This window comes from Plecotus auritus (genome assembly GCF_963455305.1).
Source record: "Plecotus auritus genome assembly, chromosome: 5".
NCBI classification, from domain to species: domain Eukaryota; kingdom Metazoa; phylum Chordata; class Mammalia; order Chiroptera; family Vespertilionidae; genus Plecotus; species Plecotus auritus.
The window spans coordinates 179,368,926-179,856,512 of record NC_137776.1 but is presented as its reverse complement, the minus strand read 5'-3'; the positions used below and the strand labels follow the sequence as shown (position 1 = coordinate 179,856,512).

Below are 487,587 nucleotides of genomic sequence, written 5' to 3'. Positions count from 1 at the left end.
AGTGTGTTTCTGGCTTTTGCTTAACATCATGAATTCACCCCAACATATCTTTTCAGAATTGGATCCCATTACTCCCCCAAATCCTTTACTCCGGGAGACCGAGTTGGCTGCGCCTGCTTCTCCTCCTTTCTGTCTCTCTGCCTTCCCTGCTCTCCACGTGTTCAGGGATTTCTGAGCTGAATCTCCTAGTGTCCACTGTCCTCTAAAGTCTCCCCGATGCACCTCCCTCCCTGAGTGTCCACAGCATTGGCTCTGTCCTTCCTGCGGCCACTGCTCCTGTATGTCCTTTATGTTCTAATAACTCCCAACTGGGCCCGGGGCGCCCACGCCTCCTTCGTGTCTGTATCTGGCACAGCAGCTGTTTACTAAGTGAAATGCACGTGACTTTAATACATTGAGCAATATTCATTGGAAAACACATTTAATTTCAAAGTAAACAAAGATGTTTGTACATTAAAGTATTTAGTGAAACAATTATCAGTGTAACAAGCTGAAAAATACAGCAACGTGATACAAGACTGAGGTAACAAAATACTTCACCAAAAATCTAAAGAATCCTGGAGGGCTGATGTGCAGTGTTATTGCGGGTGAGACACTTCACGGGAACCAGAGAAGGTCCTTACACAACGGCATGCAGGGGGTGCTGGGAAGAGACAGCCCGGAGAGGGCAACAGATTCAACAAGAAACGAATTAAAATGTAGAAACGGGTTTTCAACGTACTTGGAAGAATACATAAGAAATCGATACTTAAAATACTCTCTACGCAACATTTTGAATGCTAAGTGAAAAACCATGCATTTTGGCACGAAATTTACTTAAAGATTATACCCTACTAATAAATTAATGTCTATCGTCTCATTACCGAATGGCCACAGTCGTTCAGAAACGGGGAAAGGGATCAGTGGTTACAGAACAGACAGATGCTCCATGGCGTCACTGCTGCAAGGGGACTTCCGGCTGCCTCGTGCAAGTTCTCAACACTCAAGAGATGCAGCTCTCCCTCACGCTGTACTCGCATTTAACATGAAACAAAACCAAAAAGCCTCTGAAGGAAATACTGTGGACATGCTGGCCCTGCTCGTGCCACCTCGGGGTCCTCCACGTGCCCAAGCACAGCTCTGTGGGGCCTGCTGTGCACCGACCTGCCTCTGGGCCCGCGACTCCATCCGGTCCTCATCACAACTGAGCTCTCAGGCCACGGGCCCTGCAGCCTGTCGGCCTCCTGAAGCATCTCGGGAGGGATCTGCAGGGGCGTGAACTCAGTGCTGGGGGACAGGCAGGGTCTTGCCAGAGGAGATGCAGCGTGAGGATTATTTGTTCCTTGAATGATCAGCTCCTCGAGGGCAGGGATCCGTCTGTCCTGTTCTCAGCCATTTATATCCGGGAGGGCCCGACACGCGGGAAGCACTCACGGGAGATGCGAACGAATGAACGGGTGGTTCTGCGCAGAGAATCTGTTCTCTCAAACGGACTCCTGTTTTGCGCACGTGTGTGTTTTCTTTTTTAAACAGGAAATCACCCAACATGTCAGTATGGTGTGGGGCTGGGTACAGTCACTTAGGAAGTCACTACAAATGAGTTAGGTTGTGTTTTGGCAGCGTTCACCTGGTTATACGCCTGGGACCTGGAAGCAGCGCCTGCTCACAGATGGCCTTCCATTTTCCACCTGGACAACAGCATCCTAGAGATCCACGTCTCAGGCTTCGGAGGTGGGAGAAAGATGAGGAGAGAAATACTGGCCATCTTGGCAAGAAAAGAAACGTTTCATAAATTCCGTTGGCAGGGTGGTGAACGGGCTTCGTCAGGAAGGAGAGGCCACGCTCTCTCACTGGGCACGCTCAGAACAGTACTCCTACTGCTGTCCATCAAATCAGTCCTCCAGGAAGTATGTCAGACGTCAGCACGCACTCAGCTGACCTTGGGGGCAAACCGTGTTCAACTGAAAAGCACTTCCTGGACGAGGCGATGAGCTGCTGGGCACGGCGATGACACCAGCTTCCTACTCCAGTGTGCAGACGGCATTCTACACTTTCCCGTTCGGGGTGGTATGATCTGTTTGCTTAAAAAACAGATGCAGCGTCTGCATGCAAGACATACCAACTGCAATGGTTTCACAAACATTTGTGCATGTGGACAAAGAGCAAACACCAGGGTGAGGACCCACCATGAACTTCCCCTCCTTGGGGCTTTGTGGCTGGCCCCCTTGTCCCAGCCTCAGGGCCTCCTCACCTGCGGCGTGAGGGGCAAAGCTGGGAAGAATCTGCACTTCACTCCCACTGGGAGAGCCCAGTGCCTCTCAGCCTTTTTCCTCAACTCTCTGGTAGTTCAAGGTTAGTACCAGGTCTACTGGGACATTGCCAATGAGGTCTAAACAGCTTCTTCAAGTATCCAACCTAAGAATATTTCTAGGAGGGGATGTGGGATCAGTCTCACTTCGTGGAAAGACTCAACACTTTGGAAAGAACTGCAATTGTGCTATTTCAAAATAGGCTCGGACTAAAACACGTGTGAAAGAGAAGAAACGTGTAAAGGGTAGGAAATAATCTGATTTAGTGGAGCCTGAAATCCCGAGGGCTTTGGACTGACATGTGTAATATTTCACGTGAGAAAACCCAGGACAACAGGAGAATGGAGAAATACAAGGAAAATAAGAAGCTGAGGTTCCAGTCTTACACATTCACCCAAACTTAAGACTCTAACAGACAAAATCAGACTGAATGCAGGTGGGAGCTAACACTGAATGGTCCTGGGTGAGAGGTGTTTGGAGTGATTGGTGTCTTCCCGCAGTCTCTGGATACTGATGGGAAGAGTCGTTGCTACAAATCAGGTGCGTGCCTCGGACCCGAGCTGCAGGTGGGCGTGCAAAGTGCCGACGCCAGGGTGTGGCGGCATCGCCTGGAGGTTCTCTAGCCAGGAAGGTGCTCTAGACTTCGCTCCAAAGGAGGGTCAGTGACTGAGCACAGCGAGGCTGGACCCCAAAATAAGATCCTGATGACAACACCTTTCTTCACCAATTCATTCCAATTTTCAGAAAAGCTGTCACCATTTGATCACCATACAGGGGTGGGTCCTGCAGTTGTTTTGAAATTGACCCAGGACAGTTTACTGGTTAAGATGTTTTAGAAGCATCTTGCCCAGAAACTGTTAGGTGTGGTTTGATGTCTGACCGGTGTGAGCTATGAAACCACAACAGCAGCAAGGCCTCAGAAATTCAGTTTCTGTCAGAAGGTCATTCAAGGGTTTCCGTCTCAGAATTAGGACACCCAGGTGAGAGAGAGAGGGAGCTACGGTGATAAAGCTATCACAAATAGTTCATTTTTATTAATTATTTTGAATAAAAATGTATTTGTGCAAAATAAAAGTCACTTAAAACTATGAGAGTGACAGAGAGGGATGTCCTTCACGTGAAGAGCTCGTAACGGAATGCGGAGCGTGGGCCGCTCACTCTCGGGGCTTTGCTCTCTTGTCACCATGGCCATCAACAACGGTGCCCTTGGACTTGGTGATGGAAAACTTGCTGGTGACGGGGTTGGGCGGCAATATTGGGGGAGCTTAAGGCCTCAGTGTCACTCAGCTCCCGGGGTGATCAGGGATCCCGTGGCCCACCTGGCAGTGGAGGCAGAGGGTGCGGTGGTGGGAGCAGAGGCTCGGGGGGAGAGGTCGTGCAGCCATTCGATGTGAGCGTGGTGCCCGAGCTGCTTCTGAGAAGCTGGGAGAAGTGGCACAATTCCCATTCTGGCATGTGGGGGGGCGGAGGGAGGGGAGGAGAAAGGCCTTCAGACCCTGCTGGAGGGGTGGGAGGAAGCAAGCAGGCCAGTCCACAGTCCGGCAGCCGGGGCCTGTCTCAGAAGAGCTGACACCACCGAGGCCTGGATGGGACCCGGGCCCAGGAAGCAGCTTCCAGATGAATAGCACCCATAGGAACAGAAAACAGGACACGGTTTAAGGCATTGTTTGTTTACAGTAAAAGAATGCAAGGGGCCCTTAACACAGGAGGGATCTGGGCTCCCACTCCGACCTTCCTTGGTGGACAAGGCTGTCACGTAAGGTTAAAGCAGGGCCTCGAAGCCAATGAAGTGTGTGATGTCACGCACCTTGTGCCAAAATGCATGTTTCTCAGAGAGTTCACGCTCGCTCGTGTGCACATGTACACGGCACGCACGCGCAGAGGACGCTTCGGGTTGTACAAAATCTGAGGGGACCCTGTGGGCGAGCAACCCCGTGCACTTGGGGTGTAAAAGCCAGTTCCACAGCCTGTGCCTGCTCTCTGGCCCCTCACGCAGTTAACACTGTCCACTCCTTTGTGCAGGAGAAAGCACTGGGCCCACTCGGCTGAATGCTCTGGTCGCAGCAGCAGCTGAGGGATGTACGAGCCCAGAGAGGGAGGACGACGGAGCTGCTGAATGAGGGTCAGGAGAGTCGCTGGGGTTGGCGCTGGGGGCGCCTCTGGGCTGGGAGGCCACAGGCGGCATTGCCTGGAGTCCAGCTGTGAGTCTCCCAGCGCCGGGCCAGTGGCCTGTGCCCGGGACCTGCACTCACCACAGTCCCGTCGGGGCTCCCAGAAGCCTCTGAAGCCACGCCTTGTGCAGAGACTTACTCAAATGACATGAGGTTTGCAGGTACCTGGAAGAGAAAGCTCAGCCTTTGCCAAATTCCCACCTCTCAGATGGGGACAAGATGCTTCAAAACCTAAGATGGGACCAGGCCTTGCCCAGGGTGTCTGGGGAGGAGCAGGTCAGGTGGGGAGAGGGCACACCATAGTGACACTATGACCACTGCCACTCGTTAAGTGACTGCTGGGTGCCAGGCGCTGTTCATACGCATCGTGTCCTCGAGTCCTCACAACGACCCCATGAGGCAGGCACTGGAAGGATCCCCATTATAAAGATGAGGAAGCTGAGGCTCAGAGAGGGGAAGTACACAGCCATAAGTGGCAGAGCTAAGACACCGGAGCCATGCTCTCAATCACTCCCCCAGGTCCAAACAAAACCGAGAGGACACAGATCCCGCAGGAATGGGGGCAGGGGCAGCAAGATTAGCAGGTGGAAGCACAAGGAGTAAGTTTGGGGAGATCAGGAACCCCAAGACCTTCCAAAAGCTGTGTCTCCACGACATGGTCCCAGCTCCCTTTACTTGGGGACCACCGGCCCCGAGGTCAGGGTGTTGCCCCCCCGTCCCCGGAAGTTGCTCACATGCCCCCAGCTCCAGGCCTCCCCGGCCCACAGTGCTAGGGGCAGGGCGGGTTCCAGGAGATCTGATGAGAAGCAATTTCATCAAAGACAAATCCCTCTTGGTGTCAAGGTGTCAGAGTGATGCGCTGGAGAAAGGGCACCTCCTTGCACCAGGGGGCAGGTACAGGAGGGTGATGGCAGCACTGCCCAGAACAGCAAAGAGCAGGAAGTCATTTCTGGGCTCACCACCAGAACTGATTTAAACACAGTACGAGTGAATGAATGAAAGCTACACACATCGACACCGATGATGCTGAGGACCACGCTGCCAGAGAAAAGCAGGTCACAGAAGAGAATACAGTAGGTCCTCGGGTTACATCTGAGATCTGTTCCTACGGCGTGACATAACGCGATTTTCGCCGTCAGTCGGAACCCACCTCCATAAGCACCTACGTCACTCCCGTGGAGCACATACACAGCAGTAATGAAGCGAAACAGTAAAAAAAACTTAAAAGAAAGATAACAATTCCTGACCTTTACTTGTGGCAAATAAATAATAAAAAACATAAAGCACATATGTACATACGTCGAAATGACAAAACTTTTTTTAAAATATAAATAAATGGGAGATGGCGATTTAACCACGAAACGACGTACGTCGAGTCCAACATAACCCGAGGACTGCCTGTATACAGGTTATGGTTCTATTTATAAAAGAAGTTTTTTAAAAAATGTACCCCAGCCAATACATTAAGGAATCAATACATGTGATAACATTTTATGGGAATGGTAAACAAACAAATCGGGGTTACGGGGTTGTGGGTTTAAATGTTAGAACAAACGATTGTAAGAAATGCGATTCCCCCTAAAGAAGACTGATCTTGGCCACTGGGCCTCCCCCGGGAGCAGATGCATTCCTGCCCCCTCCTTGCGCCTCCTTGTTGCCCCACACGGAAGGACGTGGCTTGAAATGACCCTCCGCTGTGGAAGGCTCAGTGTTGCCACGTTTTATTACTGTATACAGCAGAGAGCGGGAATATTGGGTTGAAAGTAAATTAGAAAGAAAAAGGGAAAAGAGCAGAAAAATAAAAGGTCCCCCTCCCCTAGGTCTAAAAATTGGACACTAATATTGAAAAGTAGCAAAATCTTGCCATGCGCCCCACACTTGCCACGCATGGAATTCAACCCACTCATCCTTCTGACCAAACACCTGCTCTGCCACCGGGTTTGACCCAGTTCCCTGCTACCTGCTGTGGCCCTGCTGCCAGGCTCGGCTGCCCGCCCAGAGAGCGGCCATCGGTGCTCCTGGCCGGTGCCCCACGTGCCTCCACAGGCAGACAGCAAGGCCCTGTTCTCTCCGCTGCACCCTATCTGGGTGGCCCCCCTCTGGCAGCCAGTCCCTGTCAGGCCCGGCGCCACCCAGCCTCCTGCTCAAGATCACTCTGAGCTAATGAGGGGTCCCAGCCACGCAGGTGTGACCGGCACGGAGGGCAGGACGTTCTTCCTCTCTGAATGTGACCTGAGGTGGCATCAAACTTGTTCAAGCCCTGATGCCTTGATCACTTGGCATCATCTTGAGGTGACTGGCCACCAAAACCCCAACCCCCTGGTCTCTCCATCGTGCAGACAGGCAATCGCATTGGTGTAACGCAGCGATTTCCCATCTCGTGGCACACATGAACTAATCACTAAAACTCTGCAGCACACCAAAAATATATTCTGTTTTCTGCCGATCTGACAAAAAAATAGGCATCATTTTGATTCATTCACACTGGATGGCTATTGTTGGCTGTTGTCATTTCTTTTTTTTTTTTTTTTTTTTTTTTTAGCAATCTAAGGGAAAAGAGGTCAGTGCTCCTAACTAAATGGTCAGGCAGTACATACTTTAAAAATTCTGTGGCACTCCGGTTGGAAATTGCTGGTTTAATGTGAAAAAAGATATGTAAGCACTCTAGAAACCAGAGTTATAGTTTCCTGTGTATCATTTAAGTATTTTATACGTACAAACATACAGATAATAAATATGCATGTGTATCTTAATACAAGCGAGACAGCCCTCACTGGAATCCTGGAACTGTCAGCCGACCACACCCAGATCTGCCTCCGTCTTCCTAACTGCTGTCGGGTGTTGCTCAGGGGACTGACCGAGGCTGCCGAGGCGTCCGGGTTTCCTCTCCTATCCAGGACAGCGCCGCAGTGCGCGCTCTGAACTGCACACCCTGCGTGCCTGTGACACACCCCTCGGACAAGATCCTGACAGGCAGGCAGGTGAGTCGACAGACTCGAATGCAATTTATTTTGTGCTTCCCTGTGGCATCTCAAGTTGATCCGTGTACGGGCCTTATCACCTATGATGGATCAGAGTGTCATCTATGTCCTCCCTATGTTTCAGAGGAAGGTCCGGAATAGGACCAAACCGAGCACAGAGCGAGCGGCATGCCTTGGAGGCCGCCCCGCCCCTTAGGAGACCGGCTTTGAGGGACCTGGAAGTCTGTGGCTACTGTGACCACAGCTGAGTCCCTCCCCTCCCAGACACACAGGCCTGGTGGGGGGTGAACTCCCCTTTGCTGAGGTCCCCTCAGACCTGGGGCTGCTGCCTCTCAGCTGCTCCTACTGGTCCTCAAAGCTGCCAGCATCTCCCACAAGCCCTGGTGCTCTTCCCAAGACTGAGGGGAACCCAGATCCCCAGCCCGCCCCCCGCCGCCCCCCGCTCTGGCTGATCCCTGGGGAACTCAGGGGGCTACCAACCCTGGCACCAGCAGCCACACTGCCTGCCCACCGACTCCCAGGGTCGGGAAACTCCGCCTGCCCGTCTGGTGCTGAGGGCTGGGGCGGCCACTCCTCTCACAGGCCAGAGACCCCAGGAGGTGAGGCAGGAGAGCTCGGGGCGGCAATCACAGACCCCGTTAGGCCCCACGGTTAGTGTCTGCCACTTTCTGAGCCTCAGAGTCCTCTGTGTAATGGAGATGGTGAGAGGGCTGACCCCACAGGGGTGGTGAGGCCTGGGCCGATTCCTGCAGGTGAAGCATCTCGAGTAATGCCCGGTCCTGGGTGGGGTGGATGTGGGGGATGGAGCCCAGCCTTGAGCCAGGCCCAGCAGACCAGAGCCCCTTCAGCAGCAGCCACGGTTGGCTCTCAGTACATTAGCTGTTATTATCATTATTATTCCTCAGGATTGTGGTGGCCAGGAAGCCTGTTAGTCAGTTTGGAGTATTCCCATGAATCAACCTTTGGGGGATGATCTAAATAGATGCTTCAGCCTGAACTTGGGGAGACACAGCATCTGCCTCCTACCAAGCTGTCCCTGATGGAGATTTCTGTGTGTTTCCTTCAGTGGGCAAGACACAGGGACTAGACTCAAGGGGAAGGAAGGACCCTGTTTTCTATGGACCATGAGCCTAAAGGGTGGGAGAGGGTATTTCGGGTGACAGGCAGGGTTTTGGTGACTTTACCTGAGGCCTGTTGCTTTTACATGCATCGTCCAAATGCTTGTGCCACAGTATTGCATGAAACCGGGAGCCAGTCTGGAACTTGTAAACATTGCCTGGCGGGTAGAGAAACCACCGGTTAAGAAGAGGGTGGACGTGGGTACCTAAACTGAGGAGGGTCAGGAGCAGCCCAAGGCAAGCTGGGGGCCTTGGGTCAGGACACCGCCCTTCTCATGGCACAGGGGTGTCCCTGAAATCTCCAAAGACCCGGCCTGCCCTCACCAGCATCATATTATTTATCCCAAGAGCCTGAGGCTGCAGCTCCAGGGGTGATGGGCCCAGTTGCCACAGATGAGGCCACAGGAAGGATTCCTGCAGCCACATGCCATGCGCACTGCTCCATGGACACAGTGGACTAGTGAGGGGACCCTGCGAACATCAGCACCTAAAGCAAAGGGGAAGCTGCAGCCTCAGAAGTGCCTGCTTTTAGCAGAAGAGGCTGGGGCGGGAGGGGCTGCGGGCACCAGCTCGGCGCCTACCTTTGTCAGGGTTGTTCAGCTGGAAGATGTCCGGGTGCTCGGGGTCATCTGGCAGCTGCACCATCCAGCCCACGATGGAGACCTTTTTGCCAGGCGTGGATTTGTACTGGAGAACAACGCACAGCCAGGAGCTCACACCCCCGCCTCCCCTCGGAGGGCTGAGCAGGCCACGCCAAGGTTCCTTCCCCCCGCCACCCACCCGCTCCCTGCAGTTCACACGGGATAAAGGCCCAGCCCGGGGAGGCCTTTCCTGGGACTTACGTGTTTTCTGTCTGTGCCCCGCAAGGACTTGGCTCCATAGTACAGGAGGGTGGATCCTGAGAGGATGACCCAGTACCTGGTCCAGGAGGACAGCTGCACAGGAAGGAGGCCGTGTGACAACCCGCGAGTGGTGGGGCGGAACCCGGGGCCTGATTACACACCCAGCCCAGGGTGGAAGGGGGCCCCCTCCTAACCAATCACTGGCCCCGACCCCTAATGCCTCCTCCCCCAGGACCTGGAGGAGCAGCCTGTCCTCCTGTCCTCCTCCTGCCTCTATGCTCCTCAGCCCTGCGCCCACCTCCCTCTCCTGCTACCCTCGGCGCCTCCTTTCCGCCTTGTCTAGGGCAGTGCCAGGCACAAGTCCTATGTGTGCAGATGACTGGGCCCACGAATGTCCTGGGAAAAACGTTTTAAAACCACAGACATGGTAAACCACAGGCTAGAAAGACCGTAATGTCTGCGATGGGGTGGGGGCGGGGGGGGGGGGGCTCGGCGGTGACCGGATGGAAGTGCTTTTGAAGAATTTGAGGCGGGAAGTGGGAAACCCACAGGCGGCTCTGCAGGCATGGCCCTGCTTCTCCAGGGAAGGCCGGCACTGGCGCTCAGGGCCCGCCCGTAGGTTGGGGGGAAATCAGTGTGATGGGCCTCTGGTTCTGCCAAGGCGAAGCGAATGCCCCATCTGGGGAGCGATGGCTCTGCATCTCAGCCTGCCAGACCTCTCTGAGGACGCCCACAGGTGTAAGTACCACACGTGCGTGTGTATGTCGAACACTTACCTTTACTCGGTGTAGGAAACTCCATTGTTTTCCATTCTATGCCACTAAAAATAATGGGTCACGACCTCCTGAATTGATTTCATCACTCCCTGTCACCACCCCACCCCACCCCATCACAGACATTATGGTCCCTCTAGGCTGTGGTTTACCATGTTTGTGGTTTTAACACTGCTTTTAAGATGCTGCCTTGCAAGCCTCAGAGTGACTGGGGCCAGCACTCCGTGTGAGAGGCAGGCAGGTCAGTGCAACAGGCCGATGGAGGACCCCATGTCACGGGATGCTTTGTGACACTTGGGTCCAAGGACAGTGTGGGGCCCGGCTGGGGTAAAGACTCCATCTCACTCAAGAATGCATGTGGCATTCTTGCCAAGTCCTTTAGGGCGCAGGCACTGTTTCATCGCAATTCGCAGATGTAGAAACAGCTCCCCCCCTCAGCGGCACACCCAGGGCTAGACTGGTTGCAGGGGTGGGCAAACTTTTTGACTCAAGGGTCACAATGGGTTCTTTAACTGGACCGGAGGGCCGGAACAAAAGCATGGATGGAGTGTTTGTGTGAACTAATATAAATTCAAAGTAAAGGAGCAGAGGGGAGAGCAAGAGAACCGGATAGAACAGCCGGATCCGGCCCGCGGGCCGTAGTTTGCCCAACGCTGGAGTGGGTCTCTGGAGCCCGGCCCTCACTGAGCCACACGCCGCCTCCGGACCAAGGTGTCTGACTTACTGTGGGCTTCCGTCCTTCCTTGAGCAGAGTCTTCCTTCTCAAAGGCCCCTCCATGGTGGGCACGGCCGCCGAGCTCCCCAGCGCACAGATGCAGGGGCCGGTGGGGCTGTGGGAGGCCATGGGTCAGACAGGTCTGAAGGAGCTGAGGTCAGACACCCTCTCACCGCCGGGGCCCCGATGCTGCCCAGGCAGAGGACTTACAGTGCTGGGCAAGGCCACAGGGAGCAGGAGGAAAGGCAGCTCTGGGCTCCCCACATCCGGAAACTCACCTCCCTCATCTACCTGAGTGCTGCAGAGCTCCACGTGTGGTGACTAAGCTCCTGGTAACCTGGGCACCTCACAGCCCCTGCACCCCATCCTGACCCGGGCCCCTCACAGGCCCTGCACCCCATCCTGACCCGGGCCCCTCACAGGCCCTGCACCCCATCCTGACCCGGGCCCCTCACAGGCCCTGCACCCCATCCTGACCCGGGCCCCTCACAGCCCCTACACCCCATCCTGACCCGGGCCCCTCACAGCCCCTACACCCCATCCTGACCCAGACCCCTCACAGCCCCTGTACCCCATGCTGACCCGGGCCCCTCATAGCCCCTGTACCCCATGCTGACCCGGGCCCCTCATAGCCCCTGTACCCCATGCTGACCTGGGCCTCTCACAGCCCCTGTACCCCATCCTGACCCGGGCCCCTCATAGCCCCTGTACCCCATGCTGACCCGGGCCCCTCATAGCCCCTGTACCCCATGCTGACCCGGGCCTCTCACAGCCCCTGTACCCCATGCTGACCTGGGCCTCTCACAGCCCCTACACCCCATCCTGACCCGGGCCTCTCACAGCCCCTGTACCCCATCCTGACCCACGCCCCTCACAGCCCCTGCACCCCATCCTGACCCAGACCCCTCACAGCCCCTGCACCCCATCCTGACCCGGGCCCCTCACAGCCCCTGCACCCCATCCTGACCCAGACCCCTCACAGCCCCTGCACCCCATCCTGACCCGGGCCCCTCACAGCCCCTGCACCCCATCCTGACCCAGACCCCTCACAGCCCCTGCACCCCATCCTGACCCAGACCCCTCACAGCACCTGTACCCCATCCTGACCCGGGCCCCTCACAGCCCCTGCACCCCATCCTGACCCGGGCCCCTCACAGCCCCTGCACCCCATCCTGACCACCGCTTCCTCTCCACTTGGGGATCACATAGCCCCTCCTTTTTGTGTTGGCAGAAGCCTGGAGGAGCATGGAGGAAGTACGAGAGGTGGGGTGAAGTGTGAAGGGGCACAGGGGACCCCCACATGGCCAAGCCCTGCATCTTTCTCAGGGTTCCTCTCTCACCCTTTCCATGGGGATTCAGGCGCCACCTATGGGTGAAGGCATCCAAGTGCAGCACCAGCCCAAACCTCCACCCAGCCCAATCTCAGACACACAGCTTCTGCTCACTGTCCCCCGCCCCGCCTCCTCCAGCCCCCCCAGGCCCCTCCGCAGCCCGCACCTTCCCGCAGGCAACACCACGCACCCAGCTGAGCCCGAACCTAGGGGTTTTCTTCTCTCACCCTCCACCCCTGCAACGCCTGCCTGTCCACCTCAGCCGTGCCACTCCCCGCAGCTTGGCAGAACTTGACCTGCCTGTGACCGATCGCCCACGCTCAACCCTGGCCTCACAGCATCGACTCCTGCCTTCCTTCCGCGTACTCCACGCACGGCCAGGATGGCCTGGTCACGCCACCTCCCCGCCCTTTCCCGCCCCCACACACTGTCTCCATTGCCTTTGGACCATCCTTCCCCTCCTACCCTCCACCCCCCCCCCCATTGGTTGTGGCTCCTCCCACCTTTCCAGCCTCATCTTCCACGCTCTCCCCTCCCATTTCCTTGGACCCTGACTTTCCCTTGCGTGGAATCTCCCGCTCTTCCTGCCTCAGGCCCCGGACTGTCCCTTTGCCGGGGGCACCCTTATAACCGCCCTGCCTCCCTCCCTTATTGCATCAGGTTAATTCCTACCTCTCTTCCTGTCTTTTCTCCAGGGAGCCCCTCCCTGCTCTCCCCTCCCAGAACATCCCACCCGCTTCTCTGGGACCCGGGCGCCTGGGATTTTCTGTTCGTTTTGGTCTCTTCTGTAGCAACCTCGTGGGCTGAGGCAGCGGCCGTGTCCATCCCGTCCACAGCCTCTAGCACAGAGCGTGGCACTCCGCACACGCACCCCGCACACGCCATCCAGCACGCACCCTATTGCTCTCTGTCGCATGGACAGACACACGAATAAATGGATACCTGTAGACGCAGCTCCGGGTCCTGGGAGAATTCCGAATTGGAACCCTCCAGTTGGGCCCCAGTGTGGCGTAGAGACGTCCCCTGCTTCGGAGGAAAAGGCTGAGCGTTAGGCACATGCTGGGGAGACAGGTACTCTGACAGGGCGGGAGCCTCTCAGACGGCGGGCGTCAGCTCAGGAAGCCCCGACCCCCACTCTCCCCCTCGGTCACGCTTCAAGCACATCTGGGGCCTCTGAGCTGCCAGTCAGTGAACAGACGCCCCGGGTCTCCAATGATTTTCTTGGGAGGGAGCAGGGCATGAGCGGCCGGGACGCAATACAGAACACAATGGATCTGCTGTAATTTCTGAAAAGCTGGGGCACTTCCTGACTGGCAACACTGCTGGGCACCTGGAAACGGGGTGTCACCCCCCATGTCACCCTGTGCGTGAGCTGCTCCGGGTTGCTCCCCCACAGCCACACCGGGGCTTCGTGAACGGGCAGGTCTGAGAGGGAACTTCGTGGTGCCGCCCCTGTGCGCAGGGGAGTCTGTCTCCTCGTTTGGTCCGAGTTCCCGCTGAGGCTGAGCCGAGGCTGGGGTGTGGAGCTGGAGCTGGGCCCTCCCTTCTCTGAGCTGGAAACTGGCCCCTTCTCTCACCCTTTCTTCTCAGGGGTCTCCTTTCCCCAGCGCCCCAGCAAAATGTGCAACCACAGTGGACTGTCCGCTGACACTAGGAGTTCCTCAGCCCGGCGATGTGGTGGGCGCTGCCACCTCGCCACCATTCCGTCCCGTTCTGAGACAGTCCATGGCTGCACGCTTAGCACACGCGTGGCAGGACTGACGTGCTGATGGAGAGCTTTAAGTCAGCACCTTCCAAGCAGTCCAGCCTTTGGAGCAGGCTTCCTGGGTGCTTCATACGGGAGCGGGTGCTCCCAAATGCCCAGGGCTGGTGGGGGGGTTGGGGGGGAGGAACACGGGGACGCCAGACCATGCACTCATTCTCTCCGGAGCTTTGTGAGAGCACCATGAGCCTCCCCAGAATGGGGAAACTGAGGCTTGGTGATGTGAGGACACTTGACAGGGCCGTGAGCTTAGCTCACCAGGATCTGGCCCAGGTCTGTCTGACTCTGTAGTCTAAGCTCCTCCCACACCTTTCAGGCTGGGCAGAGGCCGGAGTGTCCCATGGGTGGAGTCTGCCATGGGACCGGGCCCAGGTCTGGAGGCAGCGCTGTGCCAGCGGGTGGCTCCCTGCACGCTTCTCTGGGAGGCCCCAGTTCTTGAGTTTCTGTGCAGCGCACGCTGAATGGGCTTTGTCGGAATGTCTCTGACGGACATGGGGGCCCCACTCCAGAACCACAGCTGCCTTTCCTGGCTGGGAACACGTGGCTGAACAGAATGCACCCCAGGAGGGCCACTTTCCTGTCCCCCCTCGCCCCAATGATGGATCTTGGGGGTGGCAGGGAGGAGGGCTGCAGGAGACAATCCTGCTCATGGGAAGTCTGGTCTGGGGAATTGTGGGCTGGCAACCCAGCAGAACATCTCAGTCCCAAAGGGTGTGCAAGCTGGGGATAAGGATGGCGATAGGACGATGAGACGGGGAGAGGGGGGGGTCAGGGGGGATGGTGGGCACCATGGCGGATGGTGGGGGTGATGAGCGATGGTGAGGAAGGGATGATGGTGCCAGGTAATGTGCTCAGCAGTATTCATTCACTATTTTGTTTAATCACACAACTCTGGGAGGCAGGCACTATCCTTATGCCCACCTTTTAGATAAGCAATCTGAGGCTTGGAGAGGTGCAACTTGCCCAAGGTCACGGCACTAGGAAGGAAGAGTGGGTGGTGCTGTTGAGGAGGACGCAGCCGGGTCCTGCTTGGGCCAACGGCACCACGAGAAGTCAGGCTGGCCGGACAGGTCTGCAGGACACTTCCCCTGGACAGTTTTCTAGGTGCCACAGTAGCTGGCAGGTACCTTGGGGCTGAATTTCATAATTTAACCCGAGTCCCTATTACTGGTCTAGGAGGTTGGGGGCAGGGAGAAATCTTGGATAATAATCACCTTGAGGTCTCAGTAATCTTGCCTTAGCGGGAATAGGCCCCCCATGCTTCTATCTCAAGTGCACGGAGCCCCTGGTGGGAGTGCACCTGTGGAGGGCCCACCTGCACCAGCAAACCCTGGATGGGCACTTGACCCTGGCCACTTGCTGATGATTCGCCCTCAGCTGCAGGCAGGAAGCCGCTGCCCGAGTTCTGTGGGCCCTGGACGTCTCCCCAGCAGCACGTGTTACAGCACTTTTACTGCCTGTGAGTCGCTCTCTCTCCTCCGGGCAATGTCCCTGATCCGCTGAATGGGTCCCTAGGAGCTTCATTTGCACTTTAGTTTAGCTGAGCGGATAGGACACCTGACCCCAGCAAGTCCATCCGATATTCTCTCCTGGCAATTAGGAACGGATGTGAGACTGAAAGTCGGGCTCTGTGGCAGGGTGAAGCTGTGACACGTACACCTTCCCCTCTGTGAGCTGACAGGTCTAGAAGTCCGGGCTGCAGCGGGAGAGAGGGGAGCAGAGCGGATATCCACAGAGAAGGGTCCACACGAGGCCCACGTCCTAGGACCTGACTCTGGGGGCGGTGGGCATTGGCCAGGCAGGTGGCAGGTTTCTCGGTCCTTATGACGCTGCAGCAGCTTATGGGCAGGGCCCAGCCCTTGTCAGCTGGGGCCCAAGGGCAGGGTCAAGAGAAAGGCCCAGGCACCACTGCCCACTGTTCCCTCTCTCAGGGGCCTAAGCTCCTGGGTGGAGCCTCAGTTGTCAGACTTCAGAGTCTGCTGCTGAGAACAAGGCAAGGGACGGCATCTCTGAGGGAAACCGAAGTCAGAAGCTCAGCTCATCATCCCACTGGGCAGCCACCCAAGGCAGAGAAGCCGAACGGAGGGCCAGGGCGGGAAGGGCCTGCGGAAACTGGACTGAAGGGGGACAGGTGAGGGACACAGCCTGGGATTCCGGGCCCGCAGCCTCTGAGAATCACCCTGAAAACAGCCGCTCTCGTGGTTGCACTTCAGTTGAAATGGACCCTCACCTCCAGGATGGCCTCCAGAGCTTCACCTCCCTCTCCTAATCACTGCAGAGTTTGGGGCTCGAGAGGCACCTTGCACCCTGGCACACCGGGGCATCTGCCAGAGTCCTCTGATCTTCTCAAGGAAGGAAAAGTGTGTCTTTAAAAACAGATTTGAGGGGATCGGGCTTGGGGATCTGCTACCACCACTCTGCTTTCCTGGGGTCTCCCTAAGGGGCTGGGAGATCGTTCCTGCTAAGAACAAGCAAACCTCACACAGCACAGAAATTGCAACACCAACCTCCTCAACACCCTAGAGCACCCATGCGTTCGACTGCCGGCAGCCCTCTCTTAAAGGGCTCTTCCCCCGGTCAGTGCCCCCTGGAGGCCAGCCAGGGTGAGGACACTTCCTTCCCCATAGTCCATCCACTCCGTGATGACTGAGCGGCCATCTGGGAATTTTCTCTTCACCCCACCCAGCTTTAGATTCCTGACCACTTGCTTGCTGGCAAGAGGTACCTACTGAGTGAAATTCATAAACATCCCAAAGTAAGTTTCCCCAGTGGAACACTTCCACTTACGTGCTAAGTACTCCTGTGGGCACCCTCCCTGCAGAGCTGAGGGACCTGAGGCTCAGAGGTTGAGGGACAGGCCCAAGGTCGCTGAGGCAGCAGGCAGGCCTGACCGCAGGCCCCTCTGAACTACAGGCAGCGTCCAGAGCCAGACTGCGAGGTCTCACTGAGGTACACTAGAACTTGGGAGGCCAGGTACCCCCTGGCACCTGCTCTCCAGCGATGACTCTTGGAGACACCACGCACTCCCGGACCACCTCTCCCATCCTGGCACACTGCTCAGGCCCGGCGGCCTCCTCAGGTCCACTGAGGTCCTCCACCAAACGTCCCTGGGCTGCTGCTTAACCCTCCCCTCTGCAGGGGCACAAAGAAGCACCTGCTGCCTCTACTGACGGCCTGACTGGAGTATTCCCTCCTCCTTTAATTTCTGAGGAGCCCGAGGTTTGCTGAGGTCAGCCTGGTGCAACGCCCGCAGCCCTACTTCCATGGAGTCCATGGGACGATGGAAAGGCAGCCTCCCTCCCCTCCCGAGAGCGTGACCCTCAGGGGGTGTCTGACAGGGAGCAGCTGCTTAATAAATGGGTATTAAATAAATGAATGAGTGAACGAATGAGGGAAGGAAGAAAAGAAGGAAGGAAGGAAGGAAGGAAGGAAGGAAGGAAGGAAGGAAGGGAGGGAGGAAGGAAGGAAGGAAGGGAGGGAGGGAGGAAGGGAGGAAGGAAGGAAGGAAGGAAGGAAGGAAGGAAGGGAGGAAGGAAGGAAGGGAGGAAGGGAGGAAGGAAGGAAGGAAGGGAGGGAGGAAGGAAGGAGCCAATGGTTAGGTCCAGGTCTGGATGATGTTCAGGATCTTGGCACCATGCCTGTTTCCCACTCGATGTCCCCTCGTTGCCTGTGGCCCGGGGAGATTCAGGTGTGCCCAGCAGACCTGCAGTCCGCCCTGGTGCCTGCCTGGTTCCCATCCCAGTGCTGGGGGCCCAGAGCCAGGGCAGTGGCCCGCCTGCCTGAGAGAATGAGAGCGGAGCAACCCCCTCCAGGAGCCCCAGAGCAGCGACAGAGGGAAGGGCCTTGCTGCCCCCACTTCCTGCCCTCCGTCAGGGGTTCACAAGGACAGACAGACAGACAGACTGACCAACATGGGGCCAGTGCCTGCAGCTGTCACATGGCCCTGGATGAGGCGTGAAAGGTGGTGGAGAGGTGGGCTCAGTGGTCAGGAAGACGTGGATTTGGGCAGCTCTGCCCCGGCAGAGTGTGAGCAAGCGGGGTCACTTCACCTCTCTGAGCCCCGCTGTCCACGTGCATAAATGGGGGCCCCTGGATAACCGCTGTGTAGCAGCGTGTGAAGACTCGGTGAGACCGGAACAGTGGCTGGCACACAGCGACTGCTCCACAAAGATCACTCATCACCTCACACCCTCTGTCTGCCCTGTGAGGACCTGCTGGGTGGGACCCACCTCCTCTCTGGCCATTTTCTGATTATGGGGACTGAGGAGCCAGGAGGCTCAGCACCAGAGGATGTGTGTGTGTGTGTGTGCATGTGTGAGGTGTGTATCTGTGTGAGGTATGCATGTGCATGCATGCGTGTGAATGTACGTGTGTGGGTATGTGCACCCACATGTATAAGAGGGTGTGAGTGTGTGTGAGAGTGTGCATAACTGTGAGTGTGTGCCTGTGTGTGCAGGCCACTGAAGGATGGTGGGAACCTGCTTCTCGTAACCTTCCTGTCACTGGGTTTCTCGCTGCCTACCTTACAGTCACTACGATGCCCTTCACTTTGTGGCCCCACGGCTGTGGGAGCCCCCCAGTCAGAGCCCTGTCTTCCCAGGGCCCATGTGTGCCGGGCACAGAGAAAGCACACCGTGTGGAGCAGGTGCCGAGGGCGAGTTCCTGAGCTGGAGCCGAACCCTGAGCTGAGGGATCCACTTTGCTGTCACCAGTGCCCAGCAGGTAGTTGTCAGCCTAGGGCCTGAGGTCATGTGTGTGCAACACTCTCAGACCCCACTAGGCGGAGCCACATGCCCGCCTGCAGGCTGGGCCCATTCTCAGACTTCTGGCTGCAAGAACCCACATTTCAGACCAGTCTCCCCAGCAGCTCGGCCTGAGGGAGAGGCACTGGCCTTGGCCCTGGGCTAGCTCGGGACCAGGTGATGAGGGGCTGCTCAGAACATGGGGCTGGTCCCCCACCTCTCCTCCCTCGGTGGGTCCTGCCCCTGGGCTGAGCTGTCCTGAGGAGCCACAGAGCAGCCTCCCCGGGTGGGCCCATGGGGTGAGGTTGGGGAGGGTCCCTGCCTGGAGCTGTCTCCAGCTCCCTGGGCCCTGGGCACCTCCTGGGAGGGAGGCCATGCTGAGGCCACACTCACCTTTCCAGCCCTGAAGACATTTCTTCACTAAACTCTGAGCTCTCACTACTGCCTGGAAAGGAACACAGATCAGTGAGCAAGGCGGCCTCACCCGAGAGGAGCCCATCTGGAGGTGCCTCTTCTGGCTCCCTGGGCCCAGCCCCCGAGCGCCAGAGAAGCGCCAGAGCGATGGCCTCCTGACCCTGGGTCATTGACAAGGCTCCTGCTGCTTCTATTTCTGCCTCTCCGCCCGGGGAGGGTGCAGAGCACCACCCGTCCTACTGTTCCCCGGTGGGGCTTCTGCTCCCTTCCCACGGCCCCGGAAGACTGCACTGCCTACCCCAGGACATGGGAGTCTGGGTCCTTGGGCCTCTGCTGGGCCTGGCCTGTTCCCACTGCCTCCCTCTGGCCTAAGGAAAACCGGGGCTAGAACGGGTCTCACCCGGTGAGGACAGAGGCCAAATAGCACTTCCTCTCTGAGGCTCAGGGCTTGCCTAGACACTGGTCAGAGCCGCTGCCCAGCACCGGAAGCCTCGAGGGGTCCCTTAGACCTCTGGCCAGCACACACAGACACACACCCACAGACACAGACACACACACACACACACACACACACACACACACACAGGGGTTAAGAGCCACCCCCCCTGCCCCCCGCCTGCTTCTCAGGGGCTCTCCAAGGCTACCTCCAGCACAAGGACACATTTTCTTCTGTCACTTCACTGATGCCACGCACCTTTGTACTGACCCTCAGACCTTGAGGTGCCCCGGGTCAGGGATCTTTGCCTGGGCTACCTGCTGGCACCGAGGCTGGGCAGTGGGAAAGGGGAAGAAGGGGGTCCCAGGCCCGCTGGGAGTTACAGGACAGAGAGGACCTGTCCAGCTCCAAATGGCACATGCATGCGGCCACCTGCTCCGGGCTTTCGACTCCAGGCAGAAAAAACCTCGAGTTTCCAAACACAGGAGCCGAGGGCCACAGCGCTGGTGAGGTGGCACTGTGTCTGACTCAGCTTTCTGTCCAGGAATAGCAGGGCCTGGGCCCAGGCACAGCTCATGCCACCCTCGGCTCCTGCCCTTGCCCCATCCTGGCCTCAGCAGCTCAGTGCCTTCCACTGACATGGCATTTCCCAGCTGGTTCAAAACCTATCCCAAGGACACGCCAAGAAAAGGGTCCCAGGGCCACATCCTGAGGGAACTGTGACTCTGTGCCCTGGCGACCACAATGCCCCAGCATTTCAGAGTCTGAGAGGAGACCTGCTCACCCCTCAGCCAGCCTTTCCCCACATGCTGCCCGGCTCCCCTCCCAGGTGCACCCTCTGAACACACCGTGCATACTCCTGACTAGGTCCCACCAGGAGGTAGACATGGACCTGGCCTAGCACAGGTTTTCTGTCCTGGGAGACGGCTGTCCCCCGGAGTGACACTGCCTCAGACAGGGGCCGCATTTCACAGGGGCGGGGGACATTTTTCCTGTCCACACACACCCTCCTCGCATGGGCCCTCCACTCTGCAGGCCTCACCAGATCAAACCCCTGCCTGGCAACTGCCTAAACCACCACCAGCACCAGGAGGGCTCCCTGTTAAGGAAAGCAGACGGACACACGGACACAGACCACGGAAGCACAAGTATGCTGAAAGGGCACGGCCAGCAGACAGGACACGTGTCTAATGGCAGTGGACGGGTGACCTGGGCACTGTGGGAGGACTCCGCCCGCGCCCATCCGGCCTCAGCAGCGCAGGCCTTCTGCTGACGTGAGCACGTGTCCGGCTGAGGCTCAGGCGTGCAATCGCACCCTTGAAGATCACCTTCTCAGCCTCCCTGACTAACTTTACGGAGTGAAGACAAGGCCGCGCGTGAGAACCCGGTGGCCCTCAGCGCTGTCCTGGGGCTGGGGCCTGTGGCTCTCCCGGGACAGAGCCCTGCAGGGCAGCGGCCAGGCTCTGCCAGCTGCCAGCCAGGGACGGCGGGTCTCGGGTGTGTGTCTGGCTGCTTCTTCCACCTGTTTGTGCTCAGGGCCACCGGCAGGACGAGGACAAACCCAGGCATTCTGTGACACCCAGAGGCCAGGAAGCAGAGCCCCTGGCAGGGTGACTCCTGAGGGAGCCCTCTCTGCGGGGTGGGGCCACCGGGCGCGGCACAGTGACAGACAGACACGAGCACACGCCGACTGTGCCATGCTGCCGTGCGCAGCCAGAGACGCTTACCTAGCGAGAGTCCATTGGTGACGGCGGAGGAGGAGGTGAGGGCGGGGCCCCTGCGAGGGCTGCGGGACTCTAGGACACTGTCGTCCAGCAGGTGCCTCGCTTTCTCCGATGGGAATGTCGCACTTTTACTCTCAACTACACTCAACTGACACATCATACTGGAAACGGAAAGGAAGAGAGAGGCAGAGCTCCTTACCTATAGTCACAGGGTTCCACCTGCCTGGGCTCCTGGGCAGAGGGCGCACCTGCAGGCAAAGACCTCCACCCAGAACCAGGGAGCACGTTCAGGCTCTGCCCTATCTCACGGCGTGACCTTGGGCAAGTCCCATCCTTTGTCTGGGCCTCAGTTTCCCCATCTGTCCGGTGGGGACTAACCGTACTTGCCCTTCCTATCTCCCAGGATGATTATGAGGCGTGAGTGAGTGGGTGGTACTGGTGAGCGATGGGGCGCACAGGTGAAGGGGGAGTGTGACCCTGCGGCATCATGTCTGGTTCTGGAGTCGCACACACGTGGTTCAAGTCCTTGCTCCCACCTTACAACTGGCAGGTACTTCGCCCCATTGAACCTCACTGGCTCATGCATATAACAGCACCTACCTCTCGGGCCTGCAGGGCTCAGTGAGATAATGCGTGGCAGGACAAGCAGAGAAAGAGCAACCCCTTTCTCCTCTAGCCCAGGAGCGACTCCAGGGCCAGCCTGGCTGGCTGAGGCTTGTGTCTTGGTGGAAGGAAGGAAGGAAGGAAGGAAGGAAGGAAGGAAGGAAGGAAGGAAGATGGAAGAGGCAGGCAGGAACAGAGGGAGGAAGGGAGGGACCCAGCTGTACGGAGCCTGTGCCCAGTACCCTGGGGACACGGGCATGGCTGTCCTGGCCATGCTGAGGCCCACCCATGTCTCCCAGCTGTCAGCCCCACAGGCTGGGGAACCGGGGCAGATGCCCTGATCTGCAGACTCACTCCAGCAATGGGCAAGCAAAGACTCTGAGCCCTGAGACTGGCAGGCACAGTGCCCACTGGACTCTGGGTTTACACAGGGAGGCACTGAGCTTGGGCACACTTATGGGGGGAGTCCCACACTGCTTCCCTGCCCTTGCCTGCACGCTTCCTCCACCGGCTACTGAGTAGTGATACCTGTCGCCAGGACCACCCCAGCTCTTCTGACCCTGTGCCAGTCTGAGGAGAGGGCACCAGCCAGGGGTACCAACAGCATCGCCAGCCCTCCCAGATGGGTTGGGGAGAGCTCCAGCGGGCAAGCACACCTTAGCCCACCCCCATGCTCAGCCCGCCTAGAGCCCGAGTGGGGCTCGCTCAGTTACCCACTTGTTGCCCAGGCTGTGGCTCTTCCTGTGTCTTGGGACCGGGGGTGTGGGGAGGCTGCCAGCCACAGATGCGTCAGGACAGGTAGGCCGCCGGCTGAACCTTGCGGAACTGGAGCTGGTGGAGGGGCCTGTGAACAGAGCAGAGCGCGTCCTGTGACGGGGGCTGTGGAGGCTCGAGGGGTGGGGCCTGGGTTGTGGGTAAGGCACTGGGCCAGCTGTCACAGGCGGAGCAGGTTCAGCAGGCCCCGTGGCTCCCTACTCATGCGACACGGACCCCTCACGCCCAGCATTAACTAACTTCTGGGGTGACAGCAGTCAGGATGGCCAGTGGCCTGCTGTGCATGGTGCCCCTGCCTGGGTGTGACTTATCCAAGGCATCCAGCAGGTGGCAGAGACTTCACAGCCTGTCTTGTGAATCCGGGGCCGGTGCTGACACTGTGCCCTTCCCCAGCCACTTTCTCTTCTCCACCCACACATTCCGCAGAAGGGACGGAGCTGGGGAGGGCGGCAGGGGGAGGACTCACTGAGAGCGCAGCTAGGGAGGCAGGGCTCTGCCCCAGGCCTGCCAGGTACTGCCTGGGTGGCCTTGGACGGGTTACTTAACTTACTCCCTTGAGCCTCCGTTTCCTCATCTGAAAAGTGGGAATAACTCAACTCACCTCCCAGGTGGCTGGGAGGAGTCCTGAGGTGATGAAAGCAGTTTCACAGTCAGCACTCACACTTGTTTTCTATAATTAGTATCATGTTCTCCTCAGTCCCGGTCCTGGGGACAACAGGGGTCCTCAAGCCAGGAGGCTGGGCCACAAACCCACTGAGCAGCACGCGCAGGGGCCTGCATGCCGGCCAGCCCACAGCTGCTCGTATACGGAGGGGCCTGTTCTCCTCAGTGCTGTGCTCGTGGCTCTGGAAGGGAGGTGACCCAGGTGCTAAGCCTTAGCTACCTGGGACAGACAGGAAGTGGGCCAGGGCTTCTGCGCTTCCTGCGGAGCACACCGAACGGCAAACCAGGCAGCCGTGCGGGAGCCTCCCCAGAGGGCCTGGGCGGCCTGTGTCCATCAGGGCCCCACAGCCTCCCACAAGCTGCTGCAATCACAGTGGCCTCCAGTTTGCGTGGCTCATCACCTTTTAATGTCCCAGACACCACTGCGGGCGGTCTAGCTCCCTCTGGCACTTGGGAAGGTTCACGAGGCAGCTCGCATCTCCTCGAGCTCGGAGTTCCTGCTGTCTCACCCCACTCTGCACACCCCAATCTTCATTTCCCCAGGGCCCCCCACAATCCCTTTACGAGGCCTTGGCCAACTTTCTCCACTGTTCCTCTCAACAGTATCCCCAAATGCCACCTCTCTCCTAAGCCCCTGCACAGCGCAGAGACCCCTCACCTCACTTCAAACGATGGCACTCTGCTTCCGGGAGAACGCCGTGGTCAGGCTGCGTCTCTCACGCCAGCCCGGCAGTGGCCACGTGTGCCTCCACCCACAGCAGCCTTCCTGTCGGCCTGGGGAAGGGGCCTCCTCGTCCAAGGCCAATCTCCTCTCCACTCCTGTTGCCTCTGAGAACTCACGCCATCATTGCCCTTCCCTCTGGCCCCTTCCTCCAGCCCATAAACACTCTAGTCTCTCGTTTTCTGTAAAATAAGGCCCCTTGGCCCCAGGGCTGCATCCCTGTCAGTCACGTGTCCTCAAACAGAAGTCTGTACTCCACTACACTCGACGGGGCCACGTATGCACGGTCCATCATCGACAGAAACGTCATTACATGGCACACACTGTAACGAGCTCAGAGCGGCACGGCTTGGACCTCACCACCCCAGACAGGGTCCGTGAAGGCCTTGCGGCGTGTGGAGGCACTGAAACGGCGCCTTCGGCAATAGAGGTGCGTGTGCGCACTTTCCTGGCGAGGGTCCCACTGCCACTCAGCTTCTCTGAGGCTGGAATCCTTAGGGCATGCGCCAGGTTCTCAGGGGGAGGGTGGGAATGCAGTGTCTCGGGCCTGTCCCCCCAGGTTCTGATTTCATTGCTCAGGTGGGGCTGGGCCCCGTTCTCTCGGTGACTCTAGTACACCCCGGTGACCCCAGTGTACACCCGGTCACTCTAGTGCCCACCCCGTGAATCCAGTGTACACCCAGGTGAAGAACTTCTGCTCAAAGAGCTGCGGTGACAGCGAGCTCTGCCCTGGAGGAAGTCTCGTGCAGCTGCCCCAGAGAGGAAAGGGAGGATGGAAGCCACCCCGCTTTGTTTTTGTTTTGCACATGTTGCTCAATAAATGAGTCTGTGCAGAGGGTGAAATTCGCCTTGTTTATCAGCGGGATTACGGCCTCTCTGCCTGAGTCACTCTGGCTCCCACCCTGGGCTCAGAAAATATTTTGTAAAGGTCAGGTCGCATGGCTCCTCCCCGTGGTCTGAACTGGAACTGGACTCCCTGGTGTGTCGTAGCAATAAAAACGGTGATAATTACGGTTGGACATCCCGTGCCTGGCACCATACTGCGTGCACGGGCTGCAATCCAGGAGGTGGGTACTTAGTAGGGCCGTTTGACAGGTAGGGAAGCCACGGCTTATATATCCACGACATGCAGGACTGGACCCAGGGGTACAGTGTGGGCGGAGGAGCTCTGCAGTTCAAAGGTCAGGCATTAGCGAAAGCTGGAGGAGGAGGGAACAGTGGCGTGTTTGAGGTGATCTGGTAACTTCCTCCGGGAAACCGGGTGACTGTTTCCAGCTGCTATTTTTGAGAAAGGGACGGCGAAGGGGACTAACATGTGTTAGGCAACAACCGGGTGCCAGGCTTGTCTGAACACTCCCACATCCTACGTCATCGGGCTCTGTCAGTGGCTGCTTTGACTAGCGCCATTTTACAAGGGATGCTCGGAGCACAACTGGTCACGCAGGGAAGGGGTGCTGGGTTTGTTCCCCTACCCGGCTGTGGGTGCAGCAAGAGCCGGACACTCGAGGCTCCTCCGGTCACTTCCTGGGCCTCCTGCTCACTCCTGATGGGCGCCCTTCCCACCTGTGTCCCTGCTCCTGCTCTGACCCCCACCTCGGGCTCCCAAGCCTCCAATTAGCCCTCAGTTTCCTCTAGTCAGCAACTGACTCTCCCTCAGGGGGAGTGCGGGACGATCCTGGGTCCGCCCCCTCGTCGTGCTTTCTCGGTTGGCCATGGAGGCATGCTGGCCTCAGATGCCCCTGGACACAGCTGGGGGGAGGGAGGAGGCCAGGCTGAAGCAGCTGCGACCTCCCTGGTCCCAGTGTCACACGAACGCTGCTCCGGATGCCCTGGTCTCGGCCACGTCCATGCCCTGCATTGTGGGCCAGCAACAGCCTGCAACTGACGCTGAGGCAGAAGAATTCCCATTGAGCTGGAACCTAGGGATGGGGTGGCCTCTGCCAGTAAGTGACATTCTGCTAGTGAAAGGCCTCCCGCCCCGCCCCACTATGCCTGGGCCGGCCACCACGTGACAGCACAGGACACGTGTCTTCCGGCACAGCTTCTGATGTTGTTTTCTCCGTGTCCTGTAGGCAGGGGTGGGGTGGGGGCGGTGATAATGAGCCGGAGCTCTGGCCTCGCTTAGCAGAGTGTGGTCCCTGCTGCCGGCCGATATGGCACCAGCAGCTGGAAAAACTGACCGTGGGGCTTGACTATCTCAGAGGATTGCTCTATTTTTCCTCAGCATAATTTTTCCATGAATAATCTTTAAAGCTCTTTAAGTGGCTGTTTCTTTAACAGTTTTATTGGAATATATGAGAACTGACAGTCTGTGGGGAACGAGATATCATGTTGGAAAAAAAATCTGGTTTTCATTACATTTTTCTTAAGAAAGCACCACGCTGCCCAGGCCACTCACTGGTCGGCAGAGAAACCAGCACAGGCCTCGGGTGGACGGCAACAGCAGAGCCCAGGACCCCGAGGCAGCCGGGCCTGGGCTCCCACTGGCGCTGCCACCGCAGGCTGAGTGAACTTGGCCAAGACACCTGGCACCTCTGAGCTTGACTTCTACGGCTACAGAACAGGAGCAGTGATCTGAACTGGCAGACCCACGAGGAGGAGAGGGCTCACGTCCCTCTCCCCTTCTTGCAGCAAATGGTTCCAGACCCGGGAGGGGCAGTCAGCAGATAACCACACCCAGGGCGGACACAGGCTCTGGTAGTGATAAACCTGGCACTAACCACACTCACAGCGTAACTGTCATGGGATAGCGGTGGTGGTAATGGTACTGGCCGCCGTTCATCGAGCATCCACCAAGTGCCAGAACGTACCGAACGCTTGTTCGCAGGACCTCACTGAGGCCTCGGCATAACCCCGCCTCACAGGGACTGTTGGGAGCTCCTCACTGGGACGTGGGACTGAGGTCGATGTGGGACCTGAGGTCAGAAGGGCTAAGGAGCTTCCTGGGGGAGCCGTGGAGCCGGGAGCAGTGCATCTGAGAACCTGGGAAGGCCAGGGCAGACCTGGGGGGTCCGACATCCAGCTGGCGAAGGTCCTGGCAGAGGCAGCAGCTTGGGCAGAAGGAGCAGCACATGCAAAGACCCCAAAGTGAGAGACACAGAACCTACTAGAGAAAGCTCGGAGAGCCAGCCGGGCTGAGGAGCTGAAGGAGGGAATGTGGGGGGAGGGGGGGGAGCTGCGGGGTCACGCGAGGGGCCAAGAGTTCAGTGAGGGGAAGATGTGGAGATTTTAGGAGGGTCAGTAAGGTGCTCAGATTTGTACCCTAGAAAGCTCACTCTGGCTGGAAGTATGTGGATGTGGCCAAGAACACAGGCTGGGAGGGCGGGTGTGGCAGAGAGAGGTCTAGGAGATGGGCGAGGGGGGTGAGTGGGGGGCATTCGGGGTAACCCTCAGTGGAGCTGGTGTCATTCACTGAGGGAGCGGATGAGAGGTTCAGCTTGGGACCGATGTCGAGAGGCCATTGGGGAGATGTGTGAAGCCCAGGAGACAGACGGCAGCTGGGGACAGGGGTGCAGGCCATGCGGCACAGGAGGGAGCCCAGGAGGGGGTTGCAAGCTCAGTGAGAAGAGGGGAGGCCTGGGACAGAATGCAGGGAAACAGTGTTTGTGGGATGAGAAGAAGACAACGGCTGAAAGGACTTGTGTAAAGCCAGGGTCACGAGAGTAACTATTTGAGAAAAGTATCACTTTAGGTACATGAGTAAGTGACCTTCTTCCCTTGTCTCTACAGGAAGGCGCAGGGGCCGGCACCCCTCCTGACCAGCAGCCCCGAGGCAGCCTTGTGCGGGCAGCACCCACCTTTGGGGCCAGGACACACGGCAATGTCCCCTTTTCTCTGAGTGGGGTCTTTAGAGAGCAAACTGGAGGGGCCTCGTCTGCCACCTTTGGTCAGCTGGCCAGCGCCACGTGCGGACAGGCCTGGATGCCTCAGAAATGACCTCCTGTTCATCCTGGAAACTTCTCTCAGGAGAAGAGGGAGGAATGGAGGGAAGGGGCTGCCAACCTTCTCCCGCCTCAGGGCTTGAATCAGACAACAGTGCGGGCTGTCGCTGAGATCCTAGCCCAGCGCTTTATAGCGTCTGTCCCTGCGCACTCACAGAGGGCAGTGACCCTCCTCCTGGGCCACAGCCTCCTACCTCTTGCTCTCGGGTGCCCGCGCCCCACGTGCACAGCACCCGCTGTTGGTCACTAAGGAATTGTGTTGGCAGCCTCTTGGTTGCCCATCTCTCCCACCAGACTCCAGCTCTGAGTCAGGGGCTGTGCCCCGGTGCCCAGCGCAGGGCTGGAGCAAGGCCATGTGTGCTGAATGCTGGCGCGGTGCCCCTGGCTGCAGAGGCGGCGGCTCCGTAGAGGATGCGGGGCTGGGATGGGGAGTCCTGTTCCCACGGGTTTCCAGCGGCATCGAGCGGCCCTGCCCAGGCCAGCACTGCCGATTTCAGCAGTCTGGCAGCCCCACCGCGGCCTTTGGGGGTGCTTTCCAAGTCCTGCACATCGCACATGAATGGGAGGCAGCTGTGGCAGAGAAACTACTGAGCTTGGAGTCCCAGAATTTGCGTTCCAGTCCAGCCTCTGCCCAGGGCTGAGCTGGGAGCTCAGGGTCCGGTTTCCTCACTGGAGAAGGCGAATGACAAAGGCCGTGACCGGGGGCTCTCAGGCGCCACCCTGACCTTAAGCTGCACAGGATGCACTTCCATCCAGTCTCGGGGCTTGTCTCAGCGTTGCTCCTGCGCCTGCTAGAGCCTTCCCGGTCTGCCGGGGCCCTGCACACGCAGGACATGGGTCCCTGGGCACAGAGTCTGTTTGTGTTGAAATCTTTCTCTGGCCAGGTTTCATGGTAGAGCCTGGGAGCCGGTCCTTTTTACATTCACACACATTCTTTGTTTCTTATACATGCAGCTCTCACGGGTCCCTATTGTGAGCCAACATCGCCCTTCAGCTGTGGGGAGGCCCAGATGCCTTCTCCTTGGAGTCAGAAGGCCCAGTCTCCCAGGCACAAGGAGCAAGGAATGCCTGCTGCAGCGGTGCTGCGTGGAGCTGGTCCAGGCAGGGCAGCAGGGTCAGACAGAGCCAGGCCTGAGCCTGGCTCCTCTGCCTGACCTTGACACGTCAGCCTAGTAGCCGGGAGATGTCCAGAAGAGATGAGATGTGCCCTCACCTCGGGCTCCTCACCCACTATGAGACTATGAACGGGAGGAGAGAGGAGCATGTGGAAAGGGAGTCCCCACCCCTGGCCCACAGGGTGCTCTCTGCGTCCACTCAGCCACAGTGAGGCGTCTCCACAGACCACGCAGAGAGCTTGAAATCTGTGCCCAGCAGTTGGGAGACCCAGGGAACAGCCAGTGCCTCACTCAGGCCTGCGGACCCAATGCGGCCGCAGCCAGAGGACAGTGTGGCCACACCAGGCTTAGCTGCACTCGCAGATCCGCTGGCACAAGGAAGGTGTGGCCTCCCAGGGACCAAGGTGGCCCCTGTGAGGAACTGGCATGGAGGTGAGGGGATCCAAGCAGCGAGGAGCTGGAGGTGGCACGGACTCTCTGTCGGCCGCCTCACTGTCCCTCCATCAGGACACATCAGTGCTGATGCCGAGTGATAGGCATGCACCGGGCTCTGTGCTGGGGCTCTTCCCGCACGGCCTCAGCCCTGTGAAGTGAGGCAACGTGAAGTATTCATTTCTATTCCCACTTCACCATTAAGAAAACTGGGGCTCACAGGGACTAAGCCGATTGCCCAGGGTCCCACAACTGAGTGCCAGAGCCAGGCGGGCCTTCACCCAGCGGGCGGTGAAACAAGGAAGACCACCAGGTGTGCGGAGAGCAGTCCTGAGGTCCGAGTGCAGAAGCGTGGGGCGCAGGCCGCGGCTTCCCACGGGCTGGCTCCGCGGCCAAGGGCTCTTCAGAGAAAACCTGTCAGTCGGTTCGGCCACGTGGAGGCGGAGCTCACAGGATCTGGAAATGTCTTCACGGGCTCCAACGCACACACAAACATGGCTTGCCCTCTCTGAGGGTCAACATTCTTTATGATCTTTGCTCTCCAGGAAAATATTAGTTCATTTATATAAACGAAACAGTACATACGGGGGAAATTGAAAACGTGGCCCTTTTTTCTCCACGGACCGGAAACTGAGAAGGTTTCTCCATTTCCTTTCTCACAGTCTGTCTATCTACTTGTCGTGTGGATCTGCCAGCATGGCCACTCCCCGGGGTGCAGAGTGGGGACAGCTCTGGGGGTGGGGGGGGGGGGTGGGCCACTGCAGAGATAGAGGGACAGCCTCAGTGGGGACCACTCCGACATTAACCAAGGCCTCAGAGGGACCTGAGACTAGGGCTGCTCCCAACGCCAGAGTCTGCGTCCCCCGTGCCCCTGGCGGGCGAGCTGGTTAGAGGAGTGGGCGCAGCCACAGGGAGGGGTCCGGGAGCTCACACAGGCCTCCTTTTGGGTCCTCGATGCCACACCTGCTCTCTCGAGGCTGCTGCTGCGTGTCTCCCCCCGAAAGGTCAGTTCTAGGAGGGCAGCCTGTGCCTGGTTCCTGGTGCGTGGCCCACAGCGATGCCTGGCCCACAGCAGGCCCGGCCTGGAAGTCTTGAGTGAAGGAACGAATGAACACAGCGTGGGGCCTCTCCTTGGCAGGTGTGGGGTGCCTGCCTGCTGGAAAGAGATCCTGGAGCAGTAGCTTAACCCCCCTCCTGGGATCCGAGGAGGCTGCGTTCCTGCCATTCCTGGGACTGCGAGAGGCACATTCCTGTCCCCGGTCCGGTCGGGCTCCTGCCACGAAGCCCAGTCTAACTGCCAGACCAGGGAAGGCCTCTTGGGAGCTGTCCCTCTGGCCCTGCCCTCACGGGACCCCTGGCTGTCCCAGGGGTGCAGGCACCACCTCTGTCACCTGAGGCTGGGGGTGGGGGTGGGAAGCCAGGATGGAGGAGTGAGCCTGAAGCTTTCCAGACGCTCCACTGCCGCCTGGTGATCAATGAAAACCTTCACATCCTGCTTCCAGGGCTGCAGCCAGGGATTTGGAAAATTGGTGGAAAACGCCCCTGTGAGCCGGGCTCGCTGGCTGCGTGAAAACTGCTGGCATCAGCGCTCCTCCAGGGAGTGTGGAGTCAGCAGTCGGCGGCTCTGGAGCTGCTTCGAGAGCCAGGTGCCCACAGGGCCCAGCAAAGAGCTCAGAGGCCAGGGCTGAAGGGGTGAGGGCAGGCGATCCGTGTGCGGCTCTGCTAACCTTACCTGGGGGCAGTCTGAGGGGAGGCAGCCTGGGATAAAGGAGCAGAGAGCCGGGAGAGGCACAGAGAGCTGGAAGGAGCTGGAAGGAGCTGGAGGCGGGGGGGTCACGGGGCTGGCAGACTCCGTGAGAGGCCAGCTAGTGGATGTTTTAGGCTTTGTAGGCTAGGGCAGTGGTCGGCAAACTCTTTAGTCAACAGAGCCAAATATCCACAGCACAACGATTGACATTTCTTTGGAGAGCCGAAAACCGACTTCTGCGCATGGGCCACGAAGTTTCAATCGCACTGTACGTGTGCGCCCGCACGTGGTATTTTGTGGAAGAGCCACACTCAAGGGGCCAAAGAGCTGCATGAGGCTCGTGAGCCGCAGTTTGCCGACCACTGGGCTAGAGGGTCTTGGTCCCAACCACCAACCAGCTCTGCCACTGGAGTGTGCAAGCAGCCACAAACCACAGGTCAGTGATGGGTGCGGCTGTGCACCATTACAAACGGGGTGCTGGGCTTGGCCCTTGGTTTGCCTATCCCTGGTGTGATGGACCCTGGCCTGGCCCAGGAGGGGCGGGTCTGGGGGGGCGGGGCAGGGAAGGCTTCCCTAGGCAGTGAGGGCTTGCTAAACCCTGAAGGGTGACTCGGTGCAGAGGCGGAATCATAGTGCTGACGATAACATCATCCTAGCAACAGATGCTACACCTGCTGAGTGGGTTCCAAGTGTCAGGCTCAGCGCTCAGGGTTTTACATTGTGATCTCAGTAAATTCCCATAAGAACCCTGTGAGGGAGGTATCAGTGTGTCCACTTTACAGATGGAGAAATTGAGCCTCTGTGGGTGCTGGGTGTTCTGTTTGACCCCTCAGATGCCAAGTCTCTGAGACACTGGAGTTGGTAACACCTTTTCTTCCCCATGTCCTTCAGCTGGAGGCGCTGGGCACCACGCCGCTCTTTAACTCAGACGGTGGAGAGTGGCTTGATCAGGTCAGCAGGCTGGGGGTGCCACGCACCAGGAAGCAGCTTGCAAGAGCCATGCCCTCCCCAAATACTCACTCAGGTCAGACCACACTGAGTGCCTTCCAAGTATCATTTCCATCCTGACCTCCCCACGATCCTGGGGTGGAGACTTTATTACCCCCATTTTACAGGTGAGGAAACCGAGGCCCAGAGGGTGGACGTGCCGATCCAACACTGCAGTGGCCTAGAACCCAGGCTGGTGAGACTGGAGCTCAAACCAGGAGGAGGAAGCACCGTTGGCCCAGACCCCAATCTGTCCCACCCTGGGCAGCAGTGAGATCAGCCCCAGGCACAGAGAGCCGGCTGGACACGGAGGAACAGAAACCGCCATGGTGATACCGACGGAGCACTTTCACCACAAACGAGCCCGTGTGGGCAGAGCGCTCCATGGGTGTGAGCTTGCTCAGGCGCCACAGCAACCTGCAGGGCGAGTGCCACCGATGACCAGAGAGGGGAGATGGCAAAGCTGGGGCTGACTTCACAGCCTGCACCCTTCATCACCAGGGGACGCTCTGTGTGCCCCAAATATGTGGACAGAACGGAGGCTCCAGGGAGGCGAGCCATCTGTGCCTGGGGGCACCAAACACCGCGGCCTCCTGTGCACCCTCCCAGGCACGACAGCTCCAGGGCCGGGGCCTGACGAGAAGGGCCCTGGTGACCTGGAGAGGACCCCGTTCTCTGCCCTGCGCGTGCTCTCAGCCGGGGATTCTGATCTTGACTCTCTTGGGGGTTTTAGGTCCCAGGCTCTTGCAGGGAGCCCCAGCCCAGAGGTGGCCCCAGGGGTTCCGCGTGCCTGGGAGCCTCGGTTAGTGCAGGAGGGCTGTGAGCAGGGACAGCTGTGTCTGCCAACCTGCAAACAACTGCGCCCTTTGGCTCCACAGTCAGGACCAACCTGGCAGCATATGTGGGCTCTCCGTGGGTTTGCCCCACTTGATACGACACAGCTACAGTACCTGCAAGATCTTCCTTGGAAGAGACGAGTCTTGGAGAGCTGCTTCCTGGTTCAATTCTGAGCGACAGTCTGAAAACAAAGGTTTTTCACAGGATCAGACGGGCTCGGGTGCATCGGAGGGGTGCTGAGCATGTGTATGTTTGCAACCGGGAGACTGGACTGCGGTTAAGGAGGCTCATGGTCATGAAACCCAGGAATACTTCGAGGTCTGCTCCAGATCACAGCGACTTCCTTCCGAGCCCCCAGCGAGTTCCCGGGACCCAGCAATAATGATTAAGGACGACACAGCAAAGAGTGATCATGGCCCACCCTCTGCTGGCACCCATGGGCTCATTCTCCAGACAACCCTACGAGCTCGGTAGGCACGTCATCCCAGCCAGCCTCTAGATGAGGAGCTGAAGAGTAGTGAGCTGAGTAGCTCCCCAAATTCATAGACCAACAAGTGGGGAAGCAGGGGATCTGGTCCTAAGCCGGGATTTAACCCTCACATGGCACTTCCTCTCAGTTGCCCGCAGAGAGGCAGGAGGCAATGGCCACCTTAGGAGGATTGGCAGCTCAGTATTATTATTTTTCAAAAGCACCAATTAAGAACTGCTGGGTGAACATGACAGAGTGGAGCCCGATGCCAGACTCCCTCTCTCCCAACAAGACCAACACACACTTAGGAAAGCTTAGAAGTAACCAAACTCATCAGATGCTGCTCAACTACGTTAGGGGCGTGAACGGAAGCCACGACCTTCAGAAACTTGCAGCCGAGGAAGGAAAAGGAGGTGGTGAAGTCTGGCCGGGAGTTGCAACGCGGCCTGACTCCTGTCCTGCCCCCTGAGACTGCTCGGCGGGCTGAATGGGTCCTTACCTGTCCCTTCTCTGAGTGGCCCAGGTGCTGGGAGAAATGGGTGGGGTGGGTGGAGGGCCTGGTGGATACGCTGACCTGACAGAAAGGAAGCCTCCATAGGGGGATGCGGGTAGAATTTCACACTTGAGGGGATCCCTTTCTGGATTGGGATACAGCCTTCAACAGGGTGGAGGAAACCCTGAAATAGAGCCCCCATACCCAAAACAGACAGCTTGTTCCCTTCTTCACGGAGCCTGAGCCTGCGTTCCCCAGGCACCAGGAGGGAAAGAGTGAGAACTCCTGGCCGCAGGGGAACCAGCCAACTCACACACAAGTGCAGGGTCAGCTGTCCTCCCCTATCACAGCCACGGAAGAGTGAACCGGAGCCTCTCAACGGGAGCAAGATGCAAAGGAATGGCCTGGCCGCTGAGCAAACATCCTCTTACAGAAAAAGGGGAAAGGAAGAGAGCAGGTTGCGCAGCCCCGGGGCAGCCCCAGGCGAACGAGGAAACCCCAAGTGCTTCCATCAGTAGAACAAGGCACGCAGAGCCCGGCTGGAGAGCACAAGACCTGAACAATGAGACCATAACGCACGGGAGGGAGATGGAAAGGGGTCGGGGGCCTAGGGCACCGTCAAGGACTGAAGGAGGACCTAAGTAGAAGCATGACGGAGACAGCCATAAGGAAGAAGCTAACGGGCACAGAAGGCAGGCAGCACCAACGCGTGGATGCCTAGAATCGCCGAGAGAGAAAAGCCAAGGAATGACACGGGAGAAGGGTCAGATACAAACCAAAGAATTCCTCTGGAAGGAGGAAAGAGCACACCTTGTTCCAGGGACATTTGATACCAAGCACCCTCCACTCGGAGGCATTCTCCTGGTTGAGTTTTTGAAATTCAGGGAATTCTTCACCCCCCAGGCGGACCAAGCAAGACACTCAGCAAGAAGAAAAAAATCGGACGGGCTTGGGGTTTCTCTACAGCAGCGTACAAGGCAGGACGGCCAGGGAGTGGGGTCCACGCGTCCTGGGGGAGATGCAACCGCAGCCGAGCACGTCAGAAGCAGACACGTTCACTAAAGAAATCGGAGCACGCCCAACTCGTGAAAACCTACTGACATCACCTACATGAGGGACTGACTGAAATAAAACATTCCAGGAATGGAGACGCTGTGGAGAAACAGCAGGTGGTAAGAACAGAGTCCGTTTAAAAACACAGAACAGCAGGAACTGTGATTCCTGAACATGGCGTGTACGCTGTAAACTTGGACTAGGCAGGGATAATAATATAACCAACAACAAACTGGAAGATGTGAAGCGCAGGGGAGGGGTGGGGGGAGCACCAGCGTTCTCATCTTTCACAGCCCAGAGAACTGGCCCTGCTCACAGTGGGAATCCAATTAAAACAGAGCTGATGGGCTTAATCCCCTCTGTTTTCCTGACCTCTTCTGTTAATCTTAGAAGGCTCTGCTAGGAACTCTATCTCTTGTGGTGGGGAACTAGTTGTTTTAAGAGCAGTAATTCCGTATGTTTTATTTCAGTTCCTTTTCTCTGGTTAAATTAAAATAAAATTAAAGTCAATACTTTTAATTAAAAATAGCAAGGGTAGCATGATTCCATTTGAATAGACTCTTGCCTTGCACCCACTTTCTACGCAGAGAAAAACGTCCAGAATTATGCTCACTTAATGCTAATGGGAATGTGGGTTATTTTTCTTAAGTGAAATAAAAGAAACTAAAGGATGAGAAAAACAAAGCGCTGGGTGGGCCCCTTGGCACAATATCCCCAAAGCAGAGGGGGGCAGGGTGTGAGAAAGGCAGCCATCAGGTCTCAGCTCAGCGGCTGCACCCTTTGGGGTGGGAGGCAAGTCTCCAGCTGGGCTGTGGGGTGTGGGTTCCTCAAGGAGAATCACAAGCCCGGAATGTCTCTGCCACTCAGAGCCGGGGACAGGACCCCCCACCTGGGAAGGGACTCCTTCAATGTCTGGGCCTGGGGGCAAAAAAAGCGCCTTCTGCCCTGGTTGTCACTGCGACAACAACCGTGAGCCCCCGTGAAGTCCGGGCTGACGGGGGTTCAGCATTCAGTGCAGGGGTGCTCAGAGTCCTTCGGAAGGGATGGAGCGATTACTCACAACCTGCGCCTTGCCCAAGGATGATCTCACAGCCAGGAATATTTATAGGTCCTTTTTCTCCTTAAGGGATCTTAGCATGAATGAAAAGCTGCTGTCTCTTTAATTGTGCTACTGGCACAGGAATGGAAAATATTATCCCAGAACCTAAGTGGGAATAATTTCACACTCTGGACTACATTTTTAAGCACAGCAAATGCTTTGTAAGTAAAATGAGCTCAATTTGTGGCAAATATAACTTTAATGATAATCTCTGGCTTTCATCTAGTGTTGTTACTATTATGTAATAGATCAAAATTTCATATTATATTCTATTTTAACAAGGTATTATGCAATAACAATTAAAGATATTATGCCTTGTTCCCAAGGTTAAACCAATCATCAGAACCACCTACGGCATTTTGAAAAAGCACAAATGTTCAGGCCCCGCCCCAGCATCTGGATGGGTAGAAGCTCCCCAGGTGACTGACTCACAGCCGGCCGGACCACAGCTGCAGAGCTGGTAGACGTGCAGCTGTATGAACAGTCATTCCTGAGGTCCTGTGAGTGAAACCCGGGCGGGGGGGGGGGGGGGGGTGTCTCTAGTGACCACTGTTCTCTAGAGTTTTCAGGGACTTAGATGAACAGTAATCAAGCTGATCCCAAACTGGAAGAGATTAAAAAAATATATGGGCTAACAGGACTCAAAGGAATCATGGTATACCAGAGTAAGATGAGATTACAAGAACAGATGTAAAGTTGACAGAGGGTAAATGATAGATTACAAGATGGTGAGACTTGCCTTGATATATCAGGTTGCATGGAAATGTACTGAGGCTCCTGGTTGACCTCCAGCTCAAAATGAGCCAAGAGGATGTCCCATCAGAATGGCAGAGATGATACAAAAAACCCTCCATCTCCCTCTAAGTACATAGAAATGCTGGATAAATTCCCAGGGGCCACAAGTGAAGAAAGAGCCAAAAGCCAGGGCAGTGTGAGTGGAAGATGAGGCCAAAGGGCTCACCGGGATCTTTGTGGGAACTGAGTCTACACTGTAGGGATGCACGGGATGGGCATGGGTCTCCTCTGGGGCCAGTCAGTGAGTAGCCTACAGAGAGCTGGGGCCCCGGGAGCTGTCTCCTCCAGGAAACAGACTCTTGGAGAACTCCGTTTGCCAGCCTGGAGAGATGGCTAGAAGGCTGCCCTCCCCCAGCCCTGAGTCACCCGTGAGACCTGGAGCACCACACCTCACAGAGCCGCGGAATCCATGTTCACAGCACCCAGGTGATTTGAGAGAGCCAAGCTGAGAAGTTCACAAAACACCTTTCTCAGAACTATGGGGCAGACAGTGCCACCATGGGCTCGGGGGGGGTCAGAGGTCACGTTCTGTGCACCTGCTATGTGCTGGGCCCAGCGGAGAGAGTGGGCACTCACTTGTAGTTATCGTCTTCCACAAACTTCTGGAGCTCTTCGATGTAGCGCACAGACTTCAGGTACTTCTGCACGTGGGGCAGGGTTGTGAGGTGATCTGCAAAAGGTGGACAAAACCAGAGGCCTCAGTCTTTGCCCACCTCCAGGTCCCGCATGAGAATGTGGGCAGCACTGATTTTGGCACTGGATGCTCCTTGGGCATTGGGGCATATATTCAGCCTTTCCAGAGCTGCTGATGGTCCCTTGGGCCAGGCACTGTGCTGGGCTCTGGGCACAGAGGGGTCATCAGGCCTGGTTTCTGCCCTCGAGGAGTGCCCCCAGATGGCTGGGCCATAGACACCTCACCCCGAGGCACCACACATCTTTGGCGGGAAAGATGGGTCTTTGGGGGAGGTTGGTCTCCAGAACTGATCAGGCCAGGTGTCTGTGCCCCAGGTGTCTGTTACCTGGGCACTGGTATGCAAGCCTCCTATGCCTTCCCGCCCGTTTGACAAGAAGCAAGAATGACTGAAAAGCCCTCATCCAGCTGGTATGAAGCCCACCCAGGCCCTGGCGCAGAGGGAGAGTCTGCCCCTTGGGCTACAGCCACTGGGGAGACGGGTGGGCTTTGAGCGCCCGCTCTGTGCCAGGCTCTGTGCCAGGAGATTCCCAGGAGTCATCTGCTTTAACCTTCACACCGGCCTCTTTTGGGAGACGTAATATGTCCATTTCTCACAGAGGCCATGGCAACTTGCAAAGCTCAGGTCCCTGAGAAGTGGCAGAGCTTAGTTTTGATCCCAGGTAACCGGCTGCACTTCACTATCTATTTCCTGGAGTGACTGACGTCCATTGCTCTCAGCAGACCTTCACAGTCACTGAGGGGCCCCAAGCCCTCCAAGGTCCTCTACGCCAACTCACCCCACCCCACAAGGTGGGACAGAACAAGCTAGGGGACAGGTGGAGGTGGTGGAGGAGGTGGTGAAGAACAGCAGAAAGAGGTGGGGAAGGGCCCGGGCTTTCCAGGGAAGTGCGTCAGGCAATGCGAGGAGCACCTGCCCCTCACTGTGAGATTCTGAACAAGTCATTTTGTTTCTCTAGAGCAGTGGTTCTCAACCTTCCTAATGCCGCGACCCTTTAATTCAGTTCCTCATGTTGTGGTGACCCCCGACCATAAAATTATTTTCGTTGCTACTTCATAACTGTAATTTTGCTACTGTTAATGAATCGTAATGTAAATATCTGTGTTTTCCGATGGACTTAGGCGACCCTGCTAGTGGTTTTCAACCTGTGGGTCGCGACAGGTTGAGAACCGCTGCTGTAGAGCCTAAGACCATCGGAAAACACAGATATTTACATTACGATTCATTAACAGTAGCAAAATTACAGTTATGAAGTAGCAACGAAAATAATTTTATGGTCGGGGGTCACCACAACATGAGGGACTGTATTAAAGGGCCGCGGCCTTAGGAAGGTTGAGAACCACTGCTCTAGAGCCTCAGTGTTCTCGTTTCTGCAATGGGGTGACACCTGTTTCCCGAAGCTGATGGCAGGGAAGATGCAGGTGCAGGTAGCGGTACTAAGTGAACGTTTGCTGAGCACCAGTGAAATGTCGGGGTGTGCTCAGGGCTCCGCACACATCACATCCCCGTGTTTACTGATGAGAAAACCTCAGACTCAGAGATGAGAAAGTGACTTTTCAAGAGGCAGAGCTGAGATCTGAACCTTAGTCTGTCTGACCCCAAAGCCGTCTCTGTAATTGCTCTGCTGGCCAGCGGGACAGTGAGTGTCCATGTACCTGTCAGTGGAAAGGGCCTCAGCCGTGAGGACCGCACTGGGAACCCAGTCTCCTCACTGTTCCTCTGGTCAGAGGACAGCTGGTCTGGAAGTGCTGACACCTGACCCCACTCCTTTTTGGGGGGCTTATGAGCAGGCCGTTTGCTTCAGTGAGCCCACTAACAGGAGGCCCACCCTGGCTTCCCCGGGGGCCTTCCCAAGCGGAGATTGCTGGAGGTTTGCTCACGCCCTGTGTTCTGGAGATCATATCTTGTTTGCATTGTCTTTCAAGATCAAATACGTGTGTAAGTCTGGCTGGTATTGCTCAGTGATTGAGTGTCAACCTGTGAACCAGGAGGTCACGGTTAGATTCCCAGTCAGGGCACATGCTCAGATTGTGGGCTCGATCCTCAGTAGGGGGCATGCAGGAGGCAGCCAATCAATGAATCTCTATCATCACTGATGTTTCTCTCTCTCTCTCTCTCTGTCTCTCTCTCCCTCTCCCTCTCCCTTCCTTTCTGAAATCAATAAGATATATTTGTTTAAAAATCTAGCACATGTTCGGTGCTCAAGGAAGGGCTTTCTCACTGATAAGGGGCCGGACTCACATTTCAGTGATGTGACATTTCACCACTCCAACAATCAGCGGTACTAACCATAGCTGCAGGAGACTTGTAAATCTGCGATTATTCGGAGAATATTGTTCATCTGATTGGATCTTTGTTCGTTTTCCATAATGCTGCCTGAGGCAGGATATGCAGAATCAATATAGATTAAATCCAGAAGATAGATCCCTAAAAAAAAAAAAAAAAAGTCAGAAGATAGGTCCCTAAAAGTAAAGAAGATATTTAATGATGGTAAGTGTTCACTGTAAGTCAGACAAAAAAATAGAACAAAACAGCACTGCTCTGCTAGGAGATACAAAGGGCGACCTAGGGAAAACTGAGCTACGCTTTGGACTCAGTTCCAACCCCGACTCCTGATTTTTCACGTAGACCATTCAACTGCAAATCAAGCATCGAGTGACAACCAACGTGAATGCTGGCGAGATTTCAGCATTTCTGGGTCACACACTCTCCAGCAACAAGGATTTTTTTTTTTCTTGTAACCCAACTGGAAAATAACAGGACATAAAAGAGATGAATGAATACTTGTGTTTTTTACCAACCGATGAAGTTTAATAGGTCTAAGGTATGCTATCCAGGAGAACACCATTTGGATGGAATTCAGCTTTTCATTTATTCACTTAGCTGCATGTCTATGTGTCTATCCGTACACCGCCCTTCCCCCCCTCCCCAAATCATAAATTAACTACGGGATAAAAGAAGAAATAAAAGAAAGCAACCGTCCTTGGTAAAAAAAAAAAAAAAAAAAAAAAAAAAAAAAAAAAAAAGTTAAGGCAAGACAGAATTCTCCTGAGGGTGCTTAATAAAACATAACATGTGATATAAAATCAGGCCAGTGTTGGGCCTCGGCACGGCCTCATGGCATCACCCAGCGGGGATTTGGAACAAGCCACGTGGGCAGGGATGGGAGAGGGGGACTGGCAGTGCCGCGTGAGCACGACACAGCTCTCAGCTGACTGGCTGGCCACAGTGCCGCGCTTCAGGCTCTCCGGGGATGTGCACGGACAGTGAGTGGCCAGCAGCGCTCTATGAGTCCCACCGCTCTACACGTGATATTTGTGGGGTTGAGCAGGAGTAGCGATGGAAAGCAGAATTCAAGGCAGGAAACACTGAATAAGGCAAAGAGGCATCATTGATATTAATGAAAAGCGCTGTTGCTTGAGAAGATCTAATGATTACAAATGTCTATGCACGAAGCAACATTGCATCAAAATATACAAAGCAGAAAACTGCCAGAAATAAACAATGAATTCAACAAAGACATAACCATGCAGGGAGCCTTTGGCATGTCTCTTCCAGAATTTGTGTGTATGCACACAAATATACACATACAGACATACATATACAGATACATTACATATGTGTGTGTGCATATATAAATATAGTATTTGAGTAACAAAATTAACAAGTTGGTGTTATATAAATGAAAATATAATTATTTTCAGATACCCATGGAATGTTTACAAAATTGGATTATATACCAGACTGTAAAGAAAAGTTTAATATGCTTAAAAAAGTAAACGTCATATTATCCACATTCTTTGACCTTATATTACATGGAAGATTTAACAATAAATATAAAAAAAAGGCTAACCATTTGGAAAACACACACTTGCACACATATACACACTCACAAGCAACTTCCAGGTCAAAGAAAAAACAAATAATCTAAAACAAAAAATCTATTTAAAGAAAATGATAATAAGAATACAACTTGTCAAAATTTATAGGTTCAGACCAAAGTGATAATCAGAGGAAAATTTATAGCCTTAAAAGTTTACTATTAAACGACTAAGAATTATTACAAATGTAATGAATCAGGTATGTAAAAGTTTTGTCTGGATAAATGAACACTGTACTGACATACATTCATTGTGTTAGGTATTCTTACAGCAACCCATTTCACAAGGAGGAAAAGGAGAAGCAGAGGGGATGTGTAACTAGCTCCAGGTCACACAGCTGGTAAATGCTGGCGATGGGAGTCGAACTCAAGCCTGCCCCTGCAGAGCACACTCCTGCCATTGCAGTAGACTGCAGCTGCTGGATGCCATGAGTCAGTCATCTGCTTTTAAAATAGCTACACATTGTGACGGGAAACCGTTAAATCACAGAAACAGATGCTGGTACTTCTCATAGGAACCATTTCCACTTCCTTTCTAGTGGCATCATGTTTCCAAACTTTTAATAATTAGAAATCATTTCCCCTGTATAGAAGCTCCAAGTCGGTAGGTTGGAATCCACAGATTTAGTCTTCCCCTTGCCCTTGTTTTTCCTCTCTCCTCTTAACGGTGTAACTCAGTTGCCTCCCCAAGGCTTCAGCAGGGGCAGTCCTGAAAATCTCATCGCTGCCTCAAGCACAGCAGCAAGTCTCCTCTGTGCTGAGCAGGAGGTAACGGATAAGGGGCATGAGACAGCTTCGTTCCAGATGAGAACTTGGTGGAGACGTGAACCCAGCTGCCTCTGAGTGGCAGAGTGAACGCTCGCCCAGGAGCAGACACTGAGGACCAGGACAGGGGGGAGGGAGACTGATGCTTCCCAGGGGTTTACCATCCGATGGAAACTTATCCTCCTTCAACCTCCTGTGATCCTCCCATCGACCCCATGAGGGTTAAAGAGAAAACGAGAGCTTAGAGAAATAGGAAACCTGCCCGAGCCTCCCAGTGAGCGTGCAGGATTTGAGCCCAGGTCTGTTTGGCTCCAGCACCTGTGTTCCCACCCACTTACTGGCCATCAGAGACGCACGGGGAATCGCCTTTCCTCCAATAACACCAGCATGGAAGCCTTGCCCTTCTCCGCCCTGTGAGGATGGGTGCTGGCCCTTCTGCTTCCTCTCAGGTCCCTGGCTCTGTAGACAGAGGCTAGGAAGAGCTTGCCTTTGAAGGGGCCGGCAAACCTTTCCCACTGCCCCGCCCCTGCTTGCACCCTGTTGGCACGGGGAGCTCACTACTTATAAGAGCAAATTCTACTGTTGGAGTGTTCACCTCTACAAAATGTGCAGACGCCAGCACCTGTCCCCTCCCCAGGTCCAGAGAGCAGAGGCCACGGCCAGGACCTGGTGAGGACTGAGGGGACCTCCCAAAGGAGGTCTCCTGGCCCCGGTGACCTGGAGAGACCTCAACCCACCGCAATGCCTGGGAAGAGCCTCCATATAAAGTCTTTTACTCCCATAACAAGAAATCCAAAAGCAGCAAATCTCCCACAGTTAATACTGCACAAATCCAGGGAAATCTCTTCAGTATTATTAGCCCATAACTGGAAATATTTAAAAGTCTAAACCATAATGAAGTCATAAAAATAGCCACCTCCCACTTGCCCTGTGCCAGTGCTGTGCTAAGCCCGGTGCACAGCTCACACTCACCACAGCTGTAATTCTATACTCATTTGTATCATTCATGCATTTAATGTCTGATTCCCCATCAGCCCTAAAGCCCCTCCACTTAGGAAGGGTGTCTTGCTCCACAAACTCAATCCCTGCGGCTGGAACAGAGCACACAGGAGCTGCTTAGTAAACATGAGCTGAAAAAAAGAAAAGCATGAATGAAGCCACATTTTACTGAATCCATACAATAACCTTGTGAAGTACCCTCATTGCTACCTCATTTTGTAGCTGAAGAAAGTCACTTAGAGTTAGGTGAAGATAATAATAAAACTGAGCTGATAATTGACTCCTAACAACACCACTATTGTCTGGGAGGTTTTAGGTCTCCTTCGCAGAAAGAGAAACTGAAGCTGAGAGTCGCTTTGCTTATCTGAGGCCACACAGCTGGGAAGTGACAGAGGCAGGATTCCCATCCAGGTCTGTCCAGGCTGCCATACTTTAGTTCTTTCATGACCGCAGCCAGTCCTCGGGTGCCTGGCAGCTGGTGAGGCAAGCTGGACCCAGAGGTTTCCAGGATAAGGCCCTCCCTGCCTGCTTTCTCCTTTGGAGTCAACACTCTCCAAGAAGGCTCATGACTGTATTGTGGCCACATCCCCTCCTACATCGTCCACTTCCTCCCGCTGTCTCCCTGGCACCCATCATGGTGTATCTGTCCAGGTCCCACCGTCAGTGGGCCCACCCAGGCCTGGGGGCCCTGCCAGCTCTGCCACGTGATGGGCAGCTGTGGTATGAGTGGGAGAGAGTGGGGCTTGGAACAAGGAGATTTGGAAGCCTGATTCTGCCATGCTGGGTGGCCTCGGGCAAGCCTTTTTACCTCCCAGGGCCTCAGTTTCCTTGCCTGTGCCTGGGAATGATGACAGTGGTCGTGAGAGTCTGCTGGCCTGGGGCCTGAACCACTAAGATGCTCAAGAAGCTGAGCTGAGCTAACCTCGAGCCTGGCTCCGTGGCGAGGCCCCATGGGAGGGATGCACCAGCTGCATTTGCCATAACCAAGGATGGCGCCCAGATGCCGAGCACATGGTGGCCACCCACCTCAGACAGGCCAGTGTGGGAGCTTCCATCTGGGCTGGGACAGCTCAGCTGGGCCGTCTCAGCTCCCTTCCTATTTGTACAGTTACTACAGCAGATGACACTGTGTTGCTGGCCTTGGTAAGATGGACAGTAATTGGACCAGCCCCTGGCCCTGGCTGCCATGGGGCTGAGTGGTGCCAGGGACTGGGGCTGGACTGGGAGGTGCAGATGCGTTGGAGGAAACAACCATAGTAGTAACAGCCACTCTGAGCGGAAGGCGGGCCGTGCTTGTAGCACGGCATTGGGGTTCTCTCACGTCCCCATTCTCAGACTAGGAAGTAAGAGCGTAGAGAGGAAAGGTGACTTGTCCAGGATTACACAGCTTGCCAAGGGGAGAGTCAGGATTTGAATTCAGGCCTGTCTGACTCCAAAGATTTGGGGGAGAGAGCAATGCTGAGCGCTGGGGGCTGGGAGTCACTGGCTGGCACAGAAACAAGGTCCCAGCCACAGAGGTGGGGTTTGAGGACTCCTGCCGTGGCCTGCTTTCCCCAGTGACGCTGCTGGCAGCCAGCTTCTGCCTGTGCTGCCCGCCTGCAGACGGGGCCTCCTCTGAGATGGACAGCTACCCACACATGCTTCTGCTCTGCTCCCTCCTTCCACGTCCCACCAGGCTGGTGTCACCGCTGTGGCTGCAACAGAGGTGCCGTCAGACTGCCATGGTGGGCAGAGCTGGGCATGTGCCAAACCCTCTTCCTGACAGGGAGTCCAGGCCCCCCACCAGGGTTTGTCCACAAGGTACTCGGACCCCACGGAGGGAGGGCCAGGCTGACAAAGGAGGTCTCTCCTGAACAGACACCTTCTCTGAAGCTGCGGGACACCCTGCTCCATGGAGCAGAGCCCACTAGAGGCTGGGCGCCCCGCCTGCCAGGGCCAGTGCCCGGGGCTGGCACCGGGCGTCGCCACAAGCCCAGAACTCACTGCTCTCTTGTTTCGCCCACCGCCACCCGTCTCACTGCCATCCCGACTCTGGTTTTGGTTTTTCTCACACAGCTATCTATTTAATAAGGAGAATTCTGCTGTGCTGAGGGAAAAATCCCTTCACGGCATAAAACATGCCACATTTCCATCGTATGCTTTCCATTCTCTCTCTCTCTCTCTCTCTCTCTCTCTCTCTCTCTCTCTCTAAGTCTGAGATAAGAGACTTTTTCCCCATGTTTTCCTGTTCTGCCTTGAAAAGATCACTTTCAAACTTCAAAAGTGAGGAGTGCTGGTCCCCAGAACTATGCTTGTGTGGTTGGAGCCCAGAAACTGTCCTGACAAATTCCAAATGAAGTAACAGAGAAGCAGCTCATTCGGGTTTCTTTTTCCTTTTCTTTTTTTAAAAGAGAGCACAAAGCAATTCCACCCACTGCAGGAGGAGGTCCCAGCAGGCGGTGCAGGCTCCCTGTCATGATGCAGAAGACTGTATTCATTAGTGCCTGCTAATTAACACCCACCATGCGGACCACGGACTGCAGAAAAACCCTTGTTTAAAGAATATTCTGTATGAAAAGCGCTGAAGCTTACCAACACTGAGACACATGTTTCCAGGTCTGCAGAACGGGGGCGGGCCAGGCAGTCACATGTCGCGTGGTCAGAGACCATGTTTCTTGGACAAGCACGTGGACTCACTTCCTTCATGGTGTGGAGGCTCGTGAATCACAAAGGCACGTGGGCAAAGTCCCGCAGCAGGCAGCCTGCCCAGAATCTGGGGTCTGGGGGAGTCGAAGCTCCTCCTGGCTCCCAAGATGAAATGAGGACACAGCCACAGGTCCCCTCATGCCATGGGGATTACCTGGTCATCTACAGGTGCCATGGGGATTACCTGGTCATCTACAGGTGCCATGGGGATTACCTGGTCATCTACAGGTGCCATGGGGATTACCTGGTCATCTACAGGTGCCATGGGGATTACCTGGTCATCTACAGGTGCCATGGGGATTACCTGGTCATCTACAGGTGCAATGGGGTAATGTTCTCCTAGAGAGCTCCGGCTCAGACAGCACGTGCTGGCATTCTGACCAGCAGGAAGGAGGGGCATGAGGAGACGGCATTAACCTGGTCATTAGTATTCGGCTTGCTTTGTGCTGGACACTGTGCTAAGTACTATCTCATTTAATCCTTCAAAACTCTGCTGACTGCTGAGAAGAAACTGGTACTTTTGTCCGCTTAACATCCACTCCCAATTCTTCTGGAAACAGCCCTCGCTTATCCTTTGGGGAAAATTGTACCTCCCACACTCATAATCCATGTGGTTTTGGTAGATCTAGAGTAATTCCACTTCCTTTGCTGCCCCAGAGGTAAAAACAAATTTAAAAAATGAACCATTTGGGAAGGAAAAAAAAACTCCAAATAATTCAGAGATGAAAGAAGAAATTAAAGTTAAAATAACAAACTATATACATATAGGATACACTCAAACCCACATAACTACTCAAATGCTTACATTGATAATAAAGAAAAAAAAAAAGAGCCCTAACCGGTTTGGCTCAGTGGATAGAGCATTGGCCTGCGGACTGAGGGGTCCCAGGTTCGATTCCAGTCAAGGGCATGTACCTTGGTCAAGGGCATGTACCCAGTAGGGGGTGTGCAGGAGGCAGCTGATCGATGTTTCTAACTCTCTATCGCTCTCCCTTCCTCTCTGTAAAAAGTCAATAAAAAACGTATTTAAAAAAAAGAAAAATAAAAAAGAAATGAACTTAGTGTTCATTATAGAGAACTAGAACAAAAAAACAAAGCAAAAAAAGTACAAGAAAACAACTGAAATATAAAAGCGGAAATAATGAATTAAAAAAAGTACGTCTCATAGAGTGAAAAATAAAAGTTGGTTCTTTGAAAAGACAATAAAGTAGACAATTCCTTTGGTGTGTATGATGGAGAAAAAAGAAAGAAAACTCAGATGTACAATGTTAGGGGTGAGAGAGAGAGAGAGAGAGAGAGAGAATATGATCCCAAATACGGAGGAGGTGTGGACATGATGGTATGTGTAATTTTTATGCCAATGTATTTGAAAATCTAGCTGAATGGGTGCTTACTAAGGATATTTTCTCAAAATTGTCTCAAGAAGAGGCAAAAACCTTCAAGTTACTAATAAAGAGAAAAATATTAACAATATTGAGAAAGATACTCTAATTAAAAAGTACAATATCCAAATGGTTTTATGGAACCCAGTGTTTTAAAACAATATTAGCAAATTGAATTAGTAGTGTATTAAAGATTAATAAAGCAAAGAGGTTTATTATAGAAGTACAGTGATACTTCAACAGATGATCTTGAGAGATGCTAAAAAGTCATTGATAACTTTAATATCAATTCCTTATAAAACACTGAGCTTTCTTAATGTGATAAAGGATGCATGTCAGAAAAGTTAAAACAATGTTCTTAATATGAAATCCTACTCCTAGGAAGAAGTCAAGAATACCTGCCATATTGCTATCATTTAACACTATTCTGGAAACATAAGCCAATGAGATAAGACAAGACAAAGAAATGTATTTGATATACATAATGCTAAAGAAATACATAATGTTACTATTATTTTTAAGTGGTAGAATTAATTATCATATTAGTTACATAATTAAATAACTTAGGGTAGTCCACTGAAAAACTATCAGTAATAAATAACAGAGCTAAGTTTCAAAGTAAATACATAGGGTGTCCCAAAAAAATGTACACATACACTTTGAATAATTTTAAGTATTTATTAAAATATATTTCATTTTCAAAATTGAGCTATTAGCTGTTAAAGCATGTATACATTTCTTTTGGGAAACCTGTATACAAATCAATAGCATTCTTATACGTATACCAGCAATTATCAGCTGGAAAATGAAAATGATGCAGCTATTAAAAGACTAAAATACATTTCTAGGAACTGACATGAAAAGATATCCATGTGTTTTTAAGAAAAAAAAAATCAGGTATGATTTTATATGCAAGAGAGAGAGAGAGAGAGGAAAAAGATATTGCCTAATCTGTTAATGGTAATGAACTTTAAAGACCGAATTTTAGGGTTATTTTCTGCTTTATAAAATATTCTATTTTTCAGCCTTTAGCTATTACAATGTACTACTTTTAGAAATATAAACGAGCAAGATATTCCTTCCCTGCCTCCCTCCCTCCCTTTCCTTCCTTCCTTCTTACTAGTGAAGAAGGAAACACTTTTTGGGCAGGAAAAAGGGAGGTAGTATTTTATGCAAATGATTTTCCGAACATTCTTGGTTTTTGTTGAAGACCTGGTCTTTAGGTTTTGATTTAAAGGCCACAAACTTTTACCCACTGCCTGGGAGTCCACAGGCCACGGTTCACACCTCAGGGCCTCCTGACTCCTCTCCTTGTCTTTGGTCTCCACTTTCAATCCATCCTGCACCCTGTGTTCTTTCTAAAACCCCAACAGACTGTGTCCTTCCCCAACTTAAAACTTCCCGACGACCTTCTATCCCAGTGGGCAAGGGTTCCCGCCTTCTGGGCTCTGCCTATGCTGGCACCTCCAGCCTCTTCCCCACTTTCTTACAAGATACTCCGGGGTGTGGGCCCTTGTAGTTCCCTGGACGAGCCCTCCGCGCCCTGGAGCTGAGCCAGCAGAGGCATTTCCTCCCCCTGCCCACTCCACCTCACTATCCTCCGCTGTTAGCTGGTTCCTCCCGGGCACTTAGAGCAAGATGCCCCTTCCTCGATGGCAGCGTCTATCACCCACTCCTCAAGGACAAGGCTGTGTCTAACTCGAATCCATCTCTGCGTGGTCAAGGGGCGAAGCACCGAGCCCAGCACGCAGGAGGGGCTCAGACATGAATGTCTGGGGACGACTGCCCCGAGGGTGGAGCCTTTACTTGCACACACGTGACTCTCCTATCTGGGCTCTGAAATTCCACTGTTTGGTGGAAGAGAGTGCCTGTTGCTGCCAGGCACCTCACTCCCCCGCCCGATGGGGTCAGCCCTGGGCCCCGCTATCTCCAAGCTAAACACCCACATTTCTCCGAGGCCTATAAAGGGCTCCCGGAGTAGCTGATGTCACCAAAAGGAAATGCAAGATGATTCCCCCAGTGAAAGCTTCGGAAACCTGCCTCACATCGGGTAGAATCGAGGCTGCCCACGTGCCAAGGGAAACACTCTGAGCGTGTCTTTCCAAGCCTGGCTCACAGATTCGCTACTGTGCACAGAAAGGCTCCCTGGACGTCCGAGGCCGCCAGGATCCCGGCCAGAGAGTGAGCTCACGGCCGGCCGGCCGCTTCACTCACCAAAGGATTTTCCACTCCCATTAATGCGCTCATGCGTCTGTGACCACACTTCACCTAGTCTTTAAGTGTAACAAAAAGTAGTGGGGGCAAAGGCAAACTGTCAGATTTGGTCATTACTCAATGGAAACTGTGTAACAGAACACGACACCCTAACCTCAATCACCAAAGCCCGCATTCTCCGGGAAACAGGCAGCAGATTTTCGGAGGGCTCGCTAGATCCAAACGGATGTTCACTTTCTGAAAGCAAATTCTATTTGTGAATTTTGCTGAAATGCAATAGGGAAAGGCTCCTCGGCCCCTTGGGAAGAGGACGCCACCTCACTGGTAATTTGTCTGTGGCTTGCGGGTCAGGTGTTTTGATCTCTCCTGCCTCGCTCAGGAGAGGTGACAGGGTGCAGGACCTGCAGGACTGTCTTAGGAACCCCTCTTTCAGGGACCAGGGCTCCTCCTGCTCCCCAGTGGGGCCATGTCTGTGGGCTCTGCTCTTCTCCGGGGCACAGGGCACAGCTGGATCCAGCCCAGCCAGCCCCAGCAGGCCTGGGCCAGCCGCCCTTCTCCAGCCCTACTCCGAGGTCTGGGTGGGCTGGGGGCCCTCCCATCAAACCTGGGAACCACTCTCACCAGGGTGGGAGAGCACTCAGCCCCACCAGCAGGGGGCGCTTGCTGGTCTGGGACTGTGCCTGTGGGCAGGACGGAGAAGGAGGGAGAAGGACAGCCAGGTCACTGGCTGGGGTCCACTCACACCTACTCTTGTGCTGCCTCTCCCCGGCCCACTATCCTCAACTCTCCTGGGAAATGATTCGAGAAACTGGATGCCTGGACTCGGGGCTCCCGGTCACCTCCCTTCTACTCTGGTTGCGTGGCCAGCACAACGTTCCTCAGTCCTAGCTCCTCCCCTTCTCCACAGCTCGGTGCCCTTCCCGCAGGCTCACAGGCTAGGGGCCGGCACTTCCCGCATTAGGGCACCGCTGGCTTTACCATCCCGGGATGCTTTTCAGGGAAGAGAGAGGTCAAAGTGGCGGAGAGACATGTCTGCTGCCTCGGAAGCTGCCAGGAGCGCGGCAGAAGGTGGCTGGTGGCTGAGGGGAGAAGGGAGCTGCGAGGACCCAGGGCGCAGTGCTAGGGACCAACCCACTCGGCGCCAGCCGCATCACGGAAAGGACATCAGTGCCGAGAGCTGCCGCATGCCTCCATGTTCCAGGCGCAGGGGAGAGGGGAGAACCCGACCCCACGGGTGTCCGGGCTAGCAGAGGCCTTCCGAAGGAGCATTCATCACCCAAAACATTAAGGGCACAAAACTGCTAAGAAATAACACTCTAGCACATACTGTGGAGAACTATCCCCAGAGGAACCACTGGCACGTGAGACAGGACCCGGCAGGTCGGCAGGTCGCTGTCTGCGCTCCTGGCTCATTCGTACACGCTCTCCCTGCCGCAGCTACTCAGCGCTGGACGTTCAGTACCTGCCCGAGTCACTCGGAGCACACGTGGCACAGGCGGGATTTGAGCGCAGGCCATTTGGCTTTAGGGCCCACACTTCTCTCTCCTATGTTAGATGTGACACCTACAGCTCAATATACACGTAACAGGAATAACAGTAACACTCCAGACGTCTGTGTTCAAATTGGGCACTGTCACTGGTTTGTTCAGTGGGGGCGCGGGGGGTCCCTCCACTGCTTTCTTTGCCGTGAAGTGGAGACAGTGCCTGTAATGTCCTCACCGGGACGTGCACAGCATCTGGCTAAAGCGGGCACTCGATGGAGTTACTTGAGGAAAAGATGGGGTCCCTGTCTGTAGGCAGTCCCTCATAAAGCCTCCCCTGACTCATCACTACAATTGCTGTGGCTAGAAAATAAAAGCTGAAACACACCCCACCGTCTCCTGTAAGACTGAGGACGGCCTGATGGCTAGGATCTGGGAAGAAATGGAATGCACTACAGGCAGAAGCAGAGGGCAGGAACTGAGCAAATTGAGACCTGGTCTTCTGACATGAAAACATCGCGTCCCTCCCAGGCCTGTCCCCAGACTCAGGGACCCAGGGCTGCACAGGCTGGAGGCCTTGGGTCCATGACAGCAGCTGGTCCGAGGGGCTCGGGAATGCCCCCGCCTCCTCACACCACGTACAGACTGCTACTCCCAGGAAAGACCTGGAGTGTGTCCACAGGGAAACCCAAATGCTCAGCCTGTCATTAACCCCAACAAGGATGGATCTGACCTTGTTCAGGGGAACAATCAGAGGAAAGGAAATCCAACAGCGCACGTGGAGTGCTGCCGGAGAGTGGGGCCTGGCCCGCAGGTAGAAGGGGCTGAGCCGTGAGAACACATGCCCCGTCTATTCCAGGGCCCGGAAGAAAGTCTCAGACGCTTTGATCAGCACGGGAAGATGAGGCTGTGATAGGAGAGAGCTCTCAGAGGAGAAACTGCAAGAGGGGGAGATAGAACGAGATGCACGAGGTAAGGAAAGGATAAAAGGAAAGTAAAAACGTGGCAGAAGAGTAAAAACATGAACATCAGAGGCAGCAGTGGGGGAAATGGGTACCTTGGAGACTCACATCATGGGTGGCCGGGTCTCCCCCAACGCCAAGGAAAAGGGCAAGAGAAGAGCACAGGGAAGGGGGCGGGGCCTGAGAGGTGAGCTGACCCAGGGAAGGGCACCTCCCAAGATTGCATACCAGATCCCAGGAAAGAGATCCATCCTTAGTCGCATCCTGCATAAATGTATGAACTTAAAAAAAAATCTTGCAAAGACCCAGGCAAAAAGCAAAACCTCCCACAAAATTCAGAAGTGCCCACCTCTCCAAGTGAGCTGCAGGAGCCCCTGCCTCTGCTCTAATGGAACCGGACCCTCCACCAGACGGACAGCGTGGTGATGGCGACTGTACTGCCAGCAGCTTCCATGGGAGAAGGGGCCTCTCGGGGGCAGGAAGAACTGTCTACTCATGAAATGCTGGTGGACATCTGGTCATTTGTCAAGTGCTTTGATTTTTGTAAAAAGAAAAATACTGTCCCCTAGTAATTATGGTACTTAAGTATAAAGACCCCAAGAGACTTGGTATATGACTTTGGATGCCATGAAGTTTGGTCAATGCACATTTTTTCCATATAAATTTATGGGGTTGTTTCACCATCCCAGACCAAGGGCCGCAGAAGATGCCAACTCCTGGACACACTAGTAGGACATGTGCTGCAGCTGCTCTCCCGTCAGCAGTCTGTGAAGCCAGAACCCGCCCTGCAGACGCCGCCCCAACTTTCATGGCTCCTGAGGCCCACTCTCCATGTGCCAGGACAGGATGAGGCAGAGCAGAGCGGCTGGCCTTCCAGTTTCCTTCAGACGTTCCCCAACTGGGAGCGCTGTCCCTACCCGGAGACCTCTGCCTCGGTAATTACGGGACGCCTGGAAAGAAGGGGCTGCTTTTGATGGGGGCGCTTTCATCTCTGACTTAAATTATACATCGTGCACTAACGTTCTAACTCTGATGTCTTCTAGAATTCAAATGAGACATAAACATACGCCTAGACGCACAGAGCCTGCATTCAGTACGGGACCACCTTGGACAAATAAGAGGTGTCACCAAATCTATTTATACTTTAAACATCTTTCCACTGTCTTTCCTTTAAGATCTATTGAGGTGGTTCCCACACAAACAAGGAAGAATGTCCAGCCCCAACAACCACTCATTCATTTGGACTTCACTTTGGTGGGGGGGGGGGGGGGGGGGCGAGGAGGGGGGCAGAGAGCAGTGAAGTCAGGCATGGGGAGCGAATGGAGAATGAATATGGGGGCCCTGAGCAGAGAAATGGAGTGGACGGAGAAATGTAAATTAATAAATACAAGCTGCCATTTAAAATCCATTACATCATTAAATTTAAAATAAGACCAATGCTGAAAGCTAGCAAGGCTGTGGCGAAGGGGAAACCCATACATTGCTGGCAGCGGGATAAGTTGGTACAGCCTTTTTGGAAAGCGTTAGAGATTCCAAAGCCAGAAAACTACTGGTCCTTTGACTCAATAATCCCTCTCCTAGGAGCTTATTCTGAGGAAATAATTTTAAAAGAAGGGAAAACATTGTACACACAAAGATATTCACTGTGGGGAAATCTACAGTAGTTAACAACAAAAACTGGAAACATTCTAATGTCAAAAAACAGGAAATAGCTAAGGAAATTAAACTATATGGCAAAACTGCGGAAATAAAAATATGGAAACATTAAGTGCTGGACTGGTGGGATTTTAAGTGCTTTAAAAATTTATAGCAGTGTTACCTAGTTGTTTGTGCATTTTTAAAAAGAATGTATTAAACTTTATGTAAGATAAAATTTTATTCTAATAATTGATATTAACTATCAAATTTAAGTTTCTCACCAAAATAGCAACAAATATATATTTACATACTGTCATATATTATGCAAATATATGCATATTATGTAAATATATGCATGTATAAATATATATTCACACACACACATATATGTAAATACAAATAGCCCCCGAAAAAGAGTGGTTTCCTCCTCAAATACCAGGAAACCTCATGTCCCTCCTCTTCCCAGCTGTTTAATTGGTACCCACGTTGAAGGGCACGTGACATTCAGATGAGCCTGCAGTGACCCAGGGTCTGACTGACAGCCAGGGGAACGGAGCTTGCATCCCTCCCTGGAGTGAGTCGGCTTTGCTGACCTCAGCTGACCTGCCAGGATAGGATAGATGGTGCGCCTCTCCAGCTCTCCCCCCACTTCCCTCCAGACATGCCCACCTCTCCCATGGCCTCCAGAGTTCCTGCCCCATCGGCCTTAACACACAAAATGAGGTCGGACCACTCAGCCTGGCATCCCGGCCCCCGTGGTGCGGCCTGTCTTATACCCATTCGCAGTGTAGGTGCCGCACGCTCATCCTCGTCCATCAGACACTATTCCTACTCGCAGAGCCTGAGCCCAGGGCTTCTCTAACCTGCACGTGGGCGGGTCTGTAAGGACGGACGCCCTGGCCCTAAGGACCCTCTTGGATGGGTCCTCTGTTCCCTGGGAGGTAACCAGACCCCTGAGCCCTGGGCATTTGTCGCCGCTGGGCAGGAGAGCCTGCGGCCTTGGCTAGCCCGAAGCCTGGCCTGCCGCCTCGACTTTCTTCTCAGCACATGGGGAGAGGGCAGCAGAAGGGGCACGAGGCCTATCCTCCAGAATGTCCCTGAGGAGGCAGCTGGCATTTGGAGCGCTGCGCCCACTGTCATCGGCAGGCCTGTGCGAGGCGGGGTCTCACCAACACCTGTGAGAAACAGGTCCTAGACCGGGCTGTTGAACACATACTCCAGAAGGACAAATTCGTTACAAATAAGGTAAAAACATGCGATAAAATTTCATGGTGTAATTTTCTATATTCAAAACGTTGTAAATAAAGATTACATTTTTAAAAACTTTAAAAAACTGCATCAGCAAAAGGCTGCCAATTGGCCCTTACTTGGGAAAAATATCCTTTCTTCTGAGATGATGTTCGGCTACACAGCCGGTGTTAAAATGTCCCTTCTTCTAGGAAATAATGATGATGGTTTGTATTTCTTCATTCACCATTTTTAAAAAGTTGGCCGCCTGTGAGAGCCTCCAAACTTTATTTTTGAAGTTCCTTGCCTGTGAAATTGCCGTCTGGGACCCACGAGCCTGAGCCCACATGAGGTTCCCTGGCAGCGGTCAGGCGGTTGGTTGGTGTGGACCGTGCCAGGGCTGGAAACCCCCAAGGGTGGCTTCTGAGCGCAGAGAGGGAGCCGGCCAGGCAGGGAGCAGCTGTGTTGCTCCAGGCTGGAGGATCTCTCAAACTTACAAAATATCTGAAGGTTGAGTAAGTGGGGATTTCGGTTTGGCATTAAAATCTCAAGCTTGAGTTCACCTCTTCCTTTTTTTTCTGTCAGTTTCCGTATTACTGTGGGGTCGATCAGCTAGGCCCCAATCCCACTTGTACCCCCTCCCCTGGCACCTCTCACCTCTCATTGGCCGGGTGCAGCCATCAAAGCCCCATCTCTGCCTTGGGAGGTCCCTCCCAGCTCTGCACAGGCTGCCGAGCCACTCACCCAACGCTGCACGTCCCCAGGGTCCAGCCTCGGCAAGGCCCCAGCCACTCCTGGGTGTCTCCCCTATTCCCTTTGGTGGTTGGTTTTCCCCAACAGCCTGCCCATCACCCCACCCACAGCTGTTCCTCCCAGTGGGCACCCTACCTCCTAAATGAATGACCTCGGCTACCCGCTCTGCCCCCTCATCCATCTCCACCCGCCTTTCCCTCCTGGCCGCCACCCTCACCCCATCCCCTCCAGCACGGACTCCCTGGCCGACCCCCTGGGGATCTTTACTGTCTCCCTGTCTATACTACCTTATTATTATTATTTTTTAAGATTTAAAAGAACATCATCCTGGAAAAGAGATAAAAACATAATGAGAAAAACAACTGCCTGCAATCCCACAGCTGTGAAAAGCACTCTCAGGACTGAGGCGTGTCCTCCACATAAACACTCCACAAGTGCCCGCGTGTGCCCGCGGCTCTGGTGGACTGTCCCATCGGTGGAAGGTCTCATTCTTCAGTGAAAGTGGAAAGGGCCCCACCCAAGTGAGGTACTGAGCCTGGACACCCAGACACCGCCTGGGAAAGACCCAGGAAGTGGGCAGACACTGCCGCAGGCCCTTCCTGGCTGCACACAATCAAAGCTATCGCTTTACACAGGAGCCCAGATGGCTCCAGGATCTGGAGTGAACCAGCGAAGCCCACACATCTGACCCCGTCAGTCAGGCACGCAACTTCTGGGGCACCCCAAAGTCACCCCTAAAGGTGGGAAGAGAAGCAGGAAAAAGAAAAGGATGGCGGGTGGAGAGGGGCTGGCAGTGATAAGTAAGCCCGAGCTTTCCTCTTATCGACTCAGTGCCGTGATAATGGCAATAATTATAACAATAATACGCATAACACAAAAGCTGGCCCATGCTGGGAGCTCAGTGTGTCAAGTCCATGGGCTGCGGCTGTTCACCTCTGTTCCGCCAAGTAGGACACTCTTCACTGAGAGGTCGTGGCGGCCGGGAAATCTGTCTCTATTCTGGCATGCATCAGAAAAGCTCCGGCATGACAAACCCTTAATATCACAGATAGGAATACAACAGGGTTAAAGAGGAAGTGTGAAAGGTGGTGGGAGTAGTGAAGATGGTCACAGGGCCCAAGTTTGGGGAAACACTGTCTTGTCTCACTGGACCCTCTCAGCCCCTGCTCCGTGGAGGTGGGGTGGCACCTGGGGAGCGGTGCCTGGGCTTAGGACTCGTGCCTGCCTGACCCCAGAGACGGGCCCTCCTCGCCCTAGGCCCTGCTGAGGCAAGCTCTGCTTCGTCCCTCTGCTGACCCACCCACTGCTATCTGGCACCCATCTCCCCACAGGTCTCTATTTTTTGGTGGTGCTGCCCCAAAGGGCAAACAGGTTTATTGGGGCCGCAGCCAGGTAACCAACAGTGGGACTTAACATTTATTTGAAAAAACCACAGAGGCAGAGGAAGTAATTCATAGAAGAGACAGGCTTCGGAAACAAGCTATAGAGGTAAAGGAAAGACCCTTGGGACTTAGAAATAGGAAAGTAAAGGTGACATACGTGTGTGGGGGGGAATATGAGGGAGGAAGGGGGAAAGGCACAGGGTGTGTTCCTGGCGGGGAGAGGGACAGGTCCCCCTCCATCCTAAGGGTTTTAAGGGTTGAGATTTAAGGGGCTGTCCCAGGGGAAGATCTAAATAGAATATTCATCAGCTTCCCAAGTGCGTCCTTTCAAGGTCGGGGTCTCCACTGATTGGTTGGCACCAGGGCAGGGGGTCATTAGTCAATGCAGCTTGGTCCTGAGGTCATGGTGTTGCTTGTCACATTTTGCTGCTTTTCTGGGCCTGCAGCTAAAATACTACTGAGGCCTAGATGTCATCTCTAGGGAGGAAAGGTCACCCTGGGGACAACTGTCCTTTGCTAGGCACCCAGGGCTTTCTGCCCTGGTGACCTTCGTCTTCCTCCTGGATAGCAGAGGAGGTGGAGGAGCCCTTGGCCATGCTGATGAGCTCATCTCACTCGGTGATGGTCCTGATGCTCTGGAAGGCAGCCTCTCGGGCACCTGTGCATCGCAGCCAGACGGCCTGATTCACACAGCACAGCTGTTGCCTCACAGGCCGGCTCACCCATCGCAAGTTGCGTCCTCTCGGGGCCACTGTCAGTGATGGCATTCACCATGACCTGCAGGGGGAGGGGCGGGGGGTTCTCACCAGTGAGCAGATGGTTGACCTGGAGGCATGCCTGACCATGTGCATAGTCACGAGCTCCATGCCGTTGCTGCAGCTGTGCATCACCAGTGAGTTGGTGCGGCGCTCCACAGTGGGCATTGCGCCTGGCAGGAGTGTTTGGCCACATGGTGCCTGCACTATGGGGCAGGTACTAGGCACGCTTCTTCACTGCAAGCTGATCCTACACAGAAATGCCACTGATCTGTCCACCATCATTGCTCCACTTCCTGAAGAGCTTGACTTCAGGGTCTCTGCTCCTGCAGGTGCAGCCGCCTCCCACTGGGTCATCCTGAGAGTGCAGCTGGGGGGCGTCCCTGCCACTCTGCGGGGACCACATTCCACCCTGCCTGGGCCACGTGCCGCCCTGCCTGGGCTGCCCTGCCTCGACCACATTCCACCCTGCCTGGACCACGTTCCACCCTGCCTGGACCACGTGCCGCCCTGCCTGGACCACGTTCCACCCTGCCTGGACCACGTGCCGCCCTGCCTGGACCACGTGCCGCCCTGCCAGGACCACGTGCCGTCCTGCCTGGACCACGTGCTGCCCTGCCTGGACCATGTGCCGCCCTGCCTGGACCATGTGCCGCCCTGCCTGGACCACATGCCGCCCTGCCTGGACCACAGGCCGCTCTGCAGGGACCACGTGCCGCCCTGGAACAGACAGGAAAAGCCCCACGGTGTTACTGGTCCTGTCCTCTGAGGCATCTGTGCCAGCACAGCCAGCAGTGTGGTTGAGTTCAGGAGCATTTATGCAGCCACTAAGTTATGTGCCCTTCGTGGGGAGGAGAGCCTGGGTGGTGTGACGGGGTAACGTGGACAGGCAAGCCTGCCGTGGCAGTCGCGGCTTTCTGGGGCCTCCCTACAGTCACACTGACCCAGGAATGGCAGGTCTGGACATTTCTCCTGGCCACAGGCCACCCCGGCAGCCTCTTGGGGACAGGAGCAAGGGTGGCTCACCTTGCTTTGCCAGACCTGTTGCATGTTAGCACAGGACAGCGTGACCCACCTTCTGGCCAAACCCTCCTTGGAGGCAGGGCGAGCCCAGACAAGGCGCCGTGGCCCTGAGGCCGGGATGTGTCTCTCCGGGAAGGATCATCTTCCATCCCTTGTAAGGACAGAGAACGAGAAGCAGGCGCCAGGCCATGGGAGCAGGTGGCAGGGAGACAGAGCGGCCCTGGGGGATCTTGTGGGACGCAACTCGGGATCCTCAGCTCTGCCAGGACCAGAACAAGAACATGGAGAATTCAGGTCAGGTTTGAGCTGAAACTTCCGGTTAGTGGAAGTGCTGCCTGTCCACCAGTCACCGCGAGCCTAGCGTGTTAATGATCATCTAGTAAGTGCCATTACTGGCCACCCAGTAGCTGCCAGGCACTGGGCTTGATCGTCGGTGAGCTCCGTGGTCCTCACGCAGTGTCTGACAGAGCTACGGGTATTATGCCCACTTCACAGACATCCCCCCTCTGCACGTCTGGCTCACAGCATCCCTGCAGAGCCCTCTGGGCCCACCTTGGGCTTCTCCTCTGTAATAATCAGTCTGTAATTAAAGGGGTCTAATCCTAATGATACTAGTAGCCTCCATTCTCCAAGGACTGCCTGCTAGCCCCACATCACCTCTCCCTTAGGGGGCCCATTTACAGATAAGGTACCTAGGCTCAGACAAACTAAACTGTCCAAGGTCAGCTGGCCAGCAAGTGACAGAGTGGGTTCAAAGCCACGTTTGTCAGACTCTTTAACCTCTAGTTGATTATTCAACACCTGCCCACCGCCCCCCAGGCCAGGAGTCCCCAGGGTCAGGGACCACACCTACTCCGCTCACAGCCATCGCCCAGAGTCAGTACTGCTACACCACAGGCGCTCAGTAAATATTTCTCAGATGAAAGAAGGAGGGGGAAAGATGCTTAAGTCAGAACCCTTGTGGTTGCAAGTGACAGAAACTCACCTGAAACTAGCTTCCAAGTGGGGGAAGGATCGTGGAAGGGCTCACAAGACCAGGGGCTGCACCACAAAACCCAGGCAGCCTCAGGACGGCGCAGGGATGGTGGGGTGGGGGTGAGGGCTAGGTGGGAGGGGAATGCTGGGCGACAAAGAGAACAGCCATCCTGGCAGGTGACCTTATCAAACAGGAAGTGATCTCAGTTATCCAAGTGTGATTTCAGTTTTTTGTCCAACGTAATTACTGCTCATTACACAGGACAGTTAAAAATACAACCCTGCTGTGAACCGAATGTTTGTGTCCCCCTAAAATTCATATGTTGAAATCCTAACCCCAAGGTGATGGAGCTAGAAGGTGGGGCTTGTAGGGGTCATTCGATCATGAGGCTGGAGCCCTCAGGGGTGGGATCTGTGCTCTTATAAAAAAGACTCTGGCCGAAACCGGTTTGGCTCAGTGGATAGAGCGTCGGCCTGCGGACTGAAGGGTCCCGGGTTCGATTCCAGTCAAGGGCATGTACCTTGGTTGCGGGCACATCCCCAGTGGGGGGTGTGCAGGAGGCAGCTGGTCGATGTTTCTCTCTCATCGATGTTTCTCACTCTCTATCCCTCTCCCTTCCTCTCTGTAAAATATCAATAAAATATATATTAAAAAAAAAAAAGACTCTGGAGAGCTCCTCCCTCCTTCCACGGTGTTCAGACACCCCAAGAAGACAGTTGTCTATGAACCAGGAACAGGGCCCTCACCAGTGCCTTGATCTTGGACTTCCCAGCCTCTAAAACTTTGAGGAATAAATGTTTGCTGTTTATAAGGCACGCAGTTTATGGTACAGATGCTCCTCAACTTCTTATGGGGTTATGTCGCAATAAACCCATCTCGTATGTTGAAAATGCATTAAATACTACGCTGTAAAGTATCGGTCGTTCACCCTCGTGACTGGGTGCCCAGCTGAGAGCTGCGACTTGCTGCCGCGGCCCAGCACCACGAGAGAGTATCGGACTGCATGTTGCTAGCTGGGAAACGATCAACATTCAAAGTACAGTTTCTACTGAATATACATAACTGTAGTCCAGCGCTGAGTCGAAAAGTCCTACGTCGAATCATTGTGAGTCAGGACCAGCTGTACTTTGTCAAAGCGGCCCAAACGAAGACAAACCACTTCCAAGGCTGAGATAAAAATCACGGGGTCATTCCTGTGACCACCTGTCATCTCTATACCGTGGAGTCGACAGGTTTCAATTCTGAAGTCCCTACGTCCTTCCCTTCCTCCAGGAGGATGGCAAGAGTGTGGAGACCACCTGCTCCACAGGCCACTGGTTCCAGAGAGGACCAGGCCACCCCAGGCCCCTCCCTCCACTACAGATGACCCCCGCGTGAGCACACCCCGGAGTGTGGGTCCAGCGAGGTCTGCTAGGTGAGAGGCCAGTGGCAGTGCTGACATCCACTGGCTTCATTTGGCAAAGAGCTTGGATGTGGAGTAAAGCAACCTGACTCCCCACTGCCTACCCCAACTCCTGACCCTTGGCCACAAAGATAAAGGCATCTCACCCATGAGAATGGGACAAGCACACCTTCCTGCAGAGACGATGAAGGTGGCGGTGGTGAGAGCTCACGGCGTGCAGGCTTCTGGGGGGCTGGGACTAAGCGCAGCAGTTCACCTGCTTCTTCGCACCGTACCCTGAGGACAGCCCCATGTGAGCACACTGTTTGATCGCTGTTGCACAGGCGTATACTTCGCATGCAGTGAGCTGGGACTTGAACTCTAAGTTCTTCTGGACACTTGGGTTAGGACTCTTAAGCCCCCTGCACTTTGCTGCACCAGCGGTGAGAAGGAGGCCCATGCGAGGCCCTGGCAGAGGGCCTGGAAGAGGGCGGCTGCTCAGTCCTGCTCCTGCTCTTCTTCCTCCTCCTCCCGTTTCACCCCTTCACCCTCACTGGCACGGCGTCCCTGGCAGGCACCGTTGGCGGGTTGCAGCCAGCCACAGCTCGGGGCGGGGGCGTTCTGTCACACCTATCTCACTGAGGAGAGGCTCCGTGGGCAGCCTGGACCTTGGGGCATCTGGTGGCCAGACCAGTCACTCCCAACGTGGGGTTGCTGGATGACTGAGGTCGCTGCTACTTCACTGAGGAATCTGCCTCCTCTGGGAGCACAAATATGAAATGCTATATTCTCTCCAACACCCACTCCCCACCCTGCTGTGTAGACTCCCCTTTGCAGTTTTGGACAGCTGGTCCCTTGATAAAATCTGGGCCAGATTCTGTAACTTTGTGGTCACTTACCATTATTAGCATGGTCGCATGTCAAGATTTAAGACTTGTTTCTGTTTATTTGAAGACTTGATTCAAACTGAGTTTGAAGCTCATCTCCATTCTCCCTCCTTCGCTCCCCTCTCCCTGGGGCTTGGAGGAGGTGGATGGAGAGTGTTCTGCGCTTTACCAAGTCCCTGTCCCGTGTCTGTCTGAACTTCCTGCCTTAACCGCTGTCAGACTGTGGCAGCCCTCACTGGGCCCACTCTCTCGGGAGAAGTGAGATCTGCTCACGCAGGAGGCACCTGTCAGTGTGGGAGGGACCTGGTCTGGTCTGGTCCCCTCGGTGCGGGTGGTGACCTGGGTTTCCGAGGGACGTGTGCAGCTGTGCCCTGGCCCCTCCATCGCTGAAGAGCAGCCGGGCATCCCTTCTCCGCCACAAGGGGCACATGTCCCAACGGCCTCTCCAGGCTGGTGTACCACCTGGGCAGCCACAGCTCCTGCCCCGCTGTAGCCTCTGTCCTCTTCACATGGAGACCCAGCAGCATCTAGGGTAGTTTAGAATGGGAGGGGGGACGCCCTCTTCCCGACACCCAGATTTTTAAGTCCTGGAGGTTCCACAGAGTCCCATCTTCAGAAGTCTTTGTACCAGAAACAGGCACCAGTTTCTACGTTCAATATGACCCAAACTTCAGGGGCTAAATCAATCACCCTCTTCCTCTTCATCCCCAGAGAGGGAGGGGGGGTCTGAAAAGCACGTGGCCCCCCTACTCTCAGCTCCCGGGTCGGGGGGCTCTCCGAGGGTCTGCAGTTCATCACATGCCCAGTCTTTGAAAAGGGAGCCCCCAGAACCTCCTTGCTTAGCTTGGGGAGAAGCAGCCGTCTCAGCTCAAATCTACACTTGTTTTGAGTCCAGGACCCTCCTCTTTCTCACAGCGCCCATCCTGGATTTACAGGAGGGGGTGTGGGAGGGGGGAGGACAGAAAAATCATGGCACTGTATATTATACAGCTACTCTCAGCTATTGCAAAGCTCTGTTTGTTAACAATAAGGGGATAAGGCATTTACTTTTACTTAATACATGCAGCAGTTCAACGATAGAGAAACAAAGAGCTGGTCAGTTCTGGGGCCAGACCTCGCTCTGAGTGACCCTGGACAAGACTTCTGACTCTTCTATGCTCAGCTTCCTCATCTGCACCGTGCAAGTTAGTTATCGTATCCACAAGAAGCTGTGGGCTTCCACACTGTACCTGGCACAGTCACCATAAATTTCACAGCACACTCAGTGGCCATTATTACTTACTAGAGGCTCGGTGCACAAAATTCGTGCACTTGGAGGGGTCCCTCAGCCCAGCCTGTGCCCTCTCGCAGTCCGGGAGCCCTCAGGGGATGTCCAATTGACACGGAGGCAGGAGAGGCTCCTGCCACCGCTGCTGTGCTCGCCAGCCGTGAGCCCGGCTTCTGGCTGAGCGGTGCTCCCCCAGTGGGAGCGCACTGACCACCAGTGGGCAGCTCCTGCATTGAGCGTCTGCCCCCTGGTGGTCAGTGCATGTCATAGCGACTGGTCATTCCACTGTTCTGTCAATTTGCATATTAGCCTTTTTTATATAAGATGGGTGTCTTTAAAACCCAGAGTTAAGAAGAGGCACAAAAGGGGTCTTGGGTAGGAAGGGTCACAGGCCATGGCTGGGTGTCCTCATGGCTGCTCCAGCTCTGGCAGGGAGCCTAGCACGGTGCCAGGCACGTGCGTGCCTGCAACGCACGTTTTGTTGAATGAGTGGTGTTCTCTTAATTCCAGGAGACTATTAATCTGCTACTTATTAATGAGGTGTTCTGAACACAGATTTAGGCTGCATTTGGTCTAGCAACCAAAAGAGACTGTGGGTCTTAAAAAAAAAAAAAAGCACGGAGGAGAGACCCCTCTGTGTGTGGAGGGTGGGCGGCCCTCCCATCCCGGCCGGGCAGGAGCCGGCAGCTGTCTCCCGGCGCCTGCCGGAGCTGGATGGCAGCCGTGAATACTTTCTTTCTTAGTGAAGCTCTTCTCTGTGTGTGCTGAATCACAGCATTCACGGGGGGAGTGGGGACAAGAGCATTTACTAAGTGGATACCAGGCATCAGCTGGGGCAGGGGTGGGAGACCTGGCTGGGCCAAGGCTCAAGCAGGAAAGGAACGTGACACCGGCTCCTCCAACAGTGTCTCTACCACCCCCGTGGTGGGTGCTGGGGGGCCAGATGAACACTCAGACCACAGACCTCGGCGGGGGGTGGATGAAGAGACAGGCCAGAAATAGGCTGAGCGTCTGGGGCGTCAGCTGGGATTTGCCCCTTCCAGCAAGTCAGGGCTCAAGCATTCTGTTTACCAAATACTCTGCACACATAGAAACCAGGACGGTCTGGCTCTACGTGAAAGGGAAGGGGAGGGTCTCTCCAGGGTGGATTTCGAGGTGTTGGAAGCTTCTCTGCCTGGTGATTTCACCCCGGTCTCTTGCCAGGAGCCCTCATTATCTGCCCAGCCGATTCCTTGGGCCCCGGGAAAGACAAGCAAGGTCATCAGCTGCTCACTGTCCCTGGAGGGGCATCTCCTTAGGCATCTATAAGGGGCCGCTCACTGCCCCTGGACGGGCATATCCACAGGCGTCTGTATGGGGCCACTCACTGCCCCTGGACGGGCATCTCCACAGGCGTCTGTATGGGGCCACTCACTGCCCCTGGATGGGCATCTCCATAGGCATCTGTATGGGGCCACTCACTGCCCCTGGACAGGCATCTCCATAGGCGTCTGTATGGGGCCACTCACTGCCCCTGGACGGGCATCTCCATAGGCGTCTATAAGGGCCCGCTCACTGCCCCTGGACAGGCATCTCCATAGGTGTCTATAAGGGGCCGCTCACTGCCCCTGGACGGGCATCTCCATAGGCATCTGTATGGGGCCACTCACTGCTCCTGGACGGGCATCTCCATAGGCATCTGTATGGGGCCACTCACTGCCCCTGGATGGGCATCTCCATAGGCATCTGTATGGGGCCACTCACTGCCCCTGGACGGGCATCTCCATAGGCGTCTGTATGGGGCCACTCACTGCCCCTGGACGGGCATCTCCATAGGCATCTGTATGGGGCCACTCACTGCCCCTGGATGGGCATCTCCATAGGCATCTGTATGGGGCCACTCACTGCCCCTGGACGGGCATCTCCATAGGCGTCTGTATGGGGCCACTCACTGCCCCTGGACGGGCATCTCCATAGGCATCTGTATGGGGCCACTCACTGCCCCTGGACGGGCATCTCCATAGGCGTCTATAAGGGCCCGCTCACTGCCCCTGGACAGGCATCTCCATAGGTGTCTATAAGGGGCCGCTCACTGCCCCTGGACGGGCATCTCCATAGGCATCTGTATGGGGCCACTCACTGCCCCTGGACGGGCATCTCCATAGGCATCTGTATGGGGCCACTCACTGCCCCTGGATGGGCATCTCCATAGGCATCTGTATGGGGCCACTCACTGCCCCTGGACGGGCATCTCCATAGGCGTCTGGAAGGGGCCACTCACTGCTCCTGAATGGGCATCTCCATAGGCATCTATAAGGGGCCGCTCACTGCTCCTGGACGGGCATCTCCATAGGCGTCTATAAGGGGCCGCTCACTGCCCCTGGACAGGCATCTCCATAGGCGTCTGTATAGGGCCACTCACTGCTCCTGGACGGGCATCTCCATAGGTGTCTGTATGGGGCCGCTCACTGCCCCTGGACGGGCATCTCCATAGGCGTCTGGAAGGGGCCACTCACTGCCCCTGGACAGGCATCTCTGTAGGCGTCTGTAAGGGGCCGCTCACTGCCCCTGGACAGGCATCTCCATAGGCGTCTGTAAGGGGCCGCTCACTGCCCCTGGACGGGCATCTCCATAGGCGTCTATAAGGGGCCGCTCACTGCCCCTGGATGGGCATCTCCCTAGGCGTCTGTATGGGGCCGCTCACTGCCCCTGGATGGGCATCTCCATAGGCGTCTATAAGGGGCCGCTCACTGCCCCTGGACGGGCATCTCCATAGGCGTCTATAAGGGGCCGCTCACTGCCCCTGGACGGGCATCTCCATAGGCGTCTGTATGGGGCCACTCACTGCCCCTGGATGGGCATCTCCATAGGCGTCTGGAAGGGGCCACTCACTTCCCCTGGATGGGCATCTCCATAGGCATCTGTATGGGGCCACTCACTGCCCCTGGACGGGCATCTCCATAGGCGTCTGTAAAGGGCTGCTCACTGCCCGTGGACGGGCATCTCCATAGGCGTCTGTATGGGGCCACTCACTGCCCCTGGACGGGCATCTCCCTAGGCGTCTGTATGGGGCCACTCACTGCCCCTGGACGGGCATCTCCCTAGGCGTCTGTAAGGGGCCGCTCACTGCCCCTGGACGGGCATCTCTGCAGGCGTCTGTAAGGGGCTGGGATCCTCCCGCACTGACCATAAGGCTGCCTTCTGTCCCTCACCTCCCATTTGGTACAAAGGTCTTGTCTGACACAGACAATATTCCAGAAGCAACCATTTTTTAAAATTTTATATAGAATGGGGATGATTTAAAGCAGCTTTGGAAATTTCCTGTGAATATTTTATTATGAAGATACAAAGAAAACCAGCAAACTAAAATGAACTGTCCCCTGTCTCTATCCCAAGTCTGTCCTCCTGGGGATGGGCCCCGGCCTCAGCTGCACATGGGAGATCAGGGATAAGACCAAATGAACGTTCCTCCAAATACCGTAATGATGACAAAATGAAAACCAGGCAAATAAGTCTCAGCAAGTTGGCTTTGAGCAAATTGACCTGGAGCCCAACCTCTGGTGCTCAGATGGGGCTTAATAAATATTTGTTGACTGAATAGCAAATGTGTTTGACTGTTAGGTGATATCCAGACCCGAGGAGAAGCACTGCCCGGACTCTGTCCCCTGGCAGTGGGCTGAAGAGTCAGGAATGAAGCAGATCATCCACGAGCTAAAAACAGGCCCTCGAAGCTGCTTTGGAACGGAGCATGCGCCTTGTGCTGACATTTGTTTGGCTAGCGTGGAACAGACAGTGCCTTCAAAGGGCTTTCCACACGGCCTAGACACCTCTGTGACACTGGGCAGTCCAGGACAACCAGTAGCACTGCCTCAGAATCCTCCCGTAAGTGCACGTCTCCTAACTTCTCACCAGGGCAAGGGAGCACGTGGTTCCCACAAGTCACAGGATCTGACCACAATACCTCCAGGAGAGGAGAGGCCCAGCTGGCTCACTCCAGCTCCCAGGCAGCTGTTTTATTGCTAGTAAATCTGGATGGACAGAGGATTCTGGCAGTTCTGCAGGTTTCCCGATGCTCAGACCCTCCTCTAGACCTTTTCCAATCCCAGCTGACCAGGAGAGGAGGGGCCTTGCCTTCTTGGCCCTTAACTATGGGTCAACTTCACTGCAACCTTGATGACTAAAACCGCCAAACTTCCTCAAATCTGAGAAGCCATCCACTGATAAATGCCTCATGTGCCAGTAAAAAACAAAAGGTGCTGCCAATTACACCCTGACATGCTACTAACTTTAAGATGCATCCTGATTTCAGAGATCTCAAAACAAGAAAATGTGTGTTAGAATTGAAAAAGTGCAATGTGTTTTCAGAACAACTGTGTTCTTGCTGGCTTTGAGGTAGGTCTTAATCCCTTATTTCCTAGCTTATGGCCTGGTGCAAAGGACTTCATTTTGCTAAGGCTCTGTATTCTTGTTAGTAGGACAGAAGAGTAATGCTTCCCTCATAAATTCTGAGAGGAGATAAAAAAATAAAATGTTGAGCTTGGTATCTAGTACATCACAGGTAGCTACGTAAGGTGCTCTAACAAGGCTTGTGGGGACAACACATTTTGTTATCTGCTGGTGCCCAGGTGGTTCTGAGCTGAACCAATCTATGAATTATTGGGACTGAAGTTTCCCAAGAGACTATGACCAAGTAAGGGGATGGGGGGTGAGGGGGGAGGGGAGGAAGAGATATAAAATAAGACATGAATTGAGCTGGCTGGGTTTATGGTAGGTCAACAACAGCAGTGAGGAAGGAGGTTTGGGCGAGAAGACACATTCAGTTGGGATGTAGGGAGTTCCTGTTCCTAAAATGGAGGAGTGATTGAAGTAACTCTCTGGTCAATAGCAATGATAAGATCTGGACAATACACAAACACAAACTAATTGAAAGCACTTGAAACAACCTAAAGCAATGGAAATTGGAGAAGACACTAGAGCACTGCCCAGTTTATGGTGATACATGGGAGAACAGAACTAAAATGGAATGTAGCAGTATTATTGGCTGGGAAGACGGAAAACGATTAGACATTGAGGATGAAAACTGAAGAGAAAATGCCAGAAAGGAGAGAACCACAGAGGAAAAGCTCCAAAATTGCTATACAACCCCCCTCCAAATCCTTAGTTAACCCCTAAATTTTTTTATGTGTAGACAGAGACTCCAAGGAGCCCAAAAACTCCCCAAAGGAAGCACTAGCTGGGAGGCAGAGAATTCAACACTACCTGGAAGATAGAATCTGGAGTTCAAGTCGTGCCAAGTTAAAGGGGGTTAGCAAACACTTACGGCTTTTGATTTAATTCCAGAAAACCATGTCTGACAAATAAGTACAGGACTAAGGGTTATACCCTAGGGCTATGGGCAAAACCAAACCAAATCTATCTGAACAAAATCTAAAACCAACCTCTACAAGCTCAAGTGGATACACCAGTAATCTGACTGCCTGCTAGAACAAAACATAACATTCTTCAGAGGAAAACAATAAAATCGTCTTTTTAATGTATCATCCAAAACGTCCACTATAAAATTAAAAATACATAGACATGCAATCAAGAGAAGTAATAGTCAACAAAATCAGACCCATTGATGAACCATATGTTGGATTTAGTAAACAAGAACTTTAAAATGGTTATTATATGCACAGGATTTTCAGCAAATGAAAAATAGAATAAATAAATGGTTAGAGAATCTCAGAAGAGAAATGGGACCTATAAAAATAAACCTAGGTAATTTTTAGAAACAGCAGTAAATTCTAGAAATAAAGTACCTGACATAAAATATATTTTGGATGAAATCAATAGTAGATTAGTACTGCAGAAGAAAAGATCAGCAAACCTGAAGACAGGTAATAGAAATTGATCCAAACTGAAGAACAGAGTGAAAAAGGGGAAAAATAAATAAAAACACGGAGCTTCAGTGACCAGTGGGACAACAAGTAGTGTACAAATGGAATTCCAGGAGAGGGGAGAAAGAATTGGGCAGAGGAAATATTTGAAGGAATAATGACCAAAAATTACCCCCACATTCCCAAATTCAGTAAGAAACATCAGCCCATCGATCTAAGAAGCTCAGTGAAGGCTACATAGAATAAATACAAAGAAAACCACATCTAGTCACACCACCGCCAAACTACTAAAAGTCAAAGACAAAGAGAAATCTTAAAAGAAGTCAGAGAGAAAAAGACTATGTACACAGGAACAAGAATAAGGAAGAAAGCTGACTTCTGATCAGAAACAATGTAGGCCAGAAGGCATTTAAAAAGTCTAAGGGGGGAGGAGGTCAATTTGGGATATGTGCAGCTTGAAATGCTGGTGAGACTCTGAGGTTGCAAAGTACAACAAAGGTCTCCTCCCAAGCACTCCCTTATAACACACATTCTCCATGCACTCCCCCGACACACTCCCACCACACACACAGTGCCTCAGTTCAACATCTCAGCATTCCCAACAGAAAAAAGAATTATAGCTGTCAGGAAGGTGAAAATACATGAAATCACTTATACAAACTGTGAGACATAATTGAGATTCTTTGTATTGTGCCACCACGTAAACAATACATATTTTTTTTCATCCTGATAAAAACTCTAATAAGAAAAATGAAGATTTTCTCCTCCTTAAATGCTTTAGTCACATGACGCTTTGGTCCAACAGGCTGGCGGAAATGTGGGAATAGTGCTCCTGGAGGAGGTCAGGGGAATCCAAGATCCAGGAACCATCAAGGTAGAAACCTGGCAAAGAGGTTCTGGGTAAGCGTGGGAGGAGCTTGGAGCAGCAGCAGCACACGTTTCCTGAGCAACTGCTGAACGCTGAATGCCAGGCATTGTGCTAAGTGCTTCGGGTGCATTATCTTAATCCTCACCCCGCCCCTGAGTATTATCATTCCTTTTTTTAAAATGAAGAAACAAAGTTTGAAAGAGAATCAGAAAGTTGCCAGGTTAGTCACAGAGTTGGGAGTTGAGCCCAGGTCTGTTAGACTCTAAGCCACAGCTATTCACCCGCCCCCAGTCAGCCGTTCATGTGTTCATCCCACCGCACTGGGCTGGACAAAGGGAGAGCTCTACATGGCTACGCCCCCAGTGCTCAGGGAACCCATAGCCAAGGAGGCAATAAAAATGACTATAGCCAACATTTTATTGAGCACTTACTATGTACTAGCCATTGTGTGTTACACTTAATGTGTCACATCTTATTTAATTTTCACCACAGTCCTATGTGGCAAATCCTTGTATCATCTCCATTTTACAGGTGAGCAAAGCGAGGCTCAGGTTGGGCTAGAATTTGACTCCACAGCTCAGGCTCCTCAGCAGCATAGTCAACTGCCCAAGGCACCAAAGGGGCAGGGGCCATGCGCGGACGGACAGAGCCGGGTCACCCTGGCGCTCCTCCCCGAATTGATGAGATCCTAGGAATGCTGACTTGTGGAAGCAAGTTTGTTTTCCAGGGACTTAGGCTGCATCTGTTCCAGAGGGAGCGAATGTCCAGGGAATTCCCCCTCCTCCCCGACCTGGTGAGTACAACTGCTTCTCTTACCAGCGTGGCTGCAACCATCTCCCCAGCTCTGGAGGGCTTGTCTGACACTCCCATTAAGCCAGGCTGCACGCAACCATCACTGGGGCTTTTAAAAGTAACAGCAAGTCGGAACACTGCCATGCTTAAAGGCTTTCAGTGGCTTCCCAGCATCCCTGGGATAAAGCCCCACCTCTCTCCCGAGGCCTCGTGCTCTGACCTGCTCCCCTTCTCTCCTCAGCCAAAGGTACTTTTCAGCTTCTCCAAAGAACTCCCTGCGCTGCTCCTGCCTCAGGCTCTGCTCCAGTTACCACTGCTGAGTAACAAGCTGCCACCCAAAGGTATCAGCCTAAAGCTACCGTTTTCTCATCGTCATGGATTCTTTGGTCAGGACTTCAGATATGGAACAGTGGAATGCCTTATCTTTGCTGATGTCTGAGGCCTCAGCGGGAAGACTCTCTAGCCAGGGTGACTCGATGGGCAGGCGCTGAATCGCTGGGAGGCATCTTTCCTCACACGCCCGGGGTGGGTGCTGGCTGGACCGATGCTATGGAGGGCCTCTGCATGCCTGCTTCGGGGCAGCTGGGTTTCTCAGGCTTCAGCCTGGCTCGGGGCTCCAAAAGTGTCCCAGTGAACAAGGCAGAAGCTGCACTGCCTGTTCTCCCCCAGCCTTAAGTCCAGGAGGGTCACTTCCATTGCATTCTATTGGTTACAAGCAAGTCAGGAACCTCCCGATTCAAGGGGAGAGGGCAGAGCCCTGCCCCTCCAAGGTCTCATGTGGACCAGGAGATACATTGGGGCTCTCTCTCTGAAAAAGCAATCTACCGCATGGTCTTTACACACTATTGCCTTGCCCAGACCTCCACCCTCTCTCCAACCTCACCCCCTGCTAGTCCTCACCAGGGTCCAGGTTTCAGCTGAAGCACCTCTTCCTAAGGGAGCCTGCCTTGACTGCCCCACCTAGGCTTAATCAGGCCTCCGGCTTAGATACACCCTTAGCGCCCAGCACTTCTCATGTAGCCCAGTCAGTCTGTCCGTCTCCCCTCCTGACTGTGAGCTCTATGAGGACAGGGACTTTCGCTTCCTGGTGTTGGCTCAGAGCAGGTCCACACCCTGGAGAAGAGAGAGGAGGAGGAAGGGGGAAAGAAGGTTATATGCCAGCCTCCAGCTGTCAAGGCTGTAGCTCAGAAAGAAATCCACTGGGTGCTCCTGCTGACCTCGAGCCCCCGGCCTGCCACGGCCCTACCACCAGTGGCTTGACCACCACCCCACCGGGCCCCTCCAGGCCTTCTGGGGATCCACAGGATGGATGGGCATCTTCACCCCCAATCCAGCTGTCCGGCTGATGCTGTGGCCTATAACATACTGAGTTCTTTTGCAAAGACCCACCTTCTAAAGAGGGATGGACCGACAAAAGGAAAAAGGAGACTGCCCGAGCATGTGAAGGAGGCTGAGGCAGGAAGAAACATCTGCTCCCTGCAGGGTCGGAAGCTGGGTCCTGAGGGGAGGGTCATGATGGACCTGTTTGCCCAGGGACCAAGAACATGACACATTGTGCTTAGGAGTGGGGAGAACGCCATTAAAATTTCTCTCCCAATTTGTACCCAAACACCAGCACTATCACCATCTTCATCACCAATTTTTTTAAAGTACGGAAGAGTCACCCTGGGCTTCTTGCATGGCTGTTGTCCAGGCAGAGGGGCGCACTGTGCCGGGGGCCCCTTCCCTACCTCCCCGCTCCTGGAGAGCCGCTCACTTGTGGGCCCAGTGCGGTCTCCTTTCTTGCTCCGACTCCATAAGCATCACAAGCTGCACCTTGATGACGACTGTGCTGAGGACTCGATGGCCCCCCATTATTTCTTCTTTGAAAAGCCTGATTGGCGGGGGGGGGGGGGTCACAGTAACCCACCTGATGCCAGAGTCTGAGTTCAGTCCACTAGGGCGTCCTTGCCCTGTGCCAAGCCCTTCCCCGAGGGACCTCACAGAACCCTCGCCGCAGCCCTTGGAGGTGGATTACTAGTTTTCGCTCATTTGCTGATGCACGAATGGGACGCCCAGAGAGGTGACTACATCAAGGCCACTCAGGTGGGAAGTTACAGCGCTTCTCCAGCGCTGCCTCACCCCAGCTGTGGGGTTCCCATGGTCCTGGGCTCCTGCCTCCCTCCCGCTAACTTTCCGGGCTCAGATGCTACTGGCTGCTGTGCAGCCAGCCTTGGCTCCCTTCCCCAGGGTTTCAAGAGGGAACTGAAGTCCAGGAAGCCATCGGCAGGGCTGCCCTGCTGCCCCCCCTGGGGACAGGGCCTGCCGGGAGCACCCGCTCCCCTAGCGCGCACACCGTTGCCTGCACAGCTGGAGCAGCCCTCAGCCATTACCTGAGCTGGAGGGGAAGCTGTCTGCTCTGCAGAGCAACCCAGGAGCTGCCTGGGGTTTGGGGAGCGGGCGGGCCAGGGAGCAGAGCCGGGCCAGGCTGCCTGTGCCAAGGAAGGAGGGGGCTGCTGAAGCCGCCAAAGCGGGCTGGGGGAGGGGCCGGGCCAGCTGGGGCCGGAGCTAGTGTGACATCACCGGGCGCCCGCCTCTGTCTGGGGCTGAGGGGAGGCCCTGAGCCTTTCTGGGGCCTGGGGGATCCTCTTGCATTGGTGGGTGGAGAGAAGTGCCTGCAGCCAACCAGGGTCAGGCTGTGCTCACAGTTTCCTCCGGCGGCATGTAAAGGCTCCACAAAGGAGTTGGGAGTTCAAATGAGGCTGCAGCAGACGGCCTGAGCCTGAGGACGACTGAGCCCTGCGCTGTGCCTCCTGGGCTGGACCTGCAGAGCATGGCCCTGAGGCGGCCGCCGGCCCCCGCCACAAGCGAAGGCAGGTTGTGAGCAGCCCCGCAGGGTCCCTGGCCGCCCCGCCCGGCCGCCGAGCCGCTGCGCAGGGCTGTGCGGGCGGAGCAGAGCCAGCAGAGGCCAGTGAGGCAGGGCTGCTCGGTGGCCAGGCCAGCCTGCGGCGTGAGGACCCTCCTGGAGGCCATGGACAGGCTGCCTCGCTGACGGCCGAGGGGAAGCATGTGAGGAGCTGCCCCAGAACCACGCAGGAGGGAAGAGGTAAGGGGCCGGTTAGGTGGCACGGGGAACGGGGGCGAGAGGCAGCAGCTGGTCCCGTGTCTCGGGGCTCAAGACCCCTGACCCCCAGCTGGGGCTGTGTGCAGCTGGGTTCCAGAGGGGTCACTCCTGCTTTCACGTGGAGACAAACAAGACATGTGCCAGGGCAGGACCTGTGGGTGCTTGGGCAGAGGGTGGTGTTCTGGGGTGAGGTCATGGGCTGGGGCTCCAAGGCTTTACCAAGAACCTCTCTCCTCCTCAGACAAAGGCCCTCTGGGTGATGGCAGTGGCTCCTGAGCTGCTCGGAGCTGGGGTGTGTGCCCGAGTATGTGCCATGCGTAAGTGTGTGCCCGAGGGGCCAGCAGACAGCAGGGGCAGCGGAGCATTGGGGAAGCCGTTTTGAAGTTTGGGTTCCCCTGCCTGGCTAGGGATGACACCCAGGCAAAAACAAAAGCAAACCGGGAGCCTCGCTCAGGAAGTTCCCTGGAGCTGAGCAGCGGTGCCCACACCCTCGGCCGGGAGCAGAGGGGCAAAGGGCTCCAGCACCAGGAGGGACGTGCCAGCCAGAGTCTGTGCCACTGTGACAGGGCAGAGCGCTGCCCTGGCTTCCTCTGCATTTCCGAGGATGCCTGGTCCCTCCTCACACTGGACGGCGCCCAGGTACCTGGTCTCCCACCGGCTGGACGCGGCTGGAAAAGGGGATGACCGGCCCCAGCAGGGAGACAGCAGGCTCCACATTCCGAGTCCCTTGAAAGCACTCAGCGTTAGCTAACATTTCGAAACAAATTCTTCCCCGATCCCTCCCTGTGTTTCTGTGATATGTGTCACGGGTCAGCTGGTGCCTCTGCTGTGGGATTATGAGAGCTCCCGGGGCCAGTTCGGTTACTTAGAAAAGGATCCCCTTTGAGCGGGGCTCGGGGGAAGCTGAGAATGCCACTTCCGAAGCTGGCCCCACGCCCCCACACGGACTCCTCCAAGTTGAGGCAGAGTGAGGCAGTGCTTATGAGCGAGGTTTACACCCTAGCTCTTCCACATATGAGCCAAACTGACTGGCAGAACACGGAGCCTCTCCAAGCCTCAGTTCCCTTTTCTGTAAAATGGGATGACAACGGGGCCCACCTCTCAATAACAGCGGATACTTCTATTGCACTTACCCTGATCCAGGCACTTGCCAACTTGGGGAATCCTCACAGCCCCCTTATAACCTAAGTGCACCCCCATTTTACAGATAGGAAATTGAGGCAGAGAGGGTACTGATGTGCCAAGGCCACATGCTAGTAAGTGCCAGCCCCAGGACTTGAACCCAGCACTCTAAACCACATTCCCTGCTGTCTAGCATGCCCAGGAAGGCCTTAGCACAATGCTTGGTGTGCGGCAAACCCTCAGAAAATGTTAGTCACTGATTATTATGAACCATAACAGTCAGAATCGCAGAGAGGAAAGAGCAGAGACCCACATTCTCTTTCTGTCCCGTCACATCCTGCTAGGGCAGTGGTCGGCAAACTCATTAGTCAACAGAGCCAAATATCAACAGTACAACGATTGAAATTTCTTTTGAGAGCTAAATTTTTTAAACTTAAACTTCTTCTAACACCACTTCTCCAAAATAGACTCGCCCAGGCCGTGGTATTTTGTGGAAGAGCCACACTCAAGGGGCCAAAGAGCCGCATGTGGCTCGCGAGCCGCGGTTTGCCGACCACTGTGCTAGGGTGTCAGAAAACCCACAAGGCTCCCCACCCTGGGGGTCTTCCCAGGAGCCCGAGGGGGGCTTTATGTCTGAGGCGACCTGCAGCTCTCTGGGTCCTAGAAGTCCACACCAAGGAAGGGTGCAGACGCAATGACAAAACGAACTCAGTGTATCTGACCAACCCTGCAGGACGAGCACCCTCCGCCCACATAGGCTGCCTGTCTGTGTGCTGGTCTCCCCGCCACAACCATAGTGGGCGAGGAAAGAGAGAGAGCGCCGTGCTGCAGGAGGACCAGCGCCAGGCCTGTCCTGGGGCTGCAGGAGGAGAGGCACAGACCCCTACCTCGAACCCCACCCCTATCACCAGGTCTGCACATGGTGGCCAAGTCGGTGGATCTGACACCAGCCAACACTGGTGTAACCTCAGCCTGAGACAGTAGCTTCTCTCCTTTGGCCCAGGGGTCTTGGTGGGCTCCGGAAGTCCTGGAAGCGTTCTGAGAAGCTGACATTAAATATCTGTTTTTCTGGCACCAGGCCTCTGGGCTGCGAAAGCTCCAGCCTGGAGCCAAGGCGGCTCACTGGGCTCTCTGGGCAGCCCAGGCCAACAGAGGCTCTGACCGACTTCACGGGGCTGGCTAACAAAAGCAGGATTAATCATTACTCAGTAAAGGCAGTCGTGGTGGAACAAATAAAAATGTGTGAAGCACGCAGCCGGGAGCACAGGGCGGGCTGCACCGTATCACCACAAGCTCATGGGCAGAACTAAGCTGCTCCTCCGTCCACAATGATTTATTAAGTACCCACTGGGCTAAGAAAGGCACAGGCATTATCTCGTTTCATCCTCACCAGAAGCCTAAGAGGTAGGTTCCAGTTTTAGTATCCCATTTTACAGATGAGAAAACTAAGGCTCAGAGAGGGTAAGTAACTTGCCCAAGATCACACAGTTGATCCCTGCTCAGTCTGGCTCCAAAGTTCATACTTCTCCCCCGTCCACAGCCCTGTTAAAGGCGTCTTAACTTCTCTTTTCCTGCCCCTGCCCCTGGGTCCCTCCCTGCCCACGGCCCCAGCAGCCACATCTGTTTTGATTGCTGTCCTATAAAATGCTGCATCATCCCATCTGAAAGCCATGTGCTTCCCAGATTCGGATGCATCACTTGCTTGTCATAGAAGCCTACCTCTGAGACAGAACAGGCATTATTGCCACCCTATCAAAGACGAGCCTCCGCACAGCCACGCAGCGTGCCTGTGGTAGCGAGTCAGTGAGCCAGACCTGGATGCCGAGCCTGCTGAGACCCTGCACCTAATGCTCGGCGCTGCTGTGCCCACATCAGCACTTTGGCTCGGCACCAGCTCCGTGGGGCAGAGCCCTGTGTGTCCTGCACTCCTGCCTGGAGACTCCAGGGCTGCTGAAGCGCAGCACAGTCCTCAGGTCCACCCTGGGCCACACCTGAGCAATTCCTCAGCAGCCATCAGGGAGAGGCACTGGTAGCGACATTAGAACAAACGTAACAGACAGCAGCCCCGCCCAAGGCAGGTACACTCAGCTCTGGCCTCCCTCTCTCTCTCTCTCTCCTTTTTTTTAAATCCACTCCTGAGGACATTTTTCCATTGATTTTTTTAGAGAGAGTGGAAGGGAGAGGGAGAGACACAGAGAGAGAAACATCAATGTGAGACACATCAATTGGTTGCCTCCTGCGCGCACCCCAACCAGGGCCTGGAATTGAGCCTGCAACCGAAGTACATGCCCTCGACTGGAATCGAACCCAGAACCCTTCAGTCCATAGGCCAATGCTCTGTTCACTGAGCCAAACCGGCTAGGGCAGTTTGGGCCTCTCTTAATCATTTCCTCTGAAATGGTCTCAATTCATAGCACTCAGATGCCAGAGGGACTCTGTTTCTTGCATCCACAGCCCAGTGGGAGCAGGTGGAAGGTGAGGCTAACAATCCCCAACACAACAGCAGGAGACCTGTAAAGGGAAAGCATGTGACGCTGAGAGGGGCCCGCGAGTTGGGCGGTGCTGTCCCCACTTTACAGAAGAGGACACTGAGGCCCAGCGGGTGCAGCACCTCTCCTCAGGTTCCTCCACCAGTGGGCCCCAAGGCAGGGATTCAAGCCCAGATCTGGGCTCCTTCTACCCCAGCCCACTGCTGCTCTGGACAAGCACACTGTGGAAATCTCAAGAATGAATCAAGTCATTGAATAGCATTTCTTTTCTGTGAATTTATATAAAACACCCCAAATAGAAGGGTTATTCAGCCACTGGCAGCTTGGAGCTGATGGTGATAGGTCACATCAGAACCTCATTCTGACAGTAGTTTCTATGACAGAACTGTAATTCCCTCCCTCTGACTGTAAGCTATATGACTGATTTAATAACAGCTTTGGGGGGGAGGGGCATTGTAAACATCACATTGTAATGTTGTAAAACATTATAAAATTGTAAACATTGTAAAACAATACAATGTCCCATTACATGAATAGATCATTGCAAGACATTCTGATCACAGAAATGTTCACGTGTGTGTGTGTGTGGGGGGGGGGGGGGCGAGGAAGGGGGCAGGCAGGCCTCTTACAATCATGCTATTGTGTTAGGTCCATTCTCTGGTGAAGCCAGCCTGTATGGGGCCAGCAGCCCCAGAGTCTCGGCCTTCCCCTGCTGCCTAGTCCCTCTAGAAAGGCAGGCCCAAGGTCGCCTCGGAAAAGACCAGAATGAACTTGGTTCTTCTCTCCAAGAGATGTCTGAGGACCCACCCAGCTCTAGGAATGCCCCAGCTCCCGCTCGAGTTGGTCCCACTCCAACCTCCTTGAAGGAAAGACTGCATCTCTTAGTCACTACTGAGCCTCCAATCCCGACTCAATACCGACCCGGGGCCAAGAGAGAAAGGTATCTGTGGAGTAAGTGAATGAATGAATGAGTGAGTGAGTGAGTGAATGAAGCAAGCCTCAGACCCAGGCAAACAAGCCTCGCCAGCCCGGTGCCACACCATTCCCCTCTGGATGTCCAGGTCAAGTCTCTTTTGGGGTGCCTCCTCTCCCCCCTGTGCTCCCCCAACCGCCACCTGGCTGCATGAACTGCCACCACAGCCCCTGAGCTGCCCTCCCAGGGCCTGATCACTGCATTGCAGATGCCTGCGCTCTGTCTCACCTGCTATGTGGGCCCGTGGAGGCAGGGGCCTTCCTTGTTCTGGCTCTTTCTCCAGCCCCCAGTGCAGTGGCTGGCACAGGGGAAATGCTCAGGAAATATGTTCCATGAAGAAAATCCTTGAATTCCTATTTAGTAACCCAGGTGTCATCCGGGCTATTGGGTCGTCAGAGGGGGAATCGTCCTGACCTTGCTGGGTAGCCACCCAGATGAGTGCAGCTGTGTCCTGGGTGCTGCGATGGAGGAGCCACAGCTGCTCCTGGGGCTGGAGGAGGGCGGGCCCTCACTGCGAGCGGACTCGTGAGTCCACTTAGAAAGGAGGGCGGCAGGCGGAAGGCCGGGAAGTGCTGGGGCAAAAAGAACAGCGTGTGCGGAGCAGGAGCCGTGACCGCACTGGCTCCGTCTTCTTAAGTAGGACACTGACAAGTCCAGAGTTAAGTTTTAGAATGCGTCCTCCCGAAGGCGGGAGGCCAGTGGGGCTGTGGATAAGAAACCTGGCTCTGGAGGAAGCAAACGCGGTCCCGAGCCCACCTTCACCACGTGGTAGCTCTGTGGCCCCAGGCAAGTGGCTCCATCCATTACTTCTGTTTCCTCACCTGTGAAATGGGGACAAGCCTAGCCCCTGCCTCACAGAGCTGCTGGGCTCAGTGAGGTAGGCACCCACAGTGCTTGTCCCAGTGCTCAAAGGGTAAGCCCATGCCAACAGGCTGAGGCGGCCCTGGTGCCAACCACCCAGCCGGCCCAGAAGAGCAGCTCCAGGCGGGGTCCGGTTTCCCGGGAAGCCATTGGGGGCAGCACTGCCCAGCCGGTCCCAGGCCTCCCCCTCTCCTCGGAGGCTCCCCCAGCTCCAGGGCTCCAGAGGACACCAGGCCCCGCCGGAAATGTAGCGGCCAACTCAGAAGCCAGGCTCCGAAATGGCTTCTGCAGACTCTCCGCCTCTGCTCTGCTGGCCGAGGCTCCTGGCAGAGGGCTCCATGCGACGGCTTCGGGGGAATCTCAAAATGGTTCCCAAGTAATGTACCATGAAAAGTCGCAGCAGCATCCTTGTCCCCCTGGCAAAGGCAACCAGCTCCCCGCTGCCTAACCACATCCCCTCTTACCCTATGATCTCACAGTGTGACCACAGCCGCCTCCGCCATGAACTCAGCCCTTCCCTGGAGCCAGCGACTCCCCAGGGGCAGGAGCCCAGAGCCCGGGGCATCAGTCCGATTCCACCCCCAGAGCCCCTCTTCCAGGCAAACCTGCCTGACCCCGCACTACTGGCTTCTCTGGATCACACCTGTGTTCCCATCACCTGTGACAGGGCTGGGCCCCGGCTGAAGCCACACACAATGGCTGAGAAAGCTACAGGGCTGGGCAATGGAAGGCCGGGTGATGGACACACGATTTGTCGAAGGTCTGATGAGAGTTGAGCTGGCCAGATCTGGGGACTGGCTCCAGACTCCCTGGGTGCCCACATGGGCTGCTGGGGGGAATGATTCAGGGGCGCCAGGCTGTGAGGGGATGGCAGCGGAGAGCTGGCTGCTCCCTCCCTGGCCTCCAGGCTAGCGGTGAATCAGGACAGTGAGGCCCAGCCCCTCCTCCAGGTTTCCTAAGGGGAGGGTGCCACTGCTCATCCTAGATGCCCATGCTGGAGTCTCGCCACTCGAATGATCAGGAAGCTCTTTCTAATATCTAACAAAACTCACCCTTGTGCTGACCTAAAGCCATCGCCACTTACTCAGTCAACAGTGACAAAGAGGTGATCTGCAACCCGGCCATTAAACAAGCAGACACACTGGTTGGGGGACCATCTTGATCAAAGCGAGAGCACAAACCTCGCCCTCGACAGCTGAACCCCAGGTCTGATGTTTACTCCAAGTGACCGCAGGCAAGTTGACCTGGACTTTCTGGACCTGGGTTTCCTGTGCTGCAAAATGCAGATAACAATGCCTTTCTCCTGGTGAGGAGATCATACAATCTGTTACCCGGTCAGGGCACTTTTGAGAGTAATGCGGGGCTATTAGATAACTACATCACACAGCACACCTCAGCCGGGCCAACCAGGACGCGTGGCCCCATTCCTAGGGTGGTAAGCGCCAACGAGATAGAGTGCAGCTGGGCATACAGGACGTATACAACAAACAAGTGACTGCTGTTATCTGCACTACTGGTCAGCAGGGCCCTCTCTGGCCTTCTCTTTTGGAATTTTCCTTTGGATCCCTCTCACATCCTAGATTACCCATTGGTTTGGGGACCTGCTGGCTTACCAAACCTCTCAACCAGCTTTAATAGGAAAAACTGTCAACTTGGAAGCTTTGATTTTTCTCTTATCTATCCTGATGTTGGCTTAGCAATCTCGACTGGTGCTCAGGTCTGCCAGACGCACTCAAACACAGCTCAGGTTCCTGGCTGCCCAGAACCCAGACATCAGGGGCGAGCAGGGCACACTCGGGGCCAGGTGGCAGTTCCAGATTCCCTCAGAGCCCTGGCAGAGGCCCTACGACCAGGCCTCCTGCAGTGCCTCAGCCTGGGCCTGGACACATAATACCCGCCCTTCATCTGTGATCATAGGACGATGGGGCAGGGCGGGCTGCGGAGGGAGGGGCGGGTTCTGTGAGCCCCTCAGACTAGTGCTGACTCCATCCTGAGAGTGGGAGTTAATTCAGAGGTTTCTGGGGCGTCAGCGGAAGTCCTGTTCTCCCCCTGCCTCGGGAGGGGTCAGAGAACAATCCCTTTGAGTGGCCTGTCACTTCAGCACTTCTGCTGCTATATGTCCAGCATGGTATACTTGGGAGTTCTGTTACCCACTCTGCCATTTAGTAACACTTTGCTGGGTGACTGGGCAAAATGACTCATGGTCTTTGAATCTCAATAGTTTACTCACCTGCTGTTAGTCTTAAAAGCATTTTTGTGGGAATTAGAAGATTGCTGTAATATAAATATACAAAGCTACAAAGATGACAAAGTGTGAGTTGCGCTCTCTGGAGTTGCCTAATGCACAAGGTGGGCCACATGCACGCACCCTGAACTGGAAGGCCCCCCTCCCAGGCTGTGGGGAAGACTGGGATAGTGTCCGGGTGGCACAGGTAGGTTTACAGTTGTTAGGACATGGAACAGAGTTCATAAAGCTACTGTAATAATCATAACCCGAGTGTCTTTTTCCCTATGAACAACTGTGAACCTACTTTTGCCCGCCCCTGTATATAAAGCACTTGGGTGATAATTGGCTGTATACTACTATTTTTAGTACTGGAACTTTTCTCTTTCCTGACCTTTGGGGTGAGAACTCACCAGAGTGCCCCAGGCAAGCAGCTTCTGCCACAGCTCTGCCTTATGAAAACAACTCTTCCCACAAAGTGGCCCCTCACCTGGGCTGCGGTACTAGAGGGACGTGGGCACGCGACGTGTGGCCCCACCGCAGCAGGCACTTAGGGACGTGCACCGGAGGCTGGGTAGGACCAAGCCGGGGAGGCCAGCTCCCAGTGCGCAGAGGCCATCACGTGGCCCAGTCACACTTGCGGGGAGGGAAACCCGTGCATAATGGAAACTCCTCACAATACAATGTGGAAAAGCCATTTCAAGAATCGTTTTTATTTTCATATCGACGCCAAGGAAAATAGCTGGATTTGCTTTTCTTTGTTGGTCATAGGAAGAAACGGAGGAGCAAGGCTTTGATTGGAATTGAGCTCTTCCCCAGGTCTCAGATAGCTGGAATGCGTGGGGGGGGGTGGTTGTCTCTGGGGATGCAATTAGTTGAATAAATATGAAGAGAGCAAAAGTAAACAAACTCATTACTGCCCATTAACAACTGCCAAACTAGCAAAAAACTGAGGAGCGGGGTTGGAATCTTCAAGGAAAATAAATGACTCCAAGGCTGAGCACAGCCCTCCATGTTGGGCTGACCTGGGCTCTGGATGCCGCGTGCTCCTGGGAAAGTCACTCGGCCTGTCTGGGTGTCTGTGTCCCCATTTATAACCACCTCCCTGGACCCAGCACAGCCCCGTTCCTTCCCTTCCTTCTGGTAACCCAAGAGGCTCCAGGTCACTTCCGCCAAATCCAGACTCCATGGAAACATAACGGTACAAGAGCCAGCAGTTTCACGACTGGTCCCACCGCTCACAATGGGACCTTGAGCAAGACCACTCCGAGCGGCATCCTACCACTAACTGGCTCTGAGTGGTGTAATGATGAAATGAGATCATGAGTATGCAAAGGGCCTTGTGAACCTAAACACCTGTTCGAGTGCTAACTGTCCAGTTTGGCTCACTTTTTAATCGGACGATCTCAAGAAACGCTCTTTGCAGAAAGCACAGCCTCTGATGATGTTTGCATGCTTCTTCCTTCCCCACTCTGTGCCAGTGCTGTGTGACAGGCTAGGGACCCCAACACAGCCAGCACTCGGTCCAACCAGTGGACTGCTTCAGAGCTGGGAGGTGAGGCCACACAGACCTCCTGGCTTGTGAAGTGGGATAATTAATTCTGGTATCTCCTCAGGGTGGAGGGGGCGTTCAGGGAGATGGCAAAAGTGCTGGACACACTGCCTGCATGTGGCCAGCCGCCCCACCGTGAGCCGGCTTTGCTATCCCTGCTCTCATGCTGTGATCACATTATTCCACCTCTAGTTTCGGAAGCACTTCCATGTCCTAGTGCACAAGGTGAGTCGGATCACCCCATTTCACAGAAGAGGCTCAGCTCAGCCTTCAGGATTTCAAGTCCAGGGGCACAGAGCTTTGCCCAGGAAGCCTGAGAGCCCAGGCTTGCGGGGGAATGGAGCTCAGTGATAAACAGTGCACCCCTGCCTGGTCATGAGGCCTGCCTGGGGAGGTTTGGAAGTCAACCTTTTCCTGCAGTTTAGTTGCCTCCTGGGCCTCTGGCAGTTTCTTGGCCATGGCGGAGGCGCATGCTGGCATCACTCGGGCACAGAGAGGTATTTGTCACCAGCTGCGCAGGCAGGTGAGCGGCCCTGGGAGGCAGCGGCAGGCTCACCCTAGCGGGGAGGGCGGCTCCTCCCCATTGTTCTGGGCCTGGAGTGGCTGCCAGCACAGGAACTGCCAAAGCGTGTTGGAAACCAGGCAAACACTCACAAACTCAGCCTGGTTTCCACTGACGTCACTGCAGCCCTACCTCGTAGCCCAACCCAAACCAGGGGCTCCCGAACACCTTTCTCTCCCTGGCCCGCGAGGCCTGCGCTGGCCACTGGAACTGTGCTGGGGCCTGGTCATTCAAGTGGAGAACAGCTCGGCGCGGCCCTGGGAGCACAGGGTCTGTGTGCAATGCCCACGGTCTGCCACAGGCTGAGCCTGGACCTCGGCTGCTCATCGGAGAAGTCCCCAAAGGGACCCCAGTGAAGACAAAGCCTCCAGGTTCTGTGTTGTGGCTATTTTGGCGTAAATGAATGTGAAATCAGAAAGTAGTGATGCTAATATTTTTTTGCTACTAAAAACCAGATTGAGTACATGTCTGTGTAGTCACTAAGAGTTTGAAGGTTAATGAAAAAGGGGCCACCTGCTAAACCTGACCCGCTCAGGGGAGGCCTGCATGGCGGCCTTATCAACTCAGAGACCAAAAGTATTCACATCAAACAGTCTGAACACCAACATTCCTAACTAAAAGCCCCTGTGGGGGGAGGTATGACCTAGGCCTGTAGCTTCCTTGACAGAGGTCAACCTTTACCTTAAGTGAGCCTGTCCATTATCTTTTTGCATCTAAGATAACACCTTTGAAATGTAGAGTGATCTTCTTTTCCAGACCCCTCAGGGCACAACCCTGGGCATGGACCACAGAACCCCAGGTTATCTCATTCCCCACAGTGGAAACCAGCTCTATGTGCCCTGAATGTTTATTTACTATCATAGACCCACCAATGTAAAAGAAGTAGGCGTCTCTCTATTCTGCCTTTTTATCCAATCCAAGAAGTCCCCCTCTTTGCTTTCTCCATCCCCCTAATCTACCACCCATGGATTTCATGTAATTCTCTTTACATTTCCTCCTTTTATTCTAATGTATAAAATAAGCTGTAAAACTGCCGTTCTCCAGAGAGAGCATTTTCTCAATCTGTTGAGGTTTTGCTTCCCAGCAATTATCATCAGTTTGGCAACTTATAAAAATTATCTATGTCAACAGGTTTGAATACATCAAACCAAGGCTGAGTTCTGCCAGGACTGTGTGATCTCAGGCAGGTCCCTTAGCCTTTCTGAGTCTCAGCTTCCTCATCTGTAAAATGAATATAACAGTATCCACCTTAAAAAGAAATTCTGAGAATTCGATAAAGTAAAAAACACGTGCACAATGTGTCGGCAGGATCAGGTACCTAGTGGACACTCGGTAAATGACGTTATGAAAATCATGAATAAATATGGCAAATGGCCTCCTGCGCAGCTCCCTCCCCCACAGGCAGTCACTTCCCTGCTAAGTCCCTGCCACAGCACTCCTACTGCCTGCAGCTGTTGGTGGGCGTGTCTTTTCTTTCTGTCTACAAATACTTATTGAGCTCCCAGTATTCCAGGCCACCAGCGAGGCGCTGGGAATGGAGCAGTGACCAAAACAGACACTCCCCATCCTCATGGAGCTTACACTCATACAAGGCGAGCAGGAGACCCTGTATGTCTGATGGTGATGAGGACACCTGAGGGAAAAGGTGGTGAGATCGCAATTTTAATGTACACCATGCATCTATAGATGCGGTGGGGATGGTTTCTGTTTTGAACATGTGTTAACTGGTTAAGTAATCAGGGAGGGCCTCACTGGGAAGGTGATATTTCGGCAAAGACCTGGAGAAGCAGAGCAGCGAGCAACGAGGAAAGTGCTGAAGACAGGAGACAGCAGGTGCAAAGGCCCGGGTCATTAGGGTGCTTGATGAGCCTGGGGAACATCCAGGAGGACAGTGCAGCTGCGGTGCCGTGAGCGAGGGTGAGAGGAGTCAGAGATGAGGTGAGGGAGGAAGCGGGCCAGATTAAGAGGGCCTTAGAGACCGGTTGGCTTTTTCTGTAAGATGAGCAGCCTTTTGAGTAGAAGAGTGACCGGATCTGACCTTTTTAGAAGGACCACACTGGCTGCTGGGAAGAGGATGGGCTGCAGTGGGCAAGCGCAGGAGCAGCGAGGTCCAGGTGAGAGGTAGAGGTGGGCTGACCAGGGGCCGGAGAGGCGGAGCAGCAGTAGGATTCTGGGAAGAGTTCCAGGAATTGCTATTAGAATTTGGTGGTGAATTAGATGTGGGGTATGGAAGAAAGAAAGGATGACTTCAAGGTTGCTGGCCTGAGCAACTAGAAGAATGAAGTTGCCATTTACTAACCAAGGGAAAACTGGGGTGAACAGGCGGGGATGGAGTGATGGGGAATACCGGGAGTTCATTTCTGGGTAAGTTAGGGTGAGGTGCCTAGCAGAGAGTGGAGAGGAAGTGGCTCATTCGAAGATATGAGTCTAGAGCAGGGGTGGGCAATCTTTTTGACTTGAGGGCCACAATGGGTTCTTAAACTGGACCGGAGGGCCGGAACAAAAGCATGGATGGAGTGTTTGTGTGAACTAATACAAATTCAAAGTAAAGGAGCGGAAGGGAGAGCAAGAGAACCCTCCGCTCTTTCGGCTCCGCTGGCCGGATAGAACAGCTGAACGGGCCGGATCCGGCCCGCGGGCCGTAGTTTGCCCACGGCTGGTCTAGAGTCAAAGGGTGAGGTCTAGGCTGGAGAAATAAAGGTGGGAGTCGTCAATGCTTGAAGGTAATCAGAGCTGCAAGACTGGGCAAGATCACCAAAGTGGAGAGGTGGGCTGGGCTCTGGGCCCCCAGGACAGTAACAGGAGGAGGAGCCAGCAAAGAGGACAGAGAAAGGAACAGCCGTGAGATGGGAGGAGGGAGTGGTGTTGGGGAAAGAAGTCCAAGAAGAGAGAGGTCAGCCATGTCCCACAGTGCTGACAGGCAAAGTATTAACGAGGACCAAGAACTGGGCACTGGTCTGGCAAGCGAGGCCACTGGTGATCTGTCTAGAGCACTTGGAGTGGAGGGGAGAGGGCAGGCCTGACAGGAGTGAGTTCAGGAGAGAACGGCAAGAGAGGGCGTTCTGGAAAGACTGAGTACAGGAACTTCCGTGAAGGGTTTTGCTAAAAAGGGGAGCAGAGAAATGGAACAGTAGCTGGAGAGGGGATGTGAGGTCAAGAGAGGATAGTCTTTAAGTTGAGAGAAATAACAGCATGATTGTTGGGAAAATGTGGTCATACGGGAGAGGAGGGGGAGAATCGCTGGAGCCGTGTCCTTGAGTAGCGTGAGGAGGGATCTGCGCAAGGCTGTCCCCTCCCTCTTGGCCTCACTCCTAACTCATCCTTCAAGGGTCAGCGGATAGGTCACTTTCTCAGGGAAGCTTTCCTGACCCTCCGATAAGGTCAGTTCGCCGATACACTCTTCATAGCATATGCTTCTTCCCCTTCCGGCACTTAGAGAACGGGTGGTGATGGGTAAGCCCCGTGAGGGCAGGGGCAAGCTCTGGGCAGCCACACTCTGCCTGGCATACCACAGATGTTCGATCGGCATCTGGGAAGGTATGAATGACCCAAGAGTAGAACTGAAACAACTCCAGAGACACATGTCTGTTTTCTGCTCCCGCCTGGTTTAATCACATTGCCAGGATCGGGACTGTGCCGTGACTGGCTGTGGCAAATATTTGGATTTAAGGAGCTCGCTTGTTTGTTCCTGTTTGGGCTTTACAGCTTGGCTAACACACGAACAAAGCCACGGGGCCGGATACATCCTCCCATTCACATTGTCCGCTAGAAACTGAGCACCTCTCATACTATATCTAGCAATTCATTCATTTACCAAACATTTGCTGAACTTGGCTTAGTGCAGCGCCCTTGGGATGCAGGATTGAATCAGACACAGTGCCTGCCCGCATGGAACGCAGGGTCCAGCAGATGGAATCACAAAGGATTCTAATTCCTCAGATCTGTGATCGGTGTTACAAAAGGCAAGTCCAGGGGGTTCTGAATGCGTAGGATGGGGAGACTAATGGTCTGAGGGGTGTGGGACAGAGGAGAAGGCAGACAGGACAGCCCTGCCTCTGCCTCCCCTCCCAGCTCCCAGCTGCCCGCAGGAGGCTCTCGGGCCGTGGGCACTGGAGCTGGCTCCCGCCTTCCAATGCCTGGTCTCCCTCTCCCTTTCTATCTCTGCTGGGCCTGCCTGTCTCCTGCTGCTTCCAGAGGGCTGCCTCCTGGAGTGCGTTTTTGGAAAGATCTGCCTGGAGAAGGCTGAGCTCATTTATGGCACAGGCCACTGGCAGTGACAGGGCTGTTACTGAGTCTCCCCTTTTGTTTACTTGCAGGTTTTCATAGGCTCCATTTGCAAAGAAAAGCCACCATTCTGCAAGGACCATGAGGGCGCTGTGTGCGACGTGCTGGTGGCTGGGACTGCTGGCCGCCCTGGGAGCGGCTGCCGGCCAGAAGGAGGGTTTGGAGGGCACCGAGGAGGGCTCGCCAGGCGAGTTCATTTACCTGAACAGGTACAAGCGGGCCGGCGAGTCGCCGGACAAGTGCACCTACACCTTCATTGTGCCCCAGCAGCGGGTCACAGGCGCCATCTGCGTCAACTCTAAGGAGCCCGAGGTGCTCCTGGAGAACCGCGTGCACAAGCAGGAGCTGGAGCTGCTCAACAGCGAGCTGCTCAAGCAGAAGCGGCAGATCGAGGCGCTGCAGCAGCTGGTGGAGGTGGACGGCGGCATCGTGAGCGAGGTGAAGCTGTTGCGCAAGGAGAGCCGCAACATGAACTCGCGCGTCACGCAGCTCTACATGCAGCTCCTGCACGAGATCATCCGCAAGCGGGACAACGCGCTGGAGCTCTCGCAGCTGGAGAACCGGATCCTGAACCAGACGGCCGACATGCTGCAGCTGGCCAGCAAGTACAAGGACCTGGAGCACAAGTACCAGCACCTGGCCATGCTGGCCCACAACCAGTCCGAGATCATCGCGCAGCTCGAGGAGCTCTGCCAGCGGGTGCCCGCGGCCAGACCCGTGCCCCAGCCGCCCCCTGCCACCCCGCCCCAGGTCTACCAGCCGTCCCCCTATAACCGCATCATCAACCAGTTCTCCACCAATGAGATCCAGAGTGATCAGAACCTGAAGGTGCTGCCGCCGCCCCTGCCCACCATGCCCACCCTCACCAACCTCCCGTCCTCCACAGACAAGCCATCGGGTAAGTTCCTTCCCGGAGCCTGCTCCGTTGGGGCCTCAGAGCCGGGCACTAGGCTTCCCTTGGCTGAGGCCGAGAGTTGGGGAAGAGCCACAGTAAGTTGAAGCTGGGCCAGCGGACATATAAGCCCTTGGATCCAGCTGCTGGAACTGGTGGGGTGCAAGGGGGACCACGTTCTTTAGATGGATGCTGTGAGGTAGAACCAGGAAACTGGGGGAGTCTCAGAACAAAATAAGTGCTCTCTGGCTTCTGACAGGAGAACCCAAACCTGTTGTTTTCCGGGCTCTGCATTAGATGCTCTGTGTTGGCAGGTAGGATGTCTCCCCTGCAAGCTCTTGTACTGTGCCTGGCACAGAACTGGCATTGGTAAGTGCCCAGTGAAGAAGCGACAGGCCAGAGGAAAAGTGTGTTCACGTTAACAGTATGAGAAACATATTGCAGGGCTGGGGCACGGGAGTGATTACTGTTAAAGCCCACACATTTGCTGGAGTCTGGTGCTGTCTAGAATTTCCAGTGATGATTCCATAGACTCCCAAATGCATGTTTCATCACAAACGTAAAGTATAGTAATTCTCAGAATATCATTTTGGGGGGAGAATGGAGCTGCTAAGTTTTGAAGCTTGACCAATATACTGGCACCGGGCAATCTCGTGTGTATGATATCGTTAACTGCTACAGCTCCTTACGGAAGACAGATCAGGAGGATAAGTAACCTGCTCGTGGGCTAGGACCTTTCACTTTAAATCCAGGGCTGACTCCGTGCTCTGGGAATCCTCACTCGGGGAGAAGCCCAGCTCCCGAAGCTCAGCCTCTCCTTCACCCAGGACCCTGCAAACCTCCTGAATGGCTGTCACATGAGAATTAGATTCATCTTTGCAAAAACTAACCACAAGTCTGCTCAAAGTCAGTGATTTTGGTACCACTTCACTGTATAAGCGGGGAGATATTTTTACAGAAACTATCCTATTTTACACATATTTCACACTTCTGAAAATAACCACTACTACTGGGAAGAGCAGCTTCTTGCTAATTCCAGGGAGGGCTGAACCTGTGTCCGGGAGGGTGGCCTCTGCAAAGACAGGGCTACACTGTCTGCAGACCTGTGGGGCGGGGCAGAGCGCCTGTCCGCAGCCCCTCGAGGAAAGCCCTCCACTGGGTGTGCGGGTAGGCACACACGCTCTGGAGCAGACTGGCCTGGCTCCAACTCTGGCTCCCCCACGGATTAGCTCTGGGACAGTAAGCAAGTCCCTCCACCCTGCAGAGCCTCAGTTTCTCCATATGTCAATGGGGATAGACTGAAATCGTGCCTACTTAAGGATTAAATGATATAGTGCAAAAAGTGTGTTTAGCACAGTACTGGTCTCATGTAGTTTCAATACATGGTAGCTATGAGTCTCCTTTGGTCTTGGTCTCTTCATCTTAAAATAAGGAGATTGAAATAAACAGTCCCTTTTTATCTCTGGCATTCTACAGCTGATCTACAGTCTAGAGCAGGGGTGGGCAAACTTTTTGACTCGAGGGCCACAATGGGTTCTTAAACTGGACCGGAGGGCCAGAACAAAAGCATGGATGGAGTGTTTGTGTGAACTAATATAAATTCAAAGTAAAGGAGCGGAGGGGAGAGCAAGAGAACCCTCCGCTCTTTCAGCTCCGCGGGCCGGATAGAACAGCCGAACGGGCCTCACGGCTGGTCTAGAGTCACATGATCAACTGTACATGCATCTGTTTTAAATGAGGAGCTCCAAAGAGAGGGCAGGGCGTGTTGATACATCTTGATAGAATACCCCAGAGGGTAAAACATGCCCTTTGGGCACCAAATAAAGGCTTGTCTGAATGTTACTATAATCCTGACGGGAGTCAGGCCGACCTCAGTGGGTGAGAAATAGATATCCTGTCACCTAAGCATCTCTGGTTTCTGACTCGACAGTGCCAGGAGGACATTGCTGAGCTTCACCCGAGCTGATGGATACAGTGTAGGAATAAAGACCTAGGTCCGCATCCACCCCTTGTTAGCTGTTTGCTCATGAGAAAGTTACCTAACCCTGAGCCTCAATTTTCTCCTCTGTAAAGTGGGGACAAGAGTTACAATATCGCAGTTTGTTGTGGAAACTCCGTGCAGCCAGGCGTGCGCGATATTATGTCCCACGGGACAGCCAGCAATGGCAGAGCCCCTTCTCTGTGCTGGTCACAGAGCTGGACTAGGGGAGCAGGAACTCCATCTGGGGTAGGTGGCAGATGCATGACTGCACTGGGACCCACCAGTCTACCCTGTAAAGTCGGCACATCAGGTCTGACAAAGGATCTCTCCGAGAGAAAGCATCCATCAAGGTCAGAATTTCCAGAACGTTCTGAGAACTTCTGGGACCAACATAACAAAGTACCTGAAATCAGGGACACAGTGGAAATCATGGGCTGCACAGTCACGGTGGCAACACCCTGGTGTGCTCCGTGTCCCCTAGAGGGGCACGTGAGGGCTGCAGGACATGAGGCTGCACGGCTGAGTCTGCCTGGAGTAGAAGGGGAAGCTGCACAGAGGTGGGGACCTCAGTGCTGACCTTCAGGGATTTGTGTGGGCGTTTATCAGGTGGACTCGGGAGTCAGGAAACCGAGTTACTAGTGGGTCTCTGATGCAGTGAGTCCCTGCAAAGACCCAGGCCCCTGGCCCTACTCCTGGCACCTCACATGGTCCGGATCCCCTGCTGCTTCACATTCACAGTACAGCGCGGGCTTGTGCAGCCAAGGCTCTGCCCCACCCAACCCCTTCCGCTCCCACTGAGGAAAGCACACCTGCATGGGAGGGTATGGCAGTGATTTTATGGTGAAAACTTAAACGCACTTTTTTTTTTTTTTTTTTTTTTTTTTTTTTTTTTTAAGCAAGGCCCTCCCAAATGTTGGTACCGAATGTTAGTAACAGATTCCTTACGACCCACCTGACCACTGAGCTCCCACACAGCTGAGACTGAGCACCTGGCTGTGGATGCTGCAAAGGGCAGACAGAGCCATGAAGAGTGGGGCTGGGGCCCTTCCCTTTCCTGGTGCTGGACTAAGCAGGAGAGGAAAAGACAGATGGTCTCTCTCAGCCAATCAGCAGAGCGCACTTATCAGGCCTGTTCCAAGAGCCAGGGGCAGGTTCTGGTCCTGGAAAACAAAACCTCTTCTATGCTCTTGCCCAACAGATTCTTTGAGCCTGGGACATCACTCAGCCAGAAACACCTTTGCAATTAAACACCTTTGCACTCAAGCTTGGCAGCGTCTAAATCTTTCCTTCCGCAATCTCAGAGCCATCCACTCTGTCCTCATTGTCTAGGCTGCTCAGCCCACAGTGCCCTTCCCCAGGGGACCAGGGAGCCACCACTGCTTATCTGAGCTGCACTCTCCAGCCTGCTCCAGATGCACAGACTGGCCCCGGGCCAGGCCTAGGTGCTCAGAGCCTGAGGAGGGAGTCCGGCAGCCTCCAGCTTCCCTGGCATCTCACTTGGGTTTTGTCCTGTCTCTCTCAGGTCTGAGGAGTCCTGGGCATTTTGGTTAGGATGATGCTGATGATAAGGCCTGGTCCTGCTGCCCTTCCTGCCTCACTTCCTCTCCACTCTTTCTCATGCTCACACGTCCCCTGACCTCCTTCTCCAGCTGTGTGCCTTGGACACACACACATGCACACACATCAGTTGGAGAGAAAGGATGCATGAGACAAAGGAGAGGACAGGATGGAGCCTCAGCTCTGTCTGCCCTCAAGCGGGTTCTGGGAGGCCTGGGACACCCTTCCCCAGCTCAGCTCAGGCACAGCCAGGCACAAGTCAGCCCTCCGGCCCAGCACCCTCCTAAAAAGGAAAGGCACTGCTATCACCAGCTGCCGCCGAGAGGCCTTGTCTGAAACGAATCTTTGAAAACCAAGAGGAGTAGGCATTTCTAGCTGTTTTCTCTCCTGAGGCAGATAACATCATCAGCTCAGTTTGTTTCTCAATAATTGAGTCCAAAGGGGCCACAGCATCCTATCTAATAAAGAGGGAACATGCTAATTGACCATCACTCCGTCACAAAGATGGCTGCCCCCACTGCTGAGGCCAAGTTCCTATAAGGAGCCTTAACAAGCCATCAGCAGGGACCTGAGGCTACGCCCTCCCCCGCCCCTGTGGGGCTTGACAGGGGATCTCGGGCCGTGTCCCCCACCTGGCGGGGCTTGACGGGGGACCTCAAGGCACACCCCCCACCCCGGTCTGGGCTGGGGGACCTCAGGCCATGCCCCCCATCCTGGCAACAGGCCAGGTGACCTGAGGCTACGTCCCCTGCCCGGCGGAGCTTGACAAGGGTGGGACTGGCCGGGTCTGGATCTTGCCCAATGGGGGTGGGGGGCGGCTGGTTCTGGGTCTCACGTGGTTTTGAGGCACATGTGGGTGAGCGGGGACTTGACTCTGGGTCCCGTGGTGCGCCCCAGACTCTGACAGGAGGAAGGTTTTCATATACATGTTACTAATTTTCTTTCATCTCTGACACTTCTATTATAGAGAAAGGGCAAATAGGAATATTAAATTATTTCCTCTAATTAATCCCCTTTTAATGTGTACGAATTTCATGCACCGGGCCACTAGTCATAAAATATTAGAGCGTGTTAGGGCCTCTCTGCCTTCCCACCCCAGGGCCTGCCAGTGCAGAGCCAAGATTGGTTCTTGGACTTCCACCATCCAGGACAGCGATTTTCAACTGGTGGCCTCAAGAATTTTTAAAACATGCAATACCTGACTAGTCAGGGGCAGATTTCTTTTCCCTTAGACCAGCGGTCGGCAAACTCATTAGTCCACAGAGCCAAATATCAACAATACAACGATTGAAATTTCTTTTGAGAGCCAAATTTTTTAAACTTAAACGTCTTCTAATGCCACTTCTTCAAAATAGACTCGCCCAGGCCATGGTATTTTGTGGAAGAGCCACACCCAAGGGGCCAAAGAGCCGCATGTGGCTCGCGAGCCGCGGTTTGCCGACCACTGCCTTAGACTGTCAAATAAAAATATGGCAACAGCCAACACAAAGAGCCATCCAGTGGGAGTGAATCAAAATTATACCTTTTTTTTGTCAGATCGGCAAAAAATATATTTGTTGGTGTGCCACAGAATTTTAGTAATTAGTTTATGTGTGCCATGAGATGAAAAATGTTGAAATGGCTGATCTAGGATACTGAGGTTCAGAGGTTAAGTAACTTAGCCAAGATTACACAGCTATTAAATAGCTCAGCCAAGGCTCAAACCCAAATCTGTCTTAACCACTCTGGGATACTGCACATTTCCATGGAAAGGCTGGAGGGGAACCGGAGTGAAAATCACTCTATAAATGCCTGCCCCGGCCCAGGTGCCAGCTGCTGGGACCTGACCCTCTATCACTATTTCATGTACCAGGTTCCAAGCAGCTCCTTGTAAAAGGGCTCTGGGAACAGCATTGGCGAATTTACTATTAGAACTTACACCTTTCTAATAACAGGAGACATTGTTGCCGAGAACCCAGGGACACTATGTTGCCTGCCTCCTTGCTCAGGCCTAGGAGGAACCAATTGAACCAACTGTCTGTGGCCAGTTCACTATTCACAAAAAGGGGATTGTCGTGAATTTATGCCGCCAAAAAGCAAAAAAAGAGAGAGGGAGAGAGAGCAGAATTCAGTTAGCATCACAATACAGCATGTCTAAAACAATCGAGCTCTCCCACAGAAAACATACTGTGCACCTGACTTGTAGTAAATGGACCAACCGAAGCCGTAGATAAATCTGGACAAATTCTCTAGGGCTACTGCAACATATAGCTAAGTCTGAAGTCCTCATTTCTTTAAATAGGGTAACTCTAAATATATAAAACTCAGTAGCTCTGAACTGCTCCTAGGGCCACATGGGTGGCAACGGTGCAGGCCAAAAAGGACAGGCAACTCGAACAAGTGTTTTCCTAGATGGATTTTTTCCTTTTATTTTATGTACTGCTATGAGGTGGGGAGTATGTACATTAGGTTGTGGTTCCCTAGCACGGTGGCATGTTTTAAAATAGAGAATGAGATCTATCACACTGGGGCTTCCGTTCCTTCTGGAGGTCAAGCAATCTTCAATCCAGGTGAAACGCTATTGGTCGGGTGTTTGGCCAGCTCTAGCCAACCAGCTTCCAAGCCTGAAGCGCTGTGGGGGGCAGGAGAAGCACCTGGAAACTGAGGATGGCGAGGGGGACTCCAGCCACAGCTGACGGGGCCTTTCCATCACAGAAGCTGAGGGGAGCACAGCCCGGCCCGCAGGCCTCCAGAGCTTGTGCTGTGCACTGCACTGCGCTGTCCAGTTTCTAGTGTTATTGTTGAACAAAGTAAGATTTCCAAATTCATTACGAACTACGTAATCCAGTGATATTTCCAAGAGCATTCTTTGCTATCTTCCTGATAAACAAAAGCCACTCCAGTTAGAGCTGGGTCATCTGCCCTGTGGCTTTGCTTTCTCTTTTCCCCTCCTGGGTACCTCAGGGACCAGGTCACAGAGAGAGCCTTTGAGTGCGATGGTGAGCTCTTCCTCTATGATGCAGGCCTTTTCCAAGGAAAACATTTGGCTAAGTGCTTACGGCCCCGGGAGATAAACTATCAACTTGTTACAGTTAAAAGTGGTGATCTGGCATCCTGCGATGGGGAAATTGCAACAGTTTGGCACTAGGCGAACTGGAAGTTATCTAGAAAATCCTGGAGCTCAGGCATCTGGGGCCAGCTCACTAGTCAACAAAAGGATTGCTGTGGCGAATCTACGCGGGGGACTGTAACAAAACCCTGAGATGCTCCCCGGGACAGTGACAAGGAAAGGAGAATTGAGTTGGCACCCTCCTGCTGTGTCTAAGCGAAGCTGGTTAGGCTTGCTGAGTGCAGTGGGCAGGCCGCTGCTGTAAAAGGAACGCCGTGTACTTCCCAGTGGCCTCTGTCAGGGCCAGGAAGGACGCAGGCAGCAGGACAGTGCCTCCTACGCTCCCCGGGACAGAGGGGCCCCTGCCATGACTCTGGAAGCAAAGCATGTGACATAAGCCTGATGATCCTGGCCCTGTACCCCAAGATGAGCCAATGGAGCTACAGGACCCAGAGTGGCTTTGTCATTTTTTTAAAAATGGATAAATGATTGTCCCTTAATAGATTTTTTTGGATACAATAATTTAAGTTAAAATTAGTGCACATATAGAGAATAATTTTGCTAAAAATGTTTAGTTTAAGTGACAAATATAATAGTTTTCTTTATTACATTTCTAAATGTTGAATTAAGTGGAATGCTAGAGTCACATCCAAAAGAACAGACAATCCATCCCGTGCCGACTTTCTACTACCCGCTGCCCAGACTCCCCACAGCACAGGTTTCCTCCCCCACAGTTTGGTCTGCATCCTGATTAGCCCCTGCCCTGGGGTCCCTGTTCCAGATGGATTTATTATTATTGGTCCTCAGACTGAAAAGAACAGAATGAGGATGACAAAGGGATTGAGCTGATGGTGGTGAGGAAACAGGAGATGGAGGAATGCATGTGGGGCGCTAGGCTGGGAAGATCAACCCATAACCACGGCCCCTGAGAAGGTTCCTGCCCCGAAGGAGCCCACAGTCTGGTGGGGAGTGAAACCCCAACAATCCTAATACGGTGTGACAGCCATGGCACAGTGAGGCAGAAGGGACCAGGACCAAGAAGGCAGAGCTGAGTTCTAATCCCAGATCATCCACTTTCTGCTGAGCCTTAGTTTCTTCACTGCTGCAGGGACTCCTGAGGATGAGATGAAAGAGTGTGTAAGGGCTCTAAATGCACAGTAATCACCACTCCTATTATATTCCAGGAGAGATAAATAAGCAAGACATGGGAACCCCGAGGAGGATAAGCGGTCCTCTGGGGTTGGGGAAGCCTTCCTGGAGGAGGGGGTGAGGAGGGCTGAGGGCCTTGCAGTGAGTTCTCGGAACCACTGCCAGCATCACCAAGAAATCACGAGGACTGGGCTTAATGCTGAGCAAGTGTCTTGTTTGCAGAAAGAGAAAAAGGATGAAATACTAGAACTATATGCTAATTGGCTTGTGGTCAAGCCCCAGAAAAATTATGGGAAAGGTTATAAAGAGGGGTTTGTGAGCATTTAGAAAATTAAAAGGTGATCAATGAAAGCCAACATGGATTCTCTAAGAACAAGCCCCTAAGCTGATTCCCTTTCCTGGAAGTGGTGGAGGGGCTGGGAGCCTGCGGGTCCGCCACCTGTCCCTATCGTTGGTCTGATAGGCTCTTCCAAGAGGTGCCTGTAGACCAGCACCGACAGTCTCTGTGCACCCTCAGCACTGCACCCAGGCAGCCTCCGTGTGCTGCCCACCTCTGCAACCTCCCTCACCCATGCAGCCTCGGGCACCACTGACCCACGCACCGGAGCCCCAGGACTCCACTCCCGCTGGTCCTGGGGAGCCACAGGGAGCTGCTCACCTCTCACACCAGGAGCCCACCACCGCCCCTCCTGGTCTAACTTCTTCTTTCTAAAATTGCTTGCAAGTCCTTGTTTCTCCCCTGCCCAAGGTATTGATGGAAACCAAGGACTGAGCACTGTGTATCCTGAGGTCAAACTGGCAGGAGCAGGATCCCCACAAGCTCTTCATGGGCCTCGGAGTTCTGGTTTGGGAGGCCTCAGAGTGTACCAGAGGCATGGAAACACGCCCACCTCACACACCTCCTGTACTTTTTGCTGTAAGAATTCTAAAAGGATTTTAATAATTTTGCTTTTGAAATCATTTGGCCAAGAGTAACACCATTTATGGCTGGCTCTGATTTCTCGGCAAACATCAGGCATGTTCAGGAATTCTTGGGGAGTGAGAAAAATCTACCTACAAATTGTTTTCAAAAGTAATAACATTTTAATGAAGACTAAATTTAACAATTAATGAATTTGACAACTTGTTAAACTTTGCAGAAATTTAATTACCTGCTTATAAATTTTGATTTTGTAGTTCTCTTTTCATATTTTAGAGTGAACAGATTTTCTTAGGCCTTGAACACTTCTGTAAACTCCCGAGCAGCTCATTGGCCCTGTGCCCATCGTCGAGGGCAGGTTAAGTGGCCTGAACAGCAGGCATGAGCATTTGGACCCTCTCTCCCGAAGGACCAGAAACAACGTTCATGATGTCAACCCTGAGCCCTGCAGGAACTTGAACTTGAGTAGCCTGTGGGAACGCACCAGCTTCCTGGTGTTTAGGTTATTGTTTTGTACTCTGGTTCACTCAAAAGTGGTGACTGACATAGAATATATACATTCATAACTAAAATATCCCTTCCCCAAGCCGGCTGGATAGACAAGGCGTGAGTGAGCAGCACCTATAACCGACCCCCCCCCCCCCCCCCGCCAGGTGTCTGCTCGCCTGCCTGCAGGGGTGCCCAGGATCCTGTCCCTGGCTGGGCAGGACTCCACCTAAGCATTCCACACGCCCCGGCTCTCAGATAGGTTAATGTGGCTAGAAAAGTCCAGGTCCATTTTCAACAACTAGTCATTTCTTCTGTTAGAGAAACGTTTCAGGGAGTGGCGAAAAGACTTTTTGGAGAGAGACCATCAGTGGGAATAATTGAAACCAGCATACGGTTCTCACGCAAGAGCAGTGTGTCTCGGTGACATCACAGAAGCCTCCCCTGTGCCCATGTATGAACTAACACATCCCTAGAACATTCTCCACAGGCCACGGGGCCTCTGCACAGCCTCAGGTGGTCACGCCCAGAGCCTTGGGCATCATGGGTGAAGAGGCCTGTAAGGCTGCTGGCCAGCCACTCGGCCTCGTCCAGCTCATGGCCAGGCAGGACTCTGCCCTGCCCCCTCAACCCAGACAAGCCAGGGAAGAGAGGCATCACTCCTGCCCACACAGGCCCCACGGTCTACCCACGTCTTAGCTGCTGGCCTCAGGAGCTTCCAGTCAACCTGGGCAGACATTCATGAGGCCACGTTCCCAGCAGGAGGGTGACTGCACAGAGGTTTTGCAGTTCGTGAGCCTGTTTCTCTGCTGGGGCCTGGGTGGGCAAGTTAGGCTGCCCGGGATGCAGGGAAGGAACCGGGACTAGGAAGTCACACGCAGGTCTGGCCTGGCTGCAGGCTCCACTCTTTTACCAGAGAGGCCCTGCGCTGGGGACAGCAGGCCCTGGATCCGTCACCAGTACGCGGTGCCTGGCTTCTGGGTGGCTATGTTCCTTGGGTGCCTGCCCGCTCTTTTGTCAAGAACCCCAGCCAGGAGGAGGGAAGCAGGGAGGGGACTGTGGCGCCCAAACCTGATCACCTCCACACTTACCAAGTTTGGCGCTGAGGTTTGGGGGCCCAAGGCCTGTATGCCTGCGTTCCCGTTGCCACCTCCCTTCTCCGGAGGCCTCCCTGTGCCGCTTCCCTAAGGAAACTCGCAGACTTGGGGCGGCCATGGCTGCTGCACTTCCCTGCACGTGGAACATCCTGCAGCTGCAGCCCGCGAGTGTAAATACGGTCTTTATAGGGACAAGGTCGGGGCGCTCACTCCACTCAGAGCCCTGTGCAGCCGCGTCAGTGTTGGCCTGGCGCTCGGGGCACGGCTGCCCTGCAGAAGGGGAGCCAAGGGAAATACCGCCGGGCACTTGGACTGTTCCAAAGGGAGAGCTCTGCCCACGCACACCGAGAACGCAGCTTCATTGACAAAAAGCTTCCCATGCTTCACCTCACTGCATCTCCGTGGCCCTCTCCCCTGCAGCTCCGCTGTTAACATATGCCTTCACGGAAACGTCTCTCAGTAAATAACTTACACTTAGTCCTGGAAATTCAAAAGCAGAGACAATGACTTGTTGGTGTGGGATGGGGAAGGTGGGCAGGAGATGAACAACTTCAAAACCGTCAGCTCTCATCTATCAGAGGAAAGGAAGCGAGGACCCTCAGTGACACCTCCCTGGCTGCCTTGTGCTGGGTGCTCCTGTATTCACGAGACCCTCAGAAGAGCTAGGGTTTTTCCCCGTTTACAGAAAAAGAAACTGAGGCTCAAGGACCTGTCAAAGCCCCACCGTGAGGAGCGGAGGCCACGGAGACTTGAGCCGAGGGCTCCTGACTCCCAGTCTGGGGTCCTATCCCCAGCCCACACTTTCTCCGCGGAGTCCCCAGTAGTCAGATGCCTCGCCTGGCCCTCCCCAGCGATGCCTGTATATATAACATCAAAGGAGGATGTTCTGAACTGGCCATTTCAGTGGCGCCGCATGACAGTCTTACTGCTGCCATCTTCTGCTCTTCCATCCATTTGCCAACTTTTCAGTGCTAAGGGTTTTTCTGACTAATTTTCATCCATCATTTAATTTTCTGACCTTTGCCAAAGGCAGAGGAAGGTTTGAATGCAGGAGATCTGCTAGAGCTCTGCAGGGGTTTGAGGGAAAACTGTTTGGAAATGCGGTTACTGGTGGGAGCTAATGGGTCCTGGGCATCGTGGGAAATGCAGGGTGCGGGAGGCACGTGGAGTTTTGTTGTGTGTATGTTTTTGTAACAGTAGGAGATACTAAACACTTGCATACCATTTCATACCTATTCCATGATCTTAGAAAGCATACCATACCTACAAGCCTGAAAGGAAAGATTTCCCAGATTTGCCTTATAAATCTTAAAGGAGCCCTGGCCAGTGTGGCTCAGCTGGTTGAGCGGCATCCCAGGCACTGAAGGGTCTTGGTTGGGTCCCTGGTCAGGGCACGTGTGGGAGGCAACTGATTAATATTTCTCTTTCACATCGATGTTCTCTTTCTCTCTTTCCCTCTCCCTCCCTCTCTCAAATCAATTTTTAACAACCTTTAGAAAAAATATTAAAAGGGAAAATTTCTTCTACATCATAAAAGATACTAAGATAGTTGAAAAATGGGCAAAGGACACCAAAAGGTAAGCGCAGAAGAAAACCAAATCATCAGTAAAGATGTTTTTTGAAGGGTATAACACCTCGACAAAGAAGAAGCATAAATTTTTATATTTTTAACCTGGCTGACTAGCAAGGGTTAAAAACAGTCTTAGGGACACAGAGACAAGTCGCCTGGGCCTCCCTACCCGGGAGTTCACTGTGGTTGGAGAAAAAGAAGAGAGCTATAGTGGGTGGTCGCTGGACCATCCAGATGTGGGTTCAGATACTGGATATGCCCCTCACCAGCCATGTAACTTCAGGGGTGTCACCTGACACCCCACGGTGTACCTGGAGGACGGGATGTGTAAATACACGGATAGGGGGTATGGTAAACACTCCATGCTGGCTGGGAGGGGTGATTTATTGTTGCTACCACTCCAGTCAGGGCTCTCTTAGAGCTAGGGATTCATCACCTGGGGTCTGGAGGTCCGTTTACCTTCTGAAATTATAAGCAAAGTTGTGTGAGTCTGTGGATTTTTCTAAATACAGATCTAGAGCTTTCCCCCAATTTTTAAAGGCACCAGTGACCCCAAAACATTTTAAAGCGAGCTCTTTGTAGAAATGCCAAAGGTAAAGCTAAAACCATGATGGCACCCGCAAAAGTAGCTCAGGCTGGGAGCCACGAGGCTGGCCTGCCCCTCCCGTGACCTTTTCCAAAGCTGCCCTTCCTCCGAGAGCTGCACAGGAGCCCTGCAGGGAGAGCCTGGTGCTGGTCTCAGGGGGCGTATGCTGAGGCTCTGCTGGTCTCCGGGCACCAGCAACCCCATCTAATGGCCTCCCCTGTGCTTCGGACTCGGGAAGGAGCTGGAGCCTCCATGCCCACGGCAGCTCTGCTCCAGCTGTCGGGGACAGACTCCCATTCTCTGCCTTGGTCCCTGGGGCTGTGGGCTGAACACAACCAAAACCTTTTTCTCCTTCATGAATGCTCTTTCTGGGTCTGGCCTCCCCTCCCAGGACGGAAGAGGCACAAGGCAAAGAAGGGAGCAGCCACTTGTGCCACATCTGCTACGGGGCGGTGGCGGGGGGCGGAGGGGGGATACTGCCCACCCCTCGGAGGGGAGAGGGGGCTGGTGAACAGGTAAATGAGTGGGAAGCCTGTGCCTGAAGCATGACGGGAGGAGCCTCCTGGGTAACTGCTGGCCATAAGCACCCACACCAACCTTCCTTCTCGGTGCCGTTTGGGCACCGGGGACAGATGGGGCGAGCCAGCCCAGCCCCGCCTTCCCATCAGGCTCCAGGGAGGCTGCCCTAACACAGCAGCAAGGGCTCAGGAAAAGCCCACCTGAGAGGTGCAACGAAGACCAAAAAACCCAAAGTTTTTCCTATTTTGCCATCACGTGTAGACTCATCGAGCCCAACCACCATCCAGGAAGGAATTGGAGACATTTGATGTACACAGGCGAGCTGAGCCCCCAGCCCCCAGAGTCACCCCTCCCCCACACACAGAGGGGGAAGGACAGGATTCCCAGGAGCACAGGTCCAGAGAAGGCTGGTGAGGGCAGCGCCTCCCTTTCTGGGCCTCAGAGCAACCCCACCCTGGGCTCCTGCTGCCGGCAGGTACCCCCGGGCCTGGGACTCAGTAAACAGTTGTTGAGTAAACATACAAATTAACAGAAAGAACAAGATGGGACTTTCCTAGCATGTTCGATCTTGCGCATTTCGGATTGGGGAATATTTTGAAGAGAAGTGAAGCAAAGCATACGATTTTCTTTATTTTAAAATATGTAGCTAATAAGAGATGTAGCTCAATGGTTAGGTCCTGAAAACCTTCTCAAGGTTCCTCAGATGAATGAAGAAGAAGAAGGCAACCTATTTGGACCTTGGTGACTCAAATTTGTTGATGGGACCAACATCCAAACACAGGAAACGGCCAGGGGGATGGGAGGAGGAGGGGGAAAGACCTACAGTAGCTATTCGGACCCCAAGAAACACCCATTCCTTCTGACTCAAGCTCTGTGAAGTCACAGAGAATCACAGAGCACATCCAGTCTCAGCTTCAGAAGAGCCGTGGACGGGGTGCATCCCAGACACCATCCTTTAGGCCCATGGACCTGCCCAGAGAACTGCAACCTCAGAACATGAGAACTCCAAGCATCTGGCCCTCCGTGAGCTTCTCTTAGAAAATACACAGACTGAGCTAAAAGAGAACTTGGTCCCCCCCAAAGGATGTGTCTGAATCCCAGAAACATCCTGAAATCACTGGCTATGTGACCAGATTGGGGGCCCTGCTCGGGCCCCTGTGACTACACGGAACTCCATTTACGAAAAACTGTGGCAGCTGCCACCAAGCACCGTCCTGACAAGGTGGGTAGGAGTCAGAGCTGAGGCGCCAGCTGGCTCAGCCCCCAGGACTCAGGAAGAGCAGCAGCCGTCTCTCTAACGGGACGAGGCCGCCCGAGTTGCACAGTGCTGATGAATCTGCTGCATTTGGGGGGCACTCGTCTCTCTTTGCCAATACAACCAACTTTAAAAGAAAAATCACTCCAGGAACTACGCGCAAATGATCTCAGTAACCCTTACCACCTTAAATGAGGCAAAGATGATCTCCCTTCTACAAGCTGGGGAAACTGAGGGCGGGGAGAGGTAAGGCAGCTGGCCCAGATCACACGGCGGGGACGAGGGGGAAAGTGGGCCTGGGGTCCAGGCATCCTGCCCCCAGCCCCGAGCTCCTAACTGTATATCACATTACAGTGGTCCCCCCTTCTCCTTGGGGGATACGTTCCAGGGTCCCCAATGGATGCCTGAACCCACAGATGATACCAATACATAGGTATGTATGTTTTTTCCTATACATACCTATGATAAAGTTTAATTTGTAAATTAGACACAGTAAGAGCTCAACAATAGCTAAAAATAAAACAGTCATAACAACCTACTATAATAAAAGTTATATGAATGTGCTCTCTCTCAGCACACCAGCACACCTTTCTTTTTCCTTTTGCACAATTTCACAGACAGAACATTCATTCTTATCTCAGATCTTAGCAACTTCAGCATACAATTTTTTTTCTTTCCTTATTAAGTCGAGAACTTTCACCTTTTTGCTTCAAGGAAGCACTTTACAGCTTCTCTTTGGCATATCTGAATGGCCAGCAGCCCTGCTCCTGCACTTTGGGGCCATGGTTAAGTGAGATAAGGTGACTGGAACAATGGCACTGTGATGCAGCAGCAGTCGATCTGATAAGGGAGATGGCTGCTGAGTGACTAAGGGGCGGGGAGTGTGCACAGCGTGGATACACTGGACAAAGGGATGAAGGGCTGGACAAAGGGGTGAAGGGCTGGACAAAGGGATGAAGAGATGATTCACGTACCGGGCGGGATGGAGTGAAGGGTGTGAGATTTCATCACGCTACTTAGAATGGGGCACAATCGAAAACTTATGAATTATTTATTTTTGGAATTTCCCATTTAATATTTCAGACCATGGTTGACGGTGGGTAACTGAAACTGCAGAAAGTGAAACCGTGATGAGGGGGATACTGCCACAGAGGTAGTACCCGCGTAGGGTGCAGCGGGGTGTGTGAATGTGACTCAGTGGCCCGGCCACGGAGCAGCCTGTGACATGTGCGTGTCTGTGTCTCCAGGCCCGTGGAGAGACTGCCTGCAGGCCCTGGAGGATGGCCACGACACCAGCTCCATCTACCTGGTGAAGCCAGAGAACACCAACCGCCTCATGCAGGTGTGGTGCGACCAGCGGCACGACCCTGGGGGCTGGACCGTCATCCAGAGGCGCCTGGACGGCTCTGTCAACTTCTTCAGGAACTGGGAGACGTACAAGGTGAGACCACAGGGCCTGTCTGTGCTGCCCACCTCGAGAGGCCTGGCTAACCAGGAAAGGAGCCACTGGGAGTGAAGGTGCCCGCTGACCTGTCAGGGCCTGTGCAGCCCCAAACAGTAAACACCTGAGGCAAGAAGGACACTGACGGGGCCATCTCTGCAGACCCTCCAGGGCTGGTGAGGGCCAGCAGCCCCCTCCCGCAGGCGCTCGTCACTGCTGGGAGACAAGAGTCCCAAGTTCCGACCACAGGCTTGCTGGCGGAGGGAACCGCGTAATCCTCACTAACGCTCTCCTGTGTTTCCCCAGCAAGGGTTTGGGAACATCGACGGTGAGTACTGGCTGGGCCTGGAGAACATTTACTGGCTGACGAACCAAGGCAACTACAAACTGCTGGTGACCATGGAGGACTGGTCTGGCCGCAAGGTCTTTGCAGAGTATGCCAGCTTCCGCCTGGAGCCTGAGAGCGAGTATTATAAGCTGCGGCTGGGACGCTACCATGGCAACGCTGGCGACTCCTTCACCTGGCACAATGGCAAGCAATTCACCACCCTGGACAGAGACCACGATGTCTACACAGGTAGGACCGTGGAGTCAGACCCAGGTGGAGGACCGAGAACAGAGGTCAACCACAACCAGTCCCAGACACCAGGGCCTGAGAACAGGGAGATCCCTGGGTCCAGCTGCCTGCCCCTGTCCCTGCCCCTGAGGGCCCACTCCTCTGCCCACTGGCCACAGATCCCCTTTGCAAAGCTGGGTGAGAGTGGCATTTACAAAAAGGTAAAGGTAAAGTGTGTACAAATGACACACGTGATGGCCAATCCAGGTGCGCTCGCATAACCTCTCTGCCTGCGTGCTGAGTGTCAGCGCCCCACATTCCCATGGACTTCGGCCACACGTCGTGCTGGCCCCACCTCCTGCCAGCCAAGTGCCCCTGGGCCTCCTGCTGATCTCTCTGGGCCTCAGTCTCCACATGGACACGAGGACCATGCCCACCTTGCAGGGAGGTGAGATGTTAGAGAGGATGCACTGGGGTGCTTTGGCTGGGCTTGGCAACAGTCAGGCTCGATGCAGTGGTGCTTTGTGACCGTAGCTCTAGCACGCATCGTTCACCTGGCGCTGCAGGAGCCGGTGAGAGGAACCAGCTAGGAAAGAGGAAGTCCTTTGTCCAAGGTGACATGCCTCACACTCAGGCCTTCACTGAGAAGTCTTTATATTAAAACAAACAAATAAACAAGGGAGAAAACAGAAAATTATAAGCACAGACTCACACCCCCCAGGGCCCCACACTCCATTTCTTGAGATGAGCCCCCAGCTGGTTGGCAAGTCAGCAGGCCTACCTCTTCCCTAAGGGCTGGGAAAGCTGGGCTGGGCCCCAAGGGGCCTGGGGCTGAGTCTCCCTCACTTTCTGCCTCGGCCCAAAGCCTCAGCCGGAGCAGGGCCACCAGCCCCATGAGGCCCCCAACCCACAGACTTGACTGGGGCAGCCGTTCCCCCCAGTGGGGGTCTGCTTCCTAGGCCTGATTAGGAAACCAGGGACCCCTCTTTTAACTAAGAGCAGCCCAAGCACACGGGGCTCCTCCTCCCTGTGAAGCCGGTGCCCCTGCACGCTGCTTGTCCCTTGCCCACACTTTCCAAACAGCTTGTCCTTAGCAGAAAAATCCAGAATGTTATGACAGTGCCAAAAGTTTCATAAAACATCTTTCTTTTATAAAATAAAAGTATATATTTGGCTGGAATACATGCTGGGGAGGAATAGAGAAGAATTTTCTCTCAAGCACTTCCTTTGTCATTCTATAAAGACTCTTGACCCAACAGTTTCAACTCTTCAAAAAATTCCTAAGAAAACTCCTTTGCCCCTCCTCCGCCCACACAGGTCATTTCCGTTTTCTGTTCAAACCCCGGGTATGGGGTCCTCCCCAGCACGTCCTCTGCACCAAGCTCTGAGCTAAGTGCTTAAATATGTGCCCTCATTCAATCCCCACCGCAGCCCTGTGGGGAGGCAGCCCTGTGGGGAGGCAGTCCTGTGGGGAGGGAGCCCTGTGGGGAGGCAGTCCTGTGGGGAGGGAGCCCTGTGGGGAGGGAGCCCTGTGGAGAGGCAGCCCTGTGGGGAGGCAGTCCTGTGGGGAGGCAGCCCCGTGGTGAGGGAGCCCCGTGGGGAGGCAGCCCCGTGGGGAGGGAGCCCTGTGGGGAGGGAGCCCTGTGGAGAGGCAGCCCTGTGGGGAGGCAGTCCTGTGGGGAGGCAGCCCCGTGGTGAGGGAGCCCCGTGGGGAGGCAGCCCCGTGGGGAGGGAGCCCCGTGGGGAGGGAGCCCCGTGGGGAGGCAGACCTGTGGGGAGGGAGCCCCGTGGGGAGGCAGCCCTGTGGGGAGGGAGCCCTGTGGGGAGGCAGCCCCGTGGGGAGGGAGCCCTGTGGGGAGGGAGCCCTGTGGAGAGGCAGCCCTGTGGGGAGGCAGTCCTGTGGGGAGGCAGCCCCGTGGTGAGGGAGCCCCGTGGGGAGGCAGCCCCGTGGGGAGGGAGCCCCGTGGGGAGGGAGCCCCGTGGGGAGGCAGACCCGTGGGGAGGGAGCCCCGTGGGGAGGCAGCCCTGTGGGGAGGGAGCCCTGTGGGGAGGCAGCCCGGTGGGGAGGGAGCCCTGTGGGGAGGCAGCCCCGTGGTGAGGGAGCCCCGTGGGGAGGGAGCCCCGTGGGGAGGGAGCCCCGTGGGGAGGCAGCCCCGTGGGGAGGGAGCCCCGTGGGGAGGCAGCCCCGTGGGGAGGCAGCCCCGTGGGGAGGGAGCCCCGTGGGGAGGGAGCCCCGTGGGGAGGCAGCCCCGTGGTGAGGGAGCCCCGTGGGGAGGCAGCCCCGTGGGGAGGCAGCCCCGTGGGGAGGAAGCCCCGTGGGGAGGCAGCCCCGTGGGGAGGGAGCCCTGTGGGGAGGGAGCCCCGTGGGGAGGCAGCCCCGTGGGGAGGGAGCCCCGTGGGGAGGAGCCCCGTGGGGAGGCAGCCCCGTGGGGAGGGAGCCCCGTGGGGAGGGAGCCCCGTGGGGAGGGAGCCCCGTGGGGAGGGAGCCCTGTGGGGAGGCAGCCCTGTGGGGAGGCAGTCCTGTGGGGAGTCTTTGCTTATCCTCCTTTTACAATGAGAATTCGGTGACTCAGTGAGTTTAAGTCACTTGCCCAAGATCACACAGCTTGTCAGTCAGAAGGCCGAGCCTCAAAGACAGGTCTGAGCAGGCTTGAAGCCTGGTCCACCTCTCAGGCGTTCTTGCTCCAAAGGCGCCCCAGAGAGGGTCCTGCTAAAGTCCCCAAGCAAACAGCGGACACGGGTAAAACCAACTTTCTCCCCCGCCCCCCGCCCCCGAGATCTTCTCACTCTCTTCTCTCTGCAGGAAACTGTGCCCACTACCAGAAGGGAGGCTGGTGGTATAACGCCTGTGCCCACTCCAACCTCAACGGGGTTTGGTACCGCGGGGGCCATTACCGGAGCCGCTACCAGGACGGGGTCTACTGGGCTGAGTTCCGAGGAGGCTCCTACTCACTCAAGAAAGTGGTGATGATGATCCGGCCCAACCCCAACACCTTCCACTAAGCCAGCTCCCGCCGACCTCGCGGCCTGGCCTTCGCCAGGAGCCTGCCCCCGCCACGCAGGCCCAGCACACAAAGCAACTCCTCGCCAGTTCACCGGGGCCAGGAGGACTGGGACCTGGATTCTGTCCAGTCACTGCGGCAGATCACGGACCTGAACAGTACAGTATTCTCTGTCCCTACACTCCTTCACACCAGACAGCCCTCGCGATTCCAGACAGGACAGACTGCAGACCAGTCTTTCTTTAAATAAATGAAGGCCTACAATAAAAGCACAACTGCAAAATACCTTCATGATATACACGTGTATGAGCCGATCTTGCCCACCTAAGTGTATGCCACATGTATATGCATTTAGATATATGGCACATGTAATATATCTAGATACATACAGAGGTTTGCCTTACATACCTAAGTCCAGTCAACGCTTGCGTGCTGACGCTCTTACCAGCAGCGTTGCTCCTGGAGAAAGCCTTTCCTTGAGTCGTGGTGCTGGTGTCTAAGAGCAGACCAGACTGTGCAGCTCCCATCGAAGATCAGTCCTTGGCGTCCCCATGCTGAATCCTTCCAGGAATGTCTACAGCGCGATTCTCTCTCAGAGGGGTCTCCAACTTAAGAACCCCTATGGGCACCTAATCAAATTTCAAAACCCCCCTCCATCTCTGTTTCTATACTCCCCCCATTCTCAGGACTTTCGCCATCTGTCCATCCACTCCTCCACTTACTCTTTCGTTCAACAGCGTTCGGTAAGCCTCTAGTGTGGGTCACTCCTTGGCCACTTGCTCTACTTCCAGGCACCTTTCTGCTCTGCTCTTCTCCTTGCCTTTTCTGTCATACCCGCCTCTCCTTCTAGGAAAGATTCCTCACCCTCTGAGTAGGAGACAGTCAGGGCTCCAGGTTTCTGGCCAGGAAAGGAAAGGCCAGGCCCAAAGCTAACTTCCAGCCACACAGATAATGTACTCACAATTTTGTATTTCCCATTCACACTTTAGCCTACATGTCATTTTAACCTTCACAGAAATAATAGCCTACTGTGCCCAGGAGGTACTCAAGGAAAGAAAAGTCATCATCTGATCACTGGGACCCCAAATGGCTACAGACCAAAAGCCCCATGCTCTCAGGCTGACTAGAGTCCGCATCTTGTCCCCGAACTACACTTCCCGGAGAATGCAGGTGCCACAAAGATGAGAATTGGCCGTTTCTTGTTACTTACTGAATAACCAGGGGCCACCGGCCCCTTGTTCATTGCATTACAGCGAGGTGGCTCTCCCGGTCCTGTTGGCCATAGAGGGTCACACTCAGTACTACGGAACTATTGCCAAGCGGGAGCAGGAGAGGAGTCAAGGTGAGACCCTCCCAGTGGGTGAGTGGGTCGGGGCGTGCGAGCCGTTGGAACTTTGGTACTGTCCATGTCTGGGTGTGTGCCTATTACCTCAGCATTCTCGCAAAGTGTACCATGTAGCATGTTTGTGTATATAAAAGGGAGGGTGTTTTTTAATATATTCCCAGATTATCCTTGTAATGGCACAAATCTGCAATAAAGCCATCAGTGCTATTTGGATGTATCTGCACTGTGTGTCACTGTTTGTGAATGCCTTCCTGGGACCTCCGATATCAGAGCCTCTTTAAGTAAAACCAGGAAGAGATGCAGCAGGACAGACACACACCCGTCATTTAAATCCCGCTCTCCCTGCCTCTGGTTTCCACTCATGCTCCAGGAGTCCCTGATAGCACCTCGGACCAAGATGGTCCTCTGGTGCTCCACCCCCTTACACCCTGTCCTGTCCTGGACGTCCTGGAGACCCTCACAGGCGTGTGGTCACACCTACACACCTTCCTCCAGGTCTGGTCCCATTTCGCCAAATGGCACCATCTACTCAATTGCTCAGGTCAAAAACAAGGACGCCTCTCTCCCCCTCATCAAGGTCAACCCATCCCTCCACGCCAGCCCTCTCCTCTGCCTCAAGGTAGGTGCCCTTCTCCTCGCCCCGCCACTACTGCAACCCTCAACTCCTCCCCTCATTCCAACCCGACTTCTACACTAACTGCCAGAACCACCTGCCTATAAATCAAGTCCATGCGCCCGGAAGCGTCTCTAGAGCATGATGGGAAAACCCAAAACCATAAAGGAAAAGGTTAAGGGACATAACCAAAGAAAGCCCCACGTTTTCTGCACTCCGAAAAACCAAGCATGACTAAGATTGAAAGGCAAATAGGAAACTAGAGGAAAATACGGAATACTCATGCTACACCAACAACTCTTCCAAATTAAGAAGAAAGATACAAACACTGTGACAGAAAACCTGGAAGACTCACACATGGCCAGGACACAAGAAAAGACTCCAACTTCATTAATAACTGGAGTGGTGCACTGAATCAAGCCAAAGCCATCTCATTGTGCCTGTTGGATTGGCAAAGATGAAAAGAAGTCAACCTCCATGTAGACAAGGAAATGGACATATGTGCTCTATATACGCTGGGTGGAAGTACAAAGTGATTCAATATTTTTAAAGACAATTTGGCAATGTATGTATCAAAATTTTAAAGGCCCTTACACCTTTGGACCCAACAATCCTCTTCTCAGTGAACATATGGGAGCTTTTTCTGGCAAAGTTGTAGGTGGGGACTGGTGTTTACTGACCCCTCCTGTGCACCTGGAACTGCACTTCTCTTTTCTTATGTGACCTCATGGCAGCCTATGAAGGAGGTGTTCGCACTTCACGGAAGAGAAAGTGAGGCTCACCGTCAGACTGCTGGTAAAAACACCCAGCAGCAGTTAATCCAGAAGGCTCTCAGCTCCCTTCTCCCAAACCCCTAGTCAGTTTTGGGGGTCACCGTAGAATCCAGAAGCTATTTTGACCTTGGCCCAGACCACGGCCACCCCTCCCCACATACCTGGAGTGGAGTGTGTGAGATGGCAAGGTCAATGGTAAAGGAAAACAGGGTCCAACCTTCAGTCACTGGTCTGAGCTCTGACAGCTGGTGCCAGACAAGGTGGAGCCACCCTTTGCTAAGCTAGTGAGTTGGCCCCTAAACTAGAGCAGGCTGTGACACCAGCTGTTTCTCCCAGCCCCCATCCCAGCACCCAAATCTGAGCCTTGGTCAAATAATAGCCTGGCTATATGGAAGTAGGAAGGAATAGCCCACCAGAGAGGTGGAACCCACTCTCCTTAGAGCAAAATGGGGAGGGAGGGAGGGAGGGAGACAGCTTACCAAACCAGCTGCCTCAAAGGAGAGAGCAAGGAGACGGGAGGGAGCTGTGCTCAAGTGCACCGGCCTTAGTGCCCAGCGAGCTGCTCCCCCACCAGCAAACACGCCAGCCGGTCAGCACCCCTGCATCAACACTCCTCCTCCTCACCCATCCTTCCCAGTGACCTTTAGGGCCTCCAGTCATAGGAGTGCTCCTGGTACTCAGGTCTCCATGGTGAGTGCACCTCCAGACCCAGAAGGAAGTCAGCGAAACCTGGCCAAACCCCCATGTCCCAGTTTGGGCCAATACCTTGGTCACTGGAGGGCACCCACCTACTGGGCATGTGTGGGGAACGTGGCAGGAACACAGTGGTGTCCTCCAAGCCAGTGACACCCAACAGGACCCCTCCCCCAAACCGTGCCAATTTGAACAAGATTGAAAGAGAAACCTTCGAACTATGAAAACAATGTTTACAATGCTCATGACCCACAGAGGCTCTTTGGAAGCTCAGGGCCTCCCATGATCCCTTTCTCCCCAAGGCCACCTCCTCTGTTTGACGGTCATGTAAACACTCTTGGTTACCCTAAGAGAAAGCCAGACAACTGGATTAAACAAAAACGGGGACATTTTAAGTGTAACAGAATGATAAATGGGCACTCTTTCTGCCGTGGCACTTTCTGCCTCGGTTTTATCCAGACTCCTAAGGCTAGTTTAGCCCACATGCAAACCCATCCCTGCAGGGCATGGCCCAGACTGGTTCTACAGCACAAGCACACTGCCCACCTGCAGCCTGAGAGAGGAGTGCAGAAACATCCTGGGGGGAGAGGCGAGTTGTCCCCCATGGCAGGGACGGGGGGCGGGGGGTGGGGGTGCTCCCCTCACCCTAAACCAAGTGAGAGGGACACTGTAAGAGTTTGGCATGGGAAAGCATGCGCATGACCATCTGACTCGTGCCTCGAGTCCACAGGCCTGCGGCAGAGAGCAGTGAGAAGCTGGCCACACTGGGAGCAAACAGCAAGCCCACGATGGGGCAGGGGAGGCAAGGACAGCAAGGTCACAGATCTCCTAGGAACCAGAGGGCAGCCTGGCTGGGGCGTGGGGGTGGGGGCCGTGCCAGAGGCCCAGAAGCCAATCAAGGAGTCCTAAGTGATCAGCTGGAGGAGAAGCATTACCTCTCTCCGGGCAGCTGAGTCAGTGGTGCCCAGGAACGGCAAATCTGAAGCAGCAGCAGCCAAAAGGGAGAAAAGATAGCAAAGAGGGAAAAAGACAGAGTGAGTTCTGGATGCCACAGAAGATGGCCTCTTACCCCTCACTTCTCCCTCAGCCCCAAGTGCACACTGCCGCGAGGCAGGCAAGTGGGGGGAGCAGGCCTGGGGGCCAATGAAGGCTCTCTTGAGCCCCCCCCCCCCCCCCAGGCCTCCCAGTCTGGTCTGGCTCTAGGATCCAGCCTTCTGATTATGACTGGACTGTCTGGAATGATGTGACTGTTAGGATGTGACTGTTAATTTGCATCCTCCACACACACAGGAGGCAACAACGGGGCCTTTTCATGCCTAACAGCAGACAGATGAGTTTTCAGTGTCGACTGGGAATAAAACTAGTCCACAGAGTAGGCTGGGAAGGACACTGGGGGGAAAGTAGGTTTCTTCTTACACCTGACGGAGTCCAGCTCATTTAATAAGTTGGTTACGTAAAGCCACAAGGTATCCCCCGAGTCCATGAGCAGGGACACAGCTGGGCCTCACCAGGGCCAAGAACCAGGAACGGCCTGGAAGGCCTTCAAGGGGCAAAGCAGCAGCTTTCTCCTCCTCTCCCTCTCCCTCTCCTCTTCCTGGCCTGTGGGTCTCTTTCTGTTTCTCATTGTGCGTCCATCTGCTCTTCCCAGCCCGGAATTCCTGAGCTCACATGTCCTTCTGTTCCGAGTGCCAGCAGACATACAAGCACCCCTCCATCCCAATGCAAACTCTGGCCCAAGGGTCCGCCTGGCCCTTGGTGGGTGGTGGTGGGGGGGGGGGGTGTCCTCCTCGGCACAGAGTGGGCGAAATAAACAGGGCTCTGGAGTTCAATACTGCGGGAGAGGTGGGGGAGTTCCCAGGTCCCCAGAAAGGAGGGGTCATGGGCTGGGTCTATACCTAAAAAGTGTCTAGATTATATCCCAGCTCGTGTTGGTCCCCATCCCTTCCAGGAACTGTATTTTGCGAGATGAATTCCGTCCTACTGCTGGTTAGAGTGTGTCCTACTCCCCAGCCCTCCACACTGACCCCAGCCCTATCCCAGAAAGCACATCCAACCTTCTAGGCCCACCTGGGTCACTAAACATGACACCTGGCGGTGCACAGACAGGGCTCTTCCTGCCCCTCCTGGATACGCTGAGCTTCTCAATAGTCTCTGTGGAGTAGTCTCGGGTCCCCACTGTGGGGGGTCTTCCTGGCAGCATTCTGCTCTGGATAACACTCATGCCAGCTACCATCTATGGGGCACCACGCATGTCTCTTTAAACTCTCACCACAACCCAGTGAGGTGGGTTCTATAATTACCCTCCTTTTGACACAACAGATATTGAGGTTCAGAGAAGTAAGCGACTTGCCCAGGAACATGCTGCCTGGGACACTCAGGATTTGAGACCCTCTGTCACTCATCATCACCCCTTTGTATGGCTAAGAATCTTGGCAGCATGGAGCCTTCTGCCCCAGGAGCGGGTACATGAGATCGCTGGCCAGCCTGGCTGTGCAGAAGCAGTTGGATGGACAGTAGGGCCCCAGATGTCAGAAAGCCAGCTCAGGGCTATTTGCCCAACTTATTTCAGAGCAGCGGGCAGGGCACAGAATAACAGAGGGCAGTGATGGAGAATATCCCACAGCTTCTTGGGGCTCCCACCCCTTTGCCAGGACTAAAGCTATTGGGCCCTGCCTCTCTCCCTTCCTCTTGTGGGACAAGAGAGACACTTGTCCTACAACCTACAGCCACAGCCCCACCCTCTGGCACTCATACTGTCCCACTGTGGCTGGTCTGGCTGTCACCTCGTGCACCAGTTCTACCTGGTATAAGTCCCAGTCCACATGCTCTGGTAACTGGGTCCCTGATGTGGTGGCTCATCTTCCATCTCCATGCCTTCAGACCTGGGGCTTGCTCACCTCTCCAAACCCAGAGTCAGGCCTAAGCCAGACACAGCCTGGTAGCTGCCACTTATGGACACAATGCCTTAGTACCAACCATCGCAAAGACATCCAAATGTCCTGTCTCTCCTGACCTGGGGCATCCTGGGCCAGCTCAGCCTACACCTGGGACCCAGACAGAGATAACCCCTTCCATCTGTGCAGCCTTCCCCAAGCACTTCCACACACGGCACCGCTGGGTGGCGGCCCATCTGGCGGTCCCACACCCGGCTGGTTGATGGTCCTGCTACATCTGGCTCCAAGGGCTGTTTGAGGGGTGCTCTCTTCACCCCTGCTTCAGCACAGGAGCCCTCCTGAAACTGAGGGACAGCTCACAATAGAAGAGAGCTCCTTGGGCAAGGTGGACAGGCCACGTTTGCCCTGACCCTTAGGGGAGCTGGGAATGGCCCAGAGCCTGGAAGAGTAGCTAATGTAGAGGGGATGGGATGAGAATTCCCTTCTGGGGCTCTGTGATGACAGAGGCTGATGCCCTAGTCCAGTGGTCGGCAAACTCATTAGTCAAATATCAACAGTACGATTGAAATTTCTTTTGAGAGCCAAATTTTTTAAACTTAAACTTCTTCTAATGTCACTTCTTCAAAATAGACTCGCCCAGGCCGTGGTATTTTGTGGAAGAGCCACACTCAAGGGGCCAAAGAGCCGCATGTGGCTCGCGAACCAGTTTGCCGACCACTGCCCTAGTCACCTAGACTTGGGGGAAAATATAGAAGAAGCATGAAGCCTCCTTGGAGCCCAGAATGCTGACCAAGCCCCAGGCAAGTGTGCCCGGGGAGGGACTTCTATCGGCCTTCTCTCGGCGGAAACAACAGCCAGCATCCTTTCCTCACTGTCAGAGCAGCGCAGGGCTGTGCCGGGACACGGAGAGGGATTAAGGACAGATATTCAGGACACAGAAGCAAGAGCAGGGGGCGGCTGAGCAGCTGGGCGAGAGGCCTGCAGGCCTGGCTGCCTAACCCTGGGCCCCGAGAGCCCAGGGAACATGTGTTTGGAGTAGAAAAGTAGCTTCTCTTCCAAGAGCACAAAATTGGTGGGGAGAGAAATGTGTATGAAAAAAAGATGCTCTCTTCACCTATCATTTTATTTATTATTTATTTATTGTTGTTTGTTTGTTTTGGGGGGGGGCATGTCAATTTGTTGTTCCACTTATTATTTATTATTCATTGATTGCTTTTTGTATGTGCCCTGACTGGGGATCAAACCTGCAGCCTTGGTGTATCGGGAAGATACTCTAACCAACTGAGCTACCCAGCTGGTGTGGGTCAGGGGTTGAGTGTCAACCTATAAACCAGGAGGTCAGGGTTTGATTCCAGGTCAGGGCATGTGCCCGAGTTGTGGGCTCCATCCCCACAACTCAGGCATGCTGGAGGTAGCTGATCGATGATTCTCTCTCATCATTGATGTTTCTATCTCTCTCTGCCTCCCCCTTCCTCTTTGAAATGAATAAAAAATAAATATTTTAAAAAATGGTTGGTAACATCTAGAGTTGGAGAGAGTGGAGAACACAGGCTTGCCCACACTGTGCCACTGGACATGTCACTGCAGCCCTTGCCGAGGGCATCCCAGCAGCAGCTATCAGAACAACGGCCCGAGTCGCCTTTGTCGCAGCCATTCCACTCCTAGCATCCAATGTTTCAGAAATACTCTGACAGGCAAGTGAAGACACGTGTATAAGGATCTTCCCCACTACACAATCAGTCAAAGGGAGAAAGTAGAAACCACCTAGCCGTGTATCAGCGGGGGCACAGCTAAACAAATGAGCTCGCACCCAGGCACTACCCAGTCACCCACGCATCTGTGGGAGCCCGGGGCCATTGGCAAGAATGAAGTTCTGTATTTGCTGCCACTGAGCATGGAAGACACTGTAAGTGGAACAAAAAGATGCAACAAAACAATACGTATAAAATGCCCATCCCCATTTTGGTTAAAAAGCACAGTATTATTCTCACACCCCTGTGCACATGTATGTGTACAAGTAGATTAAGAGATCTGGAAAAATTCACGCCAACTGTTAATAGTGGTTGCCTGTGAGAAGCAGGAGCACAAGAAGGGATTTTCGCTTTTTAGTTTATAGACTTCTTTTTAGTGTGAATGAGTTTTACAACAATCGTGTCAAATTTAAAAAGTGTTTAAGAGAATGAGTGGGTGCCGAATCCGCCCCACAGCACAGCCTTTCCTGTGGCCACATTCCCCCTAGGCAGGCATTCCTGGGCCTCTGCAGGTCTGGACAGTGCACTCCAAAGGCCAATAGCCACGTGACTAGGGAACTGCAGCCTTTCTGGGAGTGACTTTCAGGCCCCTCTCAGGCACCTTTCTCCTTAGAGAGGTGCAAGAATCCATCACCTCTCCAAGTGCAACTGCACCCTCTGCCCTACAGGATTTCCGCCCTCACAATGAGCGCCTCAGAGGGACCCAGCACTTCCTGCTGCCCTGCAGGTCAATCTTTCGGTCTTTTATGTGTTGAGGTTTACAGCCGATGCTGTCCTAATGCAGATGGGGCAGCAGAGTAGTAAATGTGGGGTGGTGATAAAGATTGTACAATGTACTAGTTATCCAATGCTGTGTGACAGATTACCCCCAAACTGAGCAGCTTACAGTAATAAACACTGATTATCTTGCAGTTTCTGTGGGTCAGGAATTTGCATGGATCTTAGCTAGATGTCTTTGGCTCAAGGTGTCTCAAGTGATGCAGTGAATCTACTGGCTGGGACTGCGTCTCATCCAGTCTCCACTTAGGTAGAGTCTGCTTCTAAGCTCGTCACAAGGTGGGTGGTAGGTCTCAATACCTGCCACTGGGCCTCTTCACAGGACTGCCAAGTGCTTGGCAGCTGGACTCCCCCTGGTTGTGTGATTCATGAAAGAGTAAGAGAGAGCAGACATCTGACACAGAAGGCACAGTCTTTTTATAACCCAGTCTTAGAAGCGACGTCCCATTACTTCTGTCATTCTGTTTGTTGGAAGCAAGTCAGTATGTTCTGCCCATGCTCAAGGGAAAGGGTTTACACAAGGACACAAATACCAGGGGCAGGGACCATAGGGGGCCATCTTACAAGCCATCTACCACACAAAACCTTTCATATTTTCGGGGCTGTCTTAACTCTCCCTCTCCGAAAACTGTGCAAGGAGACGTCCCAATGGCCCCAGGTTGGACCTGAGGATGGAGAAACTCACTAGTCCTTCCTCTGCCTAACCCTTTTCTTCATTAGGACTGGCTGATGACTCTGGGAGGGCCCTTGGACACCCACCTCAACCCCCTGTTCTACTCAGGAGGGTCTCTGGAGATATTCCCCTTCTCACCCACTCTCCTGATCGCCCAGAGGGAACATCTGGCCTGGCCTAAGCTTAGTGGTTGAGCACTGGGGTCAGACCTGGGTTTGAGCACGGGTCTGGTTTAGATTCTGCAGCTGTGAAATAAGTTAAAAAATAGTAGTACCTCCCTCAGAGGAAGGAGGGTTGGGAGGACTAAATGAGATGATGAAACTAAAATGCTCATCTTTCACATGATGAAAAAAATAAACATGAGTTGTTGCATTATTGTTATTATTAACTTCTAATTAGAAACCCAGAGACTGAAGGTCAAAGAGAGCAGTCACTCTGATGAGTATACAGATTCCTTCTAGGAAAACACACTTCCTCTTGCACGAAATGGGCTTATGCTCTCACCTCCTTTTGGGGGATCAGACAAAACTTCCTGACCCACAGAAAAGCTGACTGCAAGCCCTCCCTGTGCCCCAGAAGGGACAAATGTGACACAGTGCTCAGCTCTGGGCAGCAAAGCAAGCAGGAAACATCCCTCCCCACCGTGCTTTCCTCCCACACTGTTTCTCTCCATGGAGATGGAGGGACGGAGATAGTAAATGAAGGATGCATACGTTGAGGCTGGGTGGGACCCCAGCCAGAGCATGAGGTCTTGAGTTAAACTTGGTATCCGCCTGGCATATGACATTGGGTAAGTCATAAGTCAAATCATGGGTTTTTTTCATTCATAAAATGGGGATGTTAATAACATTCACTGACTTTTTGTAAAAATTGAGCAAGACTATGAAGTCCCAGCCTCAGAAGCAAGACTGAGAAATGTAAATTTTAAGGGAACAAATCCCGAGATTACAAAAGTAAAGCCAAGTTCTCTCCTGGTAGGAGACGTGCAGGGAACCTGCAGCTGACTGCTCTACAGAAGCATGGAAAGGTTTCCTTCACATGGGGCACGGGTGTCTGTGATGGTTCTGCTGACTGGGAGGCATGTTTGAGATGAGTCAGAGGCAGTGCTTTCCTGCTTGCTGGGCCCCAGAGGGGAGGATGCCTCGTTTCGGAGAAGGGGAAACTTGATCACAGGTTCTCCTGGGCTAGGGGACCAGGGCAACAAGCCGGCCCCTGCAGCCCGTGGCCATCGGGCAGGAGGAGAACAGGCAAGGCCCGTGGGGTCCAGGGCAGGCATTCTGCAATGCGGGCTTCAGCTTGTCTTTGTGGCACCGACAGCCCTTTCTCCAGCCATGAGCTGTGCTCCCCCAGCTAAGGGAGGAGGAGCCTGGCTCCACATGGTTCAGCGGGAGAGATTTGTCAGGAAAGGCAGGGTTGGGGCCCGGCAGTGGCTGAGGCGCCATGCAGCCACCAGGATGGATCTGTGGAACAAATGAGCATTCCCTGGGGATCCTTGGAAACACGTGGAGTGGGGAGCTGGGGCGGGGTGGGGCGGCTGGATTTACTGCATGAGGAATGGAATTTTTTCGGTTGGGCATTAAAGGAAAGGATTATCCTTAATGCTGGCAAACTTGGGGACAGCTGGATAATACTGTGGTAACCCTGACTTGGGAGCCATCAAACTTGATCCTGGGGCACTGGTGGCCCCACCAAAGGGGCAACAGCCACTCTGATGCACATCTGGGAAGTGGACGTGCTGGCAGCATCTGCTGGAGGCAGATCAAGAGCACCTGTGCTTGCCTTTCATCTCCGCTTTCAGGGGCTCACCGCTCAAATGCACACACCGATGCTCAAAGCCAAAGTACAGGCAAGTGCCATGTGTCTCCGTCAGCCATAGGGACCTGCTCCCTGACAGCTGTTTTATGTCTTTCCAAAGCTTTGCTCTAAAATGGACTGTTTTTAAAGGGCTTTCCCTCCCCCTAGCCATTTCTGAAATACAGTGGCACACCACAGCCTTTTGCATGGTCCCCCACCCAGTCCTCCCTCCTCCAGCCTGACCTCCTCAAAGCCATTCACATGCTGTAGGCAAAGTGACTGGTGTTAAATGCAAATCCAATCTGGTCATGCCCTGCTTTGTGGTTCCCAACTGCTCCTGCGGGGGTCGGAGCCTGAGCTCCCCACCCCAGTGTGTAGGCCCAGGAGATCTCACCCTCTTTCCACTCCAGCTGCTTCTCATGACACTCTCCCCTTCATTCTCTCCCCCCGCAGCCAGTTTTTCCAACAAACATGTTTTCCCCACTTGAGGGTTCTTGCACAAGCCACTGTCTTTGTCTGGCATGCTCACCTCTCACCCTTCACCCCGTTTATTCATCCTCTAGAGTTTCTCTCCAGAAAGCCCTCCCTGGTCCCCGAGACTGGGTCGGCCCCCCTTTATTTACTCCTTTGCCTTTCCCTTCATAGTGCTCAACTCACTTTTTGGTTTTGTGTTCACTGCCTGTAATCAGACCTGGGATGGGAGCTGCACCAGAGCAGAAACAGAGTCCGGGGAGTGCATCGCCTGACAGAGGCCTGCTGATCAGCTGGGGCCAGCGTGGAGACACCCCCTCCTTGCAGAGGGCCTGCAGGAGCCCTTCACTCACCCCACTGTTCTGAGGGCTTCGGGGCCTCAGTGTAAACACTTCTTTGGGACCAATGACCACTTCTCTTTTCAAGTCCTTTTAGAAATCTAATAGTTTGGGTCTGTTTATTTTATATCAGAAATGACTTGCCTTTATTTTTAATTTCAAAGTTCAACTTTGAAAATAAAGGCGTACACTTTAAAAAAAAGAATAGCTTAGGTTCTAGATATTTACTTCACATATTAGAAGTCTGAGTAAATTTACCAAGAATGTTTAAATGTTCTCTTACTATTCAGAATTGTCAGAATGCCTGATTTTTGTTCCTTGAGAGATCATAATTTTCCACACTGCATATACTTTTAGAATCAGCTCTAAATCTTTGAAAATGCATTACATTCCTCATTTTATTTAGCTATTTCCTGGAAGGAATTATAGGTAGTGAAAACCACTCTCTAAGTCAATAAAGCTATTTAGAAATAAATGGTGTAACCATCCTTCAAAGCTCTGCCTGCTTTTGTCATTATTTCAATCTGAACTAGGCATTTACAAGTTGCTATCAGATAAAATTAAGCTGCAAATAACCCATATGACTATTTCCCACCAGTATTTTTATACTTTGAAGTAATTAAAAAGAAAGTTTTTGATACAAAGAGAGTCTTATTTTTTAAATGTAGTTTTTCTCTTGGTGTTTTTTAAATTATATTTCATGAGGAACTCAATGTACCAAAGCTTTCGGTGCCGGAGATTTGCATTGAAAGGACTTGGAACACACACCCACACGGTGAGGGCTACTAGTCCTGTGTGAGGGCATCTTTCCACAGAGCAAGAGCTACATGGTGAAGAGTCCCAGGAGACCAGTTAGCACAGAGCATCCACAGAAGTTCAGGAGAATCATCCCAGTAAAACCCATACCAGCTGCGAGAGGCAAATAGCTGCTTAGGCGGCATTCAAGGCCTCAAGCCGTGGAGCTAAGCAGCTGGAAATACCAGGGACGACCCAAAGTCACTCCCCAAGCATAACTCCCTCTCCCCGTGGGGAAGTCCTACAGGGAGGACTCTGCCGGGGGAAAAACTGTTTCAGACAATTTTCTCCTATATCGCACTTTCCAGGAATTATGTAATGATTCCTCTTCCAGTAAACAAACTCATCCCCGAAACAGGTTGGGTTTTCGAGAGGAATCCAGTACTGAAACCACGACCTGCACTTGGGCAGCATCTGTCCAAGGCAATCAGACGTGCAGGCAGGGCTCTGAGGGCCCCACTGAGACTCAGAATGGGATCCTGCTTCACTCTTTTCAATGAAGCTGCAGCAGCTAGGACTCCTGTATATGTCAGGAGTCTTCTGAGGGATGGGAAATGCAGTGCAATTGGCCTAAGGCAGTGGTCGGCAAACCGTGGCTCATAGATTGTGAGCCACATGCGGCTCGCGAGCCGCGGTTTGCCGCTCTGTTGACTAATGAGTTTGCCGACCCCTGGCCTAAGGGGAGAGGGAGATTATTGTAAGGCTGAAGGGACTGCAGGAGGCAGGGAAGCTGGCTGGCTTAGAGGCAGAAGCAGGAGGCCTTGCAGGAGAATGGGGCCTATTCGGAATCTCTTGGGAAGCACCTGCCATGAAGCAGCAGCTGAGATGAGGTGATGGAGAGGCCTCAGGGCCGCACGGGCCACCTGTCCACTGCAAGTCTAACGAGAGCTTTCATGGTGCCGCACAGGACGCCTCTGGCCAGTGGCCTGAGGACGGGACTCATCTGTAGTGGGGGGACCTGGGGCATATATGCTTGGTCAGATGACAAGGGACATGGGTCAGAAAGGGGAGATGGTATTGGTCCAGTTTGTCCGTGGCTGAGACCATGGACTAATGCCCTCAGGAACCCCAGGCAGCACCGCTTTGTGGCCCAAGAACAGAGAGTACCACAGTTCATCTCACTTCATACAGCACCCGATGGAAGCCATCCACAGTCATAAATGGCAGAGGACGTACAGGTGGCAGCCCCAGGGAGGAGAGGAAAATAATGACCCGGACAAGAGAGGTGGCGAGTCAGTAAAGGGCAGTGCTAAAAGCTCAGGGCTTCAAGCCAGACCATCTGGGCAGAGTCCTGGCTCTGCCACTCTCCAGTATTTGACCCCAGGCAACCTCTCCGCGCCTGCCTATTCACTAGGCTACTATGAGCATTCACTGCAATAATGCATTAAAAAGCTTAGCGAAGTGCCAGGCACAGAGAAAGCAGACAGTCCATGGTAGCTCTCGTGTTTTCTCATGAGAGAGAAGAGGCCATCCCTAATGACCCTGGAGCACCGGCTAATGGGACCAGTGGACTGTGCTTAGGCTGTCCCCATCCCAATACCATCAATCTCATCTTTCAATTGATTAGCCTCCAGCAAAGTGGGAGTGAGCTTAGAGCTATGCAATCAACATGCTCTCCATCTCTGGATGTGAGAGGGGATCTGCCAGTCACCACGTAGAAAAATATCACAGTTTACAGCCAGCCATGAGAGGAGATGAGGAAAGGATGAGAAAACATGAAAAAGAAAGCATAGAATGATATTCAACCCAATAACATGGCTAAGACTAAACAAATGTGGGACTTTTACTCCCCTATTAAAAGGCCAGGTCTCGCATACGGGGTCCAACAAATGCTGTTTTCTAGGATCACTCCTAAGACAAAGCAATTTAAAATATTAAAATCCAAAATATAGTTAAAGATTATAAAATGAATGCAAAGGAAAAATAAAACATTTCACAGACTTAAATATTTCAAAGAAGTAAAAGCAAATAATAAATGTAACCAAGATCACTTTGTAGGGGACACTTTGAAATAAATCTACAACTTTACAAACTTCTATTTATTCAATAATGCAGGGCAAGAGAATTCCAACATATATTCCTGTCCTGAGACCAAGTGGTCAAAATTATTCATTTGAATATTATAATTGAGTAACTATATAATAGCAATTTGAGAAATTACACCCTCTTTTCCAGCACCCAGGAAACATTTACAAAAACTGATCTTATATTAATCCACAAGACAAATCTCAAACATTTTTAAAAACCTAGAAAGCATATATTTTACATATTCTAAACTAATGTAAAAAAGTTAGAGGAAAGACTATGTTTTTACAAACCAAAGCTATTCATAGCAGTATTGTGCATAATAGCCAAGAAGTGAAACCACCCCTATGTCCATCAAATGGATAAATAAAATGAGGTGTATCCATACAATAGAATATTGTTTGGGAATAAGAAGGAATGCAGTATGACCATGCTCCCACGTGGATGAACCTTTAAAACATAATGCTAAGGGAATAAAGGCAGTCACAAAAGACCACAAACTGTAGATTCAAATGCTATGAACTGTCTAGAATAAGCAAATCTATGGAGACAGAAAGTACATTAGTGGTTGCCTAGGGCTGAGGATGGGTAAGTGAAGAGTAGGGTGGCTAGAAAAAAAAAGAGAGTGACTATAATGGATATGGGGTTTCTCTTTGGGGCGATAAAAATGTCCTAGATTGTACTCATGGCTGCACAACTCTGTGAAAATACTAAAAACCATTGAACTGTACACCCTACATAGATGATACATGAATTACATCTCAGTAAGGCCACTTGAAAAAACCACACTCTTGAAAATTTAAAGAACACTGCCTTAAGTAATTTTTGGATAAAAGAAAAATTGAAACCATAATTACAGAACATTTAAACAATATCAGTGAGAATACTATACATTAAAACATGTAGAATATAACAAAAGCAGCAATTAGAAGAAAATGTATACCCTTTACTGTTTTCCAAATTAAAGTGGAAAGAACAGTATATATACAAATGAACCAATAATTCAACTGAGGCAAGTAATAGAAGAAAATAATTTAAGGAACAGGAGCAATGAGTTAAAAAAGACAAAAGCAGAAATTCCATATTTCATCAAATTTAGAATGTCATGTATTATAAGGTGAACCATTATTTTATGTATAAGAAAAACTGCTGTCAATTAAGCAATGTCACATGCTCTGTTACCATCAATGGAAAGATGCATCCCAATTTCAGAGGATTAGAATGGGGAGAGAAAGCACCTCTAAGCTGACGGAACACAGTGAATCAGAAAGCAGGATAATGTGACTGACAAATAAATACAAAGTCTCAGTCTCAGGAAAGACAACAGACATACCCCTGGCAAAGCAAGTTAAAGAAATAGGAAAGGAAAATGCACACTATTAGGAATACAAAGCAAATATAACCACGCAGAGGTTAAATTTTTTAAGAGAATACCATATAAAACTCTATGGTCAAAAAAATTAAATGAGGAAAATAATTCTATGCTATTCATTTTTAGAACTTGGATCAAATGGACAATTTTCTACTAAAATTAAATTTTCCAAATTGGCTTTAAGAAAATTAGAAAATCTAAATTAACAATGCTCATGGAAGAAATTTTGAAGTTGTCAAAAACATATGTCCAACAAACTGCATTAGATCCCTGAAAATATTAGAGGTCACTTCTATAAAACCTATTTTCCCTTGTTTTTAGATCATAAAAAGATAGAAATATTTTTTTCATAAAATTAGAGTTAATCGGGTTGAATCACAGTATAAAAATATAGGTAATAATATTACATGTTCACAATAGTATAAACATATATTTTTTAAATGCACCCAAATAAACCAAACGATGTGAAGCAAAACAAGATTATCTGTAGGTGGGATAACAGATTATAGTAAATTTCTTCCTAATTTTTTACAATAAATGTGTATTATGTTCTAATCAGAAGAATCAATAACCATTATTTTAGTTTTGTTAGTACAAAGCCCTGGCTGGTGTGGCTAGATGGTTAGAGCGTCACCCCATGCACCGGAAGGCTGCCAGTTCAACTCCGGATCAGACCGCATACCTAGGTTGCTGGTTCAATCTCCTGTCGGGATGCATAGCGGAGGCAACCCATCGATGTTCCTCTCTCACATCAATGTTTCTCTCTCTCTTTCTCCCTTCCTCTCTCTCTAAAATCAATTAAAAAAAATAAAATCAATAACACATCCTCGGGTTAGGATTTATACACACACACACACACACACACACACACACACACACACACACACATTAATAATGTCCAGAGAACCAAAACAGAGGCGTTTGGGCCTGAGTTCCCTCAGTTTGGGAGGATGTGGATGAACCAGTAAGAGTCTTGTGACCTTTCTGGGCTGCAGGTTGGGGAGGCTTGGGATTCACAGGTCACTTGTGTGAGAAGCAGAATATCCCTTGTGTCAAGGCCTTCATCAAGGTTCCCATCCTTGGGAAGTATCATCAACCTATTTCGATCCAAGGAGCCAACCAATTAATTACCTCTTTATCCATGGCCCATGCTGCTTCCTGGAAAATTCTCAACTAGAAACTACAAAACATCTTATTTGGTACTGAGCAGGTTTCTTAATAAATAATAACTGATTGGGACTCCTACCTAGGTAGGGAATACTGGGAACCATCTTCAGGCTTCGGATGTATTCCCGAGTCCGCTTGTAATTATCTTCTTTAGACATCAGGTAGTCCAATTTCTCAAAGGTGGTCTTGTCTTTTCGATTCAAAAGCTGGAGTGAGAAGAACACATAGGTATGAGAAAGAAGAGAAATAAAGCGGAAGAAGCTAAAGAGAAAGAACAACTGTGGGCAAAGATTAAAAGGAAACATCCGAACGGCGTGTCTGTGCTGTGCTGAATCCTGAGCACAACTAAAGGGTTTAGAGGCAGCTTCGTGCCGAGATGGGACGTTCCATGGCCTCGGTCTATCATTTTTCGTAGACTCTCACACTTGGAAGACAGCCTCTGAAGCTACCTGGTCCACTGTTCTACATGATGCCAGAGCCCCTTGCACAGCACCTGCCTCCATGATGGACAGACCCTACAACAGCAAGGAGCCCAGAGTGTAAAGCAAATTGTTCCATGTCCCAGAGTAATGCACAGCTACTGGCTCTCTCCTCAACATCTCTGCCATTGCTGAAGGCCCCAGGAAATTTCACACGATTCACCTGTGTGTGCTGTGCCACAGCCAGGCCGTCTCTCCAGATCTCCTATAGTCTATGTCTGTGTCATATTTACACTGGTTATGGTATTTTAATTAAAAGAAGCCAAGCTTTTTATCCATATGCAGTCATCTAAGTGATGACTTAGTTGAGAAAATACAGGAGAAACAGGTATCCACAGCCCAGAGATTAGAGAAGCGAGATCCTTTATGACCGAGATCTCTGGTGTGTAAAGCTAGTCACCAGGGAAAGGGTGGTTCAATGTGCATAGGAGGCTTTTGGAACGAAAGCATGGAAACCTGGTCATCCTGCATGTCCCAGGTCAAGGACTAGTGCCAGGAAATGGCAATACGTCTACTTGAATAAAATGGCTTTGAGGAGAGGAGTCTGCACTGGGAAAACAGGCTTAAAAAGAGGATCTCAGTGAGGTCACTGGGAGAGGGCTGGCTTTGGCACAGCACATGGCTCACTCAGGTTTAGCTTCCAGGACCCTGTGCCTCTGGGATTTGCAATCAATGGCTGAGCCCAGGAGTATAATGGAAAGGGAACTTAGTCCTAGAGCGTCCTTGGTCAAGTTTGGTGTTGAGACCCCAATTATCTGTGCAAGGACCTGGACCAGCAGACCTGCCACATTCGTCAGACTGAGGTAGGCCAGTGGTCAATGCCTATCAAACAGCAGAGAGCAGTGGAACAGGACCAGGGGACACGCAGCACCAGGAAAAGCAGGCCTTTGGAACTGAAGCAATCCCTTTAGGTTTCTTCAGTACACGTGCAGGGCAGTTCCCAAGACCTAGGTCTGCAAATCCAAGACTCAGGCCATGTCTGGTACATCAGGGAGCCTGGGTTGCCATGGGCAGGCCCTACCCAATTTCCTGATCCTCAGCCTCTGGACCCACAGAGGACATAGCTGTGCGACGACCCAGCTGAGCCGTGACAGTGTAAGGACTTCAAGGAGGAGCAGTAAAAGAATAAGCTATAAAAGGAAGGTCCCGGTGCTGAACAAGTTAGAGAGTAAATAGCAAGTTGTTTTTTTCCTATTGAGAAATCCAGGACATGTCAGGGTGGGGATGCTACACAGATGCTAGGGACAGCGGCTGCTTAGCTGGCTTGCTAATTTGAGCCTGTAATTCATCACATTAACAAATGGACAGGAAATAACACCATCCCCCATTTGCTATTTGTAAAGCACCATAATATACAACTCATCTGGTCTTCACAAAGCCAAGTGACAAAGATGGGGCCAAGACTACAGCCTCTACTTCGGGTTCATAATCACGGTCTGAGTATCCTTGGGGAACTCAGTTCTCAGAGGAGAGAGATGCCTATTATAGCAACATGTTGAATAAATAGAGACCAAGAACCCAGACAAATAATAAGTAAATTATGGGTGAGAGAGAGGAGAGAGGCACTTGGAATAAACATTTAAGGATGAGAAATTCACTAAATGAACAATATACACCCAGATCAGAACGAGGCACTCTAGTTATGAACTGCCCCATTGTAAAGTTTGGCAGGCCCCTCATCCTCTTGATGAGGAGGTCATCTCTTTATTAATGCAACTTAGAACCCTCACTTCACTTCAGCTGACCCATGCTGATGCCCAATGCCCATACCACTGGCTCTCTGGACCCAGCTGGGAAATTGCCCATATCCCATTCCACATTTATCCGATCTGCCCAGCCTGTCGAGTACCTCTATGCATGGCACCACAGAGGTGAAAAGCATGGCATCTGTGTCCTGACATGGATATGACCAGGCCAATATGAGCTTAGAGCCCTGGAGGATGTCCCTGAAAATCGCTCTACAGGTTTCTCAAGTCAATAACTGGGGTTCTCTGGTAGGGTGGGACAACCAAGGCAGTCACATTTGCATACTTCCTAAATTGAAAGCCGAGTTCTTCCAGTGCACACCTCCCCCTGTGGATCTTGCCTCTATACACATACTCTCCACCACCTCCCACCCCCCACACTCACACTCACACTCACACTCACACACATTCAGAAGGGCTGGATCTGTTTAGCTTCACTCATCTGCTCTATCCTGTGCCCACAAATGAAAGTCAGGGTCGCATCAGACTTCTGAATAATAATGCATAGGATGATAGAAGACATGGAAAAGCTCAGAACATCTATTTCCCAATCATGTATTTGAAAACTACTTAAGAACTTCCTCTAGCAAAATAAAGGAATGAACCAACTACAGGAAGACACGGGATATAGGAAACAGTGGGTCCAATCCAGGAGCAGTAGAGGGATTTGCTGGGATGACAGATGAACGGCAGGCCTTAAGAATGACTGGTCCACATCTGGGAGATGTGTCCAGAGAAAGAGAAGGTGCCATAGAAACCTGATAGGCCCTGACTGGTTTGGCTCAGTAGATAGAGCCTCGGCCTGTGGACTGAAGGGTCCCGGGTTCAGTTCTTGTCAAGGGCATGTACCTTGGTTGCGGGCACATCCCCAGAAAGGGGGTATGCAGGAGGCAGCTGATCTATGTTTCTGACTCTCTCTCTCTCTCTCTCTCTCTCTGTAAAAAATCAGTAAAATATATTAAAAAAAACAAAACCTGATAGGACCACACATTTGTTGGAAAAAGATATATTTATTATATATCATAAAAATAAATTAAAAATTTTTAAACATATATTAAAATCTATTAAATACTATATAATATTTAAAATGTAATATTAAAATCTATAATTATAATATAATATATTATATATAAAATATTATATATACATACACAGTTGACCCTTGGACAATGCAGGCTTGAACTTCGCAGGTCAATTGAACCGGGTGGGTCAATTTTTTAAAATCTGCGTATACATGGCCTGTCCGATTCAAACCTGCATTGTTCAAGAGTCGTGTGTGTGTGTGTGTGTGTGTGTGTGTGTGTGTGTGTGTGTGTGTTATGTGTGTATTATATCCGGTAGATAGAAGGAAGCTAGGGTAAGAGGTTTTTTAAAGGGAGTTAGAATTCTAGGGAAACAAAGAAGTATTCCAGAAAGGACATGTCCTTAATAGTTTACTACTTGACTACAGAGAACCCTATCTACACATCCCTAATAATTAAAACACGAAATACTCACTTAACAAGTGATTTAACTGTCGTAACATGAGTGTGAAGGATGAGGGAAGATGAGGAAAACTAAACCAGCATCTATCATACAAAGAAGTCACCCAGTACTGTCAAAAGTAAATGGATCAAGAAACTACAGCAAAAGCACACTGTGAGGATGTGGCAGAAACTACCAGCAGAACCAGCTCTGGGGAATGAATGGAGTATGGAGAGATGGGTGTTCATTGTTTCACTAAGCCTCTCACTACTTAGTGGTTTTTAAAATTAATGTGCATGTATTATGCCAAAAAATTATTTTAAGATTTAATTTTTTAAATATAGTTTGTTCATCCAAAAATTAACAGCATTTACCTATACATGTTCTAAAGTTTTATTACAAGTACAGCCATAAACTAAAAACCCCATATGAATTGAGGGTCCTTTAGATTTTAGAATTTATAGGAAGCCCCTGGAAGAAACCATTAGGTATATGTGCAAGAAAATAAATTATTTGCCTACCTGAGTCAAAGAGGTACTAAAAGCATTCATGTTCAGGAAAAGAGGTAAGGAAATAAGCTTGAGGGGACGTTCACTAAATACAACAGGCCACCTCACTTGTAGTAAAGTTTAGAAGTCGTGGGGCGCCTCTGAGATGTTCTTCCATAATATTCATTGTGATTGCAATTAATTGCATGGCTCCATCTGTATCCAGCCCATGAGGCAGTGGCTGTGCATATTCCCTCTACTATTCCTGCAGCTGCTATGGTTCCCGACACAGAGGAAATGCTGCCTGAGTATTTGTTGAGTAAAAGGAGGAAACTAACAATGATAACTTAAAAATCCAATTCCTTGAAAAACACTCCAATAATTCTTGGGTAAAAGGGGAGAAAGCCATGATTATGGACTATTTAAAAACCACAAATAATGAAAACACTCTATGTTAAACTATGGGAAGAGCCCAAAACTATACTGAGAGAAAACACATCGTTTTAAACTTTTATAATTAAACAACTAAGACTATAAATCAACTAAACATTCAATTCAAGAAACTAGAAAGTGGGGGTAAGAAATTGATTAATAGATAAAATCAGAAATTGGTATGTAAAAAAACTAAATACCAAATCTATGGAAATGACAGCTAAACCCAAGAACTAATTTATATAAAATATCAATAGAACAGGTAAAACCTCTACAAATAAGGCAAAAAGCAGAAATAAAGAACATCAGAATTGAGAAAGGGGCTAGAACCACATATGCAAAGTGAACTAAAATTACAAGGTAAAAATCAACTCTTGCATATTAATTTTAAATAAATTTCATGGTGCTAAGTGTCAGCTGCAAGGGACTACAGGGACTCATAAACCACAGGAGTCGAAAGCCAGGAAGACCACAAACCTTGATCAAATACCTGAAGAAGTGTTGCTTTTGGAAATTTCCTCTACCAGACTCCGAGAGCCTGTATGTGGCACTTGTATTTGACTAATAATGAAAACCCCCCTCTTCTGGTAAATAGTTCAAATGTGGAAACTGTCTCCATGGAGGAACAAATAAAAGTCCCTCCAAATCCTCTTTATGAGGACTTTGGTATCTTGTCCCATTGCCTTGAGAGAATATTTCTTGATACGTGGAAATGTTTTTCAACGAAGAGCCTGCTGCTTCAAATATGTAAAACTGGCTCAACATCCTACTTTAATTCCAGTGTCTACTGTTGGTATGGAAAGAATTTTTAGTGCTGTGGCTAATCTATGGACCAATGGATTCCACAGACTGAGTGTGGAATAAATAAGGAATGAAACTAGGGCATTTTTAAAAGGCAATTTTCACCTCTTTAGATACAAATTATCAGTTTCTGAAAAATAAGCCACAAAGTCATATATCTAATATAAAATATTACATGCAATGGAGATTGCCATAAATAAGAAAAATTGTGGCTTTGACATTTAGTAGGCATCCCGGTCATCTGTCTGTATGTGTCTTTGACTAAGGCTATTTAAACTCTGTACAGATAAAAGTTAACTTGCCAGAAAATGTTCCACTGCAAGCAACTCCTGTCCACAGAAAGGCAAACTGTGTCATGGAATGCCTGGTTATCACCCTGGGAATACTAACAGTTTTGTGTCCATTTAAAAAAGTATTTCAACATTCCTTACCTAACTATAAGCACTCTGGGTTCTCCTTGATACAGTTGTAATATCTTACTAGTTCTCTCACTAATTAATGAGTTAAATCTTAGACGAGTATTCGTTTTGTATTTGTATAAGTGCTGATTTTACCTTTAAAAAAATACCCTGTAACAGTTTACATGTACACCCACATATACACACAAACATACATTCACATGCATATATATGCACAGAATGTATAATCTTGTATGACAATTAGGTGTTTCCAACAAAAATTGCTCATTTTTTAAAATTCCCCTCACGGCGACCCCAAGAGTAGAGCCAGGAGGTTGAGATTGGTCCCTGAAGAGAAGTTTGCCATTTAGAATGACTATGTGCCAGGTGTCATTCTAAACATGTTGTGTGTTGTTTTTTCATATGTTTACTCATTTAATCTTTACCATAAGAGGTAGGTCTAAGGCTGAGCCAAGATGTATGCTTCAAGAGTCCACACAGCCCCTCATTTCTTGACTTGGGGTCCCAAGACAATTCAGGGATTCGGGTCATGTGTCCTCAGAGCCCATAGACACCTGACATACAGGCCAGCATGAAAGCTTCTCCAAGGTGACTTTTTCCTTTCATGCTCCCTTGGGGACTTCCCAGATGAACAGATATTTTCTGACAGGTGACACGGATGGCTCTCTGATTCCTATGGGAGCTAAATTCCATGGAGGCTGCAGTCTGGCCTCTCCTCCCTGTGCAGGCATTAGACCTTGCACCCCCAGCAAGGGCCTTGGCCATTTCACATAACTGCTAACTGTGCCGACTCTGAGAGCATCTTTATTTCTAGCACATAATGACTTCCCTTCCTTAGCTCTGGCTCAGCATTGCTTCCTGGTTTTTATTTAGTTGTATTTTTCCCAGCGTGTGTTGTGTGTTTGGAACAGGCAATTGGGAGGCTGAAACTTATTCCTTATCAGCTCAGTCTGCCATATTGCCTCGAAGTCCAAAACAGTCTGCTTAAGAGAGGCTTCTGGCACCCACTGTCACTTCCTGGAAACCAAAGTTGGATTTCAGACATGCCAAGTTGTGAGCTGTCAAAGGAACATGTGAGCAGAGGGCTCTGTGAGGCAGGCGTGGGAATGCGGGCCCAGGGCTCCGGAGAGAGGCTGGGGAGAGGGAGGAGGCAGCCACCGCTGGGGCACAGAGGTGATGGTTGAAGCTCTCCAAGCCGGTGACATCCCCAAGGGATGGGAAATGGATTGGGGAGGGTGGGAACTGGGGTCAGAGCCTCCAGAACACTTACATCTAGGGGGAGGGAGGAACAAAAGCAGGCAGGGAGGAGCCCGCTGCCAGAAGGGCAGGAAGGAAACCAAGCCAAGCGAAGAGATTTTTCAAGAAGAGGGTGATGAACAGTGTCCAATGTTGTGACGATGTCAAGAGAGATGAGGGTGGCGAAGTCAGCAGAATCCATGGTTGGGAGCTCCTGAGAGGCAGTGCAGGCAGGGCCACTGAAGAATGTCTGGGAAAGGAGCAACTGGAGAGGGCAAGTGTCCTCTGCCTTCCATCTCCTCACCCCTCGCCATCTCACCTCCTAAGGCCTGGGAAAGCCTCACACAGGCAGCCCATGCCTGTCACCACCTTCTCAACATCAGAGCGGGGGCTACTGGGAAGCTTCCTGAATGAAAGACCCTAAAATCTGAAATACAAACACTCCTGCCTTCTTAGGATATTTGCAAAGTAGCCATTCCCAGAACTGCAGCTCCATGACCCTGCGCCCCCAGATGGCTGGGAGTGAGAGCCCCGTTCGCAGAAGTTCCCTTTCCAGGTCACCACCCTGCAGACCAGGCCTCCTGGCCCATCAGCGGAGATGTCCTACCAGCCAGAAACCTCAGTTTTCACTTTGCTGCTGCAGATGAGTAAAAATCTCTGGATCAATTCAGTAGGAAAGAGTGAATCATAATAGGAACGTGCACAGAGCAAGCTGTGTGTGTGTGTGTGCGTGTGTGTGCATGTGCGTGTGTGTGCGTGCGTGTGTATGTGTGTGATGCGTAGCACATGATCCTAATTACTATAAGGAGTGACTCACCCCTTCTCCAGGAATCCCATACCCCCAGGTCACTCATGAATAAGTCAGTCTCCTCTTGGGACCAAGTTTCACCATTTTCCCAGTTGCTCAAGTGCAAAACCTAGGAAGCATCCTTCATTCCTTTCTTTTCCTCATCTCCAACATCCCATCCATCACAAGTCTTGCCAACACTGTCTTCAGAATGCCTCCCCTATCAGTCTCCTGTTCTCCATGTCCACTGCCACTTCCTCCTCCCGGCCAGCATTGCCTCTCTCCTGGATTCTGCCCTAACCTCCTAAGGAGGCCCCATTCCCACTGTGGGCCCCTTCCAGAGTCCCCCACTCAATTTGTTTACCACACAGTAGCAACAGTAATTAAAAAACAAAAGCAACTGTGAACCAGATCATGTCGGTCTGTTTAAAACCCTTTTCTATACTTAGAATACAACCTAGCTCCTCTGCCGGGCCCGGGCCCTTCCTGACTGGTCCCGCTTCCCATCCACGGCATCCTGAGCAATCTCCTCCTGGCCCACTGTGCTCTTGCCCAGTGGCCTTTGCATTTCTTCCCGCTGTGGGCCTTTGCACTGGCTGAGCCTTCTGCCTAAAATGCGCGTGCCCTCATCTTGGCACCGCCGGCTCCTCTTGTTACTCAGGGGTCAGGCAGGCCTTCCCTGAACACCCGGTCGTTTCTATCACATCCTCCTGTTTCAGTCTTCTGATCATTTTGTTCCCATCTGACAGTTCTTTGCTCATTACTTCATGCATTCAACAAACATCGATCACTTCTTGTGCCAGGCAGACTAGGCATGTGTTTATTCTCCCTCAATAACATGTCTGTCTCCTCTGAATAACATTAAAAAAAAAAAAAAAAAGCTCATGAAGACAGGGGCCTTGAGCAGAGCCTTAGGGCCTGGCATGGAGGAGGCATTCAATAAATATTTGATATGCAGAATGAATAAGTACAAACTGTAATGTGTACTCAGGAAATATGAATTGGCTGATACAACTTCTAAGGTCTCATGGCTTTGAGGCAGCCAATATTCCAAAGTGGCCCTAGTACTGGGATAAATCAGACCCTGTCTGTATTTTTCCAGGCCAGCAAAGGTGATTCTTCCCTGTTTCTGCATCTAGTCAGCACTTATTAAGTGCCTACTATGTGCAGGCCTGTGCCTGGTGCCAATCTCAACCCTGTCCCACCTCACTCAGCTGTTGGCACTCAGCAGCCATTAGGGGCCAGCCAAAAGGTTACCCTGTCCTATAGCTAATAACCAACTGGTCCTCACTGGCGGTCACCCCTGGTGCAACCAGGTGGCAGGTCTCCCCCACACCTGTAGCTCACTTCTGCCTATTTCCCAGATACCCAGGGTTTCAGAGCAACGCCAGGGAGCCAGGCTGCCCTGTCCCCAGGGCAGGAAACCAGCCTCCCTTCTCCAGACCCATTTCCCAACAGCAAGAGGGCCTGTCTCTCCAGGCCCTGCGCTCACCCTGATTCCAACACCAGGTTCCGTCACTGCCAGCTCATCTGGCACGCTGGCCAAGAACATGGGCTAGGAGGCCCAGCAAGGCAAGGCTCTGCACCCGCTGGCTCTGTGATCTTGGACAGGTCACTGTGCCTCTTGGACCTCAGTTTCCTTTTCTGATAAATGAAGACTATAAAGACTTCAGCAGTGCCCTGGTGTCCCTGCTTCTCCCTGCTCTTGGGCCAGAGGTCTCACCAGGACCAGATCAAGGGGCATGTGGGGGAGGGCTATATTTCTATGGCTAATCTTATTATCAGAAATTAGGAGCAAGAGAAGAATTCAATTCAGCACAATGAACATATACAATTCAAACAACAAGTGCATACTCAGCCAGGCACCTGGGATACAGGGGAAAATCAGGTCTCATCATGAAGGCAGGCAGTCAGAGAAGAGGCAGGCCTGTGAACAAAACTACAGAGCAGATGTGCCACGTGCTGTGTAAGGACAGGCATGGAGAGTGTCAGGGGTACAATACAGTCTCGGTTCCTCTGGGCTGGGTGATCAGGATGAAGGGAAAAGGTGATGGGTTTGGCCTTCTCCATTTCCCAAATGATCTGTGCACACCAGTGTCCTTGGACTAGCAGGACAGGTGGGTGAGTGGTGGCTTGTGAGACTCCCGACAGCCTTCACAATCATAACTGAGAGCCACAATACCGCCGATGGTAATGTCTATGCACTGTGAGATTCATCGTTCACTCCTCTGAGTCCACACATAGCTCCCAGCAGTCCAAGAAACAATAACAGCATCTACATGGTGGAAAATTCATTTCAAAAAGACTCTCCAAGCAACTTTTGAAAAAAGCCTCAAGCTCAGATGGAGTTAGGGAATCACAGGGCTGACAGCTACTGCATAAACCAGCGGCTTCCAAACTTGCTTTCCACCTCCAAAGCCATTACTCTTCTGAAATTCACCCAGAAGCCGGTACACAAAACTGACACAAACAGAGCTGCTCTGCTAGAAATAGTGCCCCACTGTCTGCTTGGCACCCTCCCTCTTCTCCCCCAGCCCCTGGCACCCTCACCCCGGCAGCTCCAAGGAACCTCTGGGGCTCCAAAAGCAGTGATGGAAAACCGCTCACCTAGGCCAACCTCTCTGAGTAGATATGGGAAACGAGTCCCACAGGAGTCACGCTCTGCACTGCGCCTGAACACAAACCCGGGTTTCTGAGTCTGAGCTAACACTCCTCACCCGACTCTGCTAGAGCTAGACCTATGGAAAATTGCACTTTAAAGCAACAAGGCTCAAATCTGATCACCTACACATAATCCCTAAAAACCCTGGAACTAGCCAAGTGTGAAACAGAACCCAGCCCCACAGGCTGGCAGGGAGAAGGTCGGAAATGAGTTGCAGAAGCACAGCTGACAATTCCATAGCGTTTCCTTCAGTTCCGTGGGACATAAACAGGTCTTGAAAGGCTTGGGCTGCATGGCTGTGAGACCCTGGACCAGGCAGCCAGGAGGTGAATGCTAACGAGCTCTGAAAATAGCTATTACTTTCCCCGTGTCAGGCACCGTGCCAAGCTAAGGAGGATAAAGAGGTCTGAGATATTTTTATAGCAGAAAAACTTTCCTACAGACTCAATTATATAACTATCAGACTCCACCTCTGGGCTGAAATTATCCATGGCCTTCAGGAAAAAAAGCAGTTTTCCCTACAGGAGGGTCACAGGTTTCTCCAGAGAAACTCCTAGCTATATGGCCAGCAACCCACAGCAGCTGCAAACCATCAGCCCAGAGACCTAGCCAAGCGCCGTTTGGCGCCTGCCAGAGACGAATACCAGCCAAGCGGAGGGCAGGAGTTGTGCCGCTGACCTGGCCGTCACACTGGACATGGTAGGGTAGAGGAAGGTCTCCTCTATGGGGCCTCCAAACTCATCCACGTCGGTGTCCTCCCAACTTCCCGAGGCCCCTGAAGGAGAGAAGGTGCCCAGGGAGCAGTGCCTGAGCCCCCAGTCGTCCTCTGTTGTTGGCACAGGGCGCACAGGCAGGGAAAGCCTCTGGGGCTGAAGGAATGAAGAGCTTCAGCGCTGAAGTGACAGCCAAAATCAAAGGAACAGACTCAGGAAGATTCACTTACAGCCCAGGTCTTTGTCAGCCTGAAGATGGGTGCGCTTTGTAATGCCGACACCACAGACATGAGAGAGTGAAGGTTGTTGAGTTCTAGGAGTTTCTGGTGGAGGGGGGGGAAAAAGATATGGAATAGATTATTTTGCTGCTATAAACAACAGAACAAAAACACGCTCAAGTGTTACCAAATGTTGTCATATTTGTGAAATTCAATTGCACTTAAAAATATCTCATGTAGAAAATGTAGTTCTAGGAAGTTCATAGAAACCATATGCTCTTTTCCTTTCAAATTGCCACAAGGTGAGTTTGCAGCTACAACATTTGCAAAATTTCATAAGCTGACTAGTCTGGCTGCTGGACAGAAATGTGGCTTGGGAAAAGGTTTGATAATGCCCTTTATGTTCTTTTTTTTTTTAAGACAAATCTGAACAGTCCCAGCAGGCTTTTGGCTTTTGTGCACTGAAACCACAGCTGGCCAACAACGTCAGCGTGGGGGTCTTCGGTGACCACCTGGACACTGAATGGGGGGCTAAGGAAAGGCGCGATCAGTCTGCATAACCCCCCTCGGCCAGCAGGACGGAGCTCCAGCTTTCCGGCCACCTGACCATGCTCCTCTAAACCAGACCCCAAATTAGTGAGAACATTTGGATTCAATTCAGACTCAGACAAGTTCCTTGCCATGGAGGGCAACAGAAGGAGACACAGTCAAGAGTAAGTGCAGAAAAATGTAATGGCTCTGGTCCTGGTTTTAAGCGAGGGAAGCCTGCTAACAGGACTGGGGTCCCAGTCTCATTCTTGGGAGTCCATGAAGCCTAGGTTAGCAGCAGGCTCTCCGGAGCGCACCCCTCCGCCCCCCAGGCACCCACTCATTGTGTGTCCTTGGCACAGGTCACCACTGTGAGCATTACTCCTGAGCCTTGGCATCCACATAGTTAAAACGAGGAAGGAAGTCACGGCCCCTCTGCTACCTGGGACGGTGCATGGAAACTGCCTAGACCAGGGCCTGACGCCAGGGTCAGCACTCACGGTGATGTGGGTTGCTTATTCTTTGTCAGGAAGACTTGTCCCCCCATACCCACCGTCACTCATCTTGGGTACTTCCAAGCTCAGGTGCTACTGCCTCTCTTATGCCTTTCCTGATCATGTTCCCAAGTCTGGGGACGCCACCGTCTGACCTCCCAACAGTCTGTGCCTCTCCTTAGCACCCTGGACTGTGCTCCCTGAGGGCCGGGGCAAAGTCGTGCCTGCCATCACGTCCCCAGTACCTAGCTCAGCACCCAGTAGGGCCTAGTGAAATGGACAAATAAATGAAAAGCCCTCATGCCTAGTCGTCATGGCTTTGATCCTACTTGGAGATTTCTCCCTTACCACACTGTGCATACTTCGCTTCATACATCTTGTAACGTTCTCTAATTGTTTCCTGCTGTGGAATAACAGATTCGCTGTGCGAACAGAATTTCGTCGTATGTAACTGAATTACTATACATGTCACAGAATTTCTTTAGAGCTGAAGGTGCTCTGGGACAACAGTCGCCAAGCTTTTGGACCTCACAGACCACCAGTGGTCCGCAGACCACCGGTTGGTGACCGCTGCTCTGGGAGATGACCCAGTCCACCCCTTTCCTTGAATGGATGGGAAACTGAGGCCCAGAGGAGGAGGGGCCTGCACAAGCACATTCCCAAGGCACCATGCAGCGTGGCGGTCCACCATCAGGAGATGGCAGAGGTTAAAAGGGATCCCTTTAGGTCCCTTGGGTGGGAACCATAAACACATTTCCAAACGGAAAGCACCAGGTGGGCTGGAACATAATCGCACTTTCTCACGAGGCCCAGCACGAACTCGCTAACAGCAAGTATCACGAAGCCCAGCCTGGTCCAAGTACTTCAGACGCACAGGTCATAACAGTGCCCCTAACACACATAATTCATGGATGGATGCCCTTAACCTTCCGGAGGGAGGGCAGGAGAGCAGCTCCCCAGAAGGCATGCTCCACGGACTCGGTGGGCCTTGGGCATGGACACTCACCTCGCTAGCCTCCCCTTCATCCTCTGGGAATGGGATAGTAATCATGTGACATCGACTATGTTCATTTCCCTAAAGCTCCTGGTGTGGGACCTGGCTGCTGAGGAGCCTCGGTCAAGGTTAGCTGGCCTAAGGTGGAGTGGGGAGACGACAGGCGCACACGAAGCAAGGAGTGGACCAGGCAGAACAGTGTTCCGCCGGGTCAGGCAAGCTGGAGGCCGGGAGAAGTGTGTGGGGAGGAGGTGGCAGGGCTGTGTAAGTGATGCGAGTCGTTCAGAAAGGCCCCTGGGACCACAGCAGGGCTGAAAGAGATGAGGGAAGAGGAGGGGGGGTGGGAAAGGGGGATGCAGACATGAGCCGGTACCTAACTACTGACAAGGACAGAACCCGTCAGGCAGGAGTTGGGAGTGAGAGCAATAGGGTCATCCGGCCCAGGACTTAGCCAGGATGGGTGGGGGAGCTTTGCTGAATGGGGACAAAACCACAGGATGTGATGGCATCACAAAAATCAGTGCTGAGTAAACTCACCAACCCCGTCGCGGCTAAATCTGAAGGAGGAGGCGGGTGGACTCCAGGGGTGGTGTGAAAGGCCAGAGAGAATAGCTGGCTGCCAAAGTCACAGGGTGGAGGAGCATGCTGCCAACGTGGTGGGGGCAGGGGAGAGGCTGGGAGCCAAGTGGGCATCCAGGTCAGTCTCCCAGCTGCCTCTGTCTGGGGGTGTCAGGTCACAGCCCCCTATCTGAACCCTGCCCAGACAGACCCAGAGCACAGCTGCTGCCAAATAATTGAGGAAACATTTTTTTAATATTTTTTTATGGATTTCAGAGAGGAAGGGAGAGGAAGAGACAGACAGAAATATCAATGATGACAGAGAATCCTTGATCGGCTGCCTTCTGCACACCCCACACTGGGGATCGAGCCTGAAACCCGGGCATGTGTCCTGACTGGAAATCGAACCCTAACCTTCTGGTTCATAGGTCGATGCTCAACCACTGAGCCACACCATCTGGGCAGGGAAACACATTTTTGAGACAAAGAAAGAAAGGAAAGGAAAGGGGATTTAAAAAATAAATAAAATAAAAAAAACAGCTTACCTTGGCTATTTTCACAAAATGGCTCAGGATTTCTGCCCTTATTTTTAAAGTCTGTGCTGTAAGAATTTCTCGTACAACCCAAAAGCTGACCTGTAGAGTCAAATACACAAACAGACAGACAGACACACACACCAGAAAAGTTGTTAAATGCTGGGCCACCCATGTCACCCCTGCCCACCACTTTTATTGGGATGTCCAAGAGGTTGGGAAACTGGGAAACCATTGCCCAGGGTTGTGTGAAGTCTCGGGTCCCTTAATGTCACCCAACCTGGCAAATAAGTCCCCTAATCTGAGCACCACCTCTCCAACACACAGTGGTGCTGAGCGGTCATTCTGTCATCCTCCAGGGAGTTAGCTATTGCACCTCCATGACAGGAGTCTCTCGGCAAGCGCTGCAGGGAATTCTGAGATGGGTCAGACAGGATTCCTACTCAGAAGGATCCCAGATGTGGGAGGCCATGGATGGATGGATGGATGGATGGATGGATAGATGGATGGATGGATGGACAAGTGGCCAAAGGGATATGCATACTGTCAGTACCACCCACGAGAGCCATATCCTCAGCCAGACCTAAGACAAGAATAATTTACCAATATTCACACAATTGTAACAAGTTTAATTTTCTAGGGTAGGGTTACCCAAATACTAACAAAAATGACACAGAAATATCTTTCAAAGTTCCATGAAGCAATGCACGTTAAGGACATGTTTTTGTGGAGACAGCAGAGGCCAAAGAGCATCCTGGTACTTCTGGTTCAGAACATCACTCATGCTTGACCTCTCACATAAATCAACATCCTCACGCCCCTGAGTCCTTTGGTGGGACCAAAAACGCCATCTCCCCAGGTGTAGTTGACTCGCATGACACCTCTGAGAACACAGAGGGGCTTCATGCCGAGAGCTCTGGGAAGTGGCCAGCTTTCTGGCTGAGGTTTCTCTGCTGCCATGGCTCTTTGAGGAGCACAGAGGCCAAGAGGGCAATGAAGCTCTACAGAGAGGGGTGGGGAGTAGGGACAGCGTGTGGGGTTCAAAGGAAGGCGGGGCATTGAAAACCACTAAATTCTACTAAGCAAAAATTAGTTAAGAATATTCTAGAGTTAACAAAGCACGTTTACTGCTGCAACCAAATGTATCCTCTTTACTGAAGTACTGGCCCTTTCCAACGAGAAAACAAGGAAAGAATAACCAAGAATCAAAACTCTGCTTTTCACATTAAGCAGGAATATTATAGAAAAGTTTTCTCTGCATAATTATCTGTGGTTGGTTCCAGGACATGCCCTGGTTTCCATAGAATCATTTTTTCCCAAGGAATTGCCTAAAATTAAGTTCAGACTCAAATGTTTACTAGCCAGTTATGGAAGGAAGATATTCTGGATACCAAGTGATATACCCATAAACCTGATATTTTAATACATGCACATTTTTATGCCACATAATCTCGTGTGATCGTTTATGTGTCCTGTATAATTTGATAGATTCCTGCATGCCAAAAAATCACACATATTTATAGAGCATGAGAGTGGACTGTGATCTGTAGCAAATGGCATGTGGAGGCAACTCTAGGTCAATTCAATCCAACAGATTTTCATGAAGCCCTTACTGTGCACAGGCTCCAGGCACTGCAAGTCCAGACCCTATCAGTGCTTTCCCGGTATGGAGGTGACCAGAGGAGGAGGCAGCTGGTGATGGGGGCCTGACCTGGAGTATGGGGGAGGTGATGATAGAAGAAGGCTTCTTGCAGGAGGCAGGTCTTGAAAGGTGGGTAGACTTTTAACAGGTAAAGGTAGGACTGAGGTATGGTGTATACACCAGGAGAGCTGAGTAGATCAACACGACTGCTGTGGGGTGGAGATAATGAGGGAGATTGATGCTAACAAGGGAAGTGAAAGCCAAATTGTAGGGGTCTGGAGAAACAAAGTGATAAGAAGGACCTAAGACAATTAATTACACACAGGAGAGTCCCAGAGGCTTCTGAGCAGAAGAATAACAGGCTAGATCCCTTTATAGGAACACCCAACAGGAAATTGGTGCAATGGTTAAGTGAGAGGTGGGAGGCCTGAGCTAGGGCCATGCTGAGGCAGATGAAGAGAAGGGGCAGGTAAGGGAGATATTACAAAGGTAGAATCAGCAATTCTAAATATTTTTAAAATATATTTTTATTGATTTCAGAGATGAAGGGAGAGGGAGAGAGAGATAGAAACATCAATGATGACAGAATCATTGATTGGCTGCTTCCTGCCCGCCCCCTACTGGGGATGGAGCCCACAACCCAGGCATGTTGTGGGCCCTTGACCTGAATCGAACCTGGGACCCTTCAGTCTGCAGGCTGACACTCTATCCACTGAGCCAAACCAACTAGCCAAAAATTAAACATTTTTAATTCTCTTTACTAACTACAAAATTTAAGACAAGCTTAATGTACAAAACAAGGGAAACACAGATAAGCACAAAAGATGAATCACTTGCAACATACAGACCACCAAGATAACCACTATGGTATGTGTCTGTTGAGTATTTCTTTCCATACAAAAGAGTATACGTTGTATGTTAATCATATCACAAGAATTTCTATTTAAGTGAATAAATATTCTTCTACAACTTACTTTTTAGCGGCTGCTAAATATTTCATCTCAGGGATGTAGCATCATTAGGTGATCCCCTATTGTTGGGTACGTTATTTCTAATTCTTTTGTTGTGAAAAAGAATGTTGTGGTGCCCTGGCCAGTGCTGCTAAATGGTTAGAGTGTCGGCCCGCACACAGAAGGGTCTTGGGTTTGATTCCCGGTCAAGGGCACATACCTGGGTTGTAGGTTTGATCCCCAGCCCCAGTTGGGACTCGTTCGGGAGGCAACTGAGCAATGTATCTCTCTCACATCAATGTTTCTCTTTCTCTTGCCCTCTCCCTCCCGCCCTCCCTTCCCACTTTCTCTAAAAAAATCAATGGAAAAAATATCCTCCGGTGAGGATTAACACATAAAAAAATTTTGCAGTGGTGAGCATATATAGATATATATCTTTACATATTTTTAGTTAAGGTCTTGGGATAAAATTCCTGTAAGGTGAAATGAATAAAAGTATGTGTGCCTTTTTTCCAAAAGTAGATATAAAAAACTTGGCCTCTAAAAGGTCTATTTGTTTATCTATCAACAAGTTTGAGCAGATCCATGTTACCATACACAGGCACATGTACCAGTTATTTTTTTTCGTTACTAAACTAATGGACAAAATAATATCTCACTGTTTGTATTTTGCATTTCTTTCATGACTGCTCAGTCAACATTTTTTTGGCTTCTTTTCAGTTTTTTGTTACAAATATTTACAGGTCACTTGTACTATTTGCCTTGTGAATTACCTGCTCAGGTCCTTCACCCATCTTTCTATTGGGACATCTGTCCTCTTACTATTGGTTAGTAAATGGTCTTTGTATTAAAGAAAACACACTAACCCTTTGTGAGTCATACATTGTACCAAAAGTGTGGAGAAACTGGTACTTTTTGACACTGTTTTAGGGAATATACATTTATAGGACCATTTTGAAGAACAACTTGAATGTGTCTTTCAAGATGTTAAAGTTATATTCTCCCTAGAATATTTACCTTATGAATATAGAAATTTAGAGGGACATATGTACACAGGTTCACTGCTGCACTGTTTATAAAGCAAAAGAATAGAAAATGCCCATCAATAGGGAATTGGTTACATAAATAATACTTTCACCTCAAACTCATCCAGGAAGATGCTATAGAGGGAAGAGGGCAGCTGTGCTTGCTCCACCTTCTTGAGGGCAAATGATCTACAGTATTTGGAATTCTTCTGCATAGTAGGTTTGTCTTGTCTGCTCCCTTTATTTATCCAATCACTTATTTGTATCAGAACAGACTCACCTATGTTTATTTTATGCTTTGGGTCATGATCCAATACTGTGTTATTTATTTTGTTGCTCAGATCGTTCCAGCTTCGGCCACTGAGGCCTCTCTCAGTTGGTTCCTGCGACCCTTCCCTTTGACCCCCAGCATTGCTTTGATTTGTGGGCTTGTTTAAGCATTTCCTTATTTTCCAGCACTATAAGGTGCTACAGGCTCATCTTGGACATTTCTTGCCCCAGTCCTAAACCAGCCATTTTTCTCCAAAAAGCCGGGTTCCTTTTAGTAGACAATGAGATTAGAAACCAAATACCTAGCAGTACATAGCTGGATTGTGTCTGTACTATTTTGAATTCCCACCAGCAATGAACGAGAGTTTGTGTTGCTCTGGGTATTTGCTAGCAATTTGTATTTGTCAGGGTTGTTTTTTTTTTTTAGCTATTTTAATTGGTATGTAATATTTTGCATTTTCCCAATGACAAAATGATGTTGAGCATCTTTTCATGTTTATTTGCCGTCTGCACATCTTCTTGGGTGAGGTGTCTGCTCAGATCTTTTGCCCATTTTTTAATTGGGTTGTTTTCTTATTGTTGAATTTTCAGAGTATATTTTGGATACAAGTCTTTTATCAGATATGTGTTTTGTAAATATTTTTTCCAGTCTGTGCTTTTTTAAAAAAAAAATCTCTTAGCAATGTCTTTTGCAGAGTAGAAATTTTTAATTTTAATAAAGTCCCAACTTTTCAAGTTTTTCTTTCATGGATTGTACTTTTGGTGTCATATCTAATAAATAATCACTAAAGGTCATGCAGATTTTCTTCTATGTTTTTTCCTAAAAGTTTTATAGTTTTGACTTTTAGCTTCCACTTAAACTGCCGCTATTTTGGATAGTCTATCAAGTCTGACCTATAGTTTTGACTTTTACATTTAGGTCTATGATCCATTTTGAGTTAATTTTTATGAAAGATCTAAACTCTAGGTTCATTTTTTTATATATGCTGAAAAAATTCCAATTATTCCAGCATCATTTGTTGATGAAATTGCCCTTTCTCCACTGAATGTCCCTATGCATTTGTCAAAGACCAGTTGACTATGTTTGTATAGGTCTGCTTTTAGGCTCTCTATTCCAGCAGTCGCCAACCATTCGGACCTCACGGACCACCAGTCGTCCGCAGACCACAGGTTGGCGACTGCTACTCTATTCTGTTCCACTGTCTTAGATGTCTAGTCTTTAGTCAATATCATGCTGTCTTTATTACTGTAGCTTTTCTGTCAGTCTTGAAATCAGATAGAGTGAGTCCGCCAACTTTGTTCTTTTTCAGTATTATGTCTTTAGTCTTTCCATATAAGCTTTACAGTTTATTGATATTTATAAAATAGCTGAGATTTTGATTGGGCTTGAACTGAATCTATAGATCAACTGGGAAGAACTTAATAATGAATTTTCTAATCCATGAAAATAGAATATTTCTCTATTTCTATCTACTTTGCTTTTTTGCATCAGTGTTTTATAGTTTTCTACGAACAGAACTTGTACATAGTTGTCCGTTTTATACCTAAGTATATTTCTTCATGTGTTTGTGTACTATTGTAGATTTTTTAAATTTCAAATTCCAATTATTCATTGCTGGTATAGAAAATCTTTTGTATGTTGACCTTACACAAACTGCAACCCTGCTATACTCACTTATTAGTTCCAGGAAGTATTTTTTTTAAAATAGATTTGAGATTTTCTAAATAGACAATCATGTCATCTGTGAATAAAGACAGTTTTACTTCTCCATTTTCAATCTGTATATCTTTTCTTTTCTTGTTTTGTTGCAGTAGTCAGGACTTCCAGTATGAATGGAAGTGGTACGAGAGTGCATCCTTGCCTTGTTCCCGATCTTGTGGGGAGAGCACCAAGTGTCTCAGCATTCGGTGCGATGTTGGCTGCAGGACTATTGTAGATATCCTTTATCAAGTTGAAAAAGCTTCCTAATTTGCTGAGATTTCCTAAAAAGTCATGAATGGATGTTGAATTTTGTCAAATGCTTTTTTGAATCAATTAGTACAATAATATGATTTTTCTTCTTTAGCCTATGAATACACTGGATTACATTAGTTGATTTTCAACTGTTAAACCAGTCATGTATACCAGTCGTGGAATAAATGCCACTTGGTCATGGTGCTAATAAACTTTTAAATACAGACACTATTATTATCACCATTATTGTCCCAGTGGTATAATTAGCACTAGAGTTTAGCCACTGAAGACTAAGATATCCCCTGGGAAATATCTCAACAGTATTATAGATGAATAAAGCAAAATAGTTATGAACACAAAGAAGTTTATTTAATCAACCACAAATAAAACAATCAAAGCATAAAGTAAAGAAAAATTCGGGTTTAAAAATACTGTCTTTTCTTATGAGAAATCTACTTTGCCATAAATTTCTCATAAGCCCATTCACAGTTTTCTTACAAACCTGGAGTTAGAAGGGACTTCAAGGCCCCCTCTTTCCCTCAACCTCTGCCCCCTCCACCCCCAACCCCATGATGTTCTACAGTCACTGTGATAAAGCCCTGTCTGGTCTCTGCCTGGGCTTTCATAGGTAGGGAACTAACTACCTTGTATTAGGGTAAAGTACTGCCTCCCCACTCCCATCCCCTGGTTCCTATACTTACTGATTGGGCCCCATAGGTTATGCTCAATCAGCTTCCCCATAGGAACCCCTCAATTACTTGAAAAAACCTTGATTATCTCCTCTCTGAGTCTTCTCAATCCTAGATCCTTCACCTGGTCCTTACGTAACATGCTTTCTTTCCCCTCACCCTCTGGCCACTGTAATGTTGGCATGCCACTCCTGGATGACAGTCTCCCTGCTCTTCACGCGAGGCACCCAGGAGTGGCTGGATAAAGCAAAGGAAAGTGAAATCACCACACACCATTAGAATAGCTAAAATAAATAAATAAAAATTTAAAACCCTGACAATACTAATTGCTGGCAAGGATCTGAAGCAACACAAACTTACATTCATTGCTGGTGGGAATGAAAAATGGTACAGACACAATCCAGTGATTGTACTCCTAGGTATTTACCAAGCGTATTTGAAATTTTGTGACCACACACACACACACACACACACAGACACAAACATGCATTTGTTTATAGCAGTTTTGCTCATAATTATAGAAAACTGGAAGTAAATAAGATATCATTCAGTAGGTGAATGGGTAGACAAGCTGGTATGTCCATACTATTGAATTGTATTCATAAAAAAAAATTAAGACATCAAGCCATATAAAGACATGGATGAATCTTAAATACATATTGCTCAATGAAAGAGCCGGTCTGAAAGGGCTCTTTATATATGATCCCACCCACTTTGACATCTGAAAAGGGTAAAGCTATAGAAATGGTAAACAGATCAGGTTCTGGATCATTGTCTTCCTCTCCATACCAAACTCTGCCTTCTTCCTTGAGCAACTTCAATATCACTGTGCGTGACCATGGCCTTAAGGTCGCTTGGCCACTTCAGCAACTCTTACCCACCTACCACTTCAGTCACCTCTTCCTCATAATCACCCGGAACTGCTCTGCACCAGAAACTTGAAATTCCAGTCTTGGGCCACAACCTTTCCACCTTATCCCGGAGCCCCCACTGTGCCTGTCCTTCCTTTTCACCACACCCGCAGTCCCCGGCAGCCCGTGCCCCTGAGCAGACTGCTCCCCTATCATTTGTCACTTCAGCCCCTAGTCAGCACTTTAAGTTCCCTTCCCCTTGCTCCTTCAAAACTCTGCTTTGCTAACCCCGACCTGTGGATGGATCCCAGCATTTGCCCTCCTATGTCCCTACTCCCAGGCTGCAAAGTGCACCTTCAGAAAACCATCTCCCCTTGCGCACTGGGGCCACTTTAAAAGTCACAATCTCCGTTTCATCTGGGCCATCGTCTCTGCCCAAGAGTCTTTCTATATTTCCACAGTCAGCTCTCTCCTTTCCCCCGGAGTGGCTTTTTCATTTCACTTTCATAACAACTGTGCAAGGTGAGTACTGTTACTGTTCTCACTTACAGATAAGGAAACGGGCTCAGAAAGGTAAGTGACTGCTTTCCTTTGTCTGGAGTCCGATGGGGAAGCTCGTTCTCACATATGGAAGTCTGCTATGAAGGAATGCCAATCAGTTTATCTCAGGAAAAGCAGCCAGTGGCTGACCAGACCTGGCCGCCGGCCAGTTTCCAAACCGGAGCTACCAGAGTATGTCCAGGAGCTGCTGCTCTGAGGACCTGACAGGCCGCAGGAAGACCCTCTCTCAGGGCACCGCTTGGGAAAGTGTGGCTTTGCTCTGGTTCGCTGTATTGCTCTGATCTGGACACGATGCAGTTGTTCGCAGAACGAGCCACGTTGCCCTTGGCCAAGCTGACCTGGCCTCCTGTGCAAAGTAGATTACATCAGAGCCCCAGTGGCCTCCGGGAGCTCGGCAGCTGGTCGGAGGTGGGACGGAGCTGGCTCCGAGTCAGATAGTTTTGCTAGGAAACTATGAATCCCCTGATAGTGTGTGCACATCTGGTTTTTGGTGAGTTTTCTTAAAAGACTAAGCTCAGTTGAAAAGGAAAAGATTTTGAAAACAAAGAAAAAAGAAATGAAAGACTTTAGAACTTCCTTTTCAAAACAAACGGTGTGCACTCCCTACCGCAGACAGGCCCTCCTTAGTTCCCCTTGTCTCATAAAACAAGTCCTGCTAACGCAGCCTTGCTCTGAGCACTCGAGCTGGTGCCTCTCTGAGGCTCCTGCTATACTCGGGGTGGCAGCCCAGAATGGGGAGGCCCCGAGGGGGCTGGGTAATGTGATGCACAGGACCCGGCATTTCCGCGAGGGAACGCCCAGCTGGAGGAAGGCGCCAGAGGGAACCCAGGCCCATCACCCAGAGATCCAGTCATGCACACCATACAACCTCTAGGCCACTGACCTCATTTGAAACCAGTAAAACAAGCAGAAAATAACTGTCAACAGCACCGCTTGGGGGCTTGATCTATCCAAAGGGGGTCTTGCAGGGTGCTTCCTACTGATGACCATGTCCTGGGAGATCTGACTGAGCAATCAGAAGCCCACCCCTTCAGCAGGCCCAAGTCCCCACTATCATTTAGTAAGTAGGGACGCAGATCTTCATACATGGAACAAAGGTTCTGGCTGGACCTAGTCAGTTTGTAGTAAGATGTATGAGGCCAGTGAGCAGGCCATCAGGAATTCAAAGAAATTCACTTCAAGGAATGCTTCCTGAGCACCTCATGCACTCGTTCCCCATGTATTTACTGGGGGTCTATTCTATGCTGACCTTGGGCAAAAGGTGGGGGACGCAGTGCTGAACAAGGCAGACACAGTTCCTGCCCTCATGGAGCCGACAGACGGGGAAGGAACCTGGAGACTGGAGAGTCACACAAAATGAGGACAGGTGAGTGAGGGCCACATGGAGAAGCACAGGTGCAGTGAGGGAATGCATGACGGGGAGGCCTTATAGAGGCTGGGGTTCATGGAAGACTCCCCAGGAAGTGCCGTTCAGGCTGAGGAAGAATTCTGAGCTGAGAAGGCAGCATGCATGGAAGCCTGATGGGACAGAGGTATGATGCATTAGGAAAAGGAAGGAAGGCCAGAGTGGCTGAAGCCCGCAGATTAGGGGGAGGGGCAAGAGATGAGGCTGGCGGGCGGACAGAGCCAGACCCACCACGCAGGACCTTGCAGGGCAATTAATGTGCTTGAACCTTAGCTTATGTGGAATTGGAAGCCACTGAAGTGATTTAAACACAGGAAAGATGTGTTCAGTTCCACGTGCTGTGAGAAAAGAGGACTGTGATGGCCCAAGAATGAATGAAAATGGGGGGTTCAGGAAGAGGGGTCTGGACCTGGGGCCAAGTGTTTGGAATTGAACCCCAGCAGGGCTCCCAGGCTACAGGTAGCAACACTGCTATATGGACAGGCACATGCAAGGGGTTGCTTACCTGGTTAAACCTCCGGGTAAAGGCCACAACGTTTGGGGCGAGACTATGTTTCTCCTTCTTACTCCATCCACAGCTGGCTAGTTCCTAGGAAGCAAAGAGTCCATTTCAACAGTGGTTCTAATCGGGACGCAAACACAGCAGGGGCACCTGATTGGAACATGGGTATGGAGGTGGGGAAGAGCTGTCCTCACCGGAGTGGGAAGATCCTCTGTCTCTGGAGAGGAGGGCTGGGAGGAGGCGCTTCCTGGGACCCTAGAGAGGAGAAGGGGGATGCTTTCTCTACAGCCCCAGCCCCATTTCCCAGGACTTCTGTGCCAAAATACTCAACCTCACCACTGCCACTCCGCCAGCTTCTCTGGGACCAGAAATCCCTTCTTGACTCAAATTGTCTGAGAGAGGACATGACGTTTTAACTAGTGGGACTCATCCCCCCAAAGGCAAACTGGAAATTTAAATCTGGCTGGAGAATCTCAGGTTTCGTCAGCTACATGACATCCTCTAATCCTGGGGTCAGGGAAAGCCTGATCCAAGCCCACTGCAGCCAGGGAAGCTTCTGGGATTACCTCGATTCCTACCTGAAGCTGGACCCTCCCATCCATCATATAACCAAAAGGGGACAGCGGAGAGGTTCCCTTTAAGATCTCTTTCAGGGGCCGTGTCTCTTCTTTTTCAGCAGGTTTAGCATTATAGTTTGATCAAATTACCTAAAATTTACCTTTCCGTGAGGCTGGTTCTGATCCAAGGGAGATAACAGGAGCAATGTAACGGGGTTACTTGAGGGGTTGTATAAAAGGACCAAGGAAAGGCCCCTATTCAAATGCCTAGCATTCTCAGCTGGTGCCTGTGGAGCCCTGGCAGAGAATGGAGAAAGGGGCAGATTCTAAAGTTCTCCACCCCTAAGTGACAAGACCTCCTTTGAATTCACATCAGGCCTCGGTATTGTTAATAACATTATTTTACCACACACCTGGAACTTTTATAAGATCTTTAGTGAGAGCCAGCTGTCCACCAACTGGAATAGACACAGATCAGAGTCTGCCAGAAAGCCAGAGAGGGCAGCAGGAATGGATAAGACAAAACTTGCTGGCTGAGCAGTTATGCCTAAAGTGCCGCGCCCTTCCAATGCATCTCAGGACCCAACTCTAAGCCACAGCCTAGCTGAAGGCCATGGACAGCTCTGGACACCAGATGAATGACCTGGCCTTGAGAACGACTGAGAACCAGCCAGAAGCTAAAAACAGCTCCTCTTCCTGGCCACCTCATTTGTGTAAATGGCATCATCGCCCTCCCAGTCACCCACATGAGGAAACACAACCATCCCTGACCCTGCCAAGTCCTTCACACCCTAAATAACAGTAATGACAATGATATTAACCAAGAACCATTTATCAAGAACCACCCTACACACACGCCAGTACTGGAGAGGCACTTCCCGTGTTACCTAATTCTCAGCACAACCATTTTAACAAAAAGGAAAGGGCCTCAGTATCATTCGTCCTCTTGAAAAGATTATTTGACTCTACTTTTTTCAAAAGTGCACATGAGTGCCTTTGAGATGTAAAATTTCCCTGTGTAGCCTGGCTGGGTGGCTGTTAGTTGGAGCGTTATCTCTTACACCAAAAAGGTTGTGGGTTCGATCCCTGGCTGGGGCACCTATGGTAAGCAACTAATTGATGTTCCAGTCACATCAATGTCTCTCTCTCTCTCTCTCTCTCTCTCTCTTTCTCTCTCTCTCTCTCTCTCTCTCCCCTCTCTCTCTCTCATCAATAAACATATACCTTGGATGAGGATTAAAAATAATAATAAATTACCTGTGTACCATGATTCTCCTTGTTCTGAAACGTATATTTGGCCTGAGTTATATTTACTTCTTCCCCCTGATGCACCTTTTCACCTATTTTAATCATTTTGCAAATGTATATTATTGCCCTTTCAATGTTTAATTGTGAGGACAAGAGCCTTTCTCCCCTGTGAATCCCAAAGCCAGTCCCTGGAAGGTATGGGTTATAATCAGATAGAGAAGTGGATTCATAAAACTGATGTTCAAGGAATGAGGCATGATTATTGCCTAATTTCTGGCCAATAGTTGCTCCTTTTATTTATTTATTTTTACTTCTTTGATAAACAGTCAAAATTATATACGTGTGTGTGTGTGTGTGTGTGTGTGTGTGTGGACATCTAATTGAGTCCTCAATCTTATACCACGCCGTAAGTAACTTAGGAAGGCATCCTGAAAGGGAGCAGTGTGGATCTTCCCCTTAGAAAGACCAGGCTCAGCCCTAGCTGGTTTGGCTCAGCGGATAGAGTATCAGCCTGTGGACTGGGGTCCCAGGTTCGATTCCAGTTAAAGGCACATACCTTGGTTGCAGGCTCAACCCCGGGCCCTGGTCGGGGCATGTGCGGGAGGCAACCAATCGATGTTTCTCTCTCTATGCCTCTCCCTCTCCCTTCCACTGTCTCTAAAATTCAATGGGATGAGGGGGTCAGGAAAATAAGTAAATAAAAATAAAATTACTAAAAAAGAAAAAAGAAAGACCCGGATCAGATCCTACATGATGCTTATCTTCTCAGAACCTCAATTTTCTCATCTTAAAATGGGTATAGTACTCTATTTATCTGTTAAGTTCATCATGACAATTAGATGAGATTAACACACCCAGAGCACCCAGCACGTGATGTGTGATAAAGGTTATCTCCCACTTTTCCCCCGTCATGTGCCACCAGAATCAGCTCTAACCCCAAACACCCTCTGATTCTCCCACACCACACTCTTGTTGCTATCTTGAACTATTTAAAAAACTATTATTTCTCTTTCATTTTGCTGATGTCATGCAGGCAGGAACCAAAGCACGCAGTTAATACATCTGCCCTGAATTTATTTGATTTGAACATTTCTAAGACCGTGACTCAAAAACCGTATGTGTAGTTCTTGGGTTTTGACAATTCCCTAAGCAACCTTTTGCACTGGAAGGCCTGTAACATTTAGAATTAAAACCCCAACAGAGTAAAACATTGTCGAAGAGCTTCCTTGATAAAATAGAAGGATCAAAGGACTTAGAGCCAAGGACCTCACCCCAAATCCCAGCCCTGCCACATATTTCCTGGGCGACCGCAGGTAAGGTCACCTCTCTCGCATCAGTTTCTTGTCTGATGAAACAGGGATGGTGACACCACCTCCACAGACCAAGAGAAAGGCTGACAGAGAGGCGACATGCAGGGCAGGGCCGGGCTCACAGCAGATGCCAAGCTGCATTTGTTGAATGAATGCGTTCCTCAGTGCTGAAATCTCCCAAACGCAGCGCAGAAAGATTTATCAAGATGTCCAAAGAAATAAGGCCATTCTATCTACTAAAACAGGCCCTCAGCCCCACCTCCTTGGCTCTGCTCCTCTCCTGTGTTTGGCCTTATAGGATTACAAGATTCCATCTGTGTGAAGTGGGTTTGGAAAATGTGAGGCAATAGAACAATGCTCTTCCAGTCACAGATGCCTAAAAAAGGTCCATGCTATGGAACGGATTCGAGTGTAATTAAGTTCGAGTTGACCAGAGGAGACAGGGCTGCTTCTAGAAGGGGGAGAGGGTGTGGGCTGATGCTGGTAGGGTCCTAGTAGCCTCCTCCCTCCCTGAGGAGCCACTCAGCCGCCCTGGGCTATGGGGAGGGGAGTCTCGCCTGGCTGTCCTGACTCTGACTCTGCGTCCCCTGCTGAGGTCAGCTGGATGTGGAAGGAGAGGAAGAGCCTGCACAATCCTTCGCCAGCTTCTCTGGGGCCTCTCTGTGAGGTGGATGTTCCCCGGGTTCATCAGGGAGGAAAACGATGTTAGAAGAAAACTTTCTACCACTAAACGTACAAATGTACCCTCCTCAGGCTTCTGGGGAAGGGAGGCCCCCTGCCCGCAGGATCCACCCTCCTCCTGGGCTCTAGGTCCCGTCCCTGCCCCTCGCTCAGAAGACCTGATACCCTTTTTTGTTCTAGTATCTCCATCCTCTTTCTCCCCAGTTTCCTCTTCCCACTAGCACTTTAATGTGCATAAGCCTCTCCCATCCTATATAATAAAAGAGTAATATGCAAATTAACCATCACTCTGCTACATCCACAAGCCACGCCCACCAATCAGGAGCAAATATGCAAATAAACCCAACCAAGATGGCTACGGCCACAGAGAGCAGGAGGAAGGCTTGGGTTTCCCCGGCAATGGAGGAAGCCAAGCTTTCCACCTGCCCTTGCCAGCCTAGGCCTCCACTCAATGCTACAAAGTTTCAATGATAGAAGATACATAAAACCCAGATACCAGGGCCTCTGCTTGGGTCGTCGGGGGGCGTGGCCAGCCTGCAAACCACCACAGGCCCCTCGCCCAGGCCGCCTCACGCCCCAAGGGAACCCCACCCTGATCCGGGACACCCTTCAGGGCAAACCAGCTGCCCCCACCCGTGCACCAGGCCTCTATCCTATCTAATAAAAGTGTAATATGCAGATTGACCATCACTCCCACACACAAGATGGCTGCCCCCATGTGGTCAAAGATCCTGCCCCCATGTGGACACAAGATGGCCACCACAAGATGGCCAGCAAGGGAGGGCAGTTGGGAGGTACCAGGCCTGCAAGGGAGGGCAGTTGTGGGCAATCAGGCCAGCAGGGGAGGGCAGTTGGGAGGGACCAGGCCTGCAAGGGAGGGCAGTTGGGGGCGATCAAGCCTGCAGGGGAGGGCAGTTAGGGGTGACCAAGCCAGCAGAGGAGGGAAGTTGGGGGCGACCAGGCCTGCAGGGAAAGGCAGTTGGGAGGGACCCAGGCCTGCAGGGGAGAGCAATTGGGGGGGACCAGGCCTGCAGGGGAGGGCAGTTAGGGGTGACCAGGCCTGCAGGGGAGGGCAGTTGGGGGGGACCCAGGCCTGCAGGGGAGAGCAGTTGGGGGGGACCAGGCCTGCAGGGGAGAGCAGTTAGGGGGGACCAGGCCTGCAGGGGAGGGCAGTTGGGGGGGACCCAGGCCTGCAGGGGAGAGCAGTTGGGGGTGACCAGGCCTGCAGGGGAGGGCAGTTAGGGGTGACCAGGCCTGCAGGGGAGAGCAGTTGGGGGTGACCAGGCCTGCAGGGGAGGGCAGTTAGGGGCAAACAGGCTGGCAGGGGAGCAGTTAGGCATCAATCAGGCTGGCAGGGGAGTGGTTAGGGGGTGATCAGGCTGGCAGGCAGAAGCAGTTAGGGGCAATCAGGAAGGCAGGCAGGCGAGCAGTTGGGAGCCAGCAGTCCTAGATTGTAAGAGGGATGTCCGACTGCCCGTTTAAGCCGGTGGGATCGGGCTTAAACGGGCAGTCGGACATCCCTCGAGGGGTCCCAGATTGGAGAGGGTGCAGGCTGGGCTGAGGGACACCCCCCCCCCCCCCCGTGCACAAATTTCGTGCACCGGGCCTCTAGTTAATAATAATAATGGTGATGATGATTATGACAATGACATCTTTTCTAAACCTCCAGTCTCCTTCCGCTCCTGCTCTCTTTCTTCTCCTTGCAGGGAATGTCTTGGAAGGGCCGTCGGTTCTCACTGTTTCAACTGGCTTCCCTCTCCACCTTTCTCCACTGAAATGGCCCTTTTATTTTCTGTTTCTTTTTTTTTTTTTTTTTTTTCAGAGAGGAAGAGAGAGATAGAAACATCAATGACAAGAGAGAATCATTGATCAACTGTCTCCTGCACACCCCACACTGGAGATTGAGCACACAACCCAGGCATGTGCCCTGACCTGGAATCGAACTGTGACCTCCTGTTTCATAGGTCAATGCTCAACCACTGAGCCACACCGGCTGGGCTAAAACTGCCCTTTTCTCTCTCGGCGACAACGTCCTGGCTAGGCAACCCCTCTGCCATATTTATCACTCTGTCCTTGCCCTTCAGCCCTGCGTTCTTCTGGATGCCTTCTTGCCACTCAGGCCCGCCCCCCTCAGGCTTATTTTCTAGTTACTTTTTCCTTTTCTGACACATGTGCCCCACCCCACCAACATCTGTCCCAGGCTCATCGTCTACATCAGTGGTCGGCAAACTGCGGCTCGCGAGCCACGGTTTGCCGCTCTGTTGACTTAATGAGTTTGCCGACCACAGGTCTACATTCTCCTATGTCTGGGTTCTCTCCAGAAGATCTCATTTACCGCCATGGCCTCAGCCGCACGTCTGTTCAACCCAAGTTTCTCTCCTGAGCTCCAGCCCAGGATATTCAGCAACCTGCTGGCCACACCTTCCGTGGCTTCGCACAAACACCTCAAAGTCAGCAGGCCCAGACCAAAAGGGTGTGTGACCAGCTGCCCTCCATAAAAAGCACACAACAATGTGAGATTCATTTAGACGTCCATTCTGACATCAAGGAAACTATGGAAAAAACCCTAGCTGATGTAAAAACAACTTTGTCTCAGCGCCCTCATCGGCAAGCATTCCTTGGTGACAGCAAGAGTCAACACTGCTTTCAGCTCACTCCGCAAAACTCCCTGGCCACACTGCCAGGAGTGCCCTCTCAGGCTGCCAGCTTTGTTCTGAGGTGTCTGGAAGTCAGATGCCCTGAGGTGGCCTGAGAAAGGCCTGACGCTGACCATGCCTGGGGTCATGAGGAACGGCTCTGGAAGAAGAAACCTGGGGAGGGGACAAGTCCTCCCTGAAGACCCCCCCAAAGGATCTAGGCTGCCAGGCCATAGGAAGCTGGTGCCTACACACGGTGCTTCCATGCATGCGCTTACTTCTGACTGCAGTCTTCTCCAAATCACGTCCCTGCCACATGCCCACACAGAACAGGCACCACCTCGAGGAAAGGGACCACCACCAGGCTAGCAGCCAGCACCACATACCATTTTGCTCAGTGACAACCTTTCTCTTCCTCCCCCCTCTGTGTTCCTCCCCATTCCTTCCATCTATCCTGTGGGACATCTATCCTCTGGGACAACCTTCAGAATTGGTGGAATAATCCCACACTTAGCCAAAGGAGTTCTAAAAACACCCCAGGGAAGGGTGGCCCACTGAGGCAGAGGGGAAGACCGTGCCAGTTTTGGGATTGGTGTGAAGACCGACTAAGGAGTAAGGCGCTTCAGGATCTCAAATGTCACTGGTGGGTATGCAAAATGGTATAGCAATATGGGAAAGCAGTTTGGCAATTTCTCATAACATTAAACATACACATACCAAATGACCAGCAATCTCGCTAATGCAAACATTTGTCCACACACAAAAAACATATATGCATGTTTATGGCAGCTTCACTCTCAATTTCCCCAAACTAAAAGCAACCCAGATTTCCATCAGTCGGTGAAGGATATAAACAAACTGTGAGACAGCCATATAATTAAATTAGAGGCCCAGTGCACAAAATTCCTGCACGGGTAGGGTCCCTAGGCCTGGCTGGTGATCAGGGTCGATTGGGGCCTTCCGGCTGCTAGCTGCTGGCCGGGGCCTTCCTTCGTTCCGCGCCGCTCCCTGGTGGTCAGCGCACGTCTTAGCGAGTGATCGAACTCCCAGTCTCCCGGTTGAACTCCCGAGGGGATAATTTGCATATTAGCCTTTTATATATAAAGATATTACTCAGCAGTAAAGAAGGGACTAAGTGCATCAGCACAGATGAGTGTCAAGCTTTATGCTAACTGAAAGAAACCAGACACAAAAACATTATATGATTCCATGGATATGACATTCTGAGAAAAGTAAAATCTACAGTGGCAAAAATTGGGTCCCTGGTTGCCAGGGACTTGGGACAGGAGGCAAACTGACTACAATGGGGCACATGGTCATTTTAAAGAAATAGACGTTCTCTTTCTGGATTGTGATTGTTTATGTGAGAGTATACATCTATCAAAACTCAACAAACTGTTCACTAAAAAGGGTGAATTATACTGGATGAAAGTAAACCTCCATAAATATGACCTTAAAAAGAAAAGGAAAGGAAATAGTCCAAGCATATAGGACTGTGAAGGGAAATCCCATAATACAGCTGAGCAAAAAGACTAAGGAACAAAGGGCCCTGAAGGGGGGAAATTAATGAGATTAAAAAATTGATAGAAATAAAAATATAATACAAAGTTTGAAAAGATTTGAGGACATGACAAAGGCAAATGATAATAGAAAGAAAGCAATTATAATCTCTAAGAATAACAAAACCCAAGAATTCCTATTTGTATAAATTTAAATGTGATATATGTTTTTAAATTTATGTGCATTTAAATAGTACATATTTAATACATTTAAATATGTTTTAATAGTTGTATCTGTTTAAATATTATATATCTATGTACATTCTAATATCAGGCAGTTGGATTGAAAGGAAAGAGAATCTGTAGGTGCCTGATGTGAGGCACATTCTCCCTTGAATGACGAGGGTCATCAGAGAATGAAATGCAAGCCTGGCACACCAGAGTGGCACTGAACAGCATGTGCACGGCCGTGCCCTGGGTGATACTTACATAGCCGTAACAACAGTAAATGCTGCTTGTTGGTTTTCAGCTTTCAGGGTTAACCTGAGGGGAAGTGTGATGGACTTGGCTGTAGCTGCAGAATGTCCAAATGTTAATTTAACTAATCTGACAATGAGAAGGTACAGCTGATGGAGGTGGCAGGTGGAGGGGGGGAAGGAAGGCGTAGGAAGTGAGCAGTCGGGAAACACTGTTTAAAGCTGTTGAAACTAGAAATTAAGGTTTCCATGCACCAAATAAAGTTCCAAAAGTCACCAGTAGAAGAAAAAAACGGTTTAAAGAGTTCACCTTTAAGGAAAGGGGTGGGAGTAACGGACCAAGCCTTTTTTCACAAGATCTTCTGTACTATCTGATTATCATGTACAGGATAATTTTAAACAAATTTTAATAGATGACATAATTCAATATTACACACTGTAACCCTTCTAAAATTAAATCTTCACAGTCGAGTAATTATTCAGAAATATACAATTTTGTTATAAAGTCCTTACCAGCTTATAACCTGCCAGTGCCAACATTTATAAATAACGGACAGTTTTCACATGCCCACTAGAAGCTTCTGTACCTTTTGATGGAGTACTCCTGCGCAATCACGACCAGCTGGACCTTCAGGAAACAGGCCTGTCCTACAGGGAGATGTTAGGGCTTTAAGCAAGTGAAGCCCAAAGGAGGCAGCAGCTCACTGGGGAGCCGGGCAGCGTCCTGGAGGGCTCCTGGCGGGAGCTGCATAAACCCTCCCTGGAACAAAACCAGCCGTCATGAAAAATGGAAGGAGAAGAAACGGGAAGGAGAAGAAACAGGAAGGAGGCAAGGGAAGCGAGGAAGGATGTAAGAAAGGAAGGAAAGAATGAAGGGAGGGAGAGATTGAGGAAGAGGAGGAGGAAGGAGTGAGGGAAGGCAGGGCTAAGTGACAGCAATGTGCCAGGGCCTTGAGGGGCTCAGTGTCCATCTTATGGGGTAGACAGGCATAACGCAAGGCAGCAAAGACACCTACACGGCCCTGCTTTGTTCCCCAAGGCTGAGGTGTAAAAGACACTTCCAGGTCCAAGCCTTCTGAGTAGCTGTCTGTGGGCAGCGGTGTCCTTACCTCTTTCTTAGATGATGATAATAAGGAGGAGGGGAAGGAGGAGGAGGAGGAGGAGGAGGAGGAGGAGGGGAAAGGTGAGAAGAAAGGATAAAGAAGGATGAGAAAGAGAAAAGGAAGGGACAACAGTAAGCACGTCTGCATTCATTTCTTTATCAGAGTTAACGTATGTTTTAAGACAGCAGTCACCAACCTTTTGGACCTCACGGACCACCAGTGGTCCGCAGACCACCAGTTGGCGACCGCTGTCTTAGGAAATACAGCCAGGAACAACACAAACATGCTGTTGCTTTCATGGAGCCTGTGTCCTACAGGAAGGGGAAGAGATGAGAAACTTGTAATAAGTCAGATGACAAATCCTAGTAAAATATTAACAGGACGAAGGGATGGCATGTTTGGAGGGGATGCCAGGTGGCTGGCAGGTGGGCACTGGCGTGGAGACGAAGGAGGTGAGGCAGCTCTGCAAGGAAGTGCAGGGAGAGGCTTCCAGGCAGAAGGAAGGACAGGTGCACAGAGCCCGGGTGGCAACCATGGGATCTCTAACAACAAGGTGGCTGGTGTGGTTACAGCGGAATGAGCCTGGAGGACAGTGGGCGGGGAGGTGGTGGGAAAGGAAGGTGGTGGGGAGGCCTGACCTTGAGGGCAGGGAAGGGCTGGATTTTATTCTGAGAAGGATGGGAGGAGATTGAGAAGAGGTAGTTCCCAAAGCCTCGTGCTGTGTAAGTTTCCCTGCTCTGATAACGTGAGGCAGACAGACCGAAAAGCATGAAGTGCTCTTCTGCTGTGCCATGGCGCACCTGTACTAGAATCCCACACGTGGAGTATCATGGGAGATCCACACGCTTTAGTAATTTGAAATAAACACCTGCCCGGGGCTGTGTGTGTGGAGAAGGGAAGGAGGCAGGGCCCAGGGAGGCATGAAGACGAGGGCCTCCATCGGGCCTCAGCACCCCTGACTAGACAAACCACAAGAGGGGAGAGTCGCCAGGGACAAATGGCACCTTCTATGAAGTGAGGGTGTGTGACGAGGGGGAGATCACTGAATGAACAGAAGTAATTCATTTTTCTCAGCGTTGAGTCATAGTTTCTATAGAAAAGCAACTCGATTACAGCCACCACTACTTCATCAAATCCCCAAACTACTGTCTGCTCAGAAAACATGTAGACTTGGGATCATGAAGATGATGCAAATTTCCCAAAACATTCCCTTTCCAGCCCTAGTGCTGTGCAGCTCTGCGTAATTAAAACCAGCTGTCAGCACAGGGCAGCAGCCAAGGGCGCCCTGAGCACAGGCTCCCATCCGTCCGTGGGACAGAGAAAGGGCCCAGGAACAGAACAGGGAGCAGCCACCGGCAGATCAGCTTGCCCACTCGCAGGCCCGATAGGAGCCCCACAGGGCCACCCCTTCTTTTCCCACTCTCACACTGGGGATGAGACTTAATTCCCTTCCTCCAAATTCCTGGGGAAAGTTTTTTCCAAATAACATCATTCAGATGTTCTCTTTTTAGAAAAAACCACTAGTGGTTTTCTTATTAGGGACCAAGTATATGTTCATTACAGAAAACTTGAATAATGCAGAGCCCGTAGAAGAAAATTTAAGTCACCATTAGCCCAATACCCAGAGAAAATCAGAGTTTACATTTGGATCAATAGCAATGACAGCAACAACAACAGCAGCATTTACTGAGTGCTCACTAAATGCCAGGCACAAGGTCAACAGTTTTACATTCATTAATCTGTTGCTCACTGAATTCTCACAACACTGTCTGATAGGTACAATTATTGCCCCATATTACGGATGAAAAGACAACAGCTTACTTGGAAAAGTTACGTAATTTGCTCAAATCCTCAGATGTAGTCAGTTTGAGAACCAAGATTCACACTCAGGCAGGCCTGTTGGTGTCAGGAGCTGGGCCCTTAGCCAACGAGCACCTCTGTCCCCTGGACAGTGGCCACTCCCCAAGCCCAGTGCAAGGCACACACACATGTGCACACTCATTCTCAAAAATTGAGCTCATACTGTATGTGTGGTTTTATAACCTGCTGCTGTCCTTACTACGCTACCAACATCTTCTCACATCTGCCCCATCCCTCCTTTGGTAGAATTCCTATGATACACACATGACATCTCCTAGAAACAGTTCATCATGTTTGTCTCCTTTTGTTTCTCCTTGGAGTTCTAAGAGAACACTGTAGCTCATCTTTTAACTCTGGTTTTGTGCAATCTCTAACCTGCAGCTCACTGTTTCCACTGCAACTGACATTTGGCAATCACGTTTTTCAGCACAATTCAGTCCTTCTTAATCTTGGTCTTCACATACTGCAGGGTCACCCTGAACCCTGCCGGGAACACAACATGAAATTTCTGGAAGTACCTGCTTCATAGGAAGATGCAGGCAACGACCTAATCTTTTGTATTGTTTTCCAGTTTTTGGCCAAACAAACTTTCCTATGTCTGGTGAGTATGCTAAACACCATATCAGAAACTGGAAAAGTTAACTCAAAGGTTCCAGAACCATATGATTTTACCGGCGAGTCCTCTCAGACTTCTAAAGAATACCTAATTCTTATACTAAATAATTTATTCCAGAGCACAAAAAGTGACAAGAAAAAGTCCCAAACCCTAACACCTAACAAATTCAGAACAAGAAGGGAAAAGGATCATCCCACATGGATGAGTCCTTTTGTACAACCATACCGGATTCAACCCCTCTTTCAGCGCTACCCTACTTCCTTTGCTCAGTCACAGCTATCGATCACTCTCTGACAGATAAACTCCCTGCGTGCGCGCACACACACATACACACACACACACACACAGAATCATCCCACATTACCTAGCAGGTCTGTCAAAGAAATACAAAAATAAGCTAATGTTATGAAAATTTTAGCATAACAACAGCGCATCAATAAATCAAAGAAGATAAAGAGATATGATCCTCTCAGATACTTCAAGGTAATTAGCAAAATGAAACATCTGTTTAGATTTTAAAAAGGACTTAGAAGTTTAGTAACATCTATCTCAAACCAACAAAGAGAGACACTACAGGAATGCGAATTAAAATTAGAAACAACAGGTGGTGCAGCCTTTCTCCACTAGGTTCCCTGTCTGGACCACAGAACACAGAAAATGACGGGACTCTCTCTGTTCTCCAGAGAATGGGGCCTTTGTTACAACGGACCTTCGGGCATTAGGCTTAATTCTCTCATGGATTACCGGCTGAGAAAGCCTAGAAGCTACAACCCAGAAATATCATGCAAGGCACATATTTTACATTTTCTAATAGCCAGACTAAGGACATGCCCGGCCCCTCCCTGCAGTCAGGCCTGATTACAGTATGGAGCGAGGCAGGGCTGCAGGAGGGAGTCACAGGGGAAGTCTTTATTCATCAAATTAATAGTTTCATTCAACATCACCCTGAAAGAGTGTTCCCCCACTCCCAGGAACTTGGTTTTTTATTACAAGCAGCCTGAAGTCCCTGGACAGAGCAAGATTTCCGGATAAAAGCCAGACTTTTGATAAATTCCAGTAATGGCTACACAGCAGGACACAGCACAGGAGTGCTGGCTGTTTTGACATTCGAACTGCCTGGTGGTGACCACAGACAGCCGGTGCACAAGCCGATCGGGAGGAATGGCTCTTTCTAAAACTCTGTTTCCTCTCCTGAACGACTAAAAGGAAAAACCAACCTTTCCAATGTTTGATCTATATAGGGATACTTATTTAAATTAGAAGTGTGAGGAAACCTTTCAGACATGGAGCCACTAGCCTTTGATGGTGTGAAACCACCTTTTATAAGACAGGGAGTGAGACCATGGCTTCAAGCCCAACCTCAGGCCCAGCCAGCTCCTCAACTGTCTTGGCCCCATCTAATCAGCAATCGCCAGCCAGTCTTTGCAAAGTGCCTCCTCTGTGCCAGGCACTGTGCCAGGCTTGGGGGACAGAGCAGTGAACAGGGCATTTGCCTTCCAGTGGAGAAGACCTTGTTAATTATGACTGTGTTACTAAGTGCCTAAGGACGAGTTCAGAGTGTGAAGACAGAGTGCAACTCGGGGCTGGCTTAGCTGAGGAGCAGGGGGCTAGTGGTGAGCCAGATAACACAGAGGGAGTGGCACGGAGGGCAAGCACACCAGGCAGAGAACAGCAAGTGCACAGGCCTGGAAGCGGACCCAAGGCCCTGCAGGGAAGCTGGAGCAGGAGAAGCGAGTGGGGAGGGCCAGAAGAAGGGCTGATACGCCAGGTCTCGCAAGGCCTGCACACCCATCCTAAAGACATGGAACTGATCCTATGGGCACTGGGGAAGCCAGTGGAAATTCTGAAGCAGCTCAGTGACGTGGATAGAGATTTGAAAATTGCAGGGGGGAGGAGGGGCGGCAGAGTAGGATGAGGCAGAAGTGGGTGTAGGGATGCCTGTTGGCAGGTAAGCATATACTAGTACTGTGAGGAGGAGGTAAGAGGGCAGCCTGAGCTGGGAGGAGGCCCAGAGGAGTGGTAGACGGGGAGACAGGGTGCAAAGAGCAGAGAATGCAGGAGAGGGAGGAGTCGCTGATGACAAGTTTTTGTCCTGACTGGGTGGGCAGCTGTGCCATTACAGGGGTGGGAGACCACAGCAGGATTCTGGGAAAAGAATCACAGGTTTGGTTTGGAGCATGCTGTGGCGGGGGGGCCTGTAGGACTTGGGCTGCTGCTTGACCAGCTTCTTGAAGGAAGCACAGATCTGCCAGTGCCTATAGAACCAAGTTCCACGAGGCCTGGGCATAGCATTCTGGACCTCCGCTATGGGACCACTCTATCCTCTGGTCTAATTTTCCACAATACCCTTCACCTCTCTTTTGCTCTAGCCAAACTAATCTGCTCACTGGTCCCGGTACCAGGCCACTTTCTTCCCAACTGCCTTACCTGTTTTCAAGCTGCTCCCTCCCTCCACCTGGAATGCCCTTTCTTGTGTCCAAATCATACCAACCTCTCCAGGCCAGAAGCAAGCAGGAGCCCCAGGATGCTTCCCTCCCAAACAGCACTTAGTCTGCCCCCTTCAGTGTGGCCCTTATAATTATACATATGAATTTCTTACCTTTCTCATTGGACCAGGGATTTCTCACCCATTCTTGAGTCCCTGAAACACCAGGCAGGGAGCCTCACACATAGCCAACATGTGTGAGACGACTGAATAATGAGCATAAAAGCCACCATCCCAGCAGGCCCGGGAACGTCTAAGCAAGCCATATGAAGATCATTTGGAAGAATATCTCCTCTAATTACATTCACATCTATAACTCCACGCGGAGACCTCAGACATCTGGCCCCTTTGCACATCACCCTCCTCCAGATGTCACTCAGACTTCAAGGGCTGCCTGAACCTTGACTTCAGCACATACGCAGCCAAGACTGCTTGGCATGCTCGGCCCACCCCCCACATCAGAGGGCAGTGGCTTAGAACCACCGCAGTCTTACAATCACCTGGGGTCTGAGATGGACTATGGGGGATGCAGGCAGGGCTGGCCAGTCTGAACCCTGAGTGCTCCAGGACCAGGAGGAGGGCAGGGCGGCTGAGGAGGGGGGCTGTGCTCTGTAACATGGGCCAAGGCTGCAAGGGAAGTGTCTGGGCACAGCGTTCGGAGAGGCTTGCCCTCTCCAAAAAGTTTATGCACAATGCAGGGAAGGGGGGAATCACAACTGTGTTTATGAGTAGATTTTATCCAAGAATCTCATATTTTCCACTGAAGGAAAAGCTGATCTACATATAAAGATTCAAACTTTCAAGACCTACACTCAAGAGAACGAAACAATCTTCAGCCATATATTAAGAGTTTGCTCTAAACTCTCACTTCCCAAGAACCAGGGCTTCGGAGCGCTCCACACCCTGGTTGGGCCCTGCCTGTCTGCCAGTCTAGTTGGAAGGCAAACAACACAGGCTATTTGTAATGACAAGCAAACACTAATGAATTTCGGAGCACGTCTGGTGCTTGCATTTATGGATCATAAAATCATCTGGCTGCTTCTGCCCGTGCTGACATGCCAATGAGGCAACCCCAAGTATTTACAGGCAGGAAGGGGCTGCCAGGACCACTCTGTGAGGGAGGCCAGGGGTGGGGGGACTGCCTGTTGATCTTACTATTACATACAAACCCATTTTTATGCTCTGACATTCAGACTAAATCTTGGCATGCAAAATCCTATTAAACAGTATTTATTTTTTTAAATATCTTGGGGTGGGAAGGAGAGTCAACATAACTGTCTCAGTTGCATTCAGGTACAAACCTAGTCAAATGGCTTTTTAAGTATCAGCCAGATATAAATAAAGGATTTTAAATGCAGTTAGATTTTTTCCCCAGTTGGAGATATAATCTATCTAATACATCCAACTGAATATTAAGTGTCTAGAGGAAGGGAACTTCCACACACATCACCAGCCACCAGGGCAGCCCCCTCATTGCCCAGCAAGGCAGACCCCCTTCCTGCCACGCTGCCAAGGGAGGGAACCAAGGCGCTGAGACCCTTCCACCCCAAAGGGCTACAAGATCAAGCTGGCCACTGGCAGTCTGGGGTCCCCCAGAGGCCACAGGAAGAGTTACTAAAATGCAGACCTAGTGCCTGTATAAGGGGATCTTTCTTAATCCTAACTAAATATGTAAAACTTACTTTCTAATGGGCAAGTGTTCCCACCTCTGACCTAAGCCATATGCAAATAAAAGCTGTCTAAACATGGGCCATTCGTTTAGAGCAGTGGTTCTCAACCTTTCTAATGCCGCGACCCTTTAATACAGTCCCTCATGTTGTGGTGACCCCCGACCATAAAATTATTGTCGTTGCTACTTCATAACTGTAATTTTGCTACTGTTATGAATCGTAATGTAAATATCTGTGTTTTCTGATGGTCTTAGGCTCTACAGCAGCGGTTCTCAACCTGTCGCGACCCACAGGTTGAGAACCGCTAGCAGGGTTGCCTAAGACCATCGGAAAACACTGATATTTACATTATGATTCATTAACAGTAGCAAAATTACAGTTATGAAGTAGCAACGAAAATAATTTTATGGTCGGGGGTCACCACAACATGAGGGACTGTATTAAAGGGTCGCGGCATTAGAAAGGTTAAGAACCACTGGTTTAGAGGCATTAATTTTCAGGAGGCATCACTCATTCAACCAAGTCCTCTCTGCGCCCCTGCCCACCTTCGCAGGCTCTGTTCAGAAGCCTGCACAATATTATCATGAAAGGCACTGACTGGAGCAGATGGGGGTCTCAGAGCCAAGGTCCCCAAGAAGCAATTAACATATGAGGACAAGTGACACTCAAGGACACTGGTTCCCCAGCACATGCCCAGCTTTTGATCACTCCTGCTTCTCTGCGAACTGCACCTTGCTCTAAACCCCATCACAGGGTGGCAAGTCACCTTGAATGACATAAACTTGAGCCCCATCAGGCCATTAATGATCCTTGTGTGCAAATTTGAATGTAGATGGAGTGGGGAGAAAAGCAGCAGCCCCCAGGGCTCAGGAGCTGCATCCGGGGGCCTCCTTGCCTACCAGGAAGTCAGGGAGCCAGCGTGGAAGCCAGGAAGGAGACATGGGGCAGGTCAGAGGGGAAAGATGGAAGGAGAGTGCCTGGCCAGGGTTCCAGGCCCGGATCCCAGCCTCCATCCACTTCTAGCTGCCATGAGACACCCCCTTAGGCTTATAGCAAATTCCCCTTTTTGCTGGCAAAGTCCCCTTTTGTCAAGCTGGCTGGAAGCTGTTTTCTGTTACTTGAAAGTAAAAACATCCTGACTCACCTGGTTACCCACAATTTCATTCTCACAGCATGTCAGCCTGGGTGGCCTCAGTGGAGGAAGGGACGGAAGAGAAAGGGCGGGCTCGCCGCTATCAGGACACTCCTCCCCTCTCAGCATCACCCATCCGGCTGCTCTGGTTATCACTATGGCCACTTCTCTCAAGGCTGCCCCTTCAGGTGTATTTTTCCCCAGGTCCCACTAGTGTCCAAATACTTTGGCTACTAATGAGTCTCCAGTGGCAAATCAGCACCAAGATCCCTCCCCGAGGCCAATAGTCCTCCCATAGACAGATCAGCACTCCTAAGAACCTAGACTTCTGCCCAAGGGCATGCAGTAAGGCCCACAGAATCCAAGACAGACGTGTTCTATTTGCAGCCATGGCACTAGGCATCTCCAGGCAGGAATCTCACAGGCACCTCACATTCAACACGCACAAAACCAAATTCTCCAAGGGCCCCATCCCACCCTCCATCATCTGCTTTCCTCCACCAGCCACCCAGTTGCCCAGCCTCTTTGAGCGTGACCCAGCCAGGTGGAATATTTTGTTCACTCCTCTGTCCCACCTGTCCGCGCTCTCACTTAAGGCCTTGATGGTACTCCCTTTCCTAGAAATATTCCTTCTCCTCCCCTTCACTTGACCAAAGCCACTTCATTCCTCAGGGCTTGGCTAAAAACCAGACAAGGTTTCCTAACCCCCCACCACTCCCCAGACCACATGGATGCTCCTGTGTGCACGTGCAATCCTTTTACTATTCTTTTTTTAAAATAGATTTTTATTGATTTCAGAGAGGGAGCGGAAGAGGTTGAAACATCAATGATGAGAATCATTGAGTGGCTGCCTCCTGCACACCCTCTACTGGGGATAGAGCCCCCAACCACTGGTTCATAGGTCAATGCTCAACCACATAGGGAGCCACATCAGCTGGGCCCCCTCACTATTCTTTACTGCCGCGCTTGTTGAACTGTCTGTCTCCGCTCCCTCCCAAGACTATAGGATAGCACCTAAGAATCTAAGTTGTTTGCCTTTGTACACTAAGTACTTGGCTATAGCTGATGTTGAGTAACTAAATGCTGACTGAATGAGTGATATCCTGTATCAATGAGCAGGAGGTAACGTGATTTGAAAAAGTGAGTTTTCCAGATAGAAGTTCAGTTCTTGAAGCACAGTCACTTTTTATTCAGCGAGTCCATGAAAATTCTCTGAACAAATACTATGTGCCCAGGACCACACCAAGCACTGAGAGACAACACACTAGATGTGGTTCTGCCCTTGAGTTTCAGGTCCTTTGGAATCTAATGGAAGCTATGGGCTCCGTCCACAATAAAATATGTGTTAAAAATTATGTGAAATTTTATACATAATTTATCTTCACATTAAATCTAAATGAAAAAAATATTTTCAGAGACTATTTCTCTTTCCTATTTTTTCAAGCAAAAAAAAAGAATTAATACTAACTTCCTAAAAAGGATTAAAAAAAATCCAAACTTGTGCCAGTGAGAGCAAACATGAACTATAGCGCTGTAGTCTGGCACGAGAGACAGTTACCAGGGGCTGACATGTGGACCCTCAAGCCAGACCACCTGAGTTCGAATCTGAGCAGATCAATTAACCTCTCTGGCCTCAGTCTACTCATTTGAAAATAAGGATAATAAAAGTGCCTTCCTGACCCTAGCCAGGTGGCTCAGATGGTTAGAGCATATTCCCGATACACCAAGGTTATGGATTCAATCTCCGGTCAGGGCAATACAAGAAGCAACCAATAAATGCGTAAATAAGTCGAACAAATGGATGTTTCTCTCTCTCTTTCTCTCTCTCGATCTCTCTCTCCCGTCCTCCCTCCCTCTCTCAAATTAATTTTTAAAAGTGCCTTCCTTATATGACTATTATGACTATCCAATGGTTCAGTTTATGTAAAATTATTAGAATAGTGACTGACACAAAATAGTTATAATCACTATTATTGACTATAAAGTTGAACTTGTGAAACACTCCCTGACATCCAACACATGATGCTCCTTGACACATAATGCCTTGATATTCAGTCCACTTGACTTTCTTGTTTTCCAACAGATGCTGAAAGCCCTGACTGCAAACCCCACAGATTATCACTGCAAAGCCCACTTATGAGAGAGTCAGTGAGTGTCAGATGTCAAAGCCGGCAGTGAGCCCTGCTGGTGTGGCTCAGTGGTTGAGCATCGACCTATGAACTAGGAGGTCACGGTTTGATTCCTGGTCAGGGCACATGCCTGAGTTGTGGGCTCGATCCCCAGTGTGGGGCATGCAGGAGGCAGCCAATCAATGATTGTCTCTCACAGATGTTTCTATCTCTCTCTCCCGCTCCCTTCTTCTCTGAAATCAATATATATATATATTTTTTTTTTTAAGCCGGCAGCTATCTCCAAGAGTCTTCCAGTTGAATCAAGTCCACGTCATTGTCTTTTCTCTCGAGTCACCAAGGAAAGCAACGTAAAGGTCTCCATTGCTGATGGGCTGTACCCAAGGAAGGACTGTCAACCACACGCTCTGTGTGTGTTTTGTTGAGTGGAAGCAGCCTTCCAGAGAGAAGGGCAGGGCTTCTAGGTATCTCCAGATTCCTGCTGCTGAGACTCGGCATGACTCTGCCACTCCCGGCTGCACAAATATTTCCTCCAGCGACACAGAGTTTACCACCTTGTCCAGCCCAGGCTCCTCAGGGGCAGCAGGGCCAAAACCGCCCATTTTTCAGAACCATCTATAATGGTGAGTTGAAAGATTTACCTCATTCACATGGCCAAAAATAGCTGGTAAGTAAGCCAAGCCATGAATGAATTCCTCTTTCTCTGTTTTGTGTGTTTTGCTTTACTTTCAAAGAAAAAAAAAGTAGGACTTCAGTCTGAAGTTCAGGCAAGTACCTCAAGGCTTGTCCTTGGAGAGCCGGGAACTGGGCGTGGAAGCAGCGTGCTGTGCTGCTCCAGTTCATAGCAAAGCGTCCAGAGAAGGCGGCAGCTTGGGCCCAGCTCCGCCAGGACTGCAGGCTCTGGGAGCACAGCTGCCTTTGACAGCAATGCATGCGGCCACAGAAAGCCCCAGCCACGGGTAGGCAGGCCCTCCTGCTTCGTTAAAGCTTCCGATCCAGATGTGTTGCCAGACAAAGCAGAAGCTTCATCCACACAGACAGCCTTGACATTCCTTTCAGTCAGAAGTTAGCTTGGCAAGGAAACCGTTTGCCATTTGGAAGACCTGGAAGTTTCCCAAAGGGGTCTGCAATGAAAGAACTCTTCTTGAACACTGACAACATGCAGGTAACAGATGCCAGCAGGAGTTGGTGCACCGAGACCATTATGAGCAGTTGGTGCAATGAATTTCAAAAGAAATGGCACGGCTGCTGACTCGTTCCATGACCCACTTCAAAATACCAGAAGATGGGGTTAGTCTAGAAATGACATCATTTGACACAGGAACTGCTTTAACCTCCTTCCTCTGCTCACGCCATAACTCAGCCGGGTCAGGTCCCAGTTACGTGGCCTCACCGAGTTCTCTCCTGCAGAGTGGCTTCTTTCACGTGGCAGTGCACTAAGCAGCTCTGAGGGGATTTCAAAACTAGGTTTCTGTGCTGGGGTAAGGCCAAATCTGGGAAAAGTTCCAGCCTTTCTGAGGGAAGCCTTCTCCTCAGTACATTCTCTTCTCCCCTATGAGTCTTTGGGAGGTGGGTGCCCTTTCTCCTCTCGGGTGTCATGTGATCATTGACAAGAGTACTACCACTGGGCCAGGAAACCTATATAATTTTATTAACCAATGTCATCCCAATAAATTTAATTATTTTAAAATTTTTTATCCTTATTGTTGAAAGTATTACAGATGTCCCCCTTTTTCTCCCATTGACCCCCTCCACCCCTAATAAATTTAATTTTAAAAAAGAAGACGGATGGATATGAATGTGATAATTCAAAAAAAAACAAAAACAAAAGTAGTCTTGCACTCTTTTCATTTGTCATTTTCTGACTTCAGCTGGAATCAGTGTAGACACAAACAGGTGCACATGAGGGTAAAAGAAGTCAGGAGAAGAGGAAAAGAGGAACAAAGAAGAGAGTTAGATCCAACCAGGTCAATAATCACATTAAATATAAATCCCAATTAAAGGCAGAAATTGTTAGAGTGGATGAAAATGCAGGAGTCAATTTATATGCTGCCTGCCACAAACCCACTTTAAATACAAAGATACAAATAGTTGAAAGTAACAGGATGAAAAAGATATATCATGCTATCTTAGTTCATTCAAACTGCTGTAACAAAAATTCCATAAATGGTTTGTAAACAACAGAAATTTATTTCTCACAGTGCTGGAGGCTGGGAAGTCCAAGATCAAGATGCTTGTAGAATCAGTGTCTACTAAGGGCCCAATTCCTGGTTTGTAGACAGCGTCTTTTCACTGCGTCCTCATACGGTAAAAGAAATGAGCTGTTCTCTTTTATAAGGTCACTAATCCCAATTATGAGGGGTCTACCCAAAGGCAATATATCCTAACCACCCAAAGGTCCATGTCCTAATACCATCACCGTAGGAGTTAGGGTTTCCACATATGAATTTAGGACGCACACAATCATTCAGACCATAGCACATGCTAGCACTGATCAAAAGAAAGATGGCTATATTATCAAGCAAAGTCGATTTCACACAAAGAATATTACCAAGGATAAGGCAGTTCATTTCATAATGATAAATGCATTCAGAGATCATAATAATCTGGCCACTCAGTGTATATATGAACAGAAATCAATGGATTAGAAAACAGAAAAGCAATAGAAAAAATTAATGAAACCCAAAACTTTTTTTTGAGATCAATAACATCGATATACTTAGCCAGACTGATCAGGTAAAAAGAAAGAAAGAAGGCAGTTACTATTCACAGAGACATCACCATTTATGTAGAAAATCCTATAGAATCTAAAAAAAAAAAAAAAAAGTAGAATAAGTGAATTTAAGCAAAGTTGTAGGATACAAGGTCAATTAAAAAATAGGTCATATTTCTACAAACTAGTGATAAGGTGGAATTTAACTTAAATAACATTTATAACAGCAAAGAAAGTAAAATACTTAGGAATAAATCTGACAAAATATGTACACTATACACTGAAAACTATATAACATTACTGAAATAAATGAAAGAAGACCCAAATATATAAAGAAATACACTGTGTTCATGGTTGAAGTGACTCAGTATTCTCAAGATGCCAATTTCCCCCATATTGATCTACAGATCCAATGTAACCACAATCAGCAGCCTATCTGGCTTGTCATACAACTAACAAGCTGATTATAAAATTCATATGGAAATATGAAGAAAGAGCCAAAACAATTTTGAATAGAACATGATTTAAGGACCACCTGATTTCAAGACAGTGGAAGGAGCTGGAGAGGAGGGAGCACAAGGAGCGTGAGAATACGTTTTGAGTGATGGGTATGTTTACTATCGTGATTTGATGACAGCTTCACAGGTATGTACATACAGCCAAACTCATCAAATTGTTGTCTTTATTTATGTGTGGTTTATTACATGTCAATTACCTTAAAAAAAAAAAAAGACTTTAAAATATCTCATTCAGTCCTCATGTCCAATTCTTGGAGGCAGTCATATTATCACCTCCATTTTACATACATGGAAACTGAGACCTAGATCACACAGATACAAGCCTGGGTCCTTCTCACTCCAGAGCCCAAGCCCTTAAGCTTGAGGCCCTACAGAAAGAAATACTTTTCTATCTGCCTCTCATTCATTCAACAAGTATTGGCAAGTACCGGCAAGCATTGATCTTACAATGTGCCAGACTCTGTGGTTGGAGTAAGGGACACAGCAGTGACAGGGAAGGTCTTCCCCAGGGCCCTTCTACGCTTGACTTAAGAGCATTGCCCTTGCTTTCCCCCTCTTACATCCCTGACTTCTCTCAAAAGAGAAGAAATAACTTGTGAGTTTCTGGCATGGGCAGGCCGCCTCACCTGCCTGTGCAATCTCCTTTAACCATCACAGCACTAGGAGATGGCATCATTTCCATATCACAGGTAAAGAAATGCACGCACTGGGCGGTGAAGGAACCTGCCAGGATCCCACAGCTAGAGAGCAACAGAGCCAGGTTGCAAATGCAGACCTTTCTGCCTCTGAAGCCTGTGACCCTCCCATCACCCACTCCAAACTGCCTGGAATCCTGCTGTTGCTCCCGCCATCAGAGCCCAACGAACCCTGTTTTCCTTGCAGACAAAAATCACAACCAGGTGCCAAGTCCCCATGGATAAAAACAGCTGTTCACCAAAGGTTCTGTTTTGTGTTATTAATTCATTTAAAAGGAAATTTGGTTTCTAACCAGAACTAATGTCATATCCACACTCAAGAAGGGAGAAAAAAATGAGTCTGGAAGTTGGTTTCGTTGGATAAAACCTGCTGCTGGCCTATGTCTGCAGCCAGACCGACTCCTGCCCCAGCTCGCTCTCCCCACCCTCTTCGCAACCTCCATTTCCATCATGAGTGCAGCTGGGGGAAGCCCTTTTCCACTTTGCTTCCACTGTCACAAGAAGTTGTCACAATGAATACAGCAAGTACTAGGAAATGAGAGGCAAATAACAAATGCAAACCCAGAGCAGTAACAGATGAAAGAGACAGCTGCTCAGGCTTCCGGTGTCAACATCAGCACCTAATGACGAGCATTAGGCCAGGACACCCCACCCATGCCAGGCCCAACTGGAGGACAGCTGGGCCATGCCCCTACCACCTAATTCAGGTGTGTGTGTTTTTTTTTTGTTTGTTTGTTTTTTTAATATATTTTATTGATTTTTTTACAGAGAGGAAGGAAGAGGGATAGATAGTCAGAAACATCGATGAGAGAGAAACATTGATCAGTTGCCTCTTGCACACCTCCTACTGGGGATGTGCCCGCAACCAAGTCACATGCCCTTGACCGGAATCGAACCTGGGACCTTTCAGTCCGCAGGCTGACGCTCTATCCACTGAGCCAAACCGGTTTTGGCCAGGTGTGTGTGTTTTTTAATGGAGGGAGGCAGTACAGCATAGAAGTCAAGAGAATTCATTATTATTATTGTTACTATTCCTCCTACTACTACATCCTAAATGTACTGAACAAATATCAGGCACTGCACTGGGTCACAGGCTATGGGGTGAACGGTACTGCCATGATCCTCGTGTAGATGAAGTTTATAATCTAGTGGCGAGACAGACTTGACACAAGAATTATTCAAACTTTCCAGTGTCATGACATTTCAGCACAATGGTGAAAAGCTACTCATAAGAAGTCATGGGTGGTGAGGTGGGAGCAAACGGCAGGGAACCTGTGCTACCCTGGAGCTAAGCTGCTAATTTCTTCTCTTGAGGGGCAAGGAGTCCAGGAGTCTCTGTGAGAGGTGAGAAGAGCATTCCAGGCGAGGGCACAGCAGGTGGGAAGGTACTGAGATGGGAGGGAAGCGGGAAGGCTGCAGAGAGTGGGAATGTGATGTGTGCTGTGGCCCTGGAGGCCAGGAGGGCTGTTGCCGGCCACCCTGCAGGGCCTGGCCAATAGGTTTGCATCCTCGAAACAGTGGGGCGCCTCAGAGGGTGCTGGGCGGGACCCGGAAGCGGTAAGACTCTGACTCTAGAAAGATGTCTCTGCATGGGAGAGGAGGTTGGGGGCGGGACTGACTCTGGGGAGATGTAATTGAAGAGGTGGCAATAACTTAGGCCAGGCTGGGGCAGTGCAAGGAAATGGACTGAGAAAACTGCCCACATGTGACCTGAGAGAGGGTTTTAATGATGTCAGCGAAATCGATCTCCCTGCTGGCAAAGCTCTTCCCTTCTCCCAGGCCCAGCGCTGAGATTCCAGGGAGCAGCAAAGACACACAGGGTTTGTCCAGAGTCCAACACTGACCTCGGCCTTCTGGAATGCCCGCTTCTTCAGAGAGGCAAACAGCATCCAGACAAAAGGCCAGAGGGTCAGGTTCCTGAACCCAGAGGCAGTGTTTTCCTGAACTAATGTGTTATGCGGCCCAGGGGAAACTGTGTACTTCCCCAGGAGTTTTCATCCTGCAGGCCAGCCCTTGGGCCAACCAGCAGATGCGGGTCACGCTCTGGGGTCTCAAGCTCTGAGTGCCCCACAGCGACATGAGTTCTATCTGGATAATGTCTCAAAGCATTTAGGTTCTGCCTTTTCCTTTAATACCAGGTTCTCAGGGCCACAGTAAGGAGGAGGGCGAGGATAGCACACCCCAGACCACCTCTTGACTGCCTTCCACTAACACGGAGCACCCGGCCTGTACCTTAACTCAGGCGGCAGATAGTGGTGACACTCTGGTCCCTCATCTCATGAGGCTCCCAGTCCAGGCCCATAGTTTTCCTCTGGGGAAGCGCAAACTATTTCCTGGCACCTCCATCTCCCTCCACATTGCTGTCAGCTCTCAACCCTAGGATGTCCTTATGCCTTTAGCTCTGGGTCATCGTCTTCTCTTCTCCCATCTGCTGTCATCTCCAGGGACGGCTCCCAGCACCTCAACCTCCTCCCAGAAAGACCATCATCCACCAACACGGCACAGCCATCACCCCTTCGAGCAGTCACCAATACTCTGCCCCCAAGACCCTGACCTTGGAACTCCTGCCCCACCCCATGACCTCCCCGCCTCCCTCTCTGTCCCCTAATCCTAATCAAATCTTTGCTTTGCCCACTGCTTGACTTCCGGTTCCTCAGCCCTTTTTGCATCTTTCAGGCCATCAGCCCTCTCCCTCCCCCAGGTAAAACACTGCTGACCACCTGCTTAACTTCCAGGCTACTTCCCTGGGCCTCTCCTGTCCCTGGGCCACTTTCTCTACCTTCTTCTTGACCTCTGCTCTTCTTCCTGCTCCCCGAATGCACAGTCCACTGCTTTCACTCCTGTCTCCCCTGGTCTCGGCTCCACAGCAGCCTCATAACCAGTTTAGCACCAGGCCCTCCCCTCTCTCTGTTACTACAACCCTTGCCTCACACAGACTACTGCAAAGCTTGCTGACCAGTCTCCCTGTTTCCAGTTGGTTCTGCCTCATTCAGGTGGTTAGAATGAATTTCCTAAAATACCAATCTGTCATGTCACTCCCCTTTTGAAGTTCCTCAGTGAATCCCCAAGGCTAACAAAGTAAAGCTCTGCTTCCTGCCCATTCCTACTCCCCACACTCTCCTTGATGCCCTTGCAGGCCCCCAATACTTCTTGTCTCCTGTTTGTATCCATTCTGCCCCTCACTCTGGTTGGATTGTGCCAATGTCCCTTTCTGTGTGTCTGTGTCTCTCCAGCAGGTAGTACATCAGAGAATGAGATGAGTGAAGGAGAGCGTGAAGGGAAACCTGGCGGTGGGGATGGAGCAGTGCCGGCGGGGGCAGTGAGAAGATTGGAAAAAGCACGGGCCCACAGAGCAGCTTCCCACCTCACTGACTTTGGTACCCACTGCAGCTCGTTTGTATCACACTCAGACCCGCTAGATACCCATCCCCGGGCCTCTGCATGCCCCAGTGCCAGTGCCAGCTGGAAGAAATGACACACTGACTTCGGGCAAGCCCTGGGCATGCCAACACCCCAGGCAGCGATGCCCTTCAGGAACAGAGAACCAAGAGAATGGCAGGCTCAGCTTTTCTTCTTCCTAGACACCAGCACCAAAAGTCATGTTTAGTTTTGCTCAATAGATTATTGGCTTTTTCAAAGAGTTATTCATTCTGCCTGAAATGCCCTTTTCAGCTCGCATCCCGTTCTCCAAATCACCCACAAGATAAGATCGCTTGCAGCCTTCAAGGCTCCATGCCGATGTCCCGACTCCAAGGCGGAGCAAGGCTCCCTTCAATGTCCACAGGCCCTCCGTGCACCATGATGCACATCTTCATTGGACCCCAGCCTCCCTGCCATCCAGGGGCCCAGCCAGCGTGTGAACTCAGTTCTGAAGGGTTCCAAGTTCAATGCTCTTAACCTCTATGCTGCTGAAAGCATCACCTGTTCTGGGCCACAGCTCCCACATAGGCACCCCTGAAGGTTCTGCTGAGCACGACCTTGTCTCCTAATACACAGAGCCCATGCGAACTTGTGCTGCTGAGGACTGACAGCCACAGGTTCCTGGGTACACTGCATGTAGGCACTGACCTCAGCTCTTACATGCCCACTGTGAGGTAAAAACTATGGTTTTCCCCATCTTATACATGAGGAAATCGAAGCATAAAGAGAACGAGCAGAGTCTGAGCTGGAAAGGGTGAGGCCGGGAGCAAACCCAGCTTTGTCAGATCGCGTCCTTCTCTTAAGCACACTGCGCAGTGTGAGTGGGCCCGCAACGCGGCTTGGCCAGGACCCTGGGCTGAGCAGCGCACACACCATGCTCCTTTTCAGCACATTCTAAGAACAGCAGTTCCCCCTTGATGCTGCTCCACATGGAAACTAATGACAAAACCAGTTCTGACATTTAAACTGGCTTCTGAGAAACTGTTGGACCTTCAGTTCCGTATTCTGGGAGTTGGGCATGATGACAGGTTTATTTGGTAGAGAATGCTGGTGGGAACAAAATGCCACCGTGAAAATGTACCTTCTCGCAAGGCTGCTGCCACCCAGACCCCTTGGAAAGCCGTCCTTTACAATGAGCCCTCGCCCTGGCCCCCGCTCGCCAGGAACCCGCCCAGCCCCTGCAACCCAATCCACTACCGCGGTGATAGGGTTCCAGGCCGCGGCTTATAAGTTAAACACAGCTGTGAGCTATTATACTGCAAGTTGTATCTGCGTTAGTGCGCCAATCTTTGATAAAATTTTCACTTGTTAGAGTCACCAGGGAACAGGGCAGTTGTGGCTCCACATTTGCTAACTTCCATTTTCCCTGCTCCCTGCCAATCCTGAACTCACCGTCTGCCTGGCTTCCTCTAAGCCTGGGATGATGCTCTGCGGTCCCCCCTGCAGAAAGGAGCAGAAGCCACAGTTCTACTCAGTTCTCAACAGTATTTGGAAATTTGAATCTTCAAAGGCTGAGCTCACCAGGAGAAACCCTGGCTTTGGGGAAAGTGGCAACACCACAAAACAGGCACCCTGGTAAGAATGCTCCCTTAATTGGGACGCACCCCTTGGCAATGGGCCTCAGAGAGTGTTCTGCTGCAGCACTTCTCTCATCCAGTCCTTCAGCCACTCTCCACTCATTCAACAAATATTTGCTATCAGCCCTGTTCCAGGCGCCGGGATTACAACAGGGTCTCAGGCGGCAGATCTCCAGAACCAAGGGGGCATAGCCCTCCTTTCTGCCCTGGTGCTTCCAAAGGCCTCTGGGGGAAGTGAAGAGGGAGGCCCGCCTGGATGTGTCAGTGGTAGGCTTGGAGGAGAGAAGGTAAGAAGAGGAACTAAAGACAAATGGAATTGCAAAGAAGTGTTAAGCTTTAACAGTAGTCTGCTGGTTAATACTAACATTGATAGTTATTTTAAAACTATTTTTATATATGATACAAAAATGTAATTATTTAATGTTGTTAGGAACCAAAATTGTCAGTGTAAAAGACACCATATAAAAATCAAGGGAAGTGCCCGGCAGGCATGGCTCAGTGACTGAGCATCGACCTATGAACCAGAAGGTCACGGTTCAATTCCCAGTCAGGGCACATGTCTGTGTTATGGGCTCCATCCCCGGTGTGGGGTGTGCAAGAGGCAACCAATCAATGATTCTCTCTCAACACTAATGTATCAATTTATCTCTCCCCCTCCTGACCTCTCTCTGAAATCAATAAAAATATATTTTAAAAATCAAGGGAAGGAAGTTTACAACTCTGTAAGGTTAGATTGGAAGTGGAAAGATCAACATTGTACTGGTCATGTTTCTACAAGATAATGTGGTATAAACACAGAGCCCTCAAATCTCAGAGGCTTACAGCAACACTACTTATTTCATGCTCAAACGTCTGTAGAATGACTGCAACTCAACTGATTTCTGCTGGGTTCCCCTGGGCTGTGCCAGGCTGGGCTGGAATGCAGGCTTTGGGTTTGGGATTCGGCTAAATGAGCAATAGCTGACAGTACACCACGGAGAGTAGAAGGTCCAAGAGGACTGGTGGAAGCATGCCATGCCTCTGACCACTTCAGCTCACCCCTTGCATTACTTGTGCCTAAGTCACAGGGCCAAGCCCAAACTCTATACAATAGGGACATACACTGTACACACCCACAGAGGAGTTATGACAAGGATGAGGAGGGAAGAACTGTGGAAAAGTAACACCACCTGCCCTAATTACAATCTCATGATCTTTCCTTTCAAGAAATAAGTATTTCCTAGCCCTGTCCACCGAAAAGACTTAAAAGCAACAGCAACCCAGGAGCAATGAATATCCTCTCACCCAGACTGTGGTTTCTAATATTACTCTCCACTAAAGAAACCAGCACCCTGAGGAATGCCTGAATCTAGGTCTTCAGTGGGAAGTGTACAATATCACACTGGGATATCTCCTGGTGCCACAGAGCAAGGAAGTTAACAAAAATGAAGGGATCATGTTGACATAGGAGGTGACATGAAAGGGCTCCCATTGGTTAAAGACAGGACATCTTATGCATCAAAAAGCATAGTGACTGTCACTGATTGAAATTCAGATTCCTCACCCACTCCAACCCTATGGAATCAGAATCTCCAAGGATGGGGCCTGCCATCTGCATTTTTACAGAGCTCCCCAACGGATTCTCATGCGTGGCCAGGGTGGAGGCACCAGTCCAAGGTTCCTGACACTCGGGGAGTCCAGGTCACTCACAGTGCCCATCTTGCTCTCAGATGCTGGCCTTTGCTTCCTAGAAAGTCTTGCCTACATCAAACTTAACATTGTCCCCTATTCATGTCCTTCCAACTCTAAGGTGGTCCAGCCACAATGTGGCAGCCACCTTCAAGGGGAAAAATCCCAGTTTTCAGTCTGCTAACAAAAATTAAAACAGTAAAAGAGCTGGGCAGCTCCCAGGGCCTTGCTTTTAATTGTTGACAATGACAATGAGCAGCAAACCCTTCCATTTTTAGCTTACATCTCATAGATCCAAAACATTCAAGTTTGGGGTTTCTCCAGATACCCCAAAGCAATTTGTTCTTAATCCCCACTCTGTACCAGAACCTTGTGCAAAACAGGGCCGACTGGGTTCTGGAGCCTGACCCAGAGATTCAGGTTCAGTGGTCTAGGCCCATGGTCGGCAAACTGCGGCTCGCGAGCCACATGCGGCTCTTTGGCCCCTGGAGTGTGGCTCTTCCACAAAATACCACGGCCTGGGCGAGTCTATTTTGAAGAAGTGGCGTTAGAATAAGTTTAAGTTTAAAAAATTTGGCTCCTTAAGAAGTTTAAGTTTAAAAAATTTGGCTCCTTAAGAAGTTTAAGTTTAAAAAATTTGGCTCTCAAAAGAAATTTTAACCTTTGTACTGTTGATATTTGGCTCTGTTGACTAATGAGTTTGCCGACCACTGGTCTAGGTGAGTCTGGGCACCATGTTTCAGAGGCTGCCCAGATGACTCTGATGTGCAGCCACAATTGAAAACCACTGCTACAAGCTAAATCTTGAAAGCAAAACATCTCCACCTTAATGTCTTGTCATAACTTGAAATCAGATATGCCCTGGATGAGGTACTTTCCAAACTGCAGCCCTAGCCAGTTTGGCTCAGTGGATAGAGCGTCGGCCTGCGGACTGAAGGGTCCTGGGTTCGATTCCAGTCAAGGGCACATGCCTGGGTTGCAGGCTCGATCCCCAGGGGAGGGCGTGCAGGAGGCAGCCAATCAATGATTCTCTCTCATCAATGATGTTTCTCTCTCTCTCTTCTTCTCCCTTCCTCTCTGAAATCAATAAAAATATATTTAAAAACAAAACAAACAAACTGCAGTGCCCTGGGGAAAAGTCTGCCCCTGGTTGTGCCTCTGAAGAACTCCCGGCCCTTCCCTCTGGCTGTAACCAGCCAGAACAGCGACCCCAGCCTCCAGCACACGCAGTCTCAGAGTTCAGGGCTCACAGCAGGCGGGGCTGCCCTGCTCAGTGCTCAAGACAGAAAATAAAGATCCAAATGTCTAAGACACTCCAGACCAAAGCTAAGCAGAAATAGCTCCAGCTGAGAACTAAGGTGACCATTAAACAACTATTCCCCCAAAGGCTCCAAGAGGTAGCGAGTTGTTTCAGTTACATATATTTAATTAGAAAAAATAGATAACTCCATATTAGAAAAAAAAAAAAAAGAAGAAGAAGACTGGAAGTCAGCCAATTCAAAAAAACAAACATAGCTCAGCTCCCCAAACCTAATGAACACAATGGGTGCGCACACGCACACACATAAATGATATAGATCATTGCCAGGTCTTCACATAAATGCTGATCGCAGATAACATGCAAGTTTCCTCCTAATCTATAATAGGTTAGACACCAGCTCCCAGGAGGCCTGGATCTGTGGTCTGACTTTGCATTAAAATGCTGTTTTTCTCCGTCTTTACAGCTACCAGACTGTAAGAAGGGCACGGTAAGAGTGTTCTGGAATTCACAGAAGACACCTTTTGGTTGCGCAGACATCTTTTGACATATCTCTCCACCAATACTCCTCCTCTCTGAAATCTGCACCTCACTCACCAGGCTGGGTCCCCTCAGCTCAGCTGTGCTTGCAGGACTTGGGACTTGGCCCTGTATTCCTGACCTTGGTCACAGCACCCACACTAGACATGTGACTCAGCTGGGCTGGACTGAGAGCTGCTGGTCTCAGTGTGGAAGATGGCTTCAGGGGGGATCATGTAAACATGGGCCCTGTGGGGAGGCCGTGTTGGACCACATCAGCGGACAGGCGTGAAGGCAGAAGAGAGAAGCAGAGGGAAAAGCTGAGGCAAGAAGCAGAGTGGTCTGTGTCCTGGTTGGCTCTCCAGGCTGCCTGAACTCCATGCCCATTCTGTAAAATGCTCCTTCTATCCTTGTAATAAAGTCCTCTTCTGCCTATCACAGCTACTTTGACATGCATTTCTATTAGTTGTTAACAAAAAAAGAACCCTGACTAAAATAACTATAAAGCCTCACTGTCAACTACTAAGCATTTCCAGTAGTTTTTAAATCAACATTTTAAAGTCAATTTTTTTCTCTTTACTGACTATGCTGTTGCTACAAATGTACATTACAATTTAATGTAAACCGTGTTTTGCTGTAGCAACTGGTTTCAAAATCAGACACAAGGCAACCACCAGAATTTGGGATCAACAAAACAAAAGCTCTCTAGAAAAACATCCCCCACGCCCTATCCTGACGGCGACCCTTTCCCATAGGAGGTGCCTGGGAAAAGTCATTAGTGGGCCAAGACCTGACTCGGGCGTGGAGGCCGTGGGCACCCATGCTGCAGCCCGGCCAGAGTGGACCAGACATGGTAACATTCTCTGGAGAACCCAAACTCCTGTCTCAAAGAATGAGCACCATCGAGAATGCAAAGTTTCCGGACGCTCTCTTCAGCGGGGCTTAGACCATTCACATGCATTTAGACACTTCAAGAGAGAAAGGGAGAAACTGAGTCGCTCTAACGTGGCTGTTGGAACAGTAGGAAGGACAGGGTACAGACCTCCGGCTGGATGGCTTTAAACACAGGGATGTCCATTAATGTGATCTGGCTCTGCAACAAAAGAGAATGGGTGTTAGGAGACATAAAGTAACTGTCGTATGCCTTTGAACCTATACCGAGTAATAACACTCGTAAAGGTTATAATTTCCCCCTTGAATAAAAATCAAGACAGAGTAGAAAACAGACAAATTTTTAAAATGCCTTTCCCATCCCTTCCCTCGTCATAAATCTTGATCCACACCCTTCTTTCTTGAATGTGAGACAAATGTCAACTTCAGCATTGGTAATAGTAGTTTGGAGGTTGGGACTGAGAGAGAAGGAAACATTTTTTGGTTTGGATATTTTTGTATAATTTCAGTTTATTTTTTTCAAGCATGAATTGCTTTTGTAATTATAAAAAGTTGACAATATTAAAAATTAGAATGCTAAACAGAGACACTATTACTCTAAATTTAAATTTTTTTAAATACATTTTATTGATTTTTTACAGAGAGGAAGGGAGAAGGATAGTGAGTTAGAAACATCAATGAGAGAGAAACATCGATCAGCTGCCTCCTGCACACTCCCCACTGGGGATGTGCCCGCAACCAAGGTACATGCCCTTGACCGGAATCAAACCTGGGACCCTTCAGTCCGCAGGCCGACGCTCTATCCACTGAGCCAAACCGGTTAGGGCTAAATTTAAAATTTTTAAAAAACTGTGGCTTACAGAAATTTCTTCTGAAGTCTAAGCCTCCTCAAAATCATATGGTAGAGTGACACTCGAGATGTCTCCACAGGCCAGTGTGGACCACAAGCTGTTTATTCCACGGCCCACAGTATATGAGATAACTACAGAATTTAAGAGCAAGCACTGGGAAACTTTTATAGCAATTTGCCATGATGCTCTTATTATATTTTTTAAGTATTAGTCTTCTGTAGCTTGGAAATGAAAAAAATTGGTCCTTCACCACAACTAGCTTGAGAAGCACTAATGTTGTCAGCAAAGAAAACACAGGTCTGGTTAAAAGACTGTTCTCACTGAGCAACAGGAAGGGAGGCATCGCTGCTGACCATGCTGCAGGCCAGGCACAGCTGAGCTGACTGCACATGACCTACCTATCTCCCTGTGTCACATGGGCTGCAGGTGTCAGCTAACAGATGCCTCTATGACAGCCCAGGGAGAGGAGAGCTGGCGGCCTTTGGATGCCTCCTAGTGCAAGAGGACACCCTGTCCACCCAACACAGGTCATCTGGGAGGACGTGATGCCGTGGAATAAACATGGGCTCAGGGCTCAGCGGGGCTTGGGTATGTGTCTGGATACCACTGCTGAACAGCAATATTCTGTTTGACACCTGACAGTTCTCCCAGCCTCAGATGCTACATCTAGAAAACAGGAACAATAATCCCTATCTTGCAGATCTTTGTGAAAATTTAAGACAAAGATGCAGAATGCCTGGCACCTGACAGGTACTCTCTATATATGTATGTGGGGCGGGGGGAGAGGGAGAGGGAGAGGATATGGATGTGGGTGTGGGTGTGTATATATACAGAGAGAATCTATATGTATATTATACACACAGAGAGAACATTTCTGAGGAGAGGAAAATAAGCAGGTAGCTTTGATTAAGAGCCTCTTTGTCCGCCAAAAGGCTAGTGCCCTCCATGTGCACAGAAACACTGCCACTGATGGAAGCACGGCAGAAACAGTGGATGGCACAGTGGATGGGAATGAAGCACTCGGGAATCCACCCTCCTCCACCTCTCGGTCCACCACCAGGGGCAAGGAGGCATGGGACCCCAGCACGTGTGGATCTGGCACTCATAATCTGGGTGTCCAGTGACTACTAAGCCCTGGGGCCTATAGGCCTATGTGTCTGGCCTAGGCAGTGCAAACAGACTGGCATCTCTCCTGCCAGACCCACGGAGATTGTTGACCCAATGCTCCTGACATTGGATTAATTCTGCCATCCCAGGGAACAGAAAGGCCTTGTGAAACCAGATTTGAGCTGAGAGCTCAGAGGGCCTTGGAAATCTCTCCTGCCGTTCAACTAGTTAACTCCCTCTCCGGGAGAACCAGCAGGATGTTTGCAATGTCATTTAGAAAAAGAACCAAAAGTCTGCTAATGTGAAAATGAGAAAACTTCCTCTGCATCTTGCCATTAATTCTAGAGTTTGCTACTGAATTTCCATATGATTTATTAGAAGAGTGACTTTATGTTTCATATATTTTTTTGGATGGTCCAAGTTTCGAATATTCTGATTCCTGCTTAGGCTGTAAATCAGAAAATGTGTTCAAGTGTTTTATTCTAAACAAACCAGGTCAACAGAGGTCACCAGAATAGACTGGCTGGTCCCAAAAAAACAATCTGAGGGTTTTCAGGAGAATCTCTCCCTTTTCTATCCTCTCAACTCCAACCAAAAAAGATGCAGTGTCCAGAACAAGAGTATATCGATACATAGGTAAAATCGCCCAATTATATATTTTGTGTCATTTTACTCCAAGGCCAACCACCTGTGAAAAAAGTTGCTGGTGAGCAGCCCTTCCCCAGAAGTTTGAGCACCTCGAGGCAGGCAGTTTTACCAAAAAGGGAGGGTGTGGGTAAGGGTGGGAGCTCTCAGCCCTCCCTAGGGAGGGGCCCTGGCTTCCTGGAGAGAAAGGGCATCTCCTGGGGGTGTGGCACAGCCCCCGCAGAAACACAAGACAATGAGACTCAGTTCCAAGCAGCAAACCCGAGGTAGTGAGGACATTCTCATCCTGGACGGATGAGAACACTCCTGAACAGGCATCCTAATGGCTTCTCCTTACTTTGGGGAATAAAACCTCAACACAGGATGTCCAATTAAGCTAGTCACTTGGCAATGCCGTCTTTAATCCTAACCCCTTCTCCCATCTCCTCCTTCCTCCTAAAAATCCAGCCTTTTAGGGAAGTGGCCAATCTCCACGTATCTCAAAACATTCCGGTAGATATGAATCCTTCAGAATGGAGAGGCCTATATGGCCACTTTACAATGTGGCCCTAAAAAAAAGATGTTATGTGGATAAATGAAAGCTACCTAGCCAAAAAGAAAAGAAAAAAAGGTTTTGCATATGTTAAATGTAGTGTTTCTCCCCTCCAACAGTGGCTGACTGATTCCTCTCTTCCCAACTAGACCCCTAGTTTAAGGCGCTCCACCTCCAAATAAATGAACCCTAGAAAAGCCATTGGCAATCAGTGGTCTGTTTATAGAAGATCTCTTTAAATTTGCATTTAGATCGCTCTCTCAGTGCCTAAGTAGGAGGGCTCACAGAACAAAAAGTAATCCGCTCCAAAGACACATTCCGGCTTCTACTCCCAGAGCCACAGGAAGCACATATCTGGCAGTGTTAGAACTGGAGTCAAGGAAATGCAAATTAAACAGGAAGATACCATTTGTCATCCACCAGTGCCATCAGGACTGAGGGGCTATGAGCTACTCTGTTTGTTCTTTCTGGAAAGTAATCTGGCAGTAACTCATAAAGTTTTTAACCTTTTTTAAAAATGTCAAACTTACAAAAGAGTTTCCAGAATAATATGAACTCTATAACCTTTCACCTAGCTTAACTAATTATTAATATTTTGCCTCATTTGCTTCATCTCTATGTATGTAATTACACATGAATGTTTTTCTGAACCATTTGGGAGTAAAATGCAAATACTGTGACTTTTCACCCCTAAACCCTTCAGTGTGTTGTTTCCCAAGAACAAGATGACCCTCTTACATGTTTAACTTGTTACATTCAGGGAATTTATCATTAGTACAACATTACCTAATATACAGTCCACATTCAAAATTCGCTAATTATCTCAATACTGTTTGTTATAGCAATTTTGTCTTGATCCAGGAACATTCACTGCATTTAGATATTATCTCCTAAAAGGAGAAATAAGCATACTGTTGACACAAGAATCCCTAACCTACAGAAAAAAAAAAAAAGCACTAGTATATAAGGAAATTTTATAGAGAGATCTACATTTAGATACAGATATAAATATAGATGTTTATTGCACCACTATTTTTAGTAGCAAAAACTGGAAACAGTCTAAAAGGCCACCAAAAGGGACTTGTTGAAAAAAACATGGTATATCCAGACTCCGGAATATCATGCAGCTATTAAAAATAGAGAATTGGGGCCATACATGTTGACCTAGAAGGATGCCCATGACCAACTGATGATAAAGACAAGTCCCAGCAATGCTTTTTACTATGCTTTCATCCACTGGGGAGTGAAAGGACTGAGACCTACCTGTAGAGTGTCCCCAGTGAAAAATGAGGACCTTTTAAATAATTGTAACCCTTTTTATTATAAAGTAACACACATTTACAGAAAACTATATTACACAAATGTATGGTTTTATGACTTATCATAGATGAACAGCCTGTAATCACCACTCAGGTCAAGAAACAGCCACCCCAATCAATCGATGAATGGACAAAAAAATGCGATATATACACACGATGGAATCTTATTCAGCCTTAGAAAGAAAGGAAATTCTGACACCTGCCACAAGATGGATGAACCTCAAGGACATTATGCTAAGTGAAATAAGCCAGTCACAAAAAGACAAATATTATGTGATTCCACTTATATGAGGTCCCCAGAGTCATCAAATTCATGGAGACAGAAAGTAGAATGGTGTTGGGGGTAGCAGGGCATGGAGAGTTTTTTAATGGGTACAGAGTTCTGCAAGATGAGTACAGTTCTAGAGATTGGCTGCACAATATTGTGAATGTACTTAACAATACTGACGTATACACTTAAAATAGTTACGATGGTAAATTTTATGTTACATATAGTTCAACACAATTTTTTAAAAAGTCACCTCAGAGCTCCTCCATGTGCCTTGTCTCAATTACAAGTCCCGCCCTACTGTTGAAAGTAACCACTATCTGGCATCTCTCCTGCCAGACCCACAGAGATTGTTGGCCAAGCACTCCTGACATTGGATTAATTCTGCCATCCCAGGGAACAGAAAGGCCTTGTGAAAACAGATTTGAGCTGAGAGCTCAGAGGGCCTTGGAGATGTCTCCCACATATCAAGTTAACTCTATCAGGGAGAACCGGCAGGATGTTTTTTTATAATTTTATCACCCAAGTATGTATATACCAAGGCATCATGGTGTCTTTTTAAAACATTGATGCATTTTTTATATATTTTTAGTGATTTTTAGAGAGAGAGGAAGGGAGAAGGACAGAGAGATAGACATATCGATGAGAGAGGAGCATCATTGATCAGCTGCCTCCTGCACAGTCCCTACTGGGGATCGAGCCCACAACCCAGGCATGTGCCCTGACCTGGAATCAAACCAGTGACCTCTTGGTTTCTGGATCAAGGTTCAACCACTGAGCAACACTGGCAGGCTGATGCATATTTTTAAGTTCCTTTTAATCTACATGTATTCTCTCTACCTCTTTGTTCCATATAATATATCTGCTGAAGAATCCAGGCCATTTGACCTACACAGTTCCCCACTCACACAGTGCAGGCCAACATATACCTCTGTCTTTGGAATTTCCTGCAAGTGGCAGCACGAACTAGAGACTTGATCAGACACAGGTTGGATGCCATGGCTGGAAGTGGTGCTGTGTGGTTTCATCAGGAGGCACATAATTACTCTCCTTTTGTGATGTTAGGGGCTGTTGATGTTCAATTAATACATTGGGGTCATACAATGATGATATTCTAATTCTATCATTTCTCCCCCTTTATTAACTGAAATAATTTAATACAAAGAAATTTTCTCTCATCTACTATTTGGTTACCCAGTACAATTCAAAAGTAAAAGGCAGGACAAAGATTGGGCCCGGCCTGAGTGGCTCAGTGGTTGAGCATCGACCTATGAACCAGGAGGTCACAGTTCGATTCCCAGTCAGGGCATATGCCAGGGTTGTGGGCTGATCCCCAGTTTTGGGGCGTGCAGGAGGCAGCCAATCAATGATTCTCTCTCATCACTGATGTTTCTCTCTCTCTTTCCCTCTCCCTTCCTCTCTAAAATCAATAAAAAGTATATATTTTTTTAAAAGACTGCTTTTTATCCTTGTATTTCTCAGTTTCTAAGATAATAAATTGGTTGCCTATAATCATCCAAAGATGATCTATTGCTTGATGGGTTTCAATCAATTGCAATTATTATCCTATTGAAGCTCAAATTGTCCCATCATTGGACAGTGGGAGTTTCCCCTAGCTGGCTCCTGAGTCCTTTTGACATTACCCTAGTAGTGCTTGATAGCTTCCTCACTGGTATTGGAAAGATATAATAGGCTTATCTTGAACATTTCCTGTCCTAGACTTGGAATCAACCAGTTATCCAGGAAGCCCTGGAGTCTTTCAGTGATAATATTTCAATACCACAATCTAGAATTCATACTGATATTTCAAACTCAAATTCAGAACACTTTTTCCCCCTAACTTACTTCTTCTGTACTACTTCTGTATCTCTTTTCTTCCATATCAAAAATCCTGGTCCCAAGGACACAGGATATATAGGATTACAGTATCCCATAATTATTCATTTACTTTATCCTATATTATACACACAATGGTCTCGGAAAAACAACACTTATGGTACCACTATCAGTATAATTACTGAGAAGAGTTATGAAATTTTGTATGTGTTCTCTCCATTCTCCTCCATTTTTATAGTCTATATTATTATAATGGTCACACTATGTCTATTATGTGGGCATACAGCCATTATATACTATACCCTCTCCCTCTTAATCCTCATTTAGTCTTAACACTACTGTAAGTATTTACTGCTCTCCACCAGTCTTTAGAGCAATGTTTTTTTTAATCATTTTCATTGTTTGAGGCTTGTTCTCTAGTACAGTGGTCGGCAAACTGCGGCTCTGTTGACTAATGAGTTTGCCGACCACTGCTCTAGTATATTCCCCAAGAAGGGCTCACAGGAATAACATTCTCTGAGGCCTTTCATGTTCATAATAGTTTATCAGTGTCCTTTATTTTTTTTAAGAATAGTGTATTGATTTTTTTAGAGAGAGAAGAAGGGAGAGGGAGAGAAACATCAATGTGAGAGTGCAACACTGATCGGCTGCTTCCTGCACGCCCCTTACCAAGGATTGAGCCAGCAACCAGGGCATATGCCCTGACCGTGCATTGAACCGGCAACCTCCTGGTGCATGGGACAATGCCCAATCAACTCAGCCACACTGGCCTGGGCTATCGGTGTCCTTTATACTTGAAGGTTTTGCTGGATATAAAATCTTTGGCTCATATTTTTTCTTTCCTTGATTTATTTGTTATTTTATTTTCTTTTGGCAAAAAAGTGCTTCTGTCAAAAAGACTGATGGTAATCTAATCTTATTTTTCTTCTAAGCCATTTGGTGTTTTGTCTAGATGCCCAAAGGATTTTCTTTTCCTTTAATATCCAGCAGTTTACCAAGAACATGTCTATGGTATTGACCATTCTGGGTTAACATTGTCAGCTTCATTGTGTGCTCCTTCAATAAGTAATTTTGAATCTTACCTTTTTATTTTGTGAAAATTTTCTGACATTATAGTTTAAGTGTCTGTTCAGTTCTGTTGCCTTTTTATTTTTCCCCTTTCAGGGATTTCTATTATCTCTATGTTGGATCTTCTTTGCCTATCATCAATGTTTGTCACCTTTTCTCAGTCTTATTATCTCTTTCTTCATTTATTTTTATCTTAAAATTTCTCCTGCCTTAAGGTATTCTGTTGGGTTTATCTATTTTTGTGTTTCTTCTAGTTCAATTTCATTTCCAAAATCATTTTTTAATTTTCACTTCTTTCCTAAGTTCTGTCACCTCATTCGCCAATTTTTTCTATTTCAGATTTATGTTGTTTAAGGCTTACTGCATGATCTTAAGGTCGCTTAGCTCCTTTGAAAATAGAGAATTACAGTTTTCATTTGCTTTGTGGCACGTCTTTCTGGCATTCTTTCATTATCTATAAGAACTCTCTCCTTACTCCTTTATTTTCTTATAATAACTGAAAGATTTGACAGCAATCATTTCCTGATGCTTATTTTTATGTACAATTAGTTTCCCTGAACTTTTAAGAGGGAGACATGGTTCAGGGTAGCCTTCTAATTTCACATAGCTCTCCTTTTAGTTGCTTTCATGTTTGTTAAAAAAAATGCAGTTGCTTTTTGAGATTTCACACATACATACACACACACACACACACACACACACACACACACCTTTATTTATTTATTTTATTTCTTTTCCCTTAACCATAACTTCCCCTATCCTGATTATTTTGACTCTGCTCCCATACTAAATTTCTCTTTGGCAGTGAGAAATAAGCCCTGGAAGTGAGCCTTGCTGGGTTGGTTTCAAGAGATTATAGGGGCCAGTCCACAGATCTCTTCCACCCATCCATTATTTGAGGGCACAAAATCCTTCTCAATTTCAGTTGCTGTCCTCACATTAACCTGCCAAACTTTCCAGTGGATTCCTATTGAAAATTTTGGGGTTCTCCTCTTCTCAAGCCTGCCAAATGCCCCAATGCTTACTTCTGCTTTCTCCTGCACAGATGTTGATACTCTGCAGGTCTTAGTGATGGTGTATCCCCAGCCACTTGTGTTTTGGGATTGATAGAGATAATTTGTCACCTAATTTTATTATAAATATTGTTAATGGGTTTCTGAGTTTGCTATGTTATTATTACCATCTTCCAAAATCACTTAAATGATTTTTAATGGACTTTTGCATCTCGTTCTTTTCTTTCTTTCATACTAGACAGAAAACTAAAATACCGAGTAGTCTGGTTCAATTCCCATACCTGGCAACTCCAATGCTTCCCCAGAGACCAAAAACTCCAGGGGACCTGGCTTCACATCTAAGCTAAGAACACACTGGCTCTGGCAGGGGCAGCAAAGCTTTAACACTGCACCCTCAGAGCATCCACCACCCTTCCTCAGCCTCCCAGCCTCAGGAAATTAACCAGGGGCAGGCCCAGCAACATTCTAGGGCTGAGACTAGAAAATCAGGCCCGAATCTCACCACGGAGTTCTGCTGGGCAATGCTATTCTAGGTGTAGCCTAATCCTCTGCCATTCCTCACAGTGAACAACAATAAATGGATTTTAAACCTCATTATTGCTTCATTCCTTTCATGTAGCTAAAAAATACAACTAAAAAATTCAACAAGGGAGAGATTTGAAGATGGCAGCATAGGTAAACAACTATACTCACTGCCTCCCACAACCACATCAAAATTACAACTAAAATATAGAACAACTATCATCCAGAACCGCTGGAATGCTGGCTGAATGGAAGTCCCACAACTAGAGAAGTAAAGAAGAAAGCACACTAAGACTGATAGGAGGCACGGAGGCGCAGAACAGACTGGTCCAGCACCCACGTGTGCCACTTTTTTAAACAGGAGGGAGATCATCTCTGCAGAGGCCGCTGGGAGGAGCAAGGGGTCCCAGCTCCACACCCTTTTCCCAGGGTCCCAGAGCCGGGAAAAGAAGTCCCTATGGGCAGTAAGAACTATAGAATTATGGGCTGTAAAAACCAGTGTGGATTGGGGTTCAGTGATGCAGGGGCTGCTGGAGACCCAGCTGTTTCTCTTAAAAGGCCAGCACCATGAACTGAACTTACAAGGTCCTGCTTCCTCTGAGCTCCAGCCCCAGGGTGAGGCTCTGGGGAACACAGACACATAAAAGGAAGAACTGGATTGTCTGGCATCAGTGCAGGAACTCAGGGGTGGCTTTCTCCCAGACGGAGGTGCCCACAGGGATCATTGTTCATATGCTGGGACCTCCCCAGTCACAGGGCTGACTGGCAGCCATTTTGGTTTGCTCTGCCCTGGTGATTCCCTAAGACCCTGCCTCATACAATTTATAACCCCACCCAAGTTGTGTGCAGCAGCTTTTGCATATAAATGGCCTGTCCTTATTCAAGCTAAAAATCTCTCAAACAAGCTGCAGCTGGGTCAGGGAGTCCCAAAACTATCAATAAAAGGCCCAAGACCTGGTACCAGCATCAGCCTGCCTTGCTTCATAGCTGGGCCTCATCTGGGCACTTCCAAACCTGACACAAAGAGGAGGAATCTGAAGATTTCTCTGTAGCTCCTGCTGGGTGGCGCCAGGCAGTGATTGATTTTGCACCTCACTGCAGACCCAAGAGCCAGTGTACCCAGTGGTCAGTGTCAGACCATACTAGATTTTAACTCTACACATTCATAAGTGACACACTCAAGGGGCAGACTCAGTGAGCACCAAAGCTCCACGGAAGCAAGTCCTGCTCCATAGGTGTGTCTCCTGCACAGCAGCTCTCCCATTGTAGTTGCAGCTGGTCCTCATGGCCAAGTGGCCTGGAGGTCAATTCCTCCCAGGGACACCAACAGCAATCAAGTCTCAACTACAACAAGACTGTGCTCACAGCCCACAAAGGGGTGCACCTAGAGCTCCCAGCTCAGGTGTGGGGAGGCTGAGCCACTGGGCTCTATAGGACACTTACTACACAAGGCCATTCTATCAACTCAAGGAGACATAGCAGCTCTACCCAATACATAGAAACAAACACAGGGAAGCAGCCAAAATGCAGAGACAAAGAAACATATCAAATGAAAGAAATGGAAGAAAGCAAACTACTGGATATAGAGTTCAAAACCACAGTTACAAAGTTACTTAAGAATCTTCTAGAAACCTCCCAAAAAATAGAAAAGGACCAGTCAGAAATTAAGCATACACTGACTGAAATAAAGAATAATATACAGGGAGTCAACAGTCGAGTATAGGATTCTGAGAATCAAATCAACAATTTGAAATAAGAGGAAGCAAAAAACACCCAACAAAAGAACAGAAAGAAAAAAGAATCCAAAAATATGAAGATAGTGTAAGGAGCCTCTGGGACAACTTCAAGCGTACCAACATTCACATTATGGAGATGCCAAAAAGTAGAGAGAGAGCAAGATATTGAAAACTTATTTGAAGAAATAATGACAGAAAACTTCCTCTCCCTAGTGAAAGAAATAGACTTACAAGTCCAGGAAGCACAGAGAGTCCCAAACAAGAGGAACCCCAAGAGGCCCACACCAAGACACATCATAATTAAAATGCCAAGGGCTAAAGACAAAGAAAGAATCTTAAAAGTAGCAAGAGAAAGGCAGTTAGTTACCTACAAGGGAGCACCCATAAGACTGTCAGCTGATTTCTCAATAGAAACTGTGCAAGCCAGAAGGGAGTGACAAGAAATATTCAAAGTGATGAATAGTAAGGACCTACAACCAAGATTACCCAGCAAAGCTCTCATTTAGAAGATAAAGAGTTTTACAAAAAAAAAAAAAAAAAAAGCTAAAGGAGTACATCACCACCAAACCAGTATTATATGAAAAGTTGAAGGGTATATATATATATATATATATATATATATATATATATATATATGCCTAAGTGGCTGTTACAACTGAACTACCAGAACGACTGGAATGACCGGTCGGCCAGTCACTATGACACGTACTGACCAACAGGAGGGCAGACACTCAACACAGGAGCTGCCCCCTGGTGGTCAGTGCGCTTCCACAGCCAACCTCCCATGGCCCCTCCCTCCCCCCCCCCACCCTGGCTGGCCTCCTGTGGCCCCTCCCCCCTGCCAGCCGGCCGTGATAGGCCCCTATCGGGGGGCCAGCTGGCCAACCTCCCAGGGTCCCTCCCCCTGGCTGGCCATCCCCCCAATAGGCCTCAATCGCCAGCCAGGCCGAGGGACCCCTCCCATGCATGAATTTGTGCACCAGGCCTCTAGTTATTGAATAAAAAGAAGAGATAAAAATATGAACAATAAAATGGCAACAAATACATATCTAACAACAATTTTATTTAAAAATCAAAATAAACGAGGAAGAAATCCAATGAACAAAATAAACTGGTGAATTAAACAGAATCAGAGGTATGGAAACATGGAACAGACTGATGAATCTGAAAGGGAAGGGAGGAGGGAGTGTGGGAAGAGATTATCCAAAAATCTTACCTATGGACACAGACAGTAGAGTGGTGAAGGCTTGGGGTGGGGCAAGAACCAGGTGGAGGAGGGTAATGGGGGGGGAAGGGGACATCTATAATATTTTCAACAATAAAGATTTTAAAAATAAATAAGTTGTGAAGTAATAAAAAGCACATAGGGGAGTAGAATGCACAATGCAAGTATTGGCCATTCCTAGTGTCCATCTGTGTGCCTGAGACACAAGGCCAGCACCCGGGCCCAGAAACACCACAGCTAGTCTGCGCACGTGTGTGCTGGCCTTTCCCCTCGTTATTCCTGTTTTCCCTCTAGCCCAGTGGTCGGCAAACTCATTAGTCAACAGAGCCAAATATCAACAGTACAATGATTGAAATTTCTTTTGAGAGCCAAATTTTTTAAACTTAAACTTCTTCTAACGCCACTTCTTCAAAATAGACTCGCCCAGGCCATGGTATTTTATGGAAGAGCCACACTCAAGGGGCCAAAGAGCCGCATGTGGCTCGTGAGCTGCAGTTTGCCGACCACGGGTCTAGCCTCTTAGACTTCCCACAGGCCCCTTTGGGCAGTGGCCAGCACGGGGGACAGGTGATACCCAGGCAAAAACCAGTGCGGACCTGCTACTAGAAGCAAGTGTGCCCTGTGCACACCTATTTCTTCCGTAATGAGTGTCTGAACTGTGCCATGTGTGCTGAAAAATTCCACATGAATTGCATTTTTCACTCTCTCCCTTTCTTGAAAGTTCCCCCCCCCCCTTTTCCTAATTGTGAATGCCTCCCAAGGTAGTTCATTTCTAGATTGAAGGCACCCTGTCTAATGCTGTGTGGTATTTCATAAAGAATATTTTATTCAACAATCCTCTATTGTTGGGCATATGGGTTTTCTCCAACCAGAGCAAAAAGCCCTGAACAGTGACCCCTTCTAGCACCCAGCACACACATCAGTTTTGTTACTTACAGCAAACTCCTCGGGAGTCACTTTCAAGACGTCGAAGACAACGGCATCATAGCTCTTGCTGGCATAGTCGCAGCTCTGGCCCTCCAGAGAGTCTGAGCTGCTGCTGCCCTGTGGGGACCAGGAGAGACGTGCCACCTGAGCAGTCTGGCTGACTTGAGTCACTGCCTACTACACCTCAGAACTGAGGAGGCAAAGAGTGACAGACTGCATTATGATAAAAGCTTGTATTGTTTAGTGCTTCACTCTGTTCCAGGCACGGTGCTAAGCACTTCATATGCATCATGTTAATATCTCTGAGTATACACTATTACTATTCCCATTTTACAGCTAAGGAAGTAGAGGCAATGTTACTTCCCCAAGGTAGCTCAGCTAGGAAAGTGAAAGGCCAGAAGGAGAACCTGGTTGTGAATCTACCGGATCCCAGATCACTGCACCCCACCTGCTTCCAGCAGGCTGTGTGGTGGTGGAGTAAAAAATATAGCCCACTCTTCCTTCAGAGGGAACTGGCCTTCCCATTTTAGGAGGCCTGAGGAGATCACCTGTTTCATTACATCTTTCAAACATTACCTGGTTTTACCTTTTTATTTTTTTTCTACTTGAGTTCATTGCAGGAAATTGTTACACGAAATGCTGAACTGGCTCTTAAGGCTTATTTCATGTATGGGCCACTTGGAATTCAAGCCTGTGAGCTGATGAGGTGAGAGGTAACCGACTGGCATTGGAGACAGGCGTGAAAGTTATATTTAGTAGAGTCCCTTGTTGGGAAGAACACTGTGAGTCCTACAAGTCAAGTGTCTCCCATAAAAAAGCAAGTTAAAACTCCCCAATTGTGGCCGGTTGCATGAAAAACCCAACACTACAGGGATCCCAGAATGCTGAGCATACCTTCTCCTCAATTTTATTTCATTTCATCAAATCCTACGTTGGGGAACCAATCACACTTACCACCCAAAAACTGTGCCCTGTTCATAAATGGTTTTATTCGTCTCAATCCACGAAGAGGGATTTTGTGGTTTCCATTAACCTCAACATCTTGGACTGGGATTTAGAGAATATGCTTTTATTAATTCCTCTTTATTTCACTCTTTCCAAAATGGCTATATCTGGAAAAACTTTGCAATCTTACTGGAAACTAGAGTGTTTTTAGGCCAGTGAGGGAAACCAATAGTCAATAACTGAAAATGTGAGGTTAAAAGGAGAAGCAGAAACTAAACCTGCAGATTTCAAAGGCCTGTGCCATTTAAAGGCTTTACAAATGAGTCTACTATACCCAAAACTGCAACATGATCTTAAGAAGCAGGGTCCCATGGTGGTTAAAAGGCCAGCTCCACACCAGCTGCTGCCCAACCTCAGGTGAGTGCCTTCATCTTACCAAGTCCCAGGCATCTGTGAATGGCACTGTTGGAACCTACTGCCCAGAGCTGCAGTGAATTATAGAAAATGAAGCTCACAGAGCAACTGGCAGAATCCTCACCCCTCCTCTCCCCCCACCACCCCCGCCCCCCAGAGATGCTGGTTCTAGGGCTTTAGGCGTCTGGGTGGGCTCGGGGGTAGCTAATTTAAAAGTTGTATGGGTCATGGGACAGTCTCCCCTGAGGAAAACCTGTGTTACACTTTTGAAAAGTAACGAAGACTAACCGTCAATGCCCCTGGACGTGGCCCTCTATTCTGCCCTCAGTCCTGTACACTCCCTGAGCAGAGGAGGACCCATGCATCACAGCATGCCCACACCCATCTTCCAGGAAGTGGCACTGGCAGGTGACAGGGCAGGTTTTCTTCAGGACAGGTAGCGTCATCACAGTCAGGAGCACACCAGGTTGGGTTCCACAGGCCTGGCATTGAATGCCACCCACCGCTGACCAGCTATGCGACTCAAAGCCAGTTTATCCACCTCTCCCTGCCTTAGTTTCCTCATCTATAAATTAGGGGTAAAACAACAGTCCACACCTCATGGGGCTTTGTGAGGACTAAGTCAGATAATGTCTGTGAAGATGCCAAAAATGAGCCTGGTATATAGTAAGCACTAAACGTGGGTGTGGATATGAGTAAACATGTCATTCAGTCACCAAAAAGTATTGAGCACTTCAATTATACATGTATTCATTCATTCATTCAACAAATGTTTGAGTATTTACCATGTTCTGGAATGCACACATGTATCTGTATACACACATGTTGTGTGCATATATACAGTATACATGTATGCGTGTGTGCACACGAATGTGTATATACAGGGAGAGTAGAGAAGAAAGAAGTTTTACTGTAGATGGGGTGTAAATTGTAAATAGAAACAGAATTCTGATTCCTCTAGTTGCCAAACAGTCCATTCCTGGGCTTCAGGTTTTATAACTTTCCTGTAATGCCCATTGCATCGGCCCCAAATACGTGCTCAAACAAGGGTCCTTGTTTAATCAAAAATTGCCCCAAATACATTCATTGGTGGTGCTGGCAGTGATGATGCAGTAACGTTACTTAAACCTATATTGGCGCCATCAGAAAAATTTAAAAGGCACCCACAAGTCTGCTTTTCAGAACCAGAGATCAAAATAGGAAAACTTTCTAAAGGTTTATAAGAAATGAGCTAGTTCCTGTGAATTTCTAGCTGATTACACAGGATCGTTTCAAAAGCCCAGCTCCACTCTAAGGGCCCTGTGAGCTCAGGACACTGAGCACGGCCAGTTTGTCACAGGACCAGGTGTCAAGCACTGGATGTGGTGGCATCCCCAGGCCACAGATGACACCCACTCCCCTGCGTGCCTGTTACGTTACTGAACTTGGAAAGAAAACTCCCAACCCCCCGGGGAAAGGCCCAGCCCAGGACACTCTCAGACCACCAGTCCTCACAGCCATTTCCTCCTGAGGAAGGTAAATAAGAGCACAGGCCAGTTGGAATCAGTTCTGTCTGACTTCATTCCGGAATGTGTGACTTATTTATAATCAGTGGCGGCTTTTCTGGGGAAAGGTCTGATCTCTTCGTGCACCAACATGGAATGTGGCACTTGCTAACACTGGACCGAGCAGCTATTTGTTTTTCTTTGAAGAGAAAGACTTCAGAAAACATACTGGTCCTCAGGACTGACTGCCTCCCAAATCTCACGCCCAGCGTGGCCAGGGCCTCGGGAGTGCTAAGAATGGTGGTATTCATGGAGCCCTGCAGCTTTGCTGCTCATGACTCAGCTGGAGCCTGGCAGCTTTGCTGCCCCCACTGTCAGATCCTCGCAGGCTCCATACCTGTGGAGTGGCGGAGGTGACCAACACGCTAGCCATCAGACCATTCCTCTTGTACATAGTCTCCAAGCCACAGGGAGCTTCAGGGCAGCCTCTGTCGGTGACATAACCCGTCTGGAGAAGTGCTGCAAGGCAAAGGAGCTCATAAAAACCAGCCCTCAAAGACAACTGGACCCCACCCCTGGGGAAAAGGTGTGACAGATTTGAGCAGATGACCCCAGAGACCTTTAAAGAAAGATTATAAGCTGGTGGCCTTTGGGCTAAATGTGGCCCACAGATGTACTTTGTTGGGCTTGCACAGGTTTTAATATTTTTTAAATTAATCACCAATGTTTAAAACTTGAAAGGTTTCATGCAGGATCCTGGATTTCTGACATTTCTTAAAACTAGGAATACCTGGCAGTACCAGGCCCACATCCCTGCCTGACGACCACCAGCTGCGCTGAGCAGTGGCCGCCCACCTGGCCCTTGCAGGCACTTGTGATCTTTGTTTTAAAGTGGAGGCAGGTGAAGAAGACAAACGGATTCTGCTGTGTCTGCCTGTGCACCAGACCAGTGGTCAGCAAACTGCGGCTCGCGAGCCACATGCAGCTCTTTGGCCCCTTGAGTGTGGCTCTTCCACAAAATACCACGGCCTGGGCGAGTCTATTTTGAAGAAGTGGCATTAGAAGAAGTTTAAGTTTAAAAAATTTGGCTCTCAAAAGAAATTTCAATCGTTGTACTGTTGATATTTGGCTCTGTTGACTAATGAGTTCGCCGACCACTGCACCAGACCATGTTAGCAGCAATAATGTGGAGCAGCTAATATTGCACAGTACTCGCCTGGTGGCATGCGTTTTACACACCTCAGCTCATCGAACCCTCACTGCAGTCCTTGGGCAGCCCTACCATTACACCCACAGTGCACAGAGCAATCAGAAGCCCAGGGAGCTAACGTGACTCACACTTTGGTGCATCAGCTCATGCTGTCCCCCATCCCGTCAGCATTCAAGATCCTACTCAGCTGTCATTTCATCTGGTTATCATGCCTGGACCACCCAAAGCAACATCAGTTGCTTTATGCCAGTGGTCGGCAAACTGCAGCTCACGAGCCACATGCGGCTCGCGAGCCGCGGTTTGCCGCTCTGTTGACTAATGAGTTTGCCGACCACTGACCTAGACTCTCGATTCCAATAATTACAGGCTGTTGTTGTTCCTTGTGATTAAGCCCCTATCCCAGTGGTCGGCAAACTCATTAGGCAACAGAGCGGCAATGTGTGCGTACACAATTCTAGCACAGCATTTACCACATCACCAAACATCTCAGAACTGTAGCCACATCAGCTTTTTGCAGGAAAGTGGCGAGGAGAGTAGGGAGAATGTAATGGGGGGAGAGAAGGAGAAGGCAAAGGTTCCAGCTGGAAGCCAACTGCAATTTCCCAGGCAACAGATGAGGAGGGTCCTCTGAGCTAAGTTTGTAGCAGTGAAGTCAGAGGGAAGGAGACAGACCGAAAGGTAGTAAGGGCAGAAATTCAATAGAAATTGATGAGGGCAGGAGGGAACACAAGCCGAGGATGAATGGTTTCTGGCTGGAGGTACCAGAAGGATGATGGTGAAGGGACAGAGGTGCGGGAAAAGATGATGAATTTAATTTAGGACATGCTGGGTGTGTGGTGCCAAGGACATAATCAGTCCTGGTAAGCAAGGTCAAGCCCAAAGGTCACTGGGAAAGATGGAAAACAAGGAGGTACAAGTCTGGTCTTGACTGTCTGTGTACCCACTATGCTTCCGGCAGCCTAAGCTAGAAAGACAGACAGAGCTTGTTTCCGATCTCACTCCTGCATGTCTCGCCACTGACGAAAACAGACTAATTTATGGGCAACAATTCTCAGACAAGTGATATTTCACATGCTAAGAAAAAAACAGAACCAAACAGAATGGAAGATCCTTTCCAGGGCCCAGAGAAACCTCCACCCATCCACCTTCAGTCCCTGAGGCCTGGCCAAGCCCCAACCCCTGGCCAGGAACCAGACTCCCAACAAGGAGGTCAGCCGGGCTCAGCCCCTCCCTAACAACCCCTTCCCAACCCCACGGGTTGGCCCCTGACGATGGGAGCCAAGCCTCCCAGGCCGGACTGACTGAACCACAGTGGCCACCTCATTCTCCTGAGAGCTCGGAACCCCGAGATGCCAATCTCTGCTGGTTAACCAAACAGAGGCACTGTACCCTCGGGAGCAGATGTTGGCCAAATCCTGCCGGGTACAGGGGCAGTTGGTCAAAAGGAGATGCACAGAGAGAAGCTCAAGAGACAGCCGTGTCTGAAAGGGGAGGAGAGCACTGGGCCTGGTTCCCACTGCTTTGTAACAAATGCCTCTTTTTCAGTGTCAGACAGATTTCCAAAGACCTTGACAAAGGCCATTTCCTAAACACCAAGGTCACACAGGGGCCCATGTGAATGGGGGAAGATACATGCCACCATCCATCCATCCACTCACTGAGCTCAGGTGTCACACAGGCACACTCGCACTAGGAGTTCCTAACCGTTGTGTGCCTTGGACCCTTTTGGCTGTCTGGTGAAGCCTCGAGGCCCTTTCTCACAGAAATATTTTTAAATGCGTAAAATAAAATTATACAGGAAACTGATTACACAGGATTTCTCAGGAGACCAATTATATAAAATACAGTCATTAAATTATTTTTAAAACAATTGCAATGTAGTAAGGGAATAAATTTTATTTACTTATTGATTGATTGCTTGATTATTGCATTAAATAACAAGATCTATTGGTGGATCTGGAAACTACCATAATTTCAAAGCAGTATGAGCACAGGCATTCTGATACCCACAGCTAATATGTGATAGGAAAATATCTGTGATTTTTATTGGTGACAAAGTCCCATATACTGTCAATATTACTGTGATTCGTTGTCTATGTTAGTAACTGAGAGAAGTTTGTGAAAATAAAGATGCCATTTTTCCCCATTCAAATTCAGAGATGCCTGGTCGAGAACCCCTGTTCCAGGCACTGAGACCATGAAGTGAGCAGTCCCTGCTCCCATAGACTTCACATTCCAGGGTGGGAGTCAGAAAATACCGTGAACAAGAAGATAATCTATACTAATAAAAGGGTAATATGCAAATGGTCGGGACGCCCTCATGGGTAACGACCCATCAGCAGGAGGCTGCGTGTGCAGTAGGCGCAGGTGGGCGGGGACTTGCAGCGCCAGGGACTTGCATCACACCATCACAATCCATCACCAGGAGGCCTGGGGCCCAGCAGAGGCCTCTGCTCGAGGCCTGGGGGTCCCTCAGCTCCGCGCGGCGCAGAGGCAGGACCCCTGGCTCCGGCCTACCGCTTTGGGGCAATCCATCAAGAAGCCCCAGATGAGTGGACGGGGCCTACCTCTTTGGGGCCATGGATTGTGGGGCTCCCACACTGTGACAGGGCACAGGCCAGGCTGGGGGATCCATCGAATTTCATGCACCAGGCCACTAGTTTCTGATAATGAGAAATGTCTTGAAAAAACACAATGGAGGGGATACTGTATTTGCCAGGATGGTCCAAGAAGGACTCTCTGCAGATGTGATCTTTGAACTGAACCTTAGGAAGGAGTCAACCACAGGAAAAGGACTGTTCTTTGCAGAGGGCACAGCAAATGCAAAGGCCCTGGGATGCACATGAGCATAGAAGCTTTGTGATGGAGGCAGGTGGCCATGGCTGGAGCTTAGAGAGTGGGAGGCGGTGGACAGACAGGCTGGGGCCAGGGCCTGGAGAGCCTTGCAGGCCACGGTGGGGAGTTGGGATTTATTTGGAGTACACTAGAGGGTTCTGAGCAGGGGAGTGACATGACCTGATCTGTTTTGAAGGTCACTGTAGCTACTGTGTGGAGAACTGGGTTGGAGAGCCAAAAAAAACAGAAGCAGTGAAGCCAGTGGTCGGTAAGGAACGGTGATGACAAGATTGCTGGCCACAGGGACCAGGGATGGATTTGGGAGAAGGTCTGGAGGTGAAACAGACAAGACTTGTTAATAGAGTGCATGTGAGAGAAAAGGAAGAGAGGATGACTTGGGGCCGTTATGACCGGATAGATGTTGACCTAAAAGCCATACGCTCATCAGCAGTTTGCTCATCATTCACTGAACAGCCCCAAGTCATCCTCTCAACAGCCCCAAGTCATCCTCTACTGAGACAGCTGGTGCACCAGTTCTTGGGATCCGGAGTCAAAGGTGACACAGCCCTGTGTCCTGTGGTGCAGGTGGGAGAGAAAGTCCAGCAAGGACACATTACAGGTTCATCTTGGGGGTGGGGGGTGAGGGTCAAGGAAGACATCACTGAGAAGAGCCATTGAGTTGGGTCTTAAAGGACCAGTGGCAGTGTTTCAAGGAAAGAGCGGAGAACAAGAGGGCAGTGTGAGCAGGTATAGAAGCGCACAGGTATGCGATGCCAGTGTGCCAGGAGCACCAGGAATCCTCCCCCTTCTCCCTTTATCTCAGCCCCGTGCCCACCCTAGACTAACACGGGCACTGGGGGCACAGCAGCAAACAAGCCAGGCACAGAGTCTGTTTGACGGCGGCCCTAACACATCTGTGCAGCAAACATGGCAAAGTTTTTCCTAAGCCCTGAGCTGTGCGGTCTGATCACCACTGTCATCCCGATAATTTACTAGACACTTTGTTTCAGGCTCTGGCTAAAGATGTATATGCATTAAAAAAAATTTTTTTACAGATGAGGAAACTGGCACTCAGAGAGAAATTATACTGTCACTTAGGGATACGGTTTGACATGCCTGCATTGACTGTGTTCCATTCCACACTGGAGGCAGTCTGGCCTAAAAGTAAGAGCACCAACTTTTTTAGTTGGGCCATTTTAATCTGTACACACCAAAACCCTATTTTCCACCCTCCCTCTGCCTCTCTCACCTCTCTCTCTCTCCCTCTCTCTCTCTCTCTCTCTCTCACACACACACACACACACACACACACAAACACACACACACACACACACACACAAACACACACACTTACACACACACACACACACACACACACACTCCAGCTGCTAATGCCTCCTTGGAAACCAAAACACAGCAGGAGAAAAAGCGATTCTCATGATGTAACTCCGCAAGCACGTGGCAGTTGTAGCAGAACCACAGAACAATCCCACGTCTCTTGTTTCCCTATGACAGAGTCTGGTCTGGTGTGTGTGGGCTCCTGAGGAGGGGAAGGAAAATCCCATATGCACCATTGGTTTTCTTCCAAACTCAGAATTCTGTTCAGCAATTCAGGCTCAGGAAACCAAGAAAATAACATGAGACAGTCTGGTGCAGACCACTGTTGAGAAGGCAGAAAAACCACTTTTTTCTAAGCTTATGGAGGCTGTTTCAAAGAAAATACACACATCCAGGAATGTTCAATTACAGGAGAGTGATCTCTTCCAAATGTTCGGACAAGTATGAAAATGGACGCCAGGCCCGCTTCCTCGGCGTGGGGCTGCTCTCCGCCGACGTGGTCGAAGCTTGCTCCACCTTCCTGCGCTTGAACAGAGGCTGCGACAAAGACGAATAGGAAGGAAACAATGCGGGATTCTGCCCACAACCCCTCCACCAATATCTGGCCCACTGCAGGAGCGATAAGTGTACATGCGTGTCCACACTCTGAACCACAGACACAGGACCAGATTTTGTGTTGCCAAAAGGTTTCCCTTGGGGCCCATCCCTCTGGGGCTGGACCACCTGCCAGCATTCAGGAAGGCCGGCCTTGTGTGGTTGGCACTGCTGTTATCTCTACCTCCTCCTGACCCTCTCTAAGCTGGCCAAGCCTCTTTTCCTGGCAAGCAGCAGCATCTGGTGGCTTTCACAGAGCGGCCTGGCCACGTAAGCACGTCAGACCTGCCATGCCATCACTCACTGCAGTGTCCGCCCCCGCCCTCCCCTGCTCCTTTCATATCATCCCACCAGATGTTCAACATCCCATCTCTCACCTCCTCACTGAGGGGCAGGGAATGGGCTGGGAGGCACCACTGTGTCCAAAGGCCACTGCACCTCCGTGGAGAGAAAGCAGCAGCGTTTAGGAGGGCAGGGTTTAGAGCAGCCGTGGGCAAACTACGGCCCGCGGGCCGGATCCGGCTGTTCTATCCGGTTCTCTTGCTCTCCCCTCCACTCCTTTACTTTGAATTTATATTAGTTCACACCAACACTCCATCCATGCTTTTGTTCCGGCCCTCCGGTCCAGTTTAAGAACCCATTGTGGCCCTCGAGTCAAAAAGTTTGCCCACCCCTGGTTTAGAGATTGAAGGTCAGCAGATACCATGAAAAGGGGATACGGATGGGTATCTTCTTGGGCAAGGGAAATACCTACATTTATGGAGCTGAGGTAGGGTCTACACAAACAGGCAGGGATCCACAAATTCAGGTGACAGGCACTGACCAACACCCCCACGCCCCAGCCCACACACTGTGCTGAAGCCTGAGAAGCAGGGATGAGCAAGGCCCATCTCATCCTCAGAAACATCAAGTCCCCCGGGATGCCTAACCTTTGCAGGCAGGAGGACTTCCTGAATTTTTACATAAAAGTAAAACATGTACATGTTAAAAGTACATAAACTGGGAGGAAAGGTAAAAAATAGAAAAGTCTCCTCCCCCCACAGCCCCTGGCCCTGTGCTCAGGTTACACAGTTTACACCATGTAGGGCATCAGTTAAGCACACATCCATGTATGTAGAAATACAAGGAGATACACAGACATATCAGTATATATGAAAATGCATTTTAGAGACCTTCATTTTCAACACTGGAAGTGATTTAGTTCTTTTTACATCTGTTGGCTAAGAAAAACCCTTGAGCCCGGCCAGCGTGGCTCAGTGGTTGAGTATCGACCTATGAACCAGGAGATCATAGTTCAATTCCGGGTCAGGGCACGTGCCGGGGTTGCAGGCTCGATCCCCAGCGTGGGGCATGCAGGAGGCAGCCGATCAATGATTCTCTCTCATCATGTTTCTCTCTCTCTCTCTCTCTCTCCCCCCCACTCTCCCTTCCTTTCTGAAATCAATGAAAATATTTTAATAAAAATAAAAAAACCCTTGATAACAAAAAGCTGTGATAAATGACCAACACTTTTAAATGAATTTGTGGTTTAATAATCAGAGCACTGTTTACATTCACTTGGGAAATAGCAAGACGAACCTACAGCACCTGGACAGCTGGACTCGGGGGCCTTCCCATAGCCTGCAGCTCAGCTTGCTCCAGCCCAGAGGTGCACGACCTGCCATCGATCGCAGATCTGGTGACCTCAGAACAGGACGGCTGTGGCACCATCTCTGAGGCAGGAAAAGGAGCCAGTGCCTCTGTGGCTTAGAGAACAGATTCATCAGGATCTGAATTCTCACCTATCACTTACTCTGGGCCCTTGGCAAGTTTCTGGACCTGGCCACGTGTCACCTTCCTCATCAGTAAAAATGGGGAGATTCGCAGTCCCTCCTCCCTCACAGATGTTGAAGGGTTCATAGGATGATGAGAGTGCTGGGGCAGTGTCTCAATGAATGACAGCTGAGGCTAGTGCTAACCCCTCACCACCTCCTTCACCCCCTGGGGCAGGGCAGGCATGGGCAATGCTCTCAGCACAAGACTACGAGAAACCAATTTAAAGTTAAGGCAACAGGAGGAATATGAGTGATGAGTATGCAGTTCTCATAAGCCCAGGAAAGGGTTCTCAAAAGAAAACGAATGCTCTGATTGGCTGGATAGTTTTAATGTAAACGCTTCACGAAGAGGCTGGCTAGCGCTTCCCCATGCCCCATGCGAACACATATAGTTACTCTTGAACCACAGGTTCCCTGGTTCCAAACAAGGCTACGGAAACAGGTGGAGAGAGATGCCCACCTGCAGCCACTGGCTGGTAAGGAAGACCTGATTTTTCCACCAGAAGTGTAAGCAGTTTTTTCCCACAGGAAAATGGGAGGCCTAGGGATACTTGTGGGAGGGCTTGAAGAGAACTTCAGGAAATGGGGGTAAGACAGAGAATGAAGAAATGAGGATGGTCCACCGCAGACACCTGAGACAGCCTTGGGATCGGATGGAAGAGCACCATCTTGTCAGGGAAAGGCTGACTTGCAAGGGGGGAGAAGTTCCTGACTCCCCCCGGCCAGCTGGGCAGAAAAGGGAAGGCAAGAGACACAGGCAGGAGATGGGACTGGGGTTTTCTGGGCACTCTTGGGCATGTTCTCAAGCACAATGAGTTATATTAACAACGCAAGAGAAAGAGAGGAGGACATCTGACAAAGCAAGCCTCAGAGAAGTTGGCAAGGGTGGGCTGGTTAGCTGCTTCCCCTGCCCCTGGAGAAAGAACGGTGGCACTACTCAGACCTGCCCTGGAGGAGGGCAGCCTGGGGAGGCAGGAGAAGCTGATTTCCACAAGAGTTCCAGCCAGCCGGGCACCTGTAACAACACCCAGGGCTCGATGACGTCTCCTGGATGAGGCGCTTTTAACGTATGTGAAACAGAAGCACAAAAATAAGACCATAAATTTCATCCAACGAGGATGTGACCTTCTGGGCAGACGAGGAAACTGTCACAGACTGGGAGACTCACGAGACTCAACAACTAACTGCAGGGAGGAATCCTGGACTGAATCCTGGAACAGGAAAAAAACGTTAGGGGGAAACTGGTGACATTTGAAAAAGGTCGACAGTTTAGTTCACAGTATTGCACCAATGTTAATTTGATAGCTGTACTGTGGTTATGTAAGCTGTTAACATGTAAGTTGAGTGAAGGGTATATGTGAATTTCTATTTATCTATCTGTAAGTGTAAAATTATCTATAATAATAAAAGCATAATATGCTAATTAGACCAGACAGCCAAACGACCTTCTAGACGTCCTTCTGGATGACCTTACAGACAAAGCCGGGGCTACGAGGGCCAAGTCCCTTGCACAAATTTTGTGCATTGAGCCTTTAGTTTCAAAATAAAAAGTTTAAAAATTTAAAAAGGGATTCTACATCCTTACATCCCACTCCACTCCCCAACCCAACAGAATCTCTACAACCAGGCCTGTAAGGAGGGCTCGCCCTTTCCTGTACAAACCATTGCTGGAGAGTTACAGCTCTGGGGTGTAGAGGTTCAGGTATTTCACACGGATGACATGTGGGCCAAACATGCACTGTCTTGGTGGACAGAGGATGGGGACAGGAAATGATTTACTCCCTCTCTCCCTCCAAGTTCCTGCCACAGGCAGAAGACTTACTAAGTGTACCAGCTAATAATGTGGATTTTTTTCAATAGATCGAGTATGTTGAGATATATACTATTTGATATGTATACTATTTTGTTGTATTGACAGCAAGCTTCAAAACTTCATATGTCAAATTTGCTGAAGGTGTTAACATCATAGACATTGTTACGCTTAAAAATATGGAATTTCATGCCAAAAACAAGAGCATTTGCGGGAAGTTTTAATTCATTACTTTATTTTGAAAAAAAGTGCTGCTGAAAGTTATCGTATACTTCGGGAAGCTTATGGTGAACATGCTCCACTCAAGTTACTTGTGAACGCTGGTTTAAATGCTTTAAAAGTGATGATTTCAATGTGAAAGACAAAGAACGTCCAGGTCAACCGAAAAGTTTGAAGACCAACAATTACAAGCATTATTGGATGAAGATGCATGTCAAACTCAAAAACAACTTGCAGAAAGATTAAACGTTGCTCAGCAAACAATTTCCGATCATTTACAAGTAATGGGAAAGATTTTAAAGGAAGGAAAATGGGTGCCCCACATCAACTAAACTAAAGACAAATGGAAAACCAAAAAGTCATCAGTAAAATGTTGCTTCAACGGCACGAAAGTCTTTTTTGCATCGAATTGTAACTGGCGATGAAAAGTGGATTTATTTTGAGAATCCCAAATGCACAAAATCATGGGTTGATCCAGGTCAACCATCAACATTGACTGCAACGCCAAATCGCTTCGGAAAGAAGACAATGCTCTGCGTTTGGTGAGATCAGGAAGGTGTGGTGTATTATGAGCTTCTAAAACCATATGAAACTGTTAATACTGATTGCTACCAACAACAAATAATCAATTTGAACCACACTTTGATCGTGAAACGACCAGAATGGGTCAGAAGACACGGCAAAGTAATTTTGCTTCGTGATAACACACCATCACATACTTCAAAACCAGTTAAAGACACGTTAAAAGATCTTGCCTGGGAAGTATTAACCTACTCACTATATTCACCAGACCTTGCTCCTTCAGATTACCACTTGTGCCGATCGATGGCACACGCACTTTCTGAGCAGCACTTCAAAATGTATGAAGAAGCAGAAAATTAGGTCTCTGGTTTGCCTCAAAACAAGAAAAGTTCTATTGGGATGGTATCCACAAATTACCTGAAAGGTGGGAGAAATGTGTAGCTAGCGATGGACATTACTTTGAATAAAGCACTTTTGATATTTCTCTTGAAATTACCGTGTTTTCTTTGATTACAAAATCCGCATTATTAACCGGTACACCTGGTAACTGGTCTGACTGGTAGGGGTCCAGGTCATTAACTGGGCCACACCCTTTAGGAGCATCACTAAGTGCCAAAAGGTCACAGGGGTCCTCAAACTTTTTAAACGGGGCCAGTTCACTGTCCCTCAGGCCGTTGGAGGGCCGGACTATAGTTTAAAAAAAAAAAACTATGAACAAATTCCCATGCGCACTGCGGGCCCGGGACGAGTCGGCTGCTAAGCAGGACAGGCAGCGGCACCCGGCGGGCCGGATAAATGTCCTCGGCGGGCCGCATGTGGCCCGCGGGCCGTAGTTTGAGGACCCCTGGGTCACACACCTGTTAAAGGCCCTCTTTTCTCCCACTTGCTGCTGTGAGATCCCAAGGGCAGTGGTCGGCAAACATTAGTCAACAGAGCGGCAAACCGTGGCTCACGAGCCGCCGTTTGCCGACCACTGCCCAAGGGGAACAGGGCCCTGCCTGGGCTCAGCTTTCTCTGACTCCCACATGTACCCCTAAGTGTGCCTGCCTGGCCTGCACGTTCCTGGACACTGCTGCTTGTCAGGGGTGTACAGAGAAAATGACATTTTCACATCAAAGTATAAAAATAGATTTTGCTTTCAAAACCATATACTGGGTCAACACATTCGCCTTCCCCTTTTCAAATCTTGTTAAAATGACCAAAGAAATAAAAACAAGAAATCTGATGCAGTGTTAAAATACAAGAAAGGATGACATCAACAAACCAGAATGGAACTGGGTTAAGGAAGAAGCTATAGGTGTTAGACATCTGGCCATAAAATCACCTGTTTCTTCTATCCAAACAATAAATGGCAAAAATGTACTGGCACAAGAGCCTACATATATATATTTTAAGAAATGAACAAATTTCATTTGAGGTAAATTATGAAATTTTACTAAAAGACCAAAATAAGGGAGTTTGAAATCAAAGGAGAGCTATTTCACTTCTCTTAATAAGGAAGAATATTGTAAAGACATCAATTCTCCCCAGCTGATATATGTATAAAATGTAAGCTCATTCTAAATCCTAAGGGAATTCATTTTGGCATTCAACACGTAAATTTGAACTTCCATCTGGAAGAATCATTAAAAGAGCTAAGAAGTTTTCAAAAAATCAGCATGATGAGAAGGGGCCTGTCCTGCCAGGAAGCCCCGTGGAAGAGATGAACAGATCGGCAGGACAGAGCAGTCCACAACACAGGACCCAGGATACATGAGAATTAATATCTGACCAAGATGGCATTTCAAACAGTGAGGAAGAAGGCACTAGGCAATAAATGTTGGTGAAACAATCTACTATTCACTTGAGGGGGGCATTAGTTTAAAATTTTACCCCATCCTATATAATAAAAGGGTAATATGCAAATCGACCAAACTGTGGAACGACTGGTCGCCATGACACACACTGACCACCAGGGGGCAGATGCTCAATGCAGGAACTGCCCCCTGGTGGTCAGTGTGCTCCCACAGGGGGAACACCACTCAGCCAGAAGCCAAGCTGACGGCTGGCAAGCACAGCGGTGGTGGCGGGAGAGCTGCGCTAAGGATGTCTGACTGACGGCTCCCAGACTGCGAGAGGGCACAGGCCGGGCTGAGGGACCACCCCGCCCCGGCCCCCCAAGTGCACGAATGTCGTGCACTGGGCCTCTAGTATTATACAGAAGAATAAATTTTTGATGGATTGAAGATTTAAACAAAAAATCCTCACAAAAATACTAGTGGATACACAAATCGCTTTTTAATAATCTTGGGGTGAAAAAGTCCGCTCTAGGGTGAAACAAAAGCCAGAAAACAAAAGAAACTATTGGCAGGTTTAACTACATTAAAAATTAAAACTTCTGACTAGGAAGAGACATTATTAAAAAGATGAAAGAAAAGACAAAAAAACAAAGGGCAAAAAAAAAAAGATGAAAGACAATCTACAAAGTGGGGAAAGGGTGTTTGTGATGTTACATGAGAGATGAGGAAGCAATATCCTCAATACAGAAACACGCCTCCGCTGCCCTGGCTGGTTGGAGAGTCATCCTATACACCAAAAGGTTCTGGGTTCGATTCATGGTCAAGCCACATACCTAGGATGCAGGTTCCATCCCCCGTCAGGGCACACAGGAGGCAACCTATCAATGTTTCTCTCTCTCCCTTCCTCTCTCTGTAAAATCAGTTAAACCATATCCTCAGGTGTGGATTAAAAAAATAAAAGATGAATCTCCCTCTAAGAGCTATGGCTCAACGCTCGGCAGACATGTGGTCTTGGGCAGGGGCTTGTCACCTACAAAGAGAGAAGCTTAGAGCGGCACCTTTCCCAGGTGTGAGGTTTATGGTATGCGGATTACATGAGGTTGTGTGTAAAGCACTAAGCCCAGAATCTGAGCAAAGCAAGGAAGTCATCAGACTGGCAACCAGGGGGTATGTTCCAGGAAGGTCACTGACTGCACCACCACCTACAAAAGGCAAGGAAACACTGAGAAACCACATGGCTGTGTTTCAGGACAGGTGGTGGGATGTGTCCATTCAAGGTGACACGAAGCAGTGGTTTAATAGGATGAGGTAGATCAATATTTACAGACAGAGAAAGATGTCCACAAATTCAGGACATATTAACATTCATACATTCAACGCATATTTACTGAAAGTCTAGGTAAGGGACTATGATGATGTCTCTACACTAGTATGTGTCAGGCACTGTTCCAGGTGCTGGGCATAGAGCAGTGAAGAAAAAGCCCAAAGTTCCCCTGTACATTCTGGAGTAAACAGATGACAAATAAAAATAAAGCATTCAGTAAAATATATGGTATGTTGGCTGGTGACAGATAAGAGAAAAAAGCAAAGCAGGAAAAGGGGATAGGGAAAGTGGGAAGGGGACAGAGTTACAATTTTGAAGGGGGTGGGGGGTGTCTGAGAAGCCCTCACTGAGAACGTGACATTTGGACATGTTTTTAAATATTTATGCATACTGTGAACACACATACTAGTACAGAGGATATCTATTCAATTGTTTATATCATTACCTCTTAAAGGTGTCACTGTATGACACTTTTACTTTCTACTTTTTGTATACCTGTTCTATTTTTTAATCATTATGATAAACATTTATGAGAAGCATAGCATTTAAAGAGAAAATTGAAAATAAACTTCCATAGACAAGCACTTCAAGGATGGCTCATCACTAGGTATTACCGACTTAGGCGGTTGGAGTCAGATGTCTGGTGTTGTGGTGCCACCTGGTGGCCGTTCCCTAACTGATAACTCCCATTTCTAACCGTGAAAGGGAAGCAAGAGGCAGAGGCACAACTGTATATAAAAACCCTCTTGCCCTGTGGACAAGGACTGGAAGGGAAATAGGCAAACTAACCCAGTTTGATTTGTGGGGGTGGAAGGCAATGGTGGGGTTTATTTAGCTTAGTTTTCAATCATAAACTTAAAATGGTGCTTCATTCCTTCATGTGTAACTGCAATGAAGCAGTCCGATGGGACCGCCGAATGTGCTCACTGGAGGGACAGGAGTGGAGTGAGAGATAGCTGGGCAGCACAGAGCTAACCCAGGCCATGTGCATGTGTCCCCAAGCAGGCAGTGACAGGGACTCAGGTCACATGGTACTTGGAAGAGGAGGGTCTTTCCCAATGAAAGGTCCCAGGAATCTGGCTGGAAGGAGCAGACACACCCCTGCCCTCAATGATTACTCCCTGACTGAGCATGTGCTCAGACCACTAAACTAGTGCCTCCTCAGTGAAGCCCAAAGGAGACTGAGGTGTATCCCCTGGGTGACGGGGAAGCAACGTTGATCACACCGAGGACTCGGCGTGAATACTTGTCTCTTCTCCTCCATCCTTCGGGGGTGGGTCAAGGGCCTCTCCTTGGTGCGCCCTCCATTTAGCCTACTGTAGCACTTGTCACTATGGCAGAATTGCTTTCTCTGGGCATCTCCCTGCTAAACCAGAAGTCACACCTATCTCATTTAACCTCAGAGATAAGACTTGTAAATCCAACAGTTCTGGATTTGAATCCTGGCACAGCCACCTACCACCTACATGACACTTGCAAGCACCTGTAAGCTTCCATTTCCCCTCTGTAGAGTGGGGATCTGTGACTGTACTCACCTCATGGGAGCATAAACTAACAGCCCCAGCTGGCACTCAGGAGAACCGGCGGGGGCCAGGCACCTATCTAAGAGCTTCACATGTCTTACATTCCTGAGCTGAGGCCACCTCTGAGGAGTATTGATCACAATGTAAGGGCTCAAATGTTATTTTCTCCACAGTTCCCAGCACAGCTCCCAGCAGTCTGTTGTGTTCGCAATAAAAATGAATGAACTAGTCCCCCAGGCTGCTCCAAAAAGGGGCAAGATTACAGCAAGATTGCAATGCTTAATCCACCCCATCAGCACCCCCAGCCACCTGCAAAAAAAAAAAAAAGGCTCAAGAACTGCACAAAAGGACTTCAAGGAGAGAAGGTGCTCTGGCAGGTGCAAACATCCCTGCAGTACAGGGGAGAGGGGGAGGGAGGGAGAATTGGCACAAATACCTGGGGCAATGCACTGGGCTCAGGTTCAGGTTCAGATCAGGCAAGACCCAGGTGGATCCACCCCAGAGGGGCTTCAGCTAAAAGTGGGTGAGACTTGGCCCACCGGAGTGGCTCAGTGGTTGAGCATTGACCTATGAACCAGGAGGTCAAGGTTCAATTCTTGGTCAAAGCACACGCCCAGATTGCAGGCTCAATCCCCAGTGTGGTGCATGCAGGAGGCAGCCAATCAATGATTCTCCCTCATCATCAATGTTTCTATCTCTATCTCCCTCTCCCTTCATCTCTGAAATCAATAAAAATATATAAAAATGTATAAATAAATAAAAGTGGGTGAGACTTGCCACTTCCCTTCCCAGGCTCCCTAAAGACTGACCTTCAGCACACCCAACCAGTAATCACCCATGTGAAGATCATGCCTGGTCCTTGCTTTCCATTTGCTTCCTCCCCTTCCACCCACCCCCCACTCCCTTGCACACCAATCCATTCCTAAGTGATCAGGGCCATGGCCCTCACAGGGTAAGATCGGGAGACAAGGTTGTGCAGAAAGCTGGGTGTGAGGAAACAAGGGGGCACTTAAAGGCACCCAACCCACTGAGAATCCCAGGTGCTGTCTGTGGGGGAGCATGTTCTGTGATGAGAGTGTGCAGTCCCTCTTCCAGCCCCTTCCCCATCCAGCCCCTTAGACATGGCTTCCAGACAAGGAAGGAGAGCTATGCAGACCAGAACAGGTGTCAAAATGTCACTGGAGCAGCTGGTGCCATGCCCACTCTGCTGTCTCACATCCCAGTGTAAACAGGGATAGGTCATCTCCTGTCCCTCCTCCCTGCTCCTTTCCCTGTCTCAATATCTCTGCTCTGCTTTGTCCTTCAGCTAGAGAAGGTCACTGGGTACTTTCCTCAGGTGCATTTAGTAGATAATGCCATGTTCTGTGCCCTCCCGTGTTTTAAATGTCGTTCTTTTGCAATGAGCTGTGAGTGACATCTTGGCTAGGTACACAGAGTGCTGCAGCCCCTCCCTTGACAGTCTGGAGATGGCAATCCAATGTCTTCCAGCCTCAGGGTTGCACACGGGAAGACCAGCGAGAGTCTGATTCTCTTTCCTTTGAAAACAACCTGTTCTTCCAACAAAATTTTAACATTTTTTTCTTTCTTCTTGGAGTTTAGGAACTTTGCAAGAAAATAGGTCTAAGTACTGGTCTCAGTGTGAGCTTAATGAATCCGTTTAATCTAAAGAATCAAATCTTTCTTCAATTCAGTGAAATTTTCTTCGGTGACTCCTCCATCTATTCCTTTCTCTTCTCTGAAACTCCCATTATTCCCATGCCAGGTCCCCTGGACAAGGTCTCCAAGTACCTCACATTACAATTCATTATTTCCACTTCTTTTTGTTACTATTCTGGGTTGTGAGGCATTTCTTCTATTTGACCTTCCAAACCACTAATTTCAGTTCTTGTATTGATTTTTAAATTCAAAAGCCCTGTTTTCAGTTCCAGAAAGTCTCTGGTACACTGTACTCTCGTCCCTTAGCAAGTTCTCTCCCTATAAATTAAAGCCCTTCTGCATCCTCTCCATCCATCCTCCTCACAGGATCCCCTGCTCTGAGTGTGAAGCTGTCCCTGCAAATGAGCTGTCCTTTGACTTTGCCTGATGAAGGGTGCAGGCTCTCACACCCCGTTCGCGCCAGGCTACTCGAGCTTCTGCAGCAGTAGCAAGCCTGTGGCCCTGGACAACCTGACAGCCTTTGCTCCAGGGGCCCAAACTAAAGGAGCTGGCAAACCATGACCTTCCTGCTATGAAGTAGGGAGCAGATTCTCTGCCCTGTGCCCCTCACCTCCGGTGATGACAGAGGAGAGGCAGTCCTCCGCCAGCTGCTTGTACTGGGAGCAATTCTGCCCAGATGCCCTGGATCAGGGAGATCGGCAGCCCCAGCAAGGGCACAGGCAGCAGGTAGGCAGATGCAGCCCCTCCCATGGAATTCAGTTCTAATCAGGCCGAAAGCACAGACAGTAGAGAGGAACTAGACTGACCCCAAGTCAAATCTCAACTCTGCTACCTGTGTGCAGTGTGACCTCAAGGAAATTACTTATCTGAGTCTCTTTTTTCTCATGTGCTTACCTTAAGCCAACAGTTGTTTCCAGTGTTCTCCTTAGGGAAACCGATCCCACTGATAAGTTTGGGGGAACTTGCTTCTTCTAAGCACTACATGAATTACTTGTCCTGTAGTTAATCACAAAATATCAAGGAAGACTGGGGCCCTGCCAGGAAAGCATCAGAAACTTCACCTTCTGCCTTTTTTGTGATAATGGGTTGACAGAAGGGTAAGGCTACAAGAAAATCTCAAAAATATAATACTTCAGCTTTTAACATTTTTGTAACTGCTCCTACCTGAACAGAACCTCCTACACTCTCTGCCCCTTTCCATATTCTTTTATGTTATATCAAGACCTGAGGGCCAAGGCTGCAAAAGGGATGGATGCTGGGAGCCCTAAAAGATTCCACGTTGCTTTCTGAGCATCTATTGTAAGATATTAAGCAAGGCACTGCATGGGATACAATAATAAGCAAGACACATTTCCCACCTTAAAAGAGCTTAAAGTCTAGTCAAGGAGGTAAGACAGGAAGGACAGGGTAAATCAAAAAAGCAGAATGCAATGCAGAATGTGGCCAGGGCCATGAGAGGGGGTCAAAACACATGCCACAAAGGTTTAAAGGCAGGCGAGCTCCAGTGAGCAGGGGAAGGCTGGAAAGCATTCTTAGAACCAGTACCAAATGGGGAGGGCAGGATCTCAGGGAGCAAGAATTGCGGGGGGAAAGGATGGAGGGTGGCAGCTGGCTGCCCAGTAATTGTCATCTCTTCATATTCCCTCACCCCATCCTCTCATGGCCAAGCATAACCCACACAAAGAGCTGGCCCTCTCTGATGAAGGGTCTGGAGCTAGGATAGCTGAAAGCAAGGAGGGGAGCTGAACTTGGAAGAGAGGAGAGGGCTTGCAGGGAGGTACATGGACCTGAGCTTGAGAGAAAGGAGGATGTCCAGGTAACCCCAACTGCTGGAGAGTCAGATACAGAACATTTGTCTTCTGACCAATGGGAGCAAAGGGGTGACAGCACAACAGGGTAGAAACAAGGTTTTGCACGTGGGGAAGTAGAGAGAGAAAGAAAAGAAAAAACCTTGACGTAAGAACCCCAGAGAAAACCCCAGAGTTTAATCTGGGGAAAAAGATCCCTTGACACACCCCCTGTGTATGTGTGTGGCTCGCCAAGGATGCCTGAGGGCCCCAAAGCCCCTCCCCCTGTGCCCCTGCCCCTCTCTCCAGCTTCATCACCACCTCCTGGTCCCACACTTCATGCACCAGCAACAAGAAACCAACCCAAACCCAGGATGCTGAGCGAGGAGCTTGAGGCTCACCCCTCGCCACCTGCTTCCCACAGTCGGGCCTCTGCTCAGGCTGCCCCTTCTGTTATGACTTAGAGCCATAGCTCGCCAAACCTTTGGTTTCTTCCCTACCAACAGTTAAAAAAAAGTAAGTAAGCACCTCTCACATACATATATTTATTTGTAAATTAAATACATGTTCTAATGTATCAGCATGTTATGTACATTATAAAACTACAAATGATCAAAGAAAGAGATAAAGATGAAATATGTTAAAATAATTATTTTATTTATCAACAATACAAAAACTTTCATTCTCATTAACAATAGTTTTAGTGAGAAAAATGTGATTCAGAAGCTTCCTCTTTCAGTGTTTTAAATAAACTTTTTATAGAAGTGCAACGTGTGATCAGAAAAGCACAGGACAAAGAACTGTCACAGAGTGAATACCCCCGTGACCAGCACCCAGATGAAGAGACAGAGCGCAGCCAGCCCCAGAACCCACCGCAGCCCTTCTCTCTCTACCTGCCTCCCAAGGGCAGCCACTACTCTGACTCCCAGGCTTTGTACGAATGCAATCATATAGTATGTAACCTGTGTCTGAATGAACATTATGTCTAAAATCCATCCTTTTTCACTGAATGAGTGTTCATCAGTGCTTCCTGATGACAGTTTTGCCTTGTGGGAGTTTACCACATGCATTTTTCGTCCATCCTACCACTGATGGACACACAACTCTCTCCCATCTGGCTATTACAGACGTGCCGCTATAAACATTCTTTTTTTTTTTTTTAATATATTTTATTGATTTTTTACAGAGAGGAAGAGAGGAAGGGAGAGGGATAGAGAGCCAGAAACATCGATGAGAGAGAAACATCGATCAGCTGCCTCCTGCACGCCCCCCACCGGGGATGCGCCCGCAACCAAGGCACATGCCCCTGACCGGAATCGAACCTGGGACCCTTGAGTCCGCAGGCCGACGCTCTATCCACTGAGCCAAACCGGTTTTGGCCGCTATAAACATTCTTGAGCACACTTTGGCACACACTCAAATGCCTTCCTGCTGTGCTGACACCTAGGAGTGGAACTGCAGGATCACAAGGCAAGTGTATGTTCAGTTCAGCTTTGGTAGATGAGGCCAGTTTTCCAACTCCGGCTAAACCAATTAACACGCCCACCAGCAGGGTCTGACAGCCTGGCTGCTCCACAACCTTGCCAGCACTTGGTATGGTCTTTTTCTTTTTCTCATTTTAGCCATTCTGTGGGTAAGATATTACAAAGTAAGTATTACAATCCCTTTTAAAGAGGAGGAAGGAAATGAAGTGCCTCTCTCCAGCTCACAAACCTGAGGTGGTCAGAGCAGGAACCCAGGTCTTTTGACTCCAAAGAGTGCACTGTTTCCATTGTTTCCACTTATGTAGGAAGCAAAACATTCCTTCCTACATGAACACCCTCACAAGAGGCTAAAGCAGAACATGCTTGTGGAGACTCACACATAAAAACGTCTGGATATACGTACCCCAAATATTACCAATAAGAGGATGGTTGCTTTTTTGTCTACCTTTGTTTTCTTAGTTTGCTACAATTAATATTTAATAATGAGGAAAGAACTATTTTTAAAAATTGAGACCTAATTTACATACCATAAAATGTACCCTTTTCTGCAGAACTCAGCAGTTTCTAGTGTATTCACCAAGTTGTGCAACCATTACCACTCTCTAATTCCAGAACCTTTTCATCACCCCCAGAAGAAACCCTGTATTCACTGGCACTAACTCCCATTCCTCCCGTCTCCCAGCAGCCACTCATCTACTTTCTGTCTTTATGGATTTGCTTCTTCTAGACATTCATATAAACAGAATCATAAAGTATGTGGCCTTCTTGTCTGGTGTCTTTTACTTAGAATGTTCTAAGGCTCATCCATGTTATAGCATGAATCAGTACTTTGTTTTTTTATGGCTGAATAATACTTCACTATATAGATATACCACCTTTTGCTTATCCATTCATCAATTAACAGATATTTGGGCTGTTTCCATTTTGCTATTATGAATAATACTGCTATGAAAGGAATGTATAAGCTTTTGTATAGACATATGTTTCAGTTCTCTTGGGTATATACCTAAGAGTAGGATTGTTAGGTCACATGGTAACTTGATGTTTAATTTTTTGAGGAACCACCAAATTGTTTTCTAATGAATGTGCACCATTTTACATTCCCACCAGTAGTGTGCCACCCTGCAGAATGAAGGTGCCAAGCAAACACCCTGTCTTTTCCAGGGCGCTGGAAAAGACCGTGCCCAGAGGAATAACCATAAAAGTGGTCCCAGGTGTTCTGCATACTATTCAAATCTTTCATCCCTCACATCTGGATAGCTCTTTGGAGTGCAGTGTGTTCATACACATGATCTCTGGTTTGAGCAGGAATTCTATTCCTGCTTCTATTAATAATGGTTTAATGTTTTATCTTCTTTCAGTAATTGTTTCAATCTTATTCTATTTTATAAGCACAATCACAAGTTACTTAGAAATAATTTTATTCTTGAATGGTTCCACTCTCACTGCCAATCCTTTCCTACGCTGACTTGCCCATTCATGGTCTTTTACTTTGATTTATCTTTCAGTGGCCAGACACACCTTAGTGATTTTTTTCTCAGGAATGGTGCATGGCTGTAGCTAAAGCTACACACAAGGCCAAAACCGGTTTGGCTCAGTGGATAGAGCGTCGGCCTGCGGACTGAAGGGTCCCGGGTTCGATTCTGGTCAAGGGCATGTACATTAGTTGCGGGCACATCCCCAGTGGGAGGTGTGCAGGAGGCAGCTGATCGATGTTTCTCTCTCATCGATGTTTCTAGCTCTCTATCCCTCTTCCTTCCTCTCTGTAAAATATCAATAAAATATATTTAAAAAAAAAAAAAAGCTACACACAAGGTATGTCTTTGCACGACTGAAATGAATTTCCTTACTGTCAAATGTGAACTGAAACTTGGCTGAGTATAAAATTATTGGGTCACAACCCTCTTCCCTGAAAACTCGATGGATACTGCTCCATAGCCTTCTGGAACCTACTGTAGAGAAGTCTAAGCCCAGTGTAGTCTTTTTTTTTTTTTCCCTTTGACTTCAAGTTTCCTTCTGCCTAGATGCTTATGTATCCTCTCTTCAGTCTCAAAATTTAAAAATTTCTTCACCTGGATATTATTTTAAGTGTGACCTAGTTTTCTAGTTTTGACTGATTCATAATGAACCCTTCAGGTCTTCTTCAGTCCAGGAAAACTGAGGATTACTTCTATTCCATTTGTTCGGATCTCCGATCTGGTCTATCATCCACATCTGGGGTTTCCTGTTGCTTTCTTGACTCTTCTGAGATGGGCAGTGGATCCTCCTCTTTACTCCTTGACTCTCTGCAGTGCCGGCTAATTTCAGATGCTGGCATTGTGTGATTTATTTCCTTATGTTCTTTAAGTCTCTAGCTCCTTTTTCATCTCTGTCTGCTGACTCATCATCTCATCTTTCAGAGCATCTATAACTAACTTCTCTGAGAGAATAAACATGGTGATGTTTGAAATGTATTTCAGTCTCGTGAGTAAATGCTTGGAAACTTTTCCCCAAAGCCTGCTCTTCCTCTAGTTCTTGCACGCCTTGTTTATTTCCCTTTATGCTGCTGATCTCCTCGGTGGGTCCTTGAGAATGTTAGTGTTTCTATTTGTTCATTCTTGAGTGAACACAGATATTTACCCAAAAACAGTGTGGATGGATTCCCTTCCGTTTCCTCTATATGCCTTGATGGATTCAAGGTCTCCTGGACAGGCCAGGAGCTAAGGTCCAGAACCACATCTGTCACTCATCAACTGTGACCATTCTTTAGTCAACATCTTCATTTCTCTTGCCTCGGTTTCCTTGTATATAAAAGAGGAAAGTTGAGCTAATCTTTAAACATCCTTTAGTTCTACATTTTTTATACTCTTATATATCATATAGATTTAAAGTTTCATTAGTCTGGAATTAGTTATCAAGAATTTTGCTAAATATATGTGTAAGCAAATACCCTATTTCTTAAGGCTTACTGTACTTTATTTCAAATTAGGTAAACCACAAACATTAAGCTCAAGAAATAACTTCATTTGATTATATATAAGAAGAAAGAGAGTTATAAACAATTTACCAAGAGCTAGCAGAATACATGCCCCAGGGATATACTGGGAATGAAATGTGTGCACGAAGGCAAAAGCTATACACAAGCAACTGAGAGTTAGATTTCCTCCCTTACAGTTTCTGCAGGGTCCTGTCAACACCACGACATTCAGTCTTGTCTAAACACTGAATACCAGTCAGAGCCTATGATAACTGACCATGTCATCGCTGGGCCAGTCTTTCCACAGCTCACAAACATTTTAAGGGATAACACTGATCCAGAGCTTCCTATTGGCACACACTCCACATGCATCATCCCATTGAATTCTGCCAACCACCTGCTTGGAGATTGTCCTCTATAGTCTCTGGCTCTATAGTCTCCAACATGTCTTACTGGGTAGGCCAAGAATGTAGGGTCCTGGCCACCCTAACCCAGGCCATTTGGGTAGTGAGTCCTTAGGCAAAGGCAGAATTTGAAACCAGCTAGGTCTGAACCCTATTCTGAACCACTTCTTTATATGCTATCCCACAGGAGCTGAACAGCATGTTACACGCTGTACTGGAACATGCACTCCCATCTATCCATCTGCTCCCTTCTCTTTGCCTAAGCACTGGGGCTTCTTAACTCCTCAAACATTAACCCCTCTTCTTTTTCCTTTCCTAGGAAGCAAATGGCTTCATACCAGGGTGGTTGGCTCTGGTATTAGGGACAGCTACTTCCGAGTTATCCCTGTTCCTTTCTTAGTACTCCCCATCTGTGGCTTTCAGCACCAGGGTCAGTGACAGCCCCATCTCTGCCTCCATCCTACACTCCTAGGTCTTTGAGTTCAGGATAATACAAAACACATGTTGGGTCATAGATCATTTTCCCATTGGCTTTCTCGGATTAAAGCCTCTTCATTGGATTCTGTAAGCTGATCTCAGTCAGGCATTTAGACCTAACAGGGGGATTTCCACTTTTGCCAGTTTAGGATCTTCCCTCCACCGGCAGTCTGGATAGATCTCATGTACTCTTAACTCTGAGACCCTCATGTACTCTTAACTCTGAACCTAAAAGTTCTGGAAATTCTATAGCAGTCTCTTCCCTGCTCCCCAAGCTCAAATACAGAAGGGACCAACAATGTGCTCCCAAGTCACAGAGCTCCCAGGTTCAGTTGCAATAGCCCTCTTACTCACCTCCCACACTCCAGTCTCCCACATCACCCATCCTCCACCAGGATCATAACTGATGGAGCTTCTCTCCTTCTATAACTCCAGAATGATTCTCCATGCACCACAGGATAACATCTGAACTCCTGAGCACCGCCTGCAAGTCCCTCTGAGTACTGACCTCAAACCACTTCTCCAACCTCACCTCCCTTAGCTCGTCCTCCCCACTTCACCGCAAGCCTCACATTCCAGCAGCACACACAGCACACCTGAGACAGCGCACGCTCTCTCCTGCAGTATGTCACCCTTCACCTGGGAAACTGAAAATCTACCTTTAATATCCTGTGATCCTGATTTGGTTCCATAAGCTTCTATTTCCACCACTTACACCCCTGACACAGCATCATCATTTATTCATTCCTATCTGTCAGGTCTGTGGGCTCCTAAGGACAAGGAGTCAAGCCAGTTACATGCTCAGTAAATGTTTACTTCATGAATGAAAACCACTAATGAGACCAAGGTATTCTTCCATCCCCTGGAGAAGCATAGGTGGCAACCGATCTTTAAAGCAATAAAAATAAGCCCAGCTGCTATATTGGAAACCACGCAGGAATGTTTCAGTAAGGATGCTTTGGTGACAGATGGGAGCTCTCAAGAAGAAGACTGAGCAACTGTAGAATTTGTCAGAATTCCCAGTGCAGGTCAGGAAAACAATGCTGTGAATGCCAGGGCAGGAACACTATAGTGTCTCCCACGTATCAGTGTCCCAGCCACACTGGCTTGCTGTTACTTCTTGAATTCACCAGTCCTCGCTCAGCTGGGACTATGACAGATACAGTGCTTCACCAGGCTACTCCAATTCACCTTTCCTCTGAGAGGCTATCTCTGACCCTCATAGCCAGATAAAACCATCCATTTATGGCCTCTAAGCACTTGTACTCCTCTTTTGGAGCCATTATCATAATTAATTTTTCATATACTTGTTATTATTTTTATATGTATTGAACTCTGCTACTAGACTGTAAGCTAAAAGGTAGCAAGGACCAGACCTGTCTTTCTCCTCTACTGTAGCCCCACAGTCAGCATAGTGCTGGCACTCCGCAGGCCCTGAACAACGACTGGATAAATGGGTGGGTGGATGAATGGATGGATGAACAGATGGGCCGGCAGGCAGGTAGATCTGGAAGACAGGGAGGAACAAAGAAGGAATAAGACTACCTTTGATTGTTGGTCCAACACTTTAATATTACCCAGCTCTCTTTACTCTGACTCAACCCTCACAAAACAATTTCAGATCTTAAAACTGGGGCTTTCCAATGAAGAAAGGATGTGCACACAAAGGAGATATTCCTGTTTACTTGGGAAGCAGGTGTCACAGCAAATTGACACACCTGGCATTCTGGCTTCATATGCAGTGATCTTTCTGTAATACCAGGCTGCTCTCTCTGTTCCACAAGTATACTGGCTATACTGGTGACACTAAGTTCGAAGAATCTCTCAGCCCTTAAGGAGCCCTCTAATATCACGATGAAGCCCCTGTGATCACAGTGTGTGTGTTGCTAACAGCCCACCAAAGGCCTTGCCTCTTCTCAGCCGGAGATCTGCACTAAGTCAGGTCTTAGATCCTCTTCCCATGCAGTCACACTGCAGATTCAACAGAAAACCTTGCTGCAGAGGTTTCGTCGGAGAGAAATGCTTCTTTGTGGACATGGTCTATACACAATGTTCCACGAGCTGCAGTAGCTATTGAGAAATTGCAATATGCAAATGGATATGCTGAAGTCCATGAGTGTTGCTGGGTAGGGAATCAGGACACCTGAGTATGAAACCCTGGCAAAGTTCCCATGCTCATCCAGAAAGTGGGCAGAGTGGACTCAATGATCTCTAACCTTCGGGATGGACTAGCACTATATCTGATGAGCACAAAGGCCACAGCAGTGCTCACTGCAAAACAGCCCCGTAGCAGGTCTACCCAGAGACAAAGTAGAGAAATAGCTAATGGAAGCAACCAGCATCTTTTGAAAATATCAAAAGAATGCTACATGTCAATCAGCAAGTAACTTCTGATTTTATTAAAAAGCTTCGCAACAGGAATGAATTCTAATCTTAGCTATCAGCATCAATGATTACTATACTGGAGCCATTTACAAGAAAGACCAGGGTTTCCTGGTCCCTAGAATGAAACCGGACATTAAAACCCATCACTCCAAATTGAACTCAACTCCTCAAATTTCATAATCAGGAAATTAAAATAACTAAAACCAAGGGAAAATATTACAAATAAGTCTTTTCAATTAATCTGTTTCCTTACCTCACCTGTGACTCCTCCATTGTATGTCAGAAATCACCCCTTGAGGCAGCCTAAGGTTTGAGAAAAGACATGTGAGGAGCCCCAAACTTCTCCCATAGCTACACCTTGAGCAGTCTATACTCTCTGAGCTTCCATTTTATCCTCTGCACTTCAAAGCCTACCCCCACCTACCATGCAGAATAAAGATGAAGCTGAAAAATCAGGTGTCAAGAGACTTTGTAATGTGTTGGGATATTTTATAATAAAGGGACCTCAGATCCAACCAACAACCTTCTCATCTTATAGATTCAAATCAGTCCCTGGGCACTCATTCAACAAACATATATGGAGCACCTACTATATGCCAGGCATTAAGGACCCCATGGTGATCAAAGCAGCCACAGTGCATGATCTGATGGGACTGTATTATACCACACCAGAGGAGACAGACATCACCAACAATTACATTGAAGAGCATACTGGTACAGCCTGCAGGCCTTGCTAACAATTTGGTCTTTTTACTACGAGAATGTGGAAACCAACGAAGGGTTTTGAGCAGAGGGAATGACATACTCAGATCATCAGGGCAGGAGGAAGTGCAGACTCTTGCTCTGCAAAGCAGTAGGGGAGTCACAAGGAAGTGGCTGTTGGTCACACAGTGTTATTACATCCTGTAGCAGGGTGCTTGCTGCGACAGCCTAATGAGGAAACAATCTTCAAATGCTAGTGGACAAAGTGTTAGAGAAATGATGCCTAGAGGGGGAAAAAGAAACAGCCACAGAAAGAACACAAAGTAAGAAATATTTTAAAATAGTGAAATTCACTAATTCCATATAATAGACTTTATTGCCACAGACACAACAAATTCTCCTAAATTTATTAACTTGTTTTCCATAAATATTTAATTACTCAGAAATGTTCCAAAAGTACAGATTCCCTTGACCTAGTTATCAAGCTTATACAAGAGTGAGTGAGAATTATTGTATCCATAAACACGAATTTAATTACGTTCATTATTCTTTCTTTCCTCTCCAATAAGATGATGGTAAAGAAACCTTTGACTGTTGAAGCCAAGCATTTAATTTTCTTCTGATTACTCAAGTAATTGTCTTAAACTTAAAATAAAACCTTATAATAAAAATATTTAAATTCCAAAGAGAAAAAGTATAATATTGCATTAGTTCCTATTGAAGACCCATTATTTACGTGGAATCACAGAAGAAAAGAAAGTACTGGGGACACCAGCCTTCAGTTCCTGAACTGGCCTGAGAGAGGGCCCACCCTCAAAGTGACTCTGTCCTCTCCCTCACTGGAACCCTATGGCTGCCCTAAGCTTGCATCTGCACTCCCTACACAGGCTGAGTTATACCTGCCACCCTCCAGAGGGCATCCAAAAAGCCCTCTAACATTGGTTATTCTAGCTCACATTTACCAGGTGCTCATGGTGTGTGAGCACTATGCTAAGGCCTGTTCCACAGCACCTCCTTGAAGCCTGGTAAGAACCATGAGGAGGGAAGTACCATCACACTTCCTGCACTGGTGAGGAAACAGGAGTGGCCACCTGCCTGAAACCACAGGGCTCATGAATGGTGGATCACAACACGAACCCACATCGTCCTGACTCGAGTCTGTGCTTTTAGTGCTGCCCTATCCACCTCTCTGATGCTCAGGAGATAAATCTTCTGCAAAGAACACAAGGGATTTGAAAGCTCTGCAGAAAAACTGTGGAAGGATTTGCTGCTCTGGGTCGTCATGGTCTCTGCTCTCCTCAGTAAGTGCAGGTGAGACAAGCCTGACTCATGCCTCCCCACAGGGAAAAGTCCTGGAATTGATCAGTAAGGTGATTGCTCCTGGTGGTGCTGGGAAATCACCTTTGAGAAGAAGTTGTACAAAAGAAGAAACACTTGTAGACAAACCCATGGCCCTGGATCAACAGGACCCCTGGGAATGTTTCACGGACTCCTTGTGCACTTTGTGACTTCATAGCTGGTTTCTTTAATACCTTAACCATCACCTTCACCTTCACCACCCAAATAGCACCACTTCCCTATACTAGAACCCAGAGAAAATAGCCAAAGAGGTGCTTCTTGCTGTTCCCACAGCACTGAGGATAATTAAAATGACAGTGAACACTGTGAGCATCAGCTTCCTGCCAGACACCCTGATAAACATTTGCATTATTTCACTGACTCTTTAACAAGAGCCCCAAGGAAGGTAACACTGCTATCCCCATTGTACATATCAGTAAACTGAGACTCAGAATGGGAAGCATACTTGCCCAAGGTCCCAGAGGCCATGGGGGGAAGTGCTAGGATTTGAACCCAGGTCTGCCTGGCTTCAGAGTCTGAATCTTCTTGGCCGCTTCATTTAAGATCCTCCATCACATATGACTCCTCCACCTATCGACCAGCAGCTCCACAAGGGACAGAATGGAGCTCCTTCATCTGCATAGGCCCAGCATCCAGCAAAGGGTTTAGAACAAAGCAGGAGCCCAGCAAGGATGGTGAATGAATGCCACTTGCAGGAAATGATACCTTCTCTCCTTCTAAGAAAGTGGCTCCAGGAATGCTCCAGGATGCCCTTCACAGAAGCCAACCTGACCAACTATCTCCTGCCCCTGGTCAAAATTTACAGACCACCTACTCATCTCCCTCAGGTCTGCTCCTCTACAACCCCACCCCTAGAGAAGAGTGAGCAGCCATACTTCTGAGGAGGAGCGGTGGGATTCAGCAAGCTAAGCAGTTCACTTTTACATTTGTCCTTTTTTCTGCCTCCCTATCTTATCCCGGAACATCTGAAGCAAACATTTCTTTCCTCTCCCATCCCTAAGACTTAGTAGGACAAGGAGCACCAGCCATATCCAAAGTCTACAGCTGATATATGGCACAGTACATTCCTGTCTTGGAATCAGCACTCAAATACTTGAGGAATGAAGTAACAGAGTCCAGAGTCTGGGTTTCACCAGAGACCTGATGACTTATTGGTAAGAGTCTGCCAACAATTGGTGGCATGGCTTGTCTAAGCAGAGATCCATCACAATGTCCACAAAAGCTTATCCTGGAGACTCAGCAACAATGAAAGCAGGAGACTCCCTGTGCAGTAATACGCATGCAACAATGCTCCCATCAAGGTGTAGACAATGAAAGTCAGAGGAGCATACCTGGGAATAGTCACTTGTGCCTACAGCTGAGTAGGTTTCACAAAGAATGGAAAATTTGAGTTGGGAAACCATTCTCAAATCACCCAGGGAGAAGTCATGGTTTCCTGCCTCCATGGCCCCCATACTGGCCACCTCCCCACCATCACACCCACCATGCTGTTTTGTAATCAGTGACTTGTGTGCCTGTCTCCCTGAATAGTATATGAGCAACTCAAGGGCTAGGACTTTGGGCATTCATTCTCATGGCTCACCCTCAACTGCTAAGTAAATATCTGCTGATGAAGAATAAGAGTCAACTTTAGATTATTAATAACATACCAGCTACCCTTCTTGAGCACCTACAACCACCTGCTTATTGCTGCAAGTACTTGCCTGTATGGTCTCATTTCCTCTACACACACACACACACACACACACACACACACACACACACAAAAGGCAGATCCTATTATCATTATCCATTTTACAGATAAGGGAACTAAAACACAGAGAAATCAGGTAAATTGTCTCAAGTAATACAGTAAGTGACAGAGCTGAACTATGAATGAAAAATCAGTTTTCAATTACTAGTGAACAAAGTCCCTTTCCTTTCTCTGTCCTCTGCCTTGAATCCAAATAGGTGGATTACCCTTTAGTCTATTGTTCACTGGGACCAGAGCCATTTCTTTTTTTTTTTTTTTTTTTTTAATATATTTTATTGATTTTTTACAGAGAGGAAGGAAGAGGGATAGAGAGTTAGAAACATCGATGAGAGAGAAACATCGATCAGCTGCCTCCTGCACACCTCCTACTGGGGACGTGCCCGCAACCAAGTTACGTGACCTTGACCGGAATCGAACCTGGGACCTTTCAGTCCGCAGGCTGACGCTCTATCCACTGAGCCAAACCGGTTTTGGCATGACCAGAGCCATTTCTTTCCTAGAGGAGAACCAGGGCTATCTCTTGTTATTCTTCTAAACAATGACTGCTAACCATTACTTAGTAAACATCATTGAGGTGGGAGGTGGAATGGAGATCAAAATTGTGCTTTCAATATCAGTCAAAAACATTTATTTAGGAGGAAGTCTACCTACCAATTGGAACATTTTCCAATGTTGGAATAATTTCCCAAATAGATCAAGTTAATAGATGAAACTGCAAGAGTGTGTACAGAATGTTATAATTTGAGTAAGAGAAAGAAGTATATAATAAACAAAAAAATGGTAACAGTGCTTGCCTCTAGGGAAAAGAACTAGGAACTAGAACCTCAAGGCAAGAAGTTTTACATTTGTTCCTTCCTTGAACTACTTGCCTTTAAAAATATCCATGTGTGATTCTGTTTTTAATTTCTTAAAAAATAAGATAAAAACATCATTTAGAGAAGCCACTTATTGCCAGGCCTTTCCCAAATACTCACATACATATTATTGTAACCATAAAAAATTATGCATGTTTATGAACATAAATTGGATAAACTTAATTTGGGGTGAAATAAGACTGTTAAACAACTTTTGTCTTTCATGTTGAGGTTCACTAATTTCACGAATGTTGCAGTATTTTTTCTGTGCCAGGCAGTGCTAGATAGATATTAAAGAACTAAAGAACAGGTCATTGGTTTCCTCCCTCCTGTCTTTCAAGAGAACATGAGGGCATGCTAATCAGAATGCCAGAGCTAGGACTACTCTTTTTAATATATTTTTATTGATTTCAGAGAGGAAGGGAGGAGGAAAGACAGAAACATCAATGATGACAGAGAATCATTGATCAGCTGCCTCCTGCATGCCCCCTACTGGGGATTGAGCCCAAAACCTGGGCATGTCCCCTGACAGGAAATTGAACTATGACCTGGTTCATAGGTCAAAGCTCAACCACTGAGCAACACAGGCCGGGCACTAGGACCACCCTTGATGTTCTCATAGCCTAACATTCTCACTCAACTAAGAAAACAGAGGCCTGGAGAGGGGACGGGATTGGACTGGAGTTACATAAGAACGGAAAGCCTCAGAATCACTACCAGTCAGTGCTTTCCTTCTATGCTACATGCTGTTCTGTTGTGTTGAAAGATGGGCAGGCAGGGAGGGGCAGAAATGGACCCTAACATATGCTGAGTGCCTACTAATCAGGTGCTTTCACACATCTTATCTCATTTGTTCTTCATAATGAGCTCTCAAGGTAGGCATAATTATCCTCATTTTACAAATAAGGAAACCAAAGCTCTGAGAAGCTAAGAAACTGGTGCATGAGGCTTCCAATGCAGGCCTGTCTGACTTCCAAACCAGAGGTCGTACCCTCCATACTGCAAAAGAAAATCAATTTTAAAAGGTAGACTGGGCTATGTCGCAGAGAACCTCAGAGGCAGTATTTCCCACTAATGAAATTTGTCTCTCAACCCTGGCTATTATCACTGCAATAATAACCATCAAAAAGCCTATCCCCTCGTTATCCGACACAGGTTCTAGCTCTTGTGTGCCACCAAGTTTGGATTTTCCTTTTAATCCATAGAGCGTGATGGTTATCCAGAGGGCACCAATCTCTGACAACCATTTACACAGTTTCTGCCGGGAGAGAATAGAACAACTCACACATGCTGCTGCTAGACCGTATAGGTACCTGCCACATGAGCACAGGCCAGAGTAAGGACCCAACCATGAGTTGCCCTCCCCACGATGCCACTAGGTCAGTGGTCGGCAAACCGCGGATCGCGAGCCACATGCGGCTCGCGATCCGCCGTTTGCTGCTCTGTTGACTAATGAGTTTGCCGACCACTGTTCTAGAGTGAAGATAAATGCAGACCAATACAGGAGAAGCCTCCTCCTGCCTTCTCTGCTGGCCATGCAACACAGGTGGGAGGAATTACAGTTCGGATTGGTCTAACTGCCAGGGAGTGAAGGCACTGCACAATGAAAGGTCACGCACATGGGACACTCTTCTGAATAGGAGGGAGCCCTATCATCTTTTTTTTTTTTTTTTAGCCCCATCATCTTGCTTTCTTCTCTCTGTTCCTGTAGGAATCTAATTCCCCTTTTTAGTGTGGTAAAATTAGAGTTTGTACTTGAATCAGCAAGGGGATTCCATAAGGCTCGAGCCTAAGCTTAATGCTCCAGTTCAGAGTCCTCACTGGAGTTGGGGTCTAAAGGTCAGCAAAGAATTAAATGTTCCCCCCCCACCACCACCACCATCTTTCCTCCTCCCATTGTACCCTGCCACAGCTCCCTCGGAGCCTGAAAGGGATGAGCACTCATCTTTTGGGGATTTCCTACCACAAGCCTGATCCCAAACTCAAACAAGAAAATGGTCTAGAAATCTCCTCCTCTTCAGACCCCCAGTTCCCGAATCCAACCTACCCATCAACACAGACAAGGGAGACTCATGACTTTACCAGGATGTGCTGGCTCTGTAAGCACAGCTCCATCCTATCTTCACAAGGCCCCTGGGGGGCACACAAGGCAGGTACATGATGCTCGTTTTGCAAAAGAGAAAAAGACTCTCCAAGATAATACAGAAGGAAAAAGCCTCTGAACCCTCATTCCTGTTCTGCCCCCTAACCAGGCTGCCATATCGGGTTTATGGAGACCACCACTGTTAAGATTTCCAGCAGCTTCTGGGGTCAGGAGCCAGCAAGCCAGGACTCTTCAAGCTTCACACTAACTAGTCTTCAAGCACACACATTTCTCAACAGCTGCTCATCGAATGAAAGCCAAGCACCCCCCAATCTAGGCATGGCCCCTGCAACAGCAACAGGAAAAGTCCCCGAAATGTGAAAAATGGTAAGTCCCACTTACGGCATGGCGTGGCACAGGGGGGCCGCCAGCCTAGTAACTAGGGCAGCTGAGACCCAAGTTCGACTCAGGAAAAGCACAGGGAGGCCTGGCAGGCCCTTCTGGCCCAGAGGCAACCCTCGAAGCCTCCAGAATCCTCAGAAAGCCCAAAACTCCTGCTTCCACCCAAACCCTGCTGGACAGCGGAGAAGGCAGCACTCCCTTCTCCAGGGACCACTCACCTCTGCTCGCTCCTCACCTGCAGCCCGGCTTCCGGACCAGCGACCACTCAGGGCCCCGCCCCGCGCCTGCAGGTCTCCCTAGCCCCGCCCCTTGCACCTGTGGTTTCCTCAGGCACAAGCTCTCCGGCCGCTTTGGCCTCACTTCGCAGCCACCTCCCACTGGCAAACCAGTGATCCCATCTGCCCCTCCACCCCACGCCCGCACTTGCAGCCCCTCAGCCCCACCGAACTGCCTCCGCCCCTAAAGGTGGGCCTTTCCCCATCTCCATCCCTGCGCCCGCTGCCCTTCAAACCAAGCCCCAACCGGACCAGCGCACCGAAGGCCCCCGACCCCGGCCTTGCGCCCGTAAACCCGCCCGACAGAACTCCCACCCCCGGGCCCGCCTCCCGCGCCGAGGCCCCTCCCGGTCCAGCGGCCCCTCCAGGTCCCGCCTCCCGCACCTGCAGCTCCCTCCAGCCCGGCCCTCAGGGCCCCGCCCCGCCCGCGGGCCGCTCTTCTCACCGCCCGCTCTCGCCGCCGCTGCCGCCGCAGTCACGGCCGGTCACCTTGACGCGGGCCGCAGTGGCTGCCGCCGCCTCCTCATGGCCCTGGGAGCGGCCCAGGCGGCAGCGGCGCCTTCGCTCGGAGGCCGGGGCCAGGCCGGGCCGGGGCCGGGCCGAGCGCAGCTGGAGCGCAGGCCGAAGCGGGAGCGGAGCGGGTGCCCAGCCGCAGTAGAAACCGTCCGCTCCTAGACCTGAGCGGCGGGCCGCCCAGCCAATCGGTGGATAGCTCTCGACCAGCTCCCCCAATCAGCTGGTCGCAAAGGCGGAGACACGCAAATCGGCCGGCTGGGCGCGCCAGTGCGCAGCCGCTGCAGCCGTGGTCCTCTCTGGACTCGGCCTCTGCTCCAGTCGGTGGACTCTCGTCAGCCCCTCCGCTGCCCGCCCGCCCGCCTCACAGCCCCGCCACGCCCATCCCCTTCCCAGAAATAGCACCTCGCTTTCACCATACATCATTCCAGGCCTCACGCAAATTCCCCTAAAATCCCTACGTAGGATTTACCGTTTGCAACAAAAAATGGTTTTGTGAGAGACACCTTAGTGCCCATTCTTTACAACTCGGAGGCAGGCACAGAACACAGAACGTCAGAGCCATAAGAAACCTCAAAGAGCCTCCAGTCCAACCCACTTATTTCACAGCTGGGCAAAATAAGGCCCCAGGAGGCGAAGGGACTTGCCCCAGACCACAAGGGTGCAAAACAGGGAAATGAGCCTGTCTCTTGTCTCCCTGCTCCCAAATCCTTTACTCAGTGCCAGGTGCCATGAGGTGAACAGAGAGGTTAAGTCATTTGTTTAAAGTCGCAGAGATAATAAGTTACAAACAGGTCAATGAAGTCTTGGAGATCCGGAAACACACACACACACACACACACACACACCCCCAAACCTCTGTTCTGCCTCCCACTGAAGGGAGACTTTAGGTCCGGCCTTCCTCTGAATGATTCTTGGACCCATCGACAAGTAGAACGTCATTTAAACAATTTTTAAATTCATTTTACAATAACATCAGAGTATGGAAAGATTTGGTTACTGTGCTTCTGAAAGCTGATGGAAGAAAAAAAGAAACAAACAAGAAATAAAATCAGTAGAAATTAAGCCATTTCTAAGTCTTCAGAGATCTCTAAGGGAATTTTCTGCCATTTCACATTAAAAAATGAATAATCAGCAAAAAAGGTAATTAAGTATCGCCCACTGTTAAAGCGTGTGGTGCTGGAGGAGTGGGCAGCTCTCAGCATCTCCTGAGTCACTCTCAATGAGGGGAAGGACCTTTTGAACCACAGGTGGAGAGAAGGATTGGAGAAGTCACCAAGGGGGATCCTCCAGGCCAGCTGCCTCCGCATAGATTTGTACTTTATGGAGAGCCAAGTTTTGGGACAGTTCAAGGAGCTATTTTCATTAGCGGCGCTGATCAACAAGGTCCCCATAGCCCCTACCTTGTAATGTCCACGGCCTTGTGTGACCCCCTTCACTGAGTGTGGAAGGTTTTAGGATGTACGTGATTATGTTACATAAGATTATAACCCATCTTGCTATTAGACTCTCTTTTGCTGGCTTTGAAGACGCAAGTTGCCATGTAGTGAGCTGCTCTATGGAGAAGATCACTCAGTACGGAGTCTCTGGCCAATAGCCAGCAAGAAGCCGGGCCCTCCGTGCAGCTGCCTGCAGGAACTGAATGATGCCAACAATCATCTGAGCTCAGACACGGATCCTTGCCATCTAGCCTCAGATGAGTCTGCATCCCTGGTCAGCACCTGGAGATGCTTGTGAGATCCTGAGGCAGAGGGCCCAGCTACACTGTGCCAGACTCTTGACACACAGAAACGGAGGTAATAAATGCATGTTGTTTTAAGCTGCTAAGTTTGTGATAAAAATGTTACATAGCAACAGATGACTAATACAGAGGCACAAGCCACCCTATCCTGGTGCCCAAGAGACAGCTTCTGTGCGGAGGCCATCAAGCCCCCAGGTGCAACAAGGATTCTAGAATGTAGTGCTCCTCCAGATCCCAGGGCATCAGGAGACAGAGGAGATGATATACAAAAGAACACCATCACTGGGATACAGATAACAGTGGCAATAGTGAGGTGCCCCCAAGGTGAACCATCAACATGGGCAGCTGAGGGAGACTGGAAGAGCAGGAGTTGAGTGAAATTTTCAATGTGGTCAGTTCCTGGAAATAATGCTGGCTTTGCCACTTCCCAGCCAGGTGGCCTTACACAGGGGTCCAAACCTCTCTGAACCTCAGTTTTCTCAGTTATACGGATGTAATCATCAGAGTGCCTACCATGTAAGGTTCTCCTGAGAAAGTGAGTTAGCCCTCTAGTGGCCATGAGAATGCACCTTGCAGACCTCCAACTATTGGGAGCTCACTCGACCCAAGGGCTCAGCTACTGATCTCTGAAACCTGTAACGCATTTGCACTGAGGCAACACTACACATGGGCTGCACCCAATGCCAGACATGGCGGGGACTCTAAGGCGGACAGATCCCTGGGTAATAATGGGACTCCTCTGACGATTTCCATACACTGCCTTCCCTCTCTTCTTCACTTAGAGTCAGGTTTGCATCACAGTCTGGTGGCTCTCTCAACCCTCTTCAGCTCTCTGACCATTTATTTCCCTTTGTTGAATTCTGTGTGGCATCTGCTTCCCCCTCCTATGGTCTCCCATGTATCATCACAGAGTCTGGATGCTTAGGAAAACTCCATTTCCCAGCATCCCTTGCTACAAAAGTTACTAGTTAAAGTCCACCACTGAAAAGTACAGTCGACTCTTGTTACTTGCAGTAGTGATGCCCTATCAAGTCATTGTGAATACTAATTAAACCATTGTTCCTAGGGTACATACAGGTTTAGGTTCCTGTGAGGCTATGCACAGCATTGTTGGGAATCAATCAAAACATAACCTTGTTTTATGTGTGCTTCTGTTTAAAGATACCTTAATATATATTGTCGATTCCTTAACATTGAACTCACGACCAACAGCTCTCTAACTCATGCCAGAACCAAGCTTATCTAACACATGTGTTTTCTCTGTAAGGCACCTCACAGCCTTCCTTTGCTTGGGAACTCTAGACAGCACTCCAGCACTGTGCCTGGGGGTCATTTTAAACTGAGAAATCACCAACAAAAAAACTCAAAAATGCAAAAAAAAAGTGGCATTAAATAGGTTGCTAAAAGGACACTTGTTTACAGTATGAGAGTTTGTTTGACCTCTGCTGGGAATGTGGTACATCAGCACCTGATACTTCATGAGGAAAGTATTTCCACAAGTAAAATTGTGGACAGAGAGGGGCTGGGTCTACCTTCAGGGTGAAAAACTAGCACAGTGCCTGCAGCCATATCTGACTGCAGTTGGCAGTGGGGCCGTTCCTGGAGGCCCGTTCTGGGGATAGGAGAAGCAGGCAGTGGAGGGAAAGAAGGCACTGAGTAATTTCGTTATGGAACACCTAACAGCATTCCCATTTCACCAGAAGCCTAGCCAGGGTCCAGCAGGCAAGAAGGGGTGAGTGAGGCCAGAGTGTGGGAAGGCAGTTGTGTTGAAAGGACAGAGAGGAAGTGATAGGAAGCCAGCAAATGGCCCCTCTGCAAATATAATACACACAAGACAAGAACCTCTTTGCCCAGCTGAGTTAGCGCCCGTGCCAGGGAGGCTAGGAAAGCCCGAGTGCCCTGGAGAGAAGAATGGGCCATTCAGGGAGAGGATGCTCATGGAGGGAACGGTGTGAGGCCTCAGGAAATTCAGATGCCAGGGTCCATTCTCAGAGCCCAGAGCTCCCACATTCAAGGTCCCTTTCGAGTCTCACCAATATTTGGAGATGCAAGGGGCGAAAGGGAAGGAGCTGAGGGGTTAAAAAAAAATAACAGAAAACCTGAAAACAGCTCCAGGGAGCCGGATGAGTGATGAGTAGAACTTCTGGCAGACAGGCTACTTAAAATAACAGTCCCACAAAAGTAATGTTTGCCAAAGAAGCGTTCTTCCAAGTTATGGATTCCACCACCTCAATTCCAACAAAATTCTGTTGGAAACATGTCTCATAATAATGTTTGTGAAAACCCCGGGGTAGAGGGAGGTGGGCAGATGTCCTCATGGCCCAGCGGGTGGGAAAAACAGCCCAGAGCCACATTAAGTCTAGAAAAGCCCCAAGAGAGGGCGAGGAGCCGGACTGCTGTCATTGCCTATTTGCAGTGTGCTGGGGTCCCGTGGAGAAGAACCAAGAACAAGAGCCTAACTCCAGGCAGGTGGCTTTTTGTGCTCAGGAGGAGGGACTTTCTAGCATGGACAGCTGGCAACTATGCAGTCCCTTGGGAGGCAGCCAGTTTCCACAAGCAGGTAGGAACTGGAGAGCACTTCCATAGACTACTGCAGGAGTCCAGCATTGGGAGTCAGGGAGTGCACAGCCTGGGTGGTCCCTTGCCACTCTTACACGAGTGGAAGGGTCTTTCCCTTCCATGTTAAGCACTCTGCGAAAGGGAGAACAATTCAGAATGACTTATCCTCCAATTGGCACATTTTAAAGCACACACACACACACACACACTCACACGGTACCTGAGGTGGTACAAACTTGCCATCCATTCTAGCTCAGGGGCTTGGGCCACTCACGGCCACTAGTGGGGCCCAGTGAGTATGACAGGGACAGATCTTGTGTTGGGACACAAAGAAGAATGTTCAAGGGCTGATCAGAGTGCCAAGGCTGAAGCCAAAAGGGATGAAGAAATGTTTGAGTGCCAGGACCTCCCTGTCTCCCCAGCAAAGCTTGGGGTGGGCTTGTCTACATAGTTGGAGGAGACAGTACAACCACCAGCAACACCGAGCTGGCTGCCTCTAAAGGGAATGTCGCTCTTCCCTAGAGGACCAGCCAGACTGATTAGAGCCAAGCTCCATTAGGGCAGAGGCAGGAGCAGAAGAAGTCCTAGTAAACAACCCCTTTCAAAGATGAGGGCGGGGACCTAAGTGCTGTCTGAGTTGGAGAGGAAAGGGAGGCAGTTCTGGCCCTGCTGTCCCAGGCAGGTTACCCAGTGGTGAATGCATCATACCTCTAGCCCAGCTTCGCACAGTAAGCACCCAGAGAGGGCTCCAGGCACTCCCCCAGGTTGTAATGTCGCACACATTTGTTTCCTTGGACGTGGCCTCTTTTTCTTTTTTAAATATTTTATTGATTTTTTACAGAGAGGAAGGAAGAGGGATAGAGAGTTAGAAACATTGATGAGAGAGAAACATCGATCAGCTGCCTCCTGCACACCTCCTACTGGGGATGTGCCCGCAACCAAGTTACGTGCCCTTGACCGGAATCGAACCTGGGACCTTTCAGTCCGCAGGCTGATGCTCTATCCACTGAGCCAAACCGGCTTTGGCAAGGACGTGGCCTCTTTCTGCCACTTGTGTTCTGAGAAAATTGAGCCCTATTTGCTGACAAAAGGTATGCAAGTTAGTCCTGTTGTGAAAAACAAAGGAAGACATCATGTGAGATGTTTAAGTCATCCAGGCTTGAGGAAATGGTCCAGGAAACAGAGGTGAAGACCAGCAAGCAATAAGGGATTGGTGGTGGTCCTTTAACATTATAAAAGATATCATAAACATCCCTAAAGCCAGGCGGGCTTGGCCAGTTGTACGTATTTTAATTGGAAGAAACAAAAATGAAGACAGACCATGACTTTAGGACAAATGGAAAGAGCCAGCTACTGCCAAGGGCCTTCGCCAGCAATACATCTGCTCATCTGCACATCAGCTCTGACTCAGTGTGTCTGCTTCCGGTAGCTGGACACCAGACCTCCAGACTGGCAAGTCAATGCACTTTCTCCATCATGCCCTTGAGTATCTCAGAGTCCCCAGGCCCCCTCACTGCCAACTCACCTATAAAGAAGCCCTAGTGAGAAGGAAGAGATCTGGTTTTACACCAAGGAACAAGCTGGCTCTAGCAGCATAGAAGCCAGGTTTGATCCCCACCCAATTCCCAGCCAACAGTCCTGCTAACCCTCCCTCCCAGAACACATGCATTTGCTCATTCATTCAGTTCTTAATGTGTACCTGCTATGGTGACAGATCCTGTGCTAAGGATAGACAGGTGAGGATCCCTTTAGTCATGGATCTTACAGGCTAGGAGAAACATCCTATATAATAAAAGGCTAATACGTAACTCGACCATACGGCAGAACAATCAGTTGCTATGACACACACTGACCACCAGGGAGCAGATGCTCAACGCAGAAGCTGCCCCTGATGGTCAGTGTGCTCCCACAGGGGAGCGCCACTCAACCAGAAGCCCTGAGCCAGGCTCACTGCTGGCGAGCGCAGCTTCGGTGGCAGGAGAGGCATCCACGGCAGTGCTAAGGATGTCCAACTGACATCCCGAGAGCAGGCCTAAGCCAGCAGTCGGACATCCCCCGGCTGTGAGAGGGTGCAGGCCGGGCTGAGGGACCCCTCCCCAGCCCCAGTGCATGATTTTTGTTTACTGGGCCTCTAGTTAATTGAATAATCTCACTGGTCAATATACAATTACCAATTGAAATAAGTGTTCTGAAGGACAGGGACCCAGCTCAACAAAAGTCTCTGTTAAAGGGGCCTGACCTAGAAAGGCTGCTGTGGGAAGGGTACCCTCGCTGAGCTAAGAATTGAAGAGGAGGAGTTACAGGATGAGGGAGAAGTTAGAGACAGTGCATGCAATTCTAAGCCCTCTGGCAGGAGAACAAGACACATGGAGCTAAAGGGTACTTGCACAGGCCAGTGGGGAGATGATTCACAGGGATTCGCCCTGGGGAAGCCTCAGGACACACCGGGCCCCTGAAAACCCAGTCTTGGCCACACAAGAGAAAGGTCAGAAACAGACCAGCTTCATTCTCCTCTTACCAGCACCGCAGTGGCACAAGAGCATTTATGAAATCCTAACCTTTCGAAAACGGTGGTTACAGAAACTACGACATTGCGGATGTTTGTTAGTGAAACTCACAGAGGCCCAGAGGGGCAAACACAGAAGGAGACCACAGCACATTTGCTCTAGCAGCATTTTTATTTACAAACAGCAATTTCCATGGACTTTATTTATACCATAAAAAAGCCATTTACAAGCAAGAAACAAGAATTCAGAACAAAATTAAGCAGCACTGAAATATTCATATCACAAATCTGAAACAAAATGAATACAAGAGTAAAATATCATTTGAATAAATAAGTCTTAAATTCATGCTATAAAATAATCCTTAATGGCAAGTTACTAGTTGATACAGCATCCGCTTAGCTAGCTTCATTTACTTCATGTGGTGATGAAGTGTGGAGTTGTGAGGTTACCAGTTTATATTGCAAGATAATGACACTGTTAAGTCATTCAAATTGCTCAACCATTTATAACGGAAAAAAGTTAGCCCTACTAATAAAAGTGGTGAGAGAGATGGTTTTCACATTAGGAAAATGGTCATTCTCAAAGAAACTAGGTAAGTTTACCTTTTACTATAGTCAGGGCAGCAACCAAAGGCTTGGGCAGCAAGTCCAATGGTTGAATTCACAGCATACTTGTCACTGAGGGGCAGCAAAAGGTCCATTTACTGAATCTGCTGCAAGGCTCACTCCAGGACTTGATCAAGAACTACAATAGCCCTGTCTGTGCAGACCCAGAGAACACAGGTTCTCTTCTGGGCCAAGAGGTCAAGCACTGGGCAGAAACAGTGGAAACACTCTGGCACTTACTGAAAAAGACGTATGTGGCGTGTGATAACCATTACAAATTTGGAACAATGTGAATGACTCCTCTGAACTTTTAGTTCAGTTGCACTGAGTAATATGAAATCTATGATTTATGAACTAGATAGTTTCATATAAAGAATTTACATAGTTCCCCAATACTTTCATATATAAAATTTAATAAATAACCCTGACCAGTCTAGAAGCACCATTCAAGGGGCGTGTGCCCTTGGAAAATAGTTTAGGTGTTGCATATTTGAGTCCCTTTCAGTGGAGGCTTCACAGGAAACCATTATAGAATTTAACAATAACAATGACGACAACAACAAAATCACAGTAACTAACAGAAAAGGTTGTTAAAATAAAACACACTGATTTCTTTAAAGTAAAGCTCATTCACATAGATGACTTCCCCCCCCCCGGCCCTTGTTTTGTGTTCCTGTAAATTCTTCCTAGAGCCTAGGCTGTAAAAACAAAAGCAAAAACAAAACCACAGGCAAAAATATGCAGGCCTATGGCCTGGGCTAAGGGGAAACAAAGACTTGGATATAACTGCTATTGTTAGAAAAGACATCTACTCATGCTCTGGAAGATTGAAAATGATCAATTTAGTTCTACAGTATATTCTGCTTAACAGTGAACCGACAGTATCCTTTCTCTGCTGTTTAAAAAAAACACACACACACCAAAAAAAAAAAAAAAAAAAAAAAAACACAAAAAACCTGCCAAGGCAGGATCAACTGGGAGGTTTTTCCCACTGACCAAAAAATTAACTTGTCTTCATATACTATATTTACAAATATAATTTCTAAATGTATTTACAGCTTTAGTAGAAATTAGAGGGTAGAGAACTGATTAGAATGAAAATAACTGTTTAGAACCACAAACAGTACAAGTATAAAAGTCTTTGTTTTCACAGTTTGTAATAACAGGTAGAACCCTATAGGAAAGGACGCTGTCACTGTCTTCACATTGCCTGTGTATGGAAAAGGTAGCGCAAGAAGAGACTCAATTATGAACAGACCTAGATGAACTCAGGATATATTTTACTGTAAAAGATTTCTTCACATATCACTTTTATCTTAATTGATTTCTGCATTTGTTATAAATGAAACATCTAATCTAAAACTGTACAGAAATAGGGACTTTGCTTTCCAAAAGGAGTTACACAACGTACTTCGTCTGCGGAGACGTGAGGTGAACTTCGGGGAGAGAATGTTTCTGTTCTGTGGTCCCGTTAATCTTCCTGGCACATCCTCATGTGACAAGGCACAAGTATTGCTGCTGCCCGATCTGAATGGAGTAATCTTTCACCCGCCACGCACACTGAGAGGCACGGCAGTGCGCAAGCTCAGAGGTGACGGCTGCGTGCTGGCCTCCGCGCTGCCTCCCTCGAAGCCCTGTGGAACCTTACAGTACTGTGTTATGGCTTGAGAATTCTTAACACTGCTAGCAGTGGAAAGGGTAAAGTGTTAGCAACATGAATGGGAGCAAGTGGAACTTGCAAAATGTGGAATTATGATTATTCGAGGGAAACTCAATCAATTTTCTGCCCCTTAACAGTCCCATTACAATGTTTGAACCTGAACTGTACAATCAAAGCAATGTATATTTTTGTCAAAGACAATTTTGGATAAGTCACTCTTTGGTAAACTCAAACCAGATAAACAAATTGACAAATACAAAGAACTCCATGTAAATAACATTAAGACGGACACGGTGACAAGAACTAGGACATCGGAGGTGCCTACCCAAGTGTCTTCCCCTCGGCCTTGTCTTGTCTGATCTATCACAAAATGCTCTGGGGACCTCTCAGGAGGCCCCAAGCCTGAGTGAAAGGAGATGCCTTCCCTGAGCCTCACCTCTCATGTCCTCGATTTGGGAATTTCTTGCCACCAACGTAATTTTGTATCACAAAACAATTTTTTTGCATTTCATTCTAAAAAAAAAAAAAAAAAAAATCAAAGCCAAACTGATTCATGTAAGGAAACATAAATCACAAACATTTACCTGAAACCCCAGGACATATTTAAGTGGGTAAACACTGGGGTCCAGCCTCCCCCTGCGGCTCGCGGCTTTGACGGGGTTGAGCAAGTGCTGCAGGGAGACAGGCCCCTTACTTAGGCAGTTCGACAGGAAAAAGGCATACAATACCCGATTTAGCAAGAGCTGCTCCCGGAGCAGCAGGACGAGTGGAACTGTACGTAGTAACACTGATGTGGAGTGCAGCAGCCCCCATGTGAACAGATCCTGTGTGCTAAGGAGATGCCGCTGCACAGCCACCGCCCCTGGGACTGTTGCACACAGGGGCCAGAATGACTCATTTTTTCTCAAAATAACCCCCCACAAAACAAAAAAAAAGAACCCCCATCATTCTTGGTATTTTAAGAGTCAAAAAAGCATGGAAAACCAGCAAACATCTATTTTGTTTTCCTTTAACTCTCAGCCTCTGAGGTTGGCCTTTTCGTTTGTTTCCTCTCAGGTGGTTTGTGCTGTTCTCCTATGGAGATGACCTTGTGAGTTTCAGAGCCAAGGTTCTCAGGCAGAGTGTGGAGTGCTCACCTCCCACTCGCAACCGGCAGCACGAACCCACCACCAAACTCTTCACCAAATTACTGTCAGAGGTTACAGTACCAAAGCAATCTGTAAAGCCCATGGGTGGACAAAATATAGAACTGAAGACAGTTCCTAAAGCACTAATAAAATATTATTCAATAGGACTCAGGTATGTTTTTATACAGTAATGTGTTTGCCAGCACATGTTTTTGAGGTCTCTTTTCAAGCTAGAAACTCAAGAGAGGGAAAAAACTGTAATTCACTATTCCCCTTAGATTTCACATTTTCTACAACTATACTGACCTAAAAGATATAGAACATAAAGATAGCACCACGTGACCAAAAAAATAAATGGTGACACACACGGATTTGGTGACACACAGAGTATCTCAGGGCTTGTTAACTGTTGGTTTCTTTAAGCAGGAAACACTGAGAGTGGGGGAGCCACAGAGGCTCTCGTTAGCACACACAATACTAAGATAGATATATTGCTTGCAATTCCCATAGAGTATATCTTTACAAAAGTACAAATTCCAAGTTCTGCAGTTTCCCTGGGAACTGCATGTAGAAAAAGTTGCTGTGCACCTGAACTGGCTGTTTGAAAAGAAAAAGGAAAAAAAAAACTTTACAACACTGCTTGGAGAATATTGTAGACAGAACTACAAATCCCTTTCCTTTAATGCGAGTAGTAACTCACGGTAGAGTGATTCGATTTAGTTACCTGGTGTGTATGTTTCTACAGTACGGAATGAAGGTAGATTCGGAGGCCAGTAAAAACACTGAAAACCACTGCTCCTTTGGGGTTGGCTAATAAAACACTACAATATGTAAAAAGGGTCAGCACCACAGCTCATCCAGCTTACCCACTGGACAACTAACAAAAATTCCAAATGGTTTCCAACCAGAGTTGAATAGGTTTTATGGCATTTGGTTTATGTATTTGTTATGAAGCAGAGCTATGAACACTGTGATTTGCTTTGCTTGCTTTTGGACACAATAATTAATGTATATGAAAACCTATTAACATTCTTTTCTAAGGGAAATAAAGGGGCAAAACCCTACATATTAGGTAGGGATGACAGAGTCAAAAGCCCTGTTCACATTGTATTAAATTATATATTCCTCTTACATTCACCTCAACCAGAATAAAACCAAATTTGAGAATGTATATATACTATATATATAATAATCACTTTATTATATATATATATAAATTGTCTAACTACTCCGTAAAAGTAATTTTAAATTAGAAAAGGTTACCCATTTATATCGGCTGATGGCATCCTAGTCTCTCTCCATGGAGATGCACTGGTGCCAGTGCATGATGGCCCAGCGAGAGTATGCCTCTTGGCAGAGAATACAGGGTCAACCAGTTGGCATAGCTAAATCACTGGCAGATTTTGGATTAAGAGTTCAGCCAAAGAGGAATACTGTCAGCCTGTGTTTTCCCTGGATATGATGCCCTTCATGCTTTGAGCTCCTTGGGGAAGGGAGGACGGGGAAAGAATAAACACAATAAAGTGTTCCTTCCAGAACCCTTAGAAAAACTGCCAAGAGACCAAGAGATTTCCAGATGGTTGGGAAAACTAAAGATTACAACAAAGCAAATCACAAATATGCATGGAATAATGTGCTTTGTTTGGGTGCGCTTCTTTACCATCTTAATCAGGAGCATCGGATACTGTATGAATTTCCATCCGAGAATCTAGGGCCATCTCGGAGGCTGATGGGTCATTTTCTAGTTTCTGTTCCCCGTACACATCTGTTCTCTCAGGGGACTCGATGCGACTCCTGACTTCAGCTACACCCGGGTGGTTTTTCCGCAGGTGCTGGTTGAGGGTACCTTGGAATGGAAAGCACTTCCCGCAGATCTCACAGCGGAATGGTTTATCATCAGTATGGCCCCGGATGTGGTACTCCAGTTGGTCCTTTCGTGTGTACTTCTTCCCGCAGAACTTGCACACAAAGGGGGTGATTCCCATATGGAGTCGCATATGCCTGTCAAGGCTTCCTTTCTGGTTGAAGGACTTTCCACAGTAAATGCAGATCAGCCTCTCGTTGTAGGGGTACCAGTGACCCCTTGCACTCCTCTCCCGGGGACTGCTCTCATACCCAGGGTTATTCATCACAGCTTCACTGTCTGAACCCTGCACCAAGCCCTGTAGATCACTGTGCAGGTGGACAGACAAAGCCCGTTTTTGGCGGGCACGCCCTCCTCGGAAACAGCTCAGCATGGACCTGGATGGGCTGGAATTACTCAAACTTCCAAAAGCTTCTGATACACTGGTTGGCTGTGAGGCTGCCTGGGAAAAGGAATATGCGTGTTGGAGCACAGAACCATAGGAACCCACATTCACTGCCACAACCTGTTCCCCATCAACCATCTCAGTGTGGTAGCCATCGTCTCCCAGAGAGGAACTGTCGGAACAGCTGGGCCGGTCTGACTTCTCCATCTTCACCTTCACCTCAGTGATCTGGCTCTCCCTCACCAGCAGGTCCCCTTGATCGTGGTCCCCCTCTATCTGAATCTCGTACTCAGAAACACTCCCGCTGCTCCCTCGGTCTGAGTGCCCTTCCTCCTGTAGGCGGCTGCGCAAAGCTTTGCTGGGCGTCGTCTCCATCCGAAGATCACTGCTTGTGGTGGGCTGCCGTCCCTGAGAGCAATATGGGGGAGAGATCTCGACTGGGTTGGCAAAGAAGCCGCCGTCTTTAACTCCATTCTGACTCTCTGGAGTCTCTTCAGCACCAACGGTAACGGAGTCAACATCGCCAACACTGATCTTTGAATGGATGCTCTCTAGGATCTGTGTGCACTTGTCGATGACACACTGCATCTGAAGAAAGCTAGCTGCCGTCAGAAAACTGACAACATCCTTCAGCTGCAAGGACATTCTTCCAGTGTAACAAAATGAAAGCAACTGTTCAAACACATTGGGATTTTTAATCACTGATATTGACAAGCCACTCATGGTACTTAATGCTGAATGGTCCCGGAAATATGGGGAGCTGGCAGCAAGGACTGCTTTGTGGGCTCGGAATGGCTGACCCTGAATGTGGACAATGATGTCACATAGTTTCCCTTGTAGGCGGAGTTCGTTTAGCTGGCTCAGAACGGTGCTGCTGTACTCGGGCACATCAAACTGAATAAAACTGCTGCTGTCCATTGCTACTGACATGAAGCGTAATCTGTGGAAAGAGAGAGTTTCATAATTCACCAATGACTCCTCACCAAGTACAAGCAGCAGAAGCACAAACTGGCAAAATAGCACCACCACCACTGTAGCTACTGTACCTCCTAGGCTCTGCCTGAGCATTCTTCCTCTTACTTATTTTCAGTCTTTCATGTCTTGGTTAATTCACCTAAGGTCAAATAACCAAATGATTGATTAGCCTAGTATCCTAAATGCCAAATTTTCATCTTGATCAAAATTAAAATATAGTACACATAGTAGGGCCAGTTCAGCTCTGATTGAGCATCCTATCTAATAAAAGAGTAATATGCAAATTGACTGTACCCCCGCTACACACATAAGCCACGCTCACCAGCCACGCCCACCAGCCAATCAGGAGCGAATATGCAAATAAACCCAACCAAGATGGCTGTGGCCACAGAGAGAGCAGGAGGGAGGCGTGGGTTTCCCCGGCAATGGAGGAAGCCAAGCTTTCCGCCTGCCATTGCCAGCCCAGGCCTCCACTCAAGGCTACAAAGTTTCAATGATAGAAGATAAATAAATCCCAACAAAATGGCGGCAGCCACGGAGCTGGAGAAAGCAGGCGGCTAGGGTTGCCCCCGGTGATGGAGTAAATCTGCAGCCCTGGCTTGCCTTGGCCTCCGCTTAAGGCTACAAAGTTTCAATTGTAGAAGATAAATAAATCCCAGATACCAGGGCCTCCACTTGGGTCGCCCGGGAGCAGGCTGGCCTGCAAACCACCACAGGCTCCTCACCCAGGCCACCCCACGCCCCAAGGGAACCCCCACCCTGATCTGGGACACCCTTCAGGGCAAATCAGCTGGCCCCCACCCATGCACCAGGCCTCTATCCTATCTAATCCAATCTAATCAAAGAATATGCAAATTGACCATCACTCCAACACACAAGATGGCTGCCCCCATGTGGTCAAAGATGACTGCCCCTATGTGGACACAAGATGGCCACCACAAGATGGCCAGCAGGGGAGGGCATTTGGGAAGGACCAGGCCTGCAAGGGAGGGCAGTTGTGGGCGATCAAGCCAGCAAGGGAGGGCAGATGGGAGGAACCAGGCCTGCAAGAGAGGGCAGTTGGGGGCGATCAAGCCTGCAGAGGAGGGCAGTTAGGGGTGACCAGGCCAGCAGAGGAGGGAAGTTGGGGGCAACGGGGCCTGCAGGGAAGGGCAGTTGGGGGGGGGGACCCAGGCCTGCAGGGGAGAGCAGTTGGGGGGGGGACCCAGGCCTACAGGGGAGAGCAGTTGGGGGTGACCAGGCCTGCAGGGGAGGGCAGTTAGGGGTGACCAGGCCTGCAGGGGAAGGCAGTTAGGGGCAAACACACTGGCAGGGGAGCAGTTAGGCATCGATCAGGCTGGCAGGGGAGTGGTTAGGGGGTGATCAGGCTGGCAGGCAGAAGTAGTTAGGGGCAATCAGGAAGGCAGGCAGGCAAGCAGTTGGGAGCCAGCAGTCCTGTATTGTGAGAGGGATGTCCGACTGTCCAGTAGGATCAGGCCTAAACAGGCAGTCGGACATCCCTCAAGGGGTCCCAGATTGGAGAGGGTGCAAGCTGGGCTGAGGGACACCCCCCGCCCCCCGTGCACGAATTTCATGCCCCGGGCCTCTAGTTTAGTATAATTTTAGGAAAAATATTTCCCTGTTTCACCTAGTTTTGAGGATTCTGTAAAGAATAAGTAAATTCATCTAAATAATGTTCTGCCTTATTTGTATATTTTCACTTGGTGTTTTTCAATATACAGCATATTGGATACTATGAATGGAGCTGAACCCATTTTAGTTTAGAATCTGAGATGCTGTCTTGATGTGCATTTTTTCCCCCTCAAGCTCTGCACACCTTTATAACTTTTTGAGTTGGTAACTCATAGAGCAGTGCTCAGTCCCTTTCAGTGACGAGCTTTTAGGATAAGCGGACATTCGGTCCTGTCTAACACATCCATGGAGACATTTGGTCCTTGACCATTTGGCATGGACCAAATATGCTCATAAACATTTTTGATAGCACCAAATTTCAAGGGTATTTTTGCATGCGCCTATGTCTCCATGGACATTTTGGACAGAAACAAATGTTCCACAAGGTTTCTTAGACAGTAGTAACAAAAAGAGTGCCAGACCTTACAAGTGTATGGGCCTCCACTGGTGCTCACAGCACTGGCACACCTAGTATAGGCTGACTGCCCCTTGCCTAGAAGCTGCAGAAGGTAGAAATCAGACAAGAATGGGCCTTGTGGACTATATCCAATTGTAAAAAAGAATTCTTGAAATCAATGCTGTTTCAATAATACAAATCTATATATAAAAGCCTAAGCGACCAGCCAACTGACCAGTAGCTATGACGTGCACTGACAACCAGGGGGCAGACGCTCAATCCAGAAGCAGAAACCACAGGCATGGAAACATGGAACAGACTGATGAATCTCAGAGGGAAGGGGTGAAGGGGGAGGGTGGGAAGAAATTAACCAAAGATCTTATATGCATACTAGAAGCCCGGTGCATAGATTCGTGCACTGGTGGGGTCCCTCGGCCTGGCCTGTGGGGATCTGGCTGAAACCGGCTCTCCGACATCCCCCAAGGGGTCCCGGATTGCAAGAGGGCGCAGGCCAGGCTGAGGGACCTCACCAGTGCACAAGCACTGGGCCTCTAGTAAATAATAATAAACTTAGATCCCTTCTTCATGACATACCAAAAATAACTTCTAAGAAAGCATTTTAAAGCACACAAAGACAGATACCAGAAGAAGAAAGAGATTTAAATATAAAAGTAAAAATGTATGTGCTGGCCAGTGTGCTCAGTGCTTAGAGTATTGGCTGGCTTACTGAAGGGTTGTGGGTTCTATGCCTGGTCAAGGGCACATACCTCAGTTGCAGATCGATCCCCAACCCTGGGCAGGGTACATACACATGCACCCCGCCCCCCTCTCTGTTTCTCTCCCTCCCTTTCCTCTCTTCCACGCTTTCTCTAAAAAAATCAATGGCAGAAAGATCCTTGGTTGAGGATTAACAAATAAAAAAAGTAAAAACTTATAAAAATAGCTTTTATCAATAAAGGACAAATTATAAAAAAATAGAAGTATAAAACTCTCTTACAAACAATAAAAACCAAATATAACAATTAAAAAGTAGGCAAAGAATATGAACAGATGCTTTTAAAAAAACAAAAATAGCTTTTAGCGCTAGCTGGTTTGGCTCAGTGGATAGTGTCGGCCTGCAGAATGAAGGGTCCCGGGTTCAATTCCAGTCAAGGGCACATGCCCGGGATGAGGGCTCGATCCCCAGTAGGGGGCATGCAGAAGGCAGCCGATCAATGATTCTCTCTCATCATTGATGTTTCTATCTCTCTCCCCCTCTCCCTTCCTCTCTAAAAATCAATAAAAATATATTTTTTAAAAATAGCTTTTAAATATAGAGATGAAATGCTTAACAACTTCATCAATAAACAAAGAAATAAAAATTAACACGAGAGACAATTCTGCTTTCTCAAATTGGCAAGACTTAAACACCCGACCCAGTTGGCAGTGCTAGAGAGTGTGTCTCCCATATACTAGTACTTCTGGGAGGGAAGTATAACAAAAGTCTTAAAATTGGCATTTCATTCTTTTAAAAAAATGTTCTTATTTTTCAATTATAGTTGACATACAGTATTATATTAGTTTCAGGTGTACAACGTAGTGATTAGGCATTTATATAAAAATGGGCATTTCTCTTGACTCAGCGCTTTGTACCATAAAAAAACCCATGGATATAGGCACAAGAATTTATCCGTAAGTATATTCAATTACAATAGCAAAACAATGGAAACAACCTAAATGTCCAAAAATGGAAAATCATTAAAGTATAGTACATCTATATGCCGAATACTATCATTAAAATGATTTTAAAGAAAAATACAAAGTTAGCTCCATAAAATGTAAGCCCCATGAGGACAGGGGGTTTTATCTGTTTTATTAACTATCTGCCAGATTACTGCCTGGCACATAGTAGACACTAAATATTTGCTGAAGAAGTATTTTAATAACACAGCAAATAATCAGGTAACAGATCAACTGCAACTCAGCATGAGGGGTCTTTATGGGTAATGGAAATGGTGGAAAATCAGATTATTATAGTTGTTCCATATTATAAATTAAAAATCACTGAATTATTCAAGTAAAATGGGCAAATTTTGATATGTTATATATCAATAAAGCTATTAAAAATCAGACAGCAATACAAGTAGGATTTCTAAAAGTATGTATGCATACATAGATATTAAATATGCATAGAAATAATACTGAAAGGGTGTAAAATGGTACTAATACATGGGAGGGCATTTTAGTAATAGCCACCAAATTGCAAATGAACATTTCCTATAACTAGGCAATTTTAGTTCTAGGAATTTACTACAGCATTGTTCACAACAACAAAAGAATCAAAACAAACAAAATGCCTATCAAGAGGCTGGTTAATAAATTAAGGTACGTCCATACTAAAGACTACTATTACAACCAGAAAAAATAAATGAGGAAGTTCTTTAGTACTGACATGAAACAATCACCATGATATACTGCAGAAAAGTATAATATATATGCTCTTTGTACAAAGCGATATGAAAACATACATACCAATCTGTGCCAATATATACACAACATAGGGATATGTGCAGAATATTTCTGGAATGAGATAATAAGCCTTAACTGCCTCTTGCAAGGAGATAGCTAGAAGGTCTATTAACTTGCAGTGAATCTTTTTAAGACTCTTAAAATTTCTCAACTATGTAAATGTATTACTTATTGAAAATAAGAAACATTTAAAAATTAAGATACCTCATCCAGTTTTTAAAAGATAAAAAAAAATATAATAAAACCATTAGGAGCATGAATTTAGAGTCAGATCTGTGCTCAAATGATCCTTCTTTCCACTTGTAAAACTTTGGGCAAGGTACTTTATAACCCGAGTCTCAGTTTTATTATCTTTAAAATAGGAATACTAATCCTTGCTTTATGGGTTATGAGGAACATATGTAGGAAGTAGGAAGCACTTAACACAATGGCTGCTTGGCACATGGTCAAGGTTAGCTATTATAGACCCTTTTTAGGGAGACAGGATGGTGTAACAAAGAGAACTGCTTTGAAGTGAGACTTGGAGATGAATCCTGGCTCTGCCACTTTCTAATAAAAATAATAACAATGAACATTTAAATCATTTAACAAGTCAATTAACTGATTTCCTTATCTACAAAAGGTCTTGAAAGAACTACTTCCCAACACAACTTCTTAATAATTAAAGGAGGGAAATTAATGCAATAAAAGTGCTTAATAGTTCACATACAATGAGTACTTAACTTGTGCTAAACACCTTCTATATATATTAACTCATCTGATCGTCTATGAACTCTGTGAGGAACTACGACGACTGTTCCTATTTTATAGATGAAGAAACAGGACAAGAAGTTAAGGCACTTGCCACGGGTCCACTGAATGGATGAACTTAGTCTGCTCCAGAGGTCGTGCTCGTATCTACCCCAGACTGCCTTCTAGAAACACAGATACTGCCTGCACCTACCAAGTGTCCAAATGTTACCCATTCGTTACAGTATTTTCATGACACAAGGGTGAGTAAACAGTGGCTTTTGGAATTAAAGGTCAAAAAGAAGGTGGGTTTAGGCTTTTTAAAGGTACAGAGTCTTGCGGGGGGGGGGGGGGGGAAACAGCAGAAAAAGGAAAAAAAATACAGTATTTCTGTAAGAGTCTGTAAAACTGAAAACAGTTTTACAATGAGGCTTCTTTCTCCTCTGTATGGCTTTTTATCTTCTCTGAAGAAAAGTAGAGAACTGCACTTGAAAAAAGAAATCACTGAAGAGAAAAGCGAAAGACCATGATTAACACCTAAGAGAGGGATTCCACTTTACTGCAGCATGAGAAAGGAAGTGCTTCACTCTCCTGTCCTTTACATTAACACTTCCTTGGCAGTGACAATGAGATTCAGGCTCCTGCCTAGAGCTGTTAACAAGCAACACTCCTGAGGGAATTTGCAGGTAATTTAAGTCCCAGGCACATTTCCAGGCTAAAGGGAGAAAAAGACAATTAAAAATCACAAGTTCTACATCCAATGACTTTATTTATCTCCAGTGGTCCTATGGTAAAGGAAGTCATACCCTTTTACAGAGACATCAAGTTCAAATATGATCTTCCACTCCTCTGTATCAGCAATTTCCCAGCACCAATAATACACACACACACACACACACACACACACACACACACACACAGAGGCCCGATGCACGAAAATTTGTGCAAGAGTAGGCCTTCCTTCCACCAGCTGCTGGCACCAGCTTCCTTCTGGCACCCAGGACCCAGGCTTCCCTCCTCCAGCTGCTGGCAGGCACCCAGGACCCGGGACCCGGGCTGGCTTCCCCAGGGCCACCCACAGGCACCCCGGACCCAGCTGGCTTCCCTCCAGCCCTGGCGTTGTCAGGACGGACATCAGGAATGACGTCCGGTCTAATTAGCTTATTATCCTTTTATTATATATAGGTGTACCGATAAATAATGCGGATTTCTTTCAACAGATGGAGTTACACATATGTTGATATATATGCAATTTGATATGTTTGCTATTTTGTTGTATTGACAAGCTTCAAAACTTCCTATGTCAAATTTGCTGAAGGTGTTAACATCATAGATATTTTTATGCTTAAAAATGTTGAATTTTGTGCCCCCCCCAAAAAAAGAGCATTTGTGGGAAGTTTTAATTCATTGCTTTATTTTGAAGAAAAGAGCTGCTGAAAGTTATCGTATACTTCGGGAAGCTTATGGTGAACATGCTCCATCTCAAGATACTTGTGAATGCTGGTTTAAACGCTTTAAAAGTGATGATTTTGATGTGAAAGACAAAGAACGTCCAGGTCAATTTAAACCACACTTTGATCATGAAACGACCAGAATGGGCCAGAAGACACGGCCAAGTAATTTTGCTTCATGATAACACACATCACACACTTCAACACCAGTTAAAGACACATTAAAAGATCTTGCCTGGGAAGTATTAACCCACCTGCCGTATTCACCAGACCTTGCTCCTTCAGATTACCACTTGTTCCGATCGATGGCACACGCTCTTTCTGAGCAGCACTTCAAAACGTACGAAGAAGTGGAAAATTGGGTCTCTGAATGATTTGTCTCAAAACAAGAAAAGTTCTATTGGGACGGTATCCACAAATTATCTGAAAGATGGGGGAAATGTGTAGCTAGCGATGGACATTACTCTGAATAAAGCACTTTTGATGTTTCTCTTGAAATTATCGTGTTTTCTTTGATTACAAAATCCGCATTATTAACTGGTACACCTGATATATATATACATATATATAATTGATTTCCAAGAGGGAGAGAGAGAGAGAAACATCAATGAGAGAGAATCATTGATCGGTTGCCTCCTGCATGCCCACCTACTGGGGATCAAGCCTGCAACCCAGGCATGTGCCCTTGACCAGAATCAAACCTGGGACCCTTCAGTCTGCAGGCTAACACTCTATCCACTGAGCCAAATGGGCTAGGGCCAATGATTCTTTCTTATTATTGATGTTTCTACTATCTCTCCCTCTGCTTTCCTCTCTGAAAGCAGTAAAAATATTTTTTTAAAAATCAATAAAACACATTTTTAAAAAATGTATTTAATACACCTTAAAATCCTTCCACAGCAGCACAAACTCATCTACTTTTATATTTTCTGACTTCTTAATATTCCATGGCTGTGTCACAATGTACTAACAGTCCCCAATGGATACCAAGGCAGGGCACAATTTAAATAATAATAGGATGCCCTCCTAGTTTTTCATTTTGATCAATAATGCCAAATTACCTCCCAAAAGGGGGCAGTAACTATTCTTTCACCAACAGCACATGGAAGTGTGCCTGTTCCCCCCATAACTGCCAATAATGGGTATTAAACTTTCTCACTTTTGTGGAACTAATAGGTAAAAACAGTATCTCATGGCTTTGATATGCATTTATTTAATTATAATTGAGGTTGATCATCTTTTCTCATGTTTAATGGCAATTTGTCTAAGTCTATCTTTGAATTGCCTATTCATATCCTTTGCCCATATTTACCTTTTTTATTGAATTGCCAAAACTCTTTGCAAATCAAGGAAATTAGCCTTTAATTATATGTGCTGCAAGTATGTATTAGATTTAACTGTAATCACTAAGTGGCATACTGACTGGGAATTTAAGTTATTTTTCTACACTTATAGGAAATATTCATTCCATTTCAATCTTCTGCATGCACAAAACCAAAGGAATTCAAAGATGAATGAGTCCCTGTCTTGCAGTTTGATACAAGCTTCATGCAGATGCCTCCCAACTCAGACATTCGGGAATGGAATTCACTTTTGATAACGCAGAGAAGTGATTTATATTAGTTTTTCATTTAGACTAAGTTTGCAGCTGCTTCAGAAAACATTAATGAACTTGATTATTCCACTCACTAAATACATCAGTAGTTTTTAATTCAGTAGATTAATCACTGGTCTTTCTGTCACATTACATTAAGCAAAAAACATCCTCAAACTAAACAGTCATATTGCTGTATTTTAATTTTTTTAAAAAAAGCACATATAAGCTATTTTTCTTCAATACCATTAATCCTTATTTTAACAATATTTAATTTGTTTTGTTTGTAAAAACTATACTTTGGATAAGAATGTGAAATACTTTTAAAAAGCATACATGGAGCCCTAGCCGGTTTGGCTCAGTGGATAGAGCGTCAGCCTGCAGACTGAAAGGTCCCAGGTTCGATTCCGGTCAAGGGCACATGCTGGGGTTGTGGGCTCGATCCCCAGTAGGGGGCGTGCAGAAAGCAGCCAATCAATGATTCTCTCTCATCATTGATGTTTCTATCTCTCTCTCTCCCTCCTCCTTCCTCTCTGAAATCAATAAAAATATATTTTTTTTAAAAAAAAGCATACATGGAGAGGACTTAGTTGAAATGGTCTGTTGGGAAGTTCAAAACTGTCAGCTCCTCCACTTCTTTTGCTCATGTGACCAATGGACATAAGCCTCCCATTCCTCCAATTTCTTTAATTTGAGATCCTTTCACACCCCTGGAAGCAGCTTTCAACTCGCACACAGCCTTTGCCGTGGTCTCTGACTCTGCCACACGGGTCTCAACAGTGGATCCTGGGAAGGACCACCTCTGATGAGGACATTCGTCCATTTACATGTATCCAGCCATCGCCACAATAGCCTCAGCAACTGTAAAAGGAGATCCCTGCCACCTCCCACCACTCCTTCGCTTTCTCCTCCTTACTTGGGAAAGCCCATCACCACCACCAATAACCAACATTTACTGAATACTTGATACATGCTAGGCATGTCATAGAGGCTGTACACACTATTTTACTGACTCCTCTTGGCTTTCTCCAGAAGGCAGGTATTATTGCCCTCTTTAGAGATGAGGAAACGGAGGCTCCAAGAGGCTAACTCTCAGGCCTGTTCCACAGTCTGCCCATCTAGACCCCCTGTGCAGTAAGTCTTGTTTAATTTGCCCGATGGGAATGGGAGGACCAGCAGAAGGAGGCAGGAAGAGCTGAGGAAAAGGCAGGATGAAAAGAAAGCTTGCTAAGTTACATTCCTGCCCGAGGGCGGAGGCCAGGAAAAGGGATAGGGACAGGTGGCAAAAGTCCTACTGCCACCCAGGGCTCCTACTCCTTCCTCTGTGAGTGTATTTTTGTAAGATCCATCAAAATTATAATGCACATCCCCTGTGACCAAGCAACTCCAGCTCTAGAAATTTACTACAGCACCCTCTTTCTAGTAGAGGTAAGGGCTGTGATCAGACAGCTGAAGTATATTATATCTTCCATATTCACAGCCTTTATTCCCCTTCCCCCCTCAGAGCCCCTAACTCTGGCTAATTTTACCTGCTTTAAATAAACAGCTATTTTTATATGCTAGAGCCTCAACTAATTAGAAACCACTGATCTAGGGCTCAATAACTGGTCGTTTTGCTGTTTGAAGGTGAAAGTCATAGACAGCAGATGCTGCCAAGACACAGGTTCAGCCCAAGTTCAACAGAATTCAAAGCAGCACTGAGACTGGTGTTCAAAGAGCAAGAGCAGACGTGAGGGGCTCTCCAGGGCTGGCCAAGCACCGACAACAGCAGCAAGGCCAGTGCAGGCCAGGGGCAAGACAGAACCACAAGGAGTGCAGAGAGAGCTGGTTCGGGGAAGAAAATGGACACACGTGGGGGAGCAAAAGCAGACTGGGCACCAGAGGGGGGAGGCCATTTACACAGTGAGGCCTACGGATGGCCAAAAGCCACAGGAGAGTGGTACTGTCCTAGAAAGTACCAAACCGGCCAGCCTGGGTCAGCCCTCCCACAGTCCTGAAGTACAAAGTGAAGAAGAGGGGTCCTAGAAATAACCATGCACACAGGCTCTGAAAAGAAAACTAGGATCTGAAGCAAGACCATATGACAACAGGCTTTAAAGCAAAGCTACTTGAAATCTTCGCAAGATCCCACCCAAAAGCTGCAGAACATAGCACCACACCTCGCTAATGCCATTTTATTCTTATGACAGTATTTTAAAAAGACTTGATTATCACCAAAAAATAGTTAAAAGCAAGCAAGAATGATTTTTTTATAATAAAGATATAAAGGCCTTTCCAAACATGACATAAATCCCCCCAGCCACAAAGGCAAAGATAAATACATTTGACAACATGGCAGTTGATGACAAAAAAAAAAATCTCCTTAAAGAATAAATGACACAGTGAGGAAAAATATATGCACAATTGGCAAAGGGCTACTTTGCAAATTCCTTAATTTATATTATAAATCAAACAGACGGGGGTGACACAAAAAAATCCTATAGAAGGGGCAAAGGATATTAACAGTTAAAAAAACTACACACACATATGACCAAAGCACATATGAAAAGATGTTTAGCTTTATTCATGACTAAATGCATGTGAATTACAAAAAGAAAAAATGAGAAGCCATTTGTAATGCATCAGATTTGGGCACATTTTAAAAGGGCTGACAAGAATAATCCTGAGGGATAATCTGGTCAGAGGGATCAAAATGTAAAAGTCATTTGGTTCACAATTAACTACTGGGAATTGAGCCTAAAATATACAGTACTTACAAAAGTTCGTTAGGATATTGTACCGAGCACTTGTATTTGTTATAGTAAATAACAATAATAATAATGATAATAATAATAATAATAAAGAGAGGGGATCAACCTCAAGAAACTTATTTAAAAAAACCAATCAACAATGAAACACCCACAGCCATTCAAAATAATATGTAGATCTGTATGCTTTGACAAAAGCTCTAATATTTAGCCAAAACCAGCAAGGTATAGAACAAGATGTGATCCCCTTCATGGACTTTTCTTAAAAGAAAAAATATACGCTACTGTAGCCATTCTGGAAGTAAATGCATGAAAATATTAATGTTGGTGACTTTGGGGGATGAGAATTAAGGACTGAAGAGAGGGAAGGGAACACTTAATACTTTTAAAAAATCATATAGCTATATTCTTTCTAAGTTTTTTTTCTAAAAAAAACACACATATATTCATGTTATATATTCATATTACCTAAGAATATATAATTTTTTAAACCAAAGAATCTAGAGAAAGATAGGCTGCAAATTAATAATTATTTTATCAAGCAATTATAGAGACAGAAACAAAGAACTACGAGGAACAATAATTAACAGTGATTATGTTTGGTCAAAAAGATTTTTAAAAATCAAAATGAACAAAAATAAAACTTAATGGTGGAAGTAATATTTGAACAGGATTTTGTATTTAAATGGAATACAAAGAACGTTCCAGACAGAAGGAGTGGCAAGAGCAGAGAACAGCGGGTGGAAATGTCTAGGGTAGTGGCCAGGGCTCAGGTACAAGGGGTGACATGGCAAAGAGGAGCACCACAGCTGGAATGTGGAGGGCCTAGAATGCTGGGTTAGAAAACTCAAACCAAATCTGGCCGTAGCCAACTGAACATGGGTTTAGAGAAGGACCCAACAAGTTTTGGAGACCGAGGGATGCTATCTATTCTAGGAGGCAAGTTAGTTCAGCCTCAGTCAAGCTGAGTTAGGGTACCACTGGGCATCTGAGAAGAGCTGTCCAATAAGCAGTGAGAAATATGAGGCTGGAACTGCAGAGAAACGAGACTTGGAGATACCAATCCAGGAGTAACCAAAAACTGTACAAACTGGAGCGAGGACAGAAAAAAGACAGGTGAGAACAGAGAAGCTGTTTGCTCCTATAAAAGAAGTATTATAATCTCATGATGGAGGTAACATTCACAACTAGCCCTCTCCTTAGCACATCGTTTCTGCAGCACGTTTTAAGCTGTAATGAAACCATATAATGAAAACCAAACCAGTGACATCTTCTCACCCTGCTGACCCATTCTGAAGAGAACCTACAAATGAGAAAGGACATGTAAATATCATCTGGGCAAACACCCACATGTGCCTTGAAATCCCCTCTACAGCATCCTTGGGTACAGCTCTGTGACTGTTTCCCCACAGTGACAATCAGAACAGAAGGGTATAAGCAATTAGCCAGGGGCTGACTTTTTGAGCCTCCGGGGCTGCTGAGCTCTTCCCTGTCAGTGCTGAGCTCTTTGAGGGCAGGGACTGTGTGCCCAAAGCCGAGCAGTGTGTCCAGCAGAGAGAGGCTCTCAGCATATGTCAGGTGATGCAACCTAAACCAAGTTGGTGGCTCAAAATCCATGACTGTCACCAGAGCTTCACCTCAGCTTTCAACTTTCTCTGCTGAAGACCCAAGAGATGCAGGACCGTCTCTGCCAGCAGGCAGAATCTAGCAAGATGGCTCCTTCCTCTAGACCAGCGGTCACCAACCGGTGGTCCGCAGACCACTGGTGGTCCATGAGGTCTGAAAGGTTGGCGACCGCTGCTCTAGCCCATCAACATTCTGAAGTGCTCCACTTCATTTAAAAACACCCAGAGACACTTCCAAGGAAGGAAAGCAAGGTTGCAAATTTGGAAGTTGTTTAAGGCACCCAGAGGTACCCATTATTCTCCATCAACAGGCTCCTGATTCCAAATCCTACTGGATGCTGATACTAGAGACACAACTCAAACAAGGCCTTCCCTATCAGGCACTGAAGATCCAAAGATACCTACCTTTCCTTCTCATACAAAAAGTCATTAAAAAGACCACAGAAGGAGGCACTGAGGATGGCAGGCATGAGAGCAACCATAAAAACTATACACAAATAATTTTTCTAGGTATTTCTGCCCGAGTCTAGATCAAACCTAAAACTGAGCTGTCATGAATTACAATCTAATCCTTTGGAAAGCAGCAGCCAAATAACAAGAAACATTCTGGTGCTGCTGAAAGCCCCGGCAAGGAAAAAAATAAATAAAATGGCATTCTGCAATGGATATTCATGAAGCACTCGTCCCAATTTAAAAGAAAACAAGTCTAGAGTTCTTACTGCATTAATTCATGTGAGTCTGAAAGAACATTTTTATCCAAACTGTTAGATTTCCCACCAAGGCGTTAACATTCTCCAAGGCTGCTCAGATACACTAATTCTGAGAGCGGGTTTGGTTTCACAGTGGGGTTTGTCTTGCAAAACATCAGAAGCTTCTTCTGAGCTTTCCTAGCAGGGTAGAATGGCCCCTTTAACCTTCCTGGCAATGTGGAAAACCACGGTGATTGAGCTCCTACTGTGTACTGGATGCTAAGGAAGCCCTTTACCTGCTCACTGATCTTCACAACACTGTGAGATAGATACTGCAACTATCCTTATTCTACAGATAAGGAAACAAACTCCAAGAGACTAAGAGCCTTTCCCAACGTCACTAAGGCTGGCTGAGTCAGGATTTGAACCTAGATCTATCAGTCTCCCGAGTCAGGATTCTTAAATCCTGTAAGAGTAAGATTTAAATCCAGGCACACTGGAGAGATGCAGGGTTTTTATTGGTGTGGGACTCTTACTGATCGACTTTGAGTGGAAAGCGTTCTCACTTAAGGATGTACCATTACACTGACACACTGATAATTAAGGGGTTACCATGCGCTGTACCTTTGAGAAGTTTGTATCCATTTCTCTGTACAATGTCCATTCTTTTTTTTTAAATAAATTTTATTGATTTTTTACAGAGAGGAAGGGAGAGGGATAGAGAGTTAGAAACATCGATGAGAGAGAAATATCAATCAGCTGCCTCCTGCACACCTCCTACTGGGGATGTGCCCGTAACCAAGGTACATGCCCTTGACCGGAATCGAACCTGGGACCTTTCAGTCCACAGGCCAACGCTCTATCCACTGAGCCAAACCGGTTAGGGCAATGTCCATTCTTTTTACTTCTGTCTAGAAGTGAGCAAATAGATGTTTCAAATTCCAATAATAAATTAGAAAGACTTGTTTCAGGTAAAAAAATGAATAAGCTTTCTTTTTTTAAAAAAAAATATATATTTTATTACTTTTTTTTTACAGAGAGGAAAGGAGAGGGATAGAGAGTTAGAAACATCGATGAGAGAGAAACATTGATTCAGCTGCCTCCTGCACACCCCCTACTGGGGATGTGCCTGCAACCAAGGTACATGCCCTTGACTGGAATCGAACCTGGGACCCTTGAGCCTGCAGGCCGACGCTCTATCCACTGAACCAAACCAGTTGGGGCTGAATAAGCTTTCTTAAGGCAAAGAACTAAACAATGTCAAGGAGCAGCATCCTATGTATCTGCTTACTGCTGGCATTTCAGGGGGCACTGGACCTGGAAAATACATCAAGTCCCGTCTCCTATGACAAAAGGATTAGAAAAGCTCACCTTGAATTGCTTTCTTCCATGAGGTTTTCCATGCCATCAAAATCAACCAGAAAATGCCATCAGAAGTTAAACTAAATTCAACAGTTTGTCAGCCACAAAATGTTAAATGAACACAATTAAGAAGTCTGACAAACACTAAGCAGAATTTAAACAAAAGTAACATAAAAATTCATGGGAATAAGACATAGTGATGGCGCCCTGACCGGTTTGGCTCAGTGGATAGAGCGTTGGCCTGCGGACTGAGGGGTCCCAGGTTCGATTCCCATCAAGGGCATGTACCTTGGTTGCGGGCACATCCCCAGTGGGGGGTGCACAGGAGGCAGCTGATCAATGTTTCTCTCTCATCGATGTTTCTAGCTCTCTATCCCTCTCCCTTTCTCTCTGTGAAAATCAATAAAATATATTTTTTTAAAAAAAGACATAGTGATGGCATTCTAGATTCATGACTGGCATTTTTAACAAGTGCTTGAGCTAGAAGGTAGAAGCAGAACCCAGGACATTCAGAAACCCACAACTCAGTGGGTACACTGAGGTTCGGCAGCCTATCTCATTTCCCCACTGTGGTACATTCACACCTAATATTAATAAGAGTAACGATTAAAAATGTAATAAGCAGTTAGTAGGTGCTGCAAGTTTTGCCCGCTCTTCGTAAACTTTTCATTTTAAAACTCATAGCAACTCTATGAAGTGGATTTTATCCCCACCCTGCAGGTGAGTAACGAGGCTCAGACACATTATGTAAATTGCCCACGTTCACATAGCTGTAAGTGGCCTTGCTGGAATGCAAACCCAGGCCTGTCTGATTCCAAAGCTGATTGATGGTCTTTCTTTCCCCACAGCCTCTGAACAAAGAATTACATGATATTTTTTTCTTTTCCCACAATTAAGAGTAAACATTTTAATGTTTCAAAACTTTGTTTTATGTTACCGGCACCCTAAGAATGAAAACTGAAAACATCCACCTTGAACCGCAGCAATAGACATGCAACACATGACAGAAAAAGCTGGTAACAGAATGTCCTTTAAAAAAATTGTTTATCAACAAAAATCAAGTATTTGAGCGCCTATTAGAAAAGTCCAGCTACAGTATGAGATACTACAAGGGCTCAGAGAGATAGATGCATTAGGGCCCAATGCCCCCCAAAACCTCCCAGTCCACTCAGGCCAAGAACAAGTTTAATAAGCAAGAACAAGTGCTGAATCCTGCGCTTTAGATACCGAGTGCCACAAAGGCATGGGGGTAGGGCAGTGGGGAACACCCTCGGAGGAAGTATATCTTCAGCAGGGGCTTGAAGGAAGTGAAATGGAGAATTTACACAGAGAAGAAAAAGGAGACCAGCACTTCAGACGGGGAAACAGCAGGAGCAAAGCCTTAAAGAAGCGATTTTCAAGCGTTTTCATCTCATGGTACCCATACACTAATTCCTAAAATTCTGTGGCACACAAAAATAGAAACTTTTTTGCCAATCTGACCAAAAAAAAAAAAAAAAAAAGGTATAATTTTGATTCATTCACTCACACCGGACAGCTATTGTTGTGTTGGCTGTTGTCATTATTTTTTAAATTGACCATCGAAGGGAAAAGAGGTCAGTGCCCCTGACTAAATAGGTATTAGATGTTTTAATATCAGATATTAGATGTTTTAAAAATCCTTGCGGCACACCGGGATGCCAGGGCACACTGGCTGAAAATCGCTGCCCTAGAGACAGTCAGAAACTCGCTCTCAAAGGAGACAGGCTGGGAGAGAGAGAAGCAGGGAACAGGTTCGGGTGAGGAGGGGCCAACCAAGGAGAGCCTGGAAAAGACAGGGTGGGCAATGGCTGGACACAATGTGGTGTAAGTGCCATGGCCTGATCACCTGGCCCCTAAGTGCCCCCGTCCTCTCCGACAAGTTATCACCAACCACCCTAGTCTCCTGCCCTCACCACCGCCTATAGAATAGTTTCAACTCTGGCCTAGTGTTCAAGTTCTTTCACGAACTAGCCCACTCAATCCTTCCTCTTACTCTCTTCCTATATGAACCCTTCTCTACAAGGAGGCTGGTCTATTCACTCACTCCATAAGATCACTGGACCTGATTCCTCTTTTCCTACCTCAATCTTACCCTTTAACAAACCCTACTACCTCTTTTAAGCCTTCCCTGACCACTTGGCCTAGAAAGACCCCCATCTCTCCTTCCTCTTAAGTGTACAGCACACAGCCTTGTCGAATAAATTACCTCTTTGCAGGTAAAGTCTCAGCACCCGGTGTAAAGCTGCTCGGGGGAAAAGTGTGTCTTCTACTGCACTTTCCCCCACCACATGGAACAGCATCTTGACATTTAATAAGCAAGCAAACACTCAACTCTCTTTTTTTTTACTTCCTATATTAAGTTTGGCATTAGCATAAAGGAAGGATGGGGGAGGCGGGTACTTCTCAAGTCAGAGACCAGCTAAGAAGCTGTTGCAATAATCCAGATGTGAAGCAAAGAGGGCCTGAACCGGGGAACAAAGAGAAAATGGGCAAATATGAACAACAACAAAAATTTTGCATGCAAAAACTCAGTGGGATGTGATTGACCACTCCTAGGAACAAAAGCAAAGGATGGACTGTGAGTAAAGTAAGGTTTAGAAACGCTTGTTGGAATCATTTTAAAGCCTGTCTGAAACCTACTGTATTAAGTGGTCAAAAAGTCCCCATTTGCAAAAAGTCTTCAGTGAAACTGCCCAATATCCTGAACCAGAGACAGCCCTTCCAATTTCATACATGCACAGAATGGTAGAGTTGGAAGGGTCTTCAGAGAGCTCATCTAAAACTCTCACTGCCCAGATGGGGAAACTGAGGCCCGACATGGAAGAGGCTTGCGGAAAGCCTCAAGACTGAGACTCCCAAACTAGTCGCCCTAAAGCACAGCCGCCAAGCCTAGAAGGACACTGTTTGCAGCCCCAGCCCAGCCCTCGGTAATGGCAGGACGGGCTGAGGGCGAAAGTGACCATGGAGACGTCTCGGGCCAAGCACGACGTGCCGCCCGGAGAAAGGCAGAGGCTTGGGGCAAGAGCAGCGCCAACCCCGCGGCCCGGCCCGGTTATCCAGGGTTTTCATCTACCCGGCCTCCTCGTACAAAGGGGTAGCGCCCTCGAGGGCGAAGGGCCCGGAAGCGGGGGATCCCCAGACGCCCGGGCGGCGGCTGGAGAGCCCAGGGAAGCTGGCCGCGCGCGACCCCTTAGCCCCTGGACTCCGGGCGCGCACCGTGGGCCCCTCGGAGGCGCGCGCCTGGCCCAGCAGGTGCCCGGGCCTCCCGACCCCGCCCGGCCTCGGCTCGAGCCCGCGCCGTCCTCCCGCCCACCCGCCGGCCCCCCGGGCTGACCAGGCGCGGAGGCTCCCCGCCCCGCCGCGCCCACGGGAGCCGGTCAGCGGCCGGGCACTGTCCCCAGTCCCGCCCGCTCTGACGAGCCTCGCCCGCCGCCCGCCGTCCCCGGCCAGCGCGCCTCACCTGCTGCGAGCGCCGCGCTCACATCGCCCGCCCGCGGCGCTCCCTCCGCCGCCGCCGCCGCCGCCGGCGCCAGGCCCGTCCCCGCCGCTCCGGCAGCCGCCCAGCCCGCGCCCCCCGCCCCCGGAAGCGCTTCCCGGGCCCGCCCACTCGGCGCGGGCGCTTCCGGGCAGGCGCGGACCGAGAAGGAGGGGCAGCGGTGGGGCCCTCTCGCAGGGGCTCTGGGTCCCGGATTGCGCCCCGCGCCCGTCCCGGAGCCTCGCCGCGGAGGCCTGGGAGCGCGGCAGCCTCGGCCCCAGCTCCGCGAGGGAGCCCCGGCGCTCAGCGCTCCTCACTTCCGCCCGCCGCTCCTCGCCGCCCCCTGCTGGCGGGAGGCGGGCTCCGCGGCGGAACGCGCTCGGGCTCCCGGGGTGCAGTGGGTGGGAGGGCAGGACCCCGGCTCAGCCCTCCTCTCCCGAGATCCTGACTTCACGGACTTTGGGGCGCCTGCCGGTCACCCGAGCTGCGCCTGGCGGGGCAGCTGAAGGCTGTGGGGTGTAGTGGTTCGCAGCGCGGGGCCTGGGGACTTGCCATATCCGGTTACTTAATGTGGGACCTTGGGCAGATTTCCTCTCCTTCAAAATGGAGATAAAAATTACGAAGTTGAGGTTATAAAGCCCCTGTCACAGAGCAGGTCGCAAAAAAATGTGCATTGCCAGATTCTTGGAGACACTCCAACCTTAACACTGGAGTGGGCGTGGGAGCCTTGCCCAACATTGTACTCTCCGCTGCGGGTGAACCTAAAACATCCTTTAAAGGGCCTCTCTTTGCATTTTGGTGGACTCCTCAGTAGTTGGCAGAGGGCAGTTGTCCTTTTTCTGACTTTGTAGTAAAAGTAAACTAGGAGCATGAACAGACGGTTGAACTTCAGAGGGAAGGCAGGAGGGGAGGGGGTGAGAAGAGATCAACCAATGGACTTGTATGCATATATGCATAACCTGTGGACACATAATGGGTGGTGAGGGCTTGGGGGGAGGGGGAGGACGGAAGTGGGCTGGAAGAGGTTTATGGGAGGGGAAAGGAAGACCTATGTAATACGTTCAACAATAAAGATTTTTTTAAAAAAGTAAACTAGGAGTCAAAGACACTAGCTGTTCTTCAAGATATAAAGCTGACTTCCTGATGCTACTTCATCCTTTGCAAGCAGGAACTCTCCAGGATCCATCCAGTAGCCATCTTCTAATACGTTACCCTTTGTTAAACACTGTGTACTTTATAAACATGACCCCCTTTAATACGCAATCCCAGGAGGTAGTCATCCATTATTACCCCCCATTTTTATTTATTTATTTTTTAAATATATTTTATTGATTTTTCACAGAGAGGAAGGGAGAGGGATAGAGAGTCAGAAACATCGATGAGAGAGAAACATCGATCAGCTGCCTCCTGCACACCTCCCACCAGGGATGTGCCCGCAACCAAGGCACATGCCCTTGACCGGAATCGAACCTGGGACCCCCCAGTCCGCAGGCCGACGCTCTATCCACTGAGCCAAACCGGTTTCAGCATTACCCCCCATTTTATCCAAAAGGGAACTGGGGTTCAGAGAAGGTAACTGATATATCTGAAGTCACACAGCTACATGTCAGACGTCATATGAGCTCCCTTGTCTCTCTGACTCCAGACAGGAACTTCTTATGGCAACAGAATATTCTGAACACAGAATTTTAAGTAACCGGTTTCTAACTGCAGGCACCTGGGCAGAGGGTCTCACTCTACTATCCCTCTTCAGCTGTTTCCTTGAGATCTGTCCCCAAGAAGATCAGTGAACCCAAGGGCACAGGAATGCATCATCTTGTCAAGCCAGGTTTCCTCAGGACCACTGGGCTGATTCACATGTCCACGAGTGAGGTCCTGTGTCCCCTGTATCCCCCGCGGTAGGCCTCATCATTTGAACTGATTTTTGCTAAATTTGTTACTATGAGTTGGGGTCTTCCTGGCTGTAATACAGTACTTGTGTGTCATTAAGGACTATACAGACTAATATGTTCCTAAGTATTTAACCTTTGTGCCAAGTGTCTCAAAGTTATTGGCCATCTGTCCATTGGACACTCGTTATTTCCCTTCTAGATTTACATTTACTCCCGACCTAATTGGGCCATTAAACTCATATCTTTTCCAGTCCCCTGTCCTTGCTGTTGTTGAGCTGATCATAATCTCTATCAATTTATTTTAGTTAGAAAATTGTCACTTCTTCACAATTGGAAACTTAAAGACCTAAAGCAGTGGTCGGCAAACTGCCGCAGTTTGCTGCTCTGTTGACTAATGAGTTTGCCGACCACTGACCTAAAGTAACCACAAAGGATGGTCTGAAATTAAAACTTTAACTAAAAGCAGTTATGGTGAGTAGTCATGTCCTAGGCCGGTATATTCCCTGACAAGGTCAATTTTTACCTTAACTTTTCGCACCTAAGATAACATACCTATGAAATGTCAGGGTAACTTGTAACTTCCCTCCGCCCACCCCCGCCCCGCTGCCACACACACACAACCAAATGCGCCAGGATGAGACCACAAATCCCTTCATTATTATTGTTGTCATGTTAGTTGTTGACTGTTAACTATCCTGTACCTACCTAAGTAATATGTCTATCATTTTACTTTTTTAAAAAGTTTATAGTTTATTAATCCTCTCATGAAAAATCTGCACAACCATCACAGATAAAGTCACCGAGGAATCTTTACTCCTTCTTTTGCCAGCACCAACATTGGCCTTTGCAGTCCCCCTGACTTTCTTCCTTCTGTTCTTGCGTTCCTTTCTCTGTTTTCTTGAGGTCTTCTTCTTCTCATCTAGGCCATGTCTTGCAAGTCTATGTTTGGGTTCATTTTTCTCTGCGTAATCCAAGGAATCATAAATCATGCCAAAGCCAGTGGTCTTGCCACCACCAAAGTGGGTTCTGAATCCAAACACAAAGATGACATCAGGTGTGGTCTTACACATTTTGGCTAGTTTTTCCCGAATTTCTGTCTTGGGTACTGTTGCCTTCCCAGGGTGAAGGACGTCAGTGACCATTTGCTTCCGCTAAAGTGGTCTGTTGGTCGTGAACTTCCTGGTCCGGATAGTTACCGTGTCATTCATGATGAAGGTTGATCTTCAAGCAGCCAGGGAGGAAAAGAGCTATCATTTCACTTTTTATCCAATCCCAGAGGTTTCTCCGCTTTGCTTTCTCCCACCTCTCTAATCTATCACCAATGGATTTCTGTAACCCACCTACATCTCCTCCTTTGATTGAAATGTATAAAAATAGGTTTAAAAAAAACTGCCGTTCTCCGGACCATTATCCCAATCTGTTGAGATTCTGCTTCCTGGCAATTGTTGACAGTTTGGCTCAAATAAACTCACAAAAATTCTTTACAGGTTTAAATGTTTTTACATTAACAATCCCACCACGAGCAGAAGGCAACCAATTTGGTGTGTCTCTCTCACATCAATGTTCCTCTCTCTCTCTCTCTTTCTCTCACCCCCCCCCCTATTCTTTCTAAAAAAGAAAATGTAAAATATATCCTCAGGTGAGGATTAAAAACTAGCAATTACTAGTAGTAGTATTCTTGGTCAGCAAGAAAGCGAAAGAGAAAGAATGGCTTTGAGAGCCCCCACCCATTTCCACGAGGCCTTTTCTCACTTCCTGGAGAAATAGCTTGCTCTCTCCTCTCCCGTGTCTCACCTGTGCAGCTTCTGGATGGGCCTGGGCCCTGCTGACCCCCACGGGGCCCAGATGCTGCCTCTGGCATCCTCCCCGCCTTCATTTTCTTCCTGGTCTGCTCTCTCCTGGTTCCCTGCTGATCCCACCACACTGGCCCTTGTAATTGACTGCTGGCACTCTCTACTTCTCCTTTGTATTAACCACAGTGGTAATTACTTACTTACTTGTACAGTTATGAGTTTAATATCTGTGTCCCCCACCGCTAGCTTGTAAAGTCTGTGAGGATGAGACCTTGTCTGACTTCTGTCCGGCTGTTTCTCCAGTACTTGGTGCTCAATAAAAATTAGTTGAGTTAATAGATAATGAGTGGTTGCCTGTTTTTCTTCTAAGCTCCTTGAGGGCAGGGCCCATTTACTTTCCTCTGCACCCTGCAGAGAACTGGTACGGAATGGGCAGCAATAAATATTTGCTGAGTGAAACAAAGAATGAATAAATGAACTGAGAGAATGAACCCCCATTTGTCTTCCCCTTTTACCTTCATCACGCCTTACCATCCAGTCTCCCCATCTCAGTAAATGGTCACCTGGTCTTGACCAGCCCCTATCTTGCAGCTTCCCTTGATCCATAAGGACGACAGGTGAGAAGAGAAAGGCCTTCCACATTTGTAAGGAGTTCTCATGGGAAAAATAAGGTTTTCAGGACTTTGCATGGGGCCTCTCTACCCCAGTTCTTGCAGAGGACACACCTACTGGTCAGAAAGCGTGGCCACCCTCCAGGAGAGGGTATACGAATACATACAGGACCACCTTTTTTGTGATCCTGTATTCATCAAAGCCATTAATTGCAAAGTTTCATACACGCACTACCATATACTGTAGTAGGCGGTGTTGTATTCTGGTTAAGAGGACGGAGAAGTCCTTAGAGTTGCTTTGGGTGACCACTTAATCTTTTTACTTTTTCTGACTCATCTGAAAATGGGGCCTAATATTACTGAATTTCCTTTTGAAATAAAGGATGTATTCCTGTTCACATTTAAACATTCCTGGGATCAGAAGACATCTTACAATCAATGAGTATATTTAATCTGGCTGTGTTTTTTTTTTTTTGGCCCCAAACACAGTCCATAAATCCAGAGTATATCTCAGAATTAATGTCATTCTGGAAAGCTATGTCTTAAGTTGGATATTTTCTCACAGGCAAATGTCTGACTGAAGTCAGTAAAGTGAAGACATTTGCAAAGATGTGGCCTGGTTTAAAAAGGTGACTTTGTGCTCTCAGTGTTATAAACCAGGCATAACCCTGCCGGGCAAGGCATGGATTTCAATGGAGGGAGCACACTGCACGGGAAGAGCATTCACGCCGCCACATGTGTTTAATGTAAAGCCATCCTGTCCGTCAAACATCGGGCGGACCAGAAACATTGCTCGCCTTCCCTCAGAAGTCAGAGGGCTTTGCAGGATGACTTTGATGACCAAGACTCTTTAAAAAAGATGCCTGGGGAGATGGAATCTTTTCCCACTAAGTAAATTTTTCTAGAGCAAATAGTTCGTTTGACCTTAGACATGACTTCAGCTCTTTCTTTTTCTTTTTTTAAATATATATTTTATTGACTTTTTACAGAGAGGAAGGGAGAGGGATAGAGAGTTAGAAACATCGATGAGAGAGAAACATCGATCAGCTGCCTCCTGCACACCTCCTGCTGGGGATGTGCCCGCAACCAAGGTACATGCCCTTGACCAGAATCGAACCTGGGACCTTTTAGTCCACAGGCCGATGCTCTATCCACTGAGCAAACTGGTCAGGACACTTCAGCTCTTTCTTGAGCTGAGAGATGTTTAAAATTAAGTCATGGCATCTGATTGTTTGAAAGCCTCACTAAGATTTCAAATATGAGGATCTGAAGAGGGGGTGTCTCTTTAATCCTTTTTTGTCCTTCTGCTCGTCCTTTAGTCTTTCCTTCCTCACAAGAGAATCAGAACAGAGGGGAGCCCTTTGGGAACAGAGCCCTGTGGGATGGTCCCAGGCATTCTGGAGGAAGGAGCAGAGTCTATCTTTGTTTACCTTTTCTTTTTTTTAAAAAAAATATATTTTTATTTATTTTAGAGAGGAAGGGAGAGGGAGAGAGAAACATCAACGATGAGTGAAAATCATTGATCGGCTGCCTCCTGCATGCCCCCTACTGGGGATTGAGCCTGCAACCCGGGCATGTGCCCTGACCAGGAATCGAACCATTCATAGGTCGATGCTCAACCACTGAGTCACGCCAGCAGAGCTGTTTCTTTTTCTTTTAATCAACTTTATGTAATAAGGCATAATGAGTTTTTTTAAAATATGTTTTTATTGATTTCAGAGAGAGAAAGGGAATGGGAGAGATAGAAACATCAATGATAAGAGAGAATCATCGATCGGCCTGCACGCCCCCTATTGGGGATCGAGCCTACAACCTGGGCATGTGCCCTGACTGGGAATCGAACTGTGACTTCCTGATTCATGGGTCGATGCTCAACAACTGAGCCACACTGGCCGGGCCATAATGCGTTTTGACCAATGTAAACATTTGGTAACTGCCAGCATGACCTTTGCTGTTTGGACTACTGCTGAGCATGGGGAAGGTGCTCAGAAGCCGATTTTTGATCCTGCTTCCTAGAAACCTTATACACCTCACGCTGCTTATTCACACAGTAGATGACAGTGACTGAGGGGGTCCCGACAGGAGAGGTAAGACCTGCTGGGCAGCAAGCACACAGTGCTCGAGAGACCTCTGTCATGATAGTATGGCTGCATATCCATTCATGTAACACATACTTATTGAGTGCTAATTAAGTGCCAAACATTGGCGCTGGGGATATAGACGTGGACAGAAAGAAAAAAATCTGTGCCCTTCTGGACCTTACATGCTATTAGGGAAAGAAAGGCATAAACTACAAAACATACATCACGTTAGATGGGGAGAAGGGCTCTGGAAAAATAAACAGGGGAGGGGGCGGGGAGAGTTCTGAGCGTACCTTACTTCTCTATCAAACAAGAGGATGCTCACAGCTGCAGGGTGAGGAGGGCCTCGTGGCACCTGCCTTCCTGACTTCAATCTTCCTCCCTGCTGACACCCAGCTGGGGCTGGCCTGAGCCCTGTGTACCTGCCCTGCTCTGATCAGTCCTCTTCTGCTGGTTCCTCCAGGATCTGCTCCTCCCTAGCCCCTGTGTCCCCTCTGTCCCTGGTCTCAGCTCTGTCGTCCTGTCCACCATCTCTGGCCCAGAGTCGGGCTGGCTTTGTTTTTAGGTTCAGTGCTCCCACCGTTACTAGACATTCTTTCACTGCGTTTCCAAGATTGGGCCGCATGGTAGAAGCCACGAACCTCGGTTTTCTTGTAATACGGGTATGGTAAGAGTGCCTGCCCCGACGGTTGTTTTGAGAATCCTGCGGGTAACAGGTGAAGTGGTTTTCAGAGCCTGGCACTTGGGGGGTGCTGAATCGACAGGAGCTGTTAACACGTGAGGCCCTGGGCTGATGGAAGGGATGGGGGGCAGCGCAGTGTGCACCTGGCTTTGTCTCTCCCTTCCCTCCCCCCACCCCACACTGTCATTCTGGCTTCCCTTTCATCAGGGGGCTTAACTCCATGGAATCTTTGCCTCTGGCCACTTAATGAGAAAAACTCTTCAACTGATCTGCTGCCTCCCTCGTTGCCCCCACTCTCATTGCCTGAAGAACAGTCTCCGTTCAAAGGGGATGATGCCTTTCTTGTCAGTCAAGACTCAGGAAGACGGGGGTATCTTGGCCTTTTATTTCTAGTGCCCTGGTTTGTAAGGCACAGTTTTTCTCCTCTCTGCAAATAAGCAGCCTTTCAGAACACCTGGACGCCAAGGCTACGCTAGTCTAGGGTGCCCCTTGGCGCTAAGAGAATCTGTGTCTCGGCATGGACCCCTTCTCCTGGCTGGAACCAAAGCACCTTCCTTACTTCCCAACCTGGAAGCCTGCCTCAGCGGACAACTGACACTGTACCACTTATTTTTTAACTTGCAACACTCCCCCCAACCCCCCACCGCCCCGCTTCTCACAAGACATTCAGACAAGAGAGTAACCTCTACCATTCCCCTCTTCCCTTGAGCTTCTGCTTGCGTCTTTGTCCTTGAGCTCCCAGGGTTTTGACGGAGTTGGACATGCTCAGCGGCTCTGGCTTCTTAGGCAGCCCTCTCAGCCCTGAAGTCTGTGTAGGGGAGGCTGAACTTCTGGTCAGGCGATAAACGGAGAACAGCGTCCAGGGTCAGAGCTCACTGAACCAAGTTCAGATGCTTAACCTCCCTGCACTTTGGCTTCCTCGTCTGTAAAACGGAGATAGTAAGAAGAGTTCTCATCCGAGGGCTGTTGGCAGTAGTACAACGAGATATGACTGAGAAGTACTTTACCGAGTGCTCAGGTGTGATAACCACACAAAACCAGGGGTTCACATGTTCACTCCGGGCTTTGTTCGGATGAGTCTTATTCTCCTGCTGAGGTTTCTCTGTCCTGGCCAGCTACCTGGGAGCTGTTGCGCTGAGCCCTGGGCGTCCGCGGACTCGTCTGTCAGGATTAAGCAGCCGAACACAGGGGCCTTATCTAGCTCTCTCACAATTCTTAGAAGTCACCAGCATTTCCTGTTGTCAGGGCTTCCTGTGACTTGACTCTTGTTCCTCACTGTGGTCCCTGTGCCCAGCACGAAGCTGGGCACAAGGCAAGTGCTCAATAAATGTTTTAAAACAAGGAACAAAGAAAGGACAAGAAGCAGTCAGGCTCCAGTTGGGTCCCACTCCCGTGAGATGGCTCCGAACTAGGGACCAGAGATTCACGGAGCCCCCTGAGTGGGCAGCACTCCAGCCACCTGCCTGCAGGAAGACCATCCCTGGCCGTGCCCGCCCTCCCCGGTCCTCACTCCCACCTCTCTCGAAACTGCTGCTCACCTGCCTTTCCACAGAGCTGAAAAACGGGCAGTTTGCCTCTAAGAAATGAGCAACAGCCATGTCCCAGGTGCCAAGGGCAGGGTGTAACTGACATTCTTCTCTCCCAACGGGTGGGTCCACAGTCGCCTCAGACATTCCTTTTAATAAAATGTGTGGCGCACTTCCTTAAGTTTTGCTGAGACTTCAGCCTCTAGATGTGTCTCCAGTTAAACATCCTCAGCAGGAAGGCCGTCTTGAATTCTAAAGCACACTACAAAGACGGTTACAGGAAACCGAGAAACTCAGAAGAAAGAATTGGAGGCACACCTATAAGCATGGCCCTTTCTTTACCCAGTAGAATCCAAGCTGTATCGCTGGCCCAGGCATCGCTCCCAACACCCATCGTTTCCCTTGCTGTGTCTCACTCCTGTTTCTAGTAGGATGAGGATATGTATGGGGCGCTCCTTCAGACCCGGGCGGTCTGCTATGGAGTATGGTACTCCGCTGGAGTGTGAGCTGCAATTTTGGGGACCACCCCATTTAAAGAACAAGTGAATGGAAATTGAGCATGGGGAGCTACACTCACACACAATAACATGGAGGAAGCCTAGAAACCATAACACTGAGTGAAAGAAGACAGGCACAAGGCTATGCACTGTATGACCCCATTTATGTAAAGTTCAAAGACGGGCCAAACTGATCTATGGTGCTACTAGTCAGGACAGGTTCCTCTTGGAAAGAGGAATGGGGGCAATTTTGAGCCCCATCTTGTTCATCTGGGTACTGGTGACACTGGTGTGTTCATTTTATGAAAACTCATTGAGCTGCCCGTTTATAATTTGTGCTCTTTGATGCCTGGTCATACTTCAGTTACAGAAAAGAAAGTGCACGTGGCCAGCAGGAACTCCTGAGGTCCAGGACTGAACCACACGGGGATGATGCCAGCTTTTGTGCAAATTTCTTTAAGTTTAAACTAACAGAGCGACGAAAGAATAGCGTACCCTGGCCAGCTTTCCTGTGTCCAGAGGGGTCATTCGACTCTACCAAGAGAAAGCTTTCCTTTCCTCGTGAGCAGGGGAGGGACTCTCACCCAGGGTGCAAGCTCTGTCTCATGACCTCCGACGGCGGCGGCTGCTAGCAAGTAGGGCTGCTGACGGGAGAAAATCTTTTACGAACATGTCACAACTCCCCCTGGAGCAGATAAGAGTCATATCTGGGGAGGGGCTCCCAACAGCAGATCCCTAGCTGCCCTTTGTCTTGCATAATTTCACCCCAAGCGCTGTTCTGATCACAGGACAAACTGCCGCCCAGGTATTCTGCAGAAAACCACGGTGACATTCATCCTGCCCAAGGGGTCTGTGGGGTCTGGATTTCTGAAAGGGGCCGCTTCTGACTGATAAGATTACTCAGAGAACAAGAAGACACTTTTTAAAGTCTGCCACGCTAGTCATTCCAAGTTCAAAAATAAAATACAGCTGAATTATCCTCGGCCTCCATTTGCAACAGGGGGAGGGACCCAGAGCAGCAGCAGAAGCAGCTCGGCCAGCCGAGGGTGTGACTTGTATACGATGTGGTTTGAGACCAGCTCTCAGCTCCTGATGGCACACACCAGGCGGTGACAGCTGCGCACAGGCCGGTGGGGGTGCAGCAGGGCCCTCCCAGTGAGTCGGCACATTTGAGTCCCGAAGAGGGGAGCAACTTGAGTGTGACAAAGCGGACTTTCGATACCCAGTAATTCCTAAAGCAGTTCCTGGGTGGCCATTTATAAAATAAATCTACATTTGCTGGGTGACTGAATTTACAAGAGGGACTACAACCAATAATGGTCCATACATGTTCAGCTCTCACCGAATGAGAATTTGATGTCTCCCGTCTCTCACCTTCCCACTGCCATGCCCTCGCCTTCCTAAAGACTGTGGGAGGCTGTTCTGACTGAACAACCTGTGGGATGCCAGGCCGCACGCTGTAAGGAACACAGATGTGTAATGAACGCAGACACAACAGGTCTTTACACCCTCTGGTCCTCACAGAGCTTAGCGATGTGCATACAAATGATGCCTGTATGAGTGACACACCTCAGCTTCACCGGGGTTCCAGAAGGACACGTGACACTGAGATGGGAAGAGCAGCGAAAGCTTCTTAGAGGGGGTGGCTTTAGAAATGGGCTTTATTTGGGGCAGGACTAAGGGGCAGGATTCTGGCAGGAGGAGGACAAAGTGGGCAGCTTCCGCAGAGGGAACATCAGTAATGCTCATGGATATAGGGAAGTTGATGGCAGGTTCAAGGAATATGGGGTTGGGCTGGAGAGAAGTGATAGAGTAGGGAAATAGTGAGAACAACAGGAAAGGAAGCCTAAAGAGGCTGGGCCTATTTGGTAGGAATTGGGGTCCCCTTGGGGGTTTCAAAGCAGCCTGGTGACATGCTGAAGAGTGAGGTTGACAGAGGTGTGTAAGATGGGGTGCAGTGGGGAGACCAGGCTGGCTCAGCAATCTAGGTAAGAGATAATGAGGATGGGGTGTGACAGCCACCTCCAAGCCTTTAAAGAACTGCACTCAACTGAGTGTGTGGGGATGGGGTTCTTGAGATTCCCTGCCCGCTGCCCTCTGTCGTGACCTTCATGGAGAGAAGAGGGTGAGCAGTACCCTTTTGGAGGACATTAGTGGAACAATTTTTGACTTACATGAAAGGAACTGCTAGTTGGAATTTGGCTGGCATGCACGAATGCCAGAGGCAAAAATCCCATTGAAGAAAATCAAGTTTAGAAGGAGCGTCTGCAGTTCTTGTTCTCAGACTACTGTACCTGGGTTAACAACCACCCCACCCCCATCCATTAGGAGTCCAGTAGTATTGCCCTAGTCACCGACTTTGAACTTGGCCTACCTGAGCTCATGGTAGCTCCTCCCTCCAGGCATGTTCCACACCCAGGGAACCACACTGGCAAGCCTAGTATTTGCCACTCAGCCCATGTAGGGAATGCAGCACAAACATGTCTTGGGTCATTTCATTCTACTGGGTTAATCTTCCCGACCGCTCTGATTATCGCCTATGAAATCACATCCACACTCTTCAGTCTGGGATCTGTGGCCCTACGTGACCTGGGGCACCACCACGGCGTAATTGTCACGCGCTTGGGCTTCAGAGGCAGATGACCTAGTTTGGAATTCTGGCTCTGCCTCTTAACCTCTCTGAGTCTCAGTTTTCCCTTTCTTTCCCAGCCAGGCTGTAGTAAAGATCTAGAGATAGCATATGTAAAGAATGTAGCACAGAATCCAGCAAGCAGTAAACGCTCAGTAGTTGACATCCATTACCATAGTAACAGCTTGGCCCCCAAGCTGTATACACTTTCCTACTGTATTTCCACAGCTTTTATATTTCCGCACCTCCACACTTTTCTTAATACTTTTCCCTCTGGGTAAGGTTGGCCTCTTCTTAATCCGCAGTTTCAAAGGTCAGATGCTAACCTGGGTCCTGCTCAGATGCTAACAGCACTGGGAAGGCTCCCACATGCCCCTCGTCACCCTGTGTAAGTCTGTGGTGCTTCTCATTAGCATCAGAGCGGGCCCAGTCTTATCTGCTTCTAGCACATGATCTCCAGGAGAGCAGGGTTTTTTGTGTTATTTATTGTCTATCCTCAGCGTGTAGAACAGCACGTAGTGTTAGGCTCTTACTTCTGTTTTAAAATCCTCGCCCAAGGATATGATATGTTTTTATTGATTTTAGAGAGAAGGAGGGAGAAATTGAGAAAGAGAGAAACATCGATGTGAGAAATATCGATCAGTTGCCTCCATACACACCCTGACTGGGGATCAAACCTGCAACCTAGGTATGTGCCCTGACTGGGAATCGAACCTGCAATCTTTTTGGTGCATGGGATAATTTTCCAACCAATTGAGCCACCCAGCCAGGGTTTACATTTAGTATTTTTTAAAGTTTTTACCTATTAGTTTGAGAGAGAGAGAGAGAGAGAGAGAGAGAGAAACATCAATTTGTTGTTCCATTTATGTATGCATTTATTGGTTGGTTCCTGCATATGTCCTGACTGGGAATCGAACTAGCAACCTTTTGCTGCACAGGACAGCACCCAACCAACTGAGCCACACTGGCCAGGACTTATTTTTTTTTTTTTAAAGTATGACTCTGTCTACTAACTAATGCGCTCTTTGAGGGCCTGTTACTGATTTGTTCTATAGTTTCTACAGTGTCCTTGTGAATTCAATGTCCCGAACTCTGGACGAATGACGAGAAAAGGGTTCTGCTCAAAAAAGGGGATGGGAAAGTCCTCGGAGGCAGAAATAGGAAGCATTGATGGGAAAGCTTCACCCCCTTTTACCCTCGGAATGGCAGTGATGATTTAACTGAAAAATCGGGAGAGCAGGTAAGGGTAACTCTACAGCTATTACAGAAAATGGCTGTAACTTGGGTCATGGCCTACAGGTGAATTAAGCTCAGTGGCTTAGACCACATCCACAGCTAAGACTGTCCTGGTCACCTGCCACAGTTAGGTCTGTTTGAGAAGTGTGCTCTTAAAGCTGATGGTTAAATCTCATTTATGGGTCTAGATTCATAAGGTTTAGCTACTTATATGACACAGACAGCAAAGGACCTATCCCGAACAGAAGTGTTTTTCACAACCTCTGAAGATAGCCAATCCACCAGCCCAGGGCCAGAGCTGGTGGTCAATAAATATTTGGGCCAAAACCGGTTTGGCTCAGTGGATAGAGCGTCGGCCTGTGGACTGAAAGGTCCCAGGTTCGATTCCGGTCAAGGGCACGTAACTTGGTTGCGGGCACATCCCCAGTAGGGGGTGTGCAAGAGGCAGCTGATCGATGTTTCTCTCTCATCGATGTTTCTAACTCTCTATCCCTCTTCCTTCCTCTCTGTAAAAAATCAATAAAATATATTTAAAAAATAAATAAATAAATAAATAAATATTTGGTAAATAAGTGAGAGAATGAATGGGCCAGGGGATATAAAGCTACTTTTTAAGATTTCCACACATGTGTGCGCTAATACTTTTCAACTATTTAATTTTTGAAGAATAAATATAATGCATTTAAGCATTACTGAATCCATAATAGTGTTTTGTGATTTTGAATTTTCCTTGGTTGACTATTGTCATGTTGTTTGTTTGTTTTTTTTTGGGGGGGGGGGTTTCCCTGCAAAATTTTCTAATATTTGAAAAGGATCCTTCTACTTGAAAAGTAGAAACATTTGCCCTAAGATGCTTCTGAAACCACTTCCAGCAGAACCGCTAACACCTTCTTGGCAGAGTCCCCTGTGTGAGCCACAAGCTCGCGGCTGCCCTTTCTATTTCAGATGGTCAGAAAAGCCTCCCGCTGTGCTCCCTCAGAGCCGGGTCACGAGAAACAAACTGTTGCTGTTACATGCAATCCCCCCAGTTGTCTAGCCCAGGTTCTGTTTGCCAACTACAACATTCTACTGTTACCTAAGGCTCAGATCAATCACTATTTGAATGTGGTCCAAAGCAACTTTTGGTCCTTAATCAATTGCCACAAATTTTAGTATTAGATGAAGCACCAAATAACATGTAACCATCTGTTTTAGATTGTGCCAAAATGTACTGAAAATAAGACCTCTTCCAGAACAAGCTAGAGAGGGGTTCCAAAGGCCAAGGGCTTATCTGAGCCCCCTGACCACGGCTCTGGGATTTTTCTCCAGGGTCTTGGCACCTGCAGCACCTGCTTATCTTTGGGTTGGTGGACCCTAACCAGCTTCTAGGAGAAATTAACAACAAAAAGAGTCACTTTTCTTCACTATAGGTCTAATCCTGTATAATAAAAGGCTAATATACAAATTGACCGAACAGCAGAACTGGTCACTATGACGGGCATTGACCACCAGGAGACAGACGCTCAATGCAGGAGCTGCCCCCTGGTGGCCAGTGTGCTCCCACAGGGGGAGCGCCACTCAGCCAGAAGCCAGGCTCACAGCTGGTGAGTGCAGTCGCGGTGGCAGGAGCCTCTCCTGCCTCGGCGGCAGCGCTAAGGATGTCCGTCAGTCGGACATCCCCCGAGGGCTCCCAGACTGTGAGATGGCGCAGGCCGGGCTGAGGGACGCCCCACCCCCAGTGCATGAATTTCGTGCACCAGGCCTCTAGTATATTTCATAAGGGGTGTAGCAATTCAGTTTATCTGCTTCTAAAGCAAGTTGCCAACTGTAAGTTATCCTACTGACATGTTGGCTGAGCCAGACAGACATGGCTTTTCTCTAGTAGATATCATTATTTGATAACTCCCATTGCCCTCTTCTGCCTGACTTTACCTAAATCCAGTATTACAGCTAAGCACCTACTTAGATATAGAATCTGTCATTCGGGTTAGGAAAGAGGACCTATGCTTATCTTAGAATTCTCGGCTAAAGGGCAAGTTCAGCAATACGTAGGTGACACTCAGCCGGAAGAGGGCACTTCCTAAGAAAGGTCTTTGACGAAGCAAACAGTCCATGATTGTAATTGGTGGGTAAGGACCGAGCAGTAAAATTTGCATTTATTACTTTTAAATTCAGCAGTAGTTACTGACTATGGTTCAGGACTGTGCCAGGAACGGCCACTTAGAGACACGGTTCCTATTTCCGAGGAGCTCGCTGTCTCACAGGGGGCTGGGGTGTGTGAATGCACGGTATACATATATAAAGTTACAATACAGTGACAAATGCTACAAAATGAAATTTCAGAATGAAAGGGTGCCACTGAGAGGGGTGTGAATAACTGTCAGGGGTGCTCAGAGATTAGTTTTGCAGGAGTTTTCCAGGAGGACAAAGGTCTGGGAGCGGTAGATGAGAGATGAGTATTCAAAGCAGGGGAATCATCCATGTGAGGCCCAAGGAGAGCAGCCAGGCCCCACTTGGGGATTGGCAAACAAAAACGAACCAGTAGGCGAATGTCAGGTTGGGGCCCGATGCCAGGCTAAGGAGTTAAGGTTCTGTCGGGTGGATCACGGGCGGTAACAGGATTAGATCTGCTTAGGAAGGAGGAGGGCTTGGAGCAGTCGAGCGGTGGGAGATCACACTGGGACTGGGGGCTATTGTGAGGCAGTGGCTGCCCCAGACGCTGATAGGAACAGGGTGGGCCTGGTTGGGGCCCACCAACCCAGAGATAAGTAGGTGCTGCTGGTGCCAAGACCCTGGAGATAAATACCAGAGCAGTGGTCAGGGGGCCCAGAAAAGCCCCTGGCCTTTAGAACCCCTCTCTAGATTATTTATGTTCAAAATTTAACACCCAGGGCACCAGCAGGCAGTGTGGGGTTTCCTCTGGACGTTCTGAATCCTTGCACAGGCAAGTCCCCAGGAAGCAACAGAGCACATGGAGCTCAGTGGAACCCAGGACTCAGGCTGCCTGGGTTTAAGTCCTGGCTCTGTCGTCAGTCCTCTTGCTGGACAGGAACAGCACTAACCTGCCTTGGAGGGCTGGTGTGAGGGTGAAGAGCTGATCCACGGAAAGGGCTTAGGACAGTGCAGAACACAGCAGGCCTGGGTAAATGTAGCACTGTGAAAAAGTGAGCAGGTGGTTGGCTGTACCATGTGAAATCAAAGCTGCTCTGGTCTTATGAACCAGGAGGTCACGGTTCGATTCCTAGTCAGGGCACATGCCCAGGTTGTGGCCTTAATCCCCTGCGGGGTGTGCAGGAGGCAGCCGATCCATGATTCTCTTTCATCTTGGATGTTTCTCTCTCTCTCTCCCTCTCCCTTCCTCTCTGAACTCAATAAAAGTATGAAAACAAATAAACAAATAGAGCTGCTCTGGTCTGAAGGGAATGGGGGTGGGGCCGTGCTCCTTCTGCCTGCCCATCTTTGGGTTAGGTCTTGAGGGAACGTCTCTACTAGTTTGCAAACCACTGGACTCTCCAGTCCTGGGTTTAACTTCTACATATATTTCCTGAACCCAAAGAATTCAAGTAGGGCCAGCCGATCCAGGCCTGGAACAGAATCTGGACGGAACAGTATTTCTCATAAGAGAGCAAAGTGCGACCACCGGAGGACAGCTGGTGAGTCACCTGTCACCTAAAGGCACCAGAGGCTAATCCCACCCAGGCCTGTGCTCCCCAGCACCAGAGGCTGTGCTCGTGCTCTGCAGATGGAGAGGAACAACTGTGCGGACCCCCTCAGACACAGACAACCCTGCTGGCCCAGGCGGGGATGGGACCACATCTCTCCAACAGCATGGAAGCTGTCATCCTTTCCTGCTTTGTGAGGGGGCCTGAAATAAAATTCTCCCTCATAGGACTGTTCTGAGGAATAAATGAGTTAATGCAAGTTAAGAATTTAGCACACATTAAATGTGCAATGAAACCTTCGTTTAGAGCTGTTATTTTCCGTCCATAATCACAATTCTTACACTTATTTAAGTCGGTACAGTGTTCAGTGGGTTAAATGGGGGTTCAGAGCCCGATAAGTATATAGAATTACAATTAAAAAAATTCTCCAAGAAAAATTATCTTCATATTGTGAGTAGACAAAAGATATTCCATACTATATAAACAAGGTGAAAATTAACCCTATCTAGTTTAGTTCAAGGTCATTGCTGTCACTTAAAAGCCTAGGATTTCTATCAAGTCAAATCCTGCAGGAGTTTTAGCAGCTTTGGCATCCACCATCATGAGTGAACTGCCGTGCAGTTGAGGGTCTTTTCAGCAAACCCTGAAGTGAGATTTTATCACAGCAATCCTGACTCCACAAAGTAACAAGACGGGCAGTTCAAGAAGCAGGCTTTAGCTTCCATTAATAAAGGTTAGCTGTTACATTAGGCAGACCAGTATATTCTGGGGACTAACTAGTATCTTATTAAGTTATAAATACATCTAATGGCTTTAGTACTGGTTTCTTATTTTGGAATATGAGAAAAATCAGAACTCATAATCACTGGAGTCTAAAAAGCCACTTTTTATAAAATATATTTACCTTTTACCTATAATACTGCTTATAAGATACTCTGTTTCTATAAAGCCCACATACTCTCAAAAGACAGCTGTGATTTTCCTGTAATTGCACCAAGCTACTTGCAGTGGTACAAGAAAGTGGCAGAAGATTATAAAAAAAACAACCTTTTTTTATTTTGTTAATTCTCACCCAAGGATATTTTTTCCATTGAACTTTTTTTTTAGAGAGTGGAAGGGAGGGAGGAAGAGAGGGAGACTGAGAGAGAAGAGACAAAGAGAAACATCAATGTGAGAGAGACACATCGATTGGTTGTCTCTTGCTGAGGATACATGTCTTTGACCAGGAATTGAACCCTCGACCCTTTGGTGCACAGGATGATGCTCTAACCACTGAGCAATACCAGCCAGGGTCAAATTGTTTGGTTTTGATTCAAACGAGTCAAACCAGTTCAGAAAAAGATGATGGAATTTCTCTCCCCACCTTCACTCCCCTTCTGGTTTCTCATTAAGGGGGGAAAAATGCCACTCCTGCCCATCTTCATTTACTGAATTCTAAACACAGAATGCTGTCCAAGTTTTCTTAAAAAGAACAAGATAAAGTTCAAAGGGCACAGAGTTCTCTTTCGCTTTCTGTAGAGAAAGAACATACTTAAAATCATTTACCAAATAATGAATGACTGTTACATCAAGTTCAAGCTTACCTCATCTCCTGCTGCTGACTTGCTAACTGCTCCACTGACTGCGGGAAAATCCGAGAGCTGTGCACCCTCCGCGATGCCCAGGCATGGAGATGGTCTCAAGGGATGCTCTGGTGGTGTGAGGGGAAGCTGTCCCTGAGTTGACTATGAGGAAATCTAAGTAAACTGCACAGGTGTTACATGCTCACATCCTATCCTATTTCTGTTCCCAAAGACAAATAAACCACTTCATTTTTTCATCTCCACACCCCAGAAGTCCCTCGTGAAAAAACCTGCTTTCTAGGTGGGCTGGACTGTTGGTAACCACAGGCCTCAGCAGGGTCCCAGGAGGGGTGAAAGTAGGGGTCAGAGGGGTCACATGCCACAGAGACAGAGCTGTTTGCCCTTGGTCAGGATGGACAGGACCTACCTCGGGGGGGAAAGGCTAGAAACGGTTCTTCTGGACTTCTTCACAAGCAGAGGATGGCCAAGCTAGCAGCAGCCTCAAAATCAGCAATGGGGAGGGGAAACCTCACAACAAACAGTGGTAACAGAAGGTGTGTGGGAAGATGGTAAGTTTGGTCTAAAACAAGCAGTGTCTCGGGTAATGAGCTGTTGTGAGGAAATATGTGGGGCTCGCAGTGCCTGCAGCACTTTTAAAGGGCACTGCTGCTGCTCCTTCAGGGTTTTCTTTTTTAGGGGGGTGGCTGGGGAAGGGCAGGGTGAGGTGAGGCAGAGCCCCTCTAAAGAGCATGGAGGATTACAGAGCAGAGGAAAAGCCACGTCCACGTGCTGCAGCCACGAAGCACTGCATTGGCATCCCAGCTCTGCTCTGGCCCTGGCCTTCCTGCCTTTGGGAGCACCCTGCTTCTCTGAATCCCAGCAGCTGCACATGTGAAATGAACAGACCCGGGGCATCAGCCAGGGCCCTGGCATGAAGCATTTGGCATACTCAGCTGGGATGAACTAGTAGTCATAAGGGGACTACTTATAAAGGGTGGGGGCGGGGCTAAGGGACTCCTGCGAGGGCAGAGAAGCCCCTATGGCCTGGCAAACAGGAAGCCAGGACCAATTCTTGGCTTGAAATGATAGAGGCAGGGTGTGGTTACCAAACCCTAAAGTTGCCCGACAGGAGCTGTGGCCCTTGGCAGAGGAGCCCAGCCACCGTGAACCCACACCTGGCAGAAAGAAGCTAGGGGAGTGACTTCCCCAACCTCTCTGCTTAAATGCCAAGCTCCTCCCAGCACATCTGGTAGATCCTGACCAGAGAGGCTGGACTCCAGAACGAAGCACAAAGTGGGGAGGGGACCTAAAGGAGCAGAGAACACCCAGCACACCTAACACACGATGGGGCTGGCGGGGTTTTAATGAGAGCATCATCGTAAGTGCCTGGCATCACAAATGGTCACTCCCTACCTATTCAGTCCGCCTGCCTATTTGGCATTTACTCTCGAAAGGCCACAATATAACTTTTATTCTCAGGTGCCAAAAGCCAGAATGAAAACAAAGACATGTTTCACCCAGAGTGAAAAAACTTTTACAAAATTGACAGATAACATTTATTAAAACATGTCATACAAAAGGGCATGGTCTCTTCTATAAGAAGAAAATATTAAACAGTAACATTCAGTTAAGTAAAACCATGCTGTACACTGAAGACAGCAATATATATAGACAAAACTATTCAACTTTTGCAACACAGGCATAACAGTTCACAAAATATCAATAAGATATGCACCTACTGATAATCTGTTTATCATCAAATAGTTTCATGGCCTAAGAGTCACCTGACTTGCATAAATAAAGTAATTTTCTGGAACCTCATAAAAGGAAAGAAGGCAGCAGCAACTGACATTGTGACACAGGCTTCAAGCAAAACTAAAAAAAAAAAAAAAAAAAAAAAAGTCACATTTGCAAAATGTGTTCCAGCATCTTCCCATAGAATACTATCAGTAGAGATCTAAAATAAGAAACATGTACCTTTAAATATATAAGTAGCAAAGAAAAAACTCAATCAAACAAACCCTGATTTCACTGAATAAAGTTAGTCACCCAGGAAAGCAACCTAAACACAAAATGAACTGTGGCACAGATGGGGGGGGGGGGCGGGGGGGGGCTGAGGGAGGGTACTATGTTGCTTGGTGTCCAGCACTCCTAAATGATCAGAGACCTTTTAAAAGCAAACGCCTGGGTTGGGTGTGATGGAGTCCTCGCCACCCTTGGTGACCAGGGGACTGCAGCAAATCCCCCTCCTCGGGAAAGCACAGCTCTGCCCTTCGGCTCTAACTTCACTCGGGGCAGGTAGCTTGGGGATGTGCGTGCCTCCTCCCTAGGAAGGGGCCGCTGAGGCTCGGCAGCTTTCCCAAACAGCTCGAAGTCGGCGTAGGGCCAGTTTAGTTCAGAAAAGCCCACTAGAAAGGAGGAAACCCTTCTGGGAAGACTCTCTGAAAGTTGTGGCCAGGAGAGGAGACCGAAGGAAAGTGAGATCTGGATCAGAATCAACAGGCTGGGCCCAGGAGCGCCTGAGGGTGACCCTCCATGGCAGAGGAGAGGCTGCCGCAGTCCTTCCGTAGACAGTGACGCCTACTTACCAAGTGGATTACTGTAATGTGTGCATCTAAATTTAAAGGCATGGTATCAGTACTCACATTAAATACCACTGGTGGTGCCTTGAAGCCCTTCCCCACTGCGAGTAGATCAAACCACAGTTAAGACTCAAAGTAGAGGACAAATACCTTGGTTGTAGGCCACTGATATGATCCCTGAAAGACTGTTTGGAAAATGTTACCCACAGCCACCCAAACTTTGGAAGGATAAAGATTTTCTAAAGCTGTACGGAGGCTGCGGAGACAGACTATCCAACCCAGGGTAGGCAGGAAAAATAGGTAGTGATACAGCATGACCACCTACCCCTAAGAAGCCGAGTCTATAAAACTGTCCAAAGCTGATGTGCATGTAAGGATTTCAACCACAGACACATCTTCACAACTCATGAAGTCAGTCCCAGCACAACTGACTGCTTCCAAATGACACCAGAGGGCTGCCCCTCCCACTCCTGGCCCAGTGCGGGCACTTCATTACTCATGACGTGGGTGCTGGCTGACCTCAGCATAACTGAAGGACTGTGAGTTCTCCCAGTATTTTAATTTTACCTCTGGGACTCTTCTCCTCCAACGTCCCAATGCTCGTGTGAATATGATCTTTAATGGGAAACAGGATGTCACACCTTCCAATCAGGCAGACACTGGTTTGCTGCTACCATGGAAGAGGGTCATCAGCTGTTGGCAGAACAAAAAGGCTTCTTTGCCTTAAATACGAAGGGGGGAGAAAACAGTTTCTCCTCACACATAATGGCTAGGATCAGACCTAAAACCCACTGGCTTCGAACGAGAGAAAGGACAGGAGCCGCTGAGCTTGTTTGTCCAGTCACTCTGTCAGGTCCACAGAGAAAGGATTGGTAATGGTGAAGTTTCAACATGAAGAGAATATTAATGTGGCAAACAACCAAGAGGTAATAGCTAGTTTCTAGGTTAAAAAAATCAATATATATATATATATATATACTATATATATATATGTATTATAATAAAGTTTTAAATACAAAGTGCTTTTTATATATCGAGAATGATACAGTGTTAATGAGTAGATCCCTGTTTTGTAATCTTGATTACAAGAGTTAACTGGTAAGAACTTCCTTTCCTCTTTCTAGACAACATTCAACAAGTAAACACCCGGTGGTAGAAGCTTAAGGATCAGAGGCCATTGCCAGCAATGTCTGTCACATTACAGCAAAACCAAACTTTTAAAACAAAATTTCATCCCAAATCCAAGAAAAGTTATTTTTATTTTCAGGAAAAAAAGGTTTCCACTTGGAAGGAATAGACCAGTAAGTTTATGGAAAAGTTGACATAGAGTAGCACCCTGTCCTACCCTGGTGATAATTTCAGGTATATTACATAGCTAAAAAGCATCCTGAACATAGGCTTGCTTTTCACCCTGAAACATCTGATTGGAGAAAAGGTCTCAGAATAGCTGCTCATCTTATTGTTTTTGGTAGGTATAGCTAGCTATGTGGACTTGTAAATTTATGCGGCTTTATCTATAATTTGGGAGCATGAATCTGTAGACTACTTCCTAAAATTAGGACTCCTTTCCCCCCTTTTAAAACACATCCCAGCACTCCTAAAAGACCTGGCAGCCTTAGCTCAGTGTGACCCTCTGAGGGAATAAATATCTCCCCTACCGATGCGTTTCCAAGACTCCTCTTTGCTTGTGTAGTTTCTCCCCCTCCACTGTGACCTGCCACTCACAATTCTGCCATTTGGCAACTCTCACTCTGACAGTTGGGGGGAGTGTCACTGCAGCACTCTATTTACTTATGAAGTTTACAGGTAATTCTCAGCTGTGACTTTTGGCTCCTTCCCACTAACTGGTCACTGACTGACCTCTTTGGGAAGAACCATAATCTAAGACAGAGCAGAAGGCTACAGCAGCCAATGGTACCGTGGTCAGTCACAGCAGGCTAGACGTCTACTAGCCGTAGAGCAAATCCCACTGTGTGGATGCTACAGTTAAAACAACGGATTTGGGACAGCAAGCCAATTAGAAATACCTATCTCTGGCACACTAGAGAATTATAATTAGATACAATTGTTCAAACTAAATGCTAGTACTAAATACAAAATTCTGCCTTATCAAGAGTCTGGAACACACTGTGACAGAGGCATCTTACAGAAATCAAAGCTTGTACCATAAGCTGTTTTATATTTCAACTGTCACCCTCTTACTTAGTTTTAGTTAAAATACCCTTTTATAAAGAATAAAACCAGACGAAAGCTGTTAATTTCGCATCCTAAGAATCACATTGTTTGTAGCGTTTACATAAGTAGCATTTCACTCAGTAAAGCGGCTACCAAAACAAACCACATTACCTAAGTATCTATAGTAAGAGCAAAATAAGCTTCCATGACCTTGTAATAAGTGATCAAAAACAGCTACCACCTGAAATGGAACGGGTGGGCTAGCGTCCAGTTCCAAGTGCAGGTTATCTCCATCGCCAAGTCCACCTGCCCCAATCACAAGCCTAAAGGTGTACCCGGCCAGCTGCGAGGTGGGTTAATTTACCCCCATTACCTACTCCAGACCTGGACTAGAACACACAAATCTGAGGAATTGGATTTTTTTAATTGGCCTACTTAGAACTGGTCTTTCAGAAATATCTTCCATTTTTTTTAAGCTTCTCTCATAATAGCAAGTAGCACACATCATCTGTGCCCAGATTTGCATAATTACCATCTTTTATTTTGGTGCCTGCCACTCAAGGGCCAGATACTATTTTTAGTTAGCCTCAGTTGTATTCTGCTCAGCCTTTGCAGCTTCATAAGACTTGGTACAAGAAGTCACATGCCTGTGGAAACTGTCCCTCCACATAAATCTCTTTGCACAGATATTACACTCATATGGCTTTATGCCTGTGTGAATTTTCATGTGGCCCACGAGGTGATGCTTCATTTTGAATTTCTTACCACAGACCCCACAGCCATAAGGCCGAAGACCGAGATGCATACTCATGTGTCGATCTCTCTGGCTCTTGTGAGTGAAACTTTTCCCACACTGACAAGGATACAGCTTGTCAGTGGCTGAGAATCCCAAGTGGGAAGCTTCTTCTTTAATCCCTGTTACCATTTCAATATTCTCACTGTAGCCTGCTGGTAGGGCAGCCTCCTGTCTGTGCCCAATTAGATTGCCCTCTGACCTCTCTCCAGAAAACTCTTCCATGGAAGAGCCATAGAAATCCACCTGCTCATCATAATTGCTTTCATCAGCCTGTTCGTCAAATTCTGCTTCCACCTTTTTCTCCACGATGTGAAAGTCTTCCTCTACTCCCGAAGGCTGGACCGAGTGCTCCGACTGCATGTTGTTGATGGATTCAGTGACCTGGTGTTCATCGTAGGGTGCGTGCACGTCCATGCCCTCGCACGCCTGCTCAAAGCGCTCGGGCTTCACGTGGATCCAACGCTTATGCGCCATTATGCTGGGCTTGCTGTACAGAGGCCGGGCGTAGTGGAACTCGGCGCTGTCGCTGGCCGCCTCCTCCCCGTCCTGGCTTGCCATTTCGGTGCTCAGCCGGTCATGCTCTGTGGACGAGTTGCTGGGCAGGTATTCGTGCTCAGTGAGCTGAGATGACAGCTCGTCTTTGGTGCTCTCCTCTTCGTTCTCGCCATCCCTCAGTTCTTGGGATTTGGGGAAGTCAGTATGGCTCGCAGAGCCCAGCTCGAAGCTCTCTACTAGGCCATTATAACTACTGCTGCTTGGAGACTGGTGGTCACTGCTATGATTCAGCTTTTGACAAAGGACTGTAGGGTTTCCCTCTAAAACCTCAGTGCATTTGTCTACCACATGCCACATCTGGAGGAAGCTTGCTGCTGTTAAGTAACTAACAATCTCTGGAGCGGGCATTACTAGACGTCCCGTATAACTAGACAGGAGAATGTTCTCAAACACTCTTGGGTTCATCACATCAGGCAAAACAATCCTCCTGCTGTTTTTCAGAAGCACCTGGTCACAAAAGTAGGGCGAACTGGCAGCAAGAACAGCTTTGTGTGCCCGGAAAATGTGGCCTTGCACAACAATGGAGACATCACATAATTGTCCTTGCTGGCGCTGCTGGTTCAGTTTCTGCAGAATGGTGCTGGAAAAATCAGGAAATTCTACTCGAAAAGAGTTTGTTCCAGGCTCCATTTCATCACAAATCCTGTTCAGTGCTACAAAAGAAAGAAAAATGAGTACTAATGCAATCCCAAAGAGAAACTTATTGATCGCTAAGAAAACTGAGACAGGTCCCACAGTGCCACCAGAGTCTCTTGCCTGTGGGCATTAGTGGGTGGAGCATTCATTCCCCAGAGCAAGGCTAGCAGGAATGAGTGTGCCAAGAGTAGGAACCACCCACCACTCATCATGGTATTAACTCTTCATTTTGCCTGTGTCTGAAAACCCAACAGGTTTATCAGTGGTATTTATCATATCACTCTAATCTATATCTCAGTATTGCTAAATACCAGGTATGAGAGAAAAGTATAAGATAAAAGAACCAGACTACCAAAGCGAAGTTTGCAAGTCAACAATGAGAGATAGGGAGAGATGCCAAGAGAAGAAAAGAATGTTTCTTGAGTATATAATGTCCCTGGTATATAATTACTAAATATGAATACACCCATTTTTCAATTAATCTTTACAATGACTCTGCAAATATAGGGATTGATATCCAAGTTCAGTGATTTCAAGCAACTATGCCAAGGTCAAAATAAAAGTTTTTACTAAAATGGGACTTGAATCTAGGTTTCTATGACTCCAAAGCCTATGCTATTTTTCCTATCACATCATTCTGCTTCTTCGTAGAAGATGCCAAAATACCAAGTAGTCAATAATTTTAAGAGGTAAGACAGTGTTTTAAGAATGAAGTATTAGTTTATGGTTTATACCTCTTATTTCATCATAATTTAAAACAAAAACCAAGAAACAAACTATTTAGATATTTGCAGTTTCAAAAATGAAAGAAGACTACGTAAAAGTATAGATTAGAAGTATGTAAACAGATTCTCTGCTTGATCCCATCAATGTAGAATTTTGTTTTTAGCTAAGTGGAAAAAAAAATGGGGAGAGGGACTAATACACACGAGTGGGATTAGTTCCCTTATAAAAGAGACACCCACAATTCCCTGTAAGGACAGGACAGGGAATTCTACCTATGAACCAGGTAGTGACACTGAATTTTCTGCCCCCTTGACCTTGGACTTCCCAGCCTCCAGAACTTTGAGGAATCAATTTCTATTTATTTTGTTACAGTAGCCCAAGTGGACTAAGACAACACATCAGCACAAAACGAGCTAACTCATTCTGTTCAAATGGCTGTTAGTTTCCTGCTAATTCTCTTCTTACAGAATTTTAATTGTCCAGTTTGAAATTATGAGGAATACTATAATGGACATCTGTGCATGAATATCTATAGATTAATCCCTACCAGTGGAATTGCTGGGTCAAAGAAAGGGCTGTGCATTTGACATTCTGATATGTATTACCAAACTACTTTCCAGAAAGGATGCAGCAAGCCACACTCCTACCCACAGTAATGACAGTAACTACTCCGCCACACTCTTACCAAAATTGGATGTTATCAAATAAGATTTTAAAAAGTTGGCAAATCACCAAAGTGACTAATCTATGATTCACTGTTGTTTTGACCAACATTTCTTTAATCCTATATAATAAAGAGGTAATATGCAAATTAACCCTCACGCCATCACAAGATGGCTGCGCCCACAGCGGAGGTGGGGTTCCCATTAACACAAGATGGCTGCGCCCACAGCGGAGGCGGGGTTCCTGTAATGAGCGATCAGCAGGGACCTGAGGCTGCGTGGCGCAAGGCCAGGGCGGGGGACCTGAGGCCACAGCCCATGCCCTATGGGGCTTCACAGGGGACCTCAGGCCACACCCTTCATCAGGCTGGGGGACCTGAGGCCACGCTCCTGCCCCAGCGCCCGGCTGGGGGACCGCAGGCTGTGCCCTCCCTGCCTGACAGGGCTTGACAGGGGACCTCAAGGCATGCCCCCCCGCCCCGGCCTGGGCCGGGGGACCTGAGGCTACACCCCCCACCTGGCGGGGCTTGATGGGGGTGGGGCCGGCCGGGTCTGGGTCTCGCACGATTTCGAGGTGCCCACAGATGGGCAGGGACTTGACTCTGGGTCTTGCTGTGTGTCCCAGACTCTGACAGGAGGAAGATTCTTTTTTTAAAATTTAATTTAATTTTATTTATATTTTTAAATAAATCTTTATTGTTCAGATTATTACAGTTGTTCCTCTTTCTTCCCCCCATAGGTCCCCTCCACCCGGTTCCCACCCCACCCTCTGCCCTTACCCCCCTACTGTCCTCATCCATAGGTGTACAATTTTTGTACAGTCTCTTCTCACACCCCCCACACCTCTTTCCCCCTGAGAATTGTCAGTCCACTCCCTTTCTATGCCCCTGATTCTATTATATTCACCAGTTTATTCTGTTCATCAGATTTTTTTATTCACTTGATTTTTAGATTCACTTGTTGATAGACATGTATTTGTTGTTCATAATTTTTATCTTTACCTTTTTCTTCTTCTTCCTCTTCTTAAAGAATATCTTTCAGCATTTCATATAATACTGGTTTGGCGGTGATGAACTCCTTTAGCTTTTTCTTATCTGTGAAGCTCTTTATCTGACCTTCAATTCTGAATGATAGCTTTGCTGGGTAAAGTAGTCTTGGTTGTAGGTTCTTGCTATTCATCACTTTGAATATTTCTTGCCACTCCCTTCTGGCCTGCATAGTTTCTGTTGAGAAATCAGCTGACAATCGTATGGGTACTCCCTTGTAGGTAACTAACTGTTTTTCTCTTGCTGCTTTTAATATTCTTTGTCTTTTGCTCTTGGCATTTTAATTATTATGTGTCTTGGTGTGGTCCTCTTTGGATTCCTTTTGTTTGGGGTTCTCTGCGCTTCCTGGACTTGTAAGTCTATTTCTTTCACCAGGTGGGGAAAGTTTTCAGTCATTATTTCTTCAAATAGGTTTTCAATATCTTGCTCTCTTCTTCTGGCACCCCCATAATTCGGATGTTGGTACGCTTGAAGTTGTCCCAGAGGCTCCTTACACTATCTTCATATTTTTGGATTCTTTTTGCTTTTTGCTTTTCCAGTTGAGTGTTTTTTGCTTCTTTGTATTTCAAATCTTTGACTTGATTCTTGCGATCCTCTAGTCTGCTGTTGGATCTCTGTATATTATTCTTTATTTCAGTCAGTGTATGCTTAATTTCTAGTTGGTCCTTTTTCATATCCTCGAGGGTCTCACTAAATTTATCGGCCTTTTCTAGAAAATTCTTGAAAAACTTTATAACCGTGGTTTTGAACTCTATATCCAGTAGTTTGCTTTACTCCATTTCTGTCATTTGTGACCTGTTTCTTTGTCTCTGCATTATGGTTGCTTCCCTGTGTTGATAGAGTGGCTTTGTGTGCTAGGTGTCCTATAGGGCCCAGTGGCTCAGCCTCCCCAGTTACCTGAGGTGGACACTCTTGGTGCACCCCTTTGTGGGCTGTGTGCACAGTCTTGTTGTAGTTAAGCCTTGATTGTTGTTGGTATTACTGGGAGGAATTGACCTCCAGGACAATTGGCTGTGAGGATCAGCTGTGTCTATGGTGGGAGAACTTCTGTGCTGGAGACACTTTTGGGGCAAGACTTGCTTCAGTGGGGCTTTGGTGCTCACTGAGTCTGCCCCCTGGGTGTGTCCATTATGGATCTGAGGAGTTATAATCTGGATGGTCCCACTCTGACCACTGGGTACACTGGCTCTTGGATCTCTAAGGAGGTGCTAATTTAGCCTCTGCCTGAGGCCACCCAGCAGGAGCTATGGAGAGATCTGCAGATTCCTCTTCTTTGTTTGGGGTTTGGAGGTGCCCAGATGAGGCCCAACAGTGAAGCAATGCAAGCTGCTGTGGGGCCTTGGCCCTTCTTTTGGATGTTCTGGGTTTTTCTGACCCAGCTGCAGTTTGTTAGGTAATTTTAGACTGCAAAGGGCCAGGCCATTCATATACAAAAGCCTCTGCTCACAGCTTGGGTGGGACAGGGTCTCAGGGAATTAACAGGGTGGAGCAAACAGATATGGCTGATCCTCAGCCCTTCCTTAAGAGGCCCCGGGTCTCAGTGTCCCTCGGTAATCGCAGCAAGCACCTCTGAGAGAGAGCCGCCCTCGAGTTCCACCCAATGCTAGATAGTCCAGTTTCTCCCCATATGAGTCTGGGTCCCCAGAGTCTCGCCCGGAACTGGAGTTCAGAGCAGTCGGGAGCTTGTGTCTCCCTCCCGATTGAAAAAGTCAACCATGTCCTAAGTTTCCAGCCAGCCCTTTCCGTGCACGAGCCTCCATACCTCTGCACTTCACTCCGCACCTCCTCTGAGTCTCAGAGTGCTTTTCTCTTTCCTTCTAGTTGTAGAATTTCCACTCAGCCAGCCTTTCTGTGGTTCTGGATAATGTCCGTTTTGTCTTTTAGTTGTAGTTTTGAAATGGTTGTGTGAGGCAGCTTTCAGGTGTTTACCTATGCCGCCATCTTGGTTTCTCCTTGGAAGATTTTCATATACATTTTACTAATTTTCTTTCATCTCTGACACTTCTATTATAGAGAAAGGGCAAATAGCAATATTAAAATATTTCCTCTACTTCGTTCCCTTTTAATGTGCACAAATTTTGTGCACCAGGCCACTAGTTATTATATAAGATACTCTTTACTCATGTTTACTGGTCATTTTTTTTCTATAAATTATCAGTCATATCCTTTGCTCAAATAAATTGGGCAATTCATCTTATTGATTTATAGTTCTTTTGGTAAATTCATGAAATTAACTTTGAAATGTATGTAAATTACCCAATCTTTACTTTTAGCTCCTGGGCTTTGTGTTAGACATGGAAAAGCATTTCTAACCCCAAAGTTATTTTTAAAAAGTAAATAAAAATTATTTAGGCTTTTTCTTGGTACATTTTTTAAAAAGCACGTTAAACCTTTAGTACACAAAGTTTATTTTTGCGTAAAGAGAAATATTGGGATCCAGCCCTTTCCCCTTCAAAATGGCTAGCCTATTTTTCCAACACTATCATTGATTATCCACCTTTTCTTCAAGATTCAAGTACGTGTTGCAGAATTTTAAATTACTTTTATTTTTTTAAAATATATTTTATTGATTTTTACAGAGAGGAAGGGAGAGGGATAGAGAGTTAGAAACATCGATGAGAGAGAAACATTGATCAGCTACTTCCTGCATGCCCCTTACTGGGGATTGAACCTGCAACCAAGGTACATGCCCTTGACCAGAATCGAACCCGGAACCCTTCTTCAGTCTGAGGGCCAATGCTCTATCCACTGAGCCAAACCAGTTAGGGCTGACAATAGACTTTTAAAAACAGTCCTACAAACATAAATGCCATAGCACTGTTATAGAAAACTAGAGGCCCAGTGCATGGATTCGTGCACATTGAAAGGAAATTAGTTAGAAGGTGGCCAGTGGGGCAGGACTGGGCGAGATGGGCTGGACACGCCCTAGAGCCAACCTCCCGCGGTCCCTCCTTGGCCAGCCGCACCTGGGGCGGCACTGGGGCTCGAAGGGCATCTGTGGAGTGAGCGAGGTCCCACCTGCAGGTGGAGTCCCTCTGCTTGGCCTGCAGGGATTGGGCCAAAACCGGCAGTCCGACATCCACCAAGGGGTCCCGGAGTGCGCGAGGGCACTCTGCAAAGTTGCTGTTGCTCAGCAGCTCCTGCATTGAGCATCTGCCCCCTGGTGGTCAGTGCACGTCACACCTACCGCCATGTCATACCTACCATCTCGCCCAGTCACTTAGCCTTTTATATATATAGATGGTGGAGTAGAAAGCTCTAGAGGTCAGTTCCTCCACCAAAACAACCAGTAAGCTGTTAAAATTATCAGAATCGACTATTTTGGAACCCTGGAATCTGATCAGACACTTATAACAACTTACAGCCTCTCCCTTCTTCAAGGTGAACCTAAGCTGCTGAACCTTGCTAAGAAAGCAGCATGCCCAAACTAGCTACAATCCCCGTTCCTCAGCCTGGCCATAGCCTGGGGGACATTGGCCCACATTCCTAAAGTGGCTGGCTGATGCCCGGGTGGACAAGGGCCATGTCCTCCAAAAATTGGGGGGTTTTCCCCTGGCCAGTGTGGATTCCTCAGGTTGCAGTGGCCTCCCCGGCAGCATCTACCATAAAGTTAAAAAAAACCAACATATGTTCACCTGCATTCCTCTGGGTTAAAGCATTTGAGGAAATCTTTGTCAAGTCACAGTCTGACCACATAGATAAAGCAACAGAAACTTCAGTGACTATATACAACAAGGAATACTATAGACTTTGAAAAATAGTTTGGAAAAATCACTCTTCAAACAGGCAACTGCAGCCCTCAACGAGTAATAAAGGAAATTGCCTTGGAGGAGAAGAATCTATTTCAAGAGTCACCACATTAGAATACTCAAAATGTTCCAGTTCTTAACCAAAACTAAAAATTACACAAAGAAAAAGGAAAATATGGAGTATTCACAGGGAAAAAAGAATAAAAAATTCCAGACATTGGAAGCACTAAAGATGTTAAATCAATCATCTTGTGTATCAAATTGCTAAAAACAAACAAAACTAAAACCCTATATGACAAAGAACTAAAGGAAATCAGGGAACACTGTCAATGATGAGTCAGAAATTATAGAAAGGAACCAAATAGAAATTCTGGAGCTTAAAAGAATAATAGCTGTGTTATAGGCTGAATTGTATCCTCTCTCACATTCATACGTTGAAGCCCTGAAACCTCTAGTACCCCAGATGTAAATGGAGCCCTCAGGGTGGGCCTTAATCCAATCTGACTGGCCTGTTGGCAAGAAATGAAATTTGGACAAACAGGGGGTGTGCGTAATATGAAGACAGTGGGAAAGTGGCCATCTGCAAGCTAACAAGTGCTCAGAAGAAAGCAACTCTTCTAACACCACAATCTCAGACTTCTGGCCTCTAGAATTGTGTGTGTGTGTGTGTGTGTGTGTGTGTGTGTGTGTGTATAAATTCTGTTATTTAAGTCACTTAGTCTGTGATCTTTTGTTATGGCAGACCTAGGAAACAAATATGAGCTGAAATTAAAAATTCGTAAAAGGAATTCAATGGCTAATTTAAGCAGGCAGAAGAAAAAAGTCAGCAAAGATAAAGCAAATGATATTATCCAGCCTGAGTAGTCGAAATAATAAAGAAAAATGAACATAATCTGAGATACCTGTGGGACTATTAAATGTACCAACACCAACATGCACATCATGGAACTCTCAGAAGAAAGGGTAGAAAAGATACTTAAAGAAACAATGGTCAAAAACTCTCCAAATTTGATAAAAGACACACCTACACATCTAGAAACTCAACAAACTCCAAGCAGAATAAAATTAAAGAAATCACATGAGATACATTGTAAGTCAAATAGTAGAAAGCCAAAGACAAAGGATAATCTTGAAAGCACAAGAAAGAAGCAACTCATCACATAAAAGGGCTTTTCAGTAAGATTAACAACTAATTTCTCACCAGAAACCATGGAAGCAGTGGATCACATTTAGTGATAGAAGAAGGCAGTGGTATGACATATAAAGAGCTAGAAGAAAAATCTGTCAACTATGAATTCTATATATGGCAAAACTATCTACACTAATAAATGAGAAACATGCAAATTAACCATCACTCTGCTACACCCACCAACCATGCCCACCAGCCAATCAGGAGCAAGTATGCAAATTACCCCAACCAAGATGGCGGCTAGCTACGGAGAGAGCAGGAGACTTGGGTTTCCCCGGCGATGGAGGAATCCAAGCTTTCTGCCCGCTCTGGCCGGCCCTGGCCTCCGCTCAAGGCTACAAAGTTTCAATTATAGAAGATAAATAAATCCCAACAAAAATGGCTGCAGCCACGGAGCTGGAGAGAGCAGGAGGCTTGGGTTTCCCTGGCGATGGAGGAAGCCAAACTTCCTGGCCTGCCCTGGCCTCTGCTCAAGGCTGCAAAGTTTCAATTATAGAATATAAATAAATCCCAGATACCAGGGCCTTCGCTTGGGTCGCCGGGGGGCATGGCCGGCCTGCAATCCGCCCAGGCCGCCACCTGCCCCAAGGGAGCCCCCACCCTGATCCGGGACACCCTTCAGGGCAAACCAGCTGGCCCCCACCCATGCACCAGGCCTCTATACTATCTAATAAAAGAGTGACATGCAAATTGACCATCACTTCAACACACAAGATGGCTGCCCCTATGTGGTCAAAGATCCTGCCCCCATGTAGACACAAGATGCCCACCACAAGATGGCCAGCAGGAGAGGGCAGCTGTGGGCGATCAGGCCAGCAGGGGAGGGCAGTTAGGGGTGACCAGGCTGGCAGAGGAGGGAAGTTGGGGGTGACCGGGCCTGCAGGGAAGGGCAGTTGGGGGGGACCAGGCCTGCAGGGGAGGGCAGTTAGAGATGACCAGGCCTGGAGGGGAGGGAAGTTAGGGGTGACCAGGCCTGCAGGGGAGGGCAGTTAGGGGCAATCAGGCTGGCAGGGGAGCAGTTAGGCATCAATCAGGCTGGCAGGGGAGTGGTTAGGTGGTGATCAGGCTGGCAGGCAGAAGCAGTTAGGGGCAATCAGGAAGGCAGGCAGGCGAGCAGTTGGGAGCCAGCAGTCCTGTATTGTGAGAGGGATGTCCAACTGCCCATGCACCGGGCCTTTAATTATATAATTAGAGGCCCGGTGCATGGAATTCATGCATGGGTGGGGTCCGGCCAGCCTGGCCAGGGGGAGGGGACATGGGTGGTTGGCTGGCCTGCCTGCTGGTCGAACTCCTGGTTGAGGGGACAATTTGCATATTAGCCTTTTATTATATAGGATATACACTGAGTGGCCTGATTATTATGCGTTCAGAGATCATAACAATCTGGCTACTCAGTGTGAATGTGTGTATTTCTTTTTTTTGTTAATCCTCATCCAAGGATATTTTCCATCGATTTTTTTTTTTTTTTTTTTTTTTTAGTGAGAGTGGAAGGGAGGGGAAACACAGAGAAAGAAACATCTATATGAGAGAGACACATTGATTCGTTGCCTCCCATACTCACCCTGATCAGGGCCTGAGATTTAGCCACAATTGAGATACCTGCCCTTGACCGGAATCAAACCTGTGACCCTTCAGTCCATGGGCCAATGCTCCAACCACCAAGCCAAACCAGCCAGGGCGATGTATATATTTTTTTTACCACACATTAAGACAACTGGGAAAAAGTCATATAACTTTATTTTTAACTGTGTCAATTGCAATTTAATAAGTATCTGATCTCTGCCATAATTTTCGGTGCATGTGGCTTTCTACATATTTCCTGATCTTAGTAACATGCAAAGCCTGAACTTTAAAGGTTTTTCTGTTATGTAAGCGATATTTACAAAGTTACAGGCAGTTGTGATCTATAAAAATAGTATAGCTCCTGTTTCAATTATTTAAATGACTTTAACAGAAGTAATGAATTAACTCGCCAAAAACAATATAAAATACTGTATGTAAGGTCCTATGAGGGATCTTTAAGATGATCAAGGCATCTCACTGTCCAGAGTTTATAATCTGGTAGTGGAGATTTAAAAACAAACAAACTCGAATACAACCCTGTTGTTCAACCCAAAGCTTGACAAAAAAGCACCAGGAATTCAGGGAAGGGAACCTGGTATACCCTACAGTTATATATCTTGTCACTACACATTTTGATGTCACCAGGGTAAGAGGAAGACTTGAGGGTAGCATATAATTCTTCCCATTTCCCACATCCTAACCAAAATAATCTAAGAAGTGTGGAAAAGTTGGCTTGAGTCCTAGAAACTAGAGATCAGAGTTATCTATATGCCATAAACTTTAATTAAGGGTATAGTAGAGATGTGGCCAGACGGAAAGGAGCCGTTGCCCCAGCAACTCCACCTGCTATACCAGGCAATCCTCATATAGTGCAGCAACTGGGTCAGAGGGCCACTAGTACCTGTTCATTTGGAAGGTCTGTAACTAAAAAGTGAGGGTGGACAGTGGGACAGGTCCTGCGGATTGGCAACACTCAAAAGTGGCTACACTAGGATACCAAAGGTTGCCTCAGTAGAGATTTCTTTTTTAAAAAACCTGATATGAGGACGGGGCTCAGTAGTAGCCCAGGAAGGAAGCAAAGACATCGCTCATCATTTGCCAGCTGAGCAAGAGACTACAGTAGATCCCTGGTATCACTTTCACCAACAAGGAAGAGAGTGCAGAGCTCAAGCTCTCCTGAGAGTACCTAACAGCCTCTGGCCCCAGCCATTCCCTTAAGCTTAAGCTCTGGTGTCGGTATGGTTCAGGCTGTCCACCAGCAAAAGAGCTAAGAGTTTATTCTAACAGCACCCAGATATACGGTGAAGGACCAAAACCAATCCACTCAAAAGGGAGAAAATTTCAGACCTGAACAGAATGTTTCCCTCTAAAAAATTAATAAACAGAATAAAAGCAACGTGGTTTTATTCTGTTAAGTAAATGGGGTCTGTAAATAGATTCTACAATAACAAAAAGAAGAAAATAGCAAGATATAAAGAGTACAGTTTAGATAGCATTTAAAAATAGCTATCTTATAAAAACATGGTCTATATGAATGAAGTAAAAACAGCAGAATGATATATAAAAAAAGAGCTCATTGAATTAAAGGAAAGATGTAAGAAAACTAATAGAGCGGAAATTTAAACAGGCGATAAGCAGCAGAATTTCTACTATAGAAAATGGAATCAATGATATGGAAGGCACGTTGGGGAACTTCTATCAGAATTCAGGAGGAGGATAATAATATGAAAACAGCAAGAGAGAAGATAATAGAACAGAAGAACAGAAACTAGAGATAAAACACTCCACAACATATGGCTAATTCCTGTCTTTGAGAGAAAGAACAAAATGAATGGAGGAGAAGGAATAACCAGATGAAATACCGAATAGAAGAAAACTTCCCTGAGTGGAAAACCTTCAGTATTCAGAAGAGGCTTTCAGTGGGGACAAATTAGCCCCAGAGAAAAAGCAATGCTGGTCTTGCTGGGCAAAACTTAAAATTAAGCCTCAAAAGGATAAAACTATTTCCAAGGAACTTAATTGTGTTCCAGAAAAATGCTTGAGAATATTTAAATTACAGAAAAATATCCAGAACCCAAAAAGGTAAAATTCATGTCTGGCACCCATTAAAAAATCACCATGCATGCAAAAAAGCAGAAAAATGAAGTCATAATAAGGAAAGAAAAAAATGATCAGTAGAAATAGACCTAGAATGACAGATTTATACAATTAGTAGAAAATTCTATATCCCATATGTTCAAGAAAATAGAGGACAATTAAGCATATTAGGTAGAGAAGGAAAAAAGAACCAAGTTGAACTTTTATTTTTTTAATATTTTTTAATTGATTTCGGAGAGGAAGGGAGAGGGAGAGAGAGATAGAAACATCAATGATGAGAGAGAAACACTGACTGGCTGCCTCTTGCACGTCCCCCACTGGAGATGGAACCTGCAACCCGGTCATGTGCCCTTGACGGGAATCAAACCTGGGGCTTTTCAGTCCGCAGGCCGATGCTCTATCCACTGAGCCAAACCGGCTAGGGCCAAGTTGAACTTTTATAGATTAAAATCAACATTGACTTCTGAAAGGAAAAATCATGTTGAAAATGTAAAGAAATGCTGGTGCTATTCACTGTGTACATTTACCTTGCTAATAAAAACTATACATGTATGTGAGCAGTAGCAAGAAAACTAATCAAGATTGATATTTTTTATTATATTAATTAGACGTCCGGTGCACAAAATTCATGCACTCAGCGCGGGGGTGGGGGGGGGGGTCCCTCAGCCCAGCCTGCACCCTCTCACAGTTCAGGAGCCCTTGGGGATGTCTGACAAGCCGGCAGTTGGACATCCTTAGCGCTGCTGCGGAGGCGGAAGAGGCTCCCGCCACTGCTGCTGTGCTCACTAGCCATGAGCCGGGCTTCTGGCTGAGCAGCACTCCCCTGGTGGGAGCGCACTGACCACCAGCGGGCAACTCCTGCATTGAGTGTCTGCCCCCTGGTGGTCAGTGAGCATCATAGTGACCAGTCATTCCACCATCTGGCTGAAACTGGCTCTCCAACATCCCCCAAGGGCTCCCAGATTGTGAGAGGGTGCAGGCCAGGCCGAGGGACCCCACTGATGCACGATCGGGGCCAGGGAGGGCCTGAGGGAGGGCTCCAGGGCATGTCCAGCCCATCTCGCTCAGTCCCGATTGGCCGGACCCCGGCAGCAAGCTAACCTACCGGTCAGGGCATCTGCCCCCTGGTGGTCAGGGCACATCATAGCGACTGGTCAACGGTTGACTGTCTACCCCCTGGTGGTCAATGTTCGTCATAGCGAGCAGTTGAACGGCCTTAGCATATCATTAGCATATTATGCTTTGATTGGTTGAACAGCTGACTGGGCACTTAGCATATTAGGCTTTTATTATATACGATGTCCATTCTTAGCTTCTTCCTTTGTTATTTTAAAATAATCTTTTAAGGGCATGTACCTTGGTTGCAGGCACATCCCCAGTGGGGGGTGTGCAGGAGGCAGCTGATCGATGTTTCTCTCTCATCGATGTTTCTAACTCTCTATCCCTCTCCCTTCCTCTCTGTGAAATATCAATAAAATATATAAAAAAAAAAAAATAAAAAAAAAATAAAATAAAATAATCTTTTAATTTTGGAATAATTTCAGCTTTATAAAAAGTTGTAAAGAATGATGAGTGTTCCCATACACCCCTCACACAATTTTCTTTAATGTTAACATCTTACATTACCATGGCACATTTGTCAAATAAAAAACCAACACTGGTCAATGCCTATGTAATTTTGCAGAATTAAAATCTCCAGACCGTGGTCAATCAGCACCCTTATATTTTCTCCTAATTGAAACACTCTAGCCAAAGAACTTAGTAAAACCTCTTTTAGGATTTCTAAAAAACATGCTACTTACTTTATGAAGTTTGACTCATAGCACTCTTTAAGCCACCACTGAATGTTTTAAAACTTCAAGGCAAACATTCCATTGTGCTAAAACAATTTGAGATTAAAAAAAAAAAAAAGGTATTAAGCACTCTTATGTTTAGTGCAGCATTATCTACAATAGCCAAGAAATGGAAGCAACCTAGGTGTCCATTAATAGGCGGATGAATAAAAATAATGTATATGCACACAATGGACTATTATTCAGAAAAAAATAAAAGAATGAAATCTTGCCATTGTGACAACATGGATGCACCCGGAGGATATTATGCTAAGTGAAGTCTGAAAAAGAAAGACAAATACTACATGATTTCACTTATATGTGGAATCTAAAAACAAACCAAAACAAATTAACAAACAAAACAAAAACAGATCATAGAAACAGAGAGCAAACTGATGGTTGGCAGAGGGAAGAAGGGTGTGGGGCAAGTGAAAGAGGTAAGGGGAATAAGACATACAAACTTCCAGTTAAAATAAGTCAGCCATGAAGACATAATGTACATACAGTACAGGGAATACAGTGACAGATGGTCATTAGACTTGGTGATCACATCATCTATATATATAAAAGGCTAAGCAACAGTCCGACCAGTGGCTATGATGCGCAATGACCACCAGGAGGAGACGCTCTGACCGGTAGCTATGATGCACACTGACCACCAGGGGGCAAATGCTCAATGCAGGAGCTGCTGAGCTGCAGTGACTTGGCAGCTGTGGTTCTTGGGTGATGCACCCTGGAACCAGAGAGGAGGGAGCCCAATTCCAGAGTGTGTCACCCGAGAATCACCCTCTCGCAATCTGGGACCCCTCGGGGGATATCAGACTGCCGGTTTTGGCCCAATCCTCACAGGCCAGGCCAAGGGACCCCACCTGCCAGAGGGACCCTGCTCACTCTGCAGACACCCTTTGAACTGCAGCGCCCCAGGTGCAGAGGGACCATGGGAGGTTGGCTCCAGCCTTCTCTCTCGCTCAGTCCCACCCCGCTGGCCACTTTCTAATTAATTTCCTTTCAATGTGCACGAATCTGTGCACCGGGGCACTAGTAAGGTCTATAAATGTCAAATCACTATGTTGTACACCTGAAACTAATATAATATTGTATACCAACTATACCTCAATAATTTTATTTTTTAAAGAAGGTATTCCCTGGCCCATGTGGCTCAGCTGGAGCATCGTCCTGTGCACCAAAGAGTCATGGGCTCATACCCAGGTTGCAATTTGAGGGATGCTCTCTCTCTCTCTCCCCCTCTTACTCTGTCTCTTTCCTAAATAAATAAATAAATAAATAAATAAATAAATAAATAAATAAAACAAATAAAAATAAAAAAGAAGGGCCTACCCAGTTTGGCTGAGTGGATAGAGCGTCAGCCTGTGGGCTGAAGGGTCCTGGGTGCAATTCCGGTCACGGGCACATACCCTGGTTGTGGGCTTGATTCCCAGTAAGGGGCGTGCAGGAGGCAGCCGATCAATGATTTTCTCTCATCATTGATGTTTCTATCTCTCTCTCCCTCTCCCTTCCTCTCTTTAAAATCAATAAGAATATATTTTTAAAGAACAATAAATAAATAAAAATAAAAAAGAAGGTACTTTTCTAGGCATTAACTCCCCACTTATCAGTCATCCTGCCATTATATTACAATAAAGCCAAGGAAATGTTTTTAACTGCAGCCTCTCATGTTCATTAGAATTTAGGAGAAGAAGCTCAAATCAAGAAAGCAGAATGCAGAAAGGCACTTGTTTCATGAAAATTAACTACATACCAACAAAATAAAAGGAAAGTTTTTTTCCTCAATATGTTACAAACAAGACAGAAAACTTTCCAAACTTATTTTAGATAAAGATAAAGTAAAAAGAAATAGCTCATGAAAATGATATAGAGCATATTCCACTAATTTTAAGAGGCAATTTTTTTTTCACATTTTTAAACTTCTTAAACCAGGATGTTGGCACAAAGTGCAACACCGTGTAAAAGCATGAACACAATTCTGAAATGAAAAGTATTCAAAAGAGAAGGAATGTTAAGTTTAATGAACAATTTAACCTGTTTATTTCACTTATTCTTTCTTGCTATATATGCATTAGAATATCATTGAAAATATCTAAATAAGCCTAAAAATGTTTCCAATAAGAAAATTTAAAAGCCTAAATGATAAGAAAGCGTATGTCATAGCTTAATTCGCAGTGTTTTCTCCTCCTTTGGTGGTACATAAAATAATCGATGTTATCTAGGATACAACACGGTAGTAATTTAGCTGCCACATCTTCTAAGAAAGTTTGATAAACTATTTTAAAGGCAAATTGGTAGTTTAAGTACAAGCATAAAATAAAGGCCTATCAGAATACACAAAATAACACATAATTTTGCATTATTATAATAAAAAAACAAACCAACTATTTTTCCAACCCTATTGAGTTTTCTTCATGTGAAAAGCAAAATCTTCCTTTAATTTTCTACTGATGCAGCAGACTCCTGCATTGAATCCAAGGAATATGGAGGAAGGAGAGCCAGGGTGGGACCTGCTATAAAGTAGAAAACTTGAGGAAGATTCTAACAGAATTCTTTTAACCAAACTCCTAAGGACCTTGGCTGCAAAGAGAGCAGGTATCAATAAATGTAGGTTCAACTAAATACTATTCCTAAAAGCTAGAGTGAATTTTTAAAATCACATTTTCTTTTCAATATATTTTTTTTTATTGATTTCAGAGAGGAAAGGAGAGGAAGAGAGAGATAGAAACATCAGTGATGAAAGAGAATCACCAATCCGCTGCCTCCTGCATGCCCCCCACTGGGGACCGAGCCCGCAACCTGGGCATGTGCCCTGGACCAGAATCGAACCTAGGACCCTTCAGTCTGCAGGCCGACGCTCTAGCCACCGAGCCAAACCAGCTAGGGCTAAAATCACATTTTCAAAGAGCTTGTTAGTTCCAGGTGTCTCCAATGAGCAATTTTTTAGCATTGTGGTAAAACACACTTAACATAAAATTTACCACTTTAAAGTGCACACTTTGTGGCACTTAGTACAATCGCAATGTTGTGCAACCATCACCACCATCCATTTCCAGAATGTATGGTCCCAAACTAAAACTCTGTATCCAATTAGACAATAACTCTCCTCCATCCCCTCCTCTCCCAGCCCCTGGTAAACTATATTGTACTTTCTTTCTCTATGAATTTGCCTATTTTAGATATCTCCTGTAAGTGGACCAATACAATATTTATTCTTTTGTGTCTAGCTTATTTCTCCAGTGAGTACTTCTGTAAAGCAAAGAATGAACCCTAAATTATTAGGTTTCTCATCATTTACTAGTAACTGTACATACTGACAATCTCTGAACAAAGCATATAGCTCTCCCAGAAATCCTGCTACTGTTCCTTGAGCCTCAAGGGCAGAGAGTCTCAGACTGACCCTTCCTTAAGCTGTGAAGACAGGTCTAGTTAAGCAGCTGCTGAGAGCCCTGGAGGCCATCCTGGGGTAAGGGGATGGAGCAAAGGGAAGGAGGGAGCTGGGCAGCAGGCCTGAAGAACCGAGTAAGAAAAGGCAAGGATTCATTCCGTCCCTGGAGCTCTGAGATGGCCGCTGTCTGCCCGCTAGGGGCTCCTGTACCCTGACACTTAGATGGGGCAGACACCTGTCAGAGTTGAGGCCAGACTGCAGGCTAGTCACTGAGAATGTCACCAGGACAGGAAGCTTCAAGGGGTCATGAGTCACCTTCCATGGCTCAGCGGTCGCCCGCCCTGCCCAGACAAACCTAGTCAGGGGAGGCAAAAACAAGAGAGGAAGCCAGAACTGGCGGAGTCAGAGAAACACAGATGGCCGAAGAGCTGGACCTACAGGCAGGCCATGAATGAGAATAAGGACTAACAGGGAAACACGGGATCAAGAGACACAGAAGCAAGGTGGAGGCAGAAATAAAAACAAGGTTCAACTACTCTGAGATGGGCTCGAGAGATACAAAGTGGAGAGAAATACAAAGTTGACAGGGGCCAAGTTAAGAGGCAAAATGGGCAGGTGACAACAGGTGACAGAGACAGCAACAGAGGTGACACACAGAGGTAAACGGGCAGGTATCAGCGAAGTCCGGGCGCAGCCTTTCTCTCCCAGCCTGGGCTCGAACCCGAGGTCGCCAAAGGCCGGGCCGCCACAGGGTGACCTTGGGCGCGACGCTCCCTCGGGGGCCCTGGCGTCGCGGTGCGCGCGCGGGGACGGCGGGAGACCGCAGAAGCAGGACCCGGCGCACGGGGACTCCCACCACCCGCGCGCGGCTGAGGCATCCGGGTCGGCGGCCAGGCCTGGCGGGACGGGCGGCGCGCACCGGACCCGCAGGTGAGCCCTAACCCTCGCCGGCTTCCCGGCCTGCCTCCTCCCCGCCCGTGGTCCCGACCCCGCCGTACCTGCCAAGGGCTCGGCGCTCACATAGCCGGCCCGGGACACTTTCCGCAGCCGGAACCAGGCCCGCTCAAGCTGTCGCCGCCGCGAGCGCCTCAGCCTGCACCTCCCGCCCCCGGAAACGCTTCCCGGTGCCGCCCCCTGAAACTGACAGTGCTTCCGAGGGTGCGCCGGCGAGAGAGCGGTGTGCGCATGCGTGACTCCTGCTCCAGGCGAGACCTCAGGCGAATGCCCCTAGGTATACCGCGCCTGCGCAGTACAGCCTGGTGCAGGTCAATCCGCTTTAGGGACTTGGTAAACGTTGACCCATCTCAGTCAGCCTGCCTAGCAGAGATTGTGTCAAACCGTTTCTGCCTCCACAGCACCTTTGGCACGCAGTGGATGCTTAGTAAATGTTCGATGAAAGGGCCGATACACTTTGTGTGGCAGGTGCATTGATGGCAGGTGTCGTGCTGGGTCCCCTAGGGGAAAAAACTCAATTTGTTTAGGTACTAGAGGAGATCGTTTGATCTCAGGGCGGGTGGACCTTCACCCCAGCTGGAGCGAATGACTCATAGTTGGTCCTGGTGTTCATGGTAATCTCATTGTCATTAGCCCAGTAGTTGAGTAGTTGGACTAGGGTGGTCGGCAAACTCATTAGTCAACAGAGCCAAATATCTACAGTACAACGATTGAAATTGCTTTTGAGAGCCAAATTTTTTAAACGTAAACTTCTTCTAACGCCACTTCTTCAAAATAGAATTGCCCAGGCCGTGGTATTTTGTGGAAGAGCCACACACAAGGGGCCAAAGAGCCGCATGTGGCTCGCGAGCCGCAGTTTGCCGACCACAGGCTAGGCATAGTCATGTGGCCAACTTCTGGCCCATACTACTTATTGTAGAAGTCATTGAGTGAGAAAAAGTTTTTGTTTTTTTTTCAAATCCACTAGGACTTCTAGTTGAGTACACCCCTGAAGTGCTTTGCCACTTTTCTTCCTGCCTCTAAGCAGACCTGAAGGCTGGAAGTTCAGTCAGTCACCATCATGTGCTTATGACATGACAAGCAAATGCTAAGGCCAGCAAAGCAGAAAGTGTGAGAGATCCTAGGTCTCATATGACATTAAGCTACAGTCCCAGGTTTGAGCTGCTTACCCCTGGATGTTCTGTAGTTTGAGCCTCATAAACTTCTTGGGCTATATTTCTAGCAATATTATATCTGCAAATATAACAACAACAAACTATATAAAATTACTAGGAGAAATATTGAAAACACCCTTTGAAATGCATGGACAAACTTGTGAGAAAGTCAGAAAAGTCATCTGAGGCCAGGAAGAAAGCAGAAACACAGGCCTAGGAGGTCAGACAAAGTTGATATTCAGAACTTATGCACAGGTACCATCTGGCCAATTTGTCCGGATTGGCTGCTGCATGGCTGAGAAGTATTTTGAAAATCATTTCTAGAGGTAGGTCAACAATGATGCTACTGCCACTTGTAGGGTTGTCTGTTTGGGTCCAGGCAGGATGAGAGCCAAGAAGGAATATATCTTCAAGGGAAGGATAAACTAGACAAAAACCAACAACACTGCCCAGCCACGGTGGCTCAGAGGTTGAGTGTCGACCTATGAACCAGAAGATCATGATTCGATTCCGATCAGGGCACATACCCAGGTTGTGGGCTTGATCCCCAGTGGGGGTATGCAGGAAGCAGCTTATCAATGATTCTCTGTCATCATTGATGTTTCTATCTCTCTCTCCCTCTCCCATCCTCTCTGAAATCAATAAAAATATATTAAAAAACAAACAAAAAATAAACAACACCAAAACTTTCCTCCAGAGGTAGGCAGCAAGGAAAGTTGTCTCTCTCTCTGCCTTGGCTCTGGGTGAAAGGGTAAGACATTTCCCTAGTAGATACATAGCCAAATTCTGGCCACACTGTTTGCATGGGCCAAGACCCCACAAGCTGAACATTTCAATCTAAAACGGACCTGGGTAGATAGTATCTATGGTACTTGGCGAAAGCAAACACAAGTCCTTTCTGGAAGAACTCACTGTCAGCACAGGTTTCATATAAGTCCCACAGATAGGCTTCCAAATGAAATTAAAAAACGCAAAACCCATGGGGAAATGAGCAGAGAAGACATGCAGCAGAGGCAGATCCATTTTAAATGTATGGCTCATTGGAAGGGTTAAATACCAAATTAGATACAACTGAAGAGAAATCAGTAAATTAAAAGATGGATTTGAAGAAAATACCACAAAAGGCATCCCAGAGAGACAAGGAAATGGATAAGACAGTCCATCATATGCTTATCAGTTATGTTAAAAAGAGATAGTAAAGTTGTGAGCAAGGCAATCCTATATCAGAAAGAGCTAATATGCTAATTAGACCGAACAACAGAATGACCGTCCCGACGACCTTCCGGATGAAGCTGAGCCCCTTGCACGAATTTCATGCATCGGGCCTCTAGTTGTCAAATAACGGTGGCTAAGAATTTTCCAAAATCTTTGAAAGATAAGAACCTCCGGAGACACGATGAATTCCAAGTAGGATAAGGAAAAAGAAAACCTAGGTCCAGTGAAACTGCAGAACACCGGGCACGAGAGCTGATTTTAAAGGCAGACGGTGAAATGACAGTGACACCAACTCCTGACTGTTCAACGACAAGAATGGGAGCAACAGTAACAACAACAGAACGAATTGATAGCCTTAATGCGATGAGAGAAATTAACTGTCTACCTAGAATTGTATACTTAGCAAACGAGGTTTCAAGAATGAAAACACAATACTTGTCAGATCAATAAAACTAAAGAGTTACTCCCAACAGAATTTAACTGAAGGATCTTATAGAAGATGTATTTCAGAAAGAAATGAAATGATTCCAAGAGGAAGATCCGAGGCACAAGAAGGATTGGTGGGCAAATAAAATAGCAAATGTGGGTAAATATAAACAAACATCAAGGGCAAAAACCAAGAACAGTTTATAAATGGTGGGATTATAAAAGGGAAATCCCAAATAATGGGATGATAGTATATAAAATATATGAGGATTGTTGGAGTTAAAACATTATAATGTGTGCATCAGTTATATATTACATAACAAGTAGCCACAAAACCTCAGAGGCATGCAATTATATTTGTTTATTGCTCACATACCTGGCATCTGCTTGGGTGGTTTAGGAAGCTCTGCTGAGGTTGGCTGGGTTAGCTTACAAGTCAGGGATCAGCTGATCTATAATGGCCTTGGCTGTGGGCCTTGACTCTGCTCCATGGGTCTCTTACTCACCAGCCAGGTAGTCTGGACAAGTTCTCACGGCAATGGCAGGGACACAACAGAGCAAATGGAAACGCACAAGCACATTCCCAAGACTCTTCTTACATGTCATGCCAAAGCAGGTCACATAGCTAAGTCTAGAGTTGTAGTAGGAGGGAGCCATGAAGGATTATGGCAAAGAGTTTGCACTCAGGGAAAGTGAAGAATTGGAGCCATTAGTTCAATCAATCTAATGTCTTTGCGCTGTCCATAAAAATATTGATTAGTGTTAGACTTTTAATGAAAAATGAATGTTAAGATTTTTGAAGTTTACCATTGAAAGAATAATTATTGTCCAAACCCGAAGAAGAAAAAATAATATTTTTAAAAAGATGGAAAGGGGTGAAAAAAGGAAGGAAATAAAAGAAGAAACAAAAGAACATAAAAACTGAAAAAAATACAGCTCAGCCCGTGTGGCTTAGTGGTTGAGTGTCAACCTATGAACCAGGAGGTCATGGTTGGATTCCCAATGAGGGCACATGCTCAATCCCCAGTGAGGGGCGTGCAGGAGGCAACCAATTAATGATTCTCTTTCATCATTGATGTTTCTATCTCTCTCTCCCTCTCCCTTCTTCTCTGAAATCAATTTAAAAACAAAAAAACAACTAAAAAAAAAAACACAAACACAACACCTGGAAAAAATACAAAGCACAGGATAAAGTGGAAAAATAAATTCAAATGTATCAGTAATCACAATCCTATATAATAAAAGCCTAATATGCTCAGTGTCCAGTCGTCCGGTCATCCATTCAACCAATCAAAGCGTAATATGCTAATGACATGCTAAGGCCGCTCAACTGATCACTATAACGTACAGTGACCACTAGGGAGCAGATGCTCTGACTGGTAGGTTAGCTTGCTGCTGGGGACCGGCAGATCAGGACTGAGCAAGAAGGGCCGGACATGCTCTGGAGCCCTCCCGCGGTCCCTCCCCAGCAAGCCAACCTCCCACATCCCTCCCCAGCCCCCATTGCGCACTGGTGGAGTCCCTCAGCCTGGCCTGCATCCTCTCACAATCTGGGACCCCTCTGGGGATGTCAGAGAGCTGGTTTCAGCCCAATCCCACAGGCCAGGGACCCCACTGGTGCACAAATTCGTGCACTGGGCTTCTAGTAAATATATATTTTTTAAAAACCCAAGACAAATTGTAACATCAGATTTTTTTAAAAATCAAACTATACACTGTTTAAAATACAAAGACAGAAAAATTGAACCAAAAGAATGGTAAAAGAGATTCTGGTGGGTCTGTTAGCTATATTAACATCGGAGAAATAGACTTTAAAGCAAAAGGCATTGCTAGAAATAATGTGTTGAATTGTGCCATTGTTCTCAATAATTTGCTGCCAGTCCCTGGAGGAGGCCTACACTTCCCAGCTGGTGGACTCATGCTTCCTCACTGAATGTGAATGGCAGTTATGCATGCAGTCCTGAGCCGAATGTTAGCGTTAAGAACCATTGTTCTTTCTCAGCCACAAGATCATGTTCCAGATGGAGATACGCTTTCTGCCTGGATCCTTGAGTGAAGATAACATAGACTGAAGAATGGGTAGTGCTACAGATGATCCACAAAGGATGAGTGAAAAATGAACCGTTACTGTTGTAAACCACTGGGATTTATTTATTTATTTTAAATCCTTGCCCAAGGATATGTTTTCCATTGATTTCTAGAGAGAGTGGAAGGGAGGGAGGAGTGGGAGAGAGTGAGAGAGAAACATTGACATAAGAGAGAGACACTTTGATTGGTTGCCTCCCCCACGCGCCCCTACCGGGATTGGGCAACCTGCAATTGAGGTACGTGCCCTTAACAGGGGAATTGAACCTGCGTCCAGAAAGCCAACGCTCTAACCACTGAGCTCTGGCCAGGGCGAGATTTTTAAGTTAGGTGTGGTCATGTGGTTTTCTTTGACTAGTGTACTGGATAGACTGGCCCTAGCCCTCCCCCGCTCTGTTGAAAGTTTTGGCATGCTCTCGGCAATCACCATGTCTGCAAGTGGCCAACAGGAACTGGACAGAGCAACCAGTCTTGGAAAATGTGTTCCCCCAGCTATGCTGCTGGGCCCGGGGTCATGTCACCGACAAGGAGCAGAGCAGGGACAGGGACAGGAACCTGGCTGGACTGACCCTCCCTGTTCACAGTGGCTCCAACTTCATGGCCGCTGGATTAGTCAGCTCTGGCGGCCATAACAAAGTACCACAGACTGGTTGGCTTCAGCAACAGAAGTTGTTTTCTCACAGTTCTGGATGCTGGAAGCCCAAGTTCAAGGTTTGGTTTTCCCTGAGGCCTCTCTCCTTGGCTTTACCGATGGCTGCCTTCTGACTGTGTCCTCATGTGGCCTTTTCTCTGTGCACGCATGTGCCCCTGGTGTCTCTCTGTAATATATATATGAAGAGTTTCTTATGAGGACACCAGTCAGATTGGAATAGGGATCACTCTAGTGGCCTTATGTTAACTTACCACCTCATTCAGTTTCTATCGCCAGAGGCAGTCATATTCAGAGGTGTTGGGTGTTAGGGTTCAACATGTGAAGTGTAGGCAGACACAATTCTGTCCACTGACTTGAGGTAATGCTACTGAGACCCACAAACCTGGAGAAGAGCAGGAATGAGAGGGCTCCGAAATGCACCCCCCCCTCCATGGGGTACAGAGCTGGCCACTAAGACATGAAAGGGGAAAGGGACTGTGGGCAGGGGTGGAGCTGAGCCCAGCCCGAGATATCTGAGTCCCCCAAAGGCTCCCAGCATCTGTGCCCTCTCCCCGCCAACAGTAAGTTGACTTTTTTTTGGGGGGGGGGTGCATTCTCACCCTGTGGTTTGAGAAGATTCAGCTCCAGGGATGGGCTTTGATTTGCTTAAGGCGTTTAGCTTGTCCCATTTACCTGCCACCATGGTGTGTGTTGGGACAGGCATGTGACCCCATCTGGACACCCAGGACTTCTGAGGGAGCTAACAGAAGAGACCCTCTTTTGTGGGATGGCGTGGGAGGGTGGGAGGCGAGAACCTTTGTAGTCATTTTGTTGCTAGAGAGGAGGGCCTGTGATTGCAGAGGCCCATATGAGGGGCTGAAAGTGATTTTGACAGCGAGAAAGAGATGAAAAAGAGCCAGAGAAAAATGTTTCCCGGCGAGAGTCTGCCTGTAGACCAGCAGGTTCCCTTAATTGTTGGTCAGTTTCAGGCTTTGCTTTTGTTTTGTTTTTGCTTTTTTACAATCAAGATAGTCCAAATCGACACACAGTCTGTGCAGCAGTTGCTGGGGGAGAGGTTGGAGGACCATTTACCTCTTTTTCCTCCAGGGTTCTGGCTCTTGGGGTATGTGTGGTCGGTCTGGTATCACTAGGAGTTCAAGGTTACACAGAACAGAAAGGGATGGAGTCTATCTGATTTTAGCAGAAGAGGAATTCACCAAAGAAGAAGACAAAGACAAAGATGAAGAAGAAGAAAGAGAGAGAGAGAAAGAGAGAGAGAGAGAGAGAGAGAGAGAGAGAGAAACTCATGGACATGGACAACAGAGTGGTTATTGTAGCAGGGATGGGTGAAGCTGGAAGAGGGCATAAATGGTGATGGGAAAAGAAAATAAGATAGAAAATAAATTTAGATAAAGGGTATGGATGGCTCATATTGTGCCTGGGAGGGAGGGAGGGCTGGAAAATCAGGCTTAGTGACTATGCAACTATACCCACAATTGGGTCACAGAACTGGAGTGGCCAGGATGCTGCTGCCACCACCATTGTCACTGCCGATGGACACCCCGTCTGCACTGTTGCTGCCCTGCTGGTTTGGAAGCCAATCTTTCTGCAACTGCCTCCCTGAGCCTCTAGTGATTGATTCAAAGTCCTCTGGTTGCCTTTGCCCGGTCCTGTGCGTGCTTCCTAGCTGCAAGGGAGGCTGGGAAAGTGGCTAACTGGTCTTTTGGGCTTCTACAGGGTTCTGTCTCCCTCTGAGGCTCATAAAGTGGGGAATTTCTTCAGAGACCCACAGGATGAGAGTCTATGCTGGGCAGCCCCAAAATAAGTCAAAGGTTCCATATAGGGCATAAGGAATTGAGATCAAATGGGGACAATCACTTCAGTAATACTAACGGCAAATCTGAATTGGAGGATGCAGCTTGAACCTGGGGCTGAAGTGAGGCTTCTGACTTCTCCCTCCCTGAGTTTCTCTCCCCACCATGGGGGAGCCATCAGACCAGGTAGCCCTCCCTCAGGGCCGGGGTGCTCTGCCTTGCTGAGCTACCCTATGGCAGCAGAGCAGACACAAAGAATGAGCTGTTCTTGAGGGCAGTGTCCAAGCTCACTTGAGGGGAGTGGAGAGAAGGATGGAAGGGTCTGGTTTTGGGGAATCTCCTTCCCCAAATGGAAATAAAAAAGAGTGTGGGGTGGGTGGGAGGGGTCAGCAGAAAAGGGGATAACTTTCCCAGTGTCACTGATGCAAAGTCAGGTGACTACAGGGACCAAGAACATGATGCCAGTGAGGGAAGTGGGCCAGGCATTGGCACATTAGTAAATGCATAAGAATACTTATTCTTAACTTCCACATGAATACATGCACACTCTCTTATTTTTTTTTTTTCTTGAACATTTGGTCCTCTGCGTGTATTTTGTTGCTGTGCCACTTTGATGGACACTTGGCATGCTGGCTCTCTGCCATACGGCCCTCCCCCAGATTCTGTCTTTGCCCTCCCCCCACATCCAACCCTGTGTTCTGTTCTGGGAGGCTCACCCAGATGGACTCCTTCGTCTTGGGCTTCCAGTTGGTGTGGCCCAGGGGGTGCATCAGAGAAGCCTGGAGGGAGGGAGGAGAGGACACTTGGAGGGTTCTGCAGCCCCGGATCCAACCTCAGCTCCGTCAGTAGCGCTGCCTCTCCAGGGCCACCCCTTGCATCACTTCAGACCTAAGATGGTAACAGCTCCAGGTGTTAGTACACGGGAGTACCGGGTCATTCCCTGTGGCTTTTCCTAAAGCCTGCCCACCCCTTCATAAATAATCCCATCACGAAACTCTCCCCCCCCCTGCCCCGGCTCTGCGTGTGCTGTGTGTATCCTGCTGGGCCACTGAATGACAGACATGGGATTGGGGACACACCACAGCTCACATGCACCCACAGACAGGACCTGAGTGAGTTTCCCCCTCCTGACTGTCAGGGGGACAGGAGGGAATGGGAAGGATCGTGACAAACCGGAAAGCACGTGACCTCTCACGCCAGCCTTCCTTCCTGCCAGGACAACACCAGGCCAGTGCTGGAAGCTCTCCCCAGTTTTCAAAAGTAGCACAACATCCAGATGTTTAAGTGAGACCTCCCATTTTTAAATGGTGGCCTTCGTGTTAGAAGTCATGGCATGAGCAAGGTTAACCCTCAGTTGGCGGCACTGGGTCCTTGGAGACCAGTTTTCAGCCTCTGCTCTCAGCACACAGTGTCCTGCCAAGCCCCGATTCCCACCGGTAAGAAGAGCCTCCGGGGGGACTGATGCGTGCTGGCCATGGGGAGGCCCTGGGGGCCTGGGGGTGGGGAGGAAGCCTGGCCAGGCCCCCTCTTCCATAAAAAAGGCTCAGCGGCGGAGCCTCTCCCCATCTCCAACCCCCCGCTCAGCTCATGTCCCCACCGTGCTGCTCCGGAGCCTGCAGCCTCGCGGGGCCTGCCTGGTCCATCACGCCTAATATGGGTGTCAGCAGAAAGTAAATTAAATCCGCGAGGCTGTAATTCGCAAACAAAACATTCTGTGGCAGTAACTAAACAAAGCATTATGCTTTAATCGGCTTGTTAAAGTGTTGTTTTAAAAATCATTTTATTGTGCAGAAGCTGGTATGCTAAGAGCTATAATTCCTTAACTGACAGAATGCTAGTGCGGTGCCCTCTGGTCTACACAGTCTTACCAGCGGGGGCATTTGTCTCGCTGCTCCTAAACCGATACATTTTCGGAGCCAGAGTGCGGCTCTGCCTTCCAGCCTCTCCGATGGGGAACCCCAGCGGCTGCTTCCCTAGAGGGGGCTGCTTTTGCTCTGGCTTTGAGAGAGAAGCAAAACAATTCGCCTTTCTCTTATTCTCTCCATCTACCTACCCATCTAGCTACAAACACGTGTATACTGCGAAGCATTTTGCAAACATTAGCCCAATGAATTCTCCTACCAACGCTTTAAAAAGGTGTTATTCTCATCCTTTCTGTTTTCGGGTCAATTTTGATTTAGTTTTTGTATACGGCGTGAGGTAAGGGTGTGGACATCCCGTTGTCCCAGCACCATTTGTTGAAAAGACTAAACTACCCCTCCCCCCCACTCCCCGTCAATTGTCTTGGCACCCTCGCTGAAAATTAATTGACCATAAATATATAAGTTCTTTCCCAGGCTCTCAATTCTATTCCATTGAACTATGTGTCTGTCCATCTGCCAATAACCGGAGGGCTTTAGACAGAGGAGTGACAAGCCTACTTCGTGTTTTAAGACTGAAGGGGAAGAAGCCTCTGGGGAGGCGACTGCGCTTGTCCGCGTGAGAGATGCTTCCAGGGGTGGCTATGGAGATTGAGGGGGGGGGGGCATTGGAGGGCTAGTTAGGAGGAAGCATGAACAGGACTTGGTGAGTCCCGAATGTGGGAGTGAGGGAGCGGGAGGAATCTGGGTGACTCCTGGGGTTTTGGCATTGGGGACTGGTTCAACTGGACGGACGGGCGAGGGTGCCGCCCTCTGGAGGGGAACATGGGGTAAGGACACGGGGTTCAGTTCGAGACGTGCTGAGTTTGCGGTGCCTGTGGGATATCCAGATGGCCTTGTCCGGGAGGCGGGTAGGTATGAGATTCTGGGGTCAAGTAGCAGATGGAGCTGCAGCCAGAGATGTAGGACCCACCTGCTCCCAGGGGGCTGGAGAGGGGAGGACTGCGCAGCAGAGGAACGAGCCTCCGGGCTCTCCTGGTCTCTGTGTCTCTCCCTGGGCTGGGACCGCACCGTCTTACCACCACAGCTTTGCAGTAAGTCCTGACACCCGATACCTGTCGTTCTTAAGAGTGTCTCCGGACTTTGGGGGCCTCGCTCAGCCTGAGTGTTTTCATCTGTAAAATGGGCGTGCAGCATGATAACAGCCCCACAATGAGATAACTCATTAAATCATGTAATCCAGAGCTCAGCACCCACTTAGGACTCAAGGGACAGGCCACCATGGTGACGGTGCACACCCTGGTTATCATGCCGGGTTGGGTCCCCAGAGACCCACGTCCGAGTCTTATTTATTTCTTGACCGCGGAGAATAACAGAGCGAACGATTCACAAACCTGAATGGTGTTTTTAAAGTGTTTCCCAAAGCACTAGGCCTGATTTTCCTCGATCTCCTCTCTCTCCAAGCCCAGAGCTCAGTTGGTCTTTGCTGGGCGCTGCAGTTCAACATGTGGCCAGCAGATGGCAACAGACGCTAAGGGAAGGTTCCCCCCCCCCCCCCCCCCCCCCCGCGCCTCCCTGGGGCCCTCCCTCTTCCATTTCCAGGGCCAGCTGTTCCCAGGCTGCTTGTGCATCAGGGGTGAGTGGCCCCAGGCCCAGGCCTCTGCAGGCTCCTGGGAACACAGACCCATTCTGGAGAAGAAGAAAGTCTGAGACCGCGCTGGGAGCTCTGAATGTCCCTACACCCTGGACACCTCCCGACCTTCACTCCCTGCCCTCCCAGGAAATCACTTCATAAATAGGGCAGCGTGGGTCCCACGTGGGAGGGAAATTGTCCTCAGGAGAGCCACTTCCTCTGTGAACAAGGAAGCCATGGAACCTCTTAGAGCAGCCCCATGCCCTCCCTGTCCATCCTGTGTAAAATATGAAATAAGAGTTTTAATTACCAAGCTTGGAAGCCAGCCGACACGTTGAATATTTAATGTTTCCAATGCTTGTGCCCCAGGCATGCTGGCACTGACACAATCGGGGGTTCCCTTGGGTTGGCTCTGAATGTGCTTGGAGAAGGGCCAGGTTGCCCCCTTCCCCAGCACCTGGGCGCCTCCTACAGCCCCACCTGGGCTCGGCCTGCCCTGGGCCTCCCACTCCCTGAGGGACTCCTGCCAAGGTGGCCCAGGGGCCTGTTGCCCACCCTGGGGAGGACCCTAGGTTCTGGCAGAGGCTGGGACCCTTGAGGTAGGCAGCCTGGGAAGATGGAAACAGACAGACCTGCGTTTGGATTCTGCTTTCCTGCCAGTGGCTCAGCCTCTCGGAGAGTCACTTTTTTACTTTGTAAACTAAAGAATGTATTTCCTCTGTTATGGACAATTACTGTTAATAGATGGCCATTTGGGGGGGTTAGCCTGTGCCTGGAACCCTGCTAAGCACTCCCATGTCGTTCATCTTGGTCATCTACGGCAGTCCTGTGAGGCACCAAGTGGGGACTGGAGCCCAGGACACTCTGACTTCAGAGCCCGTGAGTCTGAAAACCTCTATGCAAAAGCACTTCAGAGATTTGGAGGAATGGGAGCTTGAAGGGGACACTGCCACCCAGTCCCACACCCTGATTTGTCCTACACCACAGTGGCCCCTCATGCCTCAGAGACACCCAAGGAAAGTGCTAACGGGGATCAGGACAGCAGCCCCGACAGAATCACCCCCACCGCTGTGTTGGCCACACATTTCTACTTCCTAGAGCGAGGTGGTGGGCATGCGAGCTGCATTCGATGAATTGATTTGGCATCTCAGGATGGAGGGGGTTTCTAGGGCCATCTTGGGGCGGGCCACGCACCTTGCTATGTCTTTAGGCTTACGCACCATTCCTTGTTCAGCTGGCTGTGTCTAAGGTGGCGCTTTGTGCATGGCGATGGCAAGTGACGAGGTGTGGGGTCACCTAGCAGTTGTCTTAAAAGGTAATGAAGTGCATGGTACATAGGAGGCCTGCAGCACGCCCAGGCAGGACAGCTAGGGTAGAAAGGGAGAGGGAGGTGACAATGAGCGCCACTTTGAACTCTCAGGTGGGCACATGGTGGTGAAGATGTGGGGACCCGGGAATCCTTGTCCTAGTGGGAGTGTGAAGTGTGTGTGTGGGGGGGTGCATGGTGGGGAGCATGTACCCCACACTCCACCAATCCCACTTCTGGACACACAGCCCAGAGCATCTCTCACCCAGGGAGACAAGGAAACGTGCCCAAGGATATTCCTCGAAGCAATACCCAAGGGATGGAAACGAGCAAGATGCCTACTCACAGAGGAGTAGAGCGATCGCAGGGGCATATGCAAATGATGAACACCACGCGGCGATGCGATGGGATGAATTAGAGTGATGTGTGTTAACACAGGCAGGTCGTAAAAATGTAACGCCAAACAAGATGTCTGGCAATACTACTTAATATGCTGCAATATATATTTTCATGGCTACACGCACACATTCACACATTGACAACATTAAGGATGTTTGCCTGTGGGGAGAAGGGAGGAGAGAGGGGGGGTCAAGCAGGGGGACAAGAGTGACGATAACAAAGCAAACAAAAACCCAAGAGGAGTCAGGTGTGGCCGTAATGGTTGAGTTGAGCTGATGATGGTGAGCAATTGAATTCTGTATCTCTGAGTCCAACGCCACAAAAAAAAAAAAAAAAAAAAAATGCAAAGAACGAAAGGAAAGGGGGCCAAGGACTTCTGTGAGTTCCTAAGCTCCACGAATTGTTGGTTGTTTGGGGACTTTTCAAACCAGGCACACAAGTATGTGATCCAGCCTTGGAACTGGTCCCTGGGCCATCTAGGTGTGCCCTCACAGCCAACCCGGGAGGAATTGCCAAACGCACTTCACATCAGGGCTCAGAGAGGTGATGTGAGTTGCCCCATAGCATCAACCTGCAATTGTGAACCTTCCCACCCCCACCCCGCCCCTGCCTTCCTGCCTCCCAGCCTAAAAGACTAATCCAGGCACCTTGCAGGGTTCAGAAGATACATGTTTCCACGATGGCCTGAAGGTGGCGCTGTTGCAGTTGGCCATGAACAGGTGAGCGGCTTGAGGCTGTGGGGGTAGATGGAGAGGACATTCAGACTTTGGTGGATGGAGGGCCCTTCTGGCTTTGAGTGAGGCCTGCTCACTGGCTTGGGGGCCAATGCAGAGGACGGAAGAAGGCAGGAGCATGGATCACCTCCGGGGAGAAGATCACCTGCATGGAAGCCTGCCTTCCACCCTCCACCCTCCCCTGTCTGGGGGAGCGAGACTGCACACCTTCAGCAGACTGTTTGTCAAGACCCGGGCTCTGTGCAGAGGGCTCAGGATCAGGATTCCAGGAGGGAGCAGGGAAACCTCAGTCAGCTAGAGTGAGTGTTTTTCCAGCTGTTTCCCTTCCCCACAAAGAGCTGCCCGCCCCCCCCAGGACCAGCTGCCCAACCCAGCAGCACATCTGCCCTGCAGGTATGCAAAGGGCCTGGAGGCCAGGGGGCCCCTCAGCCGCCGGCAGCACAGTCTGAGACAAGTGACTTCTTGGGATGAGACCCCAGGAAGCAGGCGTGATAGGGCTGGGAGGTGAGGGAAAGGCCCTGTCTGGAGGCACTGCTGAGGCTGCAGCTGAATGCAGCAGGGCCGACTCCTCAGGGCCTCTGTGCAGTGTACAGAGCACCCCCCATTATCTCCCCAAGGATGGGGCAGAGCACTGATCCCTCGGCTCCTGTCTCCACTGGGGGAGGATGTCCACGGGGGCACTAGCTCCCTGCACTTCCAGGCGGAGCACAGGCTGGCACAGCCATGGCGCTGGAGAAGGGAAAAGACGTGGTGCTCCTGAGGTGGGGCGCTGTGGGCGGGAGGAACCCAAGTCTCTCTTCTGAGCATCAGACCTGCAAACACAATCAACCTCAAACTCAAAGAAGCCAAACTGAGCTCATTACCTTTATGCCAAACTAGTTTCTCCTCCTAATCGTCCATCCCAGCATCCAACTCTTTCCCTCTAATCCTTCTCCCTCTCTGGAGCCAGAGTGGACTTTCAAAACACAAATCTGATTCTGTCCCAAGTACATGGATGCTGGGCCTCGCTCCAGAAGCCACCAGCACGGCGCTTTGCAGTTGCTGGTGTGTTTTTCAGGAGGAGAAGGGAGTGTCCACCTCTGAGCGGACAGTCCCTCCCAGCCCCGCCTGAAACCCAGCAGAGCCTTCCAATGAGATGAGCTGGCTCCCGTGGGGGGGTGCCACCCTGTGGCAATGGCTGTGAGTATTCTCTCATTAACTCGCAGACATTTGTTGAGCACCTACTATGTGCTAGTCCACGCATGCTAGTGGGGTGATATAACCCTTCAGGAGTGAAAATTCATTCTTGAAGGGGGCAAAAAATATTTAGCTACTAGTGTATTGTGGCCCTCCAAAGCTCAACCCTACTCAACAACACCTTAGTCCTTAGTATTTCATTTCTCTCAACGGGAAGAATTTAAATTAAATTAAAATGTTCTCCTTGGAGGAGCGGTAATGAAAAGGAAGGTTGGGAAACGCCACGGTAGGCTACGGCGATACAGTAGTTACTGAGTCAGACGCGGTTCCTCGCTGTGCACAGCTTCACATTCTGGCAGGGAAGACACGGGTCAGATGATCTTACAACAACCAAGTGAAAGAAACCAGACTCGGAGGCCGAACTCTGTAGATTCCATTTACATGACATTCTGTGAAAGGCAAAACTGCAGTTGCAAACACACCAGCGGGTCCTGGGGCTTGGGTCAGGGAGGGGATTGACTCTAGGGGGCATGATTTTACTATTGACAAATTACATTTCAATAAAGCTGCCTTAAAATTGTTACACAATAAGCGATGTGTTCAGCATTGTGGTGAGTGCCACGTAGAATTGGCAACAATGAAAGCATGCAGCAGGCAGCTGGCCTGGGCCCATCAGGGGGACTTCCCTGGTGAATTAATGTTGAGCTGAGCTCTAAAAGGGGAGTAAACATTAACTGGAAGAAGGCAGGGTGGAAAGAGCTGCTTCTGCTGCACAACTCTAGGGGGCGTCACTCCCATAGACATCACTGTGGTATTCCTGGTTTGTGCAATGCAGTGGCCCTGGCAGAGCCGCTGGGTAGAGGGAACATGATGTGCCCAGATGCTGAGGCAGGACAGCAGGTGGAGGGAGGCCCGGGGGTCAGGAGTCCAGAGGAGAAGGAAAGAAGCAGCTGGGGATGGGCTGGGGAGGTGGGCAGTGGTCAGACAGTGCAGAGCTTTGTTGTCTTGAGGGAGGTTTTGGAGGGGGAGTGACCTGATCATCCAAGGTGCCCCTGTTTTGGCTGCAGTTTGCTGCCTCCTGGTGGTTGTTTGCTGCTATGACTTATATTCATGGGGACCATTCTGCGTTCTGTGGCTGGCTAAGACTTTTAGGATAGAAGCAGATATTCTAGGAATCCCTAGGTTATTTGATACTAATTACTAATTATGTCCTGAGGGGTGGTGGTGAGTAGGGGCTGGAAGGAGGGGAGGAAAGGTGGGAAAATGGGAGATATCTGTAATACTATCAACCGTAAAAAATGTATTTAAAAATGAAAAAAATAATTATCTCAAACCAACCTAGGGAGAGTGGGCTGGAAGAACCCTGGGAACACAGACACATACCCTCCGCCCCACGCTCCTTGAGTGTCCTGGCCTGCTTTCCTCTCCACTCTCCCCGCTTAGAAATTAAAACATGTAGTTGACCCTGTTCAAAAACTGGAGCGGAGTGGAGAGCTCATGCCAGTTGCATTATCAAGGGGTTTTGAAAAAGTATATTAAAGTTAATACTCTCTCTGGCCATTGTTGAGTGCTTACTATGTAACCAAATACTTGGCTAAGTTCTTCAAATGAATTGTTTTAATTTAATCCTTGCATCCCTATGAAGTAGATATTATTGTTGTTATTATTATTTACATTTACAAACTGGAAGACAACCACAGAGAAATTCCACCACTTACCTGGGTCACTCAGCCACTTTCTAGTAAGTGGTGAAGCCAGCTTCAAAACCTCAAAGTTTGCCTCCAAAACCCACACTCCTGAGTTAAACGAACCTTGCCTTCCAGGAACAAACCTGGCAATGATGTATTACTCTTTTTACTTGATTTTTAAATTTACCAATATATTATTTAGATTTTTTTATTTGCTGATATATTTTTATTTGCTGATATATTTAGGTGAGATTTTTCAACTAAGTTTTTATTTTTGTGCTTTATGTACTTTTGGTATCAGCATTATACAAACTCATAAAATGAACTGGAAATTTTCCATGTATTTTAGTGCATTTCAGTGCTTTGAAGTTTTTGGAAAGACTGTAGGGAGTAGCTATTCCTAAAATGTTTACTAATTCATCTGTAAAACCATCTGGACCTAAGGCCGTTGACAATTGCCTTAAGCTTATTTGCTACAGTATTAGCTTTTCTGATTTCTTCCATTTGAGCCATACATATTTTCCTGAAATATTTACCTAGAAAAGTTGATTTTTTAGCATAAAGTGATACATAGTATTCACTTATAATTTTAAAATTCTTCTCTGTATTTCTCCCTTTTAAAAATTCCATCTTAGTCATGATGTATGTCTGTGCTTTATTTCTTTTGTTTTCTTCATAATACTTGTCAGAAATTTAATAGTAACCGTAGCAGAAGAAAGGCAATAGCAAACATTTATATAGTGTTTACTCTGTGCTGAGTACTAGTCCAAGTTATATTGGCTCATTTAATCTTCATAACAACCTTGTGAGTCACGGACTATATTCTCATTTTACAGTTGGAGAAACCAAATCACAAAATTAGCAAGTGACTTGCCTAAGGACACACAGCTAACAAGTGGGGAAACTGAGATTTAAACGTAGGCAATCGGCTACTTTTATGTCTCCTAATTCTTTCCTCCTACTTCTTTTATTTTTCTTCTCCTAAACCCTTTGAGTTGGATGCTTGATTCATTGACTTATATTCTTTCTTGATTAATAAAAGCATTGGAGGTCATAAAGTGAGTATGGCTTCGGATCACTCGTGGGCTCTAATAGTATGTATCTTTTCAAAGAACCAGCTTTTGATTTCATCAGTTATTGTTTTTCTGTTCTCAGCAAAGGTCGAAAGAGAACAAAGAGAAAAGGAGATACGCCACCCTCTGACTCACGGAGGCCTCTTTTTCCAATTCTCTGTCCAGGAAAATGGTTTCCTTTGGCGGGTTTGCTACCTGCATTGCTGCCCGGTTTTGTACGGGGGGGGGGGGGGGGGTAGGGGGGTGGGGGTGTCGGGGGGCGCCCTCGGCTGAAAGCTGGATGATGAAAGAGAAACAAAATCCTGGAAACTCACCCCAGAAGAGTCTTCAAGTTTGGGCCCCCCTTAGCATCCCACGTGCTATTTTCTGTCCGTAGACAAGTTGCCTTTCGTGTTTTGTGGCAATCAGTGAGAGATGGCTGCCGTGACCTACTGTATCCTGGCCCACACCGGCATCCAGCTTAGATTTTGCAAATTGAGTCACTGGGTAACATAGTCACCTGTGTTTAAATTGTTAATGGACACTTCCAAAAGGTCCTTTAAAACGGCCATATCGGTTCATATTCCGCCAGCACTACACAAAATCCTTCCCTATCCTCTTATCAACAACTGATACAAAGTTTAAATGTTCCCAATTTGTTGTGCAAAAAATAAAATAGTACCTTGTTGATCTGATTTCAAGTTCCACGTTTCCTAGTGAGGCTTGAACATCTCTTTATATGTTATGGGCCATTTATATGTCCCCCTTTGTACCCTGTCCCTTCCTATCCTTTCCCAGTTTTCTACGTGGTCATTTGTCTTTTAATTATTGATTTGTAGAAATTGTCGTTTCTACTGTTTGGGATTTATTGACTCATTACTTAATCAATTTGTCTTTATGTTCTGTGAGCATTTGAAAAAAGGGTATTCCCCGTAGAAACACTACCTAGACATAGTAACACAATCTTGTTACTTGTATTAGGTAGTCTATCTGATTTTTAAAATATTTGACCTGTTAAATTCTGAGACAGATGTTTTAAAATCTCCTAATCTGCTTGTGGTTTTGTGAAAGTCTCCTAATTCAGTATTTGCTCTATTGTTTTTGGTGTGCTTATCCACATGTCTGATTCGGATCCACAACTAATCAATTCCTCAGTGATTAAGAGCAAGAACGCTGGTATTAAGTTACCTGAGTTCAAATCTTGGCTCTTTCCCTTACAAAATGTGTAGATGTGGGGTTTACGCTATCTCTCTAAGCCTCAGGTTCTGTATCTGTGAAATGGGGCAAAGAATCACGCTTACCTCACAGAACTGCTGTGAGATTAAATAGAATTATCTGTGTGCGTGTTCAATTCATGAGGATCAGAACATTTTCTCCACGAATACACATTTCATCCATTAAAAAATACCCCGCAGTTCCATTTAATGCTTTCCCCCTTGCATTATGCCCTTAAAAATATGATTACCTCACTCTCGTTATGCTATTTGAATTTCCCCCGAAATACATTTATCTACTTTAAATATTTCATACTTATGTAACATTAGATGGATCTCTTGCAAAGCACATGGAGGTAGTCTCCAAAGCCATGGCCATAAATTCCTTCCTTCCAAGCACAGGGGGCCCCGCCCACCAGGAGGTGGGGCTATTTCCTTTCTTACTGAATGGATGGATGACTTTGGATCTGGCTTTGACCAATAGGAAGCAGAGAAACTGACAGCTTTAGCCTTTCCAAAGAGGCCAGGTAACCTCCACTTCAGTTCCAGGAAGCCAGCCGCCTTACATGCAGATGTTCAGGCTGTCATATTAAATGAAAACACTCTTGGCGACAGAGAGGCCACAGTGGGGAAGCTGTGAGGTTCACCCACCTGAGTGACGTCGCCTTGGACTGTGTGCCCGACCCAGCTCCCTGCAGAATGCTGCAGAGTGAGTGACCCCGCCACACCCCACTGAGTCTTGGGGTGGTTTGTCCCTCAGCAGGAGATAACTGAACCAAGAACAGAGCTAGGTTTTCCTTTTTCACTCAACCTAAGACTCTTTATCTTTTACTAGAATTTAGCCATTAAAATTTTAATTAGAGTGTCGATCTACGAACCAGGAGGTCACGGCTTGATTCCCGGTCAGGGCACATGCCAGCGTTGCAGGCTCGATCCCCAGTAGGGGGCATGCAGGAGGAGGCGGCTGATAATGATTCTCCCTCATCATTGATGTTTCTATCTCTCTCTCCCTCTTGCTTCCTCTCTGAAACCAATAAAACATATTTAAAATAAACAATAAAAAATTTATAGCTGTTAATAATTGGTCTTATTTTTGTGTTACACTTTCCGTTTCACTTTTTGCTTTATCTTTAATTGACTTTTACTGGCTTGATCTTTCTTCTTTTGCCTCCTGTTTTGGGCAATTCTAGATGCTTTTCTACTAGTATTTTTAACATAAAAATTAGCAAGCAGTTAAAACTGTATTACTAATAACAATGTCAAAATTTGAAAGTCCCTATAATCTCCAAACAGGATTTGGCCTTTAGTGTCCCTTTCCTTACCACCCCAGACTTCAGAAACATGATTAAATTGACATAAAAGGTAAATGATGCATTACTATTGATTATTTTTACTGTGTGTCTGTCTTATATTTCAAAAATCCTTTTTGAGAGATTGCATTAAAAATTCACATTGTAAAAAAAAAATCACATTGTCACCCAACCGCGGTGGCTCAGTGATTGAGCATCAACCTATGAACCAGGAGGTCAGGGTTTGATTCCTGGTCAGAGCACGTGCCCAGGTTGCCGGCTCGATCCCTAGTGGGGGGCGTGCAGGAGGCAGCTGATCAATGATTGTCTCTCATCATTGATGTTTCTATCTCTCTCCCTCCCCCTTCCTCTCTGAAATCAATAAAAATATATATATATTAAAGCAATTCACATGGTCAACCATTAGTTAGAATTACTGATAAACTTACAGTTCTTAAAGAAAACCAGTAAAATGCACCTGAGCCATCAAAACAGAAAGAGCTTCACAGGTTTGATTTCCTGCCCTTGTTTCCTGCAGACCATATTTTACAACGTCTTTTTCCTGACCACATCCTTCTTTGGGTCACTTTTCCAGAAAGGGTATGTTGGTGGTACAGGCCTGAGATTGCCTCTTGTCTTCTCATCTGAATATTACTTTGCTCGGCGTGCGTTCTAGAATCACAATCCTGTCCCCTCAGAACTCTTAAATGTTTTCTACTGCACACTCATGTGGTAAACACGATGTCCACTGACCAGTTGTTATTCTTTCCCTTGTCAGTAACTTATTTGATCTCTCTGGACATTTTCCTGTTTTCCCTGTTGTAGTTCTGGTTCTCGCCCGTGTTGCTATTCCAGCAGCACGGGCCCAGGAGGACAGTGTTGAAATGGAAGTCTTGGCCACACCCTAAGCAATAGACAGCAGATACCAATAGGAATTAGGAGACCAGACACCTTGTGGGACTTGCGGGGCGTTGGTAGTGAGACGCTCCTTAGACAACTTCCTACCTCTCACCACACTGAACGTATGAAGGGAGCAGGAGAGTAGCTACTCAGAGAGGATTTGGGGAATGACTTTTGGAGAGAGCTGTTGGTGTGATGGTGATGTGGGTCCCCCCTTCTCAGCAGGGAGAGGCTGGGGGTACCTGTCTCTTCCCTAAAGCTGACAGGAGAGTTTTCCATAGAACCACCTGGAGAGCTTGAAAAGCAGACCCTGACGTTATGGCCCAAAGGGAAAAGCATTCAATTGAACTGTGGGGTGTTTTTAAAATATTTGATCTGTTAAACTCCGAGACAGATGTTTTTAAATCTCCTAATCTGGTTGTGGTTTTGTGAAAGTCTCCTATTTCAGTGTTTGCTCTTTTATGTTCAGTGTACTTATCCACATGTCTGATTCAGATTCATAACTAATCAATTCCTCAGTGATTAAATGGGTGAATTTTAGGGTATGTAAAGTATATCTCAATAAAGTTGTAAAAAATTTAGATATAGTAAAGAAGGAGGAGGAGGAAGAAGAAGGAGGAAGAAGAAGGAGGAGGAGGAGAGGAGGAAGAGGAGGAGGGGAGGAGAAGGAGGAAGAGGAGGAAGGAGGAGGAGGAGGAGGAAGAGGAAGAGGAGGAGGGAGAGAAGGAGGAAGAGGAGGAAGGAGGAGGGGAGGAGAAGGAGGAAGAGGAGGAGGAGGGGAGGAGGAGGAAGAAGAGGAGGAGGGAGAGAGGGAGGAGGAGGAGAAAGGAGGAGGAGGAGGAGAGGAGGAAAAGAAGGAGGAGGGGAGGAGGAGGAAGAAGAGGAGGAGGGAGAGAGGGAGGAGGAGGAGAAAGGAGGAGGAAGGAGGAGGAGGAGGAGGAGGAAGAGGAAGAGGAGGAGGGAGAGGAGGAGGAAGAGGAGGAAGGAGGAGGAGGAGGAGGAGAGGAGGAAGAGAAGGAGGAGGGGAGGAGGAGGAGGAAGAAGAGGAAGAGGAGGAGAGAGAGGAGGAGGAGGAAGAGGAAGGAGGAGGAGGAGGAGGAGGAGGAGGAGGTGTGAGAGAGCTTTGGGCATAGTATATTTAAAGAATGGGCAGACATCCAGGTGGTATCACCAGGCGTCATGACGGGTCTCACCTGCGTATCTGGGAACACGGCAGATGCCTCACGGAGTCCTAGACAAGGCCTTGAGGGCAGGTGGGCCAGTGGACTTCCTCTGCTCCAGTGGTTCCACCTTAACACAGGAGTGAGGCTCTTGAACTTGGCACTTTGAAAATCAAAGAATGAATGGAAGTGAGCAACAACAGGAATCACACCCAGGCATAAGCATTTTGCAGCGTCGCCCGGCCCACCTCGATCCCTTGCTGAGCCCTTCCCACCCTCACCTAAATAGGGGAGGCCCCCAGAGGCCGTGGGCACCGAGGACTCCCTGGCAGAGTTACCCGGCCCAGGTGATGGCCAAGGGCTTCTCGGTGGGCATGAGGAGGCTGGGGAGGCCCCGGGTTGCAAGACCGGATGGCCTTGGGAGGTCTCGCCGAGGCAGGCAGTCCGGTTCTGGTTAAGCCTCCTGCTTAATGAAGAAGCTCTGGAGATGTCCTCCTCCTCCTCCTCCTCTTCCTCCTCCTCTTCTTCCTCCTCTCCTCCCCTCCTCCCCTCCTCCTCCTCCTCCTCCATAACTCTGTTTTCCCCTAAACTGGCTGGAAGTGGGCTCCTGTTATTTACAAAGAAGTCTTAGCTGAGACCATGGAAGTAAGCGAGTTGCATGCGTTTAGGAGAACAGCAGTTCCCAGGGCCTTCACGTCTCGTGTCCCCTCGGGGGTTTGGTGGTGGCTTCCGGCCCCCTCGGGCGGGAGGGCAGGGACGTGGAGCAGTGGGGCCGTTGGGCCAGGATGCCGGAGTGGCATCAGGATCATGGCCGGATGTCTCCTGTGAGTCGCTGTCCCCGGGGTTGCCCCCTCGTCCCACTTGGCTTTTCCGCAGTTTTCTCACCTGGTCGCCCCTCGGCATTTTCCAGAACCCTGGTTTCACATGCACATGGTCCCGTGGCCAAACTGTGGCTGCTGCTCCTTTGCTGTTGTTACTCCTCTGTCTTTCCCACTAAAAGTCGCATCGCTTACAGAAGAAATACACGCAACAACATTAAACAGTAACGGAGTGTGAAAAATAACAGGCAAGACCCCACGCTCAGTCCCAGGTAGCCACTGCTGGAGGTTTAGTGTGTTCTTTAGGAATTCTGTCAACACACACAATGCTCACTGGGTTTCTTTTCCAAATTTGGGACCATCCTACTCTTCCAGTTGTACGAATTCTTTTTTTTTTTTTAAATATATTTTATTGATTTTTTACAGAGAGGAAGGGAGAGGGATAGTTAGAAACATCGATGAGAGAGAAACATCAATCAGCTGCCTCCTGCACACCTCCTACTGGGGATGTGCCCGCAACCAAGGTACATGCCCTTGACCGGAATCGAACCTGGGACCTTTCAGTCCACAGGCCGACACTCTATCCACTGAGCCAAACCGGTTTCAGCTGTATGAATTCTTTAATAACTTAGTCATATGCTGTGATCACTTCCCCAAAGGAGTGTTCAGACCTACCTCACGCCTTCGGAGGCTGTGTAGCTTTCTGGCTGTGCTTAAAGAACACTGCCCATCAGAAGTGTGATGTGAGCCCCACTTGTAATTATCCGTTTTCTGGTAGCCACACTGAAAAAGAGAAAATGAAACAAGTGGCATGCATTTTAATAATATATTTGACTTAACCCAATAGGTCCAAAATATGACCATTTCAACATATAAGCAACTAGAGGCCCAGTGCGCAAAATCATGCATGGGTAGGGTCCCCAGGCCTAGCCTGCAATCAGGGCCATCTTCTGCCTGCTTGCCAGCCCCCAGTCCCGCCCCGCTGTCACCCACCTGATTCCCTGTTCGCCATGCTGCAATCGGAACCTGTGGGCAGGTGGGGGAGGGACGGAGAGGTAGTCAACGCACCTCATAGCAACTGGTTGAGTGGTTGTTCCATTTGTTACGCTGTGATGGTCACTGGGCTTTTATTATATAGAACTAGAGGCCCGGTGCATGAAATTTGTGCACGGGGGGTGGTATCCCTCAGCCCAGCCTGCACCCTCTCCAATCTGGGACCCCTTGAGGGATGTCTGACTGCCCGTTTAGGCCTGATCCAGGTAAGATCGGGCCTAAACGGGCAGCCGGACATCCCTCTCACAATCCAGGACTGCTGACTCCCAACTGCTCGCCTGCCTGCCTTCCTGAATGCCCCTAACTGCTTCTGCCTGCCAGTCTGATCACCCCTTAACCACTCCCCTGCCAGCCTGATTGATGCCTAACTGCTCCCCTGCCAGCCTGATTGCCCCTAACTGCCCTCCCCTGCAGGCCTGGGTCCCCCCCCCCCCAGTTGCCCTTTTCTGCCAGCCTGGTCAGCCCTAACTGCCCTCCCCTGCATGCTTGATCACCCCCAACTGCCCTCCCTTGCAGGCCTGGTCCCTTCCAACTGCCCTCCCCTGCTGGCCATCTTGTGTCCACATGGGGGCAGCCATCTTGTGTGTTGGAGTGATGGTCAATTTGCATATTACTCTTTCATTAGATCGGATACGTGCTAAGGAGATAGTTCACATTATATTTAAATATGGAATGTCTGAAGACCAGCATGTCTTTTACCCTCACAGCACACCGTAATTCAGACTGGCAACATTTCCAAATGCAGAGTAGCCACACGTGGCCAGTGGCTACCGTGCTGGATGGCACAGACCTCAACCACAATTGATTTCACTGTGCACCTGCTGATGGGAATAGAGATTGCTTCCAGTTTTTGCTCTTATAAGCAATGCTATGATGAACATTCTTATGCTTATCACATTACACCCGCAAGTGATTATTTCCGAGGGATAGATTTATAGGCGCGAGCTTTCTAGGTCAGAGACTTTATGTATTTCCTAGTATGATAGCTTCAGCTAAATTACTCTCAATCAGGCTAAACCAGTTCATCCTTCCACCGACAGGCCATCAGAACGATCCTTTTCCCACACTCCTGCCAAATGGGATGGCATGCCTTTAAAAATGGTTTCATCGCTCTCTGCCTCTTTGCATCTGTGCACCAGGGCCTGGCATCGCCTCACAGAAGGGGACCCCATTTCAAAGCCGCAATTGTCTCTGCTGGCTGTCATTCTCACCCAGAGAGAGGCTGTGTCTGGCTGCGTGGGTAACGGAAAAGTTGGCAAACACTGGCTCAAATAAAGACTTTATTTTCTCATGTAAAACGAAGTCTCGAGAAAGGTGGCTGCTTGCACTGGCGACCCAATGATCGACAACGGCTTTAAAGTTCCCTCTGTCTTTCTAGTTCAATATTCTTGGCGGGTGGGCTTTTCTCTCTCATGGTTGCCATCCTTTTTTTTTTTTAATTGAATCTATTGGGGTGACATTGGTTAATAAAATTATATAGGTTTCTGGGCTACAATTCTAGAATGCATCATCTGTATATTCTATTGTGTGCTCACTACCCAACGTCTAGTCTCTTTCCATCCCCATTTACCCCACCTTTCTACCTGTCCCCGCCTCCCTTCCCTTCTGGTCATCAGCATGCTGTTGTCTGTGTCTATGAAGTTGAGCCATGAGTGACCTTGAGCCAGAAGACCAGATACACCACGCCTCATAGGAGTCCAGACCTACAGAAGCTGAGTTAAACGTCTTTGCTTCAAGCCCCTGTGTGTGTATGTGTGGTGGGGGTAATTTGTGATAGAGCAAGCGCTGTTGGAAGATCATCTCCTTGGGAGCAACCAACTCCTGTCTCTGTATCATTTTCTTTCTTCTTTTTTTTTTTTTATACATTTTATTGATTTTTTACAGAGAGGAAGGGAGAAGGATAGAGAGTTAGAAACATCGATGGGAGAGAAACATCGATCAGCTGCCTCCTGCACACCTCCCACTGGGGATGTGCCCACAACCAAGGTACATGCCCTTGACCGGAATCGAACCCGGGACCCTTCAGTCCGCAGGCCGACGCTCTATCCACTGAGCCAAACCGGTTACGGCTGTATCATTTTCTTGCTCTTCAGGAACTCAGCCCTTCTCACACTACTATAGGGCAAGAGCAGCTGTGATTGACAGGAAAAGGGACTTTGCAGGCATTCAGAGAGCCCAGAAGTCCTGTGCAAACCTTTCTCATCCTTTCACACTTTCTGATGAGTTTCTTAGATGCATCTCAGGGGAGAGGTCAGGGATGGAGACAGTCTCACTGCTGTGTGGACTCTCATTTCCCAGAGGAACACTCCTGGCTCCTGTCTGCATCCCTCACTGATTCTGCCCCAGGGGAGGTGAGACTTGATTGCTGCGCTTGGGGGCAGGAGCTGAGCTGTCTGCACGCATGGTCCTGCCTGCAGGGAGGTGGCACGCTGGCCTGTCCCTGGTGGAGTGGTGCAGGCCTCCTGGGAAGGCTCTGCTTCCTGCAGGGCACGGCCTGCAAGCCGAGGGGCAATTCAGTTCGGAAGGTGCAGGAGGAGGCCCACTGAGTCACCCGTTCTGCCCCGCCCTCCACAGCTGCTGTTTGATCTGTCTCTGTGTCTCATTTCTCATTGGTTCCAAGCTCGGAGGGAAAGAGAGGGGTTTTATTTGTTGTCTCCATCCCAAATATCTACCTCTGTATTCAAGATAACTGTGCTTTTTATGAAGATGTAAAGCAAGTGGTAGCAGGGAAGGGCTAGGTTCTGGGTTATTGTGGTTGGCGGAGTGAGGGGGGTTGGGACAGGGGCTGGAGAGGGTGTGTCTTAGTTGGAGCTTCATGTCCCTAGGTGAGTCAGTGTGTCTCCGATCTTGGGGTGACTGTGAGTGGATCTACATCCCTCTGTTCCTCTGTGGGTCCTGGAGCCCTTCCAGCTCTGGCTTCCCTCCGGTGGGCAGGTCTCCCATGGGCCGTGGAGGGTTTGGACCCCACGTAGGGTCCTCAGTGAGGCTCTGACCCCACAGAGAGGGTGTTGCTTCCCCAAAGCACCTGCTGGTCAGAGCCCCACCTGGGACGGCACGTAAGGGTTCGGATCAGCGCCCCCCCCCCCAAGCTGCTGTAGCCCCTGCTGCTTCCCGGCATCCCGATCTCTGTTCAATGCATGATTTTTTACGATCGATCTTATATCCGGCACAATCAGATTTATGGCTCCTGCATCTTATGAAATTACACAGATGTTGCTGCTCTGCTTCTCTCCAGGACAGTAAAAGGCAATAACATTCTTGCAGATTTCGACAGCAGGCAATTCAATAAAGGGCCATGTATATTTTATAAGTACAATAAAGACAAGGCTCTCTGCCCGCACCGCGGCCCACCAGGGCCCGCACTGCGCCGGGCGGCCCGGCCCCCCTTCCTGTCTGTTTGTCGATCAGGTCTCTCCCACTGTCACCCAGGGGACCGAGGAGATTTATCCCCTTTCTGATCCATTATTTAAGTTTGGCTCCAGGGACCCTGCAATGGGGCTGTTTAAAATTTAAAGGTGTTTGTGGAACTTAATACTTTCCTCCTCCCGATTTGCACTATAAAATTTTATCTATATTTTTGTTGCCCCATAAAATGTTTCTATCTTATCGGGATGGCTTGTCCTTTTACAGGCAAAACCATAAATACCTGATGAGGTGCGGGCTGGCGGAAGGTCTCACCGAGGAGCCCGGGCGGGGGGTGGACAGGAGGAGCGAACTCTTTCCTGCTCTGCCCGCACCCTGGGTGGCCGGGGTGGAGGGAGGCCCAGATCTCTCTGAGACTTCGTTTCTTCACCCGCAGAGTAAGAAGAACCAAAGCACCCGCTGCACAGGACGGTGCTTGGAAGATCCAGGGACATGTGGCGCCAGAGGTGTTTCTTTGGTGCCTGGCACAGCATGTGCAAAGGCCCGGGGGTGGGAGCAGTGGAAGGAAGAGTCTCCCTCTGCAGGGGCCAGGCTGGGCTGAGAGCAGAGGTCTGTGCCAGCTCGGCAGTCACTCACCTCTCTGTGCCCTGGCACCCTCACTTGTAAAATGGAGACACCGAGGCTCCCATGTTACAGGGTTTTGTGTGGATCGATGACTAATGCCTGCCAGGGGACGAGTCCAGTGCCCTGCCCACGGTAATCCCTTCACTAATAAATGCCAGGGGTGGCTGCGGTCATTGTTCTTATCACAGGGCAGGGCTGGGACTGAGGGACTCTCAAACTTTTTTACTTTGTAGAGGACAAAGTGAAAAAACATTCTGATCAATCAACAGCAGCAAAAGTGTGTGCTTGCATGCTCACGCGCGTGTGTGGTTGTGCGTGTGTGGTTGTGTGCGTGTGTGTGTGTCTGTGTGTGTGTCAGTGTGTGTGCATGGGTGAATAAAGAGAAAAGCATGCCTTGGATGAACCTGGGGGATATCATGCTAAGTGAAATAAGCCAACCAGAGAAAGACAAATGTCACGTGATCTCACTTATTTATGGAATCTAATGAACAACATGAACTGACCAGCAACCTAAGACCTGAAGCATGGAGGCCTGGGACAGACTGCCATGCCTATTTGTTGTGGGGGGGGAGGGGCGAGGAGAGATAAACCAAAGAACTTATGCCCTTTCATGCGTAGCCCATGGACACGGACAGCAGGGTGGTGAAGACCTGGGGGCGGGGGCACCGGCAGGGGCTGGGAGGAGAGGAGATAAGGAGGAGGAAATGGGAGACATCTGTAATACCGTCAACAATAAAATAATATATATATATAAAAGAAATTTAAAAAAATTTTAAATAAAGAAAAAAAAGAGGAAGGCCTGCTTAGCCGTTATCTTTTGCTGAGTCACAAGCCAGCCCGAAATTTCTTGGCCTAAAACATCAAAACACGGTGAACCTCAAGGACATTACGCTAAGCGAAATAATCCAGACACAAAAAGACAAATACTGTGTGATTCCACTTATATGGGGTACCTAGAGGAGCTACATCTGTGGAACCAGAAAGTGGAATGCCGGTTTTTAAGGGCTGGGGCAGGGCAATGAGGAGCTGGGGGCGGGTATAGCGTTCTGTTCCTCGCGGTGAAAGAGCTCCGGAGATCAGATGCCACCCGTGTGCCTCTACCTCACACGGCTTCCTAACGCTTAGACAGTGTGAAGGTGGTGAAACCACAAAGTCCGGTTACTTAGCTCATGGTCCTGGGGGTCAGCGGTGTGGGCTGGGCTCAGCGGGGCAGTTCCGCTGATGGGGCTGCGCTCACTCATGGGTCTGCGGTCAGTGGCCTTGTTGGAGGGGGGCTGGCTGGCCCCCGGTGGCTCAGCTGGGACAGCTCATCTCTGTCCGTGCAGCGCTCACCCTGGAGCAGGCTAGCCGAGGCTTATTCTATGGCACTGGCAGGGGTCCCAAGGGCAAGGGCCAGGCTCAGGACTGGCAGGCTGCCACCCCACGGCGTGCCCCTGCTGAGAGCAAGTCATAAGGCCAGCCCAGATTCAAAGGCTGCAGAAATAGGGCGCTGCTTGATGCGGGGAGCTGCAGAGCCACTTGCAAAAGATTTCTGTTTTCCATTTGCCCTGCCATGTGGATTGCAAAACGGGCACAATTTATTTACCGCCCCACGTTACCCCCATTTTTCAGATGAAGAAACAGAGACTCGGAGTTTCAGTGATTTGCTAAAAGGCCCCACAGCTCATAAAGATAGACAGATAGATGATAGACAGACAGATAGATAGATGATAGGCAGATGATACATTGTGATTGATAGATAGGTGACAGACAGATGATAGATGATAGATGGATGATAGATGATACAGAGATGATAGACAGATAGATAGATATATAGAAATGCAAACAGTCACAGAGAAGCATTGAATTGGAGGGAAATTGAGTGGGGGATAGAGTGTGAACTGAAAAGAGAAAAAACGAAGTGAGAAGGAGAGACAGTGAGAAACAGGGACAGAAACGGCGATGGAGAGAAGGAATGTGACATAAAGGCAAAGTGGACAGAGCAGGGGGAGAGGACAAGGCCATAAGAAGGAAGGGGACAGATGGAGACAGAGATAGGAGGGAGGCGAAGGAGGCAGACTGGGCATTGCCATTGCTCTGCAGGGGCCTGACTCCAGGGGTGGCCGACTTCCCCTCCACTGGGGGTGACCCTGCCCCCCTGGCACCAACTAGAAATCAAAGACAGGAGGTATTTGGGTGCAAATATTCCTCATTCAGAACAGAACCATTAATATATTCTAAAAAGCTTTTTAGCTGTGGCCTGCTCTGCATGTTATTAATTTCTTTATTACAGATCTTGTTATTTTCAGAGGTCCCCGGGGACCCATTAACCACCGGCTTTTATGGGAAAGAAGTCGGTTAAAGTGGTGGGAATAACTGCTCCTCAGCCCTGAGTCAGTAATCGGAGTTGCACTGAGGATAATGTAGGCTGTTTTAATTTCCAAAATAGCAACAGTTCAGACATTTAATTGCAGTTTTATGCCCTTTTTTCATGTTGCTGAGTGTAAAATATGTGACCAGTAATATATAATGGCTAACCACTGAGCCACGGACTGCCCAGCTTCCTCATCTCCCCTGGAGAGGGGCCCAGGGAGGGAGGGAGGGAGGGAAAAGGAAAGCACGAGGGAAAGAAGGAAGAGAGGAAGGAAAGAAGGAAGGGAAGGAGGAAGGAGAGGGAAGAGAAAGTGTAAGGAAAGGAGGGGGAGAGGAAAGAAGAAAGACCCCGGGTGCATTTCGCTGAGCTCACGCCTCTATGCAGTAAGATCAGCCTCCCCCTTTCACCTTCTCTTTTGTAAATTTGACCCTTTCTCCAACTCTATTGCAAATTTGAAATTTTCCTCCTTTTTTACCTGCTGCCTCAACATCCTCAACAAACAGGCTGTGGGCACCCGGCTCAGGTGGCCACCGGTGACCAGGCAGGTGTACTAGCGTGGAGTTGGCTTCTGTTACTAGTTCTCCTTCCTGCCCTCTCCTGACCATGACCTTCATATGCATCAATGAAAGGAATATAATGCCCTGGCCAGGGTTGCTCGGGGGTTAGAGCATCGGCCCACGCACTGAAGGTTCACTAGTTCGAATCCTAGTCAAGGGGCATGCGGGAAGCAACCAATTGATGTGTCGCTCTCACATGGATGTTTCTTTCTCTCTCTGTCTCCCCCTCCCTCTCTCCCGCCCTCCCTTCTACTCTCTCTCTAAAAAAGAAAGAAAGAAATGAACATAATGAACACACCAATGAAATCCCCTTTTACCTTTTCCAGCATAGCCCACCTTGACCCCTGTAAAGGCACTGGCCCACAGCTCCTTGTTCTCTGGACAAGTTAAAATGCTACAAAGTTTGCTGTTCTTATTGAGACTCAGACATCGGTTTTTGCTGTTGTTGTTTCTTTGTTTCTCAAACGAATGCTTCCCAGGTAGCTGCAAGACTTTGGTGAATTTCCAGAGTTCTGAAAAAGTAGTTTCTGACATTTTTGCCAATGTTTCCATGGCTTTTATGGAGGAGGGAAATTTCAGAGGTCCTTACGTTGTCATTTTTGCTGACGTCACCCTCTTTTTTTCTTGGAGATACATGAGATAATCGTGTTTCTTACAATGAATGACTCTTAGATTTGATAAAATAGGGTGCTTCTGAGCTGTAAAGCAACTAGGTAGCTCCTGGGAGAATTAAAAATGGTGACACTAAATGCTAGACAATAAAACATAGATGATGGAGCTGATACATAAATTAAAAATATCAGTCCTTATGTTATTATGGAAAATGATGGAGATATTGATTATTAACTCACCTTTGTTACATCAACGGTTCATATATGTTAAGATGTGTAAGGATAATCACTCACATAAAATAGATAGAAAATACAACTTCTGAACCAATAAAAGGGAAAAGGGAAATGACTAATTCAATTGAAGGCAGAAAAGAAGGAAAGAATAGAGAAAAACATAGTGAAAAATCACACAGATGCTAAACATAATTCCAAATAAAATAATAATCACAGTATGTATAAATAAATGTGCCCATCAAAAGACAGTTTTTCAGGTTGGTTTAAAAATATCCTGTATACCCTATTTATAAGAGACATACCTAAAGGAATGAAATGGGCTTAGTAAAAGTAGAGAAAGAAATACATAGTAATAAGTAGATACTGACCAAAAGGGAACTAGTACAGCAATGTTAATGCCAAACAAAATAAACTTTAGAGAAAAGAGCAATATTAAGAAAAGTAGGTGATAATTAATGCTAAAAAGGACAACTTCTCAGGAAAATATAACACTGAACTTGATGTAGCCTAGGGTACATTAAGAAAATATTGATAAGTTCCCAATTATATTGGGAAATTTTAACACATTTCAGATGGAATAAGAAAAAAAAAAAACTAGTAAGGATAAAGAAGATATTGAAAAACTAGACAACAGAATTAACAAGCTTACTATAAAGAACCCATATAGAATTCTGAATATAGCAAATAAAGAAAACATACAGTCTTCATGCATATGTGGGATGTTTATGAATATAGGCCCATTGTAGCACATAAAAGACTCAAAAATAACAAAGAAACACTAGTATACAGGTCTCATGAAATTGGTAAAAGGCGAAAGATTTATACGATCTGAAGAGAAACCAGAGTATCAGGTCTCATGAAATTGGAATTCAATAATAAAAGACTAGCCAGAGTGGAAAAACACATCTCTAAATAACTAACGAATTAAAGAAAATTATAACATCAATTACAAATATTTATAATTGAACAATTAAAACGTGTGGGCTGCCACCAAAGTGGAGCTTAGAGATGAAGTTATAGCCTTAAAACACCTTTATCAGAAAAGCCCCTCTGACTGAAAACAGTTGAACCAAATTTTCAACTCAAGAAAGTAGGAAAATGAACTAGAAGGCAAAGCAGTAGAAATTATCAACAAAGTCAAAAGTTAGCTCTTCCAAAAAACTAATAAAGTAGACATCCTCTGGCAAGGTTAATGAAAGAAAAAAAAAAAGAGAACTTCTAAGAAAGACGTAAGTATAAACACAGTAGAGATGAAAAGGATCATAAGGGAATACCTTAAACATTCTATGTCAATACATTTAGAAACCTGCCTGAAACAGACATCTGATCAATACTAGCTTCAGAAAAAATAGAAAATTCAAATAGACCTATCACCACTTGAGAATTTAACCTATAAAGGAAACACATCACTTGGAGATTTTTCAGGTGAGTTCTGCCAAAATTTTAATGCAGTAACTCCTGTCTTAAACTGTTTCATGAGTAGAAAGAGAATAAACACCCACCTCCATCTCTTTTTATGTGGCTGAGATAACCTTGATACCAGAGTTGAAAAAAAACGGTGAGAAAGAAAAATCGTACGCCAATCTCACTTTGGATCATAGAATCAAAATTCCTTTTAAAATGATGACAAAATGAATCCTAAATTTTATACTAGATATACACCAACACTAAATCAAATTTATCCCAGGAAAACATGGATGGTTTAATATTAGCAAATCTATTGGTGAAATTCACCACATGAATTGATTAAAAATAAATCTCAGTAGAAGGAGACAAACCAATATTTAATCTCTTAGAATGCTATGAAGATTAAAAACACTTTTTTTAAACTACTAAATACCTACCACAAAGATTGCAAGTGGTGAAATGTTAGACGAAATCCTTCTCTGATTTTGTACTAAAAAAAGTGCAATATCAAAGACATGACTCATCAAAGAAATAATTCACAGGCTGGACTTCATTAAAACAAAACTTCTGCTCTGCAAAAGACAATATCAAGAGAATTAGAGAACAAACCACAGAATGGGAGAAAATATTTGCAAAAGACACATCTGATAAAGGACTGTTATCCAAAATATACAAAGAAGTCTTAAAACTGAATAAGGAAACTAACAACCCAATTAAAAAATGGGTAAAAGACCTTAATATACATCTCACCAAAGAAGAGATACAGCCCGGCTGGGCGTGGCTCAGTGGTTGACCTATGATCCAGGAGGTCATGGTTCGATTCCTGGTCAGGACACATGCCCGGGTTGTGGGGTGTGCAGGAGGCAGCCGATCAATGGTTCTCACTCATCATTGATGTTTCTGTCTCTCTCTCCCTCTCCCTTTCTCTCTGAAATCAATAAAAAAATATTTTTTTAAAAAAAAGGGGGGTCAGGAAGAGAAGTGATATGGCAAAATGTTAATGATTGCTAAATGTGGGTGATGACCACAAGTGTTTTATTATATCACTTTCTATCCTTCCATATACATTAAATACTTTGTATTTAAAGCTAATGAAATAGTTTCTAAAAGTCCCAGGGAAGGATTCTGCTTGTTTTCTCCTGGGTCAACTGCCCAATTCTGGATCAATCCACTGAGTCATGGGAGAACACGGCGGCTCTCGGGACAGCCGTGGGGATGGAGAGAGCATAGACAAAGTCAAAGACGCCCACTAAGTCCTGGTCCCAGGGGCCTCAGCAGCCAGGATATCCTGGGAAATTAGCCAGGGTGCACATGAGAATCCTCTGGGAGCTTCTTCCAATATTCAAACCCAAACCAGCTGACTTGGGGTTTTCCAGGCATTCACATGTCAAAAAGCCCTCTGTTGGGTTCTGGGAAATTCTAGTTAAAGAGAAGTCATCTAAAGCCTTGGGTTCACATAACCATGCGAGTGAGCCTTGGTGAGGAAGCCCTAGCCGTTACACAGCTAGCATGTCCCCACGGCTCGATTCCTTTCCTTCCAGGGACAGCCTGGGGACAAAGGAGAGGGTGCACACAGCTGGACTTATTTCCAGGAAAGCCCCATTCCCAGATTTCATCCTCCAGTAATATCCTTGGCTTTAACCACCTGCCTTGGTTCCTTTGGGGGTTGGCATTAGGCGGTAGGTCAGGGAAGAGAGGAACTTGAGCGCCTCCTAGAGGCCAAAAGTGTTAATGTTGGGGGTTCTCCAAAGCGCCTCTGCGTGGTTAGAAAAAAGGAGAGTAAAAACCGCTTCCACAGCACTTGCTCAAGTGCCAGACTCTGTGCAGAAATGATGCGCCCAAAGTCCCTACGCTCAGAGGTGGAAAGTCAGGGTTGGGTCCAGGTCCGTCAGACTCCGAGAGCCACGCCACAGGGAGTGCTGGTCATTGAAGATCCTTCACTGTGTGGCAGCAGCGTGTCCTTACTGCCTGCCCTGCCAGAGGAAGTACTCTTCTCCAAGCACACGCAGCACCACGTGGCGCGGTGATGCTGTCGATGGCTTCATGCCTGTCTTTTTATTGTCGCCCTTCCTGCCTGGTGTCCCCTGCGTACCTTTTCTACCAAGCCATCTCTGTGTCAAGGCCTAATGGCTTCAGAGTTCTGCAGAACGTATAAGGTGGTTGGTTGCCCAATCTCCCCCATTCTGCTTGCACTCCCCAAGGTGGGCGCCGGCTTACTCATTTTTATGCCCAGCTGAGGAGCAGAAAGAGGGGATGAGTGAAAACACGAAGGCGTGAAGGAGTGAATGGTGATGGCAAGCAAATGGTAGCTCTGCAGAGGAGGGAGGGGGGCGTGCAGTGTCTGTAACCATGGCAACGACGATGTTGCTGTGAGATGGTGCTAGGAAGATGGTAACCATGGCAACACTGAGGGGGGTGGCGCCTGTTTGGACAGTACCAGCACTGCCCGCTCTCTCTCTGTGTTCCTGCCAAGCCTGACCTGTTCAGTGGTCAAACAACATCATGAACTCAAGAAGCAACTGTTGTCCCGCTCCCGGGCCAAGAGCCCGGTCCAGGGCTGAGTTTCACGGTAGTGACGTCACGCCCTCTTCCTGAATGGGTCCAAGAGACTCTAGAAACATCGTGTTGGGGGCGGGAGGGTCGAACCTGCCTGGATGTGTGTGCATGTGCACAGGCCAGAGGCAGTCGGATGGGCAAATGTGTAAGGTGTGGTGTGCAGGGGAAGGGCCTGCTGTGAGCGTGTTAGGGGACGAGGGACAGTCCCCTATAGGCCGTGGACTCAGCCAGAGGCGCTGGGGGCGCTAAGTGTGCGGGGCGTCGGTCTGCCGCGTGTGTGGCCGCAGTGTGGTGCTTCTGGGAGTAGCTGTGTGTGTGTGTGTGTGTGTGTGTGTGTGTGTGTGTGTGTGTGTGTGTGTGGTGGGGCGGGGTTCCGGGCTGCGGGGCGGGGACCCTTGGGCCCACTGCTGGGGGCGGGGGGGGGCCCGGAGGGGAGGGAGGAGGTTTGCTCGGTCCCATCCATCACCAGGAGCGCTGCGAGCGAGGCGGATATCGCCGTGTCAGGGCGGCTCTGCTCGCAGATCTTATCCTCTTCATTTCCGCCCGAGCTGAGCCCGCCCGCGCGGGCTCCCTGAAGGCTCCATCCATCACCCGGGCTGCACAGGGTGGGAGTGGGGGCTCGCAGATGGCGCGGAGGGCGTGCATCAGGGACCAGAAGCACCATCGGACACCCGGAAAAGCATGGGGGTGTGGTTCTGGGGCCGCTTTTCTCTGCGGGGGAGGGGACGAAGGACCGGGCGGGGATTCGGCCCTAGCTGGGACACCCAGCAGGTGCTGGGGTGCAGATCCCTGGGTGCCTGGTCCTGCTCTCGCTCATTGCGGGCAGCGTAGGGAGAGGAGCAGGCTTCACCCCAGCTCTGAGGAGGGGGTGTTGAGCGCGAGGGCCCGCACCTGGACCCTCCGGGGTGACCCGAGCCCGGGCCGCGGCGGGGGGGGCACCCCGAAGGGAGGCCTTATTTCATTTCCCCGCGCTGCTGAGGTTTCTGCGAAGTGTCTCTCTCACCTCTTTAAATTTTACGGCGCTTGGCTTGCGGCCGACGGCCCCGCCCCGGGGAGGAAGCGGTGCTGGGTCTGGGAGCCTTCCCCAGCCTAGGGGTGGCCCCTTCAGGCAGGGCGCGCATCAGGCACGGGCGCCCGGACTCTGCGAGGCGCCCAGCCTGCGACCCCTTTCTGGTCCCCTGGGCCTTCCCCGAGGGGGTCCGAGACGGCAGGGTCCAGGGGGCGGGGTTTGCTCAGAGCTTCCCAGGTCTAGCACCACCTCTTTCCGGGCTCCTTCGCGGGCCACACCTACCTCCTCCTACTTTTAGCAAGATATTGGCGGGTGGGGGCGGGGGAAGTGGTTCGGGTGAGGGGGCGTGAGGAGGTGCTGCTGGAAGAGGCAGTAAGAGGAACAGAAATGGATACCCGCGTTGGAACCCCAGTTGCATTGCCAACCTCGCCCCAGCTTCCCCCGGGGGCAGAATGGTGCCCCCAAGTCCTGAGTCAGGGTCAAATGTACCAGTGCGGCTGTGCAGACCAGCCAGGCACCAGCTTTGGTCCCTGATGGCCAGGCCTGGCACCTGCCTGGAGATCTGTTGGGGGCTGGAGACAAAGGGAGGAGTGGGGGGCCATTGGACCCCAATACTGTTGACTCAGGAGCCTCTGACTCCTTTCCAGGATTAGTCTGGGTGGGGCGGTCGCAGGTGTGGGCAGGAGAGGGGTGTGGTCCCCGGGGGCTGAGGGAGATGAGGGGAGCATGCACCGGAGATGAGTGTGCACAGGAGAGGGGGTGTGAGGGAGCAGAAGGGCGAGGAGTATGTGAGGGTCCTGTGGTGGCGGGGGGGGGGGGGGGGGGGGGGGGGGCGGGGCGGGGCGGGCAGGCGGGAGACATAGCCGGTTAAGGGAGAGGTGGGATTTGCACACAGTTCTAAGTCTGACTCCAGAGCCACCTTTCTTAGACTTCCCATTGTCACCTTGATTTCCCTCCAGTTTACCTCCTTGTACTATGGCCCCAGGCTACACACCCAGCAGTATGGATGGATGTACCTTGATAGAACTTTGTGAGAAGCACATAACCAGAAGGCAACAGGGCAGGGAACAGAAATGTGGCTTCACCGGCCTGGAATGAGGGACCAGTGGCCCAGCCGTGGGAGAACCGGCTGCCCCCCTTGCCCCTTGCAGGTCTGTAGGACCCCAGGGCTGGTGTGGTTCAGAGCAGAGGTTGTGAGCGTGGGGGAGGGAGAGGCGGGGACAGACAGCAGCCGGAACCGCCCCCTGGGAGTGGAAGCCCGCTGAAGCCTCAGGCTGAAGAAGGCTCTGAAACCTTCTTTTCCTCCACTGACCTGGAGAGGAAACGTCCTGGGTCTCACACTCAGCTCAGCCACTGGCATCTTTATGAGGAAAACTGGTCACCTCCTCATGACCTAGCCTAGCAAGGGCTGGATACGGCCGCCCTCTCCTGCTCCCACCCCTGCTCCTGCCTCCTGTCTCCGGGTAATGCCCCATCCTCTTCACACTCCTCACATCCAATCCCCCAAATCCTGTTGATTTGCCCTCCTAAACAGCTCCCCAATCTGCCACCCCTTCTTATCCCTCCTACTGCAGCCATTGCCCTCATCCTTGTGGTCTCTCCTTGCACCATTGCAAGAGGCTCCTTGCTGGGTTCCCTGGCTCCTATCCATCCCCGATGCTGTGAAGACATTTGGGCCATGTCATCTGCCTGCTGCTCCCGGAAAAAAGCCAACGTTCTCAGCATCAGTCAAGGCCCTTCAAGCTCGGGCCCGGCTCCCCTCGGTGGCTGCCTTTCTCGCTTCCCTCACCTTGTTGTACTACAGTGACCTTGCTCCTTGGTGCTTCTGAGCCTATTGCATGTGGTTCCCTCCGCTCGGAATGCCCTTCCTGCCTTCTCTCCTGGGCTCAGTTCCCATCAGCCTTTGGGGGCAGCCCAAGTATCGCTGCTTTGGGGAGTTCCCCGAAAGGAATCTGTCTTCCGTGCTGCCTCAGCCTCTGTGTGCCTTGTCCCCTGGTGGTAATCGGCTCTCAGAACCTGTCTGAGTTTTGCACTAGACTGATTGCTCTTGGAGGGCAGGGACCCCCACTTGGGGAAACTGGTATTGTTTGGGACCTAGCATTCGACCACCTCCAGTGTGTTTCTGGACTTCCTTGGACCTGGGACCCCGGGGCCATCTTAATTGGGGGGTGGGTAAGGAGAAAAGGGCTGGTGAGTGGCATTGTGGACTTGTTTAAACATGACTCCTTCATACAGATTCTCTTTCCTTTGAGCCCCCCACTCCCACTGCCCCCAAGGCTGCAGAAGACCTCCCTATAATGAGGACTCAAAAGATTCAGGAATGTTCCACTCACTGCCTGTGACTTTTGCTTCTCATCGTATAGGGTGACTGGTTGTCATGGAAACCTGAGCGCAGGAAGAGCCTGCTGGCTCCCTTCCCGGGTGGGAGCTGTGGGCTGAGTGCCCCCATACAGGCTCTGGCTGAACTGGTGCTGAGAAGGCAGCTTGTGCCGGATGGCGGGGGCCTGCCCACTGTAGGCCCCACTGGGTCTGCTCATTCTTTCCCCAGCGGAAGCTGGTCTGTTCACCCCAGAGTGCTGACCTGGGCCTGCACCACAGGCTCCAAGGCTGCACACCTATAAGCACATTTCTTCTCGGGGACCCACAAACCTCTGATTACACACTGAGGCTCAAGCTCTGGAGTCAGACACATGGGTTCTCGTTTTGACTCTGCCACTGGCTGCTGTATAATCTTGAGCAAGGCATTTGATTTTCTGAGCCTCAGTTTTTCCTCATCTGCAAAATGGGGGTAACAATAGCATCCTGGGATTTCCGCTTTGTTGAGATAGCAGGCTTGTGCCCGGAAAGGCCCTCCCACTAAAACTCAAATAGATTCTGCCTGGATTACAAAAACAAAACAAGACGAACCAACCAACCATTACTTCTAACGCATTGCTGCGTTTGTTAGAAAGTGAGGGAGATCTCCCAGAGAAACAAACAGACACCGAGAAGCTGAAAATAAAGCGTGGCGTGGTAACTACCAGGTAAACAGGAGAGTTAGGCTAAATGTTGAAACAAGCACTGTGATAGGCAAATTCGGTCTAGGGCAGAGGCAAGGGGAGCGAACTTAACTTGATGTTCCTGCATTGAACAGGGTCCCTGGAAGGTGGGTAAAGCAGTTCCAGCTAATAGCAGGTCCTGACTCCTGGCAGAAACCAATGCACTTGAGTAGGAATGCATCAGTTAAGGCAGTGGTTCTCAACCTTCCTAATGCCGCGACCTTTTAATACAGTTCCTCATGTTGTGGTGACCCCCAACCATAAAATTATTTTTGTTGCTACTTCATAACTGTAATTTTGCTACTGTTAATGAATCGTAATGTAAATATCTGTGTTTTCCGATGGTCTTAGGCCACCCTGCTATCGGTTCTCAACCTGTGGGTCACGACCCACAGGTTGAGAACCGCTGCTGTAGAGCCTAAGACCATTTTTGTAGAGCAAAATTACAGTTATGAAGTAGCAACAAAAATAATTTTATGGTTGGGTGTCACCACAACATGAGGAACTGTATTAAAGGGTCACGGGATTAGAAAGGTTGAGAACCACTGAGTTAGGCTCTTAAGATTCCCACAGATGAAATTCAACAACAACAAAAAATGAGCTCACAATCAGTGATCACCAAACTACAAGGAAATGAGCCACTATGAGTGAGAGTCAGCAATATAATAAAAAATATAGATGCCTTAGACACATAATTTGGGTATTGGAATTACCAAATACAGGATATACAGCAATCACATATACACATTTAAAGAACTACAATGTGGAATCACAGGACCACACACACACACACACACACACACACACACTCTATTTTGATAGAATAAAAGCCTATAAAAAATGCCCAGATAAGAGGAAGATGGCAGCATAGGTAAACGCCTGTACTCACTGCCTCCCACAACCACATCAAAATTACAACTAAAATACAGAACAACCATCATCCAGAACCACTGGAAGGCTGGCTGAATGGAAGTCCTACAACTAGAGAGGTAAAGAAGAAAGCACACTGAGGCTGGTAGGGGGTGCAGAGGTGTGAAACGGGCTGGTCCGGCACCCACATGGGCCGCTTTGTCTCTGCAGAGGCCGCCCGGAGGAGCAAGGGGTCCCAGCCCCACACCAGACCCCCAGCTCAGGGTCCCAGGGAAAAGAAGTATGTATGGGCAGTAAGAACTATGGGCTGTAAAAACCAATGCAGATTGGGGCTCACTGACCCAGCTGTTCCTCTTAAAAGGCCAGTGCATAAACTGAACTTACAAGGTCCTGCTTCCTCTGAGCTCCAGCACCAGGGCGATGCTTTGGGGGACACAGACACAAATGAGGAGGAACTAGATTGTCTGGCATTGGGGCAGGAACTCGGGGGTGGCTTTCTCCCAGACAGAGGTGCTTGCAGGGATCATTGTTCCTATGCTGGAGCTCCCTGGTTGCAGGGCTGACTGGCAGCCATTTCTGTTTTCTCCACCCTGGTGATTCCCTAAGACCCCTCCTCATCCAATTTACAACCCCACCCAAGCTGTGTGCAGCCACTTTTGCATATGAATGGCCTGACCTTGTTCAAGCTAAAATCTCAAACAAGCTGCAGCTGGGTCAGGGAGCCCCAAACCTATCAATAAAAGGCCCAAGACTCAGCACCAGCACCAGCCTGCCTTGTTTCATAGCTGGGACTCATCCAGTCACTTCCAGACTCAATACAAAGAGGAGGAATCTGCAGATCTCTCTGTAGCTCCGCTGGGTGGCCCCAGGCTGTGGCTGACTTTGCACCTCCCTGGAGACCCAAGAGCCAGTGTACCCAGTGGTCAGTGTCAGACCATACCAGATCACAACTCTACACATCCATATGTGACACACTCAAGGGGCAGACTCAGTGAGCACCAAAGCTCCACGGAAGCAAGTCCTGCTCCATAGGGGTGTCTCCTGCATAGCAGCTCTCCCACTGTAGTTGCAGCTGGTCCTCACAGCCAATTGGCCTGGAGATCAATTCCTCCCAGGGACACCAACAGCAATCAAGTCTCAACTACAACAAGACTGTGCTCACAGCCCACAAAGGGGTGCACCTAGAGCTCCCAGTTCAGGTGAATGGGGAGACTGAGCCACTGGGCCCTATAGGACACCTACTACACAAGCCATTCTATCAATTCAAGGAGACATAGCAGCTCTACCCAATACATACAAATAAACATAGGGAAGCAGCCAAAATGCAGAGACAAAGAAACATGTCACAAATGAAAGAAATGGGAGAAAGCACACTGCTGGATATAGAGTTCAAAAGCACGGTTATAAGGTTACTCGAGAATCTTCTAGAAACCTAAAAAAAAAAAAAAAAAAAAAAAAAAAAAAGAAAGAAAGAAAGGAAGAAAAAGAAAAAGGACCAGTAAGAAATTAAGCATACACTGATTGATAAAGAATAATATACAGGGATTCAACAGAAGAGTAGAGGATTCTAAGAATCAAGTCAACGATTTGAAATATGAGGAAGCAGAATACACCCAAGCAAGAAAGCAAAAAGCAAAAAGAATCCAAAAATATGAAGATAGTGTAAGGAGCCTCCGGGACAACTTCAAGCATACCAACATTCACATTATGGGGGTGCCAGAAGAAGAAGAGAGAGCAAAATATCAAAAACCTATTTGAAGAAATAATGACATAAAACTTTCCCTCCCTGGTGAAAGAAATAGACTTACAAGTCCAGGAAGCACAGAGAGTCCCAAACAAGAGGATCTCAAAGAAGCCCACACCAAGACACATCATAATTAAAATGCCCTGGGTTAAAGACAAAGAGAGAATCTTGAAAGCAGCAAGAGAAAAGCAGTTAGTTACCTACAAGGGAATGCCCATACAACTGTCAGCTGATTTCTCAACAGAAACTATGCAGGCCAGATGGGAGTGACAAGAAATATTCAAAGTGATGAATAGCAAGGACCTATAATCAAGATTACTCTACCCAGCAAAGCTATCATTTAGGATTGAAGGTCAGATAAAGAGTTCACAGACAAGAAAAAGCTAAAGGAGTTCATTAGCACCAAATCAGTATTATATAAAATGTTGAAGGGTATTCTTGAAGAAAAAGAAGAAGAAGAAGAAGAAGAAGAAGAAGAAGAAGAAGAAGAAGAAGAAGAAAAATATGAACAACAAAATGGCAATAAATACATACCTATCAACAATTAAATCTAAAAGTCAAAATAAATGAATAAGAGATCTAATGAACAGAATAAACTGGTGAATAAAATAGAATCAGAGGCATGGAAATGAAACAGACTGACAATTCTCAGGGGGAAGGGGGGTGGCGGGCAGGAAGAGATTACACAAAGATCTTATGTACATATATGCATTACCTATAGACAGAGACAAAAGGGTGGCGAAGGCCTGGGGTGGGGCAGGGAGGGTGCAGGAACCGGGTGGAGAGAGACAATGGGGGGAAAAAGAGGGACATCTGCAACAATCTTAACAATAAAGTTTAAAATAAAATAAAAATGTCCAAAATTTTGAAAAGAAACTAAATAGAATTTTTATAAATGAAAATTATCATCAACGGTATAAACATCTCATCAGATGGATTAAATAGATTAGATACAGCTGAAGAGATAAATTATGAACTGGAAAATAGCTCTGAAGGAATTACCCAGAATGCAGCACAGAGAGCAAAGGCGATGTAAAATATGAAGAGTTGGTTAAAAGATGGAAGGAAAAATGAGGTCTACTATGCAACTGAGACCCACAAGGAAAGAAGAGAGACAGCCAATGTGAGGTCATATTTAAAGAGGTAATGGCTGAGAGCTTTTCAGAACTTCCTAGAATCTGCACCTAGACACCATGTAACAAACTTTCAGAAGACCAAAGAGAAAAAGATCTTTCATGCAACCAGAGAAAAGAAACAAGCTGATTACAAAAGAAAACTGCATTTAAACGAACAGCAGACTTACCAATAGCCACAATAAAAATTCATAAGAAATGGGAAAAATACCTTCAAAGTACCAAGACAAAATCATTATCCACTTAGACTTGTATATTTAGTATAACTACTTTTTGAGAATGAGAACTAGTCATCTTCACATGAATAAAAACAGGGAATTCACCACTGTCAGGCTTTTAAAGGAAAATAAAGGCAAATGCTCGCAAAAGGAAAGTCTGATACACAAGGAGAAATGATGAGTAAAGAGAGCTGAACAGGTAGATAAATCTAAACAAAAATTATCCTATACAATAGTATTAATAACAATAATAATGTCTACTTGTGGCCAAAAAAAGGGTAGAAATCAAATACTGGTATTTAAGTTGGAAGGGGTGATTGGAGTTATGTGATTTAGGGTCCTTGAATTATTCAGGGTGGGGGTTAAGGAATTATTAACTTTGGACTTTTTTAAGTCTGAAAGATAAAAATGTAAGGGTAATTACTAAAATAATGAAAAAGGAGTATATAACTACCAAATGTGTAGAGAAAAAGAAATAAAATGGAAGGATTCTTCAACTTTTTTAAAAATAAGAAAGAAGAGCTCTAGCTGGTTTGGCTCAGTGGATAGAGGGTTGGCCTGTGGACTGAAGGGTTCCAGGTTCGATTCCAGTCAAGGGCATGTATCTTGGTTGCGGGCACATACCCAGTAGGGAATGTGCAGGAGGCAGCTGATCGATGTTTCTAACTCTCTATCCCTCTCCCTTCCTCTCTGTAAAAAAATATCAATAATATATATATTTTTTTAAAATAAAAAATAAAAATAAGAAAGAAGAAACAAGAACCATGGAAAAGATAGGTGTTTTTAAAAGAAGCACAAAGTTAGATGGCAGATACAAGTGAAAATGTATCACTAATCTTAAAAACAAGTTAATGTGCTAAACACTGTAGCTAAAAGTCAGAGATGATCAGATATACTATTTTTAAAATTCAGCTATCTGTGGTCTGTTAAGAGCCACTTCTAAAACACAAGGACATTAAAAGGCTGAAAATAAGGGTATTCAATTGATATATCAGAAAAATACCAACTGAAGGAAAATTGGGGTGGTTTATTAGTATAAAAAAGTCATTAAGTTAAATATTATTGTAAGCGATAAAGGAAGTTCCTAGTAATGATAAAAGTTTTAGTGCACCTGAAAGATAACATTATTCAACTAATAAAATAGCCTCAAAATATCCAAAGCCAAAACCAATAGAACTAGAGAGAAAACTTGAAAAATCCATGATTATTATAGAAGACTTCAATATCTCTTGCAGTTATTAATATCTTGAGCAAAGAAAAAATTCAGCTATAGAAGATTTAAACTACACAATTTATGTACTTGAACAAATGGATGTTGATAAAATCCTAAACCCACAATTTGAGAGTACACATGCTTTCATGCACATGGAAAATTTACAAATAGTAACCACATACTAGAAGATAATGTAATTCTCACCAAATTATAACAACTGGTATCATAAAGGTCATATTTCTATAACCTACAATACAACTAGGTTAAAAGTTAATGATAAAATGATGAGTAAAAAAATTTCATGTTTTTAAATTAGAAAAAAAAATCACACTGGAAAGTTTTTAAAGTACTTAGAATTGAATGAAAATATTATATATCAAAATTTGTGTAAGACAGCAAAAATGGTAGTTTGAGGGAAATTTAGAGCCTTTAATGTTTATGTTTTTTAAAAAGAAAAGCTAACGATTAATGAACTAGTATCCAACTTACAAAATTAGAGAAAGTACAACAGAACTCAATGAACGTAGAAGAAAGGATACCACATAATAAAATGAAAAATAAAGACACAATAGAGGGAATTAATAAGGCCAAAACTGGTTCTTTGAAAGACTAGTAAAATAGATAAAAAACTGGCAAAAATTTAAAAGATACAGGTTAAAAATAATATTAAGAGTCAGAAAGGCAATAGTGTTACAGATAGAGCGGAGATTAAAAAGAATATCTTATACAACTTTATATTAATAAATTCTAAAGCAGGCAAAAGGCACAAATTCCTTGAAACATGACTTATCAAAACTGACTCAAGAAGAAATAAAAATCCTCAATAGTCCTATAGCCACTAAACATAATTGACTAGATAGGAAAATATTTCCACATAGAAAACATCAAGTCCAGATGATTTCAAACATTAAAAGAACAGATATTATAATTTCATACACACTCTTCCAGAGTATAGAAAATAGGGAACACTTTGGGAAATCAGTATAACTTTATACCCAGACCCAGACAACCTCACCCATATGCCTAGATAAAAATTAGTAGAAAAATGAATCCAATAAAATATTGAAAAATCATGACCAAATGGGTTTATACCAGCAATTTTCAACCAGTGAGCTGTGGCAGGCACACCGGTGTGCCACAAGAATTTTTAAAACATGCAATATCCAACTATTTAGTCAGGGGCACTGACCTCTTTTCCCTTAGATTGTCAAATAAAAAATGACAACAGCTTACATAACAATAGTCATCCAGTGTGAATGAATAAAAATTCTACCTATTTTTTTTTCAGATCGTCAGAAAATATACCATATTTTTTGGTGTGCCACAGAATTTTAGTAATTAATTTATGTGTACCATGAGATGAAAAGGTTGAAAATCGCTGGTTTATAGCATGGATGTAAGGGTGGTTTAACAACATGTATTATATGTTAATATAATCAATATGTTATAGTACATGATGTATATTATATATTATATTACAAATTATATATCACCTATTGCATGTTATATAATGTTACTGATATATACAAATGTAAATATATGCAGTAACAGTAACAGGTTAAGGGAGAAAGGTTAGATGCTGAAAAAGCATTTAATCAAAATCAACATCCTTTCATGATTAAAATTCTTACTAGGAATATAAGGGAATTTTCTTAACTAGCAAAATGTAGTAAAATCATAGTGGTAAAATTAAAAAGCATTCTTCTTAACAAAACATGACAAGGACCCTAATTAATATCCTCCTAATCAATATTTTAATGGAAGTCCCAGCCAATGTGTTTAATACAAAAGAACGAGGAAAAGAAGAAACAAAGGAAGGGAAGATGGAAGGAAGGAAAGAAGGCAAGTTATAATGTTTAGAAAAGACACATCATTTCCAGATGATATGATTACCTACATTAAAAATCCAAAACAATGTATTGAGATGCTATTAAAATTATTAAGATTTTATCAAGGTGGCAGGATATAAGATAATATTCAAAACTAAATTTTTCTTCACTATACTTGCTTGTAAAACAAATCTGAAAAAGACAACATTTAAGATAGTGACATGCCAAAACCGGTTTGGCTCAGTGGATAGAGCGTCAGCCTGCGGACTGAAGGGTCCCGGGTTCGATTCCGGTCAGGGGCATGTACCCTGGTTATGGGCACATCCCCAGTAGGGGGTGTGCAGGAGGCAGCTGATCGATGTTTCTCTCTCATCGATGTTTCTGACTATCTATCCCTCTTCCTTCCTCTCTGTAAAAAATCAATAAAATATATTTAAAAAAAAAAAAAAGATAGTGACAGAAAGAAATCTGAAATTTATTATTATTTTTAAAAAATGTATTTTTATTGATTTATATATATATATATATATATATATATATATATATATTAAATATATATATTTAGAGAGGAAGGGAGAGGGAGAGAAAGATAGAAACATCAATAATGAGAATCACTTATCGCCTGCCTCCTGCACACCCCATACTGGGGATTGCGCCCGCAACCCAGGCATGTGCCCTGACCAGGAATTGAACCATGACCTCCTGGTTCATAGGTTGACATTCAACCACTGAGCCACGCTGGGTGGGCTGAAATTTATTTTTATTTTTTAGCTAATCCTCACCCAAGGGTATATTTCCATTGATTTTTAGGGAGAGTGGAAGAGAGCGGGGAAAGACAGAAAGAAACATCGATGTGAGAGAAACACATTGATTGCTTGCCCCCTGCAGGAGCACTGACCAGGGCCTGGGCTGGGGAGGAGCCTGTAACCAAGGTATATGCCCTTGACTGGCATGAAACCTCGGACCCTTTGGTCCGCAGGCTGACGCTCTACCCAGTGAGCCAAACCGGCTAGGGCAGGAATCTGAAAATTAAATGTGAAAGTCAAAACTTTAAAGTTTACGAAGAAAATATAAGAGGATAGGGAAGGGACTTCCATTAAAATATTGATTAGGAGGATATTAATTAGGGTCCTTGTCATGTTTTGTTGAAAGTAAGACCGAAGAAACAGCACACCATAAAAGCAGATGGACACTCACCGCAGCCTTGCTCATTCTAGTGAAAACCCGGAAAAGCCCAAAGTCTGCTCTAGGAGAATTAATAAATAGATGGCGTGTTATAGAGCAATAAATGATGGCTGCATGCAACAAGGTGGCCGAATGTGGGCAAAAATAAAGCATGAATAAAAAAACCAACTAGCAGAGGACTGTGCACAGTGTGATATCATTGCATAAAGCTCAATAACAACCCACAAGGAATGACATGTAATGTTAGGGGAACAGGAATTAGCCCCAAATGCAGAGGGGAGAAAATCACAGTAGTTGGACTTGCTGTTCTTCCTGCTCCGTGGCAGGAGAGTCCTCTGGCCTGGGCAGCACCCGGCGCTGAGGATTCATCACTGAGAGGTCCCCAGCTTCTCCAGTGATTTGGAAAGGGATCCCGGGGGGCCCAGCTCCTGCACCGGTTCCTACATCTGGTCTCCCCCCGATGGCCCCCACTTCTTCCTGCTTCTCCTCACCAGCCTGATAGTCATCAACTTTCTAGGCTCCAAACCTACAAAATTCCTTCCTGAACTCTTGGGGTGGGGAATGGAGCTTTAATCTTGAAAATGAACCCACTCTCCTCCCCTCCCTTCCCCATCTTCCCATCCGTGCGACTGGCCGTGAACTTGGCATGTGGCTGACCACTCTGAGCTCTACAGATCCCCTGTCAGCACAAGGCCCTGATGCGAGAGGCATAGATGTGCTAGGGCCGGGCTGGCCCCCGAGAGAGGGAGGGTGGCTTTCTGGCCGGGCGTCTCCCTTCCTCCCTGCTTCTCTTGTGCTGGCATGTCTGAGCCAACGTGCTCAGGGCCTGGGTAGCAGCTGAGGACGGGCCACACCGCTCAGCCCTGTAAGTCCTCTCCTGGGAAGAGGCATCCTCATCCATCCCTCGGCTTGGAGCCTGGTCTGGTGCAGCCCGCCCCACCCTTCAGAAGGGCAGAATTGCAAAAAAATTGGGGCTTTCCTCCCTCTGCCCTGTTTACCCTGGTAACCTGCTCTCAGGATCTCACTGGCTTAGCTCTATGACCTTGAACAAGCTCCTTCAGGCGTCAGAGCCTCAGTGTTTTCGTCTGTAGAATGGGGAGAATGCTACTTGGAGGAAGAATGAAATGAGGTAGTGCCTCAGCACACACACAGCAGCTGTCAGCATGGTCCTGGTCCTCATCATTCTTACTAAGTGTCAGGGCGGGGCGTTTCATAAGCAGAAAGAACAATCGCCCTAAGTTGCCTTCCTCCAGAGTTGCAGCTTCCCTATGCTCTGCAGAGCGAGACTCCCATATTCCGCCCTCGTCCCAGTCGCTCGGTCTGTGGGCATTTCTGTGAGAGGTATAACCTGCTTATTTGCTTATTGGTAACTCAGCACCAGTAATTCACTTGTTCAGCTGAACTCTGTTGCTTATGAAGTACCCCCACTGCCTGGGCCTGTGGCAAGCCTCCCAGTTCCAGCTGTGGGGGGACCCGAGGGGTGTGTGGGACCAGAGGGGACCCCACACCAGGCGGGGGTGCTCACGGCCACCAGAGCTCAGATGGCAGGAACTGCCCTTGCAGGGGCGATGTGTGGTGTTCATTGTGTGTTTTACGGCAACGATCATTATTTTCATTTGTCCTCAGGAATCTCTGACAATATCCAGTTGAATGGAATCTGCAGGGGGAAAAAAAAAATGCCCCAAACAATGTCTCCTTTTAAATACCAGCTCAAAGTCTGTGCCTGCGAGGTAGAGTTTCACAAACCACATTGCTATAAACAAAGGGGCAATGTTGCAAACCGGGGGTGGGAGGGATGTGGAGGTCATTATTGCGCTCTGTTGAGAATCATCCTGGCTCCTTTTTTTTTTTTTTTTTAGTACTGATTTTTATGCCAGAAACGTGGAAATATTATCTCATTCACCCAATAACCCTGTCAGATGGTGTGGGTTTTAGTCAGGGCTCTGGTGGCAGGTGACAGAGACTCAGACTAGCGTAAGCAATAAAATACTCTATTCGTCATTTGTTTGTTCGCCTCCATAAACTGAAAGCTTGGGGCTGCCTGTTTTCGCGTCTTCTTACCTCTCTCTGTGCATTGGCTGCGGTCTCTAAGGCTCCCCCCTGTGGTAAGGAATATAGCGGCCAGCATCCCTGCACCTTGGGGTCCAAGAAGGTGTTCCCACTGCTCCGTTGTACCACTCCCAGGGAATGATGGGCTCTGGCCAGGACACCTGGGCCAGCGGACTCCGGTCAGCTGACTGGCAGGGACAAGCTCCCACTGCCCCTGCCTCCGTGCCTCCTCTGGCCTGGCCCCTGAGGGTGTGGGAGCCCCAGGTGTCTGTCAGCCAAAGATCGCGGGGCCTGGAAGGCTAGTGTCACAGGGACCATAGCTTCTGGAAGTTTTCTTGGCCGAAAGGAGTGGGGGAGGCTCACTGGTGCCAGGGGCTGAGGGCTCTCAGGCCCCTTTGGTTCAGTGTGCTGGCTGAGGCTGAGCCTCCTGTGTGGGTAGAAGTGAGGGGCACCTGTGGATAATGTTAACCCCCTTGTGTGAGTGCCTGGGGTCGATGAGCCTGTGCCTGGCTCTTCCTCAGGTGGTCTCATGATGGCCCTGTGCTTGCCCTTCAGTTTTTAAAGAAACAGAGACTCGGCCCTGGCTGGTTTGGCTCAGTGGATAGAGCATCAGCCTGCGGACTGAGGGGTCCCGGGTTCGATTCCGGTCAGGGGCATGTACCCTGGTTATGGGCACATCCCCAGTAGGGGGTGTACAGGAGGCAGCTGATCGATGTTTCTCTCTCATCGATGTTTCTAACTCTCTATCCCTCTCCCTTCCTCTCCGTAAAAAAATCAATAAAATATATTAAAAAAAAAAAAAAAAAAGAAACAGAGACTTGTCCAAGGTCACGGCTGGTGAGTGGCAGAGCTAGGATTCGAGCTTGACAACACTCACTACCTTCCCTGAAGCTGGGTGTGGTGGGGAACGCCCAAACTCCAGAGCCCCAAGCCCCACCAGATCAGTTGCCCCCATTGATAGGTCCCCTTGACTGCAATGATCAGAATGAAACACTGACCCCTGGTCAGGGGCTCCCTGCTGTGACCCGCATCCCCTGTTCTGGAAGCATCCATGGGGGCCAGCACACTCTGAAGGTGGACCTGGATCTTGCTCAGGTGAGGGAGCCCCCTCATGTGCCTGGGCAGGGCCTGAGCCTGCTGTCCTTCCTTGAGGAGAAGGGGCTGGGCAGGGCTGGGGGTGGGGGTACTCAGTGTTTCTCTACTCACCCTGTGGTCCTCCAGGGAGGGTGGTTCCCCAGGAGCCAGGGCACTGAGGATGAGCAGCCTCCCAAGGCTTTTAGCTTCCCTGAGCCTCAGTTTTCATATCAACAAAATGGGGGTTGTCTCCCAGGTCAGTGTGAGAAGTCAGTGGGATGAGCCAAACAGGCTGGGAGTGGCTGAAACAAGTGCTCAAGAAGAGGCTGCTATTTCTCCCGCCCCCTCCCACCTTCCTCCTCCCTCCTCCCTCCTCCAGTGTGTCTGCACGGCCCAGCTCTGCCATTTCCTAGCTGTGTGGCCGCGGGTTACTTAAGATCTCTGAGCCTACTTTCCTGTCCTTTTGTAAAATGAGATGCTCACACCTCCTTCTCAGGGTTATCGTCCCCATAAAGCGCCCACACAGTACCTGGCACACAGAAGGCTCCCACGAGCTTCCTTCCCTCCGTTCCCTTCTGGCCATAATCCGAAGGCTCCGTGATACATCCATCAGCTCCGAGCCCAGCCGCCACTTAGGCGTTCACCTGCCTGACTCTCGATCGCCACCTCGTGGTCGGACACGGGTAACTGCAGGTTTAGTAGGGAAATTCAAAGTAGCTTCTGGTCTGTCCTGGGGCTTTTAGTAGCAAAGTACTCCAAGCTTTGATAAGGGAGGTGAGGAGTGAAAGTGGGGTGCTGCCCTGGAAAGGCGCCTGGGTGTTCTGCCGCAGGCGGGAGATGCAGACCCGGCCGCCTGCCACAGGGCACATTCCCGCAGGTTCTGTGGTAAGAACTTTCTATACCTCACTCCTTTCTGATTTGGACCAGAGTTTCCAAGTGAAGAAATAGATGCTCCTGGGACATCAGGGCCCCAAGAAATTGAAAACGTACATTCTCTTTATCTAAGGAGTGGGCACAGGAGTTTTTAAAATTATTATTATTCTTTAGGACACAAATAAGTACATTACATATACTCATCTGTAGTATTCAAAATCTTAGTGTGCTGACTTTATTCCCAGCTAAGTCAGAGGATGAGCCAGGCATCCTCCCACTGCCAGGGCCTGACTGACCCCTGGCGTGCACCAGGATGTCACCTCCTGCCATCTCTGGCTTTTGGACCCCCCTCAGTGCAACCTGGGTGTGTCCCACCGCTCTGGTCCCCTGCAGGTCTCACCTGTGAGCATTTGTTCTGGCTGTCCCTTCCTCCAGGAAGCTTTCCTTGATTTCCCAGGCCCAGCTGACGAACCCTGTCACCCACCTACTCTGAGTCCTTTATGCCTCCCTTGTCACTTATTCTTATGCGCTGTCCAGGCAGGCCTGGGGCTGGGGGTCTGCCATGAAGGGGATGAAATCAGGAGGATGAGCAGTCGGGTCTGGGTAGAGGCGGGTGTGTGTGTGTGTGTTGGCAGATTTGGGCTGTCTCCATTTTCCAGTCAAGCCCCAGGGCTTGCTCTGAAGTCAAAGCCATAACAGAGTCTCCCTGTCTGTCTGTCACTGCCCAGAGTCCAGGTCTGCCTGGCACAGGGTCTGGGACACTCGGAGGCCTAAAAGGGGGCATCCGAGGCAGTGCAGCGCTGGCTGCAGGATGGGGGCTCCTGGGAGGAACTGGGGAGAGCAGTGTCTTCATCCGTCAAGTGGACATTGCAATCGTCCCCGCCCCACGGGCCGTGAGGAGAAAGTGAAACAAGATGTGTAAGGCTCAGCACAGCACGTGGGGCGAGGCCAGTCTCCCCGCTTACAGAGGCCATGAGCGACCCCAGCAGCCTCCCCTCTTCGCCGGTCCAACTGTCCAGCAGGCCGGCCATTGGACAGCAGGCCGCTGCATCACTGAGCCCAGGGCAGTCTGTGACTGGCAATGGCCGGAGTTTGGCTAGTGTTTGTCCTGCTTGAGGCAGCCCACGCCCTCTGTCTCCTGAGGCTGAGCCTGCATTTCCTCCCCTTCCCATGACTTCACTTTCTAGGCTGGGGGAGAGGACGGGCAGGAGGCAGGGAGCGAAGGATTAGCACAGCCCCTCCCTTCCAATCCCCCCACCACCACATTTTTCAGTGACAGGATTTTAAGCGGTTGCTATAGGCAAGAGAGTGGCAGGCCGCTGCTGAGGGGCTGCGGGGCGGCGGGGGGGGGGGGGGGAGGGGGGGACAGGGGGGAGGCTTGGAGGCCACGCTCACAAGCCTGGGCCTGGGGTTTGGACATGAAGAAGACCCAGTTTAGTCCTGCCTCTGTGCTGTGCAGTCTTGGGTCAGGTGACTTAACTTCTCTGGGCCTCAGTGAAGCCGCTTTGAAGGCAGGAGAGAGTTTCCGGGTCCCTGGGCCTGACCTTGGAGGACAGGATGGCCAGAGTTGGGCTTAGGGAAGCAGGGGGTGGCGGCAAGGCCCTGCATCTGCAGCCAAACCTGAATTTGAACTCTGGTTCCACTGCCCCTTGTTAGCTTTGTCATATTGACCCGGTTGCCGCCTCTTTCTGAGCCTCGGGTTTCCCTCCTGAAACTTGACACTTAATGCCTGCCTCTCAGGGTGTTGAGGGGTGCACAGGAGGAAACGAACTCGAGAGCCTCAACGTGTCTAGATTCCCAGAAGCCATGTGGCTGTGAATCACCCAGAGGCTGCAGAGAAGGGTGCAGGGCAGCGTGTGCCTCCAGGGGGCGCTGGTGCCCACGGGCAGAGGAAGGGAAGCTGGAGAGGAGCGTGAGGGGGCGGGGGCAGGGAGAGAACCTTAGGACATCAGGTCTGTGGACATGAGGCCCAGAAGCCTCCAGGATGCACAGACAGACAGATGTACAGTGACAGACCCATGTGTGGACATACAGACACCCTCACCAGCACAGACACCTCCATACGCAGATCAAGCCTGGCGGGTAGACCCAGCTGCACACAATGCACCGATACAGACACCCAGCTCCATGCACAGTATACCTGGGCTGACTGACCCACAGAACTATTTCCATAGACACACACAGACACACACACACACACACACACACACACACACACACGGACACACCTGGACATGAGGCGCCTGGGGACTTTAAGGAAGACACTTTGAGAGGCTCTGCATCTGCACCCATTCCCCACCCCTGCCGCATCTCCCCTGATCCAGCCCAAGTCCTCATGACACTCAGGGCTTGGCCTCTGCTTCTTCACTGTCCGGTGTCGCATTCCCTTGGGCGAGCTCGCCCACCTGGTTGTTGAACACCTGGGTGCTCAGCCTCTGGTCCCTTTGGGGCCCAGCCCTGCTCCAGGACATGTCCACCTGGATGCCCCCAGAGGCCCACAGCTCCGCACACCCCAGGCCAGAGGGTTCCAGGAACCCCATCTCAGTCATCCAGGCGCCTAGATGTTGCTTTGACTTCCCTAGCTCACCCACATCTTGGGAATCTGCCCCCATCTTTCTCCCCACGGTTACTGCCCTCATCAAAGCCATTGTCCCTCTCACCTAGGTGAGAACGGTGACTCAATTGACCTCCCTGCCCCCAACCAGTCCACCTGACCTAATCGGATGGTCTAGCCTTTCCTCCAGCCTCATTACTTCTCCTCCATCCCGCCCCCCCCCCCCCCAAAAAAAACACACAACTTAGCTATCCTTAGGGTTTAGGAAATTCACTAGAGTTTGCCTGCCTGTGAGGTTTTGTACAAGCCTGAGCATTCCCAGACATTTCTCCTTCTCATCCAGTCCTGCCATGCTGGATAACTTTGGATCTCAGCTTGACATGTAGCTTCTTCCAGGAAGCCCTCCATGATGTTCCACCCCTCCAGATGAGGTTAGGAACCCTGTAACAAGGCCTTACTGTACCGCAACTGAGCTCATATAACACTACTTTCTGGAGTCAGGGACTAGCAGTCCCTGGTTCTTAGCCTGACAGCTGGCACTTACGGGGCTCTTCATATGGGTTGGATGAATGAATGAATGAATGAATGAATGAGTGAGTGTTGGGGAGTGAGATGGATGCGTTTAAGGATGGAGGTGGTTTAAGACTGGGATAGGACAAGGATGGAGAGATGAGGATTATGAAATAGGACAAGAGAATGGGTTGGGCAAGACTAGGGACCCCAAGCCCTCCTCCTGGACCTGCTGTCCCTGGCAGCCATCAAATCTGCTATTGTCTCAGCCCAGCACAGCCCCTCGCCCCAAGGAGAGTCACCACAGGCGTGTACAGGTTGGTTTATTTACAAATATACTGATGTCTCATTTTTGTTGTTGTTGTTTCCATTTTCTGCTTTTGTGGGGAGAGCGGAAGGTGAGAGTGGAGGGCAGGGTGGGGGTGGTGATGTGGTAAACGCTAATAAATAATTTAACAATGACAAGTTATTAAATAAAACGTGTCTGGGGATGGTGGGTGGGCAGTGAGAGTCTGTACAAGGAAAACAGAGGAATGGCCAGTGGCCCGGTTCCCACACCCAGCTAGGCTGGGCTCCTGGGGGAACCCCAGTGGGGTGGGGGGCACCGGCAAAGAGGCTCATTGGAAATGGCCCCTCCCAAGGGCCAAAGGCTGGAGGGTCAGTCCTCCTGTTCCCCAGCCCCCAGGCTGTGTGTGCCCGGGAGTGTGGGCCTGTGAGCCTCCGTGTGCGTCCAGGTGTGAGTGTGCGTGTCCATGTGCGTGCGTGTGAGCGTGGACCCCTTCCCCACGGGGCACAGTGAGCCCCAGAGCTGTGGGTTCTCCCAGGTGGGAGGTGAGGTCCTCACCCCAGGTGGTGCCCAGAGCTCAGGTGGGGCCAGGCAGGGCTCGGCCAGCTCTCCCTCCTCCAAGGTTCCCTGTGTGTAAAGTGAGGGCCGCCAGCTCCAGGTGAGTGGACAAGACAGGTGAGCCCCTAAAGGAGAAGAGGCTGCCCCAGCCCCATGCTGCGGGCCTGACCCTGCTGATCTGGAGCCCCCCATCTCCACCTCCTCCAGGAAGCCTTCCGAGATGCCTAGCCCACTTGCACTGACCCCTTCTCCTACAGGCTCTGCTGGACCCCTGGCCTGACCCTGGGAACCACTGGGTCCCTCTGTCCATGTTGAAGGCAGACGAGGAGGCTCTGGCTGGTGGCACTAGCCCACCTTCTTGTCCCTCCTCTGCCCTCACTCGCTATGTCACCTGGAATAGATTCCTTCTTCTCTCTGAGTCTCAACTTTCCCAGCAGTCTCCTGCCTGCCCGCCACTCACTTTCTGCCTCTTCCTCCAGAGACCAGACTCTTACTTCTCTCTTCCCTCGGGCTTCCCCCTCCGCACCCCACCCCACCCCCACAGCGATGATGGTCCCTCACCCTGGAGGGGAGGGGGGTCCTGACTACTCACTGCCCCCCAATGAAGTGGGAAGAGCCTGCTGCCCTCGGCCTGCCCAGGCCCCAGCGAGCCTGCCGGCTCGGTGTGCTCCTGCTGGGTGACCCTGAGCACTTGCCTCCCTCTTTGGGCCTCAGGTTCCTCATCTGAGAAATGGGTCCTCAACAAGGTCTGGGACACAGTGTGTGTCTCTTCAGGAGAGAGACCCAAGGGTGGGCCCTACATCTTGCTCATCTGTGTCCCCACCTCTGGCCCAGGGCTGGGCAGAGTGAGCCTCCGAGTCTGAGCCTGGAGGCCCTGGGCTCAGCTCTGGCTCTGACACTGACCGGCTGTCAGGGGGCTGGTGGGTCCCCTCTCCTCTCCCAGCCCAGATTTTCCAGCTGCAAAATAAGGGGGTGGACAAGGTGACCCATTCCTGAGGTTCCTTCCAACTGAGAGCCTGGGAGAGAAGGATAGGTGTTCTGGGGGCTGGGGCCTCCATGCCTGGCCCTGCCCAAGCGCCCCTGCCGTGGTCTGACTGTGTGGATGCAGAAGGAGAAAGGGCAGCATCTCTCCAGAAACCGGCACGGCTGCCGGGACCAGGGGAGAACAGAGGAAGGCTGAGGCTGCAGATGGACCGAGGCCGCCAACTGAGGTCCCCAGGGAAGTTCTGTGTGGAGCATGAGCCCAGAAGGGCCAGGCTGGCTGCGCAGCCCGGGGGAGGACGGATGCTGCGCCTGGTCCCCTCTGCCAGCTGCCCTGGAGAGAGCAGGGTGAGGTTTGCACACAGGAGCCAGGAGGGGTGGGAGATGGGCCCAGGTCTCTCCGGACAGAGTAGCTTGGGGAACTTTGAGGGTCCCCATGAGGGCCAGGCAGAGGAGCCCAAAGACAGGGTCAACCATCGTCCCATTCGCTCAAAGGCTGGACAAGCAGACCCCTGGGTGTCAGCCTAGGGCTCTGAGTCAGAATTAAGGGCAGGGCAGTGAGCACCTGGCTGAGGACACAGCGCCCTCCAGGGGTCACTGAGAGTAGGGACCAGCAGCCTGACCTCACTTCCCTTGGCAGGGTCAGAGTTGAGTGAACTGAGGGTGGGGTTGACATAGTGTATTTGGCTTCCAGCAGCTCGCAGACAGGGCGGGAAGTGCAGTAGGAATGCATCACCCAAGAAGGGCTGGTTAACGGGCCAACGCCGAACAGGGAGAGGCCCTGAGGATCCACATGCCCCGCCCCCCTCGCAACACACACACAGAAGAGACATGGCTTAGCTGTCCCGTGTGATGGTCACTGGGTTCACTTACAGAAGGGCAGGGTGAGTTTCCAAGGTTACGTGGCCTAAACCAGTGGTCGGCAAACTCATTAGTCAACAGAGCGGCAAACCGTGGCTCGCGAGCCGCAGTTTGCCGACCACTGGCCTAAACCATTAACTGGATCTCAGGCCACATTAACAAAGGTAGGGCACCTAACACTGGGGAGGCGATGGGCCTGCTCACTTTGGCTGGCTGATGTCAGAGGGAAGACTGGGTTATATGCACTCCACGCCTTTGGAAGGAAAGCTGGGGCCAGCTGTGGGTACAGTTTTAAGAGGAAGAGCTGGGGAAACTGGAAAAGCCTGGCTTGGAGAAGCAAGGACTCAGGGCTGAAAGAGGCAGCGGTAAGATCGGCAGAAAAGGGCAGCTGGCGTGGGGCCTGGCGAAGCAGTGGGCTCCTTGTCACAGGAGGAGATGGCATACCAAGTGGGTGACTTGTGAGGTCCTTCCCGCCTGGAGGTTCTGCCACTTTGCCCAACTCTGCCTGGTTCTGAGCTCTGTTTCTGCCCTTGGAGCTGGCTGGCGGCTGCCCTGCCTGCTCAGGCAGCCCAGTCTCCTTCTGGGCTGAGGCTGGGGTACATCTGAGTCCACCTGCTTCAAGCTCACGCCATCCTCTCCCCTCCGCCCCTCCCCTCCCTGCTTCCTCTCCTTTCACTATAGGAAGAGGGGCTCCCTCCCAGTCTGGCCTCTTTCCCCTTCCTGACCCAGCAGGGCTGCTCCGCAGAAGCCTCCGTCTCCTTCAGTGTCTCTACGTCTCTGCATATCTGCATGTGTGCCTTTAGTGTGTGCATCTGCACGTGTGTCTCTGGCCCTCAGCTCTGCCTGGCTCCGTCTTCCCTCCCCAGTGACTCCCCCCAGGGCAGAGCCACAGTGGGCCTGGCTCTTCCCCACCTGTGCCCTGCTCTGGCTGGGAGGGGTGGGCCTCCGCCCCAGGACTGCCGACAGAGGTGGCGGTGGGGGGTGGGCGCCAGCACAGGGTACAGGCAGCTTCTCACAGGTAACGGGCCTCACACACATCATCCTGGGGCCTGCACGGGGGCCCTGCCTTGGCCTAAGCCCGGGCCATGGAGGTTGGCTGGACACAGGATGTTTAAAAAAATAGAGAGAATTTAAGCTTCCCAAAAAAGATGGGGACAGAGGAGGCGATGGAGGCCGAGGTGGGGCTAGGAGGCAAGTGGCTGTCCGAGAGCTCTGGGTCTCTGTGGGCAGGACACAGCCCTGCGCAGGCTGTGCTCAACTGCCTGTCCGGCTGTGCCCAGCGGGCACTTTAGCCAGGCCCGGCTGGCCGAGGGGAGGGCACCATATGGCTGTCTGTAGAGTCTGTGCGGGTGGTGGGGCCACGGGGGCGGGGCTGGCCGCTGTGGTCCGCGGTCCCACCCCAGGACCCTAGCCCAAGTGTCCGTGCAGCCAGCTGGCTCTCAGGAGGCGAAGTAGGAACTCTGCATGGAGTAGAGCCGGTCGATGGGGTTCCCCACGCGGGCCTGCAGGGAACCCACGTCGGAGGAGCCGAGGAAGCAGTCGCTGAGGCTGGTTAAGGAGGTATCGCTGTCGATGTCGTGGAAGATGGAGTCGTTCCCTAGGGAGCAGAGGGGCGTCAGGAGGGGGGTGAGGGCTGAGGCTCCTGGAGACCCTGTTGGCCTACAGGCTGTGGCTGGAGGTGAGGGAGTGGCAGGATGACCTGCCAGCAGCTCCTGAGCAGAGGGGGTGGGCCGTAGGAAGGGTCTCGAGGGCCCCCTTCCTGTCAGGAGGAGGCGCAGGGGCTGTAGGCCCTGGGGTGGGGGTGGCTGCCACGGCCTCAGGCCCGCCAGGCCAGGCAGGGGGCAGGGGTAGTGCTGGGGCGGGAGGGGGTGGGGCAGCTTACCATAGGGGTTCATGTGGTCACCTGGCATTTGGGGTGGCGTGAGGCCCTGCTGGAAGGGGTCGCTGCTGCCATAGGGGCTCTGCTCCATGGCCACGATCTGCTGCTGCGGCGGGGCCAGCGGCGTGTAGGAGGCCATCATGCCCTCCATGCGGCTCGACAGGACCTCTGGGGGCAGAGCACGCCGTCACCGCCAGGCCCTGCCCGCCCTGTTCCGTAGCCCCTACAGGTGCACCCCCAGAGTCCCCACAGACCTCCCACATACCCCCGGCCACCCCCGGCATCCCTCCGACCTTCTCCAGGCCTCCCCAGGGCCACCCCACACCCTGCAGCTGAGGTTGCCTATGGCCTTCCTGGGCCCCCAGGACATAGAGCCCAGTTCTCTAAGCCACCCCGCCCCCTTCCCCAGACACACACTCCAGCTCCTCTTCCAGAACCAGGTTCTCAGAAGCCAGAGGCGCCCCCTGCCCCATCCTCCAAAGGCCCTGCACTCAGGAGCTCACGCCTCTGGGGAGACACCTAGGCAGGCGGTGATGATTCAACGCGTGGGTGCCGTGAGTGCGCTACATCTGGGAGTATCCAGGGGGGGCATGAACCCAGGCCAAGGAGGCTTAGAAAAGGCTTCCTGGACGAAGGGGCCCCCTCACCCGTGTGACTTAAAGAACCAACAAGGGTTTGACAGGCTCGAGAGGGGGCAGCTGAGTCTGGGGGGCTGCTGGGAACCCCAGGGGACACCTCCTAAGCTGCCTGGGAGACGAGGCAGTGACTGCGGCCTCCGGAACCCACTGTCCAGGGAGAGGGGCAGAGGGAACAGAGGGGAAGAACTGGGCCCCGAGGCCATGGCCTTGAAGCCCTGGGTCAGCCTGGGCCACTGGCCCCCGAAGTTCTGAGCGAAGGGCCTGGCATCTGCATGGAGCCCCTGCCTCACTCCAGAGCAGGCAGCTCGGGGCCCCCACCCACTTCAGTGCCCCAGAGAGTCCCCGTGCCTCCCTTCAAGGCCCTGAAGGCTCCATGTCCCCCTGAGGCTTGGGACACCAGCCCTGGCATTTTGGCAAAGCCCAGTGTTGGAGGGGCTGGCTCCTGCCCCTTTAACTAGCCCCTCCCTGTCCAGCACGAGCCCAGCCTGACTCCTCCACACTGTGCCCTTTCTCTGGAGACGCCGCTGTGGCAGCGGGGCACGGTGGTCAGGGTGCGCACCAGCTTAGGAGCCGCGTGGAGGCCGAGGCCCGCTCTGTCCCTCACTGGCTGAGGGATCCTGACAGGCCCTCAGTCTCCCTGAGCCCAGCCTCCTCATCTGTAAAACAGGACATGGCAACGCCCTTCCTCGGGGACCTGTGAGAACTGGGACGGAGCGTGTCACGTGATGAGCTCAGGGCCTGGCACACGTGACAGCGAGCAGAGGATTGCAGTTTTACATCAGGAAGTCTGCCACCCCTCCGGCGGCCCACCCTGCCACCGCTCCTGTGTCCTGCGGTCGCTGCCACCTCTGGCTTCATTGGGCTCAGCTGCTTCCAAGGCAGCAGTTCCCTGAGCTGACGGCCTTGGTGGCGGTCCCTTGGGAGTCTTGGTGTAAGTGACAGAGCCAGGCCCCCTGGTCCCTGCCCTGGCCCCGGCCCCGGCTCACCTTGGCCCAGCCGCTGGGAGTTCTGCTGCTCCTGCTGCTGCTGGTGCCGCCGTGCCAACTTCTTCATCTGCGGGAGACACAGTTCGTGCCAGTCCCCGCCCCTCCCCATACCTCCCCCATTAGTTCCCCCCACACACCAGGCCCTCTGTCTCCTGCCCGCAGCCCCCTCCACTTCTGCCCAGTGCGGGCAGGGCCGGTGCCTCTCACCTTTGCTCTTTGGTTCTGAAACCAGACCTGGACCACGCGCACGCTGAGGCCTGTCTCTGCTGCCAGCGTCTCTCGGACCTGCCAGGAGAGGGAGAGAGGGAGGCAGGTCAGGCCCCGGGGAGGTGGTGGGCTGGGGGTAGATAGATGAGCGGGGACGTGGAGGGCCAGGGTGGTGTCTGGAAAGGCAGCAGGTTTGTCACCCCACCCCACCCAGCCGCCCCTCACCTTCCGGCAGGGCTTGGAGGAGACCTCGAAGGAGGCCTTGAAGGCTCTTCGCTGCTGCGTGGTGAGGATGGTGCGGGGTCGCTTGGGCCTCCGGGGGTCCTTCCCGTCATCCCCGCTGCCCTTGCTCTGGCTGCCCTGCCCCTTGGCAGGCTTCATGTCCCCATCCTCGTCCTCACTCTTCACTGTGGGGGACACAACCCGGCCTGTCAGCCTGTACCCTCAGGCGATCTGCTGCCTGATGGGGTCCCATCGCCTCCCCTCCCGCCAACACCTGCCATGGCCTCTGGCGCCTGGAGACCCCAGGCCAGAGGCTAACCTTGGAGAAAACCAGTTCTGCCAGCCCAGCGCCAGCCAGGCCCCAGGGCTCAGAGAACCTTCTGGAAGCTTCCAGGGACTAAGAATGGACAGGCAAGGACTACGCTCCAGATGTTCTCACACAGGAACACAGGAGTATTCATGACCATGACAGACAGACACGCGCACACACACACACACACACACACACACACACTCACCCACCAGCACTCACACGTACAGACTGGCACGTGGGCCCACCAAGGCTTGAGCAATGCAGCTCACAGACATCACACACACACACACACACACACACACACACACACACACACACACACGTGCGCGCATGCTCACAGGCAGGACGACCAGGCACGCTCACACATGCATGCAGAGCATGTGTATTCACCCAGAGACACTCCCGCAATACCATGTCCAGCTGGCCACTCTATGCCCCAGAGTCGCGGGTCGCAGAGATGCCCGCCCTCCCACAGCCCCCGCCCAGCGCCCACCCCCCCCCACCCCCCCGCCGCCTGCCCCCAGCTCCCGCCGGGCTCACCGGAGTCGGACTCGTCGGGGCTCACGGAGCTGAGCAGGTCCTTCTCCTTCTCGTAGTCGCCCTTGCACAGCAGCTGGCCCTCCTTGAGCACAAACTCATCGCCCTTGCGGAGCTGCCGCTCGCACACGCAGCAGCAGAAGCAGCCCAGGTGGTACACGCACTCCAGCGCCCGCATCACGAACTCGGTGGGGGCGATCTTCTCCATGCAGCCGCTGCACTTGGCCGCGAAGAGCCTGCGGGGCACAGCGGGGGCACGTCAGCTGGGCTCGGGGTCCCTCCCAGAGGCCACTGCCTACTGAGGGCCTCTCCCACCCGCTGACCCTCCAGCCCAAGTGGGAGGAGCCCTCCCTGGGCACAGAGCCACATGGGGAGGGCCCGTGACCGCAGGGTGGGCACTGGGCACCCTGCCCAGAGGCGCCCTCTCATGTAGTATGTCAGCTCAGGGCCCTTCCCACTCAGAGACACAGTGGCCACTAGAGGGCAGAGGACAGGTTAGCCTTCACCTTTCCCAGGTTGGCCCCAGCCTGAGGGGAAGGGCGGGCGACCCACGGGCGGTCCATCCACCCTCACCCCAGGATCCGCTCTGCCTCCTCCCTGCCCCTCCACCGCCCTCACATCCAAGCAGTTCCCACCCTGGCCAAACCACCGCCAGCACGGGCCCTCCTCTCCTTCCTGAGCGACTGTTCCAGTCCCCTCCCAGGGCTCCTGGCCCCTCCAACCCTTTACCCTCCAGGATAAGCGCCAGAAAGATCTGCCTAAAACACACCGGTCATGCTGCTTCCCTGCTCTAGACTCTTCCATGGCTCCCTAGTGCCCGTGGGAGGTTGGGAGAACATCAGGTTCCTGAGCCTGGCACTCACGGCCCTTCACAACCCTGCCTCTCCTCCCCCGACCCCTGCTCCCCCGGGCTGTGCTCCACAACAGCCTGCAGTCTCTCCGGAGCACCCTAACACGGCCCTTCTCTCTCTCTGGCCCTGGGCACCCTAACACCCACTTATCCCTCTGTTCAGCGTAAGCATTGCTACCATGAAGTGAGGTATTTACCGAGCACGCACAGCATGCCAGCTGCTGCTCCAAGCACTTTGCCTGCAGAAACACGTTTAATCCTCGCAGCACCCCTCTGAGACGGGAGGAATGCGAATCCCATTTTAGAGATTAGGAAATCGAGGTGCTCAGCGCTGGAGTCACTTGCTCAGAGTCACATGATAGTAAACGATGGAGCCGACTCTGAGCCTGGACCTACGTGGGTCCCTCCATGACAACGGGGACCCGTCTCCCCTCTCGGGATGCAAAGCCCTGTCGGGGCTTCGGCTCCGGCCCCGCGTGTGCAGAAGGGTCCGAGGAGCATGGCCCCTCCTCTGCCCGCACCTACTGACCGCTCCTCTGGCCGCCCATCCCTATCACGTGCTCTGCTCTGTGGGAACTCAGCCCCAACAACACTTTGATGGAAAAATTTATGAAGAATCAAATTATTGCTGCTGGGAGGGAATTAAAACCATTTTTCATTCTCCGTGTCCCCGGGCCACGTCTGTGGGCGCCACCTTGGGAGCGCTGTGCACATCCCATCCCTCTTTATGGCCCGCCATCGCAGGCGCAGATTACAGCTGCAATTCTCTACTAATCGGTTCTGGAACAGCCATAAACGCGAGGCCTGGCCTGCCTCCCTTCCCCGGGCTGCCGTCAGCACCGCCCACAGTGAGCTGCTGAGGTGCAGGGACAGGGCCAGGCCCCATCTGCCTGCTGCCCCTGGCCCCGGCCAGGGCACTCAAATTGGGGCATCCCCAGCAACCCTGCCACCCCCTCCATCCTACCCTGCAGGCTCCTATTCATCCTGTGACGCCCAACTCCAATGCCACTTCCTCTGGGAAGCCGTCTTTGCTGGCCCGGTCTTGGGAAGGTGGCCTCCATGCTCACCTGAGCTTCTCTGGCCTCAGTCCCCTCTCCCATAAAACAGGGAGTCACAGAACATCCCTCAGGGCTGCTGTCAGAATTCAGTGACACTGGGCATGTAACTCGGTGAATGAAGGTCACGTGGGAGGGATGGCACTGCCCGTCAGCTCTGCGCCGGCTCCTCAGACAGGCCCTCACTCCACCGGGACCTCAGGGCGGCCGTGAGGGTTTATGACGCAGGCGAGTGAAGGTTTGGGGTGGGCTGAGGCTCAGGCCCGGCTGTGTGCTCCCGGCAGACGGGGCCCCCAGCCCACACAGTGGGTGACTCTGCAGGAAGAACCCGGCCTGGATGTGGGCTCTCATTCGGCCCTTTGGCTGGAGAGCTTTGTTCAGGGCACAACCTACCCAGCTGTCCATGGCAGCCTCAGGCAGAGGCCCCGCCCAGCTGACAGACATCTGCAGAACTCGCTGCTCTGACACGGAGGACACGTCTGTCCTGCCCCCTCACTGTCCCTCTGTCCGGTCCCCACACTCGACCTGGTGTCCTAGGGGCCCCAGTAAGGTCTGCAGCCGCCTCTGTGGCCCACGAGTGGACAGGCAGTGGCCACCTGTGCCAGCATGGCAGGGCCAGGGGCTCAGGCGGCGGTCAGCACCTTGGGGCCCCCCAGGAGGCCTGCTTAGGCTGGGAGAGGGGCTGTGGGCGGTGACCCGCATTTGCAGGCACTGCCACCAGGCACTGCCACCGTGCAGGCGCATTCAGAACAGCCCTGCTAATGCCTTGGCAGCAGGGGGTCGATTGCTACTTTCTCCAAACTCATCAACACAATCTATTATTAATACTTCTCCAAAGGCTCAGCGCCGCCATTACAGCGGCAGCGCCAGCCACTCGGGGCATCATCTGTTATCTAGATTGCAAAAACTCGGGAAATAAAACAAACAGCGCGCACTTTATAAACGGAATGTGCCATCCGTTAGGTCTCTGAGCATCTCTCCTCCCAATAAAACATCAGGGGGGACACATGAAATACTCGCTCCCAATTATGGGGTGCCTTTGTCTATCGTGCAGGGGTGAGAGCTGCGTGGGAGGGGCTGGGGCGCCAGAGGGGTCCCCTCCTCTGCATGAGCCCCCACTCCTTCCCTCAGTCCCTCCCACCGTGGAGGGATTGGTGGAAGCAGTGCGGAGAAGCAGACCCAGCCACAGGAGGGTGGCACTGGCATCAGATGGACTCAGGCTCAATGCCTGGTTCCGCCACTTCTGGCTAGTGACTGGGCAAGTAATGGCCTCGCTCTGAGCCTCAGTTTACTTACCTATGTAATGGGCTCCACAACACTGCCTGCTTCCCAGTGTGAAGATGCAGTAAATTGTCAGCACAAAGCGGCGAGCACAGGCCGAGTGGTCAGGGGCTGGGCGGGCTGTGTGAGGCCAGGAGCAAGCCTCTCTCAGGATGTTCCAGATGCTGACCAGAGAGGCAGAGTGGGTCAGCATGGAGGGCCTCCTGCCTCTCTACCTCCGCCCCCATGGGCTCTGGAGCCTGGTGTGCAAGGCCCTGACCTCAATCCCAACTCAACCACTCACCGGTTCTGTGACTCTGTGACCTTGGGCAAATCAGAGTATCTGTTTCCTCATCTGTAAGATGGGGAGATAGTCCCTACTCCTCAAAATTGTGCTAGGGATTCCAGATGGGTGTGTCCCTGCTGCCCACACTGGGGCCGGGAGGCAGGGATGGGGAGGGCCCTGGGGTCAGGGCAGGGATGGGGAGGGCCCTGGGGTCAGGGCATGCTGGGTACCCGGGAGGCTCAGAAGCTCTGGCCCAGGAGGAGCTGCCTGGCTTTCCCAGCCTCCTGCCTGCCCTCTCAGGGTCCCTCATCCTGCTCCCCCCAGAGCCCCCCCTTCCAGACACCAAATCTAGAGGGCAGCTTTGTGACCACATCACAGGCACACGGCCCTGCTGGTCACCCACACAGCCCTCCTCCCCATTTCTCATGTAAACTGCCAAGCCTTTCCTCCCGCTTCCCTACTGCTGGGTCACCATGCCCTCTGCTCCCAGGCTGCCCCCAAACACCTGCTGATTTGGAACAACTTGGCTTGGGTGTCCCTTCTTCCAGGAAGCCCCCCTCTCCTCTCCAGTCTTAGACAGATGCGTCCCTCTGAGTTCCCTATCCTCATACCTGCCCCCCCCCCAATTGTAGCACAGATACTAGGGACTCTGAATATTTCCAGGTCCACCTGCCCCTTGGTCACCTCTGAGCACCAGGCCCTGAATACAAAACGGTGAGCAATAAATGTTTGCTGAACGAATACTGAACCAACCAAGACAGTCCTGTTCAGCCTGTGCAGCAGGGCGAGGCAGTCCCCACCCCCAACCTGGTCTGGGGCTCTGGGAGGGGTGGGGCTGGAGCAGCCTGGGGTTCCATCCTGGCTCCACAACTTTGGCCAAGACATTTAACATCTCTGAGCCTCAACTTCTTCATCTGTGAAATGGGAATGATGGTATCTACCTACGGCGTTGCTGGGAGGGCCAGCACAGTACCAAGGATATGCTACAAGAGCTGGTGTCTGCCCTTTTCTTGTCCCACTGGGTCCAACATGCCTGTGTCCATCCCCGTCGCTGGAGTCTCTGAGATTCTGGAGAGAAGCATCCCTGACACCTGTCCCAACCCCACCTCCCTCCCTCTCATGGGTTCTAGATCGGGCCTTCTCCCTTCTGTGTGGCCTGAGCTTCTGTGTGGCCTCACTCAATTCCTCCTCTGTCTCATTAACATTTCTGAGCACTGATGAAGTTCAACTGTCATCTGCCGGCATCACCACAGTAAACCCAGAGCCCTCAGAGGAAGGCTGTTTCCCTCCCCATTTCACAGATGAGCACACCAAGGTGCTGAGGGCAGGTTACTCATTCAAGGTCACATGGCAGCATATTGTATACTCCCTCCCTCCTCCGTGCATCCAAGTGTTTCTCTGCTTGTCAACCACCTTGCCCTGTGATCTGAGTATCACACCCAAGTCTTTCTGCCCTCAAGGCTCTGGACATCGTGGGACAGGAGCCTGATTCACCCCGAGTTCCCATTACTCAGCATAAGCCCGGTGCCCGGTAGGTGCTGCTGAGTGGATTTTTCTTAAGCCAAACTGAACATCTTCCCTCACAAGCAGCCCCCCACCCAGGATCATGTGTGATTGTGGAGCAAAAATTCCCTTTCTGGAGACGTCACTTCCCTTAAAGAGTCCCAGGCTATAACCTATCTCTATCTCTTCTGAGTTTTTGTTGGTTTATTTATTGAATGCCCAATTTATTAAAATCCTCAAGCTAATAAGCAAAACTCCAAAACCAATGTTTTCTGGAGCATCGGAACATAGATTACAAATCTGATCCATTCATTTCTCTGCAGCCACTGACGACTGCAGAGATGCGCACAGTATGGCCGGTCCTTTCACCTCTGGTAAAATGGGGTTCCTAACGTCCTGGGGGGACTCCAACCTCTCCTCGGGGGTCTTCAGACCTGCATCTTGGAATCCATACAGCATGTATCAGGCCTGGAAACCTGGCTCTGTCACTCCTAGCACTGGAACCTCACACAAGTTCCCTCTCTCTGAGCCTCAGTGTCTCCATCTGTCCGATGGGGATAATGGCTGGGCACGTGATAGGTTAAATAAGTGGGGCTCAGGGTCCCTGACATCATCTCTCCAGGACCTCCAGCACCCCGCTCGCCGTCCTTGCTCTACCTCCTCCTCATGGCACTGCCCTTCCCATCCCCCATCACTGAATTGCACGGTTTATGTAGCCCCTTGCTGGGTTCTCAGTCTAAGAGCAGGCAACAATGTCAGGGTAAGTCCCAACTCCCACTCATGGCACTCACGGCCCCTTCTGCCTGTGGCACCTGGCCCCAGATCCTCCGCTACGGCTGCCCCGCTCCTCATGGCTCCCTGAACACAGCAGGTTCCTTCACTCAAAATCCCACCTGCCTCCAAGGCCTGTCTTCTTCCGCCCTTTCCTTTGCTTCTTGTTTAAACCCTTTTTCATCCTTCAAGACCCAATATAAGTGTCACCACCTCTGGGAAGCCTTCCCTGATGCCCCCAGACCCAGATATTTGTGTGTCTGCAGCCCCACTGACCTAGACATCAGGAACTGGGTGTAGTTCACCCCCACGTCCTTGGGCTCTGGCACTGAGGAGGTGGTCAGTGAGTGCCTGTGGAACGAGCGAACAGCCTTGTGGGAAATGGAATGGGCAGCCAAGGAGGACAAGAGGATATTGGATACCCTGCTTTGGGGGCGTCTGAGAACGCCGCCAGGTGACAAGAGAAATGAACTTGCCCTCCCCTGTCCCGGCCCCTTCACAACTACACAACCTGGGGCCCAGGGTCCTAACTGTCTTATCAATGAAGCTGTATACCTGGCTCTCATTGGGCTGGGAGTCCTGCAGCAAACCCCAACAGCCCCTCACCCCGACTACACGGCAAAGCCCCGGTGCCATGTGCTATTAAATGACCTCCCTGACCACTGGAGAATGGGCCGGGCTGGACACGTGACTCAAGGCGGGCCAATCAGACCCCCGGTCCTGTGTCCCTTCCTTCCCCTGCTCATTCAAGGGCTCTCTGTCCGCCCCTCCATCCTCAGATGTGTGCTTTCTCACAGCTCCAGCACCAGCTGTGTGCTCTTGGCTCATTGACATCCCTTCTTTGAACCTCAGTTTCCTCTTCTGTAAAATGGGGATGTTGATCCCTCCCTCAGCTGGTGGCTGAGGATCTGGTGAGTTTTAACCTATGTGAGACAGCCTAGCCCAGTGCCTGGCACACAGGGGGCATCTTGCAGGTGTGTGCTCCCTCCCCTCCTCATACCATGTGGCCTGGTATAAGCTCTGGAACCTTCCCTTGCTCATCTCTAATTTCAGTCTGCAGCCCCTGGTCACATTGTTCCTTGGGCCTGTGCTCTCCCTGTCTGTCAGTCTGTCTGCCCCTTCCGTCAGAGCCTCCCTGGGGCCACACTGGGGAACAGGCAGATTCTGGGCCTGGGGTACCTTAGGGCTTTTCCAGGCGCAAGTCCAGTCCCTGGAATCACTCTCTCCATGGGGTCCACCAGGCTTGGTGCCTGGAACCCAGCCCCCACTCTGTCCTCATTAGCTACACCTTCTTCTTCTTTTTTTTTAAGATTTTAAATTAATTTTTAGAGAGAGAAGAGGGGAGAGAGAGAAAAACACCGATGTGAGAGCAGCTGCCTTCTGCACGCCCCTTGCCGGGGATCAAGCCTGAAACTCAAGCATGTGCCCTGACTGGGAATCGAACCTGCAACGTTCAGATGCACAGGACGATGTTCAACTAACTGAGCCACACCGGCCAAGGCCCCACTGGCTACACCTTCTCGCATTCACCCAGCAAACACCCATGGAGGCTGGCTGGGAGCCAAGCCCCTACAAGATGACTGGGGAGCAGAGTCAGACCAGAGCTCGCTCCCTGGGGTCTGCTAGCTGGGAGGCAGGGAAAGGCGTGCTGGTCTCTGCAGGAGAGCTGGGCACTTCTTGGATAAAGTGGCAGGACACACAGTTAAGAACCTGCTTCTGGAGGCAGAAGGAGTGGTCCAGGGGGTCTGAACCCAGCTCTGCCACCTACGAGCTGTCTGGCCTCGGGGCAAGCCAACTACATTTTCTGAACTTGTTTTCCCATCTGAAAACTGGGGACCACAGCCCCCACCTTCCAGGTGCTCACGATAATGTGTTCGCCCTCTGTGCCAAGCCTCAGAAGAGGCCCCTCCATAGCCAGCGCTCAACGCGGTGGCTAAGGACATTATTGCTCCGGGGACTGTGATGTCTGTGATGACGCCTGGTGAGGGATGAGCTGGAGTTCACAGGAGCTGAGGGGACAGGGCCCTGGACACTCTTGGGGCCCAGCTGCTGCTGCTAGAGGTTGCCTGTCACTTGGGGAACCTGATGGGGGGCGGCGGGTGGAGCAGGCGGAGGGAGCTGCCTGGCCTCCTCCCTCCCCACTCGCTGACATCTCCCCCACGTGCCTGTCGCGTCCTTATCATTCCGGGCGTAGCTGTTTTTTATTTTGAGACAAAAAGGGGCCTGTTGATGGGGATCCAACTCAAACCAGCTGCAAACATCTGCTTTGATGCGGCGGCTGCGGCGGCGGGCCAGGCGGGCGGCGGCGGCGGGAGCCGCAGGCGGGGCCCGGTGCGCGCGTCAATCACGCGGCAGGAATGCGCGGCGGGGCCGGGCCCTCGGACCGGCGGCCGCCAGCGCGCGGGCCTCGCAGGGCCTCTGGCAGCCTCGCCGCGACAGAGTCGGTCCTGCCGCGAGGGCTGCCCCGGCGCTTCCTGCGGGGCGCAGACCCAGCTGTGCGGGCCGCCGGCTCCTCGGCCCTTTGATCCGGGCCGGGGGCGCTGTCGGGAGCCCCCAGCCAGGGCTGGAGGTCACGGGCCAGGGCCAGGGTCAGGGCGGGACGGACACAGACAGGACCCCGGGGTACACACATTCCCTGATTCCACACATTTATTTAGCGCCTACTGCGGTGCCAGGCGCTGTCTGGAGGCTGGGGATAGAGCAGTGAGTCAACTGGACCTCCCCCCCCCCCCCCCGTCCCCCACTTCCTTCTGTTCTACTGGACCAGGGGTCAGGCGACAAATAGATACACCAGCATGCAGGTCGCATGCAGAGTGTAATAGCCAGTGACAATGTGATGAAGAAAAACGAGGCAGGACAGAGCAAGGGGCAGTCAGAGGCTTGCTATCATCTGGAAAGGGGGTATCCCCTCCCCCACAGAGGGAACAGCAAGCGCAAAGGCCCTGAGGCATGAGTATGTCTGGGGTGTTGGAGAAATGACAAGGAGGCCTATGCAGCTGGAGAGGAGGCGACAGGGGAGCGACAGGGGAGGGGACAGATCATGTAGGCCAGTGGTCGGCAAACTCATTAGTCAACAGAGTGGCAAACCGCGGCTTGCGAGCTGCATGTGGCTCTCGAGCCGCAGTTTGCCGACTACTGGTGTAGGCTCTGAGCAAAGGGGGATCTGATCCGACTGACATTTAAAAACTGGGTTCCTCAGCAGCCATGTGGGGGTGGGTGAGGTGGGGGAGCAGGGAGGTGGGTTGGGAGGTTATCTCAATAATCCAAGCAAAAGATGATGTCCTGCCGAAACCGGTTTGGCTCAGTGGATAGAGCGTCGGCCTGCGGACTGAAGGGTCCCAGGTTCGATTCCGGTGAAGGACATGTACCTTGGTTGCGGGCACATCCCCAGTGGGGGGTGTGCAGGAGGCAGCTGATGGATGTTTCTCTCTCATCGATGTTTCTGGCTCTCTATCCCTCTCTCTTCCTCTCTGTAAAAAATCAATAAAATATATTTAAAAAAAAAATTAAAAAAAAAAAAAAAAGATGATGTCCCTTTAGACCAGCTGAGAGCAGGGGAGGTGCTGAGAGTTCAGACCCGGCTGCATTTTGAAGACAGGGGCCTGGGAGGAGGTGCAACGACAGAGGCATGGGTGAGCCCAAGATCCGGGGGCCTGAGCAACCAGAGGGATGAAATGAAATGGAGACTGAGGCAGGTGGGGGAGGGGCAGAGCTGGGAGTGCCGGCCTGGGCATGTTACATAGGAGCTGCCTGCTAACAGCCATGTGGGTGCAGCTGGGGGCTGCTGCATATATGAGTTCTACCAGGCTCAAGCTAGAGATACTGTCAGGAGCTGCCAGGATAGACACACACACATACACGCACACACACGCACACCCGCAAGCATGCATGCAGACACATACATACAGACATGCACTCTCTCATACACACACACACACACACACACACACACCCGCAAGCATGCATGCAGACACACACATACAGGCATGCACTCTCTCATACACACACACACACACACACACACACGCACACCCGCAAGCATGCATGCAGACACATACATACAGACATGCACTCTCTCATACACACACACACACACATACACACACACGCACACACACCCTCACAAATATATATGCCTGTAGAAGGAGCTGCTGTGGACACAGGGCTTGGCTCCTTTGGGACTCTGATCGTTGGGGGTGCTGGGCAAGGCCCAGGAGTCTCTTTTCCATTTGGAGACATCGGGGTTTCTCCGGTGACACCAGGGAGAGTCACCGGTCTGGAGCGGGTGGAAGGTGGAGCATCACTTCGCGCTGCTGGTCCCCCCACACGCCCTCAGACAGGAAGAGCTGCAGGAGAACCGGGGCCAGGGGGCATGGAGGACCTGTGAGCTGCTGGCAGGCACCGCGAAGGGCTTCACTGGCACCATTTCATTAACCCTTGGGTTGGTGCTCGCCCCTCTCTTTTCTGCCCTTCACTGGCGAATTCGATTCTTGTGCTGATTCACGTATTCATTCATTCATTGCCTACTATGAGCCAGGCCCTGTGCTGGGCTCCCAGTGGGAGCCTTCTCCTCTCTCCTACTCATCAAACCCCTTTGAACTGACCCCAAGTTCCCTTCTCTCATTGGCACCGAGTCACCAGCTCTTAGTTGCCAAATCCAGCAGCCACGATTATCACTACTGTTACTAAGTTTATTGAGTGTTTCCTACATACCACACCCTGTGCCTTATTTGCACTTGGACCCCTCCCCCTTGAGACCCCTGAGAGGGAGGCATTGTCACCCTCTTTCTCACAAGAGAAGAAAGTGATGCTCCAGAGGGTAACCTCTGCTCAGCATCAGACCTGGGGCTGAAGCTGGGACCTGGGGCTCAGGGCTCCTGCGCCTTCTTCCTGCCTTGTTGCGGGTCTCCTGGACCTCCCTGTGCGTGAAGCCCTCTCCTGCCCTAGCTTCCCTCCCTCCCACCACTGGAATGGCTCTGCTCTCGCTTGCTCAGCTCAGAGCTGCTGGGCCCATGACCTGGAACCAAGGTTACAGAGGGAGGGGCTGATGACACGGGGAAGATGAGAACCCTACACCAGCAGGTGTAGAGACCTTTGAATTTCTCTCCAGGGTCCTGAGTGGGCAGAATAGGTCTGGCCCAGAGCCATGTGCCCAGGAAGGGCTGAGGGACCCAGGGTAGGGCCTGATGGGTACAAACTTGGCCAGGTGGTGGGCAGGCCAGGGATCAGGGCAGATGCCCTGGAGAAAGGGGCTGTCGAGTGCAAAGGACTGAATGGGGGAAGTGGTCGGGGTGGGATAGGAGCAGGGGTGTGTCTGGTTCCAGAGTCTGGGCTCTGTGCAGGGGCAGAGAAGCAGAGAGACCATTCTGGGAGGGAGAGGCTGAAAAAAGCCATGGCATGAAGAGATGGAGGCCACTTGCAGGATTAGGGAGGCAGTGGGTACTCAGGCTGGAGCATAGGTGAGGAAGGAGGAGGGTCAAGCCAAAGGTCTTGAATGTTGGGCTAAAGAAGATAGATCAGGATTCTGTTGTTCCCATCTACCCATCTATCCATCCATCTATCCATCCACCTATCCACCCACTCACACAGCCACTCCATCCTTCCATCCATTCACATACCCATCCACTCACAAAGCCACTCAGCCACATATCCATCCATCAACCCATCCATCCATCCATCCATCCACCCACCCACTCACACAGCAACTCGGCCACATATCCATATATCCATCCATCCATCCATCCATCCATCCATCCATCCATCCATCCATCCATCCATCAATCCATCCATCCATCCACTCACACAGCCACTCAGCCACATATCCATATATCCATCCATCTATCCATCCATCCATCCATCCATCCATCCACCCACCACCCACCTATCCACCCACTCACACAGCCATTCCATCCATCCATCCACATTCCCACCCACTCACACAGCCACTCAGCCACATATCCATATATCCATCCATCCATCCATCCACTCACTCAGCCACATATCCATATATCCATCTATCCATCCATCCATCCATCCATCCATCCATCCACATTCCCATCCACTCACACAGCCACTCAGCCACATATCTATCATCCATCCATCCATCCATCCATCCACTTATCCAGCTATCCACCCCCCAGTCCATCCACCCCTCTCAGCAGCCAGCCATACATCCATGCACCCATGCATCCATCCATCTATGTATTCAACACATACTTCGGCCCTCACTCTGTCTGTGTCCAACCTTATGCCATGATTCCTGCTCTTGAAAGAGAAACCGCCTTTGAAGGTTTTCACTGTAAGACTAGCTGATTCTGAAAGCATTTACCAAACAGCCACCATGAGCAAGCGCTGTGCTTGGAGACCTTTGGGGAACAAGACACAGGGCCACTTCCCCTCCGTGCACTCTGGGTGTCAGGAACAAGGAGGTCTCAGAGGGAGAAATCCGGAGCACCACTGGAGAGTCTAAAAGCCGACCCAGCTGACATCTGGCCCCATCATTCTGACCTGAGGATCCTGGACTCCCTGTACACAGACCACAGCATGTTAATCAGGGTTCTAACAACATCGATCCACTTCCTTTGAGCAAGTATTTTCTGGAACAAACTCCATTAGGGCAATTTAATTTTTTGATCAATTTCCTTTCTAGTGCAGTTCACTATAATGTGCAACTTTTTCCATTTTCGTTTTTATTTTACTAAAATTATTTTCATTGAGAAATTATTTTCCATGAAAATTTTTAATAAAGGTTGGCTCTATCATCCGGTCTGGGCTCGAATTGCAGCTCACTGATGATCAAGAGTTGACTCTGGTTAACTTGTAGCCAGCGACACATTTTACAACGGATAGTTTCATCCTTGTCAGTTGTATCTTGTACTGGTTAATTTACCAAGTTAAATGTCCCCCAGGCGCAGGGAGGGCAGTTTTCAATGTTACCAATAAAATCACTACAGTTTATGATCACAAATTTTACCAGGCAGCCAATGAAAACATGCACGGGGTCAAAACCATGCAGACCCAAGTGTGCTCCTTGCTCTTCGGAGACTCAAAGACAACAGCCCCTCCCCTGACAGCCCCCTCTCCTGGTTAAACCCCCTAGATTCTGGGAGCTGTTTCTCCAAACTCAGATCACAAGTCTGAGTTTGTCCAAATAGCCCTTAAAGCATAGCACGCAGCAACCCAATCCTTCAGGGGCAAGATCCATCTCCTCCCTTATTCCCCACACTATACTCCTCTTAATGCAACGACCGAGAACGTTAATTTTGTTAACCAAGTCAAGGGGGGTGACACTGCCCAGTCTCTCTCATGAGATCTGGACCCCTCCCCCACACACACCTGTGCTCCTGCTGTCAAGTTTTTGAACCCCACCCTGGCATGCATCCCCAAATGTCAAACTCACAGGAACCAGCCCAGCCCTGTGCTCTGAGCTTCACATGTCGGGGCCTCGCCAATGCCTCATGAGCACCCCGGGAGATAGGAGTCCCTGTCAGTGCCTGGCTGACTGTTTTCGGGGACACAGCCATAGCGTGTGGGCGGAACACGTCCCCCGGCTGAGGGGCCTGAGATTAACCTGAGACACAGTGGGTGCTGGACTCAATGCTGGTGGGAGGTGGGGGGGACATTCCGGAGGAGGAGTCCCTGGAAGTGGGGGTGGCATTTGCTAGTGAGTAAGAAGAGGCCCTGGGAGACCACCTCCTTAGGTTTGTGCTATCAGGCTCCAGCCGGGCGGGGGCGGGCAAGGGGTGATCCGGGCAGGTCAGGGCTGGGTGCCCGGGCTCGGCATCTCGGGCACACGGCCGTCCGCCGGTCTGTTTAGTGGGTAACTGATCACCCCGAGCCCCGCCCCAGCCGCCCGCAGCCCGCCAGAGCCGCTTAATCACCGCCCGCCCGGCTGCATTAGCATAGTAATGGCCTTTAAATTGAGCCTCTTTGTTTTTTAATTAAGCTCCCAGCAGGTACAGAGAAGAGCGATTATTGAGGAAGCTGCCAGCGCTAATCGCCCGCAGTCATTTGACAATTAAAAAGCGCCTGGCTTTAACCCTTTCCCCTCGCCTGCAGCAGTACTTCTAGCATTTATCCTGCGCCGACTGTGTACATGCCTTCCGGGTGGGATCTGTGGACCCTACCCCCAAGCAACTCAGAGCGGTCCCCGCCCACGCCTCCATTTTGCTGAGGAGCAAAGTGAGGTGCAGAGAGAAGAGGTAACTTGCCGCAGACACACAGCTTGGCATGGAGGAGCTGGGATTGGCAGGCGGGCTGCTTTGCACCCTGCACTGCCCTCTGCTCGGAGCACCACCACCTGTGACTCTGGCAAAATCTCTGGGTTCCAAGGCTCAGGAGGGCACCTCCTCAGAATTCCCAGGGCATCCTCTCCCCCCGTTATTCATCTAGTCCCCAAATACTGACGGGGTGCTTAATGTGTGCCAGGCACGGTGCTGGGCGCTGGGAAAGGCTGCGAGCAAGCCATGGGCCGACGACAGGCCGAGGAGGGAGGCTGGTGAATAGAAGGGCGCGATGCGGGCTGTGGTGGCTCCGTGGATTGAGAGTCGTCCCATGGACCAAGAGGTCCCGGGTTTGATTCCCAGGCGGGGCACAAGCCGTGGTTGTGGGCTTGATCCCCAGTAGGGGACGTGCAGGAGGCAGCCAATCAATGGGTCTCTCTCATCATTATGTTTCTATCTCTCTCTCCCTCTCCCTTCTTCTCTGAAATCAATATATATATATAAAACGGGTGTGATTGCTCCTGCTCCAGCCCAGGGGTGTGTGTTGGGGTGGGGGTTGTCGGAAAGGCTACTTTCCTGGAGACAGAAGTTGGGGCTGAGACGGAGAAATGAGGAAGATCAGAGCCCGGGGAGGGCGGAAGCGATGGGCAGGCCAGGCAGCAGGGGAAATAGTGATCGCAAAACTCAAAGACGGAACAGCCATTAGCCAGAAATTAAAGGTGCAGAGGGCGTGCGGGGGAGGGGGACATGGAAGGGAGGAGGCTGGGGAAATGGAGTCGCTGAGCCAGCTTGAGTGTGCAGAGTCTTACGGACTTCAAAAATTTGGTATTTTAATAAGAGCTGGATTTCTTTTTGAAAAGGTAACGGTTCAATATCCAAACATACAAAGGTGCTCGCTTCCCTAGCCAGGCAGGTCCCCTCCCCCGAGCAACCGGCCTTGCACCTGAGCCTCCGTCCACAGCACAAGCCATACGGATCTGGCGGCTCTCTACTATTCTCCCCTCCCGACGTGTGTGTGTGTGTGTGTGTGTGTGTGTGTGTGTGTGTGTGGTGTTTTTTTGTTTTTGTTTTTGTTTTTTGTAAATGAGAACTGGTTGGGGTTTTTGCCCATTTTTGTTGGTTTTACTCGAATGCTAATGGACTCTACACACTGTTCTGCATCACCCCTGCCCGCTCCCACCTGCGGGAGTGCTGGAGAGGACTCCCCTCTCGACCTGGAGCACCTCACTGCCCAACTCCACCACGTGGGCAAACCCCGATTTATTTAACCCGTGTGCTGTGGACGGCCTCGTGGGCCACTTAAAGGACTGTTGTCTGCACCTCAAGAGCGGGCGGGAAGCCATTGAAACGTTTTAAGTGGGGAGTGGCTTGGGCGATTTACATTTTTAAATGATCATTTTGGCTGTAGAGCAGGGACCAAGGGTGGGGGAGCAGGGGAGTAGGTGACCAGCCGAGAGGGGTCGCCGTTGCGCCCGCCCGGCGGCAGGTGAGAGGCCAAGGTGGCTCAGGCTGCGGGAGTGGGGGGAGAGGGTGGGCTTGGGTGGGGAGCCTGGGTGACTCCCTCAACCCTTCCTGGTGCCTGGCGGATGGAAGAGCAGTGGCTGAGATGGGGTGCATGGTGGTGGGTGGGGGCCCCGGGGAGACACCAGGTGCGCAGTCACCCACAGCAGCAGCAGCAGCATCAGGTCGGGGACCCCAAGTCAGGCTCTCTGGATCTGAGCCCAGCTCTCCCCCCGCCCGCCCCCCACCAGTGCAAGCCCATCTCTGCTCACACTTCAGAGGGGCCTGCTGCCCTGAACCCCGCTTCCTCCACTCCAGGCTGCGCTGGAGTCTGTGAATAGGGGAGCCCGGGGAAAGCCTGGCTGCTGGCTTTCTAATAAACTGAGGGAGAGGGGGCTCAGGGCCTGGGGTGTGGGTGAGGAGGTTCTAGACCAGTGGTTTTCAACCTTTCTAAGGCCGCGACCCCTTAATACAGTTCCTCATGGTGTGGTGACCCCCAACCATAAAATTATTTTCGTTGCTACTTCATAACTGTAATTCTGCTACTGTTAATGAATCGTAATGTAAATATCTGTGTTTTCCGAACGTCTTAGGCTCTACAGCAGCGGTTCTCAACCTGTGGGTCGCCTAAGACCGTCGGAAAACACAGATATTTACATTACGATTCATAACAGTAGCAAAATTACAGTTATGAAGTAGCAACGAAAATAATTTTATGGTTGGTGGTCACCACAACATGAGGAACTGTATTAAAGGGTCGCGGCATTAGAAAGGTTGAGAACCACTGCTCTAGACCAGGGGTGGGCAAACTTTTTGACTCGAGGGCCACAATGGGTTCTTAAACTGGACCGGAGGGCCGGAACAAAAGCATGGATGGAGTGTTTGTGTGAACTAATATAAATTCAAAGTAAAGGAGCGGAGGGGAGAGCAAGAGAACCCTCCGCTCTTACGGCTCCACGGGCCAGATAGAACAGCCGAACTGGCTGAATACGGCCCGCGGGCCGTAGTTTGCCCACGGCTGCTCTAGACAGACAGAAGGACAGCTTCTGCCCCTGCTCGTCACTGGGAGAGCCACCCTTCTCCTCAGCCCTGGGCTCCCTGGTAGAGGGGGGGCAGACTGTCCATGTCCCCGAGCCCTCCTCACCTTGTTCCTCAGCCACTCTCTGTCCCTGACTCTGAGCTAGAGGTGTCTCCTGGACAGAAGCTGGCGGGGACTGCCAGGACCAGCCTCGGGCTGGGCTCCGTTGCACCCCTAGAGGGAGGCAGCCAGCGTGCGGCACTGCGGGCAGCGAGGGGTTAAGAGCCTGCCCACCCCCATCTATCAGCCAGCATCTCCCAAACAGAGGGACGGGCGGGCGGGCGAGGCAGCTGTCCAAACAGGCCTGTGTACCTGGCCACAGCCCGAGGACAGGGCAGTGGCTGTTTACTCGGCTCCCCTCCCCCCGTGGCCACACTGGCAGGGCCTTTCCATGGTCTCCCTCGGGCTGTGCCCCCGCCGCTCCTCCCGCCCCCCTGAATGCTCATGTGACAGACCAGGAATGTCCTTGCTCAGGGCTCTGGGCTGGGGTCTCCAAGAGATGGTGACAGAAATGCTGACCGGCCCAGCTGGGCCACAGTCGCCACGAGCTCCAGGCAATGTCGCCCGCGCACACTCTGCCCAGAGCAGAAACGGAGTGTCTCAGAGCAGGGGACCCAGCCTGGGGCCCCGGGGAAACTGGGGTGCCTGGGGAATCCCATCTCAAACCACCTCTTGGGAGTGTGTCTGCTCAGGACAGACGTGGCACCCGATGGGGACTCTCAGGCTTCCCAGGCCCCGAGCCAGCCCTGCCCTCACCCCTTCCCACACCTCCCGGGACAGAGCTGCCTCAGGAGACGCTGACCTCCAGACCTGCGTCTCCGCCCCTGTCCCCATCTCCCCGAGGCCACCAACAGCCACCCTCACCACTGCCTGAGTGACCCCTAGAGCCTCCTTCTCCCTGACAGCTGTCCCCACATTTGACCCATCATCAGTCTACGCAGCTCTCAGATCTGACCCTCCCCCTGGAGGTGAGTTGCTTGTGGGACCCAGTAGCTTAAGTACCCACAATGCCCAGCCAGCAGCATGCCATGCCCTCCCCCTCCCTGTCAGTGGCCCCACTCACTGCCCCAGATCCCTTCAAAGGCCCTTTCTCTTGCTGTCCCAGCACTGACAGCAGCACCAGCCGTGTCTGAGCGCCTGCTGTGTGCCTCGTTCTGGGCCCAACTCGAGCATTACTTATCCCATTCCCCTTCAAATCTATCCATTTCACAGACGAGAAAACAGAGGCTCAGAAAGACAGTGTGCCAAGCCTCAAGCCTACAAAGCGTCAGAGCCCCAATAAGAGAGGGCCAGGGAGTGATTTGGCAAAGGGCCAAAGAGCCTCCTGCGTGGTATGTGAGCAGCGTTTGGAGCACTGTGCCTGGGCAGTAAGAGGTGCATGATTTTGACCAAGAGCCTGTGCAAGGCATTCCCTGGCCTGGGGACCGCCCCATGACTCGGCTATCACCTGCCTCAGAGCTGGCATCGCTGGGGCGAGGGGGTGCATGATAAAGGGAACACTCCCGCATCCCCAGCACGTCTGTGTCCTGCTTACGAGGGGCACTGGGGCTCAGCGAGCGAAGCTCTCATCCAGACTCATCAGCTGGGACAGTGCCGCTGGGACTCGTCACTGGCTGTGTACCACCCCCAACCAGGCCAGGCCCTGGATCCCTCCTCGGCACCCTCCACCCAACGTGACATCTTTACGGCACATTCTGGGCCTGCGTAGGCCTGGAGGGGCGAGGGGGAGGCAGGACACCTCTCAAGTAACGGATTGTAAATTCCTGGGCCCCGGCTTTCCATCCCTAACAACCTCCTCCCCAGCTCACAGCGCCTGTCCCTTCGCAGCCAATTTAAATGAGGGGTCCCAGACCCTGGGCGGAAAGCATTCCAGACTCGGGAGAGGGGCAACTATTGTTTCTCTGGGAAAAAATAAAATAAAATCAACCGGCGCTCTGCAGCTTCTAATCACTCTCACATGTGCTGTGTGGTTCCCGCCAAGGACGGCCCTCGGCAGTGTGTGCGCCCCGAGGGCACAAACCCTGCTTCTCCCCAGAGCGGGGGTCCCATTATACAGGGCAGGAAACTGAGGCTGGGGGAGGGAATAGAGAGCTACCATGTGCTGGCCGCCCAGCCTCATTTAACCCCCAGATACCCTCACACGGACGGATGATCCCATTTCACAGCTGGGTCAAGTGAGCCCCTGTTCAAGGTCACCGGCCAGTGCATGGCCGAGCCAGGATCTCCGCGGGCAGACCGCCCCCTGGGATTTGAACCCTGGTCTTTCTCTCCAGAGCAGGAGACCCTGGCCCGGTGCAGTGTGGCCTCCCGGAGTGAGGAGCAGCCACTGTCCCTTGGAAGGGGCCTGGTCCCAGCAGCCCTACCCCAGGGAGGTCCCCCCGAACCCCAGCTGTGGCCTAGAAGCATCAAGACTGGTTTGTAATAAGGAGGATGAATTTGCTTGAAAGGCCGGTGTGGGGGGAGGAGACTGTGAGGCTGCGGACCAGGACTCTCTGTACTTGGGGCGGGGAGTGGAGTTCGGGCCAAGTGGTCTCTCCGCTGGGGGCCCGGGCTGAGGGGGGCGCTGCCCCGGCCTGGAGGGCGCTGGCTCTGCGTGGCTGGGGCTCTCCGGTAAGCCCACAGGATATTGCACTGCCTTTGTGTGCTGGTGACCCAGCTGCTGGTTATTGAAAAATTCCACCGCGCGGAGCGGGGCAGGCCCGCTGACCCCTCATCCCGGGACGCGCCTATCTTTCAAAAGATACGGGATTAGAGAGCCAGACCCGACCTGGAGCAAAGCCCTGTCTGGGGTGTCTGTGTTTTCGTGGCCTCTCGGGATACTCGCTGGAGTGGGCTCTTGGCGCAGGATTTAATTAGTTGGAATCAGCCTGCGATTACTGCGGCAACTGTTTACCCAGCCACTCGGCAGTCTGAGCCCTGCTCGGAACAAAGATGGGCCCCTCGGCCCCGCTGGCCAGGCCAGGGGCCCCGGCTGAGCCGGCCCAGCTGCTGGAGGGGAGGCTGCGGCTTGGCGGGGCCTGTTGCTGGCGCACCTCGTTTAGCCGGTATTTGTGGATTTTCACAATGCAAAGCATCTACTTGGGGCTTTTAAAAAATTAAAGCATCTTGAGAAATTTATGGTCAAGTTCTGAGTGTGGTCCCTCCCCCAGCTCATGCTTGGCGGCGGCGGTGGCAGCGGTGGCGGACAGAGCCGCTGTAGGGGGGCTGAGTTCTGCCCACAGTGCTGATGAGCCAGGTGTGGGCAATGTGCCCAGATGCCGAGCTCTGGGAGAGGTGGGAAGGTGCCCACTCTGCCACCTTGGATGCCCACTGGCTGTGTGCATGTCTCTCCTGCAGTCTCCACCAGGTAACCACAGTGGGAGCAGCTGGCGTGGTCAGGGAGAAGAGGTCTGTGCGTGCACATGCCTCCTGACCCTCAGGCCCACACACCCATGTGAGCTCACCCGTTAACACGACTTCCACCACGGTACACACATCTCCCTGTACATATGTGTACAACACTTATGTGTATGCTGGCACTATACATGCACATAACTGTACACACATGTATAGCCACTCACACCTACCTCTGCTGTCCAGACATATGCAAACAGGAGTGTCCGTGCCCACGTGCACACAGATACTGCCCACACATACTCACGTGCACACTGACACGAGCTACCTTTTAGGGCTGCACCTGAGGGCACCCATGTTTACAGGCTGACCTCGGAGCAAGTTCACACATTTATACCCACGGATGACTGCGGATGGAGCCGTGTGCACATGTGTTCACCTGTGGGATAGCCGTGGCCTCTACCCAGGGAGTCATGTGTCTATCCATGGAGGTGGTGGGGGCCCTCAGTGCAGGGGTCTTCCCCTAGGAGGGTGTCACCCTGACCCAGGGTCAGATGACTGGTCTGGGGGACCCCGTCCTGCGGGCCTACGTTCTGGGAGGTTGAGGCACAGGACAGAGAGAGTATGTTGGGCAGTCAGATTTGGGAGCTGTCCCAGTGCCAGGTTTCTGGGAAGGAGGTCAGGTTGGGGTCCAGGGCAGGGCTGGGGGCCTGGCCCCTGTCAGTCGGGCAGGTCCTGCCCACCGCTGTCATCAATGTCTGCCCCAGGACCCTGCCCCCAGCCTCTCTGAGGGCTGCATCCCCCTTACCTGCCTCCCACCTCTCTCGTGGCCACTGTGGCCTCGAGTACTGGGGGTCATCCTGCGGGCCGGGGCACGGGAGCGGGCGCCCTAGTTCCGGGGGACTTGGGGCTCCTAGGACCTCTCTCCCTGCCCTCGTTACAACTGCAGAGCCACCTGGCCTCACCCGTACATAGACATGCAGTGGACACACCCATGTGGTCACACATACACAAGGTGACTGGAGTGCCATCTGCTTACACAGGGAAACACAGGCCCCTACAAAGGTACACACAGGGACCTGCAGACACAGTGTGTGCACAGACACACACAGGAGCACAAAAGCCCAGGTTCACACTAACACACCAGAACACAAGAGATGCAGGACAGCCCTGGCTGGTGTGGCTCAGTGGACAGAGCATCGGCCTGCGGACCAAGGGGTCCCGGGTTCGATTCCGGTCAAGGGCGCATGCCTGGGGTTGCAGGCTCAATCCCCAGTGGGGGGCGTGCAGGAGGCAGCCGATCAATGATTCTCATCATTGATGTTTCTATCTCTCTCTCCCTTCCTCTCTGAAATCAATAAAAATATATTTTAAAAAAAAAAGAGATGCAGGACAAACACGGACACAAATAGACACATGAAAACAAAGACACACAGGCCCACACCAGAGACACACGTGTACACAGCACACATACACACGCACAAATACACACACATACACACAGGTATGAACTGTAGGCCCGGGGAAGCTCTTATTTTGGAGAAAGTGTGTGTCTAGGCGGGTTCAGCTGTCCTGAAGTGGCTACTGGGTCACTGCCAGGTGGAGCGGGGATCCAGGCAGAGACAGGAGTGACGGGTCCACAGGCAGAGATTGCTGGTGGCTAGGCCGCCCCCGCCCCTCCTGCTCCTGCTCGGGGTGGGGGGGGTCCTCTCCTGGCCACGCCCAATATTCCCTCCGTGCTCGCATCCAGGGGAGCCTGCTGCCCCGGGGTCTGCCTCTGCCAGCCGGGCCCCAGGCCTCTGGCTCCCTGGCCACCCTGTCTCAGGCACCAGCGAGTCCTGCTCCCTGCTCTCACCATCACCCCTGCAGTCTGCTGCCTGGAATGCCCTCCCATCTTCTCTGCTGTGCCTGCCCCACTCTTCCTCCCCTCTCATTCCCCCCCCTCCCCCCCCTCCCCCCTCCCCCCTCCGCGCAAAGAGCCCCTGGCTGGGCTGGACCAGGCCCATCACAGTCTCCATGTCCATCTGTAAACGGCAAACATATCTGACGGCACCTGATTTCCTTCCCGAGGAAGGCATCACGGTGGCCTCTCAAAGGAGGAAAAGCGGAGAGGCTTTCCTCACACGTGGGTAAAGGGACATCCCTGGGTGGAGGGGAGGGGTGGGGGGGAGGGGAAGGATGGAGGGGAGAGGTAAAGGGGAGAGGGGAGGGGTAGAGGGGAGGGGTGGAGGGGAGGGGTGGAGGGGAGGGGAGGGATGGAGGGGTGAGGTGGAGGGGAGGGGTGGAGGGGAGGGATGGAGGGGTGAGGGGAGGGGTAGAGGGGAGAGGTGGAGGGGAGAGGTGGAGGTGGAGGGGAGAGGTGGAGGTGGAGGGGAGGGGTGGAGGGGTGAGGTGGAGGGGAGGGGTGGAGGTGGATGGGAGGGGTGGAGGTGGATGGGAGGGGTGGAGGTAGAGGGGTAGAGGGGAGGGGTGGAGGGGTGGAGGGGAGAGGTGGAGGGGAGGGGTGAGGTGGAGGGGAAGGGTGGAGGTGGAGGGGTGATGTGGAGGGGTGGAGGGGTGGAGGGGAGGGGAGAGGTGGAGATGCAGGGGAGGGGTAGAGGTGGAGGGGTAGAGGGGAGGGGTGGAGGGGTGATGTGGAGGGGAGGGGTGGAGGTGGAGGGGTGGAGGGGAGAGGTGGAGGTGGAAGGGAGGGGGGAAGGGGTGGGGTAGAGGGAAGGGGGAAGGGTGGAGGGGAGGGGATAGGTGGAGATGGAGGGGGGTGGAGGGGAGAGGTGGAGGGGAGAGGTGGAGGTGGAGGGGTGAGGTGGAGGGGAGGGGTGGAGGTGGATGGGAGGGGTGGAGGTGGAGGGGTAGAGGGGAGGGGTGGAGGGGTGGAGGGGAGAGGTGGAGGGGAGGGGTGAGGTGGAGGTAGAGGAGTGAAGTGGAGGGGAGGGGTGGAGGGGTGATGTGGAGGGGAGGGGTGGAGGTGGAGGGGTGGAGGAGAGGGGTGGAGGGGTGGAGGGGAGGGGTGGAGGTGGAGGGGAGGGGTGGAGGCGGAGGGGTAGAGGGGAGGGGTAGAGGGGAGGGGGAGGGGTGGAGGGGAGGAGTGCAGGCTTCTGGGAGCCTGGAAGATGTGGGCTGATCTTAGTTCTGTGACCTGGGGCCCAAGACTCACCTCCAGAGCCTGTTCCTCGCATGGGAGATGGGGGGCTGTAACCTGCCTTTGCAGGGCTCCGGCGAAGGTACGATGAGATGGTTACCATCCCCCCACCCTGAGGTCCCTGCAGGACCTTGGCCCCAATAAGAGTCTCTAACCCTGAGCCCCAAACTCCAAAGTGCTTCGCTCAGGGTCTCTTCCTTGTCCTCCCTCTTAACCCGGCAGGACACCCCTCCACCTGCCCACCTCTCCCCTTCCCCGGGGAGCGTCTGTCCACCTGCCTGCTACCACGCCTTCACCTGGGCTTCCTTCCCCCGCCAACCTGGTCTCAGCTTCTTCCCCTTTCCCAAAGCTACCATTCCGCTGAAAACTCCCCGTCCCCCAGACCCAAGGGCCTCATTCACTCATTCATTCATTCATTCATTCATTCATCAGCCAATGTTTACTGAGCAGCTACTATGTGCCAGGACTGCGCCAAGGGCTGGCACACAGCCCACGCCCTCCTCTGCCGCTGGCTGCATTCAGCCACCCCTTTCCTCTGGAAACTGACAGCACGAGGTCTTGGTCTCTGTCCACATCCTTGCTGGTTCCTGGTTCTCCCCCTGCTCTTACAGGCCAGGACCTGGGGCTCCTCCTCTTATGGCTTCAACTGTCACTTCTGGGCCAAAAGCCCTGGAGCCACCACTTCTCGTTATATAGCACTGCCCCTCCTTCAAGCCCCCTCTCCCTCCTCTGGGCCCCAGACCCCTTCACCCGCCTGCTTCCTGGGCCGCTCAGGAGCCCCCAGGGCAGCACGACCCGATGTTTACACCCAGTTCCCCGCCGTGTGGCACATGTGCGGGAAGATGTATGTATCAGGACACTGCTGATGTATTGTGTGTGTAACAACGAAGCGCTGGCCATGGCCCAAAGGGCTGTCAGTGGGGAAATGGGTTCATAAATCACCGCTCTGCCCATTCCCTGGACGGCTATGCTGTGGCTGCAAAGGTGAGGTAAGTCCACGTGCATTGCCATGTCCTTAGCATGTTGCTCAGTGGAGTGGGCAAGTGCAGAGCAAACGCAGTCCCGCAGGAAGGAAGAGCAACCGCACGTGTGCAGAACATGCTCACACACACGTAGGAAAGGCCTGGAATGTTACCTGTCAGTCACCGGGCTGCCTCTGGGAAGGGGGCGGGGTGAGAGGGGAGGACTGTCCCATTTTGACTTTCCTCTGTTTGATCTGGATTTATTTTTCAATAAGAATGACTTTTATAACAGAAAAAAGAAAGAAAATGCCCATTTGTCATTTCCTCCTAAGCTCAGCTCCTTCTGACCAGCCCCTCTGGAGGTGACACCACTGTATGCCCAGGGCCCTCTCCTCTCCTGCCCAGGTGGCACCTCTGCGGACCCTCGTCCCTGTACCCATCCTGCCAGGGGGGACGGGGCCTCCTGGCCCCTCGGCCTGCCTCCTGACTCTGGGAGTGAAAGTCAAACTGTCGCCTGCTCAGAAGTCTTCAGAGTCCCTCCCCTCAGCAAGGGGACGGAGCGACCCCTGCTTCTTCGTGTGGCCCAAAGTCCTTGGCCGGCCGCCGCGATCGCACCCACGTTTCATAGGAGCGGAGCGGGCGGAGTGGTGCCGGCACAGAGGAAGGCCACACACGTGAGCTGCCATTGTCAGCGCTGCTGGCTCTCACCCACTTCTCTGTCCCACTCCCTTCTTCCTTTTGCCCTTTTTTCCTCTGCCCTCAACTCCCCCCGCGCTCTTGCTGGAGGAACTAGTCCTCTTTCTGGAAATGGCTGTGAGGTCCCAGCCACACAAAGGCCAGCTCTCCCTGCTCTGGCCCCGCTCACTGGTGGGCCCCCCTCAGCTCTCTGCGCTCAGGAGCCCTCGCTGGCCCACTCTGCTCCTCTGCTCTCAGCGTCCCTCCTCCTGCCCTGCCCCACCCCTCCAGGGCTGTGGGTGGAAGGGTTTCCATCTTTCAGGGCTAGAATCAACGGGTGCTTCCTCCAGGGAGCCTGCCTGAGCCCCATCTCCTCTTGCGGGGCCCCCAAATCACCCCGGGCTCCTGGAAGGTGGGGAGGCAAGCAGCCAGACCTGAGTTCAGGTCAAGTCTCCCAAATCTCGGTTTTCCCATCTGTAAAATCGGGCAAAAATCGTAGTTCCCTCCTCCCAGGTTATGAGGATTACTGGGTCCCGCGGCTTAGGCCCGGAGTACAGGCCCCCTGCACACTTTAGCTATGATGAAATGACTCCTCCGCCTTTACCCCGCAATGCGCTGTTTCTTCTGGTTTTTGGTTGGCGTTTGCATTAACCCTGGAGACAATGGTGCTCTCGCCCCCCCCTTGCTGGCTGTGTGTGGTGGCAGCGGGTCCTCTGTGCAGGGAGACACAGCTGAGATGCCCCAGGCTGGCATGGGCCGGCCCCAAAGAAGAGGTGGGCTACCCGGGGGCCGGTGGGGGGCAGCTGCTGCCTGCTCTGTTCAAAGGCCAGCGATTCTCCATGGCTGGTGAGGGGCAGGTGGGGGTGTCAGGCCAGCCCTGTCCTCTTGAGCACATGCTACCCAGGGGAGGGGGTGGTCCAGATCAGAGACTTTGTGCCCCGCCCCTGCAGCCCAGCACCGGGGGCACCGGAGGGGCCTTTGTTCCTCTGGAAAAGAGGGGCCGCCTCCCCCTCAGACCAGCCCGCCCCGAGCAGAGCAGCCGTGCTGGCGAGCAGCCCTGTGGAGCCCGCGCCGGGCCAGCCTTTTTGCCAACACTCAGTAAATACTCGATACTGCATTGAAGCAATAAATAGTCATTTTGAGGAAACCGAGACTCAATTTAGCCACCAGAGTCAGGAGCAGCAGTTCGCAGGGCTGCGGAATGTCACTGCACAGCTGGTAGCCCCGCCCCCTGCCTCCTGGCTGGGCTGAAGGGGGAGGCAAACAATGGGCCGTGCCAGGCTGAGCTGCCCCTCCCCCCAAATCAGGTTACCATGGGGTGGGGGGCCGGGAGGGGGACTGGGCTCCCAGCAGCTCCCAGAGCTGGAGGAAAGCTGAGAGGCAGGAGGGCATGGTGGGAACACCCTACCCCTACCTGGGCACGATCCACAGAAACACCGGGAAGAGCCATCCCCACTGACCGGCACTTGCTGGGGGCCGAGCACTGTGCTAAGTACTGCATACGCATCATTTGATTTAATGCTTCACGCCCTCTAACGACACTGAGACCTGTCCTCCCTTTCGCAGGGGAAGACACCCAGGCTCAGGAAGCTGCATTACTCTGGGCAGGAACAGGAAAGACTGCACAACTTGGTCATTTAGCAAGCACCGGGTACACGTTCTATTTCCACGGCCCCACTCTACCAACAAGGCAAGTGAGGCTCCAGGTGGGCAGGTACGGGGAGGTGACACCCCCGGGCTCCCTGTTGACAGCTGCTCAGCAGGTCACCCTGGGCCTGTCCATCTGATCAGGTTGGGGAGTAGGTAGGGCTGAGTAGGGGATATGGGGAGTGGGGGGGGGGGGCAGGCCTGTGACTTGGTCTCCAGAGCTCTGTGGGCAAAACAAACAAGGCTCCTCTGTGAAGGGCTGGGGGATTTGTGCTCATTGCCATGGAAACCACACAGAGCGTGGGGGGAGGGGAGGCTGCTGCCCAGCTCCCCTTTGCAGATGTAAGACCCCCACAAGCCTCAGACCTGGGGCCGCCTGTGGGTGGCCTAGAAGCCACTCGAGGCAAATGAGGGGTGGCTGGACAGGTGTCCCTTCCACCTGGAGACCCTGGCACAGGCATCAGGCCAGGCCCTGTGGGCGCTGCTGGCACAGGAGGGCAGAGAACCCTGTCAGTCAGGACGTGCCAAAAATACCAGGCAGAGATAAGAGCAACTACTCCTACTCACGCTGCTAAAAATAGCTGGTGCTGGGTGGCAGAGGCTGGGGAGGGGGGATTCCCCACTGACAGCCTGGCCTGCTGCCCTGCCTCATGGGTGGCCTGGTCTGGGACGAGTCCATTTCACTGGCAGGGCAACTGAGGCTGAGACAGGGGGGGAGAATAGCACACTCTCTCAGAAAAGGCACTTTCAAGTATGATCAACGCTCTGTGCCAGCAGGTCTGGTTTCATCCAAAACAAATCGGGATGACAGGAACAATGGCTATAGCCGTTAAGGCTCACGGCACACTCGTTATCTGCCAGGCACCCTTCTACGCATCTTAAGTTTCATCTCGTTTTAGAAAGGAGGAGAGGATTATTATTAACCCCACTTTATAGATGAGGACACTAAGGCTCACAGAGGTCCCTTGCCAAAGCCACACAGCTGTAGGAAGAGCTGGGATGTGAACCTGTCTCTTTGACCCCAGAGTTCTCAAACTGTAGGTTGTTCCATGGAAGCCACTGAGGCTCAGAGAGGGGCAGTCACCTGCCCCAGGTCACACAGCAACAGAGTCAAGATTGCAACCCCGGGTTTTCTGACTCCCAGGTCCAGGGCCCTCCCCAGGTTCCACGTGAGTCATCATGGCCAATGCTGTCCTCGCCAGCAGTGTCTGGATTGCGCTTGTTTGTTCTTCCTGTTTGGCAGCCCTGCCCCTACCACAGCCTCCCCTGTCTGAACCAAGGGTACCAGCCTCCCTGCCTGTGTCTGTGGTACAACCCCACCCCCAGGAAGGCCAGGCCAGGGCCTGGGGCTGCCCTGTCTAGACACTTCTCGAAACTCCACAGCGATGGTGGCTCTGGAGGGCCTGGCCTGGCTGGGCCCAGCAACAATGGGCCCTCTGTGCCCAGCTCGGGGCCAGCTTCAACAGGCTGCCCACCGGCTCCCAGCCCTGCCCCAGCTCCACACGCTTCCGCTGTTCCTCCCCAGACCCCGTGCCCACCCTGGCAGCAGGCATCCTCCCCCTGGGGCAGGGTGTGGGAGTCCCACGTGGCTAGACCAGGGAACAGGTTCTGCCGAATTCCCAGGGCTGTGCTCCCAGGCTGGGAGCCAGGAGGGCTCCGGGGCAGAAACCAGACTGGAGGCCTCCCACAGGCTGTGACATTTCAGTCCCTGCCACCACCCTGAAGCACAGAGGGTCCTGGCCCCACTTTACAGATGGGGAAACTGAGGCTTAAGGGAACTTCCTGGGCAGGCATAGTAATGATAATTATTCCTGGGCTCCTATGCCAAGCACCCCATGGGAACCGCCTCTCCATCAGCACAGCCTCTGAGCACAAGGTGCTGTATTAACCCCATTTGCACAGGGGAGGAAAACGAACGCTGGGAGGTAGTCACTTGTGTAAGGGCACAGATGGCAAGAGGCAAAGCAGGGATTGGCAAAGGCACCAGGTCTGTCTGACTCCAGATTTCCTCAGCCAGCAGGGTGGGTGGGGAGGGTGCCGAGCGCTCTGCTGCCCCACAGGTGCCCCGTGGCCCGGTGGGCCACGCTGGGAGAAAGTCCCGTTCTGGGCCATTCCGCCTCCACAATCCCTGCATTGTTGATTCATTAGGTAATTTCCCTGGAAGCACCAGCTGTTCGGAGGGTGGGGAAATGAGTGATTGAGGTGGCTGGGGGCTTCGGGGGGGCCACTGGGCTGGGGGCTGCAGCCTGCCCGGCTGGGCTGGGGCAAAGATCATGCCTGGCCAGGTGTCCTCTCTCCCCACCGCTCTGGCCACACCTTGCAGGGAGCCCTGGGGCTCTGAGGACAGTAAGGGGCAGGCCCAGCCCCTCCCACCAGGGCCTGGCATTTCCAGGTGCCTGCTCAATGCGGGCCTCAGCCCCACCGCAGGCTAGTGGGCGGGGAGGGGGCAGGCAGGGACCCCACTGGGCCCCACAGAGCCTCAGGCTCCGGGGCCCAGCTGAGCTGAAGCAGTTGGGGCAGGAGGGAGGGCCCCAACCACCCCCCACCCCTCTATAGCTCCTCTGAGGGCCGCCTCTCCATGGCCTCGGGCTGGCCCATTAAACCTGCTCGCTGCCCAATAAACAGACAGCAACCATGTGCTGCGGCTCAGCTTCAGTGTCCCCCACGCGCCAGCCCCTCCGCCCACCACCGGAGCAGCTGCCCTGGAGACCTCTGCCTGCTCCATCCTGGGCTGCCCATCCCGGCCTGCTCAGAACCCACCCGGGCCTGCTGGTGCTCCTGGAGAGAAGCAACAGGACCTCAGTGTCACCCCGCATCCGGGCGTCCACACTGACCGCAGAGGCCACTGGGTGTGAGGGACCCACACTGGCCGCAGAGGTTGTCCTACGTGGGGAAACTCTTCCACTTCTCCAGGCTCTCTCCTTCCCATCCCAGATCTTAGTTCTGGCTACTTCGGGGATGTTTTCCATGGGGTCCCCGACTGGTTAAGTGCTCCTGTCCTTCATTGCGACAGCTACCAAAGACCCCAACACTGCCTGTTTTGTCATTTTTGTCCCCGGTGCAAGCCAAGAGCAGCAGCAGGTGGGCCTGGACCACAGCGGGCTGGGCTCCAGGGCAGCCCTGGCCTCCCCAGGTGCTCGTGTGTCAGGGGAAGGAGGCAGGGACGCACAGAGCAGTTGAGCGAAGACTGCCCAGCGTGCACACGAGCCTCGCAATCCCTCTGAGCTATAGTATGTGGAGGCTGCTCCCGCACTCACTGTGTTCTAGGCTTTCGTGCACGCACTTGACAAACGTTAACTCAGTGAACCCTCACAGGGATCTGGAGGCGGGTATGGCTACCACCCCGGTTTCAGCTGAGAAAACGGAAGCACAGATAGGTAAATAATTCGCCCGAAGTCTCAGAGTGGCTGAGCTGGGTTTCACCCAGGCCACTGGGCTCTGATCGCTACACCGTGGCTCTGGCTTCGGAAATCCCCTCTTGGGCAGCTCCGAGAGGGTCAGCGCTCATATTGCCTTGGCCACACCAGGACCGCCTCGAAGTGTAGACCACCCTCTGAGGCCAGGGTAGACACTCCCCCCACAGTCAGATCTAACAGGGTCCCTGCCCTGCCTGCACGTGGAAGGGATCTGCACGTGGAAGGGATGGATGGGCAAGGGTGGGCCCTGCTGGGGTGAGGGGGGGCGGTGCCTGCAGGCCTGGCCCATCCCTGGCCCAGCTGGGGCACAGGAGGGCCTGCCTCCTGGGGGCAGCAGCGTGAAATCGCCATTCTCTGCTGAGGGGCTGCTGCCGGAGGGAGCCTTCCGGGCCCAGCTGGGAGGGAGTCGGCAGGCGCCCCGGGACACGTTCTGCCCAGGCCGGGACCCTCCTCACCACCTGCCCAGCCCTGGTGGCCAGGACAGGAACCAGACAGGCCTGGGGCACGATTTGCCTGAAGCTGTCATGCTCTGTCGGGGCAGGGGGTCCATTCAGGCCTGTGACAGGGCCCTTCTGGGGCCAGACAAAAGGCACCAGCTCCCAGCAACACAGAGGGAGTGTGCCTGTGGGTGAGTGTGTGTGCGTGTGAGCTGACATGTTTACATGCATCTGTGCGTGTGTCTGTCTGTGTGTCTCTGAGCCTGTGTATCTCTGTGCATGTCTGAGTAGATCTGCACGCATATGAGGGAGAGGGGGCCCAGCATACATACCCTCAAACACCCCAGCCCCAGCCCCCTGAAGGCCTTCCCCATCCTGCATCCCAGCCCGGGTCTGGCCCACCCTGTCCCCTGGTGGGGCCTCTGGGTGCCTCTGGCCCCAGTGAGGACTTCCTGCCTTCCAGGACCTCCCTTCCCACTCACCAAAGGGGCCGGGAGGGGCAGGGGCTCTCTGGGTCGGGACGCCTGGCCTCTCCTGCTGCAATTAATGCAAATGATTTTCCAAGGTTTTGGCTTGATAATTTGATTATTTGTTTGGCATTTATCTTAAGCAAAGTGGATGACAAATAACTGCAAACTAATGTGATAAAAACCATTTATAAAGCTGCCTCGTTCGGGGGCCTTCCCCTAACTATTTATGACAAGGTAATAACGCTGCCGCGTGCGTCCGCCTGACTTTAAATTGGTTACTTAGAGGCATGATGGATGAGGGGCGAGGCCACCTTCTTCTGAGGAGAGCTCCTGATTTCTGATCTCATTTTTGAGGATAATGAATTATATCTAATTAGTCCTTCCCAAATCGAATCAGGAGGTGGGAATTTGGACCGGAGGGAGGGGGCTGGCAGGCGGCAGGGAGGGCAGAGGGTCAGCGGGCAGGGTGCCCCCGGGTCCTTGGAGGCCTGGAGGAGGGGCAGGCTGAAATGGAGGCTGCCTTGCTTCCCACCCACTCCCTGTGCCCTGGCCAAAGGGACCCAGAGCTGACAAGTTCCTCCCTGGCTTAGAGGCTTCCTGACTCCCTTCACCCCAAACTCCAAACCGGGCATTTGGTGCCCTTTGCCGGCTCACCCTTTCTGCCCCCTTGGCCTCATCTCTTGCCCTTCGCCCAACACTTACAACTCGGCCATCCCTCTCCCCAAACACAGAATCCTATTCATGCCCCCCGCTGAGAACTCCCTCTCTGCCCCCTGCACCTAGGAATCCTAACTCCGCAATTGGGTCCTTAAAGCCCCTTTTCTGGGAAGATGTCTCCCAACCCACGAAGGCCCTGAGGCCCCTTGTCATCCCCGACACGGGACCTTGATGCTAAATGAAGGCGGCACCCCTCCCTCTGGCCAGACACAGCCCCGTGCCAGGTGGATAACGTGCAAAGGGATTTCAGTCTCCTGTCCCTCCCTTCGCTTGTGCAATGAACAGCCTGCACCCCAGCTCACGGACGGACAGCCGTAGGGGCTCTCCCAATAGGGGAGCCCCCCGGGGTTCTCGCACTTGTTTTCGGATGTTTCATGCCTAACACAATGGCTGGCACACAGCACGTCCTCACTAGTTGCCTGCTGAATGGCTGCCTGAGCTCCCCAAGCTCTGGCCCAGGAGCTGCAGGGCCAGGGAATCGGGCCCCTGTGGAAGTGGCCAGGGCCCTGCAATGAGATGCCCTGCCAGCCTCCCTCCTGAGGCTTCTGGGGTCCAAAGCCCATGCGTCTCTCCCACTCCTAGACGCCGGCCCCCCACCCGATTCTACGCCTAAGGTGGTCCCGGAAATGCGGCACCTTGGGTAGCAGACTTACACAGAGTCCTGTCTGCAGGGAACAGCTCGGCCAGATGCCCACGTGCACGGTGCCTGCTCTGCGCATGCATCTGTCAGGTCACCACCGGCTCAGTCTTCAGAAACGCTCTCTGGCATCTCCACGCGTGACCGTGCCGTGTTCTTTAGCTTTGCCATTTCCCTTCACAGTCGGACAGTCTGGTGCCCCCTTTGTCAGCTGGTGGGGTCCAAGTCTGTGGGTAGCACTCTCTTCCTACCAGGAGGAGTGCGTTTATTTCCCACTTGTTCTATTGTTGTAAACGCTCAGGACACGATGTAATGAAATATTAAAAAAATGCACACACGTGTTGCTTAAAAAGGTGGCAACGGGGCCAGGTGAGTGGCTGGGGGGTGACCAGTGTTATGTCAGAGAGTGTGACTCCTTCTGTTCATCAGGTGACGCGCAAAAGCCGGGATGGAGGACAGTTTGGGGCATCGGTGAAGTGTGAGGTCAGGCGGCCTGGGTCCCTCCAGCTCAGGCGTCCCCAGCAGGGCCAGGGGACTCCAGCAGTGTCCGGAGGCATTTTTTAAAAATACATATATTTTATTGATTTTTAGAGAGGAAGGGAGAGGGAGAGAGAGATAGAAACATCAACGATGAGAGAGAATCATTGATCGGCTGCCTCCTGCACGCCCCCTCCTGGAGATCGAGCTCGCAACCCAGGCATGTGCCCTTGGCCAGAATCGAACCTGGGACCCTTCAGTCCGTAGGCTGACGCTCTATCTATTGAGCCAAACTGGCTAGCGCCAGAGGCATTTTTGACTGGGGCAAGGTGCTAGTGGCACTGTGGGGGTGGAGGTGGGTGCTGCTGACCATCCTCCAAGGCACAGGACAGCGCCCCACGACAGAGAAGGATCCCACCCACATGTCACTAGAGCCGGGGTGGAGAGCGCTGCAGGTCCAGCTGCGGTTTCGACTCGGGTCAGCGCTCAGCTCTACCCGCCAAGGCCATGAAGACCAAGGGTGGACAGGAGCACCACGCCACCACCCGCCTGGGCTCCTAAGCCCCACTGTCCCCGTGTCCCTCTGGTTCCCTGGAGCATCACACTCCTTCCTCCCTCAGGGTGTGACCCCCAGAGATGCCTTCTCCACGCGGCTCCTGAGGCCTTCCTCGTCTGTTTGAAACCATGAGCGGCGTGAGACAGCCTCTGCGCAGGATCTCACTTAGTATTTTACTTCCTCAAAGGTTGGGGTTGGACACCTGCCTATATTTCATCCTTCACGTAAGACAACTGCGAAAGAGTGGATTCGATAACAAGGGGAAAAGGTCTTTGCTGATGAGCTCGTCAGCCTCCTGTGATCCAGACAATGGGAATGCTCTCCTCCATCCTATTTACCCTTCTGTCTTGGCTGCTAGGTTGCTCAGAGCTCAACTGAATCCTCATCTTGGTGAGATACTGGTCAGGTGCTCCATTTACTTCCCCTGCAACCTCTAGCAAGCATGTCAAACTCGCGACCGGAGGCATGCGGCCCGCCGGTCGTGCGTTTGACATGCTTGCAAGGATTTGACTCACTGCTTTACCTTGGGAAGCCTGGCAGCTGCCTCACGCACTCTTAGGAACTAGCGGGTGTGGATCATGAGCTGGGAACTCACCACCATCCAGGGGACAGGGTGAGCCAGCACGTGGCGGACCACTCGCCCCATGCGATCGCTTTCAGTGACCAAAACAGCAGCATTTGACCTCGCAAAGTCACCAAAAACTCGGAGATGGTGACTTTGACGTTATGTGAGAGTTCACGTTATGTGAAATACAGCTACAACAAAAAGGCCCAGCAGCATTATATTCCCATTTTTATCTGAGGCTTAGAGAAGTGAAGTGACTTGCCCAAGGTTGATTCATTCATTCGACACATATTCTTGGAGCAGCTGCCCACTGTTCTGGGCGCTAGGGATGCGCTGGTGAGCCAAGTAGCAAAAGCCCCTCCCTCCAGGCTGCTTCGGCAGAGCGCTTCTCAGCAGGTAGACGCCAAAGCCAGGATTCCAGCCCGTGATGATGGCCATCTGGTCATCCGGGGGCTCCCCTTCCTGCCTGCCTATCTGTCTGTCCTCTTAGGACAGAATTCCTCTGTGCTGGTCAGGCAACCCCCAACTTCTAGCACCCTGGCCAGCTCCCGTGGTTCCCCCCCACCCCCATCTTGCTTTTCCCCTTCCAGACAATCAGCTGGGGGCCGGGGCAGCGAGGACACTTAGATTGCACTACCTAAGGGGGCCATCGCAGGAGGACTAAAGGGTAGGGCGATAGGGACACCCTCCTGCCTTCAGCTCCCGGCCAGGGCACTTTTAGGGGCTTCCAGAAAGTTAATTAGCCCACAATGAACACCCAGTGTTATCACACTCACACCCCCTGCTTCCCTGGCTCCTCTTAGGAAGTGCATTTGGAAGATATTATCATCACCCCCCATTTCCCAGGGTGAAGGGACTTGCCCAAGGTCACACAGGGTAAAACTAGACCCAGGGTTTCTGTCACCACTCTCCCCGCTTCCTACTCCCCCCACGGGCCCACTCTGTCCCTGTGGCAGGCTCCGAGCCTGGCATCCAGAGGGCACTCAATAGCTGTTCCTTTGTTCTCTTCTCCAGAGCCAGCTGCACAGGCCTTGGCTACCGGGTCACAGGGAAGAAGGCAGAGGTCACAGGGGGAGGCCCTGTTCCGGGACGTGTGGCTCCAGGTCAGTAAGAGCGATGCAAAGAGTCTCCCTCCATCGGCTCCAGCCCCTGGCTGTCTGTCCCCACCTGGAGCGAGGACACCAGGCCAACTTGGGCACCCACCACCTGCCCACCCATCGTTCACTGTCCACGCCAACCAGACTTGGGCATCTGCTTCCACCACACAGACACAAGGCTCACAGTGCTAAACCAGACACAGTCTCTGCCTTCGAGTTATTTGCTGTCTCTGGGGAAGCCTGGCGAGTAAACAGACCGTGACAATACATGGATGGGTCTGCGGGGGGGGGGGGGGGGGAGGGGAGAAGCAGAGTGGGCTTGGGGGGCCCTGGGGAGGGGCAGCAAACCGACAGGAATTTGGGAAGGCACCCTGGCTAGTGCACTGCAGCTGAAAGAGGTGCAGGGGTTACCCAAAAGGGCAAGCAGCACGGATGGCTTGGTAGCGTGGCATCCCGAGGGGGGCGGGCTGCAGAGGGAGAGGGAGCAGAGGCTGCAGAGGGGCAGGGCAGAACTGGCTGCGGGTTCTATGTTCGAATCTAAGAGTGGAGCTGCGGGAGGTCTGTATGCAGAGGTGTGGCGTCTGAGGAGGGCGGGTTACAGCACAGAGGGAGGTTAGCAGTGTAGGGGGAGAGCCTAGGTACAATCCAGAGATGAGCCAGGGCAAGGGGGAGGGGAGTCAGGGGAGAGGGGTTGGGTCTCAAGCTAAGTCAACTCCTGGCACAAAAAGTCCCAGGCCCCCGGCACTCTTGGGCCAGCCCCCTCATGGGATTTGGCCTCTCCTAAAGGTTCTTTCTTCTCCACCAACATCCCATCCACGACCTCAGCATCGTGTTCCTCCTCCTCCTCCTCCCGGTGTCCCCTTTACCCCACAGAAGGTACAGGGCGGCAGGAATCAGCATCACCAGGGAAGCTCAGTCCCAGGCCAAGATCTGAGCCCCTTCCTTTGTCCCCTGCCCAGATTAGGTCTGTCCTGTGTCCACCCACATGCACACGGTGACGCACAGGTGAGGGACACGCACACTCGGACAGACCCACGCAGCACACAGACCGGTGCACGGAGACCATGGATGCTCTCAAGATGTGTGTGTGCTCAGACCCGGGACGCACGCACGCACCCTGCAGCCAGACCCGCCCTCCACCTGCAGGACGGCTTCCCGGCCAGGTGCAGCTATCACGCCCCAAACAAATCCCAGCTGATAAGGACGCTGCCTTTGAACAGAGCCCTTCCCTCACTGTGATCAGATAAGCGGGCAGAGAAGAAAGAGAAAATCCCTGCCTTTTCTGCTTCTCAGACTCCCGCTGCGCTGCTGCTCCGCAGAGGGGCTGCCTGGAGGCCTGGAGCCCCCCTCCCCGCCAAGCCCCTCTCAATCATGCCTCGGATCACAGGCACGGTGACAGCCGGCTCCTCCGGTTTGGATTTCAATCCGGGGGAGCTGCAGCCTCGGGCAGACAAGCTGGGGCCCCTACACCTGGGTCTGAGGGGCCAATGGGGGCCTCTGTTATGGGGACCCCCAGGCCTCATGAGGTATCCCACCAAAGGGACCGACCTCCCTACCTCAGGCACTCTGGTTTGTGCTTCTGCTTTTTGTCTTGATGGCTCAGGGTCCCCACCTCAAGGACCCTGATTTATAGGGTTCCCTCATTTTGTGGATCCCCGAATCCTGGCTTGTGGGGTCCCCTATTCAAGCTAGATTGTGGAATCCCACATCTAAGCTCCTGACTTGTAGGCCCCCACGTCTCCTGCAAGGGCGCAGCTCTGCAGGACCCTTCTGTAGACGCTGGCTTGTCGAACCCCCAGCTCAGGGCCTGGCTTCTGGGGATCCCCGCCTCAGAGATGCTGGGGGCGTGGGTTCTGCTCTCTGAGCGCCCCCGCATTTCAGAGCCCGGCTCTCCAGGCGCTGACACCCAGGAGACCTTAGGAGAGCGTTGGGGGACGGGGTCAGGCGGGCAGGTTACAGGGGCAGCCTTCCCACGGCCCTGCCTGGGGCTGAGGCGTAATTAGAGGTCTCAGGTGTGTGTGTTGTGGGGAGGGGGTGGGCTCAAAGGCCCTTCACTTTGTTTATCCTTCACAAAGACCCCCAACAGGGGGCCACCAGCCCCCTTGAGACAGCTCTGTGTCTCAGCTCGGGCTTCCCCTAATTCCCCGCATCCTCCTCCCTCCCACACACACATACACACCTGCCAGCAGCTGGCAGGAGGACAGCAGCCCTCAGGGGCTCCGGGGACCTGCTTGGGGTCTACGGCCCATAGGCCAGGCTGCCCTGGAGCTCAGGATGGTCAGAACCCTCCTACTCCTCCAGGCCCTCCTTCCAGGTGCCTCCCCCGCTCAGCTGACTCAACAGAAAACCCCATGATTTATTTCTGCCCAGGAGCAGCCACTGCCCAGGATGCAGATGGAGGAGGATCCATTCAACCCGGAGAGAAGAGGGAGATGGGAAGAGGAAAGGGAGAGAGGAGGGAGGGAGGGGGGGGAGAGAGAGAGAGAGAGAGAGAGAGAGAGAGAGAGAGAGAGAGAGACTGAGTGAGCAGGAAACAAGCCTGTCTCACCCCGAAGCCCCATCCAGGCCCCTGTCCCCACATCCCCACATCCACTGCATCCTGCCCCATCGCCGCCTCATCTGGGCCGTAGCAGACCCAATTACTTATAATAAACAATTCCGTTTATCTTTATCAGAATCATTATCTAAATTGGCTACATGACACATACTGTTCTCTAAGTGCACCCTGGGGAAGAGGGGCCATAAAAGCCGGGTTCTGCACTCCGTAATTATCCCTCCATGGGCCATAAACCATTACACTGGTGTTTAAAATAGGTATGGCGAGCAGTTTCCCGGCCCATGGAGGGCCGCCCAGGGCACCCATGAAGAGGATGCGCTGGAAGTTTTGCTGTGGCCGACAACTTCCAGCTGCATGGCGGCTCCGAAAGGGGCCGCGCTGGGGCCCGGCCACGCTGTCCTCGGGATGCGCAGGGCCAGGGACAGGCCCGAGCACTGGGCAGGCCGAGCTGCCAGCGAGCAGGTCGCAGGGCATGGAGGGGCCTTCCTGCCACCCTCCTGGCTAACAATGTCCTCTCTCCAGGTCCGCGGGCCCGCTCTCCCCCGCGGCTGCTGACTTGAGTTTTCTTCACTGTTTGCAGAAGCGCCTCCACCGCCCTGGGGGCTGGTCTCCCCCTCGCTACCCCCAGGGAGGCCCACGTCAGCATCTCACTCGTGATTAAAACAAAACACTGGGCCGCCCTGCCTGCCTTTCAGCTGACCGGTCAGAGACGCAGCTCTGGGCTTGTCTTCCCAGAGGCCTCTGCTCCCTCTGGCCTCCAGGAGGGCTGGCCTGGGTCTGTCCTCACGAATGGTCCGTCCAGTCCCCTGGCAACTGGATCCCGTGTTTGAAATGCCAACACACGGGGCCCCGATGCCCTTTATCTGGGGCCTCCTGTGCCTGTCCTCATGGAGACTCAGTGCTCCCAGCTGTGTGGACCAGCAGGGCCGAGGGGCTGTAACAGAGGGGCTCCGGACTAGACTCTGCTTACGGAGAGGAGGGGAGAGGAAGAGAGAACATTCTTATCAGCAGGCACAAAGCTTTGGTGGCAAGAGTGAAACTGATAGATAAACGATCCAATCAAAAAATGGGCAAAGAACCTAAATAGACACTTTTCAAAAGTAGACATACAGAAGGCCAAAAGACATATGAAAACATGCTCAAAGTCACTAATCATCCGAGAGTTGCAAATCAAAATGACAACGAGGTACCATCTCACACCTGTCAGAATGGCTATCATCAACAAATCAACAAACGACAAGTGCTGGCGAGGATGCGGAGAAAAAGGTACCCTCGCCCTAGCTGGTTTGGCTCAGTGGATAGAGTGTCAGCCTGCGGACTGAAGGGCCTTGGGTTCAATTCTGGTCAAGGGCACATGCCCCGGCTGAGGGCTCGATCCCCGGTAGGGGGCGTGCAGGAGGCAGCCAATGAATGATTCTCAGTCATCATTGATGTTTCTATCTCTCTCCCCCTTCCTTCTCTCTGAAATCAGTAAAAAAAAAAAAAAAAAAAAATTTTTTTCTTTTAAGAAAAAGAAAAAGGAACCCTGTGCACTGCTGGTGGGAATGCAGACTGGTGCAGCCACTGTGGAAAACAGTATGGAGTTTCCTCAAAAAATTAAAAATGGAACTCCCATTTGACCCCGTGATCCCACTTCTAGGAATATATCCCAAGAAACTAGAAACACCAATCAGAAAGGATATATGCACCCCTACGTTCATAGCAGCACAATTTATAATAGCTAAGATTTGGAAACAGCCTAAGTGCCCATCAGCAGATGAGCGGATTAAAAAACTGTGGTACATCTACACAATGGAATACTGTGCTGTAAAAAAGAAAGAACTCTTACCATCTGCAGCAGCATGAATGGACCTGGAGAGCATTATGCTAAGCGAAATAAGCCAGTCGGAGAAAGATAAATATCATATGATCTCACTCATTCGTGGAATATACTAGTAATGAACAACATAAACTGATGAACAAAAATAGATCCAGAGACAGAGAAGCATTGAACAGACTGTCGAGCCTCAGAGGGAAGGCAGGGGAGGGTGTGCGTGTGGCGAGGTGGAGGGGTGGGAGGTAAGGATCAACCAAAGGACTTGTATGCATGCCTATAAGCATAACCAAAGGACACAGACAGTAGCAGGGCAGGGACAAGTGCTGGGGTGGGGAGAGGGAGGGTGGACGGGGAGAGGTCAACGGGAGAAAAAGGAGACATATGCAATACTTCCAACAATAAAGAACTTAATTTTTTTTTTAAAAAAAAGAGTGAAACTGAACAGTAAAACATGTCATGCACCTGAAACAGTGGTCCTCAAAGTGAGGTTCCCCAGAGCAGTGGCTTCTGTAGCGCCTGGAATCATATGAGAAATGCACATTCTCAGGCCCCACGTGTACGGAATCAGAAACTGCGAAGTGTTCAGTTGGACAAACTAATTCATAGTTTGTACGAACTACAGCTTGCAATGTACCAGGTTTGAGAACCCTGGTGCCAGTGCTTACAGGAGGGGCTGGGAGTACAGCAGAGAGCAGCCTCGGCAGGTCCCAGGAGGTCATGACTTCCTCGAACGGTATTGGATGGAGAGCGCGGAAGGCTTGGGAGCAAGGGAATCAAGGTCGGATGGACATTTTTAAAGTACACTGACTCAGGGTGGACGGATGTGGTTCTGGGTAGGGAGGCTCAATGGGGACATGAAGAGAGGGCAGTAGGGAGGCCAGGTAGGAAGGCCAGGAAGAGACCCATGTAGTTGTTCAGGGGAAGGATGGGGAGGCCTGGATTTGGGGGTGGCCAAGGGGACAGGGACAAGACGACAGATCTGAGTGACAGTCAAGGGGTCCAACAGCCAGGATGCAGGAGGCGAGAGTGAGGGGCGGCATCAAGGAATCTGACCTACTAGTAAGCTAGTAAGCACTTTGAAGATGACGGGGGGCGGGGTGTTGGGGGGGCTCTCGCTGAGACGGGAAGCAGTGCTCTGGATGAGTGGGGGTGGGGACCATGACTTCAGATCAGGGGGTCTCCGGGCCCTGCAGAGGCCTCACATGAACAAGTCAAACGTCAGCGGTGCCCCACCCTGGTGTGGCTTGGGACCTGGAAGTTGTTGGGGGGCAGAGGAGGCCGGGAGTCACTGCTTCCCTCCACCCACTTACTTGGTCCCAACTTGCAGTCCCTACACTGCAGCCTTCTCCGTGGCCGGCGTCCAGAAGTTGCATGATCCTGGGCGGTCTCGTCTCTCACTCTAGTGCAGGCGTCCTCAAACTACGGCCCGCGGGCCACATGCGGCCTGCCGAGGACATTTATCCGGCCCGCCGGGTGCCGCTGCCTGTCCTGCTTAGCAGCCGACTCGTCCCGGGCCCGCAGTGCGCACAGGAATTTGTTCATAGTTTTTTTTTTAAACTATAGTCCGGCCCTCCAACTGTCTGAGGGACAGTGAACTGGCCCCCTGCTTAAAAAGTTTGAGGACCCCTGCTCTAGTGCCTCCCACTGGCAGCCCAGCATCTGTCCACCTGGCTCCAGCCACCATCTTCAGCTGGAGGGTCATCCACCCATCCGTCCGCCCACCCATCTACCCATGTGGCTCTCTGTGCCACGCCTCTGCCCAGCCCTGTCTCCCAGCTTTACAGTCACTATTTCCCCCGCACTCCCACACGCCCTGAGCGAGGGGTGAAGAGCGCCTTTTTACGGATGACAGATCAGAAAACCGAGACTGCGAGGCCAAGTCACCGCCGGAGGGGACACAGCCAACAAATGAGAGCAGCCGAGATTTGAACCCACGTCCTGCCTCCACCCTCCACCAGGATGGCACCTGTGTTTTCCTGTGGCTGCAGAGCTCCAGGCGAACTGTTTTTCCCAGGGTGGGAAGGAGCTAGTGCCCACAGCGGGCAGACCCGGGGGGCTGGGACCTGCCTTTGAGGGAGGCCCGGGAGCCTCGGGGCCTCCTTAATGTGCCCATTACTCATTCCCTGGGTTCACTAATGTTCCCGGCTATTAGTGCCGGGCACAGCTAAGCAAACTACAAAATATTCCTCCGACTCAACAATCAATTTCCATATTGTTACAAATGGAGTCCACGCCTGCCACGGTTCATTTTTCTTCAAGGGCCTTTTTTTTTCCTTTCCCTCTCTTTACCCAGTACAGCGAGGAAGTCATTACCGGGTGTTATGAATTTCACAACGTGCTGAAGAAATAAAAATGCATACTGCACAGAGTCAGGCCACGTGCTGGAAAGCTGCCCTTCGGGCGTCCAAGGAGCCCCCAGGGTCAGGAGAGCAGGGGGAGGGCAGAGCTGGCAGCTCCCGGAGAGGCAGGACAGAGGGCTCGGGGCGGATATCAGCTCTCTGGGGAGAGAAGTCTGTGTCCCCATGGACTCCCCCAGTCCATGCCCGGGACCACCTGGGCTGCCTGCTCCTCAGGGGGCATTTCCCGAAAGGACACAGCTGGCACGTGGAGCTGGGCCTGGGGTTGTGCGAAGACGTCTGGGTTTCTGGGATGGGCTGGTATCCCCACACACAGGCCAGAGCTGCAGAGCCCTGGGCAGCTCCGAGCTCCGCGCCTCCTCCAGGGTGGCTCCCTGAAGGGATCCGCCAGGCTGCGCTCCCCCCTCATGCACACAACACCTCAGCCACGGGAGCCGCGGGCCATTTCCCAGACCAGCCAGAGCTGTTCGGCGTCTCTGGGTGTTTGCGTACGTTTTCCATCTGCCACAGCGCCTTCCCCAGGTCCATCTGGTGGTCCCCGACTCTCCGTTCCCAACGCACAGCGACCCCCGTTCTTGTGCATCTGTGCAAAGCTCCTGGCCATGGTTAGGGCTGGTGAAGTGAGCGCTGGGCCGGCGGGCAGCGAGGACGAGCTGAATGCATCGACACGAAGGGACCTGCCTTCCGAGTGAGAAATGCAGGCTGCCACACCGTGTGCGTGCAACATGGCTCCATTTTGTCCTGGTGGCATCAGCATGTAGAACTGAAGGTAAATGTGTAGGAAAATGTCTGGAGGACTATCCCACCTCTAAGGAGGTTTGCCCCCTCAAAGGGAGTTTGATTTGGGGCACACTGTCACTAAGAGCTGAACTCTGCTCAGCCCCCAGAAACAGGACCCGGGGCCAAGGGGCCTGTCACCTGCCTACTCGTCCGTCTCCCCTGCTGGGCTGTAGTGAAACCTGTACCTGGAGGTTTCGCTGCTGTGTCTTCATTTGGCCAACAGGAGGTCCGGTATGGAGTGGGCCCTCAGTGACTGCTGGATGCATGGGTGGATGGACAGATGGGTAGCTGGATGGGTAAATTCAGTCCTTGCTCAGCTTGCCCAGCCACGTGCCCTGTGGGGAGGCTGAACCCTGCCAGGCCCTGGGACACCCCTCAAGCACAGTTTGGTATCACCAGGGAGTCCAGATCTGTCTCCCTTTTCAGACTGGGTGCTCCCAGAGGACGGGTCCCGGTCTGAGTCCGCCCTGTGCCCTCCCCAGGGCAGATGGGGCCAACAGGAGGTGCCGGTGAGGGTCCGCCGAGGGCTAAGAGCCGAGTTCTGGAGAAAGGCGCCCACTAGGTGTGCGGGAGGGGGTCTCTTTGGGAGGTGGGCTCCCTGGTCTGCGGGAGGCTCTTCACCAGGGGCCTCCACCAGGGTCAGGGCGACCCAGCCATTGAGCACAGGTCAGGAGTGAGCTGGAAGAACGCAGCAGACTACAGCCAGGTGGGGGTGGGGGGAGCAGAGCGCCTCTCTCGGGGAAGACAGACAGCAGGTGGGCTGGGAGGGCAGGAGAAGCCCTCAGGCCCCATCCCTGTCAGCTCTTGGCAGGGACTCTGAGAAACTCAACATAATTGTTGAAAGGGCCTGTCTCGCTCCGGAGAATCCCAAGTGGAACATGCATGTCCACCAGCACTTGACTCAGGAAGGTGCGTGTACCAGGAGCTTTCCTCTGCGCCCACCTGGAGCCTGGCTGGGTGTGCGTTGGGGTCTCCTGGCGCCCTGAAAGGGGGTAGTGGTCCCATTTCACAGAAAAGGAAGCTGAGGCTCAGGGAGGGGCTAGGAAGTGCAGGGCAGGATCCTGTCAGCTCATCTGCAGGCAAAGCCACCCTTCCCTGCCCGGCTCCATGGGGGCTGCTCTGCGCATTTCACACCACAACCCTGCACCGCAGGGGCGGGCACTGGGAGCTCTGGATGCAGCAAACCATCCCCAGGGGTAACTGTGCTGAGACTGCAGGGGCAGACCCCCCAGGGGAGGGGGCTGCCTGGATGAGGCCCAGGCAGGCTGTTCAGGGACTGGAACAGGCTAGGGTGGGAGTGGGGGCGGGGGTTGAGTTAACATTTCCCTCTCCCATTTCTGAGCCTGACCCACCATCCTCTGTGCCCATTAAGCTTAAATGCTGACTTGGGAGGAGCCTTCCAGTCAATCAATAGCTCACCCAACAAACAGGTTTTTCAAAACCGCAGTTTATGGATTTCTTTCCTCATCTCGTTCTTATTGCTGACAGCTGCTGAGCCGATGGGGGACCCTCCAGCCTGGGAAACCAATTCTGCGGATGCCCTGCTGGTGGGGTGAGGACCCAGAGGGCCCCGGAGCCTTGTGGGGGCCCAGGAGGCTTGTGCGGCCGTTACCTGGCAGGATGAGATGGCTCCCACCTGGCCTCCAGATGGCCCTTTATCAGCCTGGCCCTGGCCCCTCTCCTCTCTGCGGCTGGGGCAGAGGACTGGCCTGCCCTGGTGGGGAAGTGGGCGTGCCGTCCAGTGAAGTGTCTCCTGCTTGGCCTTTCTGCCCCTTCCTGTCTGTGAGGCCTTCGCAAATCTCTGAGCCTCAGTTTCCTCATCTGTGAAGTGGGCATAAAAATGGTATCTACCTCACAGGGTTACTGTGACCATCCCATAAGGAAGCACAGTCCCTGGCATGGGGTAAGTGTTCTATAAATGTTACTGAGTATAGTGTTTTTTTTTTTAATTGATTTTTTACAGAGAGGAAAGGAGAGGAATAGAGAGTTAGAAACATCGATGAGAGAGAAACATCGATCAGCTGCCTCCTGCACACCTCCTACTGGGGATGTGCCTGCAACCAAGGTACATGCCCTTGACCGGAATCGAACCCGGGACCTTTCAGTCCGCAGGCTGACGCTCTATCCACTGAGCCAAACCGGTTTCGGCTACCGAGTATAGTTTTAGCGTATCCCTTTCGCAGGCCTTGCCTGCCAACAAGCACTGGGGAAAGATGAGGGAGCACCCAGCGCCCCCTGACATTCCTGTCTCTGCCCTGTCCTTATCCCACAGGTGACCTGGCATAGACCTAGTTTATGCCTGTGGTCCCAGCCTGGTAGTCATACCATCCCTGTTCACTCTGAAAGTGTCTGGGATTGGACAATAGGAACGACATGGTTTCCTAATGTGCTGAGCGACTCAACTGTGTCAGGGACAAACCGGATGTCACGGAATCTTGTCAACAAGCCGGGAGTAGCAGGGGCTGTCCTCCCAGCTACAGGAGGCAACTGAGGGCATGTGACTTGCCCAAGGGCACACGGCTGGGAGGTGACTGAGCTGGGCCCACACTGAGCCGGCCCCACCCACTGCACTGCCTACTTCATCCCTTCTCCAGGGTGCCAGCGGACTCAAGGATCGAAAGTGGGAGTTCTGGGGGGCAGAGGCCTTGGGATCTCAGTTCCCCCTGCAGCCGTCTCCACATGCACTCACAGCCCTCACCCCTCCGCAGGCAGGTCACCCCGTACAGACCCAGCTACCACACACGCAGCCCAGCCGACCCGGATAACACACACCCAGGACAACAAGCTGAGAAGATCTTATCAGGCCCTGATGGCTGAGGCTGATGCTAGCAGCTGTCCCTGCCCACGGAGCCCCAGCCTCCTCCCAGGCCGGGAATTCTGTTTTCTTTCCTAAGTGGAACATCAGATTGCTCCGGTCTGATTTCACTGCTGATTGGGGGAAGGCGAGTGGGAGGCCACTTTACACCAACAGCTCTCAGGACGGGCGAGGCACCAGGGGACTGCTTGCCCATGACCCGCTGACAGTGTCCTGTCCACACTTGGGATCGACGAAGTTCCAATCCATTTCCCTTCCCGCCCAGGGTGGGGTTTCGGAGTGCTGTCTCCGCCCTCCTGATGGGCAGGGCGTCCTCTGAGGTGACAACAGCCGCATTTCTTCCCCCGTTTCCTTCTTTCACGCACCCATTCATTCAGTGTCTGTGCTCCAATGGCACAGCCTCACCGCCAGGTAATGCCAGGGCAGCAGGGACAATGGCAAAGCCACGCGCTGAGGCTGGGGCGGCGGGGGTGCCCAGAGGAGGCAGGGCCAGCCCTGCAGGGCGCTGTGGGGGCAGTGCAGTGGGTGGGGGTCTCCCAGGAGGCGCCTGGAGAAGGGAAGGGAATGCTATTCTTGGGGGAGGAGACGGTGTGGACAGGGAAACAGAGGCACGAAAGTGAGTTGATTGTCCAGAAAGAGTGAGAATCGGGGGTGAGAACTGGGCATCTGGGGTAGGGCGGAGGGGCTGGCGATGGGACCTGAGGGGTATGTGTGGAAGGACAACAGTGTACAACGTTGGCGCCTGGGTCCAGCCTGGAGTCTCTCCGGAAGGTTCCAGGAGATCTTAGAATAGCTGTAAGGACAGGGCAAGAGCACGGCTTTTCAGGCTTCCCTTGTTTATCCATCCATTCGCTCAGCAGCCTCTCTGGGACCTGGGGTGTGCCAGGCCTCCTGTGGCAGCGGACGGACGGTGAGCAGGACAAACCCAGCCGCTGCCCTCCTCGGCGTCCTAGGCTGGCTGAGGACACACATAGGAACACAATCGCCGTGACACTAAGTGGCAGGAGACACACAAGAAACAGTTGGGTAACACAGCTGTTCTGGTTGGAGGGAAGCTTCGAGTCTCACTAGGACCCTAGCAAATGTCCTCTCTGAGCCTCGGTTCCCTCATCTGTGAATGGGGATAATCACGGTCCCTACCTCGTGGAGTTGGGAGAGAATGTATGAGAAGTGCTCAGCCCAGGGCCTGGCCTGGAGCAGGGGCTCTGTGAGCGTGAGCTGTGCAAGCGGACGTCCTGGACAGCAGCCGTGTGGAAGATGGATTAGACATAGCAGAGGCCTGGGGCAAATGGCAAGCTTGGAATCCCCCAGAAGGATGGAGAGGACGGCCATTCCTTTCCAAAAGCTACAACATTACCCCAAATACAGAACCTACCTACTGTGGCCAAGCAGCAGCCCGGTGGATTATGGGGGTAGACTGGCTCAGGGCCAGTGGTGCTGAGGGAAGGGAAAGGCGGCGAAGAGGGCGGAGGAAGAAGATAGGGAAGGAAAGGACAGGAGACTAAAAATGGATAGGCTGGTGGGTGACTGTGTCTCCCTGAACAGGCCAGCCCTAGGAAGACCGTACTGTCAGGCGCCGCGGCTAAGAGAAAGGCCTCTAAAGATACACTCCCCTGCCTTTACATCCCGGGCCTGATTAGCTACGACCTCAGGCAGGTGTTCTAAAACTCTCAGAGCCTCAGTCTGTGCCTCTGTGAAATGGGACAATGTGGTACCCAGACTTCCTGAGAGAGAATGGGAGGGTCCAGGAAGAGCACCTTGAATTATCTCTGCATCCCCCGAGTCCTGGAATCCAAGCTCCATTGTGCTCCAGGAGAGGCGACCTCCCAAGCCAGAACTTGGGGTCCGCAGGCCATAGGGAGCCTGGACAGACTCCCCGGAAGGCCTCAGGGTGAGCGCCCTCATGCAGCTGCTCGGCCTGCCCAGTGGAGTCCTGGAAACCAGGACAGAAAGACTTGGTCCGCCCGGCTTATACCATTTCCCTGCTCACTTCCAGGCAGCCAACTTGGCAGAGGCCCCTGAGCCTTCCCAGAGTCTCTTTCCCTTGAAGACGTTTTAGAAAATCCAGGACAGCGGCCGTGAGTCCGGCCCACACAGTCCCGCCATGGCAGGCAGCCCCGGGAGTAGGCCCTCGAGTGTCCTCCATGGCCCCACCCTGCTAACCAAGGGCAGACGGTCATTCCTGGCCACCTGCCCAGCCTGAGGACTCACTGTCAGGAACGAAGGTGGCTCAGCTTGGGGAGCTGCCCCGAGGAGACAGGGACCCCCACTTGCTCTGTGGACTTGAGCGTCTTCTCTGCTCTAGTCCAGCCTAGAAAAGGCCCACACAGCCTCTAGGAACCCAGGTCTGGCCACGCCTTCCCAAGGAGGCCAGGAAGGGAAGGAGAGGCAAAAGCGGAAACATCCCTGACCTGGGGCTTGGGAGTGGACACATTTGGTGAATGTGGCTGAGGCCCCACAGGACTTGCTAGAGATGACAGGCATGTCACAAAGTCACCCCCAGTCTCAAAGGCCTCGGACTGGGGTAGCAAAAACTGGTGGCAACAGAGGGTTCGCCTCCCTGACTCCCCAGCTGCTCAAAACTAGACAGGGCGTGCCCTAGCCCGTTTGGCTCAGTGGACAGAGCATCAGCCCGAGGACTGAAGGGTCTCAGGTTCAATTACCGGTCAAGGGCATGTACCTTGATTGCAGGCTCGATCCCCAGCCCTGGTCAGGGTTGGTGCAGGAGGCAACCAATTGATGAGTCTCTCTCACACTGATGTTTCTCTCTCTGTTTCTTCCCCTCCCTTCCACTTTCTAAAAATCAATGAAAAATATCCTTGGGTGAGGATTGAAAAACAAACAAACCAAAAATAAAAAACAGCAAAAAAACAAAAACAAAAAAAAAGCTAGACAGGGCAGAGGCCTAAAAGCCGCTTGGAGAGGTCCCGTGACAAGGCCTACGGACCACGGAGCTCAGGACACGGGGAGCCAAGGGCTGCCTGATGTCCTCGGCCCGAGCCCTGGGTGCCACCATCAACCCCGCACTCCTCAGCTCCAGCTCCTAGGCAGCCCGCAGAGAGCCCCCACCCAGAGGAGGCAGGCACCTGCCCCTCCTCCTCCCCAACCCCCCCCCCCCCAGCGCAAAGGGAGCTCTCCCTTCAATGGACACCTCCTTAAATACATACAAGGGTGTGTTCTTCTCTTCCCCCTTCTTTCTATACATTGGGCTCTAAAATCTGGGCCATCCCGCCACCCGCATTAACTGCGTTAAGGAGGAATTATAAAAAGAAATCAAATTTCCCATAGCATTTGAACGCCATTAAAATGCCAAACAATAAACTACCAGGCTGCAAATTAGATCAGTGGAAATATCAAACACATTGAGGTATAAAATCCATAATTGCATTTAGTGGCAGCCGTCCCTGGAGAGGCCCTGCTAAAGATCATCACAGCCCCACATATGAGAAGCTATTGACAGAAGAATAAAAATCGACAGGCCAACCAAATAAACCACACAAGCTTCATTAAATATTCAGCAACAGAAATTTGACTATCCTGGGCTGGTCCCCTCCTGAGCCCTTCCCTGCCTAGCTGGAGGGTTCAGTCCGGGGGGCCTTCTCCCCAGTCCCCAGCAGCTTGCACAGGCAGGACCAGGCCAGGGGGCAGGTGAGGGGGATGGGGGAAAGGAGAGGGCAAGGCTGCAGCAATAACAGGGGGGCTCCATCGAGATTATTATTGTTGGGTGGTGTTATTAGCTTTCACCCTGGAGTAGGTGGCCCCGAAGTCTTTAATTAGGTCATTACGGGATCATTTCCAGGGAGGTTTTAACTCCTTAGCAGCTGAAGAGTCTCTCCAGGCAGAGTCTAGAGGCCCAGGGGGCGTTAGGCCTGGTCCCCCAGTGGGTCCAGCGGGATGGTCCTGGGAGAGGGGCTGGGCTTTGTTGCCGGTCCCCAGGCCTAGAGGATCAGGTTCGCCGCACACCCCCCCCACACACACACAGTAGACAGATGCTGAGGGGCCGGCTGGCCAGGGACCATCCTCACCCCACCCTGGAGGGCTGGCCCCGGATTCAATGGGACCCTCATCAGGCAAAGCAGGACCCCAGCCCCACTGGGCTCCAGCCCCTGGGGACCCGGGATGGCTCAGGCTCTGCCATCGCCCCTCCCCCAGCTCTTCTCTCCATTTCTCTTCCAGTTATTCTCACGCCTCCCCTCCTCTCCTCCCTGCCTCTCCTAGTTCCTGCCTCTCCTCACTCCTTCCTTCTCTTAACTCTCTTTCTCCTCCCCTCCCCTCCCCTCGCTCCCGCCCTCCCTGCCCCTCCCGCCTCACCTAGGAGCCCTCTGCCATGTATAATGCATGCAGTGGAAGCACCCAATAGGATTAGGCACCTCCGCCCGTCTTTGAGGAGAGAAAGTTTATGTAAATGACTGATGACAGCGCTATTGTGTGAGGAATATCAATGGAGTAATTACAGTTACATCGGGCGCCCGCGCTGCCGGCCCGTGTTAATTTTTCACCGGCTCCCCCGGGAGAGATCGGAGCGCGCTCCGAAGAGCACAGCTAATAATGGGAGCTCCGAGCCGCCGCTGCGCCACGCGCCCCGAGGTCTTTCTGAGCAGACTGCTAAGCACTGGCTGTCTCCCCGGAGAGCCGAGAACAGAGATAAAATGATTAAAAACTGCCAAGCGGGCCTGGCAATCACTCGCTCCGCTGTCAGCCACAGACAAGACAAATCTCTGCGATTTTTCTCTTCCCTCCTCTCCCTTTGTGAGCCCCTGAGCTGGGACCTGGGGGCTTGGTGGGGTCAGGGTCAGCTCCCCAGGGGGCAGGGCCTAGGGCCAGGCAGTGGCCTCCAGGCTGGGGGGTGGCTGCAGAGGCCAGCAGGTGGGCTCCACCCCTCTGCCCAGAGAAACTCGGCGAGTGTACACCTGTCAGGGCACACCTGTTGGGGGCCACGGGCTGGGGCACACCTGTGAGGACATACCAGCTGGGGCCAACACTGGAGCACACCTGTCATGACCCACCTGCCAGGGGCACCAGCGGGGGCTCACCTGGGCCGGGGGCCCCTTGGGCTCCAGGAACCTTCCCTGCCTGGCACTGTGCCGTCTGACCCCTCCTCACTTCCAGGCCCTGAGACCTCAGCCTGGGACTGACTACAGGCCCAAAGCAGATCCCCTGGCCGAGGCCATGGAAGAGAAGGGGGGCCGTGTGTCCCCTCCCAGGGTCTGGGCTCCCCCTGCGGAGGCTTCCTGGGTATCTACACCTTTGGCTCTGAAGCTAAGCCTGGGCCCAGGGCCTGAGGAGAGAGAGGAGGAAGAAGAGGAGGAGGAAGAGGAGGGAGGGCAGGGGAGAAGGGGAGGAGCTGCTGACTGCTCCCACCTCGGAGAGGGAGTGAAGAGGGCACCCACATTCTACTGCTGCCTCTGTCATCCATCATCACACCCCACCCTCCACCCGCTGACTGTGATGAAGGCGAGGGGAAATTCCTGCCTAAACCCGGGAGCCAGCCACAGACGTCACAGGCCGGGAGGGGCCGTCCGCTGCTCCTGTGTCCAAACATACACACATGGTGCCTCTCGGACACATGTGTGTGCACCCTCCCCATGCCCTGCCATCTCAACCCACATGGCCGGGACCTTCACACACACAGCATCCCCAAGACAGACACACACATATCACACCCCATGGAATTGCCCATGTCCGCGTACACGCTGAGATACAGGCAGCACGCCTTCCCTGCTGACACAGGCACAGGCACAGGCGACACATGCGTGCACACTGTCACGGGCACATGGATGCACCGCAGAGCAGCACGTCCAGGCACAGGAGCACATGCAGGGATACACACACACTGACACCGGCACTGTCCCGCCCCGCTGCCTCCATCCCCCCCACCTGCTGGCACTGAGCATCTGGGACAATAAGCCTTGGGTCAGGGGATGGCTCTGAGCCGCCTCTTCGGATGCTGCCTCCCAGATGCGCCTGTGCCAGCTCGCGGCGCCCGTGCCCACCGCCCGCCACCCAGCAGCTCAGCCGCAGTAAGCAGGCAGGTACTGTAGTGATTAAACACTTTGGGACGATTGGCAGCGGTGATAACCCCATTACAGACAGCATGACACCAAAGCTGAGCAGAGGTGGGGCTGGAAGCTTCCGGCTGGGGACAGGGTGTCGAGACCCGCTGATAGCTACACTGGGTCTGGCGGGTTCACCTGAGGCCAGCAGTGTCCTGCCCTCTTGCTCAGGGCTCCCTGGCTGCTCCCGGGCAGCACGGCTGGAGAGAGGCTCCCCTCTCCCAACCTGCCACGTGCACACATACACCAACGCCCGTGTTAACACGTACTAATGAACCCTTGTTAACACGGGAGGACAGCTTACACAGACCTGCGCCCAGATGCATGCACACACAGGCCTGGATAGATGCCTGGTGCCCACGGACGTGTCCCACACACATTCACTGAGCATCCACCACAGGCCAGGCCCTCGCGAAGCTCAGGTCTGTTGACACCCGTAGAGACACGCGTGCGCATTTGAATCAGAGCCATGGGCACACTGAGCAATGCTTTGCCATGCACCCTCCCCACCTTGACCGCTTCCTCCCTGCCTTGCCCTGCTCGCCCTGAAATCCACTCAGTAGTCAGAGTGAATTTCATGCTCACATCTGACCATGCCACTCCCCTACTGAGAATCCAACTATGGCTTCCAGTGGCCCCTGGAGTGAAGGCCAGACTCCCCAGCACAGCCTTCAAGACCATGTGTGATCTGACCTCTCCCTGCACCCCCTCCCCGCACAGCCCACTTCCGGGACCTTACACATGCTGTGCCCTCTGCCCAAAAGGGGCTCCCTTCTCCTTTACCTAGATCATCCCTGTGCCATCAGCGTGGACAGCTCTTCCTCCAGGAAGCCCTCCTTCACACCCCCCGTCAGGGAGAAGAGCCCTGTCCCCAGAGCCCTCAGTGCCCCAGGCTACCTCCATCAGAGTCTTTAGCAAGCAGCTGCCAGGGACGTGCCTCTCCCCGTACTGGACGGCGAGCTCTTTAGGGACAGGGCTGTGTCTGCCTGTGTCCTCAGTCCCTGGGACGAGGCACACAGTGGCCCCCCTGTAAGCACCAGGAAGAGAACTCAGTGGGGTCCTAGCTCCTGCGCGAGCCTGAGGTCTGCAGAAGGGTCATCGCAGGAGGGTGCTGGCATGAAGGACGCGGAGAACCCCGGGCTGTCGGGCTGCCCTTCGGCAGGAAGCAGCTGCTGCTCTGTCCCTCGTCATCCCCAGTGCCCCCTCCTGGGCCACCGGAGTGAAAGCCTCCCACTGGCTACCCCTGCGGGGCCGGCCGCCCACAGGGCAGGCTGTGGCTCAGACTGCCTGGCTTCCGATCAGGACTCAGGGTTTCACCTCCTTTCCTACGAAGGCAGCACCCAAGACACCAAGAAGTGCCCCCCTTGGTGCTCTTAGCAGTCAGGCCTGAGGGCAAACCACACACTTCCCAGCTGGGTGACCCCGGAGCAGCCGCTTAACCTCTCTGGGCTCCAGTTTCCTCAGCTGCCAGCTGTGAGACGACGGACGAGGATAGCAACGATGACGACACACAGCAACGACCATTTCTTCACTTGCTGGAAATCTTGATGTGGGTGTTTTTACTGCCCCGTTTTATGGGTGAAGAAACGAAGTTAAATGGCAGAAAGTGATGGAACCAAGACCAGAACCACCAGGCTCTGAAATGCACATCTTTCCTTTGAACGTGCAAGGTCACGGATGACTGGGTGGTGGCATCGGGTATGCATGGGGGAATATTCGTATGGTCTGGGCTTGTAGCCTCTATGCCTTTGCCCAAGCAGTGCCCTCAGCCTGGAGTGCCCTTGCCACAGCCTCTCCTTCGACTGCAAATGGTTTTTCAAAAACTTCTGACATCTACTTCCCCCGTGGACCTGTTCCAGGTCTCCCCAATCCCAAAGCCCCCCCACCCCCGTGCCTTTGAGAGAGTTCCAGGATGTGCCACCTGCTCCCGGTGTGACGACGGTGCGTGGGCAGTGAGCAAGTGGATGCCAGGCATGTGTCTGGAAGAGGAGAGTCAGGGTGGGCCAGGGAGACGCAGGGGCTGGAGTCAGACCTGGCTGTGATGTGGCCATGGGAGGTGGTGGAGTGCTGGGCAGAGGATGCCAGTGGACCCCATGACCTTTGCTCACTTCCTGCCTCCGAGAGGGCCTGATTTTGTTCTCTCATGCCCCATCCTGGCTCCCACTGTGGGTCTCAGGGAGAGGGGAAAGACCTTGGCCCAGCTAGAATCTCCAGGATGGGCCAGGTGTCCTCCCATCCATCCTCAGATCCACACTTGCTGCCATCCCACCCGTCCATCCAGAGCCACCTACCCACCAATGCCACCCCAGGCAATGTGCCTGGCCACAGGGAGACCACCACCGCTCTGGGCCAGGCTTGGGGATACCCTGGGCAGAGGTTCTCAGGCCTCAGTGTACACAGGCACCCCCAGGGCCTGCTAAGGATGCAGATTCCTAGGCTTTACCCTGACAGTTCATGCCCGTCCACAGACCGAGGCGCCTGCGTGTTGAATAAGCCCTGCAGGACAGACCCAAGTCTTGGGGGAGGGGGTGGAGTATGAGGCCAGGGAGACTTCTTGAAACTGGTGCCAAGCTTTCAGAGGAAGAGGGCTTTTCCAGAAGCAGGTAAGATGATGGAGGCCAGGGGACATACTGCACAACCACTATAGCCTGAGCAAGACATAGATGTGGACAAGTGTCAGAGATGTGTGGGGAACAGAAGGTGAGCTCGTGGCTGAGCACAGAGGATGGGAGGGGTGGGGCCTGGCTGAGGAAGGCCTGGAAGGCCAAGCTGACAGCCAGGAGGAAGAAGCCACTGGAGAGCAAGGCGCAGGCCCATGGAGCAGGAAGGGTTCTGTTCCTGCAGGCCTGGCACTAGCTCAGGCCACTCGGGCCTCCATTTCCAGAGGCCAGAGCCCGAGACTCAGGGAACTAGGACCAGGTACCGAGTCTGCAGGGCCCGGTGTGAAATGAAAACTCAGAGAACACGTTCGGAAAGTATTAAGAATTTCAAGAGGGCGACCGCAGAGCATTAAGCCGAGCCGAGTCCTGAGTGCAGGGCCTGTGTGGCTGCACAGATCACGTGCCCCTGAAGCGGGACCTGGCAAGGACGCAGCCAAGTAGGTCACCCTTGCTGGGACCAGCCCAGAGTGCTCAGGACCTGGGGTGCCATCACCCCCACTGCAAGCCCTAGGCCTTTCATTCTCCCTCTGCCCCATCCCTTCCGCTCAATCCTCCTAGATTTGGCTGGAATCTGTCCCCTTTCCAGTCCCCTCTATTGCCCTCACCTCCAAAGCGACAGTCTCCAGTCTCCAATCCCATGCACCCGCTGCCAGTGTCATCTCCATAAAGTGCCTCTCCAGTCCTGTCACCCCCTGTCCAATAACCTTCGATGGCTCCCTCCTGCCCACAGGACAAAATCCAAACCCTGTTGCATAGCTACCATCCCCCCTCCCTTCTGCAGCCCATGTCCCAGCAGCCCCTAGCCAGCCCCTCCAGCCAGACTCACTGTCCCAGCCCACTTTTCTCAGGCCACCAATTTAACCCTCAGTATTCCGGCTGCCAGTGCCCCTACGTGCACTGCCCTCCCCAAATCCTCCTCAGCTCCGGCCTCCCATATCCCAGGCAGCTGCCCAGGGTAACCCAGACTCTTGCTGTCTTGTGTTATAACCAGACCCCTGCCCTGGGCCTTCCCACAAACAAAAATAACTCATTTACTGAAACACTTCTTTGCCTTCATCACTTCATTTAATACTCACAACAACCCTAGAAGTTGGGGTCTTTGATTATCCCCATTTTACCAACAAGGGAACAGAGGCTCAGAGAGGGTAAGGAACGTGCCAAGGGTCACACAGGTAGAAAGATGCTGAGCCTGGAGATCAGTCCAGCCAGTCTGGCCCCCAAGCTTATACTAACTGAGCACCTACTATGCATCATTCCCTGTTCCAGCGAAGGCATGGTGCACACAGAGAACTCTAGCAAGGAGACTGCCTGACACATATAACCAAAGTCAGATGCCGGCTCAGGCCCAACCCAAAGGATTATGGGAGCACCAATAACAATATCAGCAAGAACCACACACCTAACATGAGGACACTGTACTGCTTTCTCCTTTAAAGCTCATCATTGCCCGAAGGCAGGTGTTTGGTCCTCATCATACTTTTGAGGGAACTGAGGCACAGAGAGGTCAAGCATCTAACGTATAGTCACACAGCTAGTCAGTGGCAGCGCCTAGATGGAACTCTGAACCCTGAGGCTCCAAAGCATTGGTATCTTTCCTCTGTCTACGTGGCTAAGAATCTGGTTAAGGTTCGGCCTCCCCAAGGAATCAGCTCTGGTCACAAAATCACAGAAGAGGCCAACATTTCCAGGCACAGGGGCTGTGCTGGCAAGATTTCTGCCCCGACCACTCACCACACCCGCTTCACCTGGGAGCCCTCTGAGGGCAGCTGAGCCAGGACCTGGTTGAGCCACTGAAGGCCCCAGGCCGGGTTCCTGGTGATTAGCTGCACAGACTCCACAGCAGCCTTTTACCTGATACGCCTCTGACCCCCCCGCCCCCCCGCCATGAGCACTCACCAAACAGAGAACATGGTTGATTCCGTGACACTCCCTATGCCCCAGGGCAGATGTTTCTTTTGACCAGTTAGTATTATTAGCACTATTATCACTGTTATTTTATTTTAAATCTTTGACATCCAGGGAGCTGTGTCTCTGCAGACAAGGGCATGTCTGTGGGAGGATGGCACCTGGGTGACTGGCCTGAACTCTCTCTCGCCTGTGGCTGGTTGGACCAGTGGGCGGCCAGCTCCAGCCGCCCCCAGGGGTCTGCGCTGCTCACTTATCAAGCTGACATCCCACAGGGGGCCGCTGCCCTGCCTGCCCTTCTGGCTCCAGGCCTGCCAACTGGAACCAGACCTGGAGGGTGGGCGGAGGGGGCACGTGGGAGGGGGCCGAGCCCTCACCACAGGCCCCTTTGCAGTTCAAAGTGACATACTCAGGCGGCTATCCCTTCAAAGGGCAGACAGTGCCTGCCCTGAGCCCCGAAGGCAAGACAGGAGTAAAGGCAGCTCAGTGAGGGCTGGCCGGCTCGGCTCGCAGCATCCAAGGGCTGGGCCTGCTCCCCTGTCCCTTGTCGCCTGCCCAGAGCAGGCCGACTATGCATCGCAGTGCAATCCTGGGAAAGTCCCCTCCCCTCTCCGAACCTTCCCGCGGTCATGGAGTATTTGCAAAGCACTCAGAAGGCGCCCAGCAACGGTCATGCTGATGGCGACAATGCTGGTGATGAAGACTCAGAGTCCCTCTCTGAGAAACACCACCCAAAGCCAGAGCACCTGAGTGTGATTCCCATCAGCTCCTCATTGGCTGGGTGACGCAGGGCAAGTCACTTAAGTTCTCTGGGCCCTGGTTCCCCCTCTGTAAAGGGAGGCTACGGGGGGGATGCTGAGGTATGTCCCAGGCACACTCCTCCCCTCGATGCTGAAATCTGCCCTGTCTAATGCCAGGGTACTTGTTCCGCCCAAGTGAGGCCCACCAAGAAGGCGTGGTCCCAGTGCTCCCCTAAGCCCAGCACCTCAAGGCCGAGGAGGGTCCAGGAGACAAGGCTTGGCACCTGGGGATGCTGGCTCCATGATGGTGCAGCTCCCAATGGGCTGTGCGGCTCTGGGTGTGTGACCTCACCTCTCTGAGCCCCAGTTCTGCCGCCTGGGAACCAGGGTAAAGAGCAGAGCTTTTAGGAACCCTCTTTAAGATCTGGAGGGCCCAGGATAGACATAACAAGTGCCCAGTCGGCGGTAACTCTTACCAGTGCCATCTGAAGCTGTGTCACCTTGGGGAAATAAGTGCACCTCTCAGGTCAAGCTTCAGGGTAGGCAACATGGAAAATAATTATAATGCCTGCCCCGCGACAGTGAGAAGATTCAATGAGCTGGTCCCATCAAACCTGAACCACAGGCAGCATGCAGCGAATACTGGCCATAAATTAGGAGGCATTCATTCAACAGATAACATTGGGCTCTGGTGCCCAACCTCCACCGGAGCATAGGACTCAGCAAGGGGCCAGAACCGCTGAAAGTTTTCTCCGAACAGAATGCCCGTCCTCCAATCCCAGTTCCACGTCCTAGCTGTGTGACCTTGGGCAAATTACTCAACTTCTCTGTGCCTCATCTGTCTTGTCCAAAAATGAAAATAACAATGACACCTAGGTCATGGCACAGGTAAAGGACGGAAGTGCCGGGAGCAGCAGGCGTGACAACCACGTGCACTCACTAAGCATTGGCGGTGATGAGTATCTCTGCTGCTGCTGTCCTGTGCTCTCCGGGCTGGGCCGCCTGTCAGCAAGCCCCCTGCAGCCAGGCCCCCTTCTGCAGCTCACAAACTTGGGAAGTGTCAGCTCCTGAGAGGCACCCCAAGTTCCCTGCAGAACAGAGGCTTCTGTGGCTTCCTCCCGGTCTGTTTCCCCAGCAGCTGGAGCACTTGGAAAAAAGCTCCCAGCCTGCTGGGCTTGTCAAAGCAGGGCCAACTTGACTGGAACCAGGTTCGGACGGTAATTGTGCGGTCATAAGAATTATTTTCTTTACATACTGCTATAGAAAGGGGAACGCCCTGCTCCTTTTTTTTTTTTTTAAAAAAAAAAAAAAACCTAAATGAAGACACCATCAAGGGTAAATGTGCTGCTGGAGTTTTTAATAAAAACATGATGGAGGAAAACATTCAAAGCGCAATAATCAGAAGCAATTTGCGTCGTGAGCAGAGATGTGTCATTCCCACCTTCCACCCCCTTGGCTGTGCTCCGTGCGCGGGATCGGCTTTGGGGTTGGCGACTTTAGACCTGTGGCAAAAATAATGAACAGCAGTGCGCTCGGAGATAGCCTGAAAAATATCCCGGGAAAGAAAAACATATGCCAAGGAGTGTGTTGTAAAAGTCATATTTCATGCCTGACTTTAGAGAATGTTAATAAGGATTAGAACCATACTCCAACAGAACAACTATCAGTCAAGGCAAGGTAATTAATTCTGCTTCAGATCTCTGCTTGAGAAAATGAAAGCGGCAAGTGTTGTTTCACAGCGCAGAGACTCCGTCGCACAGAACGACCCAAGAACTTCCAAAGCTGCGTCCTGATCCCGGCTGAAAGGAACCTGGCCGCTGCGCTGCTCTGTCACCCTGTAGACTTGGGGGATCTTTTCCAAATCATAACACTACCAAACTTTTTTTTTTAATTTCAGGATTGGCTAATAAATATGATTAAGATAACACATCCCAAACCACATGTCCTCAGCTTGGCCTCCAACATGTGGAGGACAGATGTGTCTTCCATGTACAGATGACCCAGCTGGCTGCTCCCCCGAGGTAGGGACTCTGGAAGGTGGAGCCCCGAGAGGTCCCCCCACCCACGGCCCCCTCACCCCCTCTCGCTGCAGAGAGGAAGGTCCAAGCCCAGGGTGCTTGGGAGTCAGACATCAGAAGGATGAAGGGATGATGGGATGTGGCCCTGTGCTCACCTGGCCCTTGTCCCTCAATGTCCTAATTTAGAAGAGAAAATTCCCAAACCCGCATGTCCCATCAGAAAAGCTCCCAAAATATTTCATCATGGAGGCTTACCTATTACCCCCTCTCAGGAACCACAATTGAAGGACCAAGAATTCTCTTCTCCGTGACCTCAGTCCAGGGAGGACAGAATAGGCCAGAGTGGGAGAGGGTTCTAGAAAGAACTGTGGAGTTGCCAGATAGGAAACCCCTCATCGGGCAGTGGGCAGACTGGGGTTCCTGCCTCCATTCTGCTACAATGGACTGTGCTTTGGGGCAAGTCCTGGCCGCACCTGGGCCTCGTTTTCCCATGAAGGATCTTGAGGAGCCTTCAGCTGGGCCATTCTAAAGCAGCGGCTGGTGCGCTGGCGGGTGTGGCCCTGCGGACCCTCGCTGGGGTCACTGAAGAGGGTTCTTGGGTGCCATGGAGAAAGCCGGGACCTGAGGATGAGGCCCCAGAGGCCTGGGCCTGTTGGCATCAGCAGCCAGCAGGGCTCCAGCTCTAGGAAGAGGGGCAGCAGGCTCAGAGGCCAATGGAGGCACTGAGGCCAAAGGTAGGAGTGAGCTGTCTCCTTATCATTCCCTTGGGCGAGGAGCGAGAAAGGAGAAGAGCCCCTCCGTTAGCCCAGGCCAGGCGGCAGGGCTCCAGTACGCAGGGAGGGGAAGGCTCCCACCAAGTGGTAGAATGGATGGGTGGATGAATGAATGAATGAATGAATGAATGAATGAGAGAGGGCGCGGGGGCTCCCCTAACCCAGCAGAGCAGGCAGGCTGAAGGCTGGAGCCTCTTGAGAAGAACAAGGCTATTGAGGGCCCCTGGGGGAGGGGCGCTATGACCAGGATGAGCCCAGCTGCCTCCTGGTCAGGGCTGGGGTAGACAAGGCCACTTGGCAGCGGCTGGAGGGTCTCCTTCCCACCCGTCGGGCTCCGAGGCTGCCAGGGCAGACCAGAGGGTCAGGCTCCTCCTGAGCTGGAGGGGCGCAGACCTCAGTGGAGGAACTCGGTGCCTGGCCTCCTGGCCTCCCCCTTCAGCTGTGGCCAACTGGGCATTGACTGCTGTGGTCCGGCCCCTTCTACTCAGGCCTCGGTCTCCCCTGAAGACCCCAGCTCTCTCCCTGCCCAGGAGCCCGGGCTGGCGGGCAGACGCTGCGAGCCCTGGCCGGCAGGGCTGATATGAACCATCTGCGTTGTCTTAGGCCGCCCCTCTGCCCACTGTCCCTCTGAACTCGGCCGGTTCCCGCGGGCCGTTTGATGCCTCGCAGGGTCACAGACCCCCGCACACAAATCACCGCCGCGGGGCTGGGGGTGGGGCGGAGGCGCTGAAACCTAATCCGCAAAGTTTGCTCCGCCGCAGGCTCGCCCCTTCCCTTGCTCACTGCCCCCCCCCCCTTTCCAAACAAGGCTTATTTTTCTTGCCCAAAAAACAAAGTTGGTATCAAGTGTTTCGAGGGAGAAAGTCTCTCCCCCGCCCTTGGCCTGGGAGGCAGGACCCGGGCTGTTGGCTGAGCCCGGGACTGCAGAGGGGGCTCCGGGAGAGGAGAGGACAGGACGGGCGGGAGGTGAGCTCCAGATCCCGGCCCATGGGCCGTCCCCTTCCCAGCTCTGGTCTGTCCCTGGCCAGGGTCTCTGACTCTACCCTTTCCCCCGAGCTGTCCTCCGCCCAAGTCGGGCTCCCTCCATAGGGGCTCTGGGTCCCGGTGCGGCCAGAGATGGAAGCATCACTTCCTGCCCCTTCTCCCTCCCCATAAAACAGCCCTTGCCTGTCGCTTTTACGAGGTGACACCCAGCTCTCAGCCCGATTCTCCCCGCGCTGGAGCTGGGGCTCGAGAGGGAGGAGACTGCGCGCAGCCAGGCGTCTCCAGAGCACTCCCAGGGCGCACCGGGGTCCCTGGCGGCTGCCCCCCAGCACAGCCCCAAGCCCAAGAGCTTTCCATGCCGGCCAAGGAGCCGAGTGTATCCGAGGCGAATCCCCCCGAAGTACCCGCTCCGGCCCCGCTGATTCTGGGCCTTCTGTCTAAGACCCTAGAAGCCAGCCCCGTAGTGGCCAACCTGGCCCTTCGGAGAGGCGCAAAGCGGAGGTGTGGGGACGCATTTGCTGAGTGTTGGTTTTGCTTTTGGTTTTTTTCAGCCGGTGCAGCGACCCGGAACCGCGCGCGGCTGCTTCTCCGAAGCCCCGGGTTTCCCGCTGCGCCTGGAGGCGAACGCCTGCGGCTAAAGCCCGCTCCCGCAGCGACCTCTGCGCTGGCTGGGGTCGTTGACGTCCCTGCCCGCAGCCTGGCTCGGGCAAGGAGGCTACGTCGAGGGGCCGGGCGGCGCACCCGGCTGGGTCTGCCGGCCTGGGCGCAGCAGGAAAGGTCTGACACTGGGGGACCAGGGTAGCGAAAGCGGTGGCGGTGGTGAGAATAAAGGCGCCACGGCCGGCCAGCGGAGAAGCGGGTTTCCTGGGGGGTGGGGGGTGGGGGTTTGAACAAAGGAATTCACCCTCAGAAGAAACGGGCTGAGCGAGCAGCGGAAGGGTCAACCTCCCAGACTCGCAGGAGCACCAGCGTAGGAACATCGGTCCCGGCGATCCAGCAACATCTGCCCCGCGGACGACCCCAGCCGGGCATCTCCAAGGAGCCTCTTGATTTTTGTCAATCCCACTCCAAAGGGGATGGTGGGTGTGCACCCCCAGTCCTTCCTTTCCTGGGAAGAGGGAACAGAGCAGGCTGTGCTCTCCCTCACTGGACGCAAAATTTTAATTAATTAATTAATTAATTAATTAAAATAAATTCCCCCCCCCAACCAGAATCCTCTGTTGGTGGGGCCGTTGCCCCCATTTCCCAGAAGCTGACCATTGAGGCTCCCGCAGAGCAACCCCTTCTCCCACCCCTGCTGCAATGCTTGACCGGCTCGGGAGACCCCTACGCCGGGGCGAAAGGGCCGGAGCCCCCTCCTCCTGCCCTCGGAAGGGGTGGAGGGGACACGGTTGTAAGGTGCTCGCCTTCTTTTCTCTGCTTGACATGAATAAGGGGATTAGGACGGCAAGTTTCCGTCGCTCGCTCGGCGGGACAAAGGGCCCCGCGGTTTGAGCGGCGCAGCCTCTGATTAAACGACAGAGCCCTGTCACTCAGCACCCTCCTAGGTACTTGTGTTCGTGACATAATCTTATTAGAAGATAAAACCGGTGAAATCCTTTTCATAATGAAAAGTTACATTTAATGGCCGGACTCGCCCCCCACCCCACCCCGACCCTGCCCGCCTGCCCCCCCTCCCCCCGTTGCTGTTGGATATGGCTGGCCTGTAATTGGCATTTAAAAGCACCAAGTCCGGGAGAAAAAACGGGGTTTAGGTTTTTGTAATCCCCCTAAACTGTCTTTGTTCGAAATCTCCACAGATACAAGTCTGTTAAGAGTAAATATTTGTGGATTGGTACGACCACGTTCTCCCCCTGCAAACCAAATCTGAAAAAATTCCGCCCTCCCGCCGCGCCGGGGCCGGGGCTCGGCCGGGCGCAGGGGGTGGGGGCTGGGGGCGCGAGGCTCCGCACCCAGAACTCCGCTTTCCGGCCGCCTGGCCGCCTCCAGGAGCCGAGGGACTTTGCACATTTCTCAGGCGGGAAAAAGGTCTTAGCCTCTTTTTTCAATTTTCTGTTCCCTCAATAAACAAACCTCCCGAACTCGCCGCTTTTGGGCCTGCCCGAGGGGGTCGGCGGGAGGGCTTGGGGAGGGGCGCCGGCTTTGCTCCATTCCGAACGAAAATGCGAACCCCTTCCGCTAGGCTCACTCACTCCCTTTCAGGAGGTGTAAGTGGCTCCGAGGGGACTCGCTCCTCCTACGCTGTGGGAGGCCCCACCCGCAGGACGCCCCAAGTCCAGCCCAGGAGAACCCCCGGGGCCGCCAAGGGCCCCCGCAACGCGGAGGAGCACGAAGGCTGCCGCGGGGCCCCGGACTCCCGGCTCCAGCCCAGCCGGGCCCGGGATCGGGTTCCTTCATAAATCAGCGGCCGGGTGAAAGGGCTGCGCTTTAGAAAGGGCAGCACCGTGTGCGCGTATTAGAGCGCGCGGTTCCCAAATCCGGGCTAAACCCCTGGTGACACCGAAATTCATCAACCGCTGCAGGCGCCCGCGGCTTGGCTGAGGGGCCCGGGAGCCTCGGAGCCCTTGCACCGCACTGTCCCCTCGGGGGAAAGAAGACCAAGGGGCAGGACCTCTCGGAGAGGTGGGCCTGGAGGAGGGCGCGGGTGGAGGCCGCTGAGAGCCGCCTCTGCCCGCACGCACGCCAGGGCCTGGAAGGAAGCTCTCCCGCCGGGAGAAAGGCAGTTATTCTAACCTTTTCCCTACTCTGGCAAAGGCTACCCCTACAGGGCATTCTGGCGCAAAGAGGGCGCTGACCCCTACCCCAACCCTCCCAGCCCTTGGACAGCTATCCCCCCACACCCTCCAGGTTGGGCACTCTAGGGAGGATCCCAACTGTTCAGAGCGGAAATCTGGGCCTTGGGGAAAGCCAGGACATGAGGATTTAGGGATGCGACCGGCTCTGAGAGTTGGTCTTTCCTGGGGGGTGGGGGCGGGGCGGGGGGGGGATCTGCTACAGAGTAACTGTGGACCTGGGGAAGTTAGTAACTCCTTAGCCTCGGTTTCTCACCTACACGTGGAGCTAGAGCGATAAAGGTCAATACACATCACAGGCACTCAACAAAGGCCAAGTCCTTTTCCTTCTGGACGCACTCCTGTGGGCGGCTCCTGTGGGGGTCAGGAAGGCTCCGCTCCCCCGAGTTCACATCTACACTGGCCACGTTCAAGAGTCTGTTGGAGAAAAACGAGACCTACGTGCCTCAGTAGTACTGGAGGGCAGTCCACGCACTGCCTGCCTCCAAGGACCAGTTTGTGACAGCCAGCCTCTCCCCATTCCCTTTCCAAGGGAACCTTTCGAAACACAGGCCCCAGGCCTGGCTGGGGAGCAGGAGGGTGGGCGAGGTCCCTCAGGGCAGCCTGTCTTGGAGGCCCCACTCTAGGCCTCCCACGCAAGGTAGACAATGCATTCCTGCCAGGCAGGGCGTCTCCGGCTCACTTCCCTGGCAGGCGGGCAGGAAGGAAACATACATTGACTGGATGCCCAATGCAGGCTGGCACCTTTGCGTCTGTTTCACTTTATCCTCAGAGACTTGCTCACTTTATCCTGTGAGATGGACATGATCACCCCTATTTCAGAGAGGAGAAAACTGAGGCTCCAGGAGAGCCATCCGCTCTTCCCTAAAGGCCACTGGACTGTGTCCCTGGGAGCCAGTGCGGGTCTCCATCCCTGACCTGCCATTGCAATCCTGCTCTTTCCTTTGAGAAAAATGTGCCCCACGGAGGGGGACCTCCATTCCGAGGAGGTGTCCGCAGAGCACGTTAGTCCTCTCCATCCCCGCAGGCTCTGGCAGCTCCAGGCCTGGGCGGGCTCCCACACCCTGACAGCCCAGTAACTATGGCAATTCAGGAGTCACATGACAAGGCACCGCGTCCCCGAGGAAAGTAGGAGGCAGGAGAAGGGGAACTGCAGTCACACCCGCTCCAGCTTGTCCCGGCCCAGTGCCGCTCCTCCTCTCCCATCACTGCTGCTGCAGCGCGGGGCAGAGGCACCCGGGGCGGGGAGGAGGCTGGCAGCGCTGTGTCCTTGCTTGCATGCTCACCCAGCTCTCTGCATCTACCCCGCAGCTCTGCGTGCTCCCCACTTCCGCCAGCCCTGGGGGGCACCTCTGTTACTCTGGGAAGCCCTCAAAACCCTCCCCGGCTTGCAACCGCCTCGCAGTTCCCAGGGAAACCTCTTACAGCACAGGCCGGCCAGGAAGCAAATGTCTTTGTTTCTCCTGGAACTGGACTCCAGGAACCGGGTTTTTCCTCCAGCGACACTTCCCCCAGTTCACCAAGTGCGGGGCCAGCCAGGTGCTCTGCCATCAGCCAGCACTCTGGGTCCAGGCCTGTCTGAGCCCGGCTCCCGATGGAGACAAAGCCCCCCTGCACTCACACATCCTCCGGACCCCACACTGCCCCTAACCCCCTTCAGGGCCCCAGGGTCCACCGGGCAGGTCCAGCAGCTGCCAGTCAAGAAGCTGAACAGAGATGGATAGAATATTGCCCCGGGAATAACAAAGGAAGGGCCCACGCAGACATTTATTTGTACTGGTCAGGAGAAGCAAAGGTACAGGGCAGCAAGGAAGTGCTGTCAGCCAGGCCTGAAACCCAAGAAAGTTGCCATTCCGAGCACAGTGGCCCCTTATACCCACCACTGCACCACGCAGCAGTAGTTAAAGCAAACACAGGCCCTTCACTGCCCCGTCAGTTACACCTTCCCCCCAAAATTACACAAACTTTGAAAGATTTTTTGGAGAGAAGATGGATGCTTCAGGAGACTTGAGGTCAAGGCTAGGCTGTTTAAAGTATATTATTAACAAATAAACATTTACTGCAAAAAAAAAAAAAAAGGAGAAAAACCCTATAGGCCACCGGGGAACCAAATCATGTTGCTTTTGGCTTCAAATGACAGGAGACATTTTATGACATGAATGGAGAACTCCAGCCGGTCGATGAAATGGCAAACGTCTGCCACTTTGCTTCCTCTGCCTTGTGAATCAACTTTTTCAAATATGGTTTTCAGCCTGGCCCTCCCCTCACGACCACTGCCTCTTCACCCTGACTGCAGGGGCAATAAATATATACAATTTTGGTTTTGCTCTTAGCTGCCATCAGCACAGAATCTAGGGGTTGGAGAGGGCTGGGTCAGTTAGAGAGCCAAGGGCCTCAGGTCCTCCCGCACCCCCCATTGACTGACAGCTCGCCCAGGCTCCTCCAACGAGCTGCCCATCCCTCTCTTCCTCCCTCCCCCAAAGCTGAAGCCTGACTGTGGTGTCCAACAAATTGGGAGTTATAACTCATGTCGTTGAGGGGATCCTCCAGTCCTCAGCCTAACTAATGCCAAAGTAGGACCTGGTGGCTCTCCCCCGCCCCCTTCTTGTTTTAAAAACCTCACAGCCACCGGAGAGAGGAAGGTCTCTGCGGAGGTACTGCCTTCCCATCATGGACCAAAAAACCTCCCTGGGATGGAGGATCCTCTGACCGCCTGGCCTGGTGTCTCACCTTTTAAATCTCCTCTTCTTTTTGAAAATCGCACAGACCCCTGGATCTCTCCTCCGTACACCCCCTCTCCTGAATCCCACTCCCCAGCCTCAGAGATGTTGGCTGAGCTTTATTTTCTGTCACGTGAATCACAAAAACAACAAGCATGACCATTTTTTAAAAATATGAAATAATAATATTGAATATGCTTTTCCAAGCTAGACCCCGGAGATTCCAGTTGTTCCCCAGTGGAAAGGTCTTTGCTCTGGTCCAACGTCCACCCACCACAGCGCCCAGGGAGAAACTGGCCAGCACGCCAGCCAGCCCCACCCAGCTGCCTGCCCTTCCTGATGGTGCCCAGTTGGCATCTGTTTTCACCCCGACTATCAGAAGTTTTTCTGCCTCCCTGGAGGTGCGGGAGAGGATACAGGATTCCATGGAATACAGGGCAATCACTGAAGCCCCCCACCCCCGCAGGTGCCCTGTGTAATCCTCACACCTCCCTAGGAAATGACATCACGCCCCCTAGTTTGCGGGTGGAGAACCCAGGGCTCAGAGGTGGGCAGCCCCCTGGCTCAGATCATACAGTGCCCAGTGCTGGGGTTGGGGGTGAACCCAGGTCTGCCTCAGAGTCTAAAGCTCTTTTCATCAGAACCCCACAGTGTCCCAGGCAAAGGGACCCGTTTCCCCAGCGGTGCCCCCCACCCCAATCTTCCCTGCAAGCCCCGGATTCCAGCAGCACTTTCCCGTGGGCAGTTCGGTGTAGGTCCTTGAAGATGAGGCATTCCCCGCCATGCTGATGGTGGGAATAGTAACAACAATAATTTCCAGGCAACAAGATGCCAGGCCCTCTGGGGCACATTATCTCCAATCCTTATAAGAATCCTTTCCCCCAGGTGGGCATGTCCCCATTTTACAGAGGAGGCTCAGGGAGGTGCCAGGGCAGTGTGGCCCTTAGCCTGGCGCCAGTGGGCAGGGAGGGAGGGAGAGAGGGAGCTGAGGGTCACCAATCACATACCCCAGAGGAGATCCTCACAGCCCGCTTCCCCCACTCGAGAGAGGGGAAAAAAAAGCGGCAAACAAATTAGGCTACGCCAGCCCAGAGCCTGGGGAATACAGGGTGAGCCAGGAGTCAGCTGTGAATAATGCCTCCGTTCAGCAGCAGACGACTGCAGCCTCTCGAAGGCCTTTGCTTCCCCTTCCGCCTGCAGCCAAGGTGCTGGGGTTAAAAGGAGAGGTGCCCTCCCAGGGGCCACAGGGGCCGGTCCCCAGGCTTTGGGCTGGCGGAGTGAGCCCTGCAGCGCTCAGATCCCCAAGGAGGCCTTTCATAAGGCAAAGCGCTGGCCTTCCTTCCAAGGAGATCCATTTCCAGGACAGGCCCTTACCCCCGGCTGGGGGCAGGGTGTCTGCAGCCCTGAATGAGTGGGGGACTATGTCAGCTGGAGTACCCACCGGCGGAGGGGTCCTGCTGGGAACTGGCACCCTGCAGGACGGCCCCGGGAGGCCTTGCGCGCTGGGAAACGCAGCAGCAGCCAGAAAGGACTGGGGCCGACTCTGCTCTTCCCTGCCCCGCACCCGGCTCTGCCGCTGCCGCTGCCGGTGCTGCGAGGGGAGGTGAGCCTCCCAGGAAGGCCTTTCCCGGTGTAAACACTTCCCAGGAAAGGAATGCGCTGGGAAGAGTGGGGCTGGGCCACTGGAGCTTCACGCAGCCAGCTGGGGTAAATTAAAAAAAAAATCACCCGGGGACTCAGACGGCTTTTGTGAAACTCAATCAAAACCTCGCTGCCCCCCTCCTGCCGAGGTTGGCGCATCCTACCTGGGCAGGCGAGCCCGCAGGGACCCTCCCGGGCTCAGCGGGGCCCTGTAACTGCGGCGGGGAGGCGAGGGAGCCCGGGCAGGCCCTGCTGGCTGAAGGGCGCCCAGCCCCGGAGGCCGAGGTGGGCGCGCGGCGGGCGGGAGTCCCGCGTCTTTCTGCGCACGCAGGCTCCCGCTGGCACCGAGATCCACCGACGGATCTCGGGTCCCCAGACCTGGGAGCTGTCTTACAAGCGATTAGACTCCATTTTGTGACAGATTTTTGGACTCTCCCGCCAACCCTCCCCCCTCCCGGGGCCTCCTCCAGGAATTCGCCACCTCCTCAGGATAGAAACCCTTTCCAGAAGGCAAGAAAAGAGTTACATAATTCTGCGTGGCCAAGCTGCCAAGGAAAAAAATGGGGGGCGCTATGCTGTCATTTTCTCATGTGTTCTCGGGTGGAGGAAGGAGAGGGGTTCCTGATCGGGGGTTTGGAGGCGCATCTCCTCCCGGTTTCTAGCTGGATTTTCTGTCCGCAGGGCTCCGGCTGCCCAGCGGCCAGAGCCTCGGGAACAGGAGAACAATCGGATGCTTTTGTTTTTTTTCCTTTTATAAGCAGGACCTCTCCCCCCAAAAAACACACAGGAGAAAAAGGAGACTTTCAAGTTATGCATGAAAATGCCAAATGCCGCGGGGCCCCGCTCTTTCTGCCCGTGCTGGGCGTGCCGTGGATTTTTATCAAATGCTATTAAATTCGCCCGAGTGTCGATTAATTACCCCCGTGGTGCGTAAAATAACGCTGCTCTTCTGGGTGTTCAGGAGCTTTGAAGACAAGTCGAGTGGAGGAAAAGAGCTTAAGGAAAATAGCCACTTCTTTCTAAGCACCGAGCCCCGCTGCTCCTCACCGGGAGGGAGGACACGTTTCCCTAAAGTTGCAGGGGGGGGGGTGCTCACTTCCCAACGCGGCTGACGCACAGACCAGACAAACCCGAGAAGGCACGTTTGTGTGCCCACTTGCCCGGATCCTCGTCTGAAAGCATTTACGCACAGATGCAATAAATATGCCTCTGTGATCCTCAAAGAAAAAAAAAATAAATCGTGAAATATGTTTTTATTGTGAAAAGAACATTGCTTCCCCGTGAGCCCCTGCCTGCCTGGCTGCGCTGCCGAAGCGAGACCCGTGCCCGGGAATCCGTCCCCAGGAGTGTCTTGCTAACAAGCCTTCCTCAGCCCCCAAACAGCCCACCTAATGGGCATCGCTGGAAGAAAGAGGGGGCGAGAGAGGAGGAGGCACCTTGAGGGGATGGATGGTGCCCACCTGGAGGCTGCTGCCCTGCTGAACCCAGACTGAGATTCGCCCCATTCCAAAACTGATTTGCAAGCACACCCCGACGGCACTGGAGAAGAAAGATCTCAGGCGCCCTTTTCCTTTTTAAAACAAATACACGTTTGACAAAGCCGGCGCAAATGTTCAATTGTTTTGTAAAACGAGGGGGTTGGTCACTCCGCCCGAAGGGGGAACATCCAGATCAGATTTTGTGACTTCACAGTCCTGTGCTCTGCAGAACCAGGGGTACCCTCTCCTTCTTTTAAAAAGAAGCTCCCTAATCGGTTGGGGGGAGGAGGGGAGGAGTGGGGGTAGAAGGAGCAGCTTTGCACGAGAGGTTGGAGAGGTTTTACCCATGTTCCCATATATAAAAAATGTCCAGAAACCTGCCCAAATGACTCGGAGGCCCATTTGCAGCTTCCCGAGCCTCCTGCCCCCAGGTGTGCAGTGGTCCAGGCCGGTGGCTGAGCGGAGTGGGAAGTGGCACTGCCCGAGCCTAGCTGGGGTTGGGCAGGCAGAGCAAGTGAGGGCCGCAGGGAGGCAGGCCGTGGGTGGGCTGGAGACTGGCGAGCCTTGCCGAGGGGCTGCTCCCAGGCCAGCCCAAAGCCGCCAACCGCATTTACCCGAAACCACTTTCCCCGTTTTATTTGCTGCCCTGTGCCTGCCTGTGGCTGAGCTGACGGGTGGCCTCACCTTCTGCTGGGGCTAGAATCCCATCAGTCCAGGGCACGACGCAAGAGGGGTCCTCGGCATTGTGCCTCACCGGGGGTGCTCCAGACAGAGTGGGAGGCCTCGGCTGGGCTCTGGGGCCAGTGGAAGAGCTGGCTCTCTGAATCTGGCTCCAGCTCCTGCCCGAGAGCTGCCAGCCGACAAGAAGAGCAGGGCACAAAAGCAGCTCTTGCTAGGCCCCCAGACCAGGGAGCACAGCCAGAGCAGGCCCTAGGATGGGGCTCAGCCAGAGCCTTTCGGAGTCGGAGCCGATGCCCTCTGGAGGGCTCTGACTTCAGCCAAGTAGTTGGAGGGGCAGGCCAGCCACTCCGGGGCTCATCAGGGCCTGGGTTAGAGACAGTCTCTGCACAGAGCAGGTAGGCTTTCCCCAGAGCACACGCAGCCCCTCTGAGCCCCACACCACCGAGCAGCCTACCCACCCTGCAGCCCCGCTGGAAAGAGTGTTCCAGGCCTCACTAGAAAGTTGTCGCAGGCACCCACTTGCCTCTGCGACGCTGCCCTGGGGATCCTCACACCCCTCTTTTGGCTGTTGCGCCTCTCTGCCTCCCTCTCAATCTTACTGCCAGGCACAAAACCCAAACGGAAGGGGGGGAAAAGCCACATCTCTTATCTGTCCCAAGCCCCTTGCCAGACAAATCCACAGTCTCAGCTAAAAACAAAAGTCAGCAGGTAGAGCTCAACCCACAGCCTCTGGCCTCAACCCCTGGAGCTGCACCAGGGCAGAGCAGGCTGATTCGGGCAGTTCCCCACCCCCATGGGGAGCCCCAGATTGCGGTTTGCCACCTCTTGAGGTCCTCTTCCTAGACACCTTCTCCAACCAACGAAAATTATAAGTGCACGATTCCCACATGGAACGGTTCTGGGGACGATGGACATCCTTTTCTCTCCATCGGGGACTAAAAATCAGCAGGGCTCATGGCAGGAAGCGGGTATGGGGGGCTGCTCAGGCCGCTCAGCACCCCTGCACCCCACCTCCTTGCTCCAGGAATCCCAAACCTCCACACTCGCTGCCTTTGGCCCGGAGAAGCACATCGCTAGGGCCTCGCTCCCTAAAGCACTGCTTTCGTTTACAAATCAATTCTTGGTCCCCAGTTCAGGCCTCCCAGGACCGTGGCATCTATCCCCCAGTCGGCCCAGGGCCTTGTCCTGCACCCCAACTCAGCGGTCCAGCGCTGGTTTTCCGGACAAAGGACGGCAACTAGGAGCTGCCGGAGGCTGCCGGAGGCTCCCGGCCACCCCACCAGTGCCGGCCCGGCTGGGATGGTTCGCCCCTGCGGGAGACGCGCAGCCCGCGGAGCCCTCGGAGTTGATGGGCCCAGCGGCGCACAGAGCCCAGCCGGCGGCAGGGGGGACGCGGGCCCGGCCTGGCAGTGGGGGCGGCCGGGCTCGGGTGCCGGGCGGCGGGGAAGGAGGGGGACGAGAGGCGCTTACTGTTGGTAGTCTTGTTTGCAGTACAGTTTCCGATCCCGGAAGTAGCAGCTGGTGGTGAGGGCTTGCTGACACGCCGCGCACTGCAAACACTCCTCGTGCCAGGACGACTCGTTGACTCGCATCAGGAAGCGGTCGGAGATGGGCCGCTGGCAGCCCTCGCAGACGGCGGGATGCGGGCAGTCGGAGCCTGCAGCGCACAGGACGAGAGCCGGGCCGTCAGCGCCGACCAGCCCGACCCCAGCGTCCCGGCCGCTGGGTACCCGCAGCCCCGGCGCAAAGGGCGAGGGCAGCCCGGGAGCGCCGCCCGCCGCCAGCGCTCTCCGGGCCGCCGCGCAAGGGCCGGCGGCAGCCTCAGCTATTCATCCTGATCCGCAGACTCGGGCGCGGAGTGTCCGCAGGCCTCGAGGCTTGGCTGGGCGCTGCGCTCTACCCTTCTCCGGAGATCCAGCGCTTGGGGATTAACACGTATGAGAACGAGCGCGGCGCGGGGTAGCCGGGTGGGACCCACACAGGCGAGGTGAGGCTGGGGGCTCGCTGGCTTATACGCCCCACAGTGGCATTCGTGGTCTTCTGTCCCCAATTTCCCCCAAATCACAGATTTGGGAGGCTCGGGAGACACTGTTCTTTTAGAAGCTCCGCTCCCCAGATGACCTGGCACTACTTTCGAGCTTGCCAAGGTGACTACTTGTGTCCTCCATCACCCCTGCCACCCACCTCCTACCTCCCGTCCAGAGTGGCATCTCTAGATTCAAGGCCCGATGAAGACGGAGGTGGGGTGGGGTGGGGGCTGGAGCTGCCTGTCCTCCCTCCTCCTAGGTGAGGTCCCTGCATACCTGTCCCCGCAGGACGCCTGTCTAGCTTGCGGCCCCTCCAGTATCACTCAGGAGTGTTCTGTGTGCCCCCACACTCCCACGTCCTGCAAACCATTTCCTTTAGCAGTTGGCCTAGACGCCTGCTTCCACCTCGGGACGAGGCCCCTGTCTCCTGCCGTGACCACTGGGGCGTCCCGACCCCGCACTCACCCAGCAGCACCCCCAGAGTGGCGGGTCCCGGGCGCAGGGCGTGCTCCTCCATCTTGATGCCGTCCAACATCTTGGCGCAGTCCGTCTGCCCGCGGGGGAAGCACCTTTCCAGCGACTCGGGACCTGTTGCTATATCCATGGGACGCAGGGCGCGCTGCGGGCCCCGCCGGCCAGGGTGCTCGCCCACCCGCCCGCCCGCCCGCTCGCCGCCGCCGCCGCCGCCGCCGCCGCGTCCCCGAAGCCGGGGAGGCGCGGCTCCCGCGGGGTTGGGGCTGCGGCTGGGGCCGCCGGTTGCCCCCGGCGAGCGTGCAGCGGCGACGCGCTGGCCCCGGGCCCCGGCGTCGTGCTGGCGGGCCGGGGCGGCTGCAGTCCGCGCCGCGCTCTCCCGGGCACTCGCAGCCACGCGCGCCGGCTCTTCTGTCACCTGCTTGTCAGCCCCGGAGCTGGGCTGCGGCCGCGGCTGCAGACGGAGCCGCGGGGAGGAGACGGCGGCGGCGGCGGCGGTGGCGGCGGCGGGCGGGGGAGGGGGCGGGGGTGTAGGGGCGGCCCCGCGGGCGGGGGGGGGGGCGCGCGGGCTGCGCAGCGGGGTCCCGGGCGGGGCGCAGCGGGCCGCGGGGCTCCCGGCGCGCTCCCCGCACTACTCCAGTGCCATGGTGCGCCCGAGGAGCCGCTCGGTTTAGAGCTGGGGCTGGCGGCGGAGGGATATTCCGGCCGGGAGCCGCCTCACCCCTCCTCAAACTTCCTGACATTTGAACTCATTGGCGCGCCTCGTATCCCTGCGCCGGGATGAGCCGGCGACTCCACGTCAAATAGTGCCGCCGCCGCTCCCCCGCCCCCTGCGGGAGGGCTCCCCGCGCCCCCAGCTTGCGCCCCGCGTGGCACCCGGCCCCGAGCGCGGGCTCGGGGGCCCTGGCTCGGCCAAACGCCCCGTTGGTCCCTCTCAGAAGTTTGGCTTGTCCTGGAAACAAATCCTTCTGCCCCACCCCTTTGAAAAATTGATTTGGGAGTTGGGGAATGAAGGCTTTCTTTTTTCTTCCATGCCTTCTTCATTATTAATATTTTGTAAAGCTCCAGCGCTAAGAGGAGTGGCCCCGAACGAGGCCAGACTGCGCGGACGGCGGGGAGCGCTGCAGCTCCAGGGGACGGCGCCGTCCGGGGACCCCGACTGTCGGCCGAGGTAGGTCGCACCGGGCTGAGTTCGCGTCCCCAGGCGGCGGCGCCTTCCCGGGGCCGGTTTGATCCGCAGAGAGGGCTGGCTGCCGGGATTGAGGGAGGGGACCGGCGGGAGGAAAGGGGACCCTGGCCCAGGGTGGGCCCCGATTCTGGGATGAGGGTCCGGGGAGCCTTCCGACGTGGCAGAGATCGGGTGGAGGGGTGAGCGAAGACCGCGGAGGGGCCCCAGAATTAAGAATGGGGGACATTGGACAGGAGAGGAAGGCGAGGCCGGGGTTCAGGCGACGGAAAGTTTAGAGGACGATTCGGCCTGGGAAAGGGGGTCCCCAGGTAGGGTTGAGGGGGGCAATGGATGAGAACCTGGCCTCGCAGGATTTGGAGTGAGGAGCACGGGTGGGGGTGGTGGCCCCAGGTCGGGGACTGAAAGTCCGACACGGTGTGTACGTCGCCGCGGGGTGGAAACCCGCCTGGCGCTGGGCGAGGCGACCTTTGGCGGTGAGGCACCCGGCGGGAGTCCGTAGGCCGCGCCCGGCAGGGGCAGCGCGTGGAGGGGCTGGGTAAAGTGGATCGCGGCCCCGGGGAGCGAAAGGCTCCGAGACCGAGCGGCCAACCCCGTCCGGCGCCCGCGCGGCCTGGCACCGCAGGACCTGGACCGCGCTAGGTGCGCAGGCCGCTGCGGCTCAGGGCGCCGCGCCGGGACCCGCTGCGTCTTCGGCCCCCGGGTCCCCACGGAGGCGCGGCTCGCGCGGGGGCAGGGGTTGGGGGCGATGCGGCCCTGGGGCAGGCGCGGGTTGACCCCGCGAGCTGGGCCGGGGCCCCTCCCGGAGCGGAGCAGCGGCGCGGAGCGCGGTGAAGGCGGAGGGCACGGGGGGCGGGTCCCCTGACCCCGCTGGAGGCGAGAGGGCGGATCGGATTTGGAGCTCAAGGGAGGCTTGGTCAGAAGTGGCCCCCTGGGCCGTGGGGCCCCGCGGAGGGGCCCGGCTTTGTGGAGGATTAGGGCCTCCAGCCCCACCCCAGTACCTGCGTGTGTGTCGGTGGGCATCTGTGTGTGTCTGAGTGTCCATGCGCCCTCCTCGGAGGCTCTTGCGTACGTGTGCACCGTGTTTCTGTGCTCCTGCGCCTTAGTGGGCCTCGAAAGTGTGATTCTGTGAATGTGTATCCGACTCCCCTGCGTGTGTGTGTGTGTGTGTGTGTGTGTGTGTGTGTCTTAGGGCCCTTCCGTGCCTCGGTACCACCCGTGGTTTTGTAGGTCGTTATGTGTGTCCCTGTGTCTGTGTCACTTCGTGCGGGCACATATGTCTTTGTGTGTCATCTCTCAGCCTCTGCATTGTGTCTGGGGCCCTTTTCTGTATGTGTGCCGTCGTGTCACCGTTGTGTGTCTCTGTGTGTCTCCGAGTTCCTGAGTGATTCTGTGAGCTCCGTGTCCCAGAGTTTGGGGTGTGTGTGTATGGCTCTCTGTCTCCGTGAATTTCTCCTTTTTGTGTGTGTCTGTACCCAAGACGGTGGATGAGTGGATGCAGAGTTTTGCTCACACGCCCTTGATCCTCGGCCCTTGAAAGAAAACCCCAGACCTTGGGCTCCGGAGCTTGGGCCATGGCTGCCTTCTCCGGGCGTTTGGGGCGGGGGCGGCCGCTGCCGGGAGGAGCGGGCGGCCGGGCGGCGCACAGCCGGGCGCAGGGCTCGCGGACCGATCGGGCATACTCTGCCCTCTGCCGGCAGCGCCGCGTCCCTGCACCTGCTGTCGGTTGCCGAGGCGGGCAGGGTCGGGGGAGGGCGGGGGGGGGGGGGGTCGTGTTCCAGGCCCAGAACCTTACCTTCTTCAGAGCGCACGTGGGAATCCTTTCCCGTCACAGGCCCTGGTGACCACCCCAGACTCCAGCATCCGGGGAGAGCGTTCCATCTTCCTCCCCCTGTCCCCCATCCCCCCTTCCCTGTGCCTGGCCTCTTCCTCTCCACATTTCTCTCTGTCTGCAGAATGGGGGGCCCCTGTGGCCAGGCCTCTTAGACTTCGCTGACCCTCGGGGCCATGCGTCAAGCGCTGGGTGGGGGCTGCCAGCTGTGTCCACAGCCACAACCCCAGGGCACCAGTTGGCTTGGGCTGCCCCGATTGGATGCTGGTGGCTGGTCTGTCCTGGGGCGCACAGATTTTTGGCAGGTCCCCCGTGCCTTTGCCCGCATCACAGCCCACACCACCAGAGCAGACACTGGGAGGGCCAAGGGTGGGGGCTCGGAGCCACGAGAGGCTGCCGAGGTGCGTGGCGCGACTTGGGTGAGGGCTACTTAGTGCACAAACCTGGAGTCCCCGCTCTCCGTCTTCCCTGCTCACTGCCACTCACCCTGTAGATGCTGTTCCTGCCCTTTGTCCCTGCACCGCCTCACGCATTCCCCCAGCTGGGAGGCCCCGGTCGCTTTCATGCACAATTGCAACTCCTGCACTTCCAAACCTCTCGCCCTGCTGAAGTGACTGACCGGATGGTAGAACGGGGCCAGGGCCCAAGTCGGACACAGCCATCCAGTGGGCAGCGAGCCGGTGCCTTGTTCTGCCCGACAGCAGCCTGGTGAACCGGTGCCGCGGATAGGCCCGCGCGATCCTGGGCCCTCGACGCGGGCGCTCTGGTGGATCCCGGATTCTCACTGGCTCGGACTCAGCAGCAGAAAAAGCTTCATATTTTCTCCACCTACGGGAACACCTGTTGGCTGTGCAAATCGCTGGGGAAGAAGCAAAACCGGAGAGGGAAGCTCTAGGTTGGGTGTCTGGGCTTCCCAAATCCTATGGATACCCCGTCCTCACTGAGCCCTCCCCAACCCCATTGCTCCTCTCCTCAGGACCTCGCACTGCCCGCCCCCTCCCGCCCAAGCCAGAGCTACAGCCGGGTGCATCCCCTCCCCTGCCCCCTACCCCCTTTCCCGGAGCTGACTGACCGGAGCCTCCCAGTTTACAACCCCAGGAGGAGGCAGGATCCTGGGCAGGGCTGGGGGGGTGGGGGCAGAGGCATGAAAGTGTGGAGGAGGAGCTACACGGTGCAGGGTTCTACCCTGCTGGGGAGCCACTCGGATCCATGGGAGTCAGCCAGACTGGACCTGAGCCGACCCCAGCCACAGGCAGGGGTGGGGAGCTGCTATTCCGGGAGGCAGCCCCTGGAGGCAGGAGCCCTGGGAACTCGCGAGGTTGAGCTGATGGCGCTGACAAAGGTCCCCATGCTCCCCTCCCCAGACCCAAGGGTGCTTAGCCCAGGACAGGTGGGTCAGAGGCTCAGCTCCTTCTCAGCCAGCAAAGAGATGGCTGTGTGTGATAAGCAACCTGTCACCTTCCACAGCCCAGAGAAAAGTGTCTACAGTCTTGTGCTTTAGGAGAACGCGGGGACTCTGAGTTGGGTGGAGGTCCAAAGAGAGGAGTGACTGGGGGGAGGCCCAAGCTGTGGGCCCTCTGACTCAGGGCTGGGATCAGGTTCTGGGATCAGGTTCTCTCCCTCCTGGGGTTTACTAGGCTGATGGCAGAGGTGGGGAGGGGGGATAGGATGTTAGGTGGAGTTTGCTGGTGAGGGGCAGTGTGTGCGACTGTGTGTCCTGTGACTGCAGCTCTGTGCAGTGTGGCGGACTGCCCAGCCCCAGCCAAGTCCCTCTGCTCCCTGCAGCTCAGCCCCACCCTCAACCAGCGGGTGGGGTCTCTGGCCAAGACCCATGACTTTGCAGCACAAGGTCTGGGTCATTAGTCATGAGATTCCTCCCTGGTGGGTCAGGAGACCAGGCTCCCTTAGCTCTAAAGGGTCTGTCAGCCCAGGACCGGTGCTTAGGGAGGGACAGGGCCCTGGCCAGGTGGCTCAGGGCTGAGGTCTTCCACGGGCCCAGCAGGGGTTAGGAGTGGTCAACAGCAGGCCACTAGGAGTCACCCAGATCTGGTTCCGGATCTGGCTGTGGGACCTCAGGAAAGGCCTGCTCTCTCTCTGTGCACCTCAGCTTCCTCATCTGTAAAATGGGCATAAGGACAGCATTTATCCCAGCAGGCTGTGGAGAGGACAGAATGCAAGTGCTCTCCAAAGTGCCTGGCACATAGTGGGGTGTATAAGTATTTGGTAAGTTATTGGATGAAAGAGAGTCCCCAGGACTGGGGAACCCACAGCGCCTCCTCCATCCTGAGCTCACAGAGAAACAGACCACACTCTTCAGGGCAGTTGAGACTCAGATCCTGGCATCTGTGGGCTGGGCACAGGAGACCACCTCCTCCCCCAGGCAGTGCCCAGACTGCCAGCATGGACAGCTGGTGGAGACCGGGGCCAGGGCTACCCAAGCCGGAAGGGTTCAGCCCATTGCATCAAAACCAACTGTGGGACTCTCAAGGTGCTGTTACTATTTATTTTTTCAAAGGCACTTTCCTCTTACCAAATGGACAGGCTGGGTTATTTCAGCAGCCCATCTAACACCAGGGGCTTCCCTGGGGGCGGACTTGAGCCAGAACAAAGAGACAACCGAGGACTGTATTTGGAACCAAAAAAAAAAAAAAAAAAAAAAGCGCGCCCCATTAGGACACGAAGAATAACTCACAGAAAGACATTTTATATGAATTGGACACAAATTCACAAACGCAAGGAAGTTCCTTGGCCTCCCCGGGAAGGGTCCAGGCTGGGGTGGGCGGGAGGGGCCTGGGTGTGATGCGGGCCCAGCGCCCATTCTATTTGATCTTTATCTTCAATCCACTTCAAAACGCTGGGTTCCAGTGGCGTTGGGGTTCGCCCCTTCCTGTAATTATTTGGTGTCTAGTAAAGGTTTTATGAGTGTCTGTGCAAATGAATGCATTCGATATGCGTTTGTTTTGGCTAGCGCCGCTTTCTATAGGAGGCGTGCGTGTCGTGTGTTGGCCTCAGAAAGGAAAGGATGAGAGTGAAAATAAAAATAAAACCAAGCTATCGGGACCCGACAGACGGGCAGAGCGGGGGCTGTTCCACTTCGGACCACCCCCCTCTGATGGTGCCTGTTGGGTTTGCAGCCTTGAGGTTTGCTGCGTGGAATTGTGGGCTGGGAGGCGGGCTCAGTGAATTCCAGGTTCTAGGAAGGCTTTTTGGAAACAAAACTCTGCTGCCTTTTTAAAAAATATATTTTTTTATTGATTTCAGAGAAGAAGCGGGGGGGGGGGGGAGAGAGAGAGAGCGAGAGAGAGAGAGAAACATCAATGATGAGAGAGAATCATTGATAGGCTGCCTCCTGCATGCCCCCTACTGAGGATGGAGTCCGCAACCCGGGCATGTGCCCTTGACTGGAATCGAACCTGGGACCCTTCAGTCCACAAACTGACGCTCTATCCACTGAGCCAAGCCAGCGAGGGCCAGAACTCTGCTGCCTCTGATTGCCGTCCTCTGGGCATTCTTGGTGAAGTGAAATGAGTAATCGATAAGGGTGAGGTTTGGGGGCATCACTCCATCATGTAAGTGGCAGGGTGTGCCTGCTTCTCTCGAATTGGAGCTCAGGAGTAGCTGGCTGGGAGATGGGTGCCAGAGATGTGGCTCCCAACCCTCTCCAACAGGGCAGCGGGGTGGGCAGGAGGGGTGTTCCTTCCGTGTGGTTTGGGAAACGGGTGCTCCGTCAGGGTGAGGAGCCCGTGCAGGGTGTCGGGCCGGGAGTGCCCCGCCCATCTCAGGTCCCCTCCTGTGCCTGGGCCACTGCCTGCAGGACGGTTTGGTTTGGCGCATGCTCGCCGTCTCTTCCCCTAGCACTGCAGTCTCGATTTGTTTATTCTAAAATCATTTCAGCATTTTTATTGAAGTATAATATATATAGAGAGAGACGTGCACAAAGCATGAAGTTACTCCATGCCCCCCACACCTGGATCAAAAGAGAGCATGTTTGCCCGGCTGGCATGTCTCAGTGGTTGAGTGTTGACCTATGAACCAGGAGGTCATGGTTCGATTCCTGGTCAGGGCACATGCCTGGGTTGCAGGCTTGATCCCCAGTGTGGGGCGTGCAGGAGGCAGCCGATCAATGATTCTCTCTCATCATTGATGTTTCTCTCTCTCTCTCCCTCTCCCTTCCTCTCTGAAATCAATAATAAAATCTTTTTTTTTTTTTTTTTAAAGAGAGAGAGCATTTCTGGCTCCCGGAGTTTCTCCTCCTGCTCTCCCGGCACTAACTGCCCAGTCTTCCGCCAGGAAACCACGAACCTGGTTTCTGTCACCAGACAGAAGCTTTGCTTGGTTTTGAATTTTACATCAGTGGAGTCCTGCAGTATATACTCCTTACCATAAGTTATTCATGAGATTTTGCATGGAAATATGGCTTTTTTTCCTGAAAAATTATAGACCTGATATTCTTAGACCCTCATCAAGCAGGGTGTGAATAATCTCAGGCTCAATTGTGCCCTCACCCACCTCCCAATTGACCCCCATGCTCCCACCCCAGACCTGACACTTGCCCTCTTCAATTTGCCAGGGGGTGTTTGTGTTGGTAACTCCTGTTGTAAACCTGCACCTCTCCCCCGCCTCAGTCCCTCCCCAAGAGGAATCACTGTAGGTCCTGAGGAAGCACACCCAGAATCTTCTCTCATCCCGGTCCCTCCATCTGCCTCGAGTATCCTCTGAGGTATAAATCCTGAGACTTTTTAACAGGCGAAGAAATCAGTACCTCAGAGAGGTGAAGCCACTTACCCAGGGTCACACAGCATATGCGTCAGATCCCGAGTTCAAACCTAGATCAGCCAGACTCCAAACCCCAGGCTCCTCCCCACATGGCATCTCCAGTCAACCAGGCCAAGGCATGAACAACGCCCTCCCCCCTCCGCCTTCTTCCAGCAGGGAGGAAGCTGGACTTTTTCCAAAGGAAAGGCTGGGAAACAAAACCCAAAACAGAAAACAGGGCAGGGATGGCTCCGAGGCCCCAAAGCCTCACCTAGGGTGATGCAAGTCTAGTCTGGGATGCGCTGGTCTGGGCTGGTGTGACTTCCCAGATGCACCGGGGGCGGGTGGCATATGCCATTCACTGATGTGCAAGTGCTCCGATGGGGTATTCCTGAATGCTCCCAATGCACCTTTGAAGGAGGCATTATTACAGAGCTCCACTTTACAGACGAGAAAACTGAGGTTCAGGTAGGTCAAATGTATGGCCTTAGACCCGTGGTCGGCAAACTGCGGCTCGCGAGCCACATGCGGCTCTTTGGCCCCTTGAGTGTGGCTCTTCCACAAATTCCACGGCCTGGGCGAGTCTATTTTGAAGAAGTGGCGTTAGAAGAAGTTTAAGTGTAAAAAATTTGGCTCTCAAAAGAAATTTCAATCGTTGTACTGTTGATGTTTGGCTCTGTTGACTGATGAGTTTGCCGACCACGGCCTTAGACCACCAGTGTGTGAGTGGCCAGGCTGGGTTTTGAACACATTCCGTGTGACTTCAGTGCCTTTGCCCTGTGCACAGTGGCCCTTTCTTCCCTTGGTTTGCCCTTTGGTCTGAGCCACCTGCACCCTCCTGCTGTGACGGAGGTGCAGCCAGGGACTGCCTCTTGGGTGCTGAGAGATTCTGGAGTCTGCCTTGTGGCTTAGTGTCAGAAACCACATGGTGGTTCTCGGGGTCTCAGTTTCTTCATCTGGAATATGGGGATGATATCACTACTTTCTATTACTACGTGGGGGTTCAACTAGGTCTGTGGGCTTTTGAAGCTGAAATTGGGAGTGACCGGTTAGAGGGGGCACAAGGGTCACTGGAGATGCAAAGGTCTTGAAGCATGTATGGCTGGGTCAGAGCAGGGGCATGGCCACAGGTGTGGGAAGGAGTCTGACCACAGGGCATTGGGGGACTAGATAAGGGGCGTGGACTTGAACCTGAGGGCAGTGGGGGGCCACAGGAGCATTTAAAGAGTGTGTGTGCCACAGCCAAGTTTGTTTTTTAGGAAGATCTCTCTGGCTGTGGCGAGGGGCGAGACCAGAGGCAGGAGGCCAAGTGAGAGGCCACTGGGTTTCAATATCCCTTTTGTATGGAATGGGGTTGGGCGGTCCTGGGAGCAGACCTTATCCTCTAATTTCCCATAGAGGTTGTGTTTCCAGATTCAGGGTTTCAGGTTACACAGAGTTATTCTTTCTGGAATGTGTCCCCCGAGCAACCCCACTGGACTCTCCTTGGAAGGAGGGGCTCCTCTGAATGTGAGATGCACATTTATGCCCGAAAGCGGAGCATCCCAGCCCCGGGGCTCGGCAGGGTCTGTCCCCGAAACAGCCCAGCAACCCGCAGATGGAGCAGCACTCAAGAGGTGGGGCAGGCTGCAAACATCAATAACAGCAATAATAGTAATGATGCTAATAATTAACCTTTATTGACGACTTACTCTGCCAGGCCCTCTGTAAAGCCTCCAACCTCTGTGATCTCCCGGAATCCCAAACCAGCCTGTGAAGTGGCTGCGGCGTGGGCTCCTGTGGCGCAGATGAGGAAAGTGAGGCTCTGAGCGGGGGAGTGCCGCGCTCGCTCCGAGTTCCTGAGTGTCAGAGCCAGGCCCGTAGCCACCGCCTCAGCCCGCATCCCTCCACCCTGGCTCCCACCTACACCTCATCCCTGTACCCTGGCTCCCACCTACACCTCAGCCTTCATCCCTGCACCCTGGCTCCCACCTACTCCTCAGCCCGCATCCCTGCACCCTGGCTCCCACCTACACCTCAGCCCTCATCCCTGCACCCTGGCTCCCACCTACACCTCAGCCTTCATCCCTGCACCCTGGCTCCCACCTACACCTCATCCCTGCACCCTGGCTCCCACCTACACCTCAGCCTGCATCCCTGCACCCTGGCTCCCACCTGCACCTCAGCCTTCATCCCTGCACCCTGGCTCCCACCTGCACCTCAGCCTTCATCCCTGCACCCTGGCTCCCACCTGCACCTCATCCCTGCACCCTGGCTCCCACCTACACCTCATCCCTGCACCCTGGCTCCCACCTACACATCAGCCTTCATCCCTGCACCCTGGCTCCCACCTGCACCTCAGCCTTCATCCCTGCACCCTGGCTCCCACCTGCACCTCAGCCTTCATCCCTGCATCCTGGCTCCCACCTACACCTCAGCCTGCCCAGCAGAGTTATTCTCTAAAGAAGAGCTCGGTTATTCAGGCTTTACCAAACCCGGGAAAAAGCTCCAAGTCTAGAATTCTCCCCATGGCCTCTAAGGCCTCCGGGCCTCTGTCCATCCCTGGCCTCGCCTCCACTGCCTTTGCCTTTGCTCTCTGTGCGACTCGCCCGCCACGTTGGCCTTATTCCAGCTCCTGTAGCAGCTCATACCCTCTCTTGCCTGCAGCCTCTGAACAGGCTGTTTCCTTTGCCAGGACGGCTCCCCCCACTCCCTTTTCCTGGCTTTCTCCTCTTCGTCCTTTCTATCTCCGTGTAAATGTCACTACCTCCCAGAAGCCTTCCTTTACCTCCCAGGTCAGCTTAGGTCCACCTCTCCCATATTTTCAGCCAGGAGTGTTTCTCTCTCCCAGGAGATGGGATTATCTTTCTTCCCACCCCTCCCTCCTCCGTGTGCAGTCTCAGGGCAAAGCCCAGGAAGGAGCAGGAAGAAGTGATGCGGAGAGTGCCCTTCAGTGTCAAGGCAATGGGAGGGGCTCTGTAAGTTGGGGAGGGGACAGTGCCCTTGGGATATAACATGGCCCGCAGCGTGTGGCTCAGTGGTGGGGGTCCACCGCTCCCACGTAGACCAGCTGAAGACTCATGCAAGACATGACTTCTCCCGCTGAGATGAGTCTGATTGCTCTCCTGAATGGCCACCCCTTTCCTCCCCCTCCTCCTCCCCGGAGCACTGGGGCAGAGAAGATGAACAAGAGGACAGGCCTGCTAGGTTCTCAGGGAGGGTGGCACGGGCTGGGGAAACTGAGGCAGCAGGGTCTTGGGGATGGAGAGGAGTTCTGAGGCTTGTGGGTGGGGATGGGAGTGGGTGAGGAAAGGAGAGGCTGATCTCTGAAGACTCTTCCCCCCCACCAGAAATGTTATTTTATTTTTACAAATTAAAAAAAATTTTTTTCAATTGCAGTTTACATTCAATATTATTTTGTATTAGTTTCAGGTCTGATAGATCTCCTCGGGCAAGGGAAACAAAAGAAAAAACAAACAGACAAATGGGACTAACTCAAACTGAAAAGTTTTTGCGCAACAAAGGGAACCATCAACAAAACGAAAAGACGACCCACCGAATGGGAGAACGTATTTGCCAATGATACATCTGATAAGAGGTTAATATCCAAAATTGATAAACAACTCAAACCACTCAACATCAAAAAACCCCCAAACAATCCAATTTCAAAAATGGGCAAAGGACCTACATAGACACTTCTCTGGGGATTCTTTTTTTTTTTTTTTTTTAAATATATATTTTATTGATTTGTTACAGAGAGGAAGGAAGAGGGATAGTTAGAAACATCGATGAGAGAGAAACATCGATCAGCTGCCTCTTGCACACCTCCTACTGGGGATGTGCCCGCAACCAAGGTACATGCCCTTGACTGGAATCGAACCTGGGACCCTTCAGTCCGCAGGCCGACGCTCTATCCAATGAGCCAAACCGGTTAGGGCTCTCTGGGGATTCTTGATGGCACTCACAGAGGCAACTCGTGGGACGGGGAGATGAGAGATTGTGGCCAGGGGGGGAGGGCAGGCGTTGTGGAGTCTTAGGGCCCTGAGCTCTGGGTTCTAGGCTGTGTGTGGGAACCCGAAACAGTCCAGGTTTGCTCGACAGGACCGGGGTGTCCAAGGGGAGCGGGGGGCGTGGGGGAGACACTAGGAATGGGAGATGATTCCAAACGCTCCCTGAACATGTGAGAAGGGATGGAGAGCAAGCACCCTAACCTTTTCCTAAAGAGAAGATCCCCCCACATGTTTTTGACCAATTCGAGTACATAAACTAAAGAGGACGAAACTGTCAAATGCCCACTTAAAATATTAAGCTTATGATTTGGTCATTACCTGCAAAATTGCAATCATCACTTGGTTATAATTTCGGATGTTTATAACTGTAACCTGAAAAATGGGTAGAAAAGAGGTAATAGATACAAATACTGGTTTTTCTTGCAGTTTCGGAGGCAGTGTAATTTCCAGTTCGTCACTTGCATTTCTCCCATTTTAATTGTGATAGAATAACATCACATGAAATTGACCATCTCAGCCATCTCAGGTGTACGATTCAGTGGCCTTAAGCACATTGCCATTGTGCGGCCATCACCACCGTCCATCTCCAGAACACTTTTCATCGTGCAAAACTGAAACTCTGGCCCTGACTGGTTTGGCTCAGTGGATAGAGCGTCGGCCTGGGGACTGAAGGGTCCCAGGTTTGATTCCGGCCAAGGGCATGTACCTTGGTTGCGGGCACATCCCCAGTGGGGAGTGTGCAGGAGGCAGCTGATCGATGTTTCTCTCTCATCGATGTTTCTAACTCTCTATCCCTCTCCCTTCCTCTCTGTAAAATATCAATAAAAAATATATTTAAAAAAATAAAATAAACAAACAAACAAAAAACCCAAAAAACTGAAACTCTGTCTCCATTCACAATACCTCCCATTCCCTCGTCCCCCTGGCCCAGGGAGCCATCATTCTACTTTATCTCTCCACGAATTTGGCTACTCTGGGTACCTCAGATAGGTGGAAACATGCATATTTGTCCATCCGTGACTAGCTCATTTCACTTAACGCAACGTCCTCAAGATTCATCTATGTTACAGCATGTATCAGAAATTTCGTTTGTAAGATTGAATAATATTCCACTGAATGTGTACTAGGATATCGAGTTGCTTCCACGCCTTGGCTTTTGTGAATAATGCTGCTACGAACCTGCGTATACAAATATCTCATCAGATTTCTGCCTTCGATTCTTTTGGGTGTATAGTCAGACGTGGAATTGCTGGATCATATGGTAATCCTATTTTAATTTTTTGAAGAAGCGCCATAGTGGCCATACCATTTTACATTCCCACCAACAGTGCACAAGGGTCCCAATTTCTCCACGTCCTCTATTTTTTGTTGTGTTAGTAATATCCAGATGGGTGTGAGGTAGTAATTCATCGTGGTTTTGATTTGAATTTCCTTAATGAATAGTGATGGCGAGCATCTTTTCACATGGCCTTTGGTCATCTGTATGTCTTCTTTGAAGACATGTTAAGTCTTTTGCACGCGCGTGCGCACACACATACACATTTGGTAGTTGAGTTATAGTTCTTTATATATTCTGGGCATCGACCCCTTACCAGATACATGATTTGCAAATATTTCCTCCCTTACGGTGGGCTGCCTTTTCATTCTGAGGGTCGTGACCTTTGATGCACGGAAGTTTTTGCTTTAGAAGTCCAGTTCCTCTGTTTGTGCTGTGGTTGCCTGTGCTTCACCTGCATTTTTGAATCTGTGTCCTTTGTCATGACTAAGCCACTTTTCAAGATGGCCAGTCTCGTTTGCCGGAGCACCTATCTATCTCCACTTCCCTCTAGGTGGTTTGACACAGGGTCGTGTGTGTGTGTGTGTGTGTGTGTGGGTGGGTGGGGTGCTGTCGTTACCCCATGCCACACACCCCTATTTGCCGAACATTATACCACGAGGTTACACTTGCTCCTGTATAAACCCATAACCCACACACCTGCTCTACAACGCCTGCTGTAAAGATCTGTTTGCAGCAGCATGCAAGCCCTCCTGTGCGAGGCCACAGTCCCAGGAGAAATCCTAAAACTACCCAAGATGACTTTATCTCTTTTAGCCCATTTGTCAGTCAGGTTGCTGGGATCAAGATTTAAAATGAGCACCAAGAGAGGTCATTTCTGGCTGATGTGTCTTCCCCAAACGCCGTTCTGCTGGTCAAAATGAAATACTTAGAAAGTGACTCATAACACAGCATGCTCTGCAAAGAAGCAAACTGCAAGGAACCAGTTTTCTGGGGAAAGCCCTGCTTTATATTCTGGCTATGTAACGCTATATAATAAAAGCCTAATATACAAATTGTCCCCTCAACCGGGAGTTCGACCAGGGGGCAGAGCCGGCTGGCCAACGGTGGAAGGGAGGCCCCAGCCAGCAGCCGCTAGGGACCCTACCCGTGCACGAATTTCATGCACTGGGCCTCTAGTAATTAATAACAATCACAGCAGCAGAAATAACCGCTGTTGTTGGGTACCACTGGCACTAGCTCAGCGCTTCACACCATCTCGCGCTGAGTCCACACCACAGCTGCATGGGCCACTCACGGTCTCCTTCTGCAGAGGAGGAAACGGAGGCTCAGGCAGGTGAAGGCACGTGCTGGGAGGGAGAGCTGGGATGTGAACTTTTGTCCTTCAGAGCTCAGGCTCTAACTCGCTACCTGATTCTGCTTTTATCTGCCTGGTTTATGCCGGGCTGGACATGCCCCGGAGAGGACTCCACCTGGGGGTGGGGGGAAGGGGTGGGTTTAGAAAGCTCCTCCCTCCCTCTGAGCAGTGGCTGTTGTTCCTCTTAGTCATGCACTCATTGGTTGGTTCTTTTGTGTGCCCTGATGGGGGATTGAACCCACAACCTTGGTGTTTCGGGACAATGCTCTAACCACCTGAGCTGCCTGGCCTGGGCCATACATTTTAAATCTTTTAAAATCTATACTATCCTTCCCACCCCCTCTCTCTTCCTCCCCCCCCCTCATCTCCCCGTCTCTGTCTCTCTCTCACCCTCCCTCCCCGCCTCTCCGTCCTCGCCATTTGTTGAAGGAACCTGGTTGCTGGTCTCTCTCTTACCCTCCCTCCCCGCCTCTCCATCCTCACCATTTGTTGAAGGAACCTGGTTGCTGGTCCTGTAGTTTCCCCTAGTCTGGGTTGTGCTGCTTGTACTCCTGTGAGGTCCTTTAACATGGTCCTCTGTGTTCCGTGTAATCAGATCTAGAGGCTTGATCAGATAAAGGTTGCACTCTGCTCATTTTTCCTATAACCCTAAAACTGCTCAAAAAGAAAGTATATTACTGTATTAAAACACATCGTGAGTTCATGTGGGCACTTCTCGTCCTAATTCAGGATCACAGCCGCATGCACCGGACCCGTGTGCACTCTGCCTCCCGAGCTGCGTCCCTTCCCCCAGTGCCCGGGAAGAGGAAGAAGTCCTCCTTTGCCGAGTCCCACTTCCACGTGGCGTTCCAGGTGAGAGTCCCAGTACCACTGGCGTGGTCATTGCTTTCGTTCTCTTGCCGTTTGTTTCTGCTTTGCCCGTAGGGAGCATCTTGCTGGGACAGACGTCACTTGGAGTGACTCCTCTCCGTGTGGTCGCCACCACTTGCCCTGTAAGCTTGGTGCTGGTTTTGCTCTCTGGACGTTCGGCATTTCTTTCTGAAACAGTTAGCATTGTTCTAGGGTTACGTGAAACATTGGCCTGGTTTCCAAGTCGGGTCCACTTCTGTCTCTGCCCCTCTGTCCTGCTGCCTTCCTCTCCCTTTAGGTGACTTGCTGCTTCCACTTTTTGGGTTGTGTTTTCGTTTTAAAATTTAAGCCCGGCTGGCATTACTCAGTGGTTGAGGGTCGACCTGTGAGCCAAGGAGGTTGCCGTTCGATTCCTGGTCAAGGCGTATGCCCGGTTATAGGCTCGAATGATTCTCATCATTGATGTTTCTCTCTCTCCCACTCCCTTCCTCTCCGAAATAAAAAATATATTTAAAAAATGTAATGCCTCCTCTTTTCCTAGATAAGTGGGAATGGACTCTACACACTCTTGTCCAAAATTTAAACCCAGTTTATTCCTTGTCAAGCTCCAGTCGACCCAATTTGAGATTCATTATTTCTATTCTTTGTTGAGGGTCTAGTACTATTTCCACGCATTGTATAAAAGACTTTCTCAAACAGCCCCACGAGGTGGGTATTTCCCCCCATTTTGCTGACGTGGAAACTGGAAGTCAGGAGCTGGATCTGGACTCAGGCCTCCTGATGTCACTCATATGTAAGTATTTCCGGAGCACCTGTTTCCGGCCCCGTCGCAGGGGCTGGGAAACAGGGATGAGGCAGACACGGCCCTGTCCCTACAGGGCTCACATTGAGGGGGGTCGTTCCTGTCTGAGCAGACGAATATGATCCACCTGCTATACAGGGAGCCCCTCATGGATCTGCACCAGGTCCCCTCTGAGCAAGACCCCACCCAGCACAGACCAGCAGGTGTGTGTTGAGTGAATGAACAAATAAATGAAGAAAGAAGGTTAAGAGAAAAACAAAGCTTGAGGTTGTTATGGAAGTCTTATGTCTTTTATACTTGGAAACCTTTGTAAAAATGTATTAACTTTTAAATTTTGGATATAATGTACTTTATTATAGAAAATTTGGAAAGTATAGAAAAGAACAAAAGAGAAAAATAAAAATAATCCAAAATACTAGCCCCCAGAATTAACCTTTTGTTTATTCCTTTTTTTTTTTAATGTATGGACATATATATTTTTAAGAAACAATATTTGAATTATGTTTTATAAATATATATATAGTTTGCATTAAAAATCACTAACAGCCCTAACCGGTTTGGCTCAGTGGATAGAGCGTCAGCCTGTGGACTGAAAGGTCCCAGGTTCGATTCCGGTCAAGGGCATGTACCTTGGTTGCGGGCACATCCCCAGTAGGAGGTGTGCAGGAGGCAGCTGCTCGATGTTTCTCTCTCATCGATGTTTCTAACTCTCTATCCCTCTCCCTTCCTCTCTGTAAAAAATCAATAAAATATATTTAAAAAAATCACTAACAATGTGTCATGAATATTCTTCTTATTGAATATTCTTTAAACCTGTGTCTACTTAGAGGCTGGATTTCTTTTCACCAGTGATGACATCCATATAAAATAAGTATAAACTCAAGAGTAAGGTGGAAATTGCAACAGGAAGAATATTTAGCAGGTTTCTAGGCTGTGCCGCAGCCGTGATTGCACAATCTGTCCCCAGCAAACGCCCTGGGCAATGCCGGGGGGATGTAGCCAGCAGCATCAGCTTCCCCGGCCTCCTTGAGCACTCAGTTATAGAATTAGCACCTTCGCTTTCTGCAGTTCTGATCTCTGCAGGTACCACTACAATCTTCTCGGCTGTAGAGGAATTGTGACACAGGCATCGGAGGGTGTGACGAAGGGCTGCCTCTGGAGTCAGACAGCCCACGTCCTGCTCCACCTGAGATGGCTGTGTGACCTTGGCAAGGAGCGTCACCTCTCTGTGCTTCCGATTCCTTATCTGTAACACAGGGCAGCACCTGTCCCCTCCTCCATAAGCGGTCATGAGGCATCAGTAGCACAATACCTGGCACACGCTAAGCCGCCAATAAATATCAGCTATTGTTATTGTAACCTGTGTGTTTGGAGTGTCTTCTTTTTCTGAGCTGCACTGGCCATTGGCTGGCGTCAGGGCTGCTCTCGGCAACTTGCGTTGATGGAAAGATACCAAGCAACGGGATGGCCACCCTCTTGGAAGGAAGCATTGGGCACAAGTGTCGCGGTGTGCCCTGACCCCACCTGCATCTTCGGCAGCCAGGCACCCCATACCCACTGATGGGAGCGTATGATCTTATTTTGTTTCTACATGAATCAAAATCCTATCCAAATACCCACAGAAGGCAATATTGTCTGGTAAATAAGCTCATGGTCTTCGGAGTTGGAAGATGGGGGTTCAAATCCCCAACCCCTTACTTATTCCCTGTGTGACTTGGAACAAACCACTTTCCATCGCTGAGCTCCTGCTTCTTCAGGGAATGGGAGGTCACTGGTGTTCGCCTTGCTTGTTCCCTCCCACACAGCATCCATTGCCCGGCTTTGCTTTGGCCTCTCCCAGTCTGAGCTGTGATTTCACTCCTTGGCTCCATGACTGTGGCATGTGACCACAGACAACAGAGACTGATTCACGGGTAGTCACGTGACCAAAGCTGTCCAATGGAGTGCTTTTAAGGTTTTGCTAGAACCACTTCTTTCCCATAGCCGTGCAGCCCTGAGGGTATGACGGGGCCCTGCCACAAAGCCATCTTGCTCCCAAATGGGATTGGTTGTCTGAGAATGGGCGCCAACCGAAACCCCTTGTGGGGGACAATTTTTGAGCCCCATGCATGAAGCCAATCATGATTTTCCATTGACAGGAGCTAATTAATCCTCTCTCGGCTTAAGCCAGCTGGAGTTGGATATTCTGTCACTTTCAGTGGAAAAAGTCCTGCCTGAGTCTTTAGCCAATCATACCTGTCTCCCTGAGTCCTTATATGGATTAGATAAGGAAACGTATAGAAGCTCTCAACGCATTGCTTGGCACAAAGTAAGTGCTTAATACATTGTTTGTATTGTTGTTATCATTTTAACTGTAGAAAAGCAAGAAAATGTAGATAAAACAAAAAGAAAACCAGGGGGAAGAGCACACATTATTCCTAACTTCACCTCTGAGGGGTAATCAGGCCAATATTTTGAGCTGTTTTTCTCCCAGACATTTTCCTATATATACAGGGCATCCCAAAAAATGTATACACACTTTCAATAATTATTAATTCTAATGAGTTCATTCTGAAAACAAACAAACAAACACAAAACATCAGTTATCAGCTGTTTAGTGTGTTTACATTATTTTGGGGACGCTCTCTATCTATATATATAAAAGGCTAATATGCTAAGTGTGACGCGCACTGGCCATTTACAGAGAAATGGCACCACGGACCTGGCACCCACAGAGCAACACTCGGCTTCCCCCAGTTGGGACACAGGCCCTGCCATCATCCCGGAGCAACAGCCCAACAAATCGCAGCCAACGTTGCCAAGACCCCATGGCACAAAATGCCCCCCACAGCCCAGTCCAGCCCAGCCTGGAAACGGTGGCTGTGGGCACTGGGTAATGACGTCATGTAGCAACACCTGGCTTCTTCTCTCTAGCGACTAGCCTCCTTGGAGTTTCTTCACCCCAGGAACACAACTTGCTTTATAGCCAGGTGCAAATATTTCATACTTTAACCAAATGTCTGTGAAGCATTTTCCCATGCCTCATCTCAATAAATCCTTACAGAAGTCCTGAAGTAGGTAGATAGGAGACTCAGTGGAATCCTATTTTCTTTTCATTAGCCAGAAAATGGAGATTTAGAAAGTTTAGAAACTTGACCCAACTGAAAAGAAGAAAGAAATGGTGGAACTTGAAAATGACTTCAGGTTTTCTCACTATGCAGAATATAGTCAAATACTGCTGCAGTTAAATATTTTACCCTTTGTTCTCCCTGTGTGATTTACAATAATAATCTGCTTTGTGTTGATTTTTACTGCTGTGTTGCTGACAATTCCCTGAAAGAGAAGTTGGGGTGCTTCACTGGGCTGGAAAAGTTTAGCTAAATCAGAAAGCAGGTCTAATTAAGCAAGTATATCAATATATATAAAGCTCTCACTGGCACCAATCGCATACATGTGCTTCCAACTGTCACTGTTGATCGTGAATTTGGTTGACACTTCTATTATAAAGAAAGGGCAAATAGCGATAGTAAAATATTTTTTTCTAATTAATTTCCTTTCAATGTGCATGAATTCATGCACTGGGCCTCTAGGGTATTTATAAAAACCCAAATGAGATTATTCTCTAACTAGAGGCTCAGTGCACGAATTCATGCACCAGTGGCGTCCCTCGGCCTGGCCTGCGGGATTGGGCTGAAACCAGCTCTCCAACATCCCCCAAGGGGTTCTGGATTGTAAGTGGGCACAGGCCAGGCTGAGGGACCCCACTGGTGCATGATTGGGGCCAGGATGCGGGAGGTTGGCCAGCCGGGGAAGGTTCCAAGGAGTGTCTGGCCCAGCTCGCTCAGTCCCAATTGTCTGGACCCCAGCAGCAAGCTAACCTACTGGTCAGAGCATCTGCCCCCTGGTGTTCAGTGCATGTCATAGCGACTGGCCAACCGGTCAACTGTCTGCCCTCTGCTGGTCAGCGCATGTCATAGCGAGCAGTTGAGCAGCCTTAGCATATCATTAGCATATTATGCTTTAATTGGTTGAATGGACAACTGGATGACCGGACACTTAGCATATTAGGCTTTTATAATATAGGACAGTGGTCAGCAAACTCATTAGTCAACAGAGCCATATATCAACAGTACAATGATTGAAATTTCTCTTGAGAGCCAAATTTTTTAAACTTAAACTTCTTCTAACGCCACTTCTTCAAAATAGACTCGCCCAGGCCGTGGTATTTTGTGGAAGAGCCACACTCAAGGGGCCAAAGAGCTGCATGTGGCTCATGAGCCGCAGTTTGCCGACCACAGATATAGGATACTGCATCAGACCTGCTTCCCTCAGAAATCAAACACACTGTAAAGATAAATCTGCCCAGCACAGCCATTCGTAGTGGCTGCATAGCACTCCATGCTTTTCTTGGATATGCAGGTTCTCGCCAAGTTATTTTGTGTAAGTGATGTGATGTTCTCTATTATCTATCAAGCAATTGACCTGTGCATTTGTGCATTTCATACTTTTCTAATGATCAGTTTTGAAGACTAGAATTGCAGAATCAAAGAGTTTTACAGATTTACAAAAAAACCTACATTGGAAATGTTTAGCTTTTGTGTAAAATACATGTCTTTGTCTTTTTCCAGTGGTCGGCAAACTCATTAGTCAACAGAGCCAAATATCAACAGTACAACAATTGAAATTGCTTTTGAGAGCCAAATTTTTTAAACTTAAACTTCTTCCAACACCACTTCTTCGAAATAGACTCGCCCAGGCTGTGGTATTTTGTGGAAGAGCCACACTCAAGGGGCCAAAGAGCCGCATGTGGCTCGCAAGCCGCAGTTTGCCAACCACGGTTTTAGGCTGCTCTAACAGAACACCAGAGACTGAGTGGCTTTTAAACAACCGAAACTTATCGCTTACAGTTCTGGAGGCTGAAAATCCAAGGTCAGGCTGTGGCTGCTCTGGGTGCTGGAAGTTGGGTGTCAGTGTCCGGCGAGGACTCACTTCCTCATTCACAGACAGCCCCTTCTCACTGTGTTTCACGGCTCTTTGATGAGGGGCACTAATCCTATTCATGAGGGCTCCACCCTCATGACCTCATCACCTCCCAAGGGCCCCACCTCCTAACATGATCACATTGGGGATAGGGCTTCAATATATACATTTTGGGGAGACACTTAGCAACACATTATTAAATATTTAAATGTCTTGCTCAGCTGGCGTGGCTCAGCGGTTGAGCGTCAACCTAAGAACCAGGAGGTCACGGTTCGATTCCCAGTCAGGGCACATGGTTGGGTTGTGGGCTCGATCCCCAGTGGGGGGCGTGCAGGAGGCAGCCGATCCATGATTCTCTCTCACCATTGATGTTCCTATCTCTCTCTCCCTCTCCCTTCCTCTCTGAAATCAATAAAAATACATTAAAAAAATTTAAATGTCTTTTCCAGACAACAAAAAGCCCAGTTCGGTGGCTCCACGTTTTGCTGTGTGTTAGACACTTTTACAGCTCGGATGTCGTGAATTCTCACGATCCCCCAAATGGAAGGGACCATGATCACCATCACTCTGACGTCATCAGCCTACCACCACAGTCAGCTGGAAATTTAAAAAGGTTATTGTAAGGCATTTTATATCAAATTTAAAAAGGAACACACCTATTACATGTATACATTTACACAATAACACAAACCTTCTGTGGATAAAGAGATTTTCAAAGTTGGGCAGACCCTTACGTGTCACATCGGACCATCCCCTCTTTAAGTGGGGTGAGTGGTTCTCTATAAACTGAGCACCGGCCTCTTCACTGCGGAGACCAAGTGTCTCACAGAGCCCCACTCTTCTGGGTGTTTCAGGGAGCCCCGGCCCGAAGGGGGGTGTAACGAGCACCTCCAGGTACATCCTGGTGGTCACTTCATTTTGAAAGGAAGAAGTAAGTTGCATTTTATGCAGATGACCCGATTATGTGGAAAACCCAATATAATCTACAGAAAACCTGCTCAAAGGAATAAGTGAGTTTCATAAAATTGCAAGGTACAAGATCAAAATCCAAAAGCCAACTGCATTTCTGTAGACCAGCAATGAGCAATCATAAGCGGCGTCTCTTTAAGCTGCGCTACTGAGATGTAATCCACATAAATCCCGGTGGTCACTGGACACTGCCCTGCGGACAAAGTTCACCACCGAGGCCACTGTCATGCAGAGCCGGCCCTCCCCGTGCACTTCCTGTGCCTTGATGACCTTGGAGGGGAAGGTGAGGTCACTCCGTCGGCTTCTGCTGGGGGAGGGGCCCCACACCAGAGCTGCTTGGGCCTTGAAGAGCTGGAGCTGTGTGAAGTGGGGCTTCCTTCTACAAAACCCCTCTGCCCCCCAGGGAGCAGTCCCACTGTCAGGAGAGCCGTGTCCACACTGATGTGGAGGCTGCCACGCTGCCGCCCAGCGCGGCCACAGCCTGTCCTCTGCGGATTCTGGCTCCTCTCTCTCAGAGGCTACTGCTCCTCCCCGAAACCCTGCTCCCGTCGCCCCAGCTCGCCGTCCCCCTAGGCTGCCACATGTCTGAACCCGCTGTGGGTGCCTCGCACACCTGCCCCAGGACTCTGCCCGTCCTCCGAGGGTGCACGTAGCTGCTGAGCAGAAGCTTGTTGCTGAACGTGGATGTGGCTGCCCTTGGCCCAGCTGCACGGTCCATTCTGTGACTCTGATGCAGAGACAGGTTCAAAGGGGACTTTCCCTGCCCAATGGCAAGGCATGATGGACCAGAGTTTTTGACACAAGGTTCTGTGCTGGTTCCGCCATGTCCTCGAGGCCCATTTCCCAGCAGCTCCTGAAACGCGCCATCTGAGAGGCTCTGAACTGGGAGGCGGGTGTTGGAAGGGGTGTGAGTGAGTGAACGCACAGTGCTCGCTGCAGGGATAACCAGGTGGCTTCCCCCTTCTGTGTCCCTGGAACCTAGTCCCGGCGCACTGTGTCCGGGGCCACCTCTTCCCTCCCCGGAATCCTACTGCAACCCAAGCTTCCTGCCCTTGGGGCACCTGGTTTGGAGGCCCCTCACCTGCCTTGGCCTGGGGGAGGAGGGATGTTGGGGATGGGGCTGGGCTGGAGGGAGGCTGGGTTTGACAGGCAGCTGAGCTCACCGGGCTGCAGGCCTGGCCCTCTCCCCGCCTCCCACCCCAGCTGGCTCCAGAAGGGAAGCAGCGGGGTGGGGAGTGGGGGGGCAACTTCACAGGGAAACTTTTGTTCTTGCCCAGAACAGACACAGGCTGGGGACCTAGCTTCCCCTTGGCTGCCACGGAGACTGGGGCCACTTGAGTTCATGTTTATTTTCACAGCGTGGATTCCATGGAGATCATCATCCCTGACAGGGACGCCCTGGGAAGAGGGCTTGGCCTCCACGGAGCACCTACTATGTGCTGGGCCTACGATAGGCGGGAGTCAATGAAATCCAGGGATTAGATGTGGAACTGCACTGGACTGAGGAGGAGGCAGTCAAGGCTCAGAGAGGGGAAGCTACTGGCCCAAGGTCACACAGCATGTGAGTGGAGAGCGGGAAGGGAAGGCCACCTGCTCCCCGGGGCTCCTTCTACTTTGTGCCTGAGTCAGGGTCCGAGGAACTTGGTCTCCCTGGGTCTCGTGGAGGAAGTGTTGCCTAGGGCTCCCCACAAGCCAGGGTCCCGGAGCAGGGTGGATAAGAGTGTGGGTGTCCTTTCCAAGGGGCTCTAAGTCAAGGCCTTGGCCAAGCAGCGTAACTCCCTGAGCCTCGCTCTCCTCCTCTGTGTAATGGGGCTGATAACAATGTCTGTCCCACCAGGGCGCTGGCAGATGGAAGAGGAGGGAGAACTCAGGACTAGCCATTGCTAATATTGTTATTACTGCCGAGGCCCAGAGGGTGTGAGGAGCGCTGACCGTGTCTGGAACCCGCTGCTGGTCTTCCCTGAGGAACACCCTGGAGATTTCACAAGGAATCACCCTGCACCCCCCACCCCCCGCCCCCACCCCGCAATCCTCCTCGCTGGCCCCTCCCTCTGCTATATCCTCCTCAGGGGCCACCAGACCACCCACCCCCCGCCAGCCCCCGCCCAGCATTCCCCAAAACCCACCCCCACGGTATTTATTTATTTTTCTGTATTTACTTTCCCCACCAGTTTATTTCATTTCTGAAATACACCACGAAGCCCCAAGCAGACCCCGCTCCCCAGGCCAGCCAGCAAGACGGGCATCCGAGGCGGGAGGACCCGAGGAAACCGCCGAATCAAAACCAAACATGGAACCAATCAAGTCTTTAACCTGACACTACAAACTTCCCACAGACTTCAGAGACATACCTCGAGCAGTGCACGACCTTTTCGTTCCTCCCCAAGGCGACCTCCTCCTCCGGCAGGGTCTTTCTACAATGCAGATTTGACCTTGTCACTTCCCTGCTTCAAAACCCTCCGATCGCTCCTCATTATTTATTATTCTTATTCGCTAACATTTATCCAGGTCCTCGGCTGCCGGGCCCCGAGCTGGATGCCTTGCGTGCACTGGTTCCCGGGGGGCAGGTCTCAGGGATGAGGGCGCCGTGATGTGGGGGACGCAGGGTCACGCAGCTGGGGATGGCGGAGCTGGGATGCAAGCCCCGGTCAGCCTGCCTCCGGAGCTGTGCCTCGCCACCTGGGCCGCACGCTGCCCTTGAAGAGCCCAGGGCCTGGCGCTGACATTCCCGCCCCCCCCCCCCCCCCCCCGCCCCCGCTCCTGCCACATTGCTCTCCCTGGCTTGACCCGCCCCCCAGCCCACCACCCTGTTCTCCCCCCACCCCCACCCCGTCTCAGTGTCCTTCCCTGGAACCTCCTTGCCTCCAGCAACCCATCGGCTCCTGTGACTTGAACGGAATCGCCAGCAGCTTTTACATTTCCCATTTTGAAATACAGACCTTCCCTTGACCTTGCGTCTCCCGCTAGGGACCGTTTTCTATCTCTCTTTCCACTTCCTGCCAAGCTTTGAAAAGACGGGTGTGTGGCCCCTGTCCTTGCCCACCTCCTCAGCTCCTCCAGCCCTCAGCTCTTCGAGCTCCCCCTCTTGCTCCCCCAGCCCTGAAAAGGCTCCTGGGGAGGCCACCTCTGCCCTTCATGGGGTCTGGTCCCTTGTCAGGTTTTCGGCCATCTGGCATCCTGAATGTTTCTTATCTCTGCTTCCCCATCACCTCCGGCTGCTCCTCTGCTGCTGCTGGGAACCTCACACTCTGCCCCACATCCTAAGTGTGGGTGTTCCCACTCAGGCCCACGGCCACTCCCTGGGGTCTCAGCCACCAGGACCACAGGGTGATAAGTGAGCCTGCACCCACCTCCACCTTCTCTCCCGACCCACACCGCCCACTGCCTCTAGGTGTCTTCCCTGGGTCACCTCAGGCACCAGGAACGCCTCATCCAGGGCCCCCGCCCAGGCTGCCAGGCCACGGGCACACCACGCTCAGCCCCTACAGGTATGACGTCGGAGCAGTCCGTAGGCTTCTCCCCCTCTCCCTCCTCCCTCCTCCTGCTCCACGTCCGGCACCGAGCCCTCCGGTTCTGCCTCGTGCACATGCTGGGTGCCCTCTCCCCTCAGCATCCCTCAGGCCACTGCCCTTGCTCAGCTGCCGTAGTCTCAGCCTCCTCGCCAGTCTTCTCCCTGCGACACCACTGGCCTGTCGCCTCCACGGCCCCGCGGCTCTCAGTGTAAGCCCACCCCCATACGACCTGTCCCCATGTGGCCCCTACCGGCTCCTTCGTCCTACTTCCTCGTTGTGGGATCTTGGACCAGTTTGTGAACCTCTCTGCAACCTCCCACACTCCACGGCAATGAACCACGCGTCGATGGCCATCACTCAGGCGCCCTGCCTCCCTGCTTTTACAAGAGCGGGTCCTTCCTCTCCCTCCTCCAGGCAAACCACTGCTCCTCTCCAAGTCTTCACTCAAATGTCATCCCCTTTCGAGTCCCCCGAAGACTCAGGTGCCCCTTTTCCTAACCTCCTACTGGGGCTTATACAGGCACCCAGGAGAGCAGCTATTCATTGTATTAATAGTCTTGCTCCATCTGTTTCTCCCTAGAGACCCCCCCCCGCCCCCCCTTGACTGGGACTTTCTTGAAGGTTGGACTTGAAGAGGATTTAGCTGGGCCTCTAGGGCTCAGCCCAGGGCCTGGCACAGAGAGGGGGCCCCACAAATATTTGTTGGATTATTTTCAATTCAGAAAAAAATCCCAAAAAACTGGACTGAAGGTTTGGAGGACCCTTGGTGGGGGGCTGGGAGAACCAATAGCCAGGGGCCGGTCAATGGAGGCTTCCAGCCAGAGCCAAACTTGGGAGTCTCCTGGGCAGTGCAAGGTAACATCTCCCAACACACATCTGTGGTGCAGAGAGCCCCAGGGTCTCTGGGGCCAGCTTCCTGGATGGGCCGGGGAGTCACCCTTGTCTGGGGCTTTTGGAGCTGGATGGGCCTGGTTTTAAATCTTCCCTGCTGGGTGACCCGGCTGGGCCCGTAATAGTAGTCACTTAAAAAAATTTATTTTTTTAAAATTGATTTCTGAGAAAAAAGTAGAGGAAGAGAGAGATAGAAACATCAATGATGAGAGAGCATCATTGATCGGCTGTCTCCTGCACGCCCCACCCTGGGATTGAGCCTGCAACCCAGGTCCAGGAATTGAATCGCGACCTCCTGGTTCATAGGTCGATGCTCAACCACTGAGCCACGCTGGCCGGGCAGTAGTTACTTCTATTTAACATTTGTGCCAGGCGCCGTGCTTGGTGCCCTCCCTGCATTATCCCATGCCATCCTCCTGATGTGCCAACGAGGAAACTCAGGCTCAGAGAGGTCATGCCCAAGGTCACGGAGCCAGCGAGTGACATTGGGACTGGAAATCAGACTGGGCTCGGCTCCTGGCCCCGGAGAGGCCCAGCCTCCCTCCCGGCTCCCGCCAGGCAGCCTGCCCCCGCCCCTCGGCCCTTGCCGCCCCTCTGCCCACCGCTAGATCTGTTTAAACTAGCCAAGCAGGGTGAGGTGGCGAGGCCGTGGAGAAGGTACGGAGATGTTTGTTTTCCTTGGGGGTTTATATCAACATTGGTCTTGACATTTCGCCTGTTATTATGTGTGGTTCTTTAGAGGGTGAAATAATATTTTCTTTTGCTTGAGAAAAGGACAAAGTTCAGACAGAGCTCTTGGCCCCAAATGGATTTTCCTCCTTCTCTGCTTTCCATGGGCCACAGCTACTCCACGTTCCTCGGAGCCACCTGTGTGCAGACAGCCTCCCGGGCGGAGCTGCGTGGCGCCCTGTCCGTGCCCCGGTGCCTTGGGTCTGCTCCGTGCGTCAGTTCTGTCTGGTTGCCTGGGGTGCAGTCTGTGGTCACACCTGGCGTTCTCTCCGTGGCACACGAGTGATAGAGGGTGTGGGCTCTGGGTTCTGCTGATGTGCTCACTGCTCGGGGCTCGGTGGCCACGCCGGGCGTGCCCTGGGTGTGCACACAGGTGGTGCCGAGGGGGCACCCGGCGCACGGTGGGTGAATCCAGAGGCTCTAGAGACCCTCCGTGACGTCACACACTGTGCCATCTAAATACACCTGGGTGCCTGCATCCCTGCGCTCCCCACATGTCCTGGGAATTCGAGTTGTGAGCACCCCGCTAGAGAGCAAACGTGGGCAGGTCCTCTCCGGGTACAGAGGCCTCTGCGACCGGATCCATCCCCTCGTGTGCCTTAGGTTTAGGCCATCGAGACTACGAGCACCGTGTGCCCACAGCCCTGATTTCCTCGCTAGGAAACAAGCAGCACCGACCGGCTTAAAAGAACAGACGTGTTTTTATTCTCTGACCGTTTCTGGAGGCCATTCGTCCGAGCAGATGGTTTCTCCCGAGGCCCCGGGGGAGCCCGCCCCTCTCCTGGCTCCTGGGCTTGTAGAAGCATCGCTCCCGTCTCGGCCTTCACCTCTCCCCGCGTGTGTCCCGCCTGTGCCTGTGCCTCAGTGTCCCTCTCCTTCCTTCCTAAGGACGCCAGCCATCGGATTTAGGACCCATTCTAAGCCAGCGTGCCCTCATCGCAGCGGAACTCATCACCTCTGCAAAGACTTACTTTCAAATAGTCACAGTCTGAGATTCTGCCTGGACGTGAATTTGGGGGACCCTACTCCACCCAGCACAGCCCCCATTCCTGAGAGCTCTCTGAGGAAAACTAATTTCAACTTCGTATGTATTATCTGCTTAGTCGTCCTCCACCCCAACGAGGTGGGTGGGTGTCATCTTCCCCATTTTAGTGTCGAAGCAGCTGAGGCTCAGAGGGGAAGCGCCGGCGTGCGGGTGTGCCATGAAGTCAGCTGCTGCCCTCCAGGGACGATGTTCACGCAGTCCCATAGGACGGGGGAGGTGTTCTGTGACACGTGTCGCAGGACTGTCCACGGGCAAGGCGGGGACGGTGTTTGCCCATTGGCATCGGTCCTCCGTTGGCCAACCTTTGTTGCCGAGTTTCTCATTTTTGGTGGCGAGTGTGGAGGAGGATGGTGATGATCTGGGATTATATCTTCCCGCACGTTCGGGCTGCAAATGCCTGAGCTCCAAGCGGGTCTCCCCCGTGTGCATCCCACGAGAAGCCCCAAGGCAGCAGGGCCACTGGGCGTGGAGCCTGAGCGCGGCGCTGTCCCCTGCCCCGCGTGGAGCTGTGGTGGCGTCTGAAGTGCTCAGGAGAGGCCAGCGCCGCCTCTCCGAGGAGGTGACCTTGGGCCGGGTCCCGAGGTGAGCAGGCACCGCCTTGTGCCCTTCGAGGAAACCTTCCAGAAGGAACACCGGCCGAGGCTCTTATTGGTCTTGCCTTGGGGGACACGGGCCACGCAGCGGGAGCGCCGCTGGTTTCTGACCCCAGCAGAGGCCTTCCTCTCGGCGCTGCTGAGCCTGGCTTCCCCAAAGGGGCTGGATTCAAACGCGGCCTGTCAGGCTCCCGGCTCGGACAGTGCTCCCATTCCCCCTGATGTCCGAGGCGGCAACAGACCCCCCACGTTGGCCTGATGGGTCCCAGGACTCTGAGCTGCCTCCTCTGTCCCTCCTCAGCTGCCCTGCTGGCTCCGCCCACCCGGCCCAGCCTCTGCTTCACCCCTGTCACCCCTGCTCCTCTGGGTGACCCCTCCCAGCACCAGCTGCGCCAGGCGCTGCTCGCCCTGTGCCGCGTCCGGGGGCCCAGTGTCTGCTGTGGGGCGCTGCCCATGCTGCCCGCACTCAGACACCACTCTGTCCTCCACTGCGCCGCCTGCTGCCCTACTGCGTGAGGGTCTTCCCCAGCCTCCCACCTCTATGAAGGGACTTCCTTCCGTCTGGCTCGGGACCAAAACCTTGACTCTCCGCCTCTCACCCCTCCATCCCGTCCATCAGGAAGCCGGGCTCTGTTCCCAGTGCATCTCGACTCTGACCCGCCTCCCCTCCTCCCCCTCCCCCTGCTCCGAGGCGCCACGCCTTCTGCCTGAGCTCCCTGCACACACATTTGCCGCGTGGTCCTCTTAAAGCTCGAGTCACCTTATGTCCTGCCTCCCAGCATCCGGCTGACTCGGGGCACAGGCACGGCCCTCACCATGCTGCTGTCCTTTTCTGCTCCTGTCTGAGCCCGCTCTGCTCGGCCCTCCGTCCTCACACACCCCCCCCCCCGCCCCCCGGCTCTCGCCCTCCGCAGGGCCTTTGCACGTGCTGTGCCGCTGCCTGGAACTCCCTTCCCCCAGATGTCCACGTGGCCCCTCCTGACCCCTCAGGTTCTCGCTCAAATGTCACCTCCGCAACACTTGCTCTTGGCCGTCCCGGCTGAACCTCCCCGTGAGGCCCAGCCCCCCTGCTTCCTGCTCTCTTGCTCTCTGGAGCCCTCAGCACCAGCTCACCCAGCGTGTTGTTGCTTACTGTTTGCCCCGTGCCTGCCCCTGGCTCACCGGGACAGGAGGCCTGAGCGCAGGGCCCGTGCTGTGCTGCTCACAGAACCGCACCTGCTGCTGCGGGGCTGCGGGGCTGCGGGGCGGCGGGGCTGCAGGGCTGCGGGGCTGCGGGGCTGCGGGGCTGCGGGGCTGCGGGGCTGCGGGGCTGCGGGGCTGCGGGGCTGCGGGGCTGCGGGGCTGCGGGCGGGGCGGGAAGGGCTCCCGGAGGCCCGCCTCCAGCGCAGGCACAGTTCTACCTGCTACACGGACGGACGGAACTCGGGACGCAGGCCGAGCTCACTGGCCAGGGTTTAGGACCTCACCTCCTCCATGCACTGGGCTCCCTCCGGCAGCATCGTCATGGTTACCCAAGGTCAGAACGCCTGGCTGTGGGCTCCCTTCAGCCGGTGCCCATTGGCCCAGGGGCTCTGCACTGGTCCATGCAAGTGGGCACCAGTGGTCAGTGGAGGCGGAGCTGTATTTGGACACTTGTCCTTGAACTCAGGCCACAGGCCAGGACCACCCTGGCTTCCGACACTGCCTGATGCCACTGGGCGGCAGGGGCACCCCAGGCCTGACCTCTGGTTGGGGCCTTTGTTTCCATTCCTCCGTGGAGATGGCAGGGTGGGGGGGGGGCCATATGCCAACTCAGCGAGGGCCTACTGTGTGCTGTGCCCTCACTGGCTCCTGACGTCAGCCCGTGGGATGCAGGCGGCACCGTGGACCCACCCACCTTCGAGCGACCGAGAGCTGGACAGCTTGCCCCACGGCCCCGCCAGTGCGAGGGGGGCGGGGTGTGAGCCAGGCGGCCTGTGCCAGCGCCTGTGTGCAGAGGTGGGCTGGCTACAGGCTGGTGTCCGCGGGTCAGGGGCTGCCGCAGCATCTGCACAGCCCCTGTCCCCAGAGCCGCCCGCAGGCCACCTAGGATGAGGTGTGACCGGAGGCTGGGTGGGGTGGAGCTAAGATCACCTCCTCCGGGACCTTCCGGAGGCTCCCGGGGCTCGACGTTGTATGGGTTCCTCCAGCCCTCCCAGCCCTCCCCTTGGGGTACCATCTGCTGAAATGTGGGGGCTCCCAGGGCTGGGAAGGGCTTGGGCGTCCCCTTCCACTGCACAGGGGCGCCGGCCCCTCTGAGCGTGAGCGCCCTCCCTGGGCAAGGGCAGGGCTGTGCGGGCGTGGCCAGGGTCGCAGGGACACAGACACTTAGAAGTTGGGATCAAAGAGTGGCTGGGACGCAGGGGCCAGCACTAGGCAGCCCCCTGAACAGCAGGCATAAGTCCCAACCAGACGGAGTCAGGGACACTGGACTGTGGCTGGGGACAGCAGGACCGGACTGGGGATGCAGTGGGACAGTCCTTGGGGACACAGCAGTGTGGACAGGGCTCTGAGGAGCCTGACCTAGAGCTGTCCCTGGCCCTCTGGCCCCCTCCCCTCCTCAGGTCCCTCAGCCCTACCCTACCCTGCCCACCCCAGCCCAGCCCAGCCCAGCCCAGCCCAGCCCTGCCCTCCTGGCCCAGGGCCAGGTGCGGCTCCTCCTGCGCCACAGCCACAGCCACAGCCGCTGCCACCGTCTGACGCGCCTTTGAAATCTTATCTCTCATCTTGTTCTCCGTTTCCTCCCTGTCCAGGCCTCATCTGTCTCCTGCCTCCCACCCACCCCCCACCTGCTTCCCATCTGTATCCCCTCCTCCCCGCTCTCCCCGCCCGATGGCCGCTGCCTCCTCCCGTCCTGTCCTGTCCGGTCCTATCAGCCTGGTTCAGCTCCAGCCCCCCTCTCCCCTCCAGGGGGAGGTTTCAGAGCTGGGGACCCTGCCTCCTGCATTCCTGGCCCGGAGCCCAGAGCTCAGACCCGGCAGGTCCTTCTTCCTTCCCCTGGAGATACAGGCCACCACCTCTTGGGCCCCTCAGGCATCTGGTCAACCCCTAGGGCAACCTGAGAGCCAGCACCCAGGGCCCCTCCTCCAGGCAGCCTTCCTGACCCTCCCTTCTCTGAGCTTGCCCCGCCCAGCGTGTGCCTTGGCCTTTTCCTGGTCACATGGGTCATAGCTGCCCGGGGCTCTGCCTCCACTTCAGCCTGTGACCTCCTCAAGGGCAGGGACTCCACCCTGCATTCTTTACAGACGGGGAAACTGAGGCTGGGTGAGCAGGTACGCCATCTCCGGTTCTCCACACGTCTACCTCCGCCCCATCCTTCAGGACTCCACATCGGTGTCGCCCCGCCAGTAGTAAGTGCTCTACCCCCTGCTCCCAGGCGTTGCGGGCACAGTGGCAACCACAATACAGGACTAAATCATGCATTTGAGTGTGACACTCACTGGATATCAATAATAACGGTTATCACTCACGTTTGCGGCCACGGTCCCGGTCCCTCTCGAGCGCTTTACAAACTGCATCTCTGAGTCCTCTAACATGCCAAGGTGTGGACTCTCACTCCGTCTTCCGGGTGAGCCAAGACGCAGAGGGCAGATCCCGGTCCAGGCCACTCCACAATAAGCAGGACTTAAGGGGCCAACAGGGGGCTTTGGGGCTGTAGGGTCTGGGTCTTCTGCAGTTCAGGTACTTCCCGCGGGGTGACCTAGAGCACGTCATGCTCCCTCTCAGCCTTAGCTTATCCATCTGTAAAATGGGGACAATAATGGGCCTTCCCTACTGTGCTGCAGTGACAGTTCAGAGACTTCGAGAGGCTCACTCAGCGGTCACACGCTAAACGGTGGCTGACAATAGCAGCTGGGGCTGGGGCTTGCTCCAGACCTGTCGACCCTGAGCCTGAGCCTTCCCACTCCACCCCGTGTCCCGACCTTCCTGGAGCGCACCTGGCCCGCTCCTGCGCCGCCAAAGACGCTCAGGTGTCTGAAACCACGTGCACGTCAGCCACGGGTTCTGGGAGGTGAGGTCTACAGCTCCATGTGGAAGCAATCGGGCCCGAGTCTCCTGGGCCACGAGCCCAGGGTGAACCTCTTTGAGGCACTTGTGTCTTCACATTCAAAACCCGAACAAGGAAGCGAGGGTCACAGGGCATTTGGCTGTTCATTCGGGTTGTCCTTCTCTGAATTGTATCATTGGCTACACCCCAATGGCTACACCCCAATGGCTACACCCCAATGGCTACCTGGCACGGGCCTGCCTGGGTGGGCAGTGAGTTCCTGGGCACGAGCCTGCCACTTCCTGAACCTTCCATGGCTCCCACTGTCCCCAGGGACCAGCCAGGTGTCTTAGCCAGAGGACAGGTCTGGAGCCCGCAGACCTGGGCCACCTCCTGGCTGTGGGGCCTGGGCAGGTGCCTATCAGCTCAGAGCCTGTTTCCTCCCCTGGAAAATGGAGAAAACGTGCTCCACCTTATAGGTTTGCCCAGAATGGAGAGAGTTCTTGGGCTGTGGGGCTTGCAGTGCTAAAACCCAGAAGGTTCCAGGCAAACCAGGACCAGCTGGTCACTTAGAGGGTCATTGTGAGGCTGAAAAGAGAAAATGCTCGAAAAGGACCTAGCGTGGTGCTTGGCGAGGAGCAGGGATGGCTGGCCCCTGTGTGCACTGCTCTTTACAGTTACACCATCCCTACACTGATTTCACAACCTCCCAGGCGTCCTGCTTATGCTCCCTACTTTAGAGATGAGAAGCTGAGGCCAGAGAGAACGGACAGCATGTCTGGGGTCTGGCAGGGTGGACACGGGACTGACTTAGTGTGAGAGACTAAGCTCCATGGATACAGGGACTCTGTGTCTGGAGGGTGGCGTGTCAGAGGAAGGTCATGTTCAACAGTGTTTTCCTGAGGAGTGGAGCCGGAGCCCAGGTCTGCCGGCGCTGAGGGAGCCCTCCCCTCCTCTACTCTGGCCATCTCGCCTCAGGGAGGGTGGGGGTGAGCTGGCATGGGAGGGAGCATTGAGGCTGTGATTCTGCCTTCCTACCGATAGGAGACAGGCATTGGTCCCCAACTCTCATTCATGCCAACCCCTCGGCTGCCTCTGTGCTGTGCGTCCTTCGGCAAGTCACACTGTCTCCTGATCCTCAATTTCCTCGTCTGGAAAAGGGGAGCAATCACCTACCTCGCAGGGTTCTTCTAAGAATTCAGTGAGGTAATTTCTAAAAGCGCTTAGCTAGCAATAGACGAATACAATACACAACGTCCCCCCCTCCAGGATCCCATTGACTCCTCACAGCAGCGCTAATTGGAAGAGGGGCTGTGATTCTCCCCATTTTCCAGATGAAGACACTGAGGAGGAAGGTGAGGGAGGAGGTTGCCCACAGCTCAACAGGAAGAGGGGCTGCAGCAGAGACCACCTGTCTCCCTGCCTGACAGCCTGTCAGCCTGTTGTCCCCCTGACCCCACCTCAGAATGGACTTGGTCCTTCTGGCTCCACCGAGAGCCCACAGCCTCCATGCCCCCCCACCCGCCCCCGCGTTATTTTCTTTTTTGTTATACTTAGCACCAATGGAAATCAAGTTATTGTTTTTCTTGTTTATTATCCATTTCTCCCTCGAGAATGTCAGTTCCAGGAGGGCAGGGACTTTGTCTTAATGTTCATTGCAAAGTCCCCAGTGCCTGCACCATGCAGGTCCCCTGTAAACAGCCGTCCAAGGATTCCAGTATCTCCTAATGCCTGGAAGAAGGAATGAAGCGTGGTGTCCGGCGGCATCAGCGGTGATGCAGTGCCCTACTGCAGCCAGAAGATGGCAGCAGAGAACAAGGTACCTGATGGGTGGAGCCCAGGTGAAGGCACAGGTTTGCCCCTAGAAGGGAGCTTCTGGCAGTGAGTGAGTGTGTGTGTGTGTGTTTGTGTGTGTGTGTGTGTCTTCTTCTACTTCTTCCCGCTAACCATTGTCCAGGCCTGAAGTCCATTGTCCAGGCCTGAGGTCCAACGGGACAGAAGGAAGCCTTTACCAATAGTGTGTAATAACAATGATCTCTGATTATAAAAGCAGTATGCGTCATTGAATTCTCACAATAGCCCTATTATTACCCTCATTCTCAGACAAGGAAACGGAGGCGCAATAGCATGCCCCTGCTCACATCGCCACGACCCTCCGAGCTGCAGTTGTCTCTCAGAGGACTCAGTGGGCGCCCCCAGGAGGAGGTGAGCTCCCCGTCGCTGGAGGTATGCAAGCCGTGACAAATAATCGCCGGCCAGAGAGGGTGTGGCGCACTGGATGCCCAAAGCCACCCCTCGCCAGGGCCCAGGCTCCATGAACACGTAGGGCCTTCTGCTCAAAAATGAAGAATTTAAAGACGGTGACAGCAGAGCATTAAGCCAAGCGCAGGTGACAGCAGAGCTCAGGACCCCTCTCAGTGCAGGGTACTGCAGGACTGCCCAGGCTGCAGGCCAGGAAGCCGGTCCCGGGGGTCTGGGGAAGACGCGTGAGGGACAGGTCTCAGGAGCCCCCGGGAGGTCACCAGCCCAGCTCTGCAGGAGTCCAGGGGAAAAGTCCCCCTCGGCACGTTTCTTCTCATGAGACAGGACCCTGCATCCCTGCACCTTTTATCTCCCCTTTCTGGCAGTGATTTATCTCTCTGCGAATGGCTGGGGCGGCCTCCGAGGCACAAGTCCCGTTTGATGGTCCATGAATCTTTCTTTCCCTTCCGGATCCTCCGGCCACTCTCCACGCGGCCGGCGGACCCACCACTTCCTTTCTGCCAAGTGAGGATTAGGAAGCCATAAAACAAGGAACCCAAGCCCCTGGCCGGCAGAGCACACACATGGGCCTCAGATGCGCTGGCCAGCTGGCAGGAGATGGATGGGGGCTGCAGGGATCGCGCCCCAGAGGGGGACCCCTTACCTTGGGGGCTACCCTTTCAAGTCTTCCTGGCCCAGCTTTGGGCCAGAGCTGGTCAGGGCCATCCCCAGGGGGAGAGACGACCCCGGCTGAAGCCAGAGCTAGAGGTGGTCCTGGCGGGGCCGGGCATGAGGGGGCCCAGGCTGAGTTGCGTGTGAGGACCCTGGTCCAGCCCTGCTGTGAAGGGCTGGGCACCCACTGTGTGCCTTGTTCTCATGAATCGCAGGGCTGTTCCCACCTGAAGAGTGAAGAATCGGGGCTTCCGCGATGTGCGCCCACTCGTGCTGAGATCACACAGCCAGGAGGGGACGGGGTTAGGATGTGAACCCAGGGGAACAGATAACGAAGCTCTGCCACAAAGAAAAATGGAAAACCATAATGTTTGACAAACATATTTTTAATTTCTTGAATAGTATCTATTTTTTTTTTTTAATCAGTTATCAGCCCGGCTGGTGTGGCACGGTGCTTGAGTATTGACCCATGAACCAGGAGGTCACGGTTCAATTGCCTGTCAGGGAACATGTCCGGGTCATGGGCTCAATCTCCAATAGGGGGCGTGCAGGAGGCAGCCAATCAGTGATTCTCTCTCATTTGATGTTTCTGTCCCCCTCTCCCTTCCTCTCTGAAATCAATAAAAATACATTAAAAAAAATCAGTTACAAAGGCATATGGGAAAGAAGTCCGAAGCGGAGTAAAATAAGGTAACTAGGAAAACCCTGCCTTCCTTTCCCCTCGCCTGTTGTTCTTCGTGCCTCTGATTTCAGTTCTCTTCAGCACCTGTTCGGAAGTGGAGTTGCCGCATCATACGGTAATTCCCATTTTAATTTTTGAGGAATTGCCATGCTGTTTTCCGTAGTGGCCGGACCACCTTACATTCCTACCAGCAGTGCACAGGGGCCCAGTTTCTCCACATCCTCACCAACACTTGTTCTCTGTTGTAGGTGTTATTTTTATAATAGTCATCTACATGGTGTGAAGTGTTCCCTAGCCGGTTTGGCTCAGTGGATAGAACGTCGGCCTGCGGACTGAAAGGTTCTGGGTTCGATTCCGATCAAGGGCACATGCCTGGGCTGTGGGCTCAATTCCCAGTGGGGGGCGTGCAGGAGGCAGCCGATCAACGGTTCTCTCTCATCAGTGATGTTTCTATCTCTCTCTTTCCCTCTCCCTTCCTCTCTGAAACGAATAGAAATATTTAAAAAAATAAAAAACAAATGGTATGAAGTGCAGTTTTGATTTGCATTTCTTTAATGATAGATGATGGTGAGCATCTTTTCAAGTGTTTATTGGCCATTTGTATATCTTCTTTGGAGAAATTGTAATCCAAGTCTTTGGTCCACTGTTGAACTGGGTTGTTTGTATGTGTTTGTTGAGTTTTAGGAGTTCTCTAAATATTTTGGATATTAATCCCTTAACCGATATTTGATTGTAAATATTCCCTTCCATTCTGTGGGTTGCCGTTTTTTACTCTCCTGAGGGTATATTTTGACGCACAAGCATTTTTCATCTCGACGAAGTCCGATTTGCCGATTTTGTTGTTGTTGCCTGTGTCTTTGGGGTCATATCCAAGAAATCACTGCCAAGTCCAATGTTGTGAAGCTCTTGTCCTATGTTTTCCTCTCAAAGTTTTATCGTTGTAGGCTCTACATTTTGGGCCTGGATCCATTTTGAATTAATGTTTGTGTAATGTGTTAGGTAAGGGACCAACGTCATTCTTTTGTACGTGGATATCCCGTTTTCCCAGCGTCACTGGTTGAAAAGACTGTCTCTTCTCCAATGACTAGTCTTGGCGATCTTGTTGAAATCATGTGATCATACATGTGAGAGTTTATTCCTGCACACTCTATTTGATTCCATTCGTCTGTATGTCTATGTTTATGCCAGCACCACATTCTTTTGATTAATATAGTCAGTTGGTAGTAAGTTTTGAATTCAGGAAGTGTGAATCCAACTTTGTTCTTATTGTTTTGGCTATTTGGTGTCCCTTGAGATTCCATATGACTTTTCAGATGCTTTTTATTTCTGCAAAAAAAAATTAAAAATCATTGAGATTTTGATAGGGATTGCATGAAGTATATATAGATTGTCTTGGGAAGTATCGACATGTTAGAAACACCAATTCCTCCAATTCATGAAAGTGTGATGTTTTCTCATTTATTTGTCTTTAATTTCTTTTTGGAAATGTTTTGTAGTTTTTATTTTATAAGTTTTCCACCTCCTTGGTTAATTAATTCCTAAGTATTTTATTCTCTTTGATGCCATTGTAAATGAATTTTCCTCAATTTCTTCTTTAGATTGTTCACTGTTAGGGTTCAGAACAATAACCGGTTCTCGTGTGTTGGACAGAAGAGGCAGAGGCAGTCTTCCGGGCCTCGCTCCTGCTCTCATTTTCCACGACGGAGCATGATGTTTGCTGTGGGCTTTTCATTATGTGGAAGCAGTTACCATCCATTGCTAGTTTGTCGAGTGTTTTTTAATCATGAAAGGGTGTTGACATTTGTCAGATGCTTTTCTGCATCAGTTGAGATGACCCTGTGGTTCCCCCCCTCCCACTTATTCTGTTAATGTGGTGCATTACATCGATCAATGTTCATAAGGTTCAATTACCCTTGCATTCCAGGAATAAATCCCACTTGGTTATGGTGCATAATCCTTTAAATATGTGGCGCTGTACATTTTACACTTGAGATTCAATACCATAGATGTGCTTGCCCAGTTCATAGCAATCTCCTCCGGTTACGTTGCTCCCTGCAGGCGGGGCCAGGTGGGTCTCGTTCACCACTGTTTCCCCAGCACCTTGCTCAAGGCTCAGCACGGAGTAAGGGCTCTCTCAGTACTGCATGAGTGAGTGAGAGAGTGAGCAGGGAAATGGCAGAAAAAATGAACCCACCGAGATGGGCTTATAGGTGATTTCAATTTCCTTTTTATACTTTTGTTTTATACACGTTTATCCTCATTTTATTTTATAATCAAGTAAAAATCAAATATATGTTATTTTAATGAGAGACCGAGCGACTGCTCTGAGTGCTTAGAGGAGGCAGGATGGAAAGGCAGATCAGGGCTGGAAATGTGGTGAGGAGGCTGCTGGGATGATGCCACAGGGGTGTGTGTCCACGGGCAGCGGGGGACAGAGCCTCAATGTCCTCACCTAGAAAATCATGCTAATAGCCTCTCCTGTACTAAAAACACAAGGTTCGAATGAAAGCAGCTCTCATTTATTGAGACTCACGCATGCTCTTCACTGTCCTGTTCAGCGGCTCTCCATTCCCTATGGAGAACCATTATCTTCCAGGTGGGGAAACAGAGGCAGGGGTCCATTCAAATCCTAGCTCAGCCATAATATAACCTGTGTGTCCCGCAGTAAGTAGTTTCTGAGCCTCAGTTTTCCTGTCTGTATAATGGGGATAACAACAGTCCCTGCTTCTTGGGGTGTTGTGTGAAGTCAATAGGATTGTGCTCACAGCTTACCCACCAGGATGGGCCGGCATATGTGAGCTGCCCAACATCACCGACAGAGGTGAAGTTTGTTCCTAGGGTCACACAGCAAACTGGTGGCTGAGCTAGGATCCCCCAAGTGTCTCTGACCCTAGGTCCTGGCGTGAGGGGTTCCCATGCTCAGCAAGGGCCCCGGGCAGCAGGTGCCTGCCTGGAGCGTAGTAGGGCTCCATGTGAGGGGCCTGTCCGGCTTCTCCCGGTGCTGCAGCCTGGACAGGGGAGGGCCAGGGACTCTGGCCCCTGGGGATTTGCAGCCCGTGTGTCCGGTGCAGCGGGCTGTTTCCCAGCAGCAGCTAATGGGCCACCCTTCATAACAATACGCCGTGATAACAGACAGATTTAATTAAAAAGAACGCACGTCCTCCTCCTGGGCGGCTGCAGCCAGGGTGTGGGGCTTGCAATTAAAACTTAGCTCTATAAAGTCAGCGCACAGGCGTGGGTGCCCCGAGCTGCCGGGGTTTCTGAAAAGAACGCCCCCGCCCTTGCATGCCCACGTTATTTATCGAGTTAATTTCATCCTCTGGCCGTAGCGTGAACCACCTCGGAGCCCCAGCCCCGACCCTGACTTGCCTCCCAGGCTGTGCCGGGCACACGCCTGCCTCCTCTGGGGAGGAGCGAGGCCACGGGTGCTGGCTGTAAAGGAGAGGGACCGTGGGGGACTCTGCCTGGCTTCGAGGTATCGGGCAAGTGCCTCACCCCTCCTGGATCCTGTTTCTGCACCGAGAAGAGGGGCAGACGCTGACGCTGCCTCCTGAGGCCGGAGGAGGCCAGGATGGGGCACTCAGCGGGCGCGCGGACAGCGCGGGCTGTTATACTGTCCGTGTCATGACCACTAGTGCCGGGAGCTTCTGGACAAAGCCCAGGAGGCTCGGCGAGAGGGAGGCTGGGCACTTGGTCGCAGAGGCAGCAGTTCAGAGTGGAGACTTGGAGGATCCAGGCGTGAATCCTGACCCTGCCACTTCCCAGCTGGAGTGACTGCCCTCCTCCGGGCTCAGTGTTCTCCTCTGTAAAGTGGGAGGGATACGGTCATCCTTCCCCGGGCACAGTAGCTGGCCCCGAGTAAAAGCTCAAATGGCCCGTGAGAACGATGCTTAAGGCCGAGCGGAGGGGTCACAGGCCTGCTTTTCTGGCCTGGCTCTGGGCAAAGTTTGCCTGGAGAACCTCAGGCCTGCACCCAGCAACTGCCCCCCCCACCTGTTTACTCCCCAGGTGCCCACTGCTGTCAGGCTGGGGGCAGGGTGGCTGCCTTGCAACCAGATAGATGGCCTGATAGCAGGGCCTGTGAGACAAAGCTATCGAGACATCGACAGGATGCTGAATGGGCTTCTCCGCGCAGGCGGGCGAGGAATTGCATTCGGCTCGGATTTAATTAAAAAGACTCCAATCTTTCTGATAATCCTCCCAGCAACGGCGGGAGCAAGGCCTGAAGCAGGCTCCCTGGCAACGGCGCATCCTGCCGACAAAGAACTTTCGGGGGAGGACACAGTGTGGCCCCCGGCTGGCCCAGCATCGCTGCTATCAGCCCTGCCCATTGCCCTGCCAGAGGGGGCTGGTGGCCAGGGAGGCAGCTGCCACCCCCCCTCAAAGAACTAGCCCTCCCGTTCTGTGTCCCTCCTCCCCCCACCAGGGCTGCTCTGTTCCTGGCTGAGCCCTCTGCCTGGCGCTCACACTACTCCCCCAGTCCAGCTGCCCAGCCCTTGCCGCTCCCCCACTGTACCCGCATTGAGGCTGGGGTGCCCACATGTCAGCGTTCCTGGAATGGGCAGGTCTCTGCTCTGCTCCGAGCCTGCATCCAGGGGAGGGGGGTGAGGCCAGGCACCCCGCTTCCACCTCTCAGCCTTTGCTGGCTGGTCCCTCTGCCCAGCCTTCCCATTCGGATTCCGACTTACACCTTCAAGCCCTGCCGAGGTGTCCCTCCTGCCCGCCTCCGATTTAACCCACAAGCCCCTGGCACCCAGTCCCGGCAGAAAGCAGGGACTCAGGGCATGCGTGGCAATTGAATGAAGGGATGAATGAATGAATGAATGAATGAATGACGTGGACGTGTAAGCCTGAGCTTGGCACGAGGGCTCCTCTACCAGTGGGATTCATCACCAGGCCAGGAACCTGGCAGCAAATGCTGTCCCTGCTTCAGGTTCCTCCCCTGCACACCGGGGCGGCCATCAGGAAGGCAGTCCACCTGCCTGGGAAGGGGTGTGAACCCTGCCAGGTGATCACCCTCTGTCCCACCCTCCAGTCACCCGGCAGCAGGGGCCCGAGGGGCGCTCCACAGTGCACCCAGCATGGTACAGCCCAGGCTGAGGTCCCCCCTGCCCCCAGCCCGTGCCTCTTCTCCTTGGACCCTGCCTCACCTTGGAACCTGCTACAAAACCTTTTAAATTTAGTGACTTAAAATACGGGACAGTTGGCATGGTTCAAAGTTATCTGTGGACAGAACCGTGGAGCCCCAGTTCCCACCGCCACCGCCACCGCCCGCCGCCCGCCGCTTCCCAGGAGCCCTTCCCCAGCTTCTCTGCCCAGAGGAGCCAGGTCTGAGCCCCTGGAGAAGGGGGATGGGGCCAGGGAGGAGGGCCAGGACCAAGCCAGGACCCACCCCCATCCCGAGATGAGGTTCCTGAGCTGGTGGAGGTTCAGTGCGGATCAGAACCCCACACCGTGCACTTGCTGAAGATTGGCGGCTTTCTAATGGGGTGCTTGACTCTCGCTTATGATGTGCGAGTCCTTTGTGAGCCAGCGGTTGTGGGGGCCCGGAGGTGAGCAGGACAGTGCCAGCCTCCCTGGGCCTCAGTCAGGGGATCAGTGAGGGGATTCAATAAAAATTAAAAACAATAAAAAATTAAAAACATGAAAAAAGGAGATAACAGGGATGCACTCATGCACCGAGGAGAAACCATGTGAGCCCATGGCGAGAAGGTGGCCATCTGCAAGCCAAGGAGAGAGGCCTCAAACCAAACCTGCCACCATTTTGACCTTGGACTTCTACCCTCCAGAACTGTGAGGAAATACATCTCTGTTACACACACACACACACACACACACACACACACACACACACACACACATAGTTGTATGTTTTAGTTCATGTCAACACATGTTCCCTGAGCATCTCCTTGGTGTGTGGCCACATGGGGGCCTGGGGAGGAAGAAGCCCCGCCCCTGTGCTCGAGTTTCTGTTTGGCTCTTGGGGAAGCAGGTGAGTAGAAGGACTTTCTGAACAGTGAGGTAATGGCAGGGAGGGGATATGGGTGGGCATGGTAGGAGCACCGGGAAGGCCACCTGACTCAACCCAGAGAGGGCAACCAGAGGGCTTCCTGGAGGAGGGGCCTGGATTTAGAGATGCCCATAGCACACCACCGCACAGCTACTGTAGACGCAGACGACCTCAAGGCATTAGTGACAGTAAATGATGTAAACTCATAGGAACGGATGAGTTTGGAGTATTTATTTCCTTTAAGTGTAATGTCACTTATTTAATGATAAGTTTATGTAATTTAATTTTAAACAATGGCTGTTTTAATAGCCAGCTCACAAAATTAATTCCTGAAAGTTTAATAGGCAGCTCTTGTGAGCTGAACCTACACGGCTACCCTCCCCTGAAATAGACACTGTCCTCAGGGAGGGGGCGGGAGGTCACCCAGCTGCTAAGTGGGTAGGCTGGAACAAGTAACTACCTTGTCTTTGAGCCTCAGTTTCCTCATCTGTAAAATGGGGACAAAAAAGGCATGTCCTGGGTGCTGTGGAGATTTAATGAGCTAATGCCTGTGACATGCCTGGCATGTGTAAATGCTTGATTCGTGGGAACCACTAGTGTGTTATGGTTATTTTATTTTTATTTTTTATTTTTTAAATATATTTTATTGATATTTTACAGAGAGGAAGGGAGAGGGATAGAGAGCTAGAAACATCGATGAGAGAGCAACATCGATCAGCTGCCTCCTGCACACCCCCCACCGGGGATGTGCCCGCAACCAAGGTACATGCCCCTGACCGGAATCGAACCCGGGACCCTTCAGTCTACAGGCCAACGCTCTATCCACTGAGCCAAACCGGTTTCGGCATGTTATGGTTATTTTAATAATAATATTGAACATGGATCCTGTCTTCAAGGTATGCCTGGCCTAGTGGATGGAAGGGGCCAATGATAAGACAGATACACATGCATAGGATTCCAATCCAGGCCAGAGAGGAAGGCTTCCTGGAGGAGGCGGCCTTTGAACTGGGCCTGGCAGGTTTGGGAGCAGGGGATCTCTTGAGGGTTCAGGTGAGACATTCCTCGCGGATGGCGCCCAACAAGCAGAGGAGGGACCCAGGATGCATGAAGGTGAGAGATGAGGCTGGAGGCAACAAGACCAAGTCTGGACCTCCCTCTGGGACATGGGGAGCCACAGCGGCTGCTCAGCAGGGCCTGATGGCGTCAGATTGGAATCTTGGAACATCAGTGTGCCTGCAGTGGGGAGGAGGGCCAGGAGGGGGCAGGGTGGAGGCGCGATTGGCCACCGGGATGGGGGTGATGGAAGTCCACCCATCGGGGCTCCTTACTAGTGCCTGGGTGGGGCCAGGGTGTCCAAAGAACAGGCTCCCTTGACCTCTCCTCTCCTACAGCTACTGGGGTCGGGGAGAACAGCAGGGCCCCCTCCCCACACTGCCATTGTCCCCAGCCCTGCCCAGGCCCAGCTCCAGCTCCAGCAGCTAATGCTGGTGACACCGGGTCCGAGGCCGGGGAGGGGCAGCTGGGCAGCTGGCCTCAATTAGCTGGGGAGCCGGGTCTGGACAGTGTCATTAGGAGAAAACCAGAGCCCGGCCATAAACTCTAATGAATGCATTAATGGAAGGCTTGTGCGCCTCAAAGGGGGAAAAAAAGCGGGTCTAAATAAAGTTATTAACACAGCCCACCTGTGTTCGGCTCTCGGCCTATATTGTTCAAATAGCCCATTAACTCCTGAAGCATCCAGTCTTGAAAGTGAGCCCTGCCTCTCTGAAGCAGACGTTTAACTGCGTTCATATAATTCAATTAGATTCCACAGTCGTGGTCCAAAGGCATTCTCTGGGCTTTCATCTCGGTAATGGCCTGCAGGCCGGAGTGGGGAGCAGGGGGTTAAAAAGAGGGGCTCGGAACCTGCCTTTTGGCCTGACTCACCCCATCACCTGGAGGGGCCTGCAGATGGGTGTCCTGGGGGCAGAATGAATGCATCAGGCGCCCAGGCACTCACTGGTCTCCCAGGCCTAGGATTCGAACCCAGACCCTGCTGGTGTGTTCTCTGTCCAGCATCCAGGCCCCTGCCAACCACCCCCCCCATTCTGCTCTGTCCCCCTTGTCTCATGGTCCAGCAGTTCAAGGACCCCCGACTCCACTCAGCCAACCCTATTAATAAAGAGTTAAGAAAATTCATTAGGAAGTGGGCCTTTTATAGATTCCGTGAAAGCCTTCTTCCTACTTCTGTCACTGAAAAAGGATAAAAACCCTTTTATCACTCTACAACTTGTTAATGGTCCGCCCCGGGAGCACTTCGTCTGTAATAAACATCTTCACAAAATATGCACCCCCAGGGAGGGGCCGTTAATTTCCTCAAGGCCTCACACATGTAACGGGCTTTATTGCCTGCAGGTGCTTCATGATATTGCGTGGGCTTCTAATAAACGTCCAGTAAACCGCAGGTAGCGCCTCGGAGAGGGATGGGCCCGTGCACCTGTCCACACACGCGCTCCACACGCCGCACCTCCACCCGCCGCACCTCCGCCTTCCTGGCCCAGCCCTGGCACGGTCGGCTCCGGAGAGCAGCCTGCCCCTCGGGACGCCCGCAGGTAAGCTCTCGGCTCCCCGCGACCCCCTTAGTGAGGGTGGGCGAGCCAGGAACACTGCGCCCTGGAACCCACACACCTTGGCGGGAGTGGCAAACGCACAAAGGCAGGCAGCGCGGTGTCGGCTTCACTGCGCGGTTTCCCTGCCTTGTTCGCGGTGGGGGAGTCACCCCCATTAGGATCTGCTGCGGAAATGTGATTAGCGACAAATTTGACTTCCCATTTTCTTAATAACTGAGATGGAGGGCAAAGAGAGCGTGCCTCTCTGAAGTGCGATTCCTAGGAAATGTGTTTTGCATATCTGCAGGGCAATTTTCGGGACGTTAAAAATAATTGCTAGAAAAACACGTTGGAGCTCCGTCACCGGGAAAGAGATTACTTAAGGAGCCGTTTTCATCAGCGTTCCGCAAAGTAATTAGAAGTTTGCATTTAATAAATATCGCTCGAGTCTCCGGGATGCTTTCCAAGTTGTGGAAATTAATGGTGAGGCCGTGTGCTGGGTGTCTGTTTGCAGAGACGATGACATGTGGCAGGGGCCGCCACCCATGGCTCTTTGGAGGAGCAGGCCCCGGCTGCCGGGGGTCAGAGTCCCAGCGGAGGGAGGCGGCCACCTCACCTGGCTCTGCAGCCCCTCCCAGGACCAGGGGCCTCTGAGAACCACAGGTCGGGGTGGTGTGCGCATCCTCTAAACCAAACACGGCCATGCTGCTTCTGGACCCTCCTGGTGGTGTGTCTCTGAGGGACCGGACCCAAGGTCCGTGTGGTGGCTGAAAGTGAGGGTGGCTTTTGTTCAGATCTGTAAGTGCTGAGCGCTGGAGTTCAGCTGCCCTCGCCTGGCCAGCTCGGGGCCCTGGCCCGCTTGGGGGCACGCACACTCCGCCCCGGGGAGGCTGCTCAAGCGAGGGAGAGGGCCCCCGTCGTCAGCCCTGCACTGGGGCCACAGAGCCTTCTGGAAAGGGGAGATTCCCGAAATCCTTCTGGAAGCACCGAGGAGAAAAAAAATGGAGCTCAGCTGTGTTCCCAGGCCCCTTCCTTCCCGGCCAGCGGGCTGCGCAGAACCCAGTGGTGGGTCCAGACCCGGCCGTGGTGCGGGGGAGCGGGCCTGGGCAGCTGAGCCTTTGGGATGCATGCACTCCTTGTCTGGGGTGAGAAATAACAATGAGACCGTCGTTGGGTACAGCACCTCTGATAATACCGTCCTAGCTCTCCCCGTGGGTCAGGGCCTCCCAAACGGCCCCTTTCGAGGGAAGAAGCTTGTTTAAGGGATGAGGTCACAGGCTCAGTCACCCAGCGGAGGAAGGGGAGTTCGGGATGGCCTGGGCCAGAGGCAGAGGGCACAGGCCCAGGTTCCAGACGACAAGATGAGGCTCACCTGGCAGTGGGGGCCGGCGTGGGCCTGACATCTGCCTCCTTTCCTAGTCACGGCTGTCCCCACCCCCGCTTCTCTGGCTGGGAGGAGAGAGGGGTCAGTCACCCCCTGCCTCCACCCCTGCCGCTCAGCCGGGCCTGGCCCAGCAGAAACCATGGGAGGGCCAGGGAGCCTGGAGCGGCCTCGGAGGCCGGGGGACATGATGAAAGCCCGGAGCCCGGGACCTAGCGAAAGGTTAGAGGAAGCGGGATTATTCCGCCCGGGGAAGCGGAAGGCCCAGGGGGCAGGGGCCCTGGCTAATGGCGAGCACCAGATGCTGACCAGCTGTTCCCTGTCTCCCTGGAGGCCCAGCAGGCCCAGGAGGACTTCCACAGCAGCAGGGAGTTAGGGGGGATAGGAGAAAGAACCGGCTGAGGGAGTGGCTGGGGTGGGAAGAGTGGGGGAGCCGGCCTCTGAGGAGCTGTGAGAAGCAGGGCCACAGCTCCTGATTGGGGGTGGGGGGCAGGGGCCAGCGAGAGGGACCTTGGGAAGCGAGTCTTGAGGAGCGACCCTCTTCCTCGGCAATCCTGATTGACTAACCACCACCCTCACCCGCCCTCCTGAAGGCCCCACCACCCCGGCAGGGCCCGCGGTGCGAGGTCTCAAGCTCGGACAGGAGCCTCTGAGGCCTGCTCCCCGAGCTCGCCGCGCACCCGGGGGCTGGACCCAGGCAGGATGGGGACAGCCAGGCCAGAACCCCGGGGCTGGACCCAGGCAGGATGGGGACAGCCAGGCAAGAACCCGGGGGCTGGACCCAGGCAGGATGGGGACAGCCAGGCCAGAACCCG

General features: G+C 51.2%; 5 protein-coding genes and 1 pseudogene across 24 annotated transcripts; 1 reads left to right on the top strand and 5 right to left on the bottom strand.

The window, feature by feature from the left end:
• Positions 1-404: 404 nt before the first annotated feature.
• On the bottom strand, positions 405-264,402 carry RALGPS1 (Ral GEF with PH domain and SH3 binding motif 1). Of its 16 annotated transcripts, none has more exons than XR_013960614.1 (21): positions 232,585-232,812; positions 198,993-199,114; positions 195,762-195,869; positions 182,855-182,905; positions 150,046-150,129; positions 140,206-140,295; positions 137,099-137,191; positions 125,722-125,848; positions 40,008-40,145; positions 37,603-37,696; positions 33,231-33,298; positions 22,618-22,744; positions 21,301-21,458; positions 19,117-19,168; positions 13,162-13,245; positions 10,898-11,003; positions 9,401-9,493; positions 9,140-9,245; positions 8,625-8,716; positions 4,541-4,624; positions 405-3,898 (listed from the first exon to the last, which is right to left on the bottom strand). XR_013960614.1 is itself a non-coding variant. In XM_080668510.1 (21 exons), the coding sequence occupies exons 3-21, from the start codon at positions 199,047-199,049 to the stop codon at positions 4,595-4,597; spliced, it is 1,758 nt and encodes a 585-aa protein (XP_080524636.1). In that variant the 5' UTR covers positions 199,050-199,114; positions 204,368-204,515; positions 232,585-232,798; the 3' UTR covers positions 405-4,594. The 16 variants fall into 16 exon arrangements, 15 of the variants coding, with proteins under 15 accessions (XP_080524636.1, XP_080524638.1, XP_080524635.1 ...); XM_080668510.1 differs by adding an exon at positions 204,368-204,515 and having other exon boundaries at positions 405-4,624; positions 232,585-232,798; XM_080668512.1 differs by lacking the exon at positions 232,585-232,812 and adding an exon at positions 264,330-264,402 and having other exon boundaries at positions 405-4,624.
• On the top strand, positions 73,414-109,728 carry ANGPTL2 (angiopoietin like 2). Of its 2 annotated transcripts, none has more exons than XM_080668519.1 (5): positions 73,414-73,978; positions 88,096-88,961; positions 104,410-104,603; positions 104,910-105,180; positions 107,963-109,728. In XM_080668519.1, the coding sequence occupies exons 2-5, from the start codon at positions 88,145-88,147 to the stop codon at positions 108,160-108,162; spliced, it is 1,482 nt and encodes a 493-aa protein (XP_080524645.1). In that variant the 5' UTR covers positions 73,414-73,978; positions 88,096-88,144; the 3' UTR covers positions 108,163-109,728. The 2 variants fall into 2 exon arrangements, with proteins under 2 accessions (XP_080524645.1, XP_080524646.1); XM_080668520.1 differs by lacking the exon at positions 73,414-73,978 and adding an exon at positions 78,445-78,547.
• On the bottom strand, positions 244,516-306,576 carry ZBTB34 (zinc finger and BTB domain containing 34; the record flags this gene model as incomplete). 2 transcript variants are annotated; one of them, XM_080668518.1, is made up of 2 exons in its annotated part: positions 306,495-306,576; positions 244,516-246,040 (listed from the first exon to the last, which is right to left on the bottom strand). In XM_080668518.1, the coding sequence occupies exon 2, from the start codon at positions 246,028-246,030 to the stop codon at positions 244,516-244,518; it is 1,515 nt and encodes a 504-aa protein (XP_080524644.1). In that variant the 5' UTR covers positions 246,031-246,040; positions 306,495-306,576. The 2 variants fall into 2 exon arrangements, with proteins under 2 accessions (XP_080524644.1, XP_080524643.1); XM_080668517.1 differs by lacking the exon at positions 306,495-306,576 and adding an exon at positions 264,330-264,387.
• On the bottom strand, positions 266,980-267,444 carry LOC308248387 (small ribosomal subunit protein eS24-like; annotated as a pseudogene). The gene has a single exon. The product of its transcript is annotated as a small ribosomal subunit protein eS24-like (transcript).
• ZBTB43 (zinc finger and BTB domain containing 43) lies at positions 284,025-306,600 on the bottom strand. Its single transcript, XM_080668521.1, has 2 exons — positions 306,495-306,600; positions 284,025-289,255 (listed from the first exon to the last, which is right to left on the bottom strand). Exon 2 carries the CDS (start codon positions 289,230-289,232, stop codon positions 287,829-287,831), a length of 1,404 nt encoding a protein of 467 aa, XP_080524647.1. The 5' UTR covers positions 289,233-289,255; positions 306,495-306,600; the 3' UTR covers positions 284,025-287,828.
• Positions 306,601-362,506: 55,906 nt separating this feature from the next.
• Positions 362,507-440,623, bottom strand: LMX1B (LIM homeobox transcription factor 1 beta). Of its 2 annotated transcripts, none has more exons than XM_080668728.1 (8): positions 440,444-440,623; positions 439,422-439,608; positions 368,532-368,764; positions 367,682-367,863; positions 367,457-367,534; positions 367,250-367,316; positions 365,629-365,793; positions 362,507-365,343 (listed from the first exon to the last, which is right to left on the bottom strand). In XM_080668728.1, exons 1-8 carry the CDS (start codon positions 440,580-440,582, stop codon positions 365,186-365,188), a joined length of 1,209 nt encoding a protein of 402 aa, XP_080524854.1. In that variant the 5' UTR covers positions 440,583-440,623; the 3' UTR covers positions 362,507-365,185. The 2 variants fall into 2 exon arrangements, with proteins under 2 accessions (XP_080524854.1, XP_080524855.1); XM_080668729.1 differs by having other exon boundaries at positions 365,650-365,793.
• Positions 440,624-487,587: the final 46,964 nt, after the last annotated feature.

What these genes read in the sequence shown, in the direction of transcription:
- ZBTB43 (XM_080668521.1), bottom strand. Translation starts at nt 289,232, where the DNA reads ATGGAGCCTGGAACAAACTCTTTTCGAGTAGAATTTCCTGATTTTTCC.
- RALGPS1 (XM_080668512.1), bottom strand. Translation starts at nt 199,049, where the DNA reads ATGTACAAGAGGAATGGTCTGATGGCTAGCGTGTTGGTCACCTCCGCC. An exon ending in ACAAGTCTCCTGCAGCTATG is followed by an intron (nt 37,697 to 40,007) that starts GTTAGTACCGCT and finishes CACCTTTTGCAG; the next exon opens with ATCACCTCACAACCCTGCCC. An exon ending in GTAAAAGCAACAGGCCTCAG is followed by an intron (nt 4,625 to 8,624) that starts GTAAAGTCACCA and finishes TTTCTCTTCCAG; the next exon opens with GTACCTGCAAACCTCATGTC.
- ANGPTL2 (XM_080668519.1), top strand. Translation starts at nt 88,145, where the DNA reads ATGAGGGCGCTGTGTGCGACGTGCTGGTGGCTGGGACTGCTGGCCGCC. An exon ending in CTCCACAGACAAGCCATCGG is followed by an intron (nt 88,962 to 104,409) that starts GTAAGTTCCTTC and finishes CTGTGTCTCCAG; the next exon opens with GCCCGTGGAGAGACTGCCTG. An exon ending in GGAACTGGGAGACGTACAAG is followed by an intron (nt 104,604 to 104,909) that starts GTGAGACCACAG and finishes GTGTTTCCCCAG; the next exon opens with CAAGGGTTTGGGAACATCGA.
- LMX1B (XM_080668728.1), bottom strand. Translation starts at nt 440,582, where the DNA reads ATGGATATAGCAACAGGTCCCGAGTCGCTGGAAAGGTGCTTCCCCCGC. An exon ending in CACTCTGGGGGTGCTGCTGG is followed by an intron (nt 439,609 to 440,443) that starts GTGAGTGCGGGG and finishes TGTGCGCTGCAG; the next exon opens with GCTCCGACTGCCCGCATCCC. An exon ending in CCTCCAAGCCCTGCCGGAAG is followed by an intron (nt 367,535 to 367,681) that starts GTGAGGGGCGGC and finishes CTCTCCTGGCAG; the next exon opens with GTCCGAGAGACGCTGGCAGC.